The sequence below is a fragment of the Schistocerca serialis genome, chromosome 9 (assembly GCF_023864345.2).
Source record: "Schistocerca serialis cubense isolate TAMUIC-IGC-003099 chromosome 9, iqSchSeri2.2, whole genome shotgun sequence".
NCBI lineage: Eukaryota > Metazoa > Arthropoda > Insecta > Orthoptera > Acrididae > Schistocerca > Schistocerca serialis.
The window spans coordinates 93,402,459-93,979,174 of NC_064646.1; the positions used below are offsets into that span (position 1 = coordinate 93,402,459).

Genomic DNA, 576,716 nt, shown 5'->3' on the forward strand with positions numbered 1-576,716 from the left:
GATTCATATCGTGGACGAGATAACCTTATCTGCAACGGTGCGTAGGGTTATTGCTACTGCAGTTGCTATTCCAAACAGCATCCCATACAAGCGAACAAGTTGTAAATTAGCCTGATATTGCTCGCACCTTAGATACTTCGGCTGTGAACATATGTATTGAAAAAGCTCCATTTAATCACAAGGTCGAGCCCCGCACGTCTGCTTTCATGGCCTGCTACTAACTCTCTGCAAATAACTCGCTTCAAATAATAACCTGTAAATGTGATCCTGCTGTCAAACTGTCTACGCATTGATTAGAACTGCGAGTTAATACAAAACTCAAAAATCCAAAATGAAAGGTAAATGAATGATTTAATAACAAGGGGTTTTATTCTAACCTCTGCAGTTGATGTGGACGACAGAGAATTATGCTGAATAATGTTTACTCAAGGAAGGGCGTCTCAACTATATGAGAACTGGTCCTATGTGATTAGTTAAAATACAGACAGAAAATCCCCTTATCAAACGAAGCGAAGATACGTTGACAACTTACAAGAAAGATAGCAAAATCCCAAACTAAGTAGACATCAAAGATGCCCAAAATCTAAGTCCATTTCGTACTCGCAATACACGAAATATTCACTAGATCAAAAGGGTTCAGAGTTCAGCATGATGATACACAAATTCTAGCATACAATTCAAAGAACGTAAGACACACTCTATTCTTAATTTCGTAAATCAAGCGGAAAGCTTTAGTCCCACTCTGGAGCAGATTCAGAGCTCTCCAAATGTAAAAGTCCAATAAGAAATTAAAGAAAGATAGCGGCTTTTACCGCCCAGAATCAACCACGTTTACAATGGAATCATGCACATTACCGAAGACAGGTCAGCCTTCTTCAAAAAAGTGACCAGATTCGCTCCATGGAGCTCTTAACTGGAAAACTCCCAGTCTCCACTTGATTCCCGTAATGTTACACTACTATCGGCTTTTCCATTGGCTGAAGGCCATGCCCACAAAAAATACATCGTTCTTACATGCTACAGACATGATTTGACTCATCTTTACCACTTCCTAAACTAAATCAACGTTTTACAACAATAAACAAATGTTATAAATATTTTCTTACTCTCAGAACATTCCAAATAAATATAAATAAACGTTTACTCATAAATAAATACGCCAGTATTCTTCCACAAGTTCGCTCTCGATAAATGACCACAGTTTGTCGTTAAGTATGGTTTGAACAATTATTTATGCCGGTTTGACAGAAGCGTCTTTTTGCTCTCTTTACAACAGTGGCGTCAGGTAACACAAGAGATTCGTCATTTTGAAATTGTCACGACATAATAACAGCACTTTTAATCAACATTTTTGTAAAGTTACTGGTGAAATAGTAAACATTTCATTAAATACAAGTGCAAGTATGACTTAGTATGAGGTAGTGATGCTGTGTTCATTTTCTGTGTAATTGTGGAGGCTGTGATGTTCTGACAATCATTTGCATAATGAAGAAGATATAAAAGACGTCGTAAATCAGCAGATGAAGTAGATACAGATACTTAGGTTTCAGGAATGATAACTACATTACGATGCTACAATCTGAGATATTGTACACTGAAATCGCATGTAGCGCTTAAGAGTTGTTAATTCAGAGGTTCATTGTAAAAAAGTTCATTCTCTGTGAAATATTAATTTCTGTAGTTTTGAAAGTACTGAAATATTGTTGTGTCACTCGATGTGCCTCATTTTTCTGGGATCTCAGATGTATTCAGATTCGCATTCATATATAACTATTATTATTGTCGAAGTTCAGAGAACTTTAACTTAGCCATCTTTAAGACCGTCTGGCACCTCGCCGTTTCTTGCAGCATTATCTGTCGTCCTAAGCGACCGTCCATCGCCATATTTCCTTTTAATGGGATTTGCCTGCAACCGGCCCTTCGCTGATGCACCTGGCCCACCTGGAGCGACTGTAGTGGCCGCCAAGGCCCCAATGAGCTCTCTGCCCTCACTCCTTCACAAACAAATTCACCTTCACTTGCGTGAATTCTAGGTGGCCGATTAGCTCGCCTGCATAAGCAGGACGTTACAGTACCCAGATACCGTGATAAATGCGGAAAGAACGCCAGAATAAGAAGTGTGGAGAAACCTGTGAGGTCAGGAGGAGCTAAAATGTATCAAGATTTCTCTTACCATTCTGACGCCGTGGGGCATGCAGATGTGAAGTGTGCCTACATAACTTATTGAAAAGTATCAGAGGCGTGAGCAGTAGCAAACGACTGTCTGAAACCCAGACGTTGTATGAGTGTCTGCTGGAAAATAATACCTCTGAATTTTTTGTCCTGTTCTTACAAGGGAACCTCCCCATCGCACCCCCCTCAGATTTAGTTATAAGTTGGCACAGTGGATAGGCCTTGATAAACTGAACACAGATCAATTGAGAAAACAGGAAGATGTTGTGTGGAACTGTGAAAAAATAAGCAAAATATACAAACTGAGTAGTTCATGGGAAGATAGGAAACATCAAAGACACTGGGAACGCAGGAGCGCCGTGGTCTCGTGGTAACGTGAGCAGCTGCGGAACGAAAGATCCTTGCTTCAAATCTTCAATCGAGTGAGAAGTATAATTTTTTATTTTCAGTTAATGTGACAAACACTTATGTTTTCATCACTTTTTTGGGAGTGATTATCACATCTACAAGAAATCCTAAATCGGGCAAGGTAGAAGAATCTTTTTACCCATTAGAAAAGTGTACGAGTTAGGTGGGTCGACAACATATTCCTGTCATGTGACGCACATGCCGTCACCAGTGTCGTATAGAATATATCAGATGTGTTTTCCTGTACAGGACTTGTGACCTTGCGATCAAATGTTTTCGGTTCCCATTGGAGAGGCACGTCCTTTCGTCTACTAATCGCACGGTTTTGCGATGCGGTCGCAAAAGACAGACAGTAAACTTATTACAGTGAACAAAGACGTCAATGAACGAACGGACAGATAATAACTATGTAAAAATAAAGAAAATAAAATTTTCACCCGACGGAAGACTTGAACCAAGGACCTCTCGCTCAGCAGCTGCTCACGCTACCACGGGACCACGACCTCCCTAATCTCATTTGTCCATGATGTTGCCTATGCGACCCGTGGACTACTCAGTTTGTATATTTTGTTAATTTTTTCACAGTTCCACACAATTTCGTCCTGTTTTCTCAATTGATCTGTGTTCAGTTTATCAAGGCCTATCCACTGTGCCAACTTATAACTAAATCTGAGAGGGGTGCGATGGGGAGGTTCCCTTGTTAGTATCGGCTGAGGTAGGCTCTTCCATGTTGTGCGTATTACGTGGTAGACTTTCCCACTTCGCTGGCACAAGTTGCAACATTCTGCCGCTAAGAGGCTCCAAAGTATAATATGTAACATGACGACACGTAGTGTAACTACGTCATTGGCCGAGATGCAGACCAACGAAAACCGAAACCCCGAGTACGAGGATTTTGTTCACGCAACGAGCACCCTCTTCCTTCAGCATGACGGTGCTAGACGACACACTATTGTGGCCATATTTACAATAAGCTGACGCTTTGTGTTCACTGCCATCTACCGTCTTCCATATGTTGCCAACTTGGCCCTATACGATTTTCACATACTTCCAAAACATAAGGACACCTCTAAGCACATCACATTGATAGTGATCCACATCTACAAGGATACTCTGCATATCGCACTTAAATGCCTGACAGAGAGTTCATCCAGCCATCTTCACAGTAATTCTCTGTTATTCCAATATGGAACAGCGACCAGAAAAAACGAAAACCTCTTTTGTTCCATACGAGCGCTTATTTCCCTTATTTTACCACGATTATTGTTTCTCCCTATGTAGGTTGGTGTGAACAAAATATTTTCGCATTCGCAAGAGAAAGTTGTAGGTTGAAATTTCTTGTGGAGACACCGCCGCAATGATTAACGCCATTTTGAACTTCCGTTTCTTCTCCTTGTTCTCTTGGCGCTGTCTGTCTGAATCCGTATCTTATTTGTTTCTGGTTGTACCAATTTTTCCGAAATGTTGTCTCGAGGTGATGCAGTTATGCTGGAAGGCTCTCTTGATCGCAGATCGATCGTGCCCTGTGAACAAATGTGCGCTAAACGCAAATCGAGGACCACCCCCGACGGCGGCAGCAGGGAGACTGCAGACCCCAGTTCAGACCGAGGCGCCGCTTCCCTTACCACCCCCAGTGGCCGCACCGAAGACACCAGGAGAGGAACGGTGGAGGGGGTTACGGCTAGTATATATAGGCCGCCGTGAGAAACAGCACAGCATTCGTCAGGAACCACCTGAAGGTGGACGCGTGTACGTCTGCCGAAATATTGTGGAGAAATTACGACGCTACCCGGTCGGATACCCGAGAACTGTTCAAATTGGAAATACGCCGGGATAACCTCAGTTCGCATTAACGCCTTTGTTTTAATTATATCCACTCCACATCCAGTATGTCAGTGACACACTCTCTTGTATTTCGCGAAAGTGCAAGACGTCCTGATCTTCTTTTTATTTTCTCGACGATCCCCGTTCACCCTATCTGGTATGGATCCCAGATCGCGCAGCAGTGTTCCAAATGAGGACGGACAAGCGTAGTGTAGGCAGGCTGTTTACTAGATCTGTTACATTTTCAGATTGTTCTGCCAATAAAACACAGTCTTTCGTTTGCTTTCCCCACAACACGTTCCATGTGTGTTTTTTTAATTTCAATTTAAGTTGTTAACGGTTGTAATTCGGAGGTATTTAGTTGAATTTACGACCTTTAGATTTGACTGGGTTATCGTTTAACAGAAGTTTAACGGTTCCTTTCAGGACAAATGTTGGTGACCTCTCAATTTTCGATATTTAGGGTCACCTGCCAATTTTTGCACCATATAGATATCTCTCCTAAATGGTTTTTTAGTTTGTTTTGATTTTCTGATGACCTTCGTGGACGATAAACGACGCCATCATCTGTAAACAACCCAAGAGAGCTGTCTCCTAAATTGTTTATACAAATAAGAAAGCAGTGATAAAGTAGTGCTTTGGGGTGAGATTGTAGACTTGCCAACATAGCCAAAAATTATATACTGGCTGTATCAACAAACTCGTCTACCGTTGGGAAAAACGTGTTCGTCGCCAGGGTGACTATCTTCAGAAATAAATATGTAAAATAAAGAAGCAGAATGTTCATAAGGTTCGTTTTATTTGAAAAGCTTTATGAGTTTTCACATACAAAATTCAGATCCATTACTTTCCATCTTACCCCCGTATGTGTATAGACACACATGGTTATGGACATACAATTTCGCTGTAGAGCAAAGCTCAAAAAGCCTCTAGGGGAAAAGATGGGAAATTTAGCACACGTTACACCCAACAATCACACGTTGCCACCTTCAAATGGCCCAATCTTTGGGTAGCAGACTGTAAATCAGAGGACAATGTAATAATGGCCGACTGGAAAGACTTCGGTAAAGACTTAAACTGAACATATATGGGGGAGCATATTATTTTAATTAAAGAATAAGCTGTGATGAAATATATTCCGTTTATCAGTCGTGAGGTACGAAGTCTGAAAGAGGTAACACAAGGTACACTGATCATGCCTGGGATGGTGATGTGATGCTGCTGGTAGGGATATCTGGAAACGTGTCAGGAGAGCAATAATTCCATGTTTTGATGAAGGGAACAGACGTCCCTTGCAATAGTTTAGTAGGAAGGGATTTCTTCACAAGACAGGGACTGGTCATTGACTGTAGGAACAGATGGTAAGAAATGAATTTTTTTGGAGGGTGGAGAGCAACCCACTGTTGACCTTACCTGATGGTGAGATAGTGTGAGGACAAAACTGTCCACAAAAGTTTATTGCACGGATCGATGCATGAAGAGGGCATCAGGAATATAGAAGCGTGAGAAACGTGCTCGCTGTTGGTAAAGCAACTGACCAAGGCAGTTGTCAGGTGAATGGACCACAGGGGGAAAAACAAACTTCGCGACCGAGGGAGAACGATAAGAGCAAAGTAAGAGGAGGTCACCTGAATTCGAATAAGGGTAATTGGGATTATTCCGGACAGTGAAGAAATGATAGTGCTGAAGCAGAAAGTACTGGAGCGGATTAACATTCCAGAAACTCCAGCATGAAATACACGCGGAGACAGTATTAACAACGTTTTACAAACTATTAAAGTTCAGTAAGCACTGTCGTTAGGACGACAAGACAAACACTGGTACAAAAATAAGAATATAAGACATACTGGTTAGAGATGTTTTTCAAACAGGACACCTAAATGTTGAAGAAAAGCCCGAATTAGAGAAACTATGCATTACATACTGCAATGTATTCCATTCAAAGGGTGACAGATGGTTATTTATCAAATCTGTGAAGCATTCACTTCCTACACTACCGAAATATGAAGACAAAGTAGTAAACATCAGACCCTATAGCGTCCCAGAATCACAGAAGAAGGTATTACAGGAACGTATACCACAAATTCTAGCCAATGAGCTAATAGTCTTAAACGAAAGTCCATGGAATGTTTCGGTATCGTTAACTCCTGAGAAGATAGATGGCAGTGCTCAAATGAAATACAGGTAACTTACAGATTAAAGTAGTGGAAACGAGACCTTAGTAGGAGGAATGTTCCCAATACAGAACACTGCAGAAATTCTGGAACAGTTTGAACAAGCTAAGTATTTCACCATACTGGACTTAATCAGATATTAAAGACCTGGACGACAGGGAAAAACCGGCAACAATCAGAACCATGAAAATAGTGCGAGGCCAATGGGATTAGAAAGCGCACTAAGTAAATTTCCAAAATGATGAATGTCATATTAACATGGTTCCAGGGGACTAAATGTTTAGTATATCTCAACGATGTTGTTCGTTATAAACTTCCTCTGAGAGAGCATAACGAGAATTTGCGAAATAGTTTTCACAGGCTAAGGACAGAGTGACTAAATAAGGAGTCACAAAAGTGTGAATTTTTGTGAAAGTAGGTATTGTTTGAAGACCTAACATGTAAACAATGTCAAGCCACATTCAGTGGAAAACGGACCTACTCAAATTTTAAGTGATTCACTTTACTACTATTATCTGAAAGTAATACGTTAATCCGAGAGACAGCAGCTGTACTTCGAAATTCAGATTCTAGCTTGTGGCGTCTTCGAAAGGATGTGTGCACATAAACACTGCGCAGCATACTGATCAAATATGGACATATTACTGCGAGCCAAAACGGTGTACTGCAACAGTGCTGACAGCAGGTTGTGACGAAACAGGTTTGGACCCAACCTTCACAATTTGTCTTTTATACTCCTCATTAGAATAGCTAGTTTTTTATTCTTTTCTTGCTGTTATTCTTTCAAAAAAATTTTATGATAGAATAATTTATCTGAGCACACATTGCATCAATTTAAAAACTATTATAAATTAATTTCCCTGTGCAACCTATTTTTTCACTTTATTTAATCAACTGTTCTAAACATATTTAATTAATTAATTAATTTTGTTGGGAAAGATGCATTTCAAAAATTATGGTATTTCAAAGTTTCCAGTCTAGAAGGCATTCAAGAAAATCTAGTGAACTAATAAATAGATTCAGAAAGTAGATTATCTCTAAACTGTAGACCAGTTTATGCAAATTATCATAATGTCAAGACATGTTTATTTTAGTTCAGACATAATTAATTCAGAAAATACAATTAATCAAAGACTTCAACCAGTCCAAACTTTCAGCTGTTATTATGACCATATCAATACAGATTTCTGGAACATGTTAACATACTATTCATGGACTAAATTTCCTGAACACAACGACCCTAATAACAACTATTTAATTGCCATAATTAAGAACTGCATAATTTTTAATATCGAAATTTTAATAATTAATATGGGTGCCATACCTAAAAAGAAGTAATTTTAATTGTGTAAACATTACTTGGTTTTGTATATATTAACAGCTACTGCTCATATTGGCAATTTGATAAACAAAGTCTCACAGTAAGTATTATATCTGTTTAAAAAGGAATAATTTATTTGATCTATGCAAATTTCAAATAATAATAATAATAAAATAACCGAGATCACATAATATTCTAGCATGCATCTGTGTAAGAACAAAACGCTTGCAGTTCCGTGATTATGCTTCTAGTTTTTCTTGCGGTTGAGTCTTGTTCAGTATGTAACTTGCTCCAAGATTTCAGTATTCTCTACATTCTGTACTGTAATATTCTTGTGAAAACTTCCCTTGGGGTTATTTGAGGATACGAGCAGTGACTATTAGAACCAGTGATAGACCGAACAATAACATTCTTAAACATGGCACAATGCCTTAACGAACTGTTATCATCATTCTGTGAGCCTTTCAGGCAATTTGTTGATATCCTACAGGAAAAATTACACTGTGAGCTAATTAATTAATGATTTTCATCCTTTTGGCCGAATACAGTTTAAGATTATCTGTCAAATGCGTCTACAAGGAGACCAGCATGAACACTTTTGATCTGTAATGAGTCCTGGCCGTTAGCCATAGGAACGAACTTCCGTAAATGAAGATGTGTAGGGATTTATTGTGATCATTTGAAAAGAACTACTTTACTTTTGTTTTTATTTACTAGGAAGTTCAATTCTGTCACGAACATTTTCAGCTAAGGGACCAATGGTGCAGCTATCGTGAGCCACCATTAGTCTACAAGTTGGCTCCCCTTGAATACTTACGTTGGTACTCCATTCGAAAAACAGTACCAGACTTAATATAGTGTCTGTTTTTGGAATCGCGAGTACTAGAATAGTGTGTAGAAGTGACTTTTAATGGACAGTGGTAATAATGGTGTTTACCCCTTATGTGTATAGAAGAGTGGGAAGCAATACAAAAAGTGATATAATGTTGTCGGGTGTTCTTCCGGAACACCCGACAACCCAAGATGTCATTAGATGGCCGGGAAAGTCTGAAGAGCTACATGATATAACGTTAACGAACAAGCGAGTGTTTAGAACGTAATATAAAGAAGTGAGTTTCACTTTACATTATGTACCTACAGTGTGAAGTACACTTTACTAAGGCACTTTACATAGGAAATTATGAAACATTCAGGTGATTGTTACAGGAGTGTACACTCGTACAGAGAACAAGAATGTGGCTTAATAAAATGTACAGTGGTTTGTAAAAAGCATTTTCAGAACAAAGTGTCTGTTTTAAATTACAACTGGAGCTGGACTGTGACACAGAACAACAGAATAGCGCCATAGGAATTACGAATAACTGACCTGTCTGTGGAAGAAGCAATGCTGAATACTTTAGCAGCTGAGATGGCAGCCTATAACTGTATTACCAATACTAACTATAATGGTCTTATCTAATTTATTCGTCTGTTTTTACTTAATATGGCTTCTGTGTAACCATACTCTTTTATGTAATATTGATGTAAATATTATTGATATTCATTTATGTAATTGTAATTAATATATGAATCTAATGTCATATGTACTGTGCTGTAATAGAATGTAAAACATAGAGCTTTAATTGTAATGCTGGTTCTTGCATAAGAAAAATAGGTTTGTAATCACGTAAAATTTGGAGAGAAGTCCCTCCACAATGGAACTGGCTAGGTGGGAACAGAAAAGGTGGATAATTGCTCAATTTCATATGATATTTGACGTTATTCACATGGATCAAACAGATTTTTCAGCATACAATGGCAAATTAGATATTAAACTAATTGATAAACATAGGTTAAAATTGTTTGATATTGTTAAAGTTAAAAAGGAAGACATATTTTATGTTGAATAGAACATCCATTTCTTTCTTCATCAGCTCTTATTAGATGAACATCTCTATCAAATGAATTAGCTATGGAAGGGCATATTCTTAACAATGAAAAAAGTAGGAACAAAGTGAAGTACTTTATCCATTCGCATTATTTGGTGAATTTTTCAGAATTTTAAAGAAATTATTTGGAATGGAGATTTAACAGTAAGTTTCACTTTGACTTCAGAAAAGATCAAGAAGATTCTGTTCTTCGATGGACCACTAATCACAATAATGGTACACTTGGAAAGCAAGGTAAAATTGTTATAAAAAGAATGAAAATTCGTGTTCTTGTTGTTAAATATGAACCAGAATATTCTATGAACTACAACAAGAAAGACTGAAAAATTCAAAAATTCCAGTTTCTTTCTTTGGGCTACAAACAACTGAATTTGCTGGATTAAAAGGAAAAAGAGATTTCGAACTAGGTATTACCAATTACTATAATTCTGCTGAATTATTTTCTTTGCATTATTTTCTTTGTTTTCCAAAGTAATCTAAAAATAATCAGTTAAGTGATTCTTCTTCATTTGATGATGTTAAATTACATAATATTAACGTAAAAAATGGAAAAAGTATGTTTTTTTCTCAAGAATTACAGAATTTTAATCCTCCAAATAACTTTTTAAATGCTTACAAAGCTTTTAGAGATTTTAAAAGACTAACAAAATTAAATAACGATGTAAATGTAAATCCATTCAATTTTATTCAAAATTATCCTTTCGATGTCATAAATATGACTAGAAGAATGAATATTTTAACTACTCAAAAAACAACAAAGAAATAATGTGCATTTTTAATAAAAATATACCTAATGATAAAATTTCATATATAATTATGTATGGTAAAAAGAATTTGTACTTCTGATACACAAAAACCGAATAATAACTCAAAATTTTCAATTACATAAGTGAATAAAAATTTAAAAAAGCTATAAAAATGTTATCTTTGTTTTTACATTTCCATTTGAAATATTTTCAGAAAGATAGGGAAGATAAAAACAGAAAAAATTAAGTTTTCAAAAATTAAAGCGGTTGATAAACATTTTAATTTATAAAAATCTAAATATTTCTCTATATAAATGAAAGCAAAACAAAATTGACATTAATGGTAGAACAGAAAACCGTGTAAGAGAACTTAACAATTATAGTACTAGGTGTGCAGAAGTCTTCACTAAATTGTCAGAACATAAAGTAAGTAAATCTTACAATATTTGAAAAGTTAAAATTTTAATTACTAAATAACGTACAAAAGTTTTATTACTCTTACATGATAAATATAAAATTACTCTTCCTGATCGTTTACTAAAATCTTTTCAGAAGCCAATGGTAAATTAAAGAAAACTGTTGGATTATAATTGTTTAACGAGGTATAAAACAAAATGAGGCTAAATCATCATGTTATTGAATCTGTATAAATTTTAGTTTCTTTGATTTTTTTATTTTTAGTTAAATGTCATCATAGATAAATTTTTGAATGTGGAATGCAGTGAAACTAAAATCTTGGTTTTAAATATCAGATTTTAAAAAAGAATTTCCCTTTGTTCCAGAACTTTCATAAATATACTATGCTTTCGGTGTCCTGCATGATCACCTCACAGCACTTTTACCTGTGTTCCTGGGGTTCCAATCTCATTTATCTGCCCAGTTGTACAGCACATCGGTGGGCGACAGGGTTGCTGTATACTTGCCATTGACGTCTGCAGTGCTCCTTTTCAGCTAGGAGGTTCTGCAATTATTCTGAAATCGAGGATATGGTATGATGAATTGGTGTTGTTGCTGCTTCATTGCTGCTTTATATGATGGTGTCCTTTAGCGATTGGATTGCTTCGTTTATCGATGCCTTGGTGGTTAGGTTAGGAATATCTGGTACATTGTTTGTCACGAACAGGTTGAAGAATGGGATCCACTTTGGTCAGATGATAATATTGCTTGCCAATCATCAGGGTGATGGGCATTTCCTCTAAGCACGAGAAGGACGTCATTGTGGTCGGAATCGAGAGCGTCTGTGACGAATATGTCGATGTTTCCCGAATGTTCTTAGAGCAGGAAAATGCCGAGGATATGGGGTCGATGTCGGTGATTTTGTGGAAAGTGCGTAGGAGTATCGGGAGTCACAACAGTAAGTCCCTCGTAACTTGCAAGATGTCGTATATGATTCGCCAATTTCTGTTTCTGCCTCTACAGTTCCATGTGAAGTCCTTTGAATTCAGCTTCCCACCGATTATAATGTTTCAGCTTAGGTCTGTCACAGCTCGAAGCTCTGGTCCTCGGATTTTCGTTAAACTTGCTGGACTGTGCGTAGCTGTTAATATCACTGTAGTGTTTTTGACTTGGAGGTTTCCCTGTCATCATTGTGGGGCGTCCAAGCAGCCAGCCCAGCAGAAGTCTGCAGCCAATGACCCAGTGTGCTACGCAGTGCAGGTACTCCAACAAAACAGTTGTTTTACTGTATTTCCAACTGCCTTTCTCTTGAGTCCCCTGGCTTTTCATGCCAAGTCCTCGATCCACTCACATCATCTCCAGTCTCTACAACCTCTCCCTGCACTGAAGCATTGTCAGTGGTAAGCCCAACAAACATGGCTGCCTGTAGTCATAACGTGTCCAGTGGTCATACCAAGAATACTATTTCCATTAAATGAGCTATATAAATATGATGGTGATGTGGGTACATATGAGTCCAACAAGGTCCTTCATGATTTCTTGAAGCAACCAAATGTCGCTTACTATTGTTTACAACCAAGATCTTCATTTTGGGGCCATAAAATAATGGGTATGGCCATATGAGTGGAGTGTAGAAGATGTAAAAAACTTCCCAGTGGTATTAACTAGTAAGGAATTAAAGTGGTGCCTAGGTTTAATAGGATGTTACAGCAAATTTATTAATATGTCATTGAAATTGTGGGTTTATTGCGATGTTACAAAAAGCAGACGAAGAATATGAATGTTGAAGGGGACACCAATTTGCGTTCAAACAGCCAAAATTAAACTAGTAAAGGGATTTAGAGATATATATTAGAACATGTAATAAGTATTGACTAAGAGAAGGATACAATTAGTTATTGTAGACGCAGAATAAAACTATTTTGATAAATATAATCTGAGCATAACACGTCCATTACAAAAAAATGGTTCAAATGGGTCTGAGCACTATGCGACTTAACTTCTGAGGTCATCAGTCCCCTAGAACTTAGAACTACTTAAACCTAACTAACCTAAGGGCATCACACACATCCATGCCCGAGGCAGTATTCGAACCTGCGACCGTAGTGGTCGCTCGGCTCCAGACTGTAGCGCCTAGAATAGCACGGCCACTCAGGCCAGCAACACGTGCACTACATTTAACACTGAAAGGAAATAGATATATTTTGACACTTCAGGATACTGCTGGTGTGTGAATTATGAAGGAGAAAGAAGATACAGATCACAGCTATCATTCCCCTGACAAATGGAGCGTTGGAAAGAATTTGCAGCACGTTAGTAGAAGATAAGAGACATTCCACACAGGAAGACTGTTGCAGTTAGGATCTATTGGGTCTGTACTGTGTATTTGTTTTCAATACTACACTACAAAGCAGCATTGAATATAAACCTTTCGAGTGGATACTTGGGAGTACAGTAGATCTACTAGGAGTATTACAAAGGGACGTAGATAAGACAAACTACCCCTAGAGAAGATAGGCTACAGTTACGAAATGTGGAATTAGCACCAGCATTTAATATTTGACGATGCCACTATGGCTGCAGTACATTAGGACTTTGTTTTTATGAAACACATCTGATAATGGTCATTAAACACCGAAACCGGTAATCTGTTAACAAAAAGTTTGTGTCCATAGACGTAAATTAAAGGAAACTTAATACATATGCGGGTCACTGTTTTTTCGCGACGATGTCGCAGCTTGTGATTCTAAGGGAAGAATTTCGCTTACAGAATACCAACCGATCCATGATGACTTAGCTTTCGGTTGTTACCTGCGGGTGGTGTGCCATCAACATTCGAGTACATAGAACAGTGTACAATAACGTCGAGCAATGTATAATAAAGGCATCACTAGGACTATGTTACCGTCATAAAGAAGAGCTCGAAATTGCCATACAACCTGGAAGCTGGTAGCACATGTGAGTCTCAGAACAAAGTATTAAAAGTTGAAAAGGGTAACGACAGTAGATTTGAAGGTAGTTCAGCTGTGTTAGGACAAACTAGAGCATCTAAATACTAATAAAACATAGTGCGATATGTTGATTAAAGATGTAATAGAAATTACTTTAGTGTAGAGAGGTTACAAGAAAAGAAGTATTTAATACGCTAAGTAACAAGATACAGAGACAGCCAAAAAAGAGGGGTTCTTAACTTTGTAGGATAAATTAGAAAAATATTGTAGGAAGCCTTGGTCGGAATCAATTCTGCGTATTATAAGACGCCAGAACAGCTGCTGGAATTATACGAAGAGTAAGTGGCTCTAGTCAGGGCCATATTGTCTGGTTTTAATCGTATGGAAGATTTATTCGCCACAAGCGACCAATTGCTCAAGAATGGAATGACTAAACTGAACAATTCCTCATTACCCCTTGAGAACTATTTATTTGGATATAAAGGGAGTTGCAGCTTCCATAACGATCAATGAATTACAACACAACGCAGTTACAAACCCTATTTAGCGAATTAAGTATAGAAATGAATAACTAATTAGGACCATAGTTCATGCATAACAAGGCATATATGTACGACATATATTGAATCCAGTACAGACTGTTCAACACTTAAGACTAATCTAATCTGAATTAAAGATGTAAGGTTTCAAATACCCCTAATGGACGAATATGGATGTATATTACCTGAAAATTACGAGCAACCTACATTGGAAAGAGAACATAGGTAATATTATGGGGAAGCAAAACAAAGACTGCGCTTTGTTGGCAGAACACTTTGAAGATGCGACAAACTCGCTAAAGAGAGAGCCTACATTACACTTGGCTGTTCTCTACTGAAATACTTCTGCGTGGTGTGGGATCCTTACTAAGTAGGATTGACGAAGGACATCGAAAGAGTGCTAAGAGGTGCAGCCCGTTTCGTGTTATCGCGCAATAGGGGTGAGAGTGTCACTGATATGATACGCGAATTGAAACAAAGGCGGCTTTCTTTGCAGTGAGATCTATTTACGAAATTTCAATCACCAACTTTCTCTTCCGAATGCGAAAAATTCTGTTGAGACGCACCTACTTAGGGAGAAATGATCATCATAAGAAAATAAGAGAAATTAGAGCCTGAACGGAAAGATTTAGGTTTTCCTTTTTCCCACACGCCGTTCGAGTGTGGAATGGTAGAGATTCGATAAACCCTCTGCCAGGCACTTAAGTGTGAATTGCAGAGTAACCGTGTGGACATAGGTGTAGATGTTGAAAATCACGAATCTACATTTGCCTGCAACCGATGATGTGTTAGGCTATGCATTTTATTCACCAATTGTTGAGAGGAACGAGTTCGATCTGTACACAATTTTAAGGCAAAGACTAGAAAGGAACAGTATGAACATAAACCACCAGAGACAAATTAGTTTTTGCTTGATAGGTCAAAGAATTTATACTGAAAGTTATCAACTCACCATTTAGAATGTAAGGAGATGGTCAAAAGAAAGAATGTATGTAAGTAAAATTTTGTGTCAATATCGACGTATAACCAAGAAGACTAAATGTAAGTTCTGATATAAAACTGGTATTGTGGCAAAGATATGAATTCATAGGAGTTTAGGAACACACGTAAATGAAAATGAAAGGTTGTATGTAGTTCCTAGATGGGAAGATATGACAGCATTGTGTAATGCTTATTTATCTCATGATATTAAACTAAATGTTATGGAGATAATAGCTGTATTCCGGAAGACTGGTAAAATGCGCAGATCACACACATATATATTCAATCAGGTGCAGTGATCCAGATTAACTTGGAGGGATATAGCACCACATTCGGATTTGAACGTATGTTGTTGTGAGGACCCAGAAACACATCTTAATACGTCAGAGATGCGATTAAATCTACACCTGAAACAAGTAACGCCGAATGAGATGATTGCAGAATGGCTGGTAAGAGGCTAGAGGAAAGTGAAAACTTCAATGATACGAAACAGCTCGAAATGGAAGAAAAGGGCCCAAACGTGTTATATTCCTACACATATAGTTGCAATTATAAGGATTATTGTATTTTTGTGTTGTTGCAAATATAATTGTTGCTAATATATGGATAACAATTATTAGATGAACCTAGAAGAAGTGTATCTTGCGGTTTTTTTGTATAAGTAAAATTGTAGTCACTTCACCAGACACCTAGATTGTATCTGCAAACAGGAGAGAGAGGACGATGAAATGTGGATATATGGCAGACATCCTAGAAAAATAGGTTAGAAAGTAGTCACAAAATGCATACAGTAATGTATAAAATGTAGTTCTTTTTTTCTTTCAGGTCAGTGGAACTAATCCAAGTAAAAGTCTTACTTTATTTACAACACCATGTGTAGTGCAGGTTAATGTATATTTCGGGATGGTGAGACGTGATGACCTGGAAATATTTTACTTAAATATCAGAGTATAAGTGGAATTACTTTCTACGAAATCTCTTGGTAGGCATGCATGTGTTTACGTGGGGAGTAACCCAGGTGTGCACGATAATTGCTGCAGAGATTACTCTGGAAGCAGCTGGAGCAAGTTATCACCTGAAGGTCGGCCAAGGAACCAGCACACAGCTACCACATTTGAAAAGGGCCAATAATGTGAGGGTCGATGCCATACTTATGATGCAGCAGGAAGCATACAATTGTTTAACGCATACACTACGTTGATGGCCTCACAGTCGAGGTCCGGTACTCATGGCTCATATGATTTAACAACATGGGGAGCTTGGTGGAAGCGGGAGAGAAGGCTTCAGGCATACAATTACAATTTGGGTAACTTCTGTGTTACCAGTTTATTTTTATTAAAGATTTACACAGTGTAAACTTTTGAACAAGTCGATGTCGTTATTAATTAACATGTGCAATACTACTGTTGGCATGGGACGATGTTACTGCAAGCTCAGGTGCTAATGCTGCGCAGGTAACCAGCACTCAACCTGAAATTAGAAACAACCAGCATGAGGCAGTTTTTTATGTATCGACAGTGGAAATAACATATGAAAGCTATATAAGTTTCTCTTTCTTCGAAAAGTTGGATGCAATGAGGACCAAGGTACTTTGGCCATAAGTACACAGAATCTTCTGGATATTTTCGTTGTTTTTATGTCTACTCTTCTAATTTGTCTTACAGTTATTTAGGAAAATAGTGAAACATCAAAGTTTACATATTGTCTAACTACAACATGGGACCATATGCAGTTACAAAGATTCCCCTATAATAACTGCAAATATTCTCATTTTCAGTTACATGGTAAGGGAATTTGCAAGTCTGACTGTTTGGAATATCTTTGAGCTTGTACTAAAGTGTTTTCTAGACATTTTAATGTGTACGTTGCAAAACAAAGTGTACATTGAGCATTTCTTCCTGTAGTAGAACATTTCAGAATGATTGAGCATCGCTACTATGCAACACACAGTAGAATAGGTATTGTAAGTTATTGTTGCCTTCGGTCCAAAGACTCGTTTGATGCCATTCTGGTATATCTTGTGCAAGCCTCTTCACCTCCGAATAACCACTGCTACCTACATCTGTCTGAATCTGCTTACTGTGTTCATCTCTTGGTCTTCACTTCCTACTGTTTTAAATTTCCAACCTCACACACGCTTCCGTCCAACATTAAATTGGTTCAAAATGTTCAAATGTGTGTGAAATCCTATGGGACTTAACCGCTAAGGTCATCAGTCCCTAAGCTTACACACTACTTAACCTAAATTATCCTAAGGACAAACACACACACCCATACCCGAGGGAGGACTCGAACCTCCACCGGGAGCAGCCGCACAGTCCATGACTGCAGCGCCCTAGACCGCTCGGCTAATCCCCTGCGGCATTAAAGTGGTGATCCCTTGTTGTCTGAAAATGTCACCTGTACTTACATTGGCTTGTACTACAACGATGATGTTTAGTTTGTATTTACAAAATAAATGTATATGAATCGATCCTCACCTTTGGATAACTTAGGAGAGCAGACTCTTTGGTAACCAATTTTTTTTGGAAGGCATTTACATCTCCAGGTGTTCTGTGTTTCATAACACATGTGGGATTCGTGAATACGAATAAGTTGGAGGGTAAGAAGAATTATGGGTGCTTTACACAGAGATCGAAGTTATAAGTGGTTTATTTTCTGCGCACCTACATGACCATTCAATAATAGGTAAGCAGGTTCAATATTATAGTGTGTGGATGGTTCTGTCTGAAAGTTGAACTTTTCCTTTCTTTTGCTTGATGCTACTGGTGTTAAGCCTCCAAGTAGTACTGCTCAGTAACTGCTCCCAATAGTGACAAGTGCTCCACTTTTGCCGAGGAACAGAAGATAATGGTGAGCAAAACCGACACGTTCTGAAGAACGTAAAGGGCTTTCCTCGACCTTAGTTCCTTTTTTAATGCTAGTGTTTGCAGCATCCCTTTGTATGCAATATTTAGAAGCAATGATGGATAAGTAACTATTAGTACAACAAACAATTTCTTCGAATATTTCATTTGTGAAGAAAAGCTATAAACGATCAATTGGACACTTGGCGTTTTTTGCTTCGCCTGTGACTCCCAGTAAATGCTTGACTACATTATGTTGAGGTCTTCTTACCCTCGTGTTTTGAATTAGAGGTCCATGGCTCCACTGCACACTGCCTTTCTCAACACACAAATCAAATTTATCGACAGTATCATTTTCGTCCAAAGACTTATCACTTTCAGAATTGCGATCGCTATCGAATATTGACTCTAGACTGCTACGGTCTTCATTAGCTAACTCTTCGTCCAACCATTTCAACAACTGCTCATCAACTTCCATTCTTTTCAAGATAATGAAAAGCAAAACTTTATTTAATAATCAATGTTGGTCAATAAAAACATTTACGATTGTATGACAATTAAGTTAAGTAAACTTTATAAACAAAGAAATAGATATACAACATTTCTAAGCGTTATTTTTTTATTTCATAATGTTACCATCAAGACTTACTTGCAATACAGCATCAGAGAACAGAAGGCTGAACTGACTCACAAGAATGCACTTGCCTGGACTGACTCTCTGCAACTTTACAATTTGCTGCCTTAAACAATGATATCTGTCTCCAATTTTTTCCAGTGATTTGTTAATGAAGGAGGGAAGATAGAAGAAGCTGCTAAAGGAAATCTTGAATTTCTAATTCGTTGTTGACGAGAAATTAAAACTACAGACTTATCTTTCATCGTATGTTGTGTGTAATGGAGGATTTAGATTAGATGCAACGAATATGTATGTAGTGGTGGACTGACCAATAACGAGAGTTGTGAGTGGTAAATAGTACAACTATTTGTTTGGCACAGGGGTGCATGTTTCGATTGCCCATAGAGAATTAGTAGGTTGAAAGCAAAGGAACCTTCCACAAAATAGGTTATATAGAGTTTGGGGATAATGAAGTGACAGTCCTGGCATCTTGATGTACAAAAAACCTAGTGGAATGACATTCCAGCTATAGGAAGCTGTTGTCATTGCTGAACTACCATGAGCAGCGTCTAGCGTATTGAACAAACCAGTTGAACGGCATATAATTGCACTAAGGCTTCATTCACATGACTACATCTCAGGTTGACCCGAGAAGTCACTTTGGGTGAATGTGCAGCCAGATCTGCCTCTGGATATATTATGTGTTGTGGAGCCTCAGGGAAGGAAGAACGTACTGATCCTGCAAGTTGTTTTATTAAGAGAAATGTTGTACAAATACAAGGGAGGAATGCAAGAGAGCGGCTTCCATAAATATAGATAATTTTGGCGCTGGGGAAGTTCTCAAGGATTTATTTTGTCTACACATTTGTGTATGTGTGGGACTGTACTGCCTAAGTTTTCTGTTTGCTGCATGTGAACGGGCTTGCTGTGCCAGAAACATTCTGAGGAAGGAAGAGGGGTGAGATTAGTCCCTGTCCTCAGACTGCAATATATTGAGGCGAAGAATGGAAGAAATGCGAGTCTTAACAGTATTGTAGTTTTTCGCCTGGACCAGGACACTGGAAGTGATGAGTCGAAATTTGGGAGTCTGCAAGCACAGGTAGAGATAGTGGCCACGGGAACTAAAATGACAAGGTTTATTACAAAAATAATATGACAGCTTATGGGACGCACGAGGAATACTGTCAAACTTGCAAGAAGCCATAAATCACGCATTGCATGTACAACAGAATGCTAATCTTTTGTAGGCTCGACAGTAATTGTCAGGGTTGTAGAAAGCCCAGAGCGAGATACCGCCTGAGTTAAGCCTAACTATGTAACTCAGTACACAAAACCCACCTTTCTTGTATCACACAGTAGCAGCAGAAGTCAAAACTGACGAAGAACGATTGTACATTCTAGCTTGATTACCAGTAACAGGAAGACATGCACAGTTTAAGTGTTATGAAACTGAGTAAAGTGGGGAGTCCTTGGAAAATCCCTGCAGGTGAAAAACTGTGGGCTGTTTAATTTCGGCAGACGTTGCAGTGGGTGCTCAGCTAATTGAATACGTTGGGAAATACTAATCGTAGAAAATGCTCCAGTTGTTGTGTCTTACTTACTATAGATTTCTCACCTAAAATGATTCGATGGTTCTTCAGGACCAGTGTGCTTAACAATTACACATTTTCTTTCTTTTAGTGTTGTTTTCACTTGAATAAACGTAACGTGGATCGGAAGGAACAGTCCGTCAGGAGCTTTGGGAATGTGTACAAATATGGAGTCAGGAAACCCACCTCAAGGAAAAGAAGAGGGGCACTTTTTATTCGTGCATATTACGTCGGTGCCACTCTTGTTGCAGGCACACACGTTGCAGTTCTTCGTAAATACCGTCTGCGGCAGGCAGTGAATCCCCCAGTGACTGGTGGCAACATCGTCATGTTTATGACAACGAGCGAAAATATAATTTCTAACAGTTATAATAGAACAACTAAAATTAACACATCGAATAAAAAAATTTATTCTTCGATGCAACTGTAGATCGATTACTATCGATAAGTGTGTTTTTTAAATGTAGATGCCTGAACAACTTATGAAATTTTTTACAATTGTAAATGGCTCCACATCTCCAAGGGTTTAAATCACGAGTCAGTAAAGATTAAAAATGTAGCCACGGGAGTGGAGATTCTGATTGAAGGCTGTTAACGAAGGTATGAGCATACGCAATACATTCCCACATATGTGACTGGCTTAATGACTTCCTAAGTAAAGAGACCCAGTTGTTGACCTGACGTAAGGGGTTCCCCAGGGAAGAGTGGTAGGATTTTAATTAATCTATGTACGCATAGATCATCTGAGTGACAGGGTGAGCATGAATCAGTGGGTCTTTGGTGCACAGGAAGGTGTCATCTTTGAGTGGGTGTAGGAGGATATAAGATGATAGATAGAAAAATATCAGTTAATATAGATGAGTAGGACAAACTGTCCGGTAATGCTCGAATGCAGCATTACCAATGTGCTACTTGATGCATTCATATCGATTAAATATCAGGGCGTAACTTTGCAAAATGAAATGTAACGAGTGTGTAAGAATTTTACTGGGGAAGGCGAATGGTCGACTTTAGTTTATTGGAAGAGTTTTAGTAAAGAGCGGTGCACCTGTAAAGGAGACCTATTTTATGACCCCGCTGCAACCCATTCTTGACTACTGATGGAGTGTTTGGGATCCCTCGAGGTCGCATCAAAGGAAGATATCGAAGCAATCCAGATGCTGGCTTGCTAGATTTGTTACTAGTAGGTCCGATCAACATGCAAATATCAGAAAGATGCTTCGCAAACCCAGATGGGATCCCTGGAGGGAATGCGACGTTCTTTATGAGGAATGCTATTGAGAAAATATGGAGAATCGACTTTTGAAGTTGACTGAAGAACAATCCTCGTGTTGCCAACATACATAAATAACAGTAATTAGGGCTCATAAGGAGCTGTATAGATACTTGTTTTTCCATCGCACACACCGTATGCTGACTTGCAGAGTATGTATGTAGATGTAGAAGCAGATGTAGATGTACATTCCACTCTCGTAATATGTCCGGAGATTCGATCTAGATAAAACGGTAATTTTCGGAGGAGAAGAACACAATCCAAATATGAGGTTAGCGCAAAGTAATACTGATTTCGATGTTTATTCGCTCCACGAGACAGAAATAAACAAACATGCAGCAGCACAAATGATTCAGAAGATAATGAAAGCAAAGAAGAAGTGGTATTTCATAAGATAGAAACCACTTTGCCCCAAAGTACATATATAGAAGTTGATGTAACACAGCTGCATATAATCACTAGATCAGTGGTAGATGAGCACAAATTTCATGATTCTGATGATTATATGATAGAACAGATTGAATTTGAGAAAGGAATATACAGATTAACAGAAGATCTTATGTTATCATATACGAATAAGGAAGCCGACTATAATGAAAGCGAAACAGGTGCTCGTGAAAATGGAGGGGAAACATGTTTACAACAAGACGGGTTTGTAGAGATTACCGCAACTCTTGAAGAGACAGCAATTGAAGGTCGAGAAGATGGTGGCGTTTGATGAAAAGAAAATACTGTGAAAGATGTAAAGGATAGGATGAGGAAGAAACCTCTGGACAAGAAATAAGCACTAAAAGCAGGAGGGGTTTCAAGGAGAGCAGAGAGAATAATAAGATATATCTTTTATGGGAAGTAAAGGAATTACGAAAGGTTGACAAATGGCAGGGATATTGGTGGAATGGGAGAAAAATCGCATATGTCGAAATGGTATCGTGAAAGAAGAACCATTACACCCATACGTGATATGTAGTATTGTAAGTCGGCTATTTAGGTTTTCTTATTGGTAACGCCACGCAGCGCTCTGTATGAAAATCACTGGCTGTGCTGTGTGCAGTCTGTGGCTAGTTTGCATTGGTGTCTGCCATTGTAGTGTTGGGCAGCTGGATGTTAACAGCGCGTAGCGTTGCGCAGTTGGAGGGGAGCCGCCAGCAGTGGTGGATGTGGGGAGAGAAATGGCGGATTTTTGAGGGCGGATTATCTGGACGTGTGTACATCAGAGACAATAAATTTGTAAGAATGGATGTCACGAACTGCTATATATATTATGACTTTTGAACACTATTAAGGTAAATACATTGTTTGTTCTCTATCAAAATCTTTCATTTGCTAACTATGCCTATCAGTAGTTAGTGCCTTCAGTAGTTTGAATCTTTTATTTAGCTGGCAGTAGTGGCGCTCACTGTATTGCAGTAGTTCGAGTAACGAAGATTTTTGTGAGGTAAGTGAATTGTGAAAGTTACAGGTTATTGTTAGTCGGGGCCATTCTTTTGTAGGGATTTTTCAAAGTCAGATTGCGTTGCGCTAAAAAAATATTGTGTGTCGGTTTAGTGTTGATCAGAATAAGTAAAGAGAATAATGTCTGAGTACGTTCAGTTTTGCTCAGCTGTTTGAAAAGCAAATAACGTAAGAGGTTTATCAGCACAGTAATTCAATAATTTTTCTAACGGGACGTTTCAGTATTACACCTAAATGTACTGATGTTTATTGTCAATCGAAAACTGGAGAACTATATCTTTTGCGTAAAGCAACAGACAAAGCATTATAATAATTTGGTGAAAGAATTGATAGACTATCCTGATTGCAAAGAGTTTATAATTAATGGAATGAAAAATTTATTGAAAGATAAACGGATAATCAAGCTGAAGCTAGAATATGTAGTTATGATGGAAAGATAAATGGCACAAAATTTAATATTGGTGGCTTAGTTTGGATTAATACCCATGAGAAATGAAGTAATATTAACCATAAAATAAATAATTTCCAGTCTGTGCATAAAAGTCAATTTAAAAAGTCAACATTCACAACCCCAACGCATATTACTTAGTTCGCTACATCTGGGTAACCATTAGCAGTATAGAATATTATAGATCTATAAAAATATGAACCAAGACTGGTAAATGGTAATAACCAGACTTAAAAGTATAGTCTGAATGATAAAGTGATTGACATGTCTTGTTAATGTAGAAATGGTATAAGATATTTAAATTTCCTGATTTTGTAATCAGTGTACGCGTAGATTTCTTATATTTCCCAAGTACCAAATGCTTCTTAAAAGTTTCAGGTAATGCTGTACGTAAAATGGCAACGCAAAAGATTAGAGAGAAAGAGGTTTTATAGCTGGAAATGCATTAATGGGCGTTACAGCAATGACCAGGGACCATACTAAAAATCAAGCGAGTAACATAAAGGTATAATATGGTTAAAAATTGTTTTGTGCGAAATATTACTTCACAAGTGAGTACGAAATAAAGAGTAACGTTTAAAAACTGCAAGAAAAGGTCTAATTAGGTAACCAAATGTTTGAAAAAAGCAATATAAAAGATTGGGAATATGGGATGCGCAGAGACATATTGTCCTAGTGAAAAATATTGATATAACATGTTGTAAGTTTTGAATTATTTGTGCAAATATGAACTGGTGAGGTGATCTATGCCTTTACAGAAAATAAGGCAGAGAAAAATTGAAAACTTGATGATGAATATAATTTATCCTGTTAATGAAAAACAAACGTTCAGATGAAAATCATCAGACCACAACTTCGTAAAATTACAGGTACCCTGTAAATATTTACTGAATATCCCTCTGTTGAGTATATATAAAACAGTTGATACACAGAAGTAGTAGTTCTTGTGAGGTTACATTTTCTTGCAGTTATCCTTCAGATGATAACTGAAAATATGGGGAATACATAACAGAACAACTATTCTGAACACATTTTAATAAATTTTTAAAAATATTATTCGTGCAGTTGTAAATCGGTTAATATGAAGTGTGTATTTTAAAATGCAGATGTCTGTATAACTTATATGTAACACTAGAGAAAGAGAATAAGTTATAACAGTTGGTTTTATAGTTGTAAATGACTTTTAGTAATGGCGTGCGCAACTCTAGTAAGAAGGACACGGTAGTGAGGCTCTGAAGTGAGCAGATGAATAGCCAATGGACCTTAATGTAAAATTAATATTGTAGTGAATTGCGAGTCGAAAGATTTATAAAATGCTCGCTGTTAAGTCGTCACTGAAATTCTGAAGTCGCTGATATAAGGATTTCCGAGTTTATGCAGCAGTAAGGTTTTGCGAGCGGTGCCTACTGTGTGAAGAATGCCTCTGGAAAGTAAAATGTTGATTGGCGTTTAAACTATTTGTGGAAGTTGTGAATAAGGTGTGTAAGATCGTTGGCCACCACAGTTTCCATGACGCGACTGCGCTAATTCGAGGTTATTACACGGAAGAGCCAAAGAAACTTTTACATCTGCCTAATATCGTCTAGGGCCCCCGCGAGCACGCAGAAGTGCCACAGCACGATGTGGCTTGGACTCGACTAATGCCTGAAGCAGTGCTGGAGGGAAGTGACACCATGAATCTTGCAGGGTTGCCCTGCCCATAGATTCGTAAGAGTACGAGGAGGTGGAGATCTCTTCTGAACAGCACGTTGCAAGGCATCCCAGATATGAATAAGAGTTTCACTCTGCAGCGGAGTGTGCGCTGATATGAAACTACCAGACAGATTAAAACTGTGTGCCGGACCGGGACTCGAACTTGGAATCTTTGACTTTCGCGGGCAAGTGCTCTACCAACTGAGCTACCCAAGCACTGCTCACGACCCTCCCTCACAGCTTCAATTCTGCCAGTACCTCGTCTCCTACCGTCCAAACTTCACAGAAGATCTTTGGCTCGCAGAAGAGCTTCTGTGAAGTTTGGAAGGTAGGAGACGAGGTACTGGCAAGGCAAAGGTCCCGAGTACGAGTCTCGGTCTCTCGGTCCGGCACATAGTTTTAATCTATCTGGAAATTTCATCCAAGATATGCTCAATGGAGAGTTTGGTGATCAGCGGAAGTGTTTAAGCTCAGAAGAGTGTTCCTGGAGCCACTCAGTAGAAATTCTGGACGTGTGGGGTGTCGCATCGTCCTCCTGGCACTGCCCAAGTCAGTCGGAATGCACAATGGACATGAATGGACGCAGGTGATCAGACAGGATGCATACGTATGTGTCTCCCGTCAGAGACGTACTTAGAGGTATCAGAGGTCCTATATCACTCCAACTGCACACGCCCCATATTACCATTACAGAACCGCCTCCAGCTTGAACAGTCCCCTGCTGACATTCAGGTCCATGGATTCATGTGGTTGTCTCCATAATCGTACACGTCAATCCACTCGATACAACTTGAAACGAGACTCGTCCGACAAGGCAACACGTTTCCAATCATTAACAGTACAATGTCGGTGTTAACGGGCCCAGGAGAGGCGTAAAGCTTTGTGTCGTGCCGTCATCAAGGCTTCACGAGTGGGCCTTCGGCTCCGAAATCCCACGTCGATGATGTTGAATGGTTCGCACGCTGACATATGTTGATGGCCCAGCATTGAAATCTGAGGCAATTCGCGGAAGGGTTGCACTTCTGCCACGCTGAACGATTCTCTTCGGTCATCGTTCGTCCCGTTCTTGGAGGATCTCTTTCCAACCTCAGCGATGTTGGCGATTTGATGTTTTACCGAACTGTTGATATTCACGATACACTCGTGAAATGGACGTACAGGAAAATCCTCACTTCGTCGCTACCCCAGAGATTCTGTCCCCATTGCTCGTGCACCGACTATAGCACCAAATTCAAACTCACTTACATCTTGATAACCTTCCATTGTACCTGCAGTAACCGATCTAACAACTGCGCCAGACATTTGTTGTCTTATATAGGCGTTGCCTGTTTACGTATCTATGTATCTGAATAAGCATGACTATACAGCTTCTTTCGCGCTTCAGAATATGTTGTTTAGTAAAAGTAGAACTGTGATACAGCAAGAGTCATAATAGCACAAGAGTTGGATATAGTTTGAACATTACAGTTCATTATTCAATTTAACTCGAGCTTTATTTAATAAACAGATAAGTCACGGTCCTAAATCCTGCGTCATATGTTCTAATTAGCAATTTATGTTAAAATTATGATGCTAGAAAACGTATCTGCATAATCTGGAAGCTTACAGATTTAAAGTATTTATCTAAACAGAGTGGAATATATAGTTCGTGTACTGGTCGCCTTTGTTTGTCCATTACCCGACGTGATTTTGCTGAAAGCAAGTTCATGATCAAATACGTACAATTCAGTAATTTACAAAGTGATATCTATAAATATGGCTCCATAAACGTAGCAAAAGAAACAATACAGCTTGCTTCTAAATTCAATTTTATGTACAAATTACATTTAAAAAACTGGCTATAAATTAACAGCAAATTTCAGAATTAATAAATTAAATTAGTTCCTTAGTAGCTTGCTGACCACAAAAAAAAGGTATAGGAGTTATTTCAGAGGCTTAATAGACGAAACAAGCAAAATATAAGATACCTAAGAAACTTCACGCAGGTATACGTAATTTTTCGCCAGAAAATGTTCGAAGTTAACCAACGTAAAATAGTTAGTTGTTTCCAAAAATTTCAATTTAGTGTTGTGAGACCGTTCAAGTGTCTTTGGCACTCACATTTACACAGATTTAACAATAAGAGTGAAAGCGCACCTGGTTACTAGGGATGAGAAGCTTTATAAGCTGCGGTTTACTGTGAATCGATGAAGAAAAAGAAGAGAATAATACTCACACTCTCGAGAGCTTTGTTTTTACCTGACCCCCCCCCCCCCCCGCCTTTCTCCAAATGCATCTCCAGCCTGACGTACAAATGCCTAAGATGGAGGTCACGTATTGGGCTAAGCGAGTTTTTTAAGTAACTGTCGTTCTAAAAGGTTCTCGCTATAGGTGTGAGTTCGGCAATCTAGGTATTTGTACTCATTGCCTTCATCTATTAGCTGCCCACAGATCTGCTTTGCTTGCTGATTATTTTTTATACCTAAGCCAGTCATAAATCCTGCTGAATATACATAGGTGTACACTGGTTCGATCCCTGTGTCCAAAAGTAAAATTAGTTGTCATTCATCAATAAGTGGCTGAATTTCATTGAGGAAACACTGTGGAGGATTAAATGAAGAAAATTAGAGATTCCAGTGGTGGTCGTAGTGATTTAAATGTCGAAGTGCAAAGTGGGCATCCACCAGCCATTGCTAATGACTAGTTGAGAAAGTTGATGTAAAGATCAAAGGACCACTTATATTGCGATTTCATCATTATCTAAGTATTGAGAAGCATTAACAAACGTTATTAATGAAATTCTTACTGAAGGCACAAGCTACTGTGAAATCCACCATTCAATAGTGCTTAGCAAATCAGCCAGGCTCTTTCTATGACAATGAAACACAGAAGTCGGTATTTCATTAAGAAAAAAGCTCTGAACATTGATGGCAGTGACGTGAGAAAGTAGATGAATGTACAGGGTTACATGAAATAGTAAAATTACTTCAAATATACACTTCAGTTTATTAATGGAAAACGGTATCTTGTTAAAAAACCCTTTATGGGTCTCAATAGCTTATGAATAGCAGCAGTCTTTAGAAATGCAATAAGAAGCAGTTTATCATTTTTTGTTAAGAAAAGCATTCATTGAAGGGATTTATAATATAGAGAATATACGTATTCTAAATGGGCCTTTGGACAGCTGGACATATTGAAGAGAAGTTAACAGCACATTTAGTACCTCATACGGTGCTTTGCTAGCAGTGAAACTTTTCATAAATTAAATGTAAAGGAAAGACAACTGGCTTCAGCATTATGTCTTTCAAATCCTAGACGGCCATCTGAAGGTACTAAACGTGATATGTCGCAATTATTTCTAAATGATACTTTCCACTAGTTGTTTTGCGTAAATAAAATTCAGCTTCATGATTACGTAAGATAGAGTACTATAAATATTTTTACGGACTCTTACAAACTTATTCTGTTCATCTACATCTACATCATACTCCGCAAGCAACCGAATGGTGTGTGGCGGAGGGTACTTTCGGTACTACTATCTGATCCCTCCAACTCGTTCCACTCGCGAATAGTACGTGGGAAGAATGATTGTCGGTAAGCCTCTGTACTGGCTCTAATTTCTTGAATTTCCTCGTCATGGTGAGTACGCGACATATATGTGGGGGGAAGTAATATGTTGTGTGACTCCTCCTGAGAAGTGCTGTCCCGAAATTTCAATAGTAAATCTCTCCGTGATGCACAACGTCTCTCTTGTAACGTCTGCCAGTCGAGTTTGTTTAACCTCTCCGTAACGCTCTCTCGGCAGCTAAACGATCCTGTAACGAAACGCAACGCGCTTCGTTGGATCTTCTCTATCTCCTCTATCAGTCCAACCTGATAGGGATCCTAGATAGATGAACAGTACTCAAGAATCGGGTGAACCAGCGACTTATAAGCCACATCTTTCGTGGATGAATTACATTTCCTTCAGATTCTTCCGATGAATCTGAGACTTGTGACTGCTTTTCCCACTACCTGTTATCGATAACAAGGACTACTAATGTTTTAAAAACATATTTTAACACGTAGCTATTCGAAATTTCAACATATCAATACCAACTGTAGTTGTGCACTTATCCTGTTTGCTATTGGTGAAGCTAGGAAAAGCTTCTGGGCTTCTGCCAGCCTGAAGGTGATGGGTCAGTCTACCTGTAGATTCTCTGGTTGTGGTTGCAACCTCCCACCCAGGTGGGTGCTTTGCAGTACCTGTAGGAAAATCTCTGGAAGTTCTGGCAGGAAGCAGAACATTGCAGGAAAGTGCTGTTAGTGGGGACAGCAGGAGACCAATAGAAATGACCACACGTGGTTCCTGGGCCTGACTGCTAGATAGGACTGACGTTAAAGGAATTTCGCAGAAAGGTCCGAAGCTCGCAAATCTCTGGTGTGGAACTGAAAGCTCTCGTCTGGTGTTGGAGGCCCATTGTAAGCCCTATAAGATGAAGTTCCTCACTTAATGTGTTTAAATTTCTTATTATTGATGCTTGGTTCCAGTTACTGGTACGTAGCGCCCAATGAAGTTTTGTTTTAAATTCAGAATACTTGAAAAAAGTCTCTTCAGCGGTCATGTATGTCTATCATTTCTGATTTTTCTTCTACAGTGGTGCTATTAACTGAGTGCACACATGCTGAGTACGCAGACTCTGATCCGGTAGCTAGATGGATATAGTGCTGGATAAAAGTGATGTATTTGGAGAGATTCAAACGAAGTCAATAAATGAAGTTTGGTTTTGGGAAATAATTGAGTCTAATGTTTTTGTGTGTTTGTTGACCATCTTGAGACATCACAGCGGTAGGTTATTCCACTGTACATGCTAATACACTCCTACTTAATAAGTTATAAACTTAAGTAATGAAGGAGAGAGGCAACCAGGAGGGTTCATATCTAGTGCTATGTAGGATTTTATTACAGTAAGTTTAGTGCAAACAGCAACATGACCCAAGAGCCTGATCATGAGATATTTCAATTTTAACGAAACAAAAAAATTAAAATCTATGGGACTGCACAAAGACAAAAAGCTACCATTGTTAAGTTACCAGAGCTGCGGCACACTGCACGACGTCACGACATCATGGCAAACTGTAGGATATGTTTACTGAAACCAATGCAGGGATAGAAACAGGCACAAACTAAAAGTAGAAGACAGTTTCTGAGGACTGGCGGCTCTCAGAGATCAGTTGATGGACGAGTACAAGGAAGGAACGACAGAAGAAAGAGAAACAGGGCATTTTATAAGAATACAAATGAAGAGAGAATTACTTTAAAGTGTGTCCCTAAAGAGTTTCCGCAGGAGGAGTCGATGTAGAACACTACAAAGTGAATAGAAAAGTACCTGATAAAGTCGCTTGTTTGACAGCACAGAAAAATGAAAAGTTGTAAGGGTAATCGACATGCCATTATGTACAGGCGAACACGGAAATTGACTGAAGTCAGGCCTATCACACATGGCAGTCCACCTTGGCAAATTATACGCTTTTTATTCATTTTATGTTAAATATGTGTGACTGAAATCAGTTGTTCGCACAGGCAGTGCCTTTAATACGTATGTCAAATTATATTTCAGCTGATGACAATATCTACAGAGTTAGACAGAGATAATTTAATTGAATGAAAAAAGCTTACATCACATCTTACGTCATCATGACACAACCAGCTGTCATTAACTGTGATGAGGCTAATTCTCCAGTTGTGTGTTGACTCAGTATTAATATAGGATCTACGTCATGGTCATGGGGTGAAATCTGGTGGGGGCAGGGGAGGGGGAGGGGTGGCGTTAGGTTATTTCATGTCCTGGAGAAATCGTGTATCTTACTGCTGGCGGAATCTAAATCTATCCTGACGGTTTGTGTTTTAGTCCCACATTATAGAACAGCAAATTTATAGTCACGTTGCGCATGAGCAGATAAATTCCCCAGGGCGGAATTGTTTTGTCAGTCTGATTTGGTTTCAGTGATGCAAGTTCCATGAATTCTAATGGGTGCTATAGTCAACTCAGCATAAATGTGGTAAATTTAATTGGATGACAAATGGGCTCAGTAATATAGTTAATTTTACTGCATTATTTTCGTCTTTCATTTTCATATATGATACCCTCTTCTACTGTTACTGTAGTCAGGTAAAGTTCAGTTAGATTCGTAGACGGGAGTGCAGTGTGACAACAACTGCATCGCAGGTAAGGACCGGTAGATTTATCAGGCTGTACTTGCGCTACCGCATTTTAGTGCCACAACATCGGAAAGTAGGTCTGTGTCGACATTAAGTGCCGCACTCCTATTTGATGGCTGCATAACATCACATGCGATGCTATGTTTCAGAACTGGATATTGGACTATTTCTTTCTCTTGATGTAATATGATGTACTTAAAGTGCTGAAACAAATTATTCAAGAAAGTTGGTGCATGAGAAATTTTATTTTTATTAACCTCCATTCGATGGACCTTATTTATAAAATAACCAAGAGGAGGTAAACCATGTTTGTAACTGAACTGTAATCCTGTTTGTTGTTTAGGAAGTTATCGTCAGATGTTACCAAGAACCAGCTCAAGACAGGTTATAAGATGCTATTCGTTGCATTTTTCAGTCTAACTGTCAGATCAGGGAATCGTTTCCAAAGTAATAAGTAACGAAAGGGCTTTAGTTGTTAACTGCAAAGTATTGAGAAGTTTAATTGGATAGCACAGGCCAAAGTTAGGCTGGCGACACTTAAGCTGGCTATTTTAGAAGTGCAGCAGCTCAGAGAATTATTGCTGGTCTGCCTACAAACGTTCCTGATAAACATGTGGAGCAGTACGAGTGCCACACATTGCACAGCGGTACACGGATTCATGCTGTGATACCGAGTGCTACTTCAGATGGCTTCATGGATTTTCGTGGGTATGGAATATGGAATGATTCCAAATGTTAACATCTGAATGTAACTGATAAGAGAAGCAGTAGACACTTTTCGATAATTCTCTACGCTGCTCTATAGCGCGAAGCCTGCGCCCAAGTGTTGTCTTCGTGTCCAGCGTTTCATGTGGACAGAGATGATACTCAGGACGACCCAATTAGGGCTGTGCTGTGGGTGATCGAACACTTTCCATCGAAAAGGCTGCAGGAGCGTCTTCACTGCCCCTGCAGAGTGCGGCTGAGAATTGCTATGAAGAAGGAAATGCGTGGCAGTTGTGTTAGGTGGGCTGCATTCACTAAGGCGAAGCCTCTCAGCGGACCCGCCTACTTAGCGAGGGACATTGTTATTCTAGGCACCTTTACTCGCTCACAGTGCGCTCACAACTGAAAAGAGCGTCTTGTTGCGATCGACGGGCATACTAGAGACACTCCCCAAAACATCTGTGAAACGCCTCGTGGGATTTTCACAGTGGTTTCCATTTCGCGGCAGATCGTTCCTCACTTTCCGAATAGTCATCGTAGATTTGTTGAGATAACATATTTAAGCGATTAATATTGAAAGATCACAGGGTTAATGTAAGTGCGAGATAAGCCACCGCAACTGTGAAATGTGATATGCTGGTACATTAATGACAGTGTAGCCTCCAGAATGTTAAATACAAACATGTAAACGTGCATGCATTGTGCTGTGCGTGTGCCGAATGTCAGTTTGTGGGATGCAATTCCATGACTGGAGCACCTGGTCGGTCAATACAGGTACGGTTAATGCTGGTTGTGGATGATGATCGAGTTGATGTCCGGTGAGTTCCCATACGTTGTCGTCCCATGACGTTCCATATGCGCTCGATTGGAGACAGATCTGGTTATGGAACAGGGCAAGGAAACATGTTGACACTCTGTAGAGCATGTTGGGCTACATCAGCGGATTGTTGGCGAGCGTTATCCTGTTAAAAAAACACCCTCTGGAACATGAATGGCAGGCAGAACAGGTCGAATCACCAGACCGATGTACAAATTTGCAGTACGGGTGCGCGGGATAAGCATGAGGGTGCTCCCGCTGTCATACCAAGTCGCACCCCAGTCCACAACTCACGGTTTAAGTCCAGTGTGTCTAGCACACGGACAGGTTGGTAGCGAACCCTTAACTGGCCTCCCTCTAGCCAGCATACGGACATCACTGGCACCTAAGCAAAAAAACGAAACTCGTTCCTGGGATCCAGTGAGATTTCTTTTGACGCCACTGAAGTAGCAAATGACGTTTGTTTGGGGTCAGTGTAATGCATGCTACAGGCCCTCTGGCTAAGAGCTGTATTTGAAGTAATAACTTGTAAGAGATTGTTGCATAACTGCGGTGTCAGCTCGTGCTCAGATTCCTGCTGCAGATGCAGTTCGATGTGCCAGAGCCTTATACCGAACACGATGGTCTTCCCGCTGGGAAGTCCCACATCCTTCTTAGTACATTCTCATGACCGCCGCTGCCAACAATCATGTTCCGTGATTACATTCCTGCCAAGTATTTCTGCAATATCGCAGAGAAACATTCAGCTTAGCCTTAGGTGCGCGGAGTGGCCGCGTGGTCATGGGCGTCATGTCACGGATTGCGCGGTCCCTCCCGCCAGAGGTTCGAGTCCTCCCTCGGGCATGGATGTGTGTGTTGTTCTTAGTATAAGTTAGCTTCGATTAGTTTAAGTAGTGTGTAAGTGTAGGGACCGATGACGTCAGCAGTTTGGTCCCTTAGGAATTCACACACATTTGGACATTTCGTAGCCTTATTACACGACATCGTTCAAACTCAGTGAGGTGTTGGTAATGGCGTCTTTCTCGCCTTAAAGGGATTTTCGACTAACATCAACTCACCACGACCAGTCTCAAAGGTAACTAACTCTCGCGACCGTTAGACTGTGTATTTAAAGCAAACCTTATTTCATTCCTGTTAGTGATCCTACTAGCGCTACTCTTATGTAACTAGCGCAATATTCTAATAGTCATCATCTTTCAGATTAGAAACACGCCCACCAACTTTTGTTGATGTCGCACAACTCCTTCTTAGCTTTGCGATTTTTTTCAATCAGTATAGCATCTTGTAAACATGTTTAATTTAGCCACAGTTGGCTCATCATCAAACTGAACCATATTTTTGCAGCAGAATCAGTGTGAGCAGTCATTTACAAGTAATGATGCAGTAGTAAGAGGGCCTCAAGGGTTCGACAAGCATGTCGGTATTCAAAGAAACCATAAATTGAAGATATGAAGTGAAATGGTTTCCCAGGGCGACAGTAACAAAATCGGAGTTCAGCAGCAGAATCAGTTGGCCATTGAACGGACGTCATCTCTACCTGATGACTGGTTAATGCCAAAGCTTTGTGCTGTAGAGATGGAGACGACGTACACAATATAGGTATACTGGAAACAAGGATTTATTATGGAAGCAACAGCAATGTTCATACGTCGATATTACACCGATGATATATCTGAAATGTCGCTACTGCCCCTCGATATACAACGTGTTTAATAAAAGGGGGTAGTAGAGCTAATACGAAAATTTCCTACAATGAAATGACCGGACACCAGTGTGTGTTGAGATACGGGCAGTTCAAGTTCCACAGCTAATTTGAAATTTGAACAATCAGCCCTAGACAAAGCTAATAACAAACCATCTCGTTGGTATCGATATGTAGATGACACATTTGTGGTTTGGTCCCATGGCAGAAAGGCCTTGGACGATTTCTTTGATTATCTAAATAAAATTCACCCAAAAATACAGTTTACCATGGAAATAGAAAAGGATAACAGAATATCTTTCTTGGATGTCTTAGTTATGAGACGGTCCGATAGAAGCTTGGAATATAAAGTTTTTCGGAAGGCAACACATACGGACAGATATTTACATAAAAATTCTAATCATCATCCACAACAAAAAAGGGGTGTCATAAAAAGTCTTGTTGATCGAGCGGAAGGGATATATAGACCTTAACATTTGGATGCTGAAGTGAAACATCTGAAGCAGGCTTTTGAAAAAAACGGCTACTCAAGAAAAGAGATAAATAGAATTTTGCGTCCAAGGAATAGAAGACCAAAAGATAAGAATGAACCACAACGACAGAAAAATACAGTAGTTCTCCCTTTTATTAAAAAATTAATAGATCGGATCGGTAAGATTTTACGAAAACATGACATAAAACTTGTCTTTAAACCAACAAAGAAAATAAGTCAAGTACTACGATCTGTGAAGGATAAACGCCCTCCCCTGTCGACATGTGGTGTGTATAAAATTCCATGTACCTGTGGTAAAGTTTATATTGGTACTACCAAAAGAAGCGTAAACACGCGACTGAAAGAGCATAAAATTCTTTGTCGACTTGGAAAAATAGAAAAATCAGCTGTAGCGGAACATGCTCTTCAACCAGGCTACCACCAAGTGAAGTTTTCGGATACCGAAGTTTTATCTACAACGTTAAATTACTATCCACGGCTATATAGAGAAGCTATTGAAATTTATAAACATCACGATAATTTTAATAGGAAAGAGGAGGCTATGAAACTTAGCGATATATGGACAGTGGCTCTACAAAATTGCTAACAATTTTTATCTTTGACAAGGTGGTAATCGATAGTCAACCTTATCTTTGCTATGGATTGTCACTGCTCATCACGTGTCACATGAACCACGCCCCCCTTTCTGACAATATATAAGTCGCTCTCGGACACCCGACCAGTCAGTCGGCAAGACTCAGCGGAGCAGCGCCTCTGAGGAAGTCCAGCGCAGTCCTGGACGAAACGTAAGGAGCAGAAAAGTTCTTGGACCACGACCTCACATCCCGGAAAGTATATCAACAGCCACAGCTAACAGCCTGCATTTTACTGACACATGAGGCAGGGGTCAAAAGAGATGTCTTAATAAATTGCCGTAGTGTGCACTTATTGGGCACGTACATATTGTCGAGTGACCATGGAGGTGATGGGCAGGGATTGTCGATGACATACTCATAGAGCCATTCACTTCACCAAAAAAATTAAAAGGTACTGTCTGTCACCCGTTTCTGCAGGATGATTTAACAGCGTAGCTGAAGCGCGTTACCGTTGCAGAAGAAAACGAATATCTTTTATGAACGATGGAGCAACGCCGCTTTTTTCACGTATCCTCCGACAGCGCCTCACTGTTACGGTTCATGAAGCACGGATTCGTCGAGGAGATCCGGTAGCATGACCTCCCCGTTCATCGCACTTGAATCCTTTGTCTTTCTAGCCGTGGGCACGTTTAAAGGCACTGGAATATGGCCAACCGATCGACAATAAGCAGACCTTACAGAACGCGTGAATAGTACGTGTGACGCACTCCGAATGGAGCACAGTGTATTTGAAGGAGTGCGTGGTTCATTACGACGAAGGGCTGAGGCATGTGCTTGGATCCGTGGTGACGACATACAGCACTGCCTAATGAGGCAACAACTATGGAACAGACTGGTGACAGATGGGAATGTGGTGACAATCAAGTTTGTTTCTGATCATATTGTTGCAGGAGCTTTTCTTCTACTTTCCACACTGCCACATCCTAAGGGCATGTACGAGACTTTACTAAGCATGCTGTATAGTGCCGCCATTTTCTGTAAACATTTCCTTTTTCTCATATACTGTGAATCGTTTCTTCACGTTAGTCTATCATTATTTCCCTATATAAGTACACAACTTACACTCATATCTACCTGTTCACTGCATATGAATCACTTCCTTCTGCTAACTGCATTAATATTGGCTTATCATAACTTACCAGCTAAGTTACTTACCTGTAATTCAAAAGAACCAAAACGGGAACACTAAATTTTTTATAAAAATTATAGTCCTATACAAATCGTGTGGAAACCAACAATGACAGAACTCAGGCCGGATTTAAATAATGAAATATTCCTGTTTCGAAATAATGAACTTTTTCCAAGATCAGAATCTATTATATGTCAAAAATTTCAAACGTCGCTTCCGGTACATTGATATTATCGCAATGTTAGCCACCTCCGTGCTGATATCGTTCGTATTCTTGAACAACATTTCTTTTCATCGATGACAGTCAACACAAAGATATGTTACAATCGTATGGAACATAGAAATGACTGTGGGGTGGCCACATGAGAGATGTTATGTACATGTGGCCCAAGGATCGGCCGACCCTGCGCGAACATGGGGGCGTATACAGATATATGTAGCTCACCTATTAAGCCGTCAGCGCCACATTTGTAGTTAGTACACGTGGCCGAAGTGCCTTCCTCATCGCAGAAACACGTGTTGCATCTCTTCTTGTACGTCGTACGTGGCTGACAAAATGCCGGCTGTGCCGAAATCGATGCACGTTTCACTCGCCTTGCAGGTTCGCCAGCTGTACGAAAATGAGCGAAGATGCTAGATTAGTAATAGTTCTTTAAAAACAAAGAAATCGACGTTACTAGATGATTTCTTCACTCATTAACCTATTTCTTCACTCACACAATTAGCCCCTCCTCTCCCCCCTTCCCCACCCCCCTCAAACACACACACACACACACACACACACACACACACACACACACACATGTAGTGCTGCAATAATGTATCTGTTAGTAATGAAACATGTACTAATCACGAAAGCACAAAAGCCAGAACCGTTTCCAACTTACAAGTACAATTGTAAGCTGTAAGATGTGCAAAGTCAAAACCATCAAAGCTTCAAAATATACGCAATTTCAATTTTAAAAAAAGTTTCACCAGCAGTGAGGAAACAGCTATTTGGAACACAGCAACAGTGGTGACAGGGTAAACAATAAAGATGATTAATCTAATAAATAAGATAGTTCCACAATTGCAGACACTTTAAATAATCTTTCTCTGTCAGTAGATAATTTGGATTTGAGTCCTTAGGTAGCGTACAGTTTCTACTAAACCTATATCAAAACAGGTTTTAAAAAAGTTACTTCTTACATCACAAAAATAAATTTTTAATTCTATTAAAAGTAAGTGTTGAACTGGTTTTCATTAAGTATAGTAATACGACCTAATGTAAGACATAAAACAATTAAATACAATAGCTGCCAACGGGCATTCACTTATTTCAATGGGGAAAGTTGAAAATGTGTGCCTGACCAGGATCCGAATACTTGTCTCCTACTTACTAAGGAGATGTGCTGACCACTACGTCGTACGGACACACTGGTCACAACAACTTCATGGTCTACCCTAGGAGCCTTCATCTGCTAGTAAGCATGAGGCCCAGGTTCGAATCCTGGTGCATCACAATATTTCAACTTATCCCATTGATAGAGATCAATGTCCACTTCGAGCTAATGTATTTAAATCCTTTGTGCCTTGATTCATAATGCCCACAGGATCAAAATGGTATCTTTTTTTTGCTCATGTCCGAAAGAACAGACATCAAATACATGAATATTTGTTTCAATGGAACATCGTTACACTGTATATTGAATTAGTTAATGAATCTTTTCACGCTCGTACTTTTCCACACCGACTTAACGTACTCATATCAAATCACTTCACTTAGAAACTCGAAACATTAGCACAGAATTGTTGGCTGCCGCCTGTCACAGCTTTGGAAGTCCGCTTGGAATGCGCTGCTAGCGAGGTCGTAGAAGAAGCCTGTGATTAAAAACCACTGACGCTGTCACTTCAAAGTCAGCCAGTCCGGCCTGAGGCTCATCGCCTGCCTCCTGCGGGTGCGCATTTTCTGTGCCTGTCTCGCTTGAAAATCAATAATTTGTTCCGTCAACCACTGCTCCTCTGCTCAACCTCGTACAGAGAACCACTCGACCACACCTCCCTGCAGAAGTGATGTCAGAAAAGCTCCGGAGTTGAGATTTCTTAACTGACGAGTGCAGCAGTTACGACAATGGCAGTGCAGCAAAGGCGTTCAACGACTCTGTGAAAACAAGTGCCGACAAATTTTTTTCACCATGGTGTGTATGACTTTTTCTCGTGCTGCCTTATATTTTTATTTGTAATCTTCTAGTAGTATCAGTAAAATGACAGTAAAGAAGTTTCGGCTTACAGAGCAGTACAGCACTTGTTTTATCAGTGAACTGAAGAGCGAGTGTATAATGTGAATTTGCAAAGGAGAGAGACTACAGGAGAAAAGAAAGGAACAGTCAATTCCTATCTAATCTCCACCTGATCCAAAAGCCAGAAACACCTCCTTCAGCAAATATGGTGATTATATTTTTAGTTTTTTTAATAACTCACATCCTGCTGCAAAGTTAGGGAACTAGAATGACGAGCAGAATTTTTGTCTCGACTGAAATGAGCAGGGAATGCCAAGAAGTACGTGGTGCGTCATGAAAAGTTTCGAAATGTTCAGTCCTTCCTAGACATGCATGTTCAATGGTTCAAATGACTCTGAGTACTATGGGACTTAACTTATGAGGTCACCAGTCCCCTATAACTTAGAACTACTTAAACCTAACTAACCTAAGGACATCACACACATACATGCCCGAGGCAGGATTCGAACCTGTGACCGTAGCGGTCGCGCAGTTCCAGACTGTAGCGTCTAGAACCGCTCGGCTACACCGGCCGGCGGGCATGCAGGAAATGATGTAACGTTGTACACGGTCAAGTAACGTCAATGTGGCCATCCTCTATGTTTGACGTCAGCGTGCAATGACAATTCACAGACGGAAGGTGGCTGACTAGTGTGAAGGTTTTATAGAGCTTGTCCAGGGGACAGGGACAATAGTGTAATCGTTGCCGTAATGTGGAATAGATCGGTATATCTGACGCCCAAAATGACACGATCATTTGTGTTTGGGCCAAGGCTGGAGGCGTTTCAGAAAAAGCTAAATTCGTAAACCGTTCGCGTGTCTCCATGATAAAAGTATACAGAGTATTTCAAAACTGCGCTATCCAAAACTTTCACTAATACACTCTGGTGCACCACAGGAAATAAGGGGGAACGACGGCTGTATAAATTTGTAAGGGCAAATAGACGTGCAATTGTTGAACAGCTATCTGTCCGGATGAAACCAGGGGCTACCAACAGTGTCTCCTGAATGTCCGTTCACTGAAAGTTGCTGTGTGTGGGCCGCTGCAGTAGGTATGTTGTTCATGCACCCATCCCGACTACTGTTCACTGCCGATAAAGGCAGAAATTGGACGCCCACTGATTGGTGACAGGTCATATTTTCAGGTGAATCACGTTTTATGTTCCATGAGAAAGATGGCCGTTAGTTTGAAAGGCGTGAAATTTCTGAAATCCATCGCCTTAAACAATTGTCAGAAGAATATAGTCAGAAGACATTCCCTCATTCTTGACATTTTGGAAGGCACAGTTGATCAAAACAATTATGCTTCTATCCTTGGGGACCATTTACACCTCTACAGGCAGCCAGGCTGCAACACGATGGTATCAACCAGCAGGACAATGCAACATGTCAGACATGAACCACTTTGACTGGGCTGTTCGCACCACTGATTCTCAACCAAGAAACCTAGTGCAACGGTCAACAAAAATGGTGTCAGTGAGACTCCACATTCCTAACAGTATCTTCCAGAACCTCACTGACTCACCTCCTGGACATCTCACAGCAGACCTCCCTGGGAAAGACGGTTGTCTTCTGACAGGCGGTAAAAATTACTGTGACTCGACAGTGTAGAAGAAAGAACGTGTTTAGGAACCACTTACTGGGATACCTGTGAGACAGGGAGATCAGTGTAATGTTTTGAGAATCAAATTAGGACGATAAATAGTAACACATATCATTTAACAGATGATGACAGTGCCAGTAGAGCCATTTGCAGCCTGCAGAGCAAAGGCCGTTCATTGCATCTTGCAGGGTTCGTCTGCTGAGATGTCACATAAAGCATGCATGGTGTCTCCAAAAGTTTTAAATGAGAGTGTGGACACTGAGACTGAGGTAGCGACTAGCTTAGGGAAAAGGAATTGGTTTTTAATACTGAAATCGTACGTCATAAAGGAGGTCATCTACGCCACATTCAACAAAACTATAGAAAGCTTTGATCAATGAAGTGTAAGCGACTACAAGCATAAGACACTCCTGAGTAGAATCAGTGACAGACTATTATTTGCCGGCCGGGGTGGCCGAGCGGTTCTAGGCGCTACAGTCTGGAACGGCATCACCGCTACGGTCGCAGGTTCGAATCCTGCCTCGGGCATGGATGTGTGTGCTGTCCTTAGGTTAGTTAAGTTTAAGTAGTTCTAAGTTCTAGGGGACTGATGACCGCAGAAGTTAAGTCCCATAGTGCTCAGAGCCATTTCACTATTATTTAAGTGGCTGCAAGGAGGGGTGTGGGGTTGAAGAAGTGGAGATTTTTGTTAGGTATGGCATTGCATGCATCCACAATACTTGTGGGCATATTTGATATAAATAATTTGAACCTAACTCTCTTTAGGCTATGTGGTGTTGGTGGAGATAGTGTTCACTTGCCTTGTTGTTTGGATTCTTAGTGGGAGGGAAAGACTTCTGCATTAGCATGAAAGTACTTGCTAAGCTACAATGTCACACTTGGGCTAGACTGCCTTCTCAAACACCATGCCAAAGTCGATTTAGAATGGTGCATGTGCAGCTGAATGCGACATCGTTTCATCTCGGTTTTCCTGCCGAAAAAGCCTTACTGTGACATAGAACACTCCAGATACCAGGAAAACTGCTTTGGATATGTCTCAGATTTGACTTGTAGAATATGATACTGAAAGGTACACATAAACTAACCTGGATGGACGTTGGAGCAGAGCTGCCAGTTAATATTTCATGTGTCATTGTGACGTTGATGGAAAATGAAGAACACAGTACACTCTGTATATGAGAGGTTGACAGAAGCTGGGCAGTGCCTGTTAGTGAAGACAACTTTACTTCGCTAGAAGCAGAGCTATCACATGCTGCATTAACAGCTACCTTGCAGTTATTGAAGGAGGGAGAATTAAATAAGGAGGATTGGGTTGGGCTGTTTTGGGGAAGAGACCAAACTGCGAGGTCATCGGTCTCATCGGATTAGGGTAGGATGGGGAAGGAAGTGCCCTTCCAAAGGAACCATCCCGGCATTTGCTTGGAGCGACTTAGGGAGTTAAATAAGGGTTTCATGGAAGAATATTAGAAACTGGGGCAGTCATTTAATTTAGCGGCGTAGGAGAAAGTGACACATTTGGAAGGATGTAACCGCGGGGGGGGGGGGGGGGGGGAGATGGAAAGATTATTAGGAGAATATGTGGAATAATTCATACTTCCTGGTCTATTACCAGCTGCACCAATAATGCAGTATACATTTCCCACTGGGAATGAACCACTCATATATAGAAAGCCATATCAAATTACAGCATTATCTCCTACTTCTTATGGGGCAATGTATTCACCAACATATCCCTGATAGTATTATAGGAGCTATCACAAAACGTTGGGAGCACCTCTAATGATTTTGCCATAACGCAGCTTGGATGGAAGTAAGACTTATAGATCTAGTTGCGATTGTCAGTATCCAGATCACCTGTATACATGGACATATACCCAGTGCCTAACATCACAGAGAAGGGGTGTTATTTTATGACCATGTATTTGGCAAGTGGCTTCCACCACAAGGAGCTAGCACTAGAGGATCGACCCATGACGACATTTGTGGTTCCATCCAGTCATCATCAGTACCAACGAATGCCATTCAATTAATGAATATCCTGATGACACTTCACCACATTTTAGACAGGGTGTTACGCGGTTTGAAACAGAAACAATGTGTAGTGTATCTGTATGACATAAAAATCTTTTCTAAGGATGTCCAAGAGATGTTCATGAGATGTGTTTAGTCGATCAAGAGCAGCATGATTAATGCTCAGTTGAAGTGTGTCAGTTTGTTTTAAGAAAGTTCAGAAATTTCTCATGTTATTGCCCAGGTTGGTGAGCAAAATGACCCCAATTTGTAGAAGTCATGCAGCAGTTCACAACACCTAATACAAGCAAATAAATTTCAAGTCCTTTCAGATATGGACAGCTATTACAGAAATTTTTGCCAAAATTTGCAGAAGTATCATGAACCGTACCCATTTGTTAAAAAAGGAAGTAATATTACAATAGACTTCTGACTACTAACAAACCTTTGTGCAATTTAAATATTTAATAACTACTGGTCTTATCTACTGGTTTCATTCTTGGTTTTCTGGATTATTAGAAACAGTTCATATTACCATGTGATGCCAGCTATCAACCTTATGGTCCACACTGCGTCAGCAAATAGACGATGCTACTAAAGAACTAAATAAGATGGATGAAAATTCTTTGGTTGCTGAAAAAGGGATACTTGGTTTGATCTATGGTATCACTTACTTATGTTACTACTTTTATGACTGACAGTACAAAGTTACAGACACAACTCTGATGTGCCTTAGGTGTCTTGAAGATACTATCAACTATCTGACTAGATATAGTTTACGATTAAGTGAGGTTCATTTTGAAACCATACATTTTTCTTGGAAGACCTGCAGCAATGCATATGGGTTGAGGCTCAAAATATGGGCCTTGGCTGCTGCCCAAGATTGCCAGAAATTCATAACAGAAGCTCAATTCTGTGCTGACAAAGAAGTATTATATTGACAAATAATGTGTGGTTGACATGTAGTCTGGCCAGCAAGGTTACAGGATGAAGTACTTAAGCAAGCCCATGATGCTGAATTGGCATAGCATGGAAGCCAGCGACAGATAGATCAGATAGATGTGTTGCAGAAGATTATTTGTGGAAAACGTTCATGCATGATGTGGAAACACATCGAAACCAGCATTTCTTTTGCACAAAGAGCCAAATTATGTTGTGAACAGATTCCATTACAAAGCTTATCTGAGGCTACTAGACCATTACATATAATCAGACATTAGTAGGTGTTTGGAGTTTGTCATTTTTCGATAGATGTATTTGTAATTGTAATGCTAAATCAGCAGGTGGAAACAGTAACACAGTTAATGGTTAACATGTGGATATTGAACCTTGGGATGTAAGAGACTGTAATTAATAGATCAGGGCATAAAGTTAAGTGACAACTTCAATAAAGGTTAGATAAGTTCAGAAGACTGAATGTAAAATGTAACATTAAAGGATTAGGCATCAGTGCACAAACTGTTTGATTCAGCTTTGCAGCAGCAGAAAGATAACTATACTGCACGTTACGTTATTGATGTCAAATGTGTCTGAAGAGATTGTTCCAGAGATACTCCAAGCTGAAAATTCGAGGCGAATTTTCTAAAGAACACCATTCTGGTCACATGTTTATAAAGAGTTAAAGTTCTTCCGCTACAGTAAAAGAGGCTGCGGAGAAGGAGTAAATGATGAGACAAAATGATAGCAAGAGAGAAACAGCGATGGAGTAGCAGCAAAAATGGAAACTACTGTGACACCCTGAGAAAGCGAGCGCTAATTAGAGACAAGAATATCGTCAGGAGTACCCCAGGGAAGTATAATAGGACCGCTGTTGTTTTCTACACACGTAAATGGTCGGGTGAACAGGTTGGGCAGCAATCTGCAAGTGTTTGCTGATGATGCTGTGGTATATGGTAATGTGTCATCGTTGAGCGACGGTAGGTGGATAGAAGGTGATTTCAACAAAATTTATAGTTTGTGTGACGAATGGCAGGTAACTCTAAATGCATAAAAAGTAAATTACTGAAGATCAATGGGAAAAACAAACCAGTAATGTTCTAATGCAGTGGTAGTAATGTGCTGCTTGACACAGTCGCACCATTTAGATATCCTGGTGTGGCGTCCCGAAGAGATATGAAATGGAAAGAGCTTATAGGGATTGTAGTTGGGAAGACGAATGGTTCACTTTGGCTTATAGAAGAACATTAGGAAACTGTGCGTCATCTGTAAAAGAGAGTGCATATATGACATTAGTGAAACCAATTCGTGAGTACTGTCGAGTGTTCGATACCTCCTCAAGGCGGATTAAAGGATGACAGCAGGAAGAAAGCAGTTTAAAGATGGACTGCGTGATTTGTTACAACATGAAAGTATTATGGAGAATTCCTTGAGAGAATGTAACATTCTTTTTGACGAACATTATAGAGAAAATTTAGCGAATCGTCGTTTCAGGCTGACAGCAGAACAATTCTACTGCCGCTGAAGTACATTTCACGAAAGGAACACAAAGATATGATAAAAGAAAGTAGGTACCGTACAGTTATTCTTCACTTACTCTACTTGTGAGTGGAATGGGAAACAAAATTTCTGGCAGTGGAACAGAGTAACGTCTGCCAAGCACTGTATGGTGGCATGCGAAATATATATATAAATGTAAATGGAGGCTGAGTGTTCAAGCAAACAACTTTCCAAAATAATATCATAGCGACAGAGAGATCTGGTCACATGTCTATACAGTTACTGACACAGCAAGGAAAGAGCGTCTGAAGAAGTTTTGAAATCCAGAAGTGGCCAACGGTGCTAACACGGTCAGAAAACTAGGACACATTCTGTCATCATTGCAGAAGGATAGCTTAGGTTGGCAAGTCCAAAAACCAGGAATTGCACACCTAGATTCTCAGTGTTGCAGCTAACTAGTACTGAGGCAGAAGCTGTGATGTTTCACCCACTGCCCACTGAGGTGCGAATCCTCTAAGTTGACACTTCCAACTAAGACTCTGCTGCTGTTGCCTCATCCTTGCGTTCACAGAAGGATAGCTTAGGTTGACAAGTGGGTGTCTTCCGACACCAGCACCATGCAGGCCCTACTGATGATCTCTGGCAATCTGATCAGCCACAACCGTGACTGTGGAGCGTGGTAGCTGCTTCTTCCCACCCCTAACTCACAGATACAAGCAGATTCTGGTACCGCAGGCCATCATCTCGCAGGAAAGCTCAGACATAATTCTTCACGACTACATCTATAGAGTGCAGAGTGAGCTAGCAATAACGACGCTATTTTTAGTTTCGGAACATCAGTCTTTTGACTCCTTTAATGTGGCCCACAACGAATTCCTCTCCTGTGCCAAACATTGCATCTCAGAGCAGTAACTGAAACTTACGTCCTCAGGTATTTGTTGGATGTATTCCAATCTCCGTCTTTTTCTACAGTTTCTACCTCCACAGCTTTGTCTCTTACCATGGAAGTTATTGCCTAATGCCTTAACAGATGACCTATCATCCTGTATCTTCTTCCTGTCACTATTTCCCTTGTATTCCTTTCCTAGCTGGCTCTGTAGAGAACCTCCTCATTCCTTACCGTATTACTCCAATTAATTTTCAACATTCTTCTGCAGCACCACATCTCAAATGCCTCTATTCTCTTCTGTGCCCGTTTCCCCACACTGTATGTCTCACCGCCACACAATGCTGTGCTCCAAAATTAAGTTGTCAGAAATTTCCTCCTCAGATTATGACCTGTGTTTGACACGAGTAGACCTCTGGTTTATAAATGTGTGAAATGCCGCTAATGTTGCATCAACATTTTCGGGTGTCTGACACATTCTCACCATCCCATCCCGCACGATGCTTCCCAGATGAATGTAGCTCCGCCCCATATAACTTGATGACATGCCATAAGTGAAAATTATTTGAAGTATGTAATTGAAATGACAAGAAAGAAACAAATGAATTTGGCGATACTGTTCTGCACCACTTCAGGAAGTAAGTCGACTGTCACACTGTTACCAAATCTACACCGAAACGCCGAAAGTCCTGGTATAGAGATATGCAAATATACAGACGGCGGTAGTATCGCGTACATTAGCTATAAAACGCTAGTGCATTGCCAGAGCTGTCATTTCTATTCAGATGACTCACCTGAAAAAGTTTCCATTTTGATTATGACATGACTGGAATTAACAGACTTTGAATGTGCAATGGTAGTAGGAGCTAGATGCTGCGAAATTTCATTTCGGAAATCCTTAGGGAACTCAATACTCCGATATCCACAGTGTCAAGGGTGTGCCGAGAATACCAGATTTTAGGCATTACTTCTCGCCACAGAGGGCACAGTGGCCAACGGCCTTCATTCAACGAACGAGAGCAGCGAAGTTTGTATACAGTTGTCAGTACTGACAGACAAGCAACTCTGCGTGAAATCAATGTGATACGTACGACGAACGTATCTGTTAGGACAGTGCTGCAAAATATGGCGTTAATGGGCTACGGCAGCAGAAGACCGACGCGAGTGTCTTTGCTAACAGCGCGACATCGCCTGCAGCGCTTCTCCTTGGGCTGCGACCATATCGGTTGTCTCCTAGATGACTAAAATACCGTGAACTGGTTAGATGAGTCCCGTTCAGTTGGTAGGAGACCATTGTAGGACTCGTGTATGACGGAGACCCAGCGAGGCCGTGGACCCAGGTTGTGAACATGGCACTGTATAAGCTGGTGGTGGCTTCTTAATGGTGTGGGTTGTGTTTAAAATGAATGGACTGAGTCCTCTGGGCCAACGGAACTGATCATAGATTGGAAATGGTTGTATTCAATTACTTGGAGACCATGTCCCAAACAACAACGGGATAGTTAAGGATGACAATGTGCCATAACACTGGGCCACAGCTGTTCGCGACTGGTTTGGGAAACACTTTCTACAGTTTGAACTAATGATTTGGCCACCCACATCGTTTGACATGGGTCGTAATCGAGAGGTGAGTTCCTGTTCACATTCCTACAGAATAAACACTTCTGCAATTATGGTCTGCTACAGAACAGCATTCCTCAATACTTCTGCAGGGGTTTCCAACGACTTGTGGAGTCTACAGCCGCGTGGAGGTGCTGCACAACCCTGGTCAAAAAGCGGTCCGACACGATATTAGGTGGTACCCCGTGACTTTTGTCACCTTGGTGTATTCTATATTGCTGTCTGTTCTCATGGCAACAGGAAGAGTAACATTTTCCAGTCAATGTGCTTTTGAGCAACACTACCAGCTGCCAATAGCCATGAAATATACAAAGAGCTGAAATATAAAAAGTATAAGCAAATGGGTACGAGCGGGTGAGATACTGTTCATTAAGAGCAGTGTAATCAGTTGCATAGCCCTTCTTTTCAGTACGAGTCATGACCATTTCTCTAACCACCTCCAGGTTAAGAGAAATTTCATAAGAGAAATATTGAAGAGTAATTATTACAGTAGACTTCTAAGTTACATTTATAACAACCCAGTGCCAAGAAGGCCATAAATAAAAATGTATTTTTAAAAAGTTGCTTGGAGTCATGTTTACACACAGTGGCCTCAGCAACATGTGGAGATGAGAATTTGACGATATAGCTGTGAAGGTAACTTTGAAAAATGTGTAGCATGTACAGATATTTTTGATTCATTATGTTACACCACCATGACTTCTTAACAGTGGTCATCGTCAGCCGGTTTTGAATTCAAACTTCATTTCTGCCAGTGAAACAATTGCTCAAATGTATGTATAAAGCATCATCATTCTTGTGTCTCACACACAACACAGTTCCATCACATCTTACTTAATCACAACAGTAAGCCATATGATTACACCTTCCTGCAGACGATTTCATTTCTTTTGCAATAGGCGGTAACACATTTTAAAGGCGATAAACAAGAGTAACAAATTCTCACACACTCATAGATTAGCTATTCTTTATCATCCAGGCTACCCTGTGGATTTCGTAATGCCTCGAGCGGTCTACATAGCATTATAGACAGCAATCCTCGACTGCGCCGTCGGTGTCCTACGTAACACATCGTGCACATGTGTGTGATTAACGATAAGGAATGCGCCAATGATTGGAGGTACACGTTTATGCCACCTGGTAACTGAATAACACAACAAAGAAATTCACTGCTAGGAACCGTTAGGCGGCAGTGTGCCTTAAAAATCGTAACTACAAAGATGGCTGTTTGTCAAAGATATATAGATAAGATGTCTTTGTATTAATAATGTTCAATGTATTTTGATGTAATCATGAGTAAATAATTCAATGTTTCTTAACAATAACCGTAATATTTTGTGCGTAAGTTCGTTTGGGAGAGGGTTTATAATTATTTACTGTGATTTGGTTATAAGTTCTGCGTACATGCGTTTGGATGATGTTTCTACGAGAAATAGGGAGGTTTTACAATTGAAGAAATTGGCACGTGAATAATCTGAACGTATACAAAGATCAAGTAAGGCTACACACTGCTGGCAGCCGGTTACCTTCTCATTGTTATTAACAACTACTTTCAAGTACTAGTAGTGTAGTGTGGTATTACGTGGACTTCCCCCTCCTGTTTATTTGTCCAATTACCTATGGTACACACTGTTTACTTTCTATAGGTAAAGTAAATCGTACATTACCAAGAGTTTTAGTGCGATTCATGTTCTCAGAGTAGCAATATGAAACTGTTGAAATGTAGATTAATGAAAGGAGGGTAGGCATTGCGGTTTGTCAGTTATTACGCTTCCGCCCACAGAAGCGTAATTTAAATTTTTGTAGACTTTCAGCCGGCCGAAGTGACCGTGCGGTTAAAGGCGCTGCAGTCTGGAACCGCAAGACCGCTACGGTCGCAGGTTCGAATCCTGCCTCGGCCATGGATGTTTGTGATGTCCTTAGGTTAGTTAGGTTTAACTAGTTCTAAGTTCTAGGGGACTAATGACCTCAGCAGTTGAGTCCCATAGTGCTCAGAGCCATTTGAACCATTTTTTGTAGACTTTCCGCTCGATAATATCTTGGATACTACCTGATGATCTCTGATGTCTGAAGCTGCTACACTACCGAAATTAATTACCGTAAGGTGTGACTCTTACCGCCAGGACATCTTCTCTACCTTCGACGAGGAATAACAGCCGCCTCTTCATCCCGCAATTTCAATGAGACCCCTAATTTCGTTTAGGTTTATGCGTTTATGGAAAAGGTTGTTGTACCTGTAGTTTCACTGGCATCTCTCTTCACCTAAGGGACTTCGCCCCTACGAGCACTACTCTACAAAGAGCTACGTTATTGCAAAAGCTAATGTAACTTCCTAACAGGGAATATTACAATCGTTCTGTTGACGTCACGAGAAACTACCACATCAACGAAGACCTGCAGCAAGAGCTGCATCTCATCACTAATGTCTGTAGGCAGGTGGGTGCATCTAGCTTGTGTAACCTCAGCTCCCAGCTCGTTGAGATATCCAATGTTCTGACAAGTCGTCACCGTACTAAGAGAAATTATTTTACATCTGTGAATATTAAACTGAAAGGAATGAATTATTCCTCCACCGTATCGATACCATACGTCAATAAACGAAAATTTACACATTACCTCTGCCTTCCCACAGCAGCAAACTACGACTGCCCACACACTGTACTGAACGAATGATACCAAAGTCCTCAACGTAGTTTCTCAGTCCTATATGTCACAAGGCAAACTATTAGTCAATAGCAATGGGATTTTGACCCAAAAGCAAGAAGAAACTTATAGTTAAACCCCTTCAGACACAGTTAAAGGTTACAGAATTCCAGTGTCGCGAAAATTTTTCGACATTTTCAGTTAATTCAACGAAGCCCACAGACGAAAAAGTGAAAAACGATTCTAACTCTTTCATTCCTGTTGTCCCACATTTGATATCCTCTCTGTTTAGACCATGACCCGTTATTTTGCTGTCCAAATAGCAGAAGTTGTCTACTACTTTTAGTGATCCGTTTCCTAGTTCCGTTCCCTCATCAATAACTGATTCAATTTAACTACATTCCATTATCCTCGTTTCACTGTTGTTGACTGTTATCTTATAATCTCTTTTCAAGACACTGACCTTCTCTCAACTGCTCTTCCTAGTCCATTGCTGCCTGTGTTAGAACTGCAGTGTCGTCGGCAAAACTCGAAGTTTTATTTCTTCCCCACGAATTTCAGTTCCTTTTCCAAATTTCTCCTTGGTGTAACGCAAAAATGGTGAATGATCATGTGACATTTAATAATGTGAGTGGAAACAGAACACTAAAATCAAACGAAACCTTCAAGTATCTGGACGTTTATGGGCAGAGTGAATTAAGGTGGAGCAAGCACACAATCCTAGCTGCGAGGAAAGCAGATTTTTTTTCTTTATTTATTTTACTGAAGAATCCTATGGCACTATAATTAATGCAGAAAGGATTGGTTCAAATGGCTCTGAGCACTATGGGACTTAACTTCTAAGGTCATCAGTCCCCTAGAACTTAGAACTACTTAAACCTAACTAACCTAAGGACATCACACACATCCATGCCCGAGGCAGGATTCGAACCTGCGACCGTAGCGGTCGCGCGGTTCCGGACTGAAGCGCCTAGAACCGCTCGGCCACCCCGGCCGGCAAATGTTCAAATGTGTGTGAATCTTATGGGACTTAACTGCTAAGGTCATCAGTCCCTAAGCTTACACACTACTTAACCTAAATTATCCTAAGGACAAACACACACACCCATGCCCGAGGGAAGACTCGAACTCCGCCGGGACCAGCCGCACAGACCATGACTGCAGCGCCTTAGACCGGAGCGGAAAGGAGATAGCTTACAAATACCTTTCATGAGTACCATTTTGTTGTGACCCATTTGCTGTGTTCACTTTGCTGTCAATAGATCGAGCATTAAATAAGGAAATAAGGATGAGTGGTCACCCGGAGACATCATGATACAGTGGTATCTCTAACAATATTTGTTTATCTTGCAGAGTGTACAGTGATGTAAGTGTAATCAGAGCTGCAGTCGGACTCTGGGCTCAAGCCCACATGCTGCGAAGGAGTGTTGACGCCTCGCCAGGAAGTCTTTGAAGTCGCCGCCACAGGCCACTGCTACAGCCGTGTACTGTGATGGCAGCGGCAGTCAATACCACGGATCGACCAAGACTGCAGTAGACACTAAATGGTCGGCAACAGGGTGCACTGACATGCTTTACCTGGTCGATGGTGGCTTGCAGATGATCCACAGTGACCCAGTAGTGGAGGAGGGCTTGCTCCTCACCAATGTGTTCATACAAAATTACTGAGTACGCAGCAATGGCTGATGGGCGCCTCTCGAAGTTGACATCAGGAAAAAAGTATTAGGCTGACCATCATTGATCAACCTGCCGTGATTTCAGTGAAACTCAGTAGTAATTCTCTCTGGTTCTAGTGAGGTTGACAGAAGGGCAATCGGCCGCCTTGGCCGAGCAGTTCTTGGCGCATCAGTCCGGAACCGCGCTGCTGCTACGGTCGCAAGTTCGAATCCTGCCTCAGGCATGAATGTGTGTGATGTCCATACGTTAGTTAGGTTTAAGTAGTTCTATGTCTGGGGACTGATGACGTCAGATGTTAAGTCCTGTAGTGCTTAGAGTCATTTGAACCATTTGAACAGAAAGGCAGCCCAACAAAATTACTTACTAAGCTCTGAAACTCTCTCTTTAAAGGGCCAAGCCCACCCTTGTGTCGTGGTGTCTCTTAGTGTATGACCGCATTTATCCTAATTTATCTGAACTGCGAATACTTCTTGGCACCCTGTAGTGGTTGAATAATGTCTGGGTTGTCAAGCTCGCTTCTATTCTACCCATGTTTGACTTTGTAGTGGCGCCAAGGCAGGGAAGTACATAGTGCTACAGTGGCTTGATAACAAGCACAACTGCGCTTGCGTTTCTGTCAGCCCCACTTGTGGTCTAATTAATTGCCAGTACGTCTTGTTGACGAACTGATCGCCACATCAGCCCAGCGCTAACCCCCCGTACTCCCAGCTCGCGTGGCAGAACTTTTACAAAATCTTATGCTTCCACAATAACATTATAATTCTGGTGCGAAATAGAAAACCCCAAAGTGTATTCACAGAATAATCAAGTAGCATTCAAAGAAGGACTGTTGATACATCTTCGTTTCGACCTTCTCTTAATGAATGGGTTATCATGACGTTGAAATAAAAGCAATGACCACCATTAACAAGGAACGTAGAGACGAGTAGGCCAGGAACTTACCTCTCTGTGTGCCAGTGTTACACTCTAAGTTCGTGCAGACAGCGTTGGTGCCATTTCTATTGCAAAAACAAACGTTGCAGTCTTTGTTGTACGCTGTGTAGGGTTTACAATGCTGTGGTGAACGCTTAAATCGTTTTGGAGAACTGTGAGCTGTACGAAAGTAAGAGAGAAAGTAATCATTAGTAATAGTTCTTTGCCCCATACACGCATGCGCGCACACACATACATACATACACACACACACACACACACACACACACACACACACACAAACACACAGGCACGTTGTGATTACTTGCATTGCAAACGAATCCGTCTCCGGGCTTTCATTTAAATTCTAAGTATCCACTCGCAAGTGGTGCTGACATAAACCAAACGTCAATTTACAGTTCATTTTGATGTCACACAATGAGTCCATGTTACAGTTATATGAAAAGTTATTACATATTAAAGGGAGACACATGAAAGAAATTATTTAAAATTTTTCGCAGTCAAAAGTTAAGGAGAGATCTGTGTCCCGTTCTACACCTACATACATTTGCCTTTGTCATAAGTGTAGTTACCTATATGTGATTTGTAACTATACAACTATCAAAAGGTAACCGAGGCGCTCAAGGAACTTAAAGTGTAAAGTTTAGAGAAGAGGCAATGCTATACTCTCTAAACAGTGTTGGGGACAATTATAGAACTCGAATTTCAAGCTCTGCAACATGAAAGCTTCACTCATCACACACCTCATCTACAGGTCGCGCCAGTAGAGGAAGAGGGGAATGGGATGTATACCAAGGGGCACAGGGAAACACCTTTAACCAGTACTGTCAAAGGCGTCGTATAGTAACATACATTTTGTTGTTAATGCATACTTATTTTCTACCTTACATAAGCAATTTACGATTCATAGTAGCAACTTAAAACACATAGTAACTTGCAACTACCTGTTTCAAAACAATAAATCCAAAGAGATGGGAAATTTTTAGTATTCCTGCAGATTTATCTTGTTGAGCTGCATAAGGATGCCCTCTCTAAGGATCCTTTCTTGAGTGAAAAAAGTTGGTTTCACGCTCTAGCCACACTACATAACATCATCGGATAGAAAGCTGACAGTTGACAATTAATGATGTTTCTCCCATATGATTAATGTCAGCTCTTCATATACAACACACGACCGGACGTGGTATAGACCTGCTTAGCAGCGTACAGGGTAACCTCCACCACACACTGTACGGTGGCTTGCGGAGTATATATATAGATGTATACGGAGGTTGAGCGCTCAAGCAAGTAACATACCAAACTAATATCATAACGACATAGAGATCTCGTCATAATGATGACTGCACAAACTGCCTCAAGATGTTTCATATCGGACGCAACACTGTCTGTACAGTTACTGACACAGCAAAGAAAGAGAGTCTGAAGAGAGAAGTTTTGAAATCCCAAAGTGGCCAACTATGCTAAAACGACCAGAAACCTAGGACACATTTTCGTCCCTGCAGAAGGATAGCTTAGCTTGACAAGTCCAAATACCCGTAATTGTACACCTAGATTCGCAGTGTTGCAGCTAACCAGCACTGAAGCAGAAACTGTGATGTTTCATCCACAGCCCACTGAGGTGCGAACCCTCTAAGATGACACTTCCAACTAGATTTGAAAGACTCTGCTGCTGCTGCCTCATCCTGACCTACAGGGAGTTGATCAGCCAGGTAACAGTTGTTTTCCACCGCTACCACACACATACAGACAGAGTCTGGTACCGCAGGCCATTCTCTCACAGGAAAACTCAGGCATAATTCCTCACGACTACAGCTACTGAGTGCAGAGTGAGCTAGAGAAAACGACGCTGTTTTTAGTTTCGAATCATCTGTCTTTTGACTGCTTTAATGTGGTCCACCACGAATTCCTCTCCTGCGCCAATCTTTGCATCTCCGAGCAGTAATAGAAACTTACTTCCTTAATTATTTGTTGGACGTATTCCAATCTCTGTCTTTTTTTACAGTTCCTACCTCCACAGCTCTGTCCCTTTCCATGCAAGGCTGCCGGTGTGGACGAGCGGTTCTAGGCGGTTCAGCCTGGAACCGCGGGACCGCTACGGTCGCAGGTTCGAATCGTGCCTCGGGCATGGATGTGTGTGATTACCTTAGGTTAGTTAGGTTTAAGTAGTTCTAAGTTATAGCGGACTGATGACCTCGGATGTTTACTCCCATAGTGCTCAGAGCCATTTGAACCATTACCATGCAAGTTATTCCCTGATGCTTTAGCAGTTGTGCTATCATCCTGTAACTTCTTCTTGTCAATATTTTCCTCATATTCCTTTGCTAGCTGGCTCTGTAGAGAACCTCCTCATTCTTTACCCTATTATTCCACTTAATTTTCAACATTCTTGTGCAGAACCACATCTCAAATGCTTCTATTCTCTACTGTTCCGTTTACCCCACAGTGTATGCGTCACCGCCACACAATGCTGTGATCCCAACGTAAATTCTCAGAACTTTGTTCCTCAAATTATGACCTGTCTTTGACACTAGTAGACTTCTCTGGTTTATAAATGCGTGAAATGACGCTAACGTTGCATTAATATTTTCGGGTGTCTGACACATTCTCACCATCCAACTCTGCACGATGCTACCTAGCCCTACCCTATATAACCATAAGTGAAATTCATTTAAAATATGTAATTGAAGTGACAAGGAAGTAACAAGTGAATCTAGCAGTATTGTTCTGCACCACTCCAGGAAGTAAGTCGACTGTCACACAGCTATCAAATGTCCACTGAGATGCCAAAAGTCCTGGGCTAAACATATACAGACCGCGGTAGTAATCTGTACATAAGGTATACAACGCTGGTGCATTGGCAGAGCTGTCATTTGTCTCCAGATGACTCATCTGAAAAGGTTTCCGTTGTGATTATAACCTCATAACGGAAATTAACGGAATTTGAATGCGCAATGGTAGTAGGATCTAGATACTTGCGACATTCCATTCCGGAAATCCTTGGGGAACTCAACATTCCGAGATCCACAGTGTCAAGAGTGTGCTGAGAATACCAGATTTTAGGCATTACTTCTCACCACAGAGAGCGCAGTGGCCGACGGCCTTCATTCAACGACCGAGAGCAGGAAGTTTGTGTACAGTTGTCAGTACTGGCAGACAAGCAAGACAGCGCGAAATAAATGTGGTACGTATGACTAATGTTAATGGGCTATGGAAGCAGAGGACTGACGCGAGTGCCTTTGCTAACTGCACATCGCCTGCAGCGCTTCTCCTTGGGTTGCGACCATATCGGTTGGATCCTATATAAATAAAATACCGTGACCTGGTTAGATGAGTCCCGTTCAGTTGGTAAGAGACCATTGTAGGGCTCGAGTATGACGGAGACCCAACGAAGTCGTGGATCCTGGTTGTCAACATGGCACTGTATATGCTTGTGGTGGTCTCTTAATGGTGTGGGCTGTGTTTAAAATGAATGGGCTGGGTCCTCTGGTCCTACGGAACTGATCATGGATTAGAAATGGTTGTATTCAGCTACTTGAAGACCATTTCCAGCCCTTCATGGACTTCACGTACCCAAACAAACGTGGGATTTTTATGGATGAAAATGTGCCATAATACTGGGCTACCATTTTTCGCAACTGATTTGAGAAACATTCTGTACAGTTTGAACTAATTTCTTAGCCACCCAGATCGTTCGAAGTGGGTCGTAATCGAGAGATGAGCTGCTGTTCAAAATCCTGCAGCATATCACTTTTGCAATTATGATCTGCTATAGAACAGCGTGGCTCAGTACTTCTGCAGGGGCTTCCAACGAATTGTGGAGTCCACAGCCACGTGGAGGTGCTCCACAACCCTGGTCAAATGGAGGCCCGACACGATTTTAGGAGGTATCCCGTGACTTTTGTCACCTTGGTGTATTCTAAATTGCTGTCAGTTTTTATGGCAACAGGAAGAGTAACATTTTCCAGTCAATGTGTTTTTGAGCAACACTGCCAGCTGCCAAGAGCCATCAATTATACAAAGGGCTGAAATATAAAAAGTATAAGCAAATAGGTACGAGCCAGTGAGATACTGAAAATTAAGAGCAGAGTAATCAGTTGCATAGCCCATCTTTTCACTACGAGTCATGACCATTTCTCTAACCATCTCCAAGTTGAGAGAATTATCATAAGGAAAATATTGAGGAGTAATTTTGAGAATAGACTGCTAAGCTATATTTGTAACGAATTATTGCCAACAAGGCCCTAAATAAAAATGTATTTTAAAGAATGTTGCTTAGAGTCACGTTTACACACAGTGGCCACAGCAACATCTGGAGACGATAATTTGACGATAGAGCTGTGCAGATAACATTGGAAAATTTGGAGCCTGATCAGATATTTGTGATTCATTATGTTAGACCACCAGGATTTCTAAACAGTGGTCATCGGCAGTAGGTTCTGAATTCAAACTTCATTTCTGCCATTGATACAATTGCTCAAATGCACGTATGAAGTATCAGCATTCTTGTGTCTCATACACAATACAGTTCCATCACATCTTACTTAATCACAGCAGTAAGCCATATGATTACACCATCCTGCAGACTATTTCATTTCTTTTGCAATAGGCGGTAACACATTTTAAGGGCGATAAACAAGAGTAACAAATTCTCACACACTCATAGATTAGCTATTCTCTATCATCCAGGCTACCCTGTGGATTTCGTAATGCCTCGAGGGGTCTACATAGCATTATAGACTGCAATCCTCGACTGCGCCGTCGGTGTCCTACGTAACACATCGTGCACATGTGTGTGATTAACGATAAGGAATGCGCCGATGATTGGAGGTACACGTTTATGCCACCTGGTAACTGAATAACACAACAAAGAAATTCACTGCTAGGAACCGTTGGGCGGCAGTGTGCCTTAAGAATCGTAACTACAAAGATGGCTGTTTGTCAAAGATATATAGATAAGATGTATTTGTATTAATAATGTTCAATGTATTTTGATGTAATCATGAGTAAATAATTCAATGTTTCTTAACAATAACCGTAAATTTTTGTGCGTAGGTTCATTTGAGAGAGGGTTTATAATTATTTACTGTTATTTGGATATATGTTGTGGGTACATGCATTTGGATAATGATCCTGGGATAAATAAGGAGTTTTTTCAATTGAGGATATTTGCACGTGATTAATCTAAACTTTTACGAAGATCAAATAAGGCTACATACTGCCGGCAACCGGTTACATTTTCATTGGTATTAATAAGTACTTCCAAGTAATTATAGTATAGTGTGGTATTACGGTGACTTCCCCCTCCTGTTTATTTATCTAATTACCTTAGGATACACACTGTTTACTTTCTATAGGTAAAGTGAATCAAACATTACCAAGAATTCTAATGGGTTTCATGTTCTCAAAGTATCAATACAAAAGTGAAACTTCCTGGCAGATTAAAATCTGTGCGCCGGACCGAGACTCGAACCCACTCTTAACACAAAACTGTTGGAAAGTAGAGTAGTGAAAGGAGGGTAGGCATTGCGGTTTGTCAGTTGTTATGCTTCCGCCCACAGGAACATAACATAAATTCTTGTAGACTTTCTGCACTCGATAATATTTTGGATAATTCCTGATGATCTCTAATGTCTGAACCTGCCACACTACCGAAATTAATTACCATGTGCTGTGACTCTTACCGCGAGGACATCTTCTCTACCTTCGACGAGGAATAACAGCCTCCTCTTCATCCCGCAGATTCAATGAGACCCCTAAATTTAGTTTATGTTTATGCATTTGTGGAAAACGATGTACCTGCAGTTTCACTGGCATGTTTCTTCACCTATGGTCCTTCGCCCCTACGAGCAATACTCTCCAAAAGCTATGTTATTGCAATAGCTAATGTAACTCCCTAACAGGAAATATTACAATCGTTCTCTTGACGTCACGAGAAACTACCACATCAACGAAGACCTGCAGGAAGAGCTGCATCTCATCACTAATGTCTGTAGGCAGGTGGGTGCATCTAGCTTGTGTAACCTCAGCTCCCAGCTCGTTGAGATATCCGATGTTCTGACAAGTCGTCACCGCAGGAACAGAAATTATTTTCCATCTATGAACAATAAACTGAAAGGGATGAGTTGTTCCTCCACCGTCTTGATCCTATACGTTCGTAAACGAAATTTTGCAAATTACCTCTGCTTTCCCACAGCAGCAAACTACGACTGCTCACACACTGTACTTAACGAATGATACCAAGGACCTCAACCCAGTTTTTCAGTTCTGTATGTCACAAGGCAAACTATTAGTCAATCGCTATGAGATTTTGACCCAAAAGCAAGAAGTAACTTGTAGTTAAACCTCTTCACACACAGTTAAAAAGCTTCGGAATTCCAGTGTCATGAAAATTTTTCTGCCATTTTCAGTTAATTCAACGGAGCCTACAGATGAAGAAGTGAAAAACAATCCTAATCTTTTCGTTTCTGCTGTCCCACATTTTATATCCTCTCTGTTCCGACCATCATCATTTATTTTGCTCTCCAAATAGTAAAAGTTGTCTACTACTTTTAGTGATCCGTTTCCTAGTCCAGTTCACTCATCAATGACTGATTCAATTTAACTACATTCCATTATCCTCGTTTCACTGTTGTTGACTGTTATCTTATAATCTCTTTTCAAGACACTGACCTTCTCTCAACTGCTCTTCCTAGTCCATTGCTGCCTGTGTTAGAACTGCAGTGTCGTCGGCAAAACTCGAAGTTTTATTTCTTCCCCACGAATTTCAGTTCCTTTTCCAAATTTCTCCTTGCTGTAACGCAAGAATGGTGAATGATCCTGTGACATTTAATAATGTGAGTGGAAACAGAACACTAAAATCAATCGAAACCTTCAAGTATCAGGATGTTTATGGACAGAGTGGATTAAGGTGGAGCAAGCACACAATCCTAGTTGCGAGGAAAGCAGATTTTTTTTTTATTTATTTTACTGAAGAATCCTATGGCACTGTAATTAATGCAGAAAGGATTGGTTCAAATGGCTCTGAGCACTATGGGACTTAACTTCTAAGGTCATCAGTACCCTAGATCTTAGAACTACTTAAACCTAACTAACCTAAGGACATCACACACATCCATGCCCGAGGCAGGATTCGAACCTGCGACCGTAGCGGTCGCGCGGTTCCGGACTGAAGCGCCTAGAACCGCTCGGCCACCCTGGCCGGCAAATGTTCAAATGTGTGTGAATCTTATGGGACTTAACTGCTAAGGTCATCAGTCCCTAAGCTTAAACACTACTTAACCTAAATTATCCTAAGGACAAACACACACATCCATTCCCGAGGGAAGACTCGAACTCCGCCGGGACCAGCTGCACAGACCATGACTGCAGCGCCTTAGACCGCTCCGCTAATCCTGTGCGCCAAAGCAGAAAGGAGGTAGCTTACAAATACCTTTCATGAGTACCATTTTGTTGCGACCCATTTGCTGTGGTCACTTTGCTGTCAGTAGATCGAGCATTAAATAAGGAAATAAGAATGAGTGGTCCAGTGCACACCCGGAGACATGATGATACAGTGGTATCTCTAATAATATTTGTTTATCTTGCAGAGTGTACAGTGATGTAAGTGTATTTAGAGCTGCAGTCGGACTCTGGGCTCAAGCCCACATGCCGCGAAAGAGTGTTGACGCCTCGCCAGGAAGTCTTGGAAGTCGCCGCCACAGGCCAGTGCTACATCCGTGTACTGTGCTGGCAGCGGCAGTCGCCCCAGGGAGGCGTTGCCCATCTAGGCGTTCTGCAGTGACCTTGCATGACTCCCTCCTCAGCAGTCCTGAAGACTGCCCGTCATACCATCAGGTGGAAATTCTGACTGTAGTCCAGCATGTCAGCTGTCGTGGCGACTAGGCCTCAGTCAATACCACTGATCGACCAAGACTGCAGCCGACACTTCAAGGTCGGCAACAGGCTCCAGAGACATGATTCACCCGGTCGACGGTGGCTTGCAAATGATCCACAGTGACCCAGTAGTGGAGGAGGGCCGGCTCCACATCAGTGTGCTCATCCACAACTACTCAATGCGCAGCAATGCCTCTCGAAGTTGACATCAGCAAGAAAGTATTAGGCTGACTATTATTGATCAACCTCTCGTGTTTCCACTGAAACTCGGTAGTAAACCTTCTGGTTCTAGGGAGACTGACAGAAAAGCAGCACAACAAAATGAGTTACCGAGCTCTAAAAGTCTAGCTATTTAAGGGGCCTAGCCCACCCTTGTGTCGTGGTGTCTCTGAGTGTATAAGCGCATTTATCGTAATTTATCTGAACTGCGAATTCTCCTTGGTGCCCTGTGTTGGTTGTATAATGTCTGGGTTGTCAAGCTCGCTTCTATTCTACCCATGTTTGACTTTGTAGTGGCGCCAAGGCAGGGAAGTACATAGTGCTACAGTTGCTTGATAACTAGCACAACAGCGCTTGCGTTTCTGTCAGCCCCACTTGTTGTCTACTTAATTGTCAGTACGTCTTGTTGACGAACTGATCGCCACATCAGCCCAGCGCTAACCCTCTGTATTTCGATCTCGCATGGCATAACTTTTACAAAAGCTTAACCTTCCACAGTAAAATTATTATTGTGGTGCGAAATAGAAAGCCCCAAAGTGTATTCACAGAATAATCAAGTAGTATTCAAAGAAGGACTGTTGATACATCTTCGTTTCGACCTTCTCTTAAAGAATGGGTTATCATGACGTAGAAATCAAAGCAATGACCACTATTAACAAGGTACATAGAGACGAGTAGACCAGGAACTTACCTCTCTGTGTGCCAGTGTTACACTCTAAATTCGTGCAGACAGCGTTGGTGCCATTTCTATTGCAAAAACAAACGTTGCAGTCTTTTTTATACGCTGTGTAGGGTTTACAATGCTGTGGTGAACGCTTAATTCGTTTTGGAGCACTGTGAGCTGTACGAAAGTAAGAGAGAAAGTAATCATTAGTAATAGTTCTTTTGCCCCATACACGCATGCGCGCACACACATACATACATACACACACACACACACACGCACACACAAACACACAGGCACGTTGTGATTACTTGCATTGCAAACGAATCGGTCTCCAGGCTTTCACTTAAATTCTAAGTATTCACTCGCAAGTGGTGCTGACATAAACCAAACGTCAATTTACAGTTCATTCTGATGTCACACAATGAGTCCATGTTACAGTTATTTGAAAAGTTATTACATATTAAAGGGAGACACATGAAAGAAATTATTTAAACTCTTTTGCAGTCAAAAGTTAAGGAGAGATTTGTGTCCCGTTCTACACCTACATACGTTTGCCTTTGTCATAAGTGTAGTTACCTATATATGATTTGTAACTATACAACTATCAAAAGGTAACCGAGGTGCTCAAGGAACTTAAAATGTAAAGTTCAGAGAAGAGGCGATGCTATACTCTCTAAACACTGTTGGGGACAGTTATAGAACTGGAATTTCAAGCTGGGCGACATCAAAACTTCATTCAGCATACACCTCATCTAGAGGTCGCGACAGTAGAGGAAGAGGGAAATGGGATGTATACCAAGGGGCACACGGAAACACCTTTAACCTGTACTGTCAAAGGCGTCGTATAGTAATACACATTTTGTTGTAAACGCATACTTATTTTGTACTTTACATAAACAATTTACGATTCATAGTAGCAACTTAAAACACATTGTAACTGCCAAACTACCTGTTTCAAAACAATAATTACAAATAGATTAGGAGTTATTAGTATTCTTGTAGATTTATCTTGTTTAGCTGCATAACGAATGAAGTGGGTTTCACGCTCTAGCGAACCTACATAACATCATCGGATACAAATCTGACAGTTGACAATCAATGATGTTTCTCCCATATGATTGAACGTCAGCTCTTCATATACAACACACGACCAAGACATTATGTAGACCTGCTTAACAGCGTGTTGGTCCACGTTTGGAATGCAATGCAGCATCGATTCCGTGTGGTATGACGTTAGGGGACGGTTTGGGGTGCCACTTCTTTTCATAGCAGGAGCGATGTTGTTGCCGTCTGCGATTCCCTCACAGCACAACGGTACATCGACGATCTTGTATGTCTCTGATTTTGCCCATTGTGGAAAGCCAAACTGGGCTTACATTTCAGCGCGATAATTCCCCCTCTCTCCACAAACGGCGAAACCTCACTTTGGCCATCCAGGCACCAGATCTCTCTCCTATTGTGAACATTTGGAGCATTAAGGGCAGGGCTATCCTACCTCGTGATTTTGACAGTCCAACACTCCAATTGGACAGAATTTGGTTCAAGATCCCACAGGAGGATATCCAATAACAATATTATTCAATGCCAATCCCAGTAACTGATTGCACCCGGGTCAGTGGTAAATCAACATTTTACTGGGTTGATCAGTTTATGAAATTCTCTCTCTTGCATAGCTCTCCAATTTTTCTGAAACTGTAATGATTTATCTGTCTGTACATGTACATCTCATGTACCGGTTTTCATCCCATTTGGATAATTCCTTGGGGGTGCGTCATTTTTAAAAAAGAAGGCTGGGAGACAAGGCGAATGGGTCACAGATTATGGTGTATGTGGATCTGAGATCCAAGATGTATGTATCCCTTACTACAACAACAATCACCTAATGGGAGCAACATGCAGCCTCAACGGCTTTCATGACTTATGATTACATTTCTCCACAACAGATGAGTAGTGTCGCCACGTAGTGAATGTTTGGTAGGAATTAAATATTTCTGATTTAAAACGGTGTGTACACTTACACAGGGACATGAATGTACGACTACTTGTCCATATTTTCGCGAAATTCTGGACTGCATGTATGACCACATTCAACCTGGGTCCAGGTTCGGCTGGGTTGTTTGGGGGAAGAGACCAAACTGCGCGGCCATCGGTCTCATTGGATTAGGGGAAATCACGGAAAACCTAAAACAGGATGGCCGGACGCGGGATTGAAACGTCGTCCTGCCGAATGCGAGTCCAGTGTGCTAACCACTGCGCCATCTCGCTCGGTAGCCTGGATCCAGCATTCTATTACCCCACACCAGTGCTTTCATGGGATGCAATGTTGAAACTAACATGAGTCAACATCGAATTACTCATAATGTCAACAGGCTGTTCTCTTTTGGGCGTAGGATCCACTGGGGACTTTGCCAATGTGTGCATATGCACACCAAGCCGAATAACCTGTGAAACGGTGGACAGGTCAAAGAATCTGAGGATGTGAGTTATATCGTGCTCTCTGATGTTAATAACTAAATTTGATACATTTTTCAACAATAATAACCTGGTGAAAATTTTGTATGGCTATCCAATGAGGGCATCCGCAGATTAGATGACTCAAAGTGAGGCAGCAGATTCGGGTGAAGAATATGTCATCTAGGCAGACCTAGCAGATCCTGCTAGTTTGCATCCAATGGTTCGATCCACAAACTGATAACGAAGCTGGTAGGAGGGGGAGGAGCGGTAAATCGAGATAATCCTCTATAGAAACCTCATCAGTGTCTCAGTTCAGAAATGAAACTGATTAGAGTCATCCTCTTTATCTTCCTCATGCAGTCATGCTCGTTGTGGAGCATATACATTTATTAATATCAAAAACAGGACTCTCGTGTCGTGTAACTTAGAGAACGAGTTTTTAAGTTAATGAATAATGCTGCTTTTGCGAAAACTATGGAGAATTTGACAAACATTCACGAAATTCATGTAGTTTCACAATGGTAGGGGCGCTGTAGTGTACAAGATTGGTTATCAGGCCAAATTTTAAATGGGCAACAATTTTCAATCAAAGATTTGTCGCTGTGCAAAACCAAACTTCGCTAATCCCAAGTTACCTTATATGGATACATTTACGTGATCCATACTGAGTAATTAGGAACAATCATAAAGAATTCGACATCTTGGAATATGTAGCCAATTAGCTTATGGTATTATACTTCAAAACGAAAGGTTATCGACCTGCTGGGAGGCAAGGCGAATGGGTCACAGATTATGGTGTTTGTGGATCTGAGATCCAAGATGTATGTATCCCTTACTACAACAGCAATCACCTAAAGGCAGCAACATGCAGCCTCAGCGGCTCTCATGGCTTATGATTACTTGTAGTGCCTGCGACCTGATGTGGCTTCTTCTTCTGCACATACAGTGCAACAAGTAAGCATTTGATCATGAGTCAATGAAATGCGTACTGTATCACGACCTAAAATCGATATGATGACAAATGATGCATCTGTGCAGATGGGACTGAGACTCTGCATTCTCACACTACTCGCTTGAGTGACTGAGTGTGTGAATGATTACTTATTAGTAAATAGCTGATGTGTCTGTAGGTGTATGTTGAATAGTTGTATGAATTGTTTGTCATAGTGTATAGAAAATTGTGTATGGTGTTGCCTGGATACCATGTGTGCATTTAAATTGAATATGTAATGTATGTACTATGTACACAATAGGGTGTGTGTGTGTTTGTGTGTGCATGTACATATGTACATTGTATGTAGTTCATTTCCTCACCTGCTGTAGCTGTCCCAGTGTTATTACTGTGTATTGGCCGTGGGATTACCCTTTTGCCATTTGTCGGTTGACAGGCAGTGCTCTGGTTGTCAGAGAGTGTAGCGCCAAGTACAGTTGTGCATTGTCGATCTACACAACATTGGTAATCCTGGTTCCTACTGGCATCAGGTGAAAATGGTCATTCTAGCACACTGAAAGTTAAAGTTTCTGATGTTGCTTCCTGGAAATAAATGTACTCAAACCTATCCCTGTTGAATTAAATTTTAATTTTTTTTCGATGTTCATGAACAGCTATAATAAACACTTTGTGACAACCCAGTAACATGGTGGGTGGAGGGGGGTTTGTCTGACCGTTGAATAGATACGCAATCTTTAAGAAGTTGTCATGTAACTGACACCACTCATATAATGAAAGTATAAAATTCTTGCTGCTAACTTGAGGATGTTCCATCACTTTCAGAGTGTTGAACTCACGACATGAGAATATGCATGCAACTACACACTCACTCGTAATCACAATTAGTCTGCATGTAACTTTGAACGGAGAGACTTTAATACGTGATGCATGCTATTGTGACTACACAGGTGGTGTCTGCAGTGCCTGTGATAGTAAGAACTCATGGTGATAAAAGAAGAGTTCCATTATGTTGTTGTGCGATACCGGTATGTTGTTGGTGGACCATCGCTGCTGCCACACTGAAGGCTCGAAGTTGGACGAAACAGGTGGTGGAAATATGTCTAGTAAATCATGTACGTGCTGCGGAAAATCGAATGGCTCCAACAAATCGTTCTGGCTGACTGCATCATCATCAGTAGTCCACACCAGAAAAAATAGTGCTGAATGATAAATAATAATAATAATAATAATATTAATAACAGTCATCCTCTTTTTATTCTCCTTGGAGAGGTGAATGAATTCTTGAACTTCGTGGTCGTATGGTTGTTCGAGGGAGGTGCAGACTACGAATGATAAGTCCCCTCTCATGATGCTAGGGACCCCAAGGGGGGTAGTGGTGGATGGGCCCAGAGTGTGGGATCAATAGCAGCACACAGCACCAGTGAGCGAAAGAGGATGGCACTTTTGGGTCACAAATCATCTTCATTAAAATGACAATTGTCACACTAGATTAAAAAACACTTGAGTAAACTACCCTGTGACGATCTTGGCTACAAATTATGATAATTATAATGACAGCTGTAGCCCAGTAATTTCATTCTAAATAAACAAAACAAGAGCCCAAGTGAGTAATTAGTTTGCATATGGGTCATTAAATTGGGCTAGGGTAGCTGGCCAGTTTGTTTATTTAATGGCACGAATGTCCCCCATTTCGCCAGAACACGTCTAACCCCCAACTCATACTTTCATAAGGTCTAAGTCATAATGTAAAACCCATCAAATGTGGGCTCCAGCTGAAAACGACAAATGCAATACTGCGTCTCAGAAATTTTGCTTGTGACATAGAGAGCGTTTTTATATCTTATGTGTTTCAACCTTTCGTAACTCGTGGCAAAAACATCGAAGAACGTATTTTGTGTGTCGCGCGAAGCAATAGGTCACCAGCATGAAGTAACGGGTAGTGACGTCTCTAAAATCGTACAGGTCCGAATCAACGTTAGTCACCTCCAGAGAAACGCTCTTTCAGTGTCCTCCGCAAAACCAGAACACATTACAGCGCCAGACAGTAAGTTACTGCGCACCTGATAGGCTATTTGTATCATATGTGATCTAGATACTGCTTGCAGTTAACGTTTAACTAAAAAAAAGATGGTTACTCACTTCTTCCTGAATCCGTGCAAGGCCAGTTCGTGCACACGGGACCGATGTCTTCATGCTCGCAAACGCAGTAGTTACAACCTTCCGAGAAAACTGTTGGTGACGAGCTGCACTTCACTTTCTTAGTCACCAAGGGAATGCTCCTCATCATAGGTTTGGCAAACACAAAGCGTTCCAGAGGGCCCGACCCTGTAGAAGAAAAAAAAACATGGTTGTTACACACGTACCTTTATCAATTTATTTATTCGCCTGAGTCTGGAAAGCGAATGGAGAGTTATAAGAAAGTTGGTACGTCTGCCAAATATCTACAAAACAGTGGTTCCTTTTGTTACGTTTACCGGAGCCTACAACGTTTCTATTAGAAAACAGTCTTGCCAATAAATAAACATGTCTTCACGGAATACTACACATGAAAAACATAACTCCCTTTATTCACACATATTATCGTGCTAACAGTAGATGTCAGTGAACAGATGGTTTCTGTCTTAACGTATTTCCGATGGGCATTCGATACTGTACCACATTACCGGCCAACAGCCAAAATATCAAGTCTCTTCCGATGTCGTCGGGTGAACCGATGAATTTCTTATGAATATAAAACTGTGTGAATTTTTAACGTAATGCCTCATCCGGCGTGCGAAAGGAAGCATGAAACGATTTATTTTGTTCCTGACTAAGTGCACAGAGAGATGGTATTACTAAACGATCCTAATAAAATGCAGAATGAGTTGAGGAGAATTTCCGGTTTGCATGATAGCTGGCAGCTGTCTACAATTTGTGTGCATATGCTATATAAGAAGCCGATAGTACACCATTACATGATTAATGGCGAAAATCCCCTAGTCAGTCACTCGTTGACCACGATGGCACCGAAACAGAGGACGACCGAAGAAAGGCAGAAATACTGAATTCAGTGTTCCGAAACTGTTTCACTGCGGAAAATCGTAACACGGTCCCTGACTTCAGCCGTCGCACGGACGCCAAAATGGAAAATATTGAAATAAACGATATCGGAATTGAAAAACAACTGCTATCACTTAGTAGCGGAAAAGCATCCGGACCAGACGAGATACCCTTAAGATTCTACAGTGATTATGCTAAAGAACTTGCCCCCTTTCTATCAGCAATTTATCGTAGATCGCTGGAAGAACGTAAAGTACCTAGCGACTGGAAGAAAGCGCAGGTCGTTCCCATTTTCAAGAAGGGTCATAAATCAGATGCGAATGATTATAGGCCTATTTCGCTTACGTCAATCTGTTGTAGAATAATGGAACATGTTTTGTGTTCTCGTATTATGACGTTCTTAGATAATACAAATCTCCTTCATCATAACCAACATGGATTCCGCAAACAGAGATCATGTGAAACTCAGCTCGCCCTATTTGTCCAAGAAATTCACAGTGCCGTAGACACTGGCGAGCAGATTGATGCCGTATTCCTGGACTTCAGGAAGGCATTTGATACGGTTCCGCACTTACGTTTAGTGAAAAAAATACGAGCTTACGGAATATCGGACCAGGTTTGTGATTGGATTCAGGATTTCCTAGAAGAAAGAACACAACATGTCATTCTTAACGGTTCAAAATCTGCAGATGTAGAGGTAATTTCGGGAGTACCGCAGGGAAGCGTGATAGGACCTTTATTGTTTACAATATACATAAATGACTTAGTTGACAACATCGGTAGCTCCGTGAGGCTATTTGCAGATGACACGGTTGTCTACAAGAAAGTAGCAACATCAGAAGACTCGTACGTATTCCAGGAGGACCTGCAGAGGATTAATGCATGGTGCGACAGCTGGCAGCTTTCCCTAAACGTAGATAAATGTAATATAATGCGCATACATAGGGGCAGAAATCCATTCCAGTACGATTATGCCATAGGTGGTAAATCATTGGAAGCGGTAACGACCGTAAAATACTTAGGAGTTACTATCCGGAGCGATCTGAAGTGGAATGATCACATAAAACAAATAGTGGGAAAAGCAGGCGCCAGGTTGAGATTCATAGGAAGAATTCTAAGAAAATGTGACTCATCGACGAAAGAAGTAGCTTACAAAACGCTTGTTCGTCCGATTCTTGAGTATTTCTCATCAGTATGGGACCCTTACCAGGTTGGATTAATAGAAGAGATAGACATGATCCAGCGAAAAGCAGCGCGATTCGTCATGGGGACATTTAGTCAGCGCGAGAGCGTTACGGAGATGCTGAACAAGCTCCAGTGGCGGACACTTCAAGAAAGGCGTTACGCAATACGGAGAGGTTTATTATCGAAATTACGAGAGAGCACATTCCGGGAAGAGATGGGCAACATATTACTACCGCCCACATATATCTCGCGTAATGATCACAACGAAAAGATCCGAGAAATTAGAGCAAATACGGAGACTTACAAGCAGTCGTTCTTTCCACGCACAATTCGTGAATGGAACAGGGAAGGGGGGATCAGATAGTGGTACAATAAGTACCCTCCGCCACACACCGTAAGGTGGCTCGCGGAGTATAGATGTAGATGTAGATGTAGATCTCTAGCACGTCACAACATTTTAATATTTATTATTTAATGTTTATAGGTAACAGTGAAGTGGTGTGATGTAGGATGAAAAGGTAAGATGAGCTGTATTGAGGACCAATATATGGCGTAGATTATTTTGGAATTGTGTGGTGCATCTGAAAATTGCAAACACGGAGCAAGTGTGAACAATTCTATGGCGCTATTGTTGTATAAGGAGTGTTTATCAAGTAAGATGGCAGCATACGATGAACGAGATGCTGCCACGGGAATGTAATATTAACGAGAGTTCAACAGAGATGACCAAATGTTCAAATGTGTGTGAAATCTTATGGGACTTAACTGCTAAGGTCATCAGTCCCTAAGCTTACACACTACTTAACCTAAATTATCCTAAGGACAAACAGACACACCCATGCCCGAGGGAGGGCTCGAACCTCCGCCGAGACCATCCGCACAGTCCATGTCTGCAGCTTCCGAGACCGCTCGGCTAATCCCGCACGGCAACAGAGATAACCAAAGAAAGTAAATGAGAACGTTGGTAGAAAGCCGACAGTGTTGTCGTGACATGTTGTTATGCCAATTTAGAAAATGTTTATTCAGGATGATTTTTTTTAAATTCTTTGTCGGATGACCAGAGTCATGTAGAAGTTTTTGAAAGAAATTTCCGCCATTCGACTGTAAATTTTTATTCATTTATCACGATTTCGGCATTGCAGCCATTCTCAAGTGCTTACTGAGGCCTCGGAGAATGTCCGACCCTCTTAAATGACGTGTCAGCATCGGAATAACGTTTATCAGGTCTTAAAAAAAGTCGTCACATTAAAGGATATAAATTGCCTTCTTATCAAATATGCAATAAATTTGGCTGCAGCTCTAATTGTGCAGAGCAAATAAACATTAACGAACTGTAATGCCCGTTTGGCAATCAATACGCTATAGTGACGCCATGTTATGGAAAGAGATTTACCTACATTGCAAAATGTCGTCTATTTGTATGCGCAGCGCAGTACGTTACTTTTGTTTATGTCCAGGGGCAACTTAAAAAACTTGCTCCAGTCATCGGTCCTCGTCCGGTCTTCTATTTCGGTGCACCTTCATATGGACTGGGACACTCAGATGTTTAGGACGGGTGGTAGGGACAGAGCATCGAGTGACATTATACTGAGTGCACTATCTGAAAATTACCTCTACAAATTAAACAGAGAACCCACTCGTGGAGATAACATCTTGGACCTACTGATAAAAAACAGACCCGAACTTTTCGACTCTATAAGGGTAGAACAGGGAATCAGTGACCATAAGGCCGTTGCAGCATCTCTAAATAAGGAAGTAAATAGGAATATTAAAAAAGGAAGGAAGGTTTATTGTTCAGCAAGGGTAATAGGAGGCAGATTTCAGACTACCAAACATGAAAATGAAAGTTTCTGTTCCGACACTGACAATGTTGAGTGTTTATGGAAAAAGTTCAAGGCAATCGTAAAACGCGTTTTAGACAGGTACGTGCCGAGTAAAACTGTGAGCGACGGGAAAAACCCAGCGTGGTTCAAAAACAAAGTTAGTAAATTACTGGAAAAGCAAAGAGAGCTTCACTGCAAATTTGAACGCAGCCAAAACCTCTCAGACAATCAGAAGCTAAACGATGTCAAAGTTAGCGTAAGGAGGGCTATGCGTGAAGCGTTCAATGAATTTGAAAATAAAATTCTATGTACCGACTTGACAGAAAATCCTAGGAAGTTCCGGTCTTACGTTAAATCAGTAAGTGGATCGAAACAGCGTATCCAGACACTCTGGGATGATAATGACATTGAAACAGAGGATGACACGCGTAAAGCTGAAATACTAAACACCTTTTTCAAAAGCTGTTTCAAAAAGGAAGACTGCACTGCTGTTCCTTCTCTAAATCCTTGCACAAATGAAAAAATGGCTGACATCGAAATAAGTGTCCAAGGAATAGAAGAGCAACTGAAATCACTCAACAGAGGAAAGTCCTCTGGACCTGACGGGATACCAATTCCATTCTACATAGAGTACTTGAAAGAACTTGTCCCCATTCTAACAGCCGTGTAGCGCAAGTCTATAGAGGAACGGAAGGTTCCAAATGATTGGAAAAGAGCACAGGTAGTTCCAGTTTTCAAGAAAGGTCGTCGAGCAGATGCGCACAACTATAGGCATATATTATAACACCAGCTGTGTGCATGGATTGAAGAGTTTTTAGCAAACGGAACACAGCATGTTGTTCTCACTGGAGAGACGTCTATTGACGATAAAGTAACCTCTGGCGTGTCACAGGGGAGTGTTATGGGACCATTGCTTTTCACAATATATATATATATATATATATATGTGTGTGTGTGTGTGTGTGTGTGTGTGTGTGTGTGTGTGTGTGTCTTGGGGCTTATGGGCGCTCAACGTCGGGGTCATCAGCGCCCTGACACAAATTAAAAGGAACGAATCTGGACAGACCTAGTAGATATTGTCGGAAGTTCCACGCGGCTTTTCGCGGATGATGCTGTAGTATAGAGAGTAGTTGCAGCATTAGAAAATTGCAGCGAAATGCAGGAAGATCTGCAGCGGATAGGCATTTGGCGCAGGGAGTGGCAACTGACCCTTAACACAGACAAATGTAATGTATTGCGAATACATAGAATGAATGATTCTTTATTTTATGATTATATGATAGCGGAACAAATGCTGGGAGCAGTTACTTCTGTAAAATATCCGGGAGTTTGCATACGGAACGATTTGAAGTATAATGATCATATAAAGTTAATTGTTGATAAGGCGGGTGCCAGATAAAGATTCATTGGGAGAGTCCTTAGAAAATGTAGCCCATCAACAAAGGAGGGGGGTTACAAAACACTCGTTCGACCTATACTTGAGTATTGCTCATCAGTGTGGGATCCGTACCTGATCGGGTTGACGGAGGAGATAGAGAAGATCCAAAGAAGAGCGGCGCGTTTCGTCACAGGGTTATTTGGTAAGAGTGATAGCGTTACGGAGATGTTTAGCAAACTCAAGTGGCAGACTCTGCAAGAGAGGCGCTCTGCATCGCGGTGCAGCTTGCTGTCCAGATTTCGAGAGGTTGCGTTTCTGGATGAGGTATCGAATATATTGCTTCCCCCTACTTATACCGCCCGAGGAGATCACGAATGTAAAATTAGAGAGATTCGAGCGCGCACGGAGGCTTTCCGGCAGTCGTTCTTCCCGCGAACCAAACGCGACTGGAACAGGAAAGGCAGGTAATGACAGTGGCACGTAAAGTGCCCTCCGCCACACACCGTTTGGTGGCTTGCGTAGTGTAAATGTAGATGTAGATGTAGTTGATGTAGACCGTGCCGTCGTCTGTAGACTGTTAATGAAGGTGCGAGCAAATAGAATAGCTTCCCAGATAAGGGAGTCCAGGACGCAGCCAACCGGGGAGGGGGAATCCAGAGGGATCAGATCGCCCCTATCACCAAAATGAAATTAGAGACGAACTAGTTGTCGTGTAACGAAACTGAAAGATATATGGGACGATCAGAAAGTTTTAAGCTGAGGACGTTGCTGCAGTCTATGTGAACGTACCACGGCTCCGATGCTGGCATATAAGCACCGACATGTAGGCAAGATACTAGTGTGGCTTTCGCGTCTTTCCAAGGTGAGTGCGGTAAATGCGGAAACACGAACTGCGGGGACCTTAGTATCAAATGCGCCTAAACAGAACCAACGCGCTGTTATTTTTTTCTTGGCTGTCGTAGGACAAGCACCGATAGACATCCATCGGAGAATTAAGAATGTGTAAGAGGCAGCATGACTACCGAAAACCACCGTTACAGAATGCTGCGACCGTGGAAGCTGCTTCTACATTATAACGCACGTCGGCATGTCGCAAACGTCGTATCATAGAAGTTATGGAACCTCCTGTAGAAGAAAGTAGAGCACTCGCCCTATAGTACAGACCTCTCTCCATGCGGTTATTACGCCTTCGGACTCTTAAGAGAAGGCCTTGAAGGGAAGACCATTCCTGTCGGATGAGGATGTGGAGCAAACAGTTACGGACTTTTTCACGCAGCTTTTCACAAAGTGGTATCTTCAACCTGGTGGGTTGATAGTATAACTGCCTCAATGTCTTTTCGTCAAAAATCTGTTTACACGGACATTAAAATTGCTACACCAAGAAGAAATGCAGATCATAAACGGGTATTCATTGGACAAATATATTATACTAGAACTGACATGTGATTACATTTTCACGCAATTTGGGTGCATTGATCCTGAGAAATCAGTACCCAGAACAACCACCTCTGTCCGTAATAACGGCCTTGATACGCCTGGGCATTGAGTCAGACAGAGTTTGGATGGCACGTACAGGTACAGCTGCCCATGCAGCTTCAACACTATACCATAGTTCATCAAGAGTAGTGACCTACGTATTGTGACCAGCCAGTTGCTCAGCCACCATTGACCAGACGTTTTCAGTTGGTGAGAGATCTGGAGAATATGCTGGCCAGGGCAGCAGTCGAACATTTTCTGTATCCAGAAAGGCCCGTACAGGATCTGCAACATGCGGTCGTGCATTATCCTGCTGAAATGTAGCGTTTCGCGGGGATCGAATGAAGGGTATAGCCACGGGTCGTAACACATCTGAAATGTAACGTCCATTGTTCAAAGTGTCGTCAATGCGAATAAGAGGTGACCGAGACGTGCAACCAATGGAATCCCATACCATCACGCCGGGTGATACTACAGTATGGCAATGACGAATACACGTTTCCAATGTACGTTCACCGCGATGTCGCTAAACACAGATGCGACCATCATGATGCTGTAAACAGAACCTGGACTCATCTGAAATAATGACGTTTTGCCATTCTTGCACCCAGGTTCGTCGTTGAGTACACCATTGCAGGTGTGATGTAGCGTGATTTTAATGACCAGCAGCGTAGATGAAGATGAAATGGGAAATATGATACTGCGGGAAGAGTTTGACAGAGCACTTGAAAGGCCTAAGTCGAAACAAGACTCCGGGAATAGACAACATTCCATTAGAACTATTGACAGCCTTGGCAGAGCCAGTCCTGACAAAACTCTACCATCTGGTGAGCAAGATGTATGAGACAGGAGAAATACCCTCAGACTTCATGAAGAATATAATGTTCAAATCCCAAAGAAAATAGGTGTTCACAGATGTGAAATATACCGAACTACCAGTTTAATAAACCACGGCTGCAAAATACTAACTCGAATTCTTTACAGACGAATGGAAAAACTGGTAGAAGCCGACCTCGGGGAAGATCGGTTTGGAACGCGTGAGGCTATACTGGCCCTACGACTTATCTTAAAAAATAGATTAACGGAAGGCAAACCTACGTTTCTAGCCTTTGTAGACTTAGAGAAAGCTTTTAACAGTGTTGACTGGAATACTCTGTTTCAAATTATGAAGGTGGCAGGGGTAAAATACAGGGAGCGAAAGGCTATTTACAATCTGTACAGAAACCAGATGGCAGTTATAAGAGTCCAGAGGCATGAAAAGGAAGCAGGAAGGGAGTGAGACAGGGTTCTAGCCTAGCCCCGATGTTATTCAATCTGTATATTGAGCAAGCAGTAAAGGAAACAAAAGAAACATTCGGAGTAGGAATTAAAATCCATGGAGAAGAAATAAAAACTTTGAGGTTCGCCGATGACATTGTAATTCTGTCAGAGATAGCAAAGGACCTGCAAAAACAGCTGATCAGAATGGACAGTGTCTTCAAAGGAGGATATAAGATGAATATCAACAAAAGCAAAACGAGGATAATGGAATGCAATCGAATTAAATCGGATGATGCTGCGGGAATTAGATTAGGAAATGAGACTCTTAAAGTGGTAAATGAGTTTTGCTATTTGGGGAACAAAGTAACTGATGATGGTCGAAGAAGAGAGGATATAAAATGTAGACTGGTAATGGCAAGGAAAGTGTTTTTGAAGAATAGAAATTTGTTAACATCTAGTATAGATTCAAGTGTCAGGGAGTCGTTTCTGAAAGTATTTGTATGGAGTGTAGCTATGTATGGAAGTGAAACATGGACGATAAATAGTTTGGATGAGAAGAGAATAGAAGCTTTCGAAATGTGGTGCTACAGAAGAATGCTGAAGTTTAGATGGGTAGATCACATAACTAATGAGGAGGTATTGAGTAGAATTGGGGAGAAGAGGAGTTTGTGGCACAACTTGACTAAAAGAATGGATTGGTTGGTAGGACATATTCTGAGGCATCAAGGGATCACCAATTTAATATTGGAGAGGGCAGTGTGGAGAGTAAAAATAGTAGAGGGAGACCAAGTGATGAATACACTAAAGAGATTCAGAAGGATGTAGGTTGCAGTAGGTACTGGGAGATGAAACTTGCACAGGAGAGAGTGGCATGGAGAGCTGCATCAAACCAGTCTCAGGACTGAACATGTCAACAACAAACAACGCGAAATATATGTTGGCAGCAATAGGATCCTTCTGCAGTCAGCTTCAGATGTTGGTTCTCTAAATTTCCTCAATAGTGTTCCCTGAAATAACGTCGCATTCCATTCAATGATTCCCATTTGAGTTTCCGAAGGATCTCCGTAGTACTTACGTGTTGCTCCAAGCTACCGGTGACAAATACAGGGTCCCGTCACTGAACTGCTTCTCAGTCTTCCTTTAATCCGACCTGGTACGGACCCCAAACACTCGACCAGTACTCAAGAGTACGTTGCACTAGTGTCCCCTTTACAAATGAACCGCACTTTCCCAGAATTCTCACAGTGCATGGTAGTCGACCATTTGCCTTTCTTAGCACAATCGTGACACCCTCGATCCATTTCAAATCGCCTTGCGATGCAACGCTATTTAAACGACATGACTGTATCAAGTCACTACTAATGCTCTATCAGAATGTTGTAGGTTTGTTTCTTCCACTCATCCGCATTACTGTTTTGTACGTTTAGAGGTAGCTGTCGTTCATCACACCGACTAGAAATTTAATCTAAGTCATCGCGTATCCTCCTACAGTCAGTTAACTTCAACACCTTCCTGTCCACCTCACCATCATTAGCAAATATCCACAGAATGCTGCCCATCCTGTGTGGTCCACCACATCATCATCAGCAAATATGCGCAGATTGCTGCCCGTCCTGTGTGCCAAATCATTTGCTTGTATAGAAAATAATAGCGGTCCTATCACACTTCCCCTGAGAAACGCGTGACGATACGCCTATCTCTGATGAACACTCGCTGTCGAGGACAATGCTCTGTTCTATTACTTAAGAAGTGTACGAGCAACTCACTCATTAATGTGAAAGTGGCTCTCCGATTTGTTAAAGAAGATCTTATAAAAATTGGAATTTAACGTTTTGCCTCTATGCTAATAAAACAAAGCTCAGTCTTCTAACATAACGTTCAGTACCACAGATCAGAAGAATATTAACGTTGGTTTGAATAATTTATAAAATTAAGCGGGTTCAAAACTCTTTTGACAATAGCCATTTTTCTCCTACGAAAATCTTATCTGACATCAAGTCCGAATTTCTTCAGCTCTTCAATGCAGTCCAAGCTACTCAATTCAGTCTCTGATTTTATTAAAGCGCTTCTCATTTCATAAAATTTTTCAATTTCTTTAAATGATCAAGACCTTTTTTTAACTATTTCTTCAATAGTCAACTTGAAATTATTGCAACCAGGTATATTTACAAACCAAAATGGAACACGAGTATATTAAGAGCTACAGTTTTGGGATCTTAACACGGGTTCACGCATTAATTTCAAATAGATTTCTAACACATGAGATGTCATAAATGAGTTTGTATTAACCTATTTTAATATGGTTATTCAGTAGTTGATTCTAATAAATTTCTCGTCGAGGTACAATATACGTTGTCGCTTATATTACGTTTATTTGCAAATACGTACGTTAGAGGTGTGATGGTTGGACTCACTGTTACAAGGTTATTACAAATAAGACATTTCACAGCAGAACATCGTCCATGCAGTAAAACTTTAAGATACAATATATCGGCGTTTCACAGTTAAGCCGTATTTATGCAAAGATACATACTACAAAATGACGAATGCTAGCCACCATCCGATGTAGATATGGCTTTTAGTGCTGGGTCCGAAGGCATGTTTGGCTCCCTTCGCAGCAATTCTTTTCATTGAGTTCTCATTTAAGCACAGAGGCCGCATTCTTAAGGGAATTCGAATCTGTCGGAAAAGAAAGGAACTCGCAAGGCATTGGCTGTAGCCTATGCAAGGGAGCAGCCTCGGGATTTACCCAAACTGAAAATGGGAAAACACAAAAATCACTTTCAACGATGCCGACGGGTGGATTCGATTCAAGGCACAGAGCTATTGCGGTCAGTGGATAATTTGGAAAAACAAAATAAAATGCTGCACAACAAAAGACGGAATTCTAATGTTGCATGTTTTTCCTTTATTTCTGCATGTTTCGTTATCTGATAATGCATGAATGCATACATGTTTTAATATGTAATCGTGCAGGGAATTCATGGCTCCATTTATTATAGCATTAGACTACTGGCCATTAAAATTGCTACACCACGAAGATGACGTATTGCAAACGCGAAATTTAATCGACAGGAAGAAGATGCTGTGATATGCAAATGATTAGTTTTTCAGAGCATTCACACAAGGTTGACTCCGGTGGGGACACCTACAACGTGCTGACATAAAGAAAGTTTCCAACCGATTTCTCATACACAAACAGCAGTTGACCGGCGTTACCTGGTGAAACGTTGTTATGCTGCCTCGTGTAAGGAGGAGATATGCGTACTGATGTGGACTGACAATGCAGCCAGTCCACAGTGACGGGTAGCCGAAAGAAAGGCACGCGTACACACACGCCGACTGGCGTGAAGTCTGGAACAGGATAACTATTGAATGCTAATAAGAAAAGTATGCAGCTCCTCGAATACTTAACTTTATTCTTTGTTGGTTTACAACGTTCTTCTTGAGACATTTATACGATATCTATCAAACTATGTAAGGCTAATGGCGCCTTGCTAGGTCGTAGCTATGGACTTAGCTGAAGGCTATTCTAACTGTCTCTCGGCAAATGAGAGGAAAGGCTTCGTCCGTATAGTCGCTAGCAATGTCGTCGTACAACTGGGGCGAGTGCTCGTCCGTATCTCGAGACCTGCCTTGTGGTGGCGCTCGGTCTGCGATCACACAGTGACGACACGCGGGTCCGACGTGTACTAAATGGACCGCGGCCGATTTAAGCTACCACCTAGCAAGTGTGGTGTCTGGCGGTGACACCACACGTACCATCACGTTTCCGACTATGATAAAGGTTGGATTGTAGCCTATCGCGATTGCGGTTTGTCGTATTGCGACATTGCTGCTCGCGTAGGTCGAGATCCAATGACTGTTAGCAGAATATGGAATCGGTGGGTTCAGGATGGTAATACGGAACGCCGTGCTGGATCCCAACGACCTCGTATCACTAGCAGTCGAGATGACAGGCATCTTATCTGCATGGCTGTAACGGATCGTGCAGCCACGTCTCGATTCCTGAGTCAACAGATGGGGATGTTTGCAAGACGACAAGTATCTGCACGAACAGTTCGACGACGTTTGCAGCAGCATGGATTATCAGCTCGGAGACAATGGCTGCGGTTACCCTTGACGATACATCACAGACAGGAGCGCCTGCGGTGGTGTACTCAACGACGAACCTGGGTGCAAGAATGGCAAATGTCATTTTTTCGGATGAATCCAGGTTCTTTTTACAGCATCATGATGGTCGCATCCGTGTTTGGTGACATCGCGGTGAACGCACATTGGCAGCGTGTATTCATCATCGCCATACTGGAGTATCACCCGGCGTGATGGTATGGGATGCCATTGGTTACACGTCTCGGTCACCTCTTGTTCGCATTGTCGACCCTTTGAAAAGTGGACGTTATATTTCAGATGTGTTACGACCCGTGGCTCTACCCTTCATTCGATCCCCGCGAAACGCTACATTTCAGCAGGATAATGCACGACCGCATGCTGCAGGTCCTGTACGGGTTCTACGTTTTTCCCGTATTCTTACATTTTTTTTACTGTTAATTTAGCCTTACGTTTTTTATTTCCCCGTACAGCACTTTTTTCCTTTCTTTTAATATTTAGCGCTAAACTACCGGAGAACCCAACACAATTCTTCGCCTTAATATACATATAACAAAAATTCACATTAATTTGGTTATATTTGTTATTATTACCGTTCAGATATAGATTTTAGGCTGGTCTACGTTTAAATTGGTACTTCTGACGATCACTCGATTGCATAATCGATAATGTTGTCGATATACTTATCTCCGATTCTTTTGTGTACAGCTACAGATGTTTGTAAACTAATAAACTTTGTTGCAGTGATAATTTCTTGAATCCGTAGAGTGGAAAGTCTTGTTTCCTTAATTTACTTTTGTTCAAGAATTGTATTGAGTTCAACAGCGAAGAAGAAACGCGGCAAGCAACAGCAATACAGTCAAGTGTACTTAAAGAAATGGGAAGATACTTTCGCGTGGGTTAGGCATGGTTTAACTTCTGATAAACATGTGTTTTGTACGTTGTGCAGGAAGGAATTCAGCGTTTCTCATATTGGTCAGTTTGATCTCAAACAACACGCTCAGTAAAAAGGACATCAGTTAAAGGAGAAAGCAAGTAGTCAAACCACGAAAGTATCCAAATATTTTGTGAACTCTAAGAAATCTGAAGCCAACGTTGTCGTAGCTTGTGAGTTAGGACTTTTGTATCACACAGTCAAACACAACCTAAGTTACTCAAGTTTGGAATGTAGAAATAAATTGACGTCATGTGTATTCACAGATTCAGAAACCGCTGTAAAACTTTCCTGTGGCAAGACGAAGGCAGAAATGTTGATGAAAAACGTATTAGCACCTAAAAGTGTCAGTGATGTTGTTAATAGTCTAAAATCTCCTGAAAATAGTAAGTTTTTCTCAGTAGCAACAGACGCTTCGAATAGAGGTAACACAAAGATGTTCCCAATTTGTGTAAGATAATTTGTACCTTTAGTAGGTGTACAGAACAAACTGTTGACATTTATTGAACAGCCTGATGAAACTTCAAATGCAGTGGCAAAGTTAATTGTTGACAGTCTGGAGAGCCATTCACTAAATATTAATAATTTAACTGCATATAGTGCTGAAAATGCTAATGTGCATTTTGGCAGGAAACAATCTGTTTATCAATTACTGCTTTCCATAAATTCCAACCTTCAGAAAGCCAGTTGTTCAAACCAAATGGTTCATAATGCGATGAAGAGCTGGAAATGGATGTAGAGAATCTTGTTTTGAAGATCTATAATCATTTCTCAGTATCAGCTGAAAGGTGTGAGGAAGTGAAATCATTTTGAGTGGTCTGAGATATTAAGGCATGTGCCCACAAGATGGCTGTCCTTAACTCCTGCCATTAACAGATTGATTGAGTGCTGGCCAGCTATAAAGAGCTATTTCAGGAGCATTGATGCCTGTCCAAAGCAACTTGCATCAGTATTTTTAGCTGAAGACCCAGTGAAAGGAATTAGTCCTGATATTTACTTGCATTTTGTGTCAAATATAGGAGGTCAAATACAAACAGTATCCAGATACCTGGAGAAAAGGGAGCTAAGCAACGTTGAATCACATAACAGTCTGTGCATGATGTATAAGAATATTACACAAGAAAGAAGTATAAATTCTATAGGAGTGAAACCATGAAATTAATGGGAGAGATTTCATCAACATATCTTAATAAGATTTCATGTGAATTTGATTCTTTCTATGACACACTGTTGAAATATCTTGAAAACCATTATGACCTCTCAGCTAGTAATAAGTATGCAAGGTTGCAACCTCTTTCTTTGAATGGGGAATTACAATATTGCGATTTTGAACGTGCTGTGGGAACACTTAATCTACAAGATAGGATCAACCTGGATCAGCTATATGAAGAATTTTGTGAAGTGAAAGATAACTTTACTAATTGTATCACTAAGGATGGTGATGTTGCGATAAGTGGGAAAAATTCTTCACACTAGTGCCTCATCAAAAAGTGACAAATATCTCTCGTCTCATGTGTTTTGTACTAAGCATAACAGGTTCAAATGCATTTGTGGAACGAGTGTTTTATATTATGAAGAACAAGTGGACTGATGTTAGGAACAGGTGTTCACCAGAACTTATAAAATCAGAGCTACAAATAGTAATAAATTTTGACATTTCCTGCAAAGATTTTTTTAACTAGCTAAAGAATAACAGCACATTCCTACATAAAGCTAAATCAGTTTCAAAATACCATAGTGATATGAAGGAATAGGGCTTAAGATGTGTTTGTGAGCTATTTTTGATTGAAAATGGCATTTAATAAAAATATGAATGCACTAGCCATTAAAAAATATATCCATGAAAAATATTCCCTTTTTTTGTGAATACCCTACTGTACACGCCATCCAAGCTCTGTTTGACTCAATGCCCAGGCATCAATGCCGTTATTACGGCCAGAGGTGGTTGTTCTGGGTAATGATTTCTCAGGATCTATGCACCCAAATCGCGTGAAAATGTAATCGTATGTCAGTTCTAGTATAATATATTTGTCCAATGAATACCCGTTTATCATCTGCGTTTCTTCTTGGTGTCGGAATTTTAATGGCCAGTAGTTTATATCCTCTTCCATTTCCATAATATTGTCCTCAAGAGTATCGCCCTTGTATAGATCCGCTGTATACTCCTTCCACCTTTCTACTTTCCCTTCTTGGATTAGAACTGGGTTTCCATCTGAGCTCTTGATTTTTATGTAAGTGGTTCTCTTCTCTCCAAAGGGCTCTTTCATTTTCCTGTAGGCTGTATTTGTCTTACCCCTAGTGATATATGCCTCCATATCCTTACATTTGTCCTCATCCCTGCTTAGCCATTTTGCACTTACTGTAGATCCCATTTTTGAGACTTTTGTATTCCTTTTTGCCTGCTTCATTTCGCGTAAGGAGTGAAAAGGTAAGGTACGAAAAATTACGGCTCATATGGAAGCATATGGGTAGTCGTTTTTGCGTCACGCTGTTTGCGAGTGGAACAGGAAAGGAGATGACTAGTAGACAAGGTTCCTTTCGCCACACATGGGTCAGTGCAACTTCACTATTCAACAAAATATCAGTATGACTGTTTCGGTGTCGGTCCATTTCCTTAAATGTTGATGGTGGTCCTGTACTTTCAATGCAGTTTTTCGGCATTACGGTCTTTGCACGGACAACGGCATCGTCTGGGAAAAGCACTGTTGTGCCGCCAACGTTATTGTAAACAACGGAGGACAAGAGATGAGCAACCTGAGAGACTATACTTCAGGTTGTTGAAAGCAGCCGGTCGTCCCAAGTAAGGACAATGTTGACTAATCCTTCCAACACTGGAGAACTAACTGCATCAAATAAAAGCTGAGGCTGTTCCACTGAAAAGGCTTTTGCCAAGTTCGGCTTTAACGACGACTTTGGCAAATATCGAACGCCTTTGTCGGGATAAGGAATTCTTACTATATGTGCAGAGAAACAAACTGCCACGTCCCCCACTCCAGGAAATGAAGCGAGGAACAGAAAGCCGAAGACCTCGGGTTTTTGGGATGAAGCTAATAGGATAGACATCTCACGAATGATATGGAAATGCAGTCTTCGCTAAAAAGAGCATTAAAGTAACTCAGGAATCTCTGACGTGTGAAAAAGGGAGAATCCCAATGTCCAGGTCAACTCTGGCAATGTAATTTCTTTCAACAAACCACTACCTGTAGACTTCGTCTTCGAAGAGAGTAAAATTTTAAGTGTCAGATTTCATAATTTGTTATTGGTGATTTTAATTGCCATAAAGTGGTCTGGGTGTACTATGAAACATGTAAATGGTGAGAGACTAGAGAAAAAGGCAGCAGCGGTGAATTTAAAAGTAATACATTATGTGAAACGCAAACATCCTTCAACAGTTTGAGATGTCACAGAGAATTCAACCCGGACCGTGCGGTTTCAGTGAATTGTCCAGTGGCCATATAACAAACGTTTCTCATAGAATGCTCATTCCTCCCTATATAGAAATGAGACAAAAATATATTTCCACTCAGATGGAGCAGCAACGCTCACTGTGTAAGGATGTGGAAACAGAATGGGTGTACCCTTCTCTAAGAAACCATAAGTCCTATCTGCTAATGACTCCACGGCGTATGGCAATAGTGCAAAAGAGGATTGACATAGTGTAGAGTTTCTCTTTAGCAGATCTCATGCATCTTTAAGTTACTTAAAACACGAAACACACTAAGCAATGTGTAATAATTACGAACTTAAACGAGACAGTGCACAATTAACAATGTTACACATTGTTGGTGGAACTGATGAAACTACGTTACACATATAGTCTAATCTGGATTTTCACTGCGGGAGCAGATTAGTGGTGTGTGATGATAACAAGTAAGTTTATCTAGCAGCTGCTATGTACAACATTGTAAGGAATGTGTAAATGACAGGTTACCATATACTCGTATATTTAGCCAGGGGCTCCCAAGTGTGCGGTGCTAAATAGTGTGGTGGTGGAATGGTTTTAAGTGATAACTATGCAGCTCAGAAAGTATGAAAGGCAAACAGGAGGTTTCCTTTCATAGGCCGTAGGTCCCGAATCAGCATGCCAACCACGGAAAATGGCGTTGAGCCTTCAGGCAGTTATCCCACCGACACACCAAGTTGAAGATACCCGTTCGTAAAACACCCTCTCCTGCTGCATGAAAAAGTATATAACTGCCTACTGTACATCCTCGGCCGACATGAATCATCGAACGGTAGAGGTTTTTTTAGGGGACCGAAGGTGTGATAATGACACGGGGAAAGATCAGGACTATAGGGCAGGTGCTCGAGAGTCTCCCATTGGAGTTGACGTACCATCTGCGTCACGACATTTGCGATTTGGATGCGTGCGTTATTATGAAGCAGCAGCATAACCATTCCACAACAGTGGATTTCGACAGGCATGCTGCCTCCTACAAGTTCTTCACTCTCTGACGGATATTTACTGGTGTTTATCCTTTGGTGACCAAGAAAAGAATAACATCATGATGGTCCTGGTAGGACGCATTTGGTAATAATTGCGTCTTAGTGCACATTTCCGCGTTTACAGTGCGCACGTCCTGTAGACACGAATGCCACACTCTTCCCTTGTCTACATGTCGGTGTTACAGACGGACGAAAGGAAAAGCAAAAGACCAAATAATAATTAATGTAGGGTAAAGAAATTTCAGGGATAGATTTGAGAAACATACGCACATCAAAAGAAATTTTGCATCACCTCGTTTCCGAGAGTTCTGGAACCTGTACAGAAAATTGGTATAGAGATCAACATAAACATCATTTCCACCCTTTTTATTGCTCATGAAAACCACACATTGCATGTTGTACCACCATACAGTGAGACCTTCAGAGGTGGTGGTCCAGATTGCTCTACACACCGGTAACTCTAAGACCCAGCAGCATATCTTCTTGCATGGAGCCGGCCGCTGGTAGCCGAGCGGTTCTAGGCGCTTCAGTCTGGAACCGCGCGACCGCTACGGTCGCAGGTTCAAATCCTGCCTCGGGCGTGGATGTGTGTGATGTCCTTAGGTTAGTTAGGTTTAAGTAGTTCTAAGTTCTGGGGGACTGATGACCTCAGATGTTAAGTCCCATAGTGCTCAGAGCCATTTCTTGCATAGATGCATGCCTGTATTCGTCGTGGCATACTATGCACAAGTTCATCAAGGCACTGTTCTACCAGATTGTCCCATTCCTCAACGGCGATTCGGCGAAGATCCCTGAGAGTGGTTGGTGGGTCACGTCGGTCATAAACGGCTCTTCTAATCTATCCTACGCATTTCTGCTAGCGTTCACGTCTGGAGAATATGCTGGCCACTCTAGTCGAGCGATGTCGTTATCCTGAAGGAAGTCATTCACAAGATGTGCACGATGGGGGCGCGAAATATCGTCCATGAAGACAAATGCCTCGCTAATATGTGGCGGATATGGTTGCACTGTCGGTCATAGGATGGCATTCACGTATAGTACAGCCGTTACGTCGCCTTCCATGACCACCAACTGCGTACGTCGGCTCTACATAATGCCACGCCAAAACTTCAGGGAACCTCCACCTAGCTTCACTGCTGGAAACTGTGTCTAAGTCATTCAGCCAGACTTGGTTGGCTCCAAACATGTCTCCGACGATTGTCTGGTTGAAGGCATATGCGACACTCATCGGTGAAGAGAAAGTGACGCCAATGCTAAGCGGTCCATTCGGCATGTAGTTGCGCCCATCTGGATCCGCTGCATGGTGTTGTGGTTGTAAAGATGGACCTTGCCATGGACGTCGGGAGTGAAATTGCGCATCATGCAGTCTATTGCGCACAGTTTGCGTCGTAAGACGACGTCCTGTTGGTGCAAGAAAAGCATTATTCAACATGGTGGCGTTGCTGTCAGGGTTTCTCTGAGCCATAATCCGTAGGTAGCGGTCATCCACTGCAGTAGTAGCCCTCTGGCGGCCTGAGCGAGGCGTGTCATCGGCAGTTCCTGTCTCTCTGGATCTCCTCCATGTTCAGATATCATCGCTTTGGTTCACTCAGAGACTCCTGGACACTTCCCTTGTTGAGGCCCTTCCTGACACAAAGTAACAATGCGGACGCGATTGAACGGCGGTATTGACCGTCTGGGCATGGCTGAATTGCAGACAACACGAGGCGTGTACCTCCTGTCTGGTGGAATGACTGGAACTCACCGGTTGTCGGACCCCCTCCGTCTAATAGGCACAGCCCGTGCATGGTTGTTTGCATCTTTGGGTGGGTTTAGTGACATCTCTGAATAGTCAAAGGGACTGTGTCTGTGATACAATATCCACAGTCAACGTCTCTCTTCGAGAGTTCTGGGAACGACGCTGATGCAAAACTTCTTCTTATGTGTGTATCTAAGCCATTAACTTTGCAAGATCACAGGTTAATGTAAGCGCGAGATAAGCCAATGCAAATGTGATATGTTGGTGAATTAATAACCGGGGAAACCGCCAGAATGCTGAATAAAAGCATGCAAACTTGAATGCGATGTGTTGTACAGGTGCCGGATGTCAACTTGTGGAATGGAGTTGCATGCCTGTCGGTCAATACAGAGACAGTTAATGCCGGTTGTGGATGACGCCGGAGTTGTCGTCCGATGATATCCCATATGTGTTCGACTGGAGACAGATATGGTGATCGAGGAGGCCAAGGCAACATGTAGACTCTGTGGAGTATGTTGGGTTACAACAGCGGTACGCTTGCGATGACGAATACACGCTTCCAGTGTGCATTCACGGCGATGTGGCCAAACACGGATGCGACCATCATAATGCTGTAAACAGAACCTGGATTCATCCGAAAATTTGCCATTCGTGCACCCAGATTCGTCGTTCAGTACACCATCGAAGGCGTTCCTGCCTGTGATGCAGCGTCAAGGGTAACCGCAGCCTTGATCTCCGAGCTGATAGTCCATGATGCTGCGAACGTCGTCAAACTGTTCGTGCAGATGTTTGTTGTCTTGCAGACGTCCCCATCTGTTGACTCAGGGATCGAGACGTAGCTGCACTATCCGTTACAGCCATGGAGATAAGATTCCTGTCATCTCGACAGTGATACGAGGCCCTTGGGATCCAGCACGGCGTTCCGTATTACCCTCCTGAAGCCAACGATTCCATATTCTGGGATTGGATCTCGACCAACGCGAGCACCAATATCGCGATACGATAAACCGCAATCGCGATAGGCTACAATCCACCTTTATCAAAGTCGGAAACGTGATGGTATGCATTTCTCCTCCCTACACGAGTCGTCACAACAACGTTTCAACAGGCAACGCCGGTCAACTGCTGTTTGTGTATGAGAAATCGGTTGGAAACTTTCTTCATGTCACCACGTTGTAGGTGTCACCACCGGTGCCAACCTTGTATGAACGCTCTGAAAAGCTAATCATTTGCATATCGCAGCATCTTCTTCCTGTCGGTTAAATTTCGCGTCTGTAGCACGTCATCTTCGTGGTGTAGCAATTTTAATGACCAGTAGTATATATATATATATATATATATATATATATATATATATATATATATATATATGTATATATATATATATATAACCTAACTTTACCGCTGGATATATTTCGTAAACCAAATCAAATATTGACGAACCGATACCACAGACCGAACTCGAGGAGAGGGGCTAGTGTGATTGTTTAATACAAACCATACAAAAATGCATGGAAGTATGTTTATTAACACAAACCTACGTTTTTTTTAAATGGAACCACGTTAGTTTTGTTAGCACATCTGAACATATAAACAAATACGTAATCAGTGCCGTTTGTTGCATTGTAATATGTTATTTACATCCGGAGATATTGTAACCTAAAGTTGACGCTTGAAACCTTCGACGTTCAGTTGCGTGTTGTAACAAACACGGGTCACGGTCGGCGAGCAGCATCTGCAGGGACATGTTTACGATGACGACCGTGTTTACGAGTGTGGCTGTAGTGCACTGTTGTGGTTTGGTCTAGCTGTCGCAGTGTCCGTATGTAGTGCTTGCTGCTATTGTTATTCTGCATTCGTCTCCGGACGCAGACCAACTGTAGTACACCGTGTTACCAGACGTCTGTGATAGTGTAGTGTTGTAGGAACTGTGACCATTGTGTATTCGAATTCTGAAAAGACGGAGATGATACTCGTCTACGGCGAGTGTCGAAGAAATGCAGCTGAAGGCTGCAGGGTGCATGCAGAACGGTACCCGGACAGAGAGCATCCAACGTGCCGCACATTGCAAAACATCTACCGCCAACTGGATGCAACAGGTATGGTCGTAGCACGCAAACGGGTCCGTAACAGGCCCGTCACAGGAGAAGCGGGTGCAGCTGGTGTGTTAGCTGCTGTTGCCATGAACCCACACATGAGTACACGGGACATTGCGAGAGCCGGTGGACTGAGTCAAAGTAGTGTCATGCGCATACTGCATAGTCACCGCTTTCACCCGTTTCATATGTCGCTACATCATCAATTACATGGTGATGACTTTAATCATCGAGTGCAATTCTGTCAATAGGAATTAACAGAGAATGCGTTGCAGTTCTACCTGTTTACCGATGAAGTGGGTTTCACAAACCACGGGGCAGTGAATCTACGGAACATGCATTACTGGTCCGTGGACAATCCTCGCTGGCTCAGACAGGTAGAGCGACAGCGACCGTGAACTGTAAATGTATGGTGCGGAATCATTGGCGACCACCTCATTGGTCCTCACTTCATTGCAGGGGCCCAAACAGCTGCAACATACATCGCGTTTCTACAGAATGATCTGCCAACGTTGCTCGAAAATGTCCAACTGGAAACGCGTCGACGTATGTGGTATCAGTATGATGGTGCACCTGCACATTCCGCAATTAACACTAGGCTGACCCGTGACAGGATGTTCGACGGGCGTTTCATAGGACGTGGAGGACGCATAAATTGGCCAGCCCGTTCTCCTGATCTTACACCTCTGGACTTCTTTCTGTGGGGTACGTTAAAGGAGAATGTGTACCGTGATGTGCCTACAACCCCAGAGGATATGAAACAACGTATTGTGGCAGCCTGCGGCGCCAGTACACCAGATGTACTGCGGCGTGTACGACATTCATTAGGCCAGAGATTGCAATTGTGTGCAGCAAATGATGGCCACCACATTGAACATCTATTAGCCTGACATGTCGGGACACACTCTATTCCACTCCGTAATTGAAAACGGAAACCACGTGTGTACGTGTACCTCACCCCTCATGGTAATGTACACGTGCGTCAGTGAAAAAGACCAATAAAAAGGTGTTAGCATGTGGACGTAATGTGCTGTTCCAGTCTCTTCTGTACCTAAGGTCCATCACCGTTCCCTTTGGATCCCTACGTAATTCGGTGCTCTCCGATACACACGATCGAACAGTGGAGGAGTGGTACTCAAGCGTCAACTTTAGGTTACAGTATCTCCGGATGTAATTAACATTTTACAATGCAACAAACGACGGCACTGATTGCGTATTTGTTTATATGTTCAGATGTGCTAACAAAACTAACGGGGTTCCATTAAAAAAAACTTAGGTTTGTGTTAAAAAACACATTTACGTGCATATTTTTGTGGTTTGTATTAACCAATTACAATAGCACCTCTCCTCACGTTCGGTCTGTGGAATCGATTCGTCAGTATTTGATGTGGTTTACGAAATATATCCAGCGGTAATGTTAAGTGACTCACCCTATATATATATATATATATATATATATATATATATATATATATATATATATGTGTGTGTGTGTGTGTGTGTGTGTGTGTGTGTGTGTGTGTGTGTGTGTGTGTGTGTGTGTGAGTGAGTGAGTGTGTGCAGGTAGTCAGTGGAAAGGGAAAAAACGTGATTTTCTTTCTTTCTTTGGGAAGTGTGAGAGTGGTAGTGCCATGTAGCACTCACTCCGATTTCGCACTTTTTTTCTTTTAGCAAGTGTAATCTGAAATGAAAAAAAGCGCTTAAGTGCGTCCCTGCAAACTGAGAGATTAAAAAAAGTGGTTAAGTGGACAGCTGGCAAATAAAAAAAAAGTTGGCTTTGTTGATTGAGGTGTGGAAGGACCTTGGTCCAGTTCCCAGTACTGTAAGTCCAGAACACATATGGCAACAATTTCTGCAACATGCTCACCATTAAGACTGTCTTTCTTCAAACCAAGCTCAGGACATTACTGTGGTATCATCTGGGTTAGGCCAAGTTTCCCACCATCTATGCACATGGACTGAATGATATCATAAATATTTGTTTTGCTTACGTAATATATTAGGCGATCCATGTCTGTGTGACACATTTTAACATTTTTGGCGAAACTTTCATTAGTATGTATAGTTAATGAAAGTCCATCATAACAAGTCACCTACTGACAAGGGAAAAGTATATTCTCACTGTTATAAATTAAGTGTTGTACCCTCACTCCCCCTGTAATATACTTGCACATATAAAAGTGTATTTATGTATGTTACGCATCTCCTCCCAAAGCACTGGATGGAGTTCAACCAAATTTCGTACAAAATATCACTTACTGTCTGAAGAGGACCACTGTGGGTGTAAGAACTACCTACCTATCAACAGCGTGGGGTGGGGGGTGAAACCGAAGTGTAACCCACAGTGTGCGAACACCCAGTTATTTTGCATCTAGTATTGGACAATAAGAGCACTCAGTGACTTTGCAACACACTTTACATGTACAAAATTCCAAACGTTTATGAGACTTTTTCTCACTCACACCACCCACAAAATGAGGAAAGGAGAAAAATATGTCACTAGTACATTTTCACAGTTCATGCAGTAAAGCTGCAACATCAGGCATGAGCCTTTAATTTATTACCTCCTTATTCGCAACACATTCGCAGACACTGCCCACAGACGTTACTAGATGCACCTGCAAAATTATATCATCGTGCAACAGATAATTCAGGAGAAATGACGTCTTAAACATGAGCTGCGAGGAAAGGATACTGCAGGTCGAAATTCACTAGAGGTACGAGAGAAATATGTGTTGAAATGTGTTACATATATATGTGAAATATATGTGACATGAGCGAATGCACCAAACACAATGATAAAAATTTTCTTTTAAACCCCTGGAGCGATTTCAACAAAACGTAGCGCTCATATTATAGGATAAGAACAAGTGACTTCCTATTGTAGGGGTGGTAACGTGGAGAGAGAGAAAGAGAGAGAGAGAGAGAGAGAGAGAGAAGGTAGGAGAAAGACATCGACAGATACGAAAGTCGAAGGAGGAAGTGGACACAGACATACGGGAGAAGCAGATAAACAGAGAGAAGAGAGGCGATAATGGGGAGAGAAAGGGTAGAGGACGGTTTGGACAAAGAGTGGGAGGAGGGATGGGGTGAGAAATGCAAGAGGAAAAAATGGACATACGGGGAGGAGGAGATGGACTTAGAGGGAATGGGAAGGAGATAGAGTGGGTTGTAGGTGATGGGCTTATAGCGGAAGAAGAAAGTGGACAGACAGAGGGGGAGGAGCAGATTGATAGAGAGGCGCGAGTAACAACTGGATGGAGGTGCCGCAGAAGATAGATAGAGTGTGCAGGTGGAGGAGGTGGAGTAACGGAAGTGCAATAAATGCATGGGAAACGCTCGGAACTCAGCTAATATTTACGTGAAAAGTCCAGTAAAATGGGTACTAAAGTCTGTGCCTTACAGTAACTGTAACAACGTATTTTCCATAACGTGTACTACGAAGGGGGAGGGGGTACTTTACGCCCATCACAATAAAATTCTTGAAAAGTATGATTTCGTTAACTGGCGTTAACTTTCATTAACAACACACTTTTTAAATAGCCACTCATATACAATTTGGATTCAGAACGTGAAAAGACCTTCTAGTGCGATCTTAGCAAAACCAACGAATCTTCCATGACCAAAGGGCGATACTTCATGACCATTGCAAAAAATGTTTGAAAATGTCGTTGAATTTTATTCGAATCATACCTTTTTAAAAATATGCTCAATTGTAAGAAGTATCCTGAAACTCAAAATATGAATATCACCTTTGTTGTGAAGAGTAACATCCTCCACTGAGGTTAAGATACTCGGGTTAAGTTTTGCTGAAAGATTTAAAAGAATTACTGAATGTGGTAGAAGACGTCATTAGAAAACTAACAATTTTTGTCCAAATTTTAAAATATAATGTACAGATCTAGTTAACAATATTTTCAAAATATTGGCATAAACTACCCCCTACTCCCCTCGGTATTTCGAGGGTTAAGACCTATGAGCATATGTAGACCTTTCCTAGTGTGAAACAGATCTTTGCTACTGAACACAGCCCATACCTCTTAAGGTTTGCAATGAAGAGCCCATGTTTACTAGACAATCTTCTCTTCTCTCGCTCGGAACAACGGGCTCCAAAAATAAGGAAAGCAAAAAGCTTGCAGTAGAAGCGTTTTTTTTTTTCAGTGTTAGAGATGATGAACTGCTCATAGCCCTTAAAGTATGCATTTTAGAAAACATGTTTTCTGGGCATCTTTACTTCGAATGATCGTTCCTTCTATATCCCAAAGTATTGAGCATTCCTCCTTGGATACCAGATTTCTATTAATTATTCTTGATTATTCGTATTTCAGAACATGAGGAATCGAGGCAATCACAGCTACATTTCATTTCTTTTTTCTCCCAAATTTTCTTCATTAATTCACAGAGTTTTTTTCTTACTATGGTCTATCCATTTTTTGCTGTTAAATATGTTCTAGTTTATTTTTGCTTTTCTTGTTTCCTGTCCTCCATTTCCTCTTTTGAAATTTTCAATTGCTGCAGGCCGTTTAGTGTTTCTTTTATCCTACATATCTTTAATTTTCTTGCATTAATAACCTTAAAAAGTGTTCTTACTCTGCCTGTTTTCATCCATCCTGCATAGATGTCTGTAGAAATGTAGGACTCTTTCCTAAATTTATGTGTGACATTGTCTGCATGTTTGAGAGCTCTTTTGTAGGTCGTCTGATCCAAATTCGGTCTCAGATAACAGTGTCAGGGATTTTTTCTAAGAACTTTTTGTTCTTCTTTCCCTGCTAGATGAATTTATGTCATCACGTTAATTAATGTGGTTTCTGCCAAATTCGAGGCTCCTGCTAACACAGCTGTGTTGTATTGTCATAGTTTTGCATTATGAGTTATTGCTCTTTTGTTGTAGTGATTTCATGTCACTTTGTGTGCCTTTCAGCTTTTGAATATTCTGCAGACTGTGTTCAGTACAGTGTGTAAGATTGTTCTCCTGAAGTAGTTAATGTGAGTGACTTGTGACTTTTTACATACTATATTTTCAGTGGGAGTTTACTGCTGATTTGGTGTCTGTATATTGATTCCTTTATAGGGAAGTTGTAGTCCAGTTTTACAGGAGATTTCATCCAGTTTGTCGAATGATAGCCTGGCTCCAGCTTTGATATTCATTAATACAGCTGGGCGCTATACTCTGACTCTTCTTCATTTCTACTCTACAGTTCAGATAACTTCAACAAGCTTTTCCTGCTCTCTGATTATTTCTTCCAAGAAAATGTTGAATAAACATGACAGTGAGATATCTATCTATCTATCTATATATATATATATATATATATATATATATATATATATATATATATATATATATACATTGTACATAATTTTCTCATACAGCTACCCCCAAACAGTACCAGAATACCGTCCCAAATTCTATAAAATTACCTGCAGACTATGTCAAATTACATCATTAGTGAGAAACATGTGTTTGAGACGGCAGAAATCTATAATGTCTCCAAGGAATGTTTCATGAAAACAGATGTGAAACACAGGCATATTTGTCATTTTACAGGAATATTTCATGAAGCCAACCATGGAAGACGTAACGTCAGGTATATGTCGAATTTTACAGTGTCTGTAGTGTTTCACCACCTACTGAGTTACGATAAGCCCCTTATTATCATAATTTGATACAATTTTGATGTACTACGACACTGTTTTGGATAATTTTATGCAGTTTGGGAGTAATTTGATGCAGTTTGTGGGAGAATGATAATTTTACAGTTTGAGGCAAGTTGATACAGTTTGAGGGGTAATTTTATAAGGTTAACAGTTGCACACAAATTCAAAAAAATTGCATAAATACATCTGCTCATCATCATCATCCTTATGCATGTCAGAGGAAATTTCCCCTCTCTCTTTATCTTTATTTTAATGAATTACAACATTATATATACACTATGGTGAAGATGAAGGAGTATAATGCTCAATGAAATAAGGAAATAACATTACAGTCTATTACAGAGAGAATACAGTTTTCTCTCACCAGTAGCTAACCCATTCTTGCAGATTTTCTTGTTCGATAGATGTTAAAGAAATTTCCACTAAAAAGCACTAAAATGTGTTGTACAAACACACATTATATATATATATATATATATATATATATATATATATATATATATATATATATATCTGTGTGTGTGTGTGTGTGTGTGTGTGTGTGATGTAATTAAAACCAACGTGCACAGGTGCTCAGACACTTGGGCTTACCTTGATGTCAACATTTATAGCAGCCCACATTTGGCTTGATGAAAGATGAACTTAATGGTGAACCTAGTGCAGAATTTATTCGCCTTCTCGTACAGGAGTTTCCAACACCAGAAAAATCTCAAGAGATGCCAGAAATCCAACACATATTCTTTTGTAATGACGGTAACAATTCGGCTATGGAGATCGTCGGTTTCATTGTATATGTAAATACAGGGTGTTTCAAAATGAACATAACGGTTTTAAGGTGTTGTAGCATTTATTAAGTTCAACTTACAATAGTACATAGTACACCAAATGAAAGAGCAACCCGTACACTTTTGTTTGCATACGTGTGCGCAATGGGAAGAGTATGGAATGACAAAGGGTGACTGAAAAACGTGTTGAACGAGTGCGAGTCTTTCACGCTTAACCCCAAGAAATATCCCAACAGAAAGTTTATGGGCCTTTCATTTTCGGTAAATCAACTGTAACTGGTGTTCCTTATCTTGATGTGGCACAGATATGGCCCGTGCCTCAATGGGAAGAAGCTGAGCAACACAGTTGGTCGCAAGATGGTGCATCGCCTCACTGGCATACCTCAGTATGTTACTGTTTAAACGATGCTGTGTCCGACCGGTCGATTGGGCCCAAGAGGCCGGTTGACACAGCATTTTAAGCATGACCTCCACGTTTATACATGATCTGACGTGATCATGTGTATGTGCCTCCGATACTAGCTGATCTATCCAACTTAAGAAACAGTGTTATTGCAACTGTTACTCCTGAAACATTACTCAAGGCTTCGGAACAACTCGCCTATCGACCCGATGTGTGATCGGTGTTCACACTGAATATTTGTAAGAAAAATTGTTTTTGTTTCTCTTCCATAAGGTGTATTATTTATAATTGTAATGTGGATGTGCTACAAAGGATTAAAACCTGTATATTCATTTTGAAACACTCTGTATAATGTTGATAGTGATGATGATGAATAAAACCCACAATCTCTCACTGTAATGCTTACTTTAATCAAGCAGTAACACTATGATGTATATTTTGAATGGAATACATTCAAAGTTGTAAGATTAACGGTTTTTTTCTAATGTTCTCAGTGTTAACTTTGTATAATTTTTGTGCACTTTAGTGTAAGTTATATCAGCAGTAGTGCTCTGGGTTAGTGTAATGTTGTCAGTGAGTGAGCTGCATGTATTGCATTGATTGATACAGGGTATTTAGACGTGGGGCATTTAATTTTAAGGTCCATTGTCATTTAAGGTGTGCGAAATCTTACATAAAATACAATTTTGTTTTGCTCTAATTTATATAGAGAACTGTATAATGCTTGGATATTACAATAAACATTCAAGCTTTGTATATTTTGTAGACACAGTTGTGTCAAGGCAGTAACATACACTTAAAGAACACACTTGCAACATATAAAAACATGGTGTAATTTTTGTTTGTGAGTTTATTAATATCAGTACATAATATGAAACGGTATGTTTCAAAGTGTGCGCCACTGTTATGCAACTGTAACCAGTAACACCATCTGTTAATGGTGTAAGGAATTTTTTGCACTTTGAGCACTTGAGTATTTGCAGCTAATATTATCTGTGTAATCAGTTATTTCCAAAGTTAAACTATACAGGAAAGTAGAAAGCATATTATCAAGAAAGAAAGTATGTAAAACATTTATTGTACATGTATGAGAGCTGCACTTTGACAGTAGTAGTTAGTGGCCATCTTTTCATTGTAGCTACTGCGTGTTCTCTATGTGCTACGGCGACAATTCTATCATGGTCAGTGAAATATCTATGGAGGAATATTTATAATATGCCTGTATATGGAGAAACTATGGCAAAAGATGTGTCAATATGTAATAATTAATGTAATTTAACAGTTAAAGGAACGAGGAAGGATATGGGAATTACTTTCTGAATACACCGAAATAGAAGCTTAGTTCCTACAGGGCATCATACAACTCTCTTAGAAAAAATGCTTTCCAAGACTCTTGCTTAAACACTACCCTTTTTGGAATGGTCCATTTCCTGGCCAACTAAAGAACTCAGTAGTGATGCAACTTTATAAAAAACGAGAAAATGGGTGGAATGGGGAACTACAAACTTATAGCTTGAAATATATCCAGTAGCCAATAAGGGAAGCCGAAAATAGGAAAACAAGCAGATTCTTTATTACAGACAATGGGTGACAAGTTGATGAGAGAATTAGTCTGAAGGGGATAGCGGTACAGAGAATAGTTTGGTCTGTAGCACTACAGAAAGTGCACATAAAGTTATAGCGACTTGTAACTTGGATGAGATAAATAGTAATTGTGATGTAAATATCTGTAATACCTGTGTGAACATTTCCTCTTATGAGATGATGTATAATAAGCGTGCAGAAGAGATGAAAATGTTAAGTGAGGGTCTTAAAAATGTTCAGAAGAAAAGGTAAATATAGCAAAATGGAGTTGTGAATGATGTGCAGTATACTACAATGTAGTTAGTGAAGAGGATAATGTGATGTGTATTAGTGAAGATAATGAGATAATTGATGATGGGGAAGAATCAGAGGATGATACTAAAGAGAATGGTAGGGAGGACAGTCAAGTGGGAGATTATGTTGGCACTGGTCAATGTGGTGCAATACTTGTTAAATACAGAGGCAATTGAACTTACAAGTAATGAGCAGGATGATAAGCTCAAGTCTGTTCTGGGCCCAAATGAGACCAGATCAACTAGACACTAGGACTGCCAGAGTACAGAATCTATTGAAAAGGAGGAATGGGGAGATGATCCAAGACAAAGGGGATTTGATGACAGTTTACAAGGAAAAGTAAATATTGTGGAAAAGTTTAATGAAATCTAATTGGATTGCAGAGACTACAGAACAGCATATGTTGAGGTAGGAAGATGAAGAGGAGCTATATAAAAGGAGTCAACCCATGCATGAGCTGTTAAGCTGATTTTGCGATAATTCTCGCACTTGTCAGCTCTTGCCCTCTTCGGAATTGTGTGGATGATGCTTTTCCGAAAGTCAGATGGTATATCGCCAGACTCATATATTCTACACACCAACATGAATAGTCGTTTTGTTGCCACTTCCCCCAATGATTTTAGAAATTCTGATGGAATGTTATCTATCCCTTCTGCCTTATTTGACCGCAAGTCCTCCAAAGCTCTTTTAAATTCCGATTCTAATACTGGATCCCCTATCTCTTCTAAATCGGCTCCTGTTTCTTCTTCTATCACATCAGACAAATCTTCACCCTCATAGAGGCTTTCAACGTATTCTTTCCACCTATCTGCTCTCTCCTCTAAATTTAACAGTGGAATTCCCGTTGCACTCTTAATGTTACCACCGTTGCTTTTAATGTCACCAAAGGTTGTTTTGACTTTGCTGTATGCTGAGTCTGTCCTTCCGACAATCATATCTTTTTCGATGTCTTCACATTTTTCCTGCAGCCATTTCGTCTTAGCTTCCCTGCACTTCCTATTTATTTCATTCCTCAGCGACTTGTATTTCTGTATTCCTGATTTTCCCGAAACATGTTTGTACTTCCTCCTTTCATCAATCAACTGAAGTATATCTTCTGTTACCCATGGTTTCTTCGCAACTACCTTCTTTGTACCTATGTTTTCCTTCCCAACTTCTGTGATGGCCCTTTTTAGAGATGTCCATTCCTCTTCAACTGTACTGCCTACTGCGCTATTCCTTATTGCTGTATCTATAGCGTTAGAGGACTTCAAACGTATCTCGTCATTCCTTAATACTTCCGTATTCCACTTCTTTGCGTATTGATTCTTCCTGACTAATGTCTTGAACTTCAGCCTACTCTTCATCACTACTATATTGTGATCCGAGTCTATATCTGCTCCTGGGTACACCTTACAATCCAGTATCTGATTTAGGAATCTCTGTCTGACCATGATGTAATCTAATTGAAATCGTCCCGTATCTCCCGGCCTTTTCCAAGTATACCTCCTCCTCTTGTGATTCTTGAACAGGGTATTCGCTATTACTAGCTGAAACTTGTTACAGAACTCAATTAGTCTTTCTCCTCTTTCATTCCTTGTCCCAAGCCCATATTCTCCTGTAACCTTTTCTTCTACTCCTTCCCCTACAACTGCATTCCAGTCGCCCATGACTATAGGATTTTCGTTCCCCCTTTACATACTGCATTACCCTTTCAGTATCCTCATACACTTTCTCTATCTGGTCATCTTCAGCTTGCGACGTCGGCATGTATACCTGAACTATCGTTGTCGGTGTTGGTCTGATGTCGATTCTGATTAGAACAACCCGGTCACTGAACTGTTTACAGTAACACACCCTCTGCCCTACCTTCCTATTCATAACGAATCCTACACCTGTTATACCATTTTCTGCTGCTGTTGATATTACCCGATACTCATCTGACCAGAAATTCTTGTCTTCCTTCCACTTCACTTCACTGACCCCTACTATATCTAGATTGAGCCTTTGCATTTCCCTTTTCAGATTTTCTAGTTTCCCTACCACGTTCAAGCTTCTGACATTCCACGCCCCGACTCGTAGAACGTTATCCTTTCGTAGATTATTCAATCTTTTTCTCATGGTAACCTCCCCCTTGGCAGTCCCCTCCCGGAGATCCGAATGGGGGACTATTCCGGAATCTTTTGCCAATGGAGAGATCATCATGACACTTCTTCATTTACAGGCCACATGTCCTGTGGATACACGTTATGTGTCTTTAATGCAGTGGTTTCCATTGCGTTCTGCATCCTCATGTCGTTGATCATTGCTGATTCTTCCGCCTTGAGGGGCAATTTCTCACCCCTAGGACAAGAGAGTGCCCTGAACCTCCATCCGCTCCTCCGCCCTCTTTGACAAGGCCGTTAGCAGAATGAGGCTGACTTCTTATGCCGGAAGTCTTCGGCCGCCAATGCTGGTTATTTATCAAAATTTAGGCAGTGGCGGGGATCGAACCTGGGACCGAAGACGTTTTGATTATGAATCAAAGACGCTACCCCAAGACCACGGGTACAACGACTAATTCCCATACTCTTTCTTATTTCTTTACTGTCATGTTACATCAGTTAATGTACTGGCACATGAACCTGTGGCCCATGGCTAGCGTCTTCGATTAGAAATCAAAAGAGCCTTGGTCCGAAGTTTGAAACCCACCATCACTTCAATTTTGAATAAAAGTCGTAAGCAATGGTGGACGAAGACACCCCATATTGGAAGTCACCCTCATTCTGCAAATGGCCTTGTCAAAGAAGGCAAAGTAGCGGACAGAGATCCAGGGTCATCTCTTGCATTTTGGTTGGGAAACTGCCCCTACATGGCGGAGGAATCAGCAATGATAAACGGAATGATGATTCAGAAGGTAATGGAAACCATGGGGACGTGTGGTCTGTAATTGAGAAAATGGTATGATGGTCTCTCTGTTGACAAAATATTCCGGAAAAATCTCTCATTTGTATCTCCAGGAGGGGACTGCCTACTGAGAGGCTACCATGACAAATGACTGAATAACCAACCAAAGGATAGTGTCCTACGAATCGGGGATGAAATATCAGAAGTTTGAACGAGGCAGGGTAGCTAGAAAATCTGAAGTTGAAAATGCTAAGCTTTAATCTAGATACAGTGGGGAATCAGTGAAGTGAAATAGAAAGAAGAAGAGGACTTCTGGTCAGATGAGTATAGGGTAACAACAACAGTACAGAAAGTGGTGTATCAGGGATCTGATTCATTAAGGATAGGGAGGTAGGGCAGAGAATAGTTACTATGAACCGGTCAGTGATAGGTCTTTTCTCATCAGAATCGTTCAGTTACACTTGCCGACGTTGCTGGCCAAAAATGAAGAGATAGAGGAAGTATATGAAGATATTGAAAGGGTAATTCAGTATATAAAGGTAAATGAGAATCTAACAGTCTGTGATGTCCTTAGGATAGTTAGGTTTAAGTAGTTCTAAGTTCTAGGGCACTGATGACCTCAGAAGTTGAGTCCCATAGTTCTCCAAGCCATAATAATATCCATAAAGTACAAAACTCCATTTGACATGGTCCTGCCATAATTATCTCCTACTTTATTCTAAGCATGATTCTCTCTAAGTTTCAATGGTAAAGCAAATAATGAAATTCATGACAACTAATTTCTGTGCAACTGGTAATGACCCCTCCTTCATTCTTGGTCTCATTCCCATATAATGTATTGACTCCATTGGGAAACGATTTAGTAGCCAGTTGGTAAACATTTCAATGTGTAGTTAGCATCCATACTCAAATTTGTATTATGAGATAATCACAGCTCTCATCTGGAACTATATGTAAGTACAATATTAAAATTAATCATTCTTTCCACAGATCACCTTACAAGTTTTGAAAATAACATAAAAAACTTCTATTACAAGCCAGCTAAATTTTGAAAAAATCATCTGCTTAACTAACCATTTACTGCACAATCATTAAAATTTATTTACAATATAGACAGCTATGATACTAAAAGAGTTTCTTAATGTATTGATAGGATATTAGAAGAAAAATGCATCCCAGAATAACGAAATTGGAAAATACCACTGCATTGCTTAGAGCCTTGTGGTCACCAATCATGTGATACACAGAGAATGTGAATTCCCTGTGGTCAACTACTCCAGTAAACTCCTTGTACAGTTCTATGACCACAATATTTCTTATACCGAATGTCTTCTTAGATTTTGCAACCATTAGTTGAAGAACATAAGTATGGGTTATGTCTGCTACTTCAATAGGTCCATGATGTATGTAAAGGAATTCTGAGATCTCAGATGTTACCATATTAGGTTTCTCATCGGTCCTTACTAACACTAGGAACCTATCTTAATCATAAAATATATGACTTTCACACCATGTCTCTTTTTTGTTGCCAGGATCTGTTTTTCCATATACTGCCTCACCAATTTTCTTTTCTCTATAATGCTCCTATCTTGTTTGCGTGGAAATTTAACGATTTCTTCCATAATGCTTTCCGTTTTTACTCCTGTCATAATTTCCCCAGGAGTGAAATGAGTACTCTCGTGATTTAAACAGTTTGTGATACTTTCAAAATCCTTTACATTAATCCCCCAAGAACGACGCTGTTGGTTACGACATATGTACTTTAATTCAACTCCACACTCCATCGTCACATTTTCATATGGTTTAGAAACAAATTTAGATCCATATCTGATATATGCCTTTAGGTCAGCCTGCTTGCACAAAGGAATCTTAAATCATTTTGTTCATTACTACTGTATCAGTGGCTTATCGTAAGCGATACAACTTCTACTTTGAGGAAATATTTACTGTAACCACTGGTAATGGGCCCAGTGAGCCAACAGCAACCAACTGTAGTACTTCACTAGGTAAAATAGACTGTACGGGACTTCACACCTCAGATTTATTCCTAGCCATATTAATAAAAATAAGCGTTTCTACTAATTTTCCCACACACTTTTCAGCCCCACAATTACCATTTGTTAAGTGTATGCAGCCATTGAGTACTTACACATACATTTCTGGCCAATAAAGCTTCTACATGGTACAGTGTTCCTTCCTTCATCTAAACAGTATCCCTTAAACTACACAGTACAATCGAAGTAATTTATTATCTCCTCTTTCCTCGAATTCTCTTTTCACCGATTTTAGATGTTCGTCGTCATGTTGTTATCTATGCAAGCTTTAAGATATAGTTCACATATCCTCCTGAACAGATGCTTCCTCCATATAAAACATTTTCAGTTTTTCGTCCATAATTGCATCCCTATTCACTCTCATACCCATAGGGAACCTAGACAAGGTGTATGGGACACTATATATCACTTCCCACAAATTTATCTTATTTCAGTGTTGAACTGTTGTAAATAAGGTACCCCTCCTATCAGCCTCCTATGGCACAGTTCAGATTTATGAGAAAAGTCTGTAAAAATAATCACTTTATGTCCCCAAAGAAAATTATAAAATTGTTCAAACCACCATAAAACACAGATGTCTCCTTCCTCAAAAGCAATAACTTTTTCACGTTTAGTGAATATTCCACTTCCTAGCGCTGTACTTCTGTGCTCTTCACCTTCTTCATTTTCTACCAGTTGGAAGAGTTGATATTCAATACCATATGCATTGCTATCCATGCTCATATAAATCGGTTGGTTCAGATCAGGGTGATTTAGAAATTTATGCTACCATTATTTTTTCAAAACTGTTCTGGGATACTGGTTTCCAAACACGAGTCTTCCATTCACTCAGTAATTCATTAAGTACAGATTGTAGTCGAAGTTTCTATAAAAACTGCATGTCTGGAGAAATTTTCAACTGCTTTTTACTTTTGAACACTAGAAATTCTTTACTGGCTTTCATCTTTTCTAAATCCCCTACTTTTCCTTCTTTTGTCATAATATATCCTAGATAATTTAACGCTCTCCTAAACAATTATATTTTCTTTTGCAATTTGAAACCCATTCCACCTTTTGTAATGCCTTAAAATAATTCTTCCGAAATTCTACAATGACTCTCACAGTCCTTGTTTGCCACTTTAATTTCATCCATATGCACAGGAATTTTTGAGTTTAGCTGATCCTATAGAACTAAATCCAATGCTCTAATAAAAAGTTAGACAGAAATGTTTAGTCCAAAGAGGACAACACTATGTTAGTATCTTCTCCAGCAAAAAAAAGTGCTGTTTACTTGTGTGACTCCTTGTGTATAGGTATTTCCCAGTAGCCTGCAGTTAAGACGAGATTTGTCATGAATTTATCACCATTAGAATCTCATATTGTTTCTTCTATACTGTTTGCTTTGTAACATTCCCTCCAGGGTATGGTGCTCAATTTTCTAGCTTCTGTCACTACACATACACGTACATCCTTCTTATCCACAATCAGTCATGGATAATTATATTTGCTGTAGCTCCTTTCAGTATTAATTAACTTTTCCAAATGAGCCAAAAGTTCTGCCACAGCCTTGTTTCAAGTCAAAGGAATTCAGTAAGGTTTTGCAAAAAAATGAGTATACTCAGTTGCCATTCAAAGTCCTTCCTTTTCCCTGATTCACAAAAATACCTTCTCTTTATTGATCAATATACACTCCTGGAAATTGAAATAAGAACACCGTGAATTCATTGTCCCAGGAAGGGGAAACTTTATTGACACATTCCTGGGGTCAGATACATCACATGATCACACTGACAGAACCACAGGCACATAGACACAGGCAACAGAGCATGCACAATGTCGGCACTAGTACAGTGTATATCCACCTTTCGCAGCAATGCAGGCTGCTATTCTCCCATGGAGACGATTGTAGAGATGCTGGATGTAGTCCTGTGGAACGGCTTGCCATGCCATTTCCACCTGGCGCCTCAGTTGGACCAGCGTTCGTGCTGGACGTGCAGATCGCGTGAGACGACGCTTCATCCAGTCCCAAACATGCTCAATGGGGGACAGATCCGGAGATCTTGCTGGCCAGGGTAGTTGACTTACACCTTCCAGAGCACGTTGGGTGGCACGGGATACATGCGGACGTGCATTGTCCTGTTGGAACAGCAAGTTCCCTTGCCGGTCTAGGAATGGTAGAACGATGGGTTCGATGACGGTTTGGATGTACCGTGCACTATTCAGTGTCCCCTCGACAATCACCTGTGGTGTACGGCCAGTGTAGGAGATCGCTCCCCACACCATGATGCCGGGTGTTGGCCCTGTGTGCCTCGGTCGTATGCAGTCCTGATTGTGGAGCTCACCTGCACGGCGCCAAACACGCATACGACCATCATTGGCACCAAGGCAGAAGCGACTCTCATCGCTGAAGACGACACGTCTCCATTCGTCCCTCCATTCACGCCTGTCGCGACACCACTGGAGGCGGGCTGCACGATGTTGGGGCGTGAGCGGAAGACGGCCTAACGGTGTGCGGGACCGTAGCCCAGCTTCATGGAGACGGTTGCGAATGGTCCTCGCCGATACCCCAGGAGCAACAGTGTCCCTAATTTGCTGGGAAGTGGCGGTGCGGTCCCCTACGGCACTGTGTAGGATCCTACAGTCTTGGCGTGCATCCGTGCGTCGCTGCGGTCCGGTCCCAGGTCGACGGGCACGTGCACCTTCCGCCGACCACTGGCGACAACATCGATGTACTGTGGAGACCTCACGCCCCACGTCTTGAGCAATTCGGCGGTACGTCCACCCGGCCTCCCGCATGCCCACTATACGCCCTCGCTCAAAGTCCGTCAACTGCACATACGGTTCACGTCCACGCTGTCGCGGCATGCTACCAGTGTTAAAGACTGCGATGGAGCTCCGTATGCCACGGCAAACTGGCTGACACTGACGGCGGCGGTGCACAAATGCTGCGCAGCTAGCGCCATTCGACGGCCAACACCGCGGTTCCTGGTGTGTCCGCTGTGCCGTGCGTGTGATCATTGCTTGTACAGCCCTCTCGCAGTGTCCGGAGCAAGTATGGTGGGTCTGACACACCAGTGTCAATGTGTTCTTTTTTCCATTTCCAGGAGTGTATTATATAACTCAACTATTTGATCTCCATTAATACCGTGAATTCATCCACATCGTCTTCAGAAATTACATTTTACCAACATTTGATTCAGTGCAGTCCTAATGATCTTCTGATACATAATCATCACAACATGTACCTAATGGCATAATAGTCACTGCATACAGTGTATTTGATCATACCTATCTATCAATTACTCATTTAATCTTACTGAAACTTCCACACCATTACATACAAAATTAATCATTCCCCCTTGACAATGAATTTAGATGCTGAATCTACTCATGATGTCCACACACTAAACTACAGTTAAACATAAATCAGTTACTGCAAAATATTAATGCTCTAATTCATATCCATCAATCTGTAATGTCAGGTAAGCTTTTCTTTTTATATCTTTACTCAACCTACTTGTGGCATGAACCGCTGTTGCCCCAGGTACATGTTCCTGTGCAATTTTACTATTTTTACTTATAAATTCCGAAAATGCTTCTGACAATTTTTACTTCTACTTCTGTGCATATACTCTGCAAGCTACTGTATGGTTCATGATAGAGGGTACATTGTACCACTACTAATTATTTCCTTTCCGGTTTCACTTTCGCAAACAGAGGGACGGAAAATGACTGTCTATATGCCTCCATATGGGTCGTAACTTCTCATATCTTATCTTTGTAGCCCTTACATGCAATGTGTGTTGGTGGCAGTAGAATCATTCGGCAATCAGCTTCAAGTGACAGTTTTCTAAATTTTCTCAATAGTGTTGCTTGAAGAGTTCCGAAAATATCTCTTTAACACTTATGTGGTTTTTGAACCTGCTGGCAACAAATCTAGCCGCCCGCCTCAGGATTGTTTTGATGTCCTTCTTAAATCCAACCAACCTTGTATGGATCCCAAACTATCAAGCAGCATTCAAGAATAGGTCGCACAACGTCCTTTATATGGACTCTTTTATAGATGAACCGCATTTTCCTAAAATTCTCCTAATAAACTTAAGATAACCATTCGAAATCGGTACCAAAGTCCTCATTAACTCGTTCCATTTCATATTGCTCGACAATGCTGTGCCCAGATATTTAAATTAAGTGACTGTTTCGAATAGTACACTATTAATGCTGTATCTGTTAATTACAGGTTTGTTTTTCCTACTCATACCCATTAACGTACATTTACAGCTAACTGACATTCAACACAACAAGTACAAATTCGCTTCCACTGCCCAGCAAAACCATTCTCGTTAAACTATATATGTTAATATATCGAAGCTGATTACAAGAATAATATACAGAAGAATGGAAAAGAAAATTGAAAATGCGCTAAGTGACGATCAGTTTGGCTTTAGGAAAAGTAAAGGGACGAGAGAGGCTATTCTGACGTTACGGCTAATAATGGAAGCAAGGCTAAAGAAAAATCAAGACACTTTCATAGGGTTTCTCTACCTGGAAAAAGCGTTCGACAATATAAAATGGTGCAAGCTGTTCGAGATTCTGAAAAAAGTAGGGATGAGCTATAGGGAGAGAAGGGTCATGTACAATATGTACAACAACCAAGAGGGAATAATAAGAGTGGACGATCAAGAACGAAGTGCTCGTATTAAGAAGGGCGTAAGACAAGGCTGTAACCTTTCGCCCCTACTCTTCAATCTGTACATCGAGGAAGCAATGATGGAAATAAAAGAAAGGTTCAGGAGTGGAATTAAAATACAAGGTGAAAGGATATCAATGATACGATTCGCTGATGACATTGTTATCCTGAGTGAAAGTGAAGAAGAATTAAATGATCTGCTGAACGGAATGAACAGTCTAATGAGTACACAGAATGGTTTGAGAGTAAATCGGAGGAAGACGAAGGTAATGAGAAGTAGTACAAATGAGAACAGCGAGAAACTTAACATCATGATTGATGGTCACGAAGTCAATGAAGTTAAGGAATTCTGCTACCTAGGCAGTAAAATAACCAATGACGGACGGAGCAAGGAGGACATCAAAAGTAGACTCGCTATGGCAAAAAAGGCATTTCTGGCCAAGAGAAGTCTACTAATATCAAATACCGGCCTTAATTTGAGGAAGAAATTTCTGAGGATGTACGTCTGGAGTACAGCATTGTATGGTAGTGAAACATGGACTGTGGGAAAACCGGAACAGAAGAGAATCGAAGCATTTGAGATGTGGTGCTATAGACGAATGTTGAAAATTAGGTGGACTGATAAGGTAAGGAATGAGGAGGTTCTACGCAGAATCGGAGAGGAAAGGAATATGTGGAAAACACTGAGAAGGGACAGGATGACAGGACATCTGCTAAGACATGAGGGAATGACTTCCATGGCACTAGAGGGAGCTGTAGAGGGCAAAGACTGTAGAGGAAGACAGAGATTGGAATACGTCAAGCAAATAATTGAGGACGAAAGTTGCAAGTGCTACTCTGAGATGAAGAGGTTAGCACAGGAAAGGAATTCGTGGTGGGCCGCATCAAACCAGTCAGTAGACTGATGACCAAAAAAAAAAAAATGGAAATTATTTATTAGCCACAGAAAAGTGATGTCAGAGTAACAATCCAGTTAAATGATATTTACTTGTAGAGTGCATATTCTGACCGAGTTTATTGATCAAATTCTGATACTGAAGGGAGTAAAGACGGTGTAAACAACTGACTTCATTCTAACTCTATTCTTAGCCCATTATTTTGGCATTCAAGTATAAATTTTTACTAGGTGTGTGCTATTTCAACCACTGCAGTAAATCGTTCAGTTTAGTAACTGTAATATTGTATCTGTTCAAGCAGAAATTTAGATTAGTGCGTGAGTAGTAATTCAATATGTGTCCATTAAGGTATGAATGATTACATAGTTAGTACATTACTAGTTTATTATGTGGCTGATTAATTCAGTGTAAGTTGAGTTGTTTTGGGGAAGAGACCAAACTGCAAGGTCATCAGTCTCATCACATTAGGGAAGGACAGGGAAGGAAGTAGGTCGTGCCCTTTCAAAGGAACCATCCTGGCATTTGCCTGGAGCGATTTAGGGAAATCACGGAAAACCTAAATCGGGATGGCTGGACGCGGGAATGAAGCGTTGTCCTCCCGAATGCGAATCCAGTGTGACAGCCATTACCCCACTGGGCTCGGTTTAATTCGGTGTAAAATGTTAACTTCTCCATGTCACGCTTCCATTTGTCATAGCTATTTAATTATCAGTATGTGAACATAAAATTTGATCATAAAAGTGGAATAGCATTCTAAGTTTACTGAAATTTAGTTGCAACTTCACACTGGATAGTTCGAAGTCTTCATGGTCATATTTCCATAAATTAACACGTCTTAATAGCTGCACTGTAATTTTAGTAACTTACACATTCAATTTAGATCTGCAAATACCTAATTTGAAATTCCACAGACTTTGCAAGCAAGATAAATCTATTAGACATTCATTGTTAACAAGTGCTACTTCACCTTAAAGTTTTCATCTGCAATGTCGATCACAAGTTTTGTGCATTTTAGTAAGTAACACAGACAATTCGGATGTGGGAGTATTATTTCCTAAGTTCACTGTGCTTGAAAAGTGTTGGTAATTTTACATATAATAAAATGTATTTTGGCCCAATTTTCGCAGAGAATTGTAATTATGCTTGCATATTATTATGAGCAGCCTGCATGTTTCTGTTTTTGTACTTGATAAATGATAAATAATTTTATTTACTTTCAAGATATTAACTCAGCCATTGTTTTGGAAGTGTTACATCTCTAAAACAATCTTTGGTTATTGACTATATGATTATTTTGTAGTTTATGTGATATTTCACAATAAAACATCTTCGGAAATCCTTAATAAATTCTTGTTGCATTTTAACTAATACATACATCTATGTCTTCCCTTACTTTCTAAAATCGTGGGTTGTGTGAAAGTCATAGAATTTATATTGAATACTTTGTAGGTGATTACAGTTTAGAGAGCCATAGTGCCAATTCCAGCAGTTTGTTTTGGATAGGTTCAAACATTTGTACTATTTGCTGCACAATGTCATTGATTACATTTTGCTAGCGAATTGGAGGTGAATTGGTGGTGAGACATTACACTAGTCAACAGCCATTTTGCATGTGGGATGTGATACTTCAACTAGTATGTATTTTGATGTGTACAATCCGAATATACCTTTCAAAATGTTCTAGCACGTAACATTGTTGAGTTATTAAAGGTTTTCTATATTTAATATTTAGTAATTCGCTTTTTGCTCTTCTGTTTTGATGTTTAATTGTTTGTTTTTGATTTGCAGAGGAGAGCTAGAAGATCTACAGATCGACTGTAAATGATTGGTGTGGTAATCCAGTGGCGTGATAGAGATCCTCAGTGAGTGCTCCCTGTAGAAGACAGTGCAAACTTTTTGTGTTTAAAACTTACTCTAAAGAAAAATGGCAACTAGTAAATCTCATTGCTGACTAAACAACCCTGACAACTTTCGTTCTGTGTGTGGGAAATTCACTCCTAAAGCCCAAGGAAAACCAATCACTGATTTGATTAAGAAGGCATATAAATTGTGTTTTTATTGTCCCGTTGGTGATCAAGATAGATATTTTGCACCCCATATTGCCTGCATAACCTGTACTACAACCTTAACCGAGTGGTTGAAAGTAAAATGCCAAGCTATGCCATTCGCTGTTCTGATGATGCGGGGTGAGCCTAAAGACCATTTTTCTGACTTTACTTCTGTCTTACAAATATTTCGGGACATTCAAGCAAAACCAGACATAAAATAAAGTATCCAAATGTGTCTTTAGTGCATTTGCCTGTGCCCTGTTATGAGGGGTTGCCTGTTCCTGTCTGTAACATGAAAGCCACGGAAGCAGACACCATGTCAAGTTAATCGGAAAGTATTGAACATATAGAAGAGTACTGCCCTCACTATCATGACATTTTGCCTCAGCTCTTTAATTAAAAGAAAGCGAACGATTTAGCTCGCGATCTAAAACTTTCGAAACAGTAAGTTGAATTCTTGGGGTCGAGACTGCAACAAGGGAACCTTCTAGCTCCAGGGACAAAAACTTTCTGTTTCAGATCAAGAGGGGCTTCCCTCGCTCAGTATCTCGATATCCAAAATTCAATGTATGTATTAGAGATGTCAATGGTCTGATGATGCAGCTATGTGTACAACATAATCCACAGGAGTGGCGACTATTTATTGTAGTAGTAGTACTAGTAGTAGTAGTAGCTTTATTCATCTGTAGATCTCTTTTTACAATGATATGGGATATGTCAAAGTATTTACAAGTTTAGACCAATTTAAAATAACCTAATTCGTATACACATACATTTACAGACTACTAGTTAGAGACAATCATAGTTTTACTCCGGGTATACAATACTTTTTTTTACAAATAACTTATTAAATAATGTAATGCTACTCTGTTCACTCATATCTCACTATCAGTCACTGAACCCACTATACACACAAACACACATAAACACACACACACACACCGGTGATCTCAGCCATTTTCTGTACCACAACTTCCCATTTGATATCCTGAAAAGCCGAGTTAGTAGTCCACTATAGTGAGTGAGATGTTGAGCTCAGAAAGAGGAAGAGGTGTTAGTGTTGTGCTACACATAGCTTGGGGGTACGTATTTGTAGAAAAGAAAAAAAAAACATAGTGTGAAGGTGTCATGTGGAATGCTGGATGTTTTATAATCATTAATATTATTTTGTTGTATAGCTTTTTACCAAACCCCTACTCTGTTTTATCTAAATGATTTAAAAGTTGCTGCACTCCTTACATGTTTACAGGCTGGGTCCACGAAATACGGCTGCTTTTTGTGCCTTTGGGAAAGCTGTGACAGCAAGAATCACTATACAGTCAAGGAATGGCCTATAAGGAAGTCTTATGTTCCTGGAAACGTAAATGTGAACAATACCCCATTGGCTGAGCCCGATAAAATCATTTTGCCTCCCCTTCATATCACATTCTGCCTTATCAAGAACATTGTAAAAGCTCTGCATAAAGAAGGTGAGGCCTTCAATCACTTGAAAGGTAAGTTTTCTAAACTAAGTGAGGAAAAGGAGAAAGAGGATTTAATTGTTGGATCACAAACAAGAAAATTGCTGCAAGATCCAACTTTGATACCAAACTCACAGATATCAAATTAGCTGCTTGGTCTTTTTTTAAACCTATTTTGAAAGACTTTTTGAGTAACAGAAAAGACCAAAACTATGGTACCATTGTGAATGATGTGTTGGACAACTATGAGAACATGGGGTGTAGAATGTTGCTTAAAATTCACTTTTTACATTCTCACCTTGATGTCCCAGAAAATTTGGGAGCTGTAAGTGATGAGCATTGTGAACACTTTCACCAAGACATTCTTCGCATGGAACTCCATTACCAAGACCATTGGAACCCTTTGATGATGGGTGACTATTGCTGGGATTTTTTTAGGGAGAGTGATGAAATGGCAAACAAGAGCTCCATCGTCGCATTTTTCAAAAACCAAAGACGATTGATTAAAGGTGAAAACCTCTTCAGGGTTCAGGGAACAACACCTTGACGAAGCACTGTCTGTGCGGGTGGAGAGGCTTATGTATCCATGGGAAGCTGAGGGCTATGCCGAAGGTAGAGGACCTTCTGCTGGAAAGGCCTCAGCTGATGGATCAGACTAAGAGTGTCCCACAACGTCCCATCTTCCCTGTCCACTCCTAGTCCTACCCTATTCCCTGACTCAACCCAAGGTGTGATGCGATCTGTGCTGAGGGGTGAATGGCACATGGGCAGATGTGTCGCAAACAGAGCCTCAGGGATACCGGACGATCTCCCTGAGTAATTAGCCTTATACCACGCGGGGTATTCATGATGTGGACCTTCTAGATCCCCAGATCTCGTGGGACCAACATGGACACGACTACAGAAAAAGGAAAAGAAACTGAGGGGCAAATTGAGACCTCAGATACCCAAACATCAGGGACTGAACCGATGGAAGGCATTTCCACCACTGAATCAGGGTCTAGACCTGAGCCAGAAATGGGAACTGTAACCGAAAAGCTAGAGCAGATTAAGATGAAAGACTTGTCTGGGGCCCAAAGGAGGAAGCTATTCAGGGAACAGAGAAAAAAGGAAGGAAAACAATCGCTTCCTAAACACAAGTAAAGGGACTAGAACCCAAGACCCCAGGAAAAAATTCTCTCAGGTTGAAGGGGACACACAGACTCCCACAATGTTAAAGAAGACAGGTAGTAAGCAGATAAGGGAGGAATCAATGACACTCTCCTCCCTGGACAAGCGAGTCCAGAAAAAACCGAGGCAGGAAATAGGGAAACAGACCTATAGTACTGCAGTCTCGGATTTTAGGATGGCAGTTATCCAGGAAGGTTATCCACTGGTGGCCATCATCTCGCAGCAGGAGGAACTAGTACAGATGGTCCTGTTTGAAAAGATTGGGGGGGGGGGGGACGCTGGCGCCAGGAGGGTCCATCTAGATCGTGGTGCACTCATTTTTGTCTGTGAGGGGGTGCACACAGTAGAATGACTCAAGGGTAAGGTGCCCATGATATCCCCATGGGAATATGCGAAGCTGCTGGTCAAGACGGTAGCGGAGCTTCTTAATACCGCAAAGATATCATTATAGGTACCCAAGATCCTTAAGGAAGTCTCTCCCAAGACTCTGTTAAGGAAAATAGGGGCCCAGAACCCAGAAGTCCGGACAGAAGACTGGAGAGTGATTAACCAAAGGTTGCTCCGGAAGGACGAACCCTGCTGATTGAGGCGATGCGGGAACAGGACCTGGAACTTTTTCTAGGGTTCTTGCAGGTCACTCTCAGGGTTCTCAAAGACCTCAAAGATTGCAGTAAGACAGAGCCTGCAGATTAATCTGCAGCACAGTAAAGGGGCCTCTGCTGCCCTGAGCCGCTGCGTGGGGAGACAGGAAGTGGACGTGGGCCTGATACAGAACAATATTTATACAAAGGGAGTATATCGGGCCTAGGAGGCACTGGAGGTAAGCTGATCTATGCTAGGAATCTAAGAAACTCCAGAACATGCATTTATGTTAGAAATAGCATTTCTTTCATGCCAATGATGGATTTCTGCTCAAGGGACATAGTGACCATCAAAATGCAGCAATGTGAGGAAGGTATCACGAGGGAAATTATTTTGGCATCAGCATACCTTCCTTACGAAGACAATTCTCCCCCTCCTTTGAAGGTGAGGAGACTGGTGGAGACTTGCCATCGGCAAGGTGACCAACTGCTGGTGGGGTGCGGCGCCAGTGCCCACAAACTAGTGTGGGGCAGCAAGGACACCAACAGTGGAGGTGAGTACCTTCTTGAATTCCTCTTAGTTAACAACTTAGAGATCCTGAATAGGGGCAATGAACCTACATTCGGGAATAGCAGAAGGGAAAAGTAATTGACATAACATTTGGTTCCATGACGATGGATAGCTATTCAAACAATGGCATGTGATGTTGGAGCCATCTTCATTGGACCACATGTACATTAAATTCAAGGTTGAAATAGGAATCAGACAGGCCATGACTTATACAAATCCCAGGAAAATAGACTGGGAGATATATAGGAGGGACCTTGACTTAGGCTTATCGGAAATTAAAACCACGATAAGGAAGCCAGTAGAACTTGAGGAAGTAGCAGAGGCTGTTACCTCTGCCATAGTGCCCTCATATAAGGATAACTGCACAATCACCAGGAAGGGCACAAATAGGAGTGTTCCTTGGTGGAATAACAAATTGGAAACGCATAGAAAACAGGTACAGAGACTGTTGAAAATTGTGAGACGCAAAGGACAATGGGCTAAATATCGTGAGGCCCTTGTCAATTACAATCTTGCAATAAGAAAAGCAAAGAAGGGGTCCTGGAAGGCATTCTGTGAGGAAGTGGAAGGCGCAGCTGCACAAGCCAGACTTCACAAGATTCTTACTAGAGTACCAACTAATCCAGGAGGTATGTTGAGGAAGGAGGATGGGGAATATACAACGACAGCACATGAGATGCTGGAATTGCTCCTCAAAACTCACTTTCCTCTATATGCACTGCCGGATAACACAGACCAGCATGTGACCCCAAAGAGACAACGGTACTCAGGCACTCGAAGAGAGGACTGGGAATCGGCCAAGGAGTGCGTGAACATCAACAAAATGCAGTGGACGGTGGGAACATTCCAACAGTTCAAGTCACCTGGCCCAGATGGACTTTTTCCAGCTCTCCTGCAACAGGCAGGAGGAAAACTTATAAGAGTCCTATGCAGGCTATTCAGGGTTAGCTTAGCAGTAGGAGTCATTTCCAATGTTTGGAGGGCAGTGAAGGTTGTCTTCATTCCAAAGCCAGGGAGAATTGATCATACCAAGGCCAAGGATATGAGACCAATCAGTCTGCCCTCCTTCATTCTCAAAACATTGGAAAAACTGGTTAATGTATATGTTGGGGAGGCGAGGCTAAGTAGGGTGGTCCCTCTACACCTGAACCAACACGCATACCAACCAGGTAAATCATGTGTGACAGCTCGTTGGGAAGGTGGAAAAAGCACTTCACTTCCAAGAAATAGCCCTCTGCAGCTTCCTGGACATCGAGGGGGGCCTTTCGTAACACGACCTTCGATTCCATGGTAAGGACAGCAGAGGTGCATGACAGGGGGACCACTATATGTAGGCGGACCAGAGCGATGCTTAGTGGAAGGAAGGCAGAGGCTACCATGATGAATGAAAAGATGGTAATTAAGACCACTAGAGGCTGCCCACCAGGAGGAGTTTTGTCTCCTCTATTGTGGAATCTAGTAGTGAATGAACTCACTGAGGAACTAAACTCCAGACAGTTCTTTTGCTAAGGATACGCAGATGACCTTGTCATGGTAATACTTGGCAAATTCACTGACACAGTCAGGAATATGGCACAAGGAGGGTTGTACATTGTGCAAAAATGGTGCATTAAACAGCATCTGAGAGTTAATCCTAAGAAGACTGTTGTGGTGCCATTTACGAAGAAACATATGTAGCATACAAGTTGGAATCTAAAACTCTTAGATGAAACTCTACCTGTGAAGGGGACAGTGAAATATCTAGGGGTAACCTTGGATGAGAAGCTAGCTTGGACCCCTCATATTAGGAGTATCTGTTCCAAGGCAAAAAGTACTTTAGTGAGTACTAGGAGGGCTTGTGGCAAAAACTGGGGCCTAAGCCCCAAGGGTATGCACTGGATATACACCATAGTGGTTAGATCTAGGATTTCCTATGGGGCTGTAGTATGGTGGAAGAAGATAGAACAGCAGGTTGCTGCTAAGAGCTTGCTAAGGTGCAGAGATTGGCCTGCTTAGCCATAACGGCCGGAATTAGCAGCACGTCAACTGCTGGGATGGGAGATGGTGGATATGCCTCCACTTCACCTTTGGGTTAAGATGGAGGCAGCAGCTGGGGCATACAGACTTAAAACTGGCCAAAACTGGGTCTCATTCGGATATCAAGAATCACACACTAACATAGTGAGTGAGGTAAATATAGGTATGGCTGGGGAAATGTCTGCTGACGATATAATAACTCAAAACTGCTTCGACAAGCCTTACAACATAATAATTGGAAGTAGGGAGCAATAGGAGAAAACAGTTCAACACCGTACGGAGGACATCGTTTGGTTCACTGATGGGTCGAAAACAGATCAAGGCGTTGGGGCAGGGTTGTACGGGGTTCAGCCACGGCTGGACACCAGCATCTCTCTAGGGAAACTGGCCTCTGTATTCCAAGCCGAAATTACTGCAATCATGGCATTTGTGGAGGAGAATATGAGTAGGTGCTACAATGACCGTAGCATCTACATCTATTCAGACAGCCAGGCAGCCCTGAAATCATTGGCAGCTCCTGCAGCACGATCTAAGATTGTTGCAGATTGCCACAGGGCTCTCGTGGAGCTTGGGGGAAGCAATAGGGTGTACCTAGGGTGGGTCCCTGCCCACTCAGGGATCTGTGGCAATGAACAAGCCTATAGATTGGCTAGGATGGGGGCAACAACTTCATTTATTGGACTAGAACCTGTCTTGACAATTACCAAGGCTATGATCAAATTGGAACTACAGAACTGGCTTAGGAAACAGCACGTAGTAAGGTAATGCACATGGTAAGGTAATGACCCCCAAGCCATGTTTTGAAAGAAGCTCTGTACTTCTGGGATTGTACAGGAAAGAGATCAAACTCATGACTGGACTGATGACCGGTCATGGGAACTTCAAAAACCACCTACACACAATGGGTATAATGGAAGAGGACCCTAAATGTATAATCTGTGATGATGGTGAAAAAACTGCATCATACCTAATGTTTGAATGCATGGCACTGGAGGGTAAAAGATACAGAATCTTCGGGACAACTAGACCTGAAGAAATTGTGTCCAACAAAAAACTGGTAGAGGTACTCCCTGCACTATTTAAGGGCACTGGTTGACTTTACTACATATACAGGGAGTGATACCGCACAATAAACCTAGTTTCAGTGCAGACAGTTGCAGGTCAAACCTAAGTTGTTTTGGCTGTTCCGTTAAGATCAACCAATCAGTCAATCAAGGTGAAAATATCTTCTGAACTAATTTGAACCTTTTATTTGGCATCATGCCCATATATGCGTACAAAAGTGTATTGATTTCAAACGTTCTGAATGTATATTTTTATTTGATTTAATTGTGCCAATTTTCGCTATTACCATGTGTATCTAGGAAATGTGACGTCACAGAGAAAAACTGATTTTACCAGTGTATTCAGCACTCCAAAATTAGGTAAATCCACCCATTTACAAACCACATGCAGAAAAAAGTTTAAATTTGTTAACTAGTGTTATCAGGGAAATAAGTTAGGTGTGACAGTAAATGGCATCAGATGGAAGACCCTTTGTGTATTTAGATATCACACTTCAATATTTAATTTGAGGGTGTTACACGATACATGTGCCTTAATAATTACTTTTGGAATACGTATTTGTCTATGTGCTTGTCCAACATTTAATCCAGGTGTATTCAGGTGTGAGTAGCTTCAGTCTCTAAGGCCTAATTTTAAATGTGTTTTATTTCTTAAGGCACATGTGTTTCGATAAGGAAACAGCACTGAGACGTTTAATGTGTTTTTTGAACTCTGCCCTAGTATTTGAAATAACATATATATATATATATATATATATATATATTTTCTACAGTTATAATACTGAAAATGGTAGCTTCAGTCGATTGGTCCTAACTTGGAATGTAGAAAAGGTTTTTTTTCTTTTAGTTATGAAAATAGCACTGTTTACTTAATTTGAACGTCCATAGCGATGTTTGAGGCACCATCCTGACGAATGTGTGTGTATAATAACAATGTCTTACTTGAAGTAAACATTGAGATACTCATCATAAATAGTGCAATTTTTTGTCCTTCTTATGCATTTTTGCAGGCTTTTAGACTATTGTAATGTTTACTAAGCATCGTAGATGTGATTAACAATTAATTCAAACCTCTGTGGTATCTTACATTATGCTGCAACATTTGGAGTTTGAAGGTCTTATCAAAGCAACCTACTGTTGTCGTAGACAAGCGACAGGGCATTGCAGAATGTTTAAAATAAAATTCGTTTTTGAGAACTACATATTCCTAATTCAATCTGAAAACTTCTGTTTTAACTATATCTGAAAAATATTTTTTACACTTTTCTATTTTCAGAATGAGATTTTCACTCTGCAGCAGAGTGTGCGCTGATATGAAACTTCCTGGCAGATTAAAACTGTGTGCCGGACCGAGACTCGAATTCGGGACCTTTGCCTTTCGCGGGCAAGTGCTCTACCAACAGAGCTACCCCAGCACGACTCACGCCCTTCCTCACAGCTTTACTTCCGCCAGTACCTATTCTCCTACCTTTCAAACTTTACAGAAGCTGTCCTGCGAACCTTACAGGACTAGCACTCCTGAAAGAAAGGATATTTCAGAGACATGGCCTGACCACAGCCTGGGGGATGTTTCGAGAATGAGATTTTCACTCTGCAGCGGAGTGTGCTCTGATATGAAACTTCCTGGAGGATTAAAACTGTGTGCTGGACCGAGGAGTGGTTTCTTAATGTCCCATTAACACAGTTGGGCTGGTTCTACTGTCTTGGAATTTTGATTGGTTCTTTGCTTTTTAGTACTTTGCAATGATCTGTTGTAGTTAGGAATGAAGTGGAGGGGAGGAGGGGTAAATTGAATGAATGTGGGGAGGGGAGAGATTTGTTGCTTGATGATGACAGTTATAATGAGGGATGAAGTTGGTGATGTCAAGGAGAATAAAATGACGACTCTTTACGATGTTCAGCAGATGTTTCAATGTCAAAGTCTTGTGAAATGCCGTTATATACAATGCTGAGGGTACTTTCTATCATGTCACCACTTAAGGTTTTTTATATTAATTCTTCTTGCTGGATCGATAAATCCCCCCTATGGACATATAACATTCCATGCCCCATCTCAATGAACATTATATTTTCTTTCGATTTTTCTTCTTCTCTTCATGCTCACTTCCCCCTTGGAAGCCCTTCCCAGAGACCGAAATGGATGACTAATGTATGAACTGGTATATGTTCCTTTTCATCTACACAATCTACTTAGGACTGCTATTAGCAGTCCTGAATAACATTCATAGTTTCTCGCTTAAGTCACAGTTCTTCATGTTAGAGAGCATATTCCTGCTAGATGTATTATGACTTTTTTCTAGCGTCTCTGGGTTGGGTTTTCGCAACGTATCTATTACACTCTTTTGTCAGAATTTATTGTTGCCTCCCATTTGCCCTACTTACAGCTAAAACTTTACGGTCACTCTACTTCAAATACTTTTACATTGTTACCCCCACGTATCTGTTTAAGTTGGAAGACAGTAGATGGTACCCAATAATCTGATAATCAAATTATACCACACTTCTAGGTAGTGTGGAGCGCACAACTTTCCTTTCTCTGTGGTTAAGCTAGTTGCCAATTTTTGCACCAGGATGGCATTTTGTTGAGATGTAACTGCATATTTCTGCCAATTGCATGGCATGAAATATTCTCATAGATAACTGCACACTGAACTAAACTCCTATAATTGTAATTAATATTATCCATAATGTTATTAATTATTACATTCTCCTGGGACATGCAAAACAGTGGTACTTATAATACATTTTCTTACGGGATTTTGGTCTGTAACACAAATCTTCATAATGTTTCGTGATACAAACTCTTGCATCAGGGCTGTCACTACAGTGTATGATGAAATGAAGAAGAAATGATTTTTATTGGAACCTTTTCGACAGAGGTTTCGAGAAATAAATGTACCATGAAAGGCCAAGTAAGGTGTAGCAACATTAAAATAGTCGTTCAGCGATCTTTTGACATATCTGAAGAGTTCTGGTCGCTGATTGTGTAGTGTTACAGAGCAACAGAGTGTTTCATGTGTGATCAAGAAGTATCTTACTATTAACAAATAACACGAAAAAACAAAATGTGGTTTAGTTCTGAAATACAACTCACCAATGTCTGTAGGTTCGCAATCCATTATTAAGCACAACACGCTAGCACCATCCAGTAAACAATAGCAGGTAACGCACTTATCTTCATAAACAATATCTCCTGGCTGGCATGGTTGGTCAACCAGCAGTGTAAGAGCACCACTTTTCTCCTTTTGACCACCACCTCCACCTCCTCCACCTTCACCTTTTTCTCCATGTGAATCATCTCGTGTATTATCTCTACATCCATCTTTATCTCCACAGTTTGACTGCAATGGTAGTAATGTTCCTAGAAGGAAATTCACATGGGAAATATTAGTTTGTGTACATGCTGGGCTGGCAGCACTCTTCAGCCAAGAGCAGTCACGAAGCATGGGTGTACAGCTACAAAGAAGACTTAAAACGATAAACATTTGCATGTTATTTTAAAATAGTTAAAAATGATAGTTGTATGTTGAGGGTACTAAAAAAAAATCTCTGTCTTTTAAAACAGATGTATTAATGTCAATGTTTGTAATAAAATTGAACATTTCACTCTACTGCATTGAGCTATGGGAGCTAAGCAATAGGAGACATTGTTTTTGTGAGACAGTATTTTGCAAAAGATGGGGAGGACTACCTCATATTAACTGCAGGAATAGGAAAGAGGAAAATGCAGAGATGAGTAGCTCTGGCGTGGAAAGCATAGGTAGTCTCTGTTGGAGGTGGAAGAATCTGTACGTAAGAGGAAGTGGCGAAAGTTACATTGAGATAGGATGTGGAGTGCATATAAGTGTAAGGCTGGGGGTATGCTGGTACATATGTGGCAGAGTACAGGGCTGGTAACCAGGGATGAAACAACTGTTTCCATTGTTATCAAGTACATGGAAAGTATGAGAATACTGCAGGTGTTCAGTGTGAGAGAGAAGGTGGGTGGAAATTAATAACCTGCATGATATGGATCAGAGAGGGTAGATGGGAAGATTGACTGATGTTCTAGGATTTTGAAGGAATGTTTAAATTTCTAGTGGATTACAACTGTAGACAACACTGGCCTAAAAGGAAATACATCAGAAAAGGATTTGTAGGTGCAGCATTTATATATCCTTAGTGCAAAACACAGTTGGGAAATACGTATGTAAAATAAAACAACAACACACTTTGCCTATTTTTCACACAAGAACCAACAAGTAACATCTGTCTGCACCTGATGCAGATTTTATTTTCGAAAATGGAGACATGCCAACAACAGCATTAACAATATTAGTGATTTCTAAAGAATTCAAGATGTAATTGGTATTATCAGACTTTCAGAAATTGCATACTTTCTTTGTCTGTCGCATTCTTCCAGCTTTCTAGTTCAAACTAGGTTATTATCAGGCTTTCAGAAGTTGCATACTTTCTTTGTCTATTGCATTCTTCCAGTTTTCTAGTTCAAACTAGGTTTAGACATTTAAGACATATTACACTTTGCTCAATCATAAAAAATACATAAATTAAACAAGACCAACTGAAAAAACGCAAAGGTCAGAACACACAGTCAGATATACATTCACAGTATTTGAACTAAAACAGTACCAGAGGCACTTTCACCCTTTTGATGAATGTTTCATCAGATAATAGCTAATACAGCATTAGGTACTGATTACCTACTGTTGCTGATGATGGTAATAGAAATGAACCAGTAATACAAAACTTAACCTTCTTAAAATCCGAGTTTATTGACACAAAACTATTGACATTCATTAATACCTTCACACTGTCAAATAGTTACAATTTTAAGATGCGATTCATTCAGAACACAGTTTGCTTTTAGGTTTTACCAAAAATTCAGCCATAGTTTTTAAATTGGCCTCCTTATCTTCTGTAATAAGTGGCTTGCGAAACAACATAGGTATTTTTCCCTCTGATACTACCTTGTTGGTCACGACTTTCTTGAAAATATCAATTTCAGTCCATTGTTCAAGTTCACTAAAGGTCCTTTTAAGCAGTGTTCAGCCTGGTTTATTATAAGTAACTTTTCTCCGCTAAAGTCTTTTGGGGTGTACCCTCTGCCAGGCACTTCACAATGATTTGCAGAGCGTAGATGTAGGCGTAGAGCTTACAGTAAACTTTTTTCTCTCCAGGGTTTACAGTAAACCAACTCCTTCCTTAGATACTGCTTTGCCAGCCTGCAGTCGGTCACCTCCCCACTTAACTTACACCTTAGGCTATGCTGCAGGTCAGTATAATGTTAAAGGGACACAAAAGGTTGTATGTTTTCCTTGCTAAAACTGCCAGTTTTAGGAACATTTTTCTTGGAATCAGCCTAAGATATTGTGAAAAATGTTTGAGCGTTGTTAAACAGGCTTTATTCAGTATTTAAAAATGTTTTGGGAGAAAGGGGCTGCAGTAAGAAAAATTGCCATTATTTTATCTGAATACGAATATTTTAACAAAAAATGTCACATAGAATAGCATATAACATTTTTTCTATAACATGAAATTCAGCAGAAACGTTTTAAAATAATAACCATACATATTATAACAGCCTGTGAAAGACTGAGCCCAGTTTGTATTACTGTTTCACAGAAAATAGAACTTATAATGTGAAAAATGTAAATTAAAGAAACGAAGCTTTAAAATCTGCTACCTGTTTGGAGTATCACGGTAGGTTTAACCTGTTTTAACAAAACTTATTCCTTGGATTGTTGTAATACGTAAATAGACGCGGTTTTTGTTTGGTAAATACGAACGTGATTTCTCCAGTAAATTTGATGTTGTCTGAGTAAATGTTGTTTAGTGATGATCCTGCTCTAAATATTTAGGCACTTTCACGTTTAAAATTGATAGTTTAAATCTTTTCAGAGCTCTACAAGTTCCACTGTAATTTTTTTCCATACAGTAAGTTGTCATAGTCGCACCAACTATGGTAGAAATTACTTCCAGCTTTCCAGAGCTCTGACTGAACATACGAATGTATAGATGTAGCAGAATGGAAATTTCGCAAATCTGTAAACAAAACTGTAAAGTAGAGAAATATGTATTGGTTTCGTGCATAAGTTCATAGCGCTTTACCGTAAGTTTAATAAACACAACAGTAACTCGTAACACAGATTGTAGTCATAATAACATAGTTTCTTTCACTACATACGACAGTATTGCCTACGCTGCAGTAACTATTCGATTCCGCGACTGTAGAAATGACGTGGTTTTGAGGCGAATAACTAGTCGAGCCATGTTCGGAAAGCATTTTCTTCCGGACAGGAAGTTACTTGAAGATTGTTCCATAGAGAGAAGAAAAGATGAGACTCTGAGGGTACAGGGTCAGGTGAATAAGGTGGGTGCGGTGTGACTTCCCAATCAAATTCGTGTATAGCGGTTTTTTTTTCAGTCTAGCAGAATACGGGAGGGTGTTATCGTGGAGTAGCATTACTTCACGCAGTCTTCCTCGTTTTGCTCTTGGACTGCGTCTACTAGACGTCTCAGCTGTTGGCCATAGTCAGCAGTGTTGGTTACACCTGAGAGAAGTAATGCACAGTACACCACACCGCCGCTATTGTACCAAATGCATAACATTATCCTTTATGTGTGCACGCAGGTCTTTGTATGGGGAGTTCCCGCTTTGTTTGGGCTCAACCATTTCTCTCTTTTTCTTATAGTAGCATAAAGACACAATCTCTCGTAACGAGTAAAGATGAACAATAAGATGGTCGGTGTTGTTCAAGAGCCAGTTGATGACGAGCAAGCAGAGATGCACACAAGATACCTGCTGGTTTCTATGGTTGTTTTGCCTTAAACTTGCGCTACCAACATATGCCATTTTTGAACCTACCTCATTGCGTGAAAATGTCGCTGAATGATAAAAAGATCATAGTTCACCACATCTGGCAATTGTCGAGTGTACGGACATGGATCATTGTGGATCAATGTGTTTAAACGAGCTGCATCATTCATGAAGGTCTTCCTAAGCGTTGAGTCACTAATGACTCAAAAACTTAAAACGAAAAAACTATTTTCTTGCCCTGCTGTGTTCAGTGACATTATCCTCAAACATGGCGCAAATGTTTCTGGCTTCCTCCGTTGCTTTTACTCCTCTGCTGAACTCAAACAGAAGAATATGTTGGAAATGTTCAGTTTTCTCCACTTGGTACTCCATTTTGTAGCGCCCACAGCTCCATTAAGTATCTCCAAATAACAATATGACAATATGTAAACTCAAATAGCAATGGTGAACTACAAAATAAGAAATGATAATCGATAAATTAACCCAATACAAATGATATATCATCATGCAAAACTAAAACGCAACGAAATTATGCACGAACCTAATATCAGTTAGCACTCCACCTGGGATCTTAGCATTTAACTCATTTTCAACTAAATCGATACTAACCGTTCATGAGTAAACAACGTATTTACACTGAAGAAGGTATGTGTTAATTCTACAATTCCCTATAGATTTCATCAGTATAGTCGAAAGTTCAGAACTGAAAGAGGAATCGGTAAATGAAATAAAATATTACCAGTCTATTGTAACAAGCAGTAAGGGAAGCCTTCAGATTTCTAACGGAATACGTAATAATGGAATATATCTACATCACTTTCGTTAGTGCGATGACTTAAGTGCCGTTAAATTCAACAAAGCATAGAAGCCCTTAATACAGCATGTCTGAAAGTAGGCCGGAGCATCAATTATAATAAAACTAAATTAATACTTGAGCAACACAGGGAAAACAAATTATTTGAAATTAATAACGAAGCCAATGAGTCACTGACCTTTTTAAAGAAGATGAAGAAAGTACCTAAATGGACAAGAAATGAAATAAGGAAAGGAGTAGAAATAACTTGGAGTAAACATTAGACGCTTTTCCAACTGAGCTTGCCATTTATGTGAAACAAATTTTCAAACCGTGTGTATTGCTAGTTTAAACTGATTCCAGACTGACGAAGTATATGGATTTTTAATGTTAAAAATTTTCAACAACTGGCGGTTATTCAGTAGACGTATGAATACCAGTTGTTACTAGGAGAGACATTGTGAAACATACAAACAGATAAGTGAACAGACTGGTGTGGAATACGTAACTATGTCTGTAATGAAAATTATATGCACATGCACAACCTGTAAGCCTTGTGCATAGATGTGATCCCCAAGAGACAGTAATAGTCAGAGACGACAATACAGGCTGAGCAGATAACGTCAGAGAACGTGCGGGTGAGACATGGATACATAAATTGAAGACTGTAAATCATGGAAAAGTCTTGCGTAGCCCTCAGTCTAGCAGTTGCTGCATAAGACTGACGGTGACATTGATAAAGAAGGTGATGCACCCCTTACACGATATAGCGGCACAAAATTGTGCTCTGGAAGGCAAAAACTCACCAGAGACGCCGTGGCAAGGCTGGGACCTGCACACAACTGACATACCATCCGGTGAGCAGTAGCATCGGCTGCAGCCGCTCCTGAACGACATTCCTGGCCTACACGGCTGATTCGGCGCTCTAGAAATCTCTTCTGATTCTGTTTCGCAGTCATCCTCTAGAAACAAATACCAGAAAAAAAATAATTAACTACGTACAATCATTAACTAGTACTTTCATCGAGGAAGTTTGTTTTATGTACAATCATTAACTAGTACTTTTATCGAGGAAGTTTGTTTCTTCTTGCCAGAACACAACTCTTGTTGCTTTCAAACTTTTTGGGTCCATTACGTGCCTGTCTGAAACACTAACGCCCGCGGCGCCTTCCGCATAAAATATCCCACTCGAATCTGGAGTAAATAAACTGTAAGTTTCAAAAATTCGTATAACGGTAGTTATTTCTTTATTAGCTGTTGGCATAATACTCTAACCCTTCCGTGAGCCGTTGGAAACATGCTTCCCACTACAATGAACTCGCTCTTAGTCCCGTGGGATTCACAGTTCCCACCTCTGTACGGTGCTCTCACCTAGTGAACAGTATAGGATACTACTTTCAAACGGAAGGTCCCGTCGTTTTTGGTGTACCTTCTCTGAGAGGCATTGTATAGCTGAGTGTTGCTCTGTAGAGGAGCCTTTCAGTGCTGTTTGCGTGACATTTTGTGATTTTTTCCTCAAAGCTATAGTATAACATAAATACTTCTGATTCACCCAAATTTATGAAGGAAAACGTAAAATTGGAACGAGCAGAATTCCAGTTTCAAACAAAAGATGCCATTTCTGCAGTAAAATGGATGGATAACCGTCCAGTCACTTTCCTGTCCTCAGTTCATGACCCATGAGAAACAGCCACAGTGAAAAGGAAAAACAAGGATGGTACTAGTACAAAGATTTGTTGTCCTGAAGTTGTGGCAGAATACAACAAAATAATGGGTGGTGTAGAGAAGTTTGATCAATTACGAGAAAGTTATGCTATTGGTAGACGTTCTGTAAAATGGTGGCACAGAATATTTTATTTCCTGGTGGAAGATGCTGCAGTGAACTGTTTTATCCTGTGGAAAATAAGTAAAAGAGAAAGTGGACAGCATGATCAGTTTACATACGGGATCCATCTAGCCAGACAATTGATCGCTGGCTTCTCACCCTAAAAGAGGCGTGGACAAAAACCTGTCTTTCTGGCAAAAAGGGGGAAAGTACCTGAAGATTTTCGTCATGTGGCTGTAGGGGAACATCAACCCATTTTAGGAGAAACCTACTGGACGTGCCGTCATTGTAGTACCAAAGCTGCGGAAAAGAGCACTCGCTGTGTTTGTACATATTGTCAAATAGCACTTTGCATATAGCCATGTTTCAGAAAATTTCATGGCAAGTAATTGTGAACAATCATTGTAACAAGAGAAGTAAATTTATCAAATAAATATGACAAATATTGATAAAGTTGTTTTTGTCATTTAACTCCAAGGATGGGCAGTGGGAAAAATACTTCCCACCTTATATACGAAGACAGTAACTTCTTGTCGAAAGAACAGTTAGTGTTAATGACGGTGTAGCTTTTCCCTGGAATAAATGATGACTGACTGAAAACCTCAGCTGCCGACAGGTGTTGTTGATATACCTCGATGTGGACAACTGAAAATGTGTGCCCCGACCGGGACTCGAACCCGCGATTTCCTCCTTACATGGCTGACGCTCTATCCAGCTGAGCCACCGAGGACACAGATCAATAGCGCGACAGCCAGGGACTTATCCCTTGCACGCTTCCCATGAGACTCACTGTCCACAATTCTACATATGTACTGTACCTTATACACATTTGCCCACCCACTCATTACTCGCGCACGCTTTGGCGATTCCCGTAAGAGTTTGGGCAACCTGTGCGCATTTGCAGAGACGAAGGTCAATGGCTGGGTAGCCTTTAACTATATATACGAAGACAGTAACTTGTTCTCGAAAGAACAGTTACTGTTGATGACCGTGCAGCTTTTCCCTGGAATAAATGATGACTAACTGAAAACCTCAGCTGCCGGCAGGTGTTGTTGATATACCTCGATGTGGACGGGAGTTGGACAAATGTTTATAAGGTACAATATATATGTAGAATTGTGGACATTTGGGAATGTGAGTCTCACGGGAAGCGTGCACGGGATAAGTTCCTGCAGTCGCGCTATTCATCTGTGTCTTCAGTGGCCCAGATGGATAGAGCGTCTGCCATGTAAGCAGGAGATCGCGGGTCCGAGTCCCGGTCGGGGCCCACATTTTCACCTGCCCACATCGAGGTATATCAACAACACCTGTCGGCAGCTGAAGTTTTCAGTTAGTCATCATTTACTTCCCACCTAGTTGTGTGATCTCACTTTCACAGTTGGAGCAAATTTGATATTCTGTATGATAAATATATGTATCTGTTAACTACTATCTGATCTCCATTCATTAAAAAAAAACTGCTCAATAATTTTGCCCACGAAAGGATTAATCAACTTTTCATGTTATTACATCTTATTTTTGCAAGGAAATAAATGGTAATGATGAGCTTACTCCCTCACCATCAGTCCCTGAAACTGGAAATGGGCACTCGCATGTCTTTCTCCACAATCACTCGCGATCTACGACGGACGTTCAGTAAGTAATGCAACACATGTGTTTGCTGAAAACTGGGCGATTTTATTCGAGATTTCAATACACCATATTATTCGCCACTGTTGTGTCTGGACAACCCTATTTTTGAAAAGAATCTCAGCTCAGTTGATGGTTTTACGTCACCTTACGGGGAGGACCTTTACGGCCGCTTGATACCACTCTACTGGTCGACGTTGGAGCCAACATCTCGCTGCATCTGTAACCTCCACATCATCCACGTACTGCTTCCCGCAGAGTGCATCCTTCGTCAGGCCAGACGGATGGAAGTCGGAAGGTGCGAGATTCGGGCTCTAGTGTGGCTGAGGAAGAACAGTCCCATGAAGTTTTGTGCGTTGCTCTCGGGTGTGCAGACCCGTGTGAGGCCGTTCATTGTAATGGAGAAGCAGAGATTCTTTTACTTTTTTGTGGCGACGAACATGCTGAAGTCGTTTATTTGATTTTCTAAGGGCAGCACAATTCACTTCATAGGTGATCGTTGCACCATGAGGGAGAAAATCGAACAAAATAACCCCTTCAGAGTTCCTGAAGACCTGAAGATCGTTGCTATGACTTTACCAGCTGAGGACACTGCTTTAGAGTTTTTATGCGAAGGATATGTGGCGTGGCCTCACTTAACGGATTGCTGTAGTCCTTCAGATTCAAAGTGATGAATCCATGTTTCATCGCCCATGACGATGATCGATAAAAATTTGTCAAAATCTGTCTTGTAACGAGCTATCAATTCCGCACATATGGTCCTTGGTTGCTCTTTGTAATCTTGTATTAGGTGGCGAGGAACCCAGCGAGTACGCTCGTTTGAGTACACCACCCCCACTTAATGTAAATCTCTGTCATACCACTTTTTCTTTCGGAATAGTATTTTATTTCTGAAGGCTGAAGAGAAAAGCTAGGGAATAAGGAAGTGCTGCACACAACGAGTTAGCGTATTATCTGTACGTTACCACTTGCCGCATATCTGCCGATTGCACTATTGGCTGGTGGGCCTGTTTCCATGACACTCCATAGCAAGATTTGTGACGCTACAACACAGTCCTTGCCATGAATTTTTTCGCTTACTTAACACATGAAACTGTTTCTATACGATGTATTGTCTAGTGTAAATATGTATTGTAAATACTATGTTTAAATTATGTAATATTTAAGACTGGCAAGTCAGGGCATATTTAGTTAACGTTGAGATTGTTTTGTCGCGCCTCTGGGCGCGGAAGCGCGCCAGCGGGCAGTAGTAGCAGTGACGCCGTGCTCGGAGTAAGACGTACAGTCGAGTGCTGCTAGTCCTAGCTGTGTTACATCTAACGGCTAGTGTGTGGATCTAAGTACGACGGGAAAGTAACGGTCGGCATATCTGGAAGCATGGCCGGGCAAGTTACTATGGATTAATGGGCATAGTGCTGAAGAACGAGGACTTAAATGTGAAGCGCAATGTGGGCCCAAGTCACAACAGTAAAAGCCCGCTGCCACATTGCGTCGCCGCCGTGGACTTCCGTCGATCCACCGACAACGAAGGAAGTAAGATCTACGTAATTGCCGTAGGATAAAATTGTAGAAGGCTTGCCAGAGACTGTGCTTTTCTCTGAAGTTGAACAGTTAATAACAAGCACTTTATAATCGAAGTGTTGCAGTTACGTTCCACCCGACAATAACACCAAGTAGGTTCCTTCCAATCCTTACCTCATTGAACCGAGTGTGTCACGCCATTATCAAGAGAATATATGTTAATTATCAAATTATTTGCATAGTTGGTGAAGAGTAAATTTCAGACTGGTTATCACAGTTCATTGTTGCAGTTAATAAGCTTACGCCAACCGTAGTAACTTAATAATAGACTGAAGTAATAAATTTGATTATTAAGATTTATTTCACTGCATATTCAGCTGAAGTTAATTCAAGGATATCTCATGAAACTATAAAGCTTATTCCACCTGACAATCCCCCAATTAATGAATTATTATCATTCAAAACATAGTTAATCAAGTACTGGCCTTATATTTCATTATCAGTAGATTAAACTGTGCAGAGTACCTAATTTTAAACACAGAATGATAGTCCATTATTCAAAATCTCGATAGATAATTATCTGTGTTGTCAGCATTGCACTTAGCTGACAAATTATGAACAAAATAAGTGTAGTTAGATTGTTATGACATTGTTTTACATGACTACTGAACCTGACACAGCACTTACGTAAAAGTTCCCGTTCCACCTGCTGCGCTACAAACAGGTAAACTTTATTTTTGACACAATTATTCACGTACTTAACAGTACTGTCGCTCATCAGTTGACCTGGCGACCGATTTTTTAATTGCTTTTACAACTTAATCATTTCTTTCGGCAAAAGTTCCAATGGCAAAATTTATTTCGAAATTATTTCCATTATTTCATTTACCGATCGTTATTGAATGAAATTACTCATTCAATAACGATCAAGTTATAACGTCTCCTGTTTTCCGCGGAATAATCATTATTTACTTCGGATTCGGATGCCTTATCCCGACGCGGGTCAAAACTCATAATTCACGGCCATTGTCAACTTGTAATTTCGCAAATCCCGGGAAGCAGGGGGGTGTTATAGATGTTGAGCGGTTCTGTGAGGGTCTTCCAGTGAACAATACGCCCTGCCACACTGCCCCACCACCAGTTCCTCTCCCCACACATCTGTGCCCACAAGAGACTCTCCCTTTATCCTGGATTCGACACAACTCTTCATCTTGCACCTCTGAGAGCAGGTGTAAAGTGTAATATACGTATTAAATATCCATAGGCCCATCATAAAAAATTAACATACCACAAGCCGCGACCAATGATACACAAAGTGTAGAATAAATTTATTTATTACCATCTATGATCACAAACGTGTTAGGTCCTCAGACTGTCGTTTTCGGTCAACATTGGTCTGATGATTCTAGTATATACCACATGTTACATATGTGTGACAATGCGGAACTGATTTTGTGTTTATTTTGTTGCACTGCCACTGTGGTTCCATTATATTAGGAGGTATTTTTAAAACAGTCCGAAGATAGTCACTGCTGACCGAAACCTGCAGTCTGTGATCATAGACAGTAATAAACAAATTTATTGTAAATCAACATACATTTTGTCTTTCACACAGAGGCCAGGCACTCTGTGTTGTACCAGGCACTTGCTTAATTTCTTCGCTTGAATGTTTTCGCTGTGGTCAAGCTGTGACTCCTTCTTTATGTTGAGATAGGCTGCTTCAGATGAATGAATGTACGATAATGCGTGGGAGTAGAATGAAAAATCCTACAACTCTTGCTGTACAGATTGTGATATTATTGGATTTCAGACATTTTGCATATGTGAAAAGGACAGCCATCAAGCTGTAGTTTGTAATGATACTAAGCATGACAACGCGAGAGTAAAGAAACGAAATCTGTTTATAACGTGCGCCTATACCAAGACGCGCGGCCAGCGTTAAAAGGTACTTTTAAACACTATGACTCGCTGGGCGCTGATATTTAAAATCATTGCCGCAGCGCTTGATAGCAAGAAGCTGCGAAACAGAAGAAAGAACAATTTATCATTTGTTAGGAAAATTCTAGAGTCTTTATAGTTAGTTGTACTTCTGGTCGCCGATATGTTAACATGTACTTCATTACCTTTGATGTTTGGTCGCCGACTTTTTAAGATGTGTTGTGTAGCACCGCTACAAGTTATATTTCATTTAGTGTGAAAAACCACGTTATCACCAAGAAAAAAAAACGCTTTTGTAAACCTTGTGACGATAAAAAATACTTATGCGCACGCCAGGACATTTAATTTTTACAAAATATCACACATACAAAAGCAGCGATTATTGGACTGCTCCATGTACGAGAAAAACATAAAAATGTAAGTTTTGTATTCATTGTAAATTTGTTAATGTTTATAGTTTAACGCCTTTGTTCTTTGAGAATATATTGATGCTTCACTGTACAGAAAATCTATGCTTTTTCTTTTCTTTAAATTAACCACAAATAATGTTTATGTTTAAATGTACTTTGTTACAGGTTCGCTCTTTATCGCGGTATCTCGATTGTATTTGGGAGACCATTAATGTGTTCAATTTCCGATCTGACAACTTTTTTTTACAAAATTTCACTGTTTTGCATTCATTTCCAATTTTTTTATTATGCAAATAGGTTCCTTAGATAATTTCATTGAAGAGTCTGATTGCGTGAAAGGAATCCGGGTTAAGAGGTCATTTGAGAAACTATTTACGCGCAATCAATCTGTACGTCTCCTGAACACAATCGAGAACCGACGAATCGGCGATCATTCATTAATTTTTCTCTCTTTCCAAGTCGTACCAAAAAACGGCCAAGGAGAACTGCCGTGAGTACGCAATCTAGTGTTAAAGGTTGCATTCTTTGTCTTGTCGGCAAACATTGCCATAAATTATCATCATAAATGCTATATTTGGTTAAATGTGAAAAGCAAAAGCCGGCCGGAGTGGCCGTGCGGTTCTGGGCGCTACAGTCTGGAGCCGAGCGACCGCTACGGTCGCAGGTTCAAATCCTGCCTCGAGCATGGATGTGTGTGATGTCCTTAGGTTAGTTAGGTTTAATTAGTTCTAAGTTCTAGGCGACTAATGACCTCAGAAGTTAAGTCGCATAGTGCTCAGAGCCACTTGAAGCCACTTGAAAAGCAAAACCTTTTAACGCTAGAAGATTTATATCGCTTAGCATTTACATAGCAAAACGTAACAGTGTGAACGGATGTGATATGGAAAAGAGATGAAAAACTAGGCTTCACTAAGAGAAACATATAGTTTATGGATAGCTATTCGACATTCCAGTTAACCTACATGCGAGATTGCACACAAAGGAATTTGACGAACTCGCCCAATAAACCAGCTGAGTATTAGAGAACCTCAGTGGCGGGACAAGGGAGGCACCACACGATGTTGCAGTGTTACCAAATTGATTCAATTTGGTGGATCCAAGGTGGCGGTGATAGAAGTGGCAACCTCATAATGACGTTATGGCGGGAAGTTCAAATTTTGGTGTGAAAATAGGTCAACTGGGCTACATCCACTAACCTAATCACCGCCCTTCATCCTCCCACCCCTCAGCCTCCCTCCCCCAGAAAATGGCGGGAAGTTCATATTTTCATGGAACAAAGGTCACTGGGCTACCTCGACTAATCTAGGTAAACGGTGGGAAGAAAGGTCACTTCAGCTACCTCCACTAACATAAGTCAGCTGACCGCCACCTCTTCCTAGGAATTGGTGGAAAAAGGACTCAGCCTTTACTGGGCTGCTGGATAGGATGGATGTAAGTCTTTATTTAAGCAATTCGAGGCAGTAGCTCCATCCACTGTGTCCACCATGAGGTCTAGAGTCCAACTGACCTGGTATGCAGTACCACCAGCAGAGTGCACTGTCATCAATCTCGTGATGTAGTCCAACATGGTGGTCTGTAAGAAAAATGGAGGGAAAAGGACTCAGCCTGTTCTCAGCTGCTGGATAGGATGGAGTGTACTTTATTTATTTTGGAATAATTTACTTAGGGATGGATCTCACGTACTTTATTTATTAGACTGCTTCAAAAAAACTCGTTCTGACATGTTAGGGGTCACCATATGCAGCCAGACTGCTCGTAAGTCACAGAAATAATGCAATACGCTGATGTGCAGACATGAAAACAACTTTTAAATTGCCAGATTTGTGCATGTAAAATGCTCTGCAGACATGCTCACTAATTCTAAACTGACCAAATAATGCATAACGCAGCCTACAGACCTGTTCACAATATAATGCAACAGACACATCCACTACGTGTGAAATTGTCAAAATAATGCATATATAACACACTGCCAACATGCTCACAACAGCTGAAAATAATTTAGTGCACAAACACTCAATGCACGTGAAAAATGCATTCGAAATATCGTCAACCGCAACGTATTAGAGGCTCCATCGCGGGCACACGCTGACACTGCCACGAGCCACCGTTGAAAAGACGAATGCAGTGCGTAAGCCATTGATCTCAGGCCACTGTCACCTATGGCCAGCAGGTGAAAGTCGCATCTACTTTCAGGTATACAGTTAGAATTCTTTGAGTGTTATACTGACGTCACGTGTCTATGTAAATAAGAACCAAGTCACCTGCAGTCACCGTCTGGTCACGCATGTGTTACCATTGCTCGCGTGATGTCTCTCTACCTACAGTCCAGCGAAGACCTAATTGCCAAGCGACTCAACCACGCAGACACAGCTAAAAGATTCTCAATATTATACTGATGTCACAGGGCACGCTATAGAAATATGTTAAAAATGCTTCCCAGAATAGAACTGGGCAAATTGTTCCTAGTAATCTTAATGCGGCACGCGAGCTGCGTCTAGCCATGCAAGTGTTTACTTGCCCAGCGTGGCTGATGCATCACCGCGAAATTTTCACGTAGCGAATCACCATCACAGATGCAATTAAAAGTTTCTCAATGTTATACTGACGTTACTTGGCTATGTAAATAACAGTAAAAGCGACCTCTCGGAAATTGTAAAATATCGCAGAAATATTTAATGGTCGCTTTGCTAGGAGCTTCCGTCATGTCTCAGTTCATCTGCTAGGAAATACTTGTCATAACAAGAGCTGTTTACGAAAATGGACCAGAATAACGTCGAATGCATTTCTCCTGATGGTCCAAACGTGGCACCCCGTCCATCACGTGTTACCCTTTCTGGAAATCGTTAAGTCTGCCTTCCAACAAACATCTACGAAACGCAAGTGTTCTCACCGCTATGAGTATGTTCCTTTGTCCCAGCACAAAGGATGTCTTGTGAATAAATAGAGCGTTATGACCAGCTCTTACTGAATTTACCCGCCAAATTACTGATGCTTCTGGTGTGGAAGCACTGTCCAGCTATTTCTTTCTGCAGGCGAGACTTTCAGTGGCAAAACTATTTTGTACAGACTGCCATATTGCACTGACAGTTAAACCCTGCAAAAGCGGCCTACAGATCGTAAAGTTTCTAACTCAGTTACACTGCTCGGCCACTGAGGACGAAAGCGTGAGCATTAGAGAGTCAAAATGATCTCCAGCCAGACAATATATCACCGTGGACCATGTCAGTTCGTATCCTGTGGCATACAAAATCACTACTTTTGCATCATTCATACAGCTATCGACAGCCAGACACTTGTACATATACCACAAAGACAGATAGCATAAGAACATGCACTACAGGTATACTCCTAGCAACACTAAACATTTTCCCTCATTCAGAATATCATACGATTTACGCGACACTTTTCGATATCAAGCACACAGCAATATCGCTTGCATAGCAGTAGTATCACTCGCACGGTATAGTTTGGAAGATATAGACTGGAAATTATTTCTCTAGAAACCCGAAACTTAAGCGAGGTGTAGTATCCTGCAAATCACTGAGTAACTAGAAACTTATCCCATCTGCGAAGACCTTTACGTGATAACTAGAAAAAAATAGTGAAATCTGATATTTCCACTCGCGAATACCGATGTCAGTGATGTAACAGATTTCAAATCATTCTTATATTATACAAAGTGAGCTAAGGTGTTTCTCATGTCTACATAACCAGGAAACATGTCTTCCACCTGTCTTTCACTTGCTAGATGCACACACCACAATCGATGTCCCATCAATTAAAGAAAGGCGCGAAATGTATAGAAGCACTAAACCGTACAATTTACATAGGAGGGAATAATGGTCCAGTGTGAACACACGTCCATATCAAATCTTCTCAGATATCCACGTGATCACGAATGCTATCCTACACATACTATGCATTAGTTCGATATTCGACCATCTAGAGGACGCCATGGGTAAGTCAGCTACATTCCTGCATCCCAACAGGCCTCTCCATTCGGACAGCTCCTACCGTTAGCTGAAAACGTGAATTATTCCCGCCACAGTCCACCAGCGCAGACAGAATCATCCTAGGAAACCGGCCACACTTATATTTTATCATTGTACTTACAACTGAATATTACGATTGCTGTCTCAATTGGATGACATTCGACAATGAGCTTAGTATCGGAAATACACCCTGGTGACGGCTGTGGCTCTGGAAATAGAAATGTCTGTACCATTCCTATGACCTGACATACTTTTCCCTTGTTATCACAGTACTCCGCATTAAATCCATACTTCCATGCGTCTGAACGTAGCCATTCCCTTTGCACATGTTGGAACACACACACATACTTTATAAGAGTGATGCTCAAGTCGAATCTATCAAGCTTCCCCTACTACTGAGTATAATACTCTGCCAATAATTGATTGCCGGTGATATGATATAGTACTGAACCAAAATCCGCGATGGGTGGCCATGTCTCATACGTTTTTCATGCAAGTGCTACCATTGTGTCTTAGAAATACAGGTGTAATCGTCTTACAAACCGAAAAACACAATCGCAACGACCATAGTACTGTCTTTTTTCTACAGGTGCAGACAAGTATCCAACTTAAAAGGTATACCACAACTTCGAGATGTATGTTAGATTCTAAACTGTGATTAACATGTTCTGATCCATTGCCTCTTGCAGAAAACTAAACGTCGCAAGGTGTAAATCATGTTGTTACTGCTGCCACCAGAACACACTGTATGTCTGTGTATGTGCATGTGTCGTGGCCGGCTCCCAGGACCAAGTCCTCTCGCTGGTGGATCCAGCTTCAAACATAGAATACATCTTTGGACGTAACATGTGGTTGGCCCACCAGCGAGCCCTATCCCAGATGTTATGTGTGGTGGATCCGTCTCTGATCATCGGTCTGGATATATAGTGGGATGTAGTATATTGTGCATTTGCATCCGAACAAGCTCCGTACATTGTGCTTGGCGGATCCACCTTCAAACCCTATCCTGGACATGGCACATTATGGATCCGCTTCCCAACATCACTACGAATATAACGAGACACATTCACACACACGGACATACAGAAAACAGAGCAAATGCACTTCAAATGTAGAATAATTGGTGGGGGCTCCTGGATGCAATCGAGAACACTGATATAGTACGCCTCCCGATCAGAAAAACAGAACATTTGTGCTAGGTGTTGGCAGCTGGGCTACATTTACAAGAAATTTTAGAACATGGAACGAGAGGTGATGTCATGATCGATTGGGTAGAACTGACATAAAATTGATATAATTACGAGATACGACGGAAAATATGTATAAATTGAGGGAATACACACCGAAATGCGGGAAATTGAGGAAGTACTTGAGTGTCTTCTGGTTGGCGTAGAACAATTCTTGTACATGGGAAGAAGTATGCGACTGCCAGAGGGATCCGGGAAAACATCGACATGGAAGCGAAGGGAACCAGGGAAACAGCCACTTTTTTCCGTCGAGGCAGCATTCGACTGTGTGTCTATTGAGGTAACAGTGATGCACGTAAATTGATTACTGTATTTGACGCATTTCAGGAAAACAGAGAACTATCTGCCTCAAACTTACATGCATCTGCATTATTGGATAACAGAGAGTGTGGCTGTAAGAGGCTGTAAGAGGTACTATTTAATGGCAGACTGACGATGCATTCTAGCGAGGGAGATGTTGCTGCATGTCATTTGACCATTTTTTCCACTGTCCTGTTAGGATGCAAAGGTCGTGTGACATAGCCTGCGTTCGACTCGTATACAACCATGTTTCCTGTATGTGACTTAGAGCACTGTCCAATTGCGATCGATAGCAGCAAATCTCTTGGTCATCAGGGAACTTCCATCTCATGTGTGACGTAACGTGACCCTCCCGATATGACACATTCCTCTAAATGAACGAAACATTATGCGACGTACTCCATTCCCTTGTCGAATCTTGGGTATAAAATCGAGACTTCAGTTTCATAACTAAGATGATTCTGAGTTGCCAATAGGTGATGATGAGACACTGTAATCCCCATGTGTACAGCTGCTTGACAGATGTCCTGTTTATGGAGTTAGTGGCAGCATGACGTGTAATTTCACATGTCAGAGCCGCTGCTATGCGTTTATCTGTTTCATTGTATGAGGTATTCTCCGTTACTAAAGATCATTTTATATAGGACTGATTCGGGCATAGTATAATTTCTGGAACGTTATCGGATGTGAGCAGTGAACGCTATACATCTCTGGAAAGCTATATTGTTCGTGTATCACACAGAGCCGCTGTTTCAAGGAGGTAGTTTTTTTCATTTTACAGTTTGTTACCATAGTTTATCGTAGAGAAACCTGCAAGAAGGATGATGTCATGTATTGGAAATGTATTTCTTACATTGGGATACTAACAACACTGCATTCCGCATGACTGATTGGTTGGAAACTGAGCGCTATAACATTATAGCCTGTCTTAAGTGCAGAACCTTAGGAGTGTGCGCGTTTATATTCTCTCCTGCTACTGAACCCAGACACTAGAACAATACTTTAAATTTGGTAACGCAGTTGATTTACGTAAAGTGCTTCGAACTCCATCTGTCTCGAGCGCATCATGCATAAAAACAACCTGTTCTTGATCTTCTTAATCGTCTGCTGTTCCAACACTTTCAAGTCTGTTACTATAAAACGATAAGGGGTGCTAACCTCCTCCATATGAACGCATCTGGATAAATCTTGTGCACTTCGATTGGCGAAGACTCGGCAAGCTCCATTCATTCACAAGATGTGGCATGTAGTGGTCTGCTTCTGGTCACCTCGCAGATTAAATCGGTAACAGTGTTTTAGGGTGGGTTGGTCGAAGATAGTGCGAGCGAGCCTCTGTCTCTAATTTTGTCCTAAGACTCCCATCCGTATAGAGATAGATTGTTTATCATGCACTATGCCTGAGGTGCTAGAAACATGTAGAGCGCTGTCTGGTATACTTTGATGATATATGTTCAAGAAAAAATGGTTCTAATGGCTCTGAGCACTATGGGACTTAACTGCTGTGGTCATCAGTCCCCTAGAACTTAGAACTACTTAAACCCAACTAACCTAAGGACACACACACATCCATGCCCGAGGCAGGATTCGAACCTGCGACCGTAGCGGTCGCGCGGTTCCAGACTGTAGCGCCTAGAACCGCTCGGCCACTTCGGTCGGCTATGTTCCAGAATTAACAGTGAATAGACGTACTGCAAACTCATCTATCTGCATTTGCAATTATACTCGCAAAGTAGAGAACGGGCGGTTTAGCGATGATGCTGAAATTGGGAAACATGCTGCTGCATCGTTTGTCAGTATCGAAATTACTGTAAAACTGCTAAAAATATTCGCACTGTCAAGTGTGATGCTTATTATTACAGTACATCGACGGTCTCTTTTCCATCCCATCCATCTACTGGTATGCTGTTGGTCACTACATAATGATTGACTGACATCGTTTGTTTGGAATGGAGAAAGAGTTTTGGTGGAGGGTCAATACCTTCTGGGGATGGCTAGCGCCAAAACAGTGAACGCATACATAACTGCAATATGAGGAATCAGTCGAAACGGAATACAGAGCTATCAGCTATTCCATCACAGTGACAGATGAGTTAATATGTAGAGCTGCACGGGGTAGCCAAGTGGTCTGAGGCGTCTTGTCACATTGCCCCCCTAAGAGATTCGAGACTTCCCTCATTCGTGGGTGGGTGTGTTATCCATAGCGTAAGTTAGGTTAAGACAGATTAATTAGTGTGTAAGTCTAGGGGCTGATGACCTCAGTACTTACCACAAATTTCTAAAATTTTTAAATGAAGACGTCATTAACCACCTTTGGACTGAAATTTGGAAACGCTGCACAACGCCGTCAAACTCTTCCAGGTTCATTGTGTTGCAACTGTCTTTTATTTAAAATCATCCAGTGTGGGTGGTGTGTTATGGTAGCAGAAGTAACAACATGATTTAACTCATGCGACATATAGTTTTCTGCGAGAGGCAATGGATCAGAATGTGTAAATGTCAGTTTAGAATCTGACACACACCTCAAAGTAGTGGCAGTAAAACAAAATGTATGGCAGTGTAGAAAGCATGCTACAGAAAAAAAAGAATTATTTCAAACAACAACACAGGGTAACAGGGAGCGTCTCCTGTGACTTACAGTATAATCTAAGGGATACAGTCGTCCTCCTGCAGTACAAGTCATGAAACCTTAAACTGGTCTAAGCAGTGGATCAATACCTGTATATTTAACAGGACCGTCACATGTGCTTCGTGGTGCCATGCATGCAGTATTTGTTTTCGATACATGGGAGGAGAGAGATGCGGTAAAAGTCTTATCAAGTTCTCTATTGGATGAATTTAGTGTAGCTTTCATAGTTCGTAATTTTTCTCTGTTGTATGGTACAGAATAACGATAATAGCATGTTGCAGTAATATAGGTGAATGGGCCCTGAGGGACGCAATCTTCTTCACATTGCAGTATCTGTATGTAGTTTAGAGAAGCACCACAATGACATAGCAAACTTCTCGTCCTTCTCCAAGTTCCCATATTGTCTTTCATACTGCCTCATGATGCAGGAGCGAGCTTCGTTTGGCGCTGACCTTACACATAGTACATAGTAGGAGGAGCTACCACAAAATGTACGAATGGTCAAAACACAGTCCTGGCGAACTAACTCATTTCACACAGTTTCCACATGGGTAGCAGAAGGTGGTAAATATTGCTTTCTCTGACTTCTACTCATTTCCGACTTAAATTGTAACGATGACATGCGCAAAGCTGCATGGATGGTAGTGCAGAGTCTGAGGGGCAGTTACAGGATGCATAAGGACCACCTAAAACCACGTTTGAATTTTACTGTAGCAGAGAGGTTCGAGAAACGTGACTCGTTTCGAGATATGAGAGTGACAAGAATATGATTTATTAGTGCTGCAATCATTAAAAGTCTTCTCCATAGAATCCAAAGCAGGTATGTGGTTGAATGGAAAAACTTGGTTTCAAATCCCTGACAGCATTTCTACCGGATAGCTAAACACTAGAGATCTGAAAAGCCTGTGTTAATTTCTTAAAACCTCAATCAGCACAACATCTACTGTTTGTGATGCTTCTCAATCAACCTATGCCTGTAACCCAGTGGATATATCGCAGTACCTCTGACATGGCATTGAGACAGAATGTATTACAAATACTGGAGAAATATCTAGTGTCAGCATGAGGGGGTTGCAAGTACCGGTTTCATACTACCTTCCTTAGCCGAATCACTTTCTGTATTCAGTAATTTTATTACAACGATGCACCGTCAGTGACGTGTAACCACAATGTTGGTCTGATAATATACACTCCAGCGATCACCAACAGTATTCAGGGTCGCGGTATTAGTCTGGAAAAACCACTTTATTCCGAGAGAATGCCACACTTCGATTTGTAAAGCCAGTGTAGCTTTTAACATGGATACTTGTCTGCACCTGTAGGACCAAGACTGCTTGTGACACTTCCATGGTCGTGGTAGAATACGCAGGAAAAACTTATGAGACATGTCCACCCATCGATGATTATCTCCCAGTATTGTTTCGCTCGCAATAAAAACTTATGAGTACTAATTCGTATCACCGGCAATTAGTACTTGACAGAGATGTATGATATATTCATCTTGAGCATCACTCTTAGATAGTATGTGTGTGCGTGTTCCAACATGTACAAAGGGACTGACTATGTCCAGTCGTAAGGAAGTATGGATTTGATGCGGATTACTATTATAGCAAGGGGGAAAGTATTTCACATGGTTGAAATGGTTCTGAGCACTATGGGACTTAACATGTGAGGTCATCAGGCCCCTCGAACTTAGAATTACTTAAACCTAACTAACCTAAGGACAACACACATCCATGCCCGAGGAAGGATTCGAACTTGCCCCTAAAACCACTCTACCACACCAGCCGGCCGAAAGTATGTCAAGTCATAAGAATGGTACAGATATTTCTATTTCCAGAGCCACAGCCATCAGCAGGGTGTATTTCCGATACTTCGCTAATTGTCGAATCTCATCCAATTGAGACTGCGATCGTAGTATTTAATTGTAAGTGAACTCATAAAATATATACGAGGCCAGTTTCTACAGTCTCTAGGATGTTCTGTGTCGGGAATGATTCACGTTTATAGCTAACGGTAGAAGCTGTCCGAATAGAGAGACCTGTTGGGATGCAGAAATGTAGCTGGTTCCATGACGTCCTCTAGACGGCCGAATAGCGGACTAATACTTAGTATGTGTTGGATAGCTTTCGCAGTCGTGTGGAAATTTGAGAAGATTCAATATGTATGGATGGCTATCCTGGATCATCATTCCCTCCCATGTAAATTGTGTGGTTCACTGCTTCCACACATTTCGCGCCTTTCTTTAGTTGAGGGGATATCGATTGTGGTGCGTGCATCTACAGGTGAAAGACGGGTGGAAGACACATTTCCTGGTTCTCTAGACTTGAGAAACACTTTAGTTGACTTTCTAAATTATAAGAATGGTTTGGAAGCTGTTACATCACCGACATCGGTATTCGCGAGTGGAAATATCAGATTCCTCTATTGTTTTTCAAGTTCTCACGTAATGGTCTCCGCAGACGGGATAAGTTCCTAGTTACTCACTGGTTTGCAGCAAGCTACACCTCGCTAAAGTTTCGGGTTTCTAGAGAAACAATTTCCAGTCAACGTCTTCGGAATTATAGAGTGCGAGTGATACTACTGCTATGTAAGCGATATTCTTGTGTGCTTGATATTGAGAAATATCGCGTAAATTTTATGATATTTTGGCAAATCATGTGATATTACGTATTTTCTTGTAATCCCAGAGTCTGAAGATGGGTGCAGAAAGCAAGCAAGAAAGCATGCAGATTGGAGCCAGAAACAGTAACGCCTTTGTGCCAAGAAGAAAAGAGCCTGTCATTGTACAACAGTTTGTTGAGTGACTTAGGTCCGCTAAGGGCCTCTGGTCATGTGTTGGTTGTGGATGACTTGTGACCATCGGCTACAGTGGAGGAGCTTGTGGGAAAATATCTAGTGCTTCGAGGAGTATACATACGGTGAATGTGCTTATGCTATCTGTCTTTGCAGTGTATGTACAAGTCTCTGGCAGTCGATAGCTGTATGAATATTGCAAAAGAGGCGATTTTGTACGTCGCAGGATACGAATTGTATGTTCACTACATCGTCATGGTTCGCAGTGATATATTGTCTGGTTGTAGGTCAGTTTCATGATAATATTCAAATCTTCATCCTCAGTGGCAGAGAAGAGTAACTGATAAGATTCTTTCCGTATTTGACGATCTGTAGGCCGCTTTTGCAGGGTTTAACTGTCAGTGGAATATGGCGATTTGTACAAAACAGTTTTTCCCAATCAAAGTGTAGTCTGCAGAAAGAAAAAGGCGGACACTGCTTCCACACCGGCAGCATCAGTAATTTGACGGGTAAATTCAGCAAGATCCAATCATAATGCTCCACTCATTCAGAAGATATCCTTTGTGCCATGACATAGGATCCTCTACATAGAAGTGAGAACGTTTGTGTTTTGGAGCTGTTTGCTGAAAGCAGGACTTAACGACTTCCAGTAAGGGTAACACATGATGGACGAGTTCCACGTTAGAAGCATCTGGAGGAATGCATTCGGCATTGTTCTGGACTATTTTTTAAACAGCTGTTGTTAGAGAAGCATTTACATGCAAATAAGCTGAGACATCACGAAAGCTCCTAGAAAAGCGACCGTTAACTATTTCTTTGACACCTTACAATTACGAGAGGTCAACGTGGCTCTTATTTGCACAGCCATGTAACACTGAGAAACTTTTAGATGTCCCTATTATGGTGATGCCCTACACGAACATTAAGCAGCGATGTTTCAGCCGCGCTAGGCAGGTAAAGGCACGCATGACTAGATGCAGCTCACATGTCCCGTTAGGATCGCTCAGAAAAATGCACCCTGTGTTATTCTGGCAAGCATTTCTGTAGCGCGACCTGTGACGTCAGGATAACATAGAGTACATTTTAGCTGCGTCATCGAGTTTGAGTCGCTCGGAAATTAGGTCTTCTCTAGACTGCAGGTAGAGAGGCAACGGTAGATTCGTGCGCGTCCAGTGGGTGACTTGGCTCTTATTTACATAGACATGTCACGTTAGTATAACGCTAGAAGAATTCAAACTGTGTACCTGAAAGTAGATGCGATGTTCCCCTGCTGGCTGAAGCCAATAGTGGCCTGAGAGCAGTAGCTTGTGCCCCTGCATTCGTCTGTCCGGCAGTGGCTCACGTCAGTGTCAGCATGTGCATTCATTGGAGCCTATGATATGAAACTTTCTGGCAGATTAAAACTGTGTGCCGGACCGAGACTCGAACTCGAGACCTTTGCCTTTCGCGGGCAGATGCTCTACCAACAGCTACGGCCGGCCGCAGTGGCCGAGCGGTTCTAGGCGCTTCAGTCCGGAACCGCGCGACTGTTACGGTCGCAGGTTCGAATCCTGCCTCGGGCATGGATGTGTGTGATGTCCTTGGGTTAGTTAGGTTTCAGTAGTTCTAAGTTCTAGGGGATTGATGACCTCAGCTGTTAAGTCCCATAGTGCTCAGAGCCATTTTTGAACCAACAGCTACCCAAGCACGACTCATGCCCTGTCCTGACAGCTTTACTTCTGCCAGTATCTCGTCTCCTACCTTCCCAACTGTACAGAAGCTCTCCTGCGAACCTTGCAGAACTAGCATTCCTGAAAGAAAGGATATTGCGGAGACATGGCTCAGCCACTGCCTGGGGATGTTTCCAGAATGAGATTTTGACTCTGCAGCGGAGTGTGTGCTCATATAAAACTTCCTGGCATATTAAAACTGTGTGCTGGACCGAGACTCGAAATCAGGACCTTAGCCTTTTGCGGGCAATTGCTCTACCAACTGAGATACCCAAGCATGACTCACAGCCCGTCCTCGCAGCTTCACTTCTGCAGTACCTCGTCTCCTACCTTCCAAACTTCTGTGAACAGGTCCGTAGGCTGTGCTATTCATTATTTGGACAGTTTAGAGTTAGTGAGGATGTCTGCAGAGCGTTTTACGTGCATTATTCTGACAAATTACGAGTTGTTTTCATGTCTGCACATCAGTGTACCGCATTATTTCGATAGCTTAGGAATAGTTTGCAGGTATGTAGGCTGTGTATTGTGACCCCAAGCACGTCAGAGAAAGTGTTGTGTATCAGTGTAATAAAAATCTATGTGAAATCCATCCCTAAATAAATTATTCCAAAATAAATAAAGTACACTCCTTCCTATCCAGCAGCCCAGAACAGGATGAGTCCTTTTCTATCCTTTTTTCCCACACACCACTATCTTGGATAACGTCACAGAAGGGGCGACAGTGCCCTATGGTGGCGGTACTGTGTACCAGATCAGTTCTACTCCAGACCTCATGGTGAACACATTGTATCGAGCTACTGCCTCACATTGTTTGAATAAACACTGCCTGTAAAATAAAGTCTTACGTCCATCCCGTTCAGCAGCCCAGCACTGGTTGAGTCCTTTTCCCCACCAATTTCTAGGAAGAGGTGGCGGTCAGATGACTTGTGTTAGTGGAGGTAGCCCAAGGTACCATTTTTCAGCCAAAATTTGTACTTCCCACCATTCTATGAGTGAGGAGCAGAATGAGGGAGGGGGGCTGGGGTTAGGTTTGTGGAGGTAGTACAATTGACCTATTTTCCCGCCAAAATTTCAACTTCCCATCATGACGTCATTGCGACATTGCCACTTCTATCGTCTCCATATTGGACCCGCCATCTTGAATAAATTTGGCAACAATGCAACGCCGCCCTTGTACCCCTACTTACCTCATTTGGTTGATTTATAGAACAAGGTCGAAAGAATGCACAAGGGCTCCTTGACTTTTAACAAGCTGGCTGTGTTACGATGGAAATACTCAACAGACGTTCAGAGAATTTTGGAAGAAAGACGTCGTTGTTTCAATTTCGGGGAAGCTCAAAGAACTGCTACTGATTTCATGCGAAGGCAGATGTAGGAGGAAAGGCAGATTGGTAGATGGTTGGGTCACACTGCAGGATGAACCCTAGGGGATCTTAGTATACATATGAATAAGCAAGACCCTGGCAACTGACGCCATCTGTTGACACTAGGAAGCGAAAAATTAGGTTCTCTGTGGTGCGTCAGGAGGGGAGAAGGGGCAAAGAATTTCGTGTCGTGGGTACCATTGTCCGAGGGCACTCAGCATATAGGAATTATCCTCATTGCAAGAGTTAAACAGCTCCAGGTCGGAAAGAGAACCACGACTACTGTGTAAAAAACCGGTTTCTGTTTAGCATACCGGAATCGTACAGATTATTCATATATTACCTGTTTCGAATGTCAAACAATGCGTCCTCCTATCTAGCCTGTATCAGATGAGGGGCGTCCACACGTTAAGGAAGGTAGTACGCAAATCACATGTGCATAAGCTCCCATTTTCTGCAGTTATTATTCAGATATGGATTGGTGACAGGAGGATAGGGTACTTGTAATCTGCTAGTGAAAAATATCTGTATCTGTGTCTACATACACCTCCGCAAGCCCCCGTATGGAGCATGGCCGAGGGTACCACGTGCCACTACTGACCATTCCGGTTCTCTAAATTTCCGCAATAGTGCCTCTCGAAAAGAGCGTCGTCGTCCCTCCAGGGATCCCAGTTTGAGTTCACGAAGCAATTCCGTAATACCGCGCGACTGCTACGGTCGCAGGTTCGAATCCTACCTCGGGCATGGATGTGTGTGATGTCCTTAGGTTAGATAGGTTTAAGTAGTTCTAAGTTCTAGGGGACTGATGACCTCAGATGTTAAGTCCCATAGTGCTTAGAGCCATTTGAACCATTTGAGCCAATTCCGTAATACTTGCACGCTGATAAAACCTACCAGTAACAAATCTAGCTGCTCTCCTCTGAAGTGCTTCGATGTCTTCGGTTAATAAGACCAGGTGGGGATTCCAAACACTCGAGCAGTTCTCAAGAATGGGACGCACTAGCTTTCTACATGTTGTGTTATTTATGGATAAGCTACGCTTCCCCAAAATTCTCCCCATAAGAAGGAAGAATAGCGTTCGCCTCTCCAAGTATCATCCTGACATGCTCAATCCATTTTATAACGCTTTCCTAGTTTATGCCTTATATTTAATCGATGTACTGTGTCAAGCAGAACATTAATAATGCTGCATTTGAACTTTACAGGTTTTTTTCTCCTACTCATCCCCATTAACCGCATTTTTCATTTTTTTGTTCCTGCTAGAGTCACAGTCACTTTCATACACGACAGCGTCATTGACCAAAAGCTATACATTGCTGTTCTCCCTGCTCGACTAATCATTTATTTATGTAGAGAACAAGAACTGTCCTATCACACTTCCTAGGGGCACTCCTGTCAGTACCCTTGTCTCTGATGAACACTCACCATTGGGAACAACATAACGTATCCTGTCACTTAAGAATACTTCCCACCACTGACATACCTGGAAACCTATTACATATGCTTCTACATTCGTTGACAGATTGCAATGGGACACGTGTCAAATGTTCACGCAAATCCAGGAAGTTGAAGTCTAAGAGTTGCCCTGCAGCCATAATTTGGTGGAACTCATGTGACAGGCCGTCCGGAGTGGCCGTGCGGTTCTAGGCGCTGCAGTCTGGAACCGTGAAACCGCTATGGACGCAGGTTCGAGTCCTGCCTCGAGCATGGATGTGTGTGATGTCCTTAGGTTAGTTAGGTTTAAGTAGTTCAACGTTCTAGGCGACTGATGACCTCAGAAGTTGAGTCCCATAGTGCTCAGAGCCATTTGAACCATTTGAACTCATGTGGCAAAACCACAAGCTGAGTTTCATGTGAGTGGTGCTTTCTAAATGGGTGCTGATTTGTGGACAGAAATTTTCCTGTCTCAAGGACATTTATAGTGGTGGAATAAAGTTCGTTTCAGCACTTTTTGTTTGTATGGATTGCCTACACCAAGGGGAAGGAAAGCACTGAGGGGCAAACCTATTGACCTATTGTTCCCCTTTGATTGACAGGTACTTAACCTATTGTTCTGCTAAAAGTAACCTTCCTTTTGGTTCACAAGCACTTATCTTATTGTCCTCCCCCCCCCCCCCCCCACTACCTCCCACTCCCGTCCCCATTCAGGAAACATTCAACCCAACACTCCCCCTCATTGCTACAGGTACACTTTCAGGTCTGAGTTATTGGAATAGCCTCTCTCACTCTTATCAGTTTGATTGACTACTAAATAAAATTGATCAGTTAATTAACCTCTCTCCCTCTCATAACCCCTCCCCACCCCTCCCCCAGAAAATGGTGGGAAATTACGTCAGAACAATGCAACACACCACAGCTCTCTCTACTAACCTAAGAAAATGGCGGGAAAAAGGGGCACTTGGGCTACTCCCACTAACCTAAATCATCTGACCACCACCTCTTCCTAGGAATTGGCAGCAAAAGACTCAGTCTGTTATTCAAACAGTCTTTATTTAAACAATTTGAGGCAGTAGCACCATCCAGTGTGTCCACAAGAGGTCCAGAGTCCAACACAGTACTGCCACCAGAAGGTGCTGTTGTCCCTCCCGTGACATAAGCCAAGATGACAGTATGGAGGGGGAAAAATGACGGGAAAATGACTCAGCCGGTTCCGGGCTGCCGGGCTGAGGAAGGTATGTACTTTATTTATTTCGGAACAATTATTTAGGGACGGATTTGACATAGCATATTTACCATATTACACTGATACAAAACACTCACCCTAATGTGCTTCAGGTCACAGTAAATAATCTACAGATCTGCAAACTACTCGTAAATAATGAAAATATGTTGCATAACCCAATGTTCAGTACTGTACTCGGGGCGTCTTAACCTAATGTTTGGCCCTTTGTTGGCACTTAACCTATTGTTCTGTTAAGTGGTTTTCTATGCCAACCCCATTTTCTTGAACTGTTGTACCGCCTTTTATACCAAATTAAGTAATTAGTTATGTCCTCCCACCATTTTCTGGTTTACCTTTCGAATTTCACATGCTTTTGAACACCATTTCTGTGGCAGTCTTCTCAGTCACCCACCCCCTTAAACTATTGTACTGCATTTTACATAAAAATTATTCAAATTAACATAGTGTTCTGCACTTAACCTGCTCTTCTGCTCCATGTCACCCACTCACACAAACCCTTCCCTTAACTATTGCACTGCTAACACCACACTGATATAAGAAATTTATGCAAATTTATTAAATCGATTTTCTTCAAATGTGTGGGGTAGTTTTTTTTTAATTCATGGCATCCTATTGGTTGGTGAAATCAATGGAATATAGTGTAAACAGAAGATCACTATAAGAAACACAATCCACCACCTGATGCCCAATGCCAATGATGGAGTCGAGGTACACTGGTGGCACCCACGAAGTGATGATGCAGCCGTCAGCTGCTGACCCATACACAGGTGCCCATTTGGGTCCCGCAAGCATGAGGTGGCGGAATCCCGTTCATACTTAACACTTGATAAATTCTTGTCGAAATATGTGTTCACATAGGCACCATTACTGACATGATGGTGCATAGCTGCAATGTGAGTCCAGGGCTGAGAGAGATGTTTGCATAACAGCAATGTCACCCCCTGGGCCGTTGGCGCGAAACCCTCTACCTATGGATAATGACGTCACAGGTCGCACTACAGTAATCTGTTATAATGCTTCACAGAATAACATTGAATGCTTTCTACCTAGTGACATTAACGGACCATGTGAGCTGCGTCTAGCTATGCACTCGTGCCCAGTGTGTGTGATGCATTGAGCAAAATGTTTCTCCTGCTGTCAACTTACATCTCAGAAACGTTAAACGTCCTCACTGCTAAAAGATTTCTCCATGTCACTGCACGCTCGTGAAAACACTGTTAATCACAGAAGCATTGGAAAGAGAGCACTGTCTAAGCAAAGACGGTGAAAAATCTGAACAATCACGCATACATACTTCGGAGCACAGTCCTACGGAAGAGAAAAATGGTGGGAATTTTCGGTATCCTACAGTTACTGGTCTGGTGACTTCCTAATGCCACAGTGGAGGATGGGTGACAGCATCAGCATGTGATATGGATGGTCTGCTTCAACTTGTCTGAACACTTGCTTTCTCAGAACAATCCATAGATACCTAGCATCCACCTTGTTGGAATCAATTCGTAGCCACTCCTGTGCCCCAGGGCGAAGGACATCTTGTGATTGAAATGGAGCATTCTGATTGGCCCTTTTTGAATATACCCATCAAACTGCTGGTGCTGCCAGTGTGGGAGCATTGTCCGCCATTGTTTTCTGCAGACGAGACATTCAGAGGCAAAAGTATTTTCTACAGAGCACCATATTGCATTGACAGTTAAACCCTGGTCCCGACCTGCTTGCTTATTAGTTTTTCTACACCCATCTTCAAACTCTGGGGATTGCAAGAACACATGTACTTTCACATGGTTTGCCAGAATATTGTACCATTCACGCGATACTTCTCGATATCAGTCATATAATACACTCCTGGAAATGGAAAAAACAACACATTGACACCGGTGTGTCAGACCCACCATACTTGCTCCAGACACTGCGAGAGGGCTGTACAAGCAATGATCACACGCACGGCACAGCGGACACACCAGGAACCGCGGTGTTGGCCGTCGAATGGCGCTAGCTGCGCAGCATTTGTGCACCGCCGCCGTCAGTGTCAGCCAGTTTGCCGTGGCATACGGAGCTCCATCGCAGTCTTTAACACTGGTAGCATGCCGCGACAGCGTGGACGTGAACCGTATGTGCAGTTGACGGACTTTGAGCGAGGGCGTATAGTGGGCATGCGGGAGGCCGGGTGGACGTACCGCCGAATTGCTCAACAAGTGGGGCGTGAGGTCTCCACAGTACATCGATGTTGTCGCCAGTGGTCGGCGGAAGGTGCACGTGCCCGTCGACCTGGGACTGGACCGCAGCGACGCACGGATGCACGCCAAGACCGTAGGATCCTACGCAGTGCCGTAGGGGACCGCACCGCCACTTCCCAGCAAATTAGGGACACTGTTGCTCCTGGGGTATTCGCGAGGACCATTCGCAACCGTCTCCATGAAGCTGGGCTACGGTCCCGCACACCGTTAGGCCGTCTTCCGCTCACGCCCCAACATCGTGCAGCCCGCCTCCAGTGGTGTCGCGACAGGCGTGAATGGAGGGACAAATGGAGACGTGTCGTCTTCAGCGATGAGAGTCGCTTCTGCCTTGGTGCCAATGATGGTCGTATGCGTGTTTGGCGCCGTGCAGGTGAGCGCCACAATCAGGACTGCATACGACCGAGGCACACAGGGCCAACACCCGGCATCATGGTGTGGGGAGCGATCTCCTACACTGGCCGTACACCATTGGTGATCGTCGAGGGGACACTGAATAGTGCACGGTACATCCAAACCGTCATCGAACCCATCATTCTACCATTCCTAGACTGGCAAGGGAACTTGCTGTTCCAACAGGACAATGCACGTCCGCATGTATCCCGTGCCACCCAACGTGCTCTAGAAGGTGTAAGTCAACTACCCTGGCCAGCAAGATCTCCGGATCCGTCCCCCATTGAGCATGTTTGGGACTGGATGAAGCGTCGTCTCACGCGGTCTGCACGTCCAGCACGAACGCTGGTCCAACTGAGGCGCCAGGTGGAAATGGCATGGCAAGCCGTTCCACAGGACTACATCCAGCATCTCTACGATCGTCTCCAAGGGAGAATAGCAGCCTGCATTGCTGCGAAAGGTGGATATACACTGTACTAGTGCCGACATTGTGCATGCTCTGTTGCCTGTGTCTATGTGCCTGTGGTTCTGTCAGTGTGATCATGTGATGTATCTGACCCCAGGAATGTGTCAATAAAGTTTCCCCTTCCTGGGACAATGAATTCACGGTGTTCTTATTTCAATTTCCAGGAGTGTAGTATCCCTACTAATAACTCGCACAACATGATTCCGAAGATATAGACTGGGAACTATTTCTCTACAAACCCGAAACTTTAGCGAGGTGCAGCGTGCTGTACATCATTGAGTAATTAGAAGCTTATCCCATCTGTGAAGACTTTTATGTGAGAGCTTGATAAAAGAAATACAGGAAACTGATACTTCCACTCGCAAATACTGATGTCGGTGATATAATGGATTCCAAGTCATCCCTATTATTTACAGAGTCAACTAAGGTGTTTCTCATGTTTAGAAAGCGAGAAAACGTGTCTTCCACCTGTCTTTCACCTGCTGGATGCATACACCACACTCAGTGGTATCTCAACTAAATATAGGCGCGAAATGTGCAGAAGCAGTCAAACGAACAATTTACATGGGAGGGAATGACGTTCCAGCACGAACACACATCCATATAGAATCTTCTCAAATTTCCATGCCATCACGAAAGCTCTCCAACACATAGTATGCATTATTTCGCTATTCGGCCGTCTAGAGGAAGTTACAGTTAAGTTAGCTACATTCCTGCACCCCAAAAGAACTATCCATTAGGACAGCTCCTACTGTTAGCTGGAAACGTGAATCATTCCCCCCACAGGTCACCAGCGCTGCACGCCAAGCACGCATAGACAGAATCGTCCTAAGAAAAAAAAATAGCCTCATATATATGTTATCCCTGTACTTACAATTAATTATTATGATCGCAGTCTCAGTTAAACAACTCTAAAATGTGGGAAGTATCGGAAATACACCCTGCTAACGGCTGTGTCTCTGGAAATAGAAATATCTGAACTATTCTTATGACCTGACACACTCTTCCCTTCGCTATCAAATAATTCCACGTCACATCCATACCTTCTTTACGACTGGAAATAGTATTATCCTTTGCAAATGTCGGATTATACACACATACTTTATAAACTTGATGCTGAAGGCGAACCTGTCACACATCCTCTACTACTAAGTATAGTACTTCGCCAATAACTGATTGCCAGCGATACGAAATAATACTGACCGAAAATCAACGATGGGCGGACATGTCTCATAAGTTTTTCTTGCGAGGGCTGCCACTGTGTGTTAGGAAGAGAGGCATAATCGTCTTGCAAATCGCTATGTATTAAAAAAACACAACCATATTAGCATCACAAGCTATCTTGTTTTTACAGGTGCATACACGTATCCCTCTTAAAAGCTACACCAGCTTTATAAATCCACATTTGGCATTGCCTACGAATGACATAGTTTTTCCAGACAAATACTGCGACACTGAATATAGTTGGTGATCGCTGGAATGTACATTATCAGACCAACAGTGCAATTACACTACGCCAACAGTGCAACCTTGTAATAAAATTACCGAATAAAAAAAGCGATTCGGTTAAGGAAGGTGGTATGAAACCGGGACTTGCACCTCCCTCATGCTGACTCTAGATATTTCTCCAGGATTTTTAATGCATTCTGTCCCAATGCCATGCCAGAGGTACTGCAATACATCCACTGGGCTATAGGCGTAGGTTGATTGAGAAGGATCACAAACCGTAGATGGTGTGCTGATTGAGGTTTTAAGATATTAACACAGGCTTTTCAGATCTCTAGTGTTTAGCTACGCGGTAGAAATACTGTCAGGGATTTGAAATCAAGTTTTTCCATTCAACCACATACCTGCATTGGATCCTATGGAGAAGGCCTTTAATGATTGCAGCACTAGTGAATCATATTTCTGTCACTCTCATATCTCGAAACGAGTCACCTTTCTCGAACCTGTCTGCTACAGTAAAATTCCAACGTGGTTTTAGGTGGTGCCTATGCATCTTGCAACTGACCCTCAGACTCTGCGCTACCATCCCTGCAGCATTGCGCACGTGATCATTCCAATGTAAGTCGCAACTGATTAGACATCAGAGAAAGATATAACCTTCTGCAACCCATGTAGAAACAAGCTAAGCTGAGATACAGCAACCGGACTTTGTTTTGATAATTCGATGGAAACGGGAACTGGGAGAACAACTAGGATTTTTCTACTGCACAGTGGTGCGTCTGAAGGACGAGCGATCTGTAGTACTTGTGTGTAGTTCGGGGACGCACCACAGTGCAGTAGCAAAATCCTCGTCCTTCTCCCAGTTCCCGTCTCCATCGACTGGTCAAAACGCAGTCCATTCAAGTCTGTCACCCCAACATTGTGTACCATGTAACAGAGAAAAATTACGGACTATGAAACCTACACTAACTTCAACCGATAGAGAATTCCACAAGATATTTACCGCATCTCTCTCCTGCCATTTATCTAAAACAAATACCGCATCCATACCAACATTGAGGTATTCATCAAATGCACAGACCAGTTTAAAGATTCATCACCTGTACTATAGGAGGATGACTGTATCCCACAGACTATACTGTAAGTCGCAAAAGACTTTCCCTGTAACCCCGTGTCGCTGTTTTAAACATTGCTCTTTCTGCTGTAGCACGCTTTGTACACTGCCATAGATGTTTTTCCGCCACGACTTCCAGATTGTGTCAGCACCTAACTGACATTATCACATTATGATCCATTGCTTCTCGCATAAAACTAGACGTTGCACGGTGTAAATCATATTGTTACTGCTGCTACCATAGCATACCACACACAATGGAAGAGTTTGGCGGCACTGTAGAGAATTTCCAAACTGAAGTCCGAAGGTGACTGACGATCTCTACTTTTAAACTCGTCTGTCACAGTGAAGTAATAGCAGATGGCTCTGCGTTCCGTTTCGACTGTTCCTCATATTGCATTCATGTACGCTATCACTGTTTCCGTGTTAGCCACCCCTCTGCACCAAAACACTTTCTCCAACTCAAAGAAGCGATGTCAGTCAATCATTATGTCATAACCAACAGCGTGCCAGTGTGCGGATGGGATGGAAAAGACACCATCGATGTAATGTAATAATAAGCATCACAGTTGCTAGTGTGATCATTTTAGCGATTTTACACTAATTCCAACACCGACCACTGATGCCACAGCATGTTTCCCAAATTCAGTATCATAGTTAAACAGCCCCTTCTCTACTTTGCGAGTATCACTGCGAATCCAGATAGATAACTGTGATGTACGTCCATTCATTGTTAATTCTCGGGTGCATATGGCTCTGAGCACTATGGGACTTAACTTCTAAGGTCATCAGTCCCCTAGAACTTAGAACTACTTAAACCTAACCAACCTAAGGACATCACACACATTCATGCCCGAGGCGGGATTCGAACCTGGGACCGTAGCGGTCGCGCTGTTCCAGACTGTAGCGCCTAGAACCACTCGGCCACTCTGGCCGGCCTCGAATACATACATCATAAAACTATACCAGACAGCGCTCTACACATTTCTAACACCTCAAGCATAGTGCTTAATTTACTATCTATCTCTGTGTGGATGGGAGACACAGAGCATTCTCACAGTCTTAGGATAAAATTAGAGACTGAAAGACCCCCTTGCACTGTCTTTGTGTGACCAACCTGCTCTGCAGCACCGTTACTGATTAAATCTACAGCTGACCACAAACAGAACGCTGCATTCCGCGTCTCGTGAATGAATGGAGCTTGCCGAGTCATCGCCTGTCCAAGTGCACAAAATATCTCCAGACGAGCCCATGTCGAGGAGGTTAACACCCCTTGGGTGATTTTATGCATGATGGAGCTTCAGACGGATGGAGTTCGAACCTTTTTTGTAAATCAACTACGCTATCAATTTTAAAGTATTGTTCTAGTGTCTGGGACCAGTACCAGGAGGGTATTGGTAACAGAGAACATAAACACACACACTCCTAATGCTACACAGTTCTGCACTTAAAACAGCCTGTACTGTTAGGTCACTTGAGTTTCCGACCTATCAGTCATGTGGAGTGCAGTGCTGTTAATATTGCAATGTAAGAAATATATCTCCAGCCCATGACATACATCCTTCTTGCAGGTTTCTCTACGATAAACTATGGCAACAAACTGTAAAACGCAAAAACTACTTCCTTACAACAGTGGCTCTGTGTGATACATGCACAATGTAGCTCTCCAGAGATGTATAGCGCCTATTGTTCACATCTGATCACGGTTCAGAAGTTATACTATGCTCCATCAGCCCTATATAAAATGGTCGTTAGTAATGGAGAATACCTCCTACAAGAAATCAGATAGACCCATGTACGAATAGTGGCCACAGACACCATAACCTCGCGCCGAGGGTGTGCTCCTTCAATGATGGGCATCGTCGAGCGTAAGGGTGGCACGTTATCTTCCCTTACAATGACCAATGTGCCAGGCTGCACATTCTGACTGTGGGCCATGCACGTAGCCCGCTGCTGCAGATGATGTAGGTAGCCAGACGGCCAGCGTCGCCAAAAGATCTCTGCTGTAGTAGTTCCCACCTTGTGAGCAAGTTCAGTTTGGCTGTACCTTGATCTGGCTGAGCAATACTTGAGACAGCAGTTCCAATCAGCAAATGACCTGGGGTAACGACTTGAGGATCAGCAGGATTGCAAGACAGCGATGAGAGAGTACAAGAGTTAAAACAAACCTGTGTTTGACAAGTCAGGGTTGCCAGCTCTTCAAACGTTGAACACAAGCTTCCCATCGTTTGCCGAAAGTGGTACTAGAAGGACTTTACTCCTGCTTCCCATATACAACCAAAGTGTAGTGACGCTGGAGGAATGAAGGGCCAATCGATGCGTTCTTCATGCACCAAGCTTTTCACCTGTGTCTGCTGATAACGGCTGCTCACAGCAGCTTGTAACTCACGGAGTTCCCGTCTAGATCCGACAAAGTTTATACCATTGTCGCTGACCAAGTTTTGGCATCTACCCCGTCATGACACATATCTTCTAAGGGCCGACAGGAATCAGTCAGTAGTGATGTGGCCAGCTACCACCAAATGCATTGCTCGTGTTGCCAGGCACACAAACAGGGTAACACAGCACTTTTCCTTTAATTCCGATAGCCATGATCCGGTTTTCTCATAGAATCGTCCTGTGTAATGAACTCGACAGCTGGAGAAAGGCCCCACAGCTCCTATACGAGGGCATGGTAAGTCTCCCACAAGCTGATGCGCAGGCTTTGATTTTAATCGCTAACAAGTCAAGCACTGAAACTTCTTGGCAGATTAAAACGGTGTGCCGGACCGAGACTCGAACTCGGGACCTTTGCCTTTTGCGGGCAAGTGCTCTACCATCTGAGCTACCCAAGCACGACTCACGGCGCGTCCACACAGCTTTACTTCTGCCAGTACCTCAACTCCTACCTTCGCAGGAGAGGTTCTGTAAAGTTTGTAAGGTAGGAGACGAGGTACTGGCAGAAGCAAAGCTGTGAGGAGGCGGCGTGAGTCGTGATTGGGTAGCTCAGATGGTAGAGCACTTGCCCGCAAAAGGCAAAGGTCCCGAGTTCGAGTCTCGGTCCGGCACACAGTTCTAATCTGCCAGGAAGTTTCATATCAGCGCACACTCCGCTGCAGAGAGAAAATCTCGTTAATTCATGCACTGATTCAGAACAGCCCGATTGCATCTCGTCCGTCAGTATCCAGTATTGCTTCCTGAGAGATGTAAGCAACAGTTGACATCCAACGTGGGGAAGATGATGATGTTCACTTTCCACTATTACCCTTGTGAGATGTTGACCAGGTGGCAGTATCACTTGATGCTTCTCATCATATGACAGATCAGCATTTCGCAGCCTGCCACTCATGTCACCAAGGATAGGATGAAATTATTTCAGTTTGATGTAGCTTGCTAGCCTAAAATTGGTAGATTTCTGTTGCATATGTGACTCCTTGTGCCATTATGACACCCCGTAGCAAGGCATTCTGCAGTTTACTGCGAGACAAGTCAGCAGTTACTCTTGTTTCCCTTGCAGTTTTGCAGTTATTGATAAATCTGATTTTGTGTGACATTATCCACTGTAGTCGTGACAACATCGAGAATCAACAGATGAGATCATCTTGGATTACTCTGCTGATGTGACAGAGGACTTTGGCTCTTTCTTCTTACAACTCCTTACACACATACCCGCTAGAGGCATCTAATACAGACCATGAAGTGACGTCCTCTTTAAGCCAGGATGGTCCTTCCCACCACAGGCGGTTTTCTTGCATGTCTGCAGGAGACACTCCTCACGAAGTCAGGTCAGCTGGTTTTTCCATTGTAGATACATGGCTCCATAACGCAGCTGCTGTGGTGTCCTGTCCCTCGGAAACACCGTCCACGCGAAGGTGTTCCACGTGTGGGTGGAGCCGCGAGCCATTTCAGCACAATCGATGAATCAGTCCACAGGTAAGTTCGTTCGATGTTTAAACCCAGAGCGCTAACAACGTACTGCACTAGGCGTGAAAGCAAGAGAGCCCCACTGAGTTCCTAACGACAGCCCTTTCTGTGGAGCAAGTCGCGTTTCGGAGCTGAATAGTTTGACACACGTGACTCCATACTGATTAGTTGATGGCACATAGATACACCAGTCATACTTCTCCGAAGCATCACAGAATCCATGCACTATGCTGATAGGTGTCCCTCCTGCAATGAATCTATGGTCAACACGAATGTTGTCTGTAGTTAGATTTCAGGGAGGGCACCAAATAGCAAGGCCATCACTCCCATCGGATGAGTGAAGGAAGTCGGCCGTGCCCTTTCAAAGGAATCTCCCCGGCATTTGCCTGAAGCGACTTAGGAGCAGCATGGAAAATCAGGATGACGCGGGTCTGAACGTCGTCCTCCCGAATGCGAGTCCAGAGTGCTAACCACTGCGCCACCTCGCTCAGCGAATGTTGTCTGTCATATGAATTTCGCTGTATAGTGTCTGCCACAAACAGTGCAACTCTGGAGGCAAGGGCTCGTCCCACGTTAACTTATGCTGCCACAGACGTTGCGAAAATATCTTGAATGTGATCACAACCGGACTAATTAATCTCAATGGATCAAAATTTGATGGCGTGATAGACAGTACAGCGCGTTATGTGAAGCTGTAGACAGTACTTGCTGGTTTGACATTTGTTGTGGACTGGCAAGACAGCCAATCCACTAGGAGGAAGCCGAAAGGCACGCGTTTAAGCTCACGCAGGCTGGCGTGAGGTCTGGAACAGGACTAGAAAGTTATAGTAGCAAAGAACGTACGTAGCTGCCGGAATACTTAACTTTAATCCATAATTGGTGAACATCGCTCTTGACGGTACATGTTTTACAGCATCAATAGTAACTACTAATGGCGCCTTGCTAGATCGTAGCAAATGACGTAGCTGAAGGCTATGCTAACTATCGTCTCGGCAAATGAGAGCGTAATTTGTCAGTGAACCATCGCTAGCAAAGTCAGCTGTCTAACTGGGGCGAGTGCTAGGAAGTCTCTCTAGACCTGCCGTGTGTCGGCGCTCGGTCTGCAATCACTGATAGGGGCGACACGCGGGTCCGACGTATACTAACGGACCGCGGCCGATTTAAAGGCTACCACCTAGCAAGTGTGGTGTCTGGCGGTGACACCACAACATTGTTCACAATTTGGAACTGATCAGCACCTTGATGCCAGAGTAAACCTGAAGTTTTAAGATCTTCGTCGTTATCAAGTCGTAAAGGCAGTTGTGTTTCTCGCTACTCTGAAGGGATATGTTCGACTTATTCCACGCTGTTGTTGCAGCATTTCCGTAATGAGAACGCACCTTTCTTCGGTAGCTTCGTGAGATCTTGCTGGACATAAATCATTAGCAAGAATGTTTGCTGCCACGCACCGCTCACCCTCTTGACGAGAAATATGAGACAGACATTGTACTGCAAGAAATGGTGCACAAGCCACTCCATACGTGAATATCTTCAACTGATATTTCTGCACTGGTGGAAGACCTATCATTCCTCCACAAAATTCGTTGGTAAGCGCGATCTTCATCCCCTACCAGATGGTTCAAATGGCTCTGAGCACTACGGGACTTAACATCTGAGGTCATCAGTCCCCTAGATCTTAGAACTACTTAAAGCTAACTAACCTAAGGACATCACACACATCCATGCCAGAGGCAGGATTCGAACTTGCGACCGTAGCGGTCGTGCGGTTCCAGATTGAAGCGCCTAGAACCGCTCGGACCCATCGGCCAGCCCCTACCAGACCCTGTCGATACATCTGTATGTCTGCTGAGAAGGCAATGCGATACATGCGGGAAGCGTAATATTATAGGTCACAAAACCTTTAGAATGGTCGGAACTACCATTAGCAGACTGTTTAAAGACAAATTCGTGTTCGTTTTGGCGGAACAGTCAAACATTACTCTTGTGTCGAGATGTCTTCCTTCACGGCAGCACGATGTGGCATGTAATATGAAATCGAGGTTACGTGACTATTGGCTCCAAATGTCCTAAGTCTTCATACTCCATTAATAAGCTCTGTGTTGCTTTCCTTCAGCTTTGGTTGTGTCGCTAGTATCTGTTCAATCTGAGGGAAGCGTTTTACTGTAGTGTGGGCTCAAATGGCTCTAAGCAATATGGGACTTAACATCTGAGGTCATCAGTCCCCTAGACTTAGAACTACTTATACCAAACTAAAGAAATCACACACATCCATGCCCAGGCAGGATTCGAACCTGCGACCGTAGCAGCAGCGCGGTTCCGGACTGAAGCGCCTAGAACCGCTCGGCCTGTAGTGTGGGAAGAATTACCTAATTGACTCGGCTCTTCGTAAAACGGGAGACGCACAACGAATCTACCCGTGGATTCTTTAGTTGTGTGTTCCACAAAGTCTCTTTCGCATTGGTCTCCTTCTTTCGTCATTACAACACGATTTCATTATTCTCTCTCCGAGAATGTCTTCGTGAATGTTTGAACGTCAGTGTGGGTTATTACAAAGCACGAGACGATCGGCAGCCTTGACGAAATGTTATGCTCTACCATTTGATACTGCACTGACATAATCCAACTTAGTTCTGCTCTTGTAGCACACGATGACCAGTTCCTACGGAGATAGTCCTTGCCTTCTGAATGTGTGGGCAAACGTCTGCTCCCAGCAACACGTCGATCATGCCAGGTGACCAGAACTCTGGTTCAGCGAGTTGTACACTCTGCAAGTCCCATCCACTGGGACCAATTGTTGTCTTCGACAAAACTAAATATTTAGTACATACTACGAACCTGTTTACACAGAAGCTGACTTGAACAGAGACGCCGTGTTTTGTTTCTGAGAGGGCTGCACCTATTTCTTGAATCGGTACTCTGCTGTTCCATGTTTGAAGTCTGCGGCGTTGTGCGTTTGCTTCCGATATAAAGCGTGACTGCGACCCAGAATCCAAGCGAGCACGACAAGTTTGTCATTTGACACTGCTACGAGGGTGAGTCAAAGGAAAATTTTAAATATTTTTTTAAATATTATTTATTGTGCGGAAGTGGTACTAAGCTCTATCACTTTTCAACATAATCTCACCCACGCTCAATGCAAGTCCTCCACCGCTTACAAAGTGCATAAATTCCTTTAGAAAAAAATTCTTTTGGTTGTCCGCGCAACCACTCATGTAACGCCAATCCTGAGTGGTCCATTCGGCATGTTGTTGTGCCCATCTGTAACAGGCTGCATGGTGTTGTGGTTGCAAAGATGGACTTCGCCATGGACGTCGAGAGTGAAGCTGCGCATCAGGCAACCTATTGCGCACAGTTCTAATCCTAACACGACGTCATGTGGCTGCACGAAAAGCATTATTCAACATGATGGCTTTGCTGTCTGGGCTCCTCCGAGCCATAATCCGTAGGTAGCGGTCATCCACTGTGGTAGTAGCCCTTGACCGGCCTTAGCGTATCTTCTTTACATCCGAACAACATCGCTTTGGTTCACTTCGAGACGTCCGGACACTTCCCTTGTTGACAGCCCTTCCTGGTACAAACTATCATTGCGGAAATGATCGAACTGCGGTATTGACCGTTTAGGCATGGTGGAACTACAGGCAACACGAGTCGTCTACCTCCTTCCTCGTGGGGTGACTGGAACTGATCGGTTGTCAGACCCCGTCCGTCTAATATGCGCAGCTCAGGCACGGTTGTTTACATCTTTGGGCGGATATCGTGCCATCTCTGCGAAGTCAAAGGGACTGTGTCTGTGATACAATATCCACAGTCAAGGTCTATCTTCAGCGGTTCTGGGAACCAGGGTGATGCTAAACTTCTTTGATATGTGTATTTTGTACTCGAAAATAATCTGAAGTTTTCCTTCGTGTCACAAATATACGAACTATGTGAATTCTTTGTCTCGGCTAGCTCGGCCCTCATATAACAGAAGCAAAACTGATTTTTGTACTTAGATAACCAGTCTAGTTCGAACAAATAACATTTATTGGTGGCCAGTTTCAGTTCAAAGGCGGACAATCTTCAGACTGTACTCTGAAATATAGAGTACTATTCACATAGAGGAGGATACGCATTAAATATGAACAATATAATAAAAATAAAATGAAGTTCTACCAAAAATTTGTGTGTGGAAACGGATCCATGGGGCAGGATCAGCAGAAGTCTTCCGATGCTGTCAACTGCTGGAGAAAACGTGATGCGGTTTGTTTGAATAGCGCAATCTGCCCCCCCCCCCCCCTTACCATTGTCGTCTCCAACAAGTAGAATAAATGCTTATGGAATACATGACGAAAAAAATTGTTCAAATGGCTCTGAACACACTTAAACCTAACTAACCTTAAGACATCACACACACCCACGCCCGAGGCAGGATTCGAACCTGCGACAGCAGCAGTCGCGCGGTTCCGGACTAAGCGCCTAGCATGACGAAAAGCTTTAGCTGATAAATTAAAAATGTTATCTGTTTTTAGTATTGGCTGCAAGATTAACCACTAATATTTTTAAAACATAAAGCAGCGTACTATAAAAGGCTGATCAGTTACTTTGCCCTCTACGGGTATGAACAAGGCGTCACTGATTACTTATCAGCGTGTATAACGCTTCTACTAAATTTGGGTTACCAGCTTGCTTATGGTATCTAACTATAATATCGGCTTAAGTTGGCTATTTTAAGTTTACGCTGTAAAATATAATATGTTTAAACGAAAATTAACGTAAAATAAGAAGCCAATAACGTCACTGTTGTAGTGAAGTATACAAGACCGTCTGTACTACGCGAAGCTGCTGGTTACTTACCAACGTGCAGCATCGACAGTTGTCAAAGATGTTTCGATGTAATTAATTATGGATATCTGGTCGCACTGAAGTACTGCTTGCAAGTTAACTAACGCACAGAAATATGATTTCTGCAAACTAGACCTTTTTCTCAGTACAGCTGTGAAATTGATCGCTGTTTCCCCAAAATGTTTTCGAAAACACGTTTTACCATTGGAATCACATTAAGAAAGGAACCTGAAGATTCTTTGGAGACAAACCCAGCACGTGACTAGGCAAATATGCAATAAAGTGTTCGCATAAACCCAATTACGTGCTTCGGCTTGTAGAGAGCTATAGACTTAGAGAGAGAAAATGAAATACACAAAATTAGACCAACTACAACTTTATAGTACACATTACCACTAATTTCTGTTACCACGTGTTATAAACAAGTTACTGAAATGAAACTGCCAAGTTGTTAGCAGAAATAAAATTTTAGAGATTAACGAAAAGCTAAATTTATAGATTAATTTGAAAAAATCGTACGGGGATAATGGTACGCACCGCCTTGTTCTGACCGGCATTGCTTTTTAGTACACACCCATTTCTCTTGAGAATTGCAGATGCAAATGTTACAGTCAAATGATTTCGAACTCCCAGGTGCACACACTGAAAAAGCAAAACACAAGAAGTGAAAAATGATACATATTCGAAAACTCGGCATCAGTTGAGTTGTAATGGGAAATGGAAATTGGGGTTATAGGTGGTGAAACTCACCTTCAATTACACTCTCATACGAACAAAATAATTAAAAAATGTAATGAAGAACTCCTCGACTTTTTGTACAGACCGTATAGTTGAATGCGTGGTTTTCGGTTGATATGTGGCGTTGCAAAACGATTCAATAAAGTTAATACATAAAATAATTACAAACGAATCTTTTTGTGTTATGTATCAGAGAATTTTATTTCTCACTGCACGAATTATGTGCCGGGGGTACTGTTTCAAACACGTCATTTAGCGTAACATACAACGGAACAAAGAATCTACATAAATGAATGAAATTAAATGTTAAACCGAGACCTTATAATATACAAAAGATAAATTAAGTTGTGATAAAAGAGCTTTTTTTCCATGCCCTGATCGGTCGCGAAAAGGAAACCACAGCGTAAATTATAACTGTTTTGTTTGCAACATTTAGCTACACCTTCCAACTACTTCTCTGCACAGTCGCCACTTCGACTTGGACATTTGTCGTGGCATGGTAGTAACTGTCCAATACCCTCGCCTGTGATTAACGCCAATTCTCTGCACTGGTCCGCAACTTGTTGTTGTGCCATACTGTAGTCCTCATATCCAGGGGTTCATGTGAGGTAAGAGATGAAATCAGAGGGAGCCAAGTCCGGGATGTAAGGTAGGTGATCAAACACTTCCCCTCGAAAATCCACCTGGATCGGCTTCCTTGCCCTGCAGTATGCCGAGAACTGGAAAGGAAACACGCGACAGTTACTTTGTGTGGAGTGCATGAAAGCAGGCAAAATCCCTTATCAGGTCTTCCATCATAGCGGGAGATGCTACATGCTAGGCATATTTACGTGCCCGCTGTATGCTCAGAACAGAAAAGTACGATGAGACGCGACAGACGAAAATACTAGAGACACGTATACGCTAAGTTTCATTGGATTTTAATTGTGGTATTAATTTCGCGACCGACTGGAGATGGAGAAAAAACAGTCATCGTAAATTGGTGGAGACCTATCTAATAGGTTGCCAGCTTGTAGTTCATCAGCGCACAAGACTGATAATAGTTATTTTTCACAGTGTTTGAACGAAATCCCATAGTCGAATCAGTTGGGAAACGATAACGTAGTCGTGATGAGATAATGATATATTGACTAGGAGGTAGGAGTATACTTACGACAATCCTGAATGAGGCCATAGGGTGTCGCTTGGAACTCAGCAAGTTCTGTTCGTTCACAAGATCCAGAAGGGAATTGGTAGTGGAAGGTATCTCGGTGCTGGCTTCCTTGACTTTCAGAAGGTGTTCTATTCATTTCTGCTCCATTGTCTAATAAACACAGTACTTTCTGAGTGAACAGGACAACAGGTATGGCGTTCAGAGCGAGATTTTCAATCTGCAGCAGAGTGTGCGCTGTTATGAAACTTCCTGACGGATTAAAACTGTGTGCCGAACCGACACTCGAACTCTGGACCTTTGCCTTCCGCGGACAAGTGCTCTGCCAACTGAGTTACCCAAGCACGACTCACGCCCCCTCCTCACAGCTTTACTTCTGCTAGTATCTCGTCTCCTACCTTCCAAACTTTAAAGAAGCTCTCCTGCGAACCTTGCGGTACTAGCACTCCTGAAAGAAAGGATATTGCGGAGCCTGGGGGATGTTTCTAGAATGAGCTTTTCACTCTGCAGCGGAGTAAGCGATGATATGAAACTTCCTGGCAGATTAAACCTGTGTGCCGCGCCGAGAATAGAACTCTGGACCTTTGCCTTTCGTGAGAAAGTGCTCTACTTCTCTCCTGACAGAGCACTTGCCCGCGAAAGGCAAAGGTCCAGAGTTCGAGTCTTGGTCCGGCACACAGTCTTAACATGCCAGGAAGTTTCAGGTATGGCGTTGATTGCATTGATGCATTGAAGATAGTCCTTTGAAACCGAATATACCGGGTGATCAAAAAGTGAGTATAAATTTGAAAACTTAATAAACCACGAAATAATGAAGATAGGTAAAATTTGACACGCATGCTTGGAATGACATGGGGTTTTATTAGAACAAAAAAAAAAGCAAAGTTCACAAAATGTCTGACAGATGGCGCTGGACAGCGAAACTGCTACCGTAACGGGTGAGAGGTACGCCGATATTTTATAGAATCGCATCATCCCCAGCCTGGCTGATAAACACCTGCTGGAACGTACGATATTTATGCAGGATGGCGCTCCACCCCGTATTGCTAGACGCGTCAAAGATATCTTGCGCGCGTCGTTTGATGATGATCGTGTGCTCAGCCGCCACTCTCGTCATGCTTGGCCTCCCAGGTTCCCAGACCTCAGTCCGTGCGATTATTGGCTTTGGGGTTACCTGAAGGCGCAAGTGTATCGTGATCGACCTAGGGATGCTGAAATACAACATCCGACGCCAATGCCTCACCATAACTCCGGGCATGCTTTACAGTGCTGTTCACAACATTATTCCTCGTCTGCAGCTATTGTTGAGTAATGATGGTGGAATATTGAGCATTTCTTGTAAAGAACATCATCTTTGCTTTGTCTTACTTTGTTATGCTAATTATTACTATTCTGAACAGATGAAGCGACATCTGTTGGACATTTTTTGAACTTTTGTATTTTTTTTTTTTTTTTTTGTTCTAATAAAACTCCATGTCATTGCAAGCATGTGTGTCAATTTGTACCTCTCGATCTACATTATTCCGTGATTTATTCAGTTTTCAGATTTATGCTGACTTTTTGATCACCCAATGAGTTTTGTTTTCAGCACTTTTTATGTGCATGTAAAGCACGATATTACAGTTTTGTGTCGAAATATCAAACATACAGCCGAAGGCAAAGAAAAAGTCATATCCTGAAGGAATTGTCTGAACGCGAGAGAAACTGATAGATGTAGAAACAAACAAATGATTACAATTCCAGAAACATTGGGTAATTTATTCAAGAGAAAGAACTTCACAGATTGAGTAAGTCAATAACTCTTTGGTCCACCTCTAGACCTTATGCAAACAGTTATTCGGCTTGACATTAAAAGAGTAGTCGGAGGGTCCTCCTGAGGGATGTCGTGTCAAATTCTACCCAGTTCCTGGGTTACATCGTCAAAATCTCGAGATGGTTGGAAGGACGTGCCATAATGCACCAAATGTCCCAACTGGAGAGAGATCCGGCCACCTTGCTGACCGAGGTATGGTTTGCCAAGCACGGAGACAAGCAGCAGAAACTCTCACCACGAGCGGGCGAGCGTTACCTTACTGAAATGTAAGCAAGTGATGGCTTTTCATGAAGGAAAATAAAACGCAGAGTAGAATATCGTCGGTACTGTGCTTTGCTGTAATGGTGCCGTGGATGACAACCAAAATGTTCCTGCTATGAAAAGAAACGGCAGCTCAAACTGGTTGTCGGGCCCTGTCGAGGACGGCAGTCACGTTGGCCTCGCACTGCTCTCCTGAGCGTCTGCAGACACGTCCTCGGCCTGGAATCTCATTGAGTGGAGTAGAGTGGTCTTCAGTGATGATGCCAGCTTCGAACTGAACCCCAGTGAGCGGCGAAGACGTGTCTGGAGAGGCCCTGGACAGCGATGGGATACGAACCTGAGGGTCGCCCTTCGTGGCAAGCCATCCTGGGCTTACATTTCAGCAATATACTGCCCACCCACAAGCGGCGAGAGTTTTTGCTGCTCGTCTTCGTGATTTCCAAACCCCACCTTGGCCAACAAGATCACCGCATCCCTCCCGAATTGAGGTTTTTGTGAGCGTTTGTTGGCAGGGCCCTACAATCAACTTGGTATCTTGACGGCCTAATTCGCCAATTAGACAGAATTCGACAAGATAACCGTCAGCAGTAAATCCAACAGCTGTATCAACGCCAAGCCTCATAACTGCTTGCACAAGGGCGACGGTCTGATCAACGCGTTATTGACTTGCTCATTTTGTAAAGCTCTTTCTCTGGAACAAAACATCAGATCTTTCTGAAATTGTAAATATTTGTTTGTCTGTACATATATATCACATTAACCGATTTCCGCCCTATTCGGATAATTTATTCGTGACGCGTGGTTGTTAGAGGAGACTAGAATATCGTGCGCTACTTCTTGTGAAGAGTTTCACTGAGATTTTTTTAAATTTTTGTGTATACTTGTTTGTTGGGTGTTTTCTTATGATTTCCATTTTTGAAAATGGGTTGTAGTATTCGTGAAGGTTGGTAGGTTATTGAAAGTTTGAGTGTTTGTTCCCGGAGAGTGCTTCTTTGCACAAACCGTTTCTCACGATTGTTTCACTCCATAGTGGGTATATTTGCAAGAAAGGAGGAGTTGATAATTAATTTAGAGAGATCTGCTTCATTTGTATTAATTATTTATACAAACCACGACTGGTTTCGCGATTTTAAAATTCCGTCTTTATGTGTATGAAGTTATTCTGTTGCCTGTCGTTGGGCTGTTTCGGCCAACATGCAGCGATTGGAACTCTTACCCGGACTTTCCCAACCGCATTTTATGTGTTACCAGATACAATGATACCGTTCACCTGAAAATGGGATTTTAAAATGTCGAAACCTCTCGGGTTTGAATAAATAATTAATACACCTGAAGTGGATAACTCTAAATGAATTACCATGCCTCTTATCGGTGGATGCCCTAGCACTAAATCTTATGGGGAGGGTGTGTACTAATGCATGTAGGACGTCACGTTTTCACCGGTCAGTACCTTAATAGCATAGGATAGAGATGCGCTGATACTAGTATCAATTACACTCCGCCAGGTGCCTTCGGAGTATGTGTGATAGATTTAGACATAGGAATATCTTGATGGGTGAATTTTGTCTGTATGTTTGCAGGAAATCATTGCTATTTTAACCTGGACGGGCAGGCTTTTGCTTACACTTACCTTCCTGCGCTCTCTCGAGGCAGTTGAATTTGGTGCAAATTGCGCTCCTGCCGGACCGTCTGCAGATGCATCTGTTGCAGCTCAGCATGAAGCTCGTTCCTGGTACGCACTGAGTCGCTTGGTTGAAGCCTCTTACACCTAGAAAAGAAAATTGGATTCAGTCCGCTGTCCCACGCTGTAGCACGCTAGGTGCCTTAAGTGAGTTCTTTGAAATGTAGAATAATTTCACAACTCTTTATGTCGGCGCGAGGATGGACATGACGTCGTGTTCCTAGCATGCCACTACACCGTAATATGCGACACAGCCCGCAAGGGGCTTTGCTGCCGGCAGTGATGTGACGCGTTGAGAACTAGTTTGCTCCTGACGCATCGCAGTTTCCCTGGAATGCTCGCAGCTTGACAGTTGACACTTCAGTCAGATCGGTAAACTTCACACCCGAACCGTTTTCCGCTGACAAGCTGCTGCCGCAACAACTGAATTGGAATATCGAGAAATCCCACATGTCCCACAAGGTAAACTTTTCAGGAGATACAAAATAAACCTTCTAGGTCTTAAAGTTATGCTGAAATTCCGTGCAGCTATCTCATTTTTCGTTAAAATGAATGTAACGGGAAGAATACCAATGAGACCTTCAAACATTTTCTTGACATTACCATAAAATTTATGTAGTGGACAAGTGAGCTTACTCAATATTTCGTAATAAATATCAATCGTTACTTAACTCATACACTGTTCCTAATAGATATAAAAATCAAACAAACCGTTCTTATTTTTCCATTCTCTTTAGCAATATACTCTACATGTGGTTTATTCTTCCCCACACGTTAGCCAATTGTGCATGTCAGAGCAGAACTTGTAGATGATTTCTTCTTTTGGTAGAAACGGCATAACGCGCCTTTCCTTATGCATTTTCTCATCATTTATCGGCACGTGGTCTTGACAAGCCTGACTTACTGAGCTTGGTTTAATTAGAGATGATTCAGCCAGTTGGAATGTGTGCCCTTCTGCTCCATCAGTTAATGGTCTAACTTTAACAACACCAAGACTATCGCCAATAGCAGAATTGCGTGAATTGTGTTACATGAGACCGCTGTTTGTTTTTTCTTTGTGTAGCCCTTCCTTGAGTTTCGACGGAAATAGCATTATTTTGGCAGGACTTGGACCACTGATTCTTAAAATTTAGCGTCTCTTCTTTTCTTTTGTGTTTTCACTTCAAAATTCGTCTTTTTGCTGGACTCTATTTTAATTAGCAAATATATCTTATTGTCCTTTATAATTATTCTTTTCAGCATGCTGACATCTCTGTAATATGGAAGGTAAGTGGCCTCTTATTGGAAAGTAATGGCTGAAGAAAGTGAATCTTCCCTGTACCACAAGCATTAAACAAAATTTGACCATAACTGGGTTTTTACAAGAATCAGAGAACAAGTGAAGATGTTTAAGAAGTGATCCAACGTTTTCATATATATAATGAAAACGAAAAGAGCAGACTTCACAGTTTCTTATTTGGGAAGAAATTAAACATATCAAAATATCAAAATACCATCCAGAATCAAATCCTGCAGGGAGGGTTATGAAAGAGTCAGGCAGATTCTTTCGTACCTATTGCACAGAAAAATATACCAAGTGGGCAATAGTAGTTGCAGATTTAGAACTAATTTTAAATGAATTACCACATTTAGTTACAGGACTAGTACCAATTGAATTAGTAACTGGAACATTTGTTGGAGAACCCATATTAAAATACTTTTTGTGCTTTTCCTCCACGACAGTAAGTAATGCACATGAAAGGTTTACTCGAAGCTTACGCAAGTACATCACATCTTGTATTGATATCTGAGGGAACTGCAGGTGTGGCCCAGCGGTTCTAGGTGCTTCAGTCTGGAACTGCGCTGCTGCTGCTGCGTCGCAGGTTCGAATCCTGCCTCGGGCATGGATGTGTGTGATCCCTTAGGTTAATTAGGTTTAAGTAGTTCTAAGTTCTAGGAACTGATGACCTCAGAAGTTAAGTCCCATAGTGCTCAGAGCCATTTGAACGATTTGTGTGCTGTCCTTAGGTTAGTTAGGTTTACATAGTTCTAAGTCTAGGGGACAGATGACCTCAGATGTTAAGTCCCATAGTGCTTAGAGCCATTTGGAACTGCAGGTTCTGATAAAATCAAACGGGAGGCCTTAAAAGGTAAAATCTGTTTGTTGTCTCTTTAACTACATGTAATTTCCCAAGGGCTTTATCAGAATGCCCCTTATGCACTGCTAACTCAGTTGTTGCTGCCCTTTTAGCAGTATCAGTCAGAGATGGATTCTCGATTTTTACACCGAGCTCCTCGCATGTGGAACACGACTCCTCATGTGGCTGTCAAAATCTTAAATTGAACTCTCCATGGGAAATTTTCAAATAAAATTGATACTCAGCAGTGCTGGTAATTTAAAATTTTGAGGAAGTCGGCGCCTTTTGTACATGTGGGGTTTCTCTTCCGTTTAGGTGATACAATGGCTCCATAAAAACACTACTGGTGCTTAGAGAAATTCTCTAACCACGTCCGACGTCACCTGAATGCCACCATTCCAAGACGTGGGATTGGAAGAGGAGGAGCGGAAGATGAACGTCATCGCCGGTGGTCTTCCAGGTCTCCAGACCTCACACTTCATGACGTCTATCCGCGGGGCTACGTAAAAGATCGCTATTCTATCCCCCCCCCCTACGCATGATACTCTTGAAAGTCTGCGACAACGCAATGTGGAAGCTGTGAATTCGATAACGAGTTGTCAGGTGCTTCGTTTGTGGCAGGAAATGAGCCACCGTTTTAATATTTGTCGTGTAACGAATGGTACTCAAATTTGAACTTTTGTCTTTGCAGGAACATTGGAATTGTGTTTGGAAGTAATAAATGTTTGAAATCTATTCTCTCTTTTAAATAGCCCTGTATCTAAAAAAATTTAATTCCTACCATTGGGTTTAGGGAGTGTTTGTACATATACACGTATCGTACGTGTGCACACTACGTTATGCGCTATTCTGATAGTGTTTTGATATCGGTATATATTACTGCCTGTTCTATGGCGTTAAATGTTAATGGTTGTTTATTTAACATTACCATTTGTTACGGACGTATAAATATCTATTCAAAGTTCTGAAAGATTCCTTTTTGCATTTATGGCTAAGCTCTACTAATCATGCTTCATGAATAACCTCATGTTGTCTGCTTTCATATTTCTATTATTGTGCACGTTCTGTCCATTTCCGCGTCTTATGAGAGTTTTTCAGATGTTGCGGTTATTGTGTGCGGACAGTTTACGACTCTAAAAAAATCGCAAAGCTACAGCTAGTTATCGGATAGTGTGCACGTCAAGACTTGGTGACACGACCGTTGCTTATGGTAAATACAGAGCATTAACGCACGTCTTATAAGTTCTTTTTGGTCCAGTGGAGGACTTAATTAGTTCTTACATACTTGTGTTAAGCCTGATGCCAACAAACTTTTGTAGCGTTTACAGTTAAAACAGGTTTGTTGGAAGCAGCCCTGGCTTTGAGACAAATAAAACAATCCGTTTTTCTTTTTTTTTGGGGGGGGGGGGGCGGAGGTGTTATACTGGCGGCTTTACCAGCTTACCCTGTCCATGGAGAGCGTGGTTGTCATAGCCAAACCATTAATGCAAAACAATTTGAAGTTTCTGAATAAATATTTACAAATCCATAATAAGCTATAGTACTCAGTAAAAGAACTGTTAATAAACGACAATATGAAAACACAATCAAAGAATAGCATAATATAGTAAGCACGTATATGGGCATATTTAAATATATTAATAATTCCTGAACAAAATGGCAGTAATTTAATATTTTTCTTCTAGCAGGGGAACTATAAAAACTGTAATGGAAAGCACAAAGCATAAAGTCAGGCGCTCAAAGAGCAAATGACACTTGGCAGTTTGTAACACTTACGTTAAGTTTATACGAGTAAATCATAATTTAGCTCAATGTGGGACAAGTTCTACAGTGTGAGCAGAGAACTACGTTGGGGTCTAGCTGACGAGTTATGACGTCACACCCACCTGGAAACAGCGTCCTCACTTGCCAAGGGCTAAGCAAAGCTCTACATTTAAAAATATCACAATAATTCCTACGGTGTGAGCAACTGAAGCAATCGAGACAGCAGCTCCCTTTTGCTTCTGCTGGCAGGAAGAGTCCGTTGTAACAGCCAAAGTGAATATCCGTGCTGGTTATGAGTGCAGCCCTTTTTTATCATACATTTCATTAATAGAATTGGGTGGCAATGGTCAACGTGAAAGTTCACAGACGTTGGAGTGGGTTAATACTTTGAGATTTACTACGAAAGAGACTCACATGAAGGGCTGAAGTGAGTGTGGTCACATAGGTGAGCAACTGTATTAATTTCAAACTGCATTTGACGTCATCTTGATTCACAATACTGTAGTACTAACTTACACGGGTGCTGTTTACAGAGCTGTGTTAAGAAGTAAAGCAGAGAGTGAATCCTTTGGAACAAAAACTGTGTAATGTTTACTCAAAAATAGTTACAGAGTGTAGTAATGTTCTCTCTGTTACAACACACCTTTTTAAACAAGGCCATTACCATGGGTATCGCTTGCAGTGAGAGAGAGAGAGAGAGATCTTTACAAGGCAGCGTTCTACCGAAAAACTGTGAGGTCTGACTGATGTACATCTCCAACGCCAGCCCTCATATGTACTACCAGTCAGTTACAACCAGCTATGGAGGTACTTTACTTTTTCAAGTGGAGGTATTGTATGTGGCATCGCTGGTGGGAACGATTTTCAGAGACTGTAAACGAAGAAATATCTAAAATAGTAAATTTATGATAGTAGGTGTGAAGCAGTGTATCTGACTGGATGTACAGTTACAATTAACAGTAGGCATAAATAGCACAATAGAATAACACATAACACTGCTTACAGTGAAGTTGCCGCGGAAAAACTGTGAATTCTTTCTATTCCAAAATTACGTAACATTTCAGTGAAAGTTAATGACACTCGATGTTGTCATCAATGCCACAGGATACAATGAAAGCTGATACGGGATGCCAAGTAAGAGACTGATTTCACAATGAGAAGACAGCGAGCTTTCGCCTATAAGACTATTCCCTATTGATGCGTACAACTCGCTGGCATACAGCATGTAGCAGTAGTTAAGCACACTCGTACTTCATTGTGGGTCGAAGACGTTTTTCACATTGGAAAGAAGCCACAGAAATCTAAAGGCACCACGTGCCGAACGGGCCCATGCAAGTCTTGACAACACATGGGCAGACATCGTAAAATACGGTAGGCCAACTGATCTGATTTTTCTTAAAAGCCCAGGAGCATAGCATGGCATAGAACCACTTCGCAGTGCAGTGAAACAGTGGGCACCCTTACGCTAACAAATAGTAAATATATTTTATAATTATGCACATAAGTGACATTTTAACTATAAGTGACCATACAAAACTGTGACGTTAAGGAATGGGGAAGAATGTTACTCTTCTCATAGAAGAGAAGAGGATAACAAAGTTTTGTCAGAATCACATCACAAATTGTCAGAAAAGATCTTTAATGCAAGAAATTTCGGATCTCATGGAAAACACTGCATGACTAGCTTCACATGACCTTGGTTTAGACGTAAGTGTACTTAGTGAAAGTCACCGCACTGCATCGGCAGACACTGTACCTTTCGACAGTAATGGGGCAGTTTTTGGCAAGTTCCATTTTCTAATGTGTGCAGGAAATACACAGTCTTTATCTATAGGGGGTAAGGATACCAATTCAAGGTGTTACCGTTGAGCCTGAAAATATCGACAGCCTTTTCTTGTGTTTCTCACAGTGTGAGGTAAGGATTTTCAGAACAAAATAACTTTCTGCGTCGATGGTGCATTAAGAATGTTGAGGTGAATGCAGTCAGATATTGGAAGACATCTTAGTGGTATTTGAGTAAATGTGAAAACGTAAGAGTTTAAAAAAAGGAAATTAAATTCCTACGGCATATTATTTCTGCTTCTGGAATAAGAACGAATGCTGAGAATATTTAAGCCATTAGAAACATTCATGAGCAGAAGAATAGGAAGCAATAAAGAGTCGCTTTGCTGTGTTGATTTTATCGCAAATTTACGAAAAACAGTATTGAATGCAAAACTGTTGTTGGACTTAACTAATAATAACGCTGTTTGCACATGGACCAAAGAACACAATAAAGAATTTGAGGAAATTAGGAAAACTTGGGCAGGTGAATCATGTTGTCACACCTGATCTGCCACAGAGTTCAGCGTAGAAGTACCTGTATATGGAATTGGTGCAAGACTATTTCAGGTTACACTATAAGAAAGAAAAACAATCAGCTTTTCTTGCAGAAGCTTAAACAAATGGGAATAAAAATTACTCTGAGATAGAAAAAGAATTTCTGGTCATAGTACAGGGTTTTAGAAAGTTTTAGTATTATCTCGCAGGTAGGAAATGTACGTATACACAGACCACTGAGCATTATCCTTTTTGTCCAGCTGCAAGCTAACAATTGGGAGACACATAATAAGGGCACGAGCGCTACCGGAATAAGACTTCCAGATTTTATACTTCAGATTTTCACAGAATGGATTGGCTGTCATGGGCTTGTATTGTTAGATTCTAATAATAATTAGAATGAGGATTTTGTCTGATAAAAAGCACATTTTTAAATGGAACAATATTTATTGACATTAACAAATAAAATTAGGGTAAATTAGAATTTCAGTCGTGTTGCTTGCAGTATTCCAGTGTGAGTCGTTTATAAGATAGCTCACTCTGACACGTGTACAATATCTGTGGAAGCGCATACTAAAGAGCAACACAAGTACATACTATAGTTGTGTGGATTCTGAACAGTAACGAAACAGTTAACAAGGTAAGTGGCCGTTACAATTTCATACAATAGTTGTGTGGATTCTCACCAGTAACGACACAACTAACAAGATAACTGACCATCACAGGTTGCGTTGAAAATGACCACTGTCTGTGGCAACACATGCTTCCAGTCTGGTATGGAAGGCCTGCAGCACACGTGCTAGCATTTCAGCGAAGATTTCTGACCAGGCTACAGTAATACATCGTTGCATATCATCTTGGGAAGTTGGTATGTCCTTGTAGATATCTTTCCCCCACAGGAAAAAGTTAACAGGCATAACATCCGTGCAGTGCAAGTTTTAGGTGATTGACGAAACTCGTCTAGCTTGAAGGGGGAAACCAGATGGTTAGGCCGCTAGATGGCGCTGCCATAGGTCAAACGGATATCAACTGCGTTTTTTTAAATAGGAACCCCCATTTTTATTACATATGCGTGTAGTACATAAAGAAATTTGAATGTTTTAGTTGGACCACTTTTTTCGCCTTGTGATAGATGGCGCTGTAATAGTTACTACACGAATATGTAATAAAAAATGAGATTTCCTATTTAAAAAAACGCAGGTGATATCCGTTTGACCTATGGCAGCACCATCTAGCGGGGCAACCATAGCGCCATCTGGTTTCCCCCTTCAAGCTATGCAAGTTTCGTTCTTTGTAATTTCTTTGAGATTTTTGGCCCGGTCAGGATCAATGGACCACCCCATACATATATATATATATATATATATATATATATATATATATATATATATATATATATATATATATATATATATACGTTTAGAACAGTTATCTAGCACTACAAATACAGGTACAATCCCCTTTTTAATCATGACTGTGAGTTGTACCTGTATTTGTAGTGCTAGATAACTGTTCTAAACGTATGAACCGATACCATTTTTAAAAAACCTGAGGGAGATGGTTAGCCACTAAGATCAAAAATCCAGGCTTTCCCACACATACGTAGACATATTGAGAAGTTCAGTATTCTGCCAAATGTCAATATCGTTCCTGCACAGTATTTCGACAGTGTGACTCGTTACCTTAATTTGGTGCTATCTGTGACTGTTCATCCAGTGGGGAAAAAAATGGCTCTGAGCACCATGGGACTCAAGTGCTGAGGTCATAAGTCCCCTAGCACTTAGAACTACTTAAACCTAACTAACCTAAGGACATCACACACATCCATACCCGAGGCAGGATTCGAACCTGCGACCGTAGCGGTCGCGCGGTTCCAGACTGTAGCGCCTAGAACCACTCGGCCACTCCGGCTGGCTATCCAGTGGAACAGAACCAGTATTTAGAGTTGTGGTCTTCCCTCCATGGTCAGCTTCAGGCGATCAAAAATTACTATGAAATCAGGGTAGATAGACTAACACATATTACAAGAGATAACAGACACAATTCCACTTGAAACTCTGGAAATCAACATTGCAGAAGTTGGGAATAATACCTGTTTGTATATCTAAATATCATCCACCCTCTAAGTTTTTGAAAGAATTGTTAGAAAATTAAATGCGCTGCGCAGAACCTATGGTTCAAATGCGCATTCCAGTTTGTATGGGGAGGTGAGACTGAGAAGCAGATGCAGCCAGAATGTTGTGTATTAAGCACAGAAAACATGTAGAAAACAGTTAAACAGAAGACGTTGGACACCAAATGAACGTTTTTGGCAGGGGAAAGGAGTCTTTCAGACGTGAGGTAGGACATTTTCAGTCAACAGACGCACATCCTAAGAAGTAAACATTAAAGCATCATCTACAGTGTGCAACAGCGATTGCAATAAGGAGTATTTTAACATATAAATGTAAATTGATAGTATGTATGAACCAAATTCTTATGTTTTGAGAAATGAGGACACAGAACTGTGCTAAAGAGTTGGCGTGCGTACAGGCCCAGTGGCATTGCACAATGTGAAACTCTTTCCACGGCGGGGAGCTCTACTCTCACCCAAGTAAACTCTCAAAGTGAGTCTCACAAAAAGTACATATGGATCGCAAACATTGGTGGATTTCCAAAATGGGTTGGGTACAATACTTAGTCTTAATGAAAAATGAATAGAATGATGGCTAACAACACGCCAATGATAGTATTGGAGTATTTGAATAATATGAATCTCTATTTCTGTTACTAGATTATCATACCACTACTTGTCACTAATTGATAAGTTTCTGTTATATGTAAAAACCTTGAATGATTTACCTGTGAAGAGGCAGATAGAGAACACAGAGAGCTCAGTCACAAAAATAAGAAAGTATTATCAAGGGGCAGTGGCTTCTGATGCCAATAGCAACGTAACCTCTGCTGGAAATGTGTAGGTGCTGCTTCCTCTCGGAAGAAATAGTGTTCCTGTGAAGTGTGAAATATGACAAAGTACTGAAAGATGGAAGCAGCCTTCGGTGTGTTATAATTTATGTAATCAAAAAATATTTATTTTATAAAGACAGCATGGTATCACGTAAGGAGAGGTAGATAATTGTACATAAGGATAGGTTAGAATTACGAAGAAGTGCATTTAATTAAATATAACGAATTTAAAGATATATATATTAAGTATGATGTTAATGTAACATGTACAAATGAAACCAAGAAAGGATTTATGTATTCTTAGCAAACACTTAATTTTACTTGAAAATATTCCATAAAAAGTGAGCAATTTGCCACGAAAATTTATGCCATAGTTCATGGGTTTCTCATTAATGTTATTGTCTTTGAGAATTTCCAATATTTGAAAAAGAACCTTAAATAGGAGTTGATGTAACACATATTAAGACGATATCAAGTTAAGCGTAACATGCAGCAAATCTGGCACAGAACCTATAGTACGAGAAGAGAAAGACTGTGGCATCCAAGTAACGAGTTACGGCATCACAACGTCTGGAAACAACATCCTTACATGCTACTGGCTGAGCAAATCTCTATTAATGATAGCATGAAATTTCCTGTGATATGACTGGTTGATATGACAGGCAGAAGCTCTCTTGTGCCGGCGGAAAGAGTTATTTGGCGAAGGCCACAGAAGACAGTCATGTAGGTTATGGGTCTAGCTAATTGTGGACATATACTGCATTATACACGCATGGTCTAGGAGTAGCGTCTTTGGTTGGCAATCAGAACATCCTCGATCCCAGTTCGAACCCTGCCACTCTTTAAATTTTGAATAAAAACCACCAGCATCGGCAGCCGATGACCTCTGCCATAAGAAGTCACTCTTATTCATTCAGCAAACGGCCTTGGCAAAGTGGGTGAAGGAGTGGGCAGAAATTCAAAGCTCTCTCTTGCACTGGGGTGGGAAACTGCCCTTAAAATGCGGAGGAATCAGCAGCAATAAACAGCATGAGGATACAAAAGGCAATGGAAATCACTGCGACGAAGGCACATAATGTGGCCTGTAATTGAAAAGGTGTCGTGATGATCTCTCCGTTGACAAACAATTCGAGACCATTGATGAAGGTGTCTCGGGTCTCCAGCCGGGTGGTGGCGTTGATATCTCGCGACGTTGCGGGAAGTGTCATACCACCCATCTTCTGGCGAAGTGTCGAGATTCTCGGAGAGCGGGCTATTTATATACGCGGTCACCACCCTCCACTATACCTCGTGTAGCTGCTATGGACCAGCGGCGTGCGCGCGGTGGTGGGGATAGCGGTCGTCCCCGGCGTCCGTGGTGGGGATAGCGGTCGTCCCCGGCGTCCGTGTTCAGTTCTCGGTGTAAGCATTTTGTCTGCTTCCACGGAGGAGGACGTTGAAGGGGGTGCTCCCGACGGATTGCCGCTGTCGCAGGGTTCGATGCTGCCCTGAGTTGGTATCCCACATCTCTGTTGACTAGATTGTCGTGGATCCTTATTTCTATGGATCTTTTGATAACGCTTTCCCAGAAGCCAGATGCTCGGCACAGTGCCTTCGTGTTTTCGAAGTTGAAGGTGTGTTCTTCATTTATGCTGTGTTCTGCTATGGCTGATTTTTCTGTGTGACCTAGTCGCACACATCTGATATGTTCCTTGCAGTGTTTAGATATACAGCGCTGTGTCTGCCCAATGTATTGATTACCGCATTCGCATGGTATGCTGTATACTCCTGGTGTGTTAGGGTTCGGCGCATCTTTGGCAGAACTTAGGAGTTCCCTCGTCTTCGGTGGTGGTCGGAGAACGGTGGTTTTGATAACGTATTTGCCCAGAGGACGTGCAATGTTGGCTGAGAGCGGACCCACATAAGGAAGGAACGAGAGTCGTTTGTGTTTTTCATCTTTATCATCTTCTTCTGGGGTTCTCACTGCTCCCTTCTTCCTTTAAGTGCCCTGTTGATCTGCGTTTCACTATAGCCATATTGGTGGAAGACTTCCCTCAGGTGTTGCAGCTCGGATGATAGGCTGTCTTTGTCGCATATGCCGCGCGCCCTGTGTACCAAGGTGATCGGTACTGTTTGTCGTTATGCTGGCTGGTGGCAGCTTGTTGTTTACGTCGGGAAATCTTACGGTCACATAATACAGTCACAAATTCGAGACCAGTCCCCCATTCAGATCTCTGGGAGGGGAGTGCAAAGGAAGAGGTGAGCATGAGAAAATAATTGAATAATGAACGAAAGGATAAGTTTCTTGCCCATCGATATGTTGTTCAAAACGGTTTTTTTTCCACATTGGCCACCTACATTTTCATGGATTTAAAAGAAACTTAAGGTGAGTTTGGACCGAGAATTGGAGGATCTCTTTCTGAAGCCACAAATGTCGTTGTGACAGAACCTAAACCTGGTAAACAAAAGTCTGACCACGTCAAAAGACATTTTAAATATATTTTCTTTCACAGTGAGGGAGAAAAACCTGTATTATTGTTAGATTCTTGGGGCTGTCAGTGGAAAGAAACATATGGAGCACCATACCTGAGGATAAGGAACTTGTTCATCTGGTGATCCCAAAGCGCTCGACGGCACTGGGACGGTCAGTCGACAGATCTATATGGTTTTCGATGTGGGAAGAACCTTGTGACAAGATTTTCGGATCTGGTTCTGTTAAATGAGCACGAAGTCAGTTTACAATTGAGAAACGATATAATGAAGCTACAGTCGCTAGTACTCAATTAATTCTCTTCGTCACGGCTTACCATTGTAGTCTACTATAATATGGCTGAGACAAATCAGGGTATTAACAGCGTCACCCGTGACAATTTTAAATTCTGCTGAATTCTCTTTCATATTGTGTTCTCTGTCCTGTATGTTAGTGGTGCAGTTTATTTTATCGGCATAGTGTAAGAAAACATTATGTTTGAAGCTCTTATTTACAGATTATGGTTATTGTAATGATTTTGTATCACAATAATGAATTACCTTCAACTGACAGAATACACATATATTAAATGGTAAACTAGAAACAAATAAACTGAATGTGAAACGTAAAATAACAATTTAAAACATAAAACAAATATAAGTCAAAAAATAACTGGAGTACTTATGAATGCTTAGGTATTTCAATTAGGTATGTTGAAACTACTATAATAGCACATTGCGTGTAGCTCATTTTCCGAAAACTCTATTTCAAAAATCAGCTTTATTACACGTGGATGTATTTAGTCGGAAAGCTTCTTTTTATTTCTGTTGCAATAAAGTTTTATTTTCCAAAATTAATTTTTGGTGGTGCGGTATTTTACCAAATCTCAAATTGTTATAAAATTCGATTATGTAGTTTTCAAGAACGTTAATTACGTGTCTTCTTATACATGAGATACATTTTTTTGCGTACCGTCGTTTGGATGATAGTCGTTCCAAACCTAATATGCCAAATTACCTTTCAGGGTGCGTTTTACCCCTTAAAATTGAAACTAGACACAAACCAAAATATGTGTATTGTGTTATTTTGACACCTCTAGACACCCACCAAGTTACATGAACATCGCTTATTGGCACTTGGGAATGTTCCCATGGCAGTCGCAGTATTCAGTCGTGGAGGCTAGTTAGATCTGAAGCCACCAAGCGGTCAAAACACACTGGTAGCGAGGCTGTGCACGCAGCGTTCTTAATTCTGTCCAGCGGGCGATGTTTTACTCTCTAACAGGACGCTATAGCACTCCTCGTTACGTTACAACGACCAGTGGTACAATACAGGTGAAAACTCTTTCGACAGTAGCCTCTCGAGCCAATAAACGGATAAAAATCTAACCAGGAAATTTAGTATGACTGTGACGGATGTTTAAAAGTTTTTATTATTATACCCCAAACCTGGCAAAATAAGGAATGAATTCATTTTAGTGAATGATATTTGAACTACGTTCGTTTTGCATATGGTATTAACCTGTTCATCCCAAGTGATATAAAATTCAACAACTAACGGAAGCAGTGCATTGCGCTGGTTTGATAGTAGGTCAAGAATCGAGACTATTAAGACTGAAAAAATGGGTTACGAGCATATTGAAAGGAAAACAGTGCAATCTGGCAACGAGGTCATTGAGCCAAATGATGCGGTTCTATGTTCATGACAGATATAAAAGAGTGTCTCGACAGACGAGGATGAATATTCACAAACTGAAAAAGATGTGGAAAGCTTACAGTAAACTATACAGAGTGTTCTGTTATAACCTTCCGAAACCGAGAGTTTACGACCTGGGTGTACTATCACTTTCTCCCTACGACAGTGAGTCGTGAACTTTTAGTGCAAAAATCGCTCACCAACTGACGGTCGATCAGCGACTACTGCAAAGATGTATGTTATGAAGTATTGCAAAGGATACGAAAACAAGAAATAACGGTTCAGTGAAAATACTGTAATGAAATACGTAGTTATGACCTTAACTAAACTGAAACGAATGAGGGGCCATGTAGGAGGCAGAAAAGTTGTTAGGTGGACCAAGAAAGTTTTTATCCGAATTCAAAAAGGTAAGAAAAGACCAATACGACTATCTGATGGAACGTGGATAGATGTAAAAAATATACAGACCTGACATGGATTCATACAAACATATGTAAACAAATAAATGTAAATGAAAATACGATAACATGAACATTGTCACTTTAGTACATCCCTCAATCACAAATTAAACTGTGTCTTTTGAGTCACTCAATACAGTAAAAAACAATTAATGCTATCTGAGGAGAAAATGCAAAAGTTGAAGTTTTCCACAAACATAGAAGATGAAAGTAATCACTAATACTGCTTCAGTTATTCGATAATATTGACTGAGACCATTTTCTCTTAAAAACAACTAATTTGTCTTTCACGTACGTTGATGAACTAAAACAGGTTTAACGTTCAAAAACATTATTGTAGTCCCTGAAAATGCTATTGTACGTTGAGTTTCTACTGGAAATATCCATGTCCCTCAGCGCTACGATAGAGAGGTGCGTCATGGCGAGAGTTTCTATAGCGTAATGTTTAGTCGTGAAATGGTGAGCAAGTGGTTTGGTATCTACGAGTATTCTGCGGAGTAAACTGTGCCGCGCAAAGAGAGCATACTACACTACACTGTGTGTGCCACAAACGCTCACCTCTCTGTGCGAGAGACACGCATCTCAGCCCAGGTCGCTCTCTCCAGGATATCTGGGGGCTTCGCTTCCTTCTGAAACCTAAAAAAGAAAACAGAAATCAAGTAATTTTTATAACGATAGTTGTGTTAACATAATCATTTAGGTACCTGATCCAGTTTACGGTAAATCCACTGTTGCATCCTGAATTAAGCAGGGACTATAAGGCTTTCAAAGTACAGCCTAACATATTCTAGCAACCTGGAGACTTGCTAAATACAGGGTTATTATAATTAAAGTTAAACTTTCAAACCGCTGTAGAAATAACACCACTGGTCAGATTGACGTCAAATAGCAACGGAATATTGTCGGAAAAAGGGGAAAATGTATGGCAGAAGAAAAATAAATAGTTACAAAATGTAACAATATATAGAGCTGTAAGCATCGTAATTTAATAATGATCAACTACATATGACAAATGAATCATACAACAATGGCAAAGGTGTACGTTTGACGTTAAACTAACTGTAGTGTTCAGTGTGTATGGATGTACAGGTGTGATACTGTTAGTTACATAAGCCCATCCGCCACAGCAAGGTCATATCACATAAGATGGGAAAAATTGGTTTTTAATTGTCCTGAGGCCAAAAACCGCACAAAAGGCATGAATCAAAATCAAATCGGATTATTAATTTCCGTGTGACTGGCGCAAAACATGTTCAATATGCTGTCCACCGTTTTCTGCAACAAGTTGAAACCCAGAAACAGCATGATCCACAAGTGATCGAAGTGTTTCCGGGGTCACGTTCAGAATGTGATGCGCAGTGTGTGCCTTCAATGCAGCTAAGTTTGCAATCAGAACACTGTACACAACATCTTACAGATAGCCTTACAGCTAGAAGCCACACGGATTAAGATCAGGTGATCGGTACGGTCAGGTTGTAGGGAAATGGCCGCTGATAATACTAGTATTTCAGGAAAGGCGCTTTAGCAGCTGCTTAACTGGATTTGCAATATGTTGAGGTGCGCCATCTTGCGTAAAAATGACCCCATTCACACATCCGTGTTGTTGGAGAGCTGGAATGACGTGGTTGCACAAAAGACACTCATAGCGCTTACCAGTGACGGTACAGGTAACAGAACCGGTAGCACCTGTCTCTTGAAAAAACTATGGCCCTATGATAAATGATGCCGTAAATCCACACCACACAGTGACCATTTCAGGATGAAGTGGTACTGGTTGATTTGCGTGAGGGTTTTCCGTTGCCCATATTCGAGAATTCTGAGTACTGACATATCGTGTCAGATGGAAAAGGGCTTTGTCTGTCCACAAAATCTCCCATGGAAGCAAGAAATTCTAAAGCAAAGCTGCGCGGGGTAGCCGCGCGATCTAGGACGCCTTGTCACGGCCTGCGCGGCTCCCTCCGTCGGAGGTTCGAGTCCTCCCTCGGGCACGGGTGTGTGTGTCGTCCTTAGCGTAAGTTAGTTTAAGTTAGAGTAAGAAGTGCGTAACCTTAGGGACCGATGACCCCAGCAGTTTGGTCCCATGAGACCTTACCACAAATTTCCAAGAAGTTTCTCTTACTGGCAGGTCAACAGGAAGCAACTCGTGCACATAGGTAATTTTGAATGGGTAGCAAAGAAGGATGTTAAAAGAACCCGTCTTTACGAATTTCCGAATCATTTTCTCCAGACCCACGGCAGTCATTGTACACAGTCATCATTCGTGTAATACAGCTTTACAAGCACAGCGCGATCCTGCATTGAGATAGTCATGGCGAACGCCGTAGACGCGAAAAGAGGAAAAGCCGTGTACCCGGCATGTTTATACCAACCTCAATGGGTCGTACGCAGGACAGGTGTTTTCATTTACGTTCAAAATTGGTTCAAATGGCTCTGAGCACTACGCGACTTAACTGATGAGGTAATAAGTCGCCTAGAACTTAGAACTAATTAAACCTAACTAACCTAAGAACATCACACACATCCACGCCCGTGGCAGGATTCGAACCTGCGACCGTAGAGGTCACTCGGTTCCAGACTGCAGCGCCTAGAACCGCACGGGCCACTCCGGCCGGCTTCATTTACGTATTCTGATACATACAGTGCCATCTATAGATCAATTTTCACACTATTATTTTTCTTCTGCCGTACGTGTTTCTCCTTCTCCGATAATATTCCGTTGCAGTATGCTGTCATTCTGACCAGCGACGTTATTTCTAAAACGTTTTGAAAGTTTAGCTTTAATTATAATCACTCTATATATCACAATGCCTGTTCATATTTCTTCACGAAAGCAAGTGGGTGCTTCATAACCAACAGAAGAGACATACCTCACTTCTTATTGGGGAAACCAGCAAGATAGGAGGATGATCTAAATCCCGGCATTTTTTCCTGCCAAAGTCCTTGCACTAAGAGAAGCCAATTGGTCTGCATCCATCCAAAGCAATTACAGCGTTACTGTTACCTACTCTCGAGGTTCTTTAGTAATGATTAGAACATTAGAAACTCAAAAGCCAACTGTCATGCGTAGGGTATACTTCTCCAAAGATGGAGGCCACTAAATGAAAGTATGCAACTTGGGCACATCTTTAGAAGGTAAAGAGACAGGCAACTCTTTCCTGTGGAATTCACCAGAATGAATTTGTGGGTCACAAGCACGTGATTCTGCGGTTCCCCAGATTCTAAGGAGAACGTGTCGATTGTTATTCCGTATCAGCCTCCGAAGTAGTAGTACCTCCACACACACGTTCCTTCAGCTACGGCTAGTGAAGCACGTCATCCCGGCAAATGTTTTGAAGGACGTGCGTATCCAACTCTGTATCACTTGGAAAGGTATAAATGTTTCGGTCTACAGTGGCTACTTCTTTATTTTATCTACTGGCTTCTGGTTTCAGTTCACAGCACCATCCTCAGGCCATCATTAGATCGAAGAACTGCAGTACCTAATTAGAATTGTAAAGCAAGTGAATTTTACAATTTTTTTCTTCGTTACAGCAAACATATGCTATATTCCGCAGCCTCAAAATGATTACTGGCCCCTTATCCCTCGCATGCAGTCGTCAATCTCGATCCCCAAGTAAATGTCACAAATACTGCAAGTACGGGTCAATAATGATCTTTAAATAGATGCAGATTGCGACCAGTAGTGATAGGTCTGCCCCCAATGTACAGAGTCATATTTTTTTACTATTTAAAATACGGCCACAATGTGAGAAATGTCTAGGAAACAAATATAAGGTAAAATACGAAATTAAGAAATCACGTAATAAAACAAAGATAAAACTGTCCCCACTGTAATAAAACACAGAAAAACAACAAGTCTATGTAGTCATATGCATGAACATGAAGACCATTATGGAATGAATCTCCTAACATTTTTCAGCTTCATTCTAAGCCGAGAGTCATTCTCTAAGTCACTGTAGTTTCGTTCCCTTCTGTGACTCATTATCGAATACATGAGACTTAATGTCTAAATTATTTAAGAACGTTAGTGATAAGTTTAAAGGGGAACAGAGGCTAAACACACTTTTTCAATGCTAAATTGTATCGCACGAAAGTCAAATAAATAAATAAAAACAAATGTAGAACAACTTCATGTAGAAACGAAGAAATTAGTCACGTGGGTAAGAGTGTGTGACATTACGTAATATACGTTGATGAGCCAAAACATTATGACCACCTGCCTAATAGCTTGTTTGTCCGTCTCTGGAACGAAATACATCACTAACTCTGCGTATCAGGCATTAAATCTCTACACATAGGCCATGCAATTCGCGTAAATAACCGGTCGTTCATTTGTGTACGCGGTGATGGCGCCTGATAGCGACCCAGACGGCTTCCGTAGGATTTACATAAGGCGAAATTGGTCGCCGAGACTGTTGTGTCTAGACAAGACAGCCTAGACACAATGAGAGGAAGCCGAAAGGCACGCGCTTAAACTCACGCAGGCTGGCGTGAGGTCTGAAACAGGATACGTAATGAATGCTATAAAGAAAAGTACGTAGCTTCTGGAATACTTAACTTTAATCCATAATTGTATAACATCGCTCTTGATGATACATGCTTCATATAAGAAATATCAATTGAATACGGCGCCTTGCTAGGTCGTAGCAATTGACTTAGCTGAAGGCTATGCTAACTACACTCCTGGAAATGGAAAAAAGAACACATTGACACCGGTGTGTCAGACCCACCATACTTGCTCCGGACACTGCGAGAGGGCTGTACAAGCAATGATCACACGCACGACACAGCGGACACACCAGGAACCGCGGTGTTGGCCGTCGAATGGCGCTAGCTGCGCAGCATTTGTGCACCGCCGACGTCAGAGTCAGCCAGTTTGCCGTGGCATACGGAGCTCCATCGCAGTCTTTAACACTGGTAGCATGCCGCGACAGCGAGGGCGTGAACCGTATGTGCAGTTGACGGACTTTGAGCGAGGGCGTATAGTGGGCATGCGGGAGGCCGGGTGGACGTACCGCCGAATTTCTCAACACGTGGGGCGTGAGGTCTCCACAGTACATCGATGTTGTCGCCAGTGGTCGGCGGAAGGTGCACGTGCCCGTCGACCTGGGACCGGACCGCAGCGACGCACGGATGCACGCCAAGACCGTAGGATCCTACGCAGTGCCGTAGGGGACCGCACCGCCACTTCCCAGCAAATTAGGGACACTGTTGCTCCTGGGGTATTGGCGAGGACCATTCGCAACCGTCTCCATGAAGCTGGGCTACGGTCCCGCACACCGTTAGGCCGTCTTCCGCTCACGCCCCAACATCGTGCAGCTCGCCTCCAGTGGTGTCGCGACAGGCGTGAATGGAGGGACGAATGGAGACGTGTCGTCTTCAGCGATGAGAGTCGCTTCTGCCTTGGTGCCAATGATGGTCGTATGCGTGTTTGGCGCCGTGCAGGTGAGCGCCACAATCAGGACTGCATACGACCGAGGCACACAGGGCCAACACACGGCATCATGGTGTGGGGAGCGATCTCCTACACTGGCCGTACACCACTGGTGATCGTCGAGGGGACACTGAATAGTGCACGGTACATCCAAACCGTCATCGAACCCATCGTTCTACCATTCGTAGACCGGCAAGGGAACTTGCAGTTCCAACAGGACAATGCACGTCCGCATGTATCCCGTGCCACCCAACGTGCTCTAGAAGGTGTAAGTCAACTACCCTGGCCAGCAAGATCTCCGGATCTGTCCCCCATTGAACTTGTTTGGGACTGGATGAAGCGTCGTCTCACGCGGTCTGCACGTCCAGCACGAACGCTGGTCCAACTGAGGCGCCAGGTGGAAATGACATGGCAAGCCGTTCCACAGGACTACATCCAGCATCTCTACGATCGTCTCCATGGGAGAATAGCAGCCTGCATTGCTGCGAAAGGTGGATATACACTGTACTAGTGCCGACATTGTGCATGCTCTGTTGCCTGTGTCTATGTGCCTGTGGTTCTGTCAGTGTGATCATGTGATGTATCTGACCCCAGGAATGTGTCAATAAAGTTTCCCCTTCCTGGGACAATGAATTCACATTGTTCTTATTTCAATTTCCAGGAGTGTATCTTCTCGGCAAATGAGAGAGTCTTTGTCAGTGTAGCATCGCTAGCAAAGTCCGCTGTACAACTGGGACGAGTGATAGTAAGTCTCTCTAGACCTGCCGTGTGGTGGCGCTCGGTCTGCTATCACTGATAGTGGCGACACGTGGGTCCGACGTATACTACCGGACCGCGGCCGATTTAAAGGCTACCACCTAGCAAGTGTGGTGTCTGGCGGTGACACCACAGAGACATCAGCATGAGTTCATTATAATGCTCCTCAAACCACTGTTATAAAAGGATATTTATAAAAAAAAGGGAGGAAGGTTTATCTGTTTAGCAAGAGTAATAGAAGGCAGATTTCAGACTACCTAACAGATCAAAACGAAAATTTCTGTTCCGACACTGACAATGTTGAGTGTTTATGGAAAAAGTTCAAGGCAATGGTAAAATGCGTTTTAGACAGGTACGTGCCGAGTAAAACTGTGAGGGACGAGAAAAACCCACCGTGGTACAACAACAAAGTTAGGAAACTACTGCGAAAGCAAAGAGAGCTTCACTGCAAGTTTAAACGCAGCCAAAACCTCTCAGACAATCAGAAGCTAAACGATGTCAAAGTTAGCGTAAGGAGGGCTATGCGTGAAGCGTTCAGTGAATTCGAAAGTAAAATTCTGTGTACCGAATTGACAGAAAATCCTAGGAAGTTCTGGTCTTACGTTAAATCAGTAAGTGGCTCGAAACCGCATATACAGACACTCCGGGATGATAATGGCATTGAAACAGAGGATGATATGTGTAAAGCTGAAATACTAAACACCTTTTTCCAAAGCTGTTTCACAGAGGAAGACCGCACTGCAGTTCCTTCTCTAAATCCTCGCTCAAACGAAAGAATGGCTGACATCGAAATAAGTGTCCAAGGAATAGAAAAGCAACTGGAATAACTCAACAGAGGAAAGTCCACTGGACCTGACGGGATACCAATTCGATTCTACACAGAGTACGCGAAAGAACTTGCCCCCCTTCTAACAGCCGTGTACCGCAAGTCTCTAGAGGAACGGAAGGTTCCAAATGATTGGAAAAGAGCACAGGTAGTCCCAGTCTTCAAGAAGGGTCGTCGAGCAGATGCGCAAAACTATAGACCTATATCTCTGACGTCGATCTGTTGTAGAATTTTAGAACACGTTTTTTGCTCGAGTATCATGTCGTTTTTGGAAACCCAGAAACTACTATGTAGGAATCAACATGGATTCCGGAAACAGCGATCGTGTGAGACCCAACTCGCTTTATTTGTTCATGAGACACAGAAAATATTAGATACAGGCTCCCAGGTAGATGCTATTTTTCTTGACTTCCGGAAGGCGTTCGATACAGTTCCGCACTGTCGCCTGATAAACAAAGTAAGAGCCTACGGAATATCAGACCAGCTGAGTGGCTGGATTGAAGAGTTTTTAGCAAACAGAACACAGCATGTTTTTATCAATGGAGAGACGTCTACAGACGTTAAAGTAACCTCTGGCGTGCCACAGGGGAGTGTTATGGGACCATTGCTTTTCACAACATATATAAATGACCTAGTGGATAGTGTCGGAAGTTCCATGCGGCTTTTCGCGGATGATGCTGTAGAATACAGATAAGTTGCAGCATTAGAAAATTGTAGCGAAATGCAGGAAGATCTGCAGCGGATAGGCACTTGGTGCAGGGAGTGGCAACTGACCCTTAACATAGACAAATGTAATGTATTGCGAATACATAGAAAGATGGATCCGTTATTGTATGATTATATGATAGCAGAACAAACACTGGTAGCAGTTACTTCTGTAAAATATCTGAGAGTATGCGTGCGGAACGATTTGAAGTGGAATGATCATATAAAATTAATTGTTGGTAAGGCGAGTATCAGGTTGAGATTAATTGGGAGAGTGCTTAGAAAATGTAGTCCATCAACAAAGGAGGTGGCTTACAAAACACTCGTTCGACCTATACTTGAGTATTGCTCATCAGTGTGGGATCCGTATCAGATCGGGTTGACGAAGGATATAGAGAAGATCCAAAGAAGAGCGACGCGTTTCGTCACAGGGTTATTTGGTAACCGTGATAGCGTTACGGAGATGTTTAACAAACTCAAGTGGCAGACTCTGCAAGAGAGGCGCTCTGCATCGCGGTGTAGCTTGCTCGCCAGGTTTCGAGAGGGTGCGTTTCTGGATGAAGTATCGAATATATTGCTTCCCCCTACTTATACCTCCCGAGGAGATCACGAATGTAAAATTAGAGAGATTAGAGCGCGCACGGAGGCTTTCAGACAGTCGTTCTTCCCGCGAACCATACGCGACTGGAATAGGAAAGGGAGGTAATGACAGTGGATCGTAAAGTGCCCTCCGCCACACACCGTTGGGTGGCTTGCGGAGTATAAATGTAGATGTATATGTAGACTGCAGAACGGTTCTGGCTCCGAGACGCGGACAACTATACTGCTGAAAGATGACATCACTGTTGGGAAAGACATCAAGCTTTAAGATGTGCAAGTGGTTCGCAGCTTTCAGCTTGTAATGGATTACTACCAAAGGTCCCATAGAAGCGCAGGAGAATGTCTCCCACAGTATAACTGTGCTCCCATGAGACTGTGTCCATGGTGAGCCGCACGTTCCAAGCTACGGTTAACTTCGACGACATCGTTTGTGGACACGACCATCGACCTGGTGTAGTAAAAACGTGATTCACCCGAAGAGCCGGTACGTTTCCATTTTCGACGGTTGAGTTCCGATGACGACCACTGCAATCGTAAATGACGATGTCGTCGGGTCAACATGTGAACACGCGGGGGTGGTCTACTACGGAGCTCCATATTCAACAATGTACAATGAACAGTGTGCTTCGAAACACTTGTGGCCGGCCGCAGTGGCCTTGCGGTTCTAGGCGCTACAGTCTTGAACCGAGCGACCGCTACGGTCGCAGGTTCGAATCCTGCCTCGGTCATGGATGTGTGTGATGTCCTTAGGTTAGTTAGGTTTAATTAGTTCTAAGTTCTAGGCGACTGATGACTTCAGAAGTTAAGTCGCATAGTGCTCAGAGCCATCGACTGAGAATTGACGTAATCGATGGATAATTATAAGTTGAGCTTTTTTAATCAATATACATGGAATGCATAAACACTTAATTACCTACAAATCGAGAAAAGAAACTTTTTCGACTGACTCTTATGTACCCAGCAGGGTGCTGGAGGTGTTCCATAAAAGCACCACTTGTGTAGCGATCAAACTGTCTCGCCGATTCACAGTTGCCTTCTGCAGGTTTTCTCACTTGTATATTTTTTTTTCGTTTCGTAACTGGTAGGCTGAGAAGGGTTAATAATGTACGTAGATCAACAGGGAATAATAACAAAGTCGGCAAAAAAATTTCTCAGACGGCTTCGAATGGTAAAGAATTAAATGTTTAATACTGGTATATTTCACGTACGCTGTTACACGATCTCTGTTTCCGTCGAGCAACAAGAAGGATGGTTGTTGTATATAAACGTTGGAAGAAAATACGCTCGCGGCGCCGAGAACATTCAATGAATGCAGTCTTCGCGCAACGACATCGTTCTTGCCGAGGATCTGGAGATAAAAAAAACTTGGTTTACATTTAAAAATAATTTCTTTTTCGGCAATTAATTTTGAAGCTTAGGATAACATAGTTTGGAGAAGTAGAGCTGAATATGATCACTAATTATGTTGTGAATAGTTTCTGCATCCCATATGTTGTGCAATTCCCGTTGAGTTTCAATAAACAGACTGTAATTCTGAAGTCTTGAAATAGAATTTTTAATTTTGAGATTAAACTGAAGCAAGGGCAGTACTCTCAATATTCTCTGAGAAAGCTGTATCTCCTAAGGCTACGCCCAAACGAAAGACTGAAGGTTCTGCTGGATCTGAGACACAGAGCCACAATTTTTTCGCTTGCTTATGGCCTCCTATAGGAGGAACCCCTTCATAATAACAACTGCAGTATCTCATTTCCACCGCACTTTGAATTTTGGTTCTCATTCACCTAGTTTTACTACACATTGCGGTCCCCTCGTCAATTTTAGTAATGTTCCTAAATCACCTTCCAATCGTAAGCATCGAGTGATTTAAACTGGTTGTTCTTGGGTCCGAAAGGCAATTTCAGTAACTTATATGTTAATCTGTTTTAAGTTTTAATTAGCTGGAGTTGTGCAAAACCTAAGATATGAAGCACATTACACATAATTTTTCCACTGTGTTAAAGATGATAGTAATGCTACCTATGACAATTTGCTCCCGTTGTTATTAAATAATTTGTCTTCATTTATCGATTTCATTCGTAAAACGACTCCAGACCTTCGAAAAATAAGGTACAATCGCGTTTGATGTCGCCAAGATATGTGCCTTATCAACGTTGAGATATCGTATTCGCTGAGTGAGTTAAAGCAATCCAGCCAAGTGAGTATCTTTCCCTCCTTCATGGTAGGCACTATTAACAGGTTTCACACCTAACGGTCTCTACTTCGTATGTGTATTGTTGCTGATGAACCTGAAGATGCGATTCATTACCGCGAAACTGGTTGCATTTTGATCCCACAATAAATGAGAATTAGAAGCTACAAGCGGCTTCTTCTATTTTTTTAGCACTTTTTAAATATCTTGTTATCTACGCAATGACTTACGAGCCTTTTTGTATTTGGCTGTGGAAGAGCTCCTCCACAAAAACAAAAAAAAAAAACGGCATCCATTTGCTGGTTTTACCAGTGGCAAGATGTTTTGTGATGTTTTGTGATTCCAAACCTATTTATAAATGACGTTGGCGCTAGACTGTTATTATTATTTACGATCACTATTGCAATTTCGACCATAAAAGACGTTTATTTATTAGCCCCATACTGAAAAAAGCATAAAAAGACATAATATTATGAAATAGATACTCTAGCAGAATTATTAAATACCTAGGCAAAGACTGCATCTATAATTCAGGGTATGTTGTATGTGACGTTGATATTCCTTGACACGGCGAAAATAAATATATATATTAGATGCACGCACAACTTTACTGATTTAAAAACCCACTTAGCGTATAATTATCGCAATTTGAAACTTTCTTACACATTTTTAACCTTAATCTGAGGACATAACTGATATGACGTTTGTGTTAATGATCTGAAAATAGCCCGCTCCGTCCACAAAGATGTTGACCCATGAATGAATAGTAACGCTATCTGCCTTTATTTATGACATTCAGCAGCAGGAAGCATTTTAGGGGAGCAACAATAAATATAGGGATCTTGAAGATGTATTGAAGTAATGCATAGTTACGAGTACTCAAGAACCTGATAATACAACCTGTCCAATGTAGTGAGTGCATGGAATGGAAATGTAGTCTTCACGATGTATTCAAGACGCATTAAACACACTGTCTTTCTTAATATAAATAAATTCTTAATGTAAATAATACGAAGCACATTCTCTAACAGACGGTTTTCATACTGTCACACTTCTGTGAGCTTTTGCCAATTGCATTACGTACGCAGACGTCGGCTTTACTCTACTTAGTTGTTGTTGTTGTGGCCTTCAGTCGAGAGACTGGTTTGATGCAGCTTTCCATGCTGCTCTATACTGTGCGAGATTCTTCATCTCTCAGTATCTACTGCAACCGACATCCATCTGAATAATCTTAGCTTATTCATCTCTTGGTCTCCCGCTACGATTTTTACCTTCCACGCTGCCCTCCAATACTAAATTGGTGCTCCCTTGATGCCTCAGAACGTGTCCTACCAACCGATCCCTTATTATAGTCAAGTTGTGAGACAAATTTCTCTTCTCCCCAATTCTATTCATACCTCCTCATTAGTTATGTGATCTATCCATCTAATCTGCATTCTTCTGTAGCACCACATTTCGAAAGCTTCCATTCTCTTCTTGTACAAACTATTTATCGTCCACGTTTCACTTCCGTACATGGCTACACTCCATACAAATACTTTCAGGAACGATTTCCTGACACTTAAATCTATACTCGATGTTAACAAATTTCTCTTCTTCAGAAACGCTTTCCTTGCCATTCCCAGTCTACATTTTATATCCTCTCTACTTCGACCATCAGCAGTTATTTTGCTCCCAAATAGCAGAACACATTTACTACTTTAAGTGTCTCATTACCTAATCTAATTCCCTCAGCATCACCCCACTCAATTCGACTGCATTCCATTATCCTCGTTTTGCTTTTGTTGATGTTCATCTTATAACCTCCTTTCAAGTCACTGTCCATTCCGTTCAACTGCTCTTCCAGGTCCATTGCTGTCTCTGACAGAATTAGAATGTCATTGGCAAACCTCAAAGTTTTTGAAACTTCCTGGCAGATTAAAACTGTGTGCCCGACCGAGACTCGAACTCGGGACCTTTGCCTTTCGCGGGCAAGTGCTCTACCATCTGAGCTACCTAAGCACGGCTCACGCCCGGTCCTCACAGCTTTACTTCTGCCAGTATCTCGTTTTTATTTCTTCTCCATGGATTTTAATTCCTACTCCGAATTTTTCTTTTGTTTCCTTTACTACTTGCTCAATATACAGTTTGAATAACATCGGGGATAGGCTACAACACTGTCTCACTTCTTTCCCAACAACTACTTCCCTTTCATGCCCCGCGATTCTTACAACTACCACCTGGTTTCTGTACTTCGTTGTAGTTGAGAAATTGAGGCATATACACCGATCAGTCAAAACATTATGACCGCCTATATAATAGCCGGTATGTCCACCTTTGACACGGATAGCAGCGGTGATGCATCGTGTAATGGAAGCAACGGGGCCTTAGTAGGTCGCTGGAGGGATCTGACACGACATCTACATACAAGTCACCAATTTCCTTAAACTCCGGCGATGAGCTTGGACGCCTTGTTTAATCACATTCCAGTTGTGTTCGATTGGGTTCAGATCTGACTGTTTGGGAAGCCAGCACGTCAACTGTAACTCGCGAGAGTTTTCCTCGAACCACTTCATTGCCCTTCTGGCCTTGTGAGTTGCCAGTGCCGTTGTGTTACATGACCATCATAAAGAGGTGCACGTGGTCTGCAACCAGTGTACGATACTCCTTGGCCGTCATGGTGTTTTGCACGAGCTCCACTGGACTCCCTTTGCCCACAAAAATGTTCACCACAGCATAATGGTGCCGCCGTCAACATATCTCCGTGCCGCAGTACAGACGTCGAGGAACTGTTCCCCTGGAAGATGAGAGATTCGCGCCCTCCCATCGTCATAATGAAGAAGGTATCGGGATTCATCAGGCCATGTAACGCTCCGCCACTGTGCCAACGTCCAATGCCGATGGTCACGTGTCCACTTCAGTCGTAGTTGCCGATGTTGTGGTGGTAACATTGGTGCACGCGTGGGTCGTCGGCTGCTGATGCTCATCATTAGGTGTGTACGGTGGACCGAGAGTTCAGACACACTTGTACTCTGCCCAGCATTAAATTTTGTTATTAGTTCCGCCACAGTTCCCAGCCTGTCCCGTTTTACCAATGTGCCCAGCCAACGAAGTCCCACATCTGTAATGAGGGTGGGCCACCCAACCACACGACGTCTGGACGTGTTTTCCCCTTCGTTTGGCCACGTGTTGTAGGCATTCACCATAAAACTCCCCTAACTCACTATAAGTCTTGCAGTTCCCTAAGTGCTAATGCCGAGCCTCCAGGCCATCACAGTGTGCCCTAGATCAAACTTAGATGGATCATGCGCCTTCTCCGTCCTACTCGCGGACAATACTCCCACTGACACTACACTGGAGAACCAAAGAAACTGGTACACCTGCCTAATATCACGTAGAGCCCCGCGAGCACGCAGATGTGGTGCAACATTGACAAGGTAATGTCTGAAGTAGTGTTGGAGGGAACTGACACCATGAATCTTGCAAGGCTCTCCATAAATCCGTAAGAGTACGAAGGGGTGGATATCTCTTCTGAACAGCATGTTGCAAGACATCCCAGATATAACTCATTAGTGTTCATGTCTGGGGAGTGTGTTGGCCAGTAGAAGTGTTTAAACTCAGAATATTGTGCCTGTAGCAGTTCTGGACATGTGTGGTATCGCATTGTCCTGCTGGAATTGACCATGTCGGTCGGAATGCACTATGCTTATGAATGGATACATCTCTGTTGGTCCATCATGGCCAGGGGACATCGCCTAGATAGTAATTTGTAATGTCAATAAAATTCACCAACAGCTGTATACTCTCAGATATTTTATTTTATTCTGAAAGCAAACAGTTTCGGCATTTTATTTTGCCATGTTCAGGCCCCATACGCTTGTATCCAAATAAATGAACTTGTAGTATCGCACCATAAATTACTGGATATGGTGAATTGCAGTCGTTGTACAGCTGCTTCATTCCAGCTCGTGACACGTTGCTTTCAGAATAAAATAAAACATCTAGAAGTATACGGATGTTGACGAATTTTATTACTGAAAATGAATGGATGCAGGTGATCAGACAGGATGATTAAGTACGTGTCACCTGTCAGAGTCGTATCTAGACTTATCATGGGTCCCATATCACTCCAACAGCACACGCCCCACACCATTATAGTGCCTCCACCAGCTTGAACAATCCCCAGCTGACAAGCAGTGTCCATGGATTCATGAGGTTGTCTCCATACCCGTAAATGTCCATCCGCCTGATACAAATTGAAAAGAAACTCGTCCGACCAGACAAGTGTTTCCAGTGATCAACACTCCAATGTCGGTGTTGTCGGGCCCGGGCCAGGGGTAAAGCTTTGTGTCGTGCAGTCATCAAGAGTACACGAGTGGGCCTTCGGCTCCGAAGGCCCATATCGATGATGCTTCTTTGAATGATTCGCACGCTGACACTTGTTGATGACCAGCATTGAAATCTGGAGCAATTTGCGGGAGGGTTGCACTTCCGTCAAGTTGAACGATTCTCTTCAGTCGTCATTGGTTCTGTTCTTCCAGGACCTTCTCCGGGTGCAGCGAAGTCGGAGATGTAATGTTTTACCGGATTCCTGATATTCACAGTACACTCGTGAAATGGTCGTATAGGAAAATCGCCATTTCATCGCTACCTCGGAGATGCTGTGTTCTATCACTCATGCGCCGACTGTAACACCACGTTCAAACTCACTTAAATCATATCAACATCCATTGCAACAGCAGTAACCGATCTAACAAGTGCGCCAGACACTTGCTGTCTTATGTAGGCGTTGCCGACCGCAGCGCCGTGTTCTGCCTGTTTACATATCACCGTATTTGAATACGCATGCCTATACCAGTTTCTTTGCAACTTCAGCGTACATGCACCGTACGTTTGTCAGACTAGTAGTCACTCCTTGTCAGGTGACGCTGCTATCGCCTGGGATGGGTTTATATCGATAGCACGTCGGTGGTCATAATCTTTTATCTGACAGCCAATGACAACTATCGGCATATCTATAGGAAGATGTGTATAGTTTGTTACCTACGAAACTATAAAACGGCATGTTACAACAATGCAACCGATCGTTAGTTATCTCTTTCTCATACTTTTGTTGACATTTCAGCGTCACACTTGCCTCTTTATCACCCGTTTCGAAGTCGAATATCTTCCGACTCAACATTGGCACCCAGTGAACCATCTGCAGACCAACTGTAAGCCCTGCCTGCACAGTTGTCTCGCTGGCGCCTAACTTTGGAGCTGCTAGTATTCGGTCACGTGGCTCGTCATTTGACATCACGAGGCTGAGTGGACCCTGTACCATTATCGCCACCAAGGAAAAAATCTTCGATTCTATCGCGAATCGAACCTGGGCCTTCTGCATTGCCGCCTCCTTCACTGACCACTATGGAGGCGGACTCACTAGTCAAGAACTGTCTCAAAATTAGGTACAGTTCAGCTTATAGCCTCTTTGGTGCTGTCACCGAGTTATTCAGATAATGTGGTTTAGGGAGTCACGAAGGAACTAAATTTTAACGGCAGTTCCAAAATCTTGGTCTTCAGTCATTACGATTTCCTCTCCCTTACATCTCGGAGTAGCTCTGGAACCTAACATCTTCCGTTCATTGTTGTGTACAGGGCGTCCCAGGAGGAATGGTCAGTGTTCAGGGATACGACAGGGAAGATCATTCGAAGCAAAAAGGTTGCACACATGGGCTCTAAAATGCGTATCTTAATAGCTACGAGCGTTTCTTGTTTTTCAATACTGTGAATCACATCCCTTCTACCGCAACCCTTTGCTTTCCATGTTTTAGAAGGAGGTAGTATCTAGCACAATAAGAAAAAATGACTACCTAACATCGGGTCTAATAAGCGTAATTTAAGAGCTACGAGCACTTGCTCAGTGGATGGTATGTGTTTTACAGTAGCGAAGATGAACACGTGCTAGCAGTTAGTTAAGTTGCCTACGTTAGAACCCGTATTTAATGGACATTTTGGCCTCGATCATGTTGAGCACAACTGACACAATAACGATTAATGAAAAGCACCTCAGCTTTATTAGTACACATTTATGGTGTTACGACCGGTTTCTTAGTAGAACATTTTAAGACCAGATCGTTTGTGCCATAGCTTGAGCTCAACTCTGCGCACGAAATCGGTCGTAACACAATAAATGGCTAATTATACAACTGAGGTGGTTTTCATCCATTATTAATATTTTGTTCTTATTTTGGTCTATACTGCCACCTCCCAAATACGGAAAGCAAAGTGCCTGCAGTAGAACAGATTCGTTTCACAGTATCAAAGATACAGAAGTGCGCATAGTTTATAAGATACCCGTTTTAAAACCCCTGTTTACTAGACTTCTTTACTTCGAACGATAGTTCTTTTTACATCCTTGAATACTGCCCATGCCTCTAAGGCGCCCTTATATCCCGGTCTCTGCTTTCCCAACATTTTTTACCCTTTACAGTTCTTTATACTGCCGTGGAAGCCGTTCTCTGATATATTAAATTACTTCCTGAAAACTTAAAACATGTTCCGTCATGTACCTTTCAACTATGACAAAAAGTTACGCAGGAAGAATGCGACCATACTGCAAATTATCATCCTATACCTTCTTCTAATAAGTTTCTACAAGTTCTGTGGAGAACCTCCTCATTTATCTTAATAGTCCACTTAATTTTTGTACCGCACCTAATGGTATCGATATTCTTCTTCTCTAATTTTTCCACACGCCATAATTCAGTCCCATACACTGAGATGAATAAAGTCATATGACAGCAACATGCACAAGTACAGATGGCGGCAATGTCGTGTACACAAGGTATAAAAAGGCAGTGCACTGGCGGAGTTACCGTTTATACTCGATTCATGCGAAAAGGTTTCCTATGTTATTATGACCGCACGACGAGAATTAAACGACTTTGAACGCTGAATGATAGTTGAAGCTAGATGCATGGGACATTAAATTTCGAAAATCGTTAGGGAATTAAATATTCTGAGATCCACACTATCAAGAGTGCACCGCAAATAACTAATATCAGGCACGACTTCTGATTTCGGACGTAAGGTGGGCATGTCACTTTGTTTTTTGTAAGTTACCGATGTGTACGTCAGAGAGAGAGAGCAAGCTATATTGATGGTGAAGAATCTTTGGTCTCGTTGTGTCACAGACTTTGCTCTGTGCAGTCTGCTACATGCTTAGTAGAAGTGTGGTAGGTGACGGACGTATTCAGTAGTACTGTTTGGACTTGTGATTTTATCTTTTAGATGAAGAAAGATTTATTGTACAGGACAGCAGGGATGATGTATTTGCTGAACGGCGGAAAGAATATAAATAAAAAAAAACTGTAAGAAGAAGTTTGGGGTAAGACTGCAGCACTGCCAGTGAGTTTGCCAGAATAATTATTGCCAGCTAGTTAACATTCTTCACTCGCTCAGAGCTGAGAGAAAGCCCTTTCGATTGCCCTGGGTCATTCATTAACATACAACTGATTAAGCTTTTTGGTTTTTATAGATATTCTCTCTTAACACTGCACCCTTTTTAAATCCTTGTTCACTCTGTTAAGCATAGTATTGTTCAGACCAATGTTATGTGTAAAGATTAGACGAAATTTTAATCTTTTTTTTAATACATACTCCAATCTACAATTTTTTACTTGGAATATTATTTCATAGGAATAGTTACTCTCCCGATCCCATTGTTTAAAGCAGGTTTATCATTACGCATTACCACATTGCACCATATGGTATGCAACAATTTGAATATTGTTTGGAAATTTCATTTCAAAACCAGAAATCTAGCTAAGCCGCTGCCTGTTCGCCGTTTGCTGTTGAGCTTTTGAGAAATCTACGAAAATGTTGTCAAGATGAGAGGTAAGTGAAAATTTTGATGAGGGCCAAATAACTGTTTTAATTCAGTTGCGCACTTAATATCAAGATAAGATATATTCAGACCCCTTACACTTCAATTCAAATTAGGTTCTGTTTCTTCAGAGGTTAGCATACGAGATTAAGTAGGGTAACAGTTTGTGGCTACATAGTGTTGGTAATATGTAGCCTTTTTTAGAGTGGGAGGTAAATCGAGGCTCGTACAGAAAAGCGTGCTGCGGAACTTACATATGCCGACCCAACCTGGATAGTTCGTTGGGTCCTTTGACAATACGTAGTCAGATAGTGTTGGATTTCTCATCTACATCTACATCTACATGGTTACTCTGCAAATCACACTTAAGTGTCTGGCAGAGAGTTCATCAAACCACTTTCACAACATTCCCCAATTATTCAAATCCAGAACAGCGCGCGCAAAAAACGAACACGTATATCTTTCCGTGCTAGCTCGGATTTTCCTTATTTTATTTTTGTGCTCGATTCTCTTTATGTAGGTCGGCATCAACAAAGTATTTTCGCATTTGGAGGAGAAAGTTGGAGATCCCGCCGCAACGAAAAATGCCTTTGTTTTAATTATGTCCACCGTAAATCCTGTATATTTCAGTGACACTCTCTCCCATATTTCGTGATAATATCAAACGTGCTGCCCTCCTTCGTACTTTCTCGATGTACTCCTTTAATCCTATCTGGTAAGGATCCCACACCGCGGACACGCGTAGTTTAGGCAGTCCTGTAACAGATGTGTTAAATTTTCTAAGTGTCCTGCCAATAAAACGCAGTCTTTGGTTTTCCTTCCCCATAAGATTTTCTATGCGTTCTTTCCGATTTGATTTGTTCGTGATTGTAAGTCCCAGATATTTAGTTGAATTTACAGCCTTTAGACTTGGCGATTTATTGTGTAAACGAAGTTTAACGGATATCTTTTAGCACTTAAGTGGACGACCTCAAACTTTTCGTTATTTGGTGTCAGTTGCCAATTTTTGGACCCTACAGGTATCTTTTCTAAATCGTTTTGCAGTTTATTTTGATCTTCTGATGACTTTACTAGTCGATAAGCGACAGTATCATCTGCAAACTACCTAAGACGGCTTCTCATATTGTCTCCAAAATGGTTTATATAGATAAAGAAGAGCAGAGGGCCTACAACACTACCTTACTGCGAGCCAGAAATCACTTCTGTTTTACTCTAAGACTTGCCGACAGTTACTACGAACTGTAACCTCTCTGAGAGGAAATCACGAATCCAATCAAATAACTGAGACGATATTTCATAAGCATACAGTTTCACTACAAGCCGGTTGTGTGGCACAGTATCAAAAGCCTTCTGGAAATCTGGAAATACAGAATCAATTTGAAATCCTTTGTCTATAACACTCAACAATTCGTGTGTGGAAATAACTAGTTGTGTTTCACAAGAACGAACATTATAAATTAGCTTCGAAGAGAACCGTCTATTGTCACACAGTCAACATCGATTTAGAATATATTGCTGCATATTGACGTTAATGATATGGACCTGTAATTTAGTGGATTACTCCTACTACCTTTTCTAAATATTGGTGTGACTTTTGGAGCTTTCTAGTCTTTGTGTACCGATCTTTCGACGTGCGAACGGTTCTATACGAGTGTTAAGTATGGAGTCTGGTGTATAGTCTGGACCGGGAGACTAGCTTTTATCAACTGAGTTGCTTCACTACTTCGAGGGTATCTAATTCTACGTTACTTATGTTGGCAGCTGTTCTTGAATCTACTTCTTGAATATTTACTTCGTTCTGGCTAAATTTCGAGATTCTCCGAAAGATCCCCAGTCTTGGAGATTTTGCGTTCGTTTAAATTTTGTGAATCAAAGAGGAACAGCTCAGTCGTTTGTTGGCTTACTTCGTAGAAATCTCTCAATTGCTCTCCATACTATTTCTCTGAATTCAAGCCGCATCTGGTTTACACTTACATTGTTAATTTCGAAGGAGTGGAGATTGTCTCCCAGGAAGAAGTCAAATAAATTTTTATCTGCTTTTCTGAATAGGTATATTTTTCGTTTATTTTTGGAGGATTTGGCGATTACGATATTCAATCTCGCTACGAGAACCCTGTTTCCCCTCATCCCTGTATCAGTTTGATGCTTGTTATTAGCTCATGATTATTTGCTGCTAAGAGGCCAAGTATGTTTTCACAACCGTTTACTATTCGTGTGGGCTAATGAACTAACTATTCGAAACAATTTTCAGAGAATACGTTTAGCACAATTTCGGATGATGTTTTATGCACACCTCCGGATGTAAACAAGTATTTTCGCCAACATACCGAAGGTAAACTACAGTCATCACCGAATATAATTGTGTGAGTCGGAGATGTGTTTGAAATTAAACTCAATGTTCTTTGAACCTTTCAGCAAGTGTATCATCTGACTTAGCAGGTCGGTAAAAGTCTCCAATTATTGTTATATTCCGGTTGCAAAGTAACAAACTCTTCACCACCAACTGTATTGAGCCTATCCTTTTGGAATTCCGTTAAATTCTTCGCAAAAATTTCTGCTGCTTTAGCCTGCTTTCAGTGCCTGTAACGATTTGAGCATCAGTGCTTTCTGTTAGCACTTGGAGCTCTGGTATCTATGTTCTTCCTGTATTCGGTCTGCACCCTTTGAGACCGAAGCCCTTTTTTGTGTTTTCCTGAGACCCTATAAGCCAAAAACCACCCTGTCCACGCCACACAGTCCCTGTTACCCATGTAGTCATCTCCTGCGTGTAGTGGGCTCCTGCCCCCTTTTCAGCAGAAACCGAAACCTAGCCACACTATGGCGCAAGTCGAGAAATGTACACACTGCACCGTCGCAGAACCGTCTGAGCTTCTGATTCAGACGTTCCACTCGACTCTGTATCAGAGCATCACTGGTACCGACATGAGCCACCACCTGCAGTTGGCTTCATCCTCTGCTCTTCATGGCATCTGGGAGGACCCGTTCCACGTCTGGAATGACTCCACCCAGTATGCACACGGAGTGCACCTTGGCTTTCTTTCCCTCCTTGGCAGCCCTGTCCCTGAGGGTCCCCATAATGAGCCTAACATTGAAGCTCCAAACTTCCAATAATCCTACTCTCTGTGATGTCCCAGATCTTGAAGACTGAGAGGTTTCCTCTGAAACAGGGCAGGTAATTGCATTTGGCTGAGCGACAGTGTCAGCGACAGACAGCACCTGGAACCCGTTTGTCAGACTAACCGTGGAGGCCTTACGTGCGGCCCCCTGGGAAGTCTTTCGCTACCTGCAACGCCCCGGGATGCCGTCCCACTCGACCACAACCTCAGTGCGGGATGTAACTGTGCTGGACACCGGTGCGGAACGATCGGCGGTCTCAGACGTGCTGGACGTCCGTTGGATTCCCACGGCCGGCCCACGACAATGATGACCATCCAGTGCAGCTTCGAGCTCAGTAGCCAAAGCCATCACAGGCTGGAGCTGAGAGCGAAGTGTCATCAACTCTGTTCGCATCCGCACATAGCACTCACAGTCCCTATCCATACTAAAGATCGTGGAAAACTACACTACTCAGACAAACGGACTATTGACACGTGCTGCAGAACTCTAACGTGGACACTGACGAAAACGCAAACCCTGTGTCTAATATATTAGATTAATACGCAGAGATTCAAAAATTGAACTATCAAAGCACGTGGGTAAGACTAAGTAACTCGCCCCTGATTAGAAACTTGTAATATATCACAAAAACGGTTTAATTTCTAACGCAAACGAAAACGCGCGACCTATGCCTATTAAATATTAAATTAACAAGCAGGCACTCAAGGAACTAAAATATCAGAGCACACAGATGAAATTATACAATCTTCTCCTAGGTAGGAACTCGTCAAATGTCACAAAATCGGTTATTTCCCTGTTGCTGCGCTGCTTGGGTCTCGTCCTGTTGCTGCTGCCTTCTCGAAAGCAAAACATAGCGCTGGGCAAATTTTACTAAGGTTGGGCTTCTTTTTTTAGGCAATTGATTTTAAATTTTGTGTTCAATTTGTGAAATTTTGTTGCTTGTCACAATTTTTTATTACCTAAACAGTTGACAAAATAGTACAGATTCTGGGTAGATTCCTTTCATTGTTGAGTAATTGTGTGCCCGATAGTAGAGTTTTATTTATTTGCTTGGTCATTTAGCAACTGTGTTTCTCGAAGGAGTAGTATTTCGGTACGTTTGACGCAACAGAAAACAATATGAAAGTGCGTCGTAACACAAGACAAAAGTGAACGTTACAAAATAACGAGACGATACAGGACGAAATAAACCACCTTGTGCAAATAGCAGTTACCAACAGTTGACATGAGACTTAACCAATTCACAAACAATAATGAAACAGAAAAAACGATGAGTAATGAAAATAAAAAATTTATCATCTGAGAGTAGAAAAGAAATTAAAAATGGCCTTTTTGCAACTATATTACGTAACCTTGAGACAACAAGAAAACATGAAAACAAACCAGTGTAATGAGAAGGACAAATTGTTATTGAAAGCAACACTGTACTTCTGAGTGCGATAGTTACACCGATGAAAGAACAGAACGTAAGGCTTAACACAATGGTAAAAGAAATTACCCAACAAGTGTAAACTTCGACATTAAATTCTGAATAATAAAAAGCACAATTAAAGAAAAAGTTGCTGACTTGACAATGAAAACGGCAAATCTGTTAACAAGCGCAGATAGAGATTCAAATGAGACAGCAGAATACCAGATTTTAAAAAAATTTTGACAATCAGGAGAAAATGTATTGGGAAAATAAGTGTTACAGGAACACTGTGACTGAAGAAGTCTAACGTATTGAATGAAATCTTAGCGGCGAAGACGAAAAGAACGAATCTGACCATTTACATTCATATTTAGAAAACATTGCTGACCACACAAATTTATGGCGTTTAGGTGGTTTTCCGCTAGAACAGTACCACTCATCCAGACACGACAGTGAATCGCTGTCATGGTGCAATAGAGAACAATCTGGTTCACGCAAAAATGATAAATTACAAAGACCTTTTACAATAACTAACTTAACAGTTTTCAGGAATTACAGTAACGAAATTCACCCCCAAGCTTGGATATATCAGTTCTTATGTTTTTCACCCCCAAACTGGCCACCTGAACGCAAATAAGAACTTCTCTGTGGTTATTTAGCAAATGAATCTGCAGCAAGAATGCGCTCAGCATTTTTGTCAGCCTTCTCACAGGTCACACAAGATCGGGCAAAACATAGCTTTCTAGTGCTACGATACGTTGAACCGTCTGACTTCTCTAAACCAACAAAATACTTCGAAGACATGGTACGCAGAAATCATTCAGTCCGCTGTAGCTAATTCGATTTGCTTAAAAAAGTTACCTACATATTTGAGACAAGTCATTTTGGCCAGTAGATATAAAGATAATTTAGGAACATTTCAAACAGTACCATAATTGGACAGCTTAACGAGAAAACACAGTAACTGCGACACGCAAGAAGCTTTTGTACTCCGTGAAAACAAAAACTGCGGAACTCGCATAACAAACAGACCCACAGAAGCCAGAACAGACGGGATAACCGAAATCGTCCTATGACATACAAGTCTCGCAGTTCAGTAATGATTATTATGATAGAAGTAACGGACAGGAATTACAGTAATGAGACTAGGTATAATCATGATTGTCATAATCGAAGTAATTACGTACAATACTCTCACTCACGCAAGTGATGCAAATGATACGAACACGCACGCACACTTCAAGGAGGAAGATGTCCTCGTCTGGGAACGAAGTTCTAGCGCGCTAGGCGCTTCTCCTTCTGACATGATGGTTTGGGGAGAAAAATTCTTGGCTTTATTGTATTTGCTTGACTTTGTGCATTATTTGTTTTATGTATATACGAGAAAGATCAAAGAATAGTAAGAGGGATAGTGAGAGAAGTAGAAGGCGAACGGCCTAAATGGCTGGCCGGTGGTTACAGAAGTCTCCGCTACGTCTGGTGATGGCCTTGCGTGGTGTTCATTACTGAACTTGGCCCTGTAATTTCCCTAATTTTTGTCTGAGTTCTCCCCTGACAAATATGTCGTCGGGAAGCTTCTTCTTTCTCCTACCCGACCGGCAGTCAAATAAACATAGTCACAATAATCAACATCATAATCCACAGGGATAAATTTCTGGTAGGGCAAACCCAATGCGACAGATAGAAGTAACAAGTCAGATCATCAAATCCACGAGACAATCAACGACGAGGAAACAATATAGGGCAATGACCCGCGATTCTGGCAGCAACAATACTGTGAATCACACAAAACACGCCGCTGCCGAAACTTCGAATTTTGTGCATTTTTAAGACATCAGAGATATTTTACTGAAAGCGAATGAAGACAAGCAAAACTCTGTGGTACGTCCAATAATAAACATTTCATAGGCAACACAATTCTTTCCACTGTCCTTGATTCAAGTAGCCCTATTTCTGCGCTCGGTTACACTGCATTCCACAAATGTTTGACAACATGTAACGTCGCGAGTCAATACGCAATAGCCGTTATTGCAGTACGCCTTGTAGCTTTGCTCCAATTGGCAGTGATAGAAACAGCCGCTTGTGTCTTATAATAAGATAATGTCTATATAATAATAAGATAACTTCTGCACCCAGGGATGGCATTGACCGGTTTGTGCATTATTTGGAAAGAGTTGAAAATATTTTAAAAGAGGAAGAAAATACTCGGAGAGATTTTAGGCCTCCCGTGAGACCCAATGCCAATAGAGCAGAGGTCAATGTAAACAGAATAGGCATACAAAGAGGTAATAGTTACCGGGTAGATTCAGAGGAAGAGGGGGCACTGCTGGGAGCAAGTTCATAGACAGAGTAAAATATTTTGATTGCCATCAGTTGCAGTCTGATGACGTAATGGGTAGGCGCAGCCCGACAGGTGACAGAAGCGTCAGAGGCAACGACGTCACACAGCAGGGAAACGATTAGCGGTCTCTGATGGCGCTAGCGTGTGCAGACTGCAACCGTACAGGTTAAACCCGCTAGCGACGCACTTTGTAAAGAAGGCACCTACAAAACAACGTTTTGGATATAATATCAATGAAATCAGGAAGGCAGAGCAGAGTAACAATGAAAAGCAATTTAGAAAATGAAGTAGCTTTTCGTGGAAGGGAAAGTCCAAATAAAGACCACAAATACCCTGTTGAGAAGGAACTAAATACTGAAAGGGGGGGCTCTGATCAGGAGGTGGGGATGAATCATCACTGCGAAACAAACGCAAAGCTACCCTTAAACTGTGGAACTATTTTAATAACTTGTGAAGTAGCATCAGAAGTGCAGAAGGAAGAAAATAATAGAGTGGAAAAAGTAGTTGATAGATTAAAGGAAGTACTATTAGAGGAGGAAGAAGGGTCGGAAGAGCAAGAAGAAGAAAATTTAAATAATCCTGACAACACCTTGTATAGGTTTGTAGAAACGAAGAATATTATGGAGGGTAAGAAATTAGAGAGATGTTTTGATTTGTATATAGTGGACCGGATAGGAAAGCCACCAATACAAATGAAGTAAAATGGGATCCACTTAAACTAAATGTACTCTTCTCAGGAGGGGTAGGTTTTTATAAGCGCGAAGTAGTGCAAGATTTGTTAGAAGAATATGAGTCTCTAGTTAGAAGAGAATATGTTGGACAACCTATTATTGAAGCCACTGTGTTAAAAGAAAAGGTTCCTTGTTTAATGAATATGCTTCTGAAGTTTGTGCAGTGTCCCAGAATTTCGTGAATGCTCTCCCTAAAAGTAAGCAAATAGTGATAATGCCCGTGAGTGGGCTGAAAATTGTAGTGGCCACTGGGCAAAGCAAGACGGTGGTTAAACAGGAAATATTGTTACCAATCTAGTAAGTGTAGTACAAATAGAATTAAATTTTTTTATTGTTAATGGACTCAGTGTTGAAATGTTGGTAAGTGGCGATGTCTTAGACAAATATGAAAGTGGGTTAATTTTGGGACAAATGAAAAACCTGTAGTTATTCCTTTCATAGGTAAAAGACAATGGGTAATTAATAAACCAAGTGATATTCCAATAAGATACTGTAGGACCACAGAGGTAATCGAGGGCTATAATGTATATAGCGAAAGAAAGGAAGTAGATAATTCTGAGACAGAAAATGTCATAATTACGATCGACGAAAAATTGGAAGAATTAAGGGATTTGACTGACGTACAAAGAGATTATTTGAGACGAATTTTGAACAACCATTATGAAGTGTTTTCAGACCAACCAGGATTATTCGGAATTATGAGTGCTATTTAACTGTGAAAGAGGATGCAAATTTTTGCCGAAAACCTTTTGCCGTTCCAGAAGTGCATAAGGAAGCCGTTCGAGATTTGATACAGAACCTGCTCGAATCGGTAATAATAGAAAACGATTAGTGTATATAATAACCTATTGGTTGTAGTCGCTAGGAAGGATGGTTCTTTAGGCTTGTTTTGGATGCCACAACGTTAAATAAAATTATCTTGCCAGAAAGTGATGGGCCTGAAAACATAGAAGAATTATTACAAAAATTTAAAGGTGCAAAATTTTTCACATCCGTGGATGTAACGTTTGGTTACTGGAACCTCCCGTTGGCTAAAGAATCTCGAAAGTACAAAGCTTTCCTATGTGAGGGGAGATGTTACCAGTATAAGGTAGCGCATTTTGGTTTAAATATCAGTGTTTGTGCATTTGTTAGAGCGATTCCCAGATTCTAGGTGACCATTTGTCAAGGAGAATTGTGGACGATATATTAAGTTCGACTCCCACTTAGGAAGAGTACTGCCTGTTGCTAGACAAGAAGCAATTAAAAAGGGGGGAATGAAATTGAAATTGGACAAAACAGAACTTGTTAAGAAAGAAATTAAACTCCTGGGACATATAGTTAGTGATGAAGGGATTATGCCAGATCCAGGTAAGATAAAAGCCATCAGAGATTATTCAGTGCCAACCACGCGTAAAGAATTAAAAGGAATGTTTGGACTTTTCCTATTTTACCGAAAATTTGTACCTGGTCAGTTATTTAATGCACCTTGTCCGAAGGAACTTTTAAAGAAAAATATTCCCTATAAGTGGACTCAGGAGTGTCAAACAGTTTTCGAAGAACTTAAAGAAGCACTAGTGAGTAGTCAGATTTTGAACCATCCTGACTTTTCAAAACCTTTTTGCCTAAGATCAGATGCATGTGGTTACGGCCTGGGGATGGAAATATTTCAGGTCGAAACAGTTGGTGAAGAACAGGTCCACAAAATGATGGCATTTGCAAGTCAAAAGTTGCAACAAGCAGAGAGAAATTATAGTATTTCTGAATTGGAAGCCTTAGCCGTTATTTTCGGATTGAAAGAATTTGAGCAGTATCCCTTGGGACAAAAAGTTATAATTTTTCCAGACCATAGTCAGTAGCGACTCGAACACGGTAAACTACGGAAGTGGTTTATGTATTTACAGCAATTTGATTATGAGATGAAGTATATAAAGGGTTCTGAAAACATTGTGGCAGATGCGTTATCTAGAAGCATAATGGAAAAAGAGCAGGGGGTAGATCCATTAAGGAACAGGGATTGTGATGAAATTTTGCTGGCAGTCATTCAGCTGCACGAAGAGCGAGCAATTAAGCGCATCTGTAAAAAATCTCAGATGGGAATAAAACCGGGATGATAATCTGAAATTGGTAAAAAGCAGGATATGTCACCCTGATGTTCCAAAGTTAGCTGAATATTACCAGGTATACAAAGATATTCTTTTTAGACAAAAAGAAAACGAATAAAGATTGGGGTATTTGATTCCTGGAACAACATTTAGATTTGTTAATTGATTTTATACATGGGAAACATGGATATTACGGAGCCGGTAAATGTATTGCTACATTAAGTGAAGTAGTAATTTTTGATAACATGTGGCGTAGAGTGCAGGAAAGGCTAGAACACTGTGACAGATGTCAAAAAGTATGAGCAAATAACAGAATGACACAGGGACAGATGTACTCTGTGGAACCTTAGAACAAACTAGATTCAGTAGTGGTGGATCTTTTTGGCCCTCTGCCAGTTTCTAGTGGAGGTTGTGACTATGTGTTTGTGTTGGTGGATGGATTTTCAGAGAATGGTAGATTTTATCTTATTAAGAAGGCAAATTCCAAAGTAATAGTGAGTAATTTGGAAAAAGCCTGCTTTGTAAACATTGGGGTGCCGAAAGCAATTTTGCAAGATACTGGGCTGCAATTTATTTCCAAGCATCTTGAGGAATGTTTCTGGAAGAGAAACATAGAACACATAAAAATTTCTGCCTGTTTCCCACAGGGAAACGCGTGGAAGGATCATGAAAGAACTTAACCGTCTGTGTAGAACATACTGTCACGAGGGGCACTTTGTTTGGGCTAATTACTCGGAGTGTCTTGAGGAAGTGGTTAACAATTTGAAACATGAAACCACGGGTTTTGCGCCAGTAGAATTAATGGGTAGAATTAGACCTAATAATCTCCTCTGTAACCAGGTAGAATTACCGACTCTTACGGAGGTAGCTATGGAGCAGAAGAAGAAGGTAGCACGTGCCAATACTAGGAAAAAGGCTTTGGAAAGTGTAAGGCATCCGTGATTCCACAAGCATAGATGCTAGTATCCTACGCCCATGTCGATAGTAGACAGGAATCGATTGTCAAACGCTGCAGGAGGCATTGAGACGAGTGTTGAGTGAGGAGTAGCACTGGAGTGTGTCGAGTGAGAAGTGGTGCGGGAGAGACGGGCAAGAATGGTGGTCCAGTGATTTGTAAACGGTAAAATTCACCGGAGTATGACGAGTGAGCACTTCCCCCTGATCGTCGTGGGGTTGACCCTCACTAATACCGATTCGCGAGTGGTATGAAACAGAAAGTGACAAGTGCCGAATTACGTGTTTCGCGTCAAACGCGTCGGCCAGCAACAACCATGGATTGCAGTGAGGATTGTTGTGAATGTTAACCATCAGCATTGCGTGTGACGAAGTACTGAAAATCAGCAACCAATAAAAAGATATAACTGTAATTAGAAGTGTAAGGCGAAGGTAACAACTGCCTCAGAATTTGTGTATTAGTGGGAAATATATATTAGTTTGTACATCGCAACCTTTATGGTCCTTAATAATAGGCAAGCTTTCAATCATTCCACTATTCAGTTGCAAAACAGCCGCACTCGGTTGAAATACCCCCGAAACCACAGCAGAAAAACCGATAGCCTTCATCCATTAAGCACACGTTCATATAATCACAATAATTAACTGTTTGGCGGCTTCGGTAAATTACATAAAACCCCATAAGGAACTTAAACGTGCGTGTTTCAAAAGTAAAAGAAGACACAATGCAAGAGCGAGTCCAACGAGTCTTCAGATAGGTAATCTAGTTCTTGTGAAAGCTAAAGAAAAGTCTAGAAACTGACAACTGAGACTAAAAAATTCACTGATGAGTGTGTGGGAACTTTTAGAACTATAGCCAAACCTCATGCACACGTCTACAGATTAGAATATGTTAAGTCACAAATTGCTGGGCTTAAGAAACATTACTGATTTAAAGAAATACATATTGAAGGAAAAATTTACCATCAGTAACTAAGAAGCCTCAGGGGACGCACATTCTTTGCAACATCAGGTGTTTGATGATCACCAGGCATCCTGAGTTGTTGGCAACATTACTTCCATTTCATTACGTTTTGTCAACCTTCCTGTTCATCATTCAGAAATTTCCTATCGTCTTTACTTCTTCTCTGTTGAGGTTATTAAAAGTTCAGGAGAGGAGACTTGTAAGTTTTATATTTGATATTTATGATTGTTCAGAAAATAATATAGTATAGGGATCAATAATGAAAGATACAGAGAGACAAGTTTATTGAACTTTAATGAAACCTCCCAGTCTCGTTTTATAAGCTCTTAACTATCTCACACTTCATCATTCAGAAGGCTAGTGTTCCAGTAGGTGACTAAAATACTAATCAGTATGAGAAACGAATGGGAATGACATGGTAAAGCATACAGTAATATGATTAATTTTCCGAAGTCAGTGACATCTAGAGACGTTGTTGTAAGAAATGTATTCAAGGGAATAGAGGATTGCCTGCATAATGAGTAAATGAAACGGTATATGAGGTGTTTGAAAAGCCACCGAGAGGTTGGCTTAAGTGTATTCTAGTAATTGCAGTAATGTACATTTTTTAATATAGTATAGAAGGTGTATTTGCAGAGCCACAGGAGTTGGCATGAGTAATGTTCAGTATTTTTCTATAAGGATTTTTGGTATTCTCTGTTAATAATTTGTATTCCATATACATTGTGTCTAATGTATAATGGAGAGCCACGGAAGCTGGCATGAGTCATGTTTAGTATTTTCTATACATTATGTATTCTCTGCGTATAGTAGTATGTAAGAGAGTAATTTTCAGTAATTTTATAAAACGATTTTCTCTTTTTACATAATGTATATAGGAGGAGTTGGAGAACTGCAGAAAGTGGCCAGAATAATTTTCAGGGTATTTAATGATTTTGCATTCTCTTATATGATGTATGATGATATTTTTCAGAGCCACAGATGGTGGCAGAAATTAATTTTCAATATATTTAATAATGATGTAATTTCTATCTTTCTTGGTGTATAATAGCTTATTTCCATAAAGTTAAACAGTAAATTTTTCTGAAAGAAAGTAAGAAAGAAACAGTAAAATTTTGAATCAGCAATGTTTGTAACAGTAACTTGCTTAATGATTAAAACAGATTTTGGAAAAAGAATTCAGTAGTTATGCTAATTTCAGGTACTGTTAAAGATCTCAGGGAGGCAGTTAATTCATTTTTCACTGAGTTAGTTAATACTAAATGTAAAGAAATGTTGGATCAATAACGAATATGAATTTGCCTAAGAAGGAGTTTCGAGTAAAGTGAACCTGTTACTGCAGTAAAATTTTGAAAAAAAATGTTATGAAAAAGTTCTTTGAAGACATTTTTATTTCTGAATCTGGGAATCTAGCTCTGAGAAATATTATTTATTAGGAACAAATGTGTCTGTTAGGTTAGGGCGTAAATACTAAGGATGGATACTTAGGCCTACTGTATATAGCAGGTACGAAAAAAGGTGACAGAACCGGATTGGAAGTGAGAGAGAGCCCGATGTTGAGACAAAGCTGGCTGCTGTAGCCAGTGACGAGCCTTTATGTGATCAAGGTGTAAGTGTTTGTGATCCATACCTATTTGCTTCGTCTGTGAAAGTTATCGAAACCCCAAATTTTTTGTTAGAACAGTGTTAAAATTAGAAACAATCCCCACATCGCTGCATAAGGTTTAGGAAAGGACACAATTTGTAGTGCCTGAATTGTATTTGAATAAAGTTTTTGGACGCTACTTAAGCGACAAAATAGAAGTATTATTTTTGGTTAAATATTATGTGGAAAATGTAAAAGTTTGATTAGAAAAGAGACTGTTGTTTCAAGACGTTATGTAAAACTTCCCTTATATGAATGTTTTGTAAATTTAAATTCAGAGAAAATGTTGTAGCATTGGATTGTGGGAGAAAAGAATTGAAAATATTTGGTATAAGAATTTACTGTATGCCATCAATCCCTAGCTAATAACTATTGATGTAACTGTATATAATGTTATAAAGTAATCCTAGGTATTTTGTTTATTTGAAAAAGACTTAAACATAGATTTTAGTAAGAACAATTTAGATTTGACAGTGTCTGTGTGGCTATCGAAATCATTCTTAAATAACATTTATGGCAATATGAACTGTAAAATATACTCAAGAGAAATTTTATGTTCTTAGGGGTTGTGTAACATCGCAAGTCAATACATAATAGCATTTGTTGCACTACTTTGCAGTACGGCTAGTAGCTTTGGAGCCCTTGGCGGTAATAGAAACAGCCGCTTGCATTGTAGCGTGACTAATTCACACCTGTCACTAGCCTAGCGTGGGAAGAGGTACCTGTATCAATTAGAAGGACAGAATATTCAAGCCTCTAAGAATCTAAATAAACTGTATTAAATATCATTCAATTTAGTAAAAAGTCAATATACCGCCACTTTGTTATTAAAAAGAAGGTTGTGTTAAAATCTCAGCTATCTAGCTGAGATACTTTCAGGGTTAGAGAAAATTACCTAAAACACCCCAAACCAACACTTGTAAAATTAGTCAGTTATGATTCATAACAGTTTCTCTTTTAGTATGATTTGGAATTATTATTGAAATTCACAAAATGTAAGGTCAATTTGTTTGAATTTTCATAATTAAAAAGGTTAACTATTTCTCATTTTCGTAATATAAAATTCAGAAAAGATCAGTATTTATTTAATGTGTTGCTATGTGAGTAAATGAGAATGAGTGAGAGTGTGTATGGGGGACATACGTAAAAATTCAATATTATCTCAGGTTAAACATTATATAACTGTATCATGGGAAAGTATTAAGCGAGCAAGTTGCAATGAAACATGTAATTTCCCCACCTTGCTAGTGATGTATGTCCAAGGGTAATTGCTTTTATAAGAAGGTAGCTAGAATAGCCGTTTACAGAACAATAGTTTTCTAAAGTTATTTCAATATTAGTTTTCTTTTCGTCTCGTTTTTTTAACATTTTATTAATATTTGCACGATGAAGTGACGTAAATGCATCTGTGAATATTGATTGGCGTAAGACAGTTTTAGCGATAGAAAGAACTCAGAGGATTGTTTTGATTGGCTGTTCATTTTGAACAACCAATCAGCGTTAAGCATTTCCCGCACACTGCAAGTAGTTATAGACTCTGGAAGGAATGGCAGTGAGTCAGTCGCTGGCTAGCTATCCGACTTGTAGGTCATGTTGGACGTGTCCATCTGCATTATGAGTAAAATGAAGAAGTTACTGGTTTCTCGAGTCCGGATTGAATTGCCATGAAAGCAGTTGCGTTTACGGACAGATTGTGAAAACTTGAGCCTTGTGAAGTGATCTGTTGGAAAGACAAATGCGTGTGAACTTTCGACCTTTGTAGAATTCCGCGTGGCATGTTTTATACCCGTTTATGGAATAGTCGGCGAGCAATTTCTATTAATCGAAATCCGCTGAAAAGGACAGAAAGTGAAACTCATATATTGTAGCAGAGTATTGACTGTAGATCGTGTAACGATTCGGGTTTGACTTAAGTGCATTTCTGGCTGCCCAGCGTGTGTACTGGGTTGCATGAACTGTGAGCTGAGGACTGTGATGTTAGTCGTTAATTAAATTCGGGCTGATGGCGAGTGTTTAATTTTGAACCTAAAGAAGTAAAAGAACTCGCTGCAGAATTTTGTCATTTTTCTAAAGAGATGAAGCAATCGCCCTTCACCCGAAAACTGTGTTATAAGATATTACAGGATAGCTTGCCGCCAGATTTTACGCTGACTTTCCAAACGTAAGTATTGACGGTGTTTTTCTTAAACACTGCTTTTAACATCGTCTGAACAGTATCTACGTATGCAGAGAAACGGGTTGGTGATCTGACGCCGTACCGAGGTAGATGGAACTTTTATAGTGAACAGTACGACGAGAGACAGTGAACAAACACAGACGACTCATTTTCTAAACCGCCCCGCCGAAAACAGATTATCCAACTTTGTCTTCACGTGAGGTTAAAATACAAGGAGCTATTTCTGGAAAAAGTGTTGATGTGAAGCTTCTAACGAATTTAGACTTTTAGTGTCAAGGCTGTAAATTTTCAATGAATTTCTTGACTGTTTGTCTCTTGTTCATCGAAACAATATTAGGAGTAGATTTTCTAAACAAATACAAAGGCATTTTGAATTTTAGTGACGCTGAAGTAGGAATCGAAGTGGAAGGTAAGTCATTTTCATTAACATTTCAGGACTAGATCTCTAACAAGAAGAAGAAATAAACTGTTTATTTATTTTGACAAACAATGCATCGCAGTTTCCAGCAGAGTACTTTTGTAATAACACAAGTTGTGCATATACTTTTCACGATGAAAGGGATCAGGAAATCGATATACAGTCTCATTCATGGTATATAGCATAATTCTATTTACTAAAGCTGTACCCTGATAATAGAACTATGTGTCAGCTATTTCTGAAATATTACAGTGCACAGCAACAGTTACCTACAAATAATGCTATTGCACTGCATGCCAGAGCGTCTCCCGTCGCACGGCAGACAACTTTTGACAAGAATAAGGCGACTTTTGTTGCGCAACAAACTTCATTTGTCGTGCAACAAATGTAGTGATTTGCTGCCACGAGGTGTAGCCTAAACAAACTGTTACCAACTTCGAAATTTCATCTAGAAACCGAATAAGAACAATTAATTTCTAATAAAATGAACCTTGACAGTATTTTTTAAACAGTTCTGAGAGGATACACAGGTTATCAGCAATGTGTTGTTCACCTGGGAAATATATTATTGCTATACACCTTGATGATAATACAGGGACATGCAACATTTCCTACCACTTGGACGAGTTAGACAGGTTATTACGACGGTAACTGTGTTGTCTGGACTTTGATGATGTACTTTGATGATAGAAGCTTTTCATTATCTCTTGTGAGGTAGTCCAGTTTTGTCTACCGATGCGAAATAGTCACAGTTATAGCTTCGAGGTGTCGTTTATGTGGAATTAAGTAGACGAAAACAGCGGAAATTGTTATTTGAAGCGTATACTGAGACAAAAACAGCGAATATGGTTTATGTTGTAACAGGATAATGAGATTGATGTTGGCTAAGTACACTAGATGATAATTATAAGATTTATGATGCAGACTGTAATAGAAAGAGGGATTGATTATGATGATTAATTTAGAGATAGAGTAAGTGAGTAATGGTTAGGGCATAGGAACCCTGTTTCTTGTTATTGCCAGTTTTATGTTATGTCGATGCATTTTCTATTTATAAGCGGAAAAGGTATGTTTTTGAAAAGATGTGGCTTGATGAAAATAGTAAATATAGGTCACATGACTCGGGACAACACAGTTATTTCTTTGCTGTGTTTATAATTATGTGATTAAAATTATTCAACCTTTTACATAACATACAAGGTCATTTTCTTCACTGGAACAACAAAACATGTAACTGTTATGCAAACTGTACAGTGCTTCGATAGTGTACGTTTTTGTTCCCATTACTGCATGAAAAAGTTTTACAAAGATCTGGCTCAACATAGATTGTTACTGTGTACCATGACACATTCTTTTAGCATATGGTACCTCATTCAATTACGTGACTGGGCTTTATGGTAGTGTGTGTTTTGTTGTTTATACTGGTGAATGACTTTTTTTCCTTTTCTGATTTGTATATAGTTATATGCAAGCAAAATTTAACTTCTATTGAATTCTGTAAAACTAATCTGCCTTGTCTTTCTCTAACAGATAAACTTCACATATGTATGAAACGACGTCATAACAATATCGTCCATCAGACTAGGTTTTTGGGAAATTTGGAAGTGAAGATGAAATTCACAACTTGCAAGGTGTGATACAGATGGACAATCTACTCAGTATAAGAAAAAAAAAGCAATAACAGAAATGAGATGCATGAAGTATGTGAGATCCTAATGAGGACTTTTTGTTTAACCTTCCAGCTTTCTTATTTTTGTCATCACATGGAATAATATTCTTTTATATATAGTTTTCTACAAAATTGTGTGGCATTGGAGAGAAAGTGTATGCTTGTATTTACATACAATGCAACATAACAATATGCATTGCTTTAGCTCAATAAATTTTCAGGTTGAATTTGCCTTTACAATTATGTCATTTATTGAGTTTCTTTATAATGCATATTCTCTGTATAAATTGTTAATATAGGAAGTGATGTCATTATTATAATAATTACGTCAACTGTAGTACACTAGTGAGCTCTCATGAGTCATGAAAGATGTGTAAGAAGGAAGCAAAGAGAAAAAGGTAAAAAAGGAAGTTATGCAGCATACATATGAGCAAAGAATCTGAGACGAAATGGTTATATAGGGCAAATATCAGATAAGAAATGGTTATGCACAGCAATAGATGTATATAATATGAACTTATAACATTGTATTAAATATATGACAGAAAGAAGCAAAGACATAAAGAGTTGTATACGTTGGAAGTTGATAAAATTACAGATGAAAGGATTAGAAGGTGCACAAACTAAAGGATGAAAACTAACTAGACACCATGCTCATTATTGACCACATTAAGTATAATAATAGACTGATGATTAACTGACTACAAAGTGTATTCTTTGATGTGCACCTTGGTTACTCCCTAATGTCTGTTTTTCCTAATTATGTGTTCGTGTTCTCCTTATATGTGCATATGGCCACTATCATCATGTTTTTATTTCTTGTCTATGATCACTGTCCTTACCTGTCTTTTCTACCTTACCCCCTATGCTTTTGTGTACTTTACTAATGAACATGCATATATATTCATTTGAATAGATTTAGGATTTTCTGTGGGTCATTATGTACACATATAATACTTGTTTCTTAGCATGTCTGTTACTGCACACTGTTTCACGTGATTTACTTGTCTGATGTTTCTGTGATTCATTATTGTAAAGGCATTATGCCATTATTTTCTTGCTTTTTAAAGACGTTGACATCTGTTGTTTCCACTACACTACACATGCAGTCCATATGTATGACTATGTGAAATCTTATTACTACTGTCTCAATATTGGTAACTATATATTGCATATGTAAAAAATTGTAACTGATTGACCATTCACCATAAATGATTGAGACTTGAAGAGATGCAGAACAGAAGAAATATGTCTACTGATTATATACTGAAATATTGGCTGCTAAATGTTGCCATACTTCACTGATACAAGCTGCAACTGACTTTTATAAGGAACTCTTCGCTACTACAAGATATGCTTTTAAGGCATCACTGGATCTACAGTCTGCTTCAAGCAGAAAATACTACTTAGTTTACTGTTTGTGCATGTATGGGGTTGTCACCTCAGAACTGTGCTTAGTCTCACTCAGTCTATTTCCACATAATTTTCTGCAAGAGTGACATAATTGCTAAGACCTAACGAAAGCTTGGTCGTTTATGACAAGGACACTGTTCTATCTACTCACATTGTGCAAACTACTACTGCCATATGTGACTATGTCTCAGAAATGTAGATCTTGTGTGATATAGACGCTGTAACGAACTTCCTGTTGCTATAAAAAACAGTATAGACCACGAATACCACTACCTGAAATACAAATGTCGTATATATATATATATATATATATATATATATATATATATATATATATACACTTAAAAATAACATTGTACAGAACGTTCTCTTAGACGTCATTAGACCTACATGTGGTGAATTCTATTGATTTCTTCATTAACATGTTCTTGAATTTTGTATATATTTTATACTTATAGTTTCTTAACTCACATCCTTGTACAGCTGTTTTTCTATTTGTATTTGTAACATCTTTGGTACGTTCCTCTCCATAATGTTTTGAATTTTGTCCTTCTTCCATTCCTGTCTGAAATGACCCAAATACAAAACTCTACTCATGGAAGGGGAAGGATATGTAAGGTGAGAATGTCATATTGATCTGCGTAAGTTACCGATGTGCACATCAGAGAGAGAGCAAGTTATGTTACTGTTAAACAATCTTTGGTCTTGTTGTGGCACAGTCTTTGCCTCTGTGCAGTCTGATACCTTCTTAGCTGAAGTGTGGTAGGCGATGGACATATTCATTAGTGCTGTATTGACTTGTGAGTTTATCTGTTAGATGATGAAAGCTTTATTGTATAGGATAGCAAGGATTAATATGATGTATGTAGTGATAGGCACATATACCTTGATGGGATTATTGTCAGCAAGTTATCTTTGTTCACTTGCTCACAGCTGACGTCCTCAAGTGATGCATTAACTTATCAACTGATTAAGCTGTTTCATTTTTATAGTAATTCTCTGTCAACATTGTACCCTTATTAAATCCTGGTTCACATTGATAAGCATAGTATTATTCAAATCAATGTTACATGTGAAGAATACACGAAGTTTTCTCTACTTTTCTGAATACATACTTCTTTCTAAAATTTTTGAATTGGAATATCATTTCATAGGAATAGTTGCTCTCCCCATGCCATTGTTTAAAGCAGGTTTATCATTATGCATTACGACATTGCACCATATGGCACGCAACAGTTTGGATGCTCTTTGGAAATTCCATTTAAAAACAGAAATCTATATTAGCCGCTGCCTGCTTGCTGTTGCCGGTTGTGCTTTCGAGAAATGTGAGAAAATGTTGTCAAGATGCTAGGTAAGTGAAAATTTTTATTAGGGCCAGATAACTGTTTAGTTCAGTTGCTCATTTAATATCAAGCAAATTGTACTGAGATCAGCTACAGTTCAATTCAAATTAGGTTCTATTCAGTCAAAGGTTAAAATACAAGCTTAAGTTGGATACCTGTTTGGGGGTACATAGTGTTGGTAATACAGAGACTTTTTGTAGAGTGGAGGTAAATTTGGGCTAAATTTCATATAGAAATACATACTGGGAAACTCACACATGGCGAAATCGGCAGTACTGCTCGTTGGTTCTTTTGGTAATGCGTAGTCAGATTGTGCTGGATTTATCGAAAGCAAAAATTAGCGCTGCGTTAATTCTACTAATGTTGTACTTCTTTTTCAAGCAATTCATTCACAGTTTCATGTTCAGTTTGTGAAATTTTGAGTAGTGTGATGATCATCCATTACTTTATTAAATAAACAGTTGGCATAACAGTACGGGTTCTATGTGGATTTCATTCGTTGTTGAGTATTTGTGTACACGACAGTAGAGTTTTTTTTCTCTTTTTTTATCACTGTAGCAATTCTGTTTTTCCAGGGAATAGTACACAACAGAAAACAATACGAAAGTCTATCGTAGCATAACGGAGGGTGTTACAAAATAACGAGTTGGTTCAGGATGAGATAAACCACCTCAAGCAATCAGCAACTACCAACAGTTTACATAACACTGCAGAAAATTGCGTTATGGCAGCAGACGGCCGATATGAGTAGCTAAGCTAAGAGCAAAACATCGACTGTCGTGCCTGTCTGGGTTTCGTAGCCCGTTGAACACCAGACGATTTGAAAAACGTGTCTTGCTCAGTTGAGTCAGGATTTCTGCTGGTAAGAGCAGGTGGAAGGGTTAGAATGTGGCGCAGGCACCATGGGATCATAGATTCAAGTTGTTAACAAGACACTCTGCAACCTGGTTGTGGTTTCATAATGGTATGAGCTGTGGTTCCATGCAATGGACCAGTATTCTGGTCCTACTGAACGATCATTTACTGGAAATGGTTACCTTGTATGTTCTTCTATTTGGAGGCAATCTGGAGGCATTCACGGACTTTGTGTTAGCAATCAGCGATGCGCCATGTCACCGGGCCACGATTGTTCACACCTGTTTTTAAGACTATTCTGGGCAATTTGAACAAATGATCTGGCCACCCACATTGCCCGACATCAATCTCATCGAACGTTTACGCACATAAACAAGAGGTTAGCTCCTACATAAAATCCTGTACCAGCAAAACCTTCACAATTATGAACGGCTATAGAGGCAGTATGGCTCAATATTTATGCAGACGATTTCTGGCGACATATTGAGTCTACGTCACGTCCAGTTGCTGCACTACGTATGTGAAAGAAGATCCGGCACGATATTATGAGTGTCCATGACGTGTGTCAACTAACTGTAATTAGGTCCTTTCGCATACTACTTTGCTCGCCGATTCTGCATAGAACCTCTTAATTTACATTATCACTCCACCTATTTTTTTCTGAACCATTCCATATCACCACACATAATGGTATCGCTTCTCTTCTTCTCCAGCTTTACCACAGTCCGGATGTTTCTCCCATATGTTTCTGTGCTACAGACCTACATTCTCGTAAATTTCATACTCGTATTAATGCCTGTGTGTGGTGCTAATAAAGTTTTCTCGTTCAGAATTCCACTCTTTGCCAGTGCTAGACTGTTTATTATGTTGACCTTGTCACAATCATGTCTTGTTTTGCTCCTAAGGTAGCAGAATACTTACATTTGAATTTCGTCGCTTATCTTATTTCTTTTTCTCTTAGAAACTTTCGACATTGTTTTGTTTACAGTCCAATTTCTTTACTTGGTAGAATTTCATTAGAGGGAACTGATCGAATAGTTCTGTAGCTAATAATTCTATAGACACGTCATCAGCAAATTTCATCGTAGGTACCTTTTACAGTAGAACTTTGGTCTCGGTTTCTTTTATTTCCTGTTTCTTCGTCAACATGAGGTATGAGTAGTAGAAGATAAGTACGTCCATGTCTTCGACCTTCTTGTCTCTTGACATACGATAGGGGTTCAATAAGTAATGTAACTCTTTCTTTCTGAAAGTAGCTAGGTTTTATTCGGGATTCCAATACAACATGTTATTCCAACATTTTTGCATACAAAACCTTATTTTTCAGCATGATTTTCGGTCGAAGCGGCGACCTTACGCTACTTTACTGGGAGAGTCTCTACGGCCGCATGATACCACCCTATCGATTGCCCTCCGAGCCAAACTCTTGCGGCATCAGAAACCTCCCCATCACCCACGTACTGCTACCCCCGAAGTGCACCCTTCATTGGGCCAAACGGAAGGAAGTCTGGGGGTCCGAGATCCGAGCTGTAGGGTGGATGAGGAAGAACAGTCCAGTGAAGTTTTGTGAGCCCCTCTCGGGTGCGCAGACTTGTGTGAGGCCATGTCTTGTCATGGAAAAGAGAAGCAAGTTTGCATTTTTGTGGCGGCGAAAACGATGGAGTCGTTTCTTCAACTCACGTCAGAGTTGATCGTTGCACAACGAGGGAGAACATCAAACAGAAGACCGTGGCCGTGACTTTATCGGCTGAACATTTTCTTCAGAGGAGAGGTAGTGTGGCGCCACTACATAGATTGCCGTTTATATTTCGGGTTCGAAGCGATGAACCCATGTTTCACGGCCTGTGACAAAGTTCAGCGACCTGGTTGAGATGATGACAGACGCCTCGCCCAACGATTTGCCGTTCTTTTGTTCAATGCAAGTCTCCGTAGACATTTCTGAAAGCGCCTATAAATGTCTGTGACGGCCTGGTTTTCCGCCAAAAGAAACTCAATGACAGCTATCTACCTGGAACACACCTCCGTTACAGTCCTTAGTTTGAATACTACGATGAGCTCCTACACACTTCATGGAACCATAGGGGCTGAAGCGGGAATATTCCATGACGTCCCACAACAAATTCCACTTTTTTTTCAACTGGAACTGTCTGAGAAAAAAATGTGTTTCGTTAATTACTGAACGCCCGTCGTACATTTTTACTTTATTCTTCAATACTACCGTGTTACCGTGTTTAGTTACAGCGAATACATATGGTCTGAGACTTTCAATTACCTTGCGCTGTTATACCCTGCCGAACGTTCATAATAGGTATCCAAATTTTATGACAGTGTCCTGATTTGTACTTACTGTTACTGCCGTTCTTAAGCGTATCGTCATAACTTCCTCGTTCCTAAATCCGGATTTATCCACCTGTGAGGGAACTGACCAATAAAAGTCTGAAATCCGTTTCTCCCATTAACCAGCACAGTGTCAATTACTGTTCCCTGCAGTGAAGAATGTATGGAGACAATCGTGTTCCACGTTTACTATAAGGTCAAGGTCTTCCAGTACCGTAAATTATTCACCAACAAAGACAGACCTCTGGCTTAATCGGATCGAACTTGGAACGAAAGATACGAATGGGAGTACTGTACTCATTAAAAAGACGCAATAAATTGTTTTCAGTGCTTTATTCACTTCACGTGCAAGAATATTTGGAAATAAAACAGGGAAGTCAAAGTTCACGCGGCTGGAACTCCACATCAGCTACTGACTGCCCTTCTCTCAACGGTTTCGGATCCGGTTGTCCTCGCTGTAATGTCTTCCATCTGTCCGATTCGTCACAGGCCTGTAAAACAAAACAAACAGGGAATGGAAAATATGAGTATACGGTGTAAAGGGTGAAACAGAATTCCACCAACAAATTTTCAGAGGTTGTCTAGGGTTACTTTCGCACCACATCTGTACGAGGAGCATTCAGTAAGTAATGCAACACACTTTTTTCTCTCTGCCAGCTACGGTAGAAAAACTGTGGAATTTGATATAGAACATCTTGGAACATTTTCGCTTCAGCCCCTATAGTTTCATGAAGTTCCGACATATGGCAGCGCTATACGTACTGTGCCCGTACCGGTGGTGCGTTCCAAGCTGAGAGTTATCATTCAGTTTCTTTTGACCGAAAACCCGAGCATTGCAGATATTCACAGACGCTTGCAGAACGTCTATGGAGACCTGGAAGGGCACAGAAGCACGCCAATTCGTTAGCCGAGGCGTCTGGCATCATCGCAAGGACGCGCAGACCTGTCTCGTCGATAGCGTGCCGGCCGGCCGCAAGCTGTGATTGATTCCTGCCGTGTTGGAACGTGCAGACACTCTCGTTGGAGGTGATCCACGGACGCAGACGAACTTCTCCTTTGTGAAGGTTTTTCCACACACAAGAGTGATGGTAAGAACAAACCTAATAAATTATAGTGATACGATTACTCTGGGGGTCCCTTACACTGAAATACTCAGACGATGTCCCTGAACAACGTCTCAAAGTTTGTCATCGGAATTCTGGTTCACCCTGTATAAATGTCCCACACTTACGTGCCCAACGTTCAGCGAGCAGTCTTCGTTACTGGGTCTGCAACCTCATCGCATAGGGTAAATCACACAACGTTACTTCGAGGCAAATGCACTCATCTGAGGATTTTGAATTTGGGTGACGAAATTTTGTAGACGACTACGTAGACCTGAATCCGAATCTGGGTGCTCTGCTTTTCGTGAACAGACTCATCAACATGAATAAAACGTTCTCGGTTTTCCAGCCGCGTCAATTTGAATAAAATGCTCGAGCTTTCCATGGCCATCTCCGCCATCGTCGTCAGGAGTTCACTGACTGCCGGGGCTGTTACGGTCTCTCGCTTATATAGGCATGATGACATCATCAGCAGCCAATCAGATCGATCCAATGTGGCGCGGGCAGCTAGCGGAGCTATTATTGCCCGTGGCAGCACCGGTGACGTCAGGTGGCGCCAGGGGCAGGCGCCACGTTTGAAACTGCCGCTCCCGCGCCGCGCATCTGTCTCTGCTTTCTTTCGATGTCCAACGCCCGCCCCCACGCCCTGCTGAGTGTGTATCCCTGGTTTCTGTTGAAATTGTTGGAAGGCAGAAGGCCAGCTTGGTCATTCAGTGTATCGGAAACCAACACACACCGATCGGTACTTGAATGCCAATAGTTTCCACCACCCTGTACACAAAAATGCTGTCCTGAACACGTTGGTTCATAGAGCCAAGATTATCTCTGACGACGACCACCAACAGTCTGAATTGCAGAACTTAAAACGTGTTATCGGGGAAAATGGATACAGCGAAAGAGACGCTTTCAAAGACACCTGGCGAATCAGAAGAAGAGACCAAACGAACTGTATTCCTGCCATACTGTGGAGCGACTAGCAGTAAGTTAGGACGTCTGCTGCAGAAAAATGGGCTAAGACCAGTGTTCCGGCCCACCCCCAAGATACAAGATATGTTGCGCCCTGTTCAGGACGACATTGCTCTTCGAGTGTTCGGTGTGTATGGTGTATCCTGTGAATGTGGCAGCATGTACATTGGACAGGCAATTCTCACGGTTGCGAAGTGTTGTACTGAGCACAAGCGCCATATAAAACAAAGGGAGCTTGACAAGTCGGCCATAGTGAAGCATTGCCTAGAAAACGGACATAAAATACAGTTCGAAAATACAAAAGTGTTGGCTCATGCGTCTACATATTGGCACTCTGTTATAAATGAAGCGGCCGAGATTCGGTTAAGCAACCACAATTTCAACAGAGACCAGGGATACACACTCAGCAGGGCATGGGGCGTGCGTTGGACATCGAAAGACTTCGAGGACACAGACTCATCAACAGTTAGGTTATCTGAGAATGTCTCTCATCGTCAATGATGTTTCTATCTCTTACTTTATAACGCTTCGCCCAAAGATTCTCCCATATGATACGTGGGAAAAATACCGCTATGGGGATGGATTTAGTATAGGTAGGAGGCTTACCCTATGATAAGGAATAAATACACACTCTTGAAGGCTATTTTTTTTTAAACCTCGAATCGGTCACGAAATAGAATCCACAACTCCCAGCTACGTCTCTACATAGCCTCCACTGTGAATTAGACGTTTTTCGCGGTGCAGTACCAAGGTTCCAATACCCCATCATAGAAGGTGGCAGCCTGTGCTTACGCCAATTCTCTACGCTCATCCACTGCTTTCTGTCTGTGCCAAAATATTATCCTTATAGCCAGCGATTCGTATGAGCTTTCTTTCTTTCTTTCTTTCTTTTGGTGGTGCCTTGTCCCGCAGTTTCGCAGGGTCAGCACCGTTAGGAACGGATTTGGCAAGGTTAGTTTTTAAGGTGTGGCCGGATGTCCTTCCTGCCGCCACCCCATACCCCTGGGGACGGAATTGGTGTACCCCAGCTGTTTGCGTCTAGTGTAATCCATGGCATAGTGCGAACGCGTTCAGATGTCTGCGATTCTTGTAACTGAGGCGGAAGGAGGGGAACAGCCCGATATTAACCTAGCGGGATGTGGAAAACCGCCTAAAAACCACATCCAGGCTGGCCGACACACCGGCCGACGACGGTAATCCGCTGGGCGGATTCGATCCGGGGCTGGCGCGCCTAGCCGAGTCCAGGAAGCAGTTCATTAGCGCTCTCGGCTAACCTGGCTGGTAGCGATTCGTATGAGCGAGGCTATGAAAATCCGAGGGAATGAGGTCCAGGATGCATTGTGGGTGTTGGAATACTTCCCACCGAAAACGCTACACGGGCGTCCTCAGTGGCCGTGCCCTATGAGGCATAGAACTGTCATGAAGAAGGAGACGCATAACAGCTATGTTACATGGGCTACATGAAATCAGACGAAATCCGACATGCGTTTCGCTCTTGTCAGAAGACTCCTTGGATGTTGGCTTCTTTAGGTGCTCGCCGTGCGCTCAGGACTGAAAATTACGACGTAACATAACGCGATAAACCGGCATTCCAGAGATATCGCGCAACGCATCTGCACGATGCTTCGACGGACTTTGATTGTAGTTCGAATTTCGTTACCGTTTGGAGGCTGGAAAAACAGCTCTTATATCGATGAAGATTCAGTGACATGGAACAATATCGGCGAAAATCTTTTAGGAATTCTGACACTCTCCTAACATGAATATAGTGGTACAAAGGGAAATTTGTGACATTTTCTTTCATTTACTTGTATCTTCCTTGATCTCATCCAGTAGACCCATTAACTTTATTAAATATATGTATACATGTCCAAAGTGTTAGGGTATAAGTGGAGACATTTTTATTGGCGACGAGGACAGTGTACCGAACATTGTATCAGTATTTACTTCAATTGTAGATTAATAATTGTAGGTATTAGGAGTATTGGCAGTTCGAATATTATAAATTTTCATGACACCGAGAAGCTTATGGCCACCAATTAGCATGGATTTAGAAAGCACTGCTAGTGCAAAACTCAGCTTCCCCTCTTCTTACATATTATACTTTGAACTATGGATGAGAGGCAACAGGCAGATTCCGTATTCCTAGATTTCCGGACAGCATTCGACAACGGCGCCCAATTGCCGGCAGTTAACGAAAGTTTGATCATATGCAATAGGTGCACAGACGTGTGAGTTGTTCGAAGACTTTTTGAGTTGTAGATTCCAGTAAGTTGTCCTAGAAGGCGAGTTTTCATCAGAGGCAAGGGTATCGTCAGGAGTGATAGGATCGCTTTTGCTCTCTGTATACATAAATGATTTGGATGAGAGGGCGGGCAGCACTCTGCTGATGTTTGCTCATGACGTTGCGACGTACGCAAAGGTGTCAAAGTTGAATGAGCGTAGGTATCTGCAGGACGACGAAGACAAAATTTGCATTCGATACGATGAATGGCAACTAACTCTGAACGTGAAAAAATGTAACTTAATAAGGAGGAGCAAACCTGTAATGTTCGGATGCAGTACTACTAGTGTTCTGCTTGACAAAGTCACGTCGTTTAAGAGTCTGGGCGTAACATTGCAAAGCTATATGAAGCAGAATGAGTATGTGAGAACTGTGGTAGGGGAGGTGAATGGTCGACTTCGGTTTATTGTGAGAATTTTAGGAAAATGTGGTTCATCTGTATAGAAGGCACCATATAGGACGCTGGTGCGACCTATGCTTGAGCAATATTCCAGTGTCTGGGATCGGCACCAGGTTGGATTGAATGAGGACATCGAAACAATTGAGAAGCAAGCTGCTGAATTAGTTACCGGTAGGTTCGAACAAGACGTAAGTGTTACAGAGATGCTTGGAGGCTCAATTGGCACTCCCTGGAGGGAAGACGAATTCGAATACTACCGAGAAAATTTGGAGAACTGGCGATTGAAGCTGACTGCCGCTAAAATACATTGCGCGTAAGAACCATAAATATAATATATGAGGTACTAGGGCTCCTATCGAGCCATATAGACAATTGTTTTTCCTTCGCTCTGTTACCGTGTAGAACAGGAAGGGATGTGACTCGTAGTGGTGCAGGGCGTCCTCCGCTGTATGATGACTTCCTGAGTATCCTTGTAGGTGTGGTATGTTTTAGGTTGGTCAGTACCTCCAAGTACATCTGACAAGAGCAAGTCATTTAATGCTTCTTTTCCCCTGAGAAGCATGTCGAGTGTTGAAAGGTGGACGCATGGACGTAAAACGGTTAGTCTATGCCGACAGGAGTAGTCCATGCAGTGGTGCAGTCAGGACTGTGCAGTAAATGTCAGATAGTAAATTGCGTTGCGTGTTTTCGAGAAAATAGTTAGATGCAGGGAATTGAACTGATGAAAGTATAAAATATAAACATGCAGTAAATGAAGCATGAATAAAAAAAGTCTCAAAAATGATGTCGACAGGAAGTGCAAATAGGCTAAGCCTATTGGCTAGAGGACAAATGTAAGGATGTAGAAGCATATATCACTAGGAGCAAGACAGACGCCACCTACAGAAAAATTAGACACCTTTGGAGAAAAGTGAACCACCTGTGTAAATATCAAGAGCTCAGATGGTAAACCAGTCCTGAGCAAAGAGGAGAAAGCCGAAAGTTGGAAGGGACATATAGAGGGTCTATACAAGGGCGATGTACTTGAGAGCAGTATTATGGAAATAAAGAGGACGTAGATGAAGATGAGATGGGGGATATTAGACTGTGAGAAGAATCTGACAGAGCACTGAAAGACCCAAGAAGAAACAACGCTCCGGGTGTAGATGGCATTCCGTTAGAACTTTTGATAGCCTTGGGAGAGACAGCCATGACCTATCTCTTCCATCTGGTGGGCAAGATGTATGGAAAACACGAAATACCCTCACTCTTCAAGAAGAATATAATAATTCCAGTTCCAAACAAATCAGTTGGTTACGGGTGTGAGAGTTACCTAACTATCAGTTTAATAAGTCACGGATGCAAAATACTAACACGAATTCCTTACAGACGAATGGGAAAACTGGTGGAAGCCGACCTCGGGGAAGATCAGTTTGGATTAAATAGAAATGTAAGACCACGCGAGGCAATACTGACCCTACAACTTATCTTAGAAGCTAGGTTAAGAAAAGGCAAACTACCTTTACAGCATTTGTAGACTTAGAGAAAGCTTTTGACAACGTTGACTGGAATAATTTCTTTCAAATTCTGAAGGTAGCCTGGGTGAAAAAAACAGGGGACGAAAGGCTATTTACAATTTGTACAAAAACCTGAAGGCAGTTACAAGAGTCAAGGTACACGAAAGGGAAACAGTGGTTGAGAAGGCAGTGAGACAGGGTTGTAACGTATCCCCTGTTTTATTCAATCTCTACGTTGAACAAGCGGTAAAGGAAACCAAAGAAAAATTTGGAGTAGGAATCAAAATCCAGATAGAAAAAATAAAAACCTTGAGGTTTGCCAATGACATTGTAATTCCACCTGTTGCGACAAATCGCGAATGTGAACAGTGATAAAATACTGTCAACTATTCTTTTATTCCAGTCTTTGATATTTATATTGTGATCAAAGACAGGAATTTAAAAAAAATTGACATTATAATTCTGTCAGAGACAGCAATGAATATGGAAGAACAGTTGAACGTAATGGACAGTCTCTTGAAAGGAGGTTATAAGATGAACATCAACAAAAGCAACACGAGGATAATGGAATGTAGTAAAATTAAATCTTGCGATGTGAGGGAATTAGATAAGGAAATGAGACACTTTAAGTATTAGATGAGTTTTGCTATTTAGGCAGCTTAATAACTAAGGATGGTTGAAGTAGAGAGGGAATGTAAATTGGCGATGGCAAGGAAAGCGTCGCTGAAGAAGCGAAATGTGTTAACATCGAGTATAGGTTTAACTGTCAGGAAGTCTTTTCTGAAAGTATTTGTAGAGGTGTAGCCACGTGTGGAAGTGAAACGTGGACGAAAAACAGTTTAGAAAAGAAGTGAATAGAAGCTTTAGAAATGTGGTGCTACAGAAGAATGCAGAAGATTGGATGGGTAGATCACAAAAAAATGAGGAACTACTGAATAGAATTGGGGAGAAGAGAAATTTGTGGCACAACTTGACTAGAAGAAGGCATCGGTTGGTAGTGCACGCTCTGTGGCATCAAGGGATCGCCATTCAGTACTGGAGGGAAGCGTGGATTGTAAAAATCGTAGAAGGAGACCAAGAAATGAATACACTAGGCAGATCCAGAAGGATGTAGGTTGGAGTAGTTACTCAGAGATAAAGAGGCTTGCACAGGATACAACAGCATGAAGAGCTGCATCAAACCAGTCTTTAGACTGAAGACCACAACAACAACAACTACTACTACAGGAAGTAACGTGCTTTAGATCGAACTTCTCGTGGGTACACTCGTTTGCCCCCTTGAACCAATCAATGAGTCTGCTTCGTTTTGGGATTCCATTGTAGATGTAGGTAATCTGAAGTACTCGTTCTATTCATCAGGTGAGACAATGGGTTCAGCTGCAGCTTTACTTTTGGGTATACCAAGCTATCCAGGGCAGCTGTTGTCGGTTAATGTATGCACAAGCCTGACTTTTTCATTTATCATAGTCTATGTCCCGCTTTTGCTTGTAAGTAATACGATTTTCAGGGGACGTAATTTGTCTGCCCAATATGCAGGGTCTTTGAGATTCATGAGCTGTTTTGGTTTATACTTAACCAAGACACAGGTTTCCTTCTTACTTTTCCGGTCTTTAGGGGGGCATATTTGTCATTTAGTTGAGTAGATTTATTAGTAAACCTATGAATTGTTTCGTTCATGTCGGAGAATGGAACAGAAGACGTCCTCCAAAGTATTTCCTACGCCTCAGCTGCTAGTTAAAATAAAATAGTGTGTTTGTTGTTGTTGTTGCGGTCTTCAGTCCTGAGACTGGTTTGATGCAGCTCTACATGCTACTCTATCCTGTGCAAGCTTCTTCATCTCCCCTTACTACTGCAACTACTGCAACCTACATCTTTCTGAATCTGCTTAGTGTATTCATCTCTTGGTCTCCCAGAACGATTTTTACCCTCCACGCTGCCCTCCAACACTAAATTGGTGATCCCTTGATGCCTCAGAACATGTCCTACCAACCGATCCCTTCTTCTAGTCAAGTTGTGCCGCAAATTTCTCTTCTCCCCAATCCTATTCAACACCTCCTCATTAGTTATGTGATCTACCCATCTAATCTTCAGCATTCTTCTGTAGCACCACATTTCAAAAGCTTCTATTCTCTTCTTGTCCAAACTATTTATCGTCCATGTTTCACATCCATACATGGCTACATTCCATACAAATACTTTCAGAAACGACTTCCTGACACTTAAATCTATACTCTTCTTCAGAAACGCTTTCCTTGCCATTGCCAGTCTACATTTTATATCGTCTCTACTTTGACCATCAACAGTTATTTTGCTCCCCAAATAGCAAAACTCCTTTACTACTTTAAGTGCCTCATTTCCTAATCTAAATCCCTCAGAATCACCCGACGTAATTCGATTACATTCCATTATCCTCGTTTTTCTTTTTTGATGTTCATCTTATATCCTCCTTTCAAGACACTATCCATTCCGTTCAACTGCTTTTCCAAGTCCTTTGCTGTCTCTGACAGAATTACAATGTCATCGGCAAACCTCAAAGTTTTTACTTCTTCTCCATGGATTTTAATACCTACTCCGAATTTTTCTCTTGTTTCCTTGATTGCTTGCTCAATATACAGATTGAATAACATCGGGGAGAGGCTACAACCCTGTCTCACTCCCTTCCCAACCACTGCTTCCCTTTCATGTCCCTCGACTCTTATAACTGCCATCTGGTTTCTGTACAAGTTGAAAATAGCCTTTCGCTCCCTGTATTTTACCCCTGCCACCTTCAGAATTTGAAAGAGAGTATTCCAGTCAACATTGTCAAAAGCTTTTTCTAAGTCTACAAATGCTAGAAACGTAGGTTTGCCTTTCCTTAATCTAGCTAAGATTAAGATAAGTCGTAGGGTCAGTATTGCCTCACGTGTTCCAATATTTCTATGGAATCCAAACTGATCTTCCCAGAGGTCGGCTTCTACCAGTTTTTCCATTCGTCTGAAAAAAGAATTCGCGTTAGTATTTCGCAGCCGTGACTTATTAAACTGATAGTTTGATAATTTTCACATCTGTCAACACCTGCTTTCTTTGGGATTGGAATTATTATATTCTTCTTAATGCCTGAGGGTATTTCGCCTGTCTCATATATCTTGCTCACCAGATGGTAGAGTTTTGTCAGGACTGTCTCTCCCAAGGCTGTCAGTAGTTCTAATGGAATGTTGTCAACTCCCGTGGCCTCGTTTCGACTCAGGTCTTTCAGTGCTCTGTCAAACTCTTCACGCAGTATCATATCTCCCATTTCATCTTCATCTACAGCCTCTTCCATCTCCATAATTTTGTCCTCAAGTACATCGCCCTTGTATAGACCCTCTATATACTTCTTCCACCTTTCTGTTTTCCCTTCTTTGCTTAGAACTGGGGTTTCCATCTGAACTCTTGATATTCACACAAGTGGTTCTCTTTTTTCTAAAGGTCTCCTTAATTTTCCTGTAGGCAGTATATATCTTACCCCTGGTGTGACAAGCCTCTACATCCTTAAATTTGTCCACTAGCCATCCCTGCTTAGCCATTTTGAACTACCTGTCGATCTCATTTTTTAGACGTTTGTATTCCTTTTGCCTGCTTCATTTACTGCATTTTTATGTTTTCTCCTTTCATCAATTAAGTTCAATATTTCTTCTGTTACCCAAGGATTTCTAGCAGCCCTCGTCTTTTTACCTACTTTATCCTCTGCTGCCTTCCCTCCTTTATCCCTCAAAGCTACCCATTCTTCTTCTACTGTACTACGACGAATGAAATATTCACAAATGCCTCGTATCTCATAAGTGTTTTGAGATATCTAAACAAGATTTTGGCAAATGATAGCGCGCAAAGACGAGAGTGTTTCGCCATACGATTAATACGCGGAACAGCCTTATCTACCGCGATATTCAAGCGACTACAGATTTTTTTCAATGAAATAATGTACGAGGGTCACTCCAAAAGAAATGCACACTATTTTTGTAAAAATACAGTTTTCATTCTGCATTTGTGAAACTTTTACAGTGTGTAGATACATCCTTCCCGCTTGTTTTCCAACTTAGTTCAACCTGTTCCCGTGAGTGGCGCCGTTACATGTCTTCAAGGTGGCTGCTACACTTGACGTTCGTCAGAAGCAACGTGTTGTCATATAATTCCTGTGCTGAGAAAACGAGACAGTGGGAAACATCCACAGGAGGTTTAAAATGGTGTATGGAGATGCTGCTGTCGATCGCAGTATAGTTAGTCGGTGGGAAAACAGGTTACGTGATGAAAGCGGATACGGCAATATTGAGGGTTGTCCTCGCAGCGGCAGGCCTCGTACTGCACACACTCGAGACAATGTGCAGAGAGTTAACGAATTGGTGACTGCTGTCAGGCGCATCACAGTGAACAAATTGTTACGCTACGTTGGGATATGGGAAGGAAATTTTTGCAGAATACTGAAAGTGTTGGCGTTAAAAAAGCTTTGTGCCACTTGGGTTCCCAGGATGTTGATAGTGGCTCACAAAGAAACAAGAAAAACGGTATGCAGCGAACTTCTGGAACAGTACGAGAATGGTGGAGATGAATTTCTTGGAAGAACTGTTACGGGTTATGAATCACGGCTCCATCATTTTTCACCAGAGACGAAGAGGCAGTCAATGGAGTGGCATCATGCAAATTCACCCAAGAAAAAAAAAAATCAAAACCACACCTTCTGCTGGAAATGTTATGGCTACGGTGTTTTTCGATTCCAAAGGACTCTTGCTTGTGGACATCATGCCAAGTGGAACCATCAAAAATTCTGATGCATATGTGATGACACTGAAGAAACTTCAAGCTCGACTGAGTCGCGTTAGACCACATCGTCAAAAGCAGGGTTTTGCTGTTGCACAACAATGCACGGCCACATATCAGTCAAAAAACCATGGAAGCGATCACAAAACTCTGATGGACAACACTGAAACCCCGCCTTACTGTCCTCACCTGGCCCCATGTGACTATTATCTCTTTGCGAAACTGAAAGACTCTCTTCGTTGAACAAGGTGAAGATGATGACTCCCTTGTGCACGCTGCCAAACAGTGGCTCCAACAGATTGGTCCAGAATTTTACTGTGTGGGTATAGGGGCCCTGTGTCCAAGATGGCGTACGGCAGTTGAGAGGGATGGAAATTATGTGGAGAAATGAAAATATTCTTTCTAAAGGACGTATCTACACACTGTAAAACTTCCAAACATGTAGAATAAAAGATGGGTTTTTAAAAAAATAGTGTGCATTTCTTTCGGAGTGACCCTCATAGTTACTGAGAGCCCTCGATAGCTGCTGAAACTAGAACTGCTATGTGTTTTGTGACGATATAAGTGAAGAAGCATCAAGTTTGTTTCTATACTAAGAACGGTCTGTTTCATAAACTATTGACCTGACTAGCATTCACTTGTTAGTTTAATAACACAATATTTCAGGATTCTGTCACAATTTCAACTACGTTAGAATGTTAGTGAGATGAATATTTCTGAACTTTGCTGTGTTTTGACAAAAGAAGCAGATTTTAATGTGGCAACAATATAAGTTATGTATTCGTCAAAACTCTTCACACTCGTTCATGAGTCAATGTCTCCTCAACTGCCTTCTCGGTATGGCTGACAAATCAAGACCAGTCCTGTCGTGTAACACTTGCAGTGGCTTCTTTTGTCAGCATTTCAGTCTCAGTGAACGTACACTTCTCGTTGCGTTTTGCCACATTACTTTTCACCTATTCACATGCACTCTGTCGGACTTAAATGATCATGATAAGGAGGATGCCTGATTAAAATATGCCCTTCACGTTTAGCCAGTTTGCCGACCTGGTAGCATGAAGTTGTAGTAGGGCACTAGAAGTTCTATTAACTTCGCTTTATACGTGCTAGGTTCAACTTTATCTCATGCAACATTTCTTTGTAGCCAGAGTAAAACATCCCTTTTCTTCCACTGCATTGTTGGAAATTTATGCATCGCAACGGTGTGCTATGGCGCTCTGTCCATTACTATTGTCAAATTACGGGGAATGTTTTTCAGCACAATGGTATCTTCCCAGCTGGTGAAAGGTGACCCTGGACGACATTTTAATTGCAAATCTCTTATTCAGATGTAACGCGCTGTTAATATGCAACGCAAACACAAAACACTTATTGATGATACATGACGACTGCAGAACATATCAGTGCCATAAAACACGACTGTACAACAACATGTGACGAACGTTGACGCATCTGCTGCGTTGCACCACATGGTAATGTTTACTCCTGGTTTGGCAACAGGGGCGCTTTACCAGCCGGACCGCTGGCGGCGTGGCAGAGAAAGCAGGCTTGCCATTGGTGTTGCCTGGGAAACGGCGTCACGTTCCTCTCTGGTCAGTCAAAAGTCGCAACTAATTTTAAACGCACTATAATGGATAATACAGGTATGATCGTAAACACGTTTTCAAGTCCTGACGTCCGTGCAACATCGTCGATTCTGTCGCTGTCTACTTGTTTCCTGACCATATTGTTTCGTTGTTATCTTCGTAGTAACAGTTGTGTGATCCTTTATGTTCTGACACTACATTAATAATAGTCAGAAATAAATATGGTTTAAACAACTACCCTCAGCAGAGTAGGCGGTTATACAAAACTTACGTGGCAGGCCCAGAAGATTACGAATTGTTAACACGCAATTGCGCGGTACTCGTCGACGGGTTCTCTCCAACGTGATACAGTACATCTTCCTCAAATTCGAGCCTGCGGCGTTGCCATGGAGCAACATACTCCTACGTCCTCACTATGAAGGTACCTTTTCCTCGGAACCACTGCTTAACTTGAGAAAAAAATTTGTTCGAGGGCGTGCTACGTTACGAAAAACGTTCGTAATACAGCCGACTTGCCGTTACATCGAACCTCGCCGTACGCAATAAACGCGTCTGCATGTTCCGAAAACGTGTACCGAACCATGTTTACTGTACTGGATACGCACAGGCACTGAATGGGTCTTGCAGCAAGGTAGATGTTAAGTTACATTAGGTGGCCATCTCACATAGCGCACGTCATCCTGCCTACCCTATTGGATAGCAGGACAAGCAACTCTGTGACTTTCCTCTAATCGTCAGCAGATGTGGAGGCGTTACACATATGAATTGAAAATTTCGTAGAAGAGAAACGGTATGCTTACGGACATGGATTCCTGTTCAAACTATTATGTACTCACTCCCCTCTACAAGTCCTAGAAGTTTGTAACGTGAATTGTCGAACGCTCCGTACACATTTCTTGAGGTGTGATGCGCAAAACATGTCTCATTTGGCGTAATACTGAAGGAGCCATCCCAAGAAGAGTCATTTGTTTTACATGTTTACAGTAGTTAGTTAATTGTTGATTTCATGCTGTGTAGATAAGCTGTACGATTTTTATGGAAATGAAGGCGTAGCTAGTGGTTACGATCTTGCAGTTCGTAGATTACTAACAAGGGAAACTTCCCATCACATCGCCCCCCCCCCCCCCCCTCAGATTTAGTGGTAAGAAGGTCCAGTGGACATCCCGGCAAAAGGTGAACACAGGTCAAGGATGAAAACAGAAAGAAGCCGAACTGGACTGCGAAAAAAAGCAAGTTGAAAACAGTGAACGCTCAAGGAAGAAGAAGTGCAATATAGAGAAACAGAGAACGGAAGTGGCTTCATGGGTAAAGTCGTTACGGTGTTGGACTGCCAAACGGGCGAGACGTATTTAAACCTCCCTCGAGCTAATTTTTTTTCTTTTTTTCGCTGTTAGCTTTATTCAAATTTGTGCCTGTGTCGTCCGTTTGCAACTGAGAGGTATGAGATAGGGACCTATAATGACAGTTTGACGGCAAGGCGACAAGTCAACCGAATCATCCACCGAAAAACATGTCTGGTGTGTCACACACGGCATTGGTGGCAGTACGTGTGTCGTACGACACAAATCTCTTATCGACGCACCTAAATTGTCTGACTTGTAAGTGACTGAGATATGCCTCCTTGCCCAATAAAGGCGTTCGTATGAATGTGACTGTGTTCACTCCCAAGGAAATTATGAAAACATAATAGATTGTCACATAAGCTGCCGCAAATGAACGCAACAGTTTCACAATAACACCGTTTCTCTGTGCTCTGTCAAAACGTTTGTTTTTAACGTTTCTAAAGTTGCGTTCCGTTTAGGAAGTATTGACTCTTGAATTCCTTTTTTGTAACGTAGTTCGCATCCGTGTTGTTTGCTGTTTTCATTTCTGTGATATGTCTGTGTGGTATCTCGTAGCTGGCCGCGGTGGTCTAGCGGTTCTAGGCGCGCAGTCCGCCACCGCGCGACTGCTACGGTCGCAGGTGCGAATCCTGCCTCGGGCATGGATGTGTGTGATGTCCTTAGTTAGGTTTAAGTAGTTGTAAGTTATAGGGGACTGACGACCACAGATGTTAAGTCCCATAGTGCTCAGAGCCATTTGAACCATTTTTTTGGTATCTCGCCTGCCCTCACTATTCATCACATTTACTTGCGACGGTAACATATTCTTACCACATGACTCATGTTCTATAAGGTATGTGTAGTGTGGCAACTACCAAGACTACAGAAAGAGAATAAGCATTCCCGTGACCGGACGGACAGTTCATTATGTCGTTAAAAAATAGAAAAATAGGTACGAGAGAGTTTAGAACACAGTTCCCCCTCTTGGCAGTCCAACGCCATGACCACATACCCACGACGCCATTTCTGCGACTGTGTGCCGTATATTGCTGCACCGTTCACTATTTCTATTTTGCTTTTTTTTTTTTTTTACAGTACAGTAAACCTTCTTCCTGTTTTCATGCTTCATCTGTGCCCAGATTTTGACGGGCTGTCCACTGCGCCATCTTATCACTAAATATGAGGGGGTGGGGTGCGATGGGGAGTTTTCCTTTAAGTACCCTCTGACTATTTAATCGGTATTGGTATTTCGTGACAAAAATATTTTCTTTAACTAGACGTTTTACCACTTTTAACTAAAAATTCGTCGATAGAACGAAAATAATTAAACAAGAAGAATGATGAAACTTCCTGGAAGATTAAAACTGTGTGCCGGACCAAGACTCGAAGTCGGGACCTTTGCCTTTTGCGGGCAAGTGCTCTACCAACTGACCTACCCAAGCACGACTCACGCCCCCTCCTCTCAGCTGTACTTCTGCCAGTACCTCGTCTCCTACCTTCCAAACTTTACAGAAGCTCTCCTGCGAAGCTTGCAGAACTAGCGGAGACATGGCTTAGCCACAGCCTGGGAGATGTTTCCAGAATGAGATTTTCACTCTGCAGCGGAGTGTGCGCTGATATGAAACTTCCTGGCAAATTAAAACTGTGTGCCGGACCGAGACTCGAACTCGAGACCTTTGCCTTTCGCGGGCAAGTGCTCTACCAACTGAGCGACCCAAGCAATATCATTCTCGAAACATCCATCCCCCAGGCTGTGGCTAAGCCATGTCTCCGCAATATCCTTTCTTTAAGGAGTGCTTGTTCTGCAAGGTTCGCAGGGGAGCTTCTGTAAAGTTTGGAAGGTAGGAGACGAGATACTGGTAGAAGTAAAGCTGTGAGGACGAGGCGTGAATCGTGCTTGGGTAGCTCAGTTGCTAGTGCAATTGCCCGCGAAAGGCAAAGGTCCCAAGTTCGAGTCTCGGTCTGGCCCACAGTTTTAATCTGCCAGGAAGTTTCATATCAGCGCACACTCCGCTGCAGGATGAAAATCTCATTCAAGAAAACTGATTTTAGGTTATGTTCAAAGCTTTGCTGCTTGGCAGATAGTTTCTGTCACTGGGCAAATGTGAAAGGGCTTAGCGGCTGCAATCTGAACAGCTTAATTTCCATGTTACAGCTCATTTTAGTTTCGTCAGTATGTTATTCCACCCACGCTCAATGGAGCACGTTATCATGATTTCATAGGGGATACTCTACCTGTGCTGCTACAACATGTGCCTGTACATGTACGGCACAACATGTGGTTCATGCACGACGGAGCTCCTGCACATTTCATTCGAAGTGTTCGTACGCTTCTCAACAACAGATTTGGTGACCGATGGATTGGTAGAGGCGGACCAATTCCATGGCCTCCACGCTCTCCTTACCTCAACCCTCTTGACTATCATTTATGGGGGCATGTGAAAGCTCTTGTCTACTCATACCCTGTACCAAATGTAGAGACTCTTCGTGCTCGTATTGTGGACGGCTGTGATACAATAGGCCATTCTCCAGGGCTGCATCAGCGCGTCAGGGATTCCATGCGACGGAGGGTGGATGCATGTATCCTCGCTAACGGAGGACATTTTGAACATTTCCTGTAACAAAGTGTTTGAAGTCACGCTGGTACGTTCTGTTGCTGTGTGTTTCCATTCCATGATTAATGTGATTTGAAGAGAAGTAATGAAATGAGCTCTAACATGGAAAGTAAGCATTTCCGGACACACGTCCACATAACAAATTTTCTTTCTTTGTGTGTGAGGAATGTTTCCTGAAAGTTTGGCAGTACCTTTTCGCAACACCGTGTATAAACTATGTATGGTATGGCAATTATCAAGACTACGGAAAGAGAATTTGCATTTCCGTGACCGGGCGGAGAGTTCATAGTGTCGCGAAAAAAAATAAAGAAAAAGAGCGCTACGAGAGAGCTTTGAACACAGCTCCTCCCTCTTGGCAGTCCAAAGCCATGACCACATATACACGACGCCATTTCGGCGCCTGTGTTCCGTATATTGCTGCACCGTTCACTGTTTCTACTTTGTTTTTACTCACAGTACAGTAAACCTTCTTCCTGTTTTCATGCTTCATCTGTGCCCAGTTTTTTACGGGCTGTCCACTGCGCCATCTTATCACTAACTATGAGGGGGTGGGGTGCGATGGGGAGTTTTCTTTTTAGTACCCACTGACTCTTTAATCGGTATTGGTATTTTATGACAAAAGCAATTTCTTAACTAGACTTTTAGCCACTATTTAACTAAAAATTTCGTCGATAGGATAAAATAGTTAAACAAGAAGAATGATGAAACTTCCTGGAAGATTAAAACTGTGTGCCGGACCGAGACTCGAACTCGGGACTTCGCCTTTTGCGGGCAAGTGCTCTACCAACTGAGCTACCCAAGCACGACTCACGCCCCGTCCTCTCAGCTGTACTTCTGCCAGTACCTCGTCTCCTACCTTCCAAACTTTACAGAAGCTCTCCTGCGAAGCTTGCAGAACTAGCACTCCTGAAAGAAAGGATATTGCGGAGACATAGCTTAGCCACACCCTAGCGTTTCCAGAATGAGATTTTCACTCTGCAGCGGAGTGTGCGCTGATATGAAATTTTCTGGCAAATTAAAACTGTTTGGCGGACCAAGACTCGAACTCGGGACTTTTGCTTTTCGCGGGCAAGTGCTCTACCAACTGAGCTATCCAAGCAATCACGTTCTGGAAACATCCCCCAGGCTGTGGCTAAGCCATGTCTCCGCAATATCCTTTCGTTAAGGAGTGCTAGTTCTGCAAGGTTCGCAGGAGAGCTTCTGTAAAGTTTGAAAGGTAGGAGACGAGGTACTGGTAGAAGTAAAGCTGTGAGGAAGGGGCGTGAGTCTTGCTTGGGTAGCTCAGTTGGTAGAGCACTTGCCGCGAAAGGTAAAGGTCCCGAGTTCGAGTCTCGGTCCGGAACACAGTTTCAATATTCCTGGAAGTTACATATCAAAGCACGCTCCGCTGCAGAGTGAAAATCTCATTCTGGAAACATCCCCCAGGCTGTGGCTAAGCCATGTCTCCGCAATATCCTTTCTTTCTAGAGTGCTAGTTCTGCAAGCTTCGCAGGAGAGCTTCTGTAAAGTTTGGAAGGTAGGAGACGAGGTACTGGCTGAAGTAGAGCTGTGAGGACGGGGCGTGAGTCGTGCTGGGGTAGCTCAGTTGGTAGAGCACTTGCCCGCGAAAGGCAAAGGTCCCGAGTTCGAGTCTTGGTCCGGAACACAGTTTCAATCTGCCAGCAAGTTTCAATCAGCGCACACTCCGCTGCAGGGTGAAAATCTCATTCAAGAAAAATGATTTTAGGTTATGTTCAAAAATTTGCTGCTTGGCAGATAGTTTCTGTCACTGGGCAAATGTGAAAGGGCTTAGCGGCTGCAATCTGAACTGCTTCAAATGCCACTGATAACTTAGGTTGTGTTGTTGTGGTCTTCAGTCCTGAGACTGGTTTGATGCAGCTCTCCATGCTACTTTATCCTGTACAAACTTCTTCATCTCCCAGTACTTACTGCAACCTACATCCTTCTGAATAGTGAGTAGTAAAGGTCGTCTTTCTTCCAGAGTGATTGCCGTGGACACATTATTCCCATTATGAAGGTGTTCGATCATTTGCAACTAATTTAACTGGCAGATGTACCTATGCTGAAGGAGCTCATGAAATGGCTAGCTACTGGAAGGTGCATATGAGAGAGAATTGCATGCGAGCACCACACGCTACTCTGGTTCCCACTGCGCTGCCGGCTGCCAGCTCGCGGCGCTCTGGAGCTGCGCGCGGCCCTTACCGAGCGTCTGTGAGTAGTCGACCTCCTCCGGTTCTGGCTGTGGCTGGCGCTGCTGGGCGCTGCGCCTCAGACCGGGCCGCAGACCGGCCGGCTTCAACATCACGCCCCGCTGGCAATTGCCCGACTTACAGGGGTAGCCCGAGCCATCGGGGCAGCGGCAGGTGTTGCAGTTCTTCAGGTACGACTTCTCCGGTAGGCAGACTGGCGGCGTTCGTACATTTGTAGTGACAGGTTCTGAAATGAATACAACAATTAGTGACCCTTCTTCAAGTACTATAGACAGGGAAGTCGTCCTTTTCCTTCACACAAGCAGCCTTATACGCTGAGGACACCAAGAGGAATGTGAGCTGTCATTCGGTCCAGTATGGATTTTACATGCAACAAAGCAGTTGCTATCTTTTGGTTTGGTGCATAAGTTTTTAGCGCTTGTCCATAAGTTTACTAAAGGCGACAGATACACATAACAGAGACATTATTCATCTATAACATAGTCTCCTTCACTATTTACGACAGTCTGCCAATGCTGGCGTAACTTTTCGATTTCGTGACTTTAGAGGAGGAGGAGGAGATTAGTGTTTAACGTCCCGTCGACAACGAGGTCATTAGAGATAGAGCGCAAGCTCGGGCGAGGGAAGGATGGGGAAGGAAATCGGCCGTGCCCTTTCAAAGGAACCATCCCGGCATTTGCCTGAAGCAATTTAGGGAATTCACGGAAAACCTAAATCAGGATGGCCGGAGACGGGATTGAACCGTCGTCCTTCCGAAGGCGAGTCCAGTGTGTAACCACTGCGCCACCTCGCTCGGTGACTTTAGATATCACTTGGTTTTGAAATCATCGAGCCATGTTTGTTACCCATTTTTGTCTTTTTCTTTTAAGGTCGGTAGCCGGCCGCGGTGGCCAAGCGGTTCTAGGCGCTCATTCCGGAACCGCACGACTGCTACTGTCGCAGGTTCGAATCCTGCCTCGGGCATGGATGTGTGTGATGTCCTTAGGTTAGTTAGGTTTAAGTAGTTCTAAGTTCTAGGGGACTGATGACCCAGATGTTAAGCCCCATAGTGCTCAGAGCCATTTGAACCATCTGAAGGTCGTTCGATAGAGGTGAATAATGTGGATGCTGAATGACCACCAAACCAAACTGCCATTTACTGTTTTTGGTCAGTCTGTCAGTATGCGGGCACACTTTATTGTGGACTAGCATCAATTCGCACTGTCTTCCTGGTTGTTGTTCTTGGATTGTAACTGTGAGATGTCTCAGTTATTAACAATAAATGTCAACTCTATTGGTTAAACTCCAGGAAATTAATTTGTAGTACACCTGACCATCGCTGTTGAGCGAGGTGCGTAACTTTACCTTTCAAGCATGCACACTGTTCCTTGTATGCATAGCTGTTTCTTAGTTTTGGCTCAACCATTCCTTTCTTTTCCTTATGTTGGCATAAAGACACAATTTCAGGTCACCAGTTATGATACAGGATAGGGATGGTCGGTATTGCTCAAGAGCCAGTTGATGACGAGCAACCATAAGTTTTTGTGATTTCGGCTTAGGGTTGGTATGCACACATCCGCTTTTTTGAACTTTCCCCATTGTGTGCAAACGTCGGTGGTATGATCATAGTTCATCACATTTGTCAGTTCTTGAGTACAGTGATGGGAATCGTTGTGCATTAACGCTTGTCAATGATATTCATCAAAGTCCGAAGTTCTTCCTGAATATGGAGCGCCAACGATCCTCCTTAAAACGAGAAAATCGTTTTCTTTCCATACCCTGTCGCGTGGTATTATCCTCGTATGTGGAGCAAATGTTTCTGGTTGTTTCCGCTATTGTCACCCCTATACTAAACTCAGACAGAAGAACATGCATGAAATGTTCCACTTTCTCCACTTCATTTTCTAGTGCCCACAGCTTCACTCACTTCACATGACGAAATGGCAATATGTAATCTTAAACAGTGCATTACCAATAAACTATGGCAAGTGATAAATAACCCATGCCAACCAGAAGACCAACATGCAAATCAAAAGAACTATGACCTATTCACCAACCTAATACACCCACTATATGTGATAGTGCAGAAATGCAGTCATACAGATAACGAAATTACACACATAGGTAGAAACGTTTGTACCAGGCTGTTCCAGCTCGAGTTCACTTATGTGGGGCAGATGAATACTGGGCACTTTAGCTAGGGGGTAGGGTGGGCAAACAGCCAGTATATGAGCAGTCAGGTGGCTGGTAATGGACTATACTGGTGCATGTGGCCAAGGGTGGCTGACTTGCTCCCGCATATGCCGGATGCATATGATAGTAATACCTGATGGGTAGTCTATACTATAGCGGCTGTCAAGAAAATCGGCACCTAATGTCATTTCACAGTCCTACAGCATTTTTCTTGCCAACTGCTACAGAAAAAAGTAAATAAAAACTGGCATTACAATTAATTTTGAAGAATAATGCTTTCTTTTACTTCAACCTATGAAAAAATACAGAACCATTGTCCTATTTGGACTGAAAACAATATATAAAATTTATAGCTGCAAGTGTACACATTTTAGGTGTGGATCTGTTCCAGCTGTGTAATGAAAAAAGTCGTCGCTGATGAATTTCCGTTCTGTTTGTACAGTACCTAGTTACCATTGAGTCTACAAGCTGCAGTGTTCATCCATCAACTCTGAGACTTAGACTACGTAGGCATCATAGGCCAGCTCTGGACGCTATGTAGAAATGACTCAGAGGCACAGTGACAGAACTTCAGTATCTTTGAGAACTTGTAATAATTTCAAACGTCTGTTTGTGCTCGACATTTCACAAGAAGAAGCATAATTTAAATTGAGTATTTCTTCATATTTAATCAATATCATTTTATTGCTAATATTTGGGAATTTTTCTGATTTGAGACAACTTATGCCCTTCTCCTGCATTCCCAATACTGTTGGACCTCACAGAAACTTCCACCGAGAAATTTGTTAAGAAAACTTATGAAATTAATTTTGATAACATATGAGACATCATTATAGTATCATGTCAGTTATGGACGCATTTTATTTACGACTTCGCCCGAATATCCGTATGCCGGATCTTAGATCTGACGGCTCGCCCTAATATGCCAGAGAATACCTACTACTCGAAAATCTTTTATTTGCAGCTCTTACTGACCCCTCAGCAGTGCAACCATCACCCAAATCGCCGATATACTGTAGCAACTGTAGGTATTTTCAGGTCAATATACCCGTTGAAGTCGAGCAAAATATATTTTTGCTTGTGGTTTTGCCCTCAGCCGGCAGTAAGTGCATTTTTCACAGTACTTTTGTACTTGTTACAGTAGTGCCTTTGAATTATATTAAAAATATTTTGTCCAATATTATACATTTTGGATCGAAGAACAAGTGAGCGGAGAAGACAAAGAATGGATGTCTCTGAGCCAGCATAATTAATTTTTTCACGGATATCGCCTTGTATTTTTCTACCTGCCCAATACTCTCCTCTGTCATAGTATCGAAGTACAGTCTTACGCAATAACATTTTGTCAAAATCGGTGCATTCCGTTAGTTCCGTTTTCATTTATAACGATCTCTTGAAGAATGAGACCACATGGTCACTTCTAAAGATTCTGACAATATTACAGCACTGTTAATACGGAATGGATTCGTTTCAGAAATACCAGAAAGTTTTGTTGTCATTTAATGAACTAGAATAAAATTTATATCAATATTGGCTTCTTCACAGTTGACCAGATGAGCAAAACATTTTCAGTCCGTTCGATACGACAATTTTAGATTGTTTTCGGATGACTTCTCACCCTTTGTGCACATTGACCGGAGTTGCACTACATATAGGTCCTTGCTCTTGGTTCTTCAAACATTAACGAAAACTTGTCCCCACACCTCAAAAGAGAGTGTTACGTAGGACGTGACCGAAAGGTGCATTGGTTGAGGAAGATGGCAAAACGCCGAACTTTAAACGAGAGTATCATTGGCTTGTTTAAACTTTATTACATGTTTCACGGCATCACTTGTTACAGAACGCCAGTTTCGAAATGAGAGAGAAGTTCAGGGTGAGAATGAGGCAGCAAAACGCATAGTCGTAAATGGACCATAGCCAAAGTTCTCCAAATCTAGCGGACCTCATCGCCTGCTATCTGAGACGGAGCTCCATTTCGGAGGCAACAAGGACGATGAAGCGGCGAGCGAGACAGAGGAACGCAGAGTCTCATACAAAGGGACAGATAATTGGACATTTTTAAAATCTAACGACATTCCCTCCCCCCTCTGCCCCCCCCCCCCCCTCCACCTTACTTTTCGATGCGAGAGCTGCTCTCGCAATAGTTCAGGGATGGAGACGATAAAGTAGGGAATAGTATCAGCCAAGAGTGGTAAAATTACGACGGAAGGGAGGGATTTTGATTGGTCATTTACAAATTTAACGTAGATTGGCCTTCCCCCACTCTAAGCAACAGCGGGAATGGCCTCACTTTGACGAGTGCTTCCAGGGCCGTAAACGGTGAGCACTCGCTGGAGTCTGCTGGACGGAGGTGAGTACACGGACGTGATCGCTAGAGCGCTTCTGCCGCTCTTGGTAGTGACATGTTGGGTCGTGTTAGGACTGTGATTCTTCCATGTTTGGCTACGCTTGTCTGACTCAGTTGAGCCACAGAGCTCTTTGGCGTCGTTCTTGTACCCCACAATCGCTTTGAATTTAACGAAAGTACCATGGATTTTCAGTTCCACATTAGGTCTGTACTTTTTCCTCTGTCACCAACGTTTCTAATTGTCTACGGTAACTAGTAGATAAGCATGTTCCTCGTGTTATGTGAGAGAAAGTCACCTCTTTTCTCTTATTCATAACAATCTCCTTAGTTTCCTCACCAAAGGAGTACATTTGCGAAGTCTTTACACAGTCGTTGTGTTAGAGGAACCATTGAATAACTTTTAACGTTGTGGTAATGATTCATTGTTTGTGTACTTGGTCTTGGCCTTCTATAAACGTGTTCTATCACCTAACTATGTTCTAAGAAATAAAGATCATTTGTCACTTACACCAAGATGCACCTGTCGACTACAGGTAGCGTCTTTGATTAGTAAACAAAACGTCCTCGGTCCCGAGTTCGAAACCTTCCACGTTCTGCCAACGGCTGTGTGAAATGAGAGTGGAGGAGCGGACAGAAGTTCAGGACACTCTCCTGTGCTTGGGGTGTGAAACTGACCCTAAAGGTGGAAATATCAGCAATGATCAACGGCATGAATGTGCGGAAGGAAATGGAAGCCACTCCATTAAACACACATAACGCGTATCCACAGAACTCGTGGCCTGTAACTGAAAAAGTGTCATGATGATCTCTCCATTGGCAAAGGACATGTGGCCTGTAATTGGAAAAGTGTCATGATGATCTCTCCATTGGCAAAAGATTCCGGAATAGACCCCCATTCGGATCTCCTGGAGGGGACTGCCAGGTGGGAGGTGACCATGAGAAGACGATTGAATAATCAACGAAAAGATAAATACAAAGGCTCATCTAGATGCAGTGGGGTCAGAGAAGTTAAATGGAAAAAAGACAAGGGTTTCTTGTGAGATGAGTATAGGCTAATATCAAGAGCAGCTGAAAATGGTTCAACGGGAGTAGGATTCGTTATGAATAGGAAGGTAGAGCAGAGAGTGGTTCCTGTGAAAACTTCAGTGACAGGGTTGTTCTTATCAGAATCGACAGCAAACCAACCGCAACAACAATAGTTTAGGTATACATGCCGACGTCGTGAGCTGAAGATGAAGAGATAGTGAAAATACATGGGGATAGTGAAAGGGTATTACAGCATCTAAAGGGATATGGAAATCTAATAATCATAGGGGACTGCAATGCAGTTGTAGGGAAAGAAGCAGAAGAAAAGGTTACAGGAGAATATGAGGTTAGCACAAGGAATGAGAGAGGAGGAATACTGAGTTCCGTAATAAATTTCAGCTAGTAATAGCGAATACCCTGTTCAAGAATGACAAGACATTGAAGTATACTTGGAAAAGTCCGGGTGACACGGAAGATTTCAGTTGCATTACATCATGGTCAGAGAGAGATTCCGAAATCAGAAACTACTTTGTATCGCGTACCCAGGTGGAGATATAGACTCAGATCATAATGTAGTAGTGATAAAGAGTAGGCTGCAGTTCAAGAGTTTAGACAGGAAGAATCAATACGCAAAAAAGTGGGATTTAGAAGTACTAAGGGATGACGAGACACGCTTGTAGTTCTCTAAGCCTACAGATACAGCAGTAAGGAATAGCTCAGTAGCCAGTACAGTTGAAGAGGAATCGACAGCTCTAAGAAGGACGATCACAGAAGTTGGAAAGAATAATATAGGCACAAAGAAGTTAACTGCGAAGAAACCATGGCTAACAGACGAAATACTTCATTTGATCGCTGAAAGAAGGAAGTACAAACATGTTCAGGGAAATTAATGAATACAGAAATACAAGTCGCTGAGGATGAAAATAAATAGGAAGTGCAGGGAAGCTAAGACGAAATGGCTGCATAAAAAAGTCAGGAAATCCAAAAAGAAACGATTGTCCTAAGGACTTACTCAGCATACAGGAAAGTCAAAACAACCTTCGATGACACAAAAAGCAACGGTGGTAACATCAAGGTTCAACAGTAAGATTTGTCGGATGTGATAGAAGAAGTAACAGAAGTGGATTAAGAAAACATAGGGGATCCAGTATTAGCATCAGAATTTAAGAAAGCCTTGGAAGACTTAAGATCTAATAAGGTAGAAGGGGTATATAACATTCCTTCACAATTTCTAGTCGTTGGGAGAAGTGGCAGCAAACCGGCTATTCACCTTGGTATGTAGAATGTATTTGAGTGAGCCGTGTGGCTCGATCAGCGACGTTCCCGCCGCCGGAATGGGTCAAGCCGTTGGTGTATTTCGCTTGCTATGCGTCTCCTGTCACCGGGATCTGCGGCGGTTGGCTCCATCGAACAAACAAGAGGGTAAGGGCCTTGCTTGTGCTGTAAGTTGTGGCCGGAATCGGCTAATGGGTTCTGTGCTGTTTACTTCATTTTCTTGGTCGGCCGTTGCTACTCCAGCTGAGTCTGTTCTCGAATGTGTTTAATTTCAACTTACTTAGCACGCAATGTTCTAGTGAGAGCTGTGTGTGATGTGATGATTAACAATTACTAGGGCCTGGAGTGCTGTTACATTCTGTTTGTAGGTTGCTACTGTCAATGTTTAAACGTCATTGAAAAACAGTTTGGTTGGTCCTTGCCTAAGTGCTGCATGGTTAAAGTATTTATATCGCAAACGTAATTTAGCTGGACAAGTGCTATAGATATACATGGATAAAATTTTCCCTGGATATATTTTGCCGTGAATTGCAGTAACATTCCTGTTGCGTTTCTATCTGAGAGACACGTGTCTAATTCTAAGTGAGTAGTTTCATAAATTCTTACGATTTACAGAGAGGCCAGTTGTTATTCTGTGTTCAAACAGGTTGAAACTGATTTTATTAATGAAAGTACAAGGATTCCTTCAGTGACAGTATGTGGATATTGTAATTAATTCTGATTTAATCAGAAATTTAAATGTGGCTATTTGCTGTAAGTCACCTTGTGTTTTGTGTCGGGATGGGGGGTGGGGGTGGTGGGTGGTGGTGGGGGGGGGGGGGTGTTACTTGCATTTGATTTCGTTTTACCGGGACTTCTGCTGTTTGTCTTGGTAGTGGTTGTGGGGTCCTGGGTTGTGTCCTGCTTGTGCTGTTGTGTATTTTCCGCCCCCTTTGCCAGCGCTTTCCGGCTGGACGTGTGTCTAGTTCGCTCACGGCTCAATGTATAATTGGCCTTATGCACATAATATAATAGATTTGTAGTGCTTAGCTGATGTTCATTAATAGGTTGATTAATTCTACGGATGATGTGCTGTAATGAATTATTGTGTTTCTAGTTACTTAAGGCAGATGTCAGTCTGTTGTAGATACCCACTAGTTCTGGGATTTTTCGTGCCTATTCGTGAGCGTTGCTGCTCTCGTTTGGGGGGGTCCATGGCGAGCCTGTATTGCAAAGAGCTGAGTGAGCTTGCGTCCGCTTCTGGGGGTAGTTTGTTGAATCCCACGAGGTTGCTTGGTCACATGAAATTTTATATTCTATACCCTACACTGTAGGGTGCCTGCCATTTAAGTAACATGGTTGTGTGTCATGGTATCCGATTTGTTGTTGCCTCTACTTCAATTACTTTGGTTCAGAAATGTGTGTGAATTCCTAAGGGACCAAATTGCTTTGGTCATCCGCCCCTAGACTTACACACTACTTAAATTAACTTTAACTAACCTCTGCTGAGAAAAACACATACACATCCATGCCCAAGGGAGGGGCCGCGCAGTCCGTGACATGACGCCCCAAACCGCTCGGCCACTCCTCGCCGAAATTACTTTGGTAATAACAGTCACTGCAGTAACTCCGTGCCGCTCACATGTGGTCCTTATTTCTGGCCGGCGTAGCTCCGTCTACGTTCGCCTTAATGGTTTTAATCTTGACAGACATAATCTTATGATAATGCGTCCTTACTGTTTTAATTTTTAATCTGTGACATGGCCAGTGTTTGGCTCTCAAAATAATTTAATTTTTTGTTCTGAAGAAGATTCCATTACTGGAATCGAAACCTAGGTAAACGAGTAAGAATTACCTTGCAACTGAAGGCTGGAAAAAATTGTTTATTTTCTAAAATGAACAGCTTTAGATCAGAGAGAAAAGGGATAACTCTTAGGACGACACACTGCGATTATGAGTGTTTCTTGTTAGAGTGAATTAGTGCAGGATTTATATAAGGAACTGAAGCACAGGCAACCATGAGATGTGCCCGAGAAAACAGCTTGACTGCTCACCACATTCGGCGCAATGTGGTTCAAATGGTTCAAATGGCTCTGAGCACTATGGGACTTAACATCTGAGGTCATTAGTCCCCTAGAACTTAAAACTACTTAAACCTAACTAACCTAAGGACATCAGACACATCCATGACCGAGGCAGGTTTCGAACCTGCGACCGCAGCAGTCGCGCGGTTCCGGACTGAAGCGCCTAGAACCGCTCGGCCACAGCGGCCGGCTTGACGCAGTGTGTCTGGTGCCTGGGCCTTAGAAATGGAAGAAAGCGAGCAAAACTCAGAGATGCTTAGTAAGTATGGCCAAGTATGCTGCACAATGTGCTGTAGACTGTTAGCTGTGCTGGTGTCTTTTTGAAGCTTGAAATCATTTGTTGTATTTACATTTCTAGGTGTACTATGTCTAACGAAAATACTCACTTGGTTTGTCTACATTTGGCTGGCAGCCTGGCGGTCTACAAGTGTTGCAGTTCTTGAGATGAGATTTTTTGCCCAAGCACACGTAAGACTTGGTGGATGTTTCTGTTCGTAGTTCTCTCTTGTATCTTCCTCCTAGAACAATAATGACAGTCAGTTAGAAAACATTGATTTTAGTGCATAAGATTTCACCTGTACGAAAGGATCTTGAATGTCTAGCACGAAACCCCAGTCCAACATTTCTCAAATATTGTCGAGAAGTTCATCATACGTTGTTCATATTGTTGTCTGTCTTCGGTCCAAAGACTGCTTTGATGCATCGCTCCAAGCTAGCCTAAACTGTGCAAGTCACACTTCCTGGATCTACATACTATATGCAAACCTTGGTCACCTTCCACAATTTTATCCCCCCTTGATCCCCTCCTCCCTGCTTATTGTTCACTTTACAATTCCGTACGAGCCTACAATCTACACAAATACCTTCAGGAAAGAGTTCCTAACATCTGTATTTATATTCGATGTTCTTATATCACTCTTTTTAAGAAAGGTTTCCCTCGTTATTGATAGTGTCCGTTTTATATCCTCTCTAATTTGACGATTATCAGAAACTAGCGGTTACCCACTGCTTCTATCGCATACCAGAAGTTTTGTTATGATGACTCATGGTGGATAAGTAAGCTAACAATTTTACGTGTTGTCTATCTATATAGTGGTGTAGACATGTATGCATAAAAAATGTTCTCAGTGTCGGTACGTAGGTACATAATGAAGTGTTCCTATTATTTTACTGTAAGTCGAATCTGAAAGTATGCTTTATATTTAAAAATGCCTCGATTCACTACATTCGTGCAGAAGTAGAGTTTTAAGGGGTTTCTCTGGCTCACCTGGCACTGGAGGTGAGATTTTGCCACCAGAGCAACACGTACCACTCGTCTCTCCCTTCCGTTTTAAAGCGTTATGGTGCCTACATTTTGGATCCGTCCCCCGTATGATGACTAACGTATGATAAACATAGTCACTTAATATATGGTAATCAAACGCAGCCTCACCATAAGCCTCCCGCGTTCCACGTGTAAACGTAGGACTCTCTGTTTGTCGTACAGCCTCTAAATGACGCCGTTGTTGGGAGTCTTGAAGCGTCTTGTAAACTGACAGTCGCGTGACGCCCGGCGTCTAAAATGCGACGGGCACGTTGTGACTGTTCTACTGTCTCTGTAGCTCTTATGCCACCTGGCGTTCTGCATCCGACCTCCGGCAGACATGGGATTGCTCTGAGAGTTGCTAGATTCCAGTGACTTTCTCAGCTTGAGCTCTTACTACTACGCGCTAAATCACACTTAAGTTTGTGAGGCTTATAATAGTTCTTTTAAATATGGTACTCGGGATTATCCTCCGACTTTATTGTTATATCTCCACTAAAATTCTCCAGCTATGCCAGATAGCGCAGGAACTCAGCATCGTAAACCACGCGCACAATTACAATGGCTTTGCATTGTCATGGAGTAATCTTCAGACAGTAAGAGTCGCCGAACATGGTGCCAGTGTCGTCTGCATGTCACTCAGGTATACCATGTTTAAAAATGCTAATAACACTCACAAAAGTACAAATTTCTAAAGTAGTCTATGTTCTTCGTCAGCGTTCAAGCTATGTTCGTCCTAAGTTTTATCAACATCCGTTCTCCGGTTTAGTCATGAAAGCGTAGCAGACAGCTACTTCCGGTTTTATAATATTAGTCGTGTGACCACGGCCTCCCGTCGGGTAGACCGTTCGCCTGGTGCAAGTCTTTCGATTTGACGCCACTTCGGCGACTTGCGCGTCGATGGGGATGAAATTATGATGATGATTAGGACAACAAAACACCCAGTCCCCGAGCGTAGAAAATCTCCAACCCACCCGGGAATCGAACCTGGGCCCTTAGGACTGACTTTCTGTTGCGCTGACCACTGAGCTACCGGGGACGGATATTATTACAGTATATGGAGTTTGCTGCCCAAATAGTAAAAGCCAACTTCGAACAACTTACTACAGGCCACACAAAAATAGACATTCTAGCTGTACAAATTTATTTCGGAAGACATGTGACTTTTTGAAGAATGTGCACATATACGAAAATTACAATTAGCAATGCTAGCTTTAGGCACAGGTACCAAACAAGAAATATTATATAATGACGTAGTGAATATTTTAGCTTCTAAAGATAAGAGGATACATATATACATACTCCTTCAACTACCGATGGAACATTCCATAATGTTGTCAAACTTTTTTTTTTCTCCTTGAACCTCAATTGTCTTTCTTAATTTCTCATTGTGTTTATTCACACGTTGCTCAATGTAATGATTAAATAACACATGTGATAAGTTACAATTATGTCCCACTGCCTTCCCAACTACTGCTTTTCTTCCATGCCTTTCAACTTTTATTACTGTAATCTGGCTTCTGTACAAGCTGTAAATAAACTGAAGAGCCAAAGAAACTAGTACACATCCCTAATATCGTGTAGGGGCCTCGCGAGGACTCGTAAGTACCCAATACGACGTGGCATGGACTCGAATAATGTCTCAAGTAGTGCTGGAGGGAATTGACACCATGAACCCTGCAGGGCTGTCCATGACTCCTTAAGAGCACGAGGGGGCGGAAATCTCGTCTAGACAGCACGTTGCAAGGCATGTTCGATAATGATCATGTCTGGGGAGTTTGGTGGCCAGCAGAAATGTCAGAAGACTGTTCCTGGAGCCACTCTGTAGCAATTCTGGACGCATGAGGTGTCACATGTACTGCTGGCATTACCCAAGTCCATCGGAAAGCACAATGGACATGAATGGATGCAGGTGATTAGACAGAATGCTTACCTACGTGTCACATGTCAGAGTCGTATCTAAACGTATCAGAGGATCCATATCACTCCAACTGCACACGCCCCACACCATACAGAGCCTCCGCCGGCTTGAAAAGTGCTCTGCTGGCATGCAGGGTCCATAGACTGATGAGGTTGTCTCCATAGCCGTACACATCCATCCGCTAGATACAGTTTGAAAAGAAACTCGTCCGACCAGGCAACATGTTTCCAGTCAACAACAGTCCAATGTTGGTGCTGATGGGTGAAGCGTTACGCTTTGTGTCGTGCAGTCATCAAGAGTGCACGAGTGGGCCTTCGGCTCCGAAGGCCCATATCGATGATGTTTCGTTGAATGGTTCGCACGTTGACACTTGACGACCCAGCATTGAAATGTGCAGCAGTTTGCGGAAGTGTTACACTTGTTTCGTTCAACGATTCTCTTCAGTTGACGTTGGACCCATTCTTGCATGATTTTTTTGCGGCCGCAGCAATGTCGGAGATTTGATGTTTTACCGGATTCCTGATGTTTACGGTACACTCGTGAGACGATCGTACGGGAAAATCCTCACTTCATCGCTACCTTGGAGATACTGTGTGCCGTGGCCTGTGCGTCGACTTTAACACCACATTCAAACTCGCTTTAATCTTGATAACCTGCCATTATAGCAGCGGTAACTGATCTAACAACTGCGCCAGGCACTTGTTGTCTTATATAAACGTTGCCGACCGCAGCGCCGTATTCTGCCTGTTTACGTATATCTGTATTTGAATCGCATGCCTATACCAGTTTCTTTGGCGCCTTCTCTAACTTTTCATTCCCAGTATTTTATCCCTGCTTCCCTCAGAATTCCAAAAAGTGTAGTCCACTTAACGTCCTCAAAAGCTTTATCGAAATCTATAAAAGCTATTAACCTAAGATTGGATTTCTTCAGTGCTTCTTCAAAGATAAATCGTTGGTTGCGAGTGGCATCGCGTGATTCTGTATTTTTTCGCAAGCCAAACTATTCCCATTATGTTGTAAATACTTCGTGTTAGTATGTAGCAATAATGACTTATTAAACTGACTGATCTGTAATTGTCACAGCATTCATGCCAGTATTCTTTATTATTCGAATTACTCATTCTTCGTGAAGTATGACATTATTTCACCTGTATCTTATATCTCGCACACCGGGTGGAACAATTTTGTAGTGACTGGCTCTGTCAAGGATCTCAGTAATTCCGAGGGAATGTCGTCCTCTCTCTCAACGCAGTGGATAGATACGCTGAGGTTCCCACGCTATGTAACTCCTACAAACTGGCGCAAGCTGGTCAGCGCAACGCTTGTCAATGTCCAGCACGAATTCTAGAAAACCACTCGCCTTTGCTTTTTACATGTCGTTTTCTAATCATTATATGAAGACATCATATGAAGATGAAGTTCTTGGAGTAACTTGACATTTAAGAGCTCTCCGTTAATACATAATTTCAGCACTGTGAATTCAAACAGTCCTTCAGTTATGCAAATCCACCAAACACAGTAAACTTAGTCAGGTTTTGATACTTTCATAGCTTATACTATCCACAGAGGGATTGTAGTAACGTACTTTTTCTGTAAATAGCCCTGTCCCGACAAAAGAGCAGTTGAGCTGGCTTGCAATACATATACCGGGTGATCAAAAAGTCAGTATAAATTTGAAAACGTAATAAATCACGGAATACTGTAGATAGAGAGGTGCAAACTGACACACATGCTTGGAATGACATGTGGTTTTATTAGAACCTAAAAATACAACGATTCAAAAAATGTCCGACAGATGGCGTTTCATCTGATCAGAATAGCAATCATTAGCATGACAAAGTAAGACAAAGCAAAGATGATGTTCTTTACAGGAAATGCCTATTATGTCCACCATCATTCCTCAACAATAGCTGTAGTCGAGGAATAATGTTGTGAACAGCACTGTAAAGCATGTCCGGAGTTATGGTGAGGCATTGGCGTCGGATGTTGTCTTTCAGCATCCCTACAGATGTCGGTCGATCACGATGCACTTGCGACTTCAGGTAACCCAACAGCCAATAATCGCACGGACTGAGGTCTGGGACCTGGGAGGGCAAGCATGACGAAAGTGGCGGCTGAGCACACGATCATCACCCAACGACGCGCGCAAGAGTTCATTCACGCGTCTAGCAATAGTTTTTTTGGGTTCTAATAAAACCCCATGTCATTCCAAGCATATGTGTCCATTTTTACCTCTCTATCTACATTATTCCGTGGTTTATTAATTTTTCAAATTTATACTGACTTTTTGATCACCCGGTATATTTAACGACATATGCACTTTCGTCTATTCTGGATTTTTGTCAAAACTACGTAATACTTAGGTCAAAGTGAATGAGAAAATGAATTTTTGGTGCAGTTAAATCAAGTAATTGTTATTAATGATATGAGTGAAGGAATGGGAATAAATGTTATCCAGTTATGTTGTAAGTAGCCCACTGCAACTGGTACAAACGTGATTTGTAGAACAACCATCTTTCACACTGGCGAAAGAAAGACTGTAACTGATTTGCTTCAGAAAACAACAGATAAGAATATCTGCATATTAATTTTATTACTCTTCTATTTAACTTCAGAATTGGCTAATTAATTGTAATAAGGCCTGTGGACACCTGAGAGGGAGAAAGCCTGATTTTATTAGAACAAGTGGAATGCTGGTTGTCTCGCACAGGTCTGTGCCAGTACTAGCTAACTAGAAATGTGGATAAATGTCTTGAATAGACCGGGTGGTAGTACATACGTATTTGATACAGTAATGTTGTCAGCACTTGAAGTGACATGCGAAGGGAAGCAAGCACAGTATGTCAGCTGTTCGTTGCATGCAGTCAATGAGGAAGTAGCAGACACATGCGAAGAAATATGAGACTTTGACTTGAATGTCTCAATACGTCGAAAGTACTAACTAGGCAGATTATAAATATGATTGTTGTTCGTTTCACACGCAGCAGTTTAAGCTGTACTCTTAGCTTCTGGCATAACCACTAACTTGAAAATCACACGAAAACACGGAACAAAAATCACAAATCTGCACCCTTAAAAATATCAAACTAGACAGTCGCTTCAACTTCGGCGCTATAAATTCGTTGTTTATTTTCTCACCTACCACCGTTGCCAGCCTATGAGCAACAGCGAAACGGCACCGAGGACACAGCTCCCCCTGATGTAAACTTTAGACGAAACATGAATTACCCCATGCTCTAGAAGCTTAGGTAGCTTGGACAAGCTACGTTTCCGGAGGATGGGGGAGGAGGTGGCAGTAATCGCAAGAAAGTTTCCGAGGAGAAAAGATATGCCGCATAGAGTCGAGTCAGCTTCAGAATTTCCGTGACAGTTGCAGCTGGCTGGATGCGGCAGCTTCGTGCGCCAACGTTGACCAATCACGTAACACGATTTTGTTAACATCTCTAGGGTAACGCCCCACTGTTGCGCAGCTCTAGAAGACTAATCATTTCTCCTGCACCCGGTTGCATTTCACAGTCGAGAGATTGCTACCGCGCTGTCACCAGTCAGGGTTCTTGGTACACCTACTCGACTATAGTACTCAGTAGAGTACAATGTCTCGGAACAGTAATGTGTGAAGAATGTCGTGTATAGAAAGTTTGCCACTGGCAGAACCTTGGATTCGACAGCATAGTAGGCGATTTTTCCTATCTGTGTGAGCTGTGAGAATTTGGCTTATTCTTTGGTGAATAGGATATGCTCAATGAGTGATACCTAACACAAAGCCTTGTTGGGCAATATGTTGCTACTGGATTGTGTAAGAGACGGGTGGGAGTGGGGGGGGGGGGGGGGGGGGGAGTGTAAATAAGCTGGGAGCCTGGGATACAGAGAGAAACCTGTGTAGCATCCCTGGTGACGAGGCATTACATTAGCCACGTAAGAAGACGGCTATTGGTCTTCCCCAGAAGGAAACATGTACACAGGTAACCAACGTAGGGCTCTGAGTAGCCCAAACCACAAGAGGGCTCTTTCCTACCCCGTGTCAAGGTAACAAAGCGGCAGTCGTGAAGGGACGGCGGTGATAAGAGCTTGCGTGTTGGGCATAGATCCGCTAATCTATACATGCCTTATCAGTTAAATTGTGAAACTGTTTGTAGAGTCTGTCAAATGTATCTATCGTCGCATAATTCCGCAGTGTGACTCTTTTGGCGCGATACGCCGTTGTAATCCGTATAGAGAGCATATGGATGATAAGTGATTGTGTAAACGTGTTTTGGAAACCACCAAAAAGGATATTACTAGAATTAAAAATGGCATCCCTGAAGAAACGTGCTCGCCGTTTTCGACTACTTACTCGTGTCAGACATCACACCATTCTACACCGTTACAACCATTCATACTGATTCTGGGTCCGGCGAATCCATGACCAGCGTTTCTAATGTGCAGAGGGGACATCATCATCTGAAACACGTGGATCGGTGGTTTCAGGTACCTACAGCGAGATATGAAAGGCGTGCGTGTCTCCACCAGAAACCTCACCGAGTTCAGACGATATACCACCAACAGGTTCTGTGACCGGTCTTGCTAACGCAAGGGGAGTGATGAAGTGTACAGTGCCAAATCCGCCAGGCGCATTATATTGACTTTCCTTACAAATCAGTCTTATTCTAAACAAGAAAGTAAGATACAGCGCGAACAATAACTGTGACGGAATGTAGAGTTCAATTAAATTCGGTTTTGGAATATCTGTAGTCATTATTTTTGGTCTGATATGTCTTTGGTATGAGATAAACACAGGTTAATTGTGTGAATGTGAAGTCCGAACGTAATGCTTGTGAGAGAAGCTTCTGTGCCGCTTCTATTGTCCTTTTACATAATCCTTTCAGCTTACCCTTTTCTGCTAATTACTGATTTGCCATATGAGTTTTCTCATTCATACAGCTGCTTCTCTTGTCTCCAAAGGTCTCTTTACTGTTGGCATCTAACTTTCTCATAATAATTCGTGCTTCTGCAACATTGCGTTGGTTCTTTAGTAATAATTTGCATTTCCACCCCAGGATGAAGACAAGTATGAGCTGTGACACCCCCAGCATGAATACTCTCCTGTATTCAGTTGTTGAATGGAAGAAAATAGTCATTGAATATAATGAACACAGATTTATTTCATGTAGAATGCTAGTTCTAGGCAGGTGTGAAAGTGTATATCCATCCATCTCATCGCACACATGCTCGGCGGACAAAGACCACAAACTCGGGTTGGACACACAAAGATTCTTGGACATGTCATTTGGTATCCTGTTCATGAAGAATATGGCAACATAGATCACCATTCTTATTATTAGTAGTGGAACTAGGCCAGTGCCATCCCACTTTCCACTGTTGCCAGATGTATCGAAGGTGGTGGCGATGACATCATCCAAGATGGCGGCCTGTAGACTTGGCAACAGTGCATGACGCCTTCCAAGATGGCGGATTTTAGCGGGAAGAAAGGTCAATTGGACTACCTCCACTAACCTAACCCCCCTCTTGTCCCCTTCCCAGAAAATGGCAGGAAGATCAAATTCCATCAGGACAATGCAACACACCATGGCTACCTCTACTAACCTAAGAAAATGGCGGGAAGATAGGTCAATTGGGCTATCTCCACTAACCTAAGTCATCCGACCGCCACCTCTTCGTAGTGATTGGAGGGAAATTTCAATTTTGGTGGTAAAGTAAGGCCACTTGAGCTATCTCTACTAACGTAACAAAATGGCAGGAAAGAAAGGGTACTTGAGTTACCTCACTAACCTAATTCATCAGAGCGCCACCTCCTCCTAGGAACTGTTGGGAAGAGGACTCAGCCTTTACTAGACATAAGTCTTTATTTTGCATTCAGTCTTTATTCAAACAATTTGAGGCAGTACAGTCATCCAGTGTGTTCACCATGAGGTCCAGACTCCAGCTGGCCTAGTACACAGTACTGCCACCAGAGGGCACTGTCATCTGTTCCATGACATAATCCAAGATGGTGGTCTGGGTGGGGGAAAATGGCGGTAAACAGTGTGTTCACCACGAGGTCTGGTCCTAGTACACAGTACCACCACCAGTGGGCGCTGTCAACCCTCTCATTCCGTAATCCAAGATGGCGGTCTGGGGTGGGGAAAAATGGTGGGAACCAATGGGAGCCCTTAATCCAGTCATGTGCTAGACTTCAGCCAGTAGGATGGCAGTTTCTGGTAACATCATTGGAGGGGATTTAGGGCCAGCTCAGCAGCTCTGGGACCTCAGTCTTGCTCAGTCAGTCAGTCAGCAGCAGCGGGAAAAGAAGAAGAATCATGAAGCATCAACAGCAGTCACAATCCAACATGATCCTTCAGAACAGGAGGAAACGAAAAAGTAAGTATCCCATATCTCATCTTTCTCTGTGGTTAGCATTATTACTATTATTATTATTATTATTATTATTATTACTGCTAATATTCATTGTTTCTGCATATTGGTCCATGTATAATGCTTCCACGTCTTTGTTCAGCAGTAGCCCTCGATGCATCCTAGCCAGCAGGATCGAGTGCCAACAGGCAAATCTCTGACACATCTGGACTTGTAGCAACCTCGGCTGCCATCTTCTCGAGACCTGCAGCGCCTCTAGACCTGCAACAGCAACGACCTCCAGCATATCTGAACTTGCAGTGACTACGTGGGATCCTGTAGCGCATATAGCCCGCTTGCTGGAGCAGGATGAGGTGCTGCTGTTGTCTGTCCCACTCATCGATTTGTGCAATGACATGTGATCTGAGCCTGACACATCGAACGCTGCTGTCGGTCCTAAACATCAAGATGGAGGACAGTACTGGTCATAAACATAAGAGCCATCCCAGCAGAACATCCCTGTGATACTGCAACCACAGAGTGCAGATGCTGTGGATAAAAAGGCGTCGAGTGTACCAATGCTTTTCACTTCCACATACAATTTATATCCCAGTGGAACGAAACGTTTAAACATTGGTATAGAAGCACATCATATCTGGGGCTTGTATGCGAGAATCGAAATTTAAAATTTTTCGAAGGGTGTTAAAATGCCAAATTCCGAGCTACATCAATCAGCAGATGACTAAGGAGTATTATCCAACTCGTTCTACACTAGGAATTTGCCTTACTATTGTGACACTTTCTATTACAACAGTGTATGTTGACTATGCACTATGTGTGAAATCGGAGGACAACTGTGTTTATCTAAGGCACGCCTCAGTTATGAAGTTAAGCGATCTGTATATTGAGCTCTGTCTTGCATTGGAGAGACTGAGCCACTGGTTGCCAAGCATAGACTCTGTATACAATGATGTTGTAAACTCCCTACGTGTGCATAGTGTACATGTTGATGATTTGAAGCAGCCCCTTTGTTTGCACTTTAGCACTGAACCGAAAGAGAAACATTAAATGTGCACGTGAGAAACCTGAGTACTATGAGGCATCCATTGGCCTGAGTGAGATACGCGCGGAAATTATTGCATATCAGAAAGCTTTGTCTGGGAAATACTGTACAGGTGCGAAGAAGAAGATACATAAAGAGTGTAATGATTTTCCCTGAAATACATATACATCATATGTATGATATACATCATATGCATGATAGTTAACTAAATAAATAATGCATTATATGTTTTATTTTATACCTCGCTCATTATAGTAAAAGTAATTCGCTTATTAATATTTTTTCAATGCTATACCAGTTATTGACATAATGAACGATCACGTTACTCTTCATGAGTTATGTAGTTGTTTTCTCTTAGTAGCCAATATAGCTCAGTCGCTTAAGTGATGGAGCTATAGGGGCTACACATAGTATTACCATCCCTTCAAGTGTATCTTTCTATATATGTCAACTACTTGTCAGTACCTGGCGTAGTTAGTATAATGTTAGGGTGGGTGAAACATCCTCATTACAAGGACTTTCTTGTTGGTGACTGGTCCTGTGAAGATGCAAAAGAAGACCTGAAGAAGAAGAAGAACAGAATTCTCCTTCCTGATAATACACGAGCAATTATTTTAATTCCATCCAATTGTGGGTAGACTAACGTTCTTATGATGCTGCTAGCACATGAAGATGGAGTCCGATTTAAACATGTTTGTGTATTCTCAAAAACAATGTTTCAACCCAAGTATCAACTATTACAGGAGATATTGCACAGTGTAGATGGTGTTACATACATGACATTCAGTTAAAATGGTGACATGCATCCACCTGAAAGAGCAATGCCGAACACTTTCTTCATATTTGACAATGTTGCTGTGGAAAACCAAGACCAAATTCTAAAATATTTCTGTTTCAGTCGTCATATGGGTGCTAATGTATTTTATCTAAGCCAAAAACATTCCGGAATCCAGAAACAGTTGGTTAGGGATAATGCAAACCTCATTATTCTGGTACTGCGCGCCGAAGAATTTGAATCCCCAGTAGACGTCATGGACGTCAAAGACCCCTGGAGGTCTCTGCACCATCGCGCCGTAAGCTGTGGCGGCGCGCACCTCCTGGCCAGCAATTAGTCTGAGGGCGCCATAGTGGAACACGTGGTTCCAGCGGCCAATAGTGGCGCCTTGATACAGTACTTAAGCACCTGCCTCTCGCTCAGCCAGCCAGTCTAACCTTGCGTACATCTCTGGACACATCGCCTCACCTTAGACAGCTTATTTACTTTCTTGTTCTGTGTACGAGTGGACGTGGTTGTTAGGTATTCTTGGGACTCCGTTGTTTCGATCTTGTTGTTGCTCATTACGTCCTTCGTTGACCGTGTCCGTCCTCTCCCGTTGTGTTGTTGTTCACGGGGCGCTCCGCGGGTCCTGCCGTGCTTTCTGTCGCTTCAACCCCGCAACAATTATAGTCTTCAAACAAGACAATCTGAATTTAAAACACATTTACGAGCCACATATCGGAACTGACCTGTCGTTCAATGATTTTGTAAAGAAATGTGCAGATTTCTGGAATCATTCAAAGTATGGGTTTCTCGCTAGTGATAAAACAAGAAAACTGAGTGATGGTAGGTACAAGCGAAATTTTCAATAGTTTTCCATATATAGCATGGTAAGAGACGTTAGTACAACAGTATACGCTGTATGTCTAGCTCTCAACCCCAGAGAATGGGTGTACACACAGAACATTCGCCTGTTCATGGATGCGAAAATTGAGGCTATTGGGCATAAAGTTGGAGATATGAGCAGGGAACTATAGACGTATTACCAGACTCTTCTGAGAATGGTGAATGCGTTAAATGAGTTAGTTAATGAAGTCAGTAAGAAAGTAGCCGATTTAACTGAAAAGGCCGAGGCTATTGAGGGGAAAATAGATGTAGAGTTCTTTCTTGTTGTGCTGGCCGGAGTGGCCGTGCGGTTATAGGCGCTACAGTCTGGAACCGCGTGACCGCTACGGTCGCAGGTTCGAGTCCTGCCTCGGGCATGGATGTGTGTGATGTCCTTAGGTTAGTTAGGTTTAAGTAGTTCTAAGTTCTAGGGGACTGATGACCACAGTAGTTAAGTCCCATAGTGCTCAGAGCCATTTGAACCATCCTTCTTGTTGTGAAGGGGGAGCTGGTACATAGCAAGAGGAAGAAGATGAGGGAATATATAAAGCCTAACGCTGTGGAGAATCTGGATTAGTATACACCGGGATATCAACGAAGTAGAAAGTGATTCAAACGCGGAAAGTAGTTCGTGAGGAATTATGGTTGCTGAGGTTAGGACATATGGATCGACAGCAAACACTAAGAGAGACCTTTAAGTGGTTACTGAATCTCTCCGACAGCTCTGAGCAAAAACAAAAACACACGATGACGATAGTGTTTCCATTGACAAATTCGCTATCCGTCACGCCGCTGGTGAGACAGATACAGCATTCGACGTTAGCAGGGGAAGGCCGTACATGTTGGGCACGCATCCTATAACTCTAACTGATGACACAATACAGATTGGTGATAGACGATCTGAGAGAACGCCAGGATTAATGAATCTTATTTTCCTAAGACCTACCAAATATCCTATAAATTATTCAGTTAATGATAGGAAAACGTACTGTGAAATACTGAACATGACTGATGTACATAAGATCGCGAGAAGCCTGAGCAACAAAAAGTATAAAACCAATACTTGATGGCGAAAACAGCAACAACAGCAGCACAGCAGCGGTGATGGTACAGACATTGAGCATAAAGCAGTGAACAATCGAATCCCACAATATATATATATTATGACGACCCCAACGAGCTAATAGATCGACTATGGATGCTCATGGCATCAGCTGCTGCAGGTAATACAGCTCATTCAAATGAGTTTGTTTCAATAATCTCTGAGCTTAGAGAGAGAGATATCTTCTAATAAGTAAGGAGACATTAGTTAGAGAACTGCACAAACCAACACACAAAACATACCCTCGTAGGCATGATATGATTAAAGCTTTGGATGACTTATGGCAAGCTGATCTTGTAGCTATGATGAATAGTCACATGACAATAATGGATTCAAATATATTTTAATGGTTATTGATACATACTCCAAATTTACTTGGTTATTATCTGTTAAAACAAAAACGGCTAGAAATGTCGAGGTTGTTTTTGAGCGTTTGCTACAGACAGGGACGAATCTATGACCAGATAACCTCCAAACTGATCATGGCGGAGAGTTTTACAATAGGTATTTCGAGACCATGACGCACCGGTATGGAATACATCAGTACTCAACATTCGCTCACCTGAAGGTAAGAATCGTGGACTGTCTGAACAGAACAATAAAAGGTCGACTGTGGATGCATTTTAACCTCCGCGGCTCATACAAATGGATAGATATCCTCCCAGAAATAATAGCACAGTTTAATCGAACTAAACATACCACAATAAAAATGAGACCAATCGATGTTCGTGATAATGGAATCATGGATACGGTGTACTATAGAATTAAAACGCTGGATCCACGCAGACAGAGATTTAATGTAGATGATTTGGTATGTATCTCAAAACACAAGAAGTCATCTGAGAAATCATACCTACCGAACTAGTCAACTAAGATATCAAAGGTGCAAAGAACGAATCCAAGAACGTATATATTGAAGGATAGTAAAAGTGAAGAAATTGCAGGCTGCTTATACACCGAGGAGTTGCAGAAATTCTCAGCATTGGATGTTTTTCTCGTGGAGAGAGTCATAAGACGTCGTGGAAATAAAGCACTAGTCAAATGGATTTGTTTTCCTGCTACGCAAAACAGTTGGATTGTGCCGACGATTTGCTATATAATGGGGGCGCATAGTTCACAACCACCGCAATAGCATAACATGCGTGCTAGGAGACGCATTAGAGGAGGTGATGGTATTCTAGACAAACTGCCAGTGGAATTACACATCCTGGGTATAACTACTGTGGACCTGGGAAAACGCTTGGCACGAGGTGATAAGGGGGTTAATCTGCTTGACGAAGTTTGTATGGAACGTGCCATTGCGTATGCTGCAAATAAAGATCTATCAGGTCATCACATTGCAGACAGGATTTTAGCTGATAAGACTAAGGCGATACAGAGGAGGAAGGATATTGGTATAGGTAAAAGCATCGCAGCATTTGCAGTTGATAAATGCATGCGAGGAAAAATTAAGTTTGGTTTAGGAGTGGCGAATTTCAAGCGAGTTGTGAATGCTGCACGTTCGGCACTAAACATCAAGACGGACAAGGGCGATAAGCACAGCTGTTTGCAGAACTGTATGCTGACAGCGCTGAATGCAGCTAAAAACGCACTGAATCATAAAGATTTGGGAAGCAGTAAGGGATAGGTTGAAGCACCTCGAGTTCTACCAATACCCAAGACACCTGGTAGTATTCTTCCATTTCTCATTCCAGCTCTCCCCGCACTCTCGGCGGTAGGTTCCCTCGCTGATGGTGCTGCAGCTAACGGTCAAGAACGCGTAAAACTCCCAAGCGCAGTTAGAAGAGGCAAGAAGACATAACCGCATCATGGAAGCCACCGCCATCGGAAAAGGACTATACTTGAAACCTTACAGGAAAGGGCTTGGTCTATTCACAAAAGAAATGCCCATTAGCTGCCCTACCAGATCGACCACTCACAAATACTGATCTTCTTAAGTTTGTTGGAAACAAATTCAACATACCAGGATTCCGTGGTGTGTTTATGCGGGATGCATTAACAAAGACTACGTGGAAAACTGATGACTGTGGCATTGCGAATTTAGATGTTGCTGGAGGCCCTGGCACCCACTGGGTATCATATATTATGTAAAAGGCGGGGATACCGTCTACTATTTCGACTCATTTGGTGACCTGCAACCGCCAGAAGAATTATAACGATACTGCACTCACAGAAGACGTGTGTTCTACAATTATTAGACTGGAGACTTACGACAGCATCCCAAATATCACTGAGACTAACAACAAACTGCATATGGATATTGATGGTGAAAAAGATATTGTGGAAATAGAACCTGGTGCATACGATATCGACGATTTAAATGAAGTCATAAAACAGTCTGGAAAAGGTATTGAACTACGTGCACGGAACAAGCGATTTACTGCACACGTACCTCTAAAAATGCTTATGGGTTACTTTGAGGACATGAGACGTATTGTTATGAACGCTAAACAGGAACTCAGTCTGGTGCAGAGTGCGAAAGACAATAACTCACACATTCAGGGAGCTCAGGAGGAGAATATGATCACAATCAGCAAGATGATATGGAAAGCGCCTCACATCAGTGTATCCGACGAGGAGCGTTTGAAGCTTTTAAAAGTCCTGAATTCCAGTACATTTCTGTCACTGACATTTTGCTCGTGGGAAGTTTTCAAGTACCCATTGTTACCGACTGCGAACAGACAAACATGGGCTATTGAAATCTCTTCGCAGCTAGAGACACTTAGATTCATCATACTTTCAGACTGATAGAAGAGGTAATATAGCAAACTCAGTGTTCAACAAATGCAAGTTACCTAATGTCAAAGTCTACCGGAATTCAGAATTCTACCCATATGACAATTTATATCTGCAGTGAAATCAAAATGTATACAGTCTAGCTTATAACATGTATGCAACGTTTCATGCTTCTTACTAAGAAACTGCCGAAGGAACTTTCACCGATCATTGTAATAGACTTCTCGAAACAGAATGAGCAATTAAATCTGGACCTATAGATGTGCGAAATGAATTTGAATCTTCAACAAATTTCGCAGAACACACTTCCGTGTATGCTCTAGTTCTACATGACCGCGTTATCAACTACTGCCCATTCACCTGTGTTGTGCAACGAGCTGTATAAATGAACAGGTGCTGCACCATACCTAGAGCATTTCACAATGACGTCTCAAGGTATGAGCATTTGTAGCGTACTCACAAGAAGCTGGAATAATAGAGACATTCTCAACAAACATTTCATCACGTAGGACTTTCAAGTATGTGAAGTGTGCTAAGGCACGGAAGAGTGCAAAGTGGCTAACACATTTCTACCATGGAATTCACTGGGATGATCCTGGCATACCTCATAAAGATATAGTGACGGCGCTTAAGTTATTCTATCACACGGATACCATCATCTATATGAAGGGGAAGATCTCATAGATGGGTCGAGTCATTAAGTTTGTTGCTATTCAAGACCTGGAATTCTACAGGTGTTCTTCTTTATCGACTCAAGAACATGTGTGAAAAAAGTGTTGCTTTGTCTGCTTATGAGAATGTAAAATAACTTTTAAGTTGGTTGAGAAATAACCTTTCTCAACCCTCTTACCACTGTGACAGTGTACAGTTTTTTAACCACATGCGATATCTGTTTTCTTTAAGCATCAGAGATATAATTTTAGACATGTCTGCTCTATATCTGTGGAAGCAGACACAGTCGTATGCCTCCTGCTCCCCTGACCCAATCCCTGCTGCTCAATATGCGTAATTCCATGTAACCATTCTATTTATTTTATTATCTCCCATCTTAAACTTCACATCCTTAATAGCACTCATCGCACTCATCTTCAGCACTTCAGCAAAACTAATGTCATTTGAGACATGCACATATAAATTAATATGGGACAGGGTTCTCTGTAAATAACTACAAAGATGTATGGTACCTAAATTTTTTGTTAGTTTATTCAGTTCACACAAACACAATATAGTTACTGAGGTACAATATATTTCTTGAGGTACAATATAGTATTCTTGAGGTACAATGTAGTATTCTTCAGGTACAAATTGACTGTGCTATTCCAATGTAGAAATACTTTTAACACACATGCTACAAGAGTAACACTGGTAGGAATATTTTTTTATAAATATAGGCCAAAAACTAATGCAGAGATACTTTCTTTACTACTACAACTAAATTCCACATTCCCAGTAGCATAGCCTTTACAATAATTCTGATGGACTGTGCACACTTAGAATCTGATTTCAACAGTCCACTATAATAAAGGTTTTTACAATAACAATTCTGATGGACTGTGAGCTATATAAACTTAAACACTATTCTGACTTGGATGGCTAGCAGACAGTGAAAAACTTAAAAGCTATTCTATTCACAATATAACATGGTGCATATATATATATATATATATATATATATATATATATATATATATATATATATATCCACACTACACATACGTTGCATATGAACAGATCAATATATAAATTTTTCTATTTTTTCGCTTTTTTAACATTTTTTTAGTTTATACTTTACTTTCTTTCTTTCACACACATGGGGTGCAAATATAAATATATTTTTTTTTCCACACATTCTCTATCTGCCTCTCTCTCTCTATGGAACATGTGTACATAGTACACAAAAATAATCATATGACACACACGCACACACAAAATTACTTACACTACGATAAAAGGGTCATACTAGTACTCTGCAGACTCTCTCTCTCTCTCTCTCTCTCTCTCTCGCTCTCTCTCTCTCGCTCTCAGTATCACTCAGTCAGAATCCCCCAGCCCTTCTCTCGCTACAAGTGAGCAGTTTTGGTGTGGAGCCTCCTTGCAGAACTAAGAACTAGTTGTGTTATGCCGTAGTGTGTTTCAATCCCGTCATCGAAAATGTCACAGACCGATTTTAGACTACAGCACAATGTACATCTCATGTCCTCTCGATCTAATACTGGTCTGCCATACCATATGCAGTGGTTGCAGTGCAGCACCGAAAACGCCACTACACAGGCACTGCAAATAGTCTTCCATAGAGAGGGCTCTCGATGCCGTAGAACTCACACCCTTAGACCACCTCTGGGTGGCACCTTCCAATGTCCGACACGCATACATTTTTGAGTGTAGACCAAACTCCACAATCGGCAATCCATTCGCCTTGTCCCTCATAAGACCGATAACCTTCTTGTTCTGCAGGAATGATAGCATAAGGATTATCGGCCGTGTATGAGGACGTGTCGAATTCACTCCCATGGCACCTAATTACTTCATATGGATCGCAGTTCTTCACCCAATACATGAAGCTATCTGTATCCATATAAAGTAATTCAGGAGGTGCAAAATGAGTTTCTGCAAACTCATACCGAAAGCGGTATATGTGGAGTTTGGATAGGTCTAGTACACACATCCCCACATAAATAGGTTTCGTAAACTCTACTGCAGTCTTCCCCACTCCACAGCAACAAAGTTCTTATTGAATATGGTGACCTGCTTAAAATTTGGTCTGGCAGTGCATTTTCGTGCGCCGTAACGCCCATCCCATGTGGTTCTAGTCAAAATTTCCCGTTGCCCCCTCAAATTCTCCATTGTTTTACCAAAAATTGAATTATTCATTAATTTATAAAAGTCTTTCTCAAAGTCACATGTCGCAGAAGCTCTCTGTCTCATACTCAAATCACCATACTCCGTCAACCAGGGGGACTGCTAAGGAGATAGCCTGGGTGATTCTAATCAGCCCTCACCCAAGCTGGGGGGGGGGGGGGCTGCTTATCCCCCAGCGTTGTCATCGGTTTTGGTGTGGAGCCTCCTTGCAGAACTAAGAACTAGTTGCTCGGGACACAGCGGCAAATCAGCATGCGCATCGTGCGAACTAATAGGGTATGTGAGTTCTGCCTCCACCACATACCCTACATCAGAATCAGATACCATCCCCCCCCCCCCCCACGATTTTTCCACCTAATCCCTTGCGTTCGTCTTTGGGCACCCATCGGAACTCGCCAATCGGCACTGATTGCTGCATGGCGTGCCCGTATAAATTATTCATGTCGAGGGACATTATACAACTTGAATCAAGCTAGGTGTTGAACCTGTCACCCATTCGTGGGTTATTTGCCTTCACGTGCCTATGAACACATTGCCAGAGTCCCCCACAGATCTCTCGCTCAAAGAAAAGAAGCATGTCAGATCAGTCAATTATTCGATGCTGCAGTTCATTTGCCTGAGAATTGCATCCCAAGACAACCCAGGTGCCGTGTAATAAAACGTGGGATCCAGTGAATATGTGGTCATACATAGACTCCGGTATTTCTCAAAAACGTCCGCAAGCGAGCACACGTCTGTGTCCATGTAAAGCCACGCATACTCTCATAAGGTGGAAATATTAAATTCCCGCCAGACATTCATGGCATGCTCATACTCTGCATCCACTATGGCATCGCCTGTAAGGTTGCTGGAGAAGGCAGTTACGTTAGGTAGCCTTGTTTCATTGAGTTTCGCCATACCATGCACATACTCATAAGGGAAAACCTCATTCCTAGTGATAAGTTGAAACTTTTCCTCGGCGGGAAGTGCAGCTCGAGTGATGTGCATATCCCCCCCCTCCCCCCCCCCCCCCCGAGGTAGAGTTTCAACAAGTTTCTGGAGTGGTGCCTGCGTAAAACGTAGCGTATCAAGGAAGCGGAGCATAATTCTTGGTGTCATTCGTTTGGAGAATGAAATACACTTCTCAACGCTATCAGGTAGGACACTGACCTGATTGTTCTCCAAACCGAAATCAGCCAAGTGCTCAACTAGAAAGTGAGCATTATAGCCACTTAAATTGTGGAAGAAAACGGATATGTGTCTAGGTAGCTGGTACTTCAAACTGCACGCGTTGTGAGCTGCGCCATGGAACTTCCCCGTAAGATGACAGTGGTCCCTATGAGAAGTTTCCGCTTTTCGATTGTGTCTAACGGCAGCCCACAAATATGACAATCAAGCGCATTATGAAACACATCTTCATTCAGCTCTGATTCGGTCATGGGAACGTTGCAGCTGTATAGCTTACCAACCTCCCGTGAAAAGTTTTCAAGCTCAGTGAACAACCAAACTACATGACGGTCCCCGATGTAAGATTTGTAGTGGTTAAGACTGGAATCATATGACGATACAATTTGGTACACTGCCAAATATGGTACATGTTTTTTCTGTAAAGGTGGTATGTGAGGCTGTAGGGCCACCTTCACAGCGGAAGTGCAGTCTACTAGATGCGCTGCTAATAACTTGTCTGAGGGAAAATAACTGAGGCACCTTAAGGAAATAATTTGCTTGTGTTCATGTTTATTTATCTGGATGGAAAGGAGTTGGCATATGTCTTTGATCCAAACATAGTGACAATTATCACCTTCAGAGAAGAGCAGCATGTTTCCATGCAGCTCACCCTCACCTGCTAATTTTGAGAAATGGAGGGGGCCAACGACGATATGCTTGTCTTGCTCATCTGATTTGCTTTTCTTCTCCAGCCCATAAACATTAACTAATATGCCGGTATTCTGTGCCTCAAATTTAAGTATGCCCTGGATCTTGATGGGGAACTTTATACCATCGTTAAAACACAAATGAATATTATCACCTACATGGCATGTACTGGGACGCTCAGGATGATCTCTGTAATTGTACTTCCTTTCGCAAGCCAGAATTGACTATGCAAAACAAGCCTGATCCATTATATTTTCTACATTAATGCATGCCCTCTTGTTAGCTGTATCTTTAGGGAGCTTGATATAGCTCGATCCTCCATTTACCGGATCCATATGTATGGATGCCCAGGTACAGAATTCTGCTGAGTGCCTTAGCTGAGCCTCTCACTTCCATCTCAGAAAACCAGCCCAATATAGTACTCAACGTGGAAACCACTCAGCGATTGATGTGTTCCGCGTAATCACGCCATTTTCCCCCCAAAGATAATGAAGACTCGTTTCTTCATGACTCAACTTTTGGGGAGGGGGGGGGGGGTGATAATTCAGTGCAAACCACAGCATTGCATTTAATGGAGGGGATACTGCGGATCATTGACTACCATGAGGAGCTCCGTTTCCACGACAGGAATGCACGTGCTTAGAAATCCAACAGGGTCGCGGTGCTCTCCTGCCAGGTTGTCGATCCTGGTGAACGAGATTCGCTCCTCACAGGCGTCGGCAAACACCCAACTATGGTATGGTGTCACTGACCTGGGATCCATCACTAAAAGGACAGGGGAAGGAACTGCCATTAGCAACAGGATCTTCTCCAATACTAATACTATAACTAGAAATTGTCAATGGAGTTGGCGAGGTAGACATGGGTGCGTCCTGTACCTCAGGGTTGGGACACTTGTGAGGAGCGACAGTTGTGAGGAGCGACATTTGTGAGGAGACCCGGCCGAACAGGTAGCGGGCGGTCTGCAGGGACACCAGACAAGTAGTGCACCGCAGATCAGTACTGCTGTGGACACCAAACAGGTAGCGCACCGCAGCTAAGTAGTGCTGTTGTAAAGATGGAATTCACCACGACAACGAAAGGGAAGCCTCTAATGATAACGGTTACCAGTATATAGTGGAATATACCAACAATGAAGCTATAAGTTATTGGTGGTGCGCAGGAAGGCGGAGGATATATACACTCCTGGAAATTGAAATAAGAACACCGTGAATTCATTGTCCCAGGAAGGGGAAACTTTATTGACACATTCCTGGGGTCAGATACATCACATGATCACACTGACAGAACCACAGGCACATAGACACAGGCAACAGAGCATGCACAATGTCGGCACTAGTACAGTGTATATCCACCTTTCGCAGCAATGCAGCCTGCTATTCTCCCATGGAGACGATCGTAGAGATGCTGGCTATAGTCCTGTGGAACGGCTTGCCATGCCATTTACACCTGGCGCCTCAGTTGGACCAGCGTTCGTGCTGGACGTGCAGACCGCGTGAGATGACGCTTCATCCAGTCCCAAACATGCTCAATGGGGGACAGATCCGGAGATCTTGCTGGCCAGGGTAGTTGACTTACACCTTCTAGAGCACGTTGGGTGGCACGGGATACATGCGGACGTGCATTGTCCTGTTGGAACAGCAAGTTCCCTTGCCGGTCTAGGAATGGTAGAACGATGGGTTCGATGACGGTTTGGATGTACCGTGCACTATTCAGTGTCCCCTCGACGATCACCAGTGGTGTACGACCAGTGTAGGAGATCGCTCCCCACACCATGATGCCGGGTGTTGGCCCTGTGTGCCTCAGTCGTATGCAGTCCTGATTGTGGCGCTCACCTGCACGGCGCCAAACACGCATACGACCATCATTGGCACCAAGGCAGAAGCGACTCTCATCGCTGAAGACGACACGTCTCCATTCGTCCCTCCATTCACGCCTGTCGCGACACCACTGGAGGCGGGCTGCACGATGTTGGGGCGTGAGCGGAAGACGGCCTAACGGTGTGCGGGACCGTAGCCCAGCTTCATGGAGACGGTTGCGAATGGTCCTCGCCGATACCCCAGGAGCAACAGTGTCCCTAATTTGCTGGGAAGTGGCGGTGCGGTCCCCTACGGCACTGCGTAGGATCCTACGGTCTTGGCGTGCATCCGTGCGTCGCTGCGGTCCGGTCCCAGGTCGACGGGCACGTGCACCTTTCGCCGACCACTGGCGACAACATCGATGTACTGTGGAGACCTCACGCCCCACGTGTTGAGCAATTCGGCGGTACGTCCACCCGGCATCCCGCATGCCCACTATACGCCCTCGCTCAAAGTCCGTCAACTGCACATACGGTTCACGTCCACGCTGTCGCGGCATGCTACCAGTGTTAAAGACTGCGATGGAGCTCCGTATGCCACGGCAAACTGGCTGACACTGACGGCGGCGGTGCACAAATGCTGCGCAGCTAGCGCCATTCGACGGCCAACACCGCGGTTCCTGGTGTGTCCGCTGTGCCGTGCGTGTGATCATTGCTTGTACAGCCCTCTCGCAGTGTCCGGAGCAAGTATGGTGGGTCTGCCACACCGGTGTGAATGTGTTCTTTTTTCCATTTCCAGGAGTGTACATTAATTTCGAAGGTCATCCAAATTTTTACTCTTTAGTAAAAATTCTCGGAGAGGACACAGAATGTCATGGGCACCAATTTGACCGACTAGTTTTAAATCTAAGTAGGAAAAGAAAAAGAAGTCCGAAATTGAGACAGATGAGAAAGTTTCTAAGGCCATTACAACACTCCTAGTTGACGGCAATATAATACAATTTCTTACTTGCATGACCTCTGCGCAGAAATTACAATGAAAAGGAAATGGCTGAAGCTACAGCAACACTAGTACATACTGAAAAGGGGTTCAGTTCACGTCGATCATCACCGGGTTATTTGGTAACCGTGATAGCGTTACGGAGATGTTTAATAAACTCAAGTGGCAGACTCTGCAAGAGAGGCGCTCTGCATCGCGGTGTAGCTTGCTCGCCAGGTTTCGAGAGGGTGCGTTTCTGGATGAGGTATCGAATATATTGCTTCCCCCTACTTATACCTCCCGAGGAGATCACGAATGTAAAATTAGAGAGATTAGACCGCGCACGGAGGCTTTCAGACAGTCGTTCTTCCCGCGAACCATTCGCGACTGGAACAGGAAAGGGAGGTAATGACAGTGGCACGTATAGTGCCCTCCGCCACACACCGTTGGGTGGCTTGCGGAGTATCAATGTAGATGTAGATGTAGATGTAGTTTGTAAAAATTGTAAATAGATAATCATCCTGTAAATATTGTAAATAAATATAATGGGCGACGAAGAGTAATTACCTCCTTGTGGTGTTCTCTGGAGACGACACAAAGTCGGCCAAATGTCTCTTGCAAATTGTAAAAGATTCACTAATGAACTCCGAAAAGTCATAGCTTTTCTAACAATCACAATCAGCATTTTTGTGTAGAGAATTTTAGAAACGATGTCTGTTTGAGTGGACGATGAATACATCTTATTTCAATACATAAATTGCATTCCTTAACGCTAATCGCTAGCAGGACTGACATTACACCACAGTAAGCTTCCCTGAGTGGTACGGGAAAACTGATATTTATTTCGAAATAATTAAAGACAAAAGTTTCTACCGAGAACAAAATTCCTTGGCTGGCTCCTCTTAATATATGGTAAATGGTTGCCCACTCCTATCATATCAAATTTTGGGTGACGGGTTGAAAGATGGAAAACATTTTCGGCTTCTATAGTTTCTGTAAAATATATAATTAAGTATGGGATTGAGCGAAAATTATGCCCTATGTATGATTATCCGGAACAAAAATTCCAATTAAAAAGGTCTTACGCATAATTGTGCTGCAACTAATGGTTGACATGATATCAGGGGGGGGGGGGGGGCAAAATCAGCTCCGATTTCCAATATGACTAAGGCCACTCTTCCTTGCCCAAAAAAATTCTACAGTAATGTAACCTGGCTGCACTGGAGGAGTGTGAATGTCAGCTCGGCAGCTGCCCAGGCCGGCACAAGCCGAGCGCTCAGTCACACCAAGCAGCAGCAGCAGGTAGTGGCCGGACAGGTAGTGGCGCAGCATTTGCGACACACCCTATGCTGGTCCCTAAGCATCCCGGAGATCTCACAAGTATCCCCACATTCCAGTTTCTCACAAGTATCGCTTCTCACAAGCGTCTATATCTCGCTGTACCTCACGTGACCGCACAGGAGGAGACGCTGCAGAATCGGTCCACTGTGAGAGGGTGGCCCATGGACGCCAGAATGATGCTGTGGCAGCTGCAGCGGCCGGGGCAGGGTTGGGGCCCGGGGAAGGGGTGGACGTCGGACGCTTCCCACGCGGTGACTTAACGGCGCCCTTATAAGCGAGGCGTGCCTTTCCGGACGCCGCTTTTATGAGGAGGACGGTTCAGCCGCCACAGTATATGTGCCACACCATATTGAAATGCAACCGCTGCAGAAGAAGAGATAAAATAAATAATGGTGAAGTACATTGTTTACCGCTGCTGGCGCGGTGAAAGAATGAATTCTGACGATCACATGGTTACAAGCAGAGTGAGTGGGTGCAGGGCATAAACAACTGATCAGGTGACTCCACCGCACCCTACAAAAAATCATTGTAATTATCGTGCAGGAGAGCGAGATATGAGTGCCTTTGTAGGTCCTCACCTAGAACAACAACAACAAAAAACTACTACTACCACTACTACTACTAAAGACAGGTAATCTTTTTTTTTTTAACTCACTAGTATGCTGCTTGGACATCTCATTATTTGTTGAAGGGTGTTGCTGCATCTGCTGATGAAAAGCCTCCAGCTGCCTGTCCAGCAAATCCAAGTCCTGCAGAGCTGTTCCGGTAACAGGATGAGACACAATTTTATTTATTTTGAATGTCAAGCTACACTGAAAGCTCAGACATGGATATTTTTCTCTACACTTACGTGAGTGCTGTTGTCGGTTATCTACAGCTTGATGCTGGAAACAATTATCTACTGCAGCTGCAGCAACGCTACGTGGAACAGCCTGTAGCTCTGCCTCCTACTGAATTTGCATTTGCTTCAGGTAATCTAGAAAAAAAAGGGACTATGAAATAAGAAAAAATTCTGATTGGCTACTATTGAATAAGAACAAATTACAACGAAAATCATACTCACAAGGAAATTCCGACTGTGCACCCAACACAGGAGGCTGGATTTCCAGAGCCTGTTGCGGTGCAGCCCCCTCCCCTCTCTCCTCACACTCGAGGACAAAATCCGCGAGTTGTACTACAACGAGGAGACAGAATTAATAAGGTGAATTTAACAAAAACATGAAGATTCACACTCAAAATAGAAATTAGTTACTCACTTGGTAATCCTGTCTCCTGTACGCTACGTCTCTTCACACTACACTCTGAGATGTTGCTGGAGTTACCTCTCTGCATCTTGTGGCCATAAAAGAACTGGTTGTGCAAGTCTTTTTAGTTGACGCCACTTCGGCGACTTGCGTGTCTATGGGGATGATATGATGATGAAGACAATACAACGCCAAGTTCCGGAGCGGAGAAAATCTCCGACCTAGCAGGTTGTCGAACCCGGGACCGTTTGCATAGCATTCCATCGCCCTGACCACTCAGCTATCGAGGCGGACCGTACTATGGAAGGCTGCGAAACCATACGCAATACTCCAGAGATACATCAGCTTATCCGAGGTTCACTGCTACGACGGGGTGATAAATGTGTCAGTGCCCACAGAAGGGATATTGAACATCTCCTGTGAGAAAGGGTTCATGTGGCATGCTGGTGGGTTCTGTTCGTGTGTTTCCCATGATTAATGAGTTGGAGAAAATGGGTTGTAACGTAGAAACGCAGCGTTTCCAAGCCCATGTTCATATGACATAATTTCTTGTTCTACGTATGAGGAATGTATCCCGCAATTTGTGTCGTAGATTTTTGTTACACTCTGTATGTAAACAGCTTCTACTGGTTGCGTGTCACAGCTTCTACAAATGTGATTAAGGCATTGCTGTCTGTCGGAAATACACGCTTGGGTTGAATTCCACTCATTGGTTTCTAACTTTTCACCAGTTTGGAAACCAACAGTAGTTTACAGCTAAGCAACTGGCGATCGTATGACACGGTGAGCTTTCGCACCAGAATAACGCACGCTTGCCTTTCACGATCCCTTTACTATAAACTTAATGCTGGGTTAAATGAAGCACCTTGTCTGCAGGCGGGGTGATCCTTGACAGCTGACGACGGGCAGAGCGTCGGTTTTGACGGACACTTCATGTTGGTGCACTTCCAGTCGTACGGGTGGCACAAGCAGACGTTGCAATTAACGAACTTGATGCTTCCAGGACGGCACTCTGCAAACAGAAAGAAACAAAAACATCACAGCGATCTCACAAGACTTCCTCACACGTGAGGCCTGCAAGCTTGCATGGGTGGGATTTGTGACGTCACAACATTGCTTTCACGTTGCCAAAAATTCCCACCCCTCAAAGGCACATTAAATCCTACCCGACACAGACAGTGTGTGAACCAATAAGACGCAATATCGATTTCAAACTCACAGTCCGAACCCAGCACCCATCACAAGGCTCAGAAAGCTATAGGTATATTTTGTGCATTCTGTATTAGAATCTACAAAATGCAGAAAGAGACTGTTTCGAGGCCTCGGAGACTTGAAAACAGTATATAAATTTTTTTGGTACGAGTTCGTTAAATCTGGGGAGAGGGTAAGATTTCTTAGTAATATGGGGAAAATATGGTATGATTTTTCGTACGTTATGGTATGGTATGGTACCGTTTCCTTACACTAAACTGAGGCGAAATTACGGAGACAAACATGACAGAAAATTAATACTTTCAAGAACATTGTCACTTGTTTGTGTACTGCGTCTTCAACATTGCATAATTTCGGGATCTACATTCAACTGAGTGAGTAGAATTTTTTTCACTCTTCATAAAAGTTAATCAGTTCGTTGCTTCTTCTAATGTTGTGAATAACAGTTTCTTTATGATGATGTTGAATACTTTGATATTTCCAACATGTCTCCGACAAAATCTACTTCTGAATCTGTGTCCATGAGCTCACAGCGTGTGGCGGAGGGTACCTCTAATAACACTATTATTTACCACTCTCTACTTTCCCCCTTTCTCTTCATTTTCCTAATAGCTCATGAGCAGCTCGATTGTCGATAAGATTTCGTATGACCCCTCATTTCTCAGATTTTGTTGTCGTGGTCATTTCGAGAGATGTACAGTATCTTTTAAGGAGCATCCGGACACCCATCTGTGAACATTAATTTAGGGCCGGCCGAGGTGGCCGAGCGGTTCTAGGTGCTACACTCTGGAACCGCGCGACCGCTACGGTCGCAGGTTCGAATCCTGCCTCGGGCATGGATGTGTGTGATGTCCTTAGGTTAGTTAGGTTTAAGTAGTTCTTAGTTCTACGGGACTGATGACCTAAGATGTTAAGTCCCATAGTGCTCAAAGCCATTTGAACCAGTCTCTCTTACTTATGAAGAAAAGTGTACCTATAGCAACAAATGCAGCCAATAGTAAGTGAAAAAATGATTAAATTTGACATGTAAAAAAAATTTTTTTTATGTTTTTGAACTTCCGCTGCTACTAGTGTGAATCCTGAATCCTTCCTGGTCATGCTGACAAAGTTTTATGAATTTACTTGTAGAAGTATAGACAGTGGAAATCAAAATGTCCTATGGTGCCTCTCCTGCTCCAAGTCGGCCTGTTTGACGTCCTACCCCCCTTAAGTGCCTAGCAGAGTGTTCTTCGAACCATCTTCACAATAATTCTCTATTGTTCCAATCCCGAACTGCGCGCTGAAAAACCGAACATCTATACCTTTCCGTGCGAGCTCTGATTTCCTTTATTTTATTATTATAATCCTTTCTCCCGGCGTCAACAAAATATTTTCGCACTCGGAACTGAAAGTTGGTGATTGAAATTTAGTGAGATAATTGCGTGGCAACGAGAAACGCCTTTGTTTTTATGATGTCCACCCCAAATCCTGTAATATGTCAGTGATAGTCTCTCCCCTATTTCTCTATAATACAAAACGTGCTGTCCTTCTTTGAACTTTCTCGATGTACTCCATTAGTCCTATCTGGTAAGGAACCCAGACCGCGCAGTAGTACTCCAAAAGAGGACGGACAAGACTATTGTAGGTAGTGTTTTTAGTAGATCTGTTTCATTTCTTAAGTGTTCTGCCAATAAAACGCAGCCTTTAAAAAAATGGCTCTGAGCACTATGGGACTTAACTTCTGAGGTCATCAGTCCCCTAGAACTTAGAACTACTTAAACCTAACTAACCTAAGGACATCACACAACACCCAGTCATCACGGGCAGCTTTAAAAGGGTTGAAATGTCCCTGATGGATTTGTTACAAAGCTGACATCCAGTGACTAGTCCACGTTTAAAGCCACTGAGCTCTCCTATCTAACACATTCTCCTGTTACTGCATCTCTGAAGACAACACAATACTCCCCGTTGCCTCTCGTGACTTGTAGTGGTCGTTTCCGTACTGTGGGTATCCAGATACTATTGCTCAGTTAATCTACGTTGGAGATAATAATATATTGCCGAGTCTTCTTCCAGCTTACGCTCCTGGAATTTCAACAGTGTCCCTCTCCGTGACAAAAAACGATTATTGTGTAACTGGAGTTCACAGAGCATGTCAGTAACGCTATCGCGCAAACAAAACGATCTCCTGACGAAATGCGCTCCTCTTTGGTGTATCTTCTCTATCTCTTCTATTAATCCAACCTTGTGACGGTCTGAAGGTGACGAACAATATTCAAGAGTCGGTCGAACCAGTGACTTCTAAGACAGTTATTTCGTTAATGATCCGTATTTCCTTAAGGTTCTTCCACTTAATAGCAGCCAGTTACCTGCTTGCAAATATGCCGCTAGAGAGCACCTCGCGCTACTTGTCAGGAAGCCTGTTTGTGAAAGAATGTGCTGCAAAATTACTGGTGTTATTTCCATGTAAGTTCTGGGGAAAAGCGCATTATCTGATTTGGTCACCACAAGAGTTTTATAGTGCTTACGTAATTTAAGTACTAAGGCTTTGTTAGCACAATATCGATCCAGTATTTTTTCTGTGAGTTTGACAAATGTATAGGTATGAAACTAAACTAAAATGGACACCAAGTTCGCTAGCTGCAAGTAGAATTGGTGGTGGTTCATCTTCCGGAAAATCGCGAGAACTGGTCGACGAAATTAGCTTAGGTGAAGGTGACAATTTAATTCATATTTCGAAATGGAACTAAATAACATGCTGATGTTTCTTCGTCTCTGTGTTGTCCCTGGAGTGAAGCCTATATCCATCGTGAATTTTGGCCCAATAACGTTAGTTGCAATATTCGTAATGATTTTTCTTTCCTGTGTGAGAATGTTCTTAAGGTCGGCCTTTGTGTGTAGCATCAGTGTCTCACTGGCGTATAGCACCTCAGGTTTGATTACAGTGTTGTAGTGACGAATTTTGGTGCAGGTGGACAGAGATTTCTTGTTGTAAATACTTCCATTATTATTATTATCTTACGAATTTACATAGGTAATTCAATGTTTTATTAAAATGAAATTATTTGACACATTATACGCATTATAAAAACAACTTATGAGAACGCTATCACCGAGAAAGGTGGCTAGAACAATGGACTCGCATTCGGGAGGACGACGGTTCAATCCCGCGTCCGGCCATCCTGATTTAGGTATTCAGTGATTTCCCTAAATCTCTCCAGGCAAATGCCGAGATGGTTCCTTTCAAGGGCACTGCCGACTTCCTTCCCCATCCTTTCCTGATCCGGTGAGACCGATGACCTTGCTGTCTAGTCTCCTTCCCCAAACAAAACCCAACCCAATCCAGAACGCTGTCAATCTCCACATGCATGATTCTTGTCTGTTCATTTATTTCGCAGTTGGAGTTGCATTGTAGGCGCCTTGGTGTTCCCAGGAAGTGGACTCATTGCAGAATGACACCTTATTTGTCCGACTACTCAAGCTTTCTCCTTCCCCAGGCCTTAACGTGCTGTGTTGCTGCGTCTTGATATTAGTAGAAACCCATCGGTTTGTTGTTGTTTAATCATTTCGTTGGCGAATTTGAGTGCTGACACTCACCATAGTATTCAGAAGGTTTCGTTTAATGCAATGATTATCAGGTTCGTAAGGATTCATTTTTTTGACAATTTTTTCGCTTTCTCTACAAGTTGGTCCCAAGTGGAAGACGAAGTTTGCTCTGTGGGGGACTGTTCATTCGGTAAGCTGTTCCTTCAATGCAGGGAATGATTTAAAGTCATCTGCCTTGCTTATTATTGCGTCAAAGGGGTTCTGTTCGGTTATGATGATCAGAATGAGTACTTGTTACTTGCAAGAATATAGCGTTTCGCGGCGATGACTCTGAATAAAAAGTTTTCGGGTTTTCGGCCTCGCCAAGTGATTAAAATTACACGAGCTTTTTGTCAAGCACTCCTTGGCCATTGTCAAGTTGCACGGCTGCCACTGAGCTGCTGGTATGTCCCTCATATGTACTAGCAGTCGTCTGTGACGTCACTGGTGCCTACGACTATACGGGCGTACGTTGATCTGGCGTTGGATGCTCACGCTTTAACCGGGCAATCGCTGGATTGCAGGACGTGCTATGCTGCAGGTGATTTTTGTTTCAGTGGAATCTTTAATTACACAGTCTCAGAAGCCGCTAGAGTGAGCTACGATAGTGGTTTTGTCAAACTTTATCCGGTGGCCATTTTCTGAAGCAAGCTCAGCCAAAGCGTATTTCTCTAGGCGATAAAATCTCTTGTTCTCTTTCCTGCGTTGTTCCACAGCGCGTACTGTTTGTCCGACGTAAGACTGGTCACACTCGCAAGGTATCTTGTAGACGCCAGGTCTTTAACTGCTCAGAGTAACTGACAGATTTTCGTCGGAGTCCTGAAGATAGATTTGATCCTGTATCTTTCCGCAGCTGGGTTATCTTGCACAACACGGAGCCACAGAAACGCAAGAAAGCCAATTTCCTTTCCTGCTCCTCATCGGTGGTCTCACTGTTTTTCTTGCTAGGAATAATCAATTTATTTAATTGAGGTCATAGCCGTTGTTCCTAAAGACCTTGCATAGGTGGCTCACCTCGTGGGGCACCTTATCAGCGTCCGAGATCATTCTCGCACTATGCAGCAGTGTTTGTAAAGCGCTTCTGTGCAGGGTGATGATGGCTAATGGCGTGCAAGTACAGAACGCTCTGGGTGGGCTTTCTTTTGACGCTCTGGCCAAAGACATTCATTTCTTCTGTGGCAGAGGAGGGCGTTAAGAACGGGCAATGCATTGTCTTTTTCCAACCCCACAGTCAACTGGATGTTACTGTTCATGCCACTGAGGTATTCCTAGAATTCGTCAAGTTTGTCACGTCCGTGGGCCAAATGACGAACCTGTCGTCAACTTAATCGAAAGAAACAAATAGGATTTATCCTCAGAATTCTCCATTAAGAGGTTTGCAACAGCACGAGCTAACGGGCTAAGCCGTCCGTCTGGTCGTAACAGTGGCCGTTGCAAAGAAAATACGAAGACATAAGAGTTTACCCAAAAAACTCGACCACGTCACAAAGAACTGGGGTACTCGATTCAAAGAGACTTCGATAGGCACAGTCGCAAACAGCGCACACTCTTAGGTCTGCTTATTATCTGAACAACGGCCGAAAACTCGTGTAATTTTTATCAGTTGACGCTGCTGCAAACGTCATAACATTTTATTCATATTTGTTACTTGTCTACCAAAAGCTGTCACAGTTCCACACAAAAGTTTGCGTTCTAGAGTATCCAGTTCACTGCACGTATCGCAGGAGTCTGTCCAGATTGGTTGTATGCCTGCACAGCTTTTCGTTGTTCCACAACGTCCTATTTACAACCTTGTACCATGTTCTGCGAACTTCTGGTGGCTTGAAAAGCGCCGAAACATTTTCCAATGCAATGTTCCAACGATATTCAGGCTCAGTGATATTCTTCTGTTCGTTGCCTCTGACACTGTCGTGTAGTTCCGTTGCCGTCATCTGAGTCTGAGGCCGTCAAGTAGCTGTCCAGCATGTAGTATTGTGGCATGTATCCGAGTGCATACGGAATCACTGTGCGGTCCATGTCACGAACTCTGATCTGTACCGGTATTTGTCGAGCAAGGCTGCCGTGTGGCCGCCCGGGCTCTTTTCTAGGGTTCTGAACGTCCTTTGTGCCAGCACTTTGAGATAAAGTCGATCAGGTCGAAGTCTCCTCCTGACTTTAGAGTGAATGCTGTGTATTTAACGTCAAATATGCCTCCACGCCACTGCATCCAGGGGCTAGGTTATACTATGATTCGTCCCATTTCTTTGGACAGGTTGAAAATTTGGGGTATGTAAGAACATTTAGACAGTGAAACTGTGTTTATTAATTTAGCATTATCTGTCGGTGTCAGGTTTCTTGTTGGGTTTGCTTGGATTAATGCTCCTGCAGGATGTAGTGTTGAAAGCCAGTTATAAAACGCCATTTCTCGAGTATTGACTTGGACATATACTCCGAGGATATAATGTTTCTGTTTTATTACGAACTACGATGGCTGGAATTGCCTCTCCCTATGGAAAAGAGCACAGCCTTCGTAGGGTTCTTCGCTGAACGTGATTCTCTTTCGTATAGATTTAAATCCGTCCTTAGCTTGTCCAAGTCCTGGACATCTGTATAAAGTATCCCTGTATCATCTACGTCTCACCATCCTTCACAACCTTTCTCAGCACACAGTTGCCTACGGTTTATTGAGGAATGTTTCTATATTTAATGCGTTTTTCCTCCACACCTTCCTTTTCAGAGATGAATGTTTGATGTTGACCATTCAGTTACTTTCAGATCTATTCCCTATCGCTTTTGCTAAGTAAATTTATTTTTCTACCTTTCCCTGACGCTGTGACAGATTTATGATCACAGATGTCCTCTTCTGCATTAACCAATTAGGAAAGTTCGGGTCTCTTACTTATTATGGGACTATGACATTACCTTTACAAGTCAGTTCTATAACCACCTTCACGAAGTAATTTTCAGATAAAACATTATAAAACAATTTTACACGAATCTCTGTTTCTCCCATTAGTTTTAATCGCATGACTCTTCGATTCTGTAGCAAAGAGATTGAAGTACGCCCCTTTTACAATGTAAAGATAAAAAAAATTACTGATACTCTCCAAGGTCCTCGGAAACTCTTTGCCACTACAGCTCTTGAGGCAGGTGGTCCACAAAAGTATGCGATAACGGCGTTCGACCCGCTTTTAAAGCGTACCATTACCGAAATCGGTTCACATTCAGATTCTTTTATAATCTCATTAACAATTATCAGGCGGCTTTCAATCCACCGACAACTTGAAACGTGCTAAAATTTGCGTGACGGCGTCACGAGAAAAACTGTCGCCTAACCTTGTTCATTGACCAATAGTGAGTGGAGGAAGATACACATGTGAATTAAATGGCTATGAACCTTCTTCGTGTTTTCTTGATTTAAAAGTTTGTACAAAATATGTACTAAACAAAGGGAAAGGAAGAATATGCGGCAAGGAGTTACTGCCCGGGGTAGTCAGCTATGCTGAAACCTTGTGGCAGTCAAGAGTATACTAAGAGAAAAATTTCTACCGGTGCAAGCTTCTAATAAAGTTCACTAATCATTTAAATGTAGTAGTAGCAGTGCTCGTTTGTCAGATTTTAATGGTTCCTGAGATTCATTACGGTTTAGTGTTTAGTGGCAATTACTTAAGAGAGGCCTGCTAGTGCAATTGGGGGATGTTATTTGCATAAGGCCGTTGCATAGGGCAGTTCCACGTTGGAATTTGCGTAAGGCAGTCGCATGACAGTAATTTCTTAAGACGGTTCCGCTTGGGTACTTGGCTGTACAGTGGGGTACCAATTGAGTAAGTCGACCTTAAAGAACTGCTTAAGTCGTAAACCAAAAGGCTATCAGATCAGGTTAATGTATTTTTCTCGATTTATATATATATATATATATATATATATATATATATATATATATATATATATATATATATATATATATATACACTATTTAAGGAGTTATTTGCGCAAACATATTGTGTACTAGGAGTAAACCTAATGATTGTCTCTAACTGGAAGTCTGCAAATGTATGTGTATACGAATCAGCTTGCTTTAAATTGGTCTAAACTTTTAAATACTTTGACATGTCCTATATCGTTGTTACAAGAGATCTACAGATGAATAAAGCTACTACTACTACTACTACTACTACTACTACTACTATTTGGTCTATGCACCTATCTGCTGCTGGTGGTCCGAGAAAGGAGAATCCATATATTTGAAAGCAGGGAATAATATTTTCTACATGAAAATTAGGGGTCAAAAGAAAAGGAATACACATGTATTGCACATACAAAGATATGATAACTTTCAAACACGATAATAAGTTGAAACTATTATAAAACTCAGTCAGATGGTTACATACGACGTTATTAGAAAATGAGAGATGCACACATCGACTAAAGAAAACTATTGCATTACGTGAAAATAGATAACATTTCCACAATAAATCAAAGATATATTTAGAAGTTAATCTCCCTCATTTTCATTGCACATATCACCAGCAAGTTGGTGGATCTTTGTTATGGTAATTTGAGGGGCAACAAAGGAAAGCATAAATGTCAGTATTTCGTAAATTTCAGTTTTAAAACCGAAAATTGTACTGGTACATTACACTATGGTATAATATAAGATATTAAAGAGATATGGTTAGAGTATGAACCAAAATATATGCAGTTTATATTAACTGAATCGCAAATACAAGCTGCTCTCATTTCTTTTGAGAAACAAATAATTTCCTTTTCCTTTTACACAAATCTATGAAGAACATAGTTGACCTAATTGGACAAAGATCAATTTCAATTCAGATCTCCATAAATATTCTAGTTTAACAATACGATACCGTCACTGGTTGTTGCAGGACTTGTTGTTGTAAGTATAGATTACTTATATCCCATCTACATAAACTGTGGATTGTTATGTGGGAAAAATAAGTAGTGGTTCCAGTCATGGAGTAACTTGACATTCACACCCCCACCCCCAACCCCCAGCCAACCGCCTCTATGTCAATTCCACGTAGTAAATTCAAGGCTTTTATGTAACCTGATGCCTGTCAAGTGTCAAAACAACCTTCTACCTTCACTTTCGGGCAATTGTGTGACCAAAAAGTGGCAGGAAAATGAAGTCCATCCATCCCTCCTGCCTCCCCCCCCCCCCCCCAAATTGATCTAGGCCAATAGAACGACTCAAAAAAATGCGGGAAATATGTCCTCCACCTTTCTTTCTAATCTAATGGTGTGACTATCATTCAAGCTGTAGTCATTGTTGTGAAAGAATTTTCCAAGAGATCAGCCACAGCTTACAGGCATAATGTAAAGAAACTGCACAGTAGAATTTAAGTATTATGAAGTCCTTCCTTCATCTGTAAAAATACGTTTAAAACCATGGTGAGGTAAGCACTCCTGCATATGACCATTTCCCATTGTTATTTACAATGTTGTGATAATACGGAACATTTTGTACTGGTTTTCTCTTTAACTATCCCAACAGTGGTTATTTTTAAACAAGTAAATTACTGCTACATGGCAAGTGCATGAGGGATTATTAATGTGTGACATCGCAGTGGCCGGCCGAGGTGGGCGAGCGGTTCTAGGCGCTACAGTCTGGAGCCGAGCGACCACTACGGTCGCAGGTTCGAATCCTGCCGCGGGCATGGATGTGTGTGATGTCCTTAGGTTAGTTAGGTTTCATTAGTTCTAAGTTCTAGGCGACTGATGTCCTCAGAAGTTAAGCCGCATAGTGCTCAGAACCATTTGAACCACTTTTATTTTTTTGGTAGTTTGCTACGCTATTTGACTCATTTAGTTCCACTTTCCAATATCATCAACAAAATAGACTCATAAATAACAGACTTTAAAAGTTTTATAGCTAGAACAGTAAGATATTTTAATAAATGCACCAAAAGCGCACGCTCAAAATTAACACATGACTATACTTTAACAAATAACCTGACACGCCACGTTAAATCTTTAGCATAGTACGGTATTTTAACAAATGCACCAATATCCCACTATTACCAAGTCCAGAAGTACCTTGTCCCTGAGTGGCTCACTAACAGGTTGTGACACTATAAGATTACATTAGACTTGTACATAAACAGAAGTAAATACTGTAGCTGTAGAAACGTTTCTACAGAAGGACGTCGTTAAAATTACACTGTAAACAACCCCTCCACCCTGTGCTTCTATCATTGTCACCGCTATCATTGGATAGGAATGACAGAGGAATGCACTTTATTTAAAATAAGAAAAGAAATGTTCCGTTATCCACTTCATAAGTGCGTGTGGCCTCTGCACACTGTCCACCTTACTGCCGAGGTCACAGTCCTCCCGCTACAGTATTAATTGTGGTGCTGGAACGCGAATAATATGGGCAATGGCCAAGCGCCCACACGCGTGACAGGTAACGGCTTCTTGAGTGCTCTCTGTCGCACCAGCCACCAACCATCAAAAATCACCTGCACGTGACAGATAACAGCAAGCAGAGTCAAAGCGATCCTGGTGTGAGAAAAATATGTTTCCCTGCATTAATAGAGAATTTACGTATAATATTTATGTCTTCTGTGTTGGAATCTGTGTTAACAAACTTCTCCATCACGCCTGTCAGCTCACTTCTTAGTAGAGTATCTCACAAATTCTAAAACTTGCATCATGTACAGCTGTCAGCTCTCCTTTTAGTAGAATATTTATGCGTGATACTGGCACAACCATTACCAAATGTTCCATTAAAACGGCAGTATTCTGACATATAAGAGTACATAACCAACTTTTATCCTCCTAATTTTGAAAACCTTTTTTATTTATTTACGACTAATAGCTAGTGCTCCAACACAGTAACGGAATCTGATGCACCACACAGATTCACACTAAGATATAGTCTAAAATAGGACTGTCAGTCCACTTTTCTTGTTTCGATACCTCACTCAATAAAAATAGAAACCATTTAGGATCACTTTGTTGTCCGTCCGTCTATCTGGCCATCTGTTAAAACCACTTTTTATCAGGAACGGGTGATATCAACTAGATACTTATGCAGCTACTAAAGCCCATAGTCCCTTGACGATGCAAAAACATCTGAGACCCTAATTCAATGAAATCAAAAGATACGGTCGTTTGTCATAAGTTTTGATACCCAGAAATTCATTTATCAGAACCAGTAGGGCACTTCAACGACCTAGAACCATGAAATTTGGCAGAAAGGAAGGTTTACTGTGCAACTAAACGACATAGACTGAAAATTGTTATTCTGTAATTATGTCACACAACAAACATTTCCTTGACTAGTTGTTGTTCATCTATCTGTGTGTCCATCTTTTAAGACCGCTTCTTCTAAGGAACGGATGAAAGTATGAAGCTGAAATTTATGTCAAATATTAACATCTACGGTCACTTGACGATGTACGAAACTTAAATTTCTGTGTTAATGCAATCAGAAGATCTGGCCGTCTGTTAAGACCCCTTTTTGTCAGAAAAATTTGAAATTTTTGTCAAAAATTAAAGTCTGTGGTTCCTTGACAGTGCAATACATTTAAGTTTCTAAGTCTACGCAGTCAAAAGATACGGCCATTTACGTCACTTATTTTGATACTCACAAACTCACTCTCCAAAACCTAGAGACGAATTATCTATATACATAACTGAGTTTCTATGAAGTCCTCAAAGCACAAGTCCCGCTAACACTTCTTTCATCATAGTGGAATAGCGCTGTATGTTGCTGCCTCCATCCATTAACAAACTGCACCTCCTAAATCATATACAGCCCCACTTTCTATCCTTCTAATTTTGAAACGCAGTTTGTTTACAACGAATATCGAGTATTCCAGTATAACAATGGGATCGGATGTGTGAAATAAATTACCTAGTAATTTAAATCTCTAGGCTGACAGAACATAGTTTAATAACCACTTCTTGGTCCTGATTGTCTGGAAGGTAAACTGTTTCATGCATATCCCCTTCAAGTGTACTTCTTAGTCAGTGGAAGAATTTCAGAGTGACATTGGTGGTACATATACTTTATGTTCTCGAAATCCTTTGCTATTTGTCCATAGACCTGTGAGATATCATTGTTTGTAGTAACCAGTCCTAATGCGGTAATATCTACATTTTATGATATTATGGAGAATAACGTCCTTAATCCAGAAAAACGTGTTTTTCTGGTATTAATGTGAGACATAATTATGTATAACACATGTTGCATCTGTTCGTGTCTGAATTATAATTTACGTCACCACATTTTGGGAGTGGGGGGTGGAATGGGGGAATAACGACACAAGAAAGGTGAGTGGTCTACTGCAGTGTAAACTGGTTGGCACCTATTTCTTTGCTATGCTAAAGTGCTGAAACTCAAGTTCCATACATAAGAGCACAGGCACAAAAGTTGTTCCTCAAGTGGCTTCATGGCTGTGGAATGTAATTGGGTCAAATTCTCCTTATCTTGATTCTGATTCCAGTGATATACTTTCCCAAGACCTATGAGCTCTTCGAATATTTTGAAGTAACCATCTGAACAATCTAAAGTGAAATGATTCCATAAAACGAAATGCATATGAATGCCACACTGACGTTAACCGCGAGAATTCCGTTAATAGAGAGGTGTTTGGGTATGAGTAGAGAGAATTGCTCTGTGCATGTGCAATATGATTAGCACAGCCCCAGCAGAAGCTATCAGTGAGTAGTAGTATGGTATTCTGGCTTACAGCAGGTCGTGTCATGGGTTAAGCCTCTTCCACTTTTGTCTGTCCATAGCGAGTCTTTTCGTTTCTGAATATTTGTCTCCTTTGATATTGTCCAGCATTTGATATTTTCTTTTTCATCTTCCCTTTTCTCCCTGCACCATTCCTTCTATTCCTTCTTTTAATAAACAGTCTCTCCTCAAACAATGTCCAATCCAGTTCCGTTTTCTCTTTCTGATGACTTTCAGCATGTTTCTTTCTTCTCCAACTCTTCTTAATGCTTCTTCGTTCCTTACTTGGTCTTCCCAATCCACTTTTTCCATTGTTCTCCATATCCACATCTCTAGTGCCTCCAGTCTCTTTCATCTTCCTTCCTCAACGTCCTGGTCTCCGCACCATACAGTTCAACGCTCCAAATGTAACATTTCGCACGTCTTTTCCTCAGATCTTTGTTTAGTGGTTCACAAAGTAATTTATGTTTCCTCTTGAATCCTTCTTTTCCCATTATAATTCTTTTCCTAATTTCTGCTGAGCAATACATATCATCCATTATTAAACTTCCCAAGTAATTGAAGTTATTCACTTGCTCTATTTCCTCTCCCCCTATTTTCATACGGCATTTCCTCTTCTTTCCTGCAATTACCATGCTATTCGTTTCCTTCTTATTCATCTTCATTCCATATTCTTCTAATTTTGTGTTTAGATCATATAACATTCGTTCCATCTCTCTTGCATTCTCTGCCGTCACAACCATGTCGTCTGCAAACCTTATGCATTCAACACTCCGACCCCCTATACAAACTCCTCTCCTTCCATCAAAACTTTCATTAATAATTTCCTTCAGATAGAGGTACATGGAGAAGTAAAGGAAGGTGTATGTTGTGTTCATCGATCTTGAGAAGGCTTTTGACTATGTCAGGTGGAACAAACTGATGAAAGTCGTAAGGAAACAAGGAGTTGAATGGAGGGATAGACGGCTAGTTAGAAATTTATACTTGAACCAGAGAGCAAGAGTAGGAATAGGAGGTGTGATCAGCAAAGAAACTGAACTGGGAAGAGGTGTAAGACAAGGTTGTTGTTTATCAATGAGTTATCATCAGTAATGTAATAGAACAATAGTGGTCTCTTCACCTTTTTATTTTTTATTTACAGTACATTGTTTTTACCTGCATCAAGATCCCTGTAGCAGTCACTTTTAGGTACAATTCGCTTTTAGATACAAAACGCTGGAAGGCCTATTTTGCGTTCCAGAGTCAACATATACACTTGACTAAGCAATCTGTGACTTGATGCTGTGTTGGGATGTATTGCAAGGAAGTATACCTCATTCTGTCACCACACCAACTGTCCGTAACGTATTAGTTATAATTCACTGGTTGGATCCATATGCTTTACTTTAGCAATATTACATTGATTAGACAGATATGCTTGAAAAACTCATTATACACTGGGAGTAGTTGCTGTTTCTGGCAGAAGGTACGGGATTTTAATGTAATCACTGGATATATGAGAGAAATGATGCCGCATATCTGTACTTTTGCACTTTAATAGGGGAAAGACCAGTCGCTCTACTGACAAGGTGTCATGACGAATATACCGTTGACAATACACAGTAGTAATACACTGCCATCAAACAGCGTATTGGGGAAAACTGGCAAAAAAGCGCTAGAATACATTTCGAGGAAACAGATGGAATCCATTTAGCGTAAAGCACCTTATTTTCGGATGGTGACCTAATTCCGAAGAGATGGATATTTGCTCCCTGGGCAGTACCACCAATGCGGAATCTGGTTAATCTCCTTGTTTTTTTCGCCATTTTAGTGTAAAGTGCATTATTTGTATTCTGCCCTCGCAGTTGTCTTTTTCTTAATACTTTGCATTCGAATGTAAGGTTTTGTAGACAAAACGTAAGCATCAAAGTAGTAGGGTAAGTAATTTGACATTTTAGTCTTATTTATTAGTGATATATCACTTTAACGAAACTTGTGAGCAGTTTTTAAATACAATAATTGATACATCTTTTGGTAGGGCGGCCATATTCGTCAAATGGTACAGATGCCTAATTTCGGATACTGACAGGGTAACATCGGCCATAAGAGAAGGAGGCCCCTTTAAAGATTTTGCATTTTGTTGTTGTTCAGGAGATCCGTGGGGAGGAAAGAAAGGTTTCGACACAGTAAAATATGAGGAAGGCAATGCAAGCCATTGGAAATGAACAAATGCAGCTCTTAAAATCATCTATAATGTTTCAAGTTTCAATGTAGTGGCAAGTGTATCACTATTGTAATCAAATTGGGGTTTTCTCAGAATTAGTTTCTGTAATAGCAAAAAATTCCGTAAGTTCTGAAGTCTTAAATTTTCGTTATGAAACAACCCTATCCTAAATTAGGAATCACACTATGCAAAATTGGTCACCGGTTTAGTACATTCTCAAAAATGAACAAGTTTCTTTGACATTCGTTATGAAACATAATCTGTTGACTTTTGCTATAAGACGTTACTGTAGCCAAAATGAATACCACCTTACCGAAGTCCGTCATTTTTGAGGCGCTTTCAGTTGAATTTTAAGCAGCCATATCCTTAGATTTTCTTGGGTACCCGAAAGCAGGGTGCCTTAACATCACGTGGAATGGACATTCTGTTTGGGTTATTACAACATCTCTGATGACTGATTCTATCACGTGTGGGTGGTTTTTTGATGGTTGCTGGTCGTTGTGGCAGAGAGCATCCAAGAGACCATTCTCTCCATCTCACTCAGTCTCTCCATCTCACTACCTGTCGCATGTGTAGGCCGTTGTCCATTGCTCGTCTAGTTTGCACTCCAGTAGCTTAATTAACACTGTAGTAGAAGGAATGCGATCCTGGCCGTAAGGCGCAGACGGGCAGTGTAGAGGCCACGCGCATTTATGGAGTGGATAACGGAAGATTCGTCAAAAAAATAAATAAACGCATTTATCCGCCACTCCTCCCCAGTGCCAAAGTGTTTACAGCGTAATTTTAACGGTTTATTGTCTGTAGAAACGTTCCTACGCCCATCTCCTGCTGTAGTCTTAGTGTCAGAACGTCTAAGGTAGCATGAAAGTGACGTCACATAGGGACAAGCTGCTTGACGACTTGGTAGTAGCAAGACCGCATTTTTTTCTGCGTGCTAGTTGCTTAACGTACGACATTGGTGTATTTCATAAAATATCGCACTATGATAAGTGTTTAAAATGGAAATTGGTGTATTTGTTAAAATATCGCACTGTTCTAACTGTTTGCGTGAGATATCGCTGTATTCGTTATCACATCGTGCTATTTACTAAACTTTTAAAGGTTAGCATTTAGGTGGGTTTTTGGTTGATGATCCCGAAAAGTGGGAAAAAGTTGGTTAAATAATGTAATAATTTACCCCAAAATTATAAACAGCATTAGGAGGTGGTCATACATTGAAGTATTTACAGATACTTTTATTGTTTTTAACGTACTATGACATCACACAACAATAATTCAGGGACAAGATGCTTACATTGTAATGTAGCCATAGTTTATTTGTTTAAATAAATATTGTGGTAACTGTTAAGCTTTTAAATAACAGTATTTATATGTGTTTCTGGTTGACAATCGTGAAGAGTGGGAAAAATCGGTCAGAAGATGTGCATATTATACCAAAATCGTACATAGCAATGACAGTCGGACATATGCAGGAGTGCTTACAGAAAATGCCATCATTTTCAGCAAACATATTAATGACACTTAAGGTGTTAATAAGACACTCGAAGACAAAACAGAAATGACGTACCACAAAAGAAATATTGTAATGAGGCGGAAATCGGTAGATGTGATGTGCAGGTACAGACAAACCAAAGATTACAATTTCAGAAAATTTTGATGATTTATCCAAGAGAAAGAGCTTCACAAATTCAATTGTACGTTTGTCCACCTCTGGTCCTTATGCAAGCCCTTATTCCGCTTAGCATTGATTTTCCAGAGTTGTTGGATGTATTCCTGAGCGATACGGAAACCCACAATCTACTCTGTAGGAATCAACATGGATTCCGGAAACAGCGATCGTGTGAGACCCAACTCGCTTTATTTGTTCATGAGACCCAGAAAATATTAGATACCGGCTCCCAGGTAGATGCCATTTTCCTCGACTTACGGAAGGCGTTCGATACAGTTCTGCACTGTCACCTGATAAACAGAGTAAGAGCCTACGGAATATCAGACCAGCTGCGTGCTGGATTGAAGAGTTTTTAGCAAACTGAACACAGCATGTTGTTCTCAATGGAGAGACGTCTACAGACGTTAAACTAACCTCTGGCGTGCCACAGGGGAGTGTTATGGGACCATTGCTTTTCACAATATATATAAATGACCTTGTAGATTCTGTCGGAAGTTCCATGCGGCTTTTCGCGGACGATGCTGTAGTATACAGATAAGTTACAGCATTAGAATATTGCAGCGAAATGCAGGAAGATCTGCAGCGGATAGGCACTTGGTGCAGGGAGTGGCAACTGACCCTTAATGTAGACAAATGTAATGTATTGCGAATACATAGAAAGAAGGATCCTTTACTGTATGATTATATGATAGCGGAACAATCACTGGTAGCAGTTACTTCTGTAAAATATCTGGGAGTATGTGTACGGAATGATTTGAAGTGGAATGACCATATAAAATTAATTGTTGGTAAGGCGGGTACCAGGTTGAGATTCATTGGGAGAGTGCTTAGAAAATGTAGTCCATCAACAAAGGAGGTGGCTCGTTCGACCTATACTTGAGTATTGCTCATCAGTGTGGGATCCGTACCAGGTCGGGATGACAGAGGAGATAGGAAGATCCAAAGAAGAGCGGCGCGTTTCGTCACAGGGTTATTTGGTAAGCGTGATAGCGTTTCGGAGATGGTTAGCAAACTAAAGTGGCAGACTCTGCAAGAGAGACGCTCTGCATCGCGGTGTTGCTTGCTGTCCAGGTTTAGAGAGGGTGCGTTTCTGGATGAGGTATCGAATATATTGCTTCCCCCTACTTATACCTCCCAAGGAGATCACGAATGTCAAATTAGAGAGATTCGAACGCGCACGGAGGCTTTCCGGCAGTCGTTCTTCCCGCGAACCATACGCGACTGGAACAGGAAGGGGTGTAATGACAGTGGCACGTAAAGTGCCTTCCGCCACACACCATTGGGTGGCTTGCGGAGTATAAATGTAGATGTAGATACCGACATTTAGGCTGGTATCCAGTGCGACTCCAGGCATATCTTCACTGGTCGTCGGGCCTCATTTCTAATGGAAACTCATCAGTTAAGACAATGCTACTCCAGGCCACGCGAGTCCAGGCAGAAGACGGGTCTGGAGATGCCCCAGGGAGCAGTGGGATACCAACCTAACTACTGTCTGCCATACGACCCGATTATCTGGAATAATGGTCTGGGTTCATAGCAAGACCCGTTTCGCTGTCTTCCGCGGAAACCTACAGCACAGCGGTACATCAACGATATTCTGTGCCCAGTTCTGTTGCTCTTCATGACAAACCATCCTGTGCTTACATTTCAGCAAGATAACGGCCGCCTGGACACGGCGAGAGTTTCTACTACTTGTCTTCGAGCTTGCGAAACCCTACCTTGGCCACCTAGGACGCCAGATCTGTCTCCAATTGAGAACGTTTCCAGCATTATTGGCAAGACCTATCTGCCATCTCAAGATTTTGACGATCTTCGGCGCCAGTCGGGCCGAATTTGGCACTGTGTCCCTCGGGGGACATCAAACAACTCCGTCAGTCCGTTCCAGCGCCACTGGTTGCTCGAGGCCAGAGGTAAACCAAAGTGTTACTGACTTCATCAGCTTCTGGATCTCTCTTGAATAACATACCTATTTTTCTGAAATTGTAAACATTTGTTTGTACATGTACATCACATCTCCGATTTCAGTCTCGTTTGGATAATTCGTTCGTAGTGCATAGTTGCTATTTTCTACTTTGTCCTGCAGTGTACTTATATTACACTGGCCAGTTTCTTTTTATTAGGCCTAGGGCAGGTGGCTCATCTCTCTGATCCTTTCACTACGATGCACACCTCAAATGAGGAATCTCACACGACTGTGCTAGAGAGAAAATGGAGAGGGGGAAGGAGGACTTGGTTTCCTGCCTTTTTTACGTCATTCTTTTATCCTGGATTCGTAGGTGGATGGGAGAGATGATAATCTTCATTTTCTCGCTATTTTTTAGTCTAGTAATTGCCATAGAGGCATGAGTGGAAGGTCATTACAAGTTTCAGATTACATAGCGACCTTGAATTAACAAACGCAATTAACCTAGAGGCTCCTGGTTCAAATGGCTCTGAGCACTATGGGACTTAACTTCTGAGGTCATCACTCCCCTAGAAATTGGAACTACTTAAACCTAACTAACCTAAGGACACCACACAAACCCATGCCCGTAGCGGTCGCGCGGTTCCAGACTGTAGCGCGTAGAACCGCTCGGCCACCCCGGCCGGCTAGGGGGTTCTGGTATCAAATTACATCGTTACCTTCAAAATGGCGCTTGAACCCGCCCATAACCGCTATTGAAATAAAACTGAATAGCGCAAGGGCAGTACATCCTACACAACGATCATCGGGATTTTCTCCGTGCCCTGCAACACTCATTAATGAGGATATCACAGTCATATCAGACTTTTCAACTGTTGGAAGATATGATCTTCATGCGGTGTATGTAATCACTAGAGAGGTCAGTGGTCACGAATTGCGTTGGCGAGCACGTTCTGCGAAGTGGCTCCTGAGTACTCACCAACGACGCTGAAAACCACGTAAAACGCGACATACACGCTCGCGTTGCGCCTGGCATATGAGCGCGTTTTAATACACACGAATACCGCTTGCGTTATTTGCATTAGGCGCCATTCTTCTGTGATTCTGACCTACTTTGTTGGAGTTGACTGCTGTGTCTGTCAACCTACCGCAAAACTGTACAAAATTCTTCTACATCTACATCTACATCTACATCCATACTCTGCAAGCCACTTGACGGTGTGTGGCGGAGGGTACCTTGAGTACCTCTATCGGTTTTCCCTTATAATCCAGTCTCGTATTGTTCGTGGAAATAAAGATTGTCGGTATGCCTCTGTTGGGCTCTAATCTCTCTGATTTTATCCTCATGGTCTCTTTGCGAGATATACGTAGGAGGGAGCAATATACTGCTTGACTCTTTGGTGAAGGTATGTTCTCGAAACTTTAACAAAAGCCCGTACCGGGCTACTGACTGTCTCTCTTGCGGAGTCTTCCACTGGAGTTTATCTATCATCTCCGTAACGCTTTCGCGATTACTAAATGATCCTGTAACGCAGCGCTCTGCTCTCCGTTGGATCTTCTCCATCTCTTCTATCAACCCTATCTAGTACGGATCACTCACCGGTGAGCAGTAATGCAGTGGGCGAACAAGTGTACTGTAACCTACTTCCTTTGTTTTCGGGCTGCATTTCCTTAGGATTCTTCGAATGAATCTCAGTCTAGCATCTGCTTTACCGACGATTAATTTTATATGGTCATTCCATTTTAAATCATTTCTAATGCCTACTATCAGATAATTTACAGAATTAACTGCTTATAGTTGTTGACCTGCTATATTGTAGCTAAATGATAAAGGATCTTTCTTTCTGTGTATTCGCAGCACATTACGCTTGTCTACATTGAGATTCGATTGCCATTCCCTGCACCATGCGTCAATTCGTTGCAGATCCTCCTGCATTTCAGTACAATTTTCCATTGTTACAACCTATCGATATACTACAGCATCATCCGCAAAAAGCCACAGTGAACTTCCGAACTAATCCACAAGGTCATTTACATGTAGTGTGAATAGCAATGGTCCTACGACACTCCCCTGCGACACACCTGAAATCACTCTTACTTCGGAACACTTCTCTCCATTGAGAATGACATGCTGCTTTCTGTTATCTTTGAGCTCTTCCATCCAATCACACAATTGGTCTGATAGTCCATATGCTCTTACTTTGTTCATTAAACGACTGTGGGGAACTGTATCAAACGCCTTGCGGAAGTCAAGAAACACGGCATCTACCTGTGAACCCGTGTCTATGGCCCTCTGAGTCTCGTGGACGAATAGCACGAGCTGGATTCCACACGATCGTCTTTTTCGAAAACCATGCTGTTTCCTACAGAGTAGATTTCTAGTCTCCAGAAAGTCATTATACTCGAACATAATACGTGTTCCAAAATTCTACATCTGATAGACGTCAGAGATATAGGTCTATAGTTCTGCACATTGGTTCGACGTCCCTTCTTGAAACCCTTTTCCTATCTTTTGGAACGCTACGCTCTTCTAGAGACCTACGGCACACCGCTGCAAGAGCGCGGGCAAGTTCTTTCTCGTACTCTGTGTAAAATCGAACTGGTGACCATCAGGTCCAGCGGCCTTTCCTCTTTTGAGCGGTTTTAATTGTTTTTCTATTCCTTGTCATTTATTTCGATATCTACCGTTTTGTCATCTGTGTGACAATCTAGAGAAGGAACTACAGTGCAGTCTTCCCCTGTGAAACAACTTGGAAAAATACATTTAGTATTTCGGCCTTTAGTCTGTCATCCTCTGTTTCAGTACCATTTTGGTCACAGAGTGTCTGGACATTTTGTTTTGATCCACCTACAGCTTTGACATAAGACCAAAGTTTCTTAGGATTTTCTGCCAAGTCAGTAGATAGAGGTTTACTTTAGATATCGTTGAAAGCCTCTCGCATAGCCCTCCTCACACTACATTTCGCTTCGTGTAATTTTTGTTTGTCTGCAAGGCTTTGGCTATGTTTATGTTTGCTGTGAAGTTCCCTTTGCTTCCGTAGCCGTTTTCTAACTCAGTTGTTGTACCACGGTGGCTCTTTTCCATCTCTTACGATCTTGCTTGGCACATACTCATCTAATGCATATTGTACGATGGTTTTGAACTTTGTCCACTGATCCTCAACACTGTCTGTACTTGAGATAAAACTTTTGTGTTGAGCCGTCAAGTACTCTGAAATAAGCTTTTCGTCACTTTTGCTAAACAGAAAAATCTTCCTACCATTTTTACTGCACTACTGACCATTAAAATTGCTACACCAAGAAGAAATGCAGATGATAAACGGGTATTCATTGGACAAATATATTATACCATAACTGACATGTGATTACATTTTCAAGTAATTTGAGTGCATAGATCCTTAGAAATCAGTACCCAGAACAACCACCTCTGGCCGTAATAACGGCCTTGATATGCCTGGGCATTGTGTCAAACAGAGCTTGGATGGCATGTACAGGTACAGCTACCCATGCAGCTACAACACGATACCACAGTTCATCAATAGTAGTGACTGGCGTATTGTGACGAGTCAGTTGCTCGGCCACCATTCACCAGACGTTTTCAATTGGTGAGAGATCTGGAGAATGTGCTGGCCAGGGCGGCATTTGAACATTTTCTGTACCCAGAAAGGCCCGTACAGGACCTGCAACATGCGTTCGTGCATTATCCTGCTGAGATGTACGGTTTCACAGGGACCGAATGAAGGGTAGAGCCACGGGTCGTAACACATCTGAAATGTAATGTCCACAGTTCAAAGTGTCGTCAATGAGAACAAACGGTAACCGAGACGTGTAACCAATGGCAACCCATACCATCACTCCTGGTGATACACCAGAATGGCGATGACGAATACACGCTTCCAATGTGCGTTCACCGCGATGTCGCCAAACACGGATGCGACCATCATGATGCTGTAAACAGAACCTGGATTCATCCGAAAACATGACGTTTTGCCATTCGTGCACCCAGGTTCGTCGTTGAGTACACCATCGCAGGCGATCCTGTCTGTGATGCAGCGTCAAGGGTAACCGCACCCATGGTCTCCGAGCTGATAGTCCATGCTGCTGCAAACGTCGTCGAACTGTTCGTGCCGATGGTTGTTGTCTTGCAAACGACCCCATCTGCTGACTCAGGGATCGAGACGTGGCTACACGATCCGTTACAGCCATGCGGATAAGATGCCTGTCATCTCGACTGATAGTGATACGACGTCATTGAGATCCAGCACGGCGTTCCGTATTACGGCGTTCCTGAACCCACCGATTCCACATTCTGCTAATAGTCATTGGATCTCGACCCACGCGAGCAGCAATGTCGCGATACGATAAACTGCAATCGCGATAGGTTACAATCCGACCTTTATCAAAGTCGGAAACCTGATGGTACGCATTTCTCCTCCTTATACGAGGCATCACAACAAAGTTTCACCAGGCAACGCCGGTCAACTGCTGTTTGTGTATGAGAAATCGGTTGGAAACTCTCCTCGTGTCAGCACGTTGTAGGTGTCGCCACCGGCGCCAACCTTGTGTGAATGCTCCGAAAAGCTAATCATTTGCATATCACAGCATCTTCTTCCTGTCGGTTAAATTTCGCGTCTGTAGCATGTCATCTTCGTGGTGTAGCAATTTTAATGGCCGGTAGTGTATTTCTATTTACGGCTGAAATCACCGATGCTGTAACTGCTTTATGATCTCTGATTCCCTGTTCTGCGTTAACTGCTTCAAATAGTTCGGCTCAAGCTGGTTCCGAAAGTGTCCCGCGGCAGGAGAATGCCAATGTCGACAGACCTACCGTTGCAACGGCACGGAACGGTCTACTAACGTTCCGCATACGGCCTACACCACAGCGGTGGAAATGGGTGTCACTTTGTGTTCGTGTCGTTGAATTAGAGAGCATCTGCCTTTTGGAGTAATTTTTGCCTTTACTTATTCCCGGAGAGATAGGTCGTGGATACTCACTCTCGTAGCACACCTTCTGCGTGCAGATAGCTGCGGTGCCTTGGGTGTTGCACTGGCACGTGTTGCAGCCTTGCATGAAGATCCTCCCGGGTTCGCAAACCCGGTCCACCAGACTGGGCCGCTGCTGATGTGTTCCTGAAAATCAGCAACACGCCGCTTTCAGGCAGGAATACGTCGTGAGCTGGCGTCGGGGTCAGTGTCCTGGTAATCAATGCAACAATCCTCATACGAACAAAAATCAGTCTTTCTAAGGAACTTACTTTTACTGTACAAATGTAAGGAAAAATTAATATAAAATGTCTGTAGTGAAGGTTTTTCAGGCATCATTGGAACTACTGATCGTTTATGATGGTGTACTTTTTTTTTACTTCACGATTACCAGTTTCAGCTCATCTAGCTAATCTTCATCAGATGATCCCAGAATTAGATTTTCTCTCTGCAGCGGAGTGTGCGCTAATATGAAACTTCCTGGCAGATTAAAACTGTTGGTAGAGCACTTGCCGGTGAAAGGCAAAGGTCCCGTGTTCGAATCTCGGTCTGGCACACAGTTTTAATCTGCCAGGAAGTTTCATATCAGCGCACACTCCGCTGCAGAGTGAAAATCTCATTCTGGAAACATTCCCCAGGCTGTGGCTAAGCCATGTCTCCGCAGTATCCTTTCTTTCAGGAGTGCTAGTTCTCCAAGGTTCGCAGGAGAGCTTCTGTAAAGTTTGGAAGGTAGGAGACGAGATACTGGCAGAAGTAAAGGTGTGAGGACCCAGCGTGAGTCCTGCTTCGGTAGCTCAGTTGGTAGAGCCCTTGCCCGCGAAAGGCAATGGTCCCGAGTTCGAGTCTCGGTCGGGCACACAGTTTTAATCTGCCGGGAAGTTTCATCATCATATGATGTATATTGCTCAGAGATTGTTTATAGCGTTGTGGAAGTCAGTAGGTAGCAGTGGTAAGACAGTAAGAATCGAAATAGTGAAGCAGTGAATGTTGCGAAGTATCTGGAATGAGATCATAACATCGACTGGAAAGCTTAACTTACAGTTATTTAAATCCATGGAATAACCCTGGTGTAAAAATCACTTTCCAAAACATAGTTTAAGTTTCCCAGTTATGCTGTGTAATTGATCTTGATTCACCTCAGTCTCAGTGTTCCGCATCTCTAATCGTTGTGTGAAGGCGTGCTAGGAGATAATTTCTTCGCATTTTTTATTCCTTTCTCAATGTCAGTTGGGGTACTGCATGTCACGAACATTTCTCAGTCGACTTCTCTACTTCGCTGAAGCAAGTTGCAACCGTCTGCCGCCACCCAGCTCCGAATTGTAGCGCGTTAACATGGCGGTGTGTAACATAAATATGTCGGTGCGTGAGAAACAGGGTGCTGTAATCGAATTTCTAAACGCGTAAGAGTTCGTCTACACACAGAGCACTTTCCTTCAGCACGACAGTTCCGGACCACACCTGAGCACTGTGACATGTGCAGAAATCCGACTCCTTGTGTTCACTGTCAACGATCATCCTCAATACTGTCCCGACTTGGTCACTTTCGAGTTTCACCTGTTAACAAAAGTTTGGAGCACAGCACAGTATGGTAGTGAAACATGGATTTTGGGAAAACCGAATCAGAAGAGAATCGACGCATTTGAGATGGGGTGCTATGAATGGATGTTGATAATTAGGTGGACTGATAAGGTAAGTAATGAGGGGGTTCTGCGTAGAATCGCGTAGGAAAGAAATACGCGGAAGACACCGATGATTGGATATCTGTTAAGACACACGGGAATGACTTCCATGGTAACAGAGAGAGCTGTAGAGAGCAAAAACTGTAGAGGAAGATAGAGATTGGAATACTTCCAGCAAATAATAGAGGACGTAAATTTCAAGTGCTACTCTGATATCAGGAGGGTGGCACAGAGAGTAATTCGTGGCAGGCTTCATCAAACCAGCGAGAAAACTGACGATTCAAAAAAGAATGTAATGATTTTAAAGAATCCGTATTGATTGCAAATTGAAACCGGATGTTGACCTAGGTTTCGGTGCGGATAGCCACGCCTTCTTCGGAACACACTAAATCTACAAACTGCCTAAAGAGGCATGGTCCAACATTAATACAGAACGCCCAAAAGGGCAAAAGACTCGCATAAAATGTAAAACAAATGGTACGTGTGTACCATGTCAATAGCTGTACTTCGCTCAAACGTCAGAAGCGTGCTTCCTCACCCCAGCCAATGGTCGGTGGTCGGCGGGCTCACAGGTAAGCATCCAGACGCGTAGAGCAAGATTTTCGTGGCCCTAATACTAAGGATACTTACCGAGTTTCAGTTAACACCTCGAAAAAATAAAGGTGCTTGATTTATTTTCTATTTATTTGTATGTATATGTCTATAATCCTGCAACACATTGAAACTGCCACGCCATAATACCGTGGCTCGCCCCTAGAACAGTGAAAACATAACGGCACAGTGAATGGTTTTCTGTATTTGAACGAGAACGAGAAAAACGCTGCAACAATCCATACTGAGTTGGCGGAAATTTACGGCCACCTCGCCTATGATATGAGACACAGTGGTACGGTTGCGCACACGTTTCCAGACTGGTCAAACAAGTATGTATGCCTTGGAACGAAGTGGCAGGGCATATTTCTTTGAACAAACAGGGTTTCAGGGAGGAGGCCTTGATGTTCAAAGACCGAAGTATATCAATCAAGGTGGTGGTGGAAAAACTGTAAATGAGTCATCGGTCTGTCTCCGATAACGTGCACGAAATTTTGTACAAGAAAAAGGTCGGTGCCAACTTGTGTCCACAGCTGTCCACACCGGAAATGTTGCACCTCTGTCAGCCTTGTCCAGATGATGGGTACAGTGACCTAATCACCACACAAGAGTGGTGTGTGTATCACTTTGGCGCCGAAGAGAAAAAGGAATAAAACAGGTGGAAACATGTTGATTCACCTTCGCGGAAAAGGCAAGGTGATCCTGAGTGGTTTTTGGGAGTGCCGTGAGGTAGTACTGTCAGACTGTTCGTGCCGGGCAAATCGTCTCAGGGGCACACTACGAAAATTTCCGGACGAAGTTTAAGGAAACTTGACTCGATGACACAACCTGCCTCTTTGGAGAACCAAATTTAGCTTCACTCCCAGCTTTAACCTAAAATGGCACCCAGTAACTGCTTCCCCTTTCTTCGAGTGAACAAACAACTGAATGTTACGCAATTCCTGAGTGACGTATAGATGGTAGCTTAGATAGACTGTTCCTGAACATCCGAAGTGCATACATCTTCAACCAAGGTCTCCATCAACTCATATAGCGTTGGGAAAAATGTGTCGCATTGAACGGTGAGTATGAAGAATGGGTTAACACCATCAGCAGATTTCAAGATTGCAGTTAAAGTTTTTCGAGGTGATAGTCGAAACTTAATAACTAACCTTCCTGTGTTCCTTTCCTGGTCAAATGGCACTAATATGGCATACAGTCTGCCCGAAAACACTATGCTGATGTTGGATGGTGTGACATCAAACGTATTGATAAACCCCTGCTCAAAAGTATTACGAGTTTTGTGCACGTTTTCCATAGGTGTCTTAAAAAATCCATTCGATATCTGTAAAAACTTGGAGTGAAAAGGAAATTTTACGTACTTTTCTCTTGTTCGTGACAAGCAGCATATTTCACATGTCGCTAGCTTTCTCTTTCCTACTATTTTTTCTACATTCTCTAATCTGTTGGTAATGTCGTCCACTTTCAATATAATCCAGCGTGCCTTCTCCTTCTACTACCTCTTTTCCCTGCAACCTTTCTATAGGTGACTCTTCGTTGGAAGCAGTTGCTCCACAATATATGATCCTAACAAGGTTTTTTCCTCTTCCATGTGGTTTTCATTAGGTTTTGTTCCTCTCTTATTTTTATGAGTACTTCTTCATTCGTCATTCGGCTGGTCGATTTCACTTCAAGTAATTTTCTCCGTCACCACAGTCCAAGTAATTTTCCTCTTTGTTTCTAACATTATGCTACACTCCAGACAAAACGCTTGCCTAATCCCTTTCTTAGGTTTACCAGAATTCCTTCTGCTGTCAACAGATCTTTCATCTTCTGAAGAAACCTCTCACCTGTACGTACTCTAATACTAATTTCTTCTATACAGCTTCCTATATCTATCACCAAATCTCGGAGATATTTAAAAAAATTTCCTTGTTTCAAGGTATTTCCTTCCAATATCATTTTGATGGATTTTTTTTTGTCTGTTCATTTTCATTGGCAGTGATTACTTGGTCAGCACCTAGCTACTGAGCTATATACAGTCTTTTTTTTTTTTTAAATCTGCGATTTGGTAGAATATTATATGAAGTTGGATAGCTTGGCTCATATAAATTTAGTACACTATTATTATCATGTCATATTATTATCAATTAAAGCCACGGTCATTCAGTTATAAGATGAAATGTACCGATATTAATAATTTAGCTATAAACACGTTTATATCCTGTGGTCGTTTTAAATTTTGTTGTTGTTGACTACTAACGCCATCTAGCGATCATAGCCTGAAACAGCTTGTCGAACTTAACGGCCCTGTCCATTCTCCACTCTTAGCTCTGGCCACACATGTTTACACGGTGTGTATTTCAAACGTTTTACTTCTTAATTCTTGTAATGGTTATCAACTGCAATAGTACTCTCATGCACCATGTTGTAATAACGTACTCATAACGATTTTTCCTCTGAGACGATACAAATACTGATTAAACTGTGTCACTCACTAACTTTTAACAGCATAATGCCTTAGGTGACACGATTACTTCCATATACATATTCATGCAAGTGGACAGTTTTAGCTTACGTAAATATTTAGTCTCATCTTCATTACCACTTCCTTATCTTAACGTACATTTTTCAAATTTATGACCTTTTTCCAACTTGATTGATGATGATCAATCTGTAAGGAATTTTTCATTAAAAAAAGACATTTTAGTTATTTGTTGAGCCGTTATGTGAATTACAACAATGAAGAATGTTTTTATGGTATGTGAACTGTAATTACTTCCTCCTATAAACTTGCGAACTTCGCTGTAATTTTAAGTGCAGTTTCAATTCTGGACTTGTAATTTTGATTCCTTTAAAGTATTGTACGTTGCTGTATTCCGATGTGTAATTTTATATCTTAGATCTGAAGATGGCTTGCGTGTATCTGAAACTAGTAATTAAAATAATGAGTCATTTGCGATCGTGACTTCGAGGACTTTCAATCTTTAATATAAAACTACGTCTATGTCTCCATCGCTGACATTTTCATCAAACATGAAGTTCTCCGTGAGCCGTTACTTGGCTTTAGTAGTTGTGATTCAGTTTTCCATGGCTGAGAGTCCACCTGAACTAATTATCTCTGTGACTTTCTTGTGTTGTGTAATTTCTCTCCGAAAGAGAACTGAAGTTTTATGTCCATTTCAGTATACTGTACTTGCTTTTCATTCTTTACTAGGTCTTTAGTTTCTCAGTGTCAAATCCGGAATGGGCCATATGAATATCGTGTACTTCTTAAACATACTGCTTCCATTCCTATTTCTTATCTGGTAACCTACACAACTTCTCATAGTTCTTTTTTATGCAGTATGCTCGTATGCTCATATTTGTTAGATATTTGTAGTTAGGTATTTAACTGTTCTATACATTTATTCTAATTTATTTGCTTACCTTAATTATTCATTTCGTGAAGAGAGACGGAAATTTGTCATAGGGGACTGGAATTCGACATCAGGAAAAGAATGACAAGAAAAAATATCACGGGAAGATGAAGAATGAAGGATGAGAGAAGGTAAAGGGAAACCATCTAGAGGAATTACGAACAGATCATAATTTAACCATTGCTAATACTTGGTTTAAGAACCGTCAAACAATGCTGTATACATAAAAGAGATATGCAAACACAGTAAGGTTTCACATGGACCACGGAATGATAAAACAGAGTTTCAGAAATCAGGTTTTAAGTTGCAAAATCATTTCTAGTCGTAGGTGTGGACTCTGACCATAGTCGATTCGTAATGAACTGCAAACTGGGGAAGGCTTGAAAAAAGGTAGGAAACCATAGAGATGGGACGTGGCCACATTGAAAGGATCATAAGTTTCTGAGAGTCTTCAAAGTGAGTATTAGATAACTGTCGGCTACCACAAGCTGAAGGAATAAAATGGCAGACGAATAGCTAGCCTAATGAGTCAAAACACAGAAGGCAGTTGAGGGACATACCAGCCCAAAGACAATGTAGGAATCTTTGGATACCTTGCAAGGTAGTGAACTGGATTGTGAAAGAAGCTAAGTACAAAATGCAGGAAATAAAAAAGGCCAAAGGGAATACACATGCCTAAAACTGAAATTGGCAGGAAGTATAAAGTCTTAAAGCTGGAACGGCTAGGGGAGGAATGCATGTCTGTAGAAACATGGATGACAGCGTGAAAAATGGATGCCCTCTACTGCAAAAGTAAATAATCCTCTGCAGAAAAGAGAAGTAGCTATTTGTGTATGAAGAGCTCAAAACTGAAAATACACTACTGGCCATTAAAATTGCTACACCACGAAGATGACGTGCTACAGGCGCGAAATTCAACCGACAGGAAGAAGATGCTGTAATATGCAAATGATTAGTTTTTCAGAGCATTCACACTAGGTTGACACCGGTGGCGACACCTACAACGTGCTGACATTAGGAAAGTTTCCAACCGATTTCTCATACACAAACAGCAGCTGACCGGCGTTGCCTGGTGAAACATTGTTGTGATACCTCGTGTAAGGAGGAGAAATCAACACCATCAGGTTTCCGACTTTGATAAAGGTCGGATTGTAGCCTATAGCGATTGCAGTTTATCGTATTGTGACAATGCTGCTCGCGTTGGTCGAGATCCAATAACTGTTAAGAGAATATGGAATCGGTGGGTTCAGGAGGATAATACGGAACGCCGTGTTGGATCCCAATGGCCTCGTATCACTAGCAGTCGAGATGACAGGCATCTTATCCGCATGGCTGTAACGGATCGTGCAGCCACGTCTCGGTCCCTGAGCCAACAGATGGAGACGTTTGCAAGACAACAACCATATGCACGAACAGTTCGACGACGTTCGCCTGCGTTGGTGTACTCAACGACGAACCTGTGTGCACGAATGGCAAAATGTCATTTTTTCGGATGAATCCAGGTTCTGTTTACAGCATCATGATGGTCGCATCCGTGTTTGGCGACATCGCGGTGAACGCACATTAGGAGCGTGTATTCGCCATACTGGCGTATCACCCGGCGTGATGTTATGGGGTGTCTTTGGTTACACATCTCGGTCATCTCTTGTTCGCATTGGCGGCACTTTGAACAGTGGGCGTTACATTTCAGGTGTGTTGCGACCCGTGGCTCTACCCTTCATTCGATCCCTGCGAAACCCTACATTTCAGGAGGATAATGCACGACCGCATGTTGCTGGTTCTGTACGGGCCTTTCTGGATACAGAAAATGTTGGACTGCTGCCCTGGCCAGCACATTCTCCATATCTCTCACCAATTGAAAACGTCTGGTAAATGGTGGCCGAGCTATTGACTCGTCACAATACGCCAGTCACTACTCTTGATGAACTGTGGTATAGTCTTGAACCTGCATGGGCAGCTGTAGCTGTACACGCCATCCAAGCTCTGTTTGACTCATTGCCCAGGCGTATCAAGAACGTTATTACGGCCAGAGGTGGTTGTTCTGAATACTGATTTCTCAGGATCTATGCAACTAAATTGCGTGAAAATTTAATCACATATCAGTTCTAGTATAATATATTAGTCCAATGAATACCCGTTTATGATCTGCATTTCTTCTTGGTGTAGCAATTTTAATGGCCAGTAGTGTAGTACCGTGCAAGAAGAAGACGGCTGCAACGTGGAATGCATGTATAGGACGACTATACAAGGAATATGAATTCGTGGATGATATTATGGAAAATCTGACAAAGCAAGAAGCAGTGCACCGGGAGTAAAAGACATTCCTTCGCATTATTGAAAACTTTCGTAAAGCTGGTCACGAGAAAACTGTTTTGTTCGGAACGCAAGCTATATAGGTCACAATCAATTTCCAAATCTGCAAGAATAATATAAAATTTTCTGTTCAAATTGCACACAAAAGTTTACATGTGTGATACTACTGTCCCATGATTTTAATAACGCAATGTTGTAAAATAGTTACTCAAGGAGTTTGCTTTTTGGTTGTGGAGGAATATAAGAAAACGAGCGTCCATCTGACCCTACGACGTGTCTTAGAAAACAGGTTAAGGAAAAAAGCTAATCTATATTTGCTGCGTGCGCAATTTTAGTGAAATCTTTTGAAAATGTTAACTAAAACACAATTCTTGACATTTTGAAAGTAAGAGGGAGGGAAAGTTTATGTATGACTTGCACAGAAGTCACTGTTGAAGGAAATGATAGGGAATGAGTATGTGGCTAGTCTTCGTCATCCCTGGCTGTGGGCACTCACCATCGATGCCAGACGTCTCCGCGCAGGACACCGTGTTGTTCTGGTTGTCGCACTGGCCTCTGTTGCTGTTGGACATTCGGAAGATCCACCGCTTCACTCGCGCCAGCTGGCGTCCTGGAAAACACCCACACACGGCATTCAGTCACGAATACGTCATGGGCTGCTGACGTCACGGTCATATTCGACAACGCAGGACGTACTCTCATATGGAGTAATTACGAACAAGTAATGCACCCCAGATGATTGTCGAACATGATCGTTTGGGTGGTTCAAGTGCTATTGTTGGGGGAGGCATATTGCGTGGGCGTACTGACATCCAAACCGTTGAACACGGTCAGTCTCCAGTCAATGTTACCAATGTTATTGTGACACTATGTTCATCCCCTGTATGCATCTTTTCTCGAACCCTTTCGACCCCGACATCACTTTTATGGATGAGAACGTGTGGCCGCATCGAACAGAACAGGTGGAAGAGCTCATGGAATGAGAATATACTCAGCGAATAAACATGTCTGCTTGTTCGCTGTCTCAGATCTCAACGAGCACGTGTGCTATCTTCATATAGATAAGGCTTACCAGCCAAAGATCTTCTTCAGTGCGGATGCACTCACATTGCCCGAACTCTTGCGGGAATAGGTCGACTGACTGCCGCGAGTAATGAGTATAGTGGGCAAGGGTATTACAAATGTAGTGTGTGGACACTAAGTTGGAAATGTGGGTCTCACGAGGAGCGTGCCAGAGGTAAGTCCCTGCAGTCGCACTATTCTCTGTGTCCTCGATGGCTCGATGGCTATGGTTTAAGGCATGTATGGGAATACATGGGAATAATGGAGCTACTCAGTACAGGTATGGGGGAGGCATTGTGGTCAGGCCTTGGGTCTTCGATCCTTGCCCACTTTGCCTCCGCTTACCTGGTGCTGACAGACTTAAAAAAAAAAAATACAAAAAGAATTGTGAGTGGGTGACAGGTATGGGGGCGGCAAGGGCCAGGCCTCAGAATTGTTGACCCCTTCCCTCTTTGCCGCCAACTGCCTGGCACGCACTCCCATACCATTGGAAGTGGCAATCTGTTATTTATTTTACGTTACTTATTACTCGTGTTGTGTTCTACGTTTTAAGGCATATATGGAACTACATGATAATAATGGAGCCACACAGTAGCAGGTATGGGAGAGGCATTGTGAACAGGCCTCAGATCTTCGACCCCTGCCCTCTTTACCTCCTCTTGCCTGGTACTGAAAGTCTTCACAAAGCCAAAAAAAGAAAAAATACAAAAAAACAAAAAATTAAAAAACGGCTCTGTGGGACAGATCGTTTGCTATAAAAAATAGCGAAGAAAAAAAAGGCTCAGATGGACAGAGCGTCTGCCATGTCAGTAGGAGATCCCGGGTTTGAGTCCCGGTTAGGGCACAAATTTTCACCTGTCTCCGTTGATATTTATCAACGGCTGTACGCAGCTAAGGGTCTGTATTTCATTGTAATTACACGTTATAAAATTTGTCGATCACAGAGCAAGAATTTATTGTCACAAGACTGAGTCTGGGCGCATAACGTGCAGAGTGAACGGTATAAGGCAATCTTCTGTTAATAAATTAACCACTGACGTCAAAGACAATGTGTATTGGTTTAAGAAGTGCAAACAATCTATCAACATGCTGTTTCCACTTTTAAATGACATAAACGAGTTTTATCTGCACAAGATGACAAATGTTTAGATACTTCATGAGAAAGAAGGCAAGATTACTGCATGAAAAATGATGACAGGTGATTTTATTGAAAAATATTCAGATACATGTAAAAATGTGTATAATATAAACACATCAAATGTGTATGAAAAAAATTAAACTGTAGCTGAAGTGAATTCACGTATTCCTTACTCATTGTTTTCAGGTACACATTTCGAATTTACTGATACATCGTACATGCTCTCGTATAAAAGACAATGTATGTGATAGAACTGACTGTAAGAGCATTGAATGAAAAATATATTATATGAAAAAGAAAAGTTGTAGTAAATTTTACGTTTAGAGTATTTCCAGGTTGAGATTTTAGCCCACTGTAATATTCTGTGTGTGCTTCACACAACTTAACATTGGTGATTTGAAATGCGTCCTCTCTCTCTCTCTCTCTGTCTGTGTGTGTGTGTGTGTGTGACAGTAAGTGGCAACATTCAACATTGACGTATGTGAGATGTGTGTGTTATTAACGACTACGATCCAGTATGACGTTCTTTTTTAACTTAGCAGTAATAATTCAGATCGATAATTTTCCCAAAAATAACGAAAAATTAATGTGTGTGTGTGTGTGTGTGTGTGTGTGTGTGTGTGTGTGTGTGTGTATGTGTATGTGTGTGTGCGTGTCTGTGTGTGTGTGCGTGTGTGTGAGTGTGTGTGTGTTTGTGTGTGTGTGTGTGTGTGTGTGTGTGTGTGTTTTACTGATAATAAACCTCAAGTATTCACACTTTTCTTTTGGACATGGCGCAAAAAGTTGAGCTACAGTGCAGTGGTTTTCAGTTACAGACGCTATGATTTTAAAATTTTGTGGTTGCACGTGAGAGACGACATTTAATGATAAGGCACAGTTGGAAAGATATGAAATCATAAAAATGCAGAACTAAATTGTGGGTCGACATGTATGAGAGATGAAATTTGACGCTGAGGCGGAGTTGGAAAGTGAGGAAAAAATGTTTCGTGAGCAGATGTTTAAATGATGAGGAAGTACATTATTGATGTACGGAGGTACTTGCAACGTATCTGTGTCATTGCCCCCACCCATTATTATGCAGAGAAATGGTGGTCAACCTGTAAACTGAACAACATTGTCCACTGGCCATCACTGCCCACTGACTGTCATTGTGGGACAATTTGTTACCGTTTCAAGTAACATAAAGATGTAAAAGGCCATTCGTTTTGTGCTTATATGTGACTGATCATTAACTGGAGGACAGTTTGCTGGAGATCTGGGGAAACTGGTTACACCAAAGGGATAATGTGATACTGTTTTGAGGACAGGATGTTACAATTGGTGAGGACAACTGATACAGTTGTGGATGTAAGTTCACACAGTTTTGGGGCAAACAGATATAATTTTGGGGTAAGTTGATACGGTTTATGAGGCCAACTGACTCAGTTTTGAGAGGGCAAGTTGACAAAATTTTAAGAACAAGTTGATATAGTTTGGGGGAAGTTGTTACAGTTTTTAGGGAAAGTATTTTGAAAGAAATTGTTACACTTAAAGTGAAATTTGTTACAGAATTTTGTCTGGTTTGTGCGAAGTCAGGTAAGTCAGAACTCGATAGTTAGCATTCATTAATCATGTGCAACTCTCTCTCCCTCTCTCTCTCTCTCTCCGTGTGTGTGTGTGTGTGTGTGTGTGTGTGTGTGTGTGTGTGTGTGTGTTTGTTTGAGTGTATGTGTACACAATTCAGTATCTAATTTTACGTAAATATCTTTGGCTTCCGAGAGAAGGCTTCGGAAATACTACAATTTGGCTGATTAAATACACAGGTATGTTTGTGTACATAGTTTTACAAAAATATGTTTGACTTTCAAGTAATGTTTACGAAAATAACGCAACTTGACACAGTTTTTTACGCTTTCTTTCAATATTACACATATTAAATTGAGAGGTATATATGTGTATGCACTTTACACTAATATCTTTGACTTTTGACTAAATATTATGAAAATAATAGAACTTCAGCGTCTTCGCGCTTCATTTCAGTCTTACGCTTATTGAATATAGAAGTACGTATGTGTACCCAATTTTATGCAATTATCTTTGAGTTGCATGCTTGTAATGCATATCTTTGGGCCTGTCACCTATTCAAGTGATGGTTACGAATTTCTTTACTGCACATCTGAAATTTGGAAATAGTGTTGGTCTTATACTGTAGGTATCGTTTAAGAAGAGACTGTTCGAAAGTCCACTGCAAAATGGGTGAAATGGGATCCGAAAAGCTTTTTGAAAATATGTCCCTATTACAGTAGTTTAGAAGGTACAGCTATTGGTATTTTGTTTCTAAGTCACAAAAAACGCACATGTTTCAGCATTTTTGGAAATTCGCGCAGAAAAGGGGTAAAATAGTAGGTGAAACTCTTTTTACGAATAATTCAAAATTAAAGAACTACTAAAGCATTCTTAAAGCTACATCTGTGAATTTAGTATTTGCCTTCTCGTTTGGAAATAAAAATTACATGTTCCAGTGTTTTAGGAAATTCAGCCGCCTAACGGGTAGAAAGAGCGGATGTAAAGGTTTTTGAAATTATTTCATTATGAAAAGTTGCATTTGGCTTCTTGGCTGGATATAAATATACTTGTGTTATTATTGACTGAAATTCTATCCCTATAGGGATGAAAAAGGAGAAGAAATTCTTTGTGGAAATATATCATTATGCAAGCTTTTTTGAATCTATGAAAATTGGCATTTGGCTTCTTGGCTAGAGATTAAAAAATACACATTGGAAATAAAACCCTCAGGAGGTGAAATATGGGGCTGAAAACTTTTAACAAAATATTTCGTTATATTAAAAAAAATTAAAGCTAAATCTATGAAAATAGATATTTCATTTCTTGGTTACTTTCAGAAATATATGTGTTTGGGGTTGAACAATGTGAAACGCCAAGAGGAGAAGGATCCAAAGGGAATGTACGTATAGAACTCTATGCATGGGATATGAACTTGAAGACGATATTATGAATCTGAGAGAAGTATATTTTAACATGTCGTTCCGTATGATAATTTAGACAAAGCACAAAAAGACCTTAAGACGAAACAACCCAGCAGTTGTAAAAGACATTCCCCGTAATTACTGACATGTCTCGGAGAAGTAGCCATGAGAGAACTTTTCAGTCTAGGATGCAAGGCATATGATGTGTGTGTTTGTCCTTAGGATAATTTAGGTTAAGTAGTGTGTAAGCTTAGGGTCTGATGACCTTAGCAGTTAAGTCCCATAAGATTTCACACAAATTTGAACATTTTTTTGAAGGCAGGAGCAAACAGGTTTAAGGATCACCGAACCATACGGCTAATACACTGAAGAGCCAAGGAAACTGGTATACCTGCCTAATATTGTGTAGGGCCCCTGCGAGGACGCAAAAGTGCCGCAACACGACTTCGCATGGACTCGACTAATGTCTGAAGTAGTGCTTGAGGGAACTGACACCATGAATGTTGCAGGGCTGTCCATAAATCTGTAAGATTATGAGGGGGTGGAGATCTCTTCTGAACAGCATATTGCAAGGCATTCCAGATAGGCTCCATAATGTTCATGTCTGGGGAATTTGGTGGCCAGCGGAAGTGTTTAAACTCATAAGAGTGTTCCTGGAGTCACTCTGTAGCAATTCTGGACGTGTGGGGTGTCGCATTGTCCATCTGGAATTGACCAAGTCGGTCGGAACGCGCAATGGACATGAATGGGTGCAGGTGATCATATAGGATGCTTAGTACGTGTCACCTGTCAGAGTCGTATCAAGACGTATCAGGGGTCCCATATCACTCCAACAGCACATGCACCACACCATTGCAGAGCCTCACCGGCTTCAACAGACCCCTGCTGACATGCAGAGTCCATGGATTCATGAGGTTGTCTCCATAGCCGTACACGTCCATCCACTCGATACAATTTGAAACGAGACTCGTCCGACCATGCAAAATATTTCCAGTCATCAACAGTCCAACCTCGGTGTTGACGGGCCCAGGCGAGGCTTAAAGCTCTGCGTCGTGCAGTCATGAAGAGTACACGAGTGGGACTTTGACTCCGAAAGCCGGTTTCGGTGATGTTTTGTTGAACGGTTCGCACGCTCACACTTGTTGACGGCCCAGCATTTTGCGGATGGGTTGCACCTCTGTCACGTTGAACGATTCTCTTCAGTTGCCGTTGGTCCTGTCCTTCCAGGATCTTTCTCCGGCCGCAGCGGTCGGAGATTTGATGTTTTACCCGATTCCTGATATTCACGGTACGCTTGTGAAATGACCGTAAGGGAAAGTCCCAACGTCATCGCTACCTCAGAGATGATGTGTCCCATCGATCGTACCCCGACTATAATACCACGTCAAAACTCTCTTAAATCTTGATAACATGCCACTGTAGCAGCAGTAATCGATCTAACAACTGCGCCAGACCACTGTTGTCTCATATAGGCGTTGCCGATGGCTGCGCCATATTATGCCTTTTTACATATCTCTATATTTGAATAAGAATGCCTGTACCAGTTTCTTTGGGCTTCAGTGTATGATACAGCTATGTTGTTGTTGTTGTGGTCTTCAGTCCTGAGACTGGTTTGATGCAGCTCTCCATGCTACTCTATCCTGTGCAAGCTTTTTCATCTCCCAGTACCTACTGCAACCTACATCCTTCTGAATCTGCTTAGTGTATTCATCTCTTGGTCTCCCTCTACGATTTTTACCCTCCACGCTGCCCTCCAATACTAAATTGGTGATCCCTTGATGCCTCAGAACATGTCCTACCAACCGATCCCTTCTTCTGGTCAAGTTGTGCCACAAACTTCTCTTCTCCCCAATCCTATTCAATACTTCCTCATTAGTTATGTGATCTACCCATCTAATCTTCAGCATTCTTCTGTAGCACCACATTTCGAAAGCTTCTATTCTCTTCTTGTCCAAACTATTTATTGTCCATGTTTCACTTCCATACATGGCTACACTCCATACGAATACTTTCAGAAATGACTTCCTGACACTTAAATCAATACTGGATGTTAACAAATTTCTCTTCTTCAGAAACGCTTTCCTTGCCATTGCCAGTCTACATTTTATATCCTCTCTACTTCGACCATCATCAGTTATTTTGCTCCCCAAATAGCAAAACTCCTTTACTACTTTAAGTGACTCATTTCCTAATCTAATTCCCTCAGCATCACCCGACTTAATTAGACTACATTCCATTATCCTTGTTTTGCTTTTGTTGATGTTCATCTTATATCCTCCTTTCAAGACACTGTCCATTCCATTCAACTGCTCTTCCAAGTCCTTTGCTGTCTCTGACAGAATTACAATGTCATCGGCGAACCTCAAAGTTTTTATTTCTTCTCCATGAATTTTAATACCTACTCCGAATTTTTCTTTTGTTTCCTTTACTGCTTGCTCAATATACAGATTGAACAACATCGGGGAGAGGCTACAACCCTGTCTTACTCCCTTCCCAACAACTGCTTCCCTTTCATGTCCCTCGACTCTTATAACTGCCATCTGGTTTCTGTACAAATTGTAAATAGCCTTTCGCTCCCTGTATTTTATCCCTGCCACCTTTAGAATTTGAAAGAGAGTATTCCAGTCAACATTGTCAAAAGCTTTCTCTAAGTCTACAAATGCTAGAAACGTAGGTTTGCCTTTCCTTAATCTTTCTTCTAAGATAAGTCGTAAGGTCAGTATTGCCTCACGTGTTCCAGTGTTTCTACGGAATCCAAACTGATCTTCCACGAGGTTGGCTTCTACTAGTTTTTCCATTCGTCTGTAAAGAATTCGTGTTAGTATTTTGCAGCTGTGACTTATTAAGCTGATAGTTCGGTAATTTTCACATCTGTCAACACCTGCTTTCTTTGGGATTGGAATTATTATATTCTTCTTGAAGTCTGAGGGTATTTCGCCTGTTTCATACATCTTGCTCACCAGATGGTAGAGTTTTGTCAGGACTGGCTCTCCCACGGCCGTCAGTAGTTCCAATGGAATATTGTCTACTCCGGGGGCCTTGTTTCGACTCAGGTCTTTCAGTGCTCTGTCAAACTCTTCACGCAGTATCGTATCTCCCATTTCATCTTCATCTACATCCTCTTCCATTTCCATAATATTGTCCTCAAGTACATCGCCCTTGTATAGACCCTCTATATACTCCTTCCACCTTTCTGCTTTCCCATCTTTGCTTAGAACTGGGTTTCCATCTGAGCTCTTGATATTCATACAAGTGTTTCTCCTTTCTCCAAAGGTCTCTTTAAGTTTCCTGTAGGCGGTATCTATCTTACCCCTAGTGAGATAGGCCTCTACATCCTTACATTTGTCCTCTAGCCATCCCTGCTTAGCCATTTTGCACTTCCTGTCGATCTCATTTTTGAGACGTTTGTATTCCTTTTTGTCTGTTTCACTTACTGCATTTTTATATTTTCTCCTTGCATCAATCAAATTCAATATTTCTTCTGTTGCCCAAGGATTTCTACTAGCCCTCGTCTTTTTACCTACTTGATCCTCTGCTGCCTTCACTACTTCATCCCTCAAAGCTACCCATTCTTCTTCTACTGTATTTATTTCCCCCATTCCTGTCAATTGCTCCCTTATGCTCTCCCTGAATCTCTGTACAACCTCTGGTTCTTTTAGTTTATCCAGGTCCCATCTCCTTAAATTGCCACCTTTTTGCAGTTTCTTCAGTTTTAATCTACAGGTCATAACCAATAGATTGTGGTCAGAGTCCACATCTGCCCCTGGAAATGTCTTACAATTTAAAACCTGGTTCCTAAATCTCTGTCTTACCATTATATAATCTATCTGATACCTTTTAGTATCTCCAGGGTTCTTCCATGTATACAACCTTCTTTCATGATTCTTAAACCAAGTGTTAGCTATGATTATGTTGTGCTCTGTGCAAAATTCTACCAGGCGGCTTCCTCTTTCATTTCTGTCCCCCAATCCATATTCACCTACTATGTTTCCTTCTCTCCCTTTTCCTACACTCGAATTCCAGTCACCCATGACTATTAAATTTTCGTCTCCCTTCACAATCTGAATAATTTCTTTTATTTCATCATACATTTCTTCAATTTCTTCGTCATCTGCAGAGCTAGTTGGCATATAAACTTGTACTACTGTAGTAGGTGTGGGCTTCGTATCTATCTTGGCCACAATAATGCGTTCACTATGCTGTTTGTAGTAGCTTACCCGCATTCCTATTTTCCTATTCATTATTAAACCTACTCCTGCATTACCCCTATTTGATTTTGTGTTTATAACCCTGTAGTCACCTGACCAGAAGTCTTGTTCCTCCTGCCACCGAACTTCACTAATTCCCACTATATCTAACTTCAACCTATCCATTTCCCTTTTTAAATTTTCTAACCTACCTGCCCGATTATGGGATCTGACATTCCACGCTCCGATCCGTAGAACGCCAGTTTTCTTTCTGCTGATAACGACATCCTCTTGAGTAGTCCCCGCCCGGAGATCCGAATGGGGGACTATTTTACCTCCGGAATATTTTACCCAAGAGGACGCCATCATCATGTAATCATACAGTAAAGCTGCATGCCCTCGGGAAAAATTACGGCTGTAGTTTCCCCTTGCTTTCAGCCGTTCGCAGTACCAGCACAGCAAGGCCGTTTTGGTTATTGTTACAAGGCCAGATCAGTCAATCATCCAGACTGTTGCCCTTGCAACTACTGAAAAGGCTGCTGCCCCTCTTCAGGAACCACACGTTTGTCTGGCCTCTCAACAGATACCCCTCCGTTGTGGTTGCACCTACGGTACGGCAATCTGTATCGCTGAGGCACGCAAGCCTCCCCACCAACGGCAAGGTCCATGGTTCATGGGGGGTGGGATACAGCTATAAAAATATTAAATATTTTATAGCTGTTTTTTTTTGATACAGCTATAAAATATTTAAATGGATTACACTATGCGATCAAAAGAGTCTGGAAACCAACAAAAACATACGTTTTTCATATTAGGTGCATTGTGCTGCTGTCTACTGCCAGGTACTCCATATTAGCCACCACAGTAATCATTAGACACGGTAAGAGAGCAGAATGGGACGCTCCGCGGAATTCACGGACTTGCAACACCGTCAGGTTCTTGGGTGTTACTTATGTCCTTAGCCTGTACGCGAGATTTCCGCACTCTTAAACATCTCTAGGTCCACTATTTTCGAAGTAATAGTGAAGTTCAGACGTGAAGGGCCACGTAAAGCACAAAGCGTACAGGCCGACCTCGTCTGTTGACTGACATCGCCGACAGTTGAAGAGGGTTGCAATGTGTAATAGGCAGACATCTATACATGCCATCACACAGGCATTCCAAACTGCATCAGAATCCACTGTAAGTACTATGATAGTTAGGCGGGAGGTGAGAAAACTTGGAATTCTTGGTCGAGCGGCTGCTCATAAGCCACACATCACGCAGGTAAACGCCAAATGACGCCTCGCTTGGTGTAAGGAGCGTAAACATTGGACGACTGAACAGTGGAAAAACGTTGTGTGGAGTGACGAATCACGAGTGGCGATCAGATGGCAGGGTGTGGGTATGGTGAATGCCCGGTGAACGTCACCTGCCAGCGTGAGTAGCGCCAACAGTAAAATTAAGAGAAGGTGGTGTTATGGTGTGGTCGTGTTTTTCATGGCTGGGGCTTGCATCCCTTGTTGTTTTGTGTGGCACTATCACAGCACAGGCCTACATTGATGTTTTAAGTACCTTCTTGCTTCCCACTGTTGCAGAGCAATTCGGGGATGGCGACTGCATCTTCAAAACGATTGAGCACCTGTTTATAATACGCGACCTGTGGCGGAGTATTACACAGCATCCCTGTAATGGACTGGCCTGCACAGGGTCCTGACCTGAATCCTATAGAACACCTCTGAGATGTTTTGGAACGCCGGCTTCGTGCCAGGCCTCGCCGACCTCTCCTCAGTGCAGCACTTTCTTGAAGAATGGGCTGCCATTACCCAAGAAACCTTCCAGCACCTGATCGAACGTAAGCATGCGAGAGTGGAAGCTGTCATCGAGACTAAGGGAGGGCCAACACCGTATTGAATCCCAGCATTACCGATGGAGGGCGCCACGAACTTGTAAGTTATTTTCAGCCAGGTGTCCGGATACTTTTGATCCCATAGTGTATTTACGGGATAATGGAATAAACTTGTACACATCTACCTCAAGGAATTCAGTTTGGGTTGTGGAGCAATGGAGGAACACACATGGCAATACTGATCTTGCAAGGTCCCTTAAAAGGTCGATTGATAACATGCTAAACCATATATGTAGCATTTGTATATTTAGAGAAAGATTTAACAACATTAACTGAAATATATCTGTTTAAAATCTGTAGCAGGTACAAAATGCAAAGGAGTGGAAGTTCACCTACACCTTGTACTTTGATCAGACTATCGAAGGACATGACAGGGAATGAGCCGAGGTTCTAGCTCATTCTCAGTGTTATTCAAACCGTACACTGAGCAAGCAATAAGGAAAGCTATTGAGAAATTATGAAAAGCATTTGAAGTTAGGAGGGAAGAAACAAAAACTTTTGGGTTTACCAGTGGTGTTGTAATTCTGTCAGGGAATTCATAGAAGCTGCAATATAAGTTGAACATGATTGAAAATGTCTTGAAAATAACTTATGCGATGAATACCAGCGGAAGAAAACAGTAGTGAAGAGGTGTAGGAAAAATAAATGAAGTGATGCTGAGGAAAACACATTACGAGATCAGACCGCTTTTATCTGGAGTATGCAGTTGTAAACGAGAGAAATGTTGATGATCAAGAGATTTTAAAAAACCGGATGCTTTTGAAATGTACTGCTACGGAAGGGCGGTGGAGATTCCACGGGTAGATCGGATGCATAATGAAGTAGTACTGAACCGAAAGCGGGAAAATCAAATTTCTATTTCAACTTGAATAAAGGAAGTGATCAGTTGGTATGTCACACATCTGTAGCTCAAGAAATCCTTAATTTGGTTAAGAATGGAGGTACAGAGGATAAAAATTGTAGAATGAGACCAAACCTTGATCACAATAACAAAGTTCAGGTAGATGTACGCAACATTAGTTGCGCAGAAATGAAGAGACTTGCTTGGGATAGTTTAGTGTGGAGAGAAGCACCTAAGCAGACTTCTGACTGGAGATCACAATCAACCTGGTACCTTATGCTACCCTCAGGAGCTCTACATGGCTACAGTCTTAGATAATGGTTGTCTCACGCAGTATTGGAATTCAGATATGAAGGCGCTATTGGTTTAGTTTACTCTTGTTTTCTTTTCCCCAAGTCTTTGCTCGCAAAGTAAATTCGTTTTTAAATTTTCCCTGCTATGCCATTCCAGTGTCAAATCATTACAGCCTATGCTCGTCTCTTTCTATTTTATTAACAGATTTCTACTGTTTGTTGAAATAATGCATCTGTTTCCTTTTTTTCTTTCATGTAATCTGCTCCTTTTTGCCTTCTTGTAAACACGAATGATTAAAATATCCACAGAGACTTCATTACTAGCCTTCTTTACTAGTAAATTTGATTCATTACTGTTTCTTTGGTAAGGTTCCTATCCATTTCTTTCTTGTATATTAAATGAACACTTATTGCGTTTTTACGTTCATCTTTGTATATTACTTTCTTTACTCCGTGCTCAGTTTCTCGTCCCATGGTAATTATTAACGATGCACCTCTTCAATTCTCGTATTATATTTTCCAAATTATTTACATTCCACATGCCTAATCTCAATCCAGATAATTTCCTTTTTTGTCCTGCACGTCTAAAAAAGTACCTATGTGTATTTCCTAGTGTCGATATATTAGCGGAGTATTCCTCTTCTCAGCAAAGACCATCGTTGCTTGATTTTATCCGAGTAACTCAACAGCCTTTATGAGTAGCTCCCCTTTTCCAGGGCGTGAGGGTAACCAAATTTTCTTCCACCCATTCACCTGTTTGCACTTGGATGGAAGCCCTAATTTCATCATGGGAGATACTTGATATCTTCATCATTGGTTGTTTGTGTAACATTTGAGCAGATGTTGCTCTCTACCGGTGGTTTAGAACAAACACGCACGCACATGATCACGCACTCACGCACACACACACACACACACACACACACACACACACCACACACAATATGGCGTCCTGCAAACTTTTCCTGTCGAGACATCCATCTCTCAGCTATTTGATCACCTTATAAAATAATTTTAAAGACAATTTTGTTTCGAAATTGTATTAAATTAAAAGTCTTAATTGTTGTTTACTATTTTTATTATATTCTCGTTTTATTTATTCCAAAATCCAATAATTATTTATCAGAAGTTCAGATCTAAATGTTCCAGGAAGCTCACTATCAAGCAAGTAATATTTGTAGCTATGAACCATGGGCCGGCCATTGTGGCCGAGCGGTTCTAGGCGCTTCAGTCTGGAATCGCATGACCGCTACGGTCGCAGGTTCGAATCCTGCCTCGGGCATGGATGTGTGTGATGTCCTTAGGTTAGTTAGGTTTAAGTAGTTCTAAGTTCTAGGGGACTGATAACCACAGATGTTAAGTCCCATAGTGCTCAGAGCCATTTTTTGAACCATGGACCTTGCTGTTGGTAGGAAGGCTTGCGTACCTCAGCGATACAGATAGCCGTACTGTAGGTACAACCACAATGGAGGGGTATCTGTTGAGAGGCCACACAACGCCTGCTTCCTCAAGAGGGACTAAAGACGCACTAGAATTTCCAAATAAAGCAAACTAATTTTTGAGTTCACAGAGAAGATGCGAGTTTCCTTTCTTTCGATTATCATTAGAATTTGTAACTGTGCTGATAATGAATACTTCATGTGAGAATCTAAACTGTTTTTCTAGAAATTTTGGGAACTCTTCCGGGATCAACCAAACGAGTGACGACGTAGTTTTGGCGCCTATCTACGACATTTACGACGCACTCTTCTCAGCGACATTTTAGCTGCGACGACTTAGCGACGTGTGATGGTGTGGATTTTGGATCTACGACTATATTCACCTTTTTTACTACCGTTAACTGTAGCGGAACGACGAAGATGAATTTTTAAGTGTCGTGACGAAAGAGAAGAATCTTACGAAACAACCGTAGGTGCAACCACAACAGAGGGGTATCTGTTGAGAGGCTGGACAAAGGTGTGGTTCCTGAAGAGGGACAGCAGCCTTTTCAGTAGTTACATGGACAACAGTCTGGATGACTGACTCACATGGCCTTGTAACAGCAACCAAAACAGTGCCGGTACTGCGAACGGCTGAAAGCAAGGTGAAACTCCAGCATAGATAATATGTTAACCGAGAAGCGAAATGGTCTGCAATGGTCCAGTTATCACGACAAGATATTTGTGAGACAATGGATGGTCCAAGATTGCAGGAAGCAGAAGTTGTCGTGGCTGTATTTGGGGAAAACTTTCTATCTCCACAAGTTTATTTTACAGGTGCTGTTGAGATTAACGTTATGTAAATTGGAGCAGGTGTTCTTCCAAGTGCATAAGTTCACAACAAGTAATACAAATGATGTTGCGAGAAGATGATAATCATGATGGTCCCAGGATTACGACAGTATGTTTCAAATTTATGCAACACTTACCAAGTGACTACTCATAATCCGGGTCGAGTGACCATCGAGACGGCCGATTGTGGGATTCGGATGTGAGTGTTTTAAAGTTCTGCTACCGACGAGCCTACTGATGCACCAGAGAAGCTGAGTATAGCGGAGAAGTTTTTGTTTGTTCACGGAGAAGCTATGTTCACAAACATGAGGCGACGGTAACTGTCATGATAGAATGTAGTTTATATGAGAACTGGACCAGCGTCAGATGCTGAGTGATCACTGTAAGGACACGGAGAAGCAGTGTACTCGTGTGAAACTGTGTCATCAGAGGTCTGAAAGGGGCGTCATTGTGTATCACAGCTTGGTCGTTTGGCCGAATCGCGCAATAACCAGATTTGTGGAAAATCCATATATGACTGTAGCTCGATATTGGACTGTATGGGAACGTGAGGGCATCTGCACTCGTCGACTACGGTCCAGTCAACCATGCCTGACCACCAGAAGCGATGATCGCCGTATTGTGCACCCAATCTCTTCACATCTGCGTCTGAAATCCGATAATAAGTAGTACACTAACTGCAATAACCTGCAATGGAGGCTGCCGGTAACACCACAAAGGCACTTTTTAGAGCAGTGACGTGACAGAGAAGGATGGATTGCTGATTGTGTTAGCAATGAATCGTGATTCTGCACTAGCAACGATATCTAGAAAAGCAACTGGAATCACTCAACAGAGGAAAGTCCACTGGACCTGACGGGATACCAATACGATTCTACACAGAGTACGCGAAAGAACTTGCCCCCCTTCTAACAGCCGTGTACCGCAAGTCTCTAGAGGAACGGAAGGTTCCAAATGATTGGAAAAGAGCACAGGTAGTCCCAGTCTTCAAGAAGGGTCGTCGAGCAGATGCGCAAAACTATAGACCTATGTCTCTGACGTCGATCTGTTGTAGAATTTTAGAACATGATTTTTGCTCGAGTATCATGTCGTTTTTGGAAACTCAGAATCTACTATGTAGGAATCAACATGGATTCCGGAAACAGCGATCATGTGGGACCCAACTCGCTTTATTTGTTCATGAGACCCAGGAAATATTAGATACAGGCTCCCAGGTAGATGCTATTTTTCTTGACTTCCGGAAGGCGTTCGATACAGTTCCACACTGTCGCCTGATAAACAAAGTAAGAGCATACGGAATATCAGACCAGCTGTGTGGCTGGATTGAAGAGATTTTAGTAAACAGAACACAGCATGTTGTTATCAATGGCGAGACGTCTACAGTCGTTAAAGTAACCTCTGGCGTGCCACAGGGGAGTGTTATGGGACCATTGCTTTTCACAATATATATAAATGACCTAGTAGATAGTGTCAGAAGTTCCATGCGGCTTTTCGCGGATGATGCTGTAGTATACAGAAGAGTTGCAGCATTAGAAAATTGTAGCGTAATGCAGGAAGATCTGCAGCGGATAGGCGCTTGGTGCAGGGAGTGGCAACTGACCCTTAACATAGACAAATGTAATGTATTGCCAATACATAGAAAGAAGGATCCTTTATTGTATGATTATATGATAGCGGAACAAACACTGGTAGCAGTTACTTCTGTAAAATATTTGGGAGTATGCGTGCGGAACGATTTGAAGTGGAACGATCAAATTAAATTAATTGTTGGTAAGGCGGGTACCAGGTTGAGATTCATTGAGAGGGTCCTTAGAAAATGTAGTCCATCAACAAAGGAGGTAGCTTACAAAACACTCGTTCGACCTATACTTGAGTATTGCTCATCAGTGTGGGATTCGTACCAGATCGGGTTGACGGAGGAGATAGAGAAGATCCAAAGACGAGCGGCGCGTTTCGTCACAGGGTTATTTGGTAACCGTGATAGCGTTACGGAGATGTTTAACAAACTCAAGTGGCAGACTCTGCAAGAGAGGCGCTCTGCATTGCGGTGTAGCTTGCTGTCCAGGTTTCGAGAGGGTGCGTTTCTGGATGAGGCATCGAATATATTACTTCGACCTACTTATACCTCCCGAGGAGATCACGAATGTAAAATTAGAGAGATTAGAGCGCGCAAGGAGGCTTTCAGACAGTCGTTCTTCCCGCGAACCATACGCTACTGGAACAGGAAAGGGAGGTAATGACAGTGGCACGTAAAGTGCCCTCCGCCACACACCGTTGGGTGGCTTGCGGAGTATAAATGTAGATTTAGATGTAGATGGTAAATATAGCGGAGTTCTGTGGAGAGGCCCCACTCGTCCAGGCACAGCGCTGCTTCTCGTTGCATCACAGATTGAGGTCTGTCGAAGACGACCTCAAGTCACAGATAGTACTGACTGACGAAATCTGACGGCACAATGGTGTGTCGCCGACATCCTGCGTTCTCATATCTCATGTGACAGTATGGTGGTGACGTTTTTCAACAGAACAATGGTCGTCCATGCAGGTGACGTGACCCTATGACCTGGCTGTGTGGGTTATTCCCGTGGCCAGGAAGCTACCTGGATCCGCGTCCGATATAACGTCTGTAGGACCAGCTAGGACTTCAACTGCGTTCTGGCGCCAGCATCCAGGATGTGAAAGACCAGGCCCAGTATGTCAAATGTTCAAATATGTGTGAAATCTTAACTGCGAAGGTCATCAGTCCCTAGGCTTACACGCTACTTAACTTATAATATCCTAAGGACAAACACACAAACCCATGCCCGACGGAGGACTCGAACCTCCGCCAGGATCGCTCCTGCCTTCATTTGAATCCTAAATACTACATTTTGCTTGAGATATTTGGTACTTTCACCTATCTCATATGCCTTGCATCTAGACTGAAAAGTTCTCTCATGGCTACTTCTCCGAGACATGTCAGTAATTACGGGGGAATGTCTTTTACAACTGCTGGGTTGTTTCGTCTTAAGGTCTTTTTGTGCTTTGTCTTAATGATCATACGGGACGACATGTTAAAACATACTTCTCTCTCTGATTCATAATATTGCCTTCAAGTTCATATCCCTTGCATAGAGTTCTATACGTACATTCCCTTTGGATCCGTCTCCTCTTGGCGTTTTACATTGTTCAACACCAAACACTTATTTTTCTGAAAGTAACCAAGAAGTGAAATATCAATTTTCATAGATTTAGCTTTATCAATTTTTTAATATAACGAAATATTTTGTTAAAAGTTTTCAGCACCATATTTCACCTCCTGAAGGTTTGAATTTCCAATGTGTTTGTTTTAATTTCTAGCAAAAAAGCCAAATGCCAATTTTATAGATTTAGATTCAAAAATGATTGCATAATGAAATATTTCCACAAAGAATTTCGTCTCCTTTTTCATCCCTATAGGGATCGAATTTCCGTCAATAATAACACAAGTATATTTATATCCAACCAAGAAGCCAAATGCAAATTTTCATACAGTTACGTTTGAAACTATGATCATAATGAAATAATTTCAAAAAACTTTACATCCGCTCTTTCTACCCGTTAGGCGGCTGAATTTCCTAAAACACTGGAACATGCATTTTTTACTTCCAAACGAGAAGGCAAATACTAAATTCACAGACGTAGCTCTAATAATGCTTTAGTAGTTCTTTAATTTTGAATTATTCGTAAAAAGACCTTCACCCACTATTTTACCCCTTTAATGGGTGAATTTCCAAAGATGCTGAAACATGTGCTTTTTTACTTGTGACTGAGAAACAAAATATCAATAGCTGTACCTTCTAAACTACTGTAATAGGGACATATTTTCAAAAAGCTTTTCGTCTCCTATTTCACCCATTTAGCAGTGGACTTTCGAACAGTCTCTTCTTAAACGATACCTACAATATAAGACCAACACTATCTCCAAATTTCAGATGTGCAGTAAAGAAATTCGTAACCATCACTTGAATAGGTGACAAACACACACACCCATGCTCGAGGGAGGACTCGAACCTCCGCCGGGATCAGCCGCATAGTCCATGACTGCAGCGCCTTAGACCGCTTGGCTAATCCCGCGAGGCCCCAGTTTGTCTCAAGGGAGTCGGTGGGTTGCCTGCAGGCCACAGTGGGTGCACCGTCATACTGATACGTGGGCTCATACTGCCAAGTTCTACGTAAATTTTACTTGGCTATGTATCACTGCAGTAACATCACATAGCCTCTCAACCCATGAAGTTGCATTTCGTTTGTTCTTTCTCTTTGCAGTGATTAACGTTTTCTATTAGCCAGTGTATTATGACTTCCTGTGTGAAAATTTGGTAACGGAGCTGGCTGAGAATATTTCAGAAACCATACACTATAAATGACGTGTGTGGGATGTATATGTGTTTGGGTGTAATGCCTTAACTATCAGGTTACTACTGCCAATAAAGCAAGCGTTGATCCTGCAGTTTTGTAGACCCCAAGCTACCTGAAACCAATGGCTATATGTCTCTCGAAATGACAGGAGCGTTCATGTCCATCTATTATGTGTATATTTTTGTCCCTGCATGAAAGCGAGGATGCATGACCGTTTGATTGGTTTATTTGCAAATGTTCGTAAGAAAATGTAATCTGTAGCACCACTGGTACCTCGGCAAACTTAATATGATGGTGGATGGTTCACCGTGTGGTACTGAATGGGATCTAATCTATCCATTTGTCCGATAAATTTCACTTGCATTTGTCTTCTGCTTCTGTCTAAGAACACATTTATTCCCGATTGTATTCTTCTCTAAAGACAGAATTTTTCTTCCTCGTGAGTACCATGCGTGATCGCAAGTGCAGAATAGCTTCTGTTCATACGTTGAGCAACTAAACGTTTTCTATGTTCCTGAATTAAATTACCTCCAGCAATACCAACGTATTTTCCGTAACGCGTACCACCAACTATTTGGCAATTTGTGGTAGTAGGTACTGATGTATAAATAGGATACAGAATTGCCGGCCGGTGTGGCCGAGCTGTTCTAGGCTCTTCAGTCTGGAACCGCTTGACGGCTACGGTCGCAGGTTCGAATCCTCCCTTGGGCATGGATGTACGTGCTGTCCTTAGGTCAGTTAGGTTTAAGTAGTTCTAAGTTCTAAGGGACTGATGACCTCAGATGTTAAGTCCCACAGTGATCACAGCCATTTGAACCATTTCTATACAGAATTTGGAAATACCTATTAGCGTAATCTTTGCAGTAAGAACGCATTTTCGGAAATGTAGATGTAGAGAGCGGCGATAGTTTATGAACACCAACAAACAAATTTGAAAAATGCAGATCAGAGTCACGTAGTACACAGTAGAAAAGCAAATACATTGAAAAATCCAAAGAAACTAACAGAAGGTTACAAAGTAAAGTCACGTCATCGAAGGAATCGATGAAATATCCCTCGTTAAGTGGCTCAGAGCTATTGTCTTCACCTCTTTGCGCTGTTTGAGGTGCTTACTTTCATATGTTTGGACAGGTGCCTGAAGAGCATTCTCTCTGTGATAGGTCTATTCCATTCCACGTGACCCTTCCTGCTAAGATTCGCTATTTCTTTTTTCTACGTGAAAGGCATGTATGTACTTGGCACATATTTTCGAACCTCGAGTCAATCCTGTTCTGTTCCGAAATAGTCCAGACACAGCCAAGTCGCACCTAAATTTTCCCTTGTGTAGCTACTGTATGGCACTGAAACTACAGACAAAGGAAACTAATTAGCTAAAACCTGTCTTTGCGTGATCTATTTACAATTATACGGAAACCTTCATGCAAACACAGATTTAGTAATGTAATGAAAGTGATCACCATCTGCTCTACTTTACAAGAGTTACAGCCTCACATAGTTTCGTGAATATTCCTTTGCTGTTCATCGTCAACTTCTTTACATCTGAAACTACTGCCACTTGACTTGCAGTCATAATCAAGAATGAATAATATGAAGAAAGACATTCGGTACTAGAAAATTTCCATTGTATCTGGAAATTTCGGGGTGGGAGGAGGGTGGGGAGAGCACTTGTCGTCTGCCCCACCATCCCTGTGTGCGGGCCTGACAACAGTTGTGAGAAAACAATGGTACCTGGCAGATGTGCGGCCGTAAAATGTCAGCGTGGTTCTGCTAGAAATCGTAATAAAGAAACATCGCTAAATTTAAATTTAGGCTTGAGAAGGAATTTGTTTTACGAAGAGAAAAGTGTGTGCAAATTCTGTCACGAACTCCTCGAATTCCGGAAAAAAAAAAAAATTCGCCCGTGAACGGGCCCCTACCGAGACCTGACTGGATTGCGAGACATGGAAAGTTTTTTTTTTTCCTCGAAAAAATTATCACTGCTGACCAAACTTCGTATTGTCAATACGAACCTACCAAACAACGACAATGTCTATAAATTCACAAGAAATGTCAATGCTTTGACGACATAACCGACATTGAAGCCAATGTGACGGGAAAGTTGAACGAGATCCCAAAAAGCGACTTCTGTGACAATTTCGTTTGGTTTTAAGAACATTCTGTGCGTAGTACTCACGATGGTGAGGCGTGGGAGGGGAGGGCGAGGGGGGAGGACCAGACTATATAGAACACAAAACACGTGAAGCATTGAAACCACCAACTTCATTTTCTCAATTTTTTATAAATCCAGTCACGAAACATTTCCTCTAAGTGCGAAGTAAAAATACTCTTAACTTGATTTCCTGCGAACTCAAGCTTGCTCATAGAACGGGGGTTCACTATACATGAGTACGTACTATTCATGATGAAAAATTCTGTTTTACTCTTACTGCACATGTGAACTACTGAGTGAATGAATTTTCTTTGTTTATCCCTTCATTGTCTCTGGCATGCTCCTGTATCCCCAGTTCCACGTGATGATTTTCTATTTAGTGGTACCTTATGTAAGACATGGCTCTGAGCACTATGGGACTTAACATCTGAGGTCATCAGTCCCCTAGAACTTAGAACTATTTAAACCTAACTAACCTAAGGACGTAACACATATCCATGCCCGAGACAGGATTCGAACCTGCGACCGTAGCGGTCGCGCGGCTCCAGACTGTAGCGCCTAGAACCGATCGGTCACCTCGGCCCGCCGTAAGATGGCTCAAATGGCTCTGAGCACTATAGGACTCAACATCTGAGGTCATCAGTCTCCTAGAACTTAGAAGTACTTAAACCTAACTAACCTAAGGACATCACACACATCCATGCCCGACGCAGGATTCGTACCTGCGACCGTAGCGGTCGCGCGGTTCCAGACTGTAGCACCTAGAATCGCTCAGCCTAAGACATCATTTCATTCCTCTAATGGTGCATTGCACATTTTCTTCATTACAGCGAGTAAATGCCTCTTGGAATGTCTTACTATTGTTAACCTACTGTCCGCCTTGCTCAAATTAACTGTACTCCGCGTGGTTCAACAAAACTCCTTTAAATTCTTTTAATTACGATGGCACACTGTATCTAACCTAATTCGGCGAATTTATAGTGATATTTGCTAGTTAGTTCGTAAAAGATGCTAATCCAAGGAGAGTCATCCACTTAACCCAAAAGTTACTGCTGTCTGGAACGCCTGGTCATGTTGGTGTCCCAGAGTAATCTCGTTGGGTCCTAGCGGGGTGTGATCACTATATATATATATATATATATATATATATATATATATATATATATATATATATATATATATATATATAGCTGTTCACGCTAACCACGGGACCACGGCGCTCCTCGGCTCACCTCTGCCTTAATATTGCCTATCTTGGGCATGGACGACCCAGTTTGTATATTTTGCTTATTTTTTCATAGTTCCACATAACTTCTTCCTGTTTTCTCGATTGATCTGTGTTCAGTTTTTCAAGGCCTATCCACTGTGCCAAATTATAACTAAATCTGAGGGGGGTGCGATGGGAATGTTCCCTTGTCAGTATTCAGCCTTTGCGGCCTACTTTGGAGAGAATATTGCGTGGTCGCTATTCACTTCCATCTGCGTTAAATTGCCACTAGTTTCCAAGAAGAATGGAATAACGTTCCCTTGAAAAAGACACAAGATCTTTATTTATCCATTCCGTGAAGGTTTTAAGGTGTTTAGAATGATAACGGTTTCCCTACACCGCATCGGCCATGTTATTGTGTAGTGTGTTAGGTGTTTTCATATTTTTGTACACCCTCTGTACATTTATAAATAAACCTCATTCTGTGACGGAAAACAAATGTGGTAGATTAATGAGAATTAATTAACGAGAACATTGTCTCAGAGGAAGCAACATCTTTTCAATACGTGGAACAAATAATTTGCGAATACTTGATCATTTGTATGTATTGTGAACACTAACAGCCCTATCACATACCAAGAAGAACTTGAATCGAGGTACCTATCCTGTCCACTAATTTTTTAATTTCTTAACTTGTTTCCTAAACACTGTTCGGAAAGCTATCGAACATCTTCCGAAAGTAGAGAAACAGTACCGGCCTGGGCCCTGTTATCAACAGCGCACTGCGTGTCACGGACGAATGGAGCGGAATCCATGTTGCTACTTACAGCAGAAATTTTCATCCCGCGAAGATGTCGCGTAAATGTCGTATGGCACTGATGGCTGGGTTATCCCTTGGGGTGAGAAAATGAGTTCATCATCGTGGCGCAGACAGATGCCTTCCCTTGCGGATATGTAATGTTTGTATCATATGCATATTTGTGAAGTGTAGTTGAATGTCATGGGCGCGTGTACGGTGTAGGCCTTATGTTTTCGTTGTATGATGATGGTGAGCATGGCAGAGAGTGAAACCTGGTGCCGGCACCTAGTCTCCTCCTCTCGAATATCCAAGAGGGCCGCAGAGCTTAACATCTCCATCCAGCGGACGAATCACCGTCAACAGTGTCACATGCTGTCTTTTCTTTTTTTTTATTGCCTCTAGAACGTTTTTACTGCTATCCTCATCGCCAAAAATTTTATTCATATTGTTTACAATCATATTGTAACACCGAAAATGCAGGATGCATGGCACCTGCTACAGATACATAATTTGTTTAATTGTATGTAAATATTTGTAATTTAAATGCTTTCTTTTAATAAGTAAGTACATTGCTTCACTGTATGTGTACATTTAGGTAGAAGTCTGTTGACGTTTTATTGTATTTATCTGTGTTTTACTGTGAAACTTATAAGCTCTGGGAAAAAGACGACCAAGGAATTGTTATGTGCATCGACTAGCAACGATAATAGCAGTGCTTGTGCGTTGTAAAATCTTTGGGTAGGGGGTAGTTCCGCAGAGCGCGCGGAGAGAGCGAGAGACTGGTTCCAGCGCTTGTGGTGTGCGGAAGTGTGGTGTTAACGCTCTCGCAGTAGAGAGTACCATTTTGGCGGGATCATGTACGCGCGCTGGCCAGGTGACTAGTAGCAGGAGAAAGGACGGTGAACGGGCAGAAGAGGCTGTATTAATTACGATTGCCCGTTCCTGTAATTAGCCTTGGTCCCATAAGATGCTACCGTCTTCAACAACAGCAGCAGTTCCAACAACACAGATTCGTCGTCGGCTCCGAGTTTCGTCGCACGCACAGCACTGAAGTAAGACTGGTCATTGGTAGAAAGTATTAACGGCTAACCCAGCAGCACAACTGAATGTGATTTGATTAATGAAAGTTATTTAAATAATAATCAGTTAAATTCAGGACGACTGTGACCTCATTGCCCCCCAGACCAAGCATGGTCCTTGTTCCCTTTTTTCCTTATATGCCAACGAAAGTTTGAGAATCTGTCACTGGAAAAAATCCCAATCTAAAGAAAATGCACAAATTAAGACTGCGGAAGTTCTATTTATTTTACATATAGCTTGGAGTACATGGCTGTTTGGTTTGGTACGTATTCTAGTAAATAACTCTGTTCAAGTCAGTAAAAAAGACTCAGTGGTTCAGTCAATAACATGAAATACAATTTGAAAATTAAGTAACCGCAAAGTAAAAAGTACTTGCCTTTCTCTAAATTTCTTTGATGATGTTATGTTGAGGTCTCTGAAAGTTATTGTTCACGTAACGATGTTCAATACTAACATACAGTTTAAGTCGATATTTTCAAATCATTACTCGATTGCCTTTTTCAAAATTCGATGAAAAACTTAACGTAAAAGTGACTTCTCAGTTTTCTTTATCATTCCATACTCAGTTAAAATTAGTGTCAAAAAACGTGACAGCCTTCAGTTGCCACATCAGTGTTTAATAATAAATGTTTTTCTTTCCCATCATCTTCTACAGGATTTTGGATGTAAATCGCCCTAGTGGGCTGGCGACCGTAATTAAAAATGGTTCAAATGGCTCTGAGCACTATGGGATTTAACCTCTGAGGTCATCAGTCCCCTAGAACTTAGAACTACTTAAACCTAACTAACCTAAGGACATCACACACATCCATGCCCTAGGCAGTATTCGAACCTGCGACCGTAGCAGTCACGCGGTTCCGGGCTGAAGCGCCTAGAATCGCTCGGCCACCGCGGCCGGCGACCGTAATTATTTCCTTTTCGTTCATTAGTGTAACTTTTGGAGTCATGATTAGTGGTACCCCTTATCTGTCAGTGTTGTTCGTGAGTAAATGTACAAAATAACTTTCATTTTTCCAAATTGTAGCCCTGTTCAGTCTAATTACTTTTTTTTATTTTAGTATACTTTTTCTATCAGAAAGATCGATTGTACAATTTCCCCCTACTTATCGGTATTACTTCTTCGGGAAAGATAGCCTTATCCAATCAGAAAATTTCCATTATGTATACACACGATCCACGGTCATATTTTATATCGCAAGCAGGATAGGTTGATGGAAGTGGAAATGTCGTGTGACGAAGGCCTTCCGTCGGGTAGACCGTTCGCCTGGTGCAAGTCTTTCGATTTGACGCCACTTCGGCGACTTGCGCGTCGATGGGGATGAAATGATGATGATTACGACAACACAACACCCAGTCCCTAAGCGGAGAAAATCTCCGACCCAGCCGGGAACCGAACCCGGGCCCTTTGGATTGACAGTCTGTCGCGCTGACCACTCAGCTACCGGGGGCTGATTAGTAAGGGGGAGGCTACAATATGTGGTTACAATGATCTTGAATGGCAGTGCTAGTGGTGGGGCATTTCTTCTGTATTGAAAAATGATGTTGGTTGTTCTCTTTGTTTACTGTGAAATCTAAGAAATTTACCTCTTTATCAGTTTCGTTTCCTATGATGAATTTTACCTACGAGTGGACTGTGTTTATATTATCCTGGAATTGTTATATATGATCGAGTCTTCCATCTACAAGACAATTGTTCTCATCTACATTTCTTCTGTCAGTGATCCAAGACAAAGATACCAGAAAATTAAATAGAAACTTATTTACGTTTTCTCTCTTACCTCCCAGAGTAAATTTCCCCCGTGAAAACAATATGAGTCATCCAATTTTCTCTTCCAATAATTGTTGATGGGATCAATGGAGTGGTTTTTTCATTCTAAAAATCCTACGTCAGTACACCAGACGTATTTTCCTCCACAAATAAACATTCGTGACTTGTCACTTTGGGGAAAGGGGTGATGCCTACAACTCTACGTCAGATAACAGATGTCAATAGATACGTATTCTAGATCGTCACAGAAAAGTCTGAGCCCTGGTTTAAGCCCACCAGCGATCGTGACTTGTCACTTTGGGGAGAGGGGTGATTCCTAAAACTCTACGTCAGATAACAGATGTCAATAAATACGTATTCCAGATCGCTGCAGGAAAGTCTGACCCCCTGGTTTAAGCCCACCAGCGGTCGTTTCAGGGTAGAATGCTACAGACCACGAATTGCGTTTCCAGTGCGTTAGTGATGGCGACTGTCTTTACTGATTCAGGCAGTTTTCTGTGTCGACAGCTCCGCGGTTTGCAGCCAGCTGCGCCCAAAGAGCAGAATACACAGAGCCTATTCCAAATCACAGACGTGACACTGGCAAACATAGCGAGTGACCTGTCCGCTGTTCCTGTACTGGGACTGAAGTACCTCTTTTCTTTTTTCATGGTCTGCAAATATTTGACCAATGTTACATAGTAGTCTACGTACTGAGAAGGAAGAAAGGTGGTGGAGTACCATCGAGTTCACAAGAAGCAACAAACGAGGTGGCTCACCGATGAGGCACCGGACTGTTGTTCTGGAGGACTGCGGTTCAGTTCCCTTTACAGCTAAATATAGACTTTACGGCTGATCAACACGATAGTTCTCGTGTAAAGTATAAGACCGATCGCCTTTTTGCCGAGCGTTTCTAGGCGCTTCAGTCTGGACCCGCGCGCCCGCTACGGTCGCAAGTTCGAATCCTGCCTCGGGCATGGATGTGTGTGATGTCCTTAGGTTAGTTAGGTTTAAGTACTTCTAAGTTCTAGGGGACTGATGACCTCAGATGTTAAGTTCCATAGTGCTCAGAGCCATTTGAACCATTTTTTCGATTGCCTTCTCCGTCACTGTCCATTCCGAGCTTGTACACAGTCTCTAATAACAGCATAGTATATGGAACGTTAAGCCTTCCTCTTATTCAGAGGTATTATCATCCTGAAGTTTCTCTCTAAGCCTCTCCAACACTTTAGTTTCCCAGTTTTCTCGAAGCATCGCTATCGTACGACAAATTTTGGATCTCAGTGTTATGTAGACTTTTATATGTGTTTCTCTAAATGTTTTGTTCTTCTGGAGTTTTGTATTGTTCCTGTATTGGGAATGAATCTACTGTTTTCTTTTTTTTTCATGGTTTACAAATATTTGACAAATATTAAATTGTGGCCTACATTCTGAGAAGGAAGGAAGATTGTGGTTTAACGTCCCGTCGACATCGAGGTCACTAGAGACGGAGCAAAAGCTCGGACTTTGAAATGAAATGGAATGATCATGTGGCTTAGTTGGCCAGGAGGCCCATCCGGGGAAGTCCGGCCGCCGAGTTGAAAGTCTTATTTCAGTCGACGCCACATTAGACGACTTGCGTGCCGTTGATGAGGATAAAATGCTGATGAGGACAGTACAACACCCAGTCCCCGGGCGGAGGATATCTCCAACGCGGGCTGGAATCAAATATTAAATTGTGGCCTACATTCTGAGAAGGAAGGGTCCGCTGCATGGTAAGCAAGGACGTTACCACTAAGCTAAACAGGCGGACTCTGAATGTGTCAAGGATGGAGAAGGAAGGCGGTCGTGCCCTATCAAAGGAACCATTCCCACGCTTGCCGGGATCGATTTAGGGATGGTCGGTCGCGTATTTGAACCGTCGTCCTCCCGAGTGAGAGTCCATCGTGCTAGGCGCTGCACCACCTCGCTCGGTTCCTACGTACCGAGAATCTGACATTTTCTGTATGGATATTCTCACAGCACTATTTTGGTATTTACATCCATTCTAGGTGTTGGTGTATTCATTTTTACGAACTTTTCAACCTATATAGCTGCCCTGGAATCTGTTTTTCCTCAACTAGAATTTTTCAGATTTAGATTTAAATTAACTTTAACTTAATAGTAACCTCTAAAAATGTCGATAAAAACTTAAAATGTGAAATTAATCTCAAAAATAAGATATGTTTGCTTTTCAAATCGTCTGTAACCAGTGGCTGACTTACTGTTGGAACATTTTAGCATGTGTTAGAAACAGAGATAACACAATAACTGCTGCCACCTATCGATTAAAAGTGATGCGTGCGACTACTGCAGGTGTTGCTTGAGAGTTTTTACGCTAGATAGATAATTTCAAGTCCAGTAAAAAGTGACTAATGGACACTAAGTATCTTATGATGCGAACAGGTTTAGATTTTGTTCTTGTAGTAGAGAGACAGTATTTAAATGCTCAATTGGAAGACTACAAAGTGCTGTGATGTTTTCTTCTTTATGCGACGTCCTCAAATCGTGAACAGCTCCGAAATCAAAATATTAGCGTCAGAGGTATTACAAACTATTGCCCGCATATGCAGTCATAAAAAATATTTCTATTCTTTCCAGCAGAACAAACTTAGGTGTTAATACTGTGTTGTTGAAGGAAACACATTTCGTGAGGCCGAAAGAGCAGCATGCGGCTCCGTGCTGTCGGACTTACCCTCGACAGTTTCGCGTCCCAAACACTGCGCTTTGTCCTCTTCTGAACCGTACCCTTTCAGGACACATGCGCACTTGATCTGAGGATCCTCCATTTCTTCGGGGAAGCAGGCGGCATCTGAAACAGATTATCAGAAGCCTTAGCGTATGCGATAACTACTACAACAAACAATCATATTAGTTCTCACAGGGGACATCGTCATAAGCCGGCCGCTGTGGCCGAGCGGTTGTAAGCGCTTCAGTCCGGAACCGCGCTGCTGCTACGGCCGCAGGTTCGAATCCTGTCTCGCGCATGGATGTGTGTGATGTCCTTAGGTTAGTTAGGTTTAAGTAGTTCTAAGTCTAGGGGACTGATGACCTCCGATGTTAAGTCCCATAGTGCTTAGAGCCATGTGAACCATCATCAAAAATACCGTTTGAGCCATGTGATATTCTTCGACGGACACAATAATTACGGCCAATGTGAGCCTTAAGTACAAGTTTTTGATGATGTACGTATTTATTTTTAATTATTTTCTCCTTAACGTCTTACTTTTGTATACGTCCGACGTGGAACTGACACAAACAAATAATTTTGCAACAGTGTGATTAAATAATTGTGATTCTGCTTCATTACTAAGAATCCCACACGGAGACCGGAGCACTACAAACGATGTAACAATTAACTCACTCACTGCGGATTTGTAAATCGTGGCACTACTACACATTTGCCAGAAAGCGAGGGGCAAAGTCAGCGGAAAGGTCAAGAACTTTATCTGGCAATCATCACACGGCAGCATTCGAGTAATTTAAATGCACAGCCATTTCTGACATGCCGACTGCGTCGTTCGGGAGATATTAGTAACATACGGGAGGAAAGCCAATATCGGAGTCCTGGCTAGGCCATCGTCTACCAGAGCGTCTTTTGAGACGAGATCTCCCACGTCTAACCGAAAATGCCTATTCCGGCTTCATCACTGGCCTCTCGCCTCGCACCGCTGCCAGAACTTAACCAAGGCGGACAGAAACCTCAACAACTGCAGACAGTACGTGTGTTATAAAAGCTAACGGGGCCCACGGAGAAGGTGAATTCCGCGCCCCAGATCACGACCAAGGGCCTATACTGCCCCACGTCGCTACCGACTGAATTTTACAGCTCCTCGTCCCATCCAAGACATCAAACTAAGGTTGTGCCACGTCCAAGAGTAAAGTTACAACGGCGTTCTTTTGAGCTATCTGCGGAAAATACCGCCAGAAGTTATCGAATGTTCAATCAGATCAAATGTTCAAGCCACCGCCACTAAGAGATCACATATCAAACATTTCACACTCTCTTCCGCTAGATATGTTGTTACGTGAGTCAGTCTCCTAATATTTTGATTTAAACAATTATATAATATTTTGCTGTGAGACTCCCAGCATGCGAAATGCTGGCAATTTTGTTGTTGTTGCGGTCTTCAGTCCGAAGACTGGTTTGATGTAGCTCTCCATGCTACTCCATACTGTGCAAACCTCCTCATCTCCGAATAACTACTGCAACCTACGCCCTGCGGAATCTGCTAACAACATCCATCTCTTGGTGTCTCTCTACGTTTTTTAGCCCCCACACTTCCTTCCTATACTAAACTGGGAATCCCTTGATCTCTCAAAATGTATCCTATCAACTGATCCCATCTTCTAGGCAGGTTTCTTTTCTCCCCAATTTCATTCATTACCTCCGCATTAGTTAACATCTACCCATCTAATGTTCGGCATTCTTCTGTAGGACCACATTTCAAAAGCTTCTATTCTCTTCTTGACTAAACTGTTTGTCGTCCATGTTTCATTTCGGCATATGGCTACACTCCATAAAAATACTTTCAGAAAAGACGTCCTTAGACTTAAACCTATATTCGATGTTAACAAACTCTTCTTCTTCAGAATTATTACTGTCCAAATAGCAAAAATTGTCTGCTACTTTAAATTTTCGCACGTCCATATTTACACTGGATGAAAGTGGGACACAGCTGGTAATTTTGAATAAAAATGAAATTCCTCCAGCTTTACTTTTTTTTATTTACTTCGCTACTAGTTTCGACGTTGCGTCAACGTCATCTTCAGGCCCGTACACTTTGATGAAATCAGTTGTGTGTGGCTCAGTCTAGAAATCCGCGGTGAGACCAACACGTGCTCCACATGGGTGGCGGGCATCAGTCCGCTCCGCCACAAAAATTCTCTGCTTGGCCTAAGTCGCAATCGCCATGGAAACGTGTACACACAGAACTTTCTGGTTGATTGTGGTTGACTCATATAACAAGTTTCTTTCTCTGTGCCAATGAACTCGACAACGTAACGTAGCACAATCCAGGTGTTGTCATCGATTTTTTGGTTCAAAAATGGCTCTGAGCACTATGGGACTTAACTTCTCAGATCATCAGTCGCCTAGAACTTAGAACTATTTAAACCTAACTAACCTAAGGACGTTACACACACCCATGCCTGAGGCAGGTTTCGAACCTGCGACAGTAGCGGTCGCGCGGTTCCAGACTGTAGCGCCTAGAACAGCTCGGCCACTGCGGGCGGCCATCGATTTTTTGCCTTGAAGGTTTACCTGAAGTAATAACGTCAGACAACGGACCTCAGTTCACGTTAAATGAACTTGAAACAGTCTGTGAACGCAATGGCATACACCATCTAACCAGTGCACCGTTTCGCCGGCCGCTGTGGCCGAGTGGTTCTAGTAGCTTCAGCCCTGAACCGCGCTGCTGCTACGGCCCCAGGTTCGAATGCTGCCTAGGGCATGGATGTGTGTGATGTCCTTAGGTTAGTTAGGTTTAAGTAGTTCTAAGTCTAGGGGACTGTTGACCTCAGATGTTAAGTCCCATAGTGCTCAGAGCTACTTTTAGTACTGTTCCATCCACAGTGAAACGGCGAAGCGGAACGCTTTGTTAGAACTTTCAAGATGCCGACGGCCAAACTTCGCTCCGCACACACCAAGGATCAAACATTCCAACTGTTTCTCGTCTTATATACCGTGTGATCAAAAAGTCAGTATAAATTTGAAAACTCGATAAACCACGGAATAATGTAGATAGAGAGGAAAAAATTGACACACATACTTGAAATGACATGGGGTTTTATCACAACAAAAAAAAAAAACAAAAAAAACAATGTTCACAAAATGTCCGACAGATGGCGCTGGACAGTAAAACTGCTACCGTGACGGGTGAGAGGTACGTCGATATGTTACAGAATCGCATCATCCCCAGCTTGGCTGATAAACACCTGCTGGAACGTACGATGTTTATGCAGGATGGCGCTCCACCCCATTTTGAGGAATGTGTATTAAATTTTCGTGCTTGACGATGGAAATCTTCATTTTATCGCCATGTTGACGACACGTTTATAGCCTGGCCACACGGTGCAGGAGCTCTTTAGGACTTCCATGAACGTACGAACAGTATGCACCCAAATATCCTGTCCACCGTCGAGACAGATAAAGAGGGAAAGATGCCGTTTTTAGATATTTTGGTACAACGAAAGTCGGATGAACGTCTCGGTCACTCAGTTTGGAGCAAGCCGACGCTCACTGACTTATATCTCAGTGCCCAGAGTTTTCACCATCCAGTGCAGAAGAGAGCAACGTCAGTACAGAAAAGGAGATTAGCGACCATGATGTCATTATAGAAACTACGGTTTTTAAATACAATAAATCAGTCAAAAAGGCTAGGAGAGTGCTTCTGCTAGAAAGAGCAGATAAGCATTTGTTAGGGTCTCACTTACACAGGGATCTGGCATCATTTAGTTACAGTAAGATGGACGTCGAAGAATGGTGGCCGAAATTTAAGCTAACTATATATCGTGGTTCGGAGTGTTATGTGTCTAGTAAGTGGATTAGGGATGTAAAAGACTCACCATGGTTTAATAACGAATTTCGGAAAATGCTGAGCTAGCAGAGGCTGTTGCACTCTCGATTCAAACGAGAACGCACAAACGAGAAAGGCAAATGTTACTAGAGATGAGTCTGTGGAAAGAGCTATGCGCTAAGCATACGGCAACTACCACCGGCATACCTTAGCAAAAGATCTGGCAAAGAATCCGAAAAAAATTGTGATCCTATGTAAAATCGATCGAACCCCTTGTGGATCAGTCTGGTGTCGCAGTGGGAGATAAAAATACGAAAGCCGATGTAGTAAATTTCGCGTTCAAAAAATCGTCGATGCGGGAGAATTCTACAAACATACCGTCATTTGAACATCGGACGGACTTCCGTAGTGACGACAAGTAACAATCATCCCTAGCCTAGAGAAACAACTGAAAGATTTGAAGCAAATAAGTCACAAGGTACTGACTGAATCCCAGTTCGGTTTCACAACGAGTACTCTACGTCACTATACGCTTACCTGTCCTGCATTGATCGCGAATCTCTCACCGACCGCAAAGTCTCAAGCGACTGGGGAAAAAGCGCAAATGACTCCCGTACATAAGAAGGGTCAAAGAATGGACCCGCATAACTGCAGACCAATAATTGTAACTTCCGTTTGCTACAGAATAATTGAGCATAATCTTCGAATATAATCAATTTTCTTCATACTGAGAAGCTTATGAAGGGCAACAGGCAGTAAATATTTTTTATTTGTTATTGTTGTTGTTGTTGTGGTCTTCAGTCCTGAGACTGGTTTGATGCAGCTCTCGATGCTATTCTATCCTGTGCAAGCTTCTTCATCTCTGAGTAACTACTGCAACTACTGCAACCTACATCCTTCTGAATCTGCTTAGTGCATTCATCTCTTGGTCTCCCTCTACGATTTTTACCCTCCACGCTGCCCTCCAATACTAAATTGGTGATCCCTTGATGCCTCAGAACATGTCCTACAAACCGATCCCTTCTTCTTGTCAAGTTGTGCCACAAACTCCTCTTCTCCCCAATTCTATTCAATACCTCCTCATTAGTTATGTGATCTATCCACCGAATCTTCAACATTCTTCTGTAGCACCACATTTCGAAAGCTTCTATTCTCTTCTTGTCTAAACTATTTATCGTCCATGTTTCACTTCCATACATGGCTACACTCCATACAAATACTTTCAGAAACGACTTCCTGACACTTAAATCTATACTCGATGTTAACAAATTTCTCTTCTTCAGAAACGCTTTCCTTGCCATTACCAGTCTACATTTTATATTCTCTCTACTTCGACCATCATCAGTTATTTTGCTCCCCAGATAGCAAAACTCATTTACTACCTTAAGTGTCTCATTTCCTAAACTAATTTCCTCAGCATCACCTGATTTAACTCGACTACATTCCATTATCCTCGTTTTGCTTTTGTTGATGTTCATCTTATATTCTCCGTTCAAGACACTGTCCATTCCGTTCAACTGCTCTTCCAAGTCCTTTGCTGTCTCTGACAGAATTACAATGTCATCGGCGAATCTCAAAGCTTTTATTTCTTCTCCATGGATTTTAATACCTACTCCGAATTTTTCTTTTGTTTCCTTTACTGCTTGCTCAATATACAGATTGAATAACATCGGGGAGAGGTTACAACCCTGTCTCACTCCTTTCCCAACCACTGCTTCCCTGTCATGCCCCTCGACTCTTATAACTGCCATCTGGTTTCTGTACAAATTGTAAATAGCCTTTCGCTCCCTGTATTTTACACCTGCCAACTTTAGAATTTGAAAGAGAGTATTCCAGTCAACATTGTCAAAAGCTTTCTCTAATTCTACAAATACTAGGAACGTACGTTTGCCTTTCCTTAATCTTTCTACTAAGGTAAGTCGTAGGGTCAGTATTGCCTCACGTGTTCCAATATTTCTAGGGAATCCAAACTGATCTTCTCCGAGGTCGGCTTCTGCCAGTTTTTCCATTCGTCTGTAAAGAATTCGCATTAGTATTTTGTAGCTGTGACTTATTAAACTGATAGTTCGGTAATTTTCACATCTGACAATACCTGCTTTCTTTGCGATTGGAATTATTATATTCTTCTTGAATTCTGAGAGTATTTCGCCTGTCTCATACATCTTGCTCACTTTTTTATTTCCGGAAAGCATTTGACACGGTGCCCCATTGCAGGCTATTAACTAAGGTACGAACATATGGAATAGGTTCTCAGTTATGTGAGTGGCTCGAAGACCTTTCAGCTTACAGAACCCAGTATGTTGTCCTCGACGATGAGTGTTCACGACAGACAAGCGTGCCTCAGGGAAGTGTGATACGACCGCTCCTATTTTCTATCCGCTATTACTTTCTGTAGTGCGGCTGATCCCGGTGGAGGTTCGAGTCCTCCCTCGGGCATGGGTGTGTGTGTTTGTCCTTAGGATAATTTAGGTTAAGTAGTGTGTAAGCTTAGGGGCTGATGACCTTAGCAGTTAAGTCCCATAAGATTTCCCACACATTTGAACATTTTTTGTACTTTCTGTACACATAAATGGTGTGGTGCGGATATGGTAGACGGCAATTGGCAGCTATTTGCTCATGACTCTGTGGTATTCGGGAAGATATCGTTGGTGAGTGTCTGCAGAAGTACACATGATGACCTAGAAAAAATTTTCAGTTAGTGTGACGAATCGCAGCTATCTCTAAATGTAGAAAAATATAAGTTAATGCGGAAGTGGAACAAAAACAAACCCTTGATCTTCCGATACAGAGTTAATAGTGTCCTGCTTGACACAGTCACGACGTTCAAATATCTCGGCGTGACGTTGCGAAGCGATACGAAATGGAATTAGCATGTGCGGACTGTGGTAGGGAAGGCAAATGGACGATTTCGGTTAATGGGAGAAATCTGGGAAAATGTGGATCACCTGTACCAGAGGCTGCATTTACACTACTGGCCATCAAATTGCTACATCACGAAGATGACGTTCTACAAAAGCGAAATTTAACCGACAGGAAGAAGATGCTGTGATATGCAAATGATTAGCTTTTCAGAGCATTCACACAAGGTTGGCGCCGGTGGCGACACCTACAACGTGCTGACATGAGGAAAGTTTCCAACCGATTTCTCATACACAAACAGCAGTTGACCGGCGTTGCCTGATGAAACGTTGTTGTGATGCCTCGTGTAAGAAGAGAAAATGCTTACCATCACGTTTCCGACTTTGATAAAGGTCGGATTGTAGCCTATCGCGATTGCGGTTTATCGTATCGCGACATTGCTGCTCGCGTTGGTCGAGATCCAATGACTGTTAGCAGAATATGTTTTCGGTGGGTTCAGAAGGGTAATACGGAACGCCGTGCTGGATCCCAACAGCCTCGTATTACTAGCAGTCGAGATGATAGGAATCTTACCACATGGCTGTAACGGACCGTGCAGCCACGTCTCGATCCCTGAGTCAACAGGTGGGGACGTTTGCAAGACAACAACCACCTGCACGAACAGTTCGACGACGTTCGCAGCAGTATGGACTTTCAGCTCGGAGACCATGGCTGCGGTTACCCTTGATGCTGCACCACAGACAGGAGCTCCTGCTGAATGAATCCAGGTTCTGTTTACAGCATCATCATGGCCGCATCCGTGTTTTGCGACATCGTGGTGAACGCACATTGGAAGCGTGTATTCATCATCGCCATAATGGCGTATCAACCGGCGTGATGGTATAGGGTACCATTGGTTACACGTCTCGGTCACCTCTTGTTCGCATTGACGGCACTTTGAACAGTGGACTTTACATTACAGATGTCTTACGACCCGTGGCTCTAGCCTTCATTCGATCCCTCCGAAACCCTACATTTCAGCAGGATGATGCACGACCGCATGTTGCAGGTCCTGTACGGACCTTTCTGGATACAGAAAATGTTCGATTGCTGCCCTGGCCAGCACGTTCTCCAGATCTCTCAAAAACTGAAAACGTCTGGTCAGTGGTGGCCGAGCAACTGGCTCGTCACAATACGCCAGTCACTATTCTTGATGAACTGTGGTATCGTGTTGAGGCTCCATGGGCAGCTGTACCTGTACACTCCATCCAAGCTGTGTTTGACTCAATGCCCAGGCGTATCAAGGCCGTTATTACGGCCAGAGGTGGTAGTTCTGGGTACTGATTTTTCATGATCTATGCACCAAATTGCGTGAAAATGTAATCACATGTCAGTTCTAGTACAATATATTTGTCCCATGAATACCCGTTTATCATCTGCATTTCTTCTTGGTGTAGCAATTTTAATCGCCAGTAGTGTAGGATGCTGGTGCGATCTATTCTTTAGTACTCCTCCAGTGTTTGTAATCCGTTCAATGTCGGATTAAAGGAATACAGGGAAGCAATTCAGAGGCAGGCTGCTAGATTTGTTACCGGTAGGTTCGAACAACACGTAAGTGTTATGGAGATGCTTTGGAAGCTCAAATCGGAATCCCTGGACGGAAGGCGACGTTCTTTCCGAGAAACTCTATTGAGAAAATTTATAGAACCGGCCTTTGAAGCTGACTTCCTAATGATTCCACAGCCGCCAACACACATTGCTCATAAGTACCACGAATATAGGCAGAATTACAGCCCGTACGGAGGCAAATAGTCGTTTTTCCCTCGCTCTGTTTGCGAGTAGGAAAGGAAATGCGATGACTGGTAGTGGTACAGGGTACCCTCCGCCGCGCGCCGTACTGTGGCTTATGGAGCATCTACGTAGATGTAGATGTAGAGACATACATGTAGTTTTAAGTACACTAATACACAGAGCAAAAACTCTTCTGACGGGGATCACTTGAATTCCGGAATTAATCACCTGATATATACGTTCCGAAACAACGGCTATGGGTCACGTGGAATGAAGACAGCGTTCCCCAAGAAAAGGAAACGTGAATATGTTAAACATTCACGTCGAACGTCGCCAATTCCATTCCTTCGTTTTTGTGGCGCTACATCCAGCAAAATAGGCAGAGTCCTGTGGAGATTAGGGATGAGACCTGTTTACCGACCTCCTAAAAAGACGAAGGAGATGCTACGCCTTGTTAAGGATAGCCTACGCTTCAAGATTCCTGAGATTTACAATGTATATTGTGAGTGTGGAAGCGATTACATCGGTCAGTCCATCCGCACCGTTTCCCACCGCTGTGCAAAACATCATCGGCATATCAAAAATCGAGAACTGGAGACATCGTCTGTTGCTTAGCACAGCCTCACGAACAGCCATAAAATATTATTTAAGGAAACAGAGGTTTTGTCCAAGGCTTCTACAAACTGTGATTCTGTAATTCAAAAATGGTTCAAATGGCTCTGAGCACTATGGGACCTAACCTCTATGGTCATCAGTCCCCTAGAACTTAGAACTACTTAAGCCTAACTTAAGGACATCACACAACACCCAGCCATCACGAGGCAGAGAAAATCCCTGACCCCGCCAGGAAACGAACCCGGGCGCGGGAAGCGAGAACGCTACCGCACGACCACGAGCTGCGGGCTATTTTGTAATTAATGAGGCTTTAGAAATAGGAACCTGTGAAGAATACTTGAACCGTAACAACAGATATAATCTTAGCAATGCATGGAAACGAGCTCTTGATGAAAATCCAGAGATATTCAGCTACAGCCAGAATCGTGGCGCTACCACCGCAGCCGTTGACACCATTTGTTGTGGCATTAGGTAACTGCCGACAAATCGGAAGGCGTCTAGGGGCTGTACAAGGCTACCAGAGCAGCAGTTTTGACAGTCAGTTGCTCCCGACGAAGACGATGGGGGTAATCGTCAAAAGCTCGAGTTTTCACCCTGAAATGACGCAGAAAGAAGTCCGAGAATGTTTTATACAACCTGTGAGATCCAAACATCAGACTTTTTCGACTTCTAATTACTTTCTGTGGCACGGTATGTGTACGACGAGATAAAAAATCTGTTTTATCTTTTAGCGCACTCTGGACGAAGGCTTAATGTCCGATTTCGTGTCTGAAAATCCAGCCTGGCACATTCACTGCGCCCGTGTTGTAGTGACGTACTAGAGACATGTGATTAAAATAAACGACGGGTTTCTACTGCCGCCAAATTGCCACCGCTGGGACAACACCTCAACGATGCCATGTGTCTTAACGTGAACGACCGTTGCGTAACATTTTCAGCACTCTTTGCCACTAAGTGTTATGAATTATTCATAATGCGAAAGCGAGGAGAAAAAGTACTACCCCAAGGTCGCGAGAAGAATCCTGCAGAAGCATAGGAAAGAATTTCGCATGTTGCGCCCGAGATGACATGATCTTTAATAATATTTGTGGCTTTAACATATATGAAAACCAGAATTCTTACACAGGATGATTTTGGGAATAATTATAGCCATTCTATCCCAAGAAACAACAAATAATTCTAGGGCTCATAAAAAGGTTGAAAGCGACACGAAGGAAACAAAAGCTTTTTCCCGTGTAAACAGTATTTAAAGGCCTTATCTACCATAGTGAAGTACATCACCATAGGGATTGCTCACAATATCGGCAGGATAGGAGAACTGAAAAGATCAACCTGAGATATTCACACTTTCTGTGCTTTCGCGGTTATAAATTGACAGTCAACCGAGTAACTCACTCGTATTTGTCTGTTAAGAGTTAGGTGTAAATTACATACAGAATAGAATTACCGCAGTAACGATATAATATAAACCCGAGCTCAAAAACAGCGGAAGTTACTAACTAGCAAATGGCGTGGAATAAATCCGACGACCATCATCCATACATGAAAAAACTTCAATTGATGCATTCTCGCCTGGGCTAATAGAGTATAGACTACGCTTTTCTCGTATTTTACTGTTCCCTCATGATCCTCGAATGACAGGCGCTCCATCTCCCATTTTATGTGCCCCTACCTACATCTCATATACGAGGGCTGTTCGGAATGTAAGGTCTAATCGGTCGCGAAATGGAAATCACTATGAAAATCACCTCGAAAACAGTTACCTAAGCCCTCCAGCTACTTCCTGACATAGTCGCCACTCCGAATTCGACATCTGTCGTAGCGTTACACCAACTTCCCCATACCCTCGTCACAGAAGGAAGTCTGCACTCTACGCTGGTCTACAGCTCGTTGTCTGTGCGAAAATGTTTTCCTCCTAGCCAGTGAGTCATGTGAGCAGAGACGGTACTCAGTGGGAGCCAATTACTGGCTGCATTGTTGGTGATCAAACACTTCCCATCGAAAACGCTGCAAGAGCGTCATCATTGCTCCTGAAGATTGCTGCTGAGAATATTGCATAAGGAAGAAAACACATGACAGTTATGTTATGTGGGGTGCATGACATCAGGGTGCATGACATCAGGCGAAATTTCTCATCAGACTTTCATACTTGGTGGGAGAAACTACTTTCTAGGCACCACTGTGGGCATTGAACTGAAAAGAGCGACGTGACCCGATCGATGGATATACTAGAGATACTGCCCAACACATTTCTGCAAAGCTTCATTGGATTTTCATTGTGGTTTCCATTTCATACCCAATCGGACCTTACTTTCCCAAAAGCCCTTGTATATCTTTCACATGCAGTAAGAAATTTTTCCTTTTTTGTCCCCTCCAGCTCCACAATGGTATTTAATCCTCCCATCCTACAGCCCAAGAACACCGGGAGCATCAGTCTTCATTAGAATGGAAAGAACTCATGTCGTCATCCTCATGTCATTAATTCATCACTACTAAAATGTACACCTTTACTACTTTCAGATTTTTTCTGCAAATGTTTGAGAGCAGCAAGATGTATCAACCTGTGCGCTGTCAATGTCCCATTTCTCCATCCCCACTGTTGTAACATCCCGTGGCGCCATCGATCTTCAAACTGAGACATGCGCACCTCACTTCAATACTTCTACAAAGGCTTAATCAGTCATATGAAACAATTTAATGTTATATGCGGAGATAGCAAATCGCGGGAACATCTGAAATAGCGTATCGCTTCACTGCAATTTGCATTTATTGTAACACTTAATAACAGGCCAAGGAAATGACGCGTGTTACACTTGACAGATAATAGCACTAGAACAATAATAGACACCTGATTCAGTTTTCTGCACTTTAGTTAAAGTTCAATAGGCGAATACAATTTAAGTTCTCCCATAAATATAAATATGCGCGTAGACGCGTTAAAGAACCGGTTATGAAACAGTCACTTATAACATCAAGGCAGCCACACTCCATTTAAAGAAAAAATAACTAGCAAGTTTACACATTGACTCCACAACACCTTACGGCGACAGTTAACATCCAATAAGTTCCTTTCTTTACAATGTGACATTAAGTACAGCTCAATAGCAATAATATATCATTAAGTACAGCTCAATAGCAATAATATATATATATATATATATATATATATATATATATATATATATGCGCATAAGCACAATTAAAAACTGGTGGAAAAACACTAAATTGGAAATTGACAAACCTATACTCAAAGGAGCCGCACTCCATCTAACCACCCTAAAGATGGCAACTTAATGGCTACCTAGAGTAACAAAATTAAGAATAGAATGCTTATAGATTGACTAGAATAAAGAAATAAACAACACATACACGGCTCACGGCTTCTGACGGCCGACAAACTGTGTTGGGTTATTGAGCAGTGATTAAACTAGCCACAACATACGCTAACCAGGTTACTTGCGTATTTGAAGACAAGCGTCGAGCCAGAACCCTGGTCAGAAGGTAATGGAATCAGTATTAATTTACAACTAACTGCAGCATCGAAATCAACTGATGACAGGTTGACCATTGCCTATGTGGCGTACGATGGACAGTCAATAGACTGAACACTCAGCTGAACCCCAAGTGTGATGCTGAGGGGCGAAACGCCCAGCCCAAAGTATGTTTAGCGCGATCACCTAGTTTGAGAACAAAACAACCATGAAACAACAGGATGATATTGCAGCTTGCAGTACAAATGCCAGAACCCGAATATAGCCTTAACCCAAGGCAGGACTAAAGCACACTAGAATCTCTCTCAATTAAAGTTTCCAAAAGAACCAAAACTAGCAGGATTCCCTTACACTGCAGACGTGCCAACACTTCCGTTCATACCCCAGAATCAACTAGCGCAACATAAATCATTGACACATTTCAGATAATGTTTTAAAACAACATACTTAAATACCTTTGTTTACCACTAGCCTTAATTAGTTAACAGGTTAGGTTCTGTTACTGATGCCACGCAAATGAGGTAGCAAGTTCAGGTCTACAATTCTACTCTGCCATTTACCACGCGTCGTGACGAGGAAAGAACGAATCCAGCTAATTAACTGTAAGTCACTACTTGGAGTCAGTATTTGACGTTGCGCTTAAAACCAACAGACAAAAGTGAGAGTCAAGTTTACACTCGCAAGCAGCACACGCAGAACACGAGCATAAGGTGAGCATTAAATAAATCGCTCCTTGTTCAGTCATTTACACACCGACGAAACCAATAATCTTCGCCGAATTACTGTAGACGCCGGACTCCCCAGTTGCCTGCAAATGACGCAAATAATGGTCAAAACGTCTGACTTTCAGTCCGATGACATCCGTAGGATAGGACTTTCAATGGACAACGAGGCCTCATCCCCTTGGATCCAACTGCGACCAAGACAGTAACATAGGCTGCTATCACGGCCTTAACGATGCATCACACCCGATACGAGTCACGTCAAACCATCAACAAAACGGCGTGGCCTCCTGTACGCTCCCAGACGTCCGCAATCAGAGTTCCTCCTCCCGAACGACGCTCTCCCGCAAACACGGCAGGCAGCCGGCCTCAGCAACGCCACAGCGCCCTCTGGCTAGGGTAAGAAAACAGCCTAGCGCGAAGCGGGAATTTCAAAAGGAAAGGAGGAAACTCAGAGAACCAACCGTGACATTTCGTCACGGTTCTCAAACGGCTCACGCCTAATCAGACCATTCACTTGCTACGCTGGTGCTAACCAGGTTTCTAAGAGTTCTGTTAGTCTTACCAGTGCACAGCACGCTCGCAGGAGCAGCCGCCAGCAGTATGGCGAGCACAGCAATGGGGTTCCACATGTCGACTACAGCCTGGGACGCAGTGGCTGCTGGCTCCTATATCCCCACACCTTCACACCCCGTCCCCTCCTACAGTCAGATGGCGTCATACACGAGCCATCAAGAATCTCCGGCGGAGGTTGTATTCTCTGAAGAGTAATGAGGAAAAGACGTTTTTCGAATCCCCTTCTTCTGATATGAACCCTCTGTTTACGAATTTCTCGGAGACATCTCCTCAACAGCTCCCTTTAGAGCCGTCGCTTACCTAAGGGTCATCACTGCATTTTGCGACTTGTGGTGTTGTCCCGTTTTTACAGGTCGTAATGCACCGAGATAAGGCGAGGTGAAACGTTTCATGCCGCAGGCAGCTGCGGCTCACGTTAGTCGAGAAAGTTTTGCTACACCTACGTCAGCGTCTGGTAAGACCGTGACAGCAAGATTGATTTCGATATCAGCAATTCGATTAATGATTAATACCCTTGTGTTTAAGGGGAGACGGTGGCAGTCTTGCACTGATATTTTTGTAAATCCATATCTTTGCCATTTTTTGTTCAGTCTCATTGAAATTTTGCATACTTATGTATAGAGATCTAATATGATTTTAAAAAATTCAGAATTTTTAATAACAATCTAATGCAGTGAGATAATTGTGAATTTTTATTGTATTATTATTTTAAAGTACACTTTTTCATAATTTCGAGGCAAATTTGTCAAATTTTCTTAATGGTAAAATAATGTACACTAATAGGTGTACAATTAAGTGCAGTAACTTTTTGGTAAATTAATGCTATTATTTTCTTTGATATTTTGGATTCAAACATTTTTACAAGCAAACTTTTCAATATATTATCAACCACAAAACTGTGTATAATATCTCGATTAAAATTTTGTTCCACTTACATATTGCTTCAAATTAAAAGAGTAGGTGTGCCAAATTTCATTGCAATCCTTCCAGTAGTTTCTGATGTATGTGTTTCTGAAAGCAGAAAACCGTAAGTTACAGAAAAATCATTTTAAAGTTTGGATTAAATGTAAAAAACAAATCTATCATACCTTAACTAAAACTGCCCATATCCATATTCCATTTCTTCCTCGTCATCCTCTACAGCTCTTTTAGCTTCTCTGCTCTTTTGCGTAGCAATTTTTTGTATGTTCTGGACTGAAGTCTCCGCCTTCGCGATTCTTTGCTTATCGATGATCTGCAGTATCTGCTCAGTGAAGACTACAGGTGTAAAGTCCAACTTGTTGACGATGTGAAGTCTTGCCACATTCCCATCATAAACACTGCGGCAGCTTCTAAAGCAGAAATCTTCACCAGCAAATTGGAAACAAACACAGTCTTTGGACATCTCTTCCAGATAAGAGCATTGAAACTTTCATTTGGGTTCTGTGTCTTCCCATGCAGACATTTTTATAGCAGTTCTGGTGAAGCCAGTGCTCTAAAAGTTGGTTTCATGGCCATTTAAATCTCATAAGGAAGGTTATTTTTAAGGGTATAAGCTTCCCCACTTTCCTTACTTTCACCTTACTTTGCACCATTCATTAGAACAGAGGCCATGTTGAGGTGTAGTGTCTATCGACAAGTAATGAAACCAAATGGCCCATACTGCTTTCCTCATACTGTCCTAGCTTGTGAGGTTACTTCTAATTGCAGCACCATAATAGACTTGTAGGCTGTCAATTCTCTTCTTTGTTAGTCTGTTTTTACCTACCAGTGGCGTCCCATCCTCTAGTACCTTGCCTTTATTGTCTGCAGCAAGTCTTCGGAGTTGTCCACCCATCCTCTTCTGATTACGGCCTAAGCACTCAGTTTCTCAATAGTGCAATCTTTTCCATAGGGCTGACTTTCAGCTACATTCTTGAAAGCACTAGAGTCTCCATCTCCTAAATACTGTACGTATCTTACACCATACTTTTGCAAAGATCTATGGAAAATGAATTTGATACCTGCAGCTTCCATCCCACCACTGGAGGCTGCATAATTTCTGCTACAAACAGCTTTATGGGCTTCTTGCCATTCTGTTTCTTTACCTGCATCAATATATTTCTTGTGCAAGGAACATGCAGAACAGTATTTAGACATCACCTCTAAGTCTAATATTTTTCCAGTGTCGACAGTAATGCTTGTTGAAGCTGCATGCAGTGAAGTATGCCCCCTCTTCATCCTGGAACTGTCACAGGAAACTCCTATATCGTTGCTATTAGCTGCTTCACAATTTTCTTGAATTGCCCCCAAGGACTGCCATTTTCATGCTCTCTTCACTTACTTCTGCAACTGCATTGAGGAGAGCAGTAATCACTGCAGAAAATTTTAGGGGATGACCAGGCATGTTCATAATACCACATAAAAGGTTTCCACCATCTCTTCCAATCCCTATACATCTTAGTCCATAAGGAAATCTCATATTGGCGTCATAGATCCTATTACTGACCTTTAAGGTCTTGAATGGTCTGTCAGCATCACAGTTTTGACACAAAATCTGCAATGTGCAAACCATTTCCATCATCAACCAAATCCACATTTCCTCCACAAACAGAGCACTTGCAGGCTTTTCTAAGTTCTTCTGCCACCATTTCCAGATCCAGAAATCTGAAACCTGTATTTCTGTCATGATTTGTTTTTTCTGACACAATCCCTGTGACAAGTTTTATTTTAGATGCACTTGGAGACAAGCTGATGTTTGTATCTGCAGGCCCGACCCTAACCTCAATGTCAGTTTTTCGCTTTTTTTTGGAAACATGGGACTTACGATATTTTTAAATAATTTACAGGCCTAGGCATTGTAAAAAAGGATCAACAGATTCAACCTTGCACAAAGAATGGCACAATAAATCAAGCGCCACTCGAATTCCACTGAACAGCACGAAACTTGTTTACAACACTCCACAGCCTTGTATACCACACTGATTGAACCAGAAAATAGCTCCACAGCCTTCTTTACAACACTGCTGTTATGTATACAAAAAATCACAGCCTTCTAAAGCTATATTTGCTAGGTTCACCGGCCAAATTCTGCAATAAAATTTTTCCTCCATTTGGCACATTGAAAAGCGGGCTTGGCGCATTACACTACTTAGGTTTTAATTTTTTTTATGTCATTTATAGTTCGAATTTCAAGGAAAAAATTTGAGATAGCGATCTCAATTATATTTACTATCAGATAAGCAAATCAAAATAATTTGTAAATTTTTCATTCTTTCTGCCACCGACTCCACTTAAGTTATAGAAGGCATTCCATTTAGAGGAATTGATTGTGAATCCATACATATTACGAAAATGTACACTACTGGCCATTAAAATTGCTGCACCATGAAGATGATGTGCTACAGACGCGAAATTTAACTGACAGGAAGAAGATGCTCTGATATGCAAAAGATTAGCTTTTCAGAGCATTCACACAAGGTTGGCGCTGGTGGCGACATCTACAACGTGCTGACATGAGAAAAGTTTCCAACCGATTTCTCATACACAAATAACAGTTGACCGGTGTTGTCGGGTGAAACGTTGTTGTGATGCCTAGTGTAAGGAGGATAAATGCGTACAATCACGTTTCCGACTTCGATAAAGGTCGGATTGTAGCCTATCGCCATTGCGGTTTATCGTATCGCTCGCGTTGGTCGAGATCCAATGACTGTTAGCAGAATATGGAATCGGTGGGTTCAGGAGGGTAATAGGGAACGCCGTGCTGGATCCCAACGGCCTCGTATCGAGATGACAAGCATCTTATCTACATGGTTGTAACGGATCGTGCAGCCACCTCTAGATCCCTGAGTCAACAGATGGGGACGTTTGCAAGACAACAACCATCTGCACGAACAGTTTGACGACGTTTTCAGCAGTATGGACTATCAGCTCTGAGACCGTGGCTGCGGTTACCCTTGACGCTGCATCACAGACAGGAGCGCTTGCGATGGTGTACTCAACGACGAACCTGGGTACACGAATGGCAAAATGTCATTTTTTCGGATGAATCCACGTTCTGTATACAGCATCATGATGGTCGCATCCCTGTTATGCGACATCGCGGTGAGCGCACATTGGAAGCGTGTATTCGTCATCGCCATACTGGCGTATCACCCGGCGCGATGGTATGGGGTGCCATTGGTTACACGTCTCGGTCACCTCTTGTTCGCACTGACGGCACTCTGAATACTGGTCGTTATATTTCAGATGTGTTACGACCCGTGGCCCTACCCTTCATTCGATCTCTCCGAAACCCTACATTTCAGCAGGATAATGCACGACCGCATGTTGCAGGTCCTGTACGGACCTTTCCGGAGACATAAAATGTTCGACTGTTGCCCTGTCCAGCACATTCTTCAGATCTCTCACCAATTGGAAACGTCTGGTCAATGGTGGACGAGCAACTGTCTCGTCAGAACACGCCAGTCACTACTCTTGATGAACTGCGGTATCATGTTGAAGCTGCATGGGCAGCTGTACCTGTACACGCCATCCAAGCTCTGTTTGACTCAATGCCCAGGCGTATCAAGGCCGTTATTACGGCCAGAGGTGGTTGTTCTGGGTACTGATTTCTCAGGATCTATGCACCCAAATTGCGTGAAAATGTAATCACATGTCAGTTCTAGTATATTATATTTGTCCAATGAATACCCGTTTATCATCTGCATTTCTTCTTGGTGTAGCAATTTTAATGGACAATAGTGTATATATCGGGTGGTTATTATTATCTTTCTCTATTTAACACGTTATAACACGGAAACTAATTACCGTACGATGCCCAAAATTAGCAGCATTAATATCAAGGACACGGGGAAGAGCAATAATTCAGAATCAATTCAGTTAAAACACTTTTAATGTGCTGCTCTGGTACATCATACCATTTCAAACAGGTACCATTATTGCTACAAACGGGACTGGATATGGCGCCCATCAGTATGAAAACGCAGGGTTGCATTCTGCACAGCAGACGTAGGGACCTAAGTATTCATATCGCTAGGTATTCTGGCTACCTGTCTTGATATTCTGCGCTTCAGATCAGCACATTTGTGAATGTTCCCCTGGTAAACCATGTCCTTCAGATAGCCATGTGTTTCGGAGAAGCAAGTGAAATTATTTTTCGAACAGGTTGGCGCTCAAGGACCAAAGACCACCGCTACTGCGATATGCTTCGTCATATTGTCATACCTGTCCTACAGAAAACAGACGTATTGAACACAATAGATTTCATGCAAGATAGGGCCAGACTATCTTGCATTAAAACTACTGATTTCAATAAGTCTCCCTCCTGTAGGACAGGTATGACATCCTGACGAAGCATATCGCCGTAACGGTGGTCTTTGGTCCTAGAGCGCCAACCTGCTCAAAAAAGAATGGGTCAATGATGAACGTAGTGGTGTAGCCACACCATACGGTAGCATATTCCATACAGGGGAGCTTCATGTACAGTGACTGGAGGTAAAGATTTCCACATTCAGCTGTTCTGTGTGTTCATCTCACCTGTCAGAGAAAAATGAGCTTCGTCTGTCCATAGGGTGGTCCACGGCCAGCCCGCATCAGCTTGCGAGAACGTGGAGAGCGTTCCTTGTGCGTCCTGTGGTGCAAGTTGCTGTACGACATGGATCTTGTACAATGGACCACGGGATGTTCAACTGTCGTGAACAACACCTGCGCTACCTGACGATCGCGAATTGTGCGCAGTGCTGTTTACCATAGCAACAGCGACTTCATCAACCACCTGTTGTGCAACCGGCCTCTTCCCAGATCGAAGCCCAGTTCTCCAGTTGATTCGAACTTATTCATCATGCTCCGCACAGCAGGTGGAGAAAGAGTACCCTTCCGCAATCCTTTCAGCTAGCGATGTTCTCGAAGTTCAGCTCCAGCTTTACTCTTGCTTTGATATCAGAGCTTCACCCTGCTCCTTTTGTCCAAGCTCATGTTGACACCTCAACACGTGCTCTGCGACTGGTCAGGTGTATGAGATTATGAATCACGATCACTGATTCACGATCCTGATCACGGCACCTAGTGGCCACAGTTGGAACTGGCCAGTGGCGCTGTGACGCTTGGAAAGCATGCTCCCCATGCTGTGGACATTAATGCTATCAACTTGGTACTCGTACGGTAATATTATAACGTGTTAAGTAGGTAAAGTTTAATTGTAACCACCCGGTACATAAGTGTGCATGTCTGTAAGTTCCACACATCCTACTAAACCACTGGGCCAATTTCAACCGAACGTGGTACACATACCACTTACCGTGCCGATGTCATCGCTGAGGGGGTAAGAACAACCTTCCGATCATAGGGGTGGGGATTAAAAAGCAGTGTAGCCCGAGCCGTGCCAATAACTAAAGTCATCCAGTTTTTGTGAATGAGAGCACTCAGCCACTTGCAAACCTCTACGAAACTTTTTCTCGGTGAAGACCCACAACAAAAGGATGAAAGGAAGAAAGTTTATCGCTTACTGCGTTTTGGATATACGAGGGCAGTTCAATAAGTAATGCAACTCATTTTTTTTCTGAAACAGGGGTTGTTTTATTCAGCATTGAAATACACCAGGTTATTCCCCAATCTTTTAGCTACACAACACTATTTTTCAACGTAATCTCCATTCAATGCTACGGCCTTACGCCACCTTGAAATGAGGGCCTGTATGCCTGCACGGTACCATTCCACTGGTCGATGTCGGAGCCAACGTCGTACTGCATCAATAACTTCTTCATCATCCGTGTAGTGCCTCCCACGGATTGCGTCCTTCATTGGAACAAACATATGGAAATCCGACGGTGCGAGATCGGGGCTGTAGGGTGCATGAGGAAGAACAGTCCACTGAAGTTTTGTGAGCTCCTCTCGGGTGCGAAGACTTGTGTGAGGTCTTGCGTTGTCATGAAGAAGAAGTTCGTTCACATTTTTGTGCCTACGAACACGCTGAAGTCGTTTCTTCAATTTCTGAACAGTAGCACAATACACTTCAGAGTTGATCATTTGACCATGGGGAGGGACATCGAACAGAATAACCCCTTCAGCGTCCCAGAAGACTGTAACCATGACTTTACCGGCTGAGGGTATGGCTTTAAACTTTTTCTTGGTAGGGGCGTGGGTGTGGCGCCACTCCATTGACTGCCGTTTTGTTTCAGGTTCGAACTGATGAACCCATGTTTCATCGCCTGTAACAATCTTTGACAAGAAATTGTCACCCTCAGCCATATGACGAGCAGGCAATTCCGCACAGATGATTCTCCTTTGCTCTTTATGGTGTTCGGTTAGACAACGAGGGACCCAGCGGGAACAAACCTTTGAATATCCCAACTGGTGAACAATTGTGACAGCACTACCAACATAGATGTCAAGTTGAGCACTGAGTTGTTTGATGGTGATCCGTCGATCATCTCGAACGAGTGTGTTCGCACGCTCCGCCATTGCAGGAGTCACAGCTGTGCACGGCCGGCCCGCACGCGGGAGATCAGACAGTCTTGCTTGACCTTGCGGCGATGACGACACACGCTTTGCCCAACGACTCTCCGTGCTTTTGTCCACTGCCAGATCACCGTAGACATTCTGCAAGCGCCTATGAATATCTGAGATGCCCTGGTTTTCCGCCAAAAGAAACTCGATCACTGCCCGTTGCTTGCAACGCACATCCGTTACAGACGCCATTTTAACAGCTCTGTACAGCGCTGCCACCTGTCGGAAGTCAATGAAACTATACGAGACGAAGCGGGAATGTTTAAAAATATTCCACAAGAAATTTCCGGTTTTTTCAACCAAAATTGGCCGAGAAAAAAAATGTGTTGCATTACTTATTGAACTGCCCTCGTACATGTAGTACATCTGCTGCCTGAAGCATTGCTTTTTACTACTAACTGTATTCGCGACACATTTTGTAGAAAGTATTCGCATATACCACCAAACGTTCCTGCAAAATTATATCATTGTACGGCATATAAGTTAGCAGACATGACTTTATAAATACCGATATGCGTGAAAAACTGCCATATCATGCAAGATGTTTAAATTTATTACTTCGTTGCTTCTAACTCTACCGGCCACGCTTTTCGCAGGCAAAAAATGGGGTTCATATGGCTCTGAGCACTATGGGACTTAACTTCTGAGGTCATCAGTCCCGTAGAACTTAGAACTACATCTACATCTACATTTATACTCCGCAAGCCACCCAACGGTGTGTGGCGGAGGGCACTTTACGTGCCACTGTCATTACCTCCCTTTCCTGTTCCAGTCGCGTATGGTTCGCGGGAAGAACGATTGCCGGAAAGCCTCCGTGCGCGCTCTAATCTCTCTAATTTTACATTCGTGATCTCCTAGGGAGATGTAAGTAGGGGGAAGCAATATATTCGATACCTCATCCAGAAACGCACCCTCTCGAAACCTGGCGAGCAAGCTACACTGCGATGCAGAGCGCCTCTCTTGCAGAGTCTGCCACTTGAGTTTGTTAAACATCTCCGTAACGCTATCACGGTTACCAAATAAACTACTTAAACCTAACTAACCTAAGGACATCACACACATCCATGCCCGAGACAGGATTCGAACCTGCCACCGCAGCGGTCGCGCAGTTACAGACTGTAGCGCCTAGAACCGCTCGGCCACCTCGGCCGGCTTTACGCAGGCAGTATCCACATCTGCCGCTGAATCTGCGTATACAAATATATCATTGTACGACACATAGTTCAGGAGGTATGATGTCATAAACTCAGAGATGCGTACAAAAGCTGCCGCATCCTGCATGACGCTCTAATTTATTACTGCTTACTACATTTTCTACTCCCAACCTATTTCACAAACAGTATCCACATACGTCGCTACATGTATCTACAAAAATATATCATTTTGGGACTCATAGTTTAGGAGATACAGTTACAGTATATGACACTCCATTCAGTAATTCAAAACTACCCTCCAAATTTGTGCGTTCAGTTAATGACTCAACAATTAGAAATTTCAGAGAAAATCTTCATCAGTTAGACTGGGATAAGGTGAACAAGGAACCCGATGTTAATGTAAAATATAACTTATTTCATGATACACTTGTAAGAGAATTTGAAAACTGTTTCCCCAAGAAAGTAGTTAAATTTAATTACAAGAAACCATGCAAAAACCTTGGCTTACTAAAGGAATAAAAATATCTTGTAACAACAAAAGGGAACTATATCTAACAACAAGAAAGAGTAATCGCCCAGAAACAGCCAAATATTATAAAAACTACTGTACTACATTAAGAAAGGTTATTAAAAAGTCCAGAAGAATGTGCATCACGTCTGAGATTAATACCTCTCATAACAAAATCAAAACAATTTGGAATATTATTACAAGGGAGACAGGGCAACCAAGAGTACAGGATGACGGCATCACCATCAAAGCGAATGTAAACTTGATAAACAACAAGCCGGAAGTCGAAAACATTTTTAATAATCATTTTTTAGATGTTGCAGAGAAAATAGGATCTAAATATTCATTCGAAGAGGGAAGGCAGTTAATGGAAGAGGCCTTATCCACACCATTTGATACAATTGTAATTCCACCCACCTCTCCTTCTGAAATTAGGAAGATAATAAACTCTCTCAAGAATAAAAGATCACATGGAATTGATGGCATTTCAAGCAGGACAATAAAAGCCTGTTCCCAAGAAATAAGTGGGATTCTTAGCCACATATGTAATAGCTCTCTGAATCAGGGTATTTTCCCAGATAGACTGAAGTATGCCTTTGTTAAACCACTGCATAAAAAAGGGGATACGTCTGATGTCAACAACTACCGCCCAATCTCTCTTCTGACTGCTTTATCCAAAATTCTTAAAATAGTAATGTATTGTAGAGTAGCTTCACACCTTTGTAAAAATTAAGTTTTAAAAATTGTCATTTTGGTTTCCAGAAGGGTTTTTCAACGGAAAATGCTATAAATACTTTCACTAATGAAATACTAAATTCTCTGAGTAACCAGAAGTCACCCGTTGGGATTTTTTGTGATCTATCAAAGGCTTTTGACTGTGTAAATCATGGAATACTTCTAGATAAGCTCACGTACTGTGGTATGAATGGGACAGTGCTCAAATAGCTTAAATAATACCTAACTGGAAGAGTGCAGAAAGTTGAAGTAAGCAGTTCACATAATATGCAAAAAACTGGTGATTTCTCAAACTGCGGAACAATCAAGAATGGGGTGCCGCTAGGTTCAGTCTTAGGTCCTCTGCTGTTTTTAATATATATTAATGACTTGCCATTCTATATTCACGTAGATGCAAAGCTGGTACTTTTTACCGATAATACAACTATAGCTATCACACCCAACAGACAATAATTAACTGGTGTAATTGAAAAACGATGTTTTTCAGAAAATCATTAAGTGGTTCTCTGCAAATGTGCTCTCATTAAACTTTGACAAATCACAGTATATACAGTTCCACACAGTAAATGGAATGACACCATTAATAAATATAGACTTCAATCAGAAATCGGTAGCTAAGATAGAATATTCAAAATTTCTAGGTGTATGCATTGATGAGGGGTTGAACTGGAAGAAACACACTGAGGATCTGCTGAAATATTTGAGTTCAGCTACTTATGCTATTATGGTCATTGCAAATTTTGGCGATATACATCTGAGTAAATTAGCTTACCACGCCATTTTCATTCTCTGCTTTCGTATGGCATCATATTCTGGGGTAACTCATCATTGAGAAAAAGACTGTTCCTTGCACAAAAGCGTGTAATCAGAATAATTGCTGGAGCTAATCCAAGATCATCCTGCAGACACTTATTTAAAGAGCTAGAGATCTTCACTGTAGCCTCACAATATATATATATTCACTTATGAAATTTGTTATTAACAATCCGAACGAATTCAAAAGTAATAGCAGAGTACATGGCTTCAACACTAGGAGAAAAGATGATCTTCACTACTCAAGGTTAAATCTAACTTTGGCTCAGAAGGGGGTAAATTATGCTGCCACAAACTCTTCGGTCACTTACCTAATAGCATCAAAAGTCTGACAGATAGCCATATAGCACTTAAAAGAAAATTAAAAGAATTTCTTAATGGCAAGTCCTTCTACTCATTAGATGAATTTTTGGATGCAGTAAGTGGGTAATTTCCCCAACCTCCACAAAAAAAATATTGTCATGCAATTTTTGTGTAATGTAATATCTTGTATAGACACTTTTTATTAACCTGACACGTTCCACATCATTACGAAGTGTCGTATTCATTATCTATGGAACAAGTACTAATCTAATCTAATCTAATCTCAGAGGCGGGAAAGACTGCGTTATCATGTATGGCATTTTGATTTTACACTTGTTCACTACTAACTCTGTTCACAACAAATTTCGCAGACACTACCTAAATGAGCCAGTGAATACTACTTCTTTACTATTCACTGTACTCACAACGCATTTCGCAGAATGTATCCACATATTTCACTAGACGTACCTGCAATATCATTGCGCAGGACTGAGTTCAGGAGATACGACATCAAAGACACTGATCTGCGTGAAAATGAAACTGCATTGCTAAATTTACTAAAGATACAAGTGAAATATATCTAAAATATGTACGACATATGTTGAATACATGTGAAAATACACTGAAGAGGCACACAAAACGGTATAGGCATGCGTATTCAAGTACAGAAGTACATAAACAGGTAGAACACGGCACTGCTGTTGGCAACGCTTATATATGGCGCAGTTGCTAGCTCCGTTACTGGTACTACAATGGCAGGTTATCAAGATTGAAGTCAGTTTGAACGTGGTGTGATAGTTGGAGCACGAGCGATGGGACACAGCATCTCCGAGGTAGCGACGATGTAGGGATTTCCCCCTACGACCATTTCACAAGTGTACCGTGGATATCAGGAATCCTGTAAAACATTAAATCTCCGACATCGCTGCTGCCGGAAAAAGATCTTGCAAGAACGGGACCGACGACAACTGAAAGGAATCGTTCAACGTGACAGAAGTGCATCCATTTCGCAAATTGTTGCAGATTTCAGTGTTGGGTAATCAACAAGTGTCAGCGTGCGAGCCATCATCGATATGGGCTTTCGGAAACGAAGGCCCACTCGTGTACGCTTGATGAATGCACGTCTCGGCCCGTCAACGCCGACATTGGACTGTTAATCACTGGAAACATGTTGCCTGGCCGGAGGAGTCTCGTTTCGAATTGTATCGAGCAGGTGGACTTGTATGGGTATGGAAACAGCCTCATGAATCCACGGACCTGCATGTCAGCAGCGGACTGTTCAAGCTGGTGGAGGCTGTGTAATGATGTAGGGCGTGTGAAGCTGGCGTGATATGGGACTCCTGATTCGTCCAGATAGGACTCTGACAAGTGATACGTACGTAAGCATCCTGTCGGACCACCTGCCTCTATTCATGTCTATTGCGTATTCCGACGGACGTGGGCAGATTCAGCAGGACAATGCGACGCCCCACGTCCACAATTGCTACATAGTAGCCCCAGGGACACTATCCAGAGTTTAAGTACTTCCGCTGGCCACGAAACTCCCCAGATATGAAAATTATTGAACATATCTGGGATGCCTTGCAACGTGCTGTTCAGAAGAGATCTCCACCCCTCGTACTTTTACGGATATAAGGACAGCCCTGCAGGATTCCCCCAGAAGTGCTTCAGACATTAGTCGAGTCTATGCCACGTCGTGTTGCGGCATTTCCGCGTGCTCCCGAGGAGCCTTGTTCGATATTAGACGGGTGTACCAATTTCTTCGGCTCTTCAGAGTATACACAGGCGCGGCCATGCTTGAAAAGCTCATCCTAAACCCCTGGAACGATTTGAGCGAAATTTGGTACCGACATTAGTTACAATCTGGAACAGGTAAGCGTGGCAACGTGGAGAGAGAAGGGGAGAGGAGGAGATGGACCAAAAGACGGGGTGGAGAAGATGGGGAGATGGACAGAGTGAGAGAGAAAAAGGAGATGGACTAATAGAACACTGAAAAAATACATACTAAAGAAACCACTTACTCACTAGTCTACGTATAATGGGCATGTAAATGAAAGAGGAGACAGAGAGAAAAATAGTAACTAACTGTTTATTCGTTGTAAAGTGATCGCCATAATTGTTAATACATTTATCTCATTTGCGACAATAAACATAAGGGTGAAATTTGGCTCATAGATGCGTACAACGTTCCTTTGTAGTGGTGGACAACGGTGCCGTCCTGCGACGTTATATAAATGATATGCCCTCTAGTATTACTGGTAACTCTAAAATATTTATGTTTGCTGATGACACTACTAGCTTGGTACTAAAGGATGCTGTGTGCAACATTGGCTCGGTTTCAAATAGTGCAGTACGTGACCTAAGCTCATGGCTTGTAGAAAATAAATTAACGCTAAATCACAGTAAGACTCAATTTTTACAGTTTCGAACACACAATTCAACAAAACCTGACGTTTTAATTTCACATAACGGGCAAATGATTAGTGAAGCTCAACAGTTCAAATTTCTAGGTGTTCAGATAGATAGTAAGGTGTCGTGGAAAGCCCACGATCAGGATCTTGTTCAAAGACTTAATACTGGCATTTTTACTATTCAAACGGAATCAGAAGTGAGTGATAGTTCGACACGAAAATTAGTCTATTTTCATTCGCTATTGTCGTACAGTATTATATTTTGGGGTAACTCTTCTCATTCTAAAAGGATATTTTTCGCTCAAAAACGAGTGGTTCGGGCAATAAGTGGTGTTAGTTCACGAACCTCTTGTCGACCTCTGTTCTCGAGTCTGGGTATTTTACCATTGGCCTCTCAATACGTATATTCCTTATTGTCGTTTCTTGTTACCAATATTGCCGGCCGGTGTGGCCGAGCGGTTTTAGGTGCTTCAGTCTGGAACCGCGCGACCGTTACGCTCGCAGGTTCGAATCCTGCCTCCGGCATGGATGTGTGTGATGTCCTTAGGTTAGTTAGGTTTAAGTAGTTCTAAGTTATAGGGACTGATAACGTCAGATGTTGAGTCCCATAGTGCTCAGAGCCATTTGAACCATTTTTTTGTTACCAAGATTAGTTTATCCCCAAGAATAAGCAGCTTTCACTCGGTTAATACTCGGCAGAAATCAAACCTGCATTTGGATCGGACTGACTTAACTCTTGTGCAAGAAGGTATGCAGTATACCACTGCATCCATTTTCAGTAACCTACCGCTTGAATTCAAAAGCTTAGCAGTAATCCACACGCTTTCAAATCAAAACTTAAAGAGTTTCCTCAAAGGTCACTCCTTCTATTCTGTCGAGGAGTTCCTTGAAAAATAAAGCTGATTTTTATTGTATTGGTGATAGCGTTTACTTAAACTTATGGACTGACATTTTAAGGTTCATGAACATTTATTTTTATGTGTTATTACGCTTATGTTGTAATTTCATCTACTGACAGGTTCCATGACCTTGCAGATTTGCTCCTCAATTTGGTCCTACGGAACTTGACGAGTAAATGAAATACATAAAAAAATTACTGTAAAAGTCACCGTTCGCAGTCAGTAAACAAAACAAACACAAAAAATATAAATTACCAAAATACTATAAATACTTCTGTAAAACAATTCATAGGAGTCGCGATACAGACCAGAGCTACTTAAAACAGTTAGTACACTGGCTCACAACGTCGGGAATGTCAAAATATGACATATTTCAGAAGCTAAACATAAGTTGCAGTCACAGTATCATCAGCTATCAGTCGTAAAATTCGTACATTATTTGGACCATTTCCAACAACATAGTTTACTCTGATTGGTCGAAATCGACAACCCGTACGAATGTCATGAAACGCACGAAAAATCTGTAACAACATTTCTGAATACATAAATGCCGTAGCTGATTTCCGGTCAATACATTTCAAATCACCCAATACAAACAAAATTTGTTGCTTGACATTTATTTGTTTTCTGATATTTTTATCATGAGTTCCCGATAGATAGACAGTCACAAAAATCTATTTGAAAAAAATTTATAAGCCATTGTTTCTTTCTGATATCATTTTTAAAATGGCGGCTAGCACATTTTAATGAAAAACGTGCTTTGCGGAAAGTTTGCCAAGTTATTTTAAAAGGTATCAGAATAATTAAAAACCAGAGCATTCAGCATGAAATGAACTTCAAGCAGACATTTTTTTTAAATTTTTCTATCATCCAAGAGAAGCTACCAGGATAGCTTTTTGGTCGAAGTACATTCGAAAAAGATCATTAATTAGCGAGAAAAACTTAGAAGGTGTTGCAGTTTGTGAAAAACATAGAAATAGCACTTAATGAAAGCAAAAAAAGAAAAATCTCTGCAGGCCCCAGTCTATACGAGTGAAGCAGCATGCACTAGGCTACTGTTTCTATATTTGGTTTTGCTTCGTACAAAACGGAAGCTGGTCTCGTCTAATGGCAATGTGTTATTGCTTACTAACCTGTGGGGGAACTGCACGATTTAAATGAATTTAAGTATAAGGCTTTCATTCTACTTTACTTTTCTTTGGACACGTATTACGCTTTCTCGCATTTAACTCCGAACGTGTTATTAGCAGATTTTCACAGTACTGTTCTTCAGCTTCATTATATCTTGCCACGGAGAGAATATGTAATTCTGCTTTCAAAGATGTTGCTTCTTGCCAGTGACTACCATACATTTCACAGTCGCTTGCGGAGGAATGATGAGGATGTAGTTGAGTACGCTTTGTAGTCTTTGTGACTAGATCTTTATTCCTTGCAAATGCTAAAAGTGCGACTGTAGTTACGCACGCGTTTACACACGTTATTAACAGTTACTACAACGAGGGTATGCTAACAGAAATAAATGAAAATTTCGTTGGCCGCCATTAAATGCGAGAATACGAGAAACGGATGGGAACAAAAGAATACGAGCAATATACTTACAATACATTTATGTGAGCAGTTCACACATAGATCTGAGAACAGTAACATATATAAATGGGTCCACAGAATACCATGCGACGAAACGTCCTTCTGTTTAAAGTGAAAAAAAAATTTGAAGTCACTTACCCCACCAAGTATCAAGGATGAGAGCAAAAATTAAACAGCATACGAGTGAGATATTTACAATGCAATTCAAAGAGTGCAATACGCACAAGAAGGTCACTTGGTAACAGTCACACAGTCGGAATTGCAATATTGGGGTTTTACAAATAAATACACTTTACCACCAGACTACAAGACCCGCCCAAGAAGCACAAATGAAAAATGTTGACATCTTGTATTCTTATTTCGCTAAGCAGGAACATGAATTATCCGACCTATTTTCCCAAATTCTAAGTTCACTTCTAGGCCAATCAGAGCGCTACTAACGGTCTGTGTTTCTGTATCGTAACGTGGGCCTTGCCGTTCTGATATTTTGGTGTTCCGTGACCTAAGTTCGTCGTATTAAAAGTTGCTTCTAGCGTAACAACAAAAGACACACTCAATCACTAAACAAAAATATTTTAAATTAGCTTTCCATTGCCAAATCTATGTTCTGCCTATACGAGGGTTGTCCAGAAAATAAGTCCCGATCGGTTGCGAAATGGAAACCACTGGGAATATCGGGTAAAGCTTTGCACAGATGTGTTGTGCAGTGTCTCTAATATGCCCATCGATCGTATCGCGTCGCTCTTTTCAGTTTTGAGTGAACAGTGAGCACGTAAAAATGCGTAGGGAATAGCGTCTCCGGCCAACTATGAGGGCGTGGTTAGAGATTTTGCCTATGTCATGCAGTCCTCATAACACAACTGTCGAGCAGTTCCTTCTTCATGCCAATTCTCGGCCTCACACTGCAGGGGCAATGAAGACGCTCCTGTAGCGTTTCCGATACAGTCCGTAATTGGCTCCCCCTGAGTCTCATCTCTGCTCACAAGAACCGCTGGCTATGAAGACAAAATTTTTCCACAGACAACGAGCTGCAGACCTGTGCAAATAACTGGCCGAAAGTGCAGGAGCCTGCTTTCTATGACGAGGATATTGGAAAGTTGATACAACACTATGATAACACTCGAAGTTGGAGCGGCGACTTCTTAGAGAAGTAGGTGGGAGGTGTACCTAATGTTGCAAGCTTCTGGAGCAACCTTCGTGTTGTTCTGCTGCTGACAAGGATCGCGAGTGCGACATTCAGTTCTGCAGTGACCTTTTCTGCAGAACTCTTACTTTTCATCATAATCCTCTTCAGTCACCGTCCTTCACGATCAGTAGCCCACACTTTCGTCTGAGCTGTGACTTAGCGGATTACGTTTTCCGCTTTTCCTGTAGGCGATGGAATTCTTCGACAGAGTGACTCTTGAAACACCAAACATTTACGCTACCTTGGTTACAGAAGCCACCACACGACCACCAACTCTCTCTCTACGTTCGCATTCACTTGGATTCGACATAATGCACTCATAACTACATAGAACACTGCTCTTACCACGACTGACATAATGTAAAATACAACAGCGAAACATGCACACTTGGCTAGCACCTGCATTTATGTTTAAGCATGCATCTGTCGCGGTTTTATCAAACTTTTGTCCATCCCATGTATTTTGCCCTCTTGCTTCGACTGAAGTACATCAGTTACTTCAAAAGGCCTTTCTAAAAAGTGTCAAATAAAGACGAGCGATCTTCTCATCTCAGTCTTTGCAGGACTGGTTGATGAACGCTAATATGTCACTGCAGATAACTTGCGGTTCTGACTTCCAATACGCGTCACTAAAGCTAGGGATAAATCCTAAGTGAGACACCGAATACGCGAACTTGAGCCACACGAAGAAAGCAGTGACAGTAAAATACACTACAGGCCATTAAAATTGCTACACCACGACGATGACGTGCTACCGAAGCGAAATTTAACCGACAGGAAGAAGATGCTGTGATATGCAAAGGATTAGCTTTTCAGAGCATTCACACAAGATTGGCGCCGGTGGCGACACTTACAACGTGCTGACGTGAGGAAAGTTTCCAACCGATTTCTAATACACAAACAGCAGTTGACCGGAGTTGCCTGGGTAAACGTGGTTGTGATGCCTCGTGTAAGGATGAGAAATGCGTACAATCACGTTTCCGACTTCGATAAAGGTCGGATTGTAGCCTATCGCGATTGAGGTTAATCGTATCGTGTCGTTGATCCTCGCGTTGGTCGAGATCCAATGACTGTTAGCAGAATAGGAATCGGTGGGTTCAGGAGGGTAATACGGAACGCCGTGCTGGATCCCAACGGCCTCGCATCAATAGCAGTCGAGATGACAGGCATCTCATCCGCATGGCTGTAACATATCGTGCAGCCACGTCTCGATCCCTGAGTCAACAGATGGGGACGTTTGCAAGACAAAAACCATCTGCACAAACAGTTCGACGACGTTTGCCGCAGCACGCACTATCAGCTCCGAGACCGTGGCTGCGGTTACCCTTGACGCTGCATCACAGACATGAGCGCCTGCTATGGTGCACTCAACGATGAACCTGGGTGTACGAATGGCAAAGTGTCATTTTTTTGGATGAATCCAGGTTCTGTTTACAGGATTATGATTGTCGCATCCGTGTTTGGCGACATCGCGGTGAACGCACATTGGAAACGTGTATTCGTCATCGCCATACTGGCGTATCACCCGGCATGATGGTATGGGGTACCATTTGTTACACGTCTCGGTCACCTCTTGTTCGCACTGCCGGCACTTTGAACAGTGGAGGTTACATTTCAGATGTGTTACGACCCGTGACTCTACCCTTCATTCGATCCCTGCGAAACCCTACATTTCAGTAGGATAATTCACGACCGCATGTTGCAGGTCCTGTACGGGCCTTTCTGTATACAGAAAATCTTCGACTGTTGCCCTGGCCAGCACATTCTCCACATCTCTCACCAATTGAAAACGTCTGGTCAATGGAAGCCGACCAAACCGGCTCGTCACAATACGCGTCACTGCTCTTGATGAACTGTGGTATCGTGTTGAAGCTGCATGGGCAGCTGTACCTGTACACGCCATCCGAGCTCTGTTTGACTCAATGTCCAGGCGTATCAAGGCCGTTATTACGGCCAGAGGTGGTTGTTCTGGGTACTGATTTCTCAGGATCTGTGCACCCAAATTGCGTGAAAATGTAATCACATGTCAGTTCTAGTATATTATATTTGTCCAATGAATACCCGTTTGTGATCTGCATTTCTTCTTGGTGTAGCAATTTTAATGGCCAGTAGTGTATAAGTAGAATATCGATTTTACAAATGATAGGTAATTTAAAATCCTCTTGTTTAGTGATTGAATGTGTCTTACATTATTGCGCCAGAAGTAACTTTTACTGTGAATAACTTAGATCACAGATAACCAAAATATCAGAATGCTAGGCCAGCGTTACGATACAGAAACACAGACCGTCAATAGCGCTCTGAGTGGCCTAGAAGTGAACTTAGAATTTGGGAAAATAGGTCCGATAATTCATGTTCCTGCTTAGCGAAATAAGAATACTAGATGTCAACATTTCTTATTTGTGCTTCATGGGGGGGGGGGGGGGCGGGGGGTGTCTAGTAGCCTGGTGGGAAAGCGTATTTATTTGTAAAACCCAATATTGCAATTCCGACTGTGCGGCTGTTACCAGGTGACCTTCTTGTGTGTATTGCACTCTTTGACCTTTGACTTGCATTCTAAATATGTCACTCGTATCCTGTTTAGTTTTTGCTCTCATCCGTGATATTGGGTGGGGTAAGTGACTTCATATTTTTGTTTCACTTTAAACGGAAACTAGTTTCGTCGCATGGTATTCTGTGGACCCGTGTATATACTTACTGTTTACAGATCTATGTGTGAACTGCTATCTTTAAATGTATTGCTCCTATACTTTTGTTCCCACCCATTTTTCGTATTCTCGCATTCAATGGCGGCGACCGAAATTTTCATTGATTTCTGCTAACATACACACATTGTAGTAACTATTAATAATGTGTGTAAACGTGCGCGTAGTTACAGTCGCATTTTTAGCATTTGCAAGGAATAAAGATGTATCTAGAATGAAATTTTCATTCCACCGTGGAGTGTGAACTGATATGAAACTTCCTGGCAGATTAAAACTGAGTGCCGGACCGAGACTCGAAGTCGGGAGCTTTGCCTTCCACGGGCAAGTGCTCTACCAACTGAGCTACGCAAGCCCGACTCACGCCCCGCGATAGGAAAAGGTCCCGAGTTCGGGTCTCGGTCCGGCACACAGTTTTTATCTGCCAGGTAGTTTCAATACAGATCTAGTCACAAAGACTACAAAGCGTACTCATCTACATCCTCATCGATACTCTGCAACCGACTCTCAAATGCATGGCACTCAGTGGCTAGGAGCAACATTACTGAAACCAGAATTACATATTTTCTCAGTTGGCAAGAAATAATGAAGCTGAATACCAGTACTGTCAAAATCTGCTAATATCAAGTTCTGCACTTACAGCGAGAAAGTGAGTTAAACGGGCGCATAGAAAAATGAAGTAGAATGATAGCGGTATACTTAATGGATTTAAATCGAGCAGTTCCCGCACAGGTTAGTAAGCAATAACACATAGAAGCCTAGAGATCGCCAGTGGAAGAGACCAGCTTCCGTTTTGTATGGAGCAAAACCAAATATAGAAACACTAGCCTAGCGCATGCTGCTTCACTCGTATAGACGGGGGCCTGCAGAGATTTTTCTTTTTTGGTTTTATTTAATCCTACTGTTATGTTTTTTTCACAAATTGCAACACCTTCCAAGCTTTCCTCGCTAATTAAAGCCAAATAAGCATGGTCTTTTCCGAATGTACATCTGACCAAAGAACTATCCTAGCAGCTACAGTCCAAAGTTTTTGTTAATGACGCCTTTTGCGTTCTTGTGGAGATATTCCCATAGCAACTTTCATCCCCTAACAATTATTTCCACATATCTAACCGATAGCCGAGCGGAGTGTACGCGCGGTTAGAGGTGCCATGTCGCGGATTGCGCGGACCCTCCCGCAGGAGGTTCGAGTTCTTCCTCGGGTATGGGTGTGTGTTGCTCTTAGCTTGAGTTAGATTAAGTTAGTTTAAGTAGTGTACAAGTCTAGGGACCGATGAGCTCAGCAGTTTGGTCCCTTAGGAAATCGAACAAATTCCAAAAATTCCAACCGAGAAGTAAAATACGAATTTTCGTAAATTTAGCTTTAAAATTTTTTTAATGTAGCAAAATACTTTCTAAAAAATTTTCATTCCCTATTGCACTCCCTTAGTGATCGAATTTCCAGAAACACTGGAACAAGTATCTTTTTATTTCTGAGAAGTCAAATACCAGTTGTCATAGATACAGCCTCATAAATACTTTAGTAGTATTTTAGTAATTATTTATTTGCATTCTCAGGACTAAAACTTATGCTGCAGATAGTTATATAAGTACTCGACACAGAAAAAACATATTATTTGTGAGTCTCTCTCTTCTTTGATAAAAAATTATGGTCTTCAAAAGTAACGATTGATAAATTTTTTCAGACTTTACAGAAAGAGTTTGACTGATTCTCTTGGATGATAGAAAAATTTAAAAAAATGTATGACTGAAGTTCATTTCATGCTGAACGCACTGTTTTTTAATTATTCTGATATATTTTAAAGTAACTTAGAAAACTTTCCGCAGACCACGTTTTCCATTAAAATGTGCGAAGCCGCCATTTTAAATACGACTGCCAGAATAAAGACTATGGCTTATAAATTTTCTTCAAACAAATTTTTGTGACTGTCTACCTATGGGGAACTCATGATAAAAATAGCAGGGAACAGAAAAATGTTAAATAACAAATTTTGTTTGTATTGGGTGATTTTAAATGTATTGACCCGAAATCTGCTACGGCATATATGTCTTCAGAAATGTTGTTAGAGATTTTTAAGTGCGTTTCATGACATTCGTGCGGGTTGTCCGAATTCGACCTATCAGGGTAAAGTATGTTGTTTGTAACAGGTTCATGGTCAAAATAATGTAGGAATTTTACGACTGATAGCTGATAATACTGTGACAGCAACTTATGTTTAGCTTCTGAAATATGTTCCTCGAAGTCAGATTTACAATTAACAGAAAACAGGAAGCTTGTATTTATGGTTTACAATTAAAATAGCACTACGGAATCTGAATCTTGTCCAAAACTTTGTAATCCTTCCTGTTCGCAGATAAGACTATGCGAAATACTGTCTCTGAAGCTAATACCCTCGTAGATCCAGCAGCAGCTAAAGTCCCTCATAGCCAGAGTTCCAATGATCGCAACTGATTTACTCCTTTATTTTAAAGGAATTCAGTAACAAATCCAGGTTACGATATCAATAACAATAAACTAGGTTCAAGGGAGGGGGGAAGTGGCATAGAGGGGGGGAAGAAGTAGAACGACAGAAGGCAGTAGGAGGAGGAGGAGAAGGTGTAGAGAGAGGGTGGGGGAGAGGAGACGATGGACAGAGACGTGTGGGGGGGGGGGGGGGGAGATTGGGACGTATATCTAACTGCCATACATGTTTACCAGTGTCGTGTCATTGACGGGTTCGCTAGTTTACGAAAAAAAAAGTAGATCGTTGTTACATTAAAGATGCAGGAAAGGATAACTGATGGTAATAAGGTCGGAATCTCGAAGTCCTTGGTTGTCCGTGAGCAATTAATTGTAGATTCTGACGTCAACCGAGGCACAGTAAACTGGTAACGCGTGCCTGCAGCTAAAACCGGCAGGTGACGACATCCCCAAAGCTCTTGGACGGATGTACAATTTCACCTTTATTAGCGGCTGTGAACGCAGTGTGCAACGTTTTACTTTCGAGCGTTACTTTAGTCAGTAGAATAATGGCAGCTCAGAGACGCTGTTTAAGTAGCGCTGTGGAGAAGAACAGTGGACAGTGAAGGCGCACGTGTGCCATAAACAATTTTACGGTCTACTAGCAGGTGTTAATGATACAAGAAGAGCACGAAATCGAGGACGGCGGAAAAAAACTACAGACAAAAGCCATGTACTTGATAGTAAGTTGTTTACAGATTATAAGTCAAAACTTAGTAGGAGAAAGATTATATTTCGACTTTTCAGACAATGTCTATGAGTAAGTAAATAAATGTACGTTAAGTATAGCTACACGTTTCCAAGCTACACTTTTTTTATCGTACATACACATTTTCAACTCAGCTATTGCAGCACTCTTGCAGTATTTTAACATTTTACTTGTAGGTTATGCATCGTTCTGCTTCAGGCAGTTTCTCGCTCAATATTTGTATTACCTACAGTTTCTGTCGTTTGCTTTTACGCTTGAGAAACTATTCATTTATCTACAGAGCAATAATTACTTGTCAGCACAGGGCACTACCCATATTGTCGCTTTTTTTCGTGTTATATGTTTTGTACCCCCTGTAGTGTTGCCAGATGTACTCTGTAGTTCATTGGTGCCTATGGTCCATGTTACAGGTGTAGAGTGTGTGTGTGTGTGTGTGTGTGTGTGTGTGTGTGTATGTGTCTGTGTGTGTGTGTGTGTGTGTGTGTGTGTGTGTGTGTGTTTCATACATCGATTACTCGTTGGTATGACGTTCTGGACGAGGTAATTCTACTGCACAGGTGGAGATACTGATTGTTCTGATAACTTCCATGTCTTGTTCTGTAGTTACTGGGTGATGAATACGTCGTCTCAAACGATTTCCAAAAACTGACTGATTTCTGTCATACATACAACATGTGATGTGTTAGTAAAAGAATGGTATAATTTACACAGTAGTTACTTTTACTTATAAGACGCATCGTAATTGCGACGTACGGCTTGTATGAAGCCATGGGAATGACGAGACAAGCTACTAAAATATGTGAACTTAAAATAATGTCTACTAGTATTTCCAAATAAAATCCACCATGGCTACAACTTGATGTAAGCTTGCTGCTTGGAATTAATCTCTTCTGGATTTTGAATCGTTTAAATATGGAATTTATGTAGCACGATCTGTTTTCTTTTTTTTTTTTTTTTTTTTTGGAGTCTGTGTTGTCTTTGTGATATGTTCCTGCATGTTTATCTTTCGCATGTTCTTTGCATTTACTTTATTCAGTCAGTCTGCTCTTCGTGTGAATTAACCATCGTTCACGACAGTTTAGCAGATGAACGTGTACTGAGAAACAGTTGCTGAAACAGTGCTGGAGATACTTTACACAGCTGTCCGTCGTCAAAGGCATTCTCCTCTAGAACAAGAGGCATCCTGCTATGTGTGCATCATGAAAACCGCCTAAAATTGCTCGGCAGATGGTGCTTTTTCTTGTGCTACACACCCAATTTCCTTACCGTCCCTTTAGTAGGTGAAGTATCAGAAGAATCATTGGATACGTTTTAAAATACCTATCAACCACGAAACTCACGACATATTTTACAAATATTTTGTTTCTTCTTGCCAATAATGGTTTTATAACATTTTGTTCAATATTAGAAGGCCGCACTGCATTTACTGGACGAAATATTAATTACTATTTGAATGTTGCCGGCCCTACAGCGAAAAATAATTTTAAAATGAGAAACATTCGAAATCTAGAATAAATCTAGAAATTTAGAATAAATTCAAGCTAATTCAATAGAATAAATGTGTTTCCCGTGTACCTACAATGAAAATGCGCCACTTATTTCTGAAATTATAATTTTCGTATAGAGTGAAATATATTGCCGATACTATTATCGCGGCATTGCGAGTTATTTCAGCACAATCATGAATTTTCGAACGAGATAAACGAGATGTGGACAGTCAACATCTTTTTCTTCTAAAATGTACAGTGGTTCACCAGTTGGACCTAAATACGGAACAGACTAGTATCACATTATCGTCATGTGTTTTGTGATGAACTGACACCACAGGGAGATGCTTCAAAGCACGTTAGGCGCCAGAGCCAGGTCGTAATTTAACATAATTATACAGTTGCGACACTTCTGTGTTATGCAGTGCGATGGTAGCGCGACGAGCGGCTAATAATCCACACTGCTGAGTATGATATATGATACGTGTAAAGCTTATCGTTTATACTGAGATCTAGAATGATTTTTTTTTTAAAGTGAGGGTATGTAGTGCAATAAATTACACCAAAAATATCAGTTATTATTTAAGTTTCCAAAGATATGAAACGTTACATTACCTGACTGTTTAGTTGTACGCATCTCTTATACACTGTGGCGACGAAATTCATGGGATCATTCCTAATATCGTGTAGGACTCCCTTTTGCCTGCAGCTCGACCTGGCATGCACTCAACACGTCATAGGATGTCCCCCGCAGAAATACGGAGCCATGCTGCCCTTATAGCGTCCCTAATTGCGAAAGTGTCGGCAATGCTGAATTTGTGGACAAACTGGCCTCTCGATTAAGTCTCATAAATGATCGATTGTATTCATGTTGGGCGATGAGGGTTGCGAAATCTTTCTCTTGAACTGTCCAGAATATTGTTTAGACCAATGACGAACAACTGTGGCCCGGTGGCAGGGCGCAGTGTCATCCATAAAAATTTCATTGTTGTTTGGGAACCTGAAGCCCATGTATGGTTGCAGAAGGTCTCCAAGTAGCTGAACATAACAAATTCCAATCAATGATCGGTTCAGTTGGACCAGAGGACGCAGTCCATTCCATGTAAACACAGCCCACACCTCTATGGAGCTGCCTGACTCATGTAGTACTATCACCGTGAGAGGGTGGTACGGGACTACAAGTCCCACCGCCACACCTCCAAAGTGAATTGCCTGCACAGTGCCTTGTCGACAACTTGTGTCCATACCCTCTTGGGGTCAGCGCCACACTCGAACCGTACTATCAGCTCTTGCTAACTGAAATCGAGACTCACCTGACCAGGATGTCGTTTTCCAGAGGTCTAGGGACCAACTGATTTGGTCACGAGCCCAGGATGGACGCTGAAGGCGACGTCGTGCAGTTAGCAAAGGCTGAAAGCGATGTCGTTCTGTTAGCAAAGGCATTCGCGTCGGTAGCCCATTAACACCAAATTGCGCCGCAATGTGATAACCGATACGTTTGTCGCATGATTCATTAATGCTGTTATTTCACGCAATATTGCTTGTCTGTTAGCACTGACAACTTTACGCAAACGCCGCTGCTCTCGGACATCAAGTGAAGACCGTCGGCCACTGCGTTGCCTATGGTGAGAGGTGATGCCTAAAATTTGGTATTCTCACCTCACTCTTGACACTGTGGATCTCGGAATACAGAATTCCTTAACTATTTCCGAAATGGAAAGTCCCGTGGGTTAAGCTACAACTATCATTAGGCGTTCAATATCTGGTAATCCCCATCGTGCAGCCATTATCATGTCGGAAACCTTTTCACATGATTCACCTGAGTACAAATAACAGCTCCGCGAATGCACTGCCCTTCATACCTTCAATATGTGATAGTACCGCCCTGTGTACGAGGATGAGTCAAATGAAAACTTTAAATATTTTTTAAAATATTATTTATTGTGCACCAGTGGCACAAAGCTGTATCACTTTTCAACGTAATCTCCGTCAAGCTCAATGCAAGTCCTACAGCGCTTACAAAGTGCATAAATTCTTTTAGAAAAAAAAAATCTTTTGGTAGTCTGCGCAACCTCGTGGTCGTGCGGTAGCGTTCTCGCTTCCCGCGCCCGGGTTCCCGGGTTCGATTCCCGGCGGGGTCAGGGATTTTCTCTGCCTCGTGATGACTGGGTGTTGTGTGATGTCCTTAGGTTGGTTAGGTTTAAGTAGTTCTAAGTTCTAGGGGACCAATGACCATAGATGTTAAGTCCCATAGTGCTCAGAGCCATTTTTTGAGTCTGCGCAACCACTCATGCACCGCGTGGCGTACCTCTTCATCAGAACGGAACTTCTTTCCTCTCATTGCGTCTTTGAGTGGTCTAAACACATTGAAATCACTTGGGGCAATGTCTGGTGACTATTGTGGATGAGGAAGACACTCAAAATGCGTGTCTGTGATTGTTGCAACTGTTCTACGGGCACTGTGGGGCCTTGCATTGTCATGTTGCAAAAGGACACCTGCTGACAGCAATTCACGTCGCTTTGATTTAATTGCAGGCCACAGATGATTTTTTAGGGGATCTGTATATGATGCATTGATGACAGTGGTCCCTCAAGGCATCTAACGCTCCAAAATGACGCCTTTTTCGTCCCAAAAGAGAGTCAGCATAACCTTCCCTGCTGATGGTTCTGTTCGAAATTTCTTTGGTTTTGGTGATGAGGAATGGCGCCATACCTTGCTTTCTCTCTTCATTTCCGGTTGGTGGAAGTGAACCCAGGTTTCGTCCCCAGTAACGATTCTTGCAAGGAAGCTATCACCTTCTCGTTCAAAGCGCCGAAGAAGTTCTTCACAAGCATCAACATGTCGTTCTCTCATTTCAGAAGTCTGCTGCCGTGGCACCCATCTTGCAGACACTTTGTGAAGCTGGACCACATCATGCACAGTGTGGTGTGCTGACCCATGACTAATCTGTAAACATGCTGCAATGTCATTCAGTGTCACTCGGCGGTTTTCCTTCACTATGGCTTCAACTGCTGCAATGTTCTGTGCAAACTCGTTGAGCCTGACCTGGACGAGGAGCATCTTCCACTGAAGTCACACTATTTGCGAACTTCCTACTCCATTCGTAGACTTGCTGCTGTGACAAACATTCATCACCGTACTGAACCTTCATTCGTCGATGAATTTCAATAGGTTCCACACCTTCACTACTCAAAAACCGAATAACATAACGCTGTTTTTCCCTGGTGCAAGTCGCAAGTGGGGCGGCCATCTTTACTGATACTGCGACGATATGTGTGCATCTGCACTATGCTGCCACCTACAGGCCATTGTGCACGCTGTTACTAGCACGCTTACCAACTTATAGGATAAGTGAAATTTCGATTTGTTATTACAAATTTAAGGTTTTCATTTGACTCAACCTCGTACATGTGCATATCGCTGTCGTGTGACTTTGGTCACCTCAGTGTGCGTTGGTGTGTGTGTGTGTGTGTGTGTGTGTGTATGTGTGTGTGTGTGTGTGTGTGTGTGTGTGTGTGTGTAGTCGAATGGCATTGAAACCTCACTTGGGGAAGTTCTGCAGCAGCGTAACAAGTCTTTGCAGTTGACGCCACACTGGGCTACTTGCGTGTCCATGATGATGAAATAATGGATGATGATGAGCGACAACATAACACCCACTGCCCGAGTGGAGAAAATCTCCGACCGGTCTGGGAACTGAACACGGACCCGCTACGTGGAAGTCATAAGTGCTGACTATTCACATAAGGAGGTGTAACATACATGTACAGACATTTAGTGAAGATTTTTTTAGGAGTAAGAAATAGTTACTATCAGTAGAATATTTCTCAGAATAATGTCGTGTAACTAAGCAGTAACGTGTTTTCGTCGCTACATTTTGCCCTAATGAATGAATGAGATAACAAAAAAAAAAATTTTTTACTGAAACGCAATACGCACATTATTTAATGTAGCAAATAAGCCGCCGCAACTGTTGCTGAAGACAAAACTGCCACACATGTGTGACAACAAAACTAAAAAACCGTTAAACTACACTCCTGGAAATTGAAATAAGAACACCGTGAATTCATTGTCCCAGGAAGGGGAAACTTTATTGACACATTCCTGGGGTCAGATACATCACATGATCACACTGACAGAACCACAGGCACATAGACACAGGCAACAGAGCATGCACGATGTCGGCACTAGTACAGTGTATATCCACCTTTCGCAGCAATGCAGGCTGCTATTCTCCCATGGAGGCGATCGTAGAGATGCTGGATGTAGTCCTGTGGAACGGCTTGCCATGCCATTTCCACCTGGCGCCTCAGTTGGACCAGCGTTCGTGCTGGACGTGCAGACCGCGTGAGACGACGCTTCATCCAGTCCCAAACATGCTCAATGGGGGACAGATCCGGAGATCTTGCTGGCCAGGGTAGTTGACTTACACCTTCTAGAGCACGTTGGGTGGCACGGGATACATGCGGACGTGCATTGTCCTGTTGGAACAGCAAGTTCCCTTGCCGGTCTAGGAATGGTAGAACGATGGGTTCGATGACGGTTTGGATGTACCGTGCACTATTCAGTGTCCCCTCGACGATCACCAGTGGTGTACGGCCAGTGTAGGAGATCGCTCCCCACACCATGATGCCGGGTGTTGGCCCTGTGTGCTTCGGTCGTATGCAGTCCTGATTGTGGCGCTCACCTGCACGGCGCCAAACACGCATACGACCATCATTGGCACCAAGGCAGAAGCGACTCTCATCGCTGAAGACGACACTTCTCCATTCGTCCCTCCATTCACGCCTGTCGCGACACCACTGGAGGCGGGCTGCACGATGTTGGGGCGTGAGCGGAAGACGGCCTAACGGTGTGCGGGACCGTAGCCCAGCTTCATGGAGACGGCTGCGAATGGTCCTCGCCGATACCCCAGGAGCTACAGTGTCCCTAATTTGCTGGGAAGTGGCGGTGCGGTCCCCTACGGCACTGCGTAGGATCCTACGGTCTTGGCGTGCATCCGTGCGTCGCTGCGGTCCGGTCCCAGGTCGACGGGCACGTGCACCTTTCGCCGACCACTGGCGACAACATCGATGTACTGTGGAGACCTCACGCCCCACGTGTTGAGCAATTCGGCGGTACGTCCACCCGGCCTCCCGCATGTCCATTATACGCCGTCGCTCAAAGTCCGTCAACTGTACATACGGTTCACGTCCACGCTGTCGCGGCATGCTACCAGTGTTAAAGACTGCGATAGAGCTCCGTATGCCACGGCAAACTGGCTGACACTGACGGCGGCGGTGCACAAATGCTGCGCAGCTAGCGCCATTCGACGGCCAACACCGCGGTTCCTGGTGTGTCCGCTGTGCCGTGCGTGTGATCATTGCTTGTACAGCCCTCTCGCAGTGTCCGGAGCAAGTATGGTGGGTCTGACACACCGGTGTCAATGTGTTCTTTTATCCATTTCCAGGAGTGTATTTCCCGACGCAGAAACTATCAGTTCCACAATTTTTGTTACATCACATCCACAAACTTCAGAGCCTTCAACGCAGACGTCTTTCAATATGAAGAAGTTAGATTAAATAAAGACGACATTATGAAAATAATAGATTGCTACTCACCGTAAAGTGGAGATACTGAGGCAGGCACAACAGAAAGATTGCCAAACAAATAAGCGTTCGGCCAATAGGTCTTCTTCTGAGTTAGATAACATACACACATACGCAAACACAACTAACACGCCGGCCGGTGTGGCCGAGCGGTTCTAGGTGCTACAGTCTAGAACCGCGCATCCGCTACGGTCGCAGGTTCGAATCCTGCTCCGAGCATGGAAGTGTGTGATGTCCTTAGGTTAGTTAGGTTTAAGAAGTTCTAAGTTCTAGGGGACTGATGACCCAAAAGCTAAGTCCCATAGTGCTCAGAGCCATTTGAACCAACAACTAACACACACTTGATCACTGTCTCAGGCTGTCGAGGCCAGATTTGATAAAATTTTAAAATAAAATTGTTAAAATTATTAAATAAAATTATTCGTTTGTTGGAGAATCAAATGAATTATAAGAATGTGTAAATCATTAAACTCCATGCAACATCTTTGCGTGACAATCATAGTAATAATAAAAGAAAGCAAGAAATGTAACAGAAACAAAGTGAAAAATGACATACGTACTTAAAAAAAAATTAAATCGAGGCCTTGAAAAAGATGAAGCTGGCCCGTATGGGCGACTAATTTATTAGGTGCATATATAATTTGTTTCTGTTGCCGACTTCTTTTCTTTCTTAACACAAGATGCACGCCCCTTTTTTGCAGGTCATTATTCAATGAGTGAGAAATATTAACATAATATGTACATTTACGTTAATTATAACGTAAGTCTTTTATCATAAAAAAAGTTTTGCGTCATATTTCTATATTTAATAATAAGACGTAATTTCTATTTCTGGCAACGGGCGTCGTAATGATTACAGAGCACAACAAAACATCAAATCGTATATCAACCCCTTCTACACGTGGAAGTGAATATATCACCTCTTATGAGCGATACGCTTTTGTTTATATTCTCTTTCTTTACTGGGTAAGGCGCATGCAATTCACTAGTTTTCCGTACTAACTACATCAATTTTACTATCATTCATGACACTTGATGTTATCCTGCAACTTGGGACGCAAAAATGTGCTAACTATTCGGTATTTTATGTAGAAAAAGAATTAGAGGCTAACTTAATTCTTACGGCAAATATGACTTTAATAAACGGCGGTCTTTCTTGCAGCTAGATGCGCTGTCGTCGTTGCATCTGTCAGGTGACAACAGATTTCACAACAGTGAGTCTCACGACCGCTGGTGTTAGTCGTGGACAGCTTAATACAGATATCAACAATGTCGATAGGTTGACGACAATGGCACAGATACGACGCAGTGTGATTAAACATATATGAAAAGCACGATATATTTACCAGTACGCTATGATGCAAGCTACGGAGGTCATTTCAAAAGCCCTGCACACTTCAAATGTGCGACCCTTACGGTGGCGTGATCAATTTGGAATTGTCATTTTGTAAGGTGTCAGGCAAATCCAACACCTTCCATGAAAACTCTGACATGATAAGCAAATCCAGTAGTATGTTACATAGCTCCGAATAAATCGTGACATTAAATTTACCAAAGTAATACGAGTAACGAGTGAGCAAATGGAATACCACAGACTAACACAAGAATGCCTAAATGCATGTCATACCTTCCCACCGTGAGACACATGCAGTTCCGAGGGGAGAAACGAGAACAGGAGCTGAGAGCAGAACCGTGTTAAGCTAGAAGGCCCTACGATAAGGGACAGACACCCACGTCGCCAGCTAACTGCTAGGACCACCCCCCAGCCCATGTTAAAAGATAGAGCCCTCCAGAAGAACAGTATAGATCTTACAATAACACTAAAAGGACCACACCAGCTGCAAGTTTTGGCGTGAGACTTTTTCGTGTCTCTGTTACGTTGCAAACTTTAAAAACATTGCCTCACCACGAAAATTATAACGTTTCTCATTGGATAGACAGAATTTTTGTAGGCGGATCTTAAGGTTAACATTGAGACCCTGATTGGTGAGATGAAAACACAGCCAGATAGTTTTTTTTTAAACCAACTTCGGTAAATTGTAGTAAGGAGCAGTTAGGAAAGAGTTGCTTCTGAGACGGCGAGGTGAGCGGAGCTGTGCTGCCCACCGCCCCCTGACGAACACCGACAAGGTAATGAACGCACACGATGCCGCACAACACCGCATAAAGCTTCACTCAGAACTGCAGAAGTCTCATCTGTTACACCCCCTTTTTGCGTAATACTAGTGTCGATCGTCAATTAAAAAGCTCATGGTGTTCACATTTGCCACTTGAAGTAAAAAATCTGAAACACGATGATTTTTCTGTTATAGAGTTATTGAGAAGCCACATCAGCCGCTGTAATTTACAACAAGTTAGATAAGTAATTAAAGATAATTGAGGGTCACTGTAGACCATTTTGATAGTTTTCTCTTTTATGAAGCTTAATTTAAATCTAGATTATAGATGTGATATGGCATAGGTCATCCTTCGATCCATTGTAGAACTTGGAAACCCATTCAGGGAATATTCGTTCACATTTTTGTTGGACGCAGTAGGTTTTTACCATCCTGTATTAAAACATTTCCTTTTATCAATAGTGCAATTTATAAACAATGTTTCGTGAGTAGAATAAAATTTCCAATGGTAAACTTAACTGCTTTTTCGACGTTATTTTACCAGCTAACTATAAATATGAAAGCCTTGAACCACTTCCACTAAATTTAGTTAGTATTAAGATTCTTTTACAGGGACTGCAGTGGAGCTGATGCTGAAATCATTAAGTATTTGGTTATATCATCGCTAGTCTCACTGAACTCTTCTGAACTCTACATGTCATGTGTGGTCTGGCGTCTCCTTACCAGCGACAGGTCCCAGGTTCAAACTAGTCAATTCCCTAAAACACATGCTCAGAGCGTAGTTGCGCAAAAGTGGTAGGGAGACACAATATAGAACAAACAGACACCATGCAGAATGTTAGAAAATGGCGACCCTGCCAGGATGGTAAAATACCATGATTGAAGGTCGACCACATGCCTAACTAGGTCAGAAAAATATCCTGTTAAAAAATTTTCGTAATAAAAAAAATTTTTTTTGAAAGGCATAAATAGTTGATAACAGTAGCTGCAGCGATACATAGTGAGACATTCTAGCAGAGACAATAGCATAATTAAGTTATGAATTTTTAAAAATTGTTAGAATTAAGTTTTCTCCTCAATGCAAGCGCACAGGTGGCGGATACATCGTTGACAAGTTGGTTCTGACCCAACAAGTAAGTGAATGGATTGTCAGTCTTGGGTATAATAAGTGTCAAGTTGTGTGAACAAAAAGTTTATGAAACGCGTGAGATCGTATGAGCGCATGTTGACTCGAAGTAGGGCGCGTGAATTGCTTTTAAAACAGAAAATAAGGGATTCGGAAAGATTAGCAATGGCAAATCGAGACCTTGGCCGAATTGAGGTAGAGACCCAGCATAAAAATGGACAGAGAATAGAGGACAGTACAACAGACGATGCAGTATCGCGAGAAAAAGGACATATAACGCACCATAACGAGGATAATGTACGTCAAGGCATAGAAAACGTAAGTTAGCATACGACAGAGGAGCAGGAAAGTAGAGAGACAGTCGATGAGGATTCTAACTTTCGTCTTGAATACGTAGAACCCATAGTACAAGTAATCAGAGCTCCCTCACCACAGAGTACAAGGAATGCGAGCAGAAACGTAGCACAGCACAGTTCAATGCAATCGGTTGCGAACCAACACTTGGGCGAAAACACAGAGCGTAGGACGTCGGAAGAAAACGCAATAGGACCCACCAATCTGGCAGAATTAGTACAACAAATTACGGAAACCATGACAAGGCAAAATAAAGACACAGCGAACCAAATTCAAATTCAGAATGCAGAAACTACGAGACAAATGCGTGCGATTAAGGAACAAAACAAAAAAATTCAGTTACACCTAAGTCATATTGAAGACGAAGCAAAAGAATCTCTGGAAGTGATAGGAAACTTAATAACAGGTCACAATCAATTGAGAACAGACATTGACAAGGTACAAGCGGACGTACAAACATTGCGTAATGACATTCAGGACGAGATCAAAACATTACGTAATAACACACAGGGAGAAGTCAACAAACTAGAGAAATAGATAAACGTAATTACTAGACAAGCAGCAGGCACAGCGCGTGAAATTGTTGAAAACAGTGTGTTACACAAACGTATCACAAAAGCAGCGCTGAAAAGATATGATAACCGCATAGTCAAAATAGAAGCACAAACGAAGCGACAATTTCAGAAATTGCGAACAGAGTTGTTGCAAACCATTGAAGAGCGTAGTGAACAGGATCGAACAAGCACAGAGTCTGCAACCACATCCGTATCTGTAACAGCACCGGAAAAACAAGCAATTAACGAAGATATTACGCATTTGCCATTCCAATCACAGGCGGAAAGTAACATACGTGAAATCAGACAGCCTGCACAGCAACAAACACGTTTCGAATTTCTTGATGAACAAACGTCATCACAAACACATGCGGAACCACAAATGTATGTTTCAAGGCAGTTTGGATCGTGCAATGAAACAACAAGGTTAGCCAGACAAGATACCGAACCAATACCTGACAATGGAAAGCCAGGTCGCGAAGAGTACAGTGCAATGCATTCAGCTACACGTTCACAACCGATGGAAGAAAATTATTGCGTACCACTCCAACGATACTACGCAAGGGTAGGCGAAAGTTACAGTGGACGGTATTCAATGGATCTACCACAACCGGAAAGAACGACGGGAGAAATGATCATAAACAAAAGTGGCTAAGAATCGTGAATTTCATATGGAACTATGACGAAGTACGACAACGATCATTTCCTCACAGTCAGAAAATTTCAACGCTTTCGAGAAGGAAAATCATTACATCCACGAACTTTTATTGATCAATTCCGAATAGGATTACCAGAACACTGGACGCTAGCACACAAATTAGACTTTATATGTGCACACATGTCAGGAACAGTCGCAGAAACCATGCAGAATGTTGCAGCGACATGTCGATAGTACGAAGATTTCAGAGAGAAGTTTCTCTCAAGATATTGGTCCAGCGAAGCACAGAACAGAGTGAAGTACGAATTATTACAGAACCCATATTTTGAAAATTCAGGAGAGAAGATTCCCGTGAAATTTTTCGAATTAATGGCAAAGAAATATCAATGCTTAGATGTACCATACAGTGACGGAGAGTTGATTAAATTATGCGCGATGAAGCTACCATTGAAATACAAGCAATCATTAGTAGGTCGCGGAGGTAATGACGTCGAAGCATTTAAAGGTATTCTAAGGGAACTAGAGTTCATATTTTCGGAAGATGACGCAAGAAAAAGACGAAGCGCACGTGAAAACGAAAGCAAAAAGCGGTTTAGGAGTTGTTTTATTCCAAGAATGCGAACAGGCAGGGCTAAGATCATATAGAACAATTGCATTTGCCAGTCGGTTACTCACAAAAAGCGAGAAAAACTATTCAGTCACGGAGCTGGAGGCATTGGTCATTGTATGGGGCTTCCAACGCTTTCGATACTTCCTATTCGGAAGAAAAACAAAACTATACACTGACCACAAAGCATTAGAATTTCTGTTATCCGCCAAACTAACTCATGGGTGGTTAGCCAGATGGATGCTAATACTACAAGAATTTGATTTCACTATTACACACATACTAGGACCAGCCAATGTATTAGCAGATGCTTTATCACGATTTCCACAGGGTGCATCCAATAACATAGTTTCTAAGCAGCAGAAGACCAGTTTACAATGTACTGTATGAAACAAATACCTTTCGAAAACTACATTACGACAGCATTGAAAAACATAGGCAAAGAACAGGACAAGGATCCCGAAATACTAGGAATGAAACACAAGTGGAGAAGTAAGGATTTTCCAGACATTCGACAGCACTATCTCGTGAAAAACAATGTTTTATTTTTTAGACGAAATGTTGCAACGAATGAATGGTTAATTTATATCCCAGATGAACTAATTAAAAAGTACATATTGTATACACATTTAAGTAATGACCACTTTGGACCAAAGAAATGCTTTTAAAAATAAAACAAACAAGCCATTTTCCTAATATGGAAAGACGAATTAGAACAGTATTAGTCAAATGCAAAAAATGTATGAGGGCTAAACACGTCACTTTCCAAAACAAACCACCTATGTTTCCAATAATCCCTGCAAAGGATTTGATGGGGCTCCTCCCACGCACAAAAAATGGATATATTTTCATATTTGTCGTTTTGGAACTTACTTCTAAATATGTTACCTTGACACCATTAAAACAGGCAACAGGTCTTACTATATGTAAAGCATTTAGACAATATTTTCTCAGACAAGTAGGTGAAGTGGAACGAATAATTTCGGATAATGGCCCACAATACAAGTCAGTGCAATGGCAGAACACATTAAAACAACACAAAATAAAACCCATCTACATATCTAAGTACAAACCTAGCGTAAATCCAGCAGAACGATCTATGAAGGACATAGGCACTTTATGCCGATTATATGCAGCCAAAAGACACAACACTTGGGATATATACCTTAAAGATTTTCAAGAAGTGATAAATGAAATGCCACATAGCACTACACTACTATCTCCAGTTACTGTACTTAAAAATATTGAATCCCCAAACATAACCAGAGAAAATGTTAGATTTCCTATTGTACCACGTAGACAGCACAAACAAGTCATAGCAACAGCACTCTCCAACATGAGAAAAGCAGCCATTAAAAGAAAAGAAAGAGGAGATAGAACAGCAATTAAAAGAACATTCTCAGTACGCCAGAAAGTATTTGTAAAAACACACCATCTCTCCAGCAAACAGAAACACAAAATACGTAAGTTTTGCACTGCATACAAAGGACATGTCATAATTAGCTGAATTGCTCATGATAATGCTGTGGAACTAATGAACCCAAAACAGGCAAAACCTTAAGACTTCACCATGTGAGCCATATCAAAAAGTTCGAAGATTGATTTTATTACTGGTAAATAATCAGCACAATATTTCAAGATTATGTTGCAGATAAGATCGCCAGGCGAAAGAAGAATGAAGAGAGAAGAAGGTGGGAAAAAGAAAGTAGTTTCAATAGAAACAAAAACAAAAATAATACCAATAGTACCACAGAGTAAGGTGAAGGGATAAAGCGTAGATAGTCTAACAGCATGAAGTACTAAAATGCTATACACCACGATACTACACAAAAATAAAAAACCAATTTGAGGATTCTTGTAGATGTTAAGACTCAAAATACTTTAGAATTGTAACATGGAAAGGGCGCCAAAATTTGTAAAGCTTTTAAGAAGGCATAAAACAATGTAGATACTAGACATATGTTAGATGATTATAAGTAAAACTTTTTGTAAGAACCATTGTAAAAACTCCAGCAAGGACAAGATGCAACGACCCACAAGTTGCAACGCGAGAAGTATCAAGAAAGGAAAGGACGTAATTAGCAAGACACGATTCCTACAAGGCAGAAGTGTCGAGAGAAGGGAAAGGACAGCGAGACCAACAGAAAGCCCTTGTAGCCAAAGTGGGCTGTAAATAAATCTGCTGCCAAGCTGAACCACAGGGTGGCGGAACCCTGCTGGGACAGAACACAGAACCACACAGTGGCAGAACCCTGGAGACACGACAGGACACCGAACGCCTGAAGGGTCTCTGAACGCCCCGACTCAGCGGAGCAAGCAAAAAACAGCCTGACGAGAAGACTGCTTGGGCAAGCCACCACTGGCAAAAAAATATGTGTAAAAGTCACACTACTGCTATTAAACAGCATGCTGAAGCACGAAACTGAAGAAAACTTCCACAAAGTAAAAATGACATGCCCAAACTATTTATCAAACTGTTACTCTGAGGAGAACTTCAAAGCGACTAGTTATCAATAAATATTTCCATATCCTGCCCAGAGAAGAACCAAGAAGCAAGTAAGAAGCAGAGAAAAAGCGGGAAGAACAGAAGTTGAAGATTTGCAAGATTGAGACCAAGAAAGAAAATGGGTGAAGAATAGATGACATACCTTCCCAAATCCCTATCCTATTGTAAACTACTCGCCTGCGAAGTATTACAACGAAAAACGACCGCTTTCAGCGACACATAACGATGACTTTCACACATACAAAGCCAGTAAACCACGAGATTCTGCACTCACAGCTCCATTCCATTATGGGACCTCCACAACAGCAACACACACTTGCAAAGCCAACAAGGAACGATGAACGAAGCTGTATATCATATACTTGCCCACACCCATCTCGCTCAAGTCCTTCACCTTCATGCAAAAAACAGTCGCTAACCTCATGCTTAAACATTCATAGGATTGTGCGAATGTGAAAAATCAAATAATGTGGTGTATGAATCGTGCAAAAGAAACGTGTGAAAAACTAAACAAGTTAAGCACACCAGACAGCTAATAAACTACAAAATAACAGTCATTGACTCTAGAATTAAGTAGAAAATAGAATATCGATAAAAATAAGTCATTAGTTCCGAAATGGACAGTATATAAAGAACAAAAATAAGGCATAATAAACACTAAAACTATATGCCACTTATTTCCTCCTCTTAAAAATAAAAGAATAACTATATTTTACTTATTTTCTCCTTATAAAAACAAAGAATAAAAAATTATCTTGTTGGATGTTTTCCCTTTTTTTAACATTTGTACCATTTGTTAGGATAATATCTCAATACTTGTGTAGGTATCTTTCTTTGTCAAAGCAATTCTTGGAAATAATTCTTATTTGTTAGTGTAACAATGTTGAAATGAGTGTCTAGAAACAAAAACATTTTACTTGTACATGATATTTAGAAAATGTGTTAGGAATAGATTTTACTTAATTACTACATTTATAAAAACAGTATTTCTAAGAAAATCGATGTGAAACACTCCTCACTTTCGATAACAAACTTCTTAAAAAACAAACTTCACAATTAAATAAAGAAAGAAAATAATTAAAAATAATGATTATAATAGAATAAAAATATTCTTCCCTTGTCAATATAAACATATTTTTGATAATAATGTGGAAGAATATGAAAATATAAATTAGTAATACAAACTAGCATGGAACAGAATAACGTGGCTGAACAGTAGGCAACAAAATTTAGATAACGAAATAATTTTTGACTGGCTTAGACAACGATTGCCTAACTTTAGTGCAAAAATTAAGTTCGAAGGGTGGTGATACGTAAGGTGTCAGGCAAATCCAACACCTTCCATGAAAACTCTGACATGATAAGCAAATCCAGTAGCATGTCACATAGCTCCGAATAAACCGTGACATTAAATTTACCAAAGTAATACGAGTAACGAGTGAACAAACGGAATACCACAGACTAACACAAGAATGCCTAAATGCATGTCACACCTTCCCATCGTGTGACACATGCATTTCCGAGGGGAGAAACGAGAACAGAAGTTGAGAGCAGAACCGTATTAAGCTAGAAGGCCCTACGATAAGGAACGGACACCCATGTCGCCAGCTAACTGCTAGGACCACCCCCAGCCCATGTTAAAAGATAGAGCACTCCAGAAGAACAGTATAGATCTTACGATAACACTAAAAGGGCCACCCCAGCCGCAAGTTTTAGCGTGAGACTTTTTCGCGTCTCTGTTACGTCAGGAGCACCCCCCAGCCCATGTTAAAAGATAGAGCCCTCCAGAAGAACAGTATAGATCTTACAAAAACACTAAAAGGACCACACCAGCTGCAAGTTTTAGCGTGAGACTTTTTCGTGTCTCTGTTACGTTGCAAACTTTAAAAACATTGCCCCACCACGAAAATTATAACGTTTCTCATTGGATAGACAGAATTTTTGTAGGCAGAGCTTAAGGTTAACATTGAGACCCTGATTGGTCACATGAAAACACAGCCAGATAGTTTCTTTTAAACCAACTTCGGTAAATTGTAGTAAGGTGAAGTTAGGAATGAAATGCTTTCGCGACGCCGAGGTGAGTGGAGCTGTGCTGTCCGCTGCCCCCTGACGAACACCGACAAGGTAATGAACGCACGCGATGCCGCATAACAGCACATAAAGCTTCATTCAGAACTGCAGAAGTCTCATCTGTTACACCCCCCTTTTGTGTAATACTAGTGTCGATCGTCAATTAAAAAGCTCATGGTGTTCACATTTGCCACTTGAAGTAAAAATCTGAAATGCGATGATTTTTCTGTTATATAGTTATTGACAAGTTAGATAAGCAATTAAAGATAATTGAGGGTCACTGTAGACCATTTTGATAGTTTTCTCTTTTGTGAAACCTAATTTAAACCTAGATTATAGATGTGATATGGCATAGGTCATCCTTCGATCCATTGTAGAACTTGGAAACCAATTCAGGGAATATTCGTTCACATTTTTGTTGAACGCAGTTGGTTTTTACCGTCCTGTATTAAAACATTTCCTTTTATCAATAGTGCAATTTATAAACAACGTTTTTTGAGTAGAATAAAATTTCCAGTGGTAAACTTAACTGCTTTTTTGACGTTATTTTACCAGCTAACTAAAAATAGGAAAGCCTTGAACCCCTTCCACTAAATTTCGTTAGTATTAAGATTCTTTTACAGGGAGTGCAGTGGAGCTGACGCTGAAATCATTAAGTATTTGGTTATATCATCGCTAGTCTCACTGAACTCTTCTGAACTCTACATGTCATGTGTGGTCTGGCGTCTCCTTACCAGCAACAGGTCCCAGGTTCAAACTAGTCAATTCCCTAAAAAACACGCTCAGAGCGTCGTTGCGCGAAAGTGGTAGGGAGACACGATATAGAACAAACAGACATCACGCAGAATGTCAGAATTTGTGAGCGAGGCTTTAGGCGAGACGGTCGTACATGTGTTTGCTGATTCGCGTGACTGTGTGGTGAGTTGAGTGATTCAAAGTGGAAGCTGAAACAGAGTCAGGCCAGATTACACATAGAGATCAGTGTTCCTACACCAAAATCAAATTCCTATGTCGAAAGAACCCAACGAAAATTAATAGTGCTTTCAGAGAAGAGTGTGGGAATAGTGTAGTGTAGGGGATCGTACCACAGTATCATGGTGGTCTGCTCTTCTCCGTGGAGGTTGGGTAAGCACTGAGGATAACCCAAGAAGTGGAAGACTATCAACTGCAACAAATTTCACTTCTCAGGTTATTGTTAATGACATTGAGAGAGGATCGACGAAAAGCATGTGAGGAAATTCCTTATGAGGCAGAGTACCTGTCACTTCGGTTTAAAGAATCACAACTGAAAAGTTAAACGTGAGTTCCGAGTGAAGAGCGTAAAGTAGGTCGCAAAAGAATCGCTCAAGAATTCCTTCAGCATTATGGAACAGATGGGAAACAGTTTATGAAATGGATTGTTGCACTTGATGAAACCTGGATACGAGATTTTGAGCCAGAACTGAAGTCACAGTCGTCACCGTTGATAACTTCCGACTCCCCACGCCTGAAAGAATTCGACCACGAACAGTCAAAGTTGAAACTGATTATCTTAGCGTATGACATGAGTAGAATAATAACTACAAATAGAGCGCCCCAAGGCACGTCTGGAACAGGTGCGTGCTACAAGTTTTGTGATCGGAAATTCGTGAAAGAAGGCCTGATATGGTCATAGCTGGTGTCCTCATTTTGCACGATAATACAAGACCGCGTATTGCACTGCCACCGAGACAAAGGCTGGACATATATGGATGAGACATACTTCCCCACCCACCTTACATTCCTGTTACGAACCCACCACACTTCGATTTGTTTTCCAGATTGATGGAACAACTCCTTAGAAAACTGGAAAAGTTTTTATGTAACTGATGAAGCTTGCAGAGAGGTGACCCAAGTAATCAGGCAACTCAACAATAAAAGTTCCCTATCCAGACTACAGAAGTTGCCAGAAAGTTGAGAAGCTGCCATAAGCAAGGGAGGAAATTATACTAAAGGCCTGTATAGGTATTTTGTAAAATACATTATTTTCTTCAATTCTATCGTACAATGTGAAATTACCAACGTATAAATAAAACACTCAGTTGTGTGTCGTCTTAACTGTACTATTTTAGTATTATCATTTAAATGTCACTGTTCCAATTGGCAAAATCGTATTGTCCTGACAATGCCTGCAGCGACGTTCACGACTTTAGTTCGCATTAATAAAGCTACAACCTTTCGCCTTCTACCACGGCAGTAATGTAGGGTTCGGATTTACTTTCTTTATGATATTGCGCCAGACGAAGTACCATAAAGCGCATCACATACGAGTGATGGATCATAACGATTCGTCGCCCGTCCCGCGCGATCTGTCTGTAGATTGCAAGTTAGTGGGAAATCTCAGACGACAACGATCAGTCGCTGATTGATGTTAGTTTTCCAACAAGTCGCCGAATTGTTGACGATCGTGTGTGACAATAAGGCTGACTGGTGAGCTACCATCCATTTAGCTAGCTACTACGCCTATTTCTCTAGATATTAACCGTGACTGTATAGTTTTGTTTCCTTTCTCTTCGACAGTGTAGATAACACACACATTAATATTATAGAGTAATTCAATGATGCAAACGACACTGAGAACGGAATTTGAAGTAGGGATTGTCACATTAAGAAGGAACATAAAGTATTGTTCTCCCTCCCCCCCCCCTCCCCCCACCCTCCAAATTATTTTGTAACTAGCATTTTGAAGCTTTGTTTTAGAAGTAGAAATTCACTGAAAATTAAGTGTAACGATCGCAGTTCATGAAACAGCTTCATGCTTTATTAAACTTTTAAGATTTAGACTGAATGAGACAATACGAAGCGGAATTTTAATTTTACGTTTCTGGGCATTCCTATTCTTGAGCTATAGTTATTGTCTTGCCAGTTCCTACAATTTATGTCTCCCTCATACAAATGGTTCCTGGAGAGGAGCTGCAGCCTTTCCAGCAGATGGGAGACAACAGTCTGGAGAATTGCCTGATCTGGCCTTGTAACATTATCTGACACGGTCTTCCTGCGCTGGTACTGCAAACGACTAATAGAAAGAGGAAATAACATCCATTATTTTCCCCGAGGACATGCATCTGCACTGTGTGGTTAAATTATGATGGCAACCTCTTGGGTAAATATCACAGAGGTAAAATGGTCCCTTAATCGGATTTCCAGTGAGGGGCTACTCACGATAAACAAAGCTGGCATTCTAAGGGTTGGAGTGTGTACTGTTGGATTCCTCAGTCGGCTAGGTAGATTACAGAATTTAAAAAAAGAATGAAATTAAATATAGAGCTCAGTGACAAGAATAATAAGTAGTCAGGTGAGTACAGGTCTACAAAGACAAAATCAGGTAGGGGTAATGCAATAGAAGGTCTAATAATGAATAAAAAATACGAAGGCAGGTAGGCTGTTACGGACAGTATCGTGAATGCATTATCGTGTTTAAGACAGACATAAAGAAGACACGTACTACAGAAGTACAAGATTATATAATAACTAGGTCCGCTTAAGATGAAGAATATGAAAAAACTTGTGATGAGATAAAAGAAATTATTCCGGTAGTTAAGGGAGAGCACTGTCATGATGGGAGATTGGAATCCGATACCAGGAAAAGGAAGAAAAGGAAAAACAGTAGGTGGGGGAAAGAAATTAAATAAGAAACCGCCTGTGAAGTATTTCCCACCAACGATCGCCTAACACTTGGTTTAAGAATAATGAAAGAGGGTTGTGAACGTGAAGTGACTAGGAGACTCTGCAAGCTTCATATTCATTATATAATGGTACGACCGAGGTTTAGGAACCAGATTTTAAATGGTAAGACATTTCCAGGGGCGGATGTGGACTCTAACCACAATTTATTGATTAATTGTAAAAGGGTAGATAATTAAAGAGGTAGCACCTTGAAATGTTAAGAGAACCATAGGTGTAAGTAGGCTGTTTATGTTTTCTTATTGGCAACGTTACGTAGCGCTCTGTATGAAAATCACTGGCTGTGCTGTGTGCTGTCTGCGGCTAGTTTGCATTGTTGTCTGCCATTGTAGTTTTGGGCAGGTGGATGTTAACAGCGCGTAGTGTTGCGCAGTTGGAGGTGAGCCGCCAGCAGTGGTGGATGTGGGGAGAGAAATGGCGGAGTTTTGAAATTTGTAAGACTGGATGTCATGAACTGCTATGTATATTATGATTTTTCAACACTATTAAGGTAAATACACTGTTTGTTCTCTATTAAAATCTTTCATTTGCTAACTATGCCTATCAGTAGTTAGTGCCTTCCGTAGTTTGAATCTTTTAATTAGCTGGCAGTAGTGGCGCTCGCTATACTGCAGTAGTTCGAGTAACGAAGATTTTTGTGAGGTAAGTGATTTGTGAAAGGTATAGGTTAATGTTAGTCAGGGCCATTCTTTTGTAGGGATTATTGAAAGTCAGATTGCGTTGCGTTAAAAATATTGTGTGTCAGTTTACGGACAGTCATGTATAATTGTTCCAAGGGGACGTTTCATATGTCGACCCTTAGCCTAGGATACCTCACTGGAATCTTCTGATTTTTTCTTGTACTTTGTGCAATTAGTGCAGCTATTGTTTATTGTTAGCGTGTAATTGTAGAGAGAATCTCCTTTGTAGTTGCAGTCTTCCATTGTTGTTGTGGCATGCATGTAGATTTGCACCAAGTATTTTGCAGCTGCACTTGCAATTAACTAGATATTATTTTCAGTGCTATGTTAATGTGTTCTCTTATTTTTGCTCTTCAAATTGTGTTTTTCTGTGTTGTCGTGTGAAATATTGTGACAATAATGGCGTGTGAAAAACGTAATACTAGGCTCCAAGGTAAACTGAGAAATGACAGTGAAGGCGAAAGCAGTGTGTTAGCGCCACCATGTAATGAATTAACTAATGTTCAAAGTAGTAATTTGGTAATTGTGCATAGGGAAATGGAGCGGGCTGCAAATAATGGTGTAGGCAGTGAAACAATTAGTGAACAGGGAAGCATTATCGATCGATCGGTCGGCAACAGCTCGCCTCAGGATTCCGAAATGACAGGACACAATCTTGCAAATACTGTAGATTCAGGTTTTGCGTCCTCACCGTTTTCTCAAATAAATCAAGACACATTTTCTGCTTTTCAAAATGCGAATATTGCCGGCTCAAATGCACTGCCGAATATCACTTAGGAACATGTTTCAGACACCAGTGCACTGTTATTACAGTTAATGCAACAAATGGGACAAAGGCTACAAAAGTTAGACACAACGCTTGAACAAAATCAGAAACAAATGGGACAAAATCTTCAAAAGTTAGACACAATGTAACAAAATCAGAGACAAACATAGCAACAGCTTCAAAAGTTAGACACAATGGAACAAAATCAGAGACAAACACAGCAAAAGCTTCAAAAGTTAGACACAATGGAACAAAATCTTCGGAAGTTAGACACCACGCTTGAACAAACACGTGAAGATTTAACTACTGAGTTACATAAAATCGAAGCGAAATGTCAAAAAGTCTGTAATGACGTAAAAACACAAATTTGTGAGCATTTCCAACCTATTTTTTCGCGGCATGAAAATGCATTACAGAATCAAGAAGCAGCCATAAAAGAACTGCAAACTATTGTTCACGAAAATCATGAGACCTTGCAAGCTAAAATTGACTCAGTTGCATCTACCGATTCGGTTACGCAACTTGCAAAAACTCAGGAAAACTTAAAGGACACAGTAGATACTCTGAAAATTGGTTCAGAAAGACACATGGAGGAAATTAGTTATTATCAGAGAAAGTAGTTGAACTTTCGGATCAGCTAAATAATTTATCTACGAAGGTAGATGATAATCTGAATGACACAAAGCCCGTAGTCTTTAATGACACAGAAGAGTGCGAACAAATTAGGAAATTCAAACAAAATCAGAATCAAATTAATACGCAACACCAAAGAGAAATCCGGGAAGTACAAGCTCAGCTGACACAGGTAATACAAGAATTACGTATTTCAGAGGACACTCGCGCCACAATATGGGAAGAGGGACATAGAAATACGGAACAGCCACAAAATAATAACACAGCGCATTTCGGAAATTATGATATAAATTGGCAAGGTGCACCGAATTTTGAAATGGAACCGCCGAAACGACGTAACAATGACTGACATGCGACTTGCCGACATGATGATTTTGACTATAAGCTGTTCATTACTACACGTAAATTTAAAACATTTAAGAATTCTGGCAACGACATTCATCCACAAGCGTGGCTCCATCAATTCTCTCATTGTTTCCCTCCCAACTGGTCATTAGAGCACAGATTAGAATTTATGTGTGGCTATTTAGAGAATGAACCAGCTGTAAGAATGCGATTGGTCATTCATGATTGTCACAGTGAAGGAGAATTTTACCATGCCTTCCTCTCAGCCTATCGGTCTCAAGCTACACAAGACCGAGTAAAACATAGCATCATAATGATGAAACATTTCGAACAATCTGAATTTTCCAGTCTTGTGAAATATTTTGAAGACATGTTGCACAAGAATCAGTACCTATCAAACCCATACAGCCCCTCAGAACTCATCCGCATTTGCTTAATCAAATTGCCTGAACATTTACGACATATTATTTTGGCAGGACGTTGCAAAGACGACATTGAAGCTTTTCAGGGACTCTTACAAGAATTAGAATTTGACACTGACAATCGCGGAATGCGAAAACAGGAACACAACAATTACAGGTCACATCCGTCGCAATTCCGCGACGAAAGAAATAATAACTGGACATGACAAGGCTATTCTCATAACACAAATCGTGACCAAAACAGACACCACCCTTATGACAAACGTTGGAAGAGTAGTAATAATTACAGGAAAAGATCACCTCTCCGCACTAGTGACTATCACGGAGACAATCAGAGAAACAGACGATTTGGGAACCAAAATAATTATTATCAACGGAGACAGAATAACTTTAGACGCAACGGTCCAGCGCGCAGCTATGATTCAGGAAGAAATTCTCCACCACGTGACCGACAAGAAAGAGACTATGGAATCTACCGACATGACGAGGACAGACGGTATGATCGTAACGACAGTGCTGAATTTCATCAGAACTGGCGGGATTCAAAAAGAGCAGGGCCCTCTCGACAAGGTGAATTTCTAGAAGTTAGCTCTCCAAATTCCAATAACGACGCGCGCCAACAAAGACACAATAGGCAATGACTCATACCGCTGGCAGCCACAAAACGTACTTATGAAACTGACGACGCAGCTGCCGTAGCTAGAAATTACGTAAAACTGGAAGACATTAGGGACATCTTATTCCAGGAGCACGACGTAAAACATAACAACATTGCATATCCTGTGATTCACATTACAGTAAATGACTTAAAATTTACGGCAGTACTTGACTCTGGCAGTCCCATTTCAGTAACTAGTGAAACAGCCTTTAGCAAATGCAACAAATCGAACGATTGTCCCACACTTCCGTTACGTAAGATTAAATTACAAGGTGCAATCATTGGAAAAAGTGTAGATGTACACCAACAAACCAACTTAGAATTCTTTTGTCAAAGCCACAGCTTCTCTATGAACTTTCTTATTGTTCCATTATTGTCGACGGAAATTATATTGCGAGTAGACTTTTTGAATGAATACAAAGTAATCTTAAACTTTCACGATGCTGAAATAAGTTTAGAGAAAGAAGGTAGGTCAATAGCTTTGAAATTTGAAGATTGGCTCTCAAACCATGACGAAGAAATTAATCGGCTTTACCTCCTGTTAGACAACAGTTAGGAATTTTCGACGGAACTTGACACTAACAATCACTCTGCATGTACTGACAGGGATGATATCGACGGCGCATTTGATACTAATGAGTTAATTCAGAATAAAATTTAAACAATTGAGAATTGTAATGACAGTGATAGGCAAGACCTTTTTGAGATTTTACAAGCACATTCCACAGTTTTTACTCACAAAACAGGATCAAGGGATTTCAATACCAATTTCGTGTTCGTGAGCATACTAAATTTTGTGTTAGACCATACGTAATTCCAGCACATTATAGGGACCGTGTTAGAACAGAAATACAATCTATGCTTGACGAGGGCATTATTGAGCCTGCAGTAAGCTCATACAACAATCCATTACATGTTTTTGAGAAGAAAAATGGATCGATCAGGCTTGTCTTAGATTCGAGACAAATCAATACTATCATCATTCCTGAAACAGACAGGCCGCAAAAGTTAGAAGAACTTCTTCAAAATTTTAATGGTGTAAAAGTGTTGTCTTCTACTGATCTCAGATCCAGCTTTTATCAGATCGAACTTCATCCATTTCTGAAACAGACAGGTCGCAAACGTTAGAAGAACTTCTTCAAAATTTTAATGGTGTAAAAGTGTTGTCTTCTATTGATCTCGGATCCAACTTCTATCAGATCGAACTTCATCCAGAATGTAGAAAATACACAGCTTTCCTTGGTTTCGGCGTTTGTTATCAGTTTCGGAAACTTCCTTTTGGTTTGAACATTTCTTCGGCAGCATTCATTCGCGGGCTAAATTCCATATTACCTGAGTTCTTAAAACGTCACATCACCTTATATGTGGACTATATTCTGATAGCAGAAGCCTCATGGGAACAACACAATCGCATCCTCAACAGCGTGTTACATATTTTTGCAGAATCTGGAATTACAGTTAACTTGGAAAAGTCTGAATTCGGTAGGACAAAGGTGAAGTGTTTGGGGCATATTATTTCTCCTGAAGGCATTCAACCGGATCCTGAAAAGTTAGAAGCAATCAGAGCCATTCCAGTTCCCTCCACAAAAAAACAAGTCCGCAGTTTTCTATGTCTCGTAAATTTTACCGTCGTTTTCTGAATATGCAAATTCTAGTTACACCAAAACTCTGTTCTCTCACTGGAAAAAATACTATTTGGAACTGGGACGAACAAGCATAGTTGGAACTCCAATTCTTTGAAAGAATCGCTACTTAACGCGCCAATACTAGCTCATCCAGATCTGTCACAAGGTTTCTGCCTTAGCACGGATTCTTCTAAAGTCGGTCTTGGTGCCCATTTATTTCAAGAAGCCACAGAAAATGACACTACTGTTCAGAAAACCATTGCTTTTGCTAGCCGAGTGCTAACAAAATCTGAAAAAAATTATTCCGTTACTGAATTAGAAGCTTTAGCTATCGTTTGGGCATTTAACACATTCCATTTCTTTCTCTCTGGTAAGCACGTAAAAGTGTACAGTGATCATCGTGCATTACAATTTCTTATGTTTTCAAAATTAAATCATGACAGGTTAGAACGTTGGGCATTGTTTCTACAAGAGTTCCACTTCACAATAGTCTACATTCCCGGCAAGGAGAACATTGTTGCGGACGCACTGTCACGCGCACCGGCTGGGCTTGAGAAAAGAAAACAGAAGGCAACCTCGAGAAAAATTTCAGTATTCTTTACATTCAGAAAGCCGCCTTTGAAAACTTCATCACCACATCTTTAAAGGACATTGCTCATGAACAAGATAAAGATCCGATTTGGAAAGACATCAAAAGTAAATGGCATGAAAAGACACACATTCAGATTCGGCATTATTACCTGGTTAGAAACAACATACCCTTCAAACGCTGCACTGTTGATGACAAGCTATGGGTACTTTGCATTCCGGACGATTTTGTTAATAAGCTCATTTGGTACATTCATTTCAGCTACGCACATTTTGGTCCACGAAAATGTTATCATATTCTTCGAACGACTTGTTATTTTAACAATATGGAAAAGAGAATTCGAAGAGTCTTGACTATTTGTAAACTTTGTCAAAAGGCGAAACCATCTACTATCTCAGATCGTGCTCCGTTGCTTCCTATTATTCCTTCTAAATTAAAAGAATTTGCTGCTGTTGATCTCTTGGGACCCCTTGACAGAACATCGAATGGATTTTCGTACGTTCTAGTCACTGTTGAACTTACTTCAAAATTTGTTTCTTTCACTCCGTTATGTAAAGCCACTGGACGGTCTGTATCCAACGCCTTTGTTAAAAATTTCTTACGTGAAGTTGGCCACGTTGCTAAAGTCATTTCAGATAATGGACCGCAATTCAGATCTGCTGTTTGGTCACGCATGCTTCGGAATCATAAAATCAAACCTGTTTTTATTTCATTGTACTCACCACATTGTAACCCGTCTGAACGGATTATGAAAGAAATCAATAAGCTTTGCAGACTTTATTGTCACAGAAAGCATCAGCATTGGGACAGATATTTACACTTATTTCAAAATGTGCTGAATGAAATGCCTCATGATTCCACTGCTTTACCACCTACTCTTGTACTGAAGAATGAAGAACCACCGAACAGAATCAGAGAGCTTGTACCTTTCCCGAATACACGTTAACTTCGACACAAAGACATAATTGATTTGGCTCTAAAAAATATAAAATCTGCAGCAGACAAAAGGAGAAAACTACACGGTAAAGCAAATGCAAAGAAATTATATATTGGTCAGAAAGTTCTCATTAAAGCTCATTCATTGTCACATAAGAAGAAACACTTGAGTCACAAATTCTTTCTAGATTACGATGGACCTTACAGAATCTGACGTATACCACATGATAATTGCGTTGAAGTTGAAACTCTGCGTACTAGGAAGAGTAAAGGTTTACACCACATTTCACATGTAAAACCGTTTATTGAAAGATAATCTGCTTTTTAACTTTGTCTTTGCCATAAAACTTTTCACTTCACATTTCTAGTATGCATTGTCAGACTTAGAAACTGTTACCATACAACAATGTTTGAGGTTAAATATCCAATCAAGAACCAATAGAACTTATTTAAACAGAAATTATGAATGCATTGTTATAGTGAACAGACGACACAGTGTTGTTATTTGTACATTCTTGCTTTGTTAGTTGCACGATTACGTAACGACTATAGGGCTTACATACTTAGAACATATACTGGTACTGCTAATGAGATTTTAATGCAACATTTTGGTTTACTTGAAAATACATTCCGGATTTAAAGCACTTTCAGTGAGATACCAGATGACACAGTGGCTAGTTTATGTGAGAGCTACACGATTTTATCACGATGCTACTAATGAGTGACAATTTCCTATGTTCCTTTTGCAGTGTTTCTGTTTTATATCTGCACAGTTTTTCTGTATTATTCTGGAAAGTAAAACATGTTTTAGTAGTAACTTTTGTGGTATAGCTACAATGAGACAGCCTTTTCCGTAGCACAACAATGCGTTACAGCACAGTACTTTCTTCATCACGGCAATACGCTTAATAACTAAGGTATCTATACGCAAAGCATTTCACTTTTGTTTATCATGAGGTAAGTACATTGACTTTTGTGGAACTTAGCTTTCGGAGGACGATAACTATGACACATCCACAGAGATTATCTTACAAGACGCTCAGTTTAGCGCTACAGTACATGTATCTGAGTGATTAATTTTGTACTTAAAACATTTATTTTTAAAGATATTTGAAGTACAATGATACAAAGGTTTTCCGTGATACATTTCATTCCATTGCTGTAATCTGTAACACCTGAGGGTATTATTCATTTATCCTCAGGGGGGTACACGCTTACTTTGTGTACCATGTGTTTGGCAAGCACAAGGAGCCTAGCTAATATGGTATTTGCTTATACAACTTTACACATCGGTACCATATTTCTCAAACACACAAATTACACAGCTATCTGATCATTTAACTGAGAGATAAACATTTTTTTTACTGCGTCAGTGACACATGTTTACGCAATTACAGAGTTGGATTACTTCACACTTACGAAATTGTATTTTGTCTGTACTTTGTTAACTGTTCATATTTTTTTGGAACCATTGTGATACTATGAGAATGTTGAATGATGTATTTGGTATGGGATCATGATTTTTAAAGTACGTTTGAGGTAGATGACACTTTTGACATGAGCAGAGAATTTTTTTAGGTTTTGAAGTTATTGAAGGAAGCTACGACTATTTTGAGATTTGGCTGAGGTTTTATGATGTTATGATGACAATGTGTATCATGCTGTTGAGGTATGTTTATGATCAATAAGCTGATGCTATATGAGGAATTTGATTATGCTACATATTTATTATGATGAAATATTGAAGAAGTGTCGACAAATACGTATATGAATAATGAGTAGTGGTTAGGGACTCTGATTTGTGGAAAAGGATGTTGGAAACCAAGAATCGTACTTTAAGAGTTATGAAATGTGTGTAAATGCGTGAATGTATCACAATGCCGACGAAAACTTTTTGAACACTGTCATATTCATAGGATTTTGTTTCTACACATTTGCAACACAAATTCTCGACCTGTGAAATTTTTTATATGAGACTGCCACTGTTATGCAAACTGGTGTCATAAATATTTCAATAAGAAAGTTAAGTGACCACCTTCACGTAATGAGTCGTGGGCACCCAGCTGTGCAACAGTCGCCTGGAAAAAAGCCATTAGTGTGTGCCTTTCAGAGGCACAGGTGGAGAAAAAAAAGAGGCCATTATCCTCGCTATTCACATTCCTTTGTAGAAAGCATCGCAAATACGACATGCTCAAACTTGAAAACATATGATTATACTGAGGAGCTCTTAATTTATGATATTTACTAAAATGCCTAATGAAACGATGAGAAACATTTCACGGCTATTGTCTTGCTAGTTGAGAGAAATGCCATATGGCTTCCTTTATGTATTTATTTACTCATTTTGTTTAATATCTAGTTTCTAGCTGCACTGCAGCATTGGTTAAAATAAAATTTAATAGATGTACTAATATAGTTATTTTATGCCTACAGATCCAGTCAATTATAAATTTATGACCTACTTCCAAGAAAACGAAGGCACATAAATAGACATTTCCCTTCACAGGAATTGCATAAATAATTTTTTTTTACGATTTGGTAACTTATCTGCTAACGTAAGTTCTCGTGATGCATCACCCTAGTGTTAAGATGTAACATAGGTATTAAACATGGCCATTTTTACTGTAATATTTTTTCTGCTTGAGCTATGTCATGTTTAGATATAAGTTATTGCATTTGCTGCTGCTGTTTGCCAGGCATAGTACTACTGAATTTCACTTTGTATTACTCTGTTAAGCCAGTTTTACTACTGATTTATTTTTCTTGTTTGCTGCACATTGCCTTATATTAGTTGTAATATTGCAATTGCTTTGCTAATTTCTATAGTGCTGCCTGCTTTGCAAATCTGCATTTTTTGTCATTGCTGTTTGTGTTAATTGTTTTGTGCTGCTGCATTGCCTCATCCCTTAGTTTAGCATCTGAGCTCAGTAGATTTAAGTTAGCTTAAGATGGGGTAGGCCATATAAGAGAACAAGTTGTGATGAATTGGAAGAAGTGCATTGAAAAGCTATAAGAAAATGGTTTGGCCAAAAAAGTATTTTGAAAGAGGATATGAACCAAAAAAGTAGGGTTTAGGGACAACAGGTTTAGGTAGGATTTTCTTGGAAATAAATGACGAGGTAAGATAATGGAAAATAAATAATGAGGTAAGAAATATGTTAACATATGAATACAGAAAGAATGCTTGGATAGGATTTTTTTGGTGGAAACAAATGTTGAAATAAGACGAAAGATCTATCGAATGAAGCTTTGGGGTGGACTGCAGTCCCAAATGTTACACAGAAAACAAACCCTGCACTTTCCTCTTGTGTTATTCTCCTATGTGTTTGTGTACCCTTGTTTATTTGTGTTTTTCCTGTCTTTATGTGTTTAGCTGATGAGAGTTATGTTGTAGAATTTTTCTAATACTATGTTACTTACTTTGTAAACATGTTTAGACATTATTTATCTGTTCTGTTTTGTTGCTCATGTGTGAAGTTGATGTTTCAAAAGTTATTCTGATCTTTTATGTATGTACTTATGTCATAATTCCTGTAACACTGATGTATATGTTATTTCGATTCTTTTGTAAAGCCTGTACTACAAATGTTATCTGTATTGTTATGTTCTTTAATGATGTATTTTGTACCTTTGTAATTGTATTCTTATATTATAAAATTGTAATTGACACCAGTTCATCATATTATTAACTTGTAAGTTCCATTTCACTGCACACGTTTCTGTTGGTCATAGTATATGGACAATATGTGAGAAGTAGGGACTGTTAGTGTTTGCACGTGTGTTAATAATTCAGCAAGGACTGGATAACAGCATTGCTGGTTCTAAGGACAATTCCAAAAACTTTGTGAGTGCACAAGTGGTGGTTATGGACATGCTGTATTGTCCGCAAGACTCTTCGATGATGATTGTGCACCTGTACAGTCGCAGCAGATGGCTGCTGGCCATCTCTACAAGGACTACAGTGGATCTATACCTTTGATGATCCACCAATACCATTATTTCTACAAGGACTACAGTGGGTCTACAGCTTTGCTGACTCACCAGTACCATTATTTCTACAAGGACTGCAGTGGGTCTGCACCTCTGGTGGCCCACCAATACAGTAATCTCTAACAGGACTACTGTGGTCTGCTCTGTGATGACCTACCTACCAATATTCTTCAAAACTTCGACTGGCTCTGCTGTGGGTTTGCTCTGTTGTGACCCATTACCTGTCAGCATGTCAAGAGTCAGCATTGTCTTCCTGTTGGAAGGACAACACTACTTCTTCAAGACTGCATGGAAATCCACTACTTCTGTGTGCATTTTCTTTTACTGCTCAGACTTTGAGAAAAACACTGCAATTTTACTGTGATGAAAAATCTGGACTGTCTTTATGGACTGTGAGAAAATTTTAGCTTTTGACCAACATTGTATCAATAAGTGTGTGCATTTGATATCTTTGTTATTGTAATTATGAAAAATTTTATCAAATCATTATTGGTCACTGCCCAAAACGATCTGTAAAATTTTTTGTGGGGAGCATGGGGGCTATGTAAGTAGGCTGTTTATGTTTTCTTATTGGCAACGTTACGTAGCGCTCTGTATGAAAATGACTGGCTGTGCTGTGTGCAGTCTGTGGCTAGTTTGCATTGTTGTCTGCCATTGTAGTTTTGGGCAGCTGGATGTTAACAGCGCGTAGTGTTGCGCAGTTGGAGGTGAGCCGCCAGCAGTGGTGGATGTGGGGAGAGAAGTGGAGGAGTTTTGAAATTTGTAAGACTCGCTGTCACGAACTGCTATGTATATTATGATTTTTCAACACTATTATGGTAAATACATTGTTTGTTCTCTATTAAAATCTTTCATTTGCTAACTATGCCTATCAGTAGTTAGTGCCTTCCGTAGTTTGAATCTTTTATTTAGCTGGCAGTAGTGGCTCTCGCTGTATTGCAGTAGTTCGGGTAACGAAGATTTTTGTGAGGTAAGTGATTTGTGAAAGGTATAGGTTAATGTTAGTCAGGGCCATTCTTTTGTAGGGATTATTGAAAGTCAGATTGCGTTGCGCTAAAAATATTGTGTGTCAGTTTACGGACAGTCATGTATAATTGTTGTAAGGGCGGACGTTTCATAGGTTATTGAGAGTTTCAGAGGGAGCATTAGGCAACGATTTACTACAGCACAGAGGAAAGGATTACAGTAGAAGACGAATGGGTAGCTTTGAGAGATGAAATAGCGAAGGCAGTAGAGGATGAAATACGCAAAAAGACAAGGCTTAGTAGAAATCGTCGTATATCATCCAAGATTCTGAATTTAATTAATTAAAGGAGAAAATATAAAAAAATGCAGCAAATGAAGCTGGAGAAAGGGAATACAAACGTTTAAAAATGATATTGACAGGAACTGCAAAATTACTGAGCAAGAATTGCTAGATGACAAATCTAAGGATTAACAAGCGTATTTCACTGTGGCAAAGGTAGATACCGCCTATAGGAAAATTAAAGGCACGTTTCGAGAAAAGAGTAGCAGCTGTATGAATGTTAAGAGCTCAGACAGAAAACCAATGCTAAGCAAAGAAGGAGAAGCTGAAAGGTGGAAGGAGTGTACACAAAGGCTACAAAAGAGAAAAGAATTTGAAGGGAATGTTACAGGAAGGAAATAGGACGTAGGTGAAGATGAGATAGGAGATATAATACAGCGAGGAGAATTTGACGGAGGACTGAAAGACTTAAGTCGAAGCAAGGCTCCTTGAACAGGCGAAGTTCCCTCAGAAACACTGAAATGCCTAGAAGAGTCAGCCATAATGAAACTTTTCCATCTGTTGTGCAAGCTGTGTGAGACTGGCGAAATAGCTCGCAGACTTCAAGGCGCATGTAATAATTCCAATAGCAGAAAAAGTAGGTGCTGACAGGTGCGATTATTTCAGAACTATCAGTTTAATAAGTCGTGCTTGCAAAAAAAAAAAGAAAAGAAAAGAAAAAAAAGACATTATTTACGAAAGAATGGAAATACTGGCTGGGTAGAGTTCGAGAAAGATTAGTTTGGGTTCTGACTGAATGTAAGAAAACGCGAGACAGTACTGTCCCTGCGAGCTTAGCTTACAAGACAGACTGGATTTAGAGAAAGCTTTTGATAATACACTCTTTGAAATTTCAGAGATAGCAGGGATGAACCCAGTTGTAAGACTAGGACATGAAAGGGCGCTATTAGCTCAGAAGGGAGTGGGACGCGTTTGTAGCCTACTGCTGATACTATTCAGTTTGTAGAGTGAGCAACCAACGAAGGCAACAAAGCCGCAATGACTTTATAATTGTATTAGAACCAGCACAGGACTACGAAAAGCTTTAGAACAGAATGAATAGTGTCTCCAAAAGGTGTTTTACAGTAAAGGACTTGGAAGAGAAGTTGAATCGAATTGACATTGTCTTGAAAAGAGGTAATAAAATGAACAATTACAAAAATGAAACAAAGGTAATTGTTGTGTCGGTAGCTGGGCCGACACCGTGAAGTTGAGATGGCTGAAAAGGCAAGCTAGACTAACGCAGACGGGCGTGAAGTACTGGAACAGGATACGCAATTAATGTTAGGAAGAAAAGTACGGAGCAGGTTTAATACTTAACTTTACTCATTCCTTGTGGTACATCGATCTTGACGATACACAGGAGACTTTAAGTACAATCACTGTATGGCTAATGGCGCCTTGCTAGTTCGTAGCCATTAACTTAGCTGATGGCTATTCTGTCTCTCGGCTAATGAGAGAGAAAGGCTTCGTACATCTGGTCTGTAGCTAGGTTCTCGTACAACTGGGGGCGAGTGCTCTCTCGTATCACGAGACCTGCCTTGGTGGTGGCGCTAGGTCTGCGATTACACAGTGGCGACACGCGGGTCCGACATGTACTAAATGGACCGCGGCCGATTTAAGCTACCACCTAGCAAGTGTGGTGTCTGGCGGTGACACCACATTCCTCCCCCGCAAATCGGCGAACGGTCGTGTGATAATGCTTCCGCCCGCCGTGGGGAGGACCACATGTTGACGTATGCGATGAGGTGGGGAGCCTAACAACAGGCGAGGCTGTGCCACCCGCACCCGGCCATTCGGTCCGAGGGGAGCTAGGAAACGCCTGAAAAACTAGTCCAGGGTGCACGTCAACATGCGGTGTATGCGCCCGTAAAGAGACAGGAGGGACCGAAGGATCAACCTCCATTGCGTCGGGGTAGCCGACGCGCGATGACGTCATGTGGTCCGGAGCGGGCGGGAGTTCCATGGCGGAGGACAGCTGGTCACGGGAAGCGATCGGCGGCGCGTGACCCTGGGAGGCGCTTGGCGGCTGCAACGAAGCGTCGAATGCGGCGGCGCCGGCGGGAGAACAAGCGGCGGCGGCGGCGGCTGCTGCTGCAGCGGCGGCGGCGGCGCGTCGCCATGGGGCAAAATGGAAGGCATCGTCGGTAACACCTGGGGATGAGGCGAGCCAGTAGATGGGTCCCCAGGGCGCTGACCGGACGGCACCGTCGCTGAAAGCAGACGGGGAGCGGCAGAACCCGAGCGACGACAGAGGCGCAGCTGATTGAGATGCCGACGCACCTCACCAGAGGCCCCCAAAACCAAATACATCGCGCGGCCGAGGCAGCGAAGAATGCGCCCTGCGAGCCAACGCCGTGAACCTCGATAGTTGCGATAAAATACAACGTCGCCTGGAGCAAAAGCAGGAGTCTGCCGCTGCACAGGAACCTGATGCGGCGGATGCAGCAAAGACATCAAGGTGCGATGAGGTCGACCGTGGAGCAACTCAGCCGGCGAGCGACCATCTCGCGGCTGAGAGCGATACGAAGACAAAAAGAGCAACAATGCGTCCTCCCGAGAATGCGACTCTTTCAATTTCAACATCTGTGACTTGAAAGTCCGGACCAATCGTTCAGCGGCACCGCTGGACTGAGGCGAAAACGGCGCGGATGTCAGATGTTGAATACCATTGGCCTGGCAGAATGACTGAAATTCTGCGGACATGAATTGTGGGCCATTGTCGGAAACAATAGTCTGCGGAAGACCTTCAATGCAAAAGATAGCAGACAACGCTTGGATGGTGGCGGAGGACGTCGTGGAAGACATCCGGACAACAAAAGGAAAATTACTGAAGGCGTCGACCAGAACCAACCATCGAGCATTCCAGAATGGACCAGCAAAATCAATGTGCAAGCGTTGTCACGGGGAAGTGGCTTTTGGCCACGCAAAGACTTTCCGCGGCGGTGCGGACTGTTGTTCGGCACACGCCGGGCACGAAGAACCCATATTCGTAATCGCAGCATCGATTCCGAACCAAGTACAGTGCTGACGAGCAAGTTGTTTCGTTCGCACTATACCCCAATGTCCTTGGTGAAGAAGCCGTAAAACAGAGGACTGTAACGAACGTGGGACCACGACTCTGGACTGATCATTATCAGAACGCAACAACAAAACACCACGTCGAACAAAAAGTCTCTCCTTATGAGCAAAAAATCGGCGAACCAACGGATCCTCGATCCGAGACTTTGACAAAGGCCATTGCGTAGCAACAAAACGTAAAACAGTAGCAAGGACAGGGTCAGCAGCTGTGGCTGTAGCGACACGACGAAAATCAATCGGAAACGATGCGACCACTTCATCGGTTTCCGAATCAATGAACATGCAAGCAAGTTCGGAAGAATCGAATGCTTTATCCTCAGCAACAGGCAAACGGGACAACGCATCGGCGTTTCCGTGCTTAGCAGTGGACCGATACAAGATATCGTAGCGGTACTGCGAGAGGAAAATAGACCAGCGAATGAATTTCTGCGCTGTACGTGGAGGTACAGGCTTGGTCGGATGAAAAAGCGATGTCAAAGGTTTGTGGTCTGTGATGATGGTAAAGTGACGACCATACAAGAAATCATGGAACTTAGTAACACCAAACACGAGAGCCAAAGCTTCTTTCTCTATCTGTGAATAATTTCTTTGCGCAGACGAGAGCAATTTGGACGCAAAGGCAATAGGGCGATCATGGGAGCCAACTTTGTGCGCAAGCACAGCACCGATCCCGAAATCCGATGCATCTACCATCAACAAAAGTGGTTTCTGGGGATCGAATGGCGTAAGGCAAGTATTAGAAAGCAACGCCGATTTCAACTGGCGAAAGGCGCGTTCACATTCCGTCGTCCAGAGAAACGGAACACCTGTAGGGCGTAAGCGATGAAGCGGAGCTGAAATGAAAGAGGCATTGCGCACATTCACTCACACCTTGTGATTCTACATTGTTCAATGTTCTTGCGACCTCCTGACGCAATGCGTGGGGAACATTGCGCGCTCTGAAAAATTTCGGTTGCGCGTTTCCTTCCAGTTCCAAATGTGCTTCATAGTTTTTAGCGCAACCTAAGCCCGGTGCAAAAATGTCTGCAAATTCTTCACATACACTAGAAACACTGTCTGAAGGCACAGTTTGATTCACTGATAGCAGCTGATTTACAATAGACATGTTAAACAACTGAAACAAATCTAGACCAAACAAGTTCACTGCAGAAGAAGAACGTAGAACGTAAAATGACACAAGTTTTGTTTGTCCCTTGTACGTTGCAAGAAGGCTGCACTGTCCTAACACAGGAATTTTCTGTCCGGAATATGTAGTTAGCTTAACATTTGCGGAACGCAACGGAGGTTTGCCCAGTTGTTTGTACGTGTCATGATTGAGCAATGAAACTGCAGCTCCGGTATCGAGCTGGAATGGTATCACTTTGCCTTCAAAGTCTAAGTCCACAAAAAGTTTATTGTCCTGCTGACGACAAAAGCGACTGTTTTGTGCAATTGGAACAGACACTGGTACAGAATCACTTGCTAATTGACGTGATTTCCGGCGACGTCGACGCACAGTTTTTGTGGGACGAACACAGTTACTGTTAGAGAAAGTGTCACTGGACGAAGTGGAATTAACGACATGAATGTCCATAGGCGAAGGTCCACGAGCCTGAGTGTCCTTGGTTCGATTCCGGCGCGAAGCAAAGGGCCTGGAATGATTGTGATTGTCTGATCTGAGCTTTTTCTGGCAAACACTTTGAACATGTCCTTTCTTATTGCAGAAAAAGCAAATAGCTTGGCGTGACGGGCAATGTTCACGCGAATGTCGAGTAGCACACCGCGGGCACGATTGCACTACATGTGTGGGCTGGCGCGGCACACGTGGCTTAGCGCGCGGCGGCAGCTGTGCGGACGTGCGCGAGGCCTGGTTACCGGGCCGCGCAGCGCGTCCAGCGGGCCGGTTAATGTTACACACGGCTGGCGAAGTTTCAAAAGATTCCTGAGCACAGTCAAGTGTGTCCTGTCTATCCAATATGTCTATCACTTGTTGAAGGGAGGGATTAACTAGTTGCAAAATTTGCTCCCGTATGCGAACATCAGAAACGTTCTGTGCAATTGCATCACGCACCATTGTATCTGAATAAGAAAGACCACAGTCACATTCAAAGGCACAGTCCCTAGTAAGTCTTTGCAATGTTGCTACCCACTCCCTATTAGTTTGACCGGCCGTACGTTTTGTACGAAAGAACGTATACCGTTTTGCAACCACATTAACTGTTTCTTTGAAATAGGAATCTAATGCAGACAAAATTTCCTCGTAGGACAGAGTTGCTACGTCGCGTCGGGGAAACAATTTCACTATCACACGGTATGTGGACACACCGACACAAGAAAGCAAAAACGGCTGCCGCTCTTTACCTTGAATTCTGTAGGCTGCTAGATGAAAGTTGAACTGGCGAGACCACTCGTGCCAGGTCTCATTGGCTGCCACGTATGGTCGAAAGGGAGGTGCAACAGCGTTTAGTGGCAGCGGTAGCGAAGAAGCGGCGGCGGCCGCATCGGTTTGAATGGTACGTTGACCCTGGACGAGCTGTCCAAGGGCATCCAGTAACGCCTGCGTCTTCTGATTCTGCAAGCGATAAAATTCGGACAGTACATCTGGAGAATGTGGCGAAGCCATGACACAATTAAATGTAAGCAATCAGAAAGAACTCTTTTCCCTCGTCGCCAATGTTGTGTCGGTAGCTGGGCCGACACCGTGAAGTTGAGATGGCTGAAAAGGCAAGCTAGACTAACGCAGACGGGCGTGAAGTACTGGAACAGGATACGCAATTAATGTTAGGAAGAAAAGTACGGAGCAGGTTTAATACTTAACTTTACTCATTCCTTGTGGTACATCGATCTTGACGATACACAGGAGACTTTAAGTACAATCACTGTATGGCTAATGGCGCCTTGCTAGTTCGTAGCCATTAACTTAGCTGATGGCTATTCTGTCTCTCGGCTAATGAGAGAGAAAGGCTTCGTACATCTGGTCTGTAGCTAGGTTCTCGTACAACTGGGGGCGAGTGCTCTCTCGTATCACGAGACCTGCCTTGGTGGTGGCGCTAGGTCTGCGATTACACAGTGGCGACACGCGGGTCCGACATGTACTAAATGGACCGCGGCCGATTTAAGCTACCACCTAGCAAGTGTGGTGTCTGGCGGTGACACCACAGTAATGGAATGTAGTTGAATTAAATCAGGCAATTTTGAGGGAATTAGATTAGAAAATGAGATAATAAAAACAGTAAATGAGTTTTGCAAACTGTCAGAAAAATATCCAATGTTGGTCAAGGTAGCGAAGATATAAATGAAGATTAACTACTCGTATAAGAAGGAAGGCATTTCTGTAAAAGACGAATTTGTTTACATATAATTTAAATCTAAGCTTTGGTAGTTAACTCAGAAACGGTGCAACGTATCGAAATTTTTCTTAATAATTATTTCTCGTCCCAACCTCTCCTGCAACACGCCTACTAACTTGTCAGACTGTTTCTGCCCTACCTGTTTATTAGCATAATAGTCGTGGACGGCAGTGTCAAAACCGGCGTGAATAATAATAGTTGTTAGGTCTTAAACTTGATCCATTTGGTGAATATCATGATGACCGAGCTCTGAGTTTGATGAAAAGTGGGTACTCCAGTATGATCCTGGACAAGTAAAATTCATTTCATGATAAACAGAGCCCACGATAAAAGTCAAAGGTAATACTGCGATGTTTTTAGTAAGGGTCCAGTTTTATGTAAATGTTGTAGAAGTGTAATGGTCTGTTCTCACTTTAAACAGGATCTTTAACTTTTACAAATTAATGAACACAAACACAAAGAAATAGAATTACAAACTAATCAAGGGATAAACACTCAGAACTAAATTTGTTATAACAAACTTGACTACTGCAATAACAAATAGTACATCTGAACTGACAGGTAACTATCTCATGGCAATTGATATTCAATCAGTTATCCTCTTTAAGCTATTGTAAGAAAGAAGTGCAAGAAATGAACCTCAACGATCACAAAGAGTGACAGAGATTGAAAAGTACAAGATGATGTTTTGACTGAGGGAAATGGGAGATTCATCAATGGATCCGTTTCCGCAGTTAATAAATTTTTCAGCAGTTGTCCACACGCTTGAGACATTTCTCCGGTAAGTGTGACAAGACCAATATTCTAGCTTTTGTGAACTAGAAATATTTCCTTTACTCTGATAATGTCAGCTTCACTGTATCTGATGGACTTTCTAACACGTCCTTCAATATTTTGTCACATGTTTCAGTACTTTAGAACCGACTTACAGCAAAAAACTACGGAGTCTACGACAATATCACATAACAAGATAGTAGATAACAAGAAACAATTATTCTTACAACAGCGAATATTACGTTCTTATAGACAATAAATGACTGACCGACTGCTGCATTTTCATTCTGGTTTATCATCTTTGAAGTTAACAACATTTTGCTGAATAATGTATATACAAAGTGATCGGCGGCTTGCGGCGTTCAAAGGAGACGTCACATCACCCCTGACTGTCAGCACGGGAGCCATTGTCACACCTTCCATTGAAGCAATCAAGCTGCTGACAAAAAGAATATACATATGATTGGAAAAGAAAATTCCAGATCTTTTTAATGCTGATTGGTTTGGTTTTGGAGAAAAAATCCAAGGGATGCCATTTTCAGATAATGGAGGCAAAACTACAGAAAAATAGACACTCTCCTAGAATTTTTTGAGATCTAGAAAAATTGTTCGACAGCGTAATATAAACTATAGGGAAATGCGAGTAACGTACAATATCTACAATAACCAAGAGGAATAAAAAACGATGAAACCCTTACACGGAATTGCTCGGATTAAAAGTGTTGTAAGGTATGGATGATCAAACTACACGTCAAGGAACTCCTGGACTAAATAAAAGACAGCTCCAGGAATGGGATTAAAATTGTAGAATAATGGGATATCAAGATTCGCTGATGGCATTGTTGTTCTCTGTGAATGTGACAACGATTTGCGAGTCCTGTAGAATGAAATAAACTGTCTAATGAGCAAATACGGTAGACATTAATGATGAAGAGTTGTTTTTGTTGTTTGTTGTGGTCTTCAGTCCTGAGACTGGTTTGATGCAGCTCTCCATGCTACTCTATCCTGTGCAAGCTTCTTCATCTCCCAGTACCTACTACAACCTACATCCTTCTGAATATGCTTAGTGTATTCACCTCTTGGTCTCCCTCTACGACTTTTACCCTCCACGCTGCTCTCCAATACTAAAATGGTGATCCCTTGATGCCTCAGGACATGTCCTACCAACCGATCCCTTCTTCTAGTCAAGTTGTGCCACCAACTCCTCCCCAATTCTCTTCAATACCTCCTCATTAGTTATGTGATCTACCCATCTTATCTTCAGCATTCTTCTGTAGCACCACATTTCGAAAGCTTCTATTCTCTTCTTGTCTAAACTATTTATCGCCCATGTTTCACATGGCTACACTTCATATAAATACTTTCAGAAACGACTTCCTGACACTTAAATCTATACTCGATGTTAACAAATTTCTCTTCTTCAGAAACGCTTTCTTTGCCATTACCTGTCTACATTTTACATCCTCTCTACTTCGACCATGATCAGTTATTTTGCTCCACAAATAGCAAAACTCCTTTACTACTTTAAGTGATGAAGAGTAGCAGAAATAAAATTTGCAATAATTTTAACATCGAAATTAGGGGACCACACAGTAGACGAAGTACAGAAATTCTGCCTCGCAAGAAAGTGAACAAGACATTCCTGAGGATGTAAGTCTGGAGCACAACATTATCAGGGAAAGAAGAGGTGTGAAGCGTGTGATGTGTGGTGTTAAAAAAGGACCTCGAAAATTAGAGAAGAAATGACAAAGTTCTGCACAGAGTGAAGGTATATTTCCAAATCACTGACTAGATGAAGATCTACAATAATGGGGAGCTTTAGAGGGGAAAAACTGTAAGAGAAGACAGAGACTGGAATGCTTAGGACAAACAACCGAGGACGCCGTGTCTAAGTACTACTCTTGAGATAAAGAGGCAGACACAGGAGAGCAGGGCGAGGTGGGACACATCAAACCAGTTTGAAGACTTACGAAATAAAGTAGTATATATTACAAGACAAACTGAACGAATAAAATAAGCGATTAAAACAGAGATTGGTTTACGGAGGCATAGCTATTTTCCTCCTGGTCAGTATGCTAAATGATATTGGCACGAAATAACCTCTGAGACGCAATGCACTGTACAGCGTCCAATGTGCACGTGCCCTTCGCTTCGGAAGTCAGAGGTCATCAGTAAACACAGAATTATCGCTGGGTCGACACAGCTGTCAGATAGTCGGTCGTGGCTCGGCAGCTGTTAGGTCCAGGCGTCTTCAACACTAGCAGTATAGCAGCCATGAACACCACAGCCTCCGTATTAGTCCTCCTTTTATTGGCGCTGGGGTCTCTGGTGGATGCTGAGAAAGGTACAGTAGACATTGCTAAAGTAGTGTGTAGATAATGCATACATCAACACACCTTTCATACTGTCTCCTGCGCTGAATGTTGCCTCCGACTGCTTCACAACTTATCACAATCTTTCATGGGGAGAAAGTTCAGTCCACATCTACATTCGTACTCCGGAAGCCACCTTAGGGCTGTCGCAGAAGGGCAGTTCGTATAGCACTATCATTCTAACCCAACCCCCTTCTCACCCTCCTCCCCCCCCCCCCCTTCCACCTTCATTTTCCTGTGCTACTCGCGTACGACTAACTCAACAGATAAGCTTCAATTTCTGTTATTTTCGTGTCGTGATAATTTCGCCACATGCATGTGGGGCGGAAGTAATTTGTGGCCAGCCTCCTCTGGGAACATATACTCCCGGAATTTTAACAATAAATCTTTCAGTGATGGACAGGAGTCTCTTGCAGCGTCTACTAGTGGAACATGATGTGAACATCCGTAGTGCTACCCCACTTACTACTTGTCAACCATATCCTGTTTAACCCACCCACAATAAACCAAAAAACGTCACAGCCTCGGTCGTAGGAGATCTGAAAGAATTCATTACAGCAAATCGATTTTTGTCACTGTGTGACCATCTTGAATGCTACAAAACTATTGGCCATAAAATCAGATATGAAGACCGTATTATGTCACAGTGCCAAATTTTTGCAAACAACCCATTACACTGGATATATTTCATTAAAAAGGGTACCAAGATTTTACAGAAAAGAACCAATTAAAAACGCAGTCACTGTAACCCGAGAAATCAATAATATAAATAATACAAAAATATAGCAATACTAGAAATTACGCTCTCAGTTGTACGGAGCTTTGCTGCACGCTATTGTAAACTGCTAGCTCAGTTCAAAATTTGTTTATTAGCTGCTATGTTCTTCTGTATTGACGCCCTGTTGAAGTTGCAATATGTGTTTTTATTGCGTGAAACTTCAAGACTTAATTTTTTGTGTATGCTGTATGTTATAATTGTAATATATTCGAGGTGACGTAAGCCTACGTTACATAATACGGTCCTCATGTCTACTTTCATGTCTTATAATATCACCGAAGATGGTCACAGAGTGGCTGAAATCGATTTGCTGTATCAAATGATTTCAGACCTCTTACGATGGAGGCTGACATTTTCTTTACAGTACTAATATTGCCGTCGCTGAGCACGTGGTTCCCAGTGGAATCTAACGTCAAGGAGGTTTTTCTTATACATCACAGAGCACGTCACATTTCACGAACTAGCTTCGACAGTGTAAGGAGATAAGTAGAAAGTGGATTTTACACATGCGAGCAATTTAGTGGGCCTCAACTACAAATTAATACTTTGAAACACAAACGTATTGGCGCGTTCTTCTTTTTCGACGCTGGTTCGTATAACATTTCTATTGTGTGGTGGTAATTCCTGGCTTCTTCTTCTTTGGAGAAGTTATGTACGATATTAACGTTTTACTTCAGCAGAGACCAAACGTGGTTAGTCAATGAGTAGCAACTGCTTTGTGTTCACATATCTACGGGGGCGCTTCAAATAGTAAGATATAAATTATTACAGCTGGCGGGCTATGTTTTATTGAATGCTGCACCACACTTGAAAGTGTCACAGACACATTACACTATTTTTTGTCATTGCTATCAAGCCTCTGTAAATAATGGACAGAAAGTTCTGCCAATCGTTCAGGTCCTCGACATAGAAATCCGTTCCTTGGTCAACAGAGCCATTCGAGAACCGCTGTGTGGGCGACCTCATGGTTGGAAAATCTCTTCCCACCACCTATTCTTTCGCTTGCAGGAAGGATGGAAATCCCCTGATGAATAATGTGGAATTCCCTATCAGAAACACAGATGTATGCGCGGCCTTGGCAACATTTCACAACGGCTAGAGGCTACTTTGCCTTTTATAGATACAGGGCCTGAATTTCAGCCAAATAGGGCCAAAATGTCAGGCTGAATCTGTGTGCAATTTAGGCATTTTGCCCACAAGAACTGTACTGTCCCGCGTTCTTCAACTCTTCCAGTTGCCACGCCTTTTCAGTGGTCTGAGGCGAAACGACATGAGTAACTTACTTTCTAAAGTCCATAAAGTACATATTGCACCGCAATAGTGTTTGGTGTCACCGTAATGACTCCAAACATAATGAGTATGCCAAACTGAAGTTTCTCTCCAAGTAACTGGAATGCATACACACCAGTTGTCATCAGAAACACTACATCTGTGGAATAAAACGTCGTTTTTAATTTTGTGATGCTGTAAAATTTATTAAGGTTGTAAGTAGGCTGTTTATGTTTTCTTATTGGCAATGTTACGTAGCGCTCTGTATGAAAATCACTGGCTGTGCTGTGTGCAGTCTGTGGCTAGTTTTCATTGTTGTCTGCCATTGTAGTGTTGGGCAGCGGCAGCTGGATGTTAACAGCGCGTAGCGTTGCGCAGTTGGAGGTGAGCCGCCAGCAGTGGTGGATGTGGGGAGAGAGATGGCGGAGTTTTGAAATTTGTAAGACTGTCATGAACTGCTATATATAATATGACTATTAAGGTAAATACAGTGTTTGTTCTCTATTAAAATCTTTCATTTGCTAACTATGCCTATCAGTAGTTAGGGCCTTCCTTAGTTTGAATCTTTTATTTAGCTGGCAGTAGTGGCGCTCGCTGTGTTGCAGTAGTTCGAGTAACGAAGATTTGTGTGAGGTAAGTGATTTGTGAAACGTATAGGTTAATATTAGACAGGGCCATTCTTTTGTAGGGATTATTGAAAGTCAGACTGCGTTGCGCTAAAAAATATTGTGTGTCAGTTAAAGCACAGTCTTGTATAATTCTTCAAAAAGGGGACGTTTCATATGTCGACCCTTAGCCGAGGATACCTCACTGGAATCTTCTGATTTTTTCCTTGTAGTTTGTGTAATTAGCGTAGATTTTGTTTATTGCTAGCGCGTAATTGTAGAGAGTATCTCCTTTGTAGTTGCAGTCTTTCATTGTTGTACAGTAAAACAGTTGTGACATGCATGTAGATTTCCACCAAGTATTTAAGTAGACATTATTTCCATTTCTATGTTAATGTGTTATCTTATTTTGCTCTTCAAATTGTGCTTTTCTGTGTTATCGTGTGAAATATTGTGACAATAATGGCGTGTGAAAAACGTAACACTAGACTCCAAAGTAAACTGAGAAATAATAGTGACGACGAGCGTAGCCGCCGAGTAATGAATTTACTTATGTTCAAAGTAGTAATTTGGTAACTGTGCATAGGGAAATGGAGCGGGCGTCAAATAATGGTGTAGACAGTGAAACAGGTAGTGAACAGGGAAGCATTATTGATCGATCGATCGGCAACAGCTCGCCTCAGGAATCGGGAATGACAGAACACAATATTGCAAATACTGTAGACTCATGTTTTGGGTTCTCACCGTTTTCTCAAATGAGTCAAGACACATTTTCCGCTTGTCAAAATGTGAATGTTGCCGGTGCAAATTCACTGCCGAAAAGCACTGAGGAACATGTTTCAGACAACAATGCAAACTAGCCACAGACTGCACACAGCACTGCCAGTGATTTTCATACAGAGCGCTACGTAACATTGCCAATAAGAAAACATAAACAGCCTATTTACAAGGTGGGTTTTGTGTAAGGAGAGTTTCTATTTTATGCCGCCTTGTCTCTGCATCTTGCAGTGTAGCCAGCTCTTTACACATACCAAAACAGTATTGTCTGTGCTGTGTGTCTTTCATTAGTAAAATTCTGTAGTTAGTTATCTGTCCTGTTAAATCCGAAAGATCAGTCAGTCATTGCGGTAGACACGACAAAGCGTCAGCCACAACATTAGTCTTACATTTTATACAAATTTTGTCGAAACTGTATTCCTGTATGAAAGCTGTCCACCTCGTAATCTTAGAATGTAGTAGCCAACAGGTCTACAAAAAGCTCAGAATGTGGTGATCACAAAATACCTAACGTGTTATAACTGAACTTCTTAAATGCCCATATTATGGCCAGAGCTTGTAACTGAGTAGCACTCTGAAAGGGTTCTCCTAGCAAAACTAATTGAATTAACTTCTGTCCTTTTCAGACGTTTGAAATGGACATGCACCAATTCACAAAAACGATGCGTCAGTGGCAACGCAAAATTCTACGTTCATGCCAACATGACATAGGATTTCAGAATTAGCTAAAGCATTCTTTACAGCGTTGAAATCTATTTGATATTTTACTGACCATTTTCATCGGACATTCTTTTTTAATAGTCTTAATAGTGGTAGACTGTTAAGCGGTTGTTCAGGAAAAAACGATGAAAAAACGAACAATGGTCAAGAAAAGCTTCCAAATGCCGTTTTGTGTACGGAGCTGAAAAATTTATCACTGTACTTATCAGGATCAGGACTTATTCCTGAAGGAGATACCACATGCCCCAAAAATTTTATTTTCTCACGACCATACTTTGACTTCTGCAAGTTAAATGAGACTCCAGCCTGTGAAAATTTACGAAATGTTCCTGTATAACAGCTAAAATCAAGAGATAATCAACATATAGTGTTACTTTGTCTAGGAGATCTGGTCTGAGAACAGTATCTAGTGCCATAGTTAATAAACCAGAAATTACGCTAAGTCCAAATGGCAAAACACAAAACTGATAACTTCTACCAGCATAGACAAAAGCTGTGTATTTCCTAGATTCATCTAACAATAAGACCTGCCAACAGGAGCAGGAGAGATCTAGCCTTGTCAAGTCATGTACTACATGAAATTCCACTAATTGCTCTTCTAGATTTTCTGGTTATTTGTAGACTGTTATAATTATTTCATTGATACCAGGCACATCCAGAATGAGACGTACTTGGCTATTATGTTTATTTACCGCTAATAATGGACTGCAGTATTGTGAATGTTATGATTCAATTATTTTTCACTGAACAGTTGACCATATTTCTCGAACAGGAGCGTCTCGTTTCATTCACGGAATGAGGTAAGATTTATAGCACAATTTGTCCTATGGAATCATGTCCACATCTATTTCTTACGCCATGTTTCGCCTCAACAACATGTAAGTATTTCAAAAGTATGTTTCTTAAATCTAATTACAGTTGTGTATCCAGATAAGAAGATTCTATTGTCTTATCTTGTAAATAAGCTATTTTATTGTCATTTTTACCATGGTGAGTTGAGAAACAATCTTGTAGAACACTCTTGGCCTTTAAAACTTTTACTTTAATCCCGTGGTAGTACATATCATGCATCATTGCTGATTGTATTAAATGTGCTTTGATAACATTGCCCTCGATTCGTAAGTAGAACTGTAGAACTTACCCAAATAAAAGTCTAATTTTACAGAAAAACTCCATACCCAGCAAGCAGTCAACAACAAGACGTTTTGCAATCAGGAACAGGATAAGACCTCTCCATTTCCAACGACGACATTTACTTTTGTCTGCGATTTGATAGATTGCAACCTATCACCTAGAGTTCTCACAATTTTGTACCAGCTTGTTTTTTAAACAAGTTATGTGGTAAAACCCCAATAGAGGACAAGTGTCTATATTTTTGTAGGAATTTTTTTCCACTATAGCAGATACCGAGGCTAGCATTAAACCCCATGATTTCTTACTGTGCAGAAGCTGATCCAAAGTAAACTTACCTCTAATATCGGTACCGTCGTCATACCTTAAGAGATTGACATGATTGCCTTGAGAGCCCGTACATCATGATACATCTGTCATCAGAGGGCTTAATGAGGTCGAAATTAGTTTGATTAAGCTTCTGTGGAGATAGCTGGTGGTGCTTCATTGGTGACTTCCTCAGTCTTTAGCAAATGACTTTGATTTTGCCAACTGCTATCAGGCGCACCCTGTGGTTCAAAAAATGGTTCAAATGGCTCTGAGCATTATGGGACTTAACATCTATGGTTATCAGTCCCCTAGAACTTAGAACTACTTAAACGTAACTAAGGACATCACACAACATCCAGCCATCACGAGGCAGAGAAAATCCCTGACCCCGCCGGGAATCGAACCCGGGAACCCGGGCGTGGGAAGCGAGAACGCTACCGCACGACCACGAGATGCGGGCACCCTGTGGTATACAGCTATTTTGCTGATAAGTATTGTCTTCACTTCCTTGTCTCTGGGCTTCATAATTGAATTCCAAAAACTGCTATCGTTCTTTCTGGAATTTTGTCTGCCTGTTCCCCTGGTACCCGGCGTCTCGCAAGCAATTTTTAAACCTTCCACTGTAACTATTATCCGAATACCGTACCTGTGCCACTGTGCAGCATACATCACACTTGGATGACGTAGAATGTGACATCATAGGAGCACCACAGTGCTCTTTAAGATTGCCCGTGTTATATCCTGCGCGCTTGGCTGACCTCAATGCAGCGTGCAAGTCTGGCCGATATGGTTTCAGTTATAGAGCTTCATATCCTCGTCAATAAGACCAGTAGAATCTAGAACAGACATAAAAATGTTCTAAATCCTCTTCTGGTACGTGTACAAGTTTCTCACGAATATCGAAGGAGAACTTTGGCTTCAGAATTCTTAAAACACCTTTGTGAGAAATCGGTTCGTCCCATTAACAAGTTTTGTTTAAATATTTCTCAGAGTACCTGCGAAGAATATCCTGGAGTTTAGCATTGTCTGTGGCCCAAGGAGCTCCACGGCCAACTATATAGTCTGTGGTTAAACGGATGTTTTGATGCTCAGTCCAAGACAGCGGTAACACTCCTCTGGAAGCTAGCATAAACACGATTCTACGCGGAATGTTTTTCTGTGGTATAAAGACTTTGACTTGTCTATGATTGAGCAGATTATCCTCAAGCAAAACAGATGAGAGTGATGACGCAGTTATTACCACATATGGTACATGAACTACCGACTGGTTATTATACTTTGTGTCTTTATTGTACGTTGTACTATTTGTTGCAGTAGGACCGGTATAATAATCGCATACTTTATAGACTGTTGGTAGTGTACATGGAACCACGCAGCTGACTGTAGACAATTCCTGTTATGCGGTCGTGATTTGAGCAACTACTTGCTCACGCCATTCTAGCAGAACTTCGTTTAAACTAGCTTTTATTTGTTGAGATTAGGATTTTATAGATTTTCCACCATTGTCTAATTCGGACATAGCGGCTGTGACCGCTTCTTCTACGACTCGCTATAGTTCTGAATTTATCTCCCATACTTTTGCAAAAACGATTGAGGAAAATCATTCACAATGTGTTTGCACTGTTCACTGAATTGTTTTTGAGCCTTCACGCTTTATTCTTCAATGAAAGTATCGACTTTTTTTATAACTGCACAAGGGCATTTTTAATTGTTTTTGATCTTCATATAACGTCCGTAGATCTTCCGGAAGGTCTTGACAAGCATTCATCATTCGCTAGTATATCTTACTGTAATGACAATATGTTGAAATCAGCAATCAGTTACACTTTGCTACTGGACTGTTTTTTTTTTTTTTTTTTTCAAATAAGTAGACTGTGTCGCAATTCTTTGTACTGGTTTCGTAATTCTTTGAATTGGTTTTGTAATCATTTCGATTGATTCTCTAACTAGGTGATTATGTCGCCTCAAAATTTTCTAATAATAGGGCAATGAGGTCATCTGGTTGACCGGCTGTTTGCATTTTCGTTTCACGTGAAGTATTGCCAACATGAATACTTACTTCAAGTGAAACTTGTCATCCGATTTATGAATTACGCTACGCGAAAGATCACCTAAATTAGTGTCATTTTCACACAACGAATTATTTGTCATAATACATACGAGGATTAGTTTCAGAGCACGTTTACACTCGGGTTCCGAAACTCGTGTGTGTTCAACTTCCGAGTTAGCAGACTAGTTCTGTTCAAAGTTAATATCTTCCTATGTAGTCATTTTAGGAATCTTACCTAATTTTACCATAACATTAATGTAAATCAAAAATATTTTTGCAAAAATTTTTAATGAATACGATCTGAAAAACATCTACTAGGTAAAATATCCAGCTCAGGAATGCCATGACAGATAAAAAGTTACGTAGACAGTCATCTTGTGACTTACATTCACGTAATCTCATTGACAGTGCCAAGCGTTATTAAATGACTTGGATTAAAATTTCAGTATAACGTTTTTAAATTTTTTTCTGATTGGTTTGATGCGGCCTGCCACGAATTCCTCTCCAGCGCCTACCTCCGTCACAGAGTACCACTCACACCCTATGACCTCAGTTACTTGCTGCATGTATTTCTCTCTTTGTTTACGTCCAGAGTTTTTACGCCCTACGCGTCATATGTTAACAGGTGTCCTAAAATCCTGCCCCTTCTTCTTGACAATGTTTCCCATACATTCCTTTTTCCGGAAAACCTTCTCTTTCTTAACCTTATCAGTCCACCCAATTTTCAACATTCTTCTGTAGCACCACGTCTCAAATGCTTCGCTTCTCTTCTTTTCCGGTTTTCCCTCAGTCTATGTTTCCTTACCGTACAACACTGTTCTACAGTCGTACGTTCTCAGAAATTTCTTCTTCAAATTAAGACCTATGTTTGATCAGCAGACTTCTCTCGGTCAGGAATGCCCTTCTCGTCACTGATAGTCGGTTTTTTTGTCCTCCTTTCTCTGTCCGTCGTGGACTGTTTTGCTGCCTAGGTAGCAGGACCCATTAACTTCTCCTACGTCGTGATCAAAAATCCTGATGTTAACTTTCTCGCTTTTCTCATTTCTGCTATTTCTCATTACTTCCGTCTTTCTTTGATTTACTCTCAATTCATATCCTGCATTCATTAGACTTTTCATCCCATTTAGCAGATCCTGAGAACAGCAATATCGTCACCGAATCTTATCACTGTTATTCTTCTACAATGAACGTTAATTCTACTCTTGAAACTTGCTTTTGTTTCCGTCATTGCTTCTTCGATCTATAGATTGAACAATAGAAGTGAAAGACTACATCCCTCTCTTACAATCTTTTCAATCCGAGCACTTCGTTCTTGGTCTTCCACTCTTATTGTTCCCTCTTGGCTCTTGTACGTATTGTATATTACCCGCCTTCCCCTTACCCCTACGGCACTCAGATTTTTGAGCATCTTGCACCATTTGACTTTGTCGAACGCTTTTTACAGGTCTCTAAATCCTCTGAACGTGTCCTGATTTTCTTTGGTCTTGCTTCTGTTATCAACCATAACGTCAGAGTTGCCTCGCTGATGCCTTTACCTTTACTAAAGCCAAATTAATCGTCATGTAACGGATCCGCTATTTTCTTTTTCATTCTGCTGTTTGTATTATTGTTGTCAGTAACTTGGATGCATGAGCTGTTATTCTGACTGTGCGATAATTCTCACACTTGTCAGCTGTTGCTGTCTTCATAATTCTGTGGATGATGTTCCTCCGAAAGTCAGACGGTGTATCGCTAGTCTTATACAGTCTACACAACAACGTGAATAGTCGTTTTGTTGCAGCTTCCCTCTACGATTTTAAAAATTCTGATGGAATGTTAACTGTCCTTTCTGCATTATTCGACATTAGTCTTCCGAAGCTCTTTTAATTTTTGAATCTAATACTGGATCCCCTATCTCTTCTAAATCGACTCCCGTTTCTTCTTCTGTCACGTCCTCCCCCTCACAGGGCCCTCAGTGTACTCTCTCCACCAATCCGCTATCTGGTCTGCATTTAACATTGGAATTCGCATTGCGCTTTTAATGCTACCACCCTTGTTTTTAATTTCACAGAAGGTTGATTTGACATTTCTGTATGCAGTCAGTCCTTTCAACACTTCATTCTTTCTCGATTTATTCACATTTTTCATACAGCCATTTCGTCTTAGCTTCCCTGCACTTCCTATTAATTCATTCCTAAGCGATTGTATTTCTGTAGTTCTGAATTCCACTGAACATTTTTGTACTTCCTTCTTACGTCGATCAACTGAAATATTTCTTCTGTTACCCATTGCAGTTACTGTCTTTTTACCTTTCTTTTCAAATTCTGTGGTTGCCCTTTTTGGAAATATCCATTACGCTTCAACTGAACTGCCTACTGAGCTATTCCTTATCTCCGCAGCTCGTGGTCTCTCGGTTGCGTTTTCGCTTCCCGAGCACGGGATCCCGGCGGGGACAGGGATTTTCACCTGCCTCAGATGACTGGATGTTTATGTTCTCCTCATCATTTCATCATCAAGATTGGACTGAGCAAAGGTTGGGAATTTGTACGGGCGCTGATAACCACGCAGTTGAGCGCCCCACAATCCAAACAGCATCATCATCAGCATTATCTCAGAGGACTTCGAGCATATATCTTCATTCCGTAATACTTCGGTATTCCACTTCTTTGTGGATTTATTCTTCCTCACTAACCTCTTAAACTTCAGTCTACTCTTCATCACTACTAAACTGTAATCTGAATTTATACCTGCTCCAGGGTAAGCCTTAAAATCCAACATATGATTACCGGATCTTTGCCTGACCATGATGTAATGTAACTGAAATCTTCCAGTATCTCTTCCCACGTATACATCTTCCTCTTGTGTTTCTGGAACAGATTATTCGTTATTACTAGCTGAAATTTCTTTCATAACTCAATTAGTCAGCTTCCTTTGCCATTCCTAGTACCACGCCCATATCCTCCCTTAGCCCTTTCTTTTACTCTTTACCGTACAACTACATTCCAATCCCCCATGACTTACATTTCCATCTCCCTTTACATATTCAATTACCACTTTCATATTCATAATGAGCCCTACTCCCGTTACACTATTTTCTGCTGCTGTTGATGTTACCCTATACTCATCTGCGCACAAATCGTTGTCTTCTTTTAACGTTATCCTTTGGTTGGTTATTCAATCTTTTCGTCATGGTCACCTCCACCTGGGCAGGAGACTCCCGTCGTACTCAGCATGAGTAGCTAAAATTACGCACTGGCGATTATCCTTACCTCAAATAGTGCTACGTTGACGTTCTGAACATGTTTTCTGGATTTGATGAATGGAATTGGCTATTTTTAACCATGATTTTTCTTCTTTGTTACTGTTTATCAGTTTTTAAACGTAAATTCTACGTTGAGATGTGGTAGATGCAACATAGAAAAACAAGCAATGGTAGACAAGTCTTTCCGCAGGCTCGCCATTTGTAAACGCTCTTTTCCTTTAGTAAGGTGATAACATTGACTGCAGCGTATGCAAAAGGCAAAAGAGAGAAAGTGCGATTAAAACAATGAGGTGAAGGACGAAAATCGGCAAAGCCTCTGTAGTAGGGCTTTCTTTAACTCGGTGATGCGTGACCGTGGAAATATGATGAAATAGTTCTGTGCATCAGAATTAACTGTGGAATAAAATGACTCCCACAAATCGGCATCGGACTTCGTTATCATGCAACTGAAACGAAGATAGATTCATTTTCTGAAAGACACTGTGAGCACTCAAGACTGCGACAATGGCGGCCAGTCCATTGCATCACAGCAGATGAGGAAAAGGACTAAATTAAATAATGCAAATAAATAAATAAACAATCATATTAGTGTAAGTCAGCTTATTTAAAATAACATCATGAGACACCACCTCTTACTCTGTTCGTTCACTAGGACGGCTACGACAGAATAGAGTGCAAAGCAGTATTGAGACACTAGCAATTGTCCTAAAAATAAATTCGAGGGGAAAAAAAGCCGTAGGACATATATCTGACATAGGGAAGTTGTCTTGATAATGATAAATTATGGGATTACATAAGTAAATAAATGCAGAGGAATTTCAGTGTTTATTCGGATGCAGAAAATACAATATAAATACTATGCACATATTAAAAGAGTCGAACCGACCAGAACAGCAAGGGAAATTCAGTAGTTCGGCGACACCCGAAACAAAACTAAAATCAACAAAATAATGTTAAATATATCAGTATAAAAAGACGCGAAATGCTCGTTGGAAAAACGTTTACGCAGAAAATTCACTACTTGATTATTGCGGCACTACATCAACTCGAGAAGACCGGAACCACACCGTCAAAAGGTAGAAGCAAGTCTATCCTGAGGAAATGAGAGTGTATGGGCACGAATTAAGGCCCAAAGAAAATTCATAAATGACGTTTTTGGTATGTCGTATGGTACAATACTTTCCAAACGTTAATAACACGTACATACAAAAACTATACACTATCTTAAGAAATGGCCGATAAGGCTAATATTGTACATAAAAATTATAGACTGCTTCATTAAACGTACACGGACAGCCTTAAGTAATGCAAAACTGACCATTAAATGTTACCAGAGGTGGGTCCACCAGTATGATAGTAGGAGAGGAGTAATCTGCTGTCAACAGAGAAGCAGTGAAAGTAGAATGGATCGGCCGGGAGAGGTCAGTGACTCTGAACGTGAACCAGTCATGTGATGTCACTTGAGTAATAGATCCATCACGGACATGTCAGTCCTTCTAAAGCTGCCCCAGTCGACTGTTGGCAACGCGCCAGTGAAATACTCGTAGAAACACGGGAGTTCTGCTACAACTAAACGAAGATCAGATAGGTGTCATGCAGTGGCATACAGGGAACATCGAGCATGATGATTATAAAACAACCGCATGAAATGATCGGAAGGAGTCAGCCGTGAGTTGTGAAGAGCTATCAGCAATCACGCTAGCAGAATGACTGTGTGTATGTGTGTAGCAGTCCAGCTTGACAACGTTTCTACAGTCAGTGCTAAGCCGTTCTTGAGGTGGTGTAGAGAATCACTGGATAAAACTGATTCGGAGAAACGAATCGCGCACCCTTTACTCAGTGGCAGTTCGGTGGGAGGTTTTGGGTACACATTGCACTTAATAAAACGGTAAAGACGGAAGTTTGTGAACACAGTTGATAACATTGCGTGCTGCGTATAGCACCGAACCATTTTGGAGACGATTTTTCAGCATATGAGGCAAAGATTGGTGGTGAATGCAATTCCTGAAATCGACTGTGCCCGTAGTCACAGCCCGATCCCAATGGAACACTTTTGAGATGCAGCGGAACATGCATTTTCCTTAAAAACAGCCATCAAATACGCATTTTCTTGGGTTAAACTGTCAGCGTTAGAAATGGCATATGCTCTCCGTTTTTATTTAACGGTAACTTTTTTGAACAGAATGACGGAGTGGCTATGGGTAGTCCTTTATCACCCATAGTCGCCAGTTTATTTATGGAGGACTTCGAGGATATGGCATTGAGGACTGTTTTTATGGAAAACGGATACTCCGAGAAGCAGATTCGTCAGGCTGTGGAGTTTGCACCATCCCTGGAGGTGCATGAAGAGGAACATAGATCGGTGGCCTTTCTTCCTTTTGCTGGAGGCACATCGTTTAAGGAATTTTAACATTAAGAGTGTGCTCCGTCCACCTTCTAAGATCAGGGCGCTACTCGGCTCTGTGAAAGATGATTTGGGGCTTAGGAAACCCGGCGTATACAAAATTCCGTGTCAATGTGGGAAGGCTTACATTGGCCGTTCGATCCGCACAGTTCATGACGGGTGTGTGGAACATCGCCGTCTTACGGGGCTATAACAGCCGGGAAAATCGGCAGTAGCACAACACTGCTTAAATAAGGGACATAGTATGAAATTTGATGAAACTGTGGTAGTTGCCAGCATTTCCAGTTTTTGGAACAGTGTCTATAGAGAGGCGATTGAAATTAGGTTGGCGGATAATTTAATCAACAGAGACAATGGGTTTCTCTTAGCAAGACATGGAATCCTGTATTATCTCGTAACAAAATTGAACGTTCTTCGGTGTGGCCCTGAGTGCGATATGTCGTTGCCAGCAGTGTTCTACTAAGGGCGGCGCCACCTCCCTGTCTTAGAGGGCGGCAACCGTCATGGGCGGCTCATGCGTCGTGTACTGAACAGTGGCCTATATAGGACGTCCATTTGCAACCTGGCGTCAGTTCTCAGCGGGACATCGGCAGAAGCAGCATTCTACTGAAGATGGTGACCAGTTGGATCGCCGAAATATCGAGCCAAGTTGATTTTAGGATCCGGCAGAAAACCCGAAGAGACTTTCAAGACTTATTACGCCGGGAAAACCTACGTAGTCACATCAAGTCCCAATGATGTTTTACGTTATAATTGAGTATTAAAAGGCCACTAACTAGATAACATTCCATCAGAACTTCTAAAATCATTGGGGGAAGTGGCAACAAAACGACTATTCACGTTTGTGTGTAGAATATATGAGTCTGGCGATATACCACATGACTTTCGGAAAAGCATCATCCACACAATTCCGAAGACGGCAAGAGCTGACAAGTGCTAGAATTATCGCTCAATCAGCTTAACAGCTCATGCATCGAAGCTGCTTACAAGAATAATATACAGAAGAAAGGAAAAGAAAATTGAGAATGCGCTAGGTGACGATCAGTTTGGCTTTAGGAAAAGTAAAGAGACGAGAGAGGCAATTCTGACGTTATGGCTAATAATGGAAGCAAGGCTAAAGAAAAATCAAGACACCTTCATAGGATTTGTCGACCTGGAAAAAGCGTTCGACAATATAAAATGGTGTAAGCTGTTCGAGATTCTGAAAAAAGTAGGGGTAAGCTATAGGGAGAGACGGGTCATATACAATATGTACAACAACCAAGAGGGAATAATAAGAGTGGACGATCAAGAACAAAGTGCTCGTATTAAGAAGGGTGTAAGACAAGGCTGTAGCCTTTCGCCCATACTCTTCAATCTGTACATCGAGGAAGCAATGATGGAAATAAAAGAAAGGTTCAGGAGTGGAATTAAAATACAAGGTGAAAGGATATCAATGATACGATTCGCTGATGACATTGCTATCCTGAGTGAAAGTGAAGAAGAATTAAATGATCTGCTGAATGGAATGAACAGTCTAATGAGTACACAGTATGGTTTGAGAGTAAATCGGAGAAAGACGAAGGTAATGAGAAGTAGTAGAAATGAGAACAGCGAGAAACTTAACATCAGGATTGATGGTCACGAAGTCAGTGAAGTTAAGGAATTCTGCTACCTAGGCAGTAAAATAACCAAAGACGGACGGAGCAAAGAGGACATCAAAAGCAGACTCGCTATGGCAAAAAAGCCATTTCTGGCCAAGAGAAGTCTACTAATATCAAATACCGGCCTTAATTTGAGGAAGAAATTTCTGAGGATGTACGTCTGGAGTACAGCATTGTATGGTAGTGAAACATGGACTGTGGGAAAACCTGAACAGAAGAGAATCGAAGCATTTGAGATGTTGTGCTATAGACGAATGTTGAAAATTAGGTGGACTGGTAAGATAAGGAATGAGGAGGTTCTACGCAGAATCGGAGAGGAAAGGAATATGTGGAAAACACTGATAAGGAGAAGGGACAGGATGATAGGACGTCTGCTAAGACATGAGGGAATGACTTCCATGGTACTAGAGGGAGCTGTAGAGGGCAAAAACTGTAGAGGAAGACAGAGATTGGAAAACGTCAAACAAATAATTGAGGACGTAGGTTACAAGTTCTACTCTGAGATGAAGAGGTTAGCACAGGAAAGGAATTCGTGGCGGGCCGCATAAAACCAGACTGATGACCAAAAAAAAAAAAAAAAGGCCACTCCATTGATATTTTATCCAAAATAACATTAGTGTGTATAAAGGTAACTACACAGAAATTACCACTCATCTCGGTTAGCATATTAAAAGGGGTGATCACAAAGTTTCCATTTGAGGGCGTTGCTACAGCGTATACGCCTATGCGGGTATATAAGCGCGAACATGTAGGTGAGGGATTCGGGTGGCATTTAAGACGTTCCGACTTGCGGTGCGGTAAATGCAGAAACGTGAACTATGGCGATGTCACTACCAAATTTGTCCAAATAGGACCTATATGCTGTTATTCGCTCCTTGGCTGCCAAAGAACAAACATCCATTAGAGAAAGAAGAATATGTATGGAGCAGCAGGTTTGATGAAAACCTCCATTGTGCGCCACATTCTGTACTGGTTGTGATTCTACACAAGATCTCATAAGGCAGTCGTGATTCTACACAAGATCTCATAAGGCAGTCTCATCCATTACAACTCACGTCGGAGACACCTGAGTACCCACCCTGTAGTCCCGATTTTCCTCATGCGATTATCACATCATTGGAGTTGTAAAAAAGTTCTTCTTGGGTCAACGAGAGATTAGATTAGTTTTTCGTTCCATAAATCCGTCCTGAGGAGATCCTCGTGGATGTGGATAATGTCAATGTTTTCTTTTTTTCTAAGCTGAAATAACAATACTATTAGTATGAATATGTACAATACATCATTTGTTTCTATCAAAAACTTCGTCAATGGAGTAGAAGGAGATAGCCACTAGTATGTCTTTCAGGCTCCTTTTAAACTGATCTTTATTTGTAACTAAATTTCTTATGTTTGCTGGCAAATTATTGAAGATGAGTGTTCCTGAGTAGTTGACCCCTTTTTGAACTAAAGTAAGTGCTTGTAAGTCCTTGTGCAGATCATTTTTGTTCCTGGTATTGTATGTATGAATTGAGCTGTTTGTTGGAAAAAGAGATATATTATTTAGGACAAATTTCATTAAGGAGTAAATATACTGACAGGCAGTAGTCAGCATACCCAGTTCCTTGAAGAGGCTTTTACAGGACGTCCGTGAATTTACTCCACAAATAATACATATTACACGCTTTTGGACTCTGAAAACTTTTGTTTGACTTGAAGAGTTATCCCAAAATATTATACCATATGACATTATGGAATGAAAATAGCAAAGTATGCAAGCTTTTTCTTTTTTATGTCGCCTATGTCAGCTAACACTCGAATTGCAAATACAGATTTGTTAAGGCGTTTCTCCAGTTCTGTGGTGTGCTCCTGCCAACTGAATTTATTATCAAGTTGTAATCCCAGGAATTTAAGACTGTCAACCTCTTCTATCTGCTCTTCTTCATACTTTATGCATATGCTGGGTGGAAACCTCTTACAGGTTCTGAATTGCATATAGTGAGTCTTTTCGAAGTTTAATGTCAGTGAGTTGACTTTAAACCATTTATTAATATCCATGAAAATATCATTAGCAGATCTATCTAGAACTACACTCGACATACTATTTATTGCAATACTTGTGTCATCTGCAAACAAACCGAACTATGCTTCTGGCAGTGTAAGTGATGAGAGATCATTAATGTATACAAGAAGAAGCAATGGCCCTAAGATGGATCCTTGTGGGACACCACATCTAATTTCATCCCATTCTGATGGTGACTGATGTCTTAATTCACTAGTCCCTTGCACTGACACCTTTTGTTTCCTGTTAGCGAGGTATGATGTGAACAATTTTGCAGCACTGCCCGTGACACCATAATATTCTAATTTATTTAAAAGGATGTTGTGGTTCACACAACAAAATGCCTTTGACAAATCACAGAAAATACCCACTGCTTGTAATTTGTTATTTAATGAACTAAGTACATTTTCACTGTAGGTTTAAATAGCCTTCTCGATATCAGAACTCTTCAGAAATCCAAACTGTGTTCTTGATAATATGTTATTTGTGGGCAGATGGTTGAGAAGCTGCCTGTATATTACTTTTTCTAAATTTTTACGATTCCAGTCGCACGATGATGTGCAACAGGCGGTTGCGGACTTCTTTAAACAGCAGGATATTGTGTTCTACCAAACGAGTGTATCTTCAACCTGGTTGTGGGGTGATTGCCTCAGTGCTCAGGGCGATTTTATATGATTGGCTTACTGATTCGGGAGCGTACGGCATTCGAACGGAAACGTTTCGATCGCCCCTTGTAAAAGTTGCTTTGTTCCACACACTAAGCAGCCGTTTGCAGTGCAGCAGTTCACATTTCAGGCTGATGAATTGGATTTGGAATGGCGTACAGGCTATACTGATATCCAGAATAGGAAGAACAAACTGTATGGAATGCAACCTTTCGGTCCCTACAGGTCTAATGGGCTGCTGCGTTACATTTTTTCCCAATGCGCTGGGACTGCTAAGCTCCGTCAGTAAATCTACATCTACATCTACATTTATACTCCGCAAGCCACCCAACGGTGTGTGGCGGAGGGCACTTTACATGCCACTGTCATTACCTTCCTTTCCTGTTCCAGTCGCGTATGGTTCGCGAGAAGAACAACTGCCGGAAAGCCTCCGTGCGCGCTCGAATCTCTCTAATTTTACATTCGTGATTTCCTCTGGAGGTATAAGTAGGGGTAAGTAATATATTCGATACCTCATCCAGAAATGCACCCTCTCGAAACCTGGACAGCAAGCTACACCGCGATGCAGAGCTCCTCTCTTGGTGAGTCTGCCACTTGAGTTTGCTAAACATCTCCGTAACGCTATCACGCTTACCAAATAACCCTGTGACGAAACGTGCCGCTCTCCTTTGGATCTTCTCTATCTCCTCTGTCAACCCAACCTGGTATGGATCCCACACTGATGAGCAATACTCAAATATAGGTAGAACGAGTGTTTTGTAAGCCACCTCCTTTGTTGATGGACTACATTTTCTAAGGGCTCTCGCAATGAATCTCAACCTGGCACCCGCCTTACCAACAATTAATTTTATATGATGATTCCACTTCAAATTGTTCCATGAAGGTCTAAGAGATTTTTACCTCCTTCGCGGAGGATTGTGCACACGTTAAGGTGGCTGCACTGAAGGTGGTGGGTTGTTAGGGTTTTGCAGCCCTCATAGCTCCCCCTACCCCGTGGCCCTCTATATGGAGGGGGGGGGGGCTGGGGCCTTACATCGCACGCACCCCACAGCGCCCTCTGGCAGCAGCGCCAGCTTAGGAGTTAACTGAAAGGGTGAACAATCGCGAAGGAGGAGTAGATTAGTGTTTAACGTCCCGTCGACGACAAGGTCATTAGAGCCGGAGCACAAGCTCAGGTTAGGGAAGGATGGAGAGGAAAAACGGCCACGCCTTTCGATGATGGCCGGACATGGTTTGAACTGTCGTCCTCGCGAATGCGCGTCCAGTGTACAAACAACTGCGCTACCCTGCTCGATGTGAACAATCCTAACAATGATGTTGTTTTTCAGAATGTACTCCTGGCGAGACGAAGCAACTGGACTGCAACACATGCTTTTGCAGCGATTCTGGCGTCTGGGGATGCACGCTCATAGGGTGTCACACATATACTCTGCAGCCAGGTCTGTATCAGTGGCTTTACATCCCATGTGGCTCAACGACTTCGCTTTAAGTGGCAGTTTTGTGGTAAAAACTAAGCAGGTACGCCGGCCCTGGTGGCCGAGCGGTTCTAGACGCTACAGTCTGGAACCACGCGACCGCTACGGTCGGAGGTTCGAATCCTGCCTCGGGCATGGATGTGTGTGATGTCCTTAGGTGCCGGCCGCGGTGGTCTCGCGGTTCTAGGCGCGCAGTCCGGAACCGCGCGACTGCTACGGTCGCAGGTTCGAATCCTGCCTCGGGCATGGATGTGTGTGATGTCCTTAGGTCAGTTAGGTTTAAGTAGTTCTAAGTTCTAGGGGACTTATGACCACAGCTGTTGAGTCCCATAGCGCTCAGAGCCATTTTTTGTCCGTAACGCAGCAGCCCATTAGACCTGTAGGGACCGAAAGGTTGCATTCCATACAGTTTGTTCTTCCTATTCTGGATATCAGTATAGCCTGTACGCCATTCCAAATCCAATTCATCAGCCTGAAATGTGAACTGCTGCACTGCAAACGGCTGCTTAGTGTGTGGAACAAAGCAACTTTTACAAGGGGCGATCGAAACGTTTCCGTTCGAATGCCGTACGCTCCCGAATCAGTAAGCCAATCATATAAAATCGCCCTGAGCACTGAGGCAATCACCCCACAACCAGGTTGAAGATACACTCGTTTGGTAGAACACAATATCCTGCTGTTTAAAGAAGTCCGCAACCGCCTGTTGCACATCATCGTGCGACTGGAATCGTAAAAATTTAGAAAAAGTAATATACAGCCATTTTTTGTCCGTAGGTTAGTTAGGTTTAAGTAGTTCTAAATTCTAGGGGACTGATGACCTCAGAAGTCAAGTCCCAGAGCCATTTGACTAAGCAGGTACGGTCAAGTAATTCCGAATGTCCTGTATTTTCGTATCATTATACTTATATGTGAAACAATAGAAGGCAAAAATCCATCGACTGACTCAAACTTTTCGGACAGACGTAAAGCTTAACATTCTCTGTTTTTAAAATGGTTCAAGATATCGAAAAGATGTTTCCTGCAAATCACAGCACATGGAGGGTCATGTAACTCTATGGGGCAGTGCAATGGAAACGAGACACAGCAAAAAGTAAAGAAACTGTTTATTATTACAAAAGTAATCGCGATAATTGTTAATATATTTGTCCCATTGTGATACAAGATGATCAGTGTCTTCAGTGGAGCAATGTTCGGTGTCGTCAATGGAACCATGATTGCGGCCAAGCGTGAACCTCTTTGTCCGAAGCAAATCAGCGGCCACGAAAGTTTTTCTTCAGGGCTCCAAAATCGTAAAAACCTCAAGGGGAGAGATAGGAACTGTATGGACGATGTGTAAGAGCTTCCCAGAGAAGTTTCTGCAAAGTAGTCGACACAGCGAGACCTTCAGAGGTAGTGGTCCGGATTTCTGTACACACCGGTATCTCTAATACCCAGCAACACGTTCCCTTGCTCTGATGCATGCCTATAATCGTCGTGGCATACTATAGACAAGTTCATCAAGGCACTGTTGGTCCAGATTGTCCCACTCCTCAATGGCGATTCGGCGTAGATCTCTCACAACGTTTGGTGAGTCACGTAGTCCATAAATATCTCTTTTCAATGTACCCCACACATGTTCGATAGGGTTTATGTCTGGAGAACATGCTGGCCACTGGAGTCTAGCGATGTTGTTATCCTGAAGGAAGTTATTCATGAGATGTCCACGATAGGGGCGCGAATTGTCGTCCATGAAGACGAACGCCTCGCCAATATGCTGCCGATGTGGTTGCACTATCGGTCGGAGGATGGCACTCACCTACCGTACAGCTGTTACGGCGCCTTCCCTGACCACCAGCGGCGTACGTCGGCCCCACATAATGCCACCCCAAAACAGCAGGGAACTTCCACCTTGCTGCACTAGCTGGACAGTGTGTCTAACGCGTTCAGCCTGACCGGGTTGCCTCCACTCATCGGTGAAGGGAACGTGATGCCAATCCTGAGCGGTCCATTCGGCATGTTGTTGGGCCCATCTGTACAGCGCTACATGGTGTCGTGGTTGCAAAGATGGACGTCGCCATGGACGTCGAAAGTAAAGTTGCGCATCATGCAGCCTATTGCGCACAGTTTGAATCTTAACACGACGTCCTGTGGCTGCACGAAAAGCATTATTCAACATGGTGGCGTTGCTGTCAGCTCCGAGCCATAGTCGGTAGGTAGCGGTCATCCACTGCAGTAGTAGCCCTCAGACGGCCTGAGCGGGGCATGTCATCGACAGTTCCTTTCTCTCTGCTTCTCCTCCACGTCCGAATAACATCGCTTTGGTTCACTCCGAGACTACTGGACACTTTGGTTGTTGAGAGCCCTTCTTGGCACAAAGTAACAATGCGATCGAAACGCGGTATTGACCGTCTAGGCATGATTGAACTACAGACAACAGGAGCCGTGTACCTCCTTCCTGGTGGAATGACGAACTGATCGGCTGTCGGACCCCCTCTGCCTAATAGGCGCTGCTCATGTATGGTTGTTTACATCTTTGGGTGGGTTTAGTGACATCTCTCAACAATCAAAGGGTCTGGGTTCGTTATACAATATCCACAGTCAATGTCTATCTTCAGGAGTTCTGGGAACCGGGCTGATGCAAAACATTTTTTGATGTGTGTGATATCTGATCAGTTTTCCTCTCCTCAAACTGTACGAACCATGATCTTAGCGCGATGTGGTGGCTTGCTTACCTCAATGATGTTGATGTCGGTGATGGAGGTGCAGCCGCACTAGAGGAGGAGCCACCTATGGTTTGTGAAGAGGGGCAGCAGCCCTTCCAGTAGTAGCGGGGACAACGCTTTGGCTGACAGATTGAACTGCCTGTTTAACAATAGCCAATACTGTCCTATTCTGTTGGTACAGTGAATGTCTAAAAACAAGAGTAAATTGCAGCCATTATACTTGTTGTTGACATTAAGCTCTACAGTACGATTTAATGGCGTGGGCATCCTCTTGTGTAAAATTTTTTCACAGTAAAATTGTCTGGCGTTCAAACGTCCAAGTTGGAACTACTCAGGACAATGTTACCATCGGGAACTACCTCATATGGCGTTCTACGGGTTGGAAGGTTGGAAGGTGGAATGTTGGATTGTTCAGTCGAAGAGCTACGTGAGAGAGCCTGAAAAGAGAAACAGAAAGGCTGAAGCCAGATATGGTAGGGATTAGCAACGTGTGATGGCGGTTAGAGTAGGACTTCTGATCAGCTGAATGTGTTAACAACACAAAACTGTGGGTAACGCGGTGGATGATTAATGAATAAGAAAATAGTGATCAAGACTGAGTTACAATGAAAAATATAGGAGCCCGTTATCGTAGCCGATAGGAATAGGCTCGATCTGCCATAGTAGTAATGTACCTACTAACTACGCAGATGATGAAGATATTGGGAAATATATTATGAGTTAAAAGAAATTCTTCAGTTCATTAAAGAGGATGAAAATATAATTTTGATATAAGATGGAAATCGATAGTACAAGAAAGAAGTGAATTAAAAATTGTAGGCGAACATGAACTGACGGAAAGCAATGAAAGAAGCAGTCCCGTAGTAGAATTTCGCACACAACGTAACTTAACATATTCAAGATACCTGGAAACACCATATCGTTTCAGACAGATTACATCCTGATAAGACAGAAATTTCGCAACCAGATTTTAAACTGCGAAATGTTTCCGGTGGCAGATGTGGACACTCACGATAATTTATTCGTTACAAACAAGGCGTTCAAACCGAATACGTTACTAAAAAGTAATATCGACAGAAAATGCAAATTTATGAACAGGAAGTTTGTAGAACCTTGCATGTCCATAGGAAACATAAGAGTATATGCTGGCTACAGGAACATTTAAGAGACCTTTGCATAGAGATAAATAGATGTATGAACATTAAGACCCGGTACCTCTGAAAATGTGGAAGGCAGGTACTGAGAGGCATGAATATTATCGAACCTTCATTTTAATGAGCATCGTGCATATGTTGTTCGATCACTGGTTTCACGCAGCTCTTTTCGCCAGTCAATCCCGTAGAAGTCACTCTACCTCTGCATAACTGCTGTAGCCAACATCCATTTGATCCAGCCTAACGTATTCGACCCTTGGTCTACCTATACAATTTTTTACACCCCTCGCTCCTCTCCAGTGTAAAATAACGATTCCTTGAGACCACAGTAGCCTACGTGTTGCAGAACTCTCATTTTAGTCAGGTTGTATTAACCCCTTTTTCCACAGTGAATTTCGGTACCTCTTCATTACTTATTCGATTTACCCATTGAATCTCCAGCATTTCTCTGTATCTATTGTCTTCTTGCCTGACACTTCAGGAAAGGCTTCCTAGCATTTTAATTCATACTTCTCTTTTTCAGAAACGTTTTTCCTGAAATTACCTCCCTACTTCAACTGTCATCAGTTATTTCGGTGCTCGAACAGAAAAACTCATCTACTACTCATAGCGTCTCACTTCCTAATCTAACTGCCTCAGTATCTCCTGATATGATTCCGTTACATTCATTTTTTATTTTGTTGATATTCATCCAATAACCTCTTTTCAAGACACTACCCAGTTCCTATGACTGATTTTCCGAAGCTTCTGACCTCTCTGACAGAATTATAATGCCGTCAGCAGTATTGAAACTTTTTATTTCTTCTCCATTACCTTAATTCTCTTTCCAATTTCTCCTCGGTTTTCTTTACTTCTTGCTCAATGTACAGATTGAATAACGTCGCAGATAGGCTACAACCCTGCCTGAATCCCTTCTTGGGCACTGCTCCTCTTTAACTGCCGTCTGTTCACTGTGCAAGTTGTAGGTAATTTTCCGCCCAATTGCTTTATCCCTGCTGCCTTCTGCACTTCAAATAGTGAATTCTAGTAATTCTCTGAACTTCAGTCACCTTTCCAACTATCTCCTTCGTTACTTTCATAACATGCTCCAAAATTAGATAGAATAACGACTGCGATTTGCTACGATCATGTCTCACTCCCTTCTCAACCGCTGTATACCTTTCATGTCTTTCAGCTACTTGCAGTCTTGTTTCTATACAATTTACAGGTAATTATTCACGCCCTGTGTTTTATTCCTGCTACCTTCAGAATTTCAAAGACTTCTCTACAACTACAGTTTTTCTTGTCTTGAACCTATATTCTAAAGTACCATGCGGTTAAGTGATTTTCCTCGACGTCGTCCTCTACGTTTTTTCTTTTTTTTTTTTTTTTCATTCTCCTATAAAAAATTTTGTCAGTATTTTTCAAACATGACTTATTAAGCGGATAGTTCGGTAATATTGACACATGCCTTCTTAGAATTGAATAGTTTATATTTGAACACTGGATATTTCGCCTATATCAGATTCTTGCACATCAAGCAGAATAGTTTTGCCACTGCTAGCTCACCAAGGGATCGCTGTAATTCTGTTGTTATGTCGTCTTCCCCGGGGGGCCTTTTTCCGCATCGTCTCTGCCATACTCTTTTCACTCTTTCATAAGTCCGAATTCACCTTCATTTACTTACTCTCGAGTTTCTGTAATAGTATCTTCAAGTTCATTTCCTCTGCACAGTCCTTCTCTATATTCCTTCCTCTTCCCAGTTTCTCTTCCCCTACTTCGTACTAACATGCGTCCAGCCATCATGATTTAGGTTTGCTGGCGGTTCCCTAAATCTCCTAAGACAAATGCCGGGATAGTTCCTACAAAAGGGTACGACCGCTTTTCTCCTTCACATTCCCTAATCTGAGCTTGTGCTTCGTCTCTGGTGACCTTGCTGTCGACGAGACATTAAGCGCTAATCTCCTCCTCCTCCTCTCCCTCCTTCTCCCGTGTTCCTCTTTCCTTTGTACTAGCGGTATCTACGTCAGGTGCGCTCCTACACTCTCGCATTGGTCTTCTAGCCATATCTCCTTAGCGGTTTTTTACTTCATCTCAATTTCATTTTTTGACTTCTGTATCCTGTTTTGCCCTCTTTGAGCTTTTTTTTACATTTTCTCCTATTATTAGCAACAGCCAATATCTCGTGTCTTATCCAAGAATTTCTAATGGACCTTGGTTTTTTGCTTGCCTTTGTGGCCGAGCGGGTTCTAGGCGCTTCAGTCTGGAACTGCGCGACCGCTACTGTCGCAGGTTCGAATCCAGCCTCGGGCATGGATGTGTATGATGTCCTTAGGTTAGTTAGGTTTAAGTAGTTCGAAGTCTAGGGGACCGATGATCTCTGATGTTAAGTCCCATAGTACTCAGAGCACTATTTGACGATCTATAGCCTTCACTGTATCTTCTCTCTAAGATACTAATCAGTCTTTGATAATATTTCTTTCCTTGCTTCCGTCAGTCTCAGCCAAATGCTTCATTTGAAGTTTGAGTAAACTGTAATTCTCAATGTATTCAGTCCCCATCTACTTAATTTCCTACGCATTTTAATTAAAAGTCCATAACCAATAAATTGTGATTAGATACCACATCCACCCGTGAAAATCTTTTGAAGTTTAAAATATGTCTCCAAATTGTTAAGACGTGAAAAAACTGGTAGAACTTGACTTCGAGACAGATCAGTTGCACTTCTGAGAAAATGTAAAGACAGGTGGGGAATTACTGATCCTACAACCTTCTTAAAAAACAGGCCATGGAAAGCCAAACCTACATTTAAAGATGGAGATAAGGCTTTTGACACTATTGCTGGAATTTGAAAATCTGAAAGTAGCAGGGATCACACACAGGTAGAGATAGAGTAGTTTTATTCTTCAGTGGAGCACTCGTACAAGGATGCTGGACATGCTACGAATTACGATTTAAGAATTATACATATATATTATGAAGCGTCAAAGAAACTGGTATTGGCATGTGTATTCAAATACAGAGATATGTAAACAGTCGGCCGGCCGGTGTGGCCGAGCGGTTCTAGGAGCTTCAGTCTGAGACCGTACGACCGCTACGGTCGCAGGTTCGAATCCTGCCTCGGGCATGGATGTGTGTGATGTCCTTAGGTTAGTTAGGTTTAAGTAGTTCTAAGTTCTAGGGGACTGATGACCTCAGATGTTAAGTCCCATAGTGCTCAAAGCCATTTGAACCATTTATGTAAACAGTCACAATACGGTCGGCAACGCCTAGATAAGACAATAAGAGTCTGGCGCAGTTTTTACATCGGTTACTGCTGCTACAATGACAGGTTATCAAGATTCAGGTGAGTTTGAACGTGTTGTTACAGTCGGAGCATGAGCGATAGGACACAGCATCTCCGAGGTAGGGATGAAGTGGAGATTTTCCCTTACGATCATTTCACAGTTCTACCGTGAATATCAGGAATTTGGTAAAACATCAAATCGGTGACATCGCTGCGACCGGAAAACGATCCTGCAATAACGGGAAAAACGGCGACTGAAGAGAATCTTTCAACGTGACAGAAGTGCAGCCCTTCCAAAAATTGTTGCAGATTTTTGCCGATTTCAATGCTGGGCCATCAACAAGTGTCAGCATGCGAACCATTCAACGAAACATCATCGATATAGGCTTTCGAAGCCGAAGGCTGACTTGTGTGCCCTTGATGACTGCACGACACAAAGCTTTACGCCTCGCCTGGGCCCGTCAACACCGACATTGGACTGTTGGTGACTGGCAACATGTTGCCTGGTCGGAAGAGTATCGAGCAGATGGACGTGGACCCTGGATGCCAGCCGAGGGCTGTTCAAGCTGGTGGAGGCTCTATAATGGTACGGAGCGTGTGCAGTTGGAGTGATATGGGACCTCTGATATGTCTAGATACGACTCTGACAAATGAGACGTAGGTAATCATCCTGTCTGGTCACCTGCAACCATTCATATCCATTGTGCGTTGGGAAATTCCAGTAAGATAATGCGACACCCCACACGCCCATAATTGCTACACAGTGGCTCTGAGTTTAATACTCCATTGGCCACCAAACTCCCCAGACATGGCCATTATTGAGCATATCTGGAAATCCTTTCAACATGCTGTCCAGAAGAGATCTCCACCCCCTTGTACTCTTACGGACTTATGGACAGCCCTGCAGGATTCATGGTGTCAGTTCCCTCCAGCACCACTTCAAACATTAGTCGAGTCCATGCCACGTCGTGTTTCGGCACTTCTGCGTGCTCGCGGGGGCTCTACACGATATTACACAGGTGTTCCTTTAGCTCTTTCTTCAAAACTACCAAGGCACACCACGAATTTATATTAGTGTCAGTCGTAGGAAGGTATGCTAGTATGTGGGTTCATAGCCGCCAACTTTATTAGGAGAGTTCAACAAGGTTTTTTACTGAGACTAAACGACGCGTAGTATACAAATCCCATTGATGCATTATTGGTGACTCTACAAATATATCCGTTGGACTGAAATCAGCAACAGATGAGTCTTGTATTGTTTAGTGAAAGACAGTTTAATGTAAGTACAGAAAATACTTCGAACAGAGCCAAAACGAATAAGTAAATAAAGGATAGCGTTTTACAATTGTGATAGAATGAATGGGACACATCAGACTCTGTCAAGAAATACTATGAAATTCTTCTTAACATCAGGGAGACACGAAAACTTAGATTTCTTTGCCTATAGAACAGACTGATATGTTACCTGATATGTCATAGGCTGTATGCTACACATCTGTTAAAAACATAGATGAATGATAGTTGCACCTGTGGTAGTGTGGGCACTCAAGAGCACACATTGCAGGATTGTGCACACTATAGAGGTGCAGTGGGGTAATGGTTGGCAGTCATTAAGGATACTGCATCGCAAAAGAGCACTGTGGAATGGGTCGACCTGACGATTCTAGGAAGATCTGCAGCTACAGTGTCCAGAAAGGTCAACGCGGACTTCACAGGGCAGAGCGGTTTCATCCAGACGAGATAGCATTCTTTACAGATGGAGAGAATGCAATTGAGGTCGGCGACAACCGAATGAAACGGTTTTCAGGAATGTGAAAGCTTTTACGGAAACGGGTATTTAAAGAAGTAATAGATTGTCACTGTGGAAATGCTGCTTAGCTGTTGTCCTACACCCAACGAATCCATTCGGTAATGGCTGTTTACTGTGGTGGGTTGTGGGCTGATCCAGTAGCGGAAACAAATTGCCGTGACCCACCTCGCAGCCCCTTAAGCATAGTTTACCCGTTAGCCGCAGGTAGTAACCGGTACTGCTTATTCACAAGGCGAAGCCCTGACCTTTGCGTTCTTGTAACAAAATATGTCTTTCGATCACTGTGCTGTAATCATTTCGGCTGCAATGTTACTGGAAGGCGTGCGTGATATGGAGGTGACAGATATGAAGATAGAAGTAGCACCTCTGTGACACTGGCATCAGCGGCATCGTGATGAAGTAGACACAACAATATGGATATATCAGAATGTTCCCTATGAAGTGGGCAAAAATTGTATCGGTGTCCCTCATAGAATCAGAAATTCCCAACATTGATACTAGTAGCTGCGTAATTTGATAATATCATAGAGTTTTGCAGTGTTAGAAAGTAGAATTTTTTCGTATTTCCTTTTTTTTTTTTTTTTTTGTTGTACTAGTTCTCTTTTCTAGTATTCTTGAAAAATCAGAATTTTATGTCTTTGTAGTATTGTAAGCACCAGATAAGAATAGTGAATGTCTTTTATTCTGCACGAACATTTTTGGTTTATTTCAGCATTCGATATAACAGACTAATTATGAAGATCAAATAACTAGTAAATAAGTACCGATAATGTAAAAAATACTCCATTACCATATCAAAAATGGATCTAAGATTTATTTTGTTCGTTTTTTCTGTCCTATGTTGCAGCTCACGTCTCATGAACAGCTCTCGGCTGTAATTATACTCTATATGTCGACCTGTAGCTATCAGAAAGTTTTCTTCATCCAGCTCCGACACCTGGCGAGGAGGCAACCAGAGTGAGACGGTCTGAGGGACACTGCACGCCCAACACGACGTTCAAGAAGGAATGCAACACGTGCTCCTGCAACAGGGACGGCAGAGCGGCCGTCTGCACGCTCAAGGCCTGCCTCTCGCGCTCCAAGAGGGGTGAGTGTCTCACAGGGGCGTCTCGACAGCTAACGAGGTTGCCGCAGGTCTTACCTCTACACTCTGCGAAACGCTACCAAGGGCGATGTAGAGTATTTATTGAAGCCCGTATCACGGATTTTTTCCACCACCATGTACGTGAAGATGCCCACTGCTCATTTTCAAATTATTTTTAGTTCAGTTCCCTTCAAAGCAGAATCTTAGGAGTTGTATGCAACGCTTTCAGCTACACTATTGGCCTTTATAATTGCTACACCAAGAAGAAATGCATATGATAAACGGGTATTCGTTGGACAAATATATCATACTAGAACTGACATGTGATTACATTTTCACGCATTGTGGGTGCATAGATCCTGAGAAATCAGTACCCAGAACAACCACCTTTGGTCACAACAATGGCCTTGATACGCCTGGACATTGAGTCAAACAGAGCTTGGATGACGTGTACAAGTAAAGCTGCCCATGCAGCTTCAACACGATACCACAGTTCATCAAGAGTAGTGACTGGCGTATTGTGACGAACCAGTTGCTCGCCAACCATTGGCCAGACGTTTTCAATTGGTGAGAGATCTAGAGAACGTGCTGGCCATGGCAGCAGTCCAACATTTTCTATATCCAGAAAGGCCCGTACAGGACCTGCAACATGCCGTCGTGCATTATCCTGCTGAAACGTAGGGTTTCGCAGGGATAGAATGAAGGGTAGAGCCACTGGTCGTAACACATCTGAAATGTAACGTCCACTGTTGAAAGTGCCGTCAATGTGAACAAGATGTGACCGAGACTTGTAACCAATGGCACCCCATACCATCACGCTGGGTGATACGCCAGTATGGCGATGACGAATACACGCTTCCAATGTGCATTCACCGCGATGTCGCCAAACACGGATGTGACCATCATGATGCTGTAAACAGAGCCTGGATTCATCCGATAAAATGACGTTTTGCCATTCGGGCACCCAGGTTCGTCGTTGAGTACACCATCGCAAGCGCTCCTGTCTGTGATGCAGCGTCAAGGGTAACCGCAGCTATGGTCTCCTAGCTGATAGTCCATGCTGCTGCAAACGTCGTCGAACTGTTCGTGCAGATGGTTGTTGTCTTACAAACGTCCCCATCTGTTGACTCAGGAATCGAAACGTGGCTGCAAGATCCTCCACAGCCATGCGGATAAGATGCCTGTTATCTCGACATGCTGGTGATACGAGGCCGTTGGGATCCAGTACGTCGTTCCGCATTACCCTCCTGAACCCAACGATTCCATATTCTGCTAACAGTCATTGGATCTCGACCAACGCGAGCAGCAGTGTCGCGATACGTTAAACCGCAATCGCGATAGGCTACAATCCGACCTTTATCGAAGTCGGAAACGTGATTGTACGCATTTCTCCTCCTTACACGAGGCATCACAACAACGTTTCACGAGGCAACGCCGATCAACTGCTGTTTGTGAATGAGAAATCGGTTGGAAACTTTCCTCACGTCAGCACGTTGTAGGTGTCGCCACCGGCGCCAACCTTGTGTGAATGCTCTGAAAAGCTAATCATTTGCATATCACAGCATCTTCTTCCTGTCGGTTAAATTTCACGTCTGTAGTACGTCATCTTCGTGGTTTAGTAATTTTTATTGTCAGTAGTATATTTACCCATTCTTGGAAGCAGTGTTACAAATCCTCTGGTTGAATCGTGTTCAGATTTAGTTACGATTTCACTTTAATCTCTTGTACGGAGTCAACTTTCAACTTGATTTTCATTTCCAGGAAGACCAGAAATCGAAAGTGGCTAGATCAGGCGGGTAGGGGTTGGTATGAGACAGTTGTCATGGCTTTTTTCGCTCATTCCTTCACAATGAGCAAACAGTCTTTGTTCTCCCATCTCACAAGCCGTTTGCTTCAAAAAGCCTCCTCAAAACATTTTAGAAGAACTTCGCTGTGACTCACTGACTGACCACAGGGAAGAAATTCCTTAATGCCAAGTGCATGCATGTGAAAAAAATCGTAATATCCATTTCATTTTGTTAGGAATATGGTACGCGTTTTTAGGCCATGGAGAGGATGGTGTCTTTGTTTCATTACCATAACCACACGTCTGTGCTTGATCGGCAGCTATGACCCTGTGCCGGAAATTTCGACCACCTCGAACACTTGCTTGCAGTTCACACCTAAAACCAAGAGTCTCATTCTTCATCGTTGAAAAGAGGAGAAACAGACGTCACTGCAGTTCTTCAGTTTAATTCATTAGATAGAATGTGTTGACATGTACTGTTTATAATTCCAACAATTTCACAAATGTTACTTACCGATTGTCTGCACTCCGTCCCTTTGTGTCAGTCACTTTAAGCACTTTCACGATTGTTTATCGAGTTGTATATGGTTACGGTTCACCCTAGATCTTATCATCCTCCACAGGCTCCTAACCATCTTCAAATCGCTTAAACCACTCAAATGTACTTGCTTAGCTCAAATCTTGATCACCGAAAACCTCTCTTAGCACACGCTGGGTATCAGCTCAGCTCTGCGCAGCTTAAAAGAAAACTTATTGCACATCATTTGTCCCTTCAAGTCAGCCAGTTCGAATTTCGCAGACACGATACGATACAATGTTAAGGAATCAGGAACAAACATCACACCAATGCACACACCATGATGCCGTGTGGCAGACTAGCATTTGAAACCACAACTAGAGCCACCTATCGGCGATTGTTTGGGCTCAGTACCGACATTTTCGGAAATTTTGGGAAGTACTTTTTTCGTGAGAACCCAGTATATTGCTAGGTTTCTACAAGAGTATTGGTTAGTCGAGTTTTCTGCATAGCCTTATTTGGGTTACTGTCCCTGAGAGTTTTCGATGTTTTATTGACTTGCGGCAATCTATTTGCCCGATACCAGTGACACTGTCCTGTGTTGTATTACTCTCTGTGATTCCTTTAGTAGATGTAAATCCTCTATACTTAAGCTGCTGATTCTAGTACCACATTCGCAAGCTTACACGCATTTCTCTATATGTAATTGGCAGCTGCGACCGCACGCTTTAGAAACATCAGAGTACAGCAGGACACTGCAGAAGAAGGTAAATACAGACCCGTCAAAAACAGAGCACGTGGACACCCGGGCAGTCAGATACATGCCGCAGATAGGAAAAAATAAGTCTGAGTCTGGGAATGTGGAAATATTTGGGAACCATGCTTACTCCATCAACACGGCTTGTTAGGTCGTACTGGAGGAAGGCAACACAAAATGGCACACTATTACATTCAAGAAATTCAGAACTACGCTTCCGAAAGATCATACACAATAACCAGGAGTACCAAAATGATCGCGGTGCTGAAAGGAGTACATTGCTGCAAAACTATCAGTGTGGTGCTAGTATTATAGAAGTTACGTTTTTGTAAATGTATATTCCTGGCAAATATTTGAAAACAGATATCTGCTTAATTTGTTGAGATATCTATGCAATTAGTATAACAGATGATAGCTGAAAATATTTTGATATGTAACACGTGTAGTTATGTTAAACTTAGTCATAATTCATGTAATAAAACGCAAATCATTTGAATTGCGCTCCTGACGTTTAAAACATAACCTCACTACCATAAATTGTGCCGTAAAGTAAATATATGTCAGTATTAATAGAACATAACTATTTAACCATCACTGACATGTTATGTAACTTAATTAATTATTCATATATTGTTTAACATACGATGTCGCAAGGTCTCGGAAGAGCCAGACAGGAGAGGCGCTTCTCTCAGAATCTGTAATTATGCTTTGAATATGATTAAAATTGAATGGTGGTCTATTTTGTTAAATTGGTACTTTAAATGGAAGAGTGGGGCGAAAAAGGAAGTATACATGGCAAAGACTGTGGAAGCTGAACGCACTGGGTCACACAGTTGTAAATGCTAGCTCGAGAGGAACATCTGTTAGTTGGGAGCGCCAGTGTTCAGTTTTCGCTGCAGTAGTAGGTTTGGATGTTTGGTTTGTGGGCCGCTCAACGGTGCAGTCAACAGTGCCCGTACAAAGTCCCAATTTTTTCACATTTCAGTTTTTACACAGTCCAATCTAGCAACTGTCATGAATGATGATGACGAGGAGGAAATGATGAGGACAACACAAACACCCAGTCCCCTGGCAGAGAAAATCCACGACCCGGCCACGAATAGAACCCGGGACCCTGTGATCCAGAGGCAGCAATGTTAGCCACTAGACCACGAGCTGTAGACATCTGTTTGTAGGGTGGTACAGATCTGAACTTTTAATAGTGCCAGCCAGGATATAGATTTTGTGTATGTGTGTCACGATCTAGTCAGAATGAGATTTTCACTCTGCAGCGGAGTGTGCGCTGATATTGAAACGTCCCCTTTGAAGAATTATACACGACTGTGCTTATACTGACACACAATATTTTTAGCGCAACGCAATCTGACTTTCAAAAATCCCTACAAAAGAATGGCCCTGACTAACATTAAACTATACCGTTCACAAATCACTAAATCACTTACCTCACAATAATCTTCGTTTCTCCCACTACTGCAATACAGCAAGCGCTACTACTGCCAGCTAAATAAAAGATTCAAACTACTAAAGGCACTAACTACTGATAGGGATAGTTAGCAAATGAAAGATATTAATAGAGAACAAACTATGTATTTACCTTGATATCATCATATATAAATATAGCAGTTCATGACAAATTACAAATCTCCGCCATCTCTCTCCCCACATCCACCACTGCTGGCGGCTCACCTCCAACTGCGCAGCGCTATGCGCTGTTCACATCCAGCTGCCGCTGCCCAACACTACAATGGCAGACAACAATGCAAACTAGCCACAGACTGCACACAGCACAGCCAGTGATTTTCATATTGAGCGCTACGTAACGTTGCCAATAAGAAAACATAAACAGCCTACTTACATAGAGAAAACATAAACAGCCTACTTACATAGCCCCCATGCTCCCCACAAAAATTTTACAAATTTTTTTTTGGGCAGTGGCCAATAATGATTTGATAAAATTTTTCATAATTACAATAACAAAGAAATCAAATGCACACACTTATTGATATTATGTTGGTCAAAAGCTCAAATTTTCTCACAGTCCATAAAGACAGTCCTGATCATTCATTACGGTAAAATAGTGTTTTTCTCAAAGTCCGAGCAGTAGAAGAAAATGCACACGGAAGTAGTGGATTTCCATGCAGTCTTGAAGAAGTAGTGTTGTCCTTCCAACGGAAAGACAGTGCTGACTCTTGACATGCATACAGGTAATGGTCCACAACAGAGCAAACCCACTGCAGAGTCAGTCGAAGTTTTGATGAATATTGGTAGGTAGGTCATCACAGAGCAGACCCACTGTAGTCCTGGTAGAGATTACGGTATTGGTGGGCCACCAGAGGTGCAGACCCACTGCAGTCCTTGTAGAGATAATGGTATTGATGGATCATCAAAGATGTAGACCCACTGTAGTCCTTGAAGAGATGGCCAGCAGCCATCTGTTGTGACTGTGCTGGTGCACAATCACCACTGAAGAGTCTTGCGCACAATATAGCAAGTCCATAAACCACCACTTGTGCACTCACAAAGTTTTTTGAAATTGTCCTTAGAACCAGCAATGCTGTTATCCAGTCTCTTGCTGAATCATTAACACACGTGCAAACACTAACAGTCCCTACTTCTCACATATTGTCCGTATACTATGACCAACAGAAACGTGTGCAGTGAAATGGAACTTACAAGTTAATAATAAGATGAAGTGGTGTCAATTACAATTTTATAACATGAGAATACAATTACAAAGGTACAAAATACATCATTAAAAACATAACAATATAGATAACATTTGTAGTAAAACAGGCGTTACAAAAGAATAGAAATAGACATATACGTCAGTGTTACAGGAATTATGACATGAGTACATACATAGAAGATCAGAATAACTTGCGAAACATCAACTTCACACATGAGCATTTAAACAGAATGAATAATGTCTAATATCTTTACAAAGTAAATAACATATTATTAATGCCAATTATATTTGAGGATAACAGTATTCCTCATCATAGTGAATGTAGCTTAATATTAAAAGAGGAAAAAATTCTATGAAACTACACAGAAACAGGAAGAAAACAAATACACAAGGGTACACACACACATAGTGGGATAACACCAACAGGAAAGCACAGGGTTCGTTTTCAGTGTAACATTTGGTACTGCTGTCCAACCCAAAACTTCATATATCTTTCCTCTTATTTCATCCTTTGTTTCCACCAAAAAAATTCTATCTAAGCATGCTTTCTGTATTTATATGTTCACACATTTCTTACCTCAACATTTATTTCCAAGAAAATCCTACCTATACCTGCTTTCTGTACGTTTTTCGTATAGATTCTCAATGCATTTCTTCCAATTCATCGCAACTCATTCTCTTCTATAGTCTACCCCCTCTTAAGCTAACTTAAATCTACTGAGCTCAGATGCTAAACTAAGGGAGGAGGCAATGCAGCAGCACAAAACAATTAACACAAACATCAATGACAAAAATACAAATGCCAAAGCAATTGCAATATTACAACTAATATAGGGCACTGTGCAGCAAACAAAAAAATAAATCTGGCTTAGCAGAGTAACACAAATTAAAGTTCAGTAGCACTATGCCTGGCAAACAGCAGCTTATATCGAAACATGACATAGCTCAAGCAAAAAAATAGTACACTAAAGATAACAATGCAGATAAGGGAAATGTATAATCACATCTTAATGTCTAACTAATTAAAGTGGTGCACCACAAGAAGTTATTCTACAAAAAGAAATTACCAAGTACTTGAAAAGAAAATTATGAATGCAGTTCCTGTGAAGGTAAATGTCGCTTTGTGCTCCCTCATTTTTTTGAAAAAAATTATTATATACTCGATCTGTAGACAGAAAATATTTATATTAGTACATCTATAAAATTTTATTTTAACCAATGCTGCAGTGCAGCTAGAAACTAGATATCAAATGAAATAAGCAACTATGTACAAAGCAAAGCGTAAGAACATCGTTCAATAGTCATGTGGCATTTCATAAGTAGTAAAAAAATCTCTCATCTAGAAAGACAGTAGTCATAGTCAGGTGTGTAGATGTACGAATATTTCCCATCAATTCATAAGCATTTCAGTAATTAGCACAAAGTGCGAGTAATCATATGTTTTCAAGTAACGAGGGTGTCGCATTAGCGATGAAAGGCACACCCTAATGGCTTGTTCTCCAGGTGTTTGACACAGCTGTGTGCCCACAACGCATTACAAAAATCATATGTTTTCAAGTTCGACCGTGTCGTTTTTGCGATGCTTTCTACAAAGGAATGTCAGAAGCGAGGTTAATGGCGTCCCCTTTTTTTCTACCTGTGCCGCTGAAAAGGGCTCGCAATAATGGCTTTTTCTCCAGGCGTCTGACACAGCTGCGTGCCCGCGACGCATTACGTGCAGGTGGTCACTTAACTTTCTTACGGAAATATTTACCGCTACAGTGACAGTCTCACATAAAAATATTTCACAGGTCAAAAATTAGCGTTGCAAATCTGTAGAAACAAAATCCTATGAATATAACAGTGTCCAAAAAATGTTCAGTGGCATTGTGATACATTCACACATGATTCACACATGTCATAACTCTTAAAGTACGATTCTTGGTTTCCAACATCCTTTTTCACAAGTCAAGAGTCCCTACCCACTATTCATTACTCCTTACCTTATTACATATATACGTATCCATCGACACTCGTCAATATTTCGTCATTATAAATAGGAAGCATAATCAAATAACTCATATAGCCTCAGCCTATTAATCGTAAACATACCTCAGCAGCATAATACACATCATCGTCGTAAAAATAACATCATAACACCTCAGTCAAATCTCAAAATCGTCGTAGCTTCCTCCAATAATTAAAAAAATTCTCTGCTCATGTCAAAAGTGTCAGCTGCCTCAAACGTACTTTAAAAATCATAATCCCTTTACCAAATACATCATTCAAAGCTCTCATAGTATCACAATGGTTCCGAAAAAATATGAACAGTTTACAAAGTACAGACAAAATACAGTTTCATAAGTGTGAAGTTATCCAACTGTGTAATTACGTAAACATCTGTCACTGATATAGTAAAAATAAATGTTTGTCTCTGTCAGTTAAATGATCAGATAGCTGTGTAAATTGTGTGTTAGAGAAATATGGTACCGATGTGTAAAGTTGCATAAGCAAATACCATATTAGCTAGGGTTCCTTGTGCTTGCCAAACACATGGTACACAAAGTAGGCGTGTACCCCCCTGAGGATTAATGTAATTATACCCTCAGGTGTTACAGATTACACCAATGGAATGAAATATATCACGGAAAACTTTCTTTGTAATTCAAAAATCTTTAAAAATAAATGTTTTAAGTATAAAGTTGATCACTCAAATACGTGTACTGTAGCGCTAAACTGTGCGTCTTGTAACATAATCTCTGTGGAAGTGTCGTAGTTATCGTCTTCCGAAAGCTAAGTTCTGCAGAAGCCAATGTACTTACCTCATAATACACAAAAGTGAAATGCTTTGCGTATAAATGTCTTAGTTATTACGCTTATTGCCGTGATGAGGAAAGTACTGTGCTGTAACGTATTGTTGTGCTACAGAAAAGGCTGTCTCCTTGTAGCTATACTACAAAAGTTACTACTAAAACCTGTTTTACTTTCCAGAAGAATTCAGAAAAACTGTGCAGATATAAAACAGATACTCCGCAAAAGCAACAATGTAAATTGTCACACATTAGTAGCTTCGTGATATAGTCGTGTAGCTGTCACATAAACTAACCACTGTGTCGTCTGGTATCTCACAGAAAGTACATTAAACCCAGAATGTATTTTCAGGTCAACCAAACTGTTGCATTAAAATCTCATTAGCAGTACCAGATATAATGTTACTTTTCTCGGAGCCAGCCGGCGCACGTGTATGCCTGCGGTGCGAGTCATTGTCTGTCTCTTTGTTGCCGCGCGTCGTTATTGGGATTTGGAGACCTAACTTCTACAAAATTCATCGTGACGAGAGTGCTCTGCTCTGTTTAAATCTCGCCAGTTCTGATGCAATTCAGGTCTGTCGTTACTATCATATCGTCTGTCGTCATGTCGGTAGATTTGATAGTATCTTTCTTGTCGGTCACGTGGTGGAGAATTTCTCCCTGAATCGTAACTGCGCGCTGGACCGTTGCGTCTGAAGTTATTCTGTCTCCCTTGATAATAATTATTTTGGTTCCCATATTGTCTGTTTCTCTGATTGTCTCTGTGATAGTCATTACCGCGGAGAGGTGATCTTTCCCTGTAATTATTACTACTCTGCCAACGGTTGTCATACGGGTGGTGTCTATTTTGGTCACGATTTGTGTGGTGAGAATAGCCTTGTCGCGTCCAGTTATCGTTTCTGTCGTCACGGAATTGTGACGGATGTGACCTGTAGTGATTGTTTTCCTGTTTTCGCATCCCGCGACTGTCTGTGTCAATTTCTAATTCTTGTAACAGTCCCTGAAAAGCTTCAATGTCGTCTTTGCAACGTCCTGCTAAAATAATATGTCGTAAATGTTTAGGCAGGTTGATTAAGCAAATGCGGATGAGTTCTGAGGGGCTGTATGGGTTTGACAGGTATTGATTCTTATGCAACATGTCTTCAAAATATTTCACAAGACTGGAAAATTCAGATTGTTCGAAGTGTTTCATCATTATGATGTTATGTTTTACATGGTCTTGTGTAGCTTGAGACCAATACGCTGAGAGGAAGGCATGATAAAAATCTCCTTCACTGTGACAATCGTGAATGACCGATCGCATTCTTACACCTGGTTCATTCTCTAAGTAGCCACACATAAATTCTAACCTGTGCTCCAATGATCAGTTGGGAGGGAAACAATGAGAGAACTGATGGAGCCACGCTTGTGGATGAATGTCGTTGGCCGAATTCTTAAACGTTTTGAATTTACCACAGCCTGGGGGATGTTTCCAGAATGAGATTTTCACTCTGCAGCGGAGTGTGCGCAGATATGAAACTTCCTGGCAGATTAAAACTGTGTGCCCAACCGAGACTCGAACTCGGGACCTTTGCCTTTAGCGGGCAAGTGCTCTACCAACTGAGCTACCGAAGCACAACTCACGCCCGGTACTCACAGCTTTACTTCTGCCAGTACCTCGTCTCCTACCTTCCAAACTTTACAGAAGCTCTCCTGCGAACCTAGCAGAACTACTTGCCCGCGAAAGGCAAAGGTCCCGAGTTCGAGTCTCGGTCGGGCACACAGTTGTAATCTGCCAGGAAGTTTCATATCAGCGCACACTCCGCTGCAGAGTGAAAATCTCATTCTGGAAATATCCCCCAGGCTGTGGCTAAGCCATGTCTCCGCAATATCCTTTCTTTCAGGAGTGCTAGTTCTGCTAGGTTCGCAGGAGAGCTTCTGTAAAGTTGGGAAGGTAGGAGACGAGGTACTGGCAGAAGTAAAGCTGTGAGTACCGGGCGTGAGTCGTGCTTCGGTAGCTCAGTTGGTAGAGCACTTGCCCGCGAAAGGCAAAGGTCCCGAGTTCGAGTCTCGGTCGGGCACACAGTTTTAAACTGCCAGGAAGTTTCATGATCTAGTCACTTTGTGCAAACTTTTTATACTGTTTGCACATTTTGGTAAAACTGAACTGCAGTTTGGGTTTTATTTGTCACACTTCAGTGCGTAACATGACACCATTTAGACCATGTTTTCTAATTGTTTAATTAGACCTGAGGTCGTTTAGAACTTTAATGTTTTGGTTTGGCCTACTGCACTAATCATCTGGGATTTATACCATTCACTCTCTTATAATGATTTCATGTATATAATTTCGCAGTTCTGCCGTACATGGCGGCCTTATGGTAAGATGAATATTTTTTTTGAATTTCAGCTGGTGTTTCAGCGAATGATAGCGGTGTGTGAACCACCCCCAAGGTTGAGAGTGAGCCAACATTAATAATTAGGACCATACATTTACCCACAAAACACAGTACATACAGTTCCACACAGTAAATAGAATGACACCATTAATAAATATAGACTTCGATCAGAGATTGGTAGCTAAGGTAGAATATTCAAAATTTCTAGTGTATGCATTGATGAGGGGTTGAATTGGAAAAAACACACTGAAGATCTGCTGAAATGTTTGAGTTCAGCTACTTACGCTATTAGGGTCATTGCAAATTTTGGCGATATACATCTCAGTAAATTAGCTTACCAAGTCTATTTTCATTCTCTGCTTTCGTATGGCATCATATTTTGGGGTAACTCATCATTGAGTAAAAGAGTGTTCATTGCACAAAAGCGTGTAATCAGAATAATTGCTGGAGCTCATCCAAGATCACCCTGCAGACACTTATTTAAAGAGCTAGAGATCTTCACTGTAGCCTCACAATATATATATTCACTTATGAAATTTGTTATTAACAATCCGAACGAATTCAAAAGTAATAGCAGTGTGTATGGCTTCGGCACTAGGAGAAAGGATGAAGGTTAAATTTATCTTTGGCTCAGAAGGGGGTAAATTATGCTGCCACAAAAGTCTATGCTCACTTACCTAATAGCATCAAAAGTCTGACAGATAGCCATATAACATTTAAAAGGAAATTAAAAGAATTTTTTAATGGCTACTCCTACTCATTAGATGAATTTTTGGATGTAGTACGTGGGTAATTTCCCCCATCCCCACAAAAAAAATTAAGTGTCATGTAATATTTTGTGTAATGTAATATCTTGTATAGACACTTTTATTAACCTGACACGTTCCACATCGTTACGAAGTGTCCTACTTATGATCTATGGAACAAGTACTAATCTAATCTAATCTCCGGCCATCCAGAAATTATATTAATCAATGTATTTCCTTAACTGAAAAAAACTACAGGAGGCTTTCACGTAACCTGTATTACGAGTAAGTATACAGCGCAGCAGAATTAATGGATCACTTTTCGGAACCCCATAATTGTCTCTCATTCTGACGTATAATTTTGAAATTTCGGATCAAAGGTGCCTAAAACCTTCCAGTGTAATGATGCAAAAGCGTGACGACATGTGATGCACCCTCGGACTTGACGATGCTACAAAAGGCAAGGTACAACACATTCTAAAAAAGACTAGATCTCAGAAGTTTATGTGACGTGCAGAGTGGGTTAATGATGTCACAGTGGCACCAAATTACACCACAAACTCTTTCAACGCCACCGCGGACGTGTTAAACGATGAGAAGCTCGTCACAGCTCTTCTTACCGAGATTTAACCCCTTATTTTGATGTCTCTGCGATGGAGATCTGAACTGCTATACCCAGTGTTGGAATCACGCTGTTTTCTTATGGGCGGCTGAGGAAAACATTCCAGACGCGTCGCCGCTCAGAAAAGAAACGAAAGGGCCTCACGGGGGGGGGGGGCATAAAGGGCGTCAGTAAAACGACTTCTTTACTTGGGACATTGATTCCCACACATTTCGCAGTCGGAAAACGACAATTAGCAACGCATTGAGCAAGGGGAAGACGTTCTTGACAGCTTTTGACACTACTGATACCCTTCTCGGTGGACATTGCGGGGAAGCATCCCCACTGCATGTGATTGCAGCCTTTTGGAGTCCGGCGTGATCCCAATTTTTCCTCTGGAGTACAGGTTGGAACCACTACAGGAAGTTCAGAACCATTCAACAAATTGTGAACACGATCCAAAGCAGGAAAAGGTTCTCCTGCTTTTTCAGTGCCCTTGTTCCACGCCTTGCTGTAGGAGAGATCATGCAGGGGTGCAACATTGACTCACACAAAAGAAAAATCGCAGTGGGTCTCCCTAAGGCACCCTAGTTTGTCAAATCCCTCGTTGGCACGCATCCACATTTATTGAGAATTATAAAAATGTATCCTTACAGAGAAAACCGGAAAAGTATCCCTACGTGCCTGCAGGTAGGCAACCATTTGAAAACCTCTGAGACCACTTGCCTACCTGAAGGCGCCTACAAGTATTCTGTAGGTTTTCTCTGTAAAGGCACATTTTTAAAAATCTCAATAAATGTTGGCTGTTGCCACACAGGATTTAACGCAGCAAGGTATCTCAGACGAACCCTTTGCCTTTTACTCATGCGTGTGTTAGTATCACATCGGCCGTTCACCACGCGACAGGACGGCGTGAAACAGGAGCACTGAAACAGCGTAAGGACTCTTTGCTGCTTCAGATCACGTTCAAATTTCATCGAATGGGTTTGAATGGTCCCTAGTGGTTCCACTCCGTAAAACAGAGCAAAATTGCGGTCGTACTACACTCCAAACGGGTTAGATCACTTTCAGTGGGACTGTAGCCCCGTGATGTCCGCCGAGAAGGGTTGAATAGCCCAAGAGGTTTCAACAGTGCCAAAAGTTGCCAAGAAAGTCATCCTTTTGCTTCATTGCACTGCGAAATGCAGATTTCGACTGTGAAATGTGCGAGAATCGACGTTCCAGGAAAGAGACAGCTTCATTGAGGACCTTTATGTCACTAGCTAAGGCCTTTTCGTTTCAGTTCTGAGCAGCGGTGTGTCTGAAATCTTTACCTGGACCACACACAAGAAAATCGCGTGAATTCACCGCTGGGCCTTACGGTCCTGACGTCCATCAGGCAGGCATAAAAAAAAGAGGTGAAATGTCGATACAAGGGGCCGTGAATACCTTCCTATAGTGAGACACATCCACGGTGTCGTTGTGTAGATTTGTAGCGGCATTTGGTCTCACTGTGACGTCGTTAACCAACTTTACACGTCACGAGAACTGCTTCACCCTGGCCTTTACTCAGCACGTGTCGACACCTTACTGCTTGAAGCGTCATCGAGCCAGCTGATGACGTCACAAGGCGCCACGCTTTTACATCTTTACAGAGGAAGTTTGTAGGCACCTTTGAGCCAAATTTTGAAGTTATGCGTCAGAATGGGAGACAATTACGGGTTTCGAAACAGTGATCTTTTAATTTTATTGCGCAGGATAATTTACTATGCAAAGCTAGTTAGTTAGTTATGTGTTCCATTGATCAATACCAAGGAAAGACCGTTATGATGTGAAACGTGTCAAATGCACAAGAAATGCTCACAGGAAACAAGGGTTTTATTTACATTATAGTCTTATACCTAAATATTTCTATTATCTATCCCATTCCCTTAAATGGCACAAAATGCATATATTATATCCCCAGATTTATTTACTCATATTTAAGAATTCATGTATGGTATAGAAGGAGTTGTCAAGGAGGTATGATTTCAGTTTGTTTTTGAAACTATTACTGCTGTCTGTCAGAAATTTTATTTTATTTGGTAATTTATCAAAATGTTTTATAGCAGCATATTTTACCCCTTTCTCTGACAAGGATAGGTTAAGTAAAAGATAGTGTAGGTCTTTCTTTTTTCTGGTATTGTAATCCTGAATGTCACTGTTGATTTTAAACTGGTCCATGTTGTTGAGAAACAATTTCATTAGTGAGTAAATGTACTGTGAAGCAGTTGTAAGAATTCCTAACTTTTTAAGCAGATGCCTACAAGATGTGCGGCTATGAACCCCACACATTATTCTAACTACTTTCTTTTGAGCCGTGAATACCTTTTGCCTAAGTGATGAGTTGCCCCAGAATATTATTCTGTATGACATCAGAGAGTGGAAGTTTGCAAAGTATGTTAGCTTACTATTTTCTACATCCTCAAAATTGGCAATTATTCTGATTGCAAAAGTTGCTGAACCCAGTCGCTTTAGTAGATCCAAAATATGAATTTTCCAATTAAGATTCTCATCTACACGTACACCCAAAGACTTAGTATGCTCTACCCTGGCTACTCACTTCTTTTGGTGTGTTATATTTATTGAAGGAATTATACTTTTTGCAGCAGAAAACTGGATGTACTGTGTTTTTTCAAAGTTCAGAGGAAGCCCATTCGCAGAAAACCAATTAATAACTTTTCCAAAGACCTTATTTGTATCATTTTCTATCGGACTTTCTTTTACTGGATTAACAATTAGGCTTGTATCATCAGCAAACAGTGTTAGTTCAGCTTCTTGTTTCACATAAGAAGGGAGGTCATTCACGTATATCAAGAACGGGAGAGAACCCATGATCGAACCCTGTGGAACACCTAATGTAATTTCACCCCAGTTAGATGAAGTGGCAAACTCCTTTCAATCACTTGAAGCATATAAAGAGACTTTTTGCTTCCTGTTCTTGCTTGTTGTTGCTTTTTGAATGTAGTGGATTATAATAATAAATAGTCCCATACTCGGACAATGAGTGCAGGAGAACAGATGCAGGAATCCTGCACAGCTGCTCAGGCCTAGAGGAGCTGGTTTGCCATTCCCTTCTTCCGACCTGTTAAGAAGTATCAAATGTGTTACGGTGTCTTGTGGATGATTTGCATAAGTGCTTGTGCGTGTAGTGTTACGTTTGTGTTGTCATGGATGAAGTGAAGGGAGAGGTTTATGTCCGGTGCCGCCACATAGCCAGCTCCTCTTGAAGAGCACCAAGGGGCCCTCCCTAGCGTAACGTCCCCATCCGACGTGCCCTCACTTCCTGAAACACTGTGGAGAAGTTTGGAATTTAATCCAGCACTTTGGCGCAAAGACTGGTGGTCAGAGACTTTATACTACCACCTCCCGTTGCCTGGCAAATACTGGCAGCGAAAATTTCTTCCCACACCAGGATTCGAACCAGCTTACCTGCGAATGAGCGCCACTGCACAGGCGTGGGTTAGCGGCCTTGGTTATGAAGGGAGGTCACTATGTGGTGTAGAGCGTGTTAGAAAAGTATTCCACATTTTGAGAGGTGATAGCAGAGACTGAAACAAGGCAAAGGTGCCCAGTAAACGTGGGCTCTGAAATGGACTAGGGGTATCTCTTTGGTTAGTAATCAAAACGTCCTCAGTCTCAGGTTCGAAACCCACCACCACTTAAATTTTGACTAATAATCAGCTTGGCGGCCGAAGACATCCGGCATAAGAAGTCACCTTCATTCTTTTTAGAGAGGGTGGAAGAGTGGACAGAGGTTCAAGGCATTCTCTTGTCCTTGCGGTGGGAAACTACTCTTAAAGGTGGCAGAATCAGCAATGGCCAATGGCATAAGGATGCAGAAGCAAGGGAAACCACTATGTTACAGACACACAACGCATATCCACAACATGTGGCCTGTAATTAAAAAACTTCTAACATTCTGCGTGGTGTCTGTTTGTTCTAAGTCGTGTCTCCCAACCACTTTCGCGCAACGACGCTCTGAGCGTGTTTTTCAGGGAATTGACTAGTTTGAACCTGGGACCTGTTGCTGGTAAGGAGACGCCAGACCACACATGACATGTAGAGTTCAGAAGAGTTCAGTGAAACTAGCGATGATATAATCAAATACTTAATTATCTCAGCATCAACTCCACTGCGCTCCCTGTAAAAGAATCTTCATACTAACTAAATTTAGTGGAAGGGGTTCAAGGCTTTCCTATTCTTAGTTAGCTGGTAAAATAACTTCGAAAATTTTTATTCCACTCGAACTCGAATTTTTATTCTACTCACAAAACATTGTTTATAAATTGTACTATTGATAAAAGGAAATAATTTAATACAGGATGATAAAAACCAACTGCGTTCAACAAAAATGTGAACGAATATTCCCCGAATGGCTTCCGAGTTCTATAATGGGTCGAAGGATGACCTATGCCATATCACATCTATAATCTAGGTTTAAATTAAGTTTCACAAGAGAGAAAACTATCAAAAATGGTCTACAGTGCTCCTCAATTAACTTTAATTACTTATTCAACAGTGGCTGATGTGGCTTCTCAATAATTATATAACAGAAAAATCATCGCGTTTCAGATTTTAACTTCAAGTAGCAAATGTGAATACCACGCAGTTTAATTGACGATCGACACTAGTATTACGTAAAAAGGGGATGTAATAGATGAGACTTCTGCAGTTCTGAGTGAAATCTCATGCGCTCTTATGTGGCATCGCGTGTGTTCATTACCTTGTCGGTGATTAGGCAGCATCAGGGACGGCTGGCGGCGCAGCTCCACACACCTCGCCGTCTCGGTAGCAAATCTCTCAAACTTATCCTTACTACTGTTTACCGAAGTTGGTTTAAGGAAAAGGTATGTGACTGTGGTTTCAACTGACCAATCAGCGTCTCAATGTTAACCTTAAACTCCACCTACAACAATTCTGTCTATCCAATGAGAAACGTTATACTTTTTGTGGTGGGGCAATATTTCTAATGTTTGCTATGTAACAGAGACGTGTATAGTCTCACGCTAAAACTTGCAGCTGGTGTGGCCATTTTAGTGTTATCATAAGATCCATGCTGTTCTTCTGGAGGGCTCTACCTTTCAACATGGGCTGCGGGGATGGGCCTCTTGGCGGTCGGCCGGCTATGCGGGTGTCCCATTGTCCGGCTTTTATTGTAGGGCCTTCTAGCCTACACAGCTCTGCTCTCGGCTTCTGTTCTCGTTTCTCCCCTTGGAACTGCGTCTGTTTCACGGTGGAGAGGTATGACATGCATTTAGACATTCTTGTGTTAGTCTGTGGTATTCCATTTGCTGACTCGTTGATCATATTACTTTGGTTAATTTAATGTCAGGATTTATTCAGAGCTATGTGACATATTGCCGGATTTGCTATCATGTCAGGGTTTTCATGGAAAGTGTTGGATTTTCCTGACACCTTACAAACTATCACGATGATCTCTCCATTGGCAAAAGATTTCAGAGTAGTTAACCATTCGGGTCTCCCGGAGGGGACTGCGAAGGATGACGTGACAATGAGAAAAAGACTGAATAACCGACCCAAGGATAACATTCCATGAGTCAGGGCATGCAATGACAGAAGTGTAAATGTGGTATGGAAGCTAGAAAACCTGATGGATTGAAGACAAGAATTTCTGGTCAGATGAGTAGAGGGTAATATCAAAAGCAGAAGAAAGTGATATAACGGGAGTGGGATTCGCTATGAATAGGGAGGTAGGCCAGAAAGTATGTTACAGAACAGTTCAGTGATAGCGTTGTTCTTATCAGAATCGACAGAAAGCCAACAACGACAACGGTAGTTTAGCTATACATCCCGATGTCGCAAGCTGAAGATGGGACGGAGAAGGTATATGAAGATATTGAAAAAAATGGTTCAAATGGCTCTGAGCACTGTGGGACTTAACATCTGAGGTCATCACTCCCCTCGAACTTAGAACATCTTAAACCTAACTAACCTAAGGACATCACACACACATCCATGCCCGAGGTAGCATTCGAACCTGCGACCGTAGCAGCAGCGTGGTTCCGGACTGAAGCGCCTAGAACCGCACGGCTACATCGGCCGGCAAGATATTGAAAGGATAATACAGTATGTAAAGAGAGATGAAAATCTAATAGTCATGGGGTACCGGAACGCAGTTGTAGGGGAAGGAACAGATTACAGGATAATATAAACTTGGAGCAATCAATGAAAGAGGAGAAAGGCTAATTGAGTTCTGTAGTAAGTTACAGCTAGTTATCGCGAATATTCTGTTCGAGCAGCACAAGAGGAGGAGGTATACTAGGAAAAGGCCGGGTCATACCCGAAGATTTCAGATTACATCATGGTCAGGCAGAGATTCCGAAATCAGATACTGGATTGTAAGGCGTACCAAGGAGCGGATATAGCATCAGATCACAATGTAGTAGTGATGAAGAGTAGGCTGAAGTTTAAGAGACCAGTCAGCAAGAATCAATGGGCAAAGAAGTGGGATACAGAAGTACTAAGAATTGACGAGATACGTTTGAAGTTCTCTAAAGCAATAGACATGGCAATGAGGAATGGTTCATGCAGTACACTTGAGTAGGAATGGACATCTCTAGAAAGGGCACTCACAGAAGTTGGAAAGGAAAACATAGGTACAAAGAAGGTAACCGCGAAGAAACCATTGGTAACGGAAGAAATACACTAAAGAGCCAAAGAAACTGGTACACTTGCCTAATATCGTGTAGGGCCCCCGCGAGCACGAAGAAGTGCCGCAACGTGATGTGGCATGGATTCGACTAATGTCTAAAGTTGTGCTGGAGAGAATTCACACCTGAATCCTGCAGGACTGTCAATAAATCCGTAAGAGTACGAAGAGGGTGGATGTCTCTTCCTAACAGCACTCAGCAAGGCTTCACAGATATGCTCAATAGTGATCATATCTGAGGAGTTTAATGGCCAGCGGAAATGTTTAAACTCATAAGTGTGTTCCTGGAGCCACTCTGCAGCAATTCCGAAAGTGTACGGTGTCGCATTGTCCTGCTGGAATTGAACAAGTCCGTCGTAATGCACAATGGACATGAACGGGTGCAGATAATCAGACAGGTGATTACGTACGTGTTACCTGTCAGAATCGTATCTAGACGTATCAGGGGTTCCACATCACCCCAACTTTACACGCTCCACACCATTACAGAGCCTCCACCAGCTTGAACAGTCCCCTGCAGACATGCAGGTTCCTTTGATTCATGAAATTGTCTCTATACCCTTATATCTCCATCCGATCTATACAATTTAAAAAGAGACTCTACCGACCGCGCAGCATGTCTCCAGTCATTAACAGTCCAAGGTCGGTGTTGACGGGCCCAGGTGAGGGGTAAAGTTTGTGTCGTGCAGTCATCAAGGGTACACAAGTGGGCCTTCGACTCCGAATGCCAATATCGATGATGTTTCGTTGAATTGTTCGCACCCTGACTCCTGTTGATGGCCCAGCACTGAAATGTGCAGCAATTTGAGGAAGGGTTGCATTTCTATCACGTTGAACGATTCTCTTCAGTCGTCGTTGGTCTCGTTCCTGCAGGATATATTTTCAGCCGCAGCGATGTCGGAGATTTGATGTTTTAGCGGATTCCTAATATTCACGGTACACTCGTGGAAACAATCGTACGGGATAATCCCTACTTCATCGCGACCTCGGAGATGCTGTGTTCTCTCGTTCGTGCGCCGACTGTAACACCACGCTGAAACTCACTTAAAGCTTGATAACCCGCCGTTGTTGCAGCGGTAACCGATCTAACGACTGCGCCAGACACTTGTTATCTTACATACCCGTTGCAGACCGCAGCGCCGTATACTGCCGGTTTACTGTATTTGAATACGCATGCCTTTACCAGTTTCTTTAACACTTCAGTATACTCAGTTGATAGACGAAAGAAGGAAGTAAAAAAATTTTCAATGAAATTCTGGAATACAGAAATACAAATCACATACGAACGAATTAATAGGAAGTGCAGGGAAGCTAAGGTGAAACAGCTGCATGAAAAATGTGAAGAAATGGAAATAAATTGGAATTCCATTGTTATATGCAGATAGCGGATAGGAGGAGAGAGTACAGTGAGGACCTCTGTGAGGTGGAGGGTTTGTCTGACGACGTGACAGAAGAAGAAACAGGAGTCGATATAGAAAAGATATGGATCAACAATAGAATAAGAATTTAGAAGAGCTTTGGAAGATTTAAGATCAAATAAGGTTGAAGCGATTGATAACATTGTATCAGAATCCCTAAAATCATTGGCGGAAGTGGCTTTAAAATGACCATTCACGTTGTTATGTAGAATGTATGAATGTGGCGACATACCATCAGACTTTCGGAAAAAATAGTCTACATAATCCCGAAGACTGCAACAGCTGATAAATTCGAAAATTATCGCACATTCATCTTCACAGATCATGCATCCAAGTTGTTTACAATAATAATATACAGAAGAATGAAAAAGAAAATTCAGAGTGTGTTAAATGACAATCAGTTTGGCTTCAGGAAAGGTAAAGGCACAAGAGGAGCAATTTTGAATGGTTCAAATGGTTCAAATGGCTCTGAGCACTATGGGACTTAACTTCTGAGGTCATCAGTCCCCTAGAACTTAGAACTACTTAAACCTAACTAACCTAAGGACATCACACCCATCAATGCCGGAGGCAGGATTCGAACCTGTGACCGTAGCGGTCGCCCGGTTCCAAACTGTAGCGCCTAGAACTGCTCGGCCACCTCGGCCGGCTAGCAAGTCTGACATTGCGGTTGATAATGGAAACACCACTAAAGAAAAATGAAGACAAGTTCATAGAGTCTGTCGACGTGGAAAAAGCGTCTGACAATCTAAAATTGTGCAAGATGTTCGAAATTCTGAGAAAAATAGTGGTAGGCTATAGGCACTCCGTCTTCAGCCTGCAAGTGGCCCTTCGGGACCATCCGACTGCCTTGTCATCCTCAGCTGACGATGCGGATAGGAGGGGCGTGTGGTCAACACAACGCTCTCCCAGTCGTTGTGTTGGTTTTTTTGACCGGAGCCGCTACCATTCGGTCGAATGTCTCCGCAATCGGCATCACGAGGCTGAGTGCACCCCGAAAAATGGCAACACTGCACGTCGGCCCGGATGGTCACCCATCTAAGTGCCGACCACGCCCGACAACGCTTCACTGCAGTTATCTGACGGGAACCGGTGTACCCACTGCGGCAAGGCAGTTGATAAGCTATAGGGAGAGCGTTTTTATACAATCTGCACAAGAGCCAAGATGGCCAAGAGCGGACGACCAAGAACGACGTGATCGGATGAAAAAGTGTGTAAGACAGGCATGTAGTCTTTCGCCCCTACTGTTTAATCTGTACTTCGAAGAAGCGATGGTGAAAATAAAGGTTCAGGCGTGGAATCAAAACCCAAGGTAAAAAGATACTGGTAGTCGCGAGCACTATCTTCTTATCTCGTGTTTTCTACGGAAAGTCTCGTGCTTATACTCTTGTTAACTTTACTATTACGGAGATCGTCTAACTTTTATTTTTTTATTGGTCCTGTGCACAACAAATAACTCACTTGGTCTTTCTGCTGGCACTGCTTGATCTGCTGCATTCCATTATTTAACAAAAACATAAAAAACCTATTATTCGTGCTGAGTGCAATGCATGTTCTGTATGGCGACTCCTGCTGTTAAGCGGCGGTTGCTGCTGCTTACTACAACTACATATAATTCAAGAGAAAGGGTTTGGTCAAATCTAAACTCGATAAATGATAACCCAAACACGTAATTCTTTTTTTAAAAAAACAACTATATTCTGAAAGCGATTCTTTCTCATTCAATTAACAAAACGCTAGAAGCTCTTTGAACAATCGCATGGTATGTAAATCTGCCTCCAGTGGCATTAAAGCAATGTTACAAATTAATCAAACTCTTGAGACAGACTGAAATACTTCTCAGTTAAATACATAGTGAAACTATTCCTGACAATTACAAAAGAAATCAGTGACAAAAATCAATACTTAATCTTTTCGCCTCACAATGGTTTCCCTTAAGAATTCAACACGTATCATTATTAAATTACCGTCTGCTGCTACGCACATACACAAACCCTTTTCTTTAAGTTAATAAGCGCGCTGCAAATTATAAAAAATTTCGGCTCAATACCAAATCCTGTGTGGCTGCTGGCGGACACGGCAGTACAACAGCTCGGCGACTACCCCTCGCCCAACGCACGTGCGCACCACAGCAGGCGGGCCCCTACACTGACCTCATTACTGCCACTAGTTGATCCGTGCTCTGCGAAGCGCAACAATATCTTAGATTTCAGAGCTTGTGTATGCGCGCTGTAGCCAACCTTTAAATCCTAAGAGAGTACTGCCAACTCTCATAAACCCCAACCTCATTTTTGAAAATTTTGCGAGGTTATTCTTCCTGACATATTGGCAAGGAACAAACAGTAAATTTTTTTACAAAACGACGGAAAAATTAGGCAAAGAGAAAAAATGTTACAATTTATCCAATGACTAAAAGTATTTCTTGCTTAGCATCTAAGTAAAAATTTTTGTTTAAACGACGAAAATTTTCTTGCATGGCATATAGGCAAGAGAAAAATGCTAAAATTTTATACAAAGTGGTAGAAATGTTGCTTGCTTAATTGATTGGAAAGGAGAAAACATGGCTCCTTTTACAAAAAAATATGAAAATGTTGCTAGCCTAGAATGTATGTAATAAGAAAACATCAAAGGAAATATAACAAGTTTCTTACATAAGTGGATAAAAAAGATCATATAAGTTTTAACAGATGTGTAACAATAACTACTTAAGCATTGAATAGTCTTCAATAAGCTACCATAACCTAATAACCAGTAAAAATAATATTTTATTTTGTGCATGTGGGCACTTACATTTCCTTGTCATTAGTCAGTAATGGCCTGACAACACGATATTTTATGTTTTTTTGCTCGCAGTTCCCTCTGGTCAAAAGAAACCAGGTCTACATGTCTTAAGTGCAGCAGACTCAGGGACTTCATATCCACTGACAACCACACCTGTTTTCCATGATCAGTTAATTTCGGGTGTAGGCAGACTCAGGGACTTCATATCCACCGACAAACACACCTGAAGTCAACTTTTCCTCTGGTGATACAGTTTGACAACGTAAGCAGACTCAGGGACCTTGTGTACAGTGACAACCATACGTAACGTCCATTCTCCCAGGATGACACAGTTTGACAGTGTTGGCAGACTCAGCGACCTCGTGTCCACTGACAACCACACGTCAATGCATTATTGCATAAGTACTTCCTCAAACTTATGTAGTACAAGTCTCGGTCGAGTATTTCTCTATACTGGAAACGTCATATTTTATTGAAAATAGATTCTCCCTTTAAAATACGATATCTCTAACCTAATTACAGAAATTAAGCAAGGAATAATATTATATCATATAAACAGGCACATGAAACGTTTTCTTTAACTCCATTGCCACAGCAATTACAGATTTTTGGCGTATATCTCAAGTCATGAATAATGTGAGGCTCACCACACGGTGGCAAAGTCAATTTTCTTTAAATTTCTCGCCACAGCAATCACAGACTTGTGGCATGTATTTTTCAATTCAGCCATAATAAGAGGCTCACCACACGGTGGCAAGTTAATTTTCTTACGATTAGTTTGCCCAATAACAGTGGCAAAGTTTTGATTGTGACCACGAATCATTACAAATGTGGCACCACACAAAAAATATTATTTTAATTTCAAGGCATAAATCCTGTGCCGTCGAACTCCAATTACCTACTATTTTTACATTACCAGTGATGATGAAAAATTATGTTACAATATTCGTTACAATAATTGTTATATACATTTTGGTTATAAAATATTTAAATAATCCTACAACAGAAAAGTAATTCCATAGTGATGCTATTATATATAATAAAAGTTACAGAATCATTTAGAAAAAGTCTAGCCAACAGCTTGCCAAATCAATTCATGAATATGTACAAAATTTAGTGAATAATAACGTGACTTTGCGGCAGAATTTTTACACTCTCATTACTAAGTTATACCAAATTTATAATTATCAGTCTGTAATGACTGTCAATATTTCTGATGTCAAACGTCAATGTCTGTGGCATAGCGTCTCAATCGTTTTTATATGGAGTCCTCATTGTCTCTGTTTGGAGGCCTCCCTAGTTTTTGTATGAATCTGTGTGGCCATACCTTGGATAGTCACAAAAAACAAGAAAAAGAAACAATGTACAAACCTAATAATAAAAAAATAGATTATTCACAAAATACAACACACAAAACCCATCCATCTGTCATCAAGGTGACAAGAAATAAATTTATGACATGACAAGAGAAAAATCATCACTTTCCAATTAACCTCGTGCTGGAATCGGCACTGCTTCACTAAATGGCAATCATGAAATAGAAAAATACTAGATAAATATTAAATTGACTTATTTTACACTACTATTTACACATTCTTAAAATATGGCAGATACTCTCGCCTCTTGGCGTAAGACTCATTTCACTCTGGAAAGAGAAAATAAATCGTTTAATGCACGACTTAATTATCTAGGTCATAACTCACTGTCTTTTTTTTTTTTTTTTTTGTCACGGTCGACTGTTTCTGGAACGTTCTTCTCGCGACCCTTAACGGTAAGTGTGCTACGCTCCGATCTGAAAATATCGTCTACTACACAAAATTACGTCACGTTAAGTGCTTTCGTTTCTGCAATGGAGAAAACTTCCGTTGCCGTCATGTTTCCCGTAAGAAATGCAATAAACTCAACCTTAACAACAATAAGGAGAGAAGCGAAACTATCATTCTTACCATTACACAATTTCACAGAGCAAAAAATATTCTTGGCACTCATTCATCACATAATTCAACACTTTACTGTGTATTTGTATCAGAACTCCTTTTGTGACTCATAACTATGTCTTAAATTTACTGTGACTTAGATTTTAAGTAAGTGTGTACTCGACCTTAACATTACTGTGACTTAAATTTTACACAAATTTGTGTAAGCTATATCTTCCTTCATAGAATACCGTTGAGGGTTTCTTCGTTTAGAAGTGTATCTTCCTTACCTTCTCTTGCTATAAATATCTGCAAAGTGCTTCCTCATTGTGTCACACTATTCATGAGTGGTCCATAAATCCTAATACGCCTTACCTAGCAAACTAATAAACATGAAAAATCCACATAAATCATCACTCTTCAAACTACCTCATAAATCAGAACGAGTGTCAGTTCGAAGGTTTCCTAATTACACTATTGCCCATCAAATATACCTTTTCAATTCAGAGCCACTTATACACTATATTTTACCTGAAGATAATGTCAACAGATTCTGTTATTTCATGTTATTTCTCCCTAAAAAACGTACATAGATATTTCTTGCATTTTCCTTCAAATAAGTCACGAAAATTTCATTGTTTCAGTGAACAGTCGCAAGATGTCAACAGCTGGTATAATCATCTCGTCAGAAATGTCCCTTTGCAAAGTTCTCATTTTCTCAAACAATACAAATCATTCATAATCATTCATTCTTGGTCTTTCATACAGGATAGATTGATAGTAAAAGATTAATAGATAAACAGGTTAGTCAAAGATTATGAAACAGTACTGAAAACTAAAATCGGAAGAATATATTGTAACGGCTGGGGCACCTATGCTCGCCAAACATATATTTACTAAAGATCAGTAAACCTCATAGGGCCTTATTCCTTGAAAATTTTAATGTGTGATAAGTGATGAAGATCTCGCGATTTATGTGTTCGTATTGTCTCAAGTTCCACAGCGGTTGTGTGTGCAATGTGTCGTATACGGAAGGGTCCTTCATACACCAAGAAAAGCTTCCTACTCAAATATTTTCCCTTATGCGATAGTCGATGTGATCTAAGCAATACCTTTTGACCTACCTGTAAATTCTTGACGTTGACTCGTGCATTACGCAGTTTCTTTCTCCTGTCTGCAGCTTTCTTGATGTGCTGTAATGCTATACTTCCCACTTCATGTCGTTTTTGCAATAGTTCATTTAGAGTCTGTGGTCTATCGGTTTCAGGTTGGATTACTTTGTTAATTTGTCTGAAATCAACAACTACTCTAATGGGATTATCCCTTTTCTTTACCACGTGTAATGGGCTGTTATATGAACTCACAGCAGGTTCGATGATTCCCTGCTCTGACATGGATTTTATTTCCTGTTTGACTTTGTCTCTGTGTGTCAATGCGATGACGTATGGTGGTACAAAAAATTTATTATGTTCTTTGACCTTGAATTCATAAAGAAAGTTACATATTGTTCCTGTCTTGTGAGAAAAACTTCACAATTTGTTTGCAATATTTCAAATAACTCATCAGTGCCTGCATTAGGATCTACTTCGTCTCGGTAAACTTTCCTTTCAATTAATTGTTCTGTACTAATGGGTTGTTCTGTTTCACAGTACAACGTAGTGATGTTATCCGTGCAACTATTAGACAAATTCAGTGATTGTTGTGCCTCAAGCGGAAAGAGAAAACGCAAATAATTCACTTCCTCATCCTCCTTTGTTAGCCATCCTTGAAATTTAAGCGTGACTAGCATTTGATTTACTCGTAACATGACTTCAGCATTACAAAAGTTTAACATTGCTTTATATTCACCTAGGAATTCCACACCCAAAATCATTTCTGTTGATAAAAGAGGGACTACTAAGAAATTTGCAGAAAACTCGTGTCCTTGAAACCTGAAAACTAAAGAAGTCTGATTGCGTACATCTACACTTTTCCTTGAATGACTCCCTTTAATTTGGTCTTTAATAATGGCAAGGTTGGACAAACAGATGCCTGTTCACACTTCTTAAACATTGTCTCGCTAATTACATTCACAGGGTTGCCAGAATCAAGTACAGCTGAAAGTAGAATATTTCCTACCGAGATTTTTATAATTGGATGATTATACATAATTTCGCTGTTGTCATTTTGTTGTAATAATATGTCCTCCACTCCAACAAAGTTAACATAATTTGCGTGTCGGCTTTCCGCCGCTACAAACGGTTCCTTTGTAGTCCTTGTTGCTAGTAATTGTTGTGCCAGCTCGTGTTGCCGCGAATTATTGCTTTGTTTGGGTGGTCTGATTTCTACATTGTCGTCACGCTCTAAACTGGAATTTCTGTGATCCTGCCAATTTTGATTTGTCCCCTCATCATAACTGTTTTGGTTCTCATTATTGTTATGACCGTAATTGTCACGTGAGCTCGATGCTCTGTATTCTGCATGAGCACCGCGTTCCGAATTGTAATTTGCGTGTCCACGCCAATTTCGGTTGTCTCTACCGCGACCATTCCTTCTAAAATAATTTTCATTTCCATAACGCCTTTGCTCTCGCGGTCCGCGATCTCTATTACTGTACTGAGAGTTCCTATGACCATAAAAATCATTTCTCTGGCGTCTATGATCTGTGTTGTACGGTTGATGCCCCATATCGCGCCTATCTTCTTCCGCCCTGTACTCGTGAGGTTCGTTCGAGTTCCATACGCGTTTACGGTCACGCCGCAGATTATTATTTTTCCAATACTGATTACTATTATCTCTTTGTGTGTTTTCATAGTTCTCAATTTCTAATTCTTGCAAAAGAGCTTGGAATGCCTCCTAGTCATCTTTGCACCTATCTGCCAAAATTATGTGGCGTAATCTGATCGGCAGTTTTGTCAGACAGATACGAATTAATTCCGACTGACTGTACGGACTCGTCAAATATCTGTTCATGCACATCATGTTTTCAAAATATTGCACTGGAGTTGAAAATTTCGACTGCTCATAACTTCGCATCATAATGATGTAATGTTTTACACGATCTTGTGTAGTCTCTGACCACTAAGCAGATAAGAATGTGTGATAAAAATCACCATATGTGTGACATTCACGTACTATTGAGCGCATTCTTGTTGCAGGCTGTCCTTCAAGATAACTGCAAATGAATTCCAGTTTGTGGCCATTTGGCCATGTTGGTGGTAAAGAATAGTTAAATTGTTGCAACCACTCTCGATGGTGGATTTCGTGACTAGCATTCTGAAAAATTTTAAATTTTCTAACTGTGAGAAAATGCTTATAGTCAAACTCGTCATTTTTCTTAGCGCGTGAGTTTTCTTTTACAGCATGACTCACGTTTCCTTCATTACGTCCCGCAAACGTGTCATATTTACGAGAAAAGTGGTCAACATTTCCATAATTATCGCGCTCATTGTCGTTATCAATTTGGTAATTATCAGATCTACCAGTGTCATTGCTGCGATCGATCTTTTCTTCGAAGCTGGCAAGGTGTTCCTGTATATTTTTTACGTCACGTTTGTTTTGCTGATTGTCATCTGCCCTTGTTTAAAGCGTTGCAGAGTCTGAAATTCTTCGGTATCCGCTATCGGTACCGGTTGAGTGTCATCTGACCTCGTATCTAACCCGCTGCTCAGTTCTGTCACTTTCATGGATAATTCATCTACCTGTTTAGTTACTGTCATTAATTGAGTTTCTATCTTTGAAACTTCATTGGTGGTCTGTAACTGCAGTACTCAACATTTTTCGCTCATTCCTCTACTTGCAATTCTTGTTGTGACGTCTGTCGTTTCACTTCAGCAATATCAACATTTTGTACGTGATCAAGTCGGGATACAAGATTATTAATATCTGATTTGAATTCTTCACGTACTTGACTTTTCAACTGACTGGTCATTTCTTCAAATTTACTATTTAAATTGTCATTCACCTCACCCTGAAACAATGTGAGATTCTCGTTAATTTCGTTCTGAAGCGATTTGAAATTCTTTGCGTTATTGTTGTTAAATTCAGTGAGTTTACTTTCCTGTCTGTCATTAAATTCAATGAGTTTACTCTCCTGTCTGTCATTAAATTCAGTGAGTTTACTCTCCTGTCAGTCATTAAATTCAGTGAGTTTACTCAGTAATAATTGTAAAACATTATTACTGGGGGCAGGGAGTGCAACGTTACTCTTCTCTGTTAAAGCAGAAGCAGTACCTGCATTTCCACTAACAGAAGGAAAGGCAAAATTACTCCGCTCTATCGGAGTGGCAACCAGACCTGAATTTCCACCGAAAGTGGGGAAAACAAAATTACTCTGCACTTTTGAGGCGGAAGCAACGCTGGAATTTCTCATAATGAGATCGGTTTGCGTCACTGTATTGCCATGTCCTAAAGTTGCGTGTAGCACACAGTTGTTCATCACGCATTGTTGGCAAATGTTCGCCTACATTCCGATTCTCCGCAGTATTGTTCGAAAACTCTGGATCTCAGTATTCTCAAAAGAATTTTCCACTTTCTGTTCCGAACTTTCGGAAACTGCGTTTGAAACCGCTCCTACATTCATGTTCGCAACCGTATCTAAGTTCGCGTTTGCAGTAGCATCTGCATTATTTTCCATTTTCTTTTGTGCTCTCGCGCCCATTGTCGCAATGCGAATGAAAATATGTCACTAAAATACACCGCTATCCTAAAAATTCCACTGTTCAATTAACTGTTACACAATGCACCAACAAATTCAAAGCCAAAACTGCTGAAATAAGATTTTTTTGTTAATACAAAGAAGTGCGCAAGCGACCAAAATGCTGTGCCTCCACTAATGATTACTGTTGCGTAAGCTTGCAGTTGGCAGTAGAAAGACGAAGCATATCTAACTACGACTCGTCCAAAAAAAAAAAAAGTATCCTGGCAGGCATGTCAACGGCTGAAAGTCGCGAGCTCTGTCTTCTTGTCTCGTGTTTTCTACGGAAAATCTCGTGCTTGTACTCTTGTTAACTTTACTACTACAGAGATCGTCTAACTATTTTTTTCTTTTTTTTTCCTGTGCACAACAAATAACTTACTTGGTCTTTCTGCTGCCACTGCTTGATCTGCTGCATTCCATTATTTAACAAAAACATAAAAAAAACTATTATTCATGCTAAGTGCAATGCATGTTCTGTATGGCGGCTCCTGCTGTTGCTGCGGCGGCTGCTGCTGCTTACTACAACTACATACAATTCAAGAGAAAGGGTTTGGTCAAATCTAAACTCGATAAATGATAACCCAAACACGTAATTCCTTTTTTTTTAAAAAAAAAAACTATATTCTGAAAGCGATTCTTTCTCATTCAATTAACAAAACGCTAGAAGTTCTTTGAACAATCGCTTTGTATGTAAATCTGCCTTCAGTGGCATTAAAGCAATATTACAAATTAATCAAACTCAATACTTCTCAATTAAATACATAGTGAAACAATTCCCGACAATTAAAAATGAAATCAATGAAAAAAATCAATACTTTATCTATTTGCCTAACAATGGTTTCCCTTAAGAATTCAAGTCGTATCATTATCAAAATTACCGTCTGCTGCTACGCACATACACAAACCCTTTTCTTTAAATTAATAAGCGTGCTGCAAATTATAAAAAATATCAACTAAATACCAAATCCTGTGTCGCTGCTGGCGGACACAGCTGTACAGCAGCTCGGCGACGACCCCTCGCCCAACACACGTGCGCACCATAGCAGGCGGGACCCTACACTTGCCTCATTGCTGCCACTACTTAATCTGTGCGCTGCGAAGCGCGACAACAATATCTTTGATTCCACAGCTTGTGTATGCGCGCTGTAGCCAACCTTTAAATCCTAAGAGACTATTGCCAACTCTCAATACGAATGATACGATTCGCTGATGACACTGCTATCCTGAGTGAAAGTGAAGAGTAGTTTCATGACCTGCTGAATGGAATGAACAGCCTAATGAGTACAGAATATGGATTGGGAGTAAATCGAAGAAAGACGTAAGTAATGAGAAGTAGCAGAAATCAGCACAGCGATAAACTTAACATCAGTATTGGTGGTCACCGAAGTAGTTGAAGTTATGGAATTCTGCTACCTAGGAAGTAAAATATCCAATGACGGACGGGGCAAAAGCAGACTAGCCCTGGCAAAAAGCACATTCCTGGCTAAGACAAGTCTATTAGTATCAAACATAGGCGTTGACATGAAGAAGAAATTTCTAACAATTGTTTGAATGAGAAACATGGACTGTTGGAAAACCAGTACAGAAGATAATCAAAGCATTTGAGATGTGATGCTACAGACGAATGTTGGAAATTATGATGACTAATAAGGTAAAGAACGAGGAGGTTCTCTGCAGATACGGAGAGGAAAAGAATACGATGAAAACACTGACAAGGAGAAGGGACAGGTTAATAGGACACCTATTAAGACATCAGGGAATAATTTCCGTGGTGCTAGAGGGAGCTGTAGAGGGCAAAAACAGTAGAGGGAGACAGAGATTGGAATACATCCAGAAAGTAATTGCGGACTTAGGTTGCAAGTGCTACTCTGTGATGAAGAGGTTGGCACAGAAGAATAATTCGTGTCGGGTCGCATCAAACTAGTCAGAAGTCTGATGACTAAAAAAAAATGCATACCTTGAGGCCACGTCCTCATTCAAAATGGTCGAAAATTCGATATTTTATTGTATTTTTGAAAGATATATGTGTCTAGAATGTTAGTACGCGGCGGTTTTTTAATCGGTGTCTTACAAATGTTTCTACAGCCAATTGTTCGAAGCAGTGTAATGGCCGGCGGGGGAACGTTCTCAGCCTGAGACGTCGTCCGTCTCAGGTAGAAAACTTGTCATGCCATGACGCACATTCACAAAATAATTTATGTAGCTCAGCCGGATCGGCTTTTTCCGCCAAAAAGAACGACAAAATAGCACTCCAGCAACAATTCGGGTTAGATGAGGGGTTGATATATGATCCTGGGATTACAGACTAAACATAACTAACGTGGGTTAAATTTTGGTCAAAACTCGTCAAGAAGTAAGTTTTGGACTAACCGTTTTGAATTTTCAAATTCTAACTTCAGACCTGTGTTCAGCGACATCAGGAATACATAGTAACGTTTAGTTTTTATGCAAATTGAACTAATAATACATATGAAAGTTTTCCCTAAATTTCATATGCGTTTTTTCTCGAGAAACCATTTAACGAAACTGCCCGCTGCATGTTAACTTTTCTTGGGAATTTATACCTATAATATATAAAACTTTAATACTGGCAACTATTTATTTACAGCTCGTACAAAATAGGTACGTGTTTCAAACTTTTACTGACCTTCAAAGTGGTCATCAGTATTGTGTATAACCCGTTGCCAGCGATGTGGAAGTCGTAGGATGCTCTTAGCACTACCAGTTGTGTTGACAGTTCGAGCGGCGCGGTCTATTGCCCGTCGAATCTGTAGCAGTTCTGAAGCGAATGTCTTGAAGTATTTCCTTCAGTTTAGAAATCGAGTTGAACTCACGAGGGCTTAAGTCAGGGGAGTGCACTAGGTGGTATAGCACTTAGCAGCCCCATCAGTCAAACAAATCAGTAGCAACGAAGGTAGGAGACGAGATACTGGCAGAAGTGGAGCTGTGGGTACCGGCCGTGAGTCGTGCTTCGGTAGCTCAGTTGGTAGAGCACTTGCCCGCGAAAGGTAAAGGTCCCGAGTTCGAGTCTCGATCGGGCACACAGTTTTAATCTGCCAGGAAGTTTCATATCAGCGCACACTCCGCTGCAGAGTGAAAATCTCATTCTGGAAATCAGTAGCATCTTGCACTGTACATGCTTGAGCATTGTCCTGCAGAAAGTGTCATCAATTCTGTCTCTATGCTATTCATTTTTGGAACACAACCTACGACCAACTTAGAGACAGAAGAGACGACACTTTCTGCAGGACCTGACCATCATTTTGCAGGACAGTGCTCAAGCACGTACAGTGCAAGCTATTACTGATTTGTTTTACTTATGGGGCTGCTAAGTGCTATACCACCTACTGCACTCCCCTGACTTAAGCCCTCGTGAGTTCAACTCGATTTCCATACTGAAGGAAACATTTCACGGCATTCGCTTCAGAACTGATACAAATTCGACGGGCAATACACCGCGCCGCTCGAACTGTCAACACAACTGGCACTGCTAAAAGTATCTCTTTGAAGATCAGTAAAACTTTGAAACACGTATCTATTTTGTACGAGCTGTAAATAAATAGTAGCCACTATTAAAATTCCAGCCCTCGTATTAATTTCTTTTTGTAAAGCCATAAAAAGCGAAAAAAAACCCGAACTGAAAGTTCGAGTTAGCACCACATCATTAAATTTAAGGATGTTTCATTGTGGTTAAGGTATAAGCTCCCATAAATTTAATGTAGTACTGACTGATGTTATCCATTCTTTATTTCAAATAACTCCTGAGAGGCTAAACTGCACGCAGTTTGCGTACTTCAAACTCGCAGGCCCTCGGTCATACCATAATCAAGGGCGCAGTTCTGCTGGTTTTTTTTTTTATTGAAAATATAAAAATCTCATTTTCTCAAAAAAATTTCCTATCTTTGATTTTTTTTTCCCATTTGAATGTGAACCTGGTCTTACGGGATATGAGCAGTTGTTCATTCCGCTACTGTGAAACACTACTCTTCTACCACAAGTTCTTTGCTGTTATCAACGACCTACAGAATGCAGTAAACAGACAGGACTCATTCTTATTTTCCGTGGATACAGAATGTAGTAAGCATCTGTGAGTATTGTTATTGTAAACCGTATTCACGATTCTGCTTAAGTCCTGGGCATATGCTAGCAAGCTGCGGTGTTTCAGACTAACAGAATAATATGTTGTCATTTGTTTACTGATTTTCTTGCTGCATTCTACTGGTCGCTCGTAACACAAAATAGCTTACAGTATAAGAGACGTTTCTCACGCTAATGACGACTAACATGTTCTCGTATCTCTGAATGTACGCTTTTTAGAACACACATTTGTTAGTTGTTTTGGTCCATACTACCACCTCTCGAAATATAGTATATTTGAAACACACTGTATAATTGGTTCTGTGGCATTATCACTGACTGAACAAGTTGTGAACGAGCTAAACAAAGGACACAGCAGTAATGGCAACTGTTTTGTCTTCCAGAAGTGTCCTGCACCCCCGGGGCTACGTACAAGGAGGGGTGTAACATCTGTCGCTGCCGGTCAGATGGAAAGTCCGGAGCCTGCACAAGAAAGACCTGCCAAGTGGACTCCAACTGAGGACACCCCTCAACATTCAACATTTTTGTAATAACAGTTTGAAGAAACATGTATAACATTTCATTTATAGCCTGTTCACTCCTGAGATAAAAAAAAAGTTGCACCAAATTTTTCTTTTCATATTTTCCAGCAAACCAATAAATAAATGTGACACAAATGTAAATGAAATAATTTTATGATGATTCACTAAGGCATAAATGGAGGTCCACGTGTGTGGCCTCCGGTCTTACTTACCGTGAAAACGTACTAGATTTTGCTTTGTATTTTCTTTCACCTTTATTTAACAAGAACATTTTATTCAGCATTATACATATTTTATTTGAAGCAGTAAACTGTATTTGTTAATGCACACATAACATAGGATTCTTAATGTTAACATTTTTAACTATATGATTTCCAACACAAGTTTCTGTTCAAGTTCTAAAGCAGATTCATTTATACAAGAAAATAATAATTATACAACAATTTTGGCAAGTAGTAATTTGCCACTGCCGATACATAAATCTTTACTGGTTTATGATAAGCTTAGAGACAGTTATGCGACAAATGTGGACTGTATTTATGCAGTGTGAAAACACTGTATAAATACATTCCACGTTTGACGTACATGTCTCTCATCTTGGAATTGCAGCCATATTTCGTTCACTTTGAGGCATTTCTTTCTCCATCAAATTTTGATTTTCGGTCAGCTTTGTAAACCAAGCTTCTGAAACTGACTGCAGTAGAGCTATTCATGGCTTTTTATTAACAAATTCTTCATCATCTACATCTTCGCTATCAGAAGAAACCACTGTACGCAAACGTCTTCTTCACCAAACGACTGGCAAGACATATTAACTGTATTATTATTTACCAATCAGTTTCATCAAGCTCAGCAGGACAACCTTCAGCCAAAAACGAGAACTCATCATATTCCCTTTCAGATAATTCCACATGGACAAATTGCCTATTGACTTCTGTCTCGGGTTCTTCGGCCGCCGTTTATCTAATGATTTTACTGGCGTTTCGCAAGCACGAGTGGCTGGCATTGTCAAAGCTTCACCCTCCATTGCCGATGGTGAACTGGAGCCGAGCTTTTTTTTAAAAGAAAATAGAGATGGGGCCCCTCCACGACCGTACCAACGTGGTGACCAAGCCAAAAGTTCTACTGTCACCTCCGTCAACATGTTAGTTACCTAGTAAATGGATCACAGGATGCTGGGCTGTGCTGTTATGCGTGCGTCTGGGTAAGACTACGCACTAACACGGTGCATGAGGTGATAGATCGTGGACGAAACGCGAGTGAGGGTAGCAATTTCAAGAGCAGAGGGAAAAAAGTGCCAAGGCTCGTGCCGTGGGAAAGAAACATCTGCGACAGTGGGATGGGTAGTAAGAGCAGTAGTGGCTTACTAGCTGCGATAGTTCATGCAAGGTTAGATTTGTTAGTATGGGTATCATGCATCATTACCGTGGCAAGCGATGGCGATGTATCCCAGTTGCTGCAGCCGCTACATTCCTGGAACAATCAAGATCGTTATACAGTAGTGGGAGATCGGCCATAGATCATATCACTGTATGGGGGATGTGTGGAGCTTTTCTGCATGCAGTGTCCGGTACGGCTTCCCTGCGTGGTGCCAGTTTTTCGGCAGTGTATTCCAGCTGGATATCCAGTAATGGCGTCTGATTAACAGGGGCTCACCTGTACCGTTGTGTTTGCGTGCTCTAGGCCATAGATGCTAGGTCCTTACAAGTATGTCTTTTGGTCTTTTATGTTTCCATCTATGGTTGTGGTCGTAGTTCCCCAGATTCAGAATAAACGAGTTCTGCGAATGTCTGGAGTTTCTGTACAGTCTTGTGGTGAGTTTGTGGATTACCTCCTTGAGAGTCTCAAGTCTGTATTCCCGGTGAAGGTCCGCGATGCGTGTGTATCGTGGAGCATTGCTTATGATTTTGGGTACTTTGTTTTGTATGAGCTGCAGACCCGACATTGCAAGTGGGTCCGTTTTCTCCTTTACCGATCTAAGGCACTCTTTGATCTTCCTTGTCGATTTGAAAATCGTCTTTACGCCGTGTTTGTGCAATATACGGCCGATTCTGTCCGTCATTCTGGGAATGTATGGCAGAAAGGCCGTACCCGACATTTCTTTTTCTGATTCCTTACTTCGCCGAGTGTATGGCTCTGATACACTTCTAATATAACTAGTGGAGTACCCACTGCTCCTCAGAACACTTTCCAGGTGTCGCATTTCACGTCCGAGGTGCTGCGGCTCACATATTCTTCCTGCTCGCGTTACGAGCGTATTAATTATGCCTCTTTTCTGGCTCGGGTGGTGGTTTGATAGTTTGTGCAGGTATCGGTCCGTGTGTATCGGATTTCGATACACGCTTTGTCACAGATTTTCACCATCCCTTGTGACCAGCACTTCTAGAAATGGCAGTTTTTGTCCTTTACTACTTTCATGGTAAATTTTATGTTGGCATGGAGGCTGTTCAAGTGTCTTAAGAAGTCACTGAGCTGTTCTTCACCATGGCTCCACACAACGCAAGTATCATCGACATACCTGTACCACACCTTAGGTTTGCAAGTAGCCAAGTCCAGTGCCTGTGCTTCGAATTGTTCCATGAAGAAATTGGCCACCACTGGACTAAGAGGACTACCCATGGCGACGCCTTCCAGCTGTTCGTAGAAATCGCCATTCCACGAGAAATAGCTAGTGGTGAGACATGCACGGAAGACCTTTGTGATGTCTTGCGGGAAAATGGAACCGATGTGCTCCAGAGCGTCACTGAGAAGCTGTAGAAATACAAAAACGCGCGAACAGTTTCAACAAGAAAGAGGAAAGCCTTAAGGTAAACGGATCCTGGCTTCCCGTACTGCAGCGAACGACCGTCGCAGGTGGCAAGAGGAGAACCGCACCGGAAATGACCGAGGAGAAGCACTCGGACGTTGGCGCGCCAGGTACTTACAGTCTGCGGCCGCGAGCTCGGCTCCGGTTCGAATGCCGGACATTTGCCACGCCGGACATTTGCCACGCCGGACATTTTCCACACTTGCCCCTTCGCCAGGTAGCTTGAGTAGCGATCCATCAGGTAAGGAACGCCCGTCCCCGCACTACCTGTGTCCGCTTTCAACCCGCCGTCACCACATCTTACTCGATACAACCAGTACGTAAGGGACCTTCTTCTTCGACATCTTGGCCAAATACAGAGCTTCTTTTCCGAAATCGAAATATTTATAACTTTTGGGAAACGAAAGCAATACCGACGATTATGTCAGTATGTAATTAGTTCTGCCAAGTATAAATATAGATTCCTCTGTCTGTACGGTAGCTTCCTTCAACGCTTACTGATTGCGATAGAAACAGTCCATCGGCATGGGAGCAACAAGAAAGGAACGATGAAACGAGAATGCGAATGTACGCTAATCATTTATTTTTGATCACTGCATTTGTGCCTACTTTAATTACTACAACTGCATACCCAAAAGACAATAGGGAAAGAATAAATGGATGTGTGAATGTTTGAAAAGAAGAACGACATACTCCATATTAATTTACTCTCTAAAAACATTATTTAATAAAGTGTAGTGGGACAATGTTCAATACGTAACTGAAAATACGTGCACTAGATTGAGATAAGAGCATCTATGATTGACATGTCATCTAAAGTCGACTTACAATTTTAAAATATTAGAAATAAGGAAATGAAGTAATACAGAATGCTATGTTTGTAACGTACATTGTTGTTCTACATTGTTTAGCTCTGGTATTTACAGAGTCACAGAGAAAGCATCTGAGGTTCTGGAGGAAAAAGCCGTAATTGTAATCATCTGCACTACAACGGAAACAAGAAGGGCAACTTAAGTAAAAATAATGTAAGCTCATAATCGACTTTGAAGCAGATAGTTCCTGTGACTTAGTATGGGCAGAGGCTATATTTGACAACCGGAATAAATTAATAACTGGCTCCTTTTTCCTGTCTCAGATGAAACAGTTGCTGAACAGTTCAAAGAAAAGAAAACTCGAGTCTCATCATAAATAGGTACCCTATTCATACAATTCTAGTTGGCAGTTAATTCAATCTACCTTCCGCATGTTGACAAAAATACATTTTCATACCCTGTTGTAAATAGAAAACAAATTCTGTAATTGTTCTAAATGCTTTTTTAAAATTATTTTTAATATTTAGTTGACGAGGCCATTCAAATTGTAAATGGTTACGAAAACACACTTGACCTCTTAGCCACAAATAATCCTGAGCATCACGATGGACACAGGGATTAGTGAACATGCAGTCGTAGCGAGGCTCACTTCCGTAACAAAGAAATTCACCAAAACTAAACGCGAAATATATCTATTTATAAAAGCAGCTAAAAATTAGGGTGACGTCTTTCTAAGAGATACTCTCCAATCCTTCCAAACTATGTAAATGAAGACCACATGTGGCTTAAGTTCAAAGAAATAGTATCAACAGCACTCGAGATATTCATACCAAATAAGTTAATAAGAGCGGTGAAGACATGCGCGGGAAGCATCAACTCGTTGATGCATGTGGTCCTCAGTCAGCATGCGTGGCACCCATCTTGCGCACACCTTCCGGTAGTTCAATGTTTCCCTCAAAATTCTGTGAGCGGTGCTTCCGGGAACCTCAGGAACCAACGTGCAGAGATCATCCAGGTTGATCCGCCGATCTTCACGCATGCTTTTCTCAACCTTCAACACTATCTCCTCAGAAATTGACGGTCTCCCGCTCCTTTGTTCGTCGTGAATTTCGGTCCGACCAGCTGCAAACTCTCTACACCACTTACAAACATTTTTGACATCCATTTACGACTCACCATACACTTCCGTCAATTGGTGATGGGTTTCAATCGGTGCAGTGCCCTTTGCGTTCAAAAACTGAATAACTGCGCGCAATTCGCACTTGGCGGTATCATCCTACGGGAGCTCCATTCTCAACGGCTGCCAAGCCAAGACTGAGCGCCTCAGCACGACGTGCGCACGTTTGCACACAGCGCGTGAAGGACTCTTCATAACAGTGTGACCAACTGCCACACAAACAGAATTCTGTACTTGTAAAAAATAGGAGACCTTACTTTTGGGGTTACCCTCGTACTAGATTTTGATAGTAAAGTTAAATGGAGTTACTGGTTAAATAAATGACTGGCTTAACCTAAACTTTGTCGTGTAAAAATCGACTTTCAGTAACCTCAGTGTAACTTAATGCAAAGTTTAGAAAAAGGCAAGCAATTTACTTTCAATTTTTGAAAGTGTGAGTTGAGTGAACTTCAAGCAAGTGAGCAACTGATTTTACTTTTAAAATAACAGCAATGAGATACATACCAAGCCATCAGAAGTCACTCGCTAAACTAAATACAGAATAAATGATATTGCGCACTCTTAATATGTGTTGTATCTTTAGTTATTACTTTTTCCAGCGAAATTTTACGTTACTTTAAGTAAATGAAGTTAATACTAAAATTTGCATATTAGTTTTGCCTCTGTTATGCAATACAAGAATGTACAGTTACTGAGGCAGAAAATTTAGAGTGTAAACTGGTCACTAGGAAACACACAAAACTGGCAGTAAATAGTTAATCAGTTTTCACATTCTTACGACATTCGGTGATTGCATGGAAAGGAAAAGGGTTAACGTCTAATGACAATGACAACACAGGTGCTCCACAAGTCTTAACTATAGCAAGTTAGTCATACTTTGCGATAAAATTGTAACTGGGTAAATCCTTTACATTCCTATATCTGTCAGTTAACAGTCTTACGATGTTTTAGCTGTGCAGAAGACCAAGAATGTAGCCGACGACAAAGCTGAGCTGCCGTTGTTGTTGCTGCTGCTGCAGTTTGATAAGCCCGAGTCGCCTGGAGAGCCACGGATAATCATGGGACAGGCAACAGTTAGATTTACAGCTTCCTCCACCAGTCCACACCTACCGTGCTCTCAACACTCGCGGGTTAACGAATCAGGTGCACCTACACTGGCGCGAGCATAGCTGCACACCGCGTCGGCGAGAGCGCCCAACAAATACTTCCACGATCATTTATCACTCAAGCTACTCTGCCTCCTCTCTGCTCGCAACGAGACAGAGAGTCTCCATACGCAAAGATAAACAACGGCAAACAACGGCACAGCTACTGCCTTTTCGTCTTTCCTATCGATGCATTAAAAAAGTTTCCTTGGCTATTACCCAGCAATTTACAATATTTTCATTATAATTACAATCAGTCACATACAGTCAGAAATAAATACACTATTACATCGCTCACTTATTAAATATAGTTTCTGTAATACAGCTTACAGCTTCAGAATAAGATTTATAGTACACGTTATCAACGGATATTAAACACAGAAAATTTTTGGATCGTGCAGAAAGTACATTACTGGCCATTAAAATTACTACACCAAGAAGAAATGCAGATGATAAACGGCTATTCACTGGACAAATATATTATAATATAACTGACAAGTGATTACATTTTCACGCAATTTGGGTGCATAGATCCTGAGAAATCAGTACCCAGGAAAACCACCTCTGGCCGTAATAACGGCCTTGATACGCCTGGGCATTGAGTCAGACAGAGCTTGGACGGCGTGTACAGGTACAGCTGCCCATGCAGCTTCAACACGATACCACAGTTAATCTGGAGTAGTGACTGGCGTATTGTGACAAGCCAGTTGCTCGCCCACCATTGACCAGACGTTTTCAATTGGTGAGAGATCCTGAGAATGTGCTGGCCAGGGCAGCAGTCGAACATTTTCTATCCAGAAAGGCCCGTACAGGACCTGCAACATTCGGTCGTGAATTATCCTGCTGAAATGTAGGGTTTCGCAGGGATCGAATGAAGGGTGGAGTCACGGATCGTAACACATCTGAATTGTAGCGTCCACTGTTCAAAGTGCTGTCATTGCGAACAAGAGGTGACCGAGACGTGTAACCAATTGCACCCCACACAATCACGCCGGGTGATATTCCAGTATGACGATGACGAATACACGCTTCCAATGTGCATTCGCCGCGATGTCGCCAAACACGGATGTGACCATCATGATGCTGTAAACAGAATCTCGATTCATCCGAAAAAATTACGTTCTGCCATTCGTGCACCCAGGTTCGTCGTTGAGTACACCATCGCAGGAGCTCCTGTCTATGATGCAGCGTCAAGGGTAACCGCAGCCATGATCTCAGAGCTGATAGTCCATGCTGCTGCGAACGTCGTCGAACTGTTCGTACAGATGGTTGTTGTCTTGCAAACGTCCCCATCCGTTGACTCAGGGATCGAGACGTGGCTGCACGATCCGTTACAGAAGTGCGGATACGATGCCTGTCATCTCGACTGTGCATGGGGGCTTAATTATTAAATTTGTAAATCATTTTTATTTTTGGTAGCTGTATGTCCGATTACGAAGTGTCGTAAACGGTTTGCCCTGATTAGTATTTGTACGCAATCTGACTGTATAGAACAACAACAAAGAATGAAATGAAAATTTCCGTTAATACAATTAATTAATTAAGTCCCCAGCAACTATAAAACCTACGCAACAACAAAGCAGAAGTGTAACTGTTCTGTGCGTGGAAGTGTGATTCAACGTACACATCTGGCACGGCTCTTCTTCAATAAGACGAGAAATTTTAAATACCATTTATACTGAAGTAATTAAGAAAAATAGAAATCCTATAATCGCGCAAGAAAACCAGAATTACACTCTAATACAAGAACACAAGCCAGATGCTTTGTTGACTGAACCTGTAATGACGCATTATTTAAGACATTGAGATAATAAAAAGAAAAGGAATTTTTTTTTTCTTTTACCTTCATATATATTGACGAAAAGAACTCTAAACATTACAATATCCCCACACCGACTCGCTACTACCACATCTCAACAAGAACTGACTACTGCCACATCTCGACAAGCACTCTTCACTACGACATCTCAGCAAGCACTGCCTACTACTACGAGTTCTCGACAAGCACTGCCCTCCGCTACTTCTCAATAATCACTGCCAGTGGAGGCGGCGAAACAAAACTCTCTGGCGCTGTGGCTCAGTGTAGCCACCTTTCAACTGTTAGTGATACGAGGCCGTTGGGATCCAGCACGGCGTTCCGTATTACCCTCTGAACCCACCGATTCCATATTCTGCTAACAGTCATTGGAACTCGACCAACGCGAGCAGCAATGTTGCGATACGATAAACCGCAATCGCGATAGGCTACAATCCGACCTTTATCAAAGTCGGAAAAATGATGGTACGCATTTCTCCTCCTTACACGAGGCATCACAACAACGTTTCACCAGGCAACGCCGGTCGACTGCTGTTTGTGTATGAGAAATCGGTTGTAAACTTCCCTCATATCAGCACGTTGTAGGTGTCGCCACCGCCGCCAACCTTGTGTGAATGCTTTGAAAAGCTAACCGTTTGCATATCACAGCATCTTCTTCCTGTCGGTTATGTGGTGTCACCGCCAGACACCACACTTGCTAGGTGGTAGCCTTTAAATCGGCCGCGGTCCATTAGTATACGTCGGACCCGCGTGTCGCCACTGTCAGTGATTGCAGACCGAGCGCCACCACACGGCAGGTCTAGAGAGACTTACTAGCACTCGCCCCAGTTGTACAGCCGACTTAGCCAGAGATGGATCACTGACAAATACGCTCTCATTTGCCGAGACGATAGTTAGCATAGCCTTCAGCTACGTCATTTGCTACGACCTAGCAAGGCGCCATAGCATTTGATATTTAATATTGTGAGGCATGTACCGTAACGGGAGATGTTCTTCAATTGTGGATTAAAGATAAGTATTATATCAACTACGTACTTTATTTGCTACTATTAATTCCCTTAACTGTTCCAGACCTCACGTCAGTCAGCGTGTAATTAAAAGCGTGCATTTCGGCCTCCTCTAGCAACACAGTGTTGGCTCTTCGCGGTGTAGCAATTTTAATAGACAGTAGTATATTTTAGCTGCATTTTCGGTGTTACACAATACATTTTTGGAATTATGAGGGTTCGATTCGCTCAAGGGCACACAAAATTGTATGAGAAAATCTTTTGAATATAATTTTCTGTAATTGTTGTAGTCTCATCTACATTGCCTTTGTTCTAAAATGCTTAAGTCAGACATTCAAGACTTTCAGTAAAGCGTTAACCTCTGTTTCAATAGCTCACAAGAAATAAAATTTTGTTGCCTAATGTCTAATCACAGTGGAATTAGTCCGACTGTGATATACAATTTTCATCAGTTTTCCTCTGGTAAATCTATTTTACGCTACAGCTAGATTATTCCGTAAGAAGACAAAGTAAATATTCGAGAACTCAAATCAAGAACAAACATGAGTAACATAGAAGTAGATATCCTCGGTGTAGCGAAGCAGCTTAAATCACTTAATAAAGGCAAGGCCCCCAGTCCAGTTGTTTACCACTTGGGTTGTTTTCAGACTAAGCTGGTACAATAGCTCCATACTTAGCAGTCATACACAACCACTAATCCGCTGCAAACGTCGTTTTTCAGTAGGATTTTGGAGCGTATACTGTGTTAAAACATTATGAGCCATCTTGCAGAAAACAAGTTGTTGACAAACAGCCAAAACCGATTTAGAAATTGTCGTTCTTGTGAAACACAACTAGCTCTTTATTTTCATGCCGATAGGGGATGTCACACTGATCCCATATTTTTAGATTTTCGGAACGCTTTTGACATTGCTACTCGTTACCGATTTCTAATCAAAAGGCGGACCTATGGAGTATCGTCTCAGTTGTGCGACTGGATTCGTGATTTCCTCTCAGAAAGGTCACAGTTTTTAGTAATTGACGGAAAGTTATCGAGTCAAACAGAAGCTCCCCAAGGAAGTTGTAAGGGGTTCATTATGTAAGAGGTTTACTGTTCACTACCCTACTGGAGCAAATGTAATTTCGATGTATTGCTCCCGCGCTGCCTGCGATATAAAACATCTCTGCTGCAGTAGAATCGCAGTACAGAGTAGTGTCGGCAGCTATAATAATCGCTCGCTCCTACAGAGCAGTCGCAATAGTTCGTTGTTATGGAGCAGTCGCAATAGCTCACCGCTACAGTAGTTGCTAGCAATGTAAGAGCAATAGCAGTCGCCGCTGGTGTAGCTCAGTTCATTGCCATGTAGTGTGTGGTAAACTTTTTTATTCTTCATCGCCATGCGCATACTTAAATTTGTTGTCTGAGATGTTAATAGGAATTTGTTTCAATCTTTTGTTATTTGTCAGCACTAATTAAGTCAGACTTGTAATGTTCAATTTTTTACGCAATGGTCTGCAGAAATGTTTTCAATAATATGTTTTTTCAGGATATAATTTTTTACGAGTCATTTATTTGAATTTAAATATTTTACAAAATTTTCCAGATCATAGTCATGTAGAGGTTTTCAGAAATTACTGCAACCAGTCGCCTTTTATGTAGATGTATTTTATTTAACCATGACCGGTTTCGAGCTGCCTAGCAACTCATCATCAGATGGTATATACATTTAGTGCTTTTTTGTACCCATTGTGTGGGTGGTTGAGTATCTGTGGAGATAAATCTTTCTGCAGGTATATATATATCTCTTTTAGGACGTATTTTTGAAACCATTGTGTCTTGTTTTTCACAATTTCACAAGTTAAAACTTTCACTAGATGTATATTACTTTTATGAGGCACTGTTGGAAACATATATCTTGTTTTTCGTAAACATCGCTGAACACACTTAGCCACAGATACGAATTTCTGAAAACCTTTTCACACCACAGTCGCAGTGTTCCACATCCACAATGGATAAAAGTCTCATAGTCATGTAGTTTTTAATAATCCGAGGACCAGCTACGCAGCTATGTCAACAAGCAAAGTCAGGTTTTTTTTCTAATAACGCAAATCTCAGACAAATGTTGTTCAGTAGTAGTAGATAGGCCGCATTGCACTAAGCTGTGCCATTTTGGAGCAGATATATATACAGCGTTCTCAGGCGACACCATGATGAGGTAAGAATTTTTCCGTTCATTCAGGTTGATTTGACAGGGCCATGACGTAGCGCTGCTTACGTCCAAAATCTATCAGTTTCAATTCTCAGTCAATTCTGTACCGGAAATTTTTACATACGGGAAGGTTACAAAGTGTCACCCTGCTTAAAAGACAATATGAGCAGCCCACTTAGACTGTTTACAGATGATGCTGTCAGTTTCCGTGATGTAAAGTCATCACATGATCAAAACCAACTGCAAAATGATTTAGACGAGATACGTGTATTGTGCGATAAGTGGCAGTTCCCTAAAGAATGGCCGGCCGGTGTGGCCGAGCGGTTCTAGGCGCTTCAGTCTGGAACCGCGCGACCGCTACGGTGAGAGTGCTGAGAGCCATTTGAACCATTTGAACCTAAAGAATGGAAATTGTGACGTCATCCACATGAGTACTACGAGGAATCTGCAAACTTTCGGTTACAGCACAAAATACAAAAATTTAAAGGCTGTCAATTCAGTCAAATACTTAGGGATTACAGTTACGAATAACATGAAATGGAACGAACCCATAGGTAATGTTGTGGGAAAAGCGAACCAAAGACTGCAACGTACTGGCAGAAGACTTAAAAACGGAACAGCTGTACTAAAGAGACTGCTTTCACTACGCTTGTTTGCACTCTCCTGGAGTATTGCTGTGCTGTGCGGGATCCGCAACAGATAGAATTGACGGACGACATCGAAAAAGTTCAAAGAAGGGCAGCTCGTTTTGTATTATCGCGAAATAGGTGACAGAGTGCCTCGGATATTATAAGTGAATTGTGGTGGCAACCTTTTATTATTGCCTAAATAAAAGTGTCATTTCCGTTCGTGTCAGTTTACATTTCTCTCTATTTCCTTCTTTACTCTACCACACTGTAGCAGTTCTTTCCACGTCGGAACGACGTTCCATCGACCTATGTTAGTTAGTGTGACACATCTTGCGTGAGTCACTTCCGACGTTAAATGTTGCACACCAGCATTTTTTACAATCTCGCTAACCTAAGTTTATGATAAAATAAAAGTTTAATGTCCTGTTTTAAATAAGAAACGTGCCTGCTAAATTTCCAGAAGGTTCTGAACCACCTAAGGTTACAAAATTTTAACAAAGACGCGTGTAGAGAACGAATCCGTAGGAACGTTTCTTGGTGGGGTAGGAGTGGTGGAAGGGGCACAATAGCAACGCAGAAGCGTGCAAAGGAATGCCTGCGATGGAAGCTCAACAGTGTGTGTAAGCCAAGTGCGAAATTAGTGACTTGACTGAAGAACTATTTATCAACCGCCATTAACTGTGTAACGATGGTCCAGGTCTCAGTTTCTATATTAGCTGGGTATAGGACTCTCGAATGAAACTTATTGAATCATTTCTCTGTCAGCCGCTGAAGCCTTGAAAGCTACTCACTCTGCTCGTTATAAGAATATCTGCAAAATAGTACACAAGATAACTGAAAGAAGTACACAAGGAGACGAACAGAAATGAGACTTTATCACGAAGACAAGAATTGCACTGAAGTCACCGCGAATTGTGATGGTTCTTCGTGCGGAACAGGGTTCTTTGTAGGATGTGTGATCAACGCGGACGGCAATGGTTTCTGTAACGTGCTCCCACTCTGGCCGCAACATTGGTAAGGAGTCCTTGTGGTAGGATGTTGCGATCCTCCACCAGCGCGGTTGGCAATGGCTGGGCTGTCACTGGTGCACGTGGGTGTTCTGGGAGACGTCCGCACAGCGCATTCCACACGTGACCGACGGGAGTTCAGTCGGGGTAACAGGCAGGCCAGTCCATTTGCGCAATATCCTCTGATTCCAAGATCTCCTCCACTTGGCCTGTTCGAAGAATGAAGGGTCGAACGCTCATGGGCATGGAGTACAGTATCACAGTAATGTTGACCAGTGTTGGTACACTAGAGTCTCGATAGTTCGACGTGAACGGGACCGGAACCACCTCGAACTATCGAAAACTCGGACTATTGAAACTTAAATGGGAAAAGAAATATTATTATATTGTAAGTAAAACAGGTCAAAATATGAACTTTATGTTGTGTACATAGTTCTGCTTAGTCAGCGCGTGCACAACTTTCCCACTAGAGCGCGCCTCGCTAAGCACAACAGCGCAGGCGCAGCGCTCGTCCATCTCTGCACTACGAGATGGCGCTGTCTTAGAGACGGACCAAATTCTGCTTCCGCTGATCCGCCTATTAATATGTAATGCAGCCAATGAGATTGCTGTTAACATAGAACCTTTTCTCTTCGCAGATCACACTCGTGATACCTGAACGCGCGAGGTATTATAACGAGTGTACAGACCTCCGATTAGTCAGTCTGCATTACTCTGTATCAGTCTGCATTAGTCTGTACCAGTCTATAGTCAAGTTTCAGCCTGCGCCTAATAAGATTACCATATTCCTATACATAGCCATGAAGATAAATGAATAGACACTTTGTCGAGTATCAGAGATATGTGAGAATAAGATTAATTTACCAAGACCAAAGGAACTTCAGATTGTCACTTGTAAATAGCATCCAGAACCAAGTTAAGTTATTTGTATGCTTGTTATTATTTTAATAAATGTGTGTGAAAATTAATCAAGTTCTGTTTAAAGTTGGTCACCGTCAATCTGCTACTCTAAGCGTGCTAGTAGCATTTCTATCGTCTGACCTAACGGCAGAAGATAAACACGCCACGATAAGACCACGAGACATATTGCTCACACTCGCCTACTTCGTTAGAGCGACAAGTCAAATAATCTGATGGGGTGTGTACCGAAGGTCTTACAGTACGCACACCACAATTTATTAAAATAAAAGTATTTACACATGCATTTGCATTGGCAGAATAACAATAATTATTTATTTAGGCAAGTAACAGTGACGTGTCTTTTGTTTGGTGAAGCTGCAACGTTTCCGCGCGCGGCAATGTCACGCCACCGTCTCAGGGGCAGTAGGTCAGTTGGTGTCGCCTGAGGCTGCTGTTCCACGTAGCATATGGCGGCCTCGAGAGCAGCGTAGCCATCGGTGTGACTCAGTCATCGGTGCAGCCTCTGCCTCGTCATCCCCGTCACTCTCACACTGCGATGGAATGTTAACCATGTCAATCACAGAAGAGTCTGTCACGTCCAACTGTTCGTCCAAATTTAACCACTCGCCTACTTCCACCTCTTCTGCCTCTTCACACCCTGGCAATCTTCTGATTCAATTACACAATGGTTGATCGTCCCCATCTGCTAAATCTTCAGTTTCTATGTCTGGCATACTTTCCTGTAGAACTTTCCTCCATGACTTAGAAATTGTGTCTGACTATATTTCGCTCCAAGATTCGCTAATCCAGTACACGATGTCCTTCAAAGTCACTTTCTTCAAAGCTCCTACAATGCTTTCGTTGTCTTCGAAATGTAGGATTGACTGTAGCAATCGCCGTCGATACTTTTTTTAGACATTCCAGAACGCCCTGATCCATGGGCTGAATGAGACAGGTAACGTTTGGTGGGAAAAACAAGGCGCGGACACCGTCGCACTGCAGTTCTCCTGCACTTGGATGTGAGGACGCATTATTCATGAGCAAAATTGCTTTGCATGGCAGTCCCTTTTCTTCTAAAAAGTTCTGGCAGTCAGGTACAAATACAGGGCTATTACAAATGATTGAAGCGATTTCATAAATTCACTGTAGCTCCATTCATTGACATATGGTCGCGACACACTACAGATACGTCGAAAAACTCATAAAGTTTTGTTCGGCTGAAGCCGCACTTCAGGTTTCTGCCGCCAGAGCGCTCGAGAGCGCAGTGAGACAAAAACGGCGACAGGAGCCGAGAAAGCGTATGTCGTGCTTGAAATGCACTCACATCAGTCAGTCATAACAGTGCAACGACACTTCAGGACGAAGTTCAACAAAGATCCACCAACTGCTAACTCCATTTGGCGATGGTATGCGCAGTTTAAAGCTTCTGGATGCCTCTGTAAGGGGAAATCAACGGGTCGGCCTGCAGTGAGCGAAGAAACGGTTGAACGCGTGCGGGCAAGTTTCACGCGTAGCCCGCGGAAGTCGATGAATAAAGCAAGCAGGGAGCTAAAAGTACCACAGCCAACGGTTTGGAAAATCTTACGGAAAAGGCTAAAGCAGAAGCCTTACCGTTTACAATTGCTACAAGCCCTGACACCCGATGACAAAGTCAAACGCTTTGAATTTTCGGTGCGATTGCAACAGCTCATGGAAGAGGATGCGTTCAGTGCGAAACTTGTTTTCAGTGATGAAGCAACATTTTTTCTTAATAATGAAGTGAACAGACACAATGTGCCAGAACTGCGAGCTCGCATCAACGATGCTTTCATACTCATTGATGGGGACATGCTGCGCCGAGTGTGGGAGGAACTTGATTATCAGCTTGATGTCTGCCGAATCACTAAGGGGGCACATATCGAACATTTGTGAATGCCTAAAAAAACTTTTTGAGTTTTTGTATGTGTGTGCAAAGCATTGTGAAAATATCTCAAATAATAAAGTTATTGTAGAGCTGTGAAATCGCTTCAATCATTTATAATAACCCTGTAAGTTAAAAAACCAGTTCTTAAAGATTTCCTGATTCATCCAGGCATTATTCTGATGTGTATAGACAACCGGAAGAGCTGAGATGGATACATTCTTGAATGCTCTTGGCTTGGCAGACTTCCCAATCACAACTAGTTTTAGTTTGTGGTTTCCAGTTGCATTTGAAGCAGCCATAACTGAGAGCCTCTCTTTACTTTTTTTGTGCCCAGGAGCACTTTTTTCTTCACAAGAAGCAAGTGTTCTCGCTGATAACATTTTAAAATTTAGCCCAGTTTCGTCACAATTAGATATTTGTTCATTACACAAATTTTCGCCACTTAAGATTTTTTTTAAACTCGACGATAAATTTTGAAACGGCGTGTCACCAGAGAGTTTTTCTCCACATACGTCTAGTTGACGCACTCCATACCTCTTCTTCCAATTGTCGAGCCAGCCCACACTAGCGGCTAAATTGTCATCTACTTCCTGCATCTGGTTTCTCAAAACAAAGCTTTTGCTTGCAAAAAATGTCTCTGAGCACTATGGGACTCAACTGCTGAGATCATTAGTCCCCTAGAACTTAGAACTAGTTAAACCTAACTAACCTAAGGACATCACAACATCCATGCCCGAGGCAGGATTCGAACCTGCGACCGTAGCGGTCTTGCGGTTCCAGACTGCAGCGCCTTTAACCGCACGGCCACTTCGGCCGGCTTTTGCTTGCAAGATTGGGCCATAAATAGGAGAACCTTTCTGTCTCTGTTGGGTAAACCACATGAAAAGTGCCTCACTTGTTTTTTCGAAGTCTGATTTCTTTATACTTCTTCGACTGAGAGATTCGTGTGAGCATTTCTGTGAAGAAAACTGTTCCAATTTGAGTCAGTTTCCTCTCCAGTCACCAACAGTAACTTCACCGACACCATATTCGAGAGCAAGTTTTTTTATTGTTTCTCCTTTGTCAAGTCGTCTTAGTGCTTCTAATTTTAGAAGCAAAGGTAAAAATTTCCTCTTTTTTGTTATAGCACTCATCTTTGTAAGGTGTACAACGGAACACACAGGCAACAAACAAAACGACACACAACACTGTACAGTACAGGTACTGGGAACTACAGCAGCATATGAACTCCCCAATTTTGATCGGTAGCAGCCGGCAGCAGTCGGGGTATTTCTTGCCGCACTGACAACAGATGTTCGTGCAACAGGGCAGCGAGCTAATCGTGGGGGTTGATTGCATTGTTGTCTGCTTCGTCACTGAGCTGTACTCTCCCTATCTATCTCTTGCATTATTTATCATGTCAGTAAAAAAAAAAAAGTAGTTCGTTGCAACTTATTTTCTTTTTAAAAAAAAGGGGCTCGGTTTATTGGAAACTCGAACTATCGAGACTCTACTGTACCGTGTTCAATGGTTTGTTGCCCATGCAACAATATGCCTTGAATGAACATAACAGCTGGACCATCAAAACGATCATTTTCTACAACGTTTCCCGTTCATTACATGTTCCCGTTTCTCGTGATACGACTGCACGTCAAGCACTGTCGAATATGATCGTTTTGTTACTCGAAGTGTTATTGTGCGGGAAGAATAATGTTGGATGTGCGTACTGACAAAAATGGTTCAAATGGCTCTGAGCACTATGGGACTTAACATCTGTGGTCATCAGTCCCCTAGAACTTGAGAACTACTTAAACCTAACTAACCGAGCGACATCACACACACCCATGCCCGAGGTAGGATTCGAACCTGCGACCGTAGCAGTCGTGCGGTTCCGGACTGAGCGCCTAGAACCGCAAGACCACCGCGGCCGGCTGCGTACTGCCCTCAAATCTTTGAACACGGTGCACTCACGGTCAGCGCTATTGTGAGCCTGTACTCCTCCCCCATGGGCATGGCATATCTTTAGGGATGCATTCGGCCGTGACTTAATTCTTATGGATGACAATTCGTCATCACTTTGTGCGCGTTGGTAGAGGATATCTTTGGAGAGAAAGGATATTCGGCGAATAGATTGTCCCGCCCTTTCCCTCGAATTAAGTGGCGTTGAGCAGTTGTGGGATGAGTTAGGAAGAAGTGTAGCAACACGTCTACATGCAGCAACGACCATGCAACAATCATTAACCGCGCTGATCGAGAAAAGGAACGACCTGCCACAACAATTCCTTACCAACTCTGCGGCCAGTATGGGAACACATTCCAGAGCGTGCATTGTCGTCTGAGGTGGACCCTTTCTTTTGGACCATCAGTCTTCTGACTGGTTTGATACGGCCTCCCCCAAGATTTCCACTCCCGTGCCAACCCCTTGATCTCGTAGTAGCAATTGGTGGTCCCTAAGAAACCGAAAACTTATGTTCCACCTTTTGTAATGTCCAGAAAACCATCTCGAATCACGTCTCCTGTATAATGATTCACTTTGAATGAAAGTGTAATTTCTGTTTTTGTAATTGACTATTTCTTTCCCTTACCTTCTATACTATACAGCAGCATTTGTTTGTATACATGGTGACTCAGCTGCCCCTACCACTTGGATTTATGCAACCTGCAACGCCTTCAAAAACCATGCACAGCATTTTCATATTCTCTCGCTCCTACAAAAAAAGGAAGAGGACCTTTCTGTACAAAATTTATCTTAGTTAATCTGATTGATATGGGGTATGTTTTTCGCTGGAGGCCACATTATACGAGTTATTCGAGTTATTCCTCTTGAATAATTCGAAAACTACAGCTTCTAGCGCAAACGTATCCCAGTGCAAAATTTAGCTACATTAAATTTACACTACTGGCCATTAAAATTGCTACACCAAGAAGAAATGCAGATGATAAACGGGTATTCATTGGACAAATATATTATACTAAAATTGAAATGTGAATACATTTTCACGCAATTTGGGTGCATAGATCCTGAGAAATCAGTACCCAGAACAACCACCTCTGCCCGTAATAAAGAAATTGATAAGCCTGAGCATTGAGTCAAACAGAGCTTGGATGGCGTGTACAGGAACATCTGCTCATGCAGCTTCAACACGATACCACAGTTCATCAACAGCAGTGACTGGCGTATTGTGACGACCCAGTTACTCGGCCACCATTGACCAGACGTTTTCAGTTGGAGATCTGGAGAATGTGCTGGCCAGGGCAGCAGTCGAACATTTTCTGTATCCAGAAAGGCCCGTACAGGACCTGCAACATGCGGTCGTGCATTATCATGCAGAAATGTAGGGTTTCGCAGGGATCGAATGAAGGGTAGAGCCACGGGTAGTAACACATCTGAAATGTAACGTCCACTGTTCGAAGTGCCGTCATTGCAAACAAGAGGTGACCGAGACGTGTAACCAATGGCACCCCACACCATCACGCCGGCTGATATGCCAGTATGGCGATGACGAATACACGCTTCCAATGTGCGTTCACCGCGATGTCGCCAAACACGGATGCGACCATATTGATACTGTAAACAGAACCTGGATTCATGCGAAGAAATGGCGTTCTGCCATTCGTGCACCCAGGTTCGTCGTTCAGTACACTATCACAGGCTCTCCTGTCCGTGATGCAGCGTGAAAGGTAACTGCGGCCATGGTCTCCGAGCTGATAGTCCATGCTGCTGCAAACGTCGTCGAACTGTTCGTGCAGATGGTTGTTGTCTTGTTTACGCCCCCATCTGTTGACTCTGGGATCGAGACGTGGCTGCACGATCCGTTACAGCTATGCCGATAAGATGCCTGTCAACCCGACTGCTAGTGATACGAGGCCGTTGGGATCCAGCACGTCGTACCGTATTACCCTCCTGAACCCACCGATTCCATATTCTGCTAACAGTCATTGGATCTCGACCAACGCGAGCAGCAATGTTGCGATACGATGAACCGCAATCGCGATAGGCTACAATCCGACCTTAATCAAAGTCGGAAACGTGATGGTACGCATTTGTTCTCCTAGCACGAGGCATCACAACAACGTTTCACCAGGCAACGCCGGTCAACTGCTGCTTGTGTATAAGAAATCGGTTGGAAACTTTCCTCATGTCAGCGCGTTGTAGGTGTCGCCACCGGCGCCAACCTTGTGTGAATGCTCTGAAAAGCTAATCATTTGCGTATTACAGCATCTTCTTCCTGTCGGTTAAATTTCGCGTCTGTAGCACGTCATCTTCGTCGTGTAGCAATTTTAATGGCCAGTAGTGTATTTTTCTGAAGGACTAATAGTTTGCTTATAGCGAGCGAGAGAATATGAAAACCTTCCGCGTGGTATTTTGAAGACGTTGCGGTCTGCACAAAACGCGGTGATACGGGCAGCTGTATCGCCCTTTGTATCATCCAAGTGTCATCCAACTATCTTGCTTGGCAGCGACACACTATGCAAAAATTTCTTTCGCACATATGTTTTAGTAATCACTGGATAATCAAGATCCGCTTAATCAGTCTCGTCACTCTTGTAGCTTCATTCCGGAGCCATGAAATACGAAGTTTATTAGCAGCACGCAGTTCGTCAGTAACGTTACTAGTAACTTTTATTATTTACGTTTTTCGTTCTTGTATTTGATGTGTCGGCTTCTTCCATGAAGCAGCTTTCAGCCTTTTTGCCCCATAATTGTGTTCAAAGCTCATGTCACTGTGAAGTAGTGGTTTTAACAAAATAATTTTCACCTCGTGGGATACTTTGCGATCCAGTCTGTAGCCGTGAGATGGAGGGTCGGCTACAGCAAATGGAAGTGGACAAAGTAAAGGGCGGCTGGTTGCTGAGGGCTGGTTGCACGGCTCACACACGCGGTGGGGACAGCGAGGCCCCTGCCTGTTCTTTAACGCGTCGTGTTCTGCCGGTGAAATTTGTTATTCAGGACATGCAGATATTAGGATAAAGGAGCTCAGCAATGCTGGTAAACGAAGTCCAATAGCCACAAACCGTAGCACGCTATCGAAAAATAGAGGGCAGTTTTGTGACAACAAGAGCTTGACGCATTATGGAACGTTAAATAAAATCTGTAGATAATCCTGAAGCGTTCATTGCGCTCACTGACGCTACTCAACGATTAGCTGTTTACATTGCTTAACACAGCTGCGTTATGTTGTTTGTGAGGTTTAGCGATTATAGTTCAGTTTACAGTAGCTGATGTATTATTTCGTAGGAGGAAGTGGCTATGCTATCCTCGTGGACTAATAGTAGAGGTATTTTTATACCGAACACAAATTTTTCTCAGAATCCTTTGGTAATTGGTAATCATTTCCCCATTCGACAACATCCTTTCTAGGTGAATTGTGCGCTGTGTTATATCCACTTGTAAATCCAACGTGCTTCTTCCTTTACTTGGTCGAAATCAGAAGCGTTTGCAGTTAGTGATAGGTGAACGTCCATTATATTGCATGCAGAAATCTGTTTGGCATATAGCTTATGTCTTTCTTCTCACGTGACGGTAAAAGAGTGTAATATTTTCCCAGTTTACCATCATTATCTTCCTCCACAGATATTCGAAAGAAATGTAGTTACGCAATTTTTTTCAAAGTTATTTCACATCCAGAATTAATCGTTTCTCTTGAACCCCCATTATCCACTAGTTCCTTACCTATCACATACCTGAATGCCTTTAAATATATCATGTAGCCTTATTTTCGAAATTTATCTATTCACTATGTATGTATCTGAATCATTTACTCAACTCTGTTCTCCCAAGGTCATTCCATCAGACTCCTTTATTAATGTTGGTTCATCTAAAAAACTACAACTTCTGTAATAACGTGAACTATTACGTTTATTTTCAGTTCGATAGTAACACCTTTGACACTAAACTTTTCAGCCAATCTATGACCGGGTTGTCCATGGCCAACTTCTACCAAGGAATATTCATCACTTTATTTTCCCTCAAATTTTATTTCCAAAAGCAGATTTTCTTCCTCTATAGTTTTCGCAGAGGAGCACAACAGTTCAATAAAATTCTTGAACTTCTAAGAGCGAAATGGAATTAACGAGAAACAAAAAACCAATGGAACAAAATTTGGTTTCCGTTTTCAGTAGGGCTCTTTCACTTACATTGCTGTCTGCAAGGGTGAATAGAGTAATGAGCGGGTTCTGGTAATGAAGAATGCAATGACGGAAAATGAAAGGCAAGATATAAAAGTACATTCCCGTACACAATTCCAAGCGTTTCCTGTAGAAAATAATGAAAACAACTGCTGGGTGACACAAGATCGAGGGAAGCAAAAGTGACAAGTAGGAAGCTGCAGATCTGATGGGATGTGAGAGAGGAATTTGTGAAACAGATCAAAATGAATTCTTTTTATTTCTGTTACTTGCACTCTAAATGACGAAGGCTTAAGAAAGACCTTTCAGTTTGGAATTCTTCGTTTTAAAATCAGCTCAGACCTACACTTCTATTCACGTATTTTTACGTTGTGTACCTGAGGAACTTTAGTGCCTCCTGTTGGGTGATGACACTCATTGCCTCATCACATGCGCTCAGTGTCTTATCTAGAAGAGTCATCACGGCAGTGCTCACTGGAGCTGGCCATCGCGACAGGAAAGCGATGAGGCATCCAAGGTCCCCCACGTCCGTCGGGTCGGGAAATGGCGTTTCGTTGTACCACTGTGCAGTCCGACCGCCTACCTGCCTGTCGTACACTAAGAGTTTCCAGGCTTAGCTCGACGTGACTCTTGGTAAGCTACTGCAACTCTGCAGAATACACAGTTATCTATGCCTCGAATATACAACGACCAGCTGTAAGACACTTTTCATTATATATTGTTCTGCTCTCCTGTCTGTACAGTGGTTTGATCCAGCTCTCCGTTCTCGCCTATCAAATGCGAGGCTGTTGATCCCTGCATAACTGCGGCAGCCTACATCCTTTTGAAAGTAAAATTCTAAGTACCGACTTGACAGAAAATCTTAGGAAGTTCTGGTCTTACGTTAAATCAGTAAGTGGATCGAAACAGCATATCCAGACACCCTGGGATGACAATGGCATTGAAACAGAGGATGACATGTGTAAAGCTAAAATACTAAACATCTTTTTCCAAAGCTTTTTCACACAGGAAGACCGCACTGCAGTTCCTTCTCTAAATCCTCGCACAAACGAAAAAACGGCTGACATCGAAATAAGTGTCCAAGGAATAGAAAAGCAACTGAAATCACTCAACAGAAGAAAGTCCACTGGACCTGACGGGATACCAATTCGATTCTACACAGAGTACACGAAAGAACTTGCCCACCTTCTAACAGCCGTGTACCGCAAGTCTCTAGAGGAACGGAAGGTTCCAAATGATTGGAAAAGAGCACAGGTAGTCCCAGTCTTCAAGAAGGTTCGTCGAGTAGGTGTGCAAAACTATAGACCTATATCTCTGACGTCGATCTGTTGTAGAATTTTAGAACATGTTTTTTGCTCGCGTATCATGTAATTTCTGGAAACCTAGAATCTACTCTGTAGGAATCAACATGGATTCCGGAAACAGCGATCGTGTGAGACCCAACTCGCTTTATTTGTTCATGAGACCCAGACAATATTAGATACAGGCTCCCAGGCCGATGCCATTTTCGTTGATTTCCGGAAGGCTTTCGATACAGTTCCGCACTGTCGCCTGATAAACAAAGTAAGAGCCTACGGAATATCAGACCAGCTGTGTGGCTGGATTGAAGAGTTTTTAGCAAACAGAGCACATCACGTTGTCTCAATGGAAAGACGTCTACAGTTGTCTGGCGTGCCACAGGGGAGTGTTATGGGACTATTGCTTTTCACAATATATATAAATGACCTAGTAGATAGTGTCGGACGTTCTTTGCGGCTATTCGCGGATGTTGCTGTAGTATACATTGAAGTTGCAGCATTAGAAAATTGCACCGAAATTCAGGAAGATCTGCAGCGGATAGGCTCTTGGTGCAGGGAGCGGCAACTGACCCTTAACATAGACAAATGTAATGTATTGCGAATACATAGAAAGAACGATCCTTTATTGTTTGATGATGTGATAGCGGAACAAACACTGGTAGCAGTTACTTCTGTAAAATATCTGGGAGTATGCGTACAGAACGATTTGAAGTGGCATGATCATATAAAATTAATTGTTGGTAAGGCGGGTGCCAGGTAGAGATTCGTTGGGAGAGTCCTTAGAAATTGTAGTCCATCAACAAAGGAGGTGGCTTACAAAACACTCGTTCCACTTATACTTGAGTATTGCTCATCAGTGTGGAATCCGTACCAGGTCGGGTTGACGGAGGAGATAGAGAAGATCCAAAGAACAGCGGCGCGTTTCGTCACAGGGTTATTTGGTAAGCGTGATAGCGTTACGGAGATGTTTAACAAACTCAAGTGGCAGACTCTGCAAGAGAGGTGGTCTTCATCGCGGTGTAGCTTGCTGTCCAGGTTTCTAGAGGGTGCGTTTCTGAATGAGGTATCGAATATATTGCTTCCCCCTACTTATACCTCCCGAGGAGATCACGAATGTAAAATTAGTAAAATTAGAGGGATTCGAGCGCGCACGGAGGGTTTCCGGCAGTCGTTCTTCCCGCGAACCATACGTGACTGGAACAGGAAAGGAAGGTAATGACAGTGGCACATAAAGTGCCCTCTGCCACACACCGTTGGGTGGCTTGCGGAGTATAAATGTAGATGTAGATGTAGAACCTGCTTACTGTATTCATCCCTTGGTCTACCTCTACAACTTTTTTACTCCGCATACTTCCATTCATTACCAATTTGGCGGCTCCTTGGTGGCTGATTGTGTGTCCTGTTAACCGATTCCTCCTTTCAGTTAAAAACTAAACTAAACTCTGACCCAACAGGCCACGAAGGCCCAACGGTACCTACTGGTCACCGTGTCATCCTTAGTCCACAGGCGTCACTGGATAGGGTTCTTGGGGGGCTGGGGGGGGGGGGGGGCATGTGGTCAGCAAACCGCTCTCGCTGCCGCATGACAGTTTCCAAGACCAGAGCCGCTACATCTCAGTCAAATAGCTCCTCAGTTTGCCTCACAAGGGCCGAGTGCAGCCCGCTTGCCAACAGCGCTCGCAGGCTGGATGGTCACCCATCCAAGTGCTAGCACAGCCAGACAGCGCTCTACTTCGCTAATCTGACGGGAACCGGTGTCACCACTGCAGCAAGGCCATTGACCTCTTTTCACTTAAGGTGAACCATAAATAAATTTTCTCTCCGTTTGGATTAACAACTTCTTCATTATTTGCTCAGCTTACCTATATAATTCCAGCAGACTATTTAGCACCATATTTCAAAAGCACTAACAACTTCTTTCATGAACTATTTATCGTTCGCATTACACTTCAATACATCGCTTGTCCCTAGATGAAATAGCTTTAAGAATGTACTTCTGACATTTAAAATTATGTTGATTGTTAATAAATTTCTTTTCTTCTGAAATGTTTCTCGCGCTACTCGCTGTCTGCATTGTATATCCTCCCTACTTCAGCTCTCATCAGTTATTTTACTGACAAAATAGCAAAACCGATCTAGCACTTTAAATGCCTCGTTTTCTAATCTAATTCCCTTAGCTCCACCAGATTTAATTCGAGTTCATTTCATTAACCTTATTTTTTGCGAAGAAAGCTTTAGATATGAAGTAAACCTTGTAACCCTAAGGTACAGTATAGATACACCGATTATACCTTTGTTGTGTGGAGCCATGGTGAAAAACAACTCAGTGACTTCGTAAGTCACTTGAAAAGCTTCCATGACAACATAAACTTTACTGTGGAAGTAGAAATGGACAAAAAACTACCATTTATAGATGTACTGATCACAATGAATCGTGAAAACCGGGGACACAGGGTGTACCGAAAACTGACAAACACGGAGCGATGCCTGCACCAAGTGTCAAATCACCACCCGAGCCAGAAAAGCATGGTTAATACGCTCATAGTCCGCCAGCTTATCTGGGTGGTTACATGTTTGACTTCCACGCAGCAGGCCCGGGTTCGATTCCTGGCCGGGTTGGGTACTTTCTCCACTCGTGGACTGGGTTTTGTACTGTCATCATCATTTCATCCTCATCGCCGGCACGCAAGTCGCCCAGTGTGGCGTCGACTGCAATAAGACTTCACACGGCGGCCGAACGTCCGCGGATGGGGCCTCCCTGCCAAAAATTCCAAACCCTCATTTCCATTTCCAATACTCTCGTAAGGAGAGCAAGACGAATATGTGAGCCGCAGCACCTCAGACGCGAATAAATAAATGTCGTGTTGTAATCTCCCCCTCAGTTATCGACCTTAATGACAGTGAAAAATTAAACCGCGTGTACCTAATAGAAATTTGGGAAAAGCAATCGTCACCGAAGTTAATCTGTCGGTAAAGAGGGAGGAAAGGGTTGCATCTAAATGAAAGAAAATGCAAATGAAATTGGTGGAAATTAATTTTGAGAAAGGGGTAAAATTAATGAAGAAAATAAATTAGCGGTCGTCATGTTAACAATTAATTGGCGTTAATTAGATATTTGAGTTTGGGGGAAAATTACAGTCGCCAGTCCTATGGACAACTACTATAATAACTGAAAAAGAAAGGTTATTGCACATATAATTAGCCCTAAAAGCATGGCAACTGAAGGTTGACGCGTGTTGTGTGAAAACTGAAAGTTTGTCAGAAGTAATAAATTTTGCTACACTCTGACTTAATTTAGCAAAAGAATTAATAAAACCCGAAAATTGAAAGTTAATTTAGTGACTGATAATAGTGAACTTTGTTTCTGAAGCACTACGAAATTCAATAAAATAAGGTTAGTCTTGGGCTACCTCATCAATCATTTCAAAAGCTACTTGAATCTACGCAATTTAGAAATAAGAGATTTAACTTTGAACTTGAATTAAATGATTGTGGATAATTAACAATAGTAACATTTAGTACGTACCAAGCTGAACTGCAGTCACAGGTAAGCTAAAATATGCTAACAAAACTCGCACTCTTAATTTGTGCCTGTGTAATCTAAATATTGCAGCCAGCTATGAATACCTTAACTGAACTTTGAAGTTAAAGCAGTGAAATGGAATGATATTATTTTAATGCTGGCATCTGAATTTCAACGATACTCGTGTTCATTTCGGAAAAGGAAGGGACCCTGCTTGGTAATGCAATTGGGACAATGAGCAACAAAGGTTCATGCTAAGTTGCTGTAATTTTGTGATGCAACAATTTTAAAAGCTGAGGTCTGCCATACAGTTCTAAAACTTTACATGCTTCCAGTCTTCCTTGTTGGTTGATTGAAGGTTTGAAGCCGTCGATCGAGGAGGTGGCGACAGTCACTCATTGTCGGCCGTTGCTGTTGCAGAAGCTGGATGTTGGCGCGCCTCCTTCTCGACACGGTCACCAGACGAAACGGGCTCTTGATGTGCGCCAGCTAATGCTTCCCGTCCGCGACACCGTGTCAGAAACCATCATAGCAAGTCGAGCGCAATTACATGCTGCCAAACCCCGAAAGCGCGGCAACTCGCGGGAGCGTCACACAACACACCTGCTCCACCGCCCTACCCCAGCCAGACTCAGCTCTGCCCGCGCTCCACGCGTCAGAGTTAACACTACCAAAGATCATAAACAATTTGGTTTTCCACACGACCTATCGATGTAATCGTTCGATAGCATAGTTTTTCCTAGGCAAGACCCAGCGTAAAATCACAAATAATATTTACAAAACAAACCAATTATACGTTGACATAAACGCATAAATATATTTACACAAATAGTAAAACAATTACAATATATAAAGACACAGAAATGTTATATCTTCAGGTAACAAACTAAGGAAAAAAAACTTATAGTACAATAGATGGAAATAGAAGGATATGCATTTCCAGCTACCCGTTGGGTAGACCGTTCGCCGGGTGCAAGTCTTTCGATTTGACGCCACTTCGGCGACTTGCGCATCGATGGGGATGAAATGAGGATGATTAGGACAACACAACACCCAGTCCCTGAGCGGAGAAAATCTCCGAGCCAGCTGGGAATCGAACCCGGGCCCTTAGGATTGACAGTGTGTTGTGCTGACCACTCAGCTACCAGAGGCGGACAGATGCAAAATGCAACACCCGGAGAGTGTTCTGTGGAGCAATGGGTAATCCAGAAGTTATATTAGAAGTGTAACGGAGCCAGACCCTCGCGAAGTGGCGAAACGAAAAAGGAAATTACGGGTACGGCCTTCCTGCCATACATCCCAGAGTGACAGACAGAAACATCCGTATACTGCGCAAACATGACGTAAAGACTATTTACAAATCGACAAAGACGACCAAAGAGTGTCTCAGATATGCAAAGGAGAAAAGGAACCCACATGGAATGTCGAGAAAATACTGCATATCATGCACATGCGGAAATGTTTATGTTGGAATGACTGGACGATCAATCAACACCAGGATCACAGAACATAAGCGACATTGCAGGTGGAGAAATCAGCCGTGACAGAGCATGCGCTGTGTGAGACCGACCATGTAGTAAAATTCGCTGACATGGAATTTCTAGCTGTAGAGAAGAATTATCACACTTTCTTGTTCACAAACACGAGAACAGCTTCAATACGAAAGGAAAGAGCCTCAGAACAAACGGCCCCTGGCTTCCCGTGCTGTAGCGAACGACCGTCTCAGATAGCGAGAGAACGGCACCGAAACTGACTGTGGAGCAGACCTTGGACATTGGCGTACCAGGTCCATATAGTCTGCGGCCGAGAGCTCGGCTCCAGTCCACCACCGGCAATGGAGGGTGAAGGTTGGACAATGCCAGCCACTCGTGTTGGCGAAACGTCAGAAAATCATCAGACGAACGCCGGCCAAAGACCCCGAGACAGAAGCCAACAGGCATTTTGTCAAAAAGTGGCCACGAAAGTCTTAAAAATTCTGTATTTTCAAACTGTTTGCAAGACAACCTTTTTCCCTTCAAAACACTCTCCATTACGACTAATACATTTGTCCCACTGGTGTTTCCACTGTTCGAAACATTTTTTGTAGTCATCTTCAGAAATGGCTGACAGCTCCTTCCTCGTTTTTTTCTTGACTTTTTCATTGTTGTCAAATCTGTGTCCTTTTATGCACCTTTTCATGCTTGGAAATGAGAAAAAGTTGCACGGAGCCGGGTCAGGCGAGTAAGGTGCGTGGGGTATCAGAACTGTGCCATATTTAGCCAAACTGCCTAACAAAGATGGCTGTGTGTGGAGGTACATTGTCGTGGTGGAAGAAACAGTCTAATGTCTGTCACAAATTCGCTGAACCGAGCTCCAAGATAACCCACTAATCTCTGACAGTTGATCAATTATATGTCGACGGCCTGTGAGCAAAAGCTCTCGAAATTTTTAATATTTTCGTCGATTCGAGCCAGATGACCAGAACAAAGTTTGTGGTCACTTGACAGGTCGCCATTTTTAAATCGCGCAAACCATTTGTACACCTGATTTTTTGTCACTTTGTAAGCTGTTTTCAACATAATGGTTTCAGCAGCATTTTTATCGAGTAGAAAAAAATTTTCACAGCTGCACCTTGTTCACTTAAACTTGTCTCATAAGAAACGAAACAGGAACAAAGCAGCGCTAACAAGAAAAAAATCACTGCACACGAACAGAACAAGCCTGGTCGGCAACTCAGGCGCGACTGACCTGGCAATGAGTTGCGCTATACACTCCTAGCGGCAGAAATGCATACTACGTAAGCTCCGCCCACGGTACTGTTACTCCGTTTTTTTTTTGCGGGGGGAGGGCGGGGCGGGGGGGGGGGGGGGGTACCCTCTCGTATGTCCTCAGGGCAACACAGAGACATAGACATGTGTGGCAAATCAGGAAGTGCTGCTTGTGCCTGAGTCAATTGCACACTGCATATTGCCCAAATATGGCAAGCATCGACACACCTTAACAGTATTGCTGTCGGTCGCCATTTTTCAGTCTGCATTTCTGTCGACCTACCTGCTTACTTAGTTAGAGGTACATTCTCAATCAGCGCTCTGCTCGAAATGGTTGCATTACGTCGTAATGCTCAGGAGAATTTAAGACTACCAGCAAGATCAGAACCAAATAAGGTATACGACCGTTTATTGTGGAGACCCAGCAGGCACCTTATCGTAAAGAGACAATACATAAAACCGTAAAATCAAAACACGCTTTTCCTACATATTTTGTGGCCAGTTATGGAAAATACCCATGCTAGTGAACAGGGGTAGACACGTGGTTCGCCAACTTACACCACTTATTGCCCGAACTACCCGTTTCTTAGCCAAAAACTACCTTCTAGTATGGGAAGAGTTACCCCAAAATATATAAGTGAATGAAACTAAGGAAAGTAGAGTAATTTTCGTGTCTGAGTGGGGTACTGTCACATGGGGGGGGGGGGGGGGGAGTTTCCTCAGGGATCAGTGTTGTTTGCTGATGACACTAGCTTGGTAGTAAAGGATGTTGTGTGTAACATTGGCTCGGTTTCAAATATTGCAGTTCATGACAGAAGTTCATGGCTTGTAGACAATAAAATAACGCTAAATCACAGTAAGACTCAGTTTTTACAGTTTCTGACACAATTCAACAAAACCTAACGTTTTAATTTAACAGAATGGGCGTATGATTGGTGAAACTGAACAGTTCAAATCTCTAGATGTTAGCATAGATAGTAAATTGTCGTGGTAAGCCCACGTTCAGGATCTCGTTCAGTGACTTAATGCTGCCATTTTTACTGTTCGAACGGAATCTGAAGTAAGTGATCGTTCGACACGAAAATTAGTCTACTTTGCTTATTTTCATTCTCTTACGTCGTATGGTATTATATTCTAAAATGACATTTTTGTCTCAGAAACGGGAGGTTCGGTTAATAAGTGGTGTACTTTCGCGAAGCACTTGTCTAGGTATTTTGACATTGGCCTCTCAATATATATATTGTTTACTGTCGTTTCTTGTTAACAATATCACTTAATTCCCAAAAATAAACAGCTTTCACTCAGTTAACACTCGGCAGAAATCCGACCTGCATTTGGCTTGGACTTCCTTGACTCTTACGCAGAAAGGTGTGCAGTGTACCGCTGCATCCATTTCAATAAGTTACCACAAGCAGTAATCTACGCGCTTTAAAATCGAAACATAAGAGTTTCCTCATGAGTCACTTCTTCTATTCTGTTGACGATTTCGTTGAAGAAATAAGCTGATTCTTATGTTATATTGTTAATTGCGTTTACTTAAACTTAAGGCTAGACTTTTTCTGGGTTCATAAACATTTTATTTTTATCTCATATTATTTTCATGTTGTAATTTCATGTACTGACGCGTTCCAGGACCTTGGATATTTGCTCCTCAATTTGTTCCTACGGAACTTGACGAATAAATAAATAATAGTTCGTGGCAGCAAGGGGCTCGATTGGCCCTGACAAAAATTCATTCAATTCGTTGAGAGCTCTTGACCTGAATAACAGTTTTTGATTTTACTTTTCCGATGCCCACACAATGTAGATACTTCCAGAGAAACGCGATTTTAGAATTGCTGCATACAAATACACGGGCGTGACTGATTGTGTCATTGCTAATTCATTGCTTTATGCTGTGCCGTAGCTTTCTGTATTCTTCATAGGTTCTGGTTTCGGATTTGCTTTGAAACATTTGTGTACAGTATCTCTGTTGTTCATCATTTGACGTAAGTCAGTTATCAGCCAAGAAGCAAGAGTTTTTTCTCAATCCCCAATCTTTATCATGTGACGTAAGCCAGTTGTCAGCCAAGAAGCTAGAGTTTTTCTCAGCAGAACTGTACGTAAGGCTGATTGTTTGTCGTAGAGAGCTGAGAGTTTATCACTGAGTTCACAAATTTTTTTATCAATTGTCGCCGCTCTAATTGTCTGATGCCCTTGTGTTTCCGGGAAGTCACTCTGTTAGGGCGTCACGATCTACATAATTAAAGTGATTCTTGAGTTTCTCCCGGCGTCAAAATATCCACGGGTGTACTGCCGGCCTACAGTGTCCAACGGCCACAATATGTCGGCGATCGTACATGTCGCCATCATCAGGTGAACTGACGGACTGAGCTCATGTGAACGTACCGGTACGGAGATTCGAACGCTATGGCTGCTCAGGGGGAACTGGGTTCGGTCCGGCGACGGCCGATTGAAATACGCTCCGCCCGCGGCGCACTCCCCCCGCCGTCCGCGCCCTGCGCCACGGTCGCGCGGTGGAACAGACTGCGACGGCGTCTCAGATGACGTCGGTGTGATGGCTCTGTCCGCCGTGGTCGTCGCAACTATACGTTTCCTCGATTTACTCTTGAGTAACCCAATCGCTGGTTCCCAAGCCTTGCTAAGATTATAGCCACAGTCACGGTTTATGAGGTCGTCATTGGTGCGAATTTCGATGGCCTCTCTAACAACGCTGTCCCAGTATCTCGACGTCTGTACCAGAATCCTCCTGCGTTCATACTCCATAGCGCGATTTTCCGACAAACAATGTTCAGCGACCGCCGACTTGCTCGGATACATCAGTCGAGTGTGCCTCTGGTGTTGACGGCATCGATCCTCGACGGTACGCATCGTCTGACCAATATACGACCTGCCACATTGACACGGAATCTGGTACACGCCGGCCTTCCTCAAACCGAGGTCATCTTTGGCGCTCCACACCAGTGCACGAGTTTTATTCGGAGAACAAAACACAGTTCCGGCCGGCGTCTATGTGACGCTCGGTCTATGTGATCGCCGTAAGCTTATTGACACAAGTGCTTACTAATTTAAGTTATATATTACAGCACTGAAGATGGTCACTAAGTGACCGAAAATCGATTTTGCGATAATAAACAAAAATATACGACCAATGCTGTCTCTCCTTCCAAATTAATATCCTTTCAGCTTGAATTTTAATTCCACTCCTGAACCTTTCTTTTATTTCCATCGTTGCTCCTTCAATGTACAGGTTGAACATTAGAGGAGAAATACTATATCACTGTCTTATACGCTTTTTAATCCGAGCTATTCGTTCTTGGTCGTCCACTCTTATTATTCCCTCTTGGCTCTTGTACATATTGTGTATTACCCATCTCTCCCTACAGCTTACTCCTGTTTTTCTCAGAATTTAGAACACCTTGCATTTTACATTCTCGAACGTTTTTTCCAGATCGGCTAATCCTATGAACGTGTTTGATTTTTCTTTAGTCTTGCTTCCATTATCAACCGCAACGTCAGAATTGCCTCTTTGATGCCTTTACCTTTAATAAAGCCAAATTAATCGTCATGTAACACATCCACAATTTTCTTTTCCTTTCTGTTGTTTGTATTTTTGTTGTCCGCATCATGGATGCATGAGCTGTTAAACTGACAGTGCGATAATTCTCGCGCTAGTCGGCTGTTGCTATATTCGGAATCCTATGGATGACGCTTTTCCGAAAGTCAGGTGGTTTTTCGCCAGACTCGTACATTCTACACATCAACGTTAATAGTCTCTTTGTTGCCACTTCCTCCAATGATTTTAGAAATCCTGAGGGAATGTTATCTATCCCTTCTCCCTTATTTGGCCTTAAGTCCTACAGAGCTTTTTTAAAATCTATTTCTAATACTGGATCCCATATCTCTTCTAAATCGACACCAGTTTCCTCTTCTATCACATCAAACAAATCTTCCCCCTCATAGAGGCTTTCAATGTATTCTTTCCAGCTATCCGCTTTCTCCTCTGCATTTGTCCTTGCGACAATCATTTATTTTTCGATTTATTCACTTTTTTTCCTGGAGCCATTTCGCCTTAGCTTCCCTGTACTCCCTACTCATAATGTGTATTCATAGGACATGTGGTCTGTAATTGAAAAGTGTCATGATGATATTTCCATTGCCAAAAGATACCGCGATATTTCCCCTCTTGGATCTCCGGGACGGGACTGCCAAGGGGGTTGAATAACCAACGGAAAGATACAGTTCCACGAATTGCGGCGTGAAATGTGAGAAGCTTGGATGTGGTAGGGAACTAGAAAATCCGAAAACGGAAATGCTAAGACTCAGTCTAGATATAATGGGAGTCAGTGAAGTGAAATGGAATGGATGGATTTATGGCCAAATGAGTACTGGGTAATATCAACAGCAGCAGAAAATGGTATAACCGGAGTAGGATTCGTTATGAATAGGAAGGTAGGGCAGAGAGTGTGTTACTGTGAACAGTTCAGTGATAGGGTTATTCTCATCGGAATCGACAGCACACCAAGACCGACAACGATAGGTCAGGCATACATGCCGTCGAAAGTCGAAGATGAAGAGATAGAGAAAGTATGTGAGGATACTGAACGGGTAATTCAGTACGCAATGGGAGATAAAAATCCCACACGCACGGCGGACTGGGATGCGGTTGTAAGGAAGGACTAGAAGAAAGGGTTACGGGAGAATATGAGCTTGGCACTAGGAATGAGAGAGGGGGAAGATTAACTGTGTTCTGCAATAAATTTCAGCTAGTAATAGCTAATACTCTGTCCGTGAATCACGAGAGTGGGAGGTATACTTGGAAAACGTCGGGAGATACGAGAAGATTTCAAAAAATGGTTCAAATGGCTCTGAGCACTATGCGACTTAACTTCTGAGGTCATCAGTCGCCTAGAACTTAGAACTAATTTAACCTAACTAACCTAAGAACATCACACACATCCATGCCCGAGGCAGGATTCGAACCTGCGACCGTAGATTTCAGTTAGATTACATCATGGTCAGGCAGAGGTTCCGAAATCGGATGCTGCATTGCAAAGCATACCCAGGAGCAGATATAGACTCAGATCACACCAGAGTAGTGATGAAGAGTAGGCTGAGGTTTAAGAGACTAGACACGAAGAAGCAATGCTCGGAAGTACTAAGGAATGAAGAGATACGCTTGAAGTTCTCTGAGGCTGTAGATACTTCGATAAGGAATAGCTCAGTAGATAGTTCAGTTGAAGAGGATTGGGCAACTGTAAAAGGGGAAATCTCAGAAGTTGCAAAGAAAAACATAGGTATAAAGAAGGTAACTGTGAAGAACAGTGAGTAACAGAAAAAATACTTCAGTTGATCGATGAAAGAAGGAAGTGCGCAAATTTTCAAGGAAATTCAGGACTAAAGAAATGCAAGTTACTTCAGGATGAAATAAGTAGAAAATACACCGAAGCAAAGACGAAATTGGTGCATGAAAATTGAGAAGGAATCGAAAACGAAATGATTGTCGCAACGAGTGACTCAGCACACAGGAGAGTCAAAACTGGGAATTCCATTGCTAAATGCAGAAGAGAGAGCAGATAGGTGGAAATAATACATTAAGGGGGGTAGGACGTCAAACGGGCCGACTTGGAGCAGGACAGGCACCACAGGACAATTTAATTTCCACTGTCTATACTTTTACAAATAAATTCATGAAACTTCGTCAGCATGACCAGGAATGATTCATAATTCACACTCATCGCAGTGGAAGTTCGAAAACATAAAGAAATTATTTTTGTTACATGCGAAATTTCATCATTTTTTTCACTTACTAATGTCAGTATCTGTTGCTATAGGTACACTTTTCATCATAAGTAAGAGAGATTCTTCGATGAATTTTGCACAGCATACAAACCATACTTAAAGGGGTATGAAACTCTAGAATTTTCCAAATCTATGAAAAACTGTGGTAAAAATTGAGGTAATTAACTACAAAATTAGTGTTTTTTCTAAACATGAAGTTTAAAATACAACAGCTCACTCGTTTTTTCGTAAATCAAATAAATTCTAGAGTTTCATACACCTGTAAGTATGGTATGTATGCTGTGCAAAATGCATCGCAGAATCTCTCTAACTTATGAAGAAAAGTGTACCTATAGCAACAAATGCACCCATTATTAAGTGAAAAAAGATGAAATTTCGCACGTAAAAAGTTTATTTTGTTATGTTTTCGAACTTCCATTGCAATGAGTTTGAATCCTGAATGCTTCCTGGTGGTGCTGACAAAGTGTTATGAACTTATTTGTGAAAGTATAGACACTGGAAATTAAAATGTCGTGTGATGCCTCTCCTGCTCCAAGTCGATCCGTTTGACGTCCTACCCCCCCTTAAGTCCTCTGTGAGAGGGCTGACTTGTCTCATGACGTGATAGAGAAGATACATGAGTCGAGAAAGAAGAGAAAAGGAGATAGTGGAACCAGTATTAGAATCAGAATTTAAAGAGGTTTAGAAGACTTAAATTAAATAAGGCAAAATGGATAGATAACATTCCATCAGAATTTCTGAAATCATTGAGGGAAATGGCTACAAAACGAATATTTACATTGGTGTGTAGACTGCATGTGTCTGGCAATACACCATCTGACTTTCGAAAAGATATGATCCACACAATTGCGAAGATTACAAGAGCCAACAACTGGGAGAATTATTGCACAGTCAGCTTAATAGCTCTTGCAGACAAGTTGCAGACATCAATAAGATACAGATGAATGGGAAAGAGAATTGACGATATGTTAGATGACGATCAATCTGGCTTAACATCTCTCGCAGTCAAATTGCAGCCAGAAATAACATATACCATAATGGGGACAAAAATTAGGGATGTATTATCTGACAATCAATTTGGCTTTACGAACGGCAGAGGTATCACAGGAGCAGTTCGGATGTCGCCACTGATAGTGTAAGTAAGGTTACGGTAAAATCAAGTCACGTTCAAAGGATTGGTCTATCTGGAACAAGCGTTCGGCAGTGTAAAATAGTGCAAGATGTCCACCATTATGAGAAAAATACGGATAAGGTACAGGGAAAGACTGGTAATGTGCAATACGTACAAGAACCAAGAGGGAATGATAAGAGTGGAATACCAAGTAAGAAGTGCTCCGATTAAGAAGGGTGTAGGACACGGATGTAGTCTTCCGTCACTACGGTTCAATCTATACATCGAAGAGGCAATGACGGAAAAAAGGAAGGGTCAAGAAAGCTTTATCGGATTTTCATAGTCGTTTCCATTTCGCGACCGATCGGAGCTTACTTTCTGAACGCCCCTCGTAATTTAGGACGTAGGTTGCAAGAGGTACTCCGAGGTGAAGAGGTTGGTGCAGGGGAGGAATTCGTGGCGGGCCGCATCAAACCAGTCAGAAGACTGATGACTCATAAATAAATGTGTCATTAGTAGATGACTCAAGATGCAGCCCTTACTTACGCCAGCCCCAATCGATACATTTTCTCATTATTCAGCCAAAAAAGCTATTAATAAAATTTTGCCAAGGCTAGGGAGTAAATCTTAAAGCTGCTTTATTTCCATTATTTGTAGCTGGCTTTCATTTCTTGAAGCCTGCCCCTTCTACTCTCTATTTCGTATCGAATCTGGTACCGAATAATTATTACGCCTTATCTAATAGTTTTTTGTCTGTACTTTATGTGCGACTGGGCATACATTTGTTATTTAGAGGCTTGATAATGGTAATACTGTTGCTGTGTTTACACCTATTTCGCTACTGTATTTTGTTTTTAAATAAGAGCCAGCGTTCAGTATTACCACCTCCTTTATACCAGCACCTCGACCTTTGGGCACAGGAACCAAATGTGCGATAAGGGTCAGCCACCATCTCAGGCAGCTTGGGCTGCGAGAATATTGAAAATCTTTGGTTCAAATGGTTCAAATGGCTCTGAGCACTATGGGACTCAACTGCTGTGGTCATTAGTCCCCTAGAACGTAGAACTACTTAAACCTAACTAACCTAAGGACATCACACACATCCATGCCCGAGGCAGGATTCGAACCTGCGACCGTAGCAGTCGCACGGTTCCGGACTGCGCGCCTAGAACCGCGAGACCACCGCGGCCGGCTGAAAATCTTTTGGCTGTCTTGTTGCCACTAGCAAAAATGAGGTAAGTGCTTTTGTAATTTTAAAATTTTTGTAATTTTATGACTTTTTCTTTGGTTTTTCGGTTGTTTGACTCGTAAAAGCTGCTTTTCTCTATATCTTAGTTATTTTTATTATTTAAAACTGTTTATTTATTTTACTGCTTCTTTACATTAGGTGCAGTTATTGTTTTACGTAATTTAGACTTGTCATAAATTTTAGGCCGTCCATTGTTCACTTGAACAAGTAAAAGGTTGCTCATGTAATTTCAAGCTGCTAAAATTTGAGTTCTCACTGTTTCTTGTACAGTAAAGCATAAATAAAATTTTTAAAGTGTGTTTGCAGTCTGGAATCTTCATTGTCAATCCTTTTAAATTATGAGTGTGAAATAAATGTGTTGATCCTTTTTTTTTAGAGTCTGGTGTTTTAAATTACACGAGGTCCAGTGCTTCCACTCAACAGCAAATGCTGGCACCGACTTAGGCGCAGTTACCAGGCTCAGTGAGGAAAAGCCAGCAGGTAGTTGATACGTTCCGAGAAGAGCTTTGATCCAGGAACAGAACCGCGCACGTCATCTTTCTCAACTAATTAGAAGTCAATGGTGTAATCATTCTTCGCTCGTCTCCATTCGTAGAATAAACCCTTCTTTACTTCAATGTATGCAGCTAAGGAATAATATAAAGCTTTCTGACAAGTTCTTCAAGCTCATGAAAAGACATTCTAGTCGGTGGCGGTAGCCACGCCCCACTCAAAGAATCAGCACTGCTACAGGAAAATCCACTCCTGTGACACAGAGGTCGCTTTATTTCCACATGAGATCTTTGAAAGTAATGAACGAAAGTAAAAAGGCAGATTCCAACACCTCATAGATTCCGGAAAGTAGACAGTTAATGACCAACATACAGTCATAAGTAATAACTTCTCAGATATGCGATTAATTAGGTGAATGTTTGACAAGTAGAACTGTGTACGTTATATTGGACGGAGAAAGTTCAGTCAAAAGAAAAGTAAGATAGGGCGTGCACCAAGGAAGCGTAGTAGTACTTTAACTGTTCTCATTTTGTTTCGACGAAATATCAGATGGTCCACAGTATCATCAGGCTGTTTATCGACGACGGGTAATCTGCATGAGAGAATATTTCCATGATTATTATGATCAAATACACAAAGTATTAGACGTACATCCATTTGGTCCACTGAGTGATAGCTCTCCATAATATTAACAGCTGCAGAACAACACCAATATGCAAGTGAAATAAACGAAATGATATCAGATTACAGTAGGTGAGAGAAACATTTGCAAGTTACTACACAGTTTCAGTATGTAAGGGTGAAATGAAAAGAACACGTCAAGCCACTGGGGACAGGCAATGAGAGACTTACATTTGTTGATAAAGTGATAGATTTATATTTGTTGGGGGAATACTGGGAAAATACAGTGAATCCTTCAGTTAACAACAAACAAGACATGAATGATACCAAGTCCAAGTACAGCTTTCGTGCTTGTAATCCTTGTACACATGACACCGGACATCGAACAAATTCATAGACGCGCTGCTAGCATCAGAGCAGGTGGACATAGTTCAACGAAAGCGTAACAGAGATGTTCAGCGAATGTAAATGGGAATCTTTGGAAGCCGGCCGCTGTGGCCGAGCGGTTGTAGGTCCCCTGTTCGATAAATTTAGAGAACTGCTATTAGAGTAATGTCGTATATCTCGACAGTTCTCTTGCCACCGTCGTATATCTCAAGTAGGGATGATTGCAATGAGGTAAAGGGAGCTGACGGTGAGTACTGAAGCTTTTATAGGAAGTATCGTAATTATTAACGAAAAAGACCCAAGTGAAAGTATATGATAACAGAACCAGAAACTTTCCAATAAACTTACGTCCACACACTGACCGTTTGCGTGATGGTTGAGAATGGGTGACTACCAGTCGCCACTGATTCAGTAAGAAACATTGTTCCAGTTAGTAAAAAATTTAGTTGAAATGCGAACTTTCCAGTAAGTCGAAATTTAATTGGGCTTAAATTTCGCCAGTGTTCTACTTTAACGAGAAATAAAGTACTAGTTGTTAAGCCGGCCGGAGTGGCCGTGCGGTTCTAGGCGCTAGAGTCTGGAACCGCGCAACCGCTACGATCGCAGGTTCGAATCCTGCCTCGGGTATGGATGTGTGTGATGTCCTTAGGTTAGTTAGGTTTAAGTAGTTCTACGTTCTAGGGGACTGATGACCTCAAAAGTTAAGTCCATAGTGCTCAGAGCCATTTAACTAGTTGTTAAGTCAGCAAGACTCATTTCATCAGGAGCACCTCTGAAGATGTCCAGAGCAGCTCTAGACAAAACGTCAGGAACCGAAAAGCCTCTTCGACTGCAGTCACACATCCAGGAAGACTCATCAGCGACTATGACATCCGGTCGTGAAAGCCTTCATTGTAAAATGCAGTACTCCTTCAGCATATTACTTGTTACAATTTACCATATACTCTCACCTGTTAAAGTAGGTTTACCATGTGCCGTTCTAAACTTTGTAGACTACACTTCACTCATCTGTGCAGTGTGTTACGAATTCATTCAAACACTCCTGGATCATTTCCTCGCTCTTGACAGCGCTGAACAACTCATTGTTCGATGTGTTCAACTGAATTAAAGGGAGTGCTGTGCACGTAGGAGATGAATACAGACGTCTTGGCAATGACGTCGTCATGCATTAGAAGCAAAATGATCCGGTGCCACTTAGTGCCCGTAGCATATTTTCATGCCATGGGCCATGCTTGAAATTCAAGCTCAGTCGGAAAATTTACAATACAGTTATGAAATAGGGATAGTTACGGCCTCTTAATACAGCCCCTTCATAAATTCGCGGCTACTGCAGCCTGCATTCATGTCAACGTGCTTACTGTCCTCGCATCTTATTCTCCCTGTACAATTTGTATCCTCTACACTTCCTTCCATTAAAATTGACGACTCCGTGGCGGCCTGTGAACGTGTGCTTCCAAGGCACCCCTTCTCCTGGTCGGGTCGCGCCCCAATTGCATTTTTCCGCACTTCCAGTCCGAACTCTGTAAGGGGTCAACCGCTGCTTACATATTGAGAACACTATATCTTTGCCTCATGCAAGTCGCAGTAGCTGCTATCGATAGTCAGTGTTGAGACTCCGAGCAAGTAAGTTGTTGGCTGCTAAACGAACAGGGCGGATTTCAGCAGGGTGGCCGACCGCGTTTAAAATTGTTAACGGCTGTGTGTGTTACCCAAACCCGTGGGCCTGTCCTCTAGCAAATACGTAAATGGCGTTAACTGAGTGATTTGTTTCTTGTGTTTAAGTGTCCATGCGCGCTCCGTGATTACGCGACAACCGCGTCGGATACCCACGATTTGGACTGCAGTGAGGATTGTGTATTCAGTACCACATGAAGAATATTGGCGTGTGACGACATTAATAGGCGACCTGTAGAGTTAACAATTATTATTTTGCCAGATGAAGGGAGTAACTGGCACATTCGTGCTGCTTAGACAAAAGATACAGAACATTAACATCATAGTAAGTACCGATTATTGCTACCTGACATCCTAATTAGCTTTGTTGGTTTTGATACGAAACAACTCCCGCGCAAATATTAACCGATCAGCCTTTATCAGTTGCACACGGTCAAACTATTTTAAACTGTTACGATATTATCCATTATTCAATAACGGTGGATTTAATAGGAAGTCTTTCAACCTTCCCATTAGTTATTCGATCTACGTATCTAAACTTCAGCATTTTTCTCTAGCGCTACATTTAAAAATCTGTTCTCACGGAGACAACATTTTCAGTTATCTCGCAATCAGTTTGCGAACTTCTGTTTGCTGGAAGCTTTATGCTTGTGTGAGGGTTGTTCAAAAGAATGGGTATGAAACAGCTCTGTGAGTATAAGTGAAGTCGTTATTAAAAAGCAATCACCAGAGACCGGTGCACAATTATCCCATTGTTTCAGGAGTCGAACGGTTCCCTGTTCACAGAATTCCCATGAGCACCGGAGTGAAGTACTTGTTGTTAGAGCTGGCCCTGCGAAAAGCAGCTGACAAACTGATACTAATGTCCACTCCCTAAATACGCAGCGTCTGGCACTGAGCTTTGTTTACGGTTGTGCCACAACATCCGCACGCCAAAAACCATACACTTTTAAAGTGAAGCGGTAAACTGTTTGGAATAAGTGGGATTCGTGGCATAAAAATTCGCTCGTCTGCGCCACTTCTATGAAACTACGTTGAAGAAAAGTAACTTTAAATCTCTGCGAGTTTTTTTATTCGTAAACAAAACGAAATCAGAATGATAGTAGAAAGCACCCAAGTCATAAAGCAAACTTAATAAATTGTTTTTTTCTTTATTGTTATTTCATCCCTCCCCCAACCTATACGGGCTATCAGTGGATACAATTTGCCAATCCTCAATCACATGAGAGGAAATGTTTAAAAAACATAATATAAAAGTTGGACACTGTGTTTGACAAAAATAAACGTTTTGCACAGTAGAAAGACAGATCGTCAGTTCCATAACTTAAAATATAAAAGATTGACGTATACACAGATGAATCGAACTTGAGTGACGCACAGGATGACAAAAAAAAAACCGAAAACGGAAAGACCGATGTGTGACTTGCTAAAAGAGATACATGGATTGGTGAAGAGATGAGAGGAAACATACTGACAGGGAGAAGGTTATCATCGGAGTGCAGTGAATAGCAGGGGGGTTAGTCAATGAATGTTTGAAGAAGGGGTGGGGGAGGAATGGAGAGGGATACAGTTCCGAACAAGGACTTAGGAAGTGAATGGAGAAGCCTGGAGGGGAAGGAAGCACCGACGAGGGGTGGATGGTAGCCGCGTGGTCTTGGGCGTCTTGTCACGGTCCACGCGGCTCCCTCCGTCTGAGGTTCGGGACCTCCCTTGGGCTGGGTGTGTGTGTTGTCCATAGCGTAAGCTAGTTTAAGTGAGATTAAGTAGTGCGTAAGCTTAGGGACCGATTACCTCAGCAGGTTGGTCCCAAATTTACCACAAATTTCCAAATTTAAAGTTTCGTTGGGAGAGGATGTGGAGGGTATGGAGGCATAGTGTTGGGAAATGTGGTGGTAGAGGCGCAACAGAATACCAGCAGTGGGGAAAGTAGCGGGTCGGTAGCATCGAGTTAACGGGTAACATACACTATGTGATCCAAAGTATCCGGACACTCACAAAAACATACTTTCTTCATATTATGTGCATTTTGGTGCCACCTACTGCCAGGTTTCTCCTATCAGCGACCTCAGTAGTCATTAGACATCGTGAGAGAGCAGAATGGGGCGCACCGCGGAACTCATGGACTTCGAACGTAGTCAGGTGATGGCGTGTCACTTGTGTCATAAGTCTGTAGATTCCCACATTCCTACACCTCCCTAGGTCCACTGTTTCCGATGTGATAGTGAAGTGAAAGCGTGAAGGGACACGTACAGCACAAAAGCGTACAGGCCGTCCTCGTCTGCTGACTGACAGAGACCGCCGACAGTTGACGAGGGTTGTAATGGCAGACATCTATCCGACCATCACATGGGAATTCAGGATCCACTCCAAGTACTATGACAATTAGGCGGGATGTGAGAAAATTTGTTATTTCATGGTCGAGCGGCTGCTCATAAGCCACACATCACGCCGGTAAATGCCAGACGACGCCTCGCTTGGTGTAAGGAGCGTAAACATTGGACAATTGAACAATGTAAAAAAGTTGTGTGGAGTGACAAATCACGGTACACAATGTGGCGATCCGATGCGAGGGTGTGGGTACGGCGAATGTCCGGTGAACGTCATCTGCCAGTGTGTGTAGTGCCAACAGAAATTTCGGAGGCGGTGGTGTTAAGGTATGTTCGTGTTCTTCATGGAGGGGTCTTGCACCCCTTCTTGTTTTGCGTGGCACTGTCACAGCACAGACCTACATTGATGTTTTAAGCACCTTCTTGCTTCCCACTATTGAAGAATAATTTAGGGATGGCGATTGCAACTTTCAACACGATCGAGCACCTGTTCATAAAGCACGGCCTGTGACGGAGTGGTTACACGACAATAACATCCCTGTAATCGACTGGCCTGCACAGGTCCTAACCTGAATCCTATAGAACACCTTTGAAATGTTTTGGAACGCCGACTTCGTGCCAGGCTCCACCGACCGAAATCGATACCTCTCCTCAGTGCGGCACTATGTGAAGAATTGGCTGCCATTCCCCAAGAAACCTTCCAGCACCTGACTGAACGTATTAGAGAGTGGAAGCTGTCATCAAGGCTAAGGGTGGGCCAACACCATACTGATTTCCAGCATTACCGATGGAGGGCGGCCACGTCATTTTCAGCCAGGTGTCCGGATGCTTTTGATAGCTTAGTGCAGAATATTCGGAGGTGGTCAAGATGGAATAGTAGGCTGGGGAATCTGATAAGTTGGTAGAGGATGCACGTGTGGGTGCATAAGTATTTCCAAAAGCCGATGCCTGTGGTGCCTGGTGTTTGAGGATCTGTTGCACATGATAAAGGAGGAAGGAGCGGAAGTCCACGCCACATTGGCATAGCAGAGGGTTAGGCATAGCAGAATACTAGGGCGTATGGGTGTCGAGAATTGTCGATGGGTGCTTCCCCATGTTCGGCAGTTTAGTAGTTTCCGTAATTTTAGTCTATTGTGAACTTTATGTTAGTTGATGAAGCTTCGATGTTAGTCGGCGATCGAGTGTCAGTCCGAGGTATTTTAGTGTGATAGTTAACTGGGTAGGGCAGTAGTAAATGGTAAGATAAAAGTCATGGGGGTGGAAGCTGTGGGTGGGTCAGGCTGTAATTATTGCCTGCCTTTTGGCAGCGTTGTTTTTTAAGATCCACTCGTTGCACCAGGAGGTAAACTGATTGCGATGGAGCTGGAGGGATCGTTGGGATTTCAGGAGGGCAAAGAAGGCAGTGTCATCGGCATACTGGAGGAGATGAACAGGAGGAGGCGGCTTGGGCATGTCAGCAGAGGACATACAGGGGAGGTGAGAAGCGCGCCTGAAGTACGATGGAAGATGCGGGAGTTTGTGTTGTTCAAGGCGACATAAGTCGATCGGTTAGTGAGAAAGGAGGCAATGAGGCGGACGTAATATATGGGAAGTGCACAGGTCTAAATTCGTTTTTCCTTGCCATCAATGTAAACGAAACCTGTGCAGCGAAGGAAAGCAAAGTCGTTAGGTTTTAACACACAAAGTGAAACCAGTAAATCGTATATGCTAGGTAAGTACATCCGATGTCAGTTTGTATTCGTAAACATAAGATTGCGGCGTCTAATTCTCTCACTGACGTAAAGTTCCGAAAATACATCTTTCAGCGAATTAAAAAAAAACCTAACAGTGCCAACTATTGGTTCCTTGGTGTACTACTCCGTGACGGTTTACACATTCGAACTATAAAGCTGGGCAGACGATTTTAAATAAAACTTTAAATTACGATATTTCCCGATATGATTTTGATGAAATGAAGTCTATCAAAATGGTTCAAATGGCTCTGAGCACTATGGGACTTAACATCTGTTGTCATCTGTCCCCTACAACTTAGAACTACTTAAACCTAACTAACCTAAGGACATCACACACATCCATGCCCGAGGCAGAATTCGAACCTGCGACCGTAGCGGTCACGCGGTTCCAGACTGAAGCGCCTAGAACCGCACGGCCACACCGGCCGGCGAAATGAAGTCTATCTATTGCCCTAAACTATGCTCAAGTTACCTATGAGAATCCCATGTAAATTCTACTAGAAGTTTTGGACATTACCGTGTTCAAACTGACAAATAGACACACAGGACGGTTTTAGAGAAAAGTTTAATTTACGATATCTTTTTCTCGTGTTCTGTAAGTTGTCAAGTTGGCTGTGAAAACCCCATGAAAATTCGCCTACTAGTTTTCGAAACTAGCGTGTTCAACCAGATTAACACGCAGACACGAAGGTTTTTAGTTTATTATTAGTATAGATGAGAGGCAGTCATTCTTTCCTGTCTCAGTACAAGAACCTAACAGATCAGAAAACACTAATCACGTTTCTCAGTACCTTCTGCGGCGCACTTTACAGTGGAATACAGTGTTTATATGCACATGTAGTTGTAGGCATTAGCTATTATCCAGCGAGTACTTCGAAGTGACGGCGCTGTTACGTAATCCAGCTGCATGACATTAGCTTCAGAAGCAATGGGTTGCTCTCCTTGGCCTGAAGCCAGTATGTTGAGTTAAGTAGCTGGATGCGGAAATGCCTGTCCTGCAGCAAACAACAACGGGGGGACTTTTCGGTTCTACACGCACTTGACCTTCACGGCTGCGACTTGGGAGGAGAAGCAAGGTCGTGCCGGACGAGCAGCAGCTGGCTTTTAAAACGGCGCCTCCGCGCCTCCTGAGACAACAGACGACTCACAGTATCCGACGCAGCCACCATGGTGTCGAGAACCGCCGCGCTCGCCGTGCTCGTCGTGGCGCTAGTGTTGCTAGCCTGCTGCAACGCAGGTAGGTCTTACGCTACATGTTAATCTCAGTCGGGTCTCGTGGTAAAGCGCACTCCTCGACACCCAAAGGACACGGGATAGAAAAACCTGTCAGCCCACGTAATATTTCGATTTGACTTAGCGGTTACCTGTGACCGTTCAGTTTCCACGCTAAACCCCAGTGCGATTACGGGGTATGTTAGGGGCGTCCAGTTGAAAGACATGCCAAGTCATTGAACCGTGTGGAATTAATATTAAAAATACTATACAGCGTAGCATATACGACACACGGTAATTTCCGAGGGATGGGGGATGTTTCGTACATTATTCGTACTGTCCTTGTTCTTTTTCGCCTTCTTCTTCACTTCATGAAGTGCTTTTATGACATGTTCTATCTTAACTGAAACCATGCGTTCCTCAGTCGTCCTACATTTCTGCTCCTTTAACTAATCTGTCTTCCCCCGTCTGGTGCTACGTTGTTTCCATTCCACACATCCTTGCTTAGTTTCTTCACAGTGTATATTAAGCTCTTTCTTTGTAATTTTTTTTTTTTTTTGTACTTGAGCTCTGAAGATACATTCTTCAACGTTCCTTAAATATTTTATTATATCCGACTGTATTCTTCTCTTTCCTTTCGTATTTAATACATGAAATTCGCTTTGATATATTGGAATAGTGATAGCCACTACTGTGTAATATTTTAACTGTGGTGTCACCACCAGACACCACACTTGCTAGGTGGTAGCCTTTAAATCGGCCGCGGTCCGCTAGTATACGTCGGACCCGCGTGTCGCCACTATCAGTGATTGCAGACCGAGCGCCGCCACACGGCAGGTCTAGAGAGACGTCCTAGCACTCGCCCCAGTTGTACAGCCGACTTTGCTAGCGATGGTTCACTGACAAATTACGCTCTTATTTGCCGAGACTATAGTTAGCATAGCCTTCAGCTACGTCATTTGCTACGACCTAGCAAGGCGCCATTATCATTTGCTATTTATCTTGTGATGCATGTACCGTCAAGAGCGATGTTCACCAATTATGGATTAAAGTTAAGTATTCCAGAAGCTACGTACCTTTTTTGCTAGTCTCAAGACATTGTCCTGTTCCAGACCTCACGCCAGCCTGCGTGAGCTTAACGCGTGCCTTTCGGCTACCCGTCACAGTGGATTGGCTGTCTTGCCAGTCCACAAAATTAACTTTGTAGCCTTCGTTGTCTTGGCATCAACTCTTCTGTGCATTGTTGCCTTGCCGCCAACTCTTCCGTGTGTTGAGCCATCATCTGAAATTTATTTAATTTATTAATAGCTGAAAAGCTGACACCTGTTCCTTTGATTGTTAATTAGTGCTATTTTGAAGCACAGTGGAAATTTTACTTTGAGGGCCATTTCTTCAACATTTTTAAACAAAGGTTCCTAGATACTTGATTAGTTATTCAACCAGATCTTATCATTGCCGTCAGAGCTTCTCTTACATTACACCAGGGTTTCATACATGCAGTACCTTACATTATAGTTCCCTAAGGAAATCACTATGAGAACTAGTATTAAAATGATCTGAAATGATCTGAAGTGGCAGTATGAGTTAATTATGCCGACTATGAATTAATAGAGTTAATACATGCATTACTTATACTACTGCAGCTGAGGCCACTAATAGTGACAATAATAATAATAATAATAATAACTTGTAAGAACCCTGCTGGATCGTGCGATGCATTTAGTCTTTTTTCCATCTTCCACATGGCTCACATTTTGTCTGTGGGCTATTTTTCTTTTTTCAGTCTAGTTGGTTCTCTTTCTTTTGGAACATCATTCTCTGCGTGTACTACCAAACAATTCCTCCTCTGACTGAACAGATTCCACTGCTTCGATCTGAGATTTCCCAGGTCCTGGTCCAACATGTCATAATCTTGTGTGAAAATCTCTTTATTGGTAGTCTTTGAACACGTCTATGAATTTTAAATATTCGTTTGCTGGCAGGCACCTTTCAGTTTCTTTGCGGGATTCCAGTCGCAATCAGCAAAGGGTAGACCTCACAATCCTTTCCTCACAACACGATGTTGTGCGGATCGCCTTTGCTGTGGGAATTAAAGCTTCGTTTGCGTAGATAGGCTCATGTTTGATAACCGTGCTGTCGAGTCTAGCCTTTCTATGTGTAGAGATGCACTTCTTGATACACACACACTGATCAGCCAGACATATGACGACCGACCTTTTATCGGTATAAACCCGTCCAGGCGGCTCGGCCGTTGTGACCGAGCGGTTCTAGGCACTTCAGTCTGGAATCGCGCGACCACTACGGTCGCAGTTTCGAATCCTGCCTCGGGCATGGATGTGTGTGATATCCTTAGGTTAGTTAGGTTTAAGTAGTTTTAAGTTCAAGGGGACTGATGACCTCAGATGTTAAGTCCCATAGTGCTCAGAGCCATTTGAACCATTTTTGCATGAACCCATCTAGTTGAAATCAGCGACATTTTGGATAATAGGGATGAAATCATCTTCCAAAATCTTCATGTACCGTTTGGTAATCACCGTGTCATCAAGGAATATCTTACCGATTATTCAGTGACTGGACATTGCACACCACACAGTCACCCGCTGAGATTTCTCGCATACCAAATCCCATCGCGCCCTGCGGCCAGCCGTGTAGTTTCAACGTCGTAAAGCAAACCGTTCAGAAGTCATGACTTTATTTCATATACTTCAATAATAGTCACCCTGCAAATACTCGAGCAACGCCTGGCTTACCCACTACTGCTGTATAAATCTGTGTTGCAGTTCGTCGACGGTTGTTCTCCAAATCTGCTGTTGACAGATAATGGTTCCCAAGCAAAGAAATTATAATAAATTTATCGTGCCTGAAACACGTCTCGCCACATTTATGTTTTCCATAACTGTCGTTTTCGTAGACCCTGCAGCTCCTGAAACGAAAGTTCGCGTGAGGCGCGCTGAGAAAAGGTGCACGCCAAACACGACGTTCAAGAAGGACTGCAACACGTGCTCCTGCAACGAGTATGGGACAGCCGCTGTGTGCACTCTGAAAGGCTGTCTGTCGCGCTCTACCAGGGGTGAGTCACCTGCCTTCCTCCTCCCTCACAACTAGACTACCAGCCTGTTACACATCAATGTCAATCGCCACATAGATTTCTTGGGCGTCTTGTAACTATGCATTGCTGAGGTCGGTATTGCAGAACTTATTTGACCACTCTGGACCAATCCATTTGTTTCATGTGTTTTTCCCAGTTAAGTTTACAATTTTCTGTCCTATCCTCTAAATTAAAATTACCTGACTGTTGCGAATACGTACAAGAAGAGAACAGAATCTTTTTTAAATATTATACTATAGAAAAATACTGAAGATTAGATGGCTATATCGCGTAACTGTGTGGAGAGGCCGTATCAAATAAAAATGCGTATCACAACTTGACCAAAAGAAGGGATAGTTTGATAGATCACTTCCTGAGACTTCGACAAGTAGTTAATTTGGTGACTGGGGATAGTGTATAAGATAAGAGTTATAAAGGATCTGGTTTGCAGTAGTTATGTATAGATGAATAGATTTACAGAGGACAAATTACTGAAGAGAGTTGTGTGAAACCAGTCTTCAGACTGAAAACCAGAACAATTACTGTTGCCTAACATGTATTTGACAGGTATGATCTCACAAGCAATATCTTATGTTTCACTTTAAACTTAAAATCTTAACTGCTTTGCTTTTCCTTGTCTGTTCCTTCGTTACTTCCGTCAAGTCACTTCTATACATAACAACAGTTCCTGCTTATACTAATCTTAACGCAGTTTCCTTTTTCCTCGAGAGTTCCCACATAACTGTGAAAACTTGGCTAACACCTTTTGCGTTTAGTATTCTACGTTATTCACCGAGACAGTCCATTAATTTTGATAAATGTCTTGGAAAAGCTAATGCTTTGTAGGTTTTGTAGCTTTTGATTAGTAGCGATGTTGATTCCATTCTTCTAACGCATAGTACTTGCAAACTAGTAGGTAGTCTTTTAGATAAAAACTGAGCTGTGATTATAGGCCCGTTTATATCGCCGTTAGCAAAATATTCTTTTCTTGTGCTATTTCAAAACGTTCATTACATCAATCAAGTTTGGTTTATTTGTTTTGTCGCAATGTATCAACTTGTTGCCCCCACTACTTAGCACCGCAAAAGCATGAAAGCAGTGAACAAGATATTAGTCATCCTTATCTACAATAGTACTCAATTCTCTTGTCATAGTTCAAATATATTGCACCCCCACCCCCATTTGCCCCATGGCCACCTGTGACAAGTTGCAAATGTCTTCCACCGGCGTTTGTAAGAGACAAGTTCAGAAAAACATTGGTTTAAATGGTGAAACCATAACTGATAGTGTAGAGTGGATAATGGAACATGTTTTATGCTCAAGAATTATGGCTTTTTGAAGAACGAAAATCTCCACTATAAAAATCAATGTTCGTTTCCCAAACAGAGATCCTGCGAAAGTTAGTTCACCCTGTTTCTCAAAGAGATCCAAATTCCTGTACACAACGGAGCTCACTTTGATGCCGTGTTCCTTGACTTCAGAAAGGCCTTTGACACCGTCCACCGCTGCCGTATAGTGGGGAGCTTACCGAGTATCGGTCCAGATTTGCGACCGAACTCAAGACTTTCTCGCAGACAGAACTCCACACGTCGGTCTTAGCGGAAAAAAAATCGTCATGTGTGACGGTAGTTTCGGTCGTACCCCAAGGAAGTACGACAGGACCTTTATTGCTTAATTTGTACGTATATGATCTATCAGAATGCGTAGTAAGCTGTTTAACATTGCTCGCAGATGATGAGGTTGTGTGTAAGAAAGTAGCAACGCCAGATGATAGTATCGATTTGCAGATAAATAGAGATGTACTGCGCACTCTGCACATGACATAGAGATTTATGATGTCTGATGACTCATGAATGGTGCAGGCACTGGAAGTTGACCCTGAACCCAAATAAATATGGTTCAAATGGCTCTAAGCCCTGTGGGACGTAACATCTGACGTCATCAGTCGCCTAGCCTTTGAACTACTTAAACCTAACTAACTTAAGGACATCAGACACATCCATGCCCGAGGCCGCAAATAAAAGTAACATATTGAACGTACGTACGAGAATAGGCCCACTACTGTGTAACTACACTAATGATGAGAAATTGCTCGAAACAGTATCTACAGTAAAATACCTAGCAGCAACTATCTAGAGTGACCTTAGGGGAATGGCCACATAAAATAAATTGTGGAAAGAACACATGCCACACTAAGACTCACAGGATGAATCTCAATGAAATGTAACTCATCCACGAAAGAAGATGCTTACAAGGTGCTTCTTCGGTAGATTCTCGAGTACTGTTCACCAATCTGGGATCCTTACCAGGTAGGACTGAGAGAAGATGTACACAAGATCCAACGAATAGCAGTGCCTTTCGTAACGGGTTCCTTTGGTCGGCGAGAGAGCGCTACAGAGATGCTCAACAAACTCCAATGGCAAACTCTACGAAGAAGGCGTTGTGCATGACGGAGAGGTTTACTGTTGAAATTTCGAGACGGTACTTTCCGGAAGAGTCGGACAAGATATTAATTCCTCCCGAGTACATTTCTCAATACAACCACAACGAGAAAATTCGAGAAATTAGAGGTAAGGCAGAAACGCTTGCGGACTATCATTCTTCCCACACTCCGTTCGCGAGTGGGACAGGGAATGGGAGATCAGTTATTGGTAACAGAAGTAACCTCCACCACATACCACCAGGTGGCTTCTGAAGACTCATGTAGATGTAGATCGTTTTGGAAACATCGAATGCCGATATTTTGTCTTAAACATCGGTGTTAAACGAGTTTTCAGAGACTTCAGTATCTGCAACTATCCGCAAATCCCGTAGCCACCGATTTTTTAAGCAATCAGATCCTTTGTATACAACAGTTCCACACATCTGATTACTCACAAATAGTTAATGTGTGAAATAATTTATTTATGACGTTATGCTTGTAAGCTTTTTTAAATCTGTTGGAAGTTGCCGAGTGCTCTCATTATTAAACACAGTATGAGTTTAGACTGAGAGGGCGACGGCCTTGCCGCAGTGGATACACCGGTTCCCGTGAGATCACCGAAGTTAAGCGCTGTCGGGCGTGGGCGGCACTTGGATGGGTGACCATCCGGGCCGCCATGCGCTGTTGCAATTTTTCTGGGTGCACTCAGCCTCGTGATGACAATTGAGGAGCTACTCGACCGAATAGTAGTGGCTTCGGTCAAGAATACCATCATAATGACCGGGAGAGCGGTGTGCTGACCCCACGCCCGTCCTATCCGAATCCTCCACTGAGGATGACACGGCGCTCGGATGGTCCCGGTAGGTCACTCGTGCCCTGAAGACGGAGTGCTTTATGAGTATAGACTGAATAATTAGCTGTCCGTTTTCAGCAAGAGCTACTTTCACGTATCTCAATGTCAATGACGCCATATCTGCTGAACTACGACCCGTCCAGTGGTATAAATTTGTGGTACATTCAGCGCTATCTGTGGATACTGTCTGCAAGGCGTGTTGCGGACAGATTTCGAACTGTAAAGAAATAATAAACTAAAAAGTCGTAGCTCATACCGATGTTTTACTACCTTTCATCGTTCTCTGGCGGCGTATCACCGAGAAAAAGTTCCGAAAACGTTTGAAATTATGTGTACAGTTTGTTCAAAGTCGCCAAGTGATTTCATTCTCAAATGCTGGTAATTTGTGTGCCGTGAGTTATACTACCTCACGACATAAACACAGTTCCCACGCCGAGGTGACAAAAGCCATGGGTTGCAATGTGCACATTTACAGATGGCGGTGATATTGCGTATACAAGGTATAAAAGAATATTGCTCTGGCGGCGTCGTCGACTGTTATCAGGTGATTCATGTGCAAATGTTTCCGATGTGATTATGGCCATACGATGGGAATTAACGGGTTTTGAACGGGGAATGATAGTTGGAAGTAGACGCAGGGGACATTCCATTTCGGAAATCGTTAGGCAGTTCAATACAGAGAGATCCACAGCGTCAAGAGTGTACAGAGAATACTAGATTTCAGGTATTGCCTCTCACCACGGACAACGCCGTGGCCGACGGCCTTCACTTGACGAGCGAGAGCAGTGCTAGCAGACAAGCAACACTGCGTGAAATAACCGCAGAAATCAATATGGTACATAATCGAACGTATCCATTAGGACAGTGCGGCTATGACAAGAAGACGACCGACACGAATGGCTTTGCCAACAGTATATCGCCTGCGGCGTCTCTCTTGAACTCGTGCCCACCTCGGTTGGACCCCAGACGACTGGGAAACTGATTTCTGGTCAACTCAGTCCTCATTTCAGTTGGTAATAACTGATGGATCCAAGTTGTTCACAAGGCACAGTGCACGCTGGTGGTGGCTGCACAATGGTGTGGGCTGTGTTTGCATGGAACGCACTGGGTATTCTGGTCCAACTGACACGATCATTGGCTGGAAATGATTACGTTCGGCTACTTGTTTCCAAACAACGGTGGAACTTTAACGGATGACAATGCGCAACGTTACCGGGCCACAATTGTTGGCGATTGGTTTGGAGAACATTCTGAACAATTCGACCGGATGATTTGGCCACCGATATTGCCCGACATTAATCCCAACGAGAATGTATGGTACATAATCGAAGGGTCAGTTCATGCACAAAATCCCGAATCGTCAACACTTTGGCAATTATGGACGGCTATAGGGGCAGCATGGGTCAATATTTCGGAAGGAGATATATTTCAACAAATTGTTTTGTCCATGCCACGTGGAGCTACGCTAGGCAAAAGAAGGTCCGACACGATTTTAGGAAATATCCAGACTTTTGTCACATCGGGGTATATCTAATAGTTCTCTTACTGTATTTTACCTTTATCATACTGATTATACCCCTTAATGATTAGAGTATGACTCTCTCTTCTCAGCGATCACAGGCCCTGTTGACCACGCGCTGCACCAACGATCTGCTTCCACCGCCTTCTATCTCTCGCAGTCTCTCTCCACCCTGCGGAAATTCCTGATGCTGCGATGTCTTTCTCTATGTCAACTTTCCACATTGTACGAGGTCGGCCCAATGGTCTCCTCGCCTGGAGAGTTCCTTCAAATGCTTTCTTGGTGATTCTGTTGTTTTCTATTCTAGCCACATGTCCAGCCCATTGTGGTCTCCTACTTTTTAATTTATGGATGATAGTGGGTTGCTTCATTAACTGATAAATTTCATTGTTCTTTCTCCACACGATATTCTCCAATACATGTCCCCAGATTTTTCTCATTACCTTTCTTTCAAAAACATTCAGTTTCTCTCTTTCATTCTTTGTAAACGTCCAGCTTTCTGAACCGTACAGTACTATGTGGCAAATGAAAATGTTGTACATCTCTGTGGTGACTGACAAAGCTTTACTTTTGATTGGGTTGCCCAGTGAATACAGATATCTTGACCCTGATGGTACTCTTTGTTTATATGTAATGTTACGATATTTTTACTGGTGAAACGTGATCCAAGATATTTAAACTGAAGTACATTTATGGATTTAGAATGTTGGTCAATTTCAAAGTAAGGGTTTGGGTTTATGACTCGACCTATTTCTGTATATTCTGTTTTATTTTGGTTAATCAAAAGCCCCATTTGCCTGGCACTGTGCCTGGGAGATCTGTACATGTCTTACAGTTCTTCTTCAGTTACGCTCAGCAACACTATATCATCTGCATAAGCCAGGAGCTTTACTTCACTGGTTTCGAATCGGAGACCATTGTATGGATGTAAATTACTCTTCCGAAGCCCTTTCTCTAATGCAAGGTTGAAGAGGTCATATGAAAGAGTGTCTCCTTGTTGCAAGCCTGTTTTAATTGGAAACTTCACTGCTGCCTGGGAGCAATCCACGCACAGTTGTATCATCCTAATGATTTTACTGGGTGTATTAAATTCTCGTAATGTGTTGTAGAGGCTACTCTGTGGATGCTGCCATAGGCTCACTGGAAGTCAATGAAGAGACAGTGGATGTTTTTGTTAAATTCCCAGTATTTCTCAAAGATTTGTAATACAGTAAACAAATTATCAGTTGTGGAACAGTCTGTTCGATATCCAGCCTGGTAATCTTGAACAATGTGTTCTACTTAAGGTTTAAGTTTTTTCCAGAACGATAATTGACAGCATGTAGTATGTTATGTTTAGCAAACTGATTCCTCTGTAATTTCCACATTCCATTCTGTTTCCTTTCTTGTGTATGGGACAAATTATTGCAGTTTTCCAATCTTTAGGCAGTGCTTCAGTTTTCCAGATCATTGTGATAAGGTTATAAATTTCTTTGTGTAGTTTGCTTCCGCCTTCTTTTAACATCTCTGCGATATCTGGTCCTCGCCAGCAGCCTTGTTGTTTTTCAGCTTCTGAATGGAGTGTATCACTTACTGTTCTGTGATTCTACATTCGTCATTATTAATACTGTCACCCTCAGACATTGCGCAATTGAAGGTTATGTGCGGATCAGTGCAATTTAACATTTCTGAGAAATACTCTTTCCGTCTATCTAGGATATCTTCCAGCTGCGTTAGCATATTTTGATTTTTATATTTTATGAGTAGGTTTTCACTTTGATAACCTCTCTTACTTGTCTTTGTATACTGAAACAACTTCTTTGAGTTTCCATTCCTGCTTTCCACTTCTATAGATTCTAGGACTCCAGTTAGATATTTTCTTTTCTCTGTTCCTAGAACTCTTGCTGGTTCTCTTCTAAACGCCTTGAAGGTCTCGCTCCTGTCCTCACTCTCCTTATTATACAACCACAGCATCCTGGTTTCTTTCCTCTTTCCCACTGCTCTCTGACACTTTTCGTTGAACCATTTCTCTTTCTTCTTTTTCCTTCCCAGGGTTTTTCTGCTGCATCTATTACTACAGTCTTTATTCTTTCCCGAGCCTTCCCGACACTATTTTCCTCCTCAGCTTCTTCCAACGCTGTAAATCGGTTATTTATTTCATCGCATAGGTTCCTTTAACAGACAGTTCCTTCAGTCGTTCGATGTGGTGGGGCTTTTCGTTGTTGATTCCAAATAACCTTGATTTAAGTCTTTCCCGGCACTAGGAAATGATCTGAGCCAAATTCAGCTCCTCTGTACATTCTCACATCTCTTACAAATGTAGTGCAACGTTGATCGGTCATAACATGGTCAATCTGATTTACTGTTTTGCCATCTGGAGAACACCATGTATTTCTGTTTGTTTCTCTGTAAGGGAACATCGTCGAGCAAATTCTCATATTCTTTGACAGTGCAAAATTGATCATTTTTAATCCATTTTCGTTTGTGGTCGAGTGCTTGCTACGTTTTCCTACTGTGGGGATGAACATATCCTCTTTACGTATTTTTCCACTGAAGTTCCCTAGGATAGTTCTCACATTTCTTGTTGGAATACTTTCGACTACTCACTCTAATTCTTCATACTACTCACCTTTCCAATCCTCAGTTGACTCCGCAGTCCGTGCATTGACACTTATAAATGTTATGTGGTACCACTGCTGTTTGATTGTTATGTGAGATGGTCTTTTGTTAATGGGATGGAATTCCTAAACCCGATTAACAATCCTTTTCTTAACAGCAAAACCAGTACCAAATTGATGATGTTTTTCATCTCCCCCATAAAATTCTCTAGAATCCGTCTGGCTGTAAATATGGCATCTATAGCTGATCTTCCTGGTCGAAATGCTTGTTGTTCTTCTCTTAATTGTGATTCTATCTTATTCCTGATTTTCTGTAAAATTATCTTTCCGTAAATCTTCATGCAGTTGCACAGTAGTTCTATTCCTCTGTAATTCTCACAGGGCGCCTTGTTATCTATCTTAAAGACAGGTACAGTAATTGTCTTTGTTCAATAATCACGAATATTTGTGTATATCCATACAATCCTCATTACTGTACACGGCTACTTTTCATACGGCGACTAATTTCAAAGAGTATGTTATGGAGCCCTCAGGAAAGGAGCAAGTAAGGGAACCTCCTGCTGGGGAAGTAGTATCTGTGAAGACGCTCCTGTACTGGCCTCCAGTTGACGTCGCTCCTGCTGACCCTCGCCGTTCTCTTGGTTCCAGCCGCGGCGTGTACTCCGGGCACGACCTACAAGGAGCAGTGCAACGTCTGCCGCTGTGGCCCAGACGGCAGGTCCGGCGCCTGCACCAGGAAGGCCTGTCCTCCGGGAAGCTACTGAGTGGCGGCCGCGCACGCGGGGGAAACCGCTAATCGACGGGGCTCTCTTACCTGAAGCTAGAACTATACAGCAAGATGAACCAAGCAGTGCGTGATGCGATCGTCTGGTAGGACTATAACATCATATACGACGCATCCAGGGGCTAACGAGACGAAGTGACAAGCTGATAAAAGATAGATGTACCTTTATTTTGTTATACCAACGTAATACGAAGAGCATGCGACTGTTGAATGTTGTTTCTCTCTGTTATTTATTGAAATAAGAAATCTCAACAAACATATAAAACTGTAAAAATTAAGAAAAATTAAATTACAGTTCTTTTTAATTTGGAAATAATTATTTTTTATGAAAATCTAGGAAATCCTACAATTCCTTGCAACTGCTAAATATGTCCAGGGATCAGACATACGTCCTAATCTCCGCCTGCCCCCTCTCTCTATCCTTCTCCTCCTGCCCCCTCCTTTCGTCCCTCCCTTCCTCCTATTCCTCCTCCTCCTCCTGTACTACTACTACTACTACTACTACATGTCCTCCTCCTCCTCTTCCCCACTCTGTCCATCACTTCCCCCCCCCCCTCCCATTCCCTGTACTTCTCTTCTCCCACACTATATCCATCTCCTCCCTCATCTCCCTATCATTATCCTCCTTCCACTTCTCTATATCCATTTCCTCCCATCTTCTTTGTCCAACTTCTCCTATCCTCCCTCTCTTTGATCTAATTTATTGTTACTGCAAACGGAATCTTGACATCACTTCCCCCCCACTCCCATTCCCTGTACTTCTCTTCTCCCACACTATATCCATCTCCTCCCTCATCTCCCTATCATTATCCTCCTTCCACTTCTCTATATCCATTTCCTCCCCCCTTCTTTGTCTAACTTCTCCTATCCTCCCTCTCTTTGACCTTATTTATTTCTCTCTGTTATTTATTGAAATAAGAAATCTCAACAAACATATAAAACTGTAAAAATTATGAAAAATTAAATTACAGTTCTTTTTAATTTGGAAATAATTATTTTTTATGAAAATCTAGGAAATCCTACAATTCCTTGCAACTGCTAAATATGTCCAGGGATCAGACATACGTCCTAATCTCCGCCTACCCCCTCTCTCTATCCTTCTCCTCCTGCCCCCTCCTTTCGTCCCTCCCTTCCTCCTATTCCTCCTCCTCCTCCTGTACTACTACTACTACTACTACATGTCCTCCTCCTCCTCTTCCCCACTCTGTCCATCACTTCCCCCCCCCCCTCCCATTCCCTGTACTTCTCTTCTCCCACACTATATCCATCTCCTCCCTCATCTCCCTATCATTATCCTCCTTCCACTTCTCTATATCCATTTCCTCCCCCCTTCTTTGTCCAACTTCTCCTGTCCTCCCTCTCTTTGACCTTATTTATTATTACTGCAAACGGAATCTTGACTGCAAATAGAATTCAAAATGAATGCATAAATCGGTACTAGAGAGACAATTCCAGCTGCTGGAGGTATGAGGATGACAGCTTTAATGACAATATTTCGCATGATCTTAATCTACGAACAGGTAGGATTATACGAACAGGTAGGATTATAAAGTTAGCCAATAACTCAACTGTTGTGGCGTAACAAGCTTGCTACGCCACACTGGGAAGGGAGCCGAAAGAAAGGCACGCGTACACACACGCCGACTGGCGTCAAGTCTGGAACAGGATAACTATTGAATGGTAGCAAGAAAAGTACGTAGCTGCTTTATACTTAACTTTTATTCTTTGATGAATACAGCGTTCTTCTTGAGACATTTATACGATAACTCTCAAACTAGGTAAGGCTAATGGCGCCTTGCTAGGTCGTAGCCATGGACTTAGCAGAAGGCTGTTCTGTCTCTCGGCAAATGAGAGGGAGGCTTCGTCCGTATTGTCGCTAGCAATGTCGTCCGTACAACTGGGGCGAGTGCTCTGTATATCGAGACCTGCCTTGTGGTGGCGCTAGGTCTGCGATCACACAGTGGCGACACGCGGGTCCGACATGTACTAAATGGACGGCGGCCGAATTAAGCTACCACCTAGCAAGTGTGGTGTCTGGCGGTGACACCACATCAACTTTCCTGTTTTCTGCTAAAGAGGACTGTGAAAAGAAAAACAAGAACTTAGATTTTAAAAGCACAGCGTAGCATGTTCATTCTCGCAGTCGATTTAACGGAATGTGTTCGTAGTGCGGGGTGTAACAGAGGGAAATTTACGACATGGGTTGCAGGACGCAGGGTTGCGGGGTGTAACACAGGGAAATTCACGACATGGGTTGCAGGACACAGGGTAATGGAACTAAAAGCGCACAGGAATTCATAAACTATAACTATAGGAATTCGACTGCGAGAATGTATCACAAAATCTGACTGCGGGAAAGTAATTTGAAAGTGCCTATCTGGTTCCCCGTCTGTTTAAACATTCTTAATGGCAAGAATACTTTCTGAATTCAACATTGTGAATCATTACACTTTTAAACTGATAAACCTGCCCTGGAAAATCTCAATGTTCCTTCTTTTATTATTTAATTTTGGCTCACCTGTTGCACATCGGAAATACAGACATACTGGTCTTGTCTTGAAAGTGCGTCTCATATGCTAAGCTAGTTTCTGAGAAGCGCTTGGGGTAACGCGTTTTTTTAAAAAAAGGCAGAGTATACTTAGTTCATGACAAATCTGAATAAGTAAAAATAATAACTCATATTTTGTAATGGACTATGGGTGCGGACAAATTATGACCGGAAATGTAATTAGTATTCTGATTAGAAAAGTTCTGTATTGAGAAATTCTCTTTTTCTTTGTTTCACAAACATTTACACACAAAAATTACAGTTCTCAACCGGACAAACGTAAGCAGTCTATGATATCAAATGAGATTTTTTCTAAAAAATAAATATTCAACAGTTATTTCTGCTCCCAAATTCAAATCGAAAATTATGCATTGTTTTATATCTTTCGGTACATTCAAGTCTCTGGATGTCTGAACTAAGAATGCGTAACTACAGACTGCCACAATAAAGCACAAAATGTGAAATCAATTGGCTTAAATTAAATCCTCTTCTATTATTCATAAAAGGTAATCATAATAAAATATTCTTCTCAAAATTCTTTAATCTCTCTCCTCATCTCAGTGGGCCTTTACCGCACTACTACTCACGACACACCACTGCCCGACCACTGTGTCTCATCTCCCGATTAACAGTGCGAATCATCTCCCACCCATCTTGCAAAGCTGAGATGGCCCAAGCAAGCCTCCCGGCAACGCAGCATCTCTCGGTCGTCCACTCTTATTAATCCTTCTTGGCCCTGGTACATATTGTACATTGCTCGTTTCTCCCTACAGCTTACTCCTATTTTTCTCAGAATTTCGAACATCTTGCACCATTTTACATTCTCGAACGCTTTTTCCAGGTCGACTTATCCTATGAACGTGTGTGATTTTGCTTTAGTCTTGCTTTCAATATCAATCGCAACGTCAGTTACCTCTTTGATGCCTTTACCTTTAATAAAGCCAAATTAATCGTCATGTAACACATCCGCAATTTTCTTTTCCATTCTATTGTTCGTATTATTGTTGTCAGCATCTTGGATACATGAACTGTTAATCTGACAGTGCGATAATTCTCGAGCTAGTCAGCTGTTGCTATCTTCGGAAATCTGTGGATGACGCTGTTCCGAAAGTCAGGTGGTATTTCACCATAATCGTGCATTCTACACACCAACGTTAATAGTCTCTTTGTTGCCACTTCCTCCAATGATTTTAGAAATTCTGAGGGAATGTTTTCTATCCCTTCGCCTTATTTCATCTTAAGTCCTCTAAAACTTTTTTAAATTCTGATTCTAATACTGGATTCCCTATCCCTTCAAAATCGACACCTGTTTCTGTTTTGACTGTATGCTGAGTTTGTCCTTGCGACAATCATTTATTTTTCGATTTCTTCACGTTTTTCCTGCAGCCATTTCGCTGTCGCTTTCCTACAATATACAATATATACAATACGTAAATTGAGGAAAATTTGGCTGCACAAATTTAAGAAATACGAGCGCAAATAATACAACACGTAATGGTGTCTTATTAGCTACCACACTGGTAGCCGAGTAATGGTGGAGGGAGGCAGGGGACGGGGGTGAGACATGTGAGAGGATTTGCTGTTCTAGCTTTTGCCTTACAGTAAAGAGAAACATCCCGAAAACGTCGGTCAGAAACGAGCGATGTGAACAGTTTGTAATTTAATACTGCAACCCTCTATTCCCGGGCAGTATATGGAAATCTGCTGTAGGTGTAAGTGTATTTGTATGCGAGTATACAGAGAATAGTCTATGAGTTCGTCGATATGTGTAAAGAGAAGTTGCACATGTTGGGCTACGTTTGACAAACTGCCAGAGAATGTCTTACGGATCCGCAAAGTGGTTCGCTCGGCGCTGGTAGAGAGGTTATCTTACTTCAGTCTTAAAGGTATCTTGTTCTCTCATTTCTTTTCCCTTCTGTAGGTGGCAGCTTACGGTGTGTATAAATGTAAGGCTAACAGGAAGTGTAACGACTAGAGTTGCCACTACTGTTTAAAATGAAACATTACAATTCATTTAATGTAACGACTCATGGCAACATAGCTTTTTTATTTGTCCTTCAGCGTTTGATATGGAAACTACACACGTAGTTTGTAATACGACAATGTCATATTAGAGTAATTGTCACAAGGAAGAAGAAGTAAAATTTTGAGTTCCGAGTTGCGGACGCAAGGAGGGGAGAAGTGTAACGTTCCTGGCATCTGCCTGTGTCAAACATGAGTCACACAAGAGTAAGCTGGGCGTTCGAAACCATAGAACGGCAAAGCACCTGCTGAATTGTGTATAAACAGATACATGTAATAACTGAATATGTTGAAACACGTATGTAACGCAGCAGCGATGGCGAGGCATTGTAGCATCTGTGACCAGAGAGTATGCGCTTGACCGCGCGAGTGTTGCGAGCGGTTCTCAGTCTGTTAGTAGTCGTTGCGAGGCTGTCAGTAGCAGTCGTTGCGAGTCGGTCAGTAGCAGTCGTTGCGAGTCTGTAGCTCTGTCCAGTTGAGAGCAGTACTCAGTTAGTATTCGTCGCGTGCGGTACGCTAATAGTCGTCATGCAGAGCGGTCGGTCAGTAGTAGCAGCCCAGTGCGGTTGTGTGATGTAGGCGGTCGGCAACACTGGTCAAGATGGTGAATAAGGTATACCATTAATTAATATAATCATTAGATAATGTAAAAATTTATTTATTGTAATTATTCTCCAACAAGTTCCCCAATAATAATTTTTATTTCAAAAGCATTTTTTCCAAAATTTAATTTTTTTATTGAAGTAAAGATTTCGTTGCACTTCCCATTTCATTCCACTTCTTTTGAAGAAAAATTTCACCAAAATCACAAAAAAAGAGAATATTATTATTTGCAATGCAGTTCCTCCAAGCGGTGCGCAACAACAAGAGCAGATATGTGACATCCATTTATTCTGAGGTAAGACTTTAATTCTGATTGTTTTACACAGGGCCAAAGACCGATATTTCGGTTTAATTGTAATTTCTTGTCACTGAACGGACTTTAAATTTTGTGAAGAATTTATATTTGAGTCAGATTGCGAATTTCACATTTTTGTTGCCATTGTCAGTACATTTCATTGTGGGCAGGTTACGCATAGAGCCATGTCCATCAGCATTTCTAATTAGTATCGTCCTTTTCTTTTAAAATTTTTTGTGGGGAGGTTACACTTGGCTCCCATTTCTATTAAGTATTGCTTTATTTCTTTTAAAATTACGGAGGGGAGGTTACACTTGGCGACCCTGCCAGGATCGAATTTCGTTGAGAGTCTTTTGAGCGACAGTCAGATATCTGCTCTTATTTGCTTAGATATAATTAGGATTTAGCGCAACGCTTTTAATAATATTGTGGCTTTCTCTCTACAGGTCAACGGCAATTTGTTGCTTTGTTGTATTTGTGTGTTGCTTTTGCATTGTGTTGATTTGTTTTGTGAATAATTTTGACTATTGTTAAAATGCCGCGAAAGACTGTGAATAGTGTATCGCGAGGTATTTTGAATGAAATTACCGACTCAAACAGCGTGACCGATAGTAATTATGACACGCAGTGTGATGATGACAATCCTGCGTTCACTAACAATCAGTGCAATACAACCATTAATGATGACTTTTATCTTAATGATGAACAAGCGAACTCAATTGTCTCTTCTGTTCATTTGACGACAATTGATGACGCGGAACGCTCTATGGTAATGAGCGCTGCCGAGCTTAACACACCCGATTTGGAAAATTTAAGTGACGAACAGACGAATTTGTCTAATGAAAATGAACAGGATACACAAAGTAAGACGGATTTATTTAATTCCGAAATAGTGAGTGACAGTGTACATCGGACTGATAATCCTTTTTGTAAGTTGCAAAATGACCAAATGGTCACACAAAGTGCGGCAACTGCAGGGATATCATTAAACAGTACTGAGAATAGAAATGCTAATTTTGGTTCGGATCAAATTATGACACTATTGCTGCAACGAATTAACCAAATGATGGAAAACCAAGACAACAGTAGTAAAGATCTCAAACAACAACTTAGTGCAGATATCAAACAACAGAGTGAGAAAACAGACAACAATTTCAGACAACAGAGGGAAGATTTTAAACAACTTAGGGAACAGAACAGACAGCTTAGTGAGCAAATTAGAGACGTTGCCGCGCAGTGCCATGACACTAAGGAACAGTTGCGCGTGGAAATTGAGGCTTGTTCTCAAAAAAATAGCGAAGAAATTAAGACTGTTGCACAAGAATTAAGGGAAATGCAGACAGCCGCAACAGATACACTCAGAGACGAAATTAGCGGAGTCGCCAAACAGTGCTCTGAAAAAGCTACACAATTACGGGACGAGTTTAGAGCAATGACGGTTGAACTTTCGCGCACTATGGAAGCAAAGATAGACGCAAAATTCGAACAGCAGAACACTCAGATTAACGAGCGCTTTAGTCAGCACATACAGAACAGTAATACGCGTTTCCGCAGATTTATTCAGGATCAAAACAAAGTAAAACGACAAGTCATGGAAACAATCACTGCACAGAGACAAGAGGACAAACGTAAAATATTCGCGAAAGCGAAGACGTATGTAGACAATAATATTACTACAGTGTCCGACAAAATTAATACCATAGAACAATTGAACGCGGAATTACGGGATGAAATTTCTGACCTTAAATCAAAAACAGATACACACACAGTAAATATTCAAACAGTGACAGATAGATTCGAACAATTAGATCTAACACAGGATTGTGATGTTATCAAAGGTGATGTTAAAAAACTGAGCGAAACTACGCGCAAGTTGCAAAAACAGATTAATGCGTCTGATTCTAGAACCGATGATCAGGTTAAAATACTGACTGAAAAATGTGATGAATTGGCCAGTCGTATTGATGCTATCGAAAATACTAATGACAATAAATCAGACGATACTGCACCGGTTTCATTTATCCAAACGCCTGAATTTCAAAATTTACAGCAGACAATTAATGAGATCGATTCATCTAACAACACATTACGTAGGAAGTTATCAAATTTACAACAAGAAGTAACAGAAATGAAAAACATTTCAGTTAATAACATACCACAACAGACGCCACTTTATGAACATGTGTCAGAGTCACGCAGCGTGTATAATGTGAACAATTTACAGAGACTACGCGAATTAAAATCCGAAAAGCTACGCGACTTAAAATCTGAAAAGCTACGCGACTTGAAGTACGAAATGACACAGACGAACAGATTCACATACAAACCCGAACGTGTTTACAAATTCAATGACGAGAACGTAGATTACGAGCAATTTTTATCCGCAAGAAAATGTAAAGAATTTAATAATGACGGAACACAGGTACACGCTTTGAGCTGTATACGACAATTTATTTTTGTACTTTCACCGCTATTACCTGTAATGCAGAAACTAGCTTTGAACCAGATGCGACAATTTGCTATTGCATTTTCATCAGCATTGCCTGTAATGAGGAAACTTGAATTAATGTGGTTACAACAATTTGGTTTTGGAATTTTACCGCCATTGCCTGCAACGCAAAAGCTAAAATTTATTTCCAGTGCGTAAAAGACCTCAGGGGATTCATTACGCTTTAATGAATATGTGCCGTAGCGAGCATAGGGCCCCGAGCTGTAGTAGTGCTATTTCATCTTTAGTTTTCTGCACTGCTGCCTTCTCTTCTACTATCCTTTATATCTATCAAAACTGCTCTTTAACTATTGCTCTATCTAGAATTAAGAAATATTGTACTGAAAACCCGATATGACAAATCTTTTACCGAATGTGACAATTTTCAGCAGGCACTCCCGTAATGACAACTACCGCCGTAACTTTATTAACAGATAAAATCGTAATCATCAGTATGTACAAAATTTTCGGCAGTCGCAACCACATTTTTGTAACAATAGATGTTTTTCACCACAGTAGCATGAAAGTCAACCGCTTAGCATACCTAACCAACAATGCAGTCTACAAGGTCAACCAGGCTTTAATGTTTCGCCGCGTGCACGTAAAGTCTCAGCTACAACAAATAGTAACGCACGGCAGCAAATAAATAACTACGTACAGACAACACTCTATTTCAACTCGTATCGCAATACACCGTATAGGAATGACTATCACGACAGACGTAAAAATAATGAGCACAATTCTCGGCGTACATTTAATAACAGTCGATCTTATGAGCAGCAACAACATCAGCAACAACAAATAATCATGAATGAAACAGACAATAGGTGTCATCCATAGCGTAACACGTCAGTAAGAAATAACAAAGCAGTTCATATAGTGGATATGCCACAATATTCTCCCGTAAATAACAGCACGTACGATAGAATTTGACCAGACACAGTACAGATTGCATATTCCAATAACGTAAGCAATAATTTAGGCACGCAGAATCTTGTTCACGAAAATGTTATTAATTTTGACGCCATCCGACACACGTTTGCATTAAAGACAGAATCACGACGTACGTAGACGACATTCTTATTGCAAAAACTAACTGGTCTGAACACAATCTGATTCTTGAACAACTGTTACAAACTTTCCAAGCACAAGGACTTACAGTTAATCTTAGTAAATCGCACTTTGGCAAAACTTCCATAAAATTTCTTGGACACGTAATTTCAGCAGAAGGCATTGCACCTGATCCGGAAAAACTTCAAGCTCTACGTGACATTACTGTTCCTACGACGAAGAAGCAATTACGCAGCTTTTTGGGCTTAATTAACTTTTGTCGTAAATTTATTCCTTATTCCGCTTTAGACACGCCTAGATTATGCCAATTAACAGGTAAAAACACTATTTGGTCTTGGGATAAGCAAGCACATTCTGAGTTCATGAACCTGAAACATGCTCTGTTAAATGCTCCACTTTTATCGCACCCAGATCTTACCAGAAATTTTTCCATTGCCACCGACAGTTCCAACACCGCTTTAGGCGTACATATTTTCCAGGAAATTGAAGAAGATGGTTCAACAGTTATTAAAAACATCGCATTTGCAAGCCGCATTCTGTCACCTGCTGAACGAAATTACTCCGTTACAGAATTGGAAACATTATGTGTTGTATGGGCTTTTACGAGATTTAGGCACTTTCTTTATGGCAGACATACCACCGTTTACACAGACCACAGAGCGATACAATTTTTACTTTCAGCTAAATTTACTCACGACAGATTAAGCAGATGGAAACTTTATTTGCAAGAATTTAATTTTACGATTGTCCACATTCCCGGCATACAAAATGTTATAGCAAACGCACTATCGCGTTCTCTCGGCAACAATCAGCAAGACGTAGCAACCAACTTCTGCAAAACAAATTTCAGTGTCATGTACATTCAGCAAGTTGCATTTGAAAACTTTATTTCATCGTCATTACACGACATAGCAAAGGAGCAAAATAAAGACAATGTGTGGAAAGAAATTAAACACCTTTGGCAAGATAGGAAAAATGTTACGATTAGGAACCACTACACTGTACACAATGACATTCTGTTTCGCCGCTCTCATCCGGACAGCAACAATTGTTTATTATGCATTCCTGACGAACTGGTTAACAAATTAATTTGGTACACTCATTTAAGCTACGCACATTACGGAACACGAAAATGTTTTCTTATACTGAGACAGAACTGTTATTTTACTAACATGGAAAAACGTATACGACGAGTTTTAGCGTCTTGTAAAATTTGCCAGAAAGCTAAATCAGACACCACTTCACATATTCCTCCTTTATATCCCATTATACCTGTTAAATTAAGACACATGGCCGCAGTAGATATTTTTGGTCCGATTCCCAGAACTAACAGAGGTTTTTGCTACATCTTTGTCGCTGTTGAGCTCACTTCAAAATTTGTTACTTTCACTCCGTTACGCAAAGCTACTGCTAAAACTGTTTCGAAAGCATTTGTAAAACATTTTCTATCTCATGTAGGGCATGTGATGAAAGTAATTTCTGACAATGGATCTCAATTTCGTAGTAGCGTATGGACACGCATGTTACGAGCCAGAAACATTTCTCCGATCTATATATCCAAGTACCACGCTTCTTCGAACCCTTGTGAAAGATTAATGAAGGAAATTGGTAAGCTGTGCCGAATATACTGCCACAAAAGACATATTGATTGGGATACACACATACTCTCATTCCAAGATGTAATTAATTCCATTCCAAATGAATCCACTATGCTATCTCCGACTGTTATACTGAAAAACGTTGAACCACCGAACAAAATTAAAGAATTAATAAAATTTCCCAAAAGTCGTCGCCTACGACACCACGAAATAATTGACATTGCGCTGAAGAACATCAAACGTGCCGCAGAGCGCCGGAGAAGACAGCAAAAACAGGTTTGTACACGCCGCGACTTTCACGTTGGACAGAAGATATTGATACGTACACACTATTTATCCAGTAAATTAAAAGGTAAGTGCAGTAAATTTGAACTTCTATACGCAGGTCCATATCGGATTCGCAGCATTCCTCACCCCAATGTTGTACACGTCGAAACTTTGAGAACCAGAAAATCGAAAGGCAATCACCATATCTCAAACATTAAACCGTTTATTGAGTGAAACCACTGTATGATTCAACACACTATGATGCCATTTACTAATGCAATTATTTCACGTGACTAATTACTGATGATTATCGTATTTTTTCTTGGCAAGTGCCCGGCAAGGTAAGGTTAGCAGGTCGCTTTTCTTGTCGTTACACATCAGACCGTGCACATTTTCCACTTTTTTTTGTGTATATGATTGTACTCCAATTTTGTTTGTATGTATTGTGAAATAGTTAAGATATAACACACAACAGTCGACTTTGACATTTTTTTTTTTTGCCCTATGACATCTCAACATCGTGACTGTTTTACATTTTTTTTTGCTACTGCATTGTATTATTCTGTGTACATTTTTGCATCTGAACACTGTCAACGTCTTTAACATATTACGTTTTCTGTCATGTTATGCTGTATGCTTAAGTATGTTACCATAAACCAGTCATTATTTAATGGGTATATGGTTTAAATGCAGGACATTAATCTTTGTTCATCAATTTCAGAAAGGAATGATGATTCTAAGAAATAAATTTAACATAAATGGGAATTTCACCTACGGAATAAACGAAAGGAGATGCAATAACTTTATGAGGAAGAGTAAATGGATCAGGATTAACAAACATTAACAAGAATATACTATACTCATCGAAGAATAGCAGTCTTAACTAATTTTTTCTTTCAGAATACAAGGTGATTGATGCAGGCTGTCAGAGAGAACTACACATCTTAGTTTTAGTGATGAAATATGCTAGAGATAAGGAATAGTTATGTAATGAGTAATGAAGTGATTTTTTGCAGATGATAGTGAATACTGATGAATAATGATGAAGGAAATGGTATTATGAATAATGAAGTTTTTCTTTACAGGTGATGATAATGGTGAAGTTATGATGATATGGATAATGAAGTTTTTTTCTTTACAGATGAGGATAATGTTGAAGTAATGTATTTATGCTACGTAGTTATTTAAGTATTTGTTGCAGTTTGCTTTGACAGCAGGTGTTACATTGCATAGTAGGATGACTGAAAGTTTTGGAAAGGACAGCTATGGAATACATTTTTATACACACTTCACTGCCTGTTAATTCGAAGTTCACTACTTTTCAGCATAGTGTGCGTTTCTTCTTTCAGGTCAATAATCCGTTTTTGTATTTTTTTTCAGGAGAAGTTTTTCATGACACTTACTAAACCTGTTACTTATTATACCTGTTCTAGTACTTGCATTTTTATATTTTTACCCATTTGTGTCTATCGTTTATAAATGTGATCACATGTACTGCCTTGTTACATAATCTTGCTACAGCTGACTCATGACGAATGACGTTACCTATCCTCATTTGCTGCAATAGGTCAAAAGCAAATAGTGTTATGTTTCAGCAATTAATTATCGATCCCAACGCAATGCATTGCTACCAAAAAAATGTATTACCAGTCCCACATAATGTCACTAGTTTATGATAATTCTGAATAATACTGATCAACTCTGAATAGCATGTCACTTGAGTAATGACCTCTTAATGAGACTATATTCAAAATAATGCTTTGTCACTAGCTAATAACTGCCACTGTTTATTGTAATGATACCACTTATAATGCCTGTGATTATTAATGATTTGACTGTAATTAACTGATTTTAATAATGACTTTGTAATGGTCTGAATACTACTGAAGGAGGAACACTGTTTATTGTAATGTTACCACTTATAATGCCTGTGATTATTAATGATTTGCCTGTAATTAACTGATTTTAATAATGACTTTGTAATGGTCTGAATACTACTGAAGGAGGAACACTGTTTATTGTAATGTTACCACTTATAATGCCTGTGATTATTAATGATTTGACTGTAATTAACTGATTTTTAATAATGACTTCGTAATAATCTGAATAATACTGAATGATGATTCTATTCAATACTTACTGGCCACTGAGTGCCAATAATTAATGTCACTTGAAGAATTGTTATTAATTATGCCATTAATTAGCCTTTTTTTCCCATGTTGACTTTTCATGTTTTGGTTAATGGCCAATGAGTGCCAATAATTTGTATCACTCAATGTATTATGTTAATGCTAGGCCAATAATTGACTCTCCTTTTCAACTAAGACTTCTGATGAACATTATTCTGTCGTACTAAATATACTTTGTAACTGGCCAAGGACCACCACTGTTTATTGTAATACGATCACCCATGATGCCAGCTAGTGATTCTTAATAGATTGGATAGTTAATTAACTATGGTACTGTTTAATAATGCTTTGTAATTAATTAAGGCTAATAATTCTTACTATATTGAAATGACAAATGATCAATTAATTAACTGTAATTAGACAAATGATTAATTAACGACAAATGATTAATTAACTGTAATTAGACAAATGATTAATATGATTAATTAACTGGAATTATACAAATGATTAATTAACTGTAATCAGACAAATGATTAATTAATGACAAATGATTAATTAACTGTAATTAGGAAAAGGCTAATGATTATTGGAATGACAAATGATTAATTAACTGTAATTAGGAGAAGGTTAATGATTCTTAATTATACTCTGTAACTGAAAAGAATGCGGTTATTTCATAATGCTTTGTAACCAGGAAAAGAAGGCTACTGATTCTATGTAAAACAATCAATGAACATTTTTCTGTAATACTACATACTTGGTACAGAAATGTTCAATAACTGGGCTATGAATGCCACAAACTACTAATTAAGTCTGTAATTGTCAATATTATGTGACTTGATGTCCTTCACCTCATAAGCTGACTACCCTGAATTACTGCAATGTCCATTTGTCCTGTTTATCCTAGTGATCATGGAGCACTATCTTTGGTTTTGCACTAATTCTACGTTGGTGTGCCTTGTAAGAGTGTGGTGTTGACACGACATGCTGTCCACCACCATGAGCGATGAAGACATTATTATGGTCCCACTGTTTGGTGTACGTAATGTACTGCCAAAATGAAAACATGGAACATTACTACGACAGTTCAGTGTCTTGGCTACACTGATAAATTCTGATGGGAAAAGAACTTCAAGTTGTGTCACTTGGTGTTGTACTTCTGTGGAAAGATATGGACTTTCAGAGCAGCTGTGTGCAATCTAAAGTGCTACAACCATGATGCAATCCTTCCCTTCCCTATCCTGATTCTTGTCACATAAAGAAAAAATTTTTTGGTAACATCATTTATGTTCATAGGTTATACATTTTTCGATTCGCTAAACTCCAGTGTGAGTACACTTATGTCACTGGTCGACATGATGTTTGCCATTATGTTTATTTGTTGTGAAAATACTAAAGACATTTTTCAGTGCATGTGCACTTTGGACATGATTTTTTTTTTTGCCATTATGTTTATTTGTTGTGAAAATGCTAAAGACATTTTTCAGTGCATGTACACTTGTCAACATAATATTTTTTGCCAGTCTGTTTATTTGTTCTGAATATGCTAAAGAATTTTTTCAGTGCCTGTGCACTTTATCTGTCAAAAAATTTGTATATACTTTTTTCTGATTTGCTACTATGTTTAGTATTCACATTTTGTCTTTGTCTGATATATTTTGTACTTAGTGCGTGTGCACAACATTTAAATATTCTGTAAGTTGTAGAATTTTGTTAGTTAAAGAAAAATTTTGCCGCGATTGGCAAGTCCAAATGACTCACCATCGCTGCCAAATTTTTGCCCCCCCAGTGGAGGGTTATGAAACACGTATGTAACGCAGCAGCGATGGCGAGGCATTGTAGCATCTGTGACCAGAGAGTATGCGCTTGACCGCGCGAGTGTTGCGAGCGGTTCTCAGTCTGTTAGTAGTCGTTGCGAGGCTGTCAGTAGCAGTCGTTGCGAGTCGGTCAGTAGCAGTCGTTGCGAGTCTGTAGCTCTGTCCAGTTGAGAGCAGTACTCAGTTAGTATTCGTCGCGTGCGGTACGCTAATAGTCGTCATGCAGAGCGGTCGGTCAGTAGTAGCAGCCCAGTGCGGTTGTGTGATGTAGGCGGTCGGCAACACTGGTCAAGATGGTGAATAAGGTATACCATTAATTAATATAATCATTAGATAATGTAAAAATTTATTTATTGTAATTATTCTCCAACAAGTTCCCCAATAATAATTTTTATTTCAAAAGCATTTTTTCCAAAATTTAATTTTTTTATTGAAGTAAAGATTTCGTTGCACTTCCCATTTCATTCCACTTCTTTTGAAGAAAAATTTCACCAAAATCACAAAAAAAGAGAATATTATTATTTGCAATGCAGTTCCTCCAAGCGGTGCGCAACAACAAGAGCAGATATGTGACATCCATTTATTCTGAGGTAAGACTTTAATTCTGATTGTTTTACACAGGGCCAAAGACCGATATTTCGGTTTAATTGTAATTTCTTGTCACTGAACGGACTTTAAATTTTGTGAAGAATTTATATTTGAGTCAGATTGCGAATTTCACATTTTTGTTGCCATTGTCAGTACATTTCATTGTGGGCAGGTTACGCATAGAGCCATGTCCATCAGCATTTCTAATTAGTATCGTCCTTTTCTTTTAAAATTTTTTGTGGGGAGGTTACACTTGGCTCCCATTTCTATTAAGTATTGCTTTATTTCTTTTAAAATTACGGAGGGGAGGTTACAATGTGGAAGGAGTATCAGTAATAATAATTAAATTAACTGTATCACCGAAGTACGACTCGCAACCCCCTCCTCACAGTTGTACTATTGTCAGTATCTCGTCTCCTATCTTCCAAACTTCACAGAGGCTCTCCTGGGACCCTTGCAGAACTAGCACTCCTGGGAGAAAGGATACTATGGAGAAAAGGCTTAGCCACAGCCTCGGAGATGTTTCCGGAATGAAATTGCACTCTGCAGCGCAAAAAACCAGCGGTCATTCAGTCAACCGTCTTTAGTCGAAGAGTTATGAGGACAACCTGTGCCAAGGCAGAAACACTACTCTAGTGCACCCTTCACAACATACAGGGTGTACATAAAGTCCGGAAACACTTTCAATTATTTATTGACCAAGAACTAAACATTGCACAGATGTCATACATATTTCATTTAGAAGAATACTCTGCATTCTTTTTTTTTTTTACAAACATTCGATATGCGAACCATGAGTGACCCGGCAGGGGCATAAATACGGTAATCGAATTCTTGTCATACCCGTCCCAGCATGGCATCGTCGACTGTGGCATTCACTTCCCGTATTCTCTCCTGGAGCTCTGCTACATCACGTGTTAGAGGCGGTACACACACCAGATCTTTAATGTGTCCCCACAGAAAAAAGTCACACGGAGTGAGATCTGGTGATCGGGGAGGCCATTTCATGAAACAGCTCGCTCCGCACCTGAACTCGCAATGTTTGCGACTAGCGCTGACTATCGGCAAATTACCAAACTACGCTGTGGCTGTATATGCGAAAAAAAACTTTCAGGGTTTCTGCTCAAATTGACATATGTATGATATCTGTATAATGTTTAGTTCTTGCACTATAATCTAAAAGTACTACATGCACCCGTATTGTAAATAAAAAGGAATAATGCAATTACTGTTCTGTTAACGTACATCCTCCATATATTATCATTTCTACCTCCTCTTCATTGAGGTAAATAATACAGAATTCTTCACTTGAAACAGCGCGAGATGGAGCATGGTTAGCACAGCGGACGGTTCAAACCCACGTCCGGCCATCTAGATTCAGGTTTTCCGTGATTTCCTTAAATCCCTCCAGGCAAATGCCGGAATGGTTCCTTTGAAAAGACAGGGCCCATTTTCTTCCCCACCCTTGACACAATGCGAGCTTGAGATTCGTCTCTAATGACTTCGATGTCGACGGGACGTTAAACCCAATCTTACTTTACTACAACTAAAGATGAGTGACCGAATGGCCGCTGCGCATTTTCCTTGTTTTCATTTGTGTTCAATTAACTAGCACACGTAGCAGTTCCGTTATTCTGAGTGCATGACCTGTTCGCTAGTGTACAAGAGTCAAAGTCAACTTTGTGTTACGTTTTTAATAAGAATACGTTTCCGTGGAGGGTAAAATATGATAAGCTTTTTAACAGGTTTTGAGTAGAGAAATCGGATAGCTGAGTAAAAATATAGGATTCTTTTTGAAAACAATGCACATCTCTTCGTATCTTCGTCACGAAAAATGTACCTGACGGCCAGTCACGCTTGTTAAAACCCGCCTGACATCTAAACAAGATTATCTTGATCTGTTTTCTATTTTACTTCTTCACAAGCTTTTTTGTGTGGTCAACGTAAATAAGATTTTCACACCTGTCCCTCTCACTGTTTTCAGTATAACCGTTGCAATAAAAAGGCAGTGTCTTTTGCACCTGTAAGACGTTTCGTCACCTCGATTAACGGACATACATCTTTATATTCCAAATAAGAAAGCTTAGTCGGAAAAAGTAATAATGTGTTAACAATATTACGTTTTGCGCAAGCAGAGGAGAGGTGCGGCCGTTGAGGTTTTCAAGCGCTAGCACAACATCTTGTCCCTCACTGAAAACGAATTGTTAGAGAACTCCTTCACAGTCGCGGATCGGAGCAATTCGAAATATGTAGGAATTAAAATTTCGTTTGCATAATGTGTTCATCTAAATGGTTCTGTCGGTCATTGAATCGCGGAAGGGAAGACGAATGAAGAACGGGACACCTTTAGATCTAAGTCAACCTCTCTCTTAGTACTCAGCGAACCCTTGTGCCGAATGTTGGGATCTAGCATGGTAGTTTATCGATCTGTCGAGTAACGTATAGACTTTCCTCTGCATATTCACATACAAATACACTTACACATACAGTAGACTTCCATACATTGATCTGGAACATAAAGTTCCAGAATTAAATCCAAAAATTTTCCCACCGCCCGGTACTGACCAATGTTTCTGGGAGCTTACTCTTGATTGTAAGGCAAATGTCAGAACAGTAAACCCTCCCAAATGCCTCCACCCGCCGCCTCCTCCCCCACAGACACACACACACACACACACACACACACACACACACACACACACACACACACACACACATTGGCCTGCTACCAGCTCACTTGATATTCGGATAAAAGTTCCTCATTCTACACTGGATCATTAATCGAATCCGAAGCTCTACCTAATGAACAACAAATTGAAAAAAATAAATCATGTTAGAGACTGAAAACCCATGAAGCCAAGATCGTACATTAGATGTTCCTTATTTGGACCAATTACTGCCGTGGACCTTGCCGTTGTTGGTGTGGTTTGTGTGAATTAACGATACAAATAGCCGTACCATAGATACAACTACAATGAAGGGGTGTCTGTTGACAGATCAAACATGTGTTTCCTGAAGAGGGCAGCAGCCTTTTCAGTGGTCGCAGGGGCAACAGTCTGGATGACTGGCCTGGCATTGTAACGTCAACCAAAACGGCCTTGCTGTGCTGGTAATGCAAACGGCTGAGGACGAGAGGAAGTGCAGCCTTAATTCTTTACCGAGGGCATTACGACGATTCTGGGCACTACTCACTGTAGATTGAATACTTTGGCTCGAGCCCCCACGTGCTAAGGCCCGAAAAAATATATATCTGTTATACCCAACACTCAGCTTAATTGAGCGAGCGGTCCAGAGATGTGGCTTGTCTCAATATTTGGCTACGTTTTTCGTCATAGGGTGCCAGCTCACACCTGTCATAAACTTAATTTTCAAGCTGAAATATAAAAAAACAATGCAGGCAGGTAGTGCGGTGAAATTTAAAAAATATTAATTCATTCACGTTGATTTATAATTTGAACAAGTAGCTTATTTTTCTTCAATATATTCACTTAACATTTGAAATGCAGTCTGAGGGTCTCTTACGTAAGGGCAGCCGTTAATAACTGATGCTACAACACTACACCACAAAATTCGTATGTAGCAATCACGGCACTCGAAAGTCTGTTCGCAGTTCACAAAATACACTGTTGTCTGCTGTCCTAAACCACTATATTCCACTCCACTTGATCGCTTTCGAACGTCGCTACATACATACTTGTCCCTGAACGTGGCTACCAACCCACTACTACCCCCAGATGCGCAGCACATCCGGCTCTTAGGGTCGGTCAAAACCAACTCCCTCTCGTCAAAGATGGCCGCGCTATGCACCCTCGAAACAGCTGTCTAACTCAAGACAATGTTTGTCAAAAAAATTACGAATATTCTGAAACTGAACACAAATACACATATGAATCACTGAAAAATAAAGAAATTTTTCAGGCAATCTGAAGTTTAATTTTTTGTGTCTGCCGCCGTTTACTCACAAATAATGTATTTGTGGCGTGATTTTGCTTTTCCCATGTTGTTCATACTAAACATCAATAAACAAATAAAAATACATACTTTATTACTCATCTACCTCTTTAAACTTAAGAATGCTGGCGCCGGTTTCGTCTCTTTAAATTTATTTATTACCAAAAACACAGTTTCTCTTAGTCGAATCCCATATTCTGACCTCTCATTCAAAATCGGTACAGATTCAGCTGAATAGGCTATGGTTTCTCGATGAATCTCTACGAGCCGCATCCGTAAAAACTTTCTTTATATTAATCGGGCAAAGAATTGCCGAGATATTAGCTTTTGAACTTTCATAAATTTACAATTTCAAGACAACATTAACTTTTAAACTGTTACGTACTTTTGTGGCGCGTCTAGATAATTTTCGTCACATATTTTTCTGTCCGTGAGTGCCAGCTCGCACCTCCGTGTCACTCTTAGTTCAGTTTTTATCAATTTTTCTCTGGCGTATAAATTTCTCCAAGCGCGCAAAGACGGCCATACGCGCCCCTGCCAAGGTTCTGCTCGAGTTTTTCCAAGGCCGCGTAATCGCTCGGAGCTCGCCACGGCCCCGTCGCAACCGCCAGCCACGTGCTCTGCGGCGGAAGACTGCCGCTCTAAACTCCCGCCACAGCTTGTACGCTCACAATTACCGCCACTTGCTACTCCATAAGCACAGTGCATGGTATCGCAAACAACACCAGACCCAATCTGCGCCCTCAGAAACGAAATAATACACAAAAATAAACTCTACATATGATAGCAGAAAAATCGAAATGAACAAGTCTCTGTATTATCTAATGCATCAGCACTGCTTATGGGAACAGTCCGCCCCGGTAGCTGAGTGGTCAGCGCGACAGACTGTCAATCTAAAGGGCCCGGGTTCGATTCCCGGCTGGGTCGGAGATTTTCTCCACTCAGGGACTGGGTGTTGTGTTGTCGTAATCATCATAATGTCATCCCCATCGACGAGCAAGTCGCCGAAGTGGCGTCAAATCGAAAGACTTGCACCAGCCGAACAGTCTACCTGACGGGAGGCCCTCGTCACACGACATTTCCTTTCATGGTAACTTAAATAAACTTACGCTAAAAACATTTATTCATCGGCATTTCCATGATGCTGATATGGCTGGCCGAAGGTTGTAAGTAACAAAGCATAAACGAATTGAAGGTCGACCAGTAATTTTTCTTGGAGTCTTCTAAATATTGTCCTTTTTCCAATCATTTTATTTCGATGCGCTATATTTCTTAGTAGAAGTTACTCAGCACATACAGTAAGCACTAAACCTCTTGTTGTCTTCTGTGGTGTGCCTCTGACGTGCCTGAGTGCTGCAGCTCAGACCTCAGGCGCCATTTCTCAAGAACTTGCCAGTCAGCTAACCCGATTCTACCAGGAACAAACAAAATTCACCCAATCAATTTCCTATCAGTAATGGTGTCTGCGTACCAAGAACTGATCGGATGTAAACCTATCCCTTCTGTTATCCAGATCTGACACAACTAAAGCCAAGTTTCAGGGCGAAACCTGATACAAACATACATATCGTAGTGTTACCAAGAAATACATGCTGGCTACAGACTTTCCTTTGATCACAAGAATTTGTTCCATTCAAGAAACAGAAACGGCCCAAATCGTTGCAACTGTACAACATTGAGACAAGGTTTCTCTAATCAAAGTGAAACTAAAGAAATATGTGGCCAGAATAGTACTCAAATATTTATTATATGACGGGTTCCATGGTAGGTTCCAGCAACAACCCTGTCTCTAGTTTTAACCCAAACTGCTGCTCAATGACCAATGAAAATTACAGCACTGCGAACTGCATAAAATCAAATATATAAAATACCCCATGGCACAACATAATCCACAAATCAGCCTATATTCCCCTGAAATTAAGTAATTCTAGAGAAATAAACAAAAATAAAAACAAAATATACAGGGTGTCCCATTTATTCCCATTTATCTTGACGACCCTAAATAACTGTTTGTCCAGGTGCAAATACAACATGTTTCAAGCAAATGTTCTTCAGCCGTCAGGGGGACATCAATAAGCACAATAAGCATGATTGCCTTCGTTGTAGCTTTGTTTGTTTTTTTTTTTTTTACAAAGATATGAATAGTGGTGTGACTTTTTTTAAATGGCACCCTGTATTTTTTATTCGGTAATTCATTTCCTCTCCTAAGCACGTATTCAAAAATGTATCACAGTGTACCATTCACTGAAACACAACGTTATTAATTACATAACACAACACTGACGTTGACGCTCCCAGCTCTTAGTGCAGGTACTCGGGGTAATGGGACATATCCACCTGCTGACGTTGACAGAGGACAAATGTAAACATAAGTAGAATGCACACCCGTCATTCCGTCAACCATCATCAGTTGAAGAGTTGTGTGAATAGAACGTACACCAACGAAGAAAAGGTAGGAACGCTACTTATCTATGGGGAATGTAAGTTAGCAGAACAGTAATTGCAATACTGTTTTCATATGTACGGGTACATTTGGCACAGCAGAACGTTTCTTTTATTGTTGTTGTTGAAGGTAGGCGAAATGCTACGGAGGCAGCGGAACCGTACAGAGAGCGATATCCTGACAAGAACCCACCTTCCCGACGGATGTTTTCTCATCTTGTGGCGACGTTTCAGGAAACCGAAAGTTTCAACTCACGGCAACGCAATCGTCGTAGCAATCGCACAGACGAAGCTGCCGAAGTTACTGTTCTCGCTTCCGTTGCTATGAATCAACATGTGAACACACGACAGCTTGAACACGAGATTGGCATTCCTAAAATCAGTGTACATCGTATTCTTACACGTCACCGGTTCCATGCTTACCACGTACACCTACATCAAAAATTGCATGGGAATAATTTCCGGAATCGTGCATATTTCTGTCAGTGGGCACAGCAGCAAATCCACACCAACCCCAAGGATTGTTCTATTTACCGATGAATGTTCCTTCTCAAACAAAGGTCAGGTAAGTACAAGGAACATGCATTGTTAGTCCAGCGACAACCCACGATGGCTTAGACAGGTGGAACATCAACGTCAATTGATAGTTATCATCTGGTGTTGGATGCTTGGTACTACAATTATTGGCCCTCATTTCAACGATGGTAGTCTAAACGGCACAGCGCGTGCCAACTTCCTCAGGCGAATTCTTCCTTCTCTTCTGGATGAAGTGCCGCTAAGAACCAAGATGCTTAAGTGGTATCAACACGATGAATGTCCAGCACATAATGCCTTGCGTGCACGTCGTGTTCTGAACCGAAGGTATCCTGCCAAATGGATTGGTCGAGGAGGAACAGTTACTTGGCCTCCTAGGTCTCCTAATTTAAATCCACTGGACTTTTTTATTTGGGGATGCATTAAAGACGCTGCCTATCGCGATATTCCAACAACTCCAGAGGACATGCAGGAACGTATTGTGCTTGCTTGTAATTCTCTTCAGCGGGCAACATTGGAAGCAGTAAATAATTCTCTCATTCAACGAGTACACCAGTGTATCCGTGTCCAGGGTCACCACTTTGAGCACCTTTGGATGTTCTTCTCCCGGGTAATGGTACAGAGAAGTCAAAGTCCATTTTGTTATGTTTTTACTTGGTTTTCATTTGTTTTCTGACGACTCCAGCAAGTGAACAAGTTTGTGATCCCGGGCTCAGAGTCAGTGTTGTGTTACGTAATTAATAACATTGTGTTTCAGTGAATGGTACACTGTGATACATTTTTGAATAGGTCTTCAGGATAGGAAATGAATTACTGAATAAAAAATACAGGGTGGCATTTAAAAAGTCACACCACTGTTCATATCTTTGTAAAAACAAAGCTACAACGAAGGCAATCATGCTGATTGATGTCCCCCTGATGGTTAAAGAACATCTGCTAGAAACATTTTGTGATTTTCATCTGCTGGAAACATTTTGTGATTTTCATCTGGAAAAACAGTTATCTAGGGTGGTCAAGATAAACAGGAAACATATATCCCCACAAATCTAAACATTTCTTCAATGAATACAAGAACATATTATATATATGCCATTCAATTCCATACTCTCATCAGTCAGTCCCACACTGACCTACCTCCACACCACGCACCAAATAAAAATTAGTGTGTGACCAAACAACAATCACCACTCATGAAAAACTGAATCAGTATTCGTATCATTATAAGCAATAAGAAAAATGCCACTCAATGTCCCTCTCTCACATTCACATCCTCTCATGTACATGTAAGTGCTGTACAGTGACTACAACTGTTGTAGCCTGTATCATTAGTCATTACGAGAGAATCAGCTTTGTCAACCAGCTGTTCCACAACTTCAAGTACAACTATACTTTTCCCAATTCTTAACACTAAACACATATGTAAATAGGACACAGCAAGGAGTCCCTTGCAAAAAAAGAAAGCTTAGTTAACCTGCGCAATATAAATTGTACTCAATAAATAAGTACCGTTAAGTAAACACCTGTTACAAATACAAAAAAAAGGATTCAACCCCATTACAGTGGCTGTTCGTACAGTCGCAGATCAGTTACATTTCTGAGTCCCAATGGTTTATGTGACTTGGGATACTCCAACCTGTAAGTAAATTGGGTGAGGGCAGCTTACCACAACAAATGGGCCACGGTACAATTCAAAAAGCTTTTTGATCTCACTATCTAAATCCTTTGACTGTTCCTTTGTCTTTATTAACACTAGGATCCTTTATTGTATGATTATATGATAGCGGAACAAACACTGGTAGCAGTTACTTCTGTAAAATATCTGGGAGTATGAGTGCGGAACGATTTGAAGTGGAATGATCATATAAAATTAATTGTTGGTAAGGCGGGTACCAGGTTGAGATTCATTGGGAGAGTGCTTAGAAAATGTAGTCCATCAACAAAGGAGGTGGCTTACAAAACACTCGTTCGACCTATACTTGAGTATTGCTCATCAGTGTGGGATCCGTACCAGATCGGTTTGACGGAGGAGATAGAGAAGATCCAAAGAAGAGCGGCGCGTTTCGTCACAGGGTTATTTGGTAACCGTGATAGCGTTACGGAGATGTTTAATAAACTCAAGTGGCAGACTCTGCAAGAGAGGCGCTCTGCATCGCGGTGTAGCTTGCTCGCCAGGTTTCGAGAGGGTGCGTTTCTGGATGAGGTATCGAATATATTGCTTCCCCCTACTTATACCTCCCGAGGAGATCACGAATGTAAAATTAGAGAGATTAGAGCGCGCACGGAGGCTTTCAGACAGTCGTTCTTCCCGCGAACCATACGCGACTGGAACAGGAAAGGGAGGTAATGACAGTGGCACGTAAAGTGCCCTCCGCCACACACCGTTGGGTGGCTTGCGGAGTATAAATGTAGATGTAGATGTAGATGTAGGTCACCCACCTTGTACTTTGCAGGCTTGTGCCTATGTTTTGTCTGTAGGCCCCTTTTGCCAGTTGTCCAGTTATTATCTTCTGCCTCTCCTGATCAGAAAGAGGTGTGCCCAGTGGAAAGCTCACTGCCTCAGCTATCGGGTTCGCTGGCTTATTATTGGACATTTCTTCAGGAGGTGTGAACCCAAAGGCACTGCTTTTCACTCTGTTCATGATGTCCTCAAACTTGGCCATATATTCTGCCCATATGGTATGTCTATGGCTGCAGTATGTCCTGCACAATCATCCAAGCATGTGCATGTACCTCCCAGCTGGATTTCCTGCCTGATGGTAAATTGAGGTTCTTATATGTTTCACACATCTCCGCTCCATGAAGTTCTCCCATGCCTTGGTGATGAATTGGGACCCACTGTCAGAGAGCACTGCTTTTGGCTTACCAGTTTCGTTGCAGTAGGACTCCAGGTTTTTAATCATAGTCCCACTAATTCCTTTTTCATCCCACAACAATATTCAGTTCCACCATCTGGTCCTTACAATCTACATATGCCTCATATTTACTCAGGAAATCAAAACCCAACACCATTTTCATACTTAAATTTGGGACCACCAAAAACGAGTGACTAAATACTTCACCTCCAATGTTTACATCTAGAACTACCACCTTTCTCACTGCTTTACTGAAAGTTCCTGTAGCATTTCAACTCTCACCCCTGTGACTGAAAATTCCACTGTTTCCTTGTTCTTAATATGATCATAAAAGCTCTCTACCACCCCAGACACAGAACTTCCAGTATGCATCAAAACAGTATCACAGACCCCTGCCACACTAAAAGTTGTTATTGGCTGTACCTTTTCAATAAAATCCTGCTTCAATACTGTTTCAGCCAAAAAGTCCTCCTCTTTTCTAACATATGCAATCTTTAGTAATGGTGCGCACCTGCTCTTCACTAAAAGATTCAATATCCTTATTCCCTGAAAATATTACATCAAAGGCCTCTTTAATTCCAGTACAACCCACTAGCTTTCTAGCAACTCTTATATCTTTCTTCCCACCAGGTCTCTGGTGTCAACTGCTGGTGCGACTTTGCAGAATCAACCCAATCATCAGTATAATAATGACAGGCATCTTTCCCCATCCATTCAATCTTTAGCTCCACGAGCATGGCTATCTGTTCTTCATCATTATACACTTTGAAATTTTGTATTTCATCAACATCCTCACCTTCCTCATTAATTGTATCATTATTCACAGTATTATTATCACCTATACCATCTTTTCCCATCATAAACACACATGCTTCATCCAATGATTTAACATCTTTATCTGCATTAACTATTTCCTTGTAAGCATGTTTGAACATCTCACTTTCCCTGCATAAATCCCTGATTTGGCTGGCATAATCATGCTTATTAATCTCCCAGTTGTCAGATATCCACTTCTGAAACCATTTTGCCCTGGCTACCTGATCATCCCCCCCATGAACCATGGACCTTGCCGTTGGTGGGGAGGCTTGCGTGCCTCAGTGATACAGATGGCCGTACCGTAGGTGCAACCACAATGGAGGGGTATCTGTTGAGAGGCCAGACAAACGTGTGGTTCCTGAAGAGGGGCAGCAGCCTTTTCAGTAGTTGTAGTGGCAAGTCTTGATGATTGACTGATCTGGCCTTGTAACACTAACCAAAAGGGCCTTTCTGGGCTGGTACTGCGAACGGCTGAAAGCAAGGGGAAACTACAGCCGTAATTTTTCCCGAGGGCATGCAGCTATACTTTATGGTTAAATGATGATGGCGTCCTCGTGAGTAAAATATTCCGGAGGTAAAATAGTCCCCCATTCGGACTTCCGTGCGGGGACTACTCAAGAGCACGTCGTTATCACGAGAAAGAGAACTGGCGTTCTACGGATCGGAGTGTGGAATGTCAGATCCCTTAATCGGGCTGGTAGGTTAGAAAATTTAAAAAGGAAAAAGGATAGGTTAAAGTTAGATATAGTGGGAATTAGTGAAGTTCAGTGGTAGGAGGAACAAGACTTTTGGTCTGGTGAATGCAGGGTTATAAATACAAAATCAAATACCGGTAATGCAGGGGTAGGTTTAATAATGAATAAAAAAATTGGAGTGCGGGTAAGCTACTACAAACAGCATATTGTGGCCAAGACAGACACGAAGCCCACGCCTAACACAGCAGTACAAGTTTATATGCCAACTAGCACTGCAGATGACGAAGAAATTGATGAAATGTATGATGTGATGAAAGGAATTATTCACATAGTGAAGGGAGACGATAATTTGATAGTCATGGGTGACTGAAATTTTATAGTAGGAAAAGAAAGAGAAGGAAACGTAGTAGGTGAATATGAATTGGGGGTAAGAAATGAAAGAGGAAGCCGTCTGGTAGAATTTTGTACAGAGCATAACTTAATCATAGCTAACACTTTGTACAAGAATCACAAAAGAAGGTTGTATACATGCAAGAATACCGGAGATACTAAAAGGTATCATATAGATTATACGATGGTAAGATAGAGATTTAGGAACCACGTTATAAATTGTAAGACATTTCCAGGGGCAGATGTGGACTCTGACCACAATCTATTGGTTATGAACTGCAGATTAAAATTGAAGAAACTGCAAAAAGGTGGGAATTTAAGGAGATGTGACCTGGATAAACTGACTAAATCAGAGGTTGTACAGAGTTTCAGGGAGAGCAGAAGGGAACAATTGACAACAGTGGGGGAAAGAAGTACAGTAGAAGAAGAATGGGTAGCTCTGAGGGATGAAGTAGTGAAGGCAGCTGAGGATCAAGTAGGTAAAAAGACGAGGGCTAGTAGAAATCCTTGGGTAACAGAAGAAATATTGAATTTAATTGATGAAAGGAGAAAATATAAAAATGCAGTAAATGTAGCAGGCAAAAAGGAATACAAACGTCTCAAAAATGAGAACGACAGGAAGTGCAAAATGTCTAAGCAGGGATGGCTTGAGGACAAATGTAAGGATGTAGAGGCTTATCTCACTAGGGGTAAGATAGATACTGCCTACAGGAAAATTAAAGAGACCTTTGGAGAAAGGAGAACCACTTGTATGAATATCAAGAGCTCAGATGGAAACCCAGTTCTAACCAAAGAAGGGAAAGCAGAAAGATGGAAGGAGTATATAGAGGGTCTATACAAAGGCGATGTACTTGAGGACAATATCATAGAAATGGAAGAGAATGTAAATGAAGAGGAAATGGGAGATACGATACTGTGTGAAGAGTTTGACAGAGCACTGAAAGACCTGAGCCGAAACAAGGCCCCGGGAGTAGACAACATTCCATTAGAACTACGGACGGCCTTGGGAGAGTCAGTCCTGACAAAACTCTACCATCTGGTGAGCAAGATGTATGAGACAGGCGAAATACCCTCAGACTTCATGAATAATATAATAATTCCAATCCCAAAGAAATCAGGTGTTGACAGATGTGAAAATTACCGAACTATCAGTTTAATAAGTCGCGGTAGCAAAATACTAACGCAAATTCTTTACAGACGAATGGGAAAACTGGTAGAAACCGACCTCGGGGAAGATTAGTTTGGATTCCGTAGAAATATTGGAACACGTGAGGCAATACTGACCTTACGACTTATCTTAGAAGAAAGATTAAGGAAAGGCAAACCTACGTTTCTATCATTTGTAAACTTAGAGAAAGCTTTTGATAATGTTGACTGGAATACTCTCTTTCAAATTCTAAAGGTGGCAGGGGTAAAATACAGGGAGCGAAAGGCTATTTACAATTTGTACCGAAACCAGATGGCAGTTATAAGGGTCGAAGGGCATGAAAGGGAAGCAGTGGTTGGGAAGGGAGTGAGACAGGGTTGTAGCCTCTCCCCAATGTTATTCAAACTGTATATTCAGCAAGCAGTAAAGGAAACAAAAGAAAAATTCGGAGTAGGTCATAAAATCCATGGAGAAGAAATAAAAACTTTGAGGTTCTCCGATGACATTGTAATTCTGTCAGTGACAGCAAAGGACAGTATCATGAAAGGAGGATACAAGATGAACATCAACCAAACCAAAACGAGGATATTGGAATGTAGTCGAATTAAATAAGGTGACGCTGAGGGAATTAGATTGGGAAATGAGACACTTAAAATAGCAGGTGATTTTTGCTACTTGGGCATCAAAATAACTGATGATGATCGAAGCAAGGAGGGTATAAAATGTAGACTGGCAATGGCAAGGAGAGCGTTTCTGAAGAAGAGAAATTTGTTAACATCGAGTATAGATTTAAGTGTCAGGAAGTCGTTTCTGAAAGTATTTGTATGGAGTGTAGCCATGTATGGAAGTGAAACATGGACGATAAATATTTTGGACAAGAAGAGAGTAGAAGCTTTCGAAATGTGGTGCTAAGGAAGAATGCTGAAAATTAGATAGGTAGATCACATAACTGATGAGGAGGTACTGAACAGAATTCGGGAGAAGAGGAATTTGTGGCACGACTTGACTAGAAGTACATATTCTGAGCAGTGTTTCCAACTCTAAAAACCCGAGTCGCTAAATTCAATACCAAACGTCGCTAGGAAGTCGCTAAAACTTATTTTACTAGGGGTGTACTGAAAATTTCGTGCTGTGAATGGTGCAATAAGCCAGTGGGGGGCGGGGGGGGGTATTAAAATATTAATAAAAATTGTCTCATACGTAATTGCTATATTGTCTTCATTAAATGACGCATCGCTTGCAACAAAATACGTATAAAATACGCTAAAGTTTAATTAAACATGTTATCATAATTGATGCAACACATAAATTCTTGTTTCAATCACACTAGTCAAATATACTAAAAATATACAACTGTATTTGTAACAAAAGAAAGCAAGAACTCAGATCAGGTTACAATATATATACATACCGGTATGTGAGCTTTTCATCGTCGTCACTCAGACGATCGAATAACTCTTCTGTTTCATGCTCTGACAGAACTGTAGTTGATATTGAGGGTTGAACGTCACTCGGAAGATGATGTTGCAGTTCGACTGGTTTTGTCACAAAAGAGTAACTTTTGTTCGTTCCAATAAGCTCCAATACGTCTGACGGTATGTAAAAAGATGCACAATCTTTATGTTGTTTCTTCAACTGGTCTCTCAATATGAGCAAAGCATTAATTGTCTTTAACGATAATCTGTTACGCTGCTTAGTTTTTATAGTGTTCATAGAACTGAATATTCTTTCCACTTCTGCATTTGAATGCGGTAGGCATAGAAGAGTCATTGCTAGCTGTGAAATCAAAGAAAATGTATTCTCCCCTGCTGCATTTTTATACTGCAAAACCTCACTCCAAAATCGAACAGTGTTAGTAGTGTTATTCCACCTAATGAAGTTGATATTATGCCATTCTTGCAGCATACCGTCTATGAAATCGCCACTAAAACCCAATTCTTTAGCTACATCCGCTACAGCATTATTTTTATTCACTTTTAGTGTTTCTTCAACATTCAGCATTGACATTTTTTTCAGGATCGTAACATTACTTAGCAGTCTTTGTTGAATTTCTTTTATGAGTTTCAGACTAAACTGAATGCATCTCTTCTTCAAATAAAATTTATTTTCTTCAGCCAAACTTGACTCAGACAATTTCTGTTCAAACTCAAAGCCAAGGTTCGGATTTGCGTACATACATTCGCTTGGAAGTGGCGTTGCTAACAAATCAACAGTTGTAAAAACTATGTTTTGTCCGAGTGACTGCATGAGAAATACAAGTGTATCTAGTAATTTAGTGAGGTCCTTGTCTTCTCCTTCAAAAGCTTTTATTGCTATTTGTACGTCTTTTAAAGCATGTATAAGGTAAAACATGTAAAGATGATTTCAGTCGTCACAATACATCTTGTACAAAAGATCGGCAGTGTAACAATTGTCTTGAACCATGGCAAGTGAAAAATGTAGCTTTAGTTCTTCCCACTGCTCCAGAATTCGTATTGCTGGTTCAATTGAAAGCCAACGTGTTTCACAGACCTTTAAAAATTTTAATGGCTGTTTTCCACAATTTATTATCTTATAAACCTTTTTATATTATTCTTGTCTTTGGGTGAAATGGAGAACCAATTGTAGGTTTCTCGTACAAGAAACTCTATGTTTCTAGGTATGGTATTCACTGAGGCGTGCGAAACTGCAAGCTGAAGAGAGTGACAAATGCAACGGACCAATACCAAATGCTTCAAACCATATTCTCTCTTGAGTTGTTCGAAAAGCCCATTGTTTATTCCAACCATTGCAGAAGCATTATCTGTGCTAATTCCTACCATATTAGCGATTTGAAGTTTGAGATCTTTCAAAGAATTCACCAGAACAGCAGCCAGATTTCTTGCATCTGCAGTTTCTACTACAGCGAGTTTGAGAAATGCTGATCTAATGGTTTGGTTGTTTACACTTTAGAACCGTATAACTATACCTAGCATTTTAGATATTGATACATCTGTGGATTCGTCTATTAGTTCACTGTATTTTTGGTTACCTATATCTTCAACCAATGATTGTGGAAAATATGGAGCCAAAACTTCAGTTATAATGTTAGTGCACTTTGAACGATGTAATTGCATGTTTTTAGCGCCCTCATCACCGGAAAACACCTTCTTGCACAGTATTTCTAAACGATCTACAGCTAAAATAGAATAATTTTCAGCAATTTATTCTACCTGTAGTTTTCGAAAAAATTTGCACAGGTAATTGGTTTGTGTTTTTTTAAATCAGTTTTTTGTTTATGCTTAATAGTTTTCGAATGCTTTCTAATATCACACCATTTAGCATAAAACTCTGTTGTTGCACATACTTGACATCTTGCCTTGGATAAGTCTCCAACGACTGGTTTCAGCCACCCATTGAATTCAGGTTACCCTTCCCACGCATCCCGATATTTTTGAGCGTACTGCTTCTTCTTCTGCGATAAATCCATTATGTAAGCCACCACAACATAAGTTTCACCAATTTATAGTCACTGAAAATACATTAAAATTCAGGCAAACTAGAAGTCATGAAACAATCTACTCACTCGGTAACTCGATATCAGTCCTATTCTTCATTGTTTGAAACGTAATAATGCCTGAGATAATCCCACCGAATTGTTCTTGCGTTACCACTGTGCATGTGGTAATAATTTGACTGCGAGTTAACATTTCGAAAAATTAGAGCTTGCTAGACAGAAATGTATTTTATTATACTTAACATTACGTATGTTTTTTTTTCAATTCGGAAAATAAAGGGAGTTCAAAAGTTGAAGAATTGTAGATCGATACACTATCGACGATAACAGGCTAGTGGATAGTGAATAATGAATTGTTCTATAGTTAAGGTTTTCTTACTCTGTAGGCAATTCCCACATTCAGGTTTACTAAATGCTGAACAATGCTACATGATCTGCTAAGAACTTAATTTAACTTAGTAAATCTGGAACAAAGTCAGTGTAGTACCCATTCTACAGTTAAAATCTTAGTTTTGTTAATGAAAATACTCGCCGAAAATAGTTTTGATTTGCACTTCAAAAGTCGTCAGTACTCCAAAAGTCGCCAGATAGGTCGCTAAATAATTTTTGTCGCTAAAAAGTTTTTTTTGTCGCTAAGACGAAGACAAAAGTCGCCATTTCTATCGACAAAGTCACTAAATTGGCAACACTGATTCTGAGGCATCAAGGGATCACAAATTTAGTACTGGAGGGACTGTCTCTCATAGGCTCGATAATGTGGATTGCTGACTGTGCGCGACCGCAGAGCCAAAGATACTGCTTTGTTGTAGTAAGAGAGCGCTTGGCGCACAGTAGAGATGGGCAAATTGAAACACGTAACTGTTTCGAAACAAATTAAACAGTACAATGTAATGTTTCGATACACTGTTTCGAAACAGTGAAACAGTTTGTGTTTTGTAATCTAATAAACCTACACATTTTATCATCTTCAATGTCTACTGTATAAGTATGTCCATATAAACACAAATGAGGTGCGAGAGCGCTAATCATGTCGCAGAAAGTATGAAACTATCACTTCGGCGTCTTGGCAGTTTCGTATTTCCTGCAGCAAATGCGCTGCTTTCGTGTCGTGTGACTTTCATACTTTTCAGTTGGCTGAGGACAGCCACAGCTGAAGACAGAAGAACCACCACGAACGGAACTGGAGGTGGGAGCAAACTGCAGAAACAACGGATATGCTACTGGGATTCTCACATTCCGTTAGTATGGCTAATATACCCATCCTGCTAATTTCCAAGCACACAAAGGGAATCATTGTGGATAATAGGCACAGTGACTATAAACTCACAAATAACGCCAAATAATTCGAATAAATAACAAAATATAAAAGAAAAAATTTTGTCTTTCGAGGTGTTTCGAACCGTTACTATAAATTCACCATGCTTCCCAGCCCTTCCCGTTCACCATTATACTATAAGTGATACGTCAAACAAATTGCTTGCAATTATACCTACATCAAATTTATGTATATGTCTAATAACTGTCACTCTACGCCTTTTTTTATTCAAAATGTCGTAGGCTTACTTGCGTTTCTTAATATGATTACTGTACATGAACACAGAAGCGTATGTTATGAAAAAGTGTAATTTAACTGAATGATTTTCACATATTTATTATGAATGTGAATAGTATGTGTTGTTTTATTGTTTGGTTAGTGTTTATAAAGCAGATGTTACGCCATTTCGGAATAGGACAGTCAGCTAGAAACGAAGCTTTATTTTCGGATATCTTAGGATTCATGCTTATGCTTGTCAAAAAGATTTCGACACTCTTGAAAGCGTTTCATGAAGTGGTATGTTGGGTTTCAGTACCTGTGCCGAGCCCCAATCTCGCCCGACACAGAGCTGAATGAAACATCACTGTTTCGATACAATTAGTCCGTTCCAAGCACAGGTGGACTGAAACAGCCCTATTTTGAAGCAACGATACAGTTTCTGTGTCTGGCTCGAGATCGAATCTGGTCTGGTTATCCGAGACAGGGTCGGAATGAAACACCACTGTTTCGAAACAGTGAACCACAGCCGTTCCGAAACATTGAAACAGTTCCACGTATCGATACTCTGTATCGAAACATAGAAACAGTGGCCAAGTCTAGCGCACAGTTATATGTAGTAGTTTGTGAGGGAAAAACGATCTAATAGGCAGTTTCTGTGGTGTACTGTGTGAAGCCACCAAGTGTTAGATTAATGTAGGTATGTCAATAATGTTGAAGATGGAAGCAGAAGTCTTCGGCAAATAAGGTAAAGATTTAAATAATTATAATTTTTGTGTTTGCCAGTGCGTTAGTATAGATGAGTTGGCTGATAATTTGCAATTGTTGAGTAACTCCTGAATGTGCGTAAACAGTTTTGAGAAAAAGGTTAGTTAGATATTTCATTTTTGTAATGCTTTTAAGATTTGTTAACAGAGCTGTATGTAATTTGATGATTTACATTTATGTTGGATTAATAAAGTTAGATAATGCTTGCTGTTTAAATCTCATTGTTCGTGGATCAATTGTGAGTAATGTAACTTCAATTGTCAGATGTTTTTGAAAAGCCAAACTTAACTTGCAATATAATTTTGCTAAAAAACTGAGTGATTTTAATTCACCATAATCAGTACCGTCTCCCAGTCCAAGTCATATATATATATATATATATATATTAAGGAAGCTGAATTTTCTTAAATGTTCCCGTTTATCAGCCAAACGAATTTCAAGTATTATGGCCAGCACTGCACACTGCTGAGCTTGTAATTAGCATATACATATTTTATATGAGGGACCAGAATATATCGCGTTACTCGGTTACTGCTTTGGAGGCAAGACAATTAATTTATTTGCTATGTACACAGAGACCAAAGTTATTAGTTTTGAACAGGGCCAGATGATTCGGTGCCTAAGGGGCTGAATGTATTTTGCAGTGACTGTATTTCTTTATTTGTATTGGGAGTAGAATTGCCCAATCAACTAGTGTAAAGTTTTGTTAACAATAGCACTGAATAAGAACACTACTTGCAGTTACACGAGTTCTGTATCCATTCCACAGATCACACATGTATTTAACGTAATCGTAAAGTTTATCATTTCACATTTTTAATAGAAAGTTGTACATGCCGACAGTCGTTCGCTTTGCGAAAATTTTGGTATTAAAATAGTCGTATATATACTGTTCTCTCAACCACTCCATAGCGATAGCAGTAGTTGGTTTTTTTGCCGCAACTCGGTTTACTAACTTGTACAAAATTTTTCCACAGTTCATCGGCATTCTTATATTCCGACTTTTTTTTCATAGTTGAGCGTTGAAATTTTGTCTTTGGATTTGTGCTCTACATTTGATTTACGATGCCGCGCAAAAGTGACAAGGTTCCGGCCCGTAATCTTACAATTAGATTAGATGATATTGACCACTCTGCGGCGCAACAGTTGCAAAGCATCACAGAAAACGTGAGTTCCGTTTCCATTAGCGCTGAACAAATTCCTGACACTGTGATTTCAACCACTAAATTGACTAGTAAGCAGACGGTAGATTCCGGTTTTGTGGACGCCACTGATCTGCACATGGCTAATGTGCACAATTCGAAACTTGATTGTTTAATGAATGAGGTCAGTGATTTAGCCTACCTACTTTTCACACAGTTAATCATATTGCCAATAGTATGTCAGAGGAAGCAATAGTGCACAGTACTCAGACTGTTCTTAAAAATACGTCAGATTTCATTAATGGTAATGGTGCGGATAACGCAAAAAAACCAGACTTCCATGGTTGTAGACGATGTCTCTACACAACAAAACACAACACCAGTGACACCCGACGCATCAGCTGAAAACAATACGGAGGCGATGCTTCATAATCTCATGCCAATTAGGGTTAATCTGTATACTCAGTTAAATAAACAACTTTCCAGTATAAAAAAACAATAAGATGAAGAATTTTCCTGCATACGAGAAAAACAAGGTGACACCATCACTCAGTTCAATGAACAACTTCCCAGCATACGAGAAATACTGTAAAAACAAGATGACAACACCACTCTGTTCAATGAACAATTTTCCAGTACACGTGACGAGCTTAAATCATACACAGAAACGACTGATAACCGTTTCAGTTAGATATAGATATGAAGACCAGGGAAAAACGTCTTTGCCATAAAATTGAAGCGATAGCCAGGCAATATGCAGACAGTACGAAACCTTTAAGAGACGACATTAATGCTATAAGACATCAGTGTAGTGAAGCCTGTCAAAATTTTACTGAGAAATTAACCATGACCTCTCTTAAGCGGCATGACATTGTCAGTTCTTCCTCCAAAGCTACCGATAGCAACAGTACTTTTTCGTAATTTCGGAAAACATTAATGAAGTCATTATGGTTACTAAATCTGATAACACAGCTAAGTTTCCCACGGCAGAAATTTCATTACATTCCATTGATACTGACGACAATACAGTCTGGAGTGACGCACATGACCGCTCTGTTGAGCAACTCAGTCTGAAACAGTTAATAGTAAAGTTATCAAGCCCCACATTAAGCGTTATGACACTATCAGTAAAGAACTTTTCTGTCAACACAAAAATGTTACCGAGCGAGGTGGCGCAGTGGCTAGCACACTGAACTTGCATTTTGGAGGATGACGGTTCAATCCCGCGTCCGGCCATCCTATTTAGGTTTCCCGTGATTTCCCTAAATCGCTCCAGGCAAATGCCGCGATGGTTCCTTCGAAACGGTACGGCCGACTTCCTTTCCTAATCCGATGAGATCGATGACCTCGCTGTCTGGTCTCCTCTCTCAAAACAACCCAACCCCGACAAAAATGCTCCACAGCTTTCCGTTTCATCGTGTGCTAACACTTCTGCTTCAGTCAACCTCTGCGCTGATAAATGCTGTTCCCCACCGATGGATTTGCAAACCGGATTCATACAGCAAAATCAAACCTCAACAAATAACTCCAGTTTCCGTCAGATGAGTGATGAGAATAATCAAGGATCAGACGCTAGTTTCAGTCTGAACAAAGAATTAAGTTTGTTTCCTTCAGTGATGCATACTAAAAATATTAAATTGCCACTGCGTCACAAAGCTAAACTTTTATGAAGAACAAGACGATTTTCCTTACACTGAATCTTTGAACTGCGCAAGTAATACTGCGCAAAAGCAAATTACGCTTACCGCTCACAGCCCACATATACTTATCAGCCCATTCTGAGAGGCAAAAATTTTCTAACAACACATCTGTTCGATCTACTATTGATACGGTTGCCTGTTTATTTAATCGTATGGCTAGGGCCCCCCGTCGGGCAGGCCGTTCGCTGAGTTCCGGTCTTTAAATTTAACACCACTTCGGCGACCTGCAGTCGATGAGTATGATAGGATGATGATGAGGACATTATAACACCCCCGGGCGGAGAAAATTCCCCGACCCAGCCGGGAATCGAACCCGGGCCCAGGGGATTGACAATCCGTCACGCTGACCATTCAACTACCGGGACGGACACGGATTTCTGTGAAACCACGCGATATATCAACAATCCGTTTATCTCTTTCAAACCAGATACATACAATCCTGACAACCTGCAGTCAGAACCCAAAATTAAAAGCTACAAGAAGTCAATGCCCATTATTACAGAAAACAGAAAATAGCAACTTCGTGGAAGTCACATTCAGAATTTCAGCACGGATGCAGATGTTATTTTGATCAAACAGAATTTTATTATCGACGATAAACCAGCCCAATCTGCCACAGCCCGTAAGAATGATGGTCACAACAGTCAGAATTTATTTCAAGAGTCCACTTCTAATTCCAAAGAAAAGCACATTCACTCTGATTACGTTAAAGAACTACAATTGATAGCAATTTTCTTAAAAAAATTATCTTGTGGCGCAATTGACCTTACACTGTCAAGCAACAAATCTGTGAAACCGCTCAGAGTAATATTGCCAGTACCAGTACAGAAAATCCTAAGCCACGAAAGCAACGCCGTAGGAACCATATTCAGAAGACTGATATGTATGTAGATGTAATTTTGTGTGAACAGGGTTTTACTATCTACGATCAATCAATTCCATCTAACGAGACAGCCCGTCAGGACAATGCCAAAAACAGTTCGAAATTAATCTCGCAACAGTCTACGCAAGGATAAGTAAATATTTTATATTCAATTCACGTTTATTCAACACAGAGCAAAATCTTACAGACCCCGATATACTGAATCGCACAGTTATCCTACACAACCTGCAAACATCTCTAATAACGCTAAGAATTCTCAAATGTTACGAATTGGCCAAGGTCAAGGGCAAATACAGCCTATTGGAAGCGTAGAGGCCAGGTAAGTGGCATACCGCCCTTGAAACCAGCAGCTGCGCAGTCAACAATACCGTCGGACCCCACAGCGGTACACCACAGCTTACTTCAAAGCAATGTAACGCTACGCCGAACAAACATCTGCTACCCTCCCACTGCCGTCAAATCTACTTCGTTTTACTCGCAAAGCCAATCTGATTTAACATCAGTGGACAGATTCTGTGAAATTAATCGCGAAGTTATCAGCAGCAAATCAGTCAAGAGTAAAACAACCAGAGTTCGCTACCACCAGCGCCAGACTGTCAAGCATAATTATTTGAAAACACCTATTTCCAAAACTAAGCACATCTACAGTCATCT

General features: G+C 41.7%; 4 protein-coding genes, 2 long non-coding RNA genes and 1 pseudogene across 7 annotated transcripts; 3 read left to right on the forward strand and 4 right to left on the reverse strand.

Moving 5' to 3' along the window:
- Positions 1-16,814: 16,814 nt before the first annotated feature.
- Positions 16,815-120,071, reverse strand: LOC126419888 (pacifastin-like protease inhibitor cvp4). The gene is made up of 6 exons (XM_050087149.1): positions 119,946-120,071; positions 67,388-67,573; positions 61,867-62,016; positions 53,094-53,243; positions 37,464-37,628; positions 16,815-16,910 (listed from the first exon to the last, which is right to left on the reverse strand). Exons 1-6 carry the CDS (start codon positions 119,968-119,970, stop codon positions 16,906-16,908), a joined length of 681 nt encoding a protein of 226 aa, XP_049943106.1. The 5' UTR covers positions 119,971-120,071; the 3' UTR covers positions 16,815-16,905.
- A 55-nt stretch (positions 120,072-120,126) lies between these two features.
- On the reverse strand, positions 120,127-163,522 carry LOC126419319 (uncharacterized). The gene is made up of 3 exons (XR_007575963.1): positions 163,416-163,522; positions 125,268-125,423; positions 120,127-120,212 (listed from the first exon to the last, which is right to left on the reverse strand). It is a non-coding gene; the product is annotated as an uncharacterized LOC126419319 (long non-coding RNA).
- Positions 163,523-164,981: 1,459 nt separating this feature from the next.
- Positions 164,982-414,547, reverse strand: LOC126419392 (uncharacterized). Its single transcript, XM_050086580.1, has 10 exons — positions 413,755-414,547; positions 338,808-338,924; positions 310,590-310,703; positions 302,125-302,259; positions 278,758-278,904; positions 252,107-252,238; positions 242,830-243,063; positions 182,828-182,905; positions 168,471-168,608; positions 164,982-164,986 (listed from the first exon to the last, which is right to left on the reverse strand). Exons 1-10 carry the CDS (start codon positions 414,014-414,016, stop codon positions 164,982-164,984), a joined length of 1,362 nt encoding a protein of 453 aa, XP_049942537.1. The 5' UTR covers positions 414,017-414,547.
- Positions 277,376-277,791, reverse strand: LOC126419320 (uncharacterized). The gene is made up of 3 exons (XR_007575964.1): positions 277,712-277,791; positions 277,499-277,624; positions 277,376-277,405 (listed from the first exon to the last, which is right to left on the reverse strand). It is a non-coding gene; the product is annotated as an uncharacterized LOC126419320 (long non-coding RNA).
- Positions 414,548-417,703: 3,156 nt separating the features above from the next.
- On the forward strand, positions 417,704-481,458 carry LOC126419083 (U-reduvitoxin-Pr21-like). The gene is made up of 4 exons (XM_050086172.1): positions 417,704-417,861; positions 436,848-436,958; positions 446,854-447,012; positions 481,235-481,458. The coding sequence occupies exons 1-4, from the start codon at positions 417,792-417,794 to the stop codon at positions 481,348-481,350; spliced, it is 456 nt and encodes a 151-aa protein (XP_049942129.1). The 5' UTR covers positions 417,704-417,791; the 3' UTR covers positions 481,351-481,458.
- Positions 481,459-526,800: 45,342 nt separating this feature from the next.
- On the forward strand, positions 526,801-538,615 carry LOC126418971 (serine protease inhibitor I/II-like). Of its 2 annotated transcripts, XM_050086019.1 has the most exons (3): positions 526,862-527,072; positions 529,959-530,117; positions 538,175-538,615. In XM_050086019.1, exons 1-3 carry the CDS (start codon positions 527,003-527,005, stop codon positions 538,288-538,290), a joined length of 345 nt encoding a protein of 114 aa, XP_049941976.1. In that variant the 5' UTR covers positions 526,862-527,002; the 3' UTR covers positions 538,291-538,615. The 2 variants fall into 2 exon arrangements, 1 of the variants encoding a protein (XP_049941976.1); XR_007575919.1 differs by lacking the exon at positions 529,959-530,117 and having other exon boundaries at positions 526,801-527,072; positions 538,175-538,310.
- On the forward strand, positions 533,130-533,247 carry LOC126419982 (5S ribosomal RNA; annotated as a pseudogene).
- Positions 538,616-576,716: the final 38,101 nt, after the last annotated feature.

What these genes read in the sequence shown, in the direction of transcription:
- LOC126418971 (XM_050086019.1), top strand. Translation starts at nt 527,003, where the DNA reads ATGGTGTCGAGAACCGCCGCGCTCGCCGTGCTCGTCGTGGCGCTAGTG. An exon ending in GCTAGCCTGCTGCAACGCAG is followed by an intron (nt 527,073 to 529,958) that starts GTAGGTCTTACG and finishes TCGTTTTCGTAG; the next exon opens with ACCCTGCAGCTCCTGAAACG. An exon ending in TCTGTCGCGCTCTACCAGGG is followed by an intron (nt 530,118 to 538,174) that starts GTGAGTCACCTG and finishes TCTTGGTTCCAG; the next exon opens with CCGCGGCGTGTACTCCGGGC.
- LOC126419888 (XM_050087149.1), bottom strand. Translation starts at nt 119,970, where the DNA reads ATGGATTGCGAACCTACAGACATTG. An exon ending in TTGCGAACCTACAGACATTG is followed by an intron (nt 67,574 to 119,945) that starts GTGAGTTGTATT and finishes TTTCTTCTACAG; the next exon opens with GGTCGGGCCCTCTGGAACGC. An exon ending in TAACACTGGCACACAGAGAG is followed by an intron (nt 37,629 to 53,093) that starts GTAAGTTCCTGG and finishes ATTTTCGTACAG; the next exon opens with CTGGCGAACCTGCAAGGCGA.
- LOC126419083 (XM_050086172.1), top strand. Translation starts at nt 417,792, where the DNA reads ATGAACACCACAGCCTCCGTATTAGTCCTCCTTTTATTGGCGCTGGGG. An exon ending in CACATATACTCTGCAGCCAG is followed by an intron (nt 436,959 to 446,853) that starts GTCTGTATCAGT and finishes TTCTTCATCCAG; the next exon opens with CTCCGACACCTGGCGAGGAG. An exon ending in CCTCTCGCGCTCCAAGAGGG is followed by an intron (nt 447,013 to 481,234) that starts GTGAGTGTCTCA and finishes TTTGTCTTCCAG; the next exon opens with AAGTGTCCTGCACCCCCGGG.
- LOC126419392 (XM_050086580.1), bottom strand. Translation starts at nt 414,016, where the DNA reads ATGGCTTCGCCACATTCTCCAGATGTACTGTCCGAATTTTATCGCTTG. An exon ending in AGCAGCCTACAGAATTCAAG is followed by an intron (nt 338,925 to 413,754) that starts GTAAAGAGCGGC and finishes AATCTGTTTCAG; the next exon opens with ATGCCGCCTGCTTCCCCGAA. An exon ending in GCAGAAGGTGTGCTACGAGA is followed by an intron (nt 278,905 to 302,124) that starts GTGAGTATCCAC and finishes TTCTGTTTGCAG; the next exon opens with AGTGCCGTCCTGGAAGCATC.